This window comes from Pristis pectinata, chromosome 22 (genome assembly GCF_009764475.1).
Source record: "Pristis pectinata isolate sPriPec2 chromosome 22, sPriPec2.1.pri, whole genome shotgun sequence".
In the NCBI taxonomy this organism is placed as follows: domain Eukaryota; kingdom Metazoa; phylum Chordata; class Chondrichthyes; order Rhinopristiformes; family Pristidae; genus Pristis; species Pristis pectinata.
This window is the reverse complement of record NC_067426.1, coordinates 10,684,935-11,240,068: the sequence shown is the minus strand read 5'-3', so window position 1 is coordinate 11,240,068 and position 555,134 is coordinate 10,684,935. Positions and strand designations below refer to the sequence as shown.

General features: G+C 42.3%; 5 protein-coding genes across 9 annotated transcripts; 3 read left to right on the top strand and 2 right to left on the bottom strand.

Annotated features, from left to right (window-relative positions):
• The first annotated feature begins 19,315 nt into the window (after window positions 1-19,315).
• Window positions 19,316-24,257, top strand: LOC127581642 (fatty acid-binding protein, brain-like). Its single transcript, XM_052036200.1, has 4 exons — window positions 19,316-19,385; window positions 20,554-20,726; window positions 23,384-23,485; window positions 24,103-24,257. Exons 1-4 carry the CDS (start codon window positions 19,316-19,318, stop codon window positions 24,154-24,156), a joined length of 399 nt encoding a protein of 132 aa, XP_051892160.1. The 3' UTR covers window positions 24,157-24,257.
• A 343-nt stretch (window positions 24,258-24,600) lies between these two features.
• On the bottom strand, window positions 24,601-41,785 carry zcchc17 (zinc finger, CCHC domain containing 17). 2 transcript variants are annotated; one of them, XM_052036198.1, is made up of 8 exons: window positions 41,730-41,785; window positions 38,633-38,794; window positions 38,492-38,549; window positions 38,078-38,178; window positions 35,044-35,135; window positions 34,645-34,745; window positions 28,861-28,988; window positions 24,601-28,461 (listed from the first exon to the last, which is right to left on the bottom strand). In XM_052036198.1, the coding sequence occupies exons 2-8, from the start codon at window positions 38,672-38,674 to the stop codon at window positions 28,264-28,266; spliced, it is 720 nt and encodes a 239-aa protein (XP_051892158.1). In that variant the 5' UTR covers window positions 38,675-38,794; window positions 41,730-41,785; the 3' UTR covers window positions 24,601-28,263. The 2 variants fall into 2 exon arrangements, with proteins under 2 accessions (XP_051892158.1, XP_051892159.1); XM_052036199.1 differs by lacking the exon at window positions 41,730-41,785 and adding an exon at window positions 40,662-40,681.
• Window positions 41,786-41,964: 179 nt separating this feature from the next.
• On the top strand, window positions 41,965-63,425 carry snrnp40 (small nuclear ribonucleoprotein 40 (U5)). The gene is made up of 10 exons (XM_052036217.1): window positions 41,965-42,148; window positions 49,104-49,233; window positions 52,655-52,748; window positions 53,850-54,015; window positions 54,779-54,901; window positions 57,104-57,224; window positions 59,991-60,073; window positions 60,499-60,560; window positions 61,383-61,486; window positions 62,125-63,425. Exons 1-10 carry the CDS (start codon window positions 42,035-42,037, stop codon window positions 62,172-62,174), a joined length of 1,047 nt encoding a protein of 348 aa, XP_051892177.1. The 5' UTR covers window positions 41,965-42,034; the 3' UTR covers window positions 62,175-63,425.
• A 171-nt stretch (window positions 63,426-63,596) lies between these two features.
• LOC127581887 (uncharacterized) lies at window positions 63,597-96,735 on the bottom strand. The gene is made up of 5 exons (XM_052036716.1): window positions 96,478-96,735; window positions 93,327-93,485; window positions 81,665-81,772; window positions 67,112-67,184; window positions 63,597-64,915 (listed from the first exon to the last, which is right to left on the bottom strand). The coding sequence occupies exons 1-5, from the start codon at window positions 96,733-96,735 to the stop codon at window positions 64,647-64,649; spliced, it is 867 nt and encodes a 288-aa protein (XP_051892676.1). The 3' UTR covers window positions 63,597-64,646.
• Window positions 96,736-100,267: 3,532 nt separating this feature from the next.
• Window positions 100,268-540,609, top strand: nkain1 (sodium/potassium transporting ATPase interacting 1). 4 transcript variants are annotated; one of them, XM_052036124.1, is made up of 8 exons: window positions 100,268-100,719; window positions 408,197-408,330; window positions 427,572-427,652; window positions 490,292-490,489; window positions 519,398-519,458; window positions 528,357-528,438; window positions 536,663-536,682; window positions 539,059-540,609. In XM_052036124.1, exons 1-8 carry the CDS (start codon window positions 100,674-100,676, stop codon window positions 539,088-539,090), a joined length of 654 nt encoding a protein of 217 aa, XP_051892084.1. In that variant the 5' UTR covers window positions 100,268-100,673; the 3' UTR covers window positions 539,091-540,609. The 4 variants fall into 4 exon arrangements, with proteins under 4 accessions (XP_051892084.1, XP_051892082.1, XP_051892085.1 ...); XM_052036122.1 differs by having other exon boundaries at window positions 408,193-408,330; XM_052036123.1 differs by lacking the exon at window positions 100,268-100,719 and adding an exon at window positions 215,015-215,156 and having other exon boundaries at window positions 408,193-408,330.
• The last annotated feature ends 14,525 nt before the right edge of the window (window positions 540,610-555,134 follow it).

The window sequence follows — 555,134 nt, the reverse complement described above, 5'->3', positions numbered from 1 at the left end:
TCTCACCTGTATCACATTACAGGGTTGGGCTATTTAGTCCCCTAAACCAGCTGACACATTTAGTGAGACGAGAGTCACAGAGTTATACAACGCAGAAAGAGGCCCTTCACCCAAATTCGTCCATGCTTACTAAGGTATTTTCCTGAACTAGTCTCATTTGGCCCATATTCCTCTAATCCTTTCCTATCCTTGCAATTCCTTTAGCTCCCTTTGCCTCATATCCCTTAATGTTTGGCTAATGTCAACAGCAACAAATTGTGCATTAATATTGTGCCAATTACATAGTAAAATATCCCAAGATAGTTCACAGGAATATCAAAGATTATTTAGGTCATTAAAGGCAATAACAGATGTGTAGATGTTAGGCACAGGAATCTTAAGAGTTTCGATATGTGCAGAAAGTTTGGGATGAATTTTTTTTTTAATGTTGAGGAAGGAACGAAGACTGGCCAAGAGTGCTTCAGAAAGACCATTCTTCATAGGAAACACAGGCAGGATTAAGGATTTTTGCAGCAGGTGAATTGAAGGAGAATGGAGTTAACTGGAAATGAAAAAGAACTGAAGATGCAGAAAATGCTCAGCAGGTCAGCCTGCATTTGTGAAGGAGAAACAGAGTTAATGCTTCAGGTTGAGCATTTCCGGCATTTTCTATTTTCATTGTAGAGTTGGGAGACTTTTGCAGAGGTAGAAATAACTGGTCATAGATACATCCAATTGTAATCTAAAGCACAAATATATCCAAAAGTAGTCCAAAGATCAAATTTGACACCAAGATTGTGGAGAATGTAGGTCAGGTTCTGGGATAAAGGATGGAAAACAAAAATCACATTTTGATATTTACAATTGATCCTTTATCAACTATAATTTGCAGAAGAGCATCCCAAATTTGCACCATAGAAGTGCTTTGTGACTTCACTTCTAAAAGGCCTGGCTCTACAGCTTTATTTCTATCCCCCAGCCAACAGATTCCCTAACCAGCAGAAATATTTTGTGTTTGGCTCCCATAAGATTCCATAAATATTTTCAAAATTTTGATCAAATTATCCTTTAACCCTTCTAAATTACAACTCAAATTAAATCTCTTGGTAACTTAGTCATTGGAATTTTGCAATAGGACTGTTTTTTGTAAATTTATGTTGCATTTCCTCCAAGATATCTTGCCTGAGATGAAATGCCCAGAATAAAACATGGTATTTCACATTGCCGAGGCCATACACAGCAGCAAAGATGTCCAACCCTTTCTATTCTCATTCCTAAATACCTTCTTAAAGCTTCTATACTCTGCTCACAAATGTAGTGCAATTTTTGTCAAGTAGCAATATGGGTCACTCCCCCAACAAACATGGCTTCTCATCCTGGTCACTATCCAGGTGACCTTTGCTGAAAGGATTAATATGTATAGGTTGAGTGAATGGATAGTGTGTGTCAAAGTTGAATAGACTCCAATACCTGCTTTCTAAGCTCACAGATGCAAGAATGGTCAGACCAAGTCAGAGACTCTGTTTATTCCTGGATCTCACTTAGCCAGAAACCATTAAATCCAATCCACCACCATGTTCCCAAGCATCATTCTCTATGACCTAGCTGGTTCCTACATCCTATCTGATCATCTACTCAACTAACTTCCTCAGTTCCCCTCCAAAACCCATGTCCCTCTGCAGTCCTCTCTCTGCTCCACATCCCATCCATCCTCTATACTCCCCAGTAAATAAAACATTTCTTCCCTTGCAAGATATTCAGCTTTTGGGAAAATGCTTACATTATATGGAGACTAGCACAAGATTTCATTATTCTTGTGTTTTCCATAACAGATATCCCAATCACCTCATTCAGTTTTATCTCTGCTCTAGTAAACTGCTTTACTATCCATTTTTTCCCTTTGGAGAATTGCTATATGTGATACATATAATAAATGTCATTTTCTGGCTAATTGCTTTTGTTCAAGGAAACTTAATCTGTGTTTTAGACCCTGCACAAAATTAATCCTCTCTTTGATTTTGGAAGTGATTGGCTTATGGAAAAAAACACCATTGACTTTCTTTTTATTTTTTTTTTAAAAGATGTGACATTTACTATCAGGTTTTCAATCATACCAAGCACTTCCAAAGCAATTCCACTCACCCCTCCTTATAATAGGTTACAGAGCATCAACAGAAAATAGCAGGAATTGTCAGTCAGTGTCAATCAAGGATTCAGCAAAGTGGCATCTGTGATCAGATAGGATCTGGATGGAAGAAGTTTTGGTCTTTGTTAAAGTGCCATCTTTTCTCCCTCCATTCCACAGTAAATGGGCAAGATAGTCAGATGGGAGGGGAAATGGAGTGCAATGCTTAGTTTACTCGTGGATGTTGACTGCCACCTCACCCACTCCTGATGTGGACATTAAGTGAATGGATGTTGGATTCTCCCAACATCTTTCACACCACTTCTCCCCTGGGGAAATTGCTTGGTCTGAGGACGTCTGCAACTCAGAGGTCCAAGTGCACCAAATATCTTGGTGGAGCCTGGGTCACTGTCACTGAAGATTGTCTGTCAAATGTAAAGGTACCTAGATAGAACATAGAACAATACAGCACAGGAACCCGCCCTTCGTTCCATGATGTTGTGCCAAAATAATTAAACTAGTAATTAGATACCTAACTAAACACAATGTCTATATTCCTCCATTCTCTGCAATATTCATGTGCCTATATAAGAGCCTATTAAACACCTCTATCTTATTTGCCTCCACTACCACCCCTGGTAGTGCATTCCAGGCACCCACCACTCTGTGTAAAAGAAAAACTTGTCCTGCACATCTCATTTGAACTTGCCCCCTCTCACCTTAAATGCATGACCTCTAGTATTAGACATTCCAACCCTGGGAAAATGATGAGGACCAACAAGCAGGCAGTCACAAGACTTGGTGAGCAGAAGTGTGACCCTGCCAGTCCAGCTACATCCCATCTGAAAAGGTGACTGCTGGCACTTAAAGCAATAATTGCTGGTCGACAGTTTGGATGATCCAACTCAACAACTACATGGTGAAGTACTGATCAGTAGATTCATTACTACAAGAATGGAATGGTGAAATCTGGAGTAGAAGTGTCTTTTAAAAACTAAGATAACCCAAAAAGTTACAGGTTGGAAATGTGTTAGGAATGCAGTACACAATAATTAATGGAGAGACAAGAGAGTGCAGATGCTGGAGCAACACACAAAGGAGCTGGAGGAACTCAGTGGGTCAGGCAGCATCTGAGGAGGGAAATGAACAGTCGACGTTTTGAGTCTTTTTTACTCATAATATTTCAGTAATTACCTGTTTTTGTAAGTGTGACATTGTTGACCCAGTTAGATTAGACCAAAAGTGGCTTCTCATTTGTAAATCATTAAGGAGATGAGGTTTTAGCCAATAGAGATGTATTGTACCACTTAAAACCAATGTTAGAGAAAGCTTTTACACTAATGGAAAAGCAACACATGGGTCCATAACAATTTTGTGCTGACAGTCTTGTCTATCTCATTCTGAAAATTCTGAAAATCAAAATTTTAGTTTAGAAGATACTAAAACAAAAATCATTTTCATTGTTTTTCTGTTGTGAATAAAGAAGGAGCAGAAGGAAGTCAGACACCTTCGACAGAAGTACCACCTGAATCAACAGAGAGTCCAGAGCTGAAAGATGCATCATAACATGCCGAAAAGAAACCTTTACACTAAAGACAAAGTGTTAATAAAGCTTTAAATAAGTGATCTGAATACTGTCAGGATTCCTCGAAGCTACATGCCAAGTTCACCTGTGAGGACAACACAGCAATAGGTGGCGATAATGTATAAAACTGAACAAAATAAATAATTCAATATTACATCTTGGAAAGAAAGTATGGAAGATGATCAAGAGGAAAATGAAGTCAAGAACTTAATCTTCAAGCCCAACTTTTAATTAACTATCACTTGGATTAAGGTTTAGAGAGTAATGGCAAATTGTGTTTCAGTTGAATTGCAACCAGTCAGTCACTTTGTGCTCTAGAGCAATGTTTTTCTTTTCTCAGCATAAATCCTGATAAATCTGTCAAAGCTGCAAGGATGGGCACATCAGTACCGCTACATGTACAAAAACCTGGTTTTAAAATCATTAAGTCACTTTTTGGACATTTCTTCCCCCCCCCCCCCCCCCACCCCGAGTAAGGCGTGAAAAATTACATTCCAAAAATTTCATATGACATATCAAAAAATCCATTTTGTATGCCTGCACTCAAGAAAGTTGAGACATTTTGAAATGTTCTGTTTTCAAGCAACCATTGGGACAAAATGTTATTTCTATGAAGGTAATAACTTCTACCTGCTATTTCAAAGAGAAACTAACCAGTTTGAAATCACTGTCTAATTTTACCCTTTCAAAAATGTTGTTACTTGTTCATGAAATACTGCAGTGTACGGGGGGGGAGAGGGGAGGTCCCTGGGTTACAAATGACCTGACTTATGAAAATCTGACTCCCATGCATTTTTAGAGCATTTTAGTAGTAATAAAATGTTTTATGCTATTCATTAATGACTGCACACAGTATTTATTCTGTTAGTTTAATTATGGGTAATATTAAAATGATTATTCAGTGTAATGACAGAATTATAGAGGGATTCGACATGGGTAGCTGTAGAAAACTAATGTTTCTGACTTACGGAGAAATCGGCTTACGGACAGTTCTCAAGAACAGAACCCTTACGTAACCCAGGGACTGCCTGTATTTAGCACATCCCTCCACTGTCTGCCACTTAGTTACTAATGCCATCACACCATCATATTCTTAAACAGCTCTACTTTCCTTGATCAACAATTAAAACTAACTTTCAGTTAAGTATTTTCGATGCAATAATTCAGAGCGAGTAAAATGATGGAAATATGAGCAGTGAGATTCGTAATCAAAATAAGTGACAAACTATTGAATCAAACATGAGTTTTGTTTATTCTTAAGGGCAAAATATACCAAAATTGGTTTAAATTTCTAAATCAAAAATGAATGAATCTTGTTTGAATTGAGTTTGTTTTGCTCCAACAGAGTGTTTTATTGGCAGTGAAAGGTTTATTTAAACTTCAATTGTCCTTAATCTTCTTGCCTCTAACAGCTCTGAATCTGGTTAAGAATTATTTTGAAACTGCATGGCTTCACAAAAACAGTGAACTGTGCCAAAACTCACTCAACCGATTTAATATTGCAGAATTTTCAGATATTTCATAAAGCAAATTGGAACAGAAAATGTCATTATATCCAGTTGCAGATATCAAAACATTGAGACTTACAATAGACTTGCAATAGAATTTAATGGAAGTATCCTAACCAAGAATGCCTAAAATGTCCTGCATATTATAATAGAAGTTTTGAACATATTATTAAAAGAGCTTTGTTTTATATATAAATAAATAAATAAATAAATAAGAGGAGTAAATGCCTTAAAATAGGTTAACACTCCTTTGTATTAGGGATTTAATCATGGCTGTAGATTTAACACCCTAGGATAATACCCTACCAGAAGATGATCATACTACTCACTAAAAATAACTCATACTACATAGTTAGTGCCCTCCACAGCATCATCTCTGTACACTGTAAATTGAGTCAGTTATGCCTATCGTGATAAGATCTGATAGTTTAGAGTAACACAGTTTGTTAAGTACTGCCAATGCTTCTGTGATCTTTAATGAAGTATATTGTACAAATTGTAAATGAACCTTAAAACAACATACAACTTCAATTTTACCCGATAGGTTCTGTGATATGTTGTACAAGGCATATCTAGACGATTGTGATTTTGTATGCCAAAGGGAGTGAGCAGGAATGGTTAAATTGTTGAACAGTGTAGGTGCAGCATATTTAAACAAAGCAATGCTGAACTAACAAATGCATCCATGAGTTTGAAAAATACATGCTGGACTTTACAATTAAATAATGTAATTACGGATTCAGTAAATTAAGTTTCACAGAAGTGGCTTCATTTGCAAGTTCAAAATACTTTTCAAAAACTTTCTTTCCTTATTTTTTTGGTAAAACCCTTGGAAATGAAGCATTGTAATTTAGTGAAGACAAGAACTGGTTATATTAATGATGTGGCAAGTGATAACAGATTCCCCCCAGTACATAATTTGTAAAAACTTTGCAAAACGTTACTCTGCATTTAGGATACAGTTCTGCTGACAAAATATCAGAAAGGTAGATTTCCAGATGAATTTGTAGAATGGATTTTTCAGTTTTGATACCACACCTGGCTGAATGTTGCAGACAATCTCTTTCATGAATGTAGTTCAAAAACTAAAATTGAGGCAGATATTTTGAAGAACAAAGGGGGGTTACTATGCGATCCCAGTGCCATTTAGATGTGCTCAGTGGAATTAGAAATCAAACAATCATGAATGCAAGGCTGTACACCTCACTATTTCACATTCTGGATGCATCTCCCTGCTCAAGGTGCAAGTTAATCATTATCTCAAGTACTCCCCAAATTTTCCCTTACCTAGAATCAAATACTTTCCCTCTTTTAAAATGTAATTTTATACAGTATTATGATTGTGCATGTGGGGAAGGAGGGTGAAAAAGGAAAATTTTATAAATATCAAGGAAATGCTTGTGAAATCCAAATTCAAGACTGATATCAGGAATTTCTCAATTCACACTGATCCATGCACGCAATGGAATTTATCTTTAAAACTCTTCAATTTAAAAATTTGCTGTTGATTGGACACTGTAATCTTGAGGTGGTTGGGTATGGGAAGTATTTAGAGATGAATGAAGTAAAATGGACTGAATGGCTTTGTTCTTTTTAATTACATTGTTAAAATATATTGGATTAATTGAATATAGTAATACCGATAATGATCTGCTTGTAGATACAGCATTTGTTGTCCTACTTGAGTTCAGCAAAGAAAAGCTGTTAACTGCCTCAAAACCAGAGGATCTCATGAATCCAATAATGAAAATGGGTTGTCCTTTATTGACTGGAATGTGTTTTCATGTGGAATGGAGATACGACCAAAAATAGCCAAACTTCTATAATTGCAGAGGACTTATTGAAGGGAATTAATGATGTAAAATAAACTTCCTTATTTCCCTGCATTTCTTTCACTACATAGATTCTGGTGCAGCTTTTAGAAATTATTGATCAGGTTTGTCTGATGTACCTAACATTCAGAGAGATTGATCCCTTTTCATGAAAGAACGTTATCTAGCAAAGATCCTCTGCCTGAATGATAATCTGACAGTGGCCTTTACAGATTAGCTGGGTTCAGTTAGGATAAATCATGCTGCTTTGCTCTTGGGGCATTATTATGCTCTTGCTTTTCTTTTAAAACAAAATTACATTTGTGGTAAGATACAGTTTTTAAATATCTTTGCCTGGAATGTTGTGCTAGTACATCACTAGGTTGGACATCTGTATACCAATCTGTCCTGGTCTTCAACCTGTGCCAGTTGCAAATTAAGGATGGAGAATATGTTCATACAATTATGCTACCCACTTGGCGTCCCCCATTTGTTACAAGGCTGTCACTTGTTGAATTTTACAACATGCAGTTTAATCTTTTGAAGTAACATGATGGATAGTTTTATAGATTTGGTTAAGCAGAAACGATGGGACTTCTGATGTGGAAAATTTTCCTTCTAATATTTTCAAGATTTAAGGGAAGATTAGGGTCTTTAAGTATGCGTCCTTACACACACTCTTAAAAGAATGTAATTCTGGTTTGAAAGGGACAGACAACCCAACCCTCTATTCTGTACCTTCGCCACTCCGATCCAATGATATCTGGTACACTACAAACAGGAATCTGTAAATTCAACATGAAAAATGTATTGGAAAATGTGTAAAGATTGTCAGAGAGCACAGAAGCAGGCTCTTTGCCCTCACCCCTGCCAACCATGAAGAACCCATTTTTCCCTGTTCACATTTCCATCAACTCTTCCCCCATCTTTGCCCCCACCCCACATCATTCCACACAAATGTCCTGCTACTCAAAGGGCAATTTACAGTAGCCAATTAATCCAACCAGCACATCTTTGGGATGCGGGAGGAAACTGGAGCTCATGGAAAAAAAATGCAAACTCCTTACAGATAGCACTCAAGGTCAGGATCAATCCCCAGGTTCTGGAGTTGTGAGGCAGTACCACTAACCACTGAGCTGCTTGTTGGGCATAAGAATTTGCAATGAGCAACTTAGAATCATGACTGTATATTCTCATCCACTAGCCTTGCTTCACCTCTGATTACAATTTATTTTGACTCCACGTACAATGGCACGGAAGTTCCAATAAACTGATCTCTGATGAGGATAGGGAACCATGGTTTGTTCACTCTCGGTTTAATGCATAGAGGCCTGTAACAACTTGAGAAGTTTTGATTACTGTTCATGACATTGTCTTTGAACCACAATTTTCAACATTTTTGCTGTTGGACTTGTTTAAATGTGCTTCAGAATTGGGCATTTCCTTGTGCGCCTGCTTTTTTTAAGAAAAAAAAGTCATATTTTTTATGGTAGACCTCAGCTGATGAAATGTTTGTCTAATGTTCTTAACAGTTTATAGTGCTTGTTTCTAATAGACAAAACATTGTGTGTTTGGTTATTTTTTTTAAATTGGCTTTTAATGTCATCTTATAAAGTTAAAATTGTGAATGGTCGTGATTCCCCCCCCCCCCAATTATAGTGTAGCTCCCTATAATGCTATAATTTTATAATTATGAGAGGTACTTCTAGGGCAAAAAAGCAATAAAGATGTGTTGCTACAGTTTGCAAAGTGAATGGGACTTAAATTTTTTTTAAAATGAGTGTCCTACTGTTGAGAAACTAATGACTAGTCTCAAGTACAGAGTGGCACCAAAATAACAATATCAAGAGCCACACACAAAAAGTGCTGGAGGAACTCAGCAGGTCAGGCAGCATTTATAGAGGGAAATGGACAGTCGACATTTTGAGCCAAGACCCTTCATCAAGACTGGAAAGAAAGAGGGAAGCAGCCAGAATAAAAGGGTGAGGGGGAGGGAAAGAACACCTCATATTCTGTCTCGGTAGTCTCCAACGTGACGGCATCAACATCGGTTTCTCCAACTTGTGGTAACCACTCCTCTCTGCCACCCCCCCACCAACTGTTTTCCTTTATCCCTCTGGCCCCTTTACCCTTTCTCTTTTCCCTTCCCCACCCTCACAACCTACCCATCACCCACACCTTCCTCCCTCTGGTTCCCCACCTCCTTCCCTTTATTCCAAGGTCCACTGTCCTCTCCTATCAGATTCCATCTTGTTCGGCCCTCTGCCTCTTCTGCCTGTCACTTCCCAGCTTCTCGCATCATTCCCACTTCCATCCCTCCCCCACCTACCTTCCCCTCTCACCTGGATTCACCTATCACCCGCCAGCTCGTGTTCCTCCCCCTCCCTCCACCCTTTTATTCTGGCTCCTGCCCTCTTTCTTTCCAGTCTTGATGAAGGGTCTCAGCCTGAAACGTCAACTGTCCATTTCCCTCCATAGATGCTGCCTGACCTGCTGAGTTCCCCCAGTATTTTTTGTGTGCTGCTCCAGATTTTCAGCATCTGTAGTCTTTCTTATTAAATGTCAAAGGAAAAAAAAATCAAATTCAATGTTCACTTAAAGAAAAAAATCAATTATGCAAATCAGGGAAAAGATGTTTGTGATTGCATTACTTATTTTTGGCTAATTATTTAGACAAGCCGAAAGATAACCAACCAGATTATAGATGATCAGTGCTCTACTATCTCGCTGCACTATTCCAGTACCTGTGGTACCACCTAGAAGTAAGAGATCTGTTTTGTAAAGTTTTACAATCTGCTGGAATTTGATTCGTAAAAATTGCAATAATTCTAGCCCTGAAATTTTATCATTATGTCTTGTGTTCCATAAATCTGCAGTTCAGGTGTTTGTTTTTCTTTTTACTTATGTTCCCAATTCTGTCGGGAGATGGGAGATGGAGCTTAAACAAGAATAAATAAGTTGTTGCAATTCTTCAGGCCATAATTACTGTGTATTTATATTAATTATTCCAATACTGAATGAATTCAGGCTCAACGCAAAATAGTTTGAAATGAAGCAAAAGAAAAACTGCTGGAAGAACTCAGTGGGTCAAGCAGCATCAGTGGAAGCGAAGGGATGGCCGGTAGTTCAGGTCGAGACCCTGCATCAGGGCTGAGTTGAGAGGGAAGATGGCTGGTATATCGAAGTAAGAGTCGGGTGAGATGAGAGGCTGGTAAGTAGGAACAGACGAGAACAGCAAGAAAAAAAAATTAGGAAGATGAAGCTGGGTGGGGGGTAGGGATGAGAGAGAGGATGGCAGGTAGGAGGGATGATGGGAAGATGGAACTAGATGAGGGAAGGGATAGGAAAGATGAACCAAGGGAGAAGAAACCCAGGCAGACAGGTATGTGGGTGATGGGCAGATGGAACCAGGTGGGGGAGGGTGATGAGCCTAGATAATGAGGGGGAAGGATGGAAAAGATGAAGAGAGAGAGAGACCCTGGGTGGACTAATGGGAATGGGAAAGGAACAGAGGGGAGTGGGTGAACTGAGTTTGGAAAATTTAATGTTTATAGCATTGGGGTGTAAGCTTCCCAGGTGGAATGAGGTGCTGTTCTAGTTTGCATTTGGCCTCACCATGGCTGTGGAGAAGGCGGAGGACAGGTTGGGAAGGGGAACTGAAGTGACATGCAACTGGAAGCTCGAGATGGATGTTGCTGACAAAGCGCAGATCTCCATAAAATGGTCACCTCGTCTATGCTTGGACTTGCCAATGTAAGGGACTGAATGCAATAGACAAGGTGCACAGGAATCTGTCTCATCTGTTTAGGTGCCTAGATGATGACGAGGGAGCAGGTTTAGGGACAACCTCCTGCAGTTGGAGAGGAAAGTGCCTGGAGACAGGGAGGGGTCCCTTGGAGCTGGCAGAAGGTCGAGCAGCATCTGTCATGACCTGAAAATGTCAACAATTGCTCCTCCTCTCCTCTCTTCACCACCTCCCCCCACACACTCACTCTCACACACACAAACACACACACACACACACACGCTGCTTGACCCACTGAGTTCCTCCAGCATTTTGTGTGTTGCTTCAGATTCCAGCATTTGCAGTCCCTTGGGTCTCTCTTGGGCATCTTCCTCAATGTCATGGCTTGTGGAATGACATTATCGTGTGATGACATTCCTTAGATGCCAATTTTCTATGTTAAAGGTACTATATACATTTCAATTGTTAATCCGTGAATGGCTGTGGGATCAAACCCAACTCCAGAATCTATTCTGCCTGGTGCCACATGATAACATTCAAAAATTAATTTCAGATGAGCTCTTTAGCCCACTTCATTATAACTTTCCAGAATAACAATCCATTACAGCTTCTGAATGTTTCTTATTAAAACAGCGTTCAAGCTGCAAACATATTTCCTCAAACGTTTCCTGACAAACTGGTCAGTTATTAATCAACTCTGCAATGAAGTTCAACTAATATTCTTGTACTGCACAATCTGAAAGAGATATGGCTACACAGGCAATCAGCACAACTCAATTTTGGCAAATTTTACTTTTTACAACATAAATAAAAGAAAGTACTTGATAGTTTTAATACCACTAGTATTGATCCAGCAAAGATGTTGGCACAATATGAGAACATAATGGCATTCTGTGCAGCAGATATTATTTGCAATATCAAAATTGGCAATAATTCCAAACTTCATGTGACAATCCTACGGTAGAACAATTGAATTACGGTGTCATATAAAATAAAAAAAAACAAGCTGGACCCAAAGGAAACTATAAAGATTTTCTTTTTAGCATTTTAAACTTATCAGTCTTAAATGAAAATGGAATATTGACAGTCACCAACTGATTTGTAGGTAACTTATGATTAACCAGAGTTTAAGTGTAACACCGGTAGAGGACATGTGAGAGTAGGGATCATAGAGATTTTTGGAATTCATGGTCACTTGGAATTCTGGGAGAGCAAGTTAGGTGGATTCAAAATTAGCTCGGAGGTAGGAAGCAGAGGGTGTTGGTTGGAGGTCTCGGAATGGAGGCCGATGACTAGTGGTGTGCTGCAGGGGTCGGTGTTGGGACCCTTGTTTTTCATTATTTATAGCAATTATTAGGATGCGAATGCACAAGGCCTGATGAGTAAATTTGCAGATGACATGGAATTAGGCAGTGTTGTTGATAATGTAGAAGATCATTGTAGTATACAGGGGGATCTTGATCAGTTAGGGAAGTGGGCAAATAGATTTCAGTACAAATAAGTGCGAGATGATGCATTTTGGAAAGTCAAACTAGTGTAGGACTTAAAGTATGAATGGCAGGGCACTAAGGAGTGTAATGGAACAGAGGGACCTGGGAGTACAGGTGCATAGTTCGATGAAAGTGGCGTCACAGGTAGACAAGGTGGTGAAAAGGGCATTTAGCATGCTGGCCTTCATCAGTCAGGGCACTGAGTATAGGAGTTAGGACAAGTTGTCGGTGAGACTATAATTGGAGTACCGTATAGTTTTGGTCACCCTGTTATAGAAAAGACGTGGTTAAACTAGAAGGAGTGTAGAGGAGGTATGAGGATGTTGCCAGGACAAGAGCGCCTGAGATATCGGGATAGGTTGGCCAGGCTAGGTCTTTATTCCTTGGAACGTAGGAAAATGAGGGGTGACTTTATAGAAGTCTTTAAAATTATGAGAGGCATAGATAAGGTGGATGGTAACAGTATTTTACCCAAGGTAGGGGAGTCCAGAATCAGGAGGCCTAGGTTTAGGGTGAGAGGGGAAAGATTTAAAAAGGACATGAGGGGCAACTTTTTCATGCAGGGGATGGCAAGTATATGGAATGAGCTGTCAGAGGAAGTGGTTGAGGCAGATACAATAGTATCATTTAAAAAGCACTTGGATAGGTACATGGAAGGGTGGGGCTTAGAGGGATATGGGTTGAATGCAGGAAATTGGGACTAGCTGGATGGGCACCATGGTTGGCATGGACTGGTTGGTCCGAAGGGTCCGTATCCATTCTGTAATGCTCTACGACTCTATGTTTAAATTTTGACCTTGCATGTTCCAGCTTGGAAAGTAATATCCAGTCAGTACCATTACCTTACTCTTTCTCATAGGTCCTTCAAAATCTTCCACTTAAAATACAATTCCAATTTCTTTTTGAAGATTATGATCGACTCTGCTGTCAGCACGCTTTCAGACAGTTCGTACAAGATCACGAGAAGCCTTGAACAGGTTCTAGGCCAGTGGGAAGTTATTTTAGCAAAACTGCTGTTAGTGTCCAGTTCAGTTAAGAATGAATAATAATCACTTAATGAAATTCACTTAATGGAAATCTTCCTAGTTATAACTTCTGGACACAATTCCAGTGCTAAACTCTGGCAGTGTTTAGATGAATTAGAAATAACTATCGCTAGCAAACCTAAATAACATTTTAAAATCTATGTTATCAGCAAGAACAGATATGTGATAATTAACACACAGCAATAAGATTTACATCTCTTTGCATTCCTATTGCATAGCTAACAAAGGGGGGAAATGTTCCACGCATCTTCATAAGAGTGATACAAATACAAAGAAGTCAGCATTGGCACAAGAGATTTGGAATGGGAATTGCCATTTGCACCAGGTGAAGATGCTTAACGATAATGTTTTTCAGATTATTTGGCTGGATGTTACAGAGAAAGGAAAGAACTGCAGGGAGGGATTTGAATATCAAAGGGATTAACAAAATCTGATCAGAAAGTTGTGTTTTCAGGTGCCCTTGCAGACTTCTGTGCTTTGATTGCCTAAATTGTTCAATTTTGTTTTAAAATGATGAAACCATCTTCAACTTGTAGTCAGACTTGTGCTGCTGCACCCTCTGCACTCCCAGTGAAATCTGAGGATAATTTGAAAATGAGCCCCGAAATGCTAAATGAATCAAGTTGTTATTGAAGGAAAGAATACGAATGGCTACTGGGTACACTTCATTGCCAAACGGATCCAGTCATTATATCTGAAGCCTGGTGTAGAATCAGATGGAGGGCATTTGTCTGGAAGAACTGCCCAGCCCTCATCCCCTTTCCAGTTCTTCTCATGTGGTGTTGCTCCAGTTATTTTTCAGTAGCTTTATGTCAGGGACTTCAACTTCAGATCCAAGCACCTAGATTCCTCCTTTATCACCCTTCAAGGCACCATCACTATCCTCTTTCTGCCCAACTCTCCCACCCCACCCCACCAGGCCTCCCAGTGAAAAAAGAATTCTCTAATCTTTCCATTTTGTCTATGCACTCAGGTTATTGATCTCACTGGTAATAGAAATAGATCTATCCTATCCACTATCAGATGGGTCCATCAATTTTATATACCTCAACTGAACTTTCTTCAGCCTCCTCTTTTCAAAGAAAACCATCCATTCTATCCAATTTCCTTCTTTGAAACTTTTTATTGGCAAGAATCTCAAAAAAAATCATATGCAAACATCTTTCCTGTAAATTGACAAAAACTGTACGCAGTTTGAGCATAACCTCCCTGCTTCACTGATTTCTGCCTCAGCTAAAAAAAAAGCATTATCTGTGTCTTAACTACCATATCTAACTGCCCAACTATCTTCAGTAATTTCTGAACATGCACTCCAATGCCTCACTATTCTTCTGCACATTTATTCCCAAATACATTTCTCTGGATTGAATTTAATTTGCTACTTTTCTGCCCACTGCTATCTCCTTGCAGTACACAGCATTCTTTATCACTGACAACCACACCAACCACTTTTGTGTTATTTGCAAAACTTATTAATCATGCCTCCGGAGTCCAAATCATTGATGTGTACCACAACAAGTAAGGAACCCCACGAGAACCGCCCAATCACCATTACTCTTTGCATCTTGGCACCAAGTCAGTTTTGGATTCTTCTCCCAAATGTATCTTTGATTCCACGACCTTTTAATATTTTAGATTGCAAACCATTACTGTGTTTAACCCTGTAAGAGCTTATTTTAGCTACAAATTGACATATTACTGGCGTAATATGAAAATCCCAAAACATTGGAATAATGATGTCTGAATTTGACAAAATCATGGATAACGATTTCAGTAGCAGTGGATGTGAGAAATAGATGGAGGTAGAAAATGACAGAAATAGGTGGTGCTGGAGATGTGATTTAAAGGAGAAAAAAAAATGGTGTTGAGCAGGCAGCGACATTGCAGTCTTTGAGTATCCAGATAGCCAGCTGAAGCTGGTGTCTAGGGATCAGAATTAATGATGTGACAAGCCTTTCCAATGATGGTGGTTTATCAGTCTGGCAGCGAGAAGTCAAGGGGGTGAAGGTGAACAAACTTTTGCTGTCATGGAAACAGAACCCAAAACTGTAGACGATGTTACGAAGGCAGCATGAGGCATCTTTGTTCCTCCATGTCATTGAGACAACAGCCAATGTGGCTCCTGAGCAATGGCTTCTCTGCCCAGGCTTCCAATAAAGAGCACAGTTGCATCATTGCAACAATCAATAGGGATATCTATACTATTTGGACTTGTTTGACTGCATCACTCATCAGCACAGTATGTTCTGTGTAGAAAACACACATTCTATCTCTTAGCAGCATGATTTGCAGTCTGAAAATAAACAATGTAAATCGCAGGTTTGAGTCAAAATATAATTAAGGAACTGAGCTGTGGGAACAAAAAGGTGCAAGGTGGAGGCAGCGATCTTGTGAGCAAATTTCCATACCATGTGAAAGATGTGAATGCTGAATTTAACCCTTAAAATAAGTAAAAACACAATTCTTATCTGTGGTGTTTGCACAGTTTGTGAAAGATGGCAGCGATGACTGCACAGTTCCAGCACAAGATAAATTGGAAGACTGAAAACATTGTTCAGGTGTTAGGAAAATTTAAGTAAAAATGGACTGGTTACTGGTGCGTAAAATAACATATCATTCAAGTTATGCCAAAAGATCTTCCCTGAAAATCTGGAATTAGTTGGTATCCAAAGAATCTTGTAACAAAGTAGTAAAATGCTGATAAGTTCTGAAAAAGGTAAAAGTCCACAAGTTGTAAGGATCTAAATAGGAGAGACATGCGAAATGCATGTTCAATGTCACACAAATGGAAGGACCAACCATCAAGGGCCTGAGAAGTGAGGATCTACAATTGTTCTCATAACCTATGAAATGGAAGAGATGGCATTGCGAATGGAAAACAACATGCCAATCAAATAAGCGCCCTTGAATAAAAAAGCAAAGCACACCTAATCTAAATGTACTCAGAACACTGAGTATTTATTGAACAAATTGCTGGATGCTGTGACGATTTGTGCATCACATCACTATTGACCCGTCCCCAACACTCCACCTAATATCACTAGTGTTAAATATGAATGCACACATTCAAATTAGGAACAGGAGTAGCGCATTTGGCTCCGTCAGTTCTGTTTCCCTATCTAATAAGAACATGGCTGATCTGATTGTGACCTTAACTCTGCATTCTCAGCTTTTCATCCTCTTGCTTATCAAAAACCTATCTACCTCCGGCTTAAAAGTACTCAAAGATTGTTTCCACTGCTCTTTGAGGAAGAAAGTTCCAAAGACCTACAACTTACTCGGAGAAAAAAAACCTGCCTCACTTCCATCTTAAATGAGTGCCCCTTGGTTCTAGATTCTCCCATAAGAGAAAACATCCTCTCCAATATCCACCCTTTCCACCAACCTTGCCTCTCAACCACCCTGTGTAAAGTACTAGTCAAGCTGATTAAAAAAGATCTCAAAAAGGAACTCCAAGAGAAGGGGCAGAAGTGGAATAATAACCAGTCATTAAACCTACTGGGTAAATTCAGTGGTAAGAGTGCGGCATAATGGACAGCTAAGAACATGCCTAGAGCCAAAAGACATAATTAAAAGGAAGCACAACTCAACCTCATTTCTGTAAGAAATCACACTAGCTGTTCATGTTGGTATAGTTCTCAGATATAGGTTAGTGGAGAAGTAGGTCTTAGATACCTATCAACCATGAACACCAGCCTTTCATGTTCTTGTTCTTAAGTTTTTGTGATTGTGTGGGGTGATTTAAGTAAAATCAATAATTATGAGCTGCAGTTATGTAAACCTACCAAATATAAAAGCTAAAGTTTTAAAAATATAGTTTGCATTACTCAAACACTGACTGTAATGACAAAGTCTGCTGGTATATTGTTCCAAAGGAAGAGATTCAAAAGGCCAAGAATATGACAGTTCAGTGCCGGTTGTTCAAGGTGTACCAGTTAGCCTGATGATAATTAAGAACATTTGGCAGAGGGATGTAAATTATTTTATTGTCCTAGTAAATGGGAGATAAGGGTGATAGGTTCTTCCAGAACTGAGGTCAAGACATCTAGTCTCCCAAGTCACAAGGTGTCTTGAGTAAAGGTGCCTGGCTGAGAGAACCAAGACCTCCTACACTGGCTCACGTGCAGGATGTTGAGAATAAAGGGCTAGTAGGGTAGGCTCAAGTGGTTACCTACCCATTAGCAATATTCATGTATGGTTGCATCACTGTCAACTATCAATCATTAATTGTACACACAATTGAGAAAAGACAATGTACTCTGACAATCTGGGAGACTATAGTCAGTCTTTGGTTTCTCAAATGAGAAGCATAGACTTGTTATATCTGTATCTCTGGACTCTGAATGATGATTAATCCATAAGACCAGCATTGGAAACAAAATAATGCAGTGAAAATAGTTGAATCATTGAGAAAAAATAATTGAATGTGGTTTCAAGTTAATTAGTTCTGCCTATATATAGAATAGAATGGACTTCCAGGACATTTGCCGGTAATTTGCATATATTACAAATCATAAATCCAATCCTAAATAATAAATTTACGTGCAGTGTTTTAAAATCTTTCCAAGATATGATAGTTGTTCCATAAATGTACAATTTTCTTTCTTTTCTTCAGTAGCATTGTTTTAGTGGGAAATAAATCAAACTAACCATTTGTAATTGAATGAAATAAATTTTTTTTTCCCCCAATTTCTGGCTTGTTATCCTTCACTTTATCCCACTGATAGACAACGAAATGAGTACAATAGATCAATAGATAATTCATTTTGTGACTGAGAAATAGTTTATTTCTATTTTTGAACTGCCTGAACTTGTGGTGAATGCCTGAAAATTGCATGCAACTTAAACTTAAAGGGGTGGGGTTGGTAGAAGGGACAAGCCAAAACTTTTGAAGTGCTCAAATGTTGTTTTACCCTACTGCAGCTTTTGCAATTAAACACTCCCTGGCAATAATGAAGAAAGCAAAAATCCTATCTATAGGCATAAACCAGCAGGTTAGCGATGATGCAGCTGACTAATCTATCCCCAATTGATGCATGCTGAACCTAAGTTTGCTCCATTGTTACTCCACATATCTCCACAAATTCTCACTGCAGCATGTCTGGAAGACAAGGGAAGCAGGCTCAAGGTCACTGCTGAGTAATACACTCCGTCTATAATAATTGAGTGTCCATTGGTGTCTCTATAAGGATTGTATGGTGCCACATCCTGAAGCCCTTCATAGGTGTTGACAGGTACATTAAGATAAGTTTGCAAATACTGTTAGTAGAATTAAGGTAAATTTGTCTAATCAAGGATTGGTGACTAGTAATCATCTTGGTGTGCTTGCTTTCACATGGTATCCTCTAAAGCAAGAAACAAAACAATGATCTACCCAACATGAAAGTATCAAATGCTCAGATTATTCGTTGAAGTTTGAATCCATGATTCCCAAAGTGTCACACAAAAGTGCAGCAAAATATATTTTTCCAACCAAATGCTTGAATGCCATCTGTCCAAGATGAGTTTTTAATCCATGTCTTTGAAGTGAAATGATAGACAATATAGATAATGTGCAAGATAAATAGGAATAAAACGAAAGTGATATTTTATATGGTAAAGTTACACAGAAAGGACTTCAGAAAAAATCCATTTAATATAGATCTTCCAGGAAGAAAGGAGTGAGCAAGGAGTATGGAGAGAGCAAGGTAGAGGGGAGGACAGAGAGGGGGAGAGGAGAGCAAGGGGGGAGGGTGCAAGAAAGAAGAAAAGTGACAGGAGAGTGCTAGGAAAGGGGGAGTGGGTCCAGAGCAACAGAGAGAATAGGGAGTTAGTTCAGAGGAAGAGAGATATAGGGGGACGGGGGAAAGAGTGTTGGAAGGAGTGTGTGGGTCCAGAGCAACAGAGAGAGTAGGGAGAAGGAGGTGTGGAAGTGGCTCCACAGGAAGGGGGAGGGGGTCCGAGTGAGAGAGTCGGAGAAGGTCCACAGGAGGGTCCTGGTGAGGGGCAGGGACGGTGGCAGCTGCCCAGTGCGGCCCGAGGCGGCAATGGAGGCATTCGTGGGCACCTGGCGCCTGGTGGACAGCGAGAACTACGACAGTTACATGAGGGAGCTGGGTGAGTGGCGCCTGAGGCAGGCCGCACCCTTCGGCCACCAACAGACCGCACTCAGACAATAAAACAAAAACAAACCCCGAAATCAACACGAATTCCGAGAAATAACAAACGGAACCCGCATCTGAACAAGTGGCAGTGAATGACCGACAGCGGCGAGGAGCTTTACCTGCGGCAGACGCACCCGAGCCGGCCTCCCCTATCCCTTCATACCGTGGGCCGGAGGGGGAGTCAGACCAATGAATACTCTCTGGGCAGCATTAATACTCTCAATGACCCTTAATTAATGCTCAAGGTGGCAATAATACTCTCACCCATCACCTCAACAACTGAATTCCGCCAGGTCCTCGTTATTCGCGAGTGACACTTCCCGCGGATACCTCCGTTGGTAATGATTTCATGGACGTTATTTGACATTCAGCTGCCAACCCCTGCATGGCTACAACATCTATGCAAGTTTAAGCTTGTTGACCAGTTGAAACATACAAGCCCCTTATGCAAACATATCCACATTCCCAACTCTGACCCCTACCTGGCCACACATTGAACCCACACTCCAGACCCAGATACATCCAGCCATTATCCTGACCCTGACTTCAAACCCGTGTACCTGTTCCCAGTGTTCCCAACCCTGGCCCAGACTCCAGCTGTAAACCAATGATTGATATTTCATTACTTGCTAGCACAAGACATCAAATGCAATCCATGTCATGGCAAACAGGATCCAATGGACACCACAAAGGAGGGCTCTGGAGAATTGCACTATATTTACCAACGTTCCCAGTAATACATGACCAGCCTTGCCAGTATGCAGATCTGGAGATAAAATGTCAGTGGATATTGAGGACTTAGAGTAAGAGTGTAATAGTTCTATATTTTAAGAACTTATTGTTTTGACATCCAATTTAGGTGTGCCCTTTTTTGGGCTTGGGGCTTTGGAGTGATTTTAAGCCTGAGTAATTAACACATTTTATATTATATAGGTAAGTGCATAGTTTTAATTCTTCTAATAGAACTTGCTTACTTACTTACTATTTATTTATTTAAAGGATGCATTCTTATGTTAATTATTGGCAATAACAGCATCCTCAGTATTGTACAATGCTATAGTTCCGGTTTGCACAAAGTACATCGTTGTTATATTTATGGGTGCTTCTGCTTCCTAACTCAGGAATGAACTTTGCAACTCGACAGTTGGGCAACGTCACCAAACCCACCACAGTCATCAAAGTGGATGGGGATCAGGTTACTCTGCAAAGCTTCAGCACCTATAGGAGCACAGAAATTACTTTCATCCTTGACAAACCTTTCGACGAGCATACCACTGATAATAGAAATTGCAAGGTAAGGGTATTAGGAGGGTACACTACCAATTCCCTAGTCGGTGTCCTAGTGCCACATAATGTTCAAAAAGTGAATGCTATATATCTCTGATCACTATTCATGGACCACAAAAATCCTCCCTCAGTCTTCATTTTATGGTGCAATCAGCAGTATTTTGTTTGAGGCACATGTAATTATGATGCATTTGATTCATTTGGTCCCATAAGAAGTAAAAAAAGGACATAAATGTATACGAGCAATTGTGAGGAATAAATGAGACTGACTGCAAGGTGTATAGAGGAGGCATTAGGAGCAATGCCAGGTATGTCTATAAACAAATGCCAACCTAGTTAGGATGAAAAACAAGATTACATGCATCCTCAAGCATGACATAGCCAGAGCTAAGCAAACCCGCAACCAATGCATCGCATCAAAAGTCTGCGGTCCTGCGACTTCCATTTGTGAATGTTGGTCGACGATTAAACAACTGATAGGAGGAAATTCCATGAATATCTCCATCTTCAATGGTAGAGCCTAGCACATAAGTGTAAAAGCCGAGGGTGAAATGGTTGCTATCTTCTTTAGTTAGATGTGTTGACTGCATGGTCCTTCCCTGCCTCTGAAGATCCTAACCATCAAGTCTTCAGCCAATTCAATTCACTCCATGTGATATTAAGAACCGCCAAGAGCACTGGGTCAGGAATGTCCATGGGCCACAAAACGATACTGCCAAGGGCTTGTGCTCTAGAATTGGCTGTGTTCTCACCAAGTTGCTCCAGGACAGCTGTAATTCTGGGAACTTTACAATATGTCCAAACAACAGAGTAATATAAATTCAATGCAACTAATTATTGCCCTGTCAGTCATCTTTCAATCATTAGCATTGCATTGGAAGCTTACATCAAAAATGCTATTTTCCATAAGGTCATTTTTTAAATAGTTTATGGAGTTTTTTTATTGGTAAATTTTGGTCTAGTTGTTGTTCACGGGGACCAGTTTGGTGGAAATCTCCCATTTACTGTTTCCAGGCATACCCCACTTATAATTGTTACCATTTCATAACAGCCCTTTGCGTTGGAACAATGTGAAAGAGATTTTAAATTGGAACCAGATTTTTGACAAATTCCGATGGATGTGATGCCCAGACTTCTTTAGCTAGAAACTTTAACTTTGCACATTGAGTTTGGAGATATTATCTGGAAGAATTTCAGATGGATAACTCCTGCTCAGTTTCAGCTGCTCTGCCATTCAGTTTCATCATTAAAATCACCACCATATTTCCACTGCACACAACGTTAAACCAAACAATGGACCTGACAGCAACAAACAATCTGCTGGAGGAACACGGCGGGTCAAACAGCATCTGTGGGGGGGAAAGGAATTGTCAACATTTCAGGTTGAAACCCTGCATCAGGACTAGATTGTTTATTGCTCTAGATTCCAGCATCTACAGTCTCTTGTGTCTCCAGTGGACCAGACAGAATAACAGTGATATGATAATTCACAATTTAAGTGCTTTGACTCCACATGAATATTTTCCTGGAAGTGTACATGATTTTTTCATGTTTATATTACAGAATATTTACTTTTGATTCAGAAATTACCTTGTATACATAATGTACTTACAATATCTTGTTGTTTTTGAATCCCATTATTCTTGTAACACAAAGAAAACAGAGACTTTCTGATTGCTGTGGACTATCATTTGTTTGAACTGCCAGCTCCAATTAGATTAAGAAGGCTGAGCAGGTAATTATTTTTTGGCTGTTATTCTGTGCACTTGCAACAGTTACAACTATATTGTTAGTCTAGGTTTCTAAGTATGAGTTGCAGCATATTTGGAGTCCCTGATAACTGAAAACTAGTGGTCCAAATGCTTGACCTTACAACCCTGAGGGGTGCACTGTTTCATTTGCATTTGTCTCATGCTCTTTCACATTGCATGAGTGTGTGACCCTAAGCAGCACTGCAAAGTCTAAAGCGTCGACTTAAAATTAGGTGGTAGTTTGATTGTCAGTATTGAATAAAGTGGAAGGAAATGAACATATTACTTTGCAAACCATGTCTCTTCATGTATTCAATGCAAAATAAACTGATTTGCTATTTGTAGTTGTTTCATTTTAATAGACTGCTTTATAGCTCTTTAAAGCCCTTGCAGAAAGAATGCTACATATTTCAAAACTGCCCTGGTTCAGTATAATAATTCATCATACTTGACTTTTAAAATAGGCAGTGCAATGTTTACTCTGATTGTGGAGCAGCCAAAATCTACTTACGTGATTGCTCAGATTTACCAATGCACACACACGTTCTAACACATTGTTCTAATACAAAGGGCTGTTATGAAATGGTAACAATATTAAGCACAGATCCCCAAAGAACTATAATATCTTGACACACTTTCTGATGAGAATAATGCTTTTGAATTTAGTTCACAATCAGCATTTTAAAAAGCTGCACAGTAATCTGAAAAAAATGAGAATTGACTGAAAAAGGAACTGGAATAATGAATGCTCAGAACTTCCTAACACAACTGTGTGTCTCCATATTAAGTATGTGAGAAATATGCCCCAAAACTGAAATCATAAATATTAGGCAATATGTATGGGGAACCTTTGTGAGTGGAGTATCTAACCTTATTTATTATCTGCTGAATATGCTGGCTGTTGTTATTCCAGACAGTTGTAACATTTGAAGGTGAAAAATTGATTCAGATTCAGAAATGGGATGGAAAACAAACAACACTTGTCCGAGAAATCCGAGATGGAAAACTCATATTGGTATGTTGAGGAGAGCAAGAGTTTCATTTTTTTTTTAAACAGCCCTTTAAATATATATAAATCTCTCCGAGGTTAAATCATTGTGTATATTCACTGAGGTAATAGAGCTGGGCACAGATTTTGGGAATGATTGGTGGTATCAAACAACCTGACATCAAGGCAAAGTTTTTCCAATCTTGTCCCAGTAATGTGTTTCAGATACAGCATCGGAATCAAAGTATAAATTTGATGACTTCTCTGCTTATTGGAGTAACTAAGACATCAAAGTGCGATCAATATGGACCATTTACAGAAGAAAGCTTCCCTTAATCCAATTTTCCTCAAATGCTAATTTTTGGACCTTGATGTTCAAGTATCAAAGAGTTCCATTTCCCACAGTAGCCACTTGGATGGTCAACTTGCTGCCCATTATACCCACTTGTTAGTCCATGTATTCTAAGAACTGTATTGGTCATGTTATATATATCTTCATAATTAGCAGTAGAAGGAGGAGCTTTTCATTCTCTTATAAAGGAGCTGATTAAGATGCAGCTTCATAACTTTGCATTTGGATTTACATTTAAGCTGTGTACATTTGTATTATCCAATGGCTCTAATGGGTCTTTTTTTTTCTCTAGACTCTTACCTTAAATGATGTAGTAAGTGTTCGCACATATGAGAGGGAAGCATGAGGATGCTACTTTTATGTTATTTGTTGCAATTCATGTTATGGCTCCACAGAGAGAAACATGCAGTGTTATTGTACTTTTCATACATAATTCTTCTGACAAACCTGAAAAAGTATCGCAAATGTATTACATATTTCAGAACAATTGTGGGCTTCTGAATATTCTGAGAATATTTATTTGTATTCCTTATCTTTCAATCAAATAATAAAGTATGTGTTTCCAAACTGAAGGCTTCATTCTGTTACTCGCAAGTTACTAAATAACCCACTGTGAGAGCTTTTTCACTGAAGAACTTGCTTGGATAATAGTTCAAGGCTTTTTATTTATATTGTGGATCAATAAATAATTGAGACAATATTATTATGGAATTTATTAAATCAGATGATTTAGTTGCATTGCCATATGGCACATATGTCGTTTGGCAAATAAAAGGACACCCACTAATCATTACAAATAAGATATTTATTTATCAGTCACATGTACATATGAAGACATAAGAGACTGCAGATGCTGGAATCTGGAGCAAAACCCAAACTGCTGGAAGAACTCATTAGTTCAAACAGCATCTGTGGAGGGAACGGGATGGTCCATGTTTCAGGTTGAGATCTTGCATCAGTACTGAGTGTAGAGAGAAGATAGACAGTATAAAGAGGTGAGAGGGAGGGGTGAGACAGGTTGTTAGGTGATAGGTAGAAAAAAAATAAGGAAACAAAAAAAATTGGGCAGATGGAGCAAAGTAAGATGGATCCCATTGCAGCTGGCAGAAATGGCGAGGGATGATGTGTTGGATGCAGAGGCTAGTGGGATGAAAGGCGAGGACCAAGGGAACTCTCTCTGCTCTGTCTGGGGGATGGGGTGGATGTGTGGTGAGAGCAGACATCCAGGAAACGGAGGAAATGTAAGTGGGGACTTCAGTAGAGGGGAAGCCACATTTCCTGAAAAAGGAGGACATTTTAGAAGTCCTGGAATGAAAAGCCTCATCTTGAGAACAGATGTGGCACAGACAGAAAACCTGAAAGCCATATAATGCTGAAAAAAATGTAAGCCAGAAAGTTTTTAAAGAATGTATGGTGTTTAAACTTTATTGTTTCATAACACTCCAACTTGCATCTTAAATTTGTCTCTTGGATCAAATTCTTGTCTTCCATGTACATACCAAAAATTCCTAATTTTACGAGCAATGACATTCACTTTTCTTTAACTCTCTTCCTCTTCCAGAGTCTGCTAACAACTCATTAAGTTGGATTATATATTCCTCTTTGTTTTCTGCCAATGTGCTTTATACTCTTGTCACTCTAGCTTTGACACTGAATTTAGTTAATTTGACTTTGTTATGATCTGTAATTATATGCTAGGTCATTGAATATACATTGTACATTCATTTATTTGTTCTAATGGGTATTAGGAAGACAGGAGCTGGCCATTCAATCTGTCAAGCTTGTTCCACCTTTTAACTGGATCATGATTCATGTGTTTCTCTTTCTGATCATGACACAGAAGGCAGCCATTCAGCCCATTAAGTCCTGGCCAGCTCCCAGCAGAGCAACTCCATCAACCCATTTCCTTTCTGCTTAATTTCCTGTAGTCCTACAATTTATTCTCTCTCACTTACCCATTTGTTCCTCAAATCTCCTGTGGTTCTTTTTGCCACTAATCTATACCAAAGGGGTAATTTATTTGCTTTTGTTCCATAAACCATGTTTTAAATCATCTATTTGTGATTAAATCTTTTACTTATATTGTATTCAGTTGGTTTCCACCCTTGTTGCATGGTTGTCTAAGAGCACATTGATACATTAGTTCTTCAAAGATGACAATTTTGAAAAGTTTCGGACTTGTGGTTAACGTGGAAGACTTACTTGCAAAAGTGAGGGCTATTTTTCTCAAATGATGAGGAGTAGAGAAAAGGTGGGCAAGACCGTTTCACCATTTTATAATTTCATGGCAGATCTACAATCTCCAGGCCACTTTTATTCACTAGAAAGGAGGAGGATGAGAGGAGACATGATAGAGGTATAAAAAATATTGAGAGGAATAGATAGAGTAGATAGCCAGCGCCTCCTTCCCAGGGCACCAATGCTCAAGACGAGAGGGCATGGCTTTAAGGTTATGGGTGGGAGGTTCAGGGGAGATGTCATGGGGAGGTTTTTCACCCAGAGAGTGGTTGGTGCATGGAATGCACTATCTGGGGTGGTGGTGGGAGCAGATACATTGGACAGGTTCAAGAGTTTGTTGGATAGGCATATGGAGGAATGTGAGATAGAGGGATGTGCAGGAGGAAAGGGTTAGATAGTGTGAGGGTGGTTTGATGGACAGCACAACATGGTGGGCCGAAGGGCCTGTTTTGTGCTATATGGTTCTATGGTTCATGCATTATTTCCCAATATTGCTCAATTCTCTTTGATCTTAGCCTTAAATACACATTTTACAGCCCTCTGGTTTGAAGAATTATGAAGGTTCATATTCCATGAATGAGGAAACTTCTTCCCATCTCAGTACTAAATGGCTGACCACATATCCCAAAATCTTGCCTTTAATTCTTGACTCTCTTGCACAGGAAGCTGCCATTGTGCATACATCTTCTCAATCTATTTAATTGAAATTCTCATTCTCTTAAACATAAGTGAATGCACGACAATCCTACCAAAACAGTCAAGGACAATCTATGACCCTTGGAATTAATTCAGTGAATTTATGGTGCACTATATATAACATTTCCTTAAGTCTGAAGACCAACATAGCTTACCCGATGTTGGTAACCTATCAACATAGGTTACCATAATGTAGGTTACCCCTGGTGTTGTCTCATCAAGGCCCTTCCTTCCTTAGAACGCCAACCTTCTTGAAATAAAGACCAACATACCTTTGGCTTCCTAATTGATTAGAGCAGATGCTTATTAATTTGACTTTGATCATGGGAATATTCACGTCATTATTTTGATAACAAGGGCATACAGTTTGTTTAAAGTTCAATAGTTAACTGATGACAAAAAAACTGCATTTGTCCTCATTGGAAAATACCTGACAACTTTGCCAGTGCGGCAAGCAGTACTTTCCTAAACAGATTTTGGTAGTGTAGCGGAGAGCATAATGCTATTACAGCGCCAGCGACCCAGCTTCAATTCCAGCCACTGTCTGTAAGGAGTTTGTACGTTCTCCCCGTGTCTGTGTGGGTTTCCTCCAGGTGCTTCGGTTTCCTCCCACATTCCAAAGACGTACGGGTTAGAAAGCTGTGGTCATGCTATGTTGGCGCTGGAAGCATGGTGACACTTGCGGGCTGCCCCCAGAACACTCGGCACAAAAGATGTATTTCACTGCGTGCTTCGAGGACATGTGACTAATAAAGACATCTTAAATCTTGTAAACTGATCTACGACTAGCACCCCATAGAGCATTCTAAGCATCCCTTTATGTAAAGCCACATAAAAAAAATTACTATCTTGTCAAATAATTAGATGTCCCAATACTAAACAATCCTCTGCCTGGTATATAAGAAAACAAGTGCCTTAATTGCCCAAGACCCCAAAAGGTTATTGTCCGAGCTAAAATCATAAACTTGTGTGCAATAAAGAAAAGGGTTACTTTGGAGGTGATCAAACAAATGTTGAAAAGCATCCGCCTGGAGCAGTGGATTGCTGAATCGTGAAATCAATGTATAACTGCTTAGCATACAGTTTAGATTTGTTTTTCCTTTTCCAGTACTTTTAATGAAGAAGGTAATTCATTTAAAATAAATTGTTTTCAATTCAATCAAATTAGTGAGTAAAGGAATTTAACAGGATATGCATTTCTATTTATATCACAATAGTATAATTGCAGAACCAATGTATTCATGTTGAAGAGTGCAATATTTAGCCATCCAAGAAACATAAATTGTAAAAAGGGAAAAACAGTCATTTCATGTTACGAAATAGTAAAATATTGCTACCGTTATTTTACAACAAAATAATATTCAGTGTACTTCAGATTAATCTTACAAACAAATACAATGCATTGCCATCAATAACAAGGAAGGAGGGAATCACAGTTTTAGCTTCCTTGAGTGTTAACTTTTACATACCAATATCCTTGATCACAAAATTCAATTTTCAGGTTTTCTACAGTCCTTGCCTATTCCTTCTTCCTGGATCCTTTATGTTTTTTGTGTTTTTTGTGTTTCTTTTTGTGTGACTTTCGAGTCTTTTTTGAATGCCTGTGCGTTTTCATATCTGCACGGTCCTGCTCGCTGTTCGTGTCTGATGTCTCTGAAGAATAAGATTTGATGGAAGTTGCCTTTCCCTTGCTCTTCTTCTGTTCCTTTTCTTTTTCCTGCAAAAGATCATATATTTATTTACAATAACACTGGTAAAACAGCTGCTATTTTCTTTCACACAATTGGTTTGAAAATAGTTAAGTTCTAAACTGGTCCATTTTTATTTTTTCTCTCAATTTTGTCATTTCTTCCAATTTCAAATATGGCAAAACATACATGGTCCAATGTTTGGACATGTTAAGACAGTCAGTATCATTATATCATCTCAACATAGCCACTGCTGAATTTCCTCACAACGCCAGACAAGAAATAAGAATTCTGCACTGGATATTGGAAGCATCAAATCAGATCAATATTAAGGAGTCTTTCTATTACTGAACCACCTACTTGTGACAGCAATATTCTAGATGGTTGGAATTACAGGTTAAGCTTCCAACTGTTAAATATGTAATTACCTTCTTTTTCTTCTTTGGAGGTTGACATTCAGATTGGCTAGAACAGTTGGCTAATTCCACTTCTTCATCAGGAACCAGGCTATATTTAACACCTCCGGGCTGCATAAAGCAGTCTTTTGCAAAATGCCCTGGAAGGAAAACAAAGTTTGCTTACAGTCTGTTTGAAGCTGTGATGCACCCCTACTCACTGCCAAAGATGCAGCTGGAGAGCTACCGTGCAATGTGAGACACATATGAAAACAGATGCCCACTTACACAAAATTAATTATTTGACTAGAGACCAGAACTACAGATTCTAATGCTGCCCTAAGCCCAGACACAGTCAGTTACCAAGCATGGTCATTTAAACAATTTATTCCTGAGTCAATGAATCTTTTATTGCAGAATTCAAAGTCCTAGGACCTGTGGGATTTGTTCAGCTTATAACCATACCAAATAGTCAATACATTTATCAAAAGGAAGATTTTTCCATCTCAATTCTTCTAATATTAGCTTCTCTGCCTAAAGACTTTTGGTTATTCCACAATATAGTAGGATAATGATTGTTCCTAAAACCCAAAGATAAAGTTGCAAAAAGACTCAATGAATAATAATTAATCTCAATGTTGGCAAAGCCAGTATTAGTTGCATATCTGTGGTTGCCCTTGAGAAGTTCGTGGTGAGCAACCTTTTTGAAGTGTTGTAGTCCTTCTGGTGAAAGTATTCCCACAAACCTGTTGAGCAGGGACTTCCAGGATTTGGACCTAGTGACATTAAGGAATGAACAGCAATCTATTTCCAATTTAGGATGGTGTTGAACTTGGAGGGGAACATACAGATGGTGGTTTTCATATACCCTTGCTTCCTATAAAGTACGTACCGAAGTCTAGGACTGCAGCATTCAAATCAGTTGACCCCGATCTTTACAAGAAATCGAGATATGACTTCCATAAAGCTATCAGAGATGCCAAGATACAATATCAGTCCAAAATAGAGTCCCAGACCAGCTGTCAGTTGTGGCAGGGCTTACATGCTATAATGGGCTAAAAAACAAAGTCAGGCAGCATTACTGACACAGTGCATCCCTTCCTGGAGCTTAACGCATTCTATGCACGTTTTGGACAGAAGGGGATTGGTATGTCACCACCCAGCCCGACAGCCTCCAATGCACCTGAACCCATAGTCACCGTTAAGGGCGCAAGATTAGTCTTCCAGAGAGTGAACCTATGGAAAGCATCTGGCCTGGATGATGTCCCCGGTTGTGTCCTCAGATACTGTGCAGATCAGCTGGCTGGGGTATTTGCAGACATTTTTAAGCTCTCTCTGCTTCAATCTGAGGTTCCCACCTGCTTTAAGACTACTATCATCCTGGTACCTAAGCAAAACAAGGTAACATGCCTCAATGACTACCGCCCGGTGGCTCTGACATCCACCATCATGAAGTGCTTCGGGAGGCTGGTTACGGCACGCATTAACTCCAGCATCCCGGAAAACCTCGACCCACTGCAATTCGCCCATCACCGAAACAGGTCTACGACGGACGCCATCTCCCTGGCCCTACATTCATCTCTGGAGCATCTGGACAGTAAAGACACCTCCATTAGACTATTGTTTATTGACTACAGCTCTCCTTCTATACTATAATTCCAAGCAAACTCATCAGCAAACTCCAAGGCCTGGGACTCAACACTTCCATTTGTGACCTGATCCTTAACTTCCTGACCAATAAACCACAATCAGTAAGGATAGGCAGCAACACCTCTGGTATGATGACTCTCAACACTGGTGCCCCACAAGGCTGCGTCCTCAGCCCTCTACTCTACTCCACTCCCTATACATTCATAACGATGAGTCAGACTACAGGAAGGAAATAGAGTTTAATAACATTTTGTCATGACAACAATCTTTCCCTCAATGTCAGCAAAACAAAAGAGCTGGTCACTGACTTCAGGAAGTGCGGGTGGTACACATGCTCCTGTCTATATCAACGGTGCTGAGGTCGGGAGCTTCAAGTTCCTTGGAGTGAACAGCACCAACAGCCTGTCCAGGTCCAAACACATAGATGCCACAGCCAAGAAAGCTCACCAGCGCGTCTACTTCCTCAGGAGGCTAAAGAAATTTGGCACATCCCCTTTGACGTTCACCAACTTTCAGCGATGCATTATAGAAAGCATTCTATCTGAATGCATCACAGCTTGGTATGGCATCTGCTTTGCCCAGGACTGCAAGAAACTGCAGAGAGTCGTGGACGCACCTCAGCATATCACGGAAACCAGCCTCCCCTCCATGGACCCTGCCTATACTTCTCACTGCCTCAGTAAAGTAAGCAGTGTAATCAAAGACGCCACCCACCCTGGACAATCTCTCCTCTCCCCTCTCCCATCAGGCAGAAGATAAAAAAGCAGGTACCACCAGGCTCAAAGACAGCTTCTGTCCCGCTGTCATAAGATTATTGAACGGTTCCCTAGTAGGATAAGATGGTCTCTTGACCTCACAATCTACCTCATTATGACCTTGCACCTTATTGACTACCTGCACTGCACTTTTCTCTGTAATTGTGACATTTTACTCTGCATTCTGTATTGTTTTACCTTGTACTACCTCAATGCACTGTGTAATGAATTGATCTGTATGGACGGTATGCAAGACAAGTGACAATAATGTGACGTGACAATAATGAACCAATTCCAATAAAGGTTCCAAGCTTGATAGGTGCTGTCTGAATAAAGGAGAGTACCTGCAGTAGATTTTGCAATGGAACCACGGTTTGTCAATGGTGGAGGGAATGAATGTTTAGTCTGGTGGATGACATGCCAGTCAAGAAGACTGTTTTATCCTAGATGGCATCAACCTTCTTGAGTGTTCCTGCAGATGTACTCATCCAGGCAAATGGACCACATCACATCATGCTCCTCATGTGTCGTGGAATGGCTCTGTGGTGTCAGGAGGACTGCTTCAATTGGTGAGAAGTTCCAGAATGTTCAATTATATTTGCATCAGCAAACATCTCCACCAATAACCCTGCAAGAAGGTTTGTTGAAAAAGCAGCTGAAGATGGCTGGACCGAGGACATTGCTCTGAGGAGCAACTGCAGTGGTGTCATTGGGGATGATTTCCTTCCAATCATCTTCCTTTGTACAAAGGGCAGTTACTCTCACTTCACCTCTGGAAGTTTTACCAAGTTGTGATAATGAGGGCTTGAAGCAAGTGATCTAAACAAAACCTAAACTGGGTATCTGTAAGCAGGGTACCAACTAATAAGAGCTGCTTGATAACATTGTTGGGGACATCACACATCACTTTGCTGATGATTGAGGGTAGATCAACTGGGCAGTAATAAGCTGTATTGGATTTGTCCTGCTTTTTGTGAACAGGAGGTAACTTTCCATGTTGTCATAGAGATGCCAGTGTTGAACCTGCACTGGAACAGATTGACTAGCGCCACAGTCAGCTCTGAGGAGCATGTCTTCAGCACTATGTTACATGGTCCCATAACTATTGCAGTACTCAGTACTTTCAATACATCTTGCTGAAGACAGGCAGCACAGTGCCACAGCTAGCAGAGCTACTGCCTCACAGTGCCAATGACCCAGGTTCAATCTTGACCTCGGGTGTCGTCTGTGTGGATTTGCATGCTCTCCCTGTGACTGTGTGGGTCTCCTCCAGGAGCTCCAGTTTCCTCCCACATCCCAAAGATCTGCAGGTTGGTAGGTGAATTAGCCTCTGGAAATTGCCCCTAGTGTTAAAGTGAGTGGGTCGACGGTCCAATCAGGGAGTTGAAAATGTGGGGAGAATATAAGAAAAATGGGAATGATGTAGTATTAATGTAAACAGGTGGTTGATGGTTGGCACAGACTTGGTGGGCTGAAGAGCCTCTTTCTGTGCTGTCTCTCTCTTTGATTCTATGGCTTCCATAACAATGGAGATCTCAGGAGAAAGCCAGGATGGACCACCTATTAGTGCTGCTGGCTGGATGTGGTTGTGACCACTTCAGGCTTGCCTTTACCACTCTCAAGCTAAGCTCTACTGTTGTTGAGGATGAGGATGTTCTTCTCCTTTTGTTAGCTGTTTAATGGCCCATCCCCATTCACAACACATTGTGGCATGACTGCGGAGCTCTGATCTGATCTGCTGATTGTGGGAATGCTTAGTTCTACCTACTGCATGCATGTAGTGTTGTGTTGCAACTTTAGCAGGCTGGCATTTCATTTTTAGGTATGCCTAGTACCACTCCTGGAATGCCCCTTTGCACTTTTCATTGAACAAGGGTTGATCTCCTGGCTTCACTGTAATGCCACAAAGTAGAGTTCAGACATGCATATTCAGTACACTAAATTTCATTGACACCCATCATTTCATTGCACTGGCAGTCATTACAATTGTTCTAGTCCAAGAAATGTTGAGCCCCCTTTCAACATATTCCCTAACTTGAGCTTTGCATGGATGGGAAGTGATCAGACTCTGTGTGCTCACTCATTGTTATCACTATGAATCCATTGCCACAGCATCCCAACTCCATATAACACAAAATAATCCAACAGAATTTATGCCAAGTGGTAATGATAATTCATAGAGAAGACAACATACCTCAGGTTTCAGATGGCTACCACAAAACATCATCCAAACTTCTGTGCAGCTGCCTATTTGGATCACTGGTAGCATACACATCACTTTTATGAAACATTTTTGAAGAGGCACACATCACCACATGATCACCATTTGCAGCAAGTGCTTAATTTTGTCAGAGTATTTGGTATGGAAGAACATATAAAGTTCCCTTATATTTTTTTTAAATCATCCCATCTTACTTCACTAAACCTCATAAAATATGGTTGAAATGATTAAGAATGGAAAAAAAAAATCTAAAGCTCCCCAGGAACAAAAAGAATCTCATCACTTTAAGAGCCCTCACAAGCACCTACCACTCTCCAAATTAAACCTCACAACATGTTTGATTTTCCAGGTAAAACTCCCTGTACTATCACAAAGCTGAATGCTGACTATAATAAATTAACTTACAGAGATAGCTGTGTTCCAAGGACTCTCAAACAATTGTATCATCAATTTTAAATCGAGTTCACAAGGGAAGTTATTAAAATGCTACCCATTTTTATTGCTTAGCTTCAAATTTATAGCCTTTCAGTCTTTGCGCTTAAAAGGGAGCCATGGTATTATATCTGTCCTGCAATGTTTTGGGAATTAATTTATGTTCCCCTAATTTTTTTTGCAGAGAAAAGTACTCCCTGGTTTCTACCTTCGTTACACTTAAGCCAATGATTCACTACCCTGTTATTATGCTCTTCCAGTGGGAGGAATGGATTATCTAAACTGGGATTGTAGTTCAATAAGGTTCTTGAGCAATTCTCTGCTCGGTGCATTGATTGAGGAATAGTACTCAAATCCAGTTAACTGCCATCGCGTATATCCACCCAGATGTCATAGATCAAACTTTAAATGTGCTGCAGGGTGCATTTACACATCATAGTCAATGCAAAGCTGACATCATATTGCAAACCAATTTCCAAACAAAGCTAAGTGAGATCAACTCCACCTGCATGTTCCATTCATCTTCAGTCAGTGGAATCAAGCTGCAGTTTGTTTGTTGTGGTGATAAGTAGAAAATCAACTTTTGCAGCTACAATATGCTTACACTTATAGATGGTTAACAATCTCAAAAGGAGAAATAAATTCATTTATCACTCTGGGGTTTAAAATTTCAATCCCTAACCGAATTCTGCTAAACCTAACAGGAGCTACAATTTACCTGCAACTCTTAATCACAAATAAGAACAATAATGTAAGTACCTTTACATCCACATTTTTTGCAAAATGTGTTCAATACAGCTTCAAGTGTTATCTTCTGTGCTGTAAAGTCTTTGAACTTGCGTTTTCTTCTCTCATCCTGACTGTAAACAGTCAATAAATGGTGTTAGACTTAACCATTTTCTATCTTTCATCTACAGATATTATGTTCCATTTTTACATGCAATGTAGCATGGTATTTAGTTTTTTTTTGCATAAAGCAAATTACTTGTTTTGATTACAGGAAATTACAAAGCATTTGTGTGGGAGAAGGATAATAGTAACTGCTGAATGGTCAAAAAACCCTAAACTCAACAGATCGCTTTAAGTGTTGAAATATTTCAAATTTTCAGAGTGTATTTCATAAACAAACAAGTTAAATCTGTTAACAGAAACACATACTCAAGAGCCACATTATTTGGATCGAGGTCCATCCCAGATCCTTGATTGACAGACTTCATTGAAAGAGAAAGCTTGACTTTGCCGTCCTTCACCTAAAAATATAAGCTTTACATTCATAAAGGGACAGAAACCTGTCCTTGGCCACTTGCAGTAAATACATAATTTAGTAACAGACTGACTTTAATTGTGTGCATTTAGTGCAAACAATCAATAACAAATTTCCATCCTAAGGTTTATTAAAAAAATTTCACTGCAACATCATATGAACATGTTGTAGACTTGAACCTCAAAATTCATGTACACAAATTTCTTAAAGGTTATGGGATACTTTATCAACCACAATAAACAATAAGGTGAGAGAGCGAGAGAGACATATAATCATACAGCACGAAAACAGGCCATTTGGCCGACTACTTCCATGCCAAACAGTGGGCTGAATGGCCTGTTTTCATGCTGTATGACTATGACTGTATATACGACTGTATTAATCCCTTCTTCCAGCACTTGGCCTGTAGCCTTCTATGCTTCAGTGATTCAAGTGCCTGTCTGGACACTTCTTAAGTGCTGTCAGTAACTCTGCTTCCACCACTCTCTCAGGCTGTGCATTCCAGATTCTCACTTCTCTGGGTGAAAAAGATCCTTCTTAGATTCCCTTTAAATTTCTCAACACGTACCCTAAATCTATGTCCACTAGCTTTATTCACCTCAGATATGGGGAAATGTTTCCTGCCGTCTATCTCTCAATGTTATCTACCTCAATCATGTCCCCTCTTAACCGCCTTAGCTCCAGGGTAAACAGAGCTAGCTTCTCCAGTCTCTCCTCATAACTGAGACATTCAATCCCAGACAACATCCTGGCGAATCTCCTCTGCACACTCTACAGTGCTATCACCTACAGTGTGGTAACCAGATGTGCCTGTATCCTCCAGCTGAGCTCTGATGAATCTTTATGGAGCATAATCTCCTGGTCTTATATTCATTGCCCTGACTAATGAATGCCAGTGTCCCATACACATTCTTAACCACATTATATGCCACCTTCAAGGATCGTTGAACTTATGCTCAAGGCCCCTCTGATCCCTTGCAACCTACCATTCACAGTGCATCTCCAAGCCTCATCAGTACTCCCAAAATGCATCAACTCATATTTATCAGCATTAAACTCCATCTACCATTTCACCAACATTTAACCCTGACGCCCAAGACTAACTTCCACACGATCAACAATTCAACCATTCTTCGTGTCGTCTGCAAACTTACTGATCAGGCTTACTACATCCACATCCAAATCATTCACACATTTTACAACACCAATCCCTGTGAAACACCACCAATCACAGGCATCCAATCATAAAGACAGCCCACTATCATGAAACCTCTTTCCTATTGCCAAGCCAATTTTGAATTCAATTTACTGACTTTTCCTGGGTCCTAATCTTTTGGACCAGTTTCCCATGTGGGACCTTATCAAAGGCTTTACTGATGTCCATGTAAACCATATCAACTGCACTGCCCACATCAGTAGACTTTGCTACCTCTTCAAAAAATTCAATCAGATTGGTTAGACATGACCTGCCCTTGAAAAAGCCATGTTGGCTGTCTCTGAATAGTCCCTGCCTTTCCAAATGATCATTAATCCTGTCCCTCAGAATTTTTTCAAAATAACTTCCCTACTACTAACTTTGGGCTCAATGGAAATGTCAAGTACTAAAGCGCATAGGTTTAAGTTTAGAGGAGAAAGTTTTGCAGCAAGTTTTTTTAAAAATAGAGTGGCAGGGTCTGGAATGCACTGCTGGCGGAGATGGTAGAAGCAGATACAATAGCAAGGTTTAGGAGGCATTTAGAAAGACACATGAACAGGCAGGCAATAGAGGGTTATGCCAATGAGCAGCCAGATGGGATTAATTTAATTTGGCATCATGGTTGGTGCAAAAATGATGGGCTGAAGGGCCTGTTCCTGTACTGTACTCATCTGTGTTTCCAATTCCAAATTCCAAGAACCACTTAATATGTAATTTTGATTTTTCTTGAATTTTCTTGAATTAATCTTGAATTTTCCATTAAATTTTCATTTTTGAATTCTGCCTACCACTTTTGTTCCCATTGATCCAGCCTTTTATGATCTTCTGAACTGTGGCAGTTTGGTCATTCATGTTGTTTGCAACACATAATTTGATGCACCGTGTATTCCCAGACATAGTGAACAAATATATTGTTCTCCAAGTCATTTATAAAAAATTATGCAGCTACCATAACTCCAGTCTTGTCAGACCCTACTTGCAATCACTCTCCAAATATGTTTCAATGCAGGCTAATATTTTACTACCTATTCCATAGGAAGCGCCTGGCAAACCAATCTATCATGTGAAACAATGTCAAATGTTTCTGTGGAAACCAAGTAGCTAACAGCCACCACCTTACTCAATCCCACAACTATTAAGCTCCTCAATGTGGAAAAAAAGGTATATTTTTACATGCTTCTCACAATATACAATCCCTCAAGTTCTTTTACTTTATCTTTTAAAAGTATCAGAAAACAAATTATAGAAAAATCAGTTGATGAAGATATTGCTTTTGAAGCTTTTCTCAGCATTGTGCAAAAAACTGTAAAGCAACTTGTAGCAAATATGAAAGCAAAGTACTGCAGATGATGGAAGTCTGAAATAAATATGAAAAATGATGATACACTCAGTTGTACTTGAAGGTTCTTGACCTGAATGTTAACTCTGCTTCTCTCTCCATAGATGCTGCCTGGTCTGGTGAGTGCTTACAATATTTTCTTTTACGTAGGTATCTAATTGTCTTGCACAATGCACAAAGGGAAAATTTTCCTCACATCATGAAGGATCATTGACCTGCAAATGTTAACTCATAATTCTCTGTCCACAGACACTGTCTGAGCTGCTGAGTATCCTCCACACTATTGTTATTTCATATTGCCAGATCTGCACTATTTTCCTTTTGAATATTTCCCCTACAGATTATCAGGATAAAGGAGTTAGGGGGAAAAATGTGCAGCAAGAAGTTCTTGTACCTCTTTCCCAATTACTTTAACCCAAACCTTTTCTCCAACATCGACAATCTCAGATGGATTATCCACCCGACTTGCTGACATGTGTGTCTTGTGGACAAGTCCTGCAAAACAAAATAAGCATTGAGTACATCAACTCTCATCGTAATGCCTACACCCCTGACCATTCAATGCAGAGACCCATGACTTGCCCCGCTTTGGCCCAACACTTCTGCTCCTTTTCTATGTCTGAGTTATGTTGTTGGGTTTGTCATCTTAAACTTGGAAAATATATAACTGGTAGCTTTTAATATTACTGGGATTACTTAATTTAACAATTGTCACATTAAAAGATTATATTCATTCAGTGAGAGGAAAGGATTTGTGTATCATAACAGGTGTGCTGCTAATATACAAAACAGTAACAGGATACTACACCTTGCCGTTTGCAACCAGGAATTTTAACAAAGGCTCCATATTCCATGACAGATGCAACCTAAAATAAAAGTGAAAATTTATTTTAAATAGTTAATAACAATTGAAGGAAACCTGTGTGTATTTAAAGCAATAAAGATGTACCTCGCCCTGGGAGATTGAGTACATTTCAGGCATGTCCTCCATCTTTATGCAGTAGATAGTCCACTAAAGAAAGAAGAAGTTCTTGCAGGATTCTTCAGATGATAGCTATGAAATACGTATTTGCCAGGAATATATTGTTTTTGCATTTTTCCCCAAGAGGTTCTAGATGAAGAAAATCAAATGCAATTAATAAAAATTTTGTTTTCAGAATGTGACAGGATGCTGACAAAGTTATATTGATCCACTTATGAGGAAGAGATGGGTTTTCACTCCTCCTCATTGGCATTTCTCTCAATGGAAATCAAATGCTCCCTAAACTAATACTTAAAGTTTGTCTCCTGGAGCACTTACTTAATTTTAAATCCAATCATGAAATATTCTTCATGAATTAGCCAGAAATCTTTCAATGGAAATAAAATCTGTGGGATTCAAAACTTTATATACATTCTTAGCCAAGCATCAGACTGAAAATTGAATTTAGACCTTCATTATTGGCATAGAATCATTGGAGGTTCTTCAAAGGCCACACCAATTAAATATCTGCACAATGAATAAAACTATCCTGCAATCTGAATATATTACACTTACTTTTATGCTTTCATATTTCTCATGAAATAGGAGGCCATTCGGCCCATCAAATCTATGCCAGATCTCAGAGCAAGTCCATCTTTCCCATCCTCTATTCATTTCTCTGTAACCCACTCTTTCTCATATGCCCAGAACTCCACCCTGATTTACCCATCACTCACCAAGGGACAGAATAGGGTAATTTACTCCATTAACCCCTTGTCAATGAAGCACTTCTGAATTGTTGTTACTCTTATAATGAAGCAAATGGAACAGCCATTTTGTGTACAGCAGCTTCCCACAAACAGCAATGTGACCAAGAATAAAAAGAACTGCATATGATGGAAATGTTAAATAAAAAGAGAAAGTACTGGAAACACTCAAAAGATTAGGCAGCATTTTATGAAGTGAGAAACAAAGTTAATGTTTCAAGTCAGTAGTTTTTTTTAAATCAGAGCTGGATAAGTGTAGAATTGTAATGTGATAATAACTGGATATTTTAGAAATATTGACCTGGACATTCAGAATAACTTCCCTGCTCTTCATTGAAATAGCGCCAATAGATCTTTTACATTTCTTCAGGGTGTAGGCAGCTGAGATGAGGGATGCAAGCTTCAGCGAGTCATTCAGCTCACAGTCCTGCACTTTGGAATGTGTGACGGCCTCATATTAAGGTCTTGTTCAAGAAACAGGACCTCCAATAGCGTAGAACTCCCTCTGTATAGTGCCAGGATATAGCCTAAATTTTTTCAGTAGAATTTAACTTTGGAAGCTTCTGATTCAGAGATGAGAATGCTGACCATTAAGCCACAACACCACCCAACTCATTACATGCTTGACATGCATGCCAATACTTCTTTGTAACTTTGTTCTTACTTTTCATATTCATTTTGCTAATCCAACAGCATCAGATTTGTATATATTTAAGGCTACAGTTATATCACCACTGTAACTTTGATAACCCAATAATAATGCTTTTATCTCATATTCTAAAAAAAGTGGTGGGAATCTCCTTCAGGAGGCCATCTCACTGTCCAAAAATGCTACACCAGCTAATCAGCCATTTACCAACCCCCACCCCCACAAAACCCAAATATACTTTATTCATTAAAATTTGCAATTATACATGTTATTGCATTTATTGTACCTAGCATATCATAATGCTGGGTACAATGACTTGCTTCATATCAACATTTTTTTCATTTCCAAATATTCCCTGCAGCATGTCGGAGGTGTTTTTACACAGGACCCAGCCCCTCAATGAGCAGTGGTAGAAGGGCCCTAAATTTATGGCCTTTCCCCATAAAGCCTTTGTAGCAGCTGAACCATACTTTCAGGGAGTCGCTTAGCACATTGGAATATATCAGTCTGCAACATTTGCTTGCGGGAAGCTCTTCACACTGGAACACAAGCAAGTTTGGATGCGAGGGGGTGGGGGGGAAGAAATCTCATTGAAACCTACCAGATACTGGATAGAGTGGACGTGGAAAGGATGTTTTCATTAGTGGGAGTCTAGGATCCAAGGGCACAGCCTCAGAATAAAGGGACGTCCACTTAAAACTGAGATGAGGAGGCAGTTCTTCAGCCGCAAGGTGGTAAATCTGTTGAATTCATTACCAAAGAGGGTTGTGGAGGCTAAATCATTGGGTGTATTTAAGGCAGAGGTTGATAGGTTCTTGATTGATAAGAGGGTTAAGGGTTACACGGAAAAGGTGGGGGGAATGGGGTTGAGAGAGAGAAAAAAAAATCAGCCATGATTAAATGGCGGATCAGACTCGATGGGCCGAATCGCCTGATTCTGCCCTGATATCTTACAGTCTATGTTATAGGCAGACCAAACTGTGCCTCTCACTAAACTGATGTTCGTCCTCCAACAACTGATTTTGTCTCAGCACAGATTCCTGAAGATAACCCACACAGCCGTCTTTGTTATTCAGCTACATGTGACGAAGCCTGAATAAAACTACTGTTATTTTTAAATTTTTTAAAATTTTATTTACAGCATGGTAACAGGCCCTTCCGGCCCAACGAGTCTGTGCCGCCCATTTTGAACCCCCAAATTAACCTACCCGTATGTCTTTAGCATGTGGGAGGAAACCGGAGCACCCGGAGGAAACCCACGCAGACACGGGAGAACGTACAAACTCCTTACAGACAGCGTCGGGAATCGAACCCCGATCGCTGGCGCTGTAATAGCGTTGTGCTAACCGCTACGCCACTGTGCCGCCGTACTACATCAATGCACCCTCTACTAACTCAATGTAACTGCATTGTGTAATGAATTGGCCTGTACAATCGGTTTGCAAGACAAGTTTTTCACTGTACCTCGGTACAAGTAACAATAATAAACCAAATCCAATACCTTCCAGGCCCTGCACTGAGTGACTCCAACCAGCTGTGGACCCAGAAACAAATTGGAAACATAACCTAAAGCACAACAATCTCTCTTTACAGGTAACAGTCATTAAAATATAAACTGGAACATAATAACTACAACACAGACAATTAATTGACAATAAACAAAAGTCACCATTCATCCTGCAACCACCATCTTGCAAACTTCTCCTAACAGAACCAATAGTAACGATCCTTACTCAACCCTACCTCACCGGATGGAAGATTGGCAGCAGGCTTGACCAATCATTATACAAATTTCAGAGTAGACCCGCCCATCAAGCATGATTGACATAGCAACTAGCCTATGGATTTAGAGATGGGGACGGATGCGCAGTCACCCCCGAGGTGGAGCAGTGGCGTCCAATGAGGAGGTGCGTTGGTGGGACGTGGGGATTTGGCCTTGGCGACGGGCGGTTGGAGTCGGCGCCTGTGGACGAGATGATCGATCAGAAGCGCAAGGCGCAGGAGATGGCGCTGGTGCAGGTCAAGCGGCCTCGTAACGATCTGGTGCCCTCGGTGCAGGGAGGCCCGCAGCAGGCTGTGCTGCCGGCGGTGAGTCCGGTCCGGGGGCAGTGGCCACGTTACTGAGCTCGGAGGCGGCGGCCCTCTGTGTTGGTTCACCGGCCGGCTGGGGACGCGAACACTTATTGCCAGCAAGGGAACTCAGCGGGTCAGGCAGCATTTGCGGAGGCAAATAGACGGTCGAGACCCTTCACCTGGACTGAAAGACAGAGGGGAGATGGTCTGTATTAGAGGGGTGGAGCAAGAGCTGGCAGGTGATAGGTGGATCCAGAGTCCCAGCCACCTGTCACCCTCCAGCACTCGCTCCCATAGAGCCATAGAACACTACAGCACAGAAAAGAGGCCGTTCGGCCCGTCTAGTCTGTGCCGAAACTTTATTCCACTAGTCCCATTTACGTACACCCAGTCCATAACCCTCCAGCATAATCAAAGACCCCACCCACCTGGGTCATTCCCTCTTCCCTCCTCTTCCATCGGGTAGAAGATACAGGCGCCTGAGGGCACGTACCACCAGACTTAAGGACAGCTTCCACCCCACTGTGATAAGACTTTTGAACGGTTCCCTTATACAATGAGATGGACTATGACCTCATGATCTACCTTGTTGTGACCTTGCACCTTATTGCACTGCACTCTCTCTGTAGCTGTGACACTTTACTCTGTACTGTTCTTGTTTTTACCTGTACTACATCAATGCACTCTGTACTAACTCAATGTAACTGCACTGTGTAATGAATTGACCTGTATGATCAGTATGCAAGACAAGCTTTTCACTGTACCTCAGTACAAGTGATGATAATATACCAATACTTCCTTCCCTTTTCCTCCCCTCCTTCCTTCCACCTTTTTATTTTAGCTATCGTCCCCCAACCTCCCTCCCCCCTCAGTCCAGATGAGGGGGTCTCAACCCGAAACGTCAACTGTCCATTTCCCTCCACAAATGCTGCCTAAGCCACTGAGTTCCTCCAGCACTTTGTGTGTTGCACCACATTCCAGCATCTGTGGTCTCTTGTGTCTCTAGTTATTGCCAGCTCCTAATTTCCCCTGAGCTGTCAAGATTTGCCAGTCTACAGTGTTAAGTTACTGATATCCGGTCTGGATCATTGATTTGAGTTCAGAATCCACTCTTAGAGAATTTAAGATGAGGTTACTTAGTTAATGTTGACTGTGAAACTATTAAAAGTCTTCCCACGTGTTGCCTGTATCCATCTCCAGACCCACTGATGTCTTTGACCCTTAAAATACCTTGGAATTGATATTAAAAATCCTTCTGTTCAGAGATCAATTGGGGATGGACAATAAAATAAATATTTAGATGTGAATGTAGGAGGTTTGATTAGTGAGTTCGCAGATAACATGAAAATTGGTGTTTGTGGGAGTGAGGAAGGTAACCTTAGGCTACTGAATGACGTTGATCAATTGTTAAATTGCGTAGGACAGTGGCAGATAGAATTTAATCATGACAAATGTAAGGTTTTGTGTTTTTGGGGAGGTCTAGTAGGGGTAGGACATATACCGTTGTTGGAAGGAACAAAGGGACCATGGTGTACAAGCTCAAGGATCCCTGAAAGCAACAGCATAGGTGAAAAGGGTGGTGAAGAAGGTATACAGGATTCTCAAATTTATTAGCTAGGAATTGAATACAAGAGCAGGAAGCTATTGGTATAACCTTATAAACCGTTGGTTGGGTCACACCTGTAATATCATATGCAGTTCTGGCTGCCACACTATCAGAAAGATGTGATTGAACTGGAGAGGGTGCAGAGAGGATTCACCAAGATGTTGCCTGGGACTGAATGCTTCAGTTTTGAGGAGAGGCTGGATAGGCTTGGGTTTGTTTTCCTTGGAACAGAGGAAGCGGGGAGGGGACAGATGGGGATGTAGAAAATTAGGGCAGGCAGGCATGCTAATGTAGCGGCTAGTGTAACGCTATTACAGCGCCAGAGACCCGGGTTTGATTCTGGCTGCTGTCTGTAAGGAGTTTATACGTTCTTCCCATGTCTGCGTGGGTTTCCTCCGGGTTCTCCGGTTTCCTCCCACATTCCAAAGACATACGGGTTTGGAAGTTGTGGGTCCATGCTATGTTGATGCCGGAAGCGTGGTGACACTTGCAGGCTGCCCCCAGAACACTCTACGCAAAAAGATGTATTTCACTGTGTGTTTTGATGTACATGTGACTAATAAAGATATCTTATGAAAGGCATAGATAGAGTAGATGGTAAGAAACTTTTCTGTGTGGCAGAGGTGTTAGAGATCGGGGGCATAGGTGAGGAGTAAGAAGTTTAAAGGAGATGTGAGGAAGAATTTTTATTTTGCTCAGAAGGTGGTTGCAATCTGGAATGCACTGCCTGAGGTGTTGGTGGAGGCAGGTACACTCACAGCATTTTAAGATGCATCTGGATGAGCACTTGAATTGGCAAGGCATAGTAGACTATGGACCAAAGCTGGTAAACAGGATTAGCGTGAATGGGCATCAGATGGTCAGCATGGACATGATAGGCTGAAGGGCCTGTTTCTGTGCTGTCTGATTCTATGAATCTAAATGCTGACCTTGCCAATGAGGCCCATATCTTGTACATTCAAGCATAATGCTGTGGTTCTGGAAATGCATACAAGACCAGCTAAGATTTCTGTCACTGATCTCTCGGATCAGCTTTTTAATAAGACTGTGACTCATCTGGAACATCAAGTCTACTTTTCCAATTAACTCTCTGTAATTTCCATTTTCATATCAATCTCTGATTTCCTCCCTTGAGGAAATAGGTGAACTTAATGGGGTTTTATGGAAAGCATGTAGTTTCATGGTCACCAGTTATATTACTTGCTGTCATTGTAAGATTTGAATCTTTGTTTCCTTATCAGTAGTTGAGGCACTGGACACTGGTCAAATAAATTGTCTTTTGTTCTAAATCAGGTAGTGTTGCCATGGCAGCTAGAAGTTTAAATTCAGTTAATTAATTCATTTTGGAATAAAAAATCTGGAATTGATGCAACTGATTGAAACTATTACATGGTCTTGTAGGAAAGAAAGCATGTCTGTTTGAGTCCAGGCCACCAGAATCTTGTTGACTCTTTACTCCCATAAGAAATTGGACCAAATGCCCATTCTCATCCTGTAGTAATGAGAACAAAAGTAAAAGCAGGAGTAGGCCAGCCAGTACCTTGAACCTGCACCACCACTTTGTAAGATCAATGCAGGTCATGTGCCTCAAGTCCACTTTTCTGACTCGTCTTCATAGCTTCTGATTCCCTTGATGTTTTTAAAAAAAGAAATCAATGAGCATCTATAGCTACCTTAAGGCAAAGAATGCCAAAGCTTTGCAACCCTGTGTTTTTTTAAAAAAAACACTTCTCTTCTCAGTCCTAATTGGCTGACTTTTGTATTCTGCTGATAGTGTGTCCCTGGTTCTAGATTCTGCCAGTCTCTCTCAGAATCTTGGGGAAAATGACAGGGTTCCAGTATTTTTAACAGACTGAGTTGGAAAAGGCCCTAATGAGAAGATTGCATTGGTATAATGCCTTTCATGACATGAGAACACTCTGCAGCCAATTAGTACTTTTAGTCACTGTTATAAAGTAGGCAGTATGACAACCAATTGGCATATAGCCACAGAAAAGTTTGGAAATGCTCAGCACCATGAAGAATGGATCAGAGTAAATGATCTGGGTCAGTGGCCTTCATCACCTGAGAGATAAATATTGACTATGACACTGGGGAGAACACCCCTGCTCTTCATTGACATAGTTCCTTCCATTAGATCTTTCATGCCTTTCTGAGAGAGCAGATAAGGACATTATTTAACATCTCATTTGAAAGACTGTTGCAATTTCGATCTTAGCACAAGTTACATTATAAAAGGCAGGAAGTTAAAAGTGTTAACTAAGACCCCATCATTTTTTGTAATTGTGGGCTTCATACCAAAGCAGGGATATTGAGGCTTTTTGAGAGGATGCAATACATAGAGTAACATGGATGCCTTTTAATGGGAAGCCAGAAAAGAACTGATGATGCAAAGCATTGAGAATACGATTTAAAACAGGATGGCAGAAGGATGCAGTAGATCATGGAGCATTTGTGGAACAGAAAAGACCTGAGGGTTCAAGTTGATGGCCTTTCATCAGTATATTCTTTGGACAGTGAAGTCAAGAGGGTATGAGGAGGACTTCATAGGGCATAAGCATGAATCAGATGAGTGTCTTTCTGTTGACCCTTTGTTTTAAAAAAAGATTATGAGTGTGAAAATGAGGCATTTCAACCCAATTGGTCTCTTGGTATTTAGCTTCCCTCACTTGAATTACCTTTCCCTATCTGAACATCTGTTCCCTTCTCTCTTGTGTATCATCCATAATTGCATCAGCGTTCTCAGCTCAATCACTACATTATCACCACACTACTTTTAAAGTTATTTCATTTAAAAGGCTATGACTCTGACACTTCTCTAACCTGCCCTGGCCAACGTTTTCTGCACTCAGTTATAAGTGTAAATTATCGCTCTACCTCCACCTGATTTGAAATAATTCTAAAGGCCTCAATCAAACCCATCTTAATTTTGTCCAGGGAACTAGTTCTCCGATTTTTTTTTACATGATTCATTGAGAACTTTAATCTTCATCAATTCTAACCTTCACCACCCCACCCCCCCCCCCCCCCCCCCCCCACACACACACACACACACACACACACACACACACACATCACAACAGCAGAATTGGATTTGTTTGATGATGGCATGCTGTTAATTTCCATTATCAATTCATCAGACATTTAAGTAATAATGCCTGCATCCACCAGAACAAATCGACATTCTGACATGGGCTGATTAATGACAAATAATCTTCATTGTAACAAGTGCTAAGCAATGAGCATCTCTGCATAGAGAATTTAGCCACTTGCTCTTACTGTTCATTAGCATTACCTCTGAGTTTCTTTCCATCTAGATCCTGGGCATCACCTTTGACCAGAAACTTAACTGGATCCACCACAGTGTGGCTGCAGTGGCAGATTAGAGACTGCAAATCTTGCAGGGAACAGCTCATTTCCTGATGTAGCACAGCCTTTCCACCATCCACAAAGTGCATGTCAAGAATACAATTACAGATACAAGTAACAACTTAAACAATAATGTTCACCATCCTGGAAAAAGTACCCTGTTTGATTGACATCCCTTCCACCATCCTGGTCCTCCCTTCTCCATCAAGTGTTTCCTAATTCCAAGACTCAGAAAATTAAAACAGAAGAAACCAGTGAATGAGAAATACAAGCAGTAAAGAAATAAAGTTTCATTGTACTGCACTCTTCAGTTTCTGGACATCACAAAGTGGCGTACAGCTAACCATCCTACTGCATTGTAAAATAATGTTATAGTCACAAGGTACCACAAGATGAACACGATAAAGCCAGATGAGGTTGAGGGATAAATACTGAGGGGGGATTTAAAAATTCCCTTAATCTAATTCAATTGGCCCATCTGTGAGTACAGAAAGGACCTCTGTCTTTAATTTGTTACTTGAAAAGTAGTAACACTGACAGTACAGAACTTATATATATAAAAAATAAAACCCTTCCATTGCTAGAAATTCAAATTTGTTTACATCTAGGTACTGTTCTTTAATGCCAAAAAAAGTTCAATTTGTAATGGCTCAAACAGCAAATAATTGTAAATATCATAACAACTATGTTTCATTATTTGTGAAGAATACTCAGGAATGCTGAACATTAGCAAAAATAAATTGGAAATGCATATAAGATGAATAATGGACCAAAATCCTTACTTTAAACGTCTTGTGTACATAAAAAAAAACCCTGGTGTTCATAAAAGTAAAACTTTTTTTCCAGCTTGCCTCAGTTGCTGGCATTCTCACATTCAAAATTAATAGTCTGAATTTTGTGGGACTTGGGATTAGGAAAGGCCTGTTTTTGGGAGAGCTACCTGATTCATGGGTATTCTATAAACCACAGCTCCAAGATCTGTCAGTATAAGAAACTTGTCGTTTGAGGAGAGTGTGAGTTTAAAATTTACACATGACTAGAAGATGTCGTGGTAAGCACCTTGGCCATATTACGATGTGGTGCTGGAATATTCCAATGTTGGGATTTTTTTTAAGCTTTAATTTTAGGCATGCAACAATGGTCTCAATTAATGGTGATTGAAGGAGTGAAGCTTTGATTTCTAAATTCTTACGAAATGGATCGATAGAATGTGTATATTGGATTTATTTTCATTGAAATGTGCCCAGTGACAAAGGTTCCAATACTTGTTTTGTTGCACACCACCTCCAGAGAGATTTGTGCTCCTACTGCTATTCTCTACAAGTAGTTTTATTATAACCATGCTGTCTACCAGAGCAATTCTGTAGTTCCACTCAGAAAAGATGTTTCAGGTTAAGGACCCTTCTACAGAACTGATAAAAAAGCACTTTTAAGTTGCAGCGAGGGGAAGTGGAGAGAACAGGTAATGTCAATAATAGGGTGCAGTCAAAATTGTCAAGGTAACAATTACCTTAAAAAAAATCAACAGTTGGGACGAAATGATACAGAGATAACTTGTACCCTTGTACAGTCACATCTGTTGGGGGGGAGGATAAAGGGTTTTATCTGAAATTGTTTACCTGAATATTAAGTCCCAAGTATCATAACAGCCTACTTTGTAGATGAGATGCTGTTCCTCAAACTTACGATGGACCTTGTTGGAGCAATGTGGGAGGTGAAAGGCAGAAATGGTGGGAATTGGATGGAGAATTAAGGTGAGAGTAACTGGGAGCTCATGATGTCCTTTGCAGACTGAATCAAGGTATTATGCAAAGAGACCACCCTATCTGTGTTTGGACCCTTTGCAACAATTTCATTTGGAAGTTTGTTGAGAGCTTTTCAATTTTCCTTGGCCTGTTTAGTCCATGCAAGATGTCTGGAGTGGTGGTAGTTATTAGCAATGTGTGGATGGATATACTGATCGTTTTTTCTTTTGATATTATGCCAATCACATAGGGTCCCCCAAGAACATCGAGTCTTCAAGCTCCTATAATGCTTTTAACGGGTCACGAGGGAGAAGTTTATTGTTGTAAATTTCACCCAAATGGATCAACACTGGCATCTGCAGGATTTGACCGACTCATCTGTAAGTGAGAAAAATCATTTAATTATCTTTTTGTTTTTGAATTCTTTTCTGTCATTACAAACTACTGTGTTTGGTAGATATAATTGAAATTAATCTATTTTTGGAACTACTTGTACAGGATTACTTTATTAATGATGATGCAGTTATTGCCCGTTATACCAATATAAACCAAAGTTTAAATTCTGTTCTTTGGTGTTCTATAGTGAATTTAATGGTGCAAATATGAGGTCATCTGCTTTGAATTCAAGGCAAATCACTGCACCTTCATAATGGGTGAATGAACAGAAATTGTGGTAGAGCAAAATGAGTTTCAGTGCATGTAAATTGCTAAAAGTTAAGTACAAAAAGTAACCAAAGGTTAATGGAATGTCAGCTATTACCAAGAAAACTGGAATTCAACAGCAAGAAAGTGATACTAAAGTTGCAGTGAATCTTCATCAGAATTCACCTAGAATTGACCCATCTAATTGCCATGACGATACCAGTATTTAATGTCACACTCTTAGCAAGTGGTTTAAAGAGTTAAATAAGGGTTTAGATAAATTCCTATTCACATGAGTTTAGATAGTTGAAGTTTCTCTAATTAAGATGCTAAAATGATAACTGACTTTGACAGATGTATCCTCTCAAAGAGAATCAGGAGTACACAGTTTCAAAATTAGCTAGTCTATATGAGTTAAATAGGCAAAGCACTTTTGTACAAAAGATTTGGCAGAAATCCAGGACGTTTCTCTCCCCAAAAGATATTGATACATTCAGGACTAGAATCAACAGATTTTTCTTATGTAGGGAAATCAAAGTAATCAACCATGGGTTGATTAGTTGGCATAATATTACTGAGGGGAAAATGTTTATCTTCTCATTTGAATGTTTAAAATACCCAGCAGAGCAAATGCAGGGCTTTGCTCATTCCGTCTTGTATCTTGCGATATTGAGTTGTGTAACATTTGTGAAGGATTTATTGTTGGTTATATAGGGACTAGTTTCAGCTGATAAATTGTGACTCTCATAAAAGCTTCTTGCAAATACCCTGAGCGTATTTGAAATAAAACAGTAAATGTCCCTAATCATTCCCTTCGAAACACAAGACAAATCTGAAGCATTTAAAATTGTCTTCTGTAAGAACTGTCAAATAGATAATCCACCTCTGCATCCTTCTAAGTCTCTACCATCATAGAAGCTAACCTTTGATCAATTTGCTCATTCCACACAAAATCAAGTAACAACTGAGCATGCTGCTACAAAGACTGTGGCCATGAGAACATCCTGGTTGTACTGCTACAAACATGCTTCAGAACCAGTTCTGCCACTTGCCATAACACTGCCATCTACTCAACAATGTGGAAAATTGTCAAGTGATCCTAGTTGTAAAGGATAAATCAAACTCCACCTATGAGTATACTCTCAGTTATTAGTAAAGTAATGGTAAATGCTGCTCTGTCAGGTGATACTTGTCAATGACCTGTTCATTCTTCATTTGGGTTCTTTGGCTCGTAACTGATAACAGCTGATTTCGAATGGAGGTGCCAGAGTTTCGTATAAGAAAGACTTAATTTTTCCAATATGGAAAGACCCAAAGCAATTTGCAATCAGTGAGGTACTTTTGACGTGTTTTTACTATGGTAAATTAGGAAATGTGGCAGCAAACTCTTGCAACTAACCATGAAAGTATGACCAGATAATCCAATTTTAGGGATGTTAATTGAGCGATTTAATGTCAGCGAAGACACTAGTGATAGCATTACAAACTCTGAGTTAGTGGCCTAGGATCTTTTGCATCTGTTTGAGGGAATAGATAGTGTTGGTTTAGTGTCTCATTTCTGAAAGATGACACCTGTGACAGTTCAGTGCACCATCAATAGTGCATAGATTTTGGGCTTGAGAATCTGTAGTGGGACTTAAGTGTGGGATCATCTGATTTGGAGGACAAAGTACAACCAACACTGAAACTGAGACAACATTTAATCGAGTCTCGTATCATGAAGCCCTGGTAAAACTGAAATCGATGGACATCATTTGAAAACTATTCTGTGAGAGGTACAGTTCCAGCCACGAAAGGAAGGAGGTTATAATTGTGGGGAACCAGTCATCTCAAAATCTTTGCAGGTGCTTCTTGGGACAATGTACTAAGCCTAGTCATGGCTGCTTCATCAATAACCTTTCCTCCATCATAAGTTCAGAACTGAGGATATTCAATGTGCAGTGTTCAATGTCATTTGTAGCTCTTCAGATGATGCAGTAGTCTTTGCCTATGTGCAGCAAGACCTGGACAACCTTAAGGCTTTGGCTGCTGAGTAACATTCATGCCAGGCAGTTAACATCTCCAGTTAGAATTTAATACCTCCCTTTACTATTCAACAGAATGACCATTGCCATGTCCCCTGACTGCACATTTCCTAGGGGGCTACCATTGAACCAAAAATAACTGGGCCAATCAAATAAATACTGCAGCAACAAAAGCCGAGCAAGAAGGGCTATTCTGTGAACAGTGACTGCTATTATTTTGAGGGATAAATCATCCACTTACCCATGTAAATGCATCTCCAGTGATGCCACAGTTTGATGTCATCCAGAATAAAGTGGCCCATTTAAGTGGCATCACACCTATCACCCTGACTATTGACTGTCTCCACAACCTGTATTCTGTGGCTGGAGTGTGTACCATCTGCAAATGCAATATTCCAACTTTCTAAAGATTTTGGAAAAAAATCCCCTGAACCCAAGAATGCGATACTTTGGAACAATTTGATGCACCCTAACATATACTGTAATACCTTCATTTCTTCATCTTAGAATTTTGAACGCTTAAGTTACTTGGGATTACCAAGAATTAATGAATCAATTCAGTTGACCATGAAGAAATTAGGGGTGGGCAATGGATCCTGATCTTGCCATCAATGCCAGTATCTTCCAGAAGGATTTAGAAATACAGTATTGGAGATTACGTTGGTTCCAGATGTCATGAAAGGTTTAGTTGTGTACAAATGTCAGTTGAAACCAAACCAAGATGCCAAAAAGACTGATTAGTCTCTACTGGAAATCAGAATCTAAATCAGAACTTTTGGTGGAGGGGAGGGTACGAGGAGAGGAAAAACTACAGAAAGAACACTGAATTTGATGCTGCAGATGTATAAGAATTTTCAGTAAAGAAAATGACTATTTGGCCTAAAGGCTTCATACAGGTGTTTTGACTGCATGTGAACCTCCAGACATTTTTTTTCTCGAGGATGTTGCCTGACTGAATCCTTTTTGGTATTTTGAGTTTCTGTTCAAACTTAACATAATATCTGTATGTTAAATTTTCTTACTTTGGATTTATCTTACCTGCAGGCCGCTAAAAGCTTATGATGTTTTGGAAAGTCCACAAAGGCCATGTGATATGAACCTTCATGTATTGTCTCTTGGTCCTTTTTTTATATAGTGTTTTGGAATGTTTATGGAGACTGCGATAATTATGCTACATTAAAAGGCCACAGTGGAGCAGTCATGGAATTGCATTATAACACAGATGGCAGGTACTGTAATATTGTACTCGGTTGTCACAATTAAGAGGCCTGATTTCTTTACTGATTGATATGGTTCTGTATCAACACGTAGTATGCGATTTCTTCAAAATCTAGGACAAACTTGGATTGTAGTCTAACTTTCCCGTGTGATTATTTTGCATGTTCCTTTTAAAAATGCAGCAATTTTTAAAGAGAGGAATTCAAAAGGCCAGTTGCCTTAAATTCTTTTTTTTAATATATAAAAGAATATACCATTTAACAATCTTTACCTTTCCCTATTCTTACTTTGTTGATTTCACCATCTCATGTATCTCAAAATTATGGTAGAACTTCTCTGCCTTCCCTTCTTCACAGTCTAAAATTTGGTGTCAAACTACTTGAGCTTATTATCGAGTCATATAGCACGGAAACAGGCCCTCTCACTGACCATCAAGTCCACACTGACCATCAAGCAGCCATCTGCACTCATCCTATAGATTCCATTTTATTCTTCCCATATACACCTCAACTCTCTTCTTCCCACCTCCAACCTGGCCCCACCAGATTCTACCATTCCCCTTCAAACTAGGGGCAATTAAACAACCCACATGCCTTTGGGATGTGGAAGGTAACCCACACAATCAGGGGAGAATATGCAAACTCCAAGCAGACAATGCCAGAGGTCAGGACTGAAACTACGTTGCTGGAGCTATGAGGCAGCAGTTCTACAAGCTGTGCTACCTTGTATTTTATTAAATAAGATCAAAAACTGATAATACTTGTGTTAAGCAGTATCTGTGGAGAAATACACAGTTACCATTTCAGAATGATGACCCTTGATCAGATTTGCTTTTCCATTACTCTATATTTCCTCTTCAGTTTAGAATATGATTTGAGTCACATGCTCACATCTCTGCCAGTCTGGTATAGACACTGGACTGAAAGGTATTGCAGTGAGCAGTAATTAATAGATTTGTAAATGAGATCATAAAAAGAAAAGGCTGAAGTAACTAAATTTCATCAGATAAAATAAGCGAACTGTACATTTAATAAAAATATACACCTTCACCTACTCCAGTTTAAATGCTGGCCTAATGTTCATGAACTTCCTTTAATTTGTTTTATCCTCAGCCTGCTTTTCTCAGCATCAACAGACAAAACTGTAGCAGTGTGGGACAGTGAAACGGGTGAAAGAATCAAGAGACTAAAAGGCCACACGTCCTTTGTGAACTCATGTTACCCAGCCAGACGGGGACCACAGTTAGTCTGTACGGGAAGCGATGATGGAACAGTGAAGGTGATCACAATTTAACATTTGAGGCACACTGAGTTTTTCCAGTCTAATAGTTAACAGAAGCCTTGCAAAGTAAAAACTTGCTAGATTTGTTCACAATTTCAAAAGGACTGAAAACTTAATAGCACGAAAGAAATATCCTTCTGTCTGAATAGTTGGATCCTGCTTATGACTGGAGTTTATCCAGTCAACATCTGAGTTGCACAGACCAGGCATGTCCCAGATTCTGCCTTGGTTCTGTGCTGAATTTGGAAATTTGAATCCACCTGAGGTTCCACATTATCATTGGCTCAAGTACAAAGATTAGGGAGCAAAGGATTAGCTGTAACTTCTATTTCTGCTTGTTGTTGATCCATTCCCTATTAGAAAGTATGTGTTGGCTAAGAATGAGATCTGTGTGGCTGTGGTACCTTATCCCATGGACGTCCACTGTTTGGTTTTGTACATCAGGAATTTCCATTTGAACAAGTACCAGAAATCTTTGATAACTATGGAGCTGTAACATTAAAAAGGTTAATGCTATCAAGAAAGGAGAAAAATGTGAAAGATACATTGGTTGTAAAATGTACAAGCTGTAAAATGTTATCATTTGCTAAAATTCATAAAAGGTGATGTGTGAGGAAGGTTCTGCTTAATAGCAAAAAAAATTCCAAAGGAGTGTGTCTCTTTTGCCCTTCACTGCTTTTCTTTCTTGTCCTTGTTTATGACTTTTGTTATCTTTAAATGTATGTCAACAACTAAATTGCATTTATTTTTCTGAACCCAGCTATGGGACATTAGGAAGAAGGCTGCAATCCATACATTTCAAAACACATACCAAGTACTAGCAGCAACGTTTAATGACACAAGTGATCAGATTATCTCTGGTGGTATTGATAATGACATTAAGGTAAGATGCACTTTGAAGTAAATAATTTATTTGCACAAGAATGTAAAATTGAACTCATTAAAAGGGCTAATAAAATAAAAAATGTTGATTTTTGGAATATCTCAGCTTTTGTTATATTTCCTAAAATAACCCTACATTTCTCTTACTTTCTTGGTTCAGTCTTAGTTGAACACTGGTGTGCACTTTGAGTTTGGGTTTAGCAGGTAGGCTTCTTTAGCAATAGACCGATTGGCTTGGCGAACCCAAGAAATATTTTGTATAGATTCATTTTGTTGGTGCTGCAGACCAGTCTCTAATAAATATCAGTTCAGTTCCATTTCTAACTAGCTGAATGATCTTCCAGTGTTCACATATATGATAGTGGTAGTTATTAAAATCTGTTGTGCAGCTGTTGATGTCTAGTAGGAAAAACTATGGGTGTTATTATATAAGGCGCTTATTTCAGTGAATTGTTTCTGGGAATGTTGATTCCTCAAAGAAAACTTCCAGTAGCTTACTGAGGTGTCCATGATACTTTAATAGAATACTATGCTGTAATGCGGGCCACATGTAATTTTTATTCTCTTGTTGTCCAATTCCTAAACAAGGAAATTTCTATTAGGGGTTAGCAGGAGGGTGCGAGTATGGGAACACTGACCAACTTTACCTTGTGCGTTTCCATGGTTACCCTTGAGGAGCTGGTGGTTAGCCAATGCCTTGAACCTCTGTTTCATCTGGTGAAGTTACTCTCAAACTGTTAGAGAGTTCCCAGATTTAAACCCAGCAGCTCTGAAGGAATGATGTATTTACAGGTCAAAATGTTGTGTTAACTTGGAGGGGACCTGTTGATGGTGGTGTTCCCATTTGCCTGAAGCCATTGTTCTTGTTGGTAGAGGTGGCAGGTTTGCAAGGTGATGTTGGAGTAGCCAAGGATAAGTAACTGCATTGCATTTTGTAGATGGTATACTGTGTGGTCACTATGCTCAGGAGGTGGAGGGTGTGAGTCTTTATGGTGTGGGTAGGGTACCAGTCAAGTAGCCTGCTTAACCCTGGATTGTTTTGAGCTTCTTAAGTGTGATTGGAGCTGAACATCCCCATCACATTCTTGATTTGTGCCTTGTAGATGGGCTGAAAGATTTTTTGGGTGTCAGGTGGTAAGTCACTTGTTTCAGGATGCCCAACCTCTGATCTGCTCCTGTCGCCACAGTAATTACCTGGCTGGTCCAGTTCAGTTTCTGGTCAGTTGTGTGCCTGCACCCCCAGGATATTGGCATTGGGGACTTGGCAGTGGTATTGCCATTGAATGCCCAGTGTAGGTGGTTAACTTTCTTGATGGAGCAGGTCATTGTCTGGCACACTTATGGTATAAATATCATTTACCAGTTGCCCAGTCCATGTTGTAAAATAACATCCTGCGCTAAAACTGTGCGTTTATTGTCAATGAATGAGATTATGTCCCTTCTCACTTTTCATTCTATATCCCTTCATCTGCTGCCACTTGAAAGTTGCCGTTCATGTACAGTTCCAACGAATAACTGCAACCCATGGACCTTCCTAATAGCAGTCTATACCTGTTAGAATGGGAGAAAATTGACACGAGTGAGAAAAAATATTTCCTATCATGGTGAACACATTTCTGAACATAGCTTAACCTCTGTTTTGGGATTTTGTGCATTTGGAATGGAAGGGCAAATGCAAATGATTGTCATGTTCTTCATTTTGTCTACTCATCACGAGTGCTTTTAAAGGGAAATGGGATTGGTGTGAAGGCATCCCAGAAGACTCCTGGATTTGAACATCTTAAAATGAGCACAATCTAGGCCATTTTATTTGCAGTGCTGTGTGAATATGTTGTATAGTGAATAAAACTCTTCAAAAATAAGTCAGAATTCTTGCCAAAAATGAGAAACCTATCCATGAATTGTTTTTCAGATGCATATCGATTAGGGTAACTTTATATGTTGTTGAGGTTGGTTCTTAAAAAAAAGATTTTTAGATAGACAGTATTTGTAGGTTTGTGACATGCCAGGGAGATTTCCACATTCTGATGCATGATGCAAAATTCAAAGTTTAACTGCAAAATAGATAAGTGATTTTAAAAATCGTGACTTATTCACTTTGCAGTTAACACCAAGAATAACAAAAAATTGCTATGGCAGATTTTGAATCTTTTTTAAATATTGCTGTGACAAATTATCTACTTATAGGAACTTTTCTATTTAGGTTTGGGACCTGCGACAAAACAAGTTAATTTACACCATGCGTGGTCATACAGACTCGGTGACTGGTTTGGCTTTAAGCGGAGATGGCTCTTATCTTCTTTCTAATTCTATGGACAATACAGGTAATAAAAATGTATTTCAAGAGGAAGAATGATTGACCATTTGATTCAGTAGCCTTAAAGTATAAAATCAGTAAGTTGATAACAATCCTGTGACTATTTTGGAAATCTTGTGTGGAAAAAGTTCCTATTTGCATCCATTCAGTGGTTCATGACATCCTGTTGATGTCCTAAAATAACTTCTTCTTATCCATTGAATTGCCTCACTTTTTATGAAGGCAACTTTTGGACAGAAAGTTTGCTCTCAGAATCACATAAATAGAATGTCATTGAATGTAACTGCCCAGAGGGTGGCCATTTGTGTCTGTACCAATTGCTTGTCGGAAATATCTGGCTCAACTGTTCTTTCCCCCTTTCTCTGAAAACTTATTTGTGTTACAGTTTTATTCAATTTTGAATTTTACTGCTGAATCTGCTTTTGCTGAGCTTTGAGACAGAGCATTCCCAATTACAGCTGTAATGATTAGGACAGAATGTTCCCTAGTCATGATAGCACTTTCAGCAAGTATTGCACTGATGCATTGTCTAGGTTATAATCTGACATCCTAGAATAGTACTGGATTCTAGAATCATCTCTGTCCCAAACAAGAATGATAGTAAGTTCATAGAGTTAAATGCTATCTGTTGTCTGTTGGCCTGCTGCAGTTTGTGTGACCAACTGTTGCCAACCAGTTGCGAATAGCGAACTGCATAGACTGGAAACCATACCAACAAGTTTAAAGGACTTGATGACTTGCAAGAATAAGAAACATTCATAACGCCTTGCTGTCATTTTCTGCATTCTGCTTACAGTGCAACCAATTCTCTACTCAAATTGCCAGTGCCTCTGCTTTGACGTGCAGATCCATGGGTGTCAATTGCTCTGAAGCATCTTTACTGTCGGCCATTTGGCACTTATCAGCCACGCCAGCGAGCTATTTGACACTTGAGAAAGTTTGAAGAGAAAAGAGCAATGCAATATACAATTGATTCAACTTTTTCCAAGTTGCAGGTGTGGCTCTGGGAACTTGCATGGGCCCAAGCTAAGACAGCCTGTTTGGATTTTGGGATTCTTCCAATTATATTCAGGCCTCCATCCTTAATTCTTCCATTACATTAATAACTGTATAAGTACTGCTTCCTGCACTAACACATAAATTCAATTACCTTTTGCTTTCAGTTTTCACACTTCCCTTGTTTTCACATAGTCCATATCTGACTCTTCCATTCTCCTCCTTGACATCTCTTTCTCTTTCTTAAGAAAATATAGTGCAGCTCTCTCCACAACACCACCCAGCCTGCTTTCCTATAAGGGCTCCATCCCATTCACCACCTTTCTGTCTTGTCTGCGGTGTTAAGATGTCTGCCTTTTCCCTTAACCATGGCTTCTACTCCTACCATAGTTGGCGGGGCTCGCAACTGCATTTGCTCTATTTTGCAGATTTCTACTCATGGCTCCTCTCCTCCCAGCCAGAAGAAAGATAGGGTTCCCATTGCCTTCATCCAACCAACTAGACCCAATATTCAACAAATTGTTCTCCATAATTTTTGTCACCTTCATCAGGATTCCACAATACGACAGATCTTTCCCCTTCCCTTACAGCATTCTGAAAAAAAACTCTCCTTCCTGACTCTCTCTCTCCTTCCAAATCCATCAACCACTCCCCTTCCCATGCCAATTTCCTATGCATCGACAGAGGTACAACACCTGTCCTTTAACTATTCCTTTCCCCTTTCAGATGAAACAGCAATTCACTGGCACTTCTTCCAATTTAGTGTATTGCATTTAGTGCTCATAATGTGGTCACCTATAAATTGGAGAAACAAAACAGATTTGATGACTGCATTGGAGAATACCTATGTTCAATCCTCCAGGGTGATTGTGAGCTTTCTGTCACTTTAGTTCTCTCAATATGACCTCTGTTTTCAGCCTCCTACAATACATTAGCAATGCAGAATGTAAGTTTGAGGAACAGTTCTTCACCTTCGGTCTGGGCATGCTGCAGCCTTCTGTACTCAATACTGAATTTAACAATTTTGGGTAACCGACCTCCTTTTTTCTCTATGCTGCCTGTACTTTTCTGTTTCAAATTTGTTTTATTATCTTGTTGTCTCTAACTGCTGTTTTTGAAGTGATTATTACTTTTGCAATTTTGGTCTGCATCCTATCCCTCTACCTCCCTTCCTCTGCAACTTGCTTGTTTTCTCTTACTTTTCTAGTTCTGATGAAAAGTCCTTAACATGAAACATTGGTTTGGATTCTTTCCCCATGGATGCTGTTTGACCTGCTGAGTACTTCCAGCATTTTTTTTTTGGTTTTGTTTATGATTTCCAGCAACAGCAGCTTTTTGCTCCAAATAGGGTAATCCTTGTCTGCATATCTACATATTCACTTTATAGACTTGCTGGAATGAATTCATCAAAATAAGAAATGGGAACTGTAGCTGTATTTTTCTTTCCTACTGTCTAGCCATCAAGACCAAATGTAGCTCCACTCCCAATGGTTCTATTGAGATTGACAAGCTCAGAACAGTTGGCAGTTTCATCTGCAAACTTGTGAATCTTGATCTGAACCAAAATGGGGAGGGAGAGGGAAGTAAAGTTTCCCTACATTATGTTTTTACCTTTTGATATTGTGCTATGTTAATTGAGTGAAGATTGATACAAGCCACACAATAAACTGGTGGGTGAGTTTGCCGGAGATCTTTGTGGTATTTATGTGGCATTTTCAGCAAAAAAAAATTCTGAATTGGAAGAAAAGTCGATTGCAATCTATGATTTGATTTGCAGTGAGAGTCTGGGATGTGCGACCATTTGCTCCAAAAGAGAGGTGTGTAAAAATATTCCAGGGTAACGTGCACAACTTTGAAAAGGTAGGTGCCATTATCTTCAATTAAAACTGTTAGCTTGGAAAAGCAAAAATAACATAATGGTGCTAGTGTGCTTTGAGAATATGAAGCAGGAAAATAGTCTGTATTTTGGAATTTGTTGTAGTCATGATACTTGCATTTGTTTTTTCACTGGGAAAGGGAAACTGAATCAAAACAACACTTTCAGTTATTTATTCTTATTTTGATTATCATTATCTGGTTACATTCAAAGCCTAATGATTTCTGACCTGATAATATGGACTACTGCTGTAGATCAGAGTATTTTCTGGTGTATGATTTTAATATCTGGAATAAGTTGCTCTGTGAATTATTAGTCAACTGGTGAATAAACTTATTGGTTTGCAAGTTGGAGTATGTCTGCCTTTCTAGCAGAATGTTCACAATTGACATCATGCAATCTCTTGTAGAACCTCCTAAGATGTTCATGGTCAACTGATGGAAGCAAAATAGCAGCTGGATCTGCAGACAGGTAAATATTATTTCATGAATACTTTGATCTTAATTTATACATTTATTATTATTCATTTGCATTTGATTTGTTAAGTGATAACTTACCAGGCCATGGGCTGTGTGTATTATATTTGAATGTATTGTTTCCCTGATATTTGCCTGAACTGTATTTGGAACATGCTTTCAATTTCAGGAATGATGGGTGAAGGAAATTATTGAAATTTCATTTGTGAAGTGGTGAAATTTACCCTTAAGTACATATAGCAGTGGTTCACATAACAACGAGTAATATGTTGTGGTGAAAGTCTACTAGTTCTAAAGCTCTGATCTTTTTAAAGTTGAGGAATATATGGAGAGTAGGGGAATGTATTAAAAGTAAATTACTGGATATTAGGGACGTTTCTTTGGCGCAGTACAATGTTACATATTTCTGTTTCATTAATTTAGTACATCAAAATTTTCCTCCTGTTTTCAAATCACTCTCGGTTTCACCCTCCCTATCTCTGTAATCTTCAACCTCAGCTCCATGATACTTTGCTCCTGCAGTTCTGTTCCTTTGAGCAGCCACCTACTGAGAGCTGCAGCTCCCAAAGCCCCTCTGCCTCTGTAGCTGTATTCATTTTGAAGATAGTCCTTAAAAAGCTGTCTTTGACCAAGCCTTCTGGTATCTGCCCAAAAATCGTTATGTGATTTGATCTCTGTTTTTTTTTTGGTTTGGTAACACTTTGATGAAGCACCTGATTCAGGATGATGACACTAAATCTATGTAAGTGAATGCTGTTGAAAATTTACAAATAACATTAAACCCATCAGCAGTGAATGTTGGCATTATTTCTTCCAGATTTGTCTATGTCTGGGATACAACATCGCGAAGAATTCTATACAAGTTACCAGGACATGCAGGCTCGGTGAATGAGGTGGCATTTCATCCTGAAGAACCAATCAGTAAGTGGTGTATTATTGGCATGCTTTCAGACACCTTAAACTAAGGTTGTAAGATATCTCATGTCACTGCTAAAATGGAGCAGGCTTTTGTTTCCCGACTTCTAACACTGGTGACTTCTCGACTGTGCCACCTTGCTTGAATTTATTGGCTGTGAAGCACTTCAGAATATCTCAATATGAAATATGTTGGATAAATGAGACCCTTTTTTCTCCTGTCTGAATTTGCAAATGATTCTGTACCATATTTTATGCTGCTCAAGTTCATTATCTTTGAACCACAAGCTGAGTTTGTTTAGAAAACATTAAAATCCTAGATAAAACTATAGCTACTCTGAGATGTGATTTAGTGAGCTAATGAATTATCTGTAATGTAATAAAGTTTATGAACATGTTATTGAATAGCTTAAAGAATTGGGGATATGCATTTCAATTTATGTTTGAAGCAAGTTTTTTGGTAGTCTTGCTGCAGGAATTGCATGACTTATCGAATTGTAGCCCTATTAATGTCGAATTTATTTTGCTGTGCAATGGAGCTTTTGTTGCAAGTGCTGGATAAAACCATCATAGTTTAGAAACTGCAATGCATTTAACTGAGTGGTTGTTGCAGTGACAGATCAACATTTTTTTTATTCCATCAGTTCTATCAGCATCCAGTGATAAAAGACTCTACGTTGGAGAGATACAGTAAAGAGGAACAGGTCGTGCAAAAGAACTCCCAACTTTATCTGGCTGCTGCCCAGAAACCGGTTGATTCCCCAGGAAGAAAGTAATGCCAAGTTTATAAAAAGATGTGCATATGTACACTCAACTTGTGTTTCATGACTAGGCAAATGAGCCTGGTGTTTCTGGCAGTTAGTGCATTCAGCCATGTGAATGCTAACTCATTGTTGCAGAATCTGAATCCATGCAGTTACTGTACTTGTAAAGTCTGGCCTGTGTTCAGTTTTATATTATGACTGTATAGACCCTTTTTATATTCAAAAGAAATAAATTGATATTTCTTTTGCTTAAAACTGACTGGAAGTTGCTGTGAACAGTGTATGACTTGTGAAAATGTCCTTCATATCTAAATGGTTAAATAGAAGAGGCATCATTAATACTAGAGTATATTATCTAGAGTTTTATATTTTTGAACAGTTAACTGATTACTAGTTTAATACTAATAGTTGAATATAATCATTTCCTTTTGAAAGAAATTTTCTTTTTCTCACTTCTACAATTGGTTAATTCTAGTTTAAGATCTGGCACAGAAACAAAATGTTGGAAACACTCAGCAGGTCAGATGGCATCTACTGAAGGAGAAACAGTTAACGTTTCAAGTTGAAGATCCTTTAACAGAATTCCTCCCACAAATGCTGCCTGACCTAAATATTTCTAATATATTTTGTTTTGGATTTCTTACATATGCAATTTTATTTTTGATTTTTATTTTTAATCTGGCATCGTGAGTTAAAATTCTACCACACCAGCTGGGGAATTTAAATTCTGTTGAAGAGCTAGTTTCTGTGATGGTGCTTTTGAAACTACCAGATTTATTTTTAAAACCATCTGTTTTATTAGTTTGATGTCATTATCCTTTCTGGCTAAACATAACTAGAGGTACGCCAATATGGTTAATGCATTGCTGGCAATTGAAGTATGCTTGCAGGCCACTCCAATCAAAAGCAAGAAGAAAACTGATCCAGTGCAGTTATTCTGACTGGAGAACGTGACAAAGGTACACCCAGCACAGTCAATGCTGCAAAGCCTTTCGCAGTGTTACCTACAAGTCCCTCAGTAATTTTAGGAAGTGTTCTCGGAGTTATGCAAGTGAGCAGCATGTTGATATAGTTGTATGTACTGAATTATACCTTTTTAGTCTCTGGCTCAAACGAGAAGCATTCTGTTCTGGCATGTTGTGACAGCAGTAAAAAGAATGATCAAGAGTATTCTCATCATTGATTAGACTGCATTAATTCTCAATATATCAGATCAATCACTAGCAATGAAACCTTGCTATCATCTGCAGCATTCTCTTGACTGATGAATAGTTATTTCCCCCAAGTTGAACACTACCCACAGTACATCCTGTATCCAAGTAATATACTTTAATGTAATTCACCAAGAGTGGCTTACTGCCACCACTGCATGCTGAGCTCATAATTACATAGCTCTGACTGTAATTGCAGCAAATGCTGGGAGAACCGAACTGGGTGGGGAGAAAGCTGCCTGACTTTGTTCTTGTCAAGCTACAGACTGCATTTAGGTCTGTCTATGCCGACTGCAAGGAGTGACCATCCATATAGCCGACAAAGTTTTACAATATGATTTCAGCGCTGAGGATACACAGTAATACCCAACTATGTGCTAAATAGGATAGAATCTAAATAGAATTAAAACCACATAGCTGTAATTTACAATGGATTATGGGCAAGCCAGCAGTTTAATTGTGATCCTCCACAATCTACAAATTCCTGGTTGTTGGGTTGCACATTATAACAAAAGATAACTAATAATGCAGACACAGCATGCTATTGACAGTACTGCCACATCCAGTTGAAAATACATTAGTGGTGCAGTTAGTAAAGCTGCTGCTTAGCAGCTCCAGTGACCTGGGTTCAATCCTGTCCTCCAGTGCTGCCTTTGGAGTTTACAAGTCCTCCCTCAGGCTGTGTTTTGTTTCCTTCTGGGAGCTTCAGTTTCCACCCACTTTCCAAAGATGTGCAGGTTGGGAGTTTAATTGAACACTATATTTCTCTTTGGATCGGTCAATTGGTAGAGTATGGAGGGAGTTGATGGGATTAGTGGAAAATTCATGGTTGGCTTTCTGTTCACCGGAGAGTACAGATGAGGGCTTAATTTAACATATCTGAATGAAGATACTACTGACAGTTCAGGACTTCCTCAGTACTCCAGTGGAGGCTCACCCTGGATCTTGTGTTTGGAGTCTCTGGAAGAAGTCCTTAATCCTCAATTTAACCTAACCAGAGATGTATGTGTGAAATAAAACTTAATACCAAACCAACTACTTTCCTATAGATTCTTGCATTTGTGCTCCTAATGTTTCCAAAAAAAAAGTTTTCTCACTTGCTGTGACATCCTGCTATAAATAAACCAAAAAATAATTGAAGCTGTATGGTGGCAACTAAACAATTTATTGCTTCAGAAAGGTGAAGTAGAGTTATGGGAACTTTGCTAACAATATACGAATGAATAAAATTATGGTGGCCCCCAACAGTGCAACCAGTGCAACTGTTATACAGCTGACTAAACCAACAGTGACAATCAGTTCTTCCACATCAGCATCATTGCTAATGACACGCTTTTGTACATGCAAGCTCCTGCAACCTAAAAGTAGAACGGAGATGACAAGTGTTAAATGAGCGACCAGTACGACAATGACATCATGCTCCAGGTGGAATGGAAATGTTGAATGGTCAATGTAGAACTCTGTAAAACAAAAGGGAAAGGGCATTACTATCAAATTAATTCTGATTCAGCAATCTAAAGTGAGCTTTAAAAATCTGAAAGTATGCAGTTGAAAGAGGTCTTTCTTTGCGTAGCTTCACGTGCATAGAATTGCAGTGATTTTTGGTAGAAAAGCACATTTTGCATAAGGTGGAATTCCACAAAGATTGATCAGTGACCACTGATTTACTTTCAACTGTGTTGATTGAAAGAAGATCACTCTTGTTCTTTTGTGAGCAGTTTGAATCATATAATTCAAAGTTGTGTCTGAATAATTTTTGCTGTTGATCAAAAAACATATGGTGATTTAGAGAAAAAGCCTTATTTCTGATGGAACATATTAAGGAAACTTCTCATTGAGAGTTATATACAAGAAAAGTTTTGTGTCAGCTGCCATCAGAATTTCTTTATGCCTCTGTTGCTATGAAATAGGTACACCAAAATGGGCTGGATGCAATCTTTAGCCAAAAAACAACAGGTCCAACTGGTGTTACAGAGTCACACAGCACAGAAACAGGCCCTTCACCCCAACTGGTTCATGCCAATCAAGATGTCCATTTAAACTAGTCCCATTTGACCTATGTTCCGCTAAACCTTTCCTATCCATTAACCTGTCCAAGTGTCTTTTAAATGTTGTTAATGTATTTGCCTCAACCACATCTTCTGGCAGTTCATTCCATATACAGACCACCATCGTGAAAAGGTTGCCCCTCGGGTTCTTATCAAATCTCTCCCCCTTACCTTAAATTTATGTCCTCTAGTTCTTGATTCTCCAACCCTGGGAAAAGGATTATGTGCATTCACCCTATATATGCCCCTCATGATTATATACACCTCTGTAAGATCATCCCTCATTCTCTAATTAATAAAGTCCTAGCCTGCTCAACCTCTCTCTGTAACTCAGTCCCTTGAATCCTGGCAACAACCTCAAATTTTTTTCTGCACTCTCTCCAGCTTAATGGCATCTTTCCCATATGCAGGGTGACCAAAATTGAGCACAATATTCCAAATGCAGCCTCACCAACATCTTCAACAACTGCAACATAACATCCCAACTTCTATACTCAGTGCCCTGACTGATGAAGGCCATTGTGCCAAAAGCCGCCTTCATCATCCTGTCTACCTGTGATGCCACTTTCAGGGAACCATATACTTGCAGTGCTTGAAGTGTTTATACTGCACAGTGATTTTCCACATCACATATCTCTTGTCATCCTGTTCCTTTAGTTCTGCATTCCCTACCCTTCCCATATGCATCATGCCTTCTACTAAATGTGTGATGGTTATCTACTTCAACCACCCCATGATGCAGTAAGTTTCATATTCTCATCACTCTGTTTCTAAGGTTTTTTTTATTTGATGTCCATTTGCCTTTATGCTCCTTTTTGTTGGAATTAGTTGCATGTGGAAATGATTTCTCTATATTCATACCATTGAACTACTTCATAAATTTTAAAGGCCACTAGCACTTAGTACTATATTTCCTAGACAGCCCCAGCCTGATGAAACTTTCCTCTCTATTCTGGTTGATATCTTTGTAGAATTTGTTCAGCACTTTCTCCAGAATTTTTCAACCTTGTCTGTTTCATGGCAACCAGAATTCAGAATGCACACTTCTCTGTACAATTTGATCAAAGCTCCACATGAATTTAACATTACTTCCATGTTTATGTATTCTATTGCTTGAGAAAGGTACTCTTAAGGAAGTGATTAACCACAAACGCAAGCTTTAAGTGTTGTGGGTAGTAATTAATTTAGATGTTACAAATCAATGTGTTCAAATTGAATAAGTGGATGTTTCTATATGACTAATGAATTTAGAGGTTGAAGTGTACCTGAAGGAAATTTGAAACAGTTCCTTCTTTTCAGGTATTCAACTATATGTTTTACATACTTATGGTCTGCGATATGCTGAACTGCACCTTCTGGCTTGGGTCATAACCGTATAAAGGGAATTAAGTGCTTTAAGTGTCAGATTACCATGAGTGTTACAGGATGCAAATTGTCCCGTGTTGCATCTCTAGAAATAACATGAATAATATTACCCAGTTCATTTTTCATAATTATGCTTATTTGCTCAGATCTTCAGCAAGCACAATCTATTGTTGCAAAACCAGTCAAAATATTGCCAGAGTTTCCATGGCAATAAAGACATTTGTATATATTTGTATGAATTACCTTTCTCTGATGTAGCAGATTCATACTTTGCAGAAGTATCTTTAGACTCCCCTAGACTGATGACTTCACTGACCTAAAACACAAAGATATTTGTCTATAATGAAAGTTTTAAGAAGAGGTCACATTGTGGCAGGTTTCATGGATTTGTGCTCATGGTGTGGAACCTCTTGACATTAAAGAGGCATTTAAACAGGCAGGAAATGGAGGGATATGGATCACATGCAGGCAGAGGTGCAGTTTAATTTGGCATCATGGTCGGTACAGACACTGTGGGCCGAAGTGCCTGTTCCTGTGCTGTACTGTGCTATATTCTATGAAAATGAATACTAAAGATCCAGGTCATTCCAAGTTATCCTGGAAAGGGTTAAAACCAGCTCAATGATAGCTCTGGAGCCTGAGGTAGATTAAGAATTCTTGGAGCTCTCAGCAGCAAGGGCATTAGGAATTGCCCGCATTCCTCACACAGATTGCTCCCTTCCATCCCCAACCTCCCACTCACCACCCTCCATCCATTAAAATACATACGTATAGTAAAAGGCACAAATGAATCAACAATAATGAAAGTGAAAGTAAAAGTAAATCAGACCACAATATACAACACAATTTGGGCTGATCTAGCATCTGTACACAAATTTTCTGTTGTGTGTTGAAGGTTTTCCAGATTTAGTGGGGCTTGAGTGAGGGGAGGGTTTCAGTCCCCAGATGTCACCTTGCTCCTGCCTAGTGTAAATTACATGTTGAATCAATTAGTTGTCCTTTCCAATGTTCTCTCACTCATGAAAAAAGTCTTTAATAAACAGCACACACAAGGTAGTTGAGCTTGAAAAGAATGACAGAATGCAAGGAATTGTATTGGTATTGGTTTATTATTGTCACTTGTACCGAGGTGCAGTGAAAAGCTTGTCTTACAAACCGATCGTACAGGTCAATTCATTACACAGTGCAGTTACATTGAGTTAGTACAGAGTGTATTGATGTAGTACAGGTAAAAACAGTAACAGTACAGAGTAAAGTGTCACAGCTACAGAGAAAGTGCAGTGCAATAAGGTGCAAGGTCACAACAAGGTAGATCGTGAGGTCATAGTCCATCTCATCGTATAAGGGAACCGTGCAATAGTCTTATCACAATATGTACTTTCCACCTAACTGAGTCTGACTTCCACATCACACAATATTTACAATTCCTGCACTGTTATTTGTTAATATCATGTGAATCACTGGAAATATACTAACCTGGAATTTGTTCTCTTTCACACCATCACTCAACAATGTCCTACATTTTCACCTGTTTTATCATTGCTCCACTAAGCCTCACTTCCACTGGTTTTCATTCATGTTGTACATTCTCCCCGTGTCTGCGTGGGTTTCCTCCAGGTGCTCCGGTTTCCTCCCACATTCCAAAGGCGTACGGGTTAGGAAGTTGTGGGCATGCTATGTGGGCGTCGGAAGCATGGCGACACTTGCGGGCTGCCCCAAAACACTCTACGCAAAAGGTGCATTTCACTGTGTGTTTCGATGTACATGTAACTAATAAAGGTATCTTATACAATAGAAAGAGAAAAAAAATTTATTTTAACTGTTGGAACAATTCAATACTTTACAGAGGAAAGCATTACCAGGTATCTTTGTCTCCTCTTTACTTTGCAGGGGTAGACTTCAGGGGTAGACTTCAATACTTGGACACAATGGTTAACTTTCACCTGTGAAACCAGACATCCAGTTTTTGTGCTTCAGTGTTTTTAGGGGCTAGAGGTATAGGAATGGGGAAGATGTGGCAGGAGAGCCAACCTGGATGTCCATGTGGGGATATTTTCTGAAAACTGCCGTTGGATCTCTTGCATCACTCCAAAAAAGCACAAAGGCCCTCAGATTGATGATCTATCCACCTTTAAGCCCATCTGGATGAAAGGTCTCGACCCAAAACGTTGACTGTCCATTTCCCTCCAATAGATGCAGCCTGACCCTCCGTTCCTCCAGCATCTTGTGTGTTGCCTTGCTAGTTGATTCCTTGCATTAAAATAGATGCAATTTAATCTTATGTTCCTCCCATTTACCTTATCATGCCCATGTATACTCTGCCTGCTGGATTGCCTTGGTTTGTCTTCTATATTTGACTGTACCTCTCCCCCGATTGTACATCTTCTCTGTGTCCCATTCCCTTGCCATATCAGTTTATATCCTTCTCCCGTAGCACGAGCAACTACCACCTCCCTCCCAAGAATGTTGGATCTGTTCTGGTCCAGGTACAAACTGTCCATTTTATACAGATCCCACCTTCCCCAGAAATGGTCTCAGTGATCAGAAATCTAAAGGCCTGAATCCTATACCAGACATTCATCTAACCTATCCTCAAATTCCAATACTTACTGGCACATGACTCTCAGAGCAATCCCCAGTTCACAACCTTCGAAGTCCTACTCTTTAATCTGTGTCCTAGCTCCCCAAATTCATGTTACAGCTCCTCATTCCTCTCATCACCTGTGTCATCAGGACCAATGTGAACCAAGACATCTTGCTGTCTACCCTCCCCCTTTAGAATCCTTGAAACCTTTCTGTGACATCCTTGATCCTGGCACCAGGGAGGCAACACACTATTCTGGAGAAGCACCCATCTATTCCCCTCAGTATTGAGTTTCTTATCCCTTGGACTCCTGATATATGCTCTTTGTACAGCTAACCACCTACTGTGATCTTGGCTCTTGCTGGATCCCTTAGAGATACATTCACCCCTACATTTTTCCAACATGGAGAAAGGTCTTGGAGTGAGAGGCACTCCAAGATTACTCTGACAATGTCCTTCCTCTGCCTGGTAGTCATCCGTTCCTTCTCTGACAGACTTTCCTTAAGTTACTGTGCTCAAAATTCCACCCCCTTTAAGCCTTTCACACCAAAGCAATCCCAGTTAACATTGGGGAAGTTAAAATCCCTACTAACACATCCCCAATGCTCTTGCAATTCTGTAATTTGTCTACATATCTGCTCCTCCATCTCCCATTTGGGAGCCTGTAGCTTACCCCCTCTAAATCACCTCTAAAAATTTGCTGTCCACATAACTCTCAGCCTGTAATGTCTCCAGCTGGTGCTCAAGCTCCAAAACCCTGCACTCAACTGACCAAATCAAAGGCACCACCCACTAATGTGGTCATCCACACAGCAAGGAGCATCTCAGAATCCCCATATACTGCAAGCCATACTACACAAGTGATTGAGCTCCCTGCCATTTCTTTTTAATTTAAAGAGGTCTCACTAATATATAATCCAATTTCTGATCAGTGTTTGAACTGCAAAAGTGAAAACAGCCATCAACCACCTACCTAACTGGCATCAATGTCACCCTGTATAACCAAAGACCAATGCTAAGTTGACCATATACCCACCAAAGGCTGCACTCCAAGAACCATTGAGGACAAAGAAAACACTGGATGAGTGCTGTTTAGAGAAACTGCAGTCAGCTGCAATTAATTGATCTCAGTTGAAACGGTTATAATCACAGTTATAAAAGGAGGTCCCTCCAAAGGTACCTTGTTTACTTCCTAGTCTGAAACTGAGCTCCAGTTAAAAACTTCAACCCTACAAAGATATTATTGTAAAGGGGATAAAGCTTTGATGACTAATCTTCAGATAAATTGGAGAAAAAACTCTCTATTGTTAATGAGGGAGGCAAATTGGCATCTCATAAGGAACCCTTGATGCTACTTTGAATGAACATAGAGGATGTGTAAAGCAATTTAACATTTCGTTCAAAATCCACCTTGCTGTAATCTGATTAGAAAAGTTCTCCTAACCATTTATAATAGGGCTGCTGTTGTACTGTCCAAGCACAGATAACAAACTAGAATGCACCGACAATGGAGAGAACCTGAGATCTTATTGTCTATTTCTTCCAATTCCACACAAAGATTACTATTTTCACTTGTGCCACAGAAAATTGCTTCCAAGAGCAGCCTTAATTCCATACATCATTTTCAGGATCCTGCTGAATTTCACTGGAACTATTCAGATGAATTATACATTTATTGCTCACTGTCTGCAATATATCTATTATATATGAACTCATCAGCATAATTGTTATTTTAGGGCAGTAACTGTCATTGAGAAGAAACACCATTTAAAATTCTGTTGATGAATAAACTGGTTTATAAGCTGGTAAATCACAAATTCACACTGTGACAGTAAGTGGACAGCATGGATCTTGGACAGAGCATTCAATTCACTTTGTGAGAAGCCAGGTGAACTTCAGTAATTAAATAGCTTGAAGGTGATGTAAATCCTGGGATTTGCCTCCACAGCAACAGCTGCCCCAAGGGGTCTTGCAATGCTTATTGAAGCCAATGCAATCTATTTCCCTCATCCTAGAACGTAATTGAAAGAATATTCAATAAAGTGCACGTTAGGTTCATTTGTTGTGTAACGTGCTTGTGACATATTGTGGAAGCTGCATATATTTATAAAAATATTTGCAAATAAGCTTTGTTTACCCTCAAAAATCATTGATTTATTGCACTAGTGAAATTATATCAGATTCCTCATTTCAAGTATTAAATGGAATCTTCCTTTGTAAAACATTTCATTCAACTTAACTGCCTGGCAACAATGTGTAGTGAATATATATTACATCTAACTAGTTTATTATGGCATTATAAGGTAATTGCTGCTTCTTGTTATGAATTAAAATAGCTGACTGTTAAGTAAGAAAATATAAATATTAATTTCACAAAAACATGTCTCCCCATCATAATATCAATGAGTAACATTGAGATGTCAACTACAAAATATGTTCATATAGTGCCTTTAACGCAACACATCTCAAGTACAAGGAGCATAATCAAGCAAAATCTGTCACTGATCCACATCAGGAGATATTGGGAAGGATGACCAAAAAGCTTGGTTGTCAGCTTTAAGATGCATTTTAAAGGAGGAGAGAGGGGCAGAGAGGTGGAGTAACTTAGGGAGGTAATTCCAGAACTTGGGCCAAGACCCTCCAAGTTATCTGTGCCCCAATAACTTCCATAAACTCCAGTGATTTCTGGGGAAAATCTAGGGAGGACAGAGGAATGTAACCGTGATTGAATATTACTTTAATTCCATTATAAAATTTATTGTAACTATTATGTTAAACCATGCTTAAAATTTGTTTCTTAAGGCTACTACTCAGTTCACTAATGTAAAATGGCATTGGCTTTGTATCACAGAATCACAAGAGGTAAACAGCACAGAGGTAGGCCATTTGGCCCTTTCTGTGCATGCTAGGCAGCAAAGAACTATTTAGGCTAAACTCCGAGCTTCTAGTCTATAACCTTGTAGGTTATGGCAATTTCAGTGTTCATCTGGGAACATTTTAAATGTGACGAGGGTTTCTGCTACCACCATCCTTTCAGACAGTGAATCCATCCAACTTTGGGTAAAAAAAATCCTCACTGTCCTTTCCACCAATGAACTGAAATCTATGACCCCTAGATATTGATCTTGGTGCCATGGAAAATTGTTCCTTCTTCTCCACCCTGTACAGACCTTTTAAATTTTTTCCTCTTGATTTAATATCCCCTCAGCTCCATTTGTTCAAAAAATACTCAGTCTGGCCAAGCATTTCTCAAAATTAAACTTTTCCAGCCCAGGCAGCATCCTGATAAATCACATAGTTCCTGTGTGGGGACCAGAACTGTAGCCTAACCAGCATTTCAAACAGTTCTAGTCACACCTCCCTTCTCTTTTACTCAATACCTCAGCAAAAAAAGGCAAGTACCCCACATGCCATCCTAACCACCTTCTTGCTACCTTCAGGAATCTCTAGACATATAATCCTTTGAAAGTCAGAATTGCAAGGCTTTCCACACATATATGATCATATATGAAACATCTAGCCAGTAAATGTGTATGTATTGTCCACAATGTTCAATATTGGGGGGGAAAAACCACTTCAAGTGGATTTTCAACAAAATAAATCACTTTTAAAATGATGTTCCCAGGTGTCTGATAGATTAATATTGTACTCAGAGTTGAAAGTGACGCAAGAGATGAATGATTGGTTGGACATTGATAAGATGGAAGACCATAACCAGGAGTAATGTTTCTTTTGAAATTGGAGAAACAACTGTGATATTATTGATAGTTTTCCCTGTTATAGTACATTTGTTCATGGATGAATAAGATGATCCTGGGTTGTTACATTCCACCTATTGCACAAAAGAAAAACATTGCAGATGTTGGAAATTTGAAACAAGGACAGAAAATGATGGAATACTCAGCAAGTCGGGCAACACCTCTGGACTGAGAAAGAGAGTTAATATTTTGAGGCAATTACCTTCCATCAGAATTGGAAAACATTAGTGAAAAACATAATCCAGGGAATGGGGAAAGGGAGATAAGCTTGCTTAACTTTCTCCATTCTGATGAAGGGTCATCTGTCTGGCACTATCATTGTTCCAAACTCCAGAGCTGATGCTCCCGACAGACCCCAAAGTACAGGTGTCTGACTTGGCTGTCTTCACGCTTCTTCTCAAAGTCAACGCTCCGCACAATCCAAGCAAGACTGTGCTCACAGTGAAGAGGGTAATATACAGGCAGGGGACATGTGCAAGACTGAAACTTGATTACATTCAGCATCTCCCTTTTCAAGGAGAACAGCTACCTCTCACATGCAATGTTTCTTTTTTCTTGTTGGACTGCAAACTGTCCACAGGTTACATGCCCATATCCAATGAGAGTAGAAATCTGCTCACAAGTGGGGTCTCACTGCACAACAAGAGCATTAAGCTGCTCCGTGGTGGCATCTTGCTGTAATTTTAGAGTTTCAAGTACACTCATGTTGCAAGTATCAAACCTCCTGCTGGATCACGGACTGCATAGAAGCAGTAAGAATGTATGTGGTCTCCATCTGTGCCACCACAGCTGCGCCAACAGACACTGTGTGCTGGGACTGTATTCATGTAGAAGTGTGTGTGATCTCCAGATTGAAGGTTACAGGTTCCAGGGTCCACAAAGTCTTCTGCAAGAGCATGGAAATGGAGTCCATGCATCCCCTTTACTAACATTCCAATAATCCAGCACATTAGATACTTGCACTAGTGTCATTATGTTTATTTTTGTCATACAAGTTATTTATAATTTATGTTAATTTATGTTTATGTTAATTTATATTTGTCATATCTGTAATGTACTGTGATTCTGCCGCAAAAAGCTACTTTTCATGGCATTTATACCCTTCATTTGTATCACTGCGACAATAAACTTGAACTTAGTGGTGACCATTGTGGATCTCCTGACTATCTTGATGCGCCGGAGCTCCCATTTTGTATGTCTTTCCCCTGCAGCTTTGCTGTCCTCCATGATGACTGGAAATCAGCAAACACACAGCAAAATGGAGAGTAGCAAAATGTCAACCACTCTTCTAAACTGAGTGAGATCCAATTTGGGAATCACATTGGTTGCATTTTAAAGATTCTTACTGATTTGGAACTTTTTGACCAAGTTTGCAAGTTTTGAGGAGAACCCAAATTGGTGCTTGTGCCAAACACAAGGAAGCTTTAGCCTAATTTCAAGGCAAGTACATAGTTTCCTCTACCCCTCACTTTTTCATCCCCATTTCTCCTCAGTGTACATTGAAGATGACCATATTGCGCAACATGGACATTTCAAGGCTGATATTCCATCATGCAACCTTCATGAATCTGAACTCATCTAAAACTTTGCTGCTTTAATCCTAACTTGTGCCAAGTCCTGTTTGACCAGAACCCCAGGGTTTGCTAACCCACATTGACAGACAATCCAGAAACAACTGAATTTTATCATTTTCATCCTTATTTTCAAATCTCTATGGATTTGGCTTTCCTAAGCTCTGGAATTTCCTCTGTCCCTCTGTTGTCTGAGATATTCATATTACATTTAAGGCTTTTGCATTTCCAAGGTTCTCATTGTTTTATCATTAGTGATATTATCTTCAGTTTCCAAGGTGCTATGTACTGGAATTTCCTCCTTAAAACTCTCTCTTCATTTAGGTCATAACTTAAACCTTTCTCTTTGACCAGGTTTTAGGTCATTTATCCTTCCGTGTCTTGGTGTCAAATTTTGTTTGATGTCACTCCTGCAAAGTGCTTTGGGAAATTTTACAAAATAGACTCAAAGAGTCATACAGAAACATGTTCTTCAACCCATCATGTCCATGCCAACCATTAATTACCCTTCTATACTAATCCCATTTACCAGCAGTTAGTCCATGCCCTTCTAAACCTTGGCAATTCAAGTGCTCATTGAGATGCTCACTGTTGAGAGAGTACCTGCCTCCACCACCCACTCAGTGCATTCTGGAATCCAATCACTTAATGGGTGAAAACATTCTTCCTCAGGACTCCTCCAAACCTCTCTTACTCCTTACCCTAAACCTATGCCTTCTGGAGATAATCATACATGTCCAATGACGGCTTCATTGTTGTACAGTTACTAGAAAGCCTCTCCCTCTACATCAAGAGTACTGAGAAGTTTGCTAACAGAATACCATCACAAATTCAGAATGCAATGCAACAGTTTTTGTTCACTTAACTAACTTCATAATCCGATAATTCTGTCACCAACATGTCAATCAACACCACCCAAGTTAATATATCACACATAAACACTACCTCATCCTGTCTACTGCACATATACTAACCAATTTTCCCAGAGTTTTCAAGCAAATGAAAAATAGTATCTTCAAAAGCCAATCTGTAAAAAAAATTATAAACAACTGAGGTTAACTGAAATATCAAAATACAACAGAGATGCACAAACTGCCAAGCAGTAGGATCAAAGTCCATTCAAATAATGATTATGTTTCTCAGTAAGCAGGAGAGACTGTGGGGTCCACAATTCTTGGGCCTGGGATGGTCCTTTTAAGTTAAACTGACATAGGAGGAAGGTGACCAGAATTAGAGACTGGAGCTGGTTCTGCCAAGTCTTTTCTCTCTTTTTATTGACATTGAGGGATTCCAAGAGAGAGGAGAGAACATTTCTTGTGTCTGCCCCTTTGCTGATGGCAGAAATAGAAGTAGGATGGTCTCACCCCTCAAGAATCTCACCAGAGTTCCATTTTTATTTAAAACATTATCCATCCCCTTCCATCCTTCACAATACAACACACACCTGTGCACATTTGTCTGTCTCCCAATCTCCAGTTGACTGGAACAATTGGAGCTTTCAAGATGAACGCTCTAGTCCCAGCAATCTCCACCATTTTCACAAAGCTGAGCCTTCCAATCGCAATGCTTGTGCAAGTCATTCAAATTTACTGAGGTTGCTGCAATACCACTCAACAACACAAGCCCAAGAGCAACATCGAGCAAAGGGTGGAAATCTTAAAGTGAAACAGAATATACTGGGAATAGTCAACAGATCAGGAACCATCCGTGAAAAAGAAACAGAGGTGCAAGTGTCAAGGGCCCTTTAACCGCAACTTCCTTAATTCCAATCTCCTGCCTTTCCTACCCTTTTTTGCTTAAGGTTTTGTTCAGTCCTTTCACTCCTTAAATAAACAATATTTACATGGGTATCAGAATTGATGAGGGAACCCTCCTCCAATACTGGGTGTCGTTATTGACGGGGGAACCCTCCTCCAATACTGGGTGTCGTTATTGACGGGGGAACCCTCCTCCAATACTGGGTATCAGTATTGACGGGGGAAACCCTCCTCCAATACTGGGTGTCGTTATTGACAGGAGAAACCCTCCTCCAGTACTGGGTATCAGTATTGACGGGAGAAACCCTTCTTACTTCTAGTCCCTTCTCTTTTGCCTTTCCTCATTAATTACCCCACTCCACCCCAGCCACGCACCTAATTCATTAACCTCCCTCTCTCACAGCCCCCTGTTGGCCTCATACAGCTTTCCTGAAACAAAATAGACTCTTAACAAAAAAATACCTGAGGATTAATGCCAATGTGTGATGTTATGTCATTCTATCTCCATTTCATACAGTTAAAGTATTCCACTCTCTGCAGTAACAAAATAGCCAGTGGAAAGGATGTGCATCACTTAATAATAAACACAGCTGTTAATTAATCACATGCCAGTGCAGAAAGTCCAATCTTATGCAAGAAAACATTCTAAAACAGAAATGAAAATCACTAAAGAAGGATGACTATGATAAGCAAAGAATGGAAACTGGGGATTGCAAGTCAAATATCAAAATTTTAAAAATTAAATAAATTGATATAAAACAATATTAATATTGTGTTTAATATTTTAAAATACTTGACTGTGACTATTACTACATGAAATTGACTAATTAGTATTTATTATTTTTTCAATTATTTAATATGTATAATGTTTTTATTAAAAAATTGAGTTGGAAATGTTTTCTTCCCAATAGCTATCATGTGACTAATTGAAAAGAAGCAGAATAATATACACATTAAATACAAGAAGAATTTCAGGTCAATTTCCCTCAAATTGCACAAGTATTTTATTTTTATTTGATTTAAAAATGCATTTAATCAAAAAAGTCCAGTTAGGCTTCATGTCTCATTTATACTGAATACTGAAAAGACTATTAACATTTCCATGAAAAATAATTGCATTTGATGGTAATTGTTTTAAATCTGTTTGTTTAATATTTTTCTAACCTGCACACTGAGAGATAAATCCATCTAATTTCAAGCTTAATTTCAATAAAACACTTTGCAAAGAGACATTATTGAGGTTTTTAGATCAGATAAGCCTGTAGCAGAAATGCAAAGATGATATAATGCAATAAGGATTCTCTTCAGGTTGGAACTAAAGTAGGTAGTGAATTAGGGTTGGGTACACCCAATTAATTCTATGGCACACTGACAGTAGGTGCCAGATATAGAGGGAGTACCACTGCACAACAGTCAGATCAAAAAGAATTCTACAATATCAAAATGAGATGAAATCGAATTGGGAATTGGCAATCATAAATGGGTAAACAATAAAGATCAAGAAAATGATATTATTTTGGTAACCAAACCTCAAACTACAGTTTGCATCAGTTAGATAATGAACAAATATTGCCTATGCAGATCCGAAGCACTCTGAAAATTTTGATGATCTATGTAGCAGTTTGTTTGATCCTCTGTGACAGGAACATCAGCACCCAGCAGAAACTGTGAATGACTCTTTTAATGAATATGTCAATGAGAAAAGTTGAAAGAACAATTGAGATAAAACCCCATTGATTCCCCAGCCTACACTTCCCCTTTAGGATATGAAAGTATGTCAACTCTACATTTTGTTTCCGTATTGCTCTGAACAATCACTCTGCTGCTGACTTGCAAACTGAGGAAATCCAAAACTACTGAATGGAACAGTTTCTCACTTTTTGGATACTCTATTCCATCTGAACATTTCTCCACCAAATTTTGGGATCAATTAATCCAAACAGTCCTACTGTTTGTGCCACTCCTCTGCCCGATTTCTCAAAACTGAACTTCAGTTTCATTTAGGTTTTATTGGCATCGAATCCATCTCCCACTGATGATGCTCATCAGTACAATCATATTCTTCAATCCATGCAGCTCAGAACTTAAAGAACTTGATCATTATTATAGTCGTAGTCATGGAATCGCAGAGCTGTACAGCAGAGAGACAGGCCCTTCGGCCCAACTCGTCCATGCCTACCTACATTAATCCCATTTGCCCTTATCCCTCGACTCCTTTCCCTTCCGAGTACCTGTCCAACTGTCTTTTAAGCATGGCAATTGTTTCTGCCTCTACCAGCTCTTCTGTAGCTCATTCCTCATAACTACCACCAAACCGTTTATTTTCCAACTAAAGCAAACTTGATTCCTAGCACCTTCTAAAGGACCGAGCCTGAAATCTCCCACGATTTGTCTTACCTGCTGCCTATTATCTTATTTTGCACAGAGTGCCATTCACTCATCCTCACCTGCCTCCTGACCAACGCTGCTCCCTGGTTCAACAATGTCTTGATCTTAAAATTCTTGACCCTTTAAAACTCTCATCCTGTCTCACCCGTCCCTAATTCTGCAACGCTTTTCAGCCACAATTCTCCAACTCAGGCCTTGCTTGTATCCCTGATTTTCTTCAACTCTACCCATGCAACTGCGCCTACAACTGCCAAGCCTCCACACTCTGGAATTCCCTTCTTCAATCCTTAGCTTCTCTATCTCTATTTCTATCTCTCACCTTAAATGATGTACCAGGTCAGATTAACTGAATTGATTTATCTTCAGGATGCACTCGATCTTATTGTGCATATTTGATTCATTTAAATTAATAATTGAAATATTGATTGGGCAGCAGCCAAACCCATGCTAGTTTCCACTTTTGCTGATGTGCATGTACAGGTATTCACCATTTGTGACTCAGCAGGCAAACTTATAATTCTGCATTGCCACCACTATTAATTCATAATGGTGCTGGATTGCTTTTTATTTACTTAGCAGGATGTACTGGGCAGGGGAGGGAAACATATGTTCCTAAATCTTGGTAACAGTGGAGGCATCAGCAGAAATGAAAAGCCAATGAAAGGGTTCAGCTCCAGGCCACCCTCCGATCTGGATCTTGGATAACAACTGGATTGGTCTTTCTGGGAATGTTTCCCATGTGTCTATGCTCGCAGATGAAAACCAGAGGTATGGTCAACGTCAGCATCCATCTGCTGTGTTGGTATTGACAGTGGGCACTTTGATTACCTCTAGTGGGCACGCAGTTGTAGAGCACTTTTCACCACTGGGTCCTTCCTCTACAACTAAATGTGCATAAGCTTTCTACTATTGAACCTCTTTTCTGAAATACACAACAATTCCTTTCAAACCCAGGTTACACCATTTCCAGTTTTTCTTACAATGCCCTTGGTCATCAGGTGAGATGTGCTCTCAGGGCTGCTGTACTTGGCACAGGTGTGGCCTGTTCCTTGGTCCTCTGCCTTGGCAATCACCTGAGATGTCTTCCAGTTTATCTGGGGGTCCAAGATAGAGCGAGTCTGATGGGTCACGCTGCACAAGTCCCCTGAGATTGGGGGTAAAAGTGTACCCAATGTTGCCCTCATCCTGATGACCACCTTCATGTGTGGTTGTATCAGTCGGTGTGTTGGTCCCAAGAATGTGGGCACCAAGTGTCGCTACATGCTGAGGTACTACCTGTCCCCAGTGTTGCGGAAGATAGGCCTGGCCCCTCTACTGTGCAATGCTCCAATCAGCTGGACGTTGCTGCACAACCTGTCCTTTGTGGAAGAGTTGTTCCAAGTAAACACATTTGACCACAAGTCCATCAGACAGTGGTCAGTGCAGAATGTACTACAGATACTGTGGGATTCAGTGAGTTTGTTCCTGGAGCAAATGGTCGAAACCATATGGCAGAATGTCTCATTGTTAGATCTGACCAACAAGCACAAAAACCTTGCCTGGCTGGCAGTGAGAGGTGCCCTTCCAGTCAAAGCCTTCCTCTACCAACGATCATCACCCCCGATGTATGCTGCCCTTGGGACAACTGTGGTGGGGAAGGAATGGTCACCCACCTCTTTGCAGACTGTGGATTTGCTATGAGGGTGTGGAGAAGGATGCAAGGGTCTGTGTCCCAGTTCATCCCCAGCAGCTGCATGACAGAGGACTCTCTGATCTACAGACTGTTCCCAGGGATACACACCAAGACAGACATCAAGTGCTGCTGGAAGGTCATCAACTCAGTGAAGGAAGCCCTTTGGTCTGCCTGAAACTTGTTGGTCTTCCAGCACAGCGAGATGTCCCTAAGGGAATGCTGCTGACTGGCACATTCCAGGCTGCAGGAGTACGTGCTGAGGGACGCACTGAAGCTCGGTGCAGCCAATGCTAAGGCTCTGTGGGGAAGGACCACAGTCTGGGCTCCTTCCGCTACTGGACATGGAGGGGCTGAGTAGGATGGGGAAGCCCCTCGAGCAATGTCAGGTGTATCACCTCAGGGAGCCACATAAATGGCAATGGTGCTATGTTTGTTTGTGTATTTTTTTTGCTCTCCTTGTTTTCCACTACTGAATGTAACAACCATGAATGTTAAGCCTTTGTATTTTGTACTGTGTCCTTCCTATTTATTATGAATAAATTCCATTTTTTAAATTAAAAAAAAAGTTTTTCTTACATTTATTTTCTCTTGCCTCCTGGCTGATGCTTTGTTAGTTTCACAAGAGGGTCTCTGGTTGGGCCACATCTGCACTGCAGTTTTATACACATCCACATAATTTGCAACAGATATCAGATGTAAGTAAGGCCATGTACAGCTGGCATTACATTAGTGACCAACAACTTATCAGGCATATTAAATGCCAATGTCTTGCATTGAAATAGTAGCTTTGACCTGCCAATATTAGTGGTGCTGGACTAGTATCTTAACCACTATGCTACCAAGACAAGTATGACTGATTACATCATTTGTTCCCTTGGATACCAACCCTGATTATGATCAGCTAAAACTTGTTATGAGTAACCCAGTGCTTCACCACATAATCCACACTTGCCTGGGAAAAATTCCAGTGGATCCCATTACCATTTTGCTAACTGTTAAAGGAAAAACACCGATGTTGTCACATTTCATACATTATAGAACTATATTATAAATCTGAGGCACTCACAGACATGTCACGCTCTTCCTTCACCACTGGCTTTGGTTTGATTGATTCAGCATCCTTTGCAGGGCATGTTTGGAAAGATTCACCTGACAGTTCATTTCTTATGATCATCTGACATGTGAAAATAAAAAGAAAAGCTATCATTCTTAAAAGAACACAAATTCCTTTGGAGTCACCAAACTTCAAATCCAATTTTTAAAAAATTCAGTGGGTCCTTATTTTTCCCAGCTTTTTCCTATACATTTCCATTCAAGGACCTTTCTCTGGAGAAGACAATAAACTAATAGGATGGCAAAGAGTGATAACATTGCAAACTACACATACATATTCCACTAACTTTTACATTGGTGTTCCTGTGCTCTGTCAATTTGTACAACAATATAAGATATAGGAGTGGGAGTAGACCACTTGTCCCCTTGAACCTGTTAATTAACACAACTTTCTTTGATCTGATATTCGCTTCGGCTTCACTCCAATCCTCATAATCCTTACTCTCAATCGGGCACAAAGTTGTCCGTCTATAGCCTCCGATATATTCAATGATTCAATCTCTACAGCTCTTGGGGTAGAAAATTCCAAACATTTACACCCCTCTGAGAGGAGAAACTCCACCTCATGTCCACCTTGAATGGGTGGATGCTGTGCCCCTTGTCGAGATACACAGCATCCACCTTGTTAAACCCACTCAGAATCTTATGTTTCAGGTAGATCTCCTCTTATCCTTCTGAACTCCAACCATCATAGGCCCAGCCTGCTCAAGCTTTCCTCATCAAAATACTTCTTCATCCCAGGAATCAACCAGCTGAACCTTCCCCAAATTGCTTCCAATGCTTATCCTTTCTTAGAGACCAAAATTATGCAGGTTGGTCTCATCAATGGTCTCCACAATTGTAGTAAGACTTCTTACTTTTATACTCCATTTTCTTTTCATTAAAGTCCAAGTTTCCATTTGCCTTCCTAATTACAGTAAAACTTCAATGGTCCAGCACCCTTGGGACCTTGGTAGTGCCAGACAAGCACATTTTCCAGATTATTGATTGTTACTCCTGTCACAAACCAGCAACAAAAGAAACACACTGAGCATGATTCAGTGTTAAAAACTATCTTATTAATCACTACTTATGATAATACGTAAAATAAAAGTTTAAAAAAAAATGTTAGTATGTTAGAATTCAAGAATGTTAAACCTCGAACGTTAACCCCAAAACTAAACTCGTCGTGTGTGTGTGTGTGACAAAGTCCAAAACTCCCAGTTCCGGAATGGTTCTTAAAGTTCAGTTCCGCAAGCCATAAGGTGAAACGTGAGCAAGGGCTTCTTCAACAACCACCGTTGTCTGAAGATAAGACGTAGATGTAGAAAAACATAGAGAGAGTACATACGAAATCCAAATGTTCCACGATGGAACCCAAACGACACTTCAGTGTTTACTCGGTAGTGACTTCCTCACCCCGAAAAGCATCCGAACCGTGGTCGTCCACACACAAATACCTGTTTCCTTCTACAGGTCAGCAACAAAGTGAACTCCACCGGATTACTTCCAACTTCCATACATGGATTTCAGTGGTAAACACAGTTATTGTTTCTCATCCATCGATAGAGAAAAACAAGCAGGCTGGTGTCTCTCTCCCTTCTCTCTCTCTCTCCTTCTTCTTCTTCTGACTTCTTCAACAACGTCATTACGTCCTTTATCTTCTATTGACGTAAGCACGCCCCACACACACATACACACACACTCTCTATCTTAAAGGGACTTTCACTGAGTCCGTAACACTCCTTTTAATACCCAAGCACAATTTTATTTCACTTTTTTTTACAAGTTACACAGCAGTATAATAAATTTTCCAGTGAACCCAGTGAATTTAAATGGAGAGGGAAACGTGCAAGCAATCCACACCCTAGCTGTGGCCACAAACTTACCCACATTGCTGACACTCTGTGCTCTGGACCCCAGCCTTGAGTCTAGCTGTATATCCAATCCCCAGCTCTGGATCACACCCTGCTTGCACTCTGGCCCTTCCTGGCTCACACTGCAGACTAATGAGTGAGCCATAAACCCGATAGACAGGATTTCTGAACAATTGAACACCAGATTATTGGAGTTTTACTGGACTTGCTATGTAGGTATGCTAACTTTCTGTTTGATATAGGAGGCTACCCAGATCCTCTGTATAGCAAAAATTCTCTTTATTGAAATAATATTCCATTTTTCTATTCTTACCAAAGTGAATAACTTCACATTTCCCCACATTATACACCACTTGAAAAATTTTTGCCCACTCACTTGACCTATCTGTACCTCTTTGCAAATTCTTTGAGGTGGAGATATTTGCATCATCGTTAGCCATGAGTGAGGTGCCGGTAGACTGGAGGGTAGTTAATGTTGTGCCTTTATTTGAGAAGGGCGGCAAAGAAAAACCTGGGAACTATAGACCAGTAAGTCTAACATCTGTGGTAGGTAAGTTACTGGAGAAGGTTCTGAGGGATAAGATGTACGTACATTTGTAAAGACAGGGGTTGATTAGGGGTAGTCAGCATGGCTTTGTGCATGGGAGATCACGTCTTACAAATTTGACTGAGTTTTTTTGATGAGGTGACCAAGAAGGGCAGTAGACGTGGTTATATGGACTTCAGTAAAGCCTTTGATAATGTTCCACATGGTAGGCTGCTCTGGAAGGTTAGATTGGATGGATACCAGGGAGAGCTGGCTAATTGGATACACAATTAGCTTGATGGTAGACAGCAGAGGGTGATGGTAGAAGACTGTTTTTTGGACTGGAGGCCCGTGACTAGTGGTGCGCCACAGGGGTTGGTGCTTGTTGTTTGTTATCTATATCAATGATTTGGATAAGAATGTACATGGCATGGTTAGTAAATTTGCAGATGACACTAAAATAGGTGGTATAGTGGACAATGAAGAAGGTTATCAAAAATTACAAGAGGATCTTAATCAGCTGAGTAAGTGGGCTGGGGAATGGCAAATGGAGTTTAATTCAGATAAATGCAAGGTGTTGCATTTTGGAAAGTCAAATCCAGGTAGGACTTTCACAGTGAGCAGCAGGGCCCTGGGGAGTGTTACAGAACGGAGGGACCTTGGATTATAAGTATATGTTCACTGAAAGTGGAGTCACAGGTAGACAGGGTGGTGAAGAAGGCTTTTGGCATGCTGGCCTACGTAAGTCAGGGCATTGAGAATAAAAGTTGGGAGGTAATGATGCAGTTGTACAGGACACTGGTGAAGGTGCACTTGGAATATTGTGTTCCGTTTTGGTCGCCCTGCTGTAGGAAAGATGTTATTAAACTTGGAAGGAGTGCAGAAAAGATTTGCAAGGATGCTGCCAAGACTTGAGGGGCTGAGTTATAGGGAGAGGTTGAACAGGCTAGGACTTCATTCCTTAGAGCGTAGGAGACTGAGAAATGATGTTTTAGAGGTGCATAAAGGTGATGTTATAGAGGTGCATAGACAGGGTGAATGCACTCAGTCTTCCCACCCCCCCCCCCCCCCCGCCAGAGTTGGGGTATCAAGAGCTAGAGGGCATAGATTTAAGGTGAGAGGGGAAAAATTTAAGATGAACATGAAGGGCAACTTTCTTTTTACATAAAGTGTGGTATCCATGTGGAATGAGCTGCCAGAGGAAATGGTTGAGGTGGGTATAATAACAACTTTTAAAAGACAGTTGGACAGGACATGGTTTAGAAGGTTTTGGGCCTAACGCTGGCAAATGGGACTAGCTTGGATGGGGCATTTTGGTCGCATGAACTAGTTGGACTGAAGGGCCTGGTTCCGTGCTGAATGACTCTGAGTCCTCCTCATAACTTGTTTTCTGCCTGTCTTTGCATTATCAACATCATGGTATAATGTTATGCAGTCCCAAAAAGATATCTCATTTCTGGCCGCTTATAACGAACCATATTCCCATATAAAACAGAGAAGATTGAGTGATCACCCTGTCAATCATGTCAGGGGACCTCACTGTTTCAAATGATGGAGATTGATATTACAAAGCAATCCTCTCTTTCATTGCACTTTACTATTGAAATAACTTCACTTTTATCAGGAAACAATCTGTTGACACTCCGTTTAAGTGGAGACTGAAGACCGGTTTCGTGCATTGATTGAAAAGATTGCTGAGTAACTAGTTGTTTGCTGAGAAACAATGCCATGTATTCTGCCACAAGCCCTGCACCAGTACAAATTCACTGGTTGATAGAATGATGCCAATGGACACACCTCCCATTTACAGCCAGGCTTCTGTTGAACTACCAGCCTTATCTTAAGTGACAGTGAAAGGACTGGAATTAGCATCAAGTGCATAAATCCAGACATCAAACAAGGACCAGATTCTTCCTGCCCCCACTCACTAGCCCTCTCATGACATTAGAGTCGGAGAGAGATACAGCATGGAAAGAGGCCCTTCAGCCCACTGAGTTCATACAGACCATCAACCACCCATTTACACCAATCCTACATTATCCCTTTTTCCCCTATCTCATCACTTTATCATCATCTCTCCCCAGATTCCACTACTCACCCACACACACTAAGGGAAATTTACAGTGGCCAATTAACCTACCAATCCACACGTCTTTGGGATGTGGAAGGAAAATTTACATGAATGATAGAGAAATGGAGGGCTATGTGGGAGGGAAGGGTTAGGTAGATCTTAGAGCAGGATAAAATGTCAGCACAACATTGTGGGCCGAAGGGCCTGTACTGTGCTGTAATGTTCTATGAAACTGGAGCACCTGGAGCAAACACACGTAGTCATAGGGAGAACATGCAAACTCCACACACAAAGCACCTGAGGTCAGGATTGAATCTGAGTCTCTGGTTCAAGGACCTCCTTTCCAAAATGAAGGTAAAAATAGTGATTTGGGGTAATGTGGTATGTGGGAGCTATTATATGGACTATTGCTACGTGGGCTCATTCAACTGAGGATCGTCTACTCTTTAAAAACAATCCTTGCTTTGACAGTTACTTTCCAAAAATGACACTTTACGGGAGCCAAGTTACCAAAAACATGCTGTCACTTTAAATTGGAGAAATTCCCATGTTGTCAGTCATACTCACCACACTTCACTTAAAATGCAACCCCAACGTCTTACACAAACCTAGTGAGTGTCGTCTGCATGGGTCTACTTTAATGCCCCCGTTCAGGCACCATGCAGTTTTACCCCACTTTCTACAGGAACCCTACCAATCCTGAAACAAATCTTACATACTTATGGCCACTGGATATACAGCATGAATTAATACATGACATGACAGATTACTTGATAATTACTTTAACTTGTTTGTGGACCTGTGCTGCAATAAATTTGTGATTGTATTTCTCACATTAAGACCATCACTTTAATCCAAATAGCTAATTAATAGGTTGAGCGAGCTAGGGCTTTTCTCTTTGGAGAGGAGGAGGATGAGAGGTGACTTGATAGAGGTGTACAAGATGATAAGAGGCATAGATCGAGTGGACAGTCAGAGACTTCTTCCCAGGGCAACGATGGCTAACACGGTGGGACATAATTTTAAAGGTGATTGGAGGAAGGTATAAGGGGGATGTAAGGGGTAAGTTTTTTTTTACACAGAGTGGTGGGTGCGTGGAATGTACTGCCTGCATATACATGAGGGACATTTAAGAGACTCTTAGATAGACACATGAATGATAGAGAAAAGGGGGGCTATGTGGGAGGGAAGGGTTAGATAGATCTTAGAGCAGGATAAAATGTCGGCACAACATCGTGGGCCGAAGGACCTGTACTGTGTTGTAGTGTTCTATGTTCTAACTGTAATGGACCTGCCATAACATAAATGCAAGATTTGCGGAGAACTCCCTTCATGTGTAAGCATTGACTGATGCATCAACGCACTCCCCTTTCAACTCCATCGTTTAAATCTTAACTAGATTTACAAATCTTCTTTCCCTGTTACCATTTGACAACTCCACATAAAATGCTCTTTGGTCAGTCAGCCCTGCTCCTGATGGGCATGGATTTACACCTTAAACTTAACGGCAAAATTGTTGATTTCAGTCAGAAAGCTTGGAAAGAAAGAAATAAAATCACACTCTCTGAATGGATGTCAAGACTTTGAAAGCTGAAGCCATGGCATATTATCACATCAGATGGAACTTTACTCTGAAGCTATCTGTTCTCTTCTTGATCTGAATGTGCTTGACGAGTTACATTGAACAACTAAAGGTTCACAAAACAATTGTTACATTTGCTGAATTTCTTCACCAGGCAGAGAACAAATTTCATTTGGGCAAAACCAGTTCTCAGTTAGAGTCCTGACTGACCTCTTCCAATCCTTCCAGCAACCATCCTTCACTGAAAAGAGTGATGCAAATAGAGATAATATAAGAGATAAGATATCTTTATTAGTCACATGTACATCGAAACACGCAGTGAAATGCATCTTTGCATAGAATGTTCTGGGGGCAGCCCGCAAGTGTTGCCACACTTCTGGCGCCAACATAGCATGCCCACAACTTCCTAACCCAAACATCTTTGGAATGTGGGAGGAAACCAGAGTACCCAGAGGAAACCCACGCAGACACGGGGAGAACGTACAAACTCCTTACAGACAGTGGCCGGAATTGAACCCAGGTCACTGGCGCTCTAATAGCGTTATGCTAACCGTTACACTACCTTGCCTGCCCTAGCATCAGTGTCCCTGCATCAATGTTCATGGTGAAAATCACTGCAGATATTCCAAAGGGATGGTCTGTTTTCCATTAAGAGGGAAGAACTGGTAACAAACACTGTCATATGGGATAAGATCCTGGAAAAACGAATGGATTAAAGGCAGACAAGTTGCCAGGTCCCAATGGGCTGCACCTAGGGATATTAAAGGGCGTGGCTGCAGCTGGTGCAGTCATTGGTTGAAGTTTTTCAAAATTCACTGAGCACTTCAGTAAGAGGAATCAAAAGGCAGATTATTCTTTCAATTGGAGAGAGACTGCAGATGAATGAAGTACAGGGAGACCTTAGTGTTCAAGTGCATGAATCACAAAAAGCTACAAGGTAGGTCCAACAAGTAGATAAAGCAAACAACATGTTGACCTTCATTGCAAAGGGGTTAGAGTTCAGAAATAGGAAAGTTCTGTTGCCGTTGTGCACGGTGTTGGTGAGGCCATGTACCACGCACAGTTCTGGTGGCTTATTCAAGGAAGGATATATAGCATTGAACATGACATTGACATTGATTCCCTTTCTCTGTTAAAATAATCTTCCTTCTACTTTTTAATGACTTGATTGACAACAGTTATCAGGTCTTTGGAAGGATCTTTGTCAGTTTTTAAGCATCCTAAAATTCAAATTTGCTGAGGTATTGAGTGGTATCCAGAACCTCAGGAAGATATGGGAACTTTCACTTATTGATGCCAATACTCTTCACTGGGCTGAACTTCACAACATAAGAAAAAAAAGGGCACTTCCAGGAACCAAGGGTATTAAAGGCATTCTAAACACTCTCTTGTTAAACAAGTTTCTCTTGAATTCCCTTTGGATTTATCTCATATTTATGAGCCAGACTCAATGAACTGGAAACAAAGAGAACTTGCAGTGAGTTAGAGGATTATTATCTCCTAACATCCTAAAGCAGAACACATACGGTACAACAAATTACTTTTTGAAGTGTGATCTGTGTTGCTGTCTCGTCAAATGCAGCAACCTTTTTTTTTGCATAGCAGGATCTCACAAGCAGGAATTGAAAATTTGAGAAAATGAGCTATTTTTGATGATGTTAATTGAGAGAGGAATACAGGTGAAAGCACAGTGAAAAATCAGCGTGGATCTTCAAATAAAGCCACAAAATGGAGAGTAGAACTGATGGTGTAATGGACAAAATAATCACTTCACTGCATTTGGATTCACTTTGCCTTGGGATTCTGGAGTAAAACGGCTGCTGTGGGAAAACCAGACAATTTGATGATTGTTCCAATAAACCGTGAAACAGTAATAGAAAAAAGCACTTCAGTCAAATTGCCAATTACTAGTTTCCTAATAAGTGTATGTAACTAACTTACTAAAGAACAAATGAGAACCTCAAAATAATTATTTAATTTAAATGTTAAGATTGTCAGCAGAAGACTGGGAAATTTGCATTTTTATGGGCCAAGCATGTTTAAACTGACACAGTGTTACTGAAACAAAGATCCCAGTGGGATCTTTTACATTCATCTAAGAGATCAGAATGGTTTAATATCGCATATGAAAGATGATGCCTTCAACAATACAACAATCCCTCCACCGACCCTACACAAAGTCGACCCAGACAATGTGCTCAAGTAGTGGCAGTGGGGCTTAACATTTGACTGATGTCTCTTTTTACACTGAACAAAGCTATTATCTTTTTTTTTATTAAGGCCTCTGAATTTCCCCTTAACATTTTTGCCCATAGCCTGGCAGTGTGAGATGAATCTGGATTACACTACCTGAGAATGTAAATCATACATACTTTCTTAGAGCACATTCAGTCAGTTGTACTGTTGGGATGTTATGTTTCACCTTCTAATACTTCTCACCTCACATCTATTCTTCAAACAATATTCAAAATACAGTTCATGAGCTTTGCAGAGGAAAAATCTATACAGAGAAATTCCCATAACCACTGTCTGTAAGTACATACATTTCCTTGGTATAAATGAGGTAAAAATGACAGTGTTCCAAATATAGACTTACTGTTGCATTTGCTTTGTGCACTATATGTTTTAGAAAATATATGGATATGAGAGAGGGCTTGGGTCAGAAAGGACGCGATGTCTGAGAGGGAGAGACAATCTGTCACATGCCCAGGGAAAATAAGATGAGAGTATGTTCCTTCCATCAACTTTTTCAAAAACAGGTGAATGTTAAAATTCACTAATTACCTGCTTCCAGTTTGTGGAATTTGGAGAAATAGAAAGTGCCAAGTTTACTTACCAATACACATGAGCTGGGGGAAGATTTTTTTTTAAAAACAGTAAAATTTGGAAAATATTACAGAGGTAAACAGGACCGAATGGAAAGAGGGTGAGAAGAGGAGAGAAACTGATTAAAATTGAGATAGATCTGATCTTGCAATAGCCACACACTGGATGGATGGATTAGATTAAGATCTTTATTAGTCTCAAGTACATCAAAACACACAGTGAAATGTATCTTTGCGTAGAGTGTTCTGGGGGCAGCCCGCAAACGTCACCATGCTTCCAGCACCAACATAGCATGCCCACAACTTCCTAACCCGTACGTCTTTGGAATGTGGGAGGAAACCGGAGCACCCGGAGGAAACCCACGCAGTAACGGAGAGAACATACAAACTCCTTACAGACAGTGGCCGGAATTGAACCCGGCTCGCTGGTGCTGCAATAGCATGATGCTAACTGCTGCACTACCGTGCCTGCACGGAGTGTGTGGATGCAAATATTGTGGAGAAATTTGGAAAGCAGATTAGGCAAAGAAATTGGTTTCACAAAGGATAAGAAAGGTGGAGAAATTTAAGGAGCATATTCAAAAGCTTAGAACTTTGGCAATTTAAGATATGTCTGTCAATGGTGCAGTAACTAAACTCAGCGATGAGCAAACGATCATAATCAGACCAATGGAGGGTCAAAGGAGATTACAAGGAAAGGAGGTTTGAGAATAAAGAGGGATACAAAAACAAGAATGAGAATTTTAAAATTGAGAGGCAAGATAACTACAAGGAACTTTTAGTCAGCAAGGGAAATGATAATGGTCAAAGCAGATCTGGTTTTAATTAAGGTCTAACAGCTGAGATTTGGAAGATGTGAAGGGGGGGGGGGGTTGGGTGGGGAGGTGATGAGGGTGAATATTGGCCAGGTGTGCAACAAAGGCATGGATGAGGGTTTCTTTATCAGTTGAGCATAATTGGAGCAAAATGAAACAGCCCGGGAAATGGGAGATCTCAGCAATGCACAGATATATGGCCTGAGACCAGGTCAAATACTACACCGTGGGCAGTCTAGTTTGGTTTTGGATAATTTCCAGAGAGAAGGATGAAGTCAATGTGTGGGGAGAGGAGTTGCTGAGTGAATTGGAGACAGGTTTGGGCTTCCCAACATTTAGTTGGGTGCTGCCAAGGGGACTGGAGAAAGTGGATGAGGTACAGAGATGAGATGTAACACTGGAGCAAGTGAAGAGGGGAGCAACTGTTGAAGAGGGAGAGGTGGAGATAGGAAGGGTTGGCATCAATTTTGTTTGTCAATTCTCCAGCAACATACATTAGGCAGCCTTTGCTATGATAAAACATGCTGTACAGATTATGAATGAAGGTGGTGAAAGGAGGAATGTGTCATGGGAAGGTGAAGAGATATGGAATATAATTGGAATGACAGGGTGGAGAAAGCAGGACTAGTTTGGAATAGGAGTTATTGAAATCTACATTTTCTTGGTAATTCTCAATCCAAAAGCAGTTTGCTGCCATCAGTGACCCCTTCCTCATCACCTGACCTCAAACCACTCACTACCTCTGAGTAAATGGAAAAGCATAAATACAGACAGAAGAGAAAACACATTAAAGGAAAGATGTGGCAAAGGGAAAGACTGGACGATCAGTTACATACAGAAATACGTGACAGAGAAGCCGGAGGGTGGTAGTAGAAGGTTGTCTCATTGACTGGAGGCCTGTGACTAGTGGTGTGCAGCAGGGATCGGTGCTGGGCCCGTTGTTGTTTATCATCTATATTAATGATTTAGATGATAACGTGGTAAACTGGATCAGCAAATTTGCGGATGACCCCAAGACTGGGAGCGGAGTAGACAGCGAGGAAGGCTATCAAAGCTTGCAGCGTGACCTAGACCAGCTGGGAAAATCGGCTGAAAAATGGCAGATGGAATTGAATGCAGACAAGTGTGAGGGGTTGCACTTTGGGAGGACAAACCAGGGTAAGACTTATACAGTGAATGGTGGGGCTCTGAGGTGTGCGGTAGAACATAGGGACCTGGGAATACAGATCCATAGTTCCTTGAAAGTGGCATCATAGATAGATAGGGTCGTAAAGAAAGCTCTTGGCACTTTGGCCTTCATAAATCAGGGCATTGAGTACAGGAGTTGGGATGTTATGTTGGAATTCTACGGGATATTGGTGAGGCTGAATTTAGAGTACTGTGTGTAGTTCTGGTCAGCTACGTACAGGAAAGATATCAATAAGCTTGAAAAAGTGCAGAGAAAATTTACGTGGATGTCACTGGAACTCGATGACATGAGTTATAGAGAAAGGTTGAATAGGTTAGGACTTTATTCCCTGGAGCGCTGGAGAATGAGGGGAGATCTAATAGAGGTATACAAAATTATGAGGGGTATAGATAGGGTGAATGCATGCACGCTTTTTCCCCCTCACATTGAGTGAGACTAGAATAAGAGGTCATAGGTTTAGGATGAAAGGTGAAATATTTAAGGGGAATCTGAGGGGGAACTACTTCACTCAGAGGGTGGTGCGAGTGTGGAACGAGCTGCCAGTGGAAGATGTGGGTTCAATTGTAACATACAAGAGAAGTTTGGATAGGTACATGGATGGGAGGGGTTTGGAGGGATATGGTCCGTGTGCTGGTAGATGGGACTAGGCAGAAAACCAGGCTGACATGGACTAGATGGGCTAAATAGCCTTTTTCAGTGCTGTAGTGCTCTATGACTTCGATTACACACTCTTTGAATTGGTAATACTCACATCTTCTTCATTATCTTCACCCCAAAGTGATGTTATTTTAAAACTTTCCACAACTGATAGTCCAGTTTCTAGGACAGTCAGTCCAGTCTCTGTAACTGCCAGGCCAGTTTCTACACGAGGTTCCAAATCTGTTCCTGTTAATGTTTCTTCTTGTTTTACCTTACAATAATGAGAAGTTGAAAATTATGATTAGTGCTTAAAAATATAAGACCTTAAATGCCTCTGGCTCCACTGCACCAAGTTTGTATCAGAGATGCAAGAGACTGCAGATGTTTGAATCCGAAGCAAAAAACAAACTACTGGAGGAACTCAGCAGGTCGAGCGGCATCTGTTGGGGGAAAGGAATTGTTGATATTTTGGGTTGAGACCCTGCATCTTATGCATCAGAGGGCTGATGTCAGACTGCGTTAATACTTGGGAGGGTGATTTCAGGATCTTTAGCTCCAGATGAAAGTGTTGCAGGATTAATTGAACATGATATTTAGAAAATGTAAAAAAAAACACATATGATTTATGTAGAGCTTTCCACAGCCCCAGGAACCCTCAAAGTGTTTCAGAGGCAATCAAAAACATTTGAAATGTAGTCACCACTGTAAGCCAGGGAAGTCATTCTTTGCTATCTCACCGAGACGTGCAGGATTCTGAAAGACATTGACAAGGTGGGTCCTCATGGGCTGTTTCTTCAGGCTAGAATGTCTTGAAATGAGGTGGGGGATATAATTTTAAGTTAAGGCATCAACCATTTAAGAGAGAAACAAGGAGAAATTCCTTTCATCAGATGGTCACAAGTTTTTGGGCTGTTCCACCCCAGAGGGCGATGAATGCCTGGTTAAGCTGACAATAATACAATTTCTGAATAGGGGCTGGAAAAGTGAACTTCAATTGCAAGATCAGCTATGGTCTAATGGAATGCCAGGGTAGACTCAAGGGGCTCCTATGTTAGATTCTAATATGCAGAAGACAATATGGTCCCAGAAAGGTCTCCCCAAGAGTAATTAAATAAATTGGTCAGTTAATCTGGTTCTTTGTAATTGATATTGATCGAGAGATAATCATTGGCCTTGCTTTTGTTGGAACACTCTCACGGGGCCTTGTAATCCATTTTTGGGGTGAGGTAGTGGGGGGTTTAATCCTGAATCTGAAAGAACACATCTCCAACAATGTAGCTCTATCTGAAGTGAGATTTGAAACAAAAGGGAAAACTTCTTTTCCCAAAGTGTGATAATTGAAAGATTGCAGCCGAAAACAAGGAGCATCTGTAATATCAGGAGTCAAAATACTGAATTTCAGTAATGATACTGCCTTTCTCAGTGCAGCATTGTTATGGGTTCAAGCCCCACTTATACGACTTGAGCGCACAACGTAGAACCACCCTCAAGTACAGTATTGAACACAGTATGAGATCCCATTTGTCAGGTATGATATTGTGATGTCTTATCTCCCCTCACAGACAGGTATGAAGATCCCAAGACTCTGCAAAGAACAGGAGAACTCTCCTGACGTCCTAGCCAAGTTCACAACCATCACTTCCATATTCAAATTATATGGCAACTTAAGTAGAACATACATCACACAAACTGAGCACTCAGCCCAACTAGTCCATTCCAGCATTTGTGGCTTGCTCAGCTAATTTACCTTATCATTGTTTGTGGAACTTTGCTGTTTGCTCCATAATTGGCTGTGCATTTTGTTCAAGGATGAGCATGTTCAAATCATAGAATAATACAGCACAGAGGAAGACCTTCAGACATCTGTGCCCAAACTGACTCTTTGAAAGAACTATCCAGTTAATCCCACTCAGCAGCCCTTTCCCCATAACCCTGACCTTTAAAACCTATTTTAGCTGTGAAGCATTTTGTGCTTCTGAAAGCCACAGGGTAAATAGTATTTTTTCCCTTCCTCAGATGAATGAAACTTTCAACTTTTTAAAAATATCACATTTAGGCATTATTGTTTAATTAAACTCCAGTTTAATGTACCAATGCCTAGTCTGATTGCCTTTTTTGGGAACATTGTTGATTTGAACAAATAAAACTTTGTCTTTGTATATCGATGCACTTAGAAATAAATATTTCTTATTACATGTATTACCAGGTCCCTAAATATCTGAAAATACCACTTGAATCAGGCAAGTTTGAACTTTACCACAGGTCACTAACAACCCTAATACAAATCTACCTTTAATTTTGCATGGTTAGTTCATTTGGCTCCACCAAATTCAATTCTATTGATTGACCAATCTTCTTGGCTCTTTGTACTCACCTCATATCCAGCAGCTGTTTTGTTGGATGATTGGTCATGGCTAAACTAATTTGCAGAATTAGAATTGCTAATGAATTACTGGAGCCAAATCATCATTTCAAATAACTCCATTTATTGGTTTTAGAGTCAGAGCAGTTAATCGGGACTTTAAGGGAATGTCTCAGGTGACACCTGATTTCCTATAAATAAAATAAATTTATTTAATTGTAATTGGACAGCCCACAGCATCTGAAAGCAGTGCTTTTCCCACCGTGCTTTGGATTCTAGCAAGCAGTGCTGTTCATCCTGTTAACTTGGCAAAAGGAAAAGGTTTTTGAAGATGATTTTATCTGTGTTACCAACTGGTCAATGGTCTGGTTATTTGCCATTCATTTAGATGCTGAGGGACCTATTTTGCACCAGTTGGAAGAGTATGTGGTCCAGTGCCCCGGCCCAACATTTCTACCCCAAGCTCTATTATCAATAACAAGCTAGTTGTTTGCAGTCTCTGGAAAGAACCTTGAAGTGCTTAACCTGCAACCTTAACCAGCTTGAAAGACAAGGCGAGAGGGTCCATGTTTTTGAAGCTGCGTTTGGAAATACCATCATCCCTTTGCCATCACTGAAACTCCCTGCTCAATAGCACCCCAGCATCGCCTTCAGGAAGATGACAACGAGGCAGTCTCCACCATCACCTCCAGCGGTATTAGAGCTGGCCAATCTTGCCAGCAATACCCCACGCCAGGACACCCTAAAGGCTAAGGCTTTTGTGTACACATGTTTAAACATAATTAACTGTATGTGAAAACTTCTTCCAAACCCAGTAAGGTGGCAGCTGAGTGGGACTCCAGGTTTCTCAAAAACTAATCTGGAAAACAAAAGACTGACCTCAAACAGCCTTGATACTTACTTCAACTTGAACTTCTAATGCTTGTTTGGCAGGCAAGAGTGCAGTGAAAGGGTGGTGGAGGTTGAACATCGGGGGACTGATGAACTCCATGCCGAAGTCCCTGAGAACTGCCCCATTTCTCATGGGCTGGTGGACAGACCCCAACAAACGCTTCGGGATTGCATACCCCTGCGGCCAGCCGGCAAACAGGTCGTGATACAGGACGTTCAGCGAGAAGCTTGCCGTTATCACAAATAGGATCCCGCACCAAAAAGACATTTGAGATCGATCACGTTCGTGCTGCTGGCTGGCACATATTTTTCTTTCGTTCCCCCCTCCCTCTTTATTGTGTTCCTTAAAAAGACGGTTGATTCAGACTGAAAGCTCCTCTCCAGAGTCACAAGATGTTCTGGAATCCCAGGACAAAGGCAGGGAACTCACGGTGGAATTCTCTTACAACGAGCTCTCTCCCCATCGCTCGGCCGCGCCAGAAAGCACAAGTAGTTTTAACTTAAAGGCGGGTGATCTTTTAGCGTTTCTTGGAGACTCCTTCTCTGACACTTTTGATTTTCGACCCGAGAAGTCGACTGTCCATTTCCCTCCACAGATGCTGCCTGACCCGCTGAGTTGGCTCCAGATTCCAGCATGGGCTGTCTTTTGTGCTCCCCCTTTTGATTTTTTGGGGTGGGGGGGGTGGGGTGGAGAAGAGAGAAACTTGAAGCGGGTCAGAGGTTTCGAAGGTGCAGAGATTAGAGTCGTACGTGAGGGTACATTCCCCCACACGCCCTCTGTCGCCTGTCCGTTCACACACAAAGGCGAATTCCCCCCTTGAAAAATCATCCGGAACTATTAAAATCAACTAACAAATTGCTGGAGGAACAGCGGATCAAGTTGCCTCTGTCGCTGTTTCCACCCTCTCCACCTCCCCTGGATCCACCTCACCTCTTTATACTGGCTATCTCCCCTCTCTCTTTCGGTCCAGCTGAAGGGGTCTCGACCCAAAACACCAACTATTTCCCTGTGCAGCCGCTGCTCGACCCGCGGAGTTGCTCCAGCACTTTGCTTGCTGCTCCCGATTCCAGAATCTGCAGTATCCTGTGTCAACAGATCCGCAAAGTTCCTATTTTGCGTTTTCCCAATGGGATCTGCTTGCACGTAGAACAGTACAACACAACACAGGCCCTTTGGCCCACAATGTTGTGCCGACCTTTAAACCTCGCCTAAGCCTATCTAACCCCATCCTCCCACATATTCCTCTATTTTAAATTCCTCCATATCTAGTAATCTCTTGAATTTGACCAAATTACCTGCCTCCACCACTGCCCCAAGCAGCACTTTCCATGCCCCGACCACTCTCTGGCTAAAAAAAACCCTCCCTCTGACATCTCCCTTGAACCTCCCACCCATTATTTTAAAGCCATGTCCTCTTGTATTGAGCATTGGTGCCCTGGGAAAGAGGTGCTGGCTGTCCACTCTATCTATTCCTCTTAATATTTTGTACGCCTCTATCATGTCTCCCCTCATGCTCCTTCTCTCCAAAATCATCCCCCCATTAAATCTTTGCACTATTGGTGGGTCCTTAACTTCAGCTTCCAAGCTCCAGACTGCAGTGTCCTCTCCCCTTCTATGTCGCCTTCCCCCCAGATAGTCCTCCAAAACCGACTCTTTGTTTTTTTTTCCCTTCTGCATTTCCATGTCAAACGTTGATGCTTCTAACGGCAGGTTGTTGCCGTGGCTGGCCCGGCCCCCGAGAGTGGATGTCACTTTGCTCCAGTCCAACCACTTGGACCATCTTGTCTCAGAGGAACTCAACAAACCATCTCAATTAAAACAAAAAAAGAAAATGGAGACAAAAGACGGCAGATGCCGGAATCTGGACACAACAATCGGCGCCTGTGGGGGGTGGGGATGGGGGGGGGCGTGGTAATGGACAATCGTCGTTTCAGGTCGAGACCCTGCATCAGGACTGAAAGATGGAGGGGTTTAAAAACAACAACATGCTGTCAACACCCAGTATGTTGGATAGTGTTTGTAGACTGTGGCATGGTAGAGAAATGGGAGGGAAGGGTTAACATTTGGGAGGGAAGGATTGGATAGATATTAGAGCAGGATAAAATGTCGGCACAACATTGTGGGCCGAAGGGCCTGTACTGTGCTGCAGTGTTCTATGTTCTGTTCTGTTCTGTTGAGGGATATCTCCCTGAAATATTACCTCTGTCTCTCTCCGTCCACAAATACTGCCCGACCCACTGAACACTGACAGCATTTTAGATTTCAGATTTCTGGCTTCTGTTGTACCTTTGCTTAAAAGTTGCTGGTGTAAGACGCGGAGGATGCAAATTTAAAGCTTTACAAAAATAAATTGAGGATGAGTAGATCATCATCACAACAGAAACGCCTTTCTACTTGGAATGACACGTGTTAAAGTTTATTGCCGTCTTTTCCCGAGCGTTTTGAACAGAAATGACTGGCGGTGAAACTGCTCGCTAGATGTCAGCAGTTACTGTAGCGGGAAGATGCTTCGAATCTGCCGGCGGGCTGAACAGGTCGTGCTGGGCAACCACCATTTCCAGTTGGAATTGATATTTGCACGGTAGATGCCCACAGTTGTTGTCGTTCCGAGCTGAGGCGAGTCCCCCCCCCCCCCAATCCCCCCCCCTCCCCAGAAAGCTAGATGAAGGCGGGAAAAGAGGTGCCATTGACAAAGGAATAAGTCCGAATGTCAAAGGGGGAATAAGAGTGAATGAGTGCAGGAATTGCAAGGGTATCAAAATATAAATTGAACCAAAGTGCTGGAAGTAGAGAGGGGTGGGGGTGTGGGGGATGTGTAGAGAGGGGTGGGGGTGTGGGGGATGTGGAGAGAGGGGGATGGGGGATGTGGAGAGAGGGGGATGGGGGATGTGGAGAGAGGGGGATGGGGGATGTGGAGAGAGGGGGATGGGGGGTGGAGAGAGGGGGATGGGGATGTGGAGAGAGGGGGTGTGGGGGCTGTGGAGAGAGGGGGATGGGGGTGGAGAGAGGGGGTGGCGGATGTAGAGGGGGTGTGGGGGATGTAGAGAGAGGGTGTGGGGATGTAGAGAGAGGGGGAGGGTGTGGGGGTATAGAGGGGGTGTGGGGGATGCAGAGAGAGGGGGAGGGTGTGGGGGTATAGAGGGGGTGTGGGGGATGCAGAGAGAGGGGGAGGGTGTGGGGGATGTAGAGAGAGGGGGAGGGTGTGGGGATGTAGAGAGAGGGGGAGGGTGTGGGGGATGCAGAGGGAGGGGGAGGGTGTGGGGGTATAGAGGGGGTGTGGGGGATGCAGAGAGAGGGGGAGGGTGTGGGGGATGTAGAGAGAGGGGGAGGGTGTGGGGGTATAGAGGGGGTGTGGGGGATGCAGAGAGAGGGGGAGGGTGTGGGGGTATAGAGGGGGTGTGGGGGATGCAGAGAGAGGGGGAGGGTGTGGGGGTATAGAGGGGGTGTGGGGGATGCAGAGAGAGGGGGAGGGTGTGGGGGTATAGAGGGGGTGTGGGGATGTAGAGGGGGTGTGGGGGATGAATCAGAGGGCGGGCTAGAGCTGACTTGGGTTTGAACGCACGCCTGTTATGGGCACTTCCAATGAGTGTGGCGGCTGGAGGCAGTGAGACAGATCTGATTCGGGAGGGAGGGAGGGGGCTTGTCCACAGAGCTCCCCGTTCATGAAAGGAAATCGCAGTTTTCGTCGCACCACACCCGAGCCACGTGGTTTGATCTTTTGACTGCAGAGCCAGTGTCATTTGTGTTTGAGCCGAGCGGCGGCCAGTTCGGAGAATCCCACCCTGACGCCCACCCCAGCCCGTGAATCCACACCTCCCTCTCCAGCCGGGAGTTCCAGGGCACCCTGCCTTCCAGCAGCATCGCTGGTTCCATCCAGAGCACCGCGGACTCCAGCGAATCGCCAGCCGTGGGGCAGAGGGAGAGAGATGGACAGCGCTTTCTTTTAGAATGGGAAGGTGTGGCAGTCTGTGGCAATGACCCGCTCACCTCGACGGCGGACGGCGGAGAAGGAGTGAACGAGGTTGCCAGGAGTGCCTGGGGATCATCCACCCAGCGATTGTGTGAATGGTTGTTCGGAGTATGCTGGCCAGAGGCGGGAGTGTTGGGCGTGAGTGAATGTGAAACCAGCCTCAGCAGTTTCAATTGAAACCCATTCCGGTCCATCTCTCCTGCTGAAACTGACCAGAGTCCGGGGCCATGGGGAGATGCAATGGGCGTTGCACCCTGATCGTTTTCTGCAGCTTGCAGTTGGTAAGTTGTGAGATTTCCTTTTATTTCACTTTCTAATTGTGTTCTGGGGACTAAGTGCGCCGTTTGGGGAACAAACGCGGCAGATATCTGCTTATTGTCCCAGTGGGGAGAACACGGTTATTCCCAGGGAATTCCAAACCCTGTGTGTGTCTGCCTGCTTCACGTCGGTGTTTCATTCTGCTTAATCTCTCGATTAATCTGGATATTCCCCATTATCTGAAGCCTTTACGGTCTTAATTTTGTTTTGAATACGGAGCAAGTCGTGCGGCTGGTACGTGTCTGGTTGTACTTTCAAGTATCGGTTGTCAGTAAAGAACCCGTTAGTGTTCTCGGGGCAAGATCACGGCGCAGGAAGACATAGCTTGAGTAATTCAGACATTTACACTCGCTGTGGATCTCTAAACGTTGCTAACGATGTGACTATAGCTTGTTTTTGCGATGCCGCTACAGTTGTCTTGTAGCAGCTGTCTGCTTTGCTCTTGGTCGGGTTACATTACAGGGGGAATATATCACTATTTGCAAAGCTGAGGGTTGTGGTTATGCTCTTGTAGAATGTGCAAGGCGGCTGGGCACAGTCTGTCACTGCCATTCATATTTTGTTTCAAAGTGTAAATTTTATGTGGTTGAGTTTTACATTTCTCTGGTATGTAACAGTTTCTGGTGTAAAATAGTTTGACCAGATCGTTAAACGTAACCATACAATAAGTGTTGAAACGCGAAGTACATATTGCTCATTATGTGAACATAATTGTTGAGTCAAGTCAAAATGTAACTCGGGATGGTTACAGGTTGCAAGAGTTCACTTTTATCTTGGAGATCTGCGACTTGGAGAACAAAAGTTTCACCAGTGTAACTGAAACCCACTACCTCAGGGATGTGGCTAACGTACAGTCACAGGTTACACTTGTACCGTTAATTTTAATAAAAGGATTCAACGCCATCCAGTCCTAGGCAGTTTATTACAAGCTGCTGATGACAACAGGTTAACCTGAAAGAATATAACCGCAAGAAAACTCGAGGGTTTAATATTTTGATTGCTCAGTTTGGGAATATTGCCCCATTGCTTGAATGTAGAATAACTATTTAAAAGATACTTTTGGTCCTTTCATCCTTGTTTTGAAAGACCTCTCTCATCCTCCCGTTCCTTCTGTCATCTTTTCCAGCACTACAACCCTCAGTTTTTTTTTCTCCAATTCGACCTGCTTGCACATCCTCTCATTGAATCTCTGCACCACTGGTGGCTGCATAATCTCAGCTGCCAAACCCTAGTCTCCACTGTCCTCCTTTCTACGTCGCCTTCCTCTCAGATGCTCATCTAAAATTGACTTTTTGGTTCAAGGTTTCAGTCATTTGCCTTTGTTTTTACTTCTGCATTTCCATATCAAACGTCATCGATGCCTCTCACGGTAAATTGTTGCTCTTACTATCCTCGTCACCAAGTGTGGGTTGTACATATCACTTGAGAGCCCTCTCCAATCTTTTATTCACATTTAACTAATCAGTGTGCTGCGCAGCTTTGTGCAGGCTGGTCAATATACAGTCAAAGAACAATTAGATGAAGTGATATTTCTGAGTTGAAGTTGTGTGTGAAATCGTTAGGCAATTAGCAATGGAAGAAAAGTCTTAACTATTCTGTGTAGGAAAATAAATATAATTCATATCTAATTTTATGGATTTTTAATGGGGATCTTGTTGGAAAGAAATGAGTTCAGAGCTGTCTTTGTGGATTCATCAAAAACTGGTCTTCTGTGTGGTCATGAGACACTGGGGCTTGCCGCAAACCTTGGCTTTTCTCCATGATCACTAAAGAGACCAAATCCCCTCTGAAGGGCCACTATTTGAAGAGGATTGGTATAGAAATGTATTTATAATGATTCTCAAGTATGCCACAAGAAAAGAAGCACCTGCTTGTCACCTTTGTTCATTCTTAATAATGTAAGAACAAGATTGGGCCATTCAGCCACTTGGACTTGTTCTGACATTCAATTAGATCATGGCTGAACTCTGTTACCACAGCTTTTATCCATGTCCTTTGATTAGCTAAACATATCAAGAGTTAAGGAACAAACCAGTTCCCAGATAACTGAATCAGGGAAGTAATATGTATGAAATCCAGAGCTCGAGAATGAATATAAACAGGTAGTAAATATTGGAAGTTGAGGATCAAGTCCGACTTTGAAAGAGTAAAGTATGTTTTGTTCTTGAATCTTATGGGAGCCACCAAATTTCCTGCCATACTAGCTAATCTTTCTCTTGTATAAAATCCAAAATTAGGATCTTTTGAGTTCAGAAAGTTTTTATAAATTGGTGGTGGATGCAAAATTGAAAGTATTTGTGAAAAAAAAAACTTTAATTGGATTTTTTTGAGTAACTGTATTAAAATAACTGTAAAGAAGTGCCCTTGACTTGAAGGCATTCGGGGCTCAATTCCTTTTTCAAAGGTGCTGGCATCCTCCCCTCTCTTTTTCATGCCCAGTTTAATTTCCTATAAGATAAGATATCTTTATTAGTCACATGTACATCGAAACACACAGTGAAATGCATCTTTTGCGTAGTGTGCTGGGGGCAGCCCGCAAGTGTCGCCATGCTTCCTGTGCCAACATAGCATGCCCACAACTTCCTAACCTGTACACCTTTGGAATGTGGGAGGAAGTCGGAGCACCCGGCGGAAACCCATGCAGTCACGGGAAGAACATACAAACTCCTTACAGACAGTGGCCGGATTTGAACCCAGGTCGCTGGTGCTGTAAAGTGTTATTTGTCCTTCCCCAAGTTCTATTCATCCATCATCTCTGATGGGCACGGGCCCATCTTCCACTGAAAATCATTGGCCTTACTTGTGAACATTTCCACCTATTTTCATCCCTGCCTTGCTTCTGCAAGTGTTACAGCTCTGAACATTCTCCTGCAGTCCGTTCCCCTTAACTTCTTCACACAAAGGGATGTGAAAACCTAGGAGTCTGTTCCCCTATAAATCTATTCAGGCTGCGGGTCAGCTAAGATTTATACACTGGGGAAGGCATTAGGGAGTATGAAATCAATGTAAATAGATCTAAGTGGAAGGCAGAACAGAAGTTGAGCTAAGCAACAAAGAACTGCAGAGGCTGGGTAGAGCTTGCCTCAGTGACTTCCTCCTGTTGCAATGTTTGGTTCTTCTGCTTATATCTTCTACCTTTTCACTGTGGTTCACTAGAGCCTTCAGTTGCATTGATTCAGCTTTCTGGAAATTTGAGCAGATGTTTGCTTTCCTCTGCAATAGGATAGCCTTTCATTACAGCAGAACTTTCATGCTTCTTAAATATGATGCTCCTTTTTTGGTCATGTTATTGGCTCTTGCTGATAACCTGGTACTGAGATGTTTTCTCCATTAAGCCATTCTTCCTCAGCCTTATCCATTGAACAAACAAAGCCTGAATTAATGGAAAATTGAAATGTCTGAGAATATTGTACAACACTGAATGTTGTGATGTTACTGAGGGCAAGGGAAATGAAGAAGTATTTTACAGTTCAGTTCTTCATTAAATACTGTGGCATGCTGAACTGTTTGCATAATGTATAAAATCATGCAATTTGCTGGAAAAGTAATTTACTTAATGAGTTTATACCATTAACTTGCACAGTAATTGCAGTGATTTTGTACAAATATAAACGGAGAAATATTATCATCTTTAATTTAATTAATTGAGACTAATCTGAGATATCACAAAAGGAGGGGAAATATTTGGGGGAGCCTTTCCTTCCAAATCTCTTACACTTTAATGTTTAGTAACCGTAATCTATATATCATGGTTAGTCTTTTCTCCTATTCTCACCATTTGGCAGATGTATTTTAGAGTTTTGTCTGTTTTTCTTGATTGGTTTGACTCTCTTGTCTGGCTCAGAAGATCTCTGATTTCTATCACATTTTGGAAGCTGATCACGTTCTGTAGGCTAATTGTTCAACGTACCACAGGCAGAGTGCTGTATTGTTGGAATTCTTTCAAATGTGACCTTGAAACAGGTGGAGGTGGAGATTTAAGAGAAAATCCCATAACTTTATTTTTGGAAGAAAATTATTAAGTTGATCCCTCAACTAATATTGGCAAAAATGGATTAATTGGTTATTTTGACTCATTGATCATACTGTATTCAAAATAAAATTAGCATTGACTGTGCTACAATAAGTCATTCATCAGCTTTGGAACTTCCTGAGAATGTGGAAGACACTATGTTAATGCACATTTACCTATTCATTTGGGAACCCTTGAAAACTCTCTTGACTTTAAAAACATTTTTATTGGAAAAATCATCAATTGCCATGTATAGAATGAAGTAATCCTGCAAGTTATTTCCTCTTCTATTATAGCGCCCCACATATCTTTAGCAAGATTAATTGACGAGATCTGGATGTCAGTTTCTTGTAGTGAGATGCTAGGAATTTTAAAAAGATCCTTGCAGTCATTTTGTATTCAAAGTATCCACACGTTACAGTCACAAGGCAATAGCCTCATACAAAGTACATCAAAATGTTTCTGACATTGTCGAATATAATTCATCTTGTCATTTCTATGGAGATTTAAACTGATGGGTCCAATTAAGAATGCTTAATTTTCAATTGTTTAGGATTCATTTCTTTTGTAATTGTTCTGATTGTAACAGCAAGCAATCAGTATGGCTGGTACAACGTGATGGCGGGGAAGTTGCATTTACTCTTGCGGTTTTGTTGCTAATATCTTGATTATTCACTTCCTCCCCCCGTGACGCAGGTTAAAAATAATGACAAGTCAAAGGGATGAGTAGCTTCTTTCTGATGTGGAGCAAAATCTGCTTCTGGCCTCTTTCTGTACCCATTCCTACTTCAATGTTGGCAGGGATGCAGTGGATTGACTGCTTGTTTTAGCTACCCCAGGTGATTTTTCCTTTCCATTGGTCAAGCCATGTCAGCCTGTTTCGGTATCCATGCTGGAAGTGAACTTTGCTCTCTGTGAGTTGAACGCAAGACCAATTAAGTTTTCTCAGAGGGAATCTTTATTTCGACTGAAACAAATAAGTCGTGCAGGAGCCAACTTTCCAATTCACTTGGCTGAAATCTTTCAGTGCTCGGAGGCCAGGCAGACCCTGCTTGCGGTATCAATTAATTTCTGTGGGAGTCTTTGATCTGTGACACCTCTGCCACACACGGGCAGTCCTGACACTGTCTGTTTGAAGTCTGCCTGGAGTTAATTCCAGACTCTGCTTTTGCCCCTAATAAGTGAATATTGCTTAGACTCTGCAAAGAGTTTGCCTTGCAAGAGCTATCATAATGATTGTGGAATGATATGACAAGTTCAGTTCGGTTTTTGCAATTAACAGAGCTGAAAAGTTAACCATTTAAGCAAAAATGGTTAATTATTTGTCCTGAAATAGATTATGCCCACATTTCAAGAATAATTCTTTCATCCTCATATTATCAAGGCAGGTTACTATCCAAACTGATACGGCAATAATCCATCTTAATGTCTGGTTTTCCTAATAAACTGAAACTACAACACTGATAACTCTAAGGGAATACACTTCTCATTATCTGCAGTGCATGTCATAAACTTTGTTGAAGATATACATTGCGGAGCTATGCACGCCCCAGAAATATCGCACATAATTGCTGGTTATTTTAACCACTTTCCATTCTCTGCCAATGTTATCGTGTTCAATAAAAAGGTGGGATGTTTTCAGGAACAGGTGAGGTGCAATGGTTGTGTTGCCCTTGTGAGTCACTCTTCAACCTGACGTGAAAATATATTGCAGGCCCTTTGTGTCTGGTGGTGTAGATCTTGGAACTTCCCATTCAACAATGTTGAAGTAAATTTAGCAAAACAACTGTGGAAGTTCAAGAAGGTAGCTCACCACCACCTTCTCAAAGCTGCTTCAGAATGGCCAATAAATGTGGGCATGATTGACAAACCCGGCTTCCCATACATGCCTTAAAAAAATGTTGATACAAGGTTCTTTCCTTTGACTAAACGTAACCTCCATACTCTCAAATTTCTTTTCTGCCCTGGAACTCAAATTGTTTGCTTGACTGGCTTTCTGTGGTAACGTGGTCACATTCTTATTCTCCTGCAGGTGAAGTTGCTCTTTCACTTTCACTTCCAACTTTCCTTGCTTTATTTTGTATGCCAGCTGTTTAAACCCAACAAAAGCACATCCTGAGAACAGAGATATCTTGCCTCTAATCTCCTCTCCTATGTACGATATTATTAACTTTTCTCCGCATCCTTTATTGAGCAGGTAGGGTTATTATATCATTGTTGGATGAAAGATCTCTGCTATTTCCACACCAGATGAGTCAAAATAAAATCTTTCAGCCTTCAGCTTGGGTCTGATTAACACAAATAAACAACCTGATGTGAATTCTGTGCTCAATCTCTTGCTGACACTCGTTTTTTTTTAAAGAGAAGTAAAATTAATACCAAATTGTCAATTGATATTTATCATAAATCTCAAATACCTTGTTCTTTAAACCATTGATTTTGTTTTGGTTGCAATGATTGCAATGTAGGATGTGGCTTTGTAAAGTGAGAAAGACAATTTGAATGGTTGTATTGAAGTATCATCAAACAATATATCAACCCATTGAGAATATGAGCAACACATCACCGTCTTTTGTTTTCCTCTGATTTTGATTAAAACTGCTATCAATAAATAGGGCCAAGAGAGAAGCAATATCTTGTGCTATTCAGGGTCTTTTGAACAAAATATTTGTGTTATCTCCATGAAATTGTTGTCTGCCATTTTAAATAGTGTAGATGTTGGTATGTGAAGCAGAAGGATGTACCACTTTATGTTTGGCTGGTATTTGTCACTATAGCCAAGGTTATGTAAATCTTGGGTGGGTTCTGGGAAAAGGAAGTTCCTGGGTCATCTTTGCTATTGCTCGGGTTGAGTTGAAACCAGGTTCAGCCAGAAGTGCATGGTTCTTCACGGCTTCCTCCTGAGATTTTCGATATCACAGAAGCCAATCTTTGGCCAATTTGATACATTCGACATAGAACGTAGAACATAGAACAGTACAGCACAATACAGGCCCTTTGGCCCACGATGTTGTGCTGACCTTTAAACCTCGCCTAAGACTATCTAACCCCTTCCTCCCACATATCCCTCTATTTTAAATTCCTCTGTATGTCTATCTAGTAATCTCTTGAATTTGACCGATGTACCTGCCTCCACCACTGCCCCAGGCAGCGCATTCCATGCCCCAACCACTCTCTGGGTAAAAAACCTTCCTCTGATATCTTCCTTGAACCTCCCACCCATTACTTCAAAGCCATGGCCTCTTATATTGAGCATGATATCAAGAAACAGCTGAGACCAGCCCTGGCTGTGGGAGCAGACAACCTCCCAATTGAAGTCCGCACTCCAGAACTAGCTGTGCTTCTAGTCCAGCTGTTCCTGTACAGTTGCAACACCGGCACCTTCCCAACAATGTGGAAAATAACCCAGGTGTGTCCTGTTCATAAAAAGCAGGTCAAATCCAATCCAGTTGATTACTGCCCAATTGATCTGCCCATACTCATCAGCAAGGTATCATCCGTAGCATTATCAAATGGCACCTACTCACCAATAATGTGCTTATCAATGAATAGATTGCCAGTTTCGCCAAGAAGACTTGTCACCAGATCTCATTGCAGCCTTGGTCCAAAGAGCTGAATTCCAGAGGTGAGAAGACGGTGACATGAAAGTAGAATTTGACTAAGTGTGGCATCAATGATCTCTGGTAAAACTGAGGTCAGCAGACATCAAGTGGAAAACACTCCAGCAGTTGGAATTATAGCTTATGTAGAGGAAGTTGGTTGTGGTTATTGAAGATCAATCATCCCAGCCCCAGGACATCACTGCAGGAGTTTTCAGTTTCACTTTTTTCATTAGTGACTTTCCTTCCATCATAATGTCAGAAGTGGTGATAGTTGCTGATTTTTGCAATGATCGATCCCATTCATACCTCTTCAGAAACAAAACAGCCCGTGTCCACACAAAGCAAGACCTGGTCAACATTCATGCATGGGCTAAGAACTGGCAAATAACATTTGCACCAGGTAAGTTCCAGAAGAGTGCCGAATCTCTAACCTTTACACCATTAACATTCCCTGGATCAACATGCTCAGAAACTTAACCAGACCAGTACAAGAACAGTGAATGATTTGCCTCTTGACACCCCAATTCCTTTTTACCACCCATAATGTGCAAATCAGGAGTGTGTCATACTTTTGTTTGATTGTAGCTCAAACCACACTGAAGAAGCTTGAGACCATCCAGGGCAAAGCATACTACTGGATTGCTACCCCATCCACCATCCTAAATGTTAATTCCCTGCACTACCACCGTAGCGTGGCTGCAGTGTGCACCATCCACAAAATGCACTGCAGTTACTCGCTTAGACCATCCCAAAATATACCACCCAGTGCTGGTCACCTCCCAGATCCATGACCTCTACCATGAGAAGATTAAGCAGTAAGAGTATAACAACTACCTGCATGTTCCCCTCAGAGTCACAGAACATCTTGATTTAGGAACTATTTTGCCAATCTTCCTTCATTGTTGGGTCTAAACCCTATATGTCACTGCCCAATAATACTGTGGAAATGCCTTCATCAGAAGGATTGGTTCAAGGCAGTGGCTTACCAGCACCTCGAGGACAACTGGGGATGGACACTTAATATTATCAGATACCAAAAAAATAATAGAATATAAAATACCATTACACAGAAGTAGGTAAGAGGCAGGGAGGCAAGTGGCCTCTCATTCCTGTCCTTGTCTTTTAATCCTATATTTAATTCCAATCGCTTTGAACAAGTTTTTCCTCATCTATTTTAATATTGACATGTAGCAAATTTTGTTTGCAAACATTCCAGTGGAACACCGAGGGAAGTCTAACATGTGAAATACATATGTAAATGCAAGCTATTGTTCGCTGAATTATTTTTTGCTGTGTATAGTGTCCCAGTGGGCTTCCTTCTCCTTAGCTGTCTTTACTGAGACAATTTTCCAATGTAGGCTTACTACTATAAACCAAAACATTGCTTATATGGAGTGAACGAGGTGGCAAATTATCAGAATAGAATTCTACCTTTATAAAGTGGAGGTGTACGCCAGAAATGGTATGGTGATCCATTTTACTGTTTTCTTGTAAGAGAAAGAACTCTACAATAATAGGCTGTAAATTTTAGGGTTAAATCCAAATAATTTTTTTATTGCAATCTGTATATTTATATAGATATGAGCTCTGAGCAGAATAACCCCTTCCTTCCTGTCCCCCTCTTCCTGACCCATAAACATTTTTTTAATCGAGTCTTTAAACCTCAATCCTGTAACTTGGGCTGCCAGTGAACCTACCACTGTGTCTCTTGTGTCATTGGAGATAGATCCGTGTATTTAAGAGATGCTGCTGGCTTCGAGTGTGTGGGCATGCAGCCAGCAACTTCAAATAGTGGTCAGTCAGATCAGGATGGGAAAGGAGTTAGAGAAGTTCACTGCTCTATTGTAGCTGCGTCCTCCAACACCCAAACCAAGGTAATATTGAGGCCAGTGTAGAACCATTTACTATCAGGAAAGTATAGAACTTGTAGCTTTGTACATGAAGGTGAATTTGAAGATTTAGTTATGACTCTGCACCTGTTTCTTATCGATCTCGTTATTCTAACATTTGTCCAGGAAAGTGGTTGGATTAGTGGATGAGTTAGGAAATGTGGAAGCTTTTTGATCTTCTGTCTTTAACTTGTTGCATCGATTTTATGCCTTGTCTTAAAGGTGTCACAAAGAAATGCTTTGTTTTTGTACGGAGCTACTTCTGCAACATGGATGCATGCAGTTGCTCCTCTAAGCCAAGTGGATGTCCTCTTCTGAAACCCTAATGGAGACGGAGACAGAGCAGTGAGCTTGACAGAAAAACTGAAAGGACTGAATCTTGGTTTGTGCTCAGGCTTTTTGATCTCAGCTGGATTCGGAGCAGGGTTGCTGATATTGTCCTGCTGCAGGAGATATGAGAAGGGAACATTTGTGGTTTCAGCTCCAGATCATACAACTGTAACCTCTCTTGGAGTGTCAAGTGTTTACAGATGTTGGGTGAGGTTGGGAATGGGCTCCTACAGTGACTGCTGATGCTCATTCTGATGAAGAATGGGTCATTTTGGAGAAGATGGTGAAAAACATGGAGAAAGTAGACTCCTTCCATGTGTATTGAGAGAGTCTGTCAAAAGCAGGAGAGAAGTGAACAGATTTGGGTTAATTTTGTAGTAATGATAACTTTGAAATGTTGCATGAAATACGTCATGTTTTGCCTTGGAAATGGTTTAATTTTGTTTGGGAGTGGTGGGCGTTCTTTGGTTCACTGGCAGGCGTGCAGGCTTTTGGGTCTTGCAAAATGCAGAACTGACGGGTGCCTTCACTCACATTGCCCCCACCCCCACACCCACCCCGACTCTCATCCCCATTTAGCCACTGCCAAAGGGTGAGAGTTGGAATCGAATCATAAGCCAATGTTCTCCAGCAAGGTAAGTTGGTAAAGTGACTTATTATCGTTACAGTGGAAAAACTTTGCATCCCATCCATACAGATCATTTTGTCACATCAGTACATTGAGGTAGTAGAAGGGAAAAGCAATAACAGAATGCAGAATACAGTGTTACAGTTACAGAGAAAGTTCAGGCAGACAATAAGGTGCAAGGCCATAACGAGGTAGATTGTGAGGTCAAGAGTCCATTTTATCGTACGAGGGAACCGTTCAATTGTCTTATAACAGTGGGATAGGAGCTGTTCTTGAGCCTGGTGGTAAGTGCTTTCAGACTCTTGTATCTTCTGGCCAATGGCAGAGGGAGAAGAGAGGATGACTGGGGTGGTGGGGTCTTTGATTATGTTGGCTGCTTTACAGAGGCAGCGACAAGGTAGAGTGACAAGCAGTGGGGCTCCAGGCCAGTTGTGCTCTGACCTTGAGTGAAGCCTTGAACCGAGTGACCCATGAGGAGCTCTGCCAAACTGTTCATGTTCCTGAGCTTTCTTTGTAGTTTATCCTGGGGTATAGCTGACGTTGTCAAGATCAATGTTTAATTTGCATCCTTGTCTGTCCTGGTGAGGGTATTGTTGAATTGCTTGCTTGGACCACTGCTGTCTGTGTAGTGAAGGTACCCCCACAGTGTTGCCAGGTTAGGTGTTCTATCACTTTGACCGAGCAACAATAAATGAATTGAGACTGAATTTGAAATTGAGAAAGTGTATGACTTGGAGGGGGCCAAGTATAGTGCAGTTCTTGTGCGTCTGCCACCCTTGCTCTTTGAGGTGGAAGAAGTTACAGGTTAAAGAAGAGCCTTGGGAAGAAAGCCTCGGTGAGTAACTGCTGTGCATCCTGGGGATGGTGTACTGGTGAGAGAGGGAGTGAACATTAGGGTGGCACAGTAGCATAGTGGTTAACATAACGCTATTACAGTGCCAGCGATCGGGGTTCAAATCCCGCTGCCGTCTGTAAGGAGTTTGTACGTTCTCCCCGTGACTGCGTGGATTTCCTCCGGGTGCTCTGGTTTCCTCCCATATTCCAAAGGCGTACGGGTTAGTAGGTCAACATGGGTGTAATTGGGTGGCGTGGGCTCGTTGGGCTGGAGGGGCCTGTTACTATGCTGTATACATTTTTTAAAAGTTTTTTTTTGTCAATTTGGCACCAATTGACTTTGCTGCTTTATCTTGGGTGGTATGCAGCTTCTTGAGAACTATTGGAGTTTCACTCTTTCAGGCGAGAGGAGACTACTCCTGACTTGTGTCTTCTAGTCGGTGGAAAGGCTTTGGGGAGTCAGTAGGAGAGTCCCACATTGAAGAGCCCTGGCACAATTTGATGCAAAATACTCAGAAACTGTGCGGTTGGTGAACTCCATCATTAACATTGCGTTGAGATCCAGATTAAGGCACTGGGTCCTGACGTTTCAATACCTGTAAGGTCCCTGACCCATCTTGGCTCCACACTACCCAAAACCTATGGGGAGGTATAGAATGTACATCTTCTATCCTTTTGCCATTTTCACCCCAAACCCTACCAGTTTCCAGCTTAAAATTGCTGTTGGTGGAAAGTTTTTCTAACTCTACAGTGAAGACATCATTGTCTGGATTATGTGGCTATAAGAGTGTCATTAGAGCTAAATAATTTATCATTAAGAATGTTAGTCTTCAACAATTTTTATCATTATCCTTTTATCTGTTTGCTGCTGAAAATGCAATTCAAGTTGACATATCATCAAACTGTGGACAAAAAACATTCCAGCAATTGTGTAACTTTAATCCTTGTCCTTCCTCTGAGTAAAGATGAGGAGTCTTGAAAGAATTCAGCTGTGCTGCAGGGATGAGATTATTTTTAGCAGAGATAGTGTGAATACTAAACTTGAGGACTTTTACCCTGAAGGTCAAAATGTTAAAAAGCTGGCCTGAGAGACTGCAGCCCATTTGATTTATTAAAAGTGATCAAGCCTTCTGGAAATAAAAACGACTCGGTTTAAATTTAACAGTTTGGAAACGGTCAGTAAAAAATATTTGTTGGGTGCAGCACCGAGAAGTAAGGGGAGATGGGGTGTGGATGGGAAATTTTAGCGGTGTGGGTTTGCAGCCCTGTTCCTTCCCTGTCTCTGCAGGAAGTAAAAGCAACTGGAGATTGAATCTTAAAGCAACCTTTCCTTGAAAAGGTTATTCAATCCATTTACTGGCGAGGATAGGCTTGACAGCCCTACTGTTGACAGTGCGAAGCGAATTCTATAATGTATTTTCGAGAATAGTTAGTTCATCAACGTACGGCCAAGTGTTCCAGAAATACAATTGCCATGATGGATACATTCTAATGAGCAGGCCTTGAGCCTTGTTGCAACTGACAAGAGCTTTTTGTGGAGTTACAAATAACTTGCAAAGCTTTTATGTGGATTCTGCAGCAAACCATGCAGTGAAGAGGTAATAACTCCAAAGGGAAGGAACAGAAATTATTTTATTTTATTGTGAATTGTAACAAGAGCAGCAGAGAAAATATTGTATGTTTTTTGGTGATGCTTGACTTCCTTTTCAGAGAATACTCTTTTGTCCAATATTGAAATAAAATAATACATATAAGTAATTGATGGCAAAGGATTTGGATTGAAGATGATTTTTATCTTAAGCAAGAGTGTTTCACATAGAAATGTTTTGCTGAGGTGCAGAATGCAGTTTTTGAGTATTCAAGAAATTAATGATAATGTGGAAGAAGGAGGAATATCTATTTTTGGTGTTGTCATAGAGTCATACAGCACGGAGATGGGCCCTTCAGCCCAACTCATCCCTGCTGACCAAGGTGCCTTCCTGAGCTAGTCCCATTTACCTACGTTTGGTGTGAAGCAGCCTCAGGTTGAACAAGCTCTTGCACAGTTTGTTCAGACTGAACCAAGAGTGTTTCCTTTATGCATGTATTTTAACAGAAACACCATTAACCACATCTTTAACTTGTGTCTTTCTCTGGACCTGATGGATTCACCATTATCAGCAACAACAACTGATTTTTCTTGTGCAGAAAAGGGGAGAAAATTTGTACTAATACTGACTGGTTACAGCCCAACTTCAAACTATTGGGTCACAGTATTTCCTGCACTTGGAGCTAAACTTCCTGATTTCTTTTCCCTTTTACAATCCCCCCCCCCCCCCCCAAATTGAACAGGGTAAAATCCATTAAATGACGAATCTCTGATGCATTTTTATTATGATCTGTGAAGACAAAATCTTAAGTTGGCATGAGTCTTGCACTGCTTTCTTTCTCTGCATTTGCTTTGGTAGGCAAAGTCAGGTTAATTGTCACATGCATGCATAGGTACAATGAAAAACTTAGTTGCAGCTGCATCACGGGCACATAGCATCATATAAGCAGCATTCACAAGAAAAACATAAATTAAACATAATTTTACAAGAAATATCACAATTAGAACAAAAGGTTTATTTTAGTGCAGTGTGATCAAAGTGGTCATGGTGTTGCTAAACTGTAGTGATTAGGGTTTTGCTGCTTGGTTCAAGAACTGAATGGTTGAAGGGAAGTAGCTGTTCTTGAACCTGGTGGTGTGGGACTATCTCCTACAGTTACTACCAATGGAAGGGAGGGATCTCCGTGTGATCTATTCGGCAGAATAAGATATCTTTACTAGTCACATGTACGTCGAAACACACAGTGAAATGCATCTTTTGCATGGAATGTTCTGAGGGCAGCCCGCAAGTGTCGCCATGCTTCCGGCGCCAACATAGCATGCCCACAACTTCCTAACCCGTACGTCTTTGGAATGTGGGAGGAAATCTGAGCACCCAGAGGAAACCCACGCAAACACGGGGAGAATGTACAAACTCCTTACAGACGGTGGTGGGAATTGAACCCGGGTTTCTGGCGCTGCAATAGCCTTACGCTAACCGCTACACTACCGTGCTGCCCGCTACTCTCTGTAGCTTCTTGCATTCCTGTGCATTCGGATTGCCGTACCAGACCATGATACAACTATTACTGCTTGTGCTTGAATATTGTGGATTCCCTTCCAGATTTTGAGCACTAAGTCAAGGAACTGAGGGAGTGCTGCAATGTCAGAGGTGCCACCTTTTAAGTTGATACTTTAACAGGATGCTCTGTCTGGTAGTTGAGGCAAAATGAAGCAGATTAGCTTCGATCTTTTATTATGCAGTGCAATGTTTTCTGCACTATACACTGAAATTGTGTCAAAAACCTTATCACCAGTAGGTGTCTAGGCCACTGGCAATGCACGACCACACAGCACCTGCTGATTTTCCTATATTATAGGTCCATTTTATTCTCTGCTCTGGCACGGGGAGAGATTACCAGCTGGATGGAGGAATGGATTCAGGGATGTGCTGTAAACCTTATTGAAGGAATGCAACAGCCCCACACTGACTCTAGGAAACCTCTGGCTCAAAGTGAAGACGTAGCATTCGGAATGGTATTGAGGTCATGGATTGGGAGCACACGGAAGCCCTGTAGAGCAGCGGGTGGAGCACACCACCTCACCAACCACCCACCCAGCTGTGGAAGAGTCTGTGGTTCCGTATTGACTTCATTACCTACCTCAGAAGACACAACTCTGGAGTGGAAGCAAATCATCTTTGATCATAAAGGACTTCCTAAGAAGATAAACAATAGTAGCTACACACAAAAAGAAAATCTGTCAGAGTAAAGCGCATTGGATCATCCTGAGGTGGTGAGAGATTTGATGGTATTATTTAAGATAACTGGACAGTTGTTCCTTGTGCCCTGGCTGATGTTTATCCCTCAACCAAGATCACTAAAAATATATTATTTGATCAGTTCTATTGAAAAACTAACCAGTAAGGTTAATTCTGTTTCTCTTCCTAACCTCGCGTTACAACATGTACAAGACCTTGGGTGTGACCCCACCTGGAGTACTGTGTACAGTTCCAGTTACCCAACTGTAGGAAGGATGTTACTAAACTGGAAAGAGTGCGGAAAAGATTCACAAGGATTTTACTGGGACTGGAGGGTTTGAGTTATAAGGAGAGACTGGATAGTCTGGGACTGTTTTCCCTGGAGTGTAGGAGGCTGAGGGGTGACTTTATTGAGGTGTATAAAATTGAGGGGCACAGGTAGGGTGAACAGTCAGTCTTTTCTCAGGGTAGGGGAGTCTAAATCATATACATATGTATGCACAGATGCAATAAAAACTTACTTGTAGTAGCATCACAGGCACATAGCAACAAATGAATAGCTTTCATAAGAAAAAAATATAAATTGAACATAAATTATACACAATTTTTACAAGAAAACACAATTAGAAAAAAACAAAGTCTGTTTCAATGCAGTGTGGTCATAGTGTTGCTAAACTGTAGTGATTAGGGTTTTGCTGCTTGGTTCAAGAACCAAATGGTTGAAGGGAAGTAGCTGTTCTCGAACCTGGTGGTGTGGGACTTCAGGCTTCCGCATCTCCTGCCTGATGGTAGCTGCGAGAAGATGGCATGGCCTCAATGGTAGTGGTCTTTAATGGATGTTGCCTTCTTGAGGCAGTGCCTCCTGTAGATATTACTGGTGGTGGGGAGGGATGTGCCCATGACATATTGGGCAGAGTCCACTACTCTCTGCAGCTTCTTGCATTCCTGTGGTTTTTTCACACGGTGTGGTAGGTTTATGGAACACCCTGCCAGAGAAAGTGGTAGAAGCAGGTACAGTTACAATGTTTAAAAGGTATTTGGACAGGTACCTGGATAGGAAAGGTTTAGAGGGATATGGGCCGAACACAGGCAAATGGGACTAGCTAATGTGGGCAATGTGGACAGCGTGGACGAGTTGGGCCAAAGGCCCTGTTTCCGTGATGTGTAGCTCTATGACTGTATGACCTGCAGAGATTTTCAGCATTTTTGTTTAAATTCAGATTTCCTGCCTCCTCAGCATTTTGTTTATCTCATTGTTCTTTATGGGACCTTGCTGTGTGCAAAATGGCTGCTGAGTTTCCCTTCATAATAACTGTAGCTGTAATTCAAAAACATCCTTTCTAACTGGGAAGCATTTTTGGTTGTCCTGAGGCCAAGTAAAGTCCTAATAAAAGTGCAAATCCTTCTTTGAAATCCAGTAATTTAATGTAGAAGGGACCAGCTTGCAATATTTAGCTTCTCTGTTAATGCAGTGCTCTGTTAACCAACCAGACAGGTGAACAACATTGCAATTAATGCCTACTTCAATGACAATACCAATGGGGCAGCCATGCAAATTAGAAATTATAAACTACAGGCTGAGAGAAATTATTTATCCTGTCCAGTTTCAATCTTATGCAGATGGGTTCACTGCCTTCCATTAATTTCAAAATAAGGACAAAGAAATATTGCATTTGCAACGGTTTTCAAAAATAGTTTTAATTTTGGAGCATAAGAAACTGTGTCTGCTCTATTAGTGATGTTGTAGAGCATTTCCTTTGTGCATTCTAATAATGGAGGGCTAGCAAAGACTGAAGCGTTTTAAAGCAGCATTGCTTTGGCAGAGAGATGTGCCAGCAGTTACCCCCTTCAGCATGAGGCATTTTTGTTGAATGGCCTCATTGTATTTTGTAACGTTCTGCAGTGGCTGAATACTTCATGCTGAAATCGGTGCCTCTTCAGATGTATGTGTGGCTCTCTGCTATTGGAAATTTTAATGTTATTTCTGCTTCTCACGTGTCAGTGAGAATGGATTTTTCAGCCGAGCTGAACAGAAGCTGTCCACATATTGGTGTATCATCCAGACGGGTCTTTCCAATTAGAGGCCTCCTTGGGTGTAACGTTAATACTTGACTTGAACCCACCCTGACCAGGGTGAATCTAAGTCAGCATTTTTCTTTCCTCCGTGCCTGGCCAAAAAAAAAGTCTTACCTTGCTGTACATGTATTGCTGTCGATCGTGAACAGAGGACACATGAAGTAATGCTAGGCAACTCAGTCTGGCCTGGGAGCTGGGCTGGCATAGTCTGCCCATGACCGGACCAGAACGTACACATGACCAAATCTGATGCATGTGGTTGGGTTCTGCTGGGCTTGGGTCAGGCACCAATGCTCCATTTCCAGTCAAGTGCAACCATTGCGTCACTCCAGCAGAAGCCTCAGTACTGACATGGGTTTGATAGATTGAACAGCATTCTCTGCTTGCTTTGTTTTCTGGCATTAAAGGTGATTATATTAAATGATGTGGTCATTCAGGGGTTTATAGCCTGAAAGCTGTCGGATTTGGTGGTGGCTGTCTTGCAGGCTGCTTACTCTATTTAGAACTATCTACCCAACTGAAGAAGCAGTCATTCCATTCTGTCCTTTGTCTAGCCATTATGTCTATATAGTTCCTGGTTCTATCTGTGCCGAGACCCCGCCTATCTCTCTAGCCTCTCTGTCCATTTGTCTCTCTTTCCCCCAAAGTTTCTCTATCTGTCTCTCTCCTCTGTCTGTCTCTCTGCTCCCTTCCCCCCCTCATTCCCTGCCTCCCTCTCACCCCACCTATCTGTCTGCCTTTCTCTCTCCTTCCCACTCTCTCTCTCTCTGTCCCTTTCCTTCTATTTGCCCCATTTATTACACTCTCCTTTTCTTTTCCCCACCTTCCCTCTCCTCCACCCTCCCTGCAGCCTCTCTATCCCTTTTGTCTGCTCCATGGAAGGTGGGATGAGCCACTGCCTGTGGAAATTACTCCCACAGTTCTGGCACTTCCAGGATTTTGACCCAAGAATCTGATGTATGTCCAAACCAACGTGGTTTTGGCTCCTTGGAGATGGTGGTGTTCCTGTGCATGTTCTGCTATTGTTCTTCAGGCTGGTGGCTTTGAGAGGTTTGCAGGGCTGGAAATTCTCTCTGTCCATTTGTCTTTCTCTTTCCCCCAGTGTTTCTCACTTTGTGTGTGTGTGTGTGTGTGTGTGTCTCTCTCTTTCCCTCTGTCTGTCTGCAAATGAAAGCACAATGATTGTTGGGAGGCTGCAGGGAGTGTTATTCTGCTGTGTTCAAGATAAAACATGATGCCTGTGTTGGATTTGGATAGCATAATTCATGCTTCAAAGGGAAAGTCATGCTTGAAGCATGTTTGTTTCCTAGTCTCTTGCCACTGCACAACTGTTAAAGTGGCAGTTCCCAAGGCGAGGAACCTCTTCAACTCGTTGTGCTGCTTGGCAGATTTGCCAACCACTCTGTGAGCCCTCGAGCTCTCCAATAGTTGAATGGGCATTGAGCCAATATGGATGGATAATGATTGTGGTGGTCAGAACCTAAAGTCAAAGGTCTTGATGCACTTACGTTTTTGAGATGGATGACCAAGGCAACAACCAACTTGAATGAGGACACTGCTGTTCCAGGTCACGGAATGAGACACTCTTTAGGCAACATTGAAACCAGGCTTACACCATGTGCAATCTGCAGAATTTAGAAATGGTGAAGCAGAGTGTGTGTTACATGCTAATTAATGACATCCCGCCTGACCAACAGGCTCTGCTTGTCATGAATCAACACCCAAATCAAACCCTACTCAAAACGAACCTGACACTTGCATTCAGATCCCATCAGAGTTGAGTAGTGTGGACAGGCTCTATTTTCCCAAGCATTTAACTAAAATACAAATCACATTGAGCAAATGTTTTTCAGTTAACATTTTATCCCCTAACACACAAAACTATTGCAGTAGGCAATGTTATCAGCTGAGTTGTGCTGTAGGATGAAAGATATTAAAAATACTTTCAAAGTAATTCATGGTGTGCCAAGTATTGAGCTTAGTTGAACCTATAGATGTATAACATGTATCTATCAATATATATGCTGCCATCAGGCAGGAGGTACAGGAGCCTGAAGACCCACACTTCAAGGTTCAACAACAGCTTCTTCCCCACTGTACAGTCCTGAAAATTCCCGAGAAACACTACCTCGGACTGTTTCTTTTTCTCCTTCTCAACTTGCACTTGTGTCGTTATGTTTATTTTGTTGTGTATGTAATGTATAATTTATGTTAACTTAAATTTGTTAACTTATGTTTGTAACGTACTGTGCTTCAAAAAGCTCATTTTCACGGCACTTATACCCTGTGTATGTATGCCTATGACAACGAACTTGATGTGGCACTAATACAATGGGATAGCGGTATCAAACAATTAAATATGCAGTATTAGAATGCTTAATGTTGCATTAGTGTAGCGTCTAAATGGGATGAAGAGAATTGTGAGCATTAACAACTGAACTCTCTTGCAGTATATGCCTGTTTATAATTGACTAGTGGTTTAATTTGGGGGTTAAGGAATGGGGTATTAATGCACACGGTGAGTATCTGGCATAACTCTCTCTATAGGAGTCCTACTATTGAGTTAGGTTGTGACTTTGTGTCAGCTTTCAATGACTTGGGTGCAAAACTTTAGTGTAATGCTGAGGGAAAACTGCATTGCTGCATGTGCTGGCTTTTGGAGGCCCTTAGGCTCTGCCCGAACATCTCAGGTGGATGTAAATATGCTGTTGTACAATTTGAAAAGAGAAGTTTCACCTGGTGTTCCAACCAATACTTATTCCCCATTTAACAACAGCAAATCTGATGATCTACTTATTATTACATTCCCGTTACTGGGAGTTTGCTGCAAACAATTTGGCTTTCACATCTCCACACTTCACCGGCTATATAGCATTTGCGATATCCTGCAGTTGTGAACGGTGCTATGGAAATGCACATGTTTGAATGTTTTTCTTTGTTGAAGGTTTTACTTTTACATTTGTCTTTAGGAGACATTTAGCATTTTGGGTTACCTTAAGGTTGGATATTTTAAGGATCTTACAATATTCAACGCCTTTGCTCATTTCTCTCACAATATATTGCTGGTGGTGTTTCTCATGCGTACTCATGGGCCCTGAACCAACTGAGTGAGACAGAGAGGAGCATCATTTCTACGTGTATCTCAGTGGAATACTGCATTTAAGTAAGCTAACTCCATTCAATGAACCCTATGCTGTTAGAGTGTATTGGAAACATTTTATTCGACTGTGGTTTCATGTTTGCTGTGGTTAAAATTGGGTCATAGTATAAGAAAATCATTCAAAATTTTTAAAGCCATTTGCTTGTAAAGTACAATTGCAACCTGTTCCATAGAATGGACAGAACATTTGACCTTCTCTAATGACTAATTTTTTTCAATTAATCATTTTAATTTATGGTAAATTTCTTTTATTATTCTCCAAAGAAATCCCACAATTCATGTCTGAACCCAATTAAAGACATTCAATCTCCTTTTTAAACGTGTTTCCTTCAGAATCTCCATAAGCAATACGAAATGTTATGATTTGGTTTCATGCTTTCTTCAGTTGTACTTGTGAATTATGCAAATTTGACAGTTAATGAAAGCCTTGAAAATTGAAATAATCAGTTCAACACAAACACGAATCAACACACATTTATAACATTGAAAAAGAGTCTTGTGCTTTTTGCAACCTTGCTGTGTCTCAGAGGCAAAGAAGTACTTTAGAAGTGCAGTCTGTTTTAATGGAGCAGCTAATTTGCACACGGTAAGTTCACATAAAAAGTAACATTACTCTATTCTGGTGTAGAATTTCTTCAATGCCTCCAAATCTACATTTAATGACTACATAAAAATTCAATGAAACCTGACGCTCTAGGCCTCGGCCATTACTGAATCGCCAATACACAAGGAAAGGCCATTGGTTTGCATATTTCACCAGTTTGAAGCGCACAAAGGAAATTAGGTAACTTTGCTTTGCTGAGGGTTGGGGAGAGAAGTGGAATGTTGTGGATTGGAAGAATGTTGGCTGCTGGCGATTGGTGGTGGGAAGATACCTTTAACTGCTGGTCAGTGAGTCAGAGGGCAGCGATTGCTGGTCACAGAGGGGGACTCGGGCTGTGTGATCCCTAATGGTTCCCCTTGATCACCTTCCTTACTTATACAGCCCACAGCCTCCTGACTCCATCTTCCTCCTTTTGCCTGCCCTCATCTATCATCCACCCGCCTCTGTCTCCCAACTCCACCCCTCCCCCTCCCCTATCTGGCTCCATCTGCCTGACATCCTTCACCCCACCAGTTCAGTCTACCAATTCCCTCTGACCCCTGTCTATCCATTCCTCCTCTTCTCTTTACCCTGGCCACCTCCCCTCTCCACTCTTAGCCCTGATGCAGGGTCTCGACCCGAGACGTTGACAATTCCTTTCCCCACACAGATGCTGCTCAACCCGCTGAGTTCCACCAGCAGATTATTTGTTGTGTGATCAGTGGGTAGGGAGAGGGCCATTATGTGGTGGACATTCGGGGTCAGGTAAAAGTTGCGATTCTGCTGGGAGGAAGGTGTGGTGTTAGTATTTATAGAACCCTGAAGGAGAGTTGGTAAATAATTTAAAGGGGATCTTCCTGATTTATGTTCCCAATGCATGGGTGAGAAGGCACCTTCTGCACAAGCAGGAGGTTTGGAGGCGCATGGGCCAAATGCAGGCAAATGGGACTAGGTTAATATGTGCATCTTGTTCAGCATGGATGAGTTGGGCTGAAGGGCCCATTTCTGTGCTGTATGACTCTTTAGCAACCTGTGGACAGTGCAGATGGACTTTAGCAAGGCCTTTGACAAAGTCCCGCATGGGAGGCTGCTCCAGAAGGTTCGGTCGCTTGGCATTCAGAATGAGGTAGCCAATTGGATTCAACTTTGGCTTAGCGGGAGAAGCCAGAGGGTGGTAGCAGATGGTTGTCTTTCTTACTGGAGGCCTGTGACTAGTGGTGTGCCGCAGGGATTTGTGCTGGGTCCGTTGTTGTTTATCATTTATATTAATGATTTGAATGATAATGTAGTAAACTGGATCAGCAAATTTGTGGATGACACTAAGGCGGGGTAGTGGACAGTGAGGAAGGCTATCAAAGCTTTTGATCTTGACTGGCTAGGAAAATGGTCTGAAAAATGGCTGATGGAATTTAATGCAGACAAGTGTGAGGTGATGCACTTTGGGAGGACAAACCAGGGTAAGACTTACACAGTGAATGGTGGGGCTCTGAGGTGTGCGGTAGAACATAGGGACCTGGGAATACAGATCCATAGTTCCTTGAAAATGGCGTCACAACTAGATAGGGTCGTAAAGAGAGCTTTTGGCACTTTGGCCTTCATAAATCAGGGCATTTATTACAGGAGTTGGGACGTTACGTACAAGACGTTGGTGAGGTCAAATTTGGAGTATTGTGTGCAGTTCAGCTCACCTACCTACGGGAAAGGTATCAATAAGATTGAGAGTGCAGAGAAAACTTACAGGGATGTTGCTGGGACTTGAGGACCTGAGTTATAGGGAAAGGTTGAATAGGTTAGGACTTTATTCCCTGGAGTGCAGGAGAATGCATGCAGATCTTTTCCCCTAAGGTTGGGTAAGACTAGAACTAGTGGACATAGGTTTGGGGTGAAAGGTGAATTTTATAAGGGGAAACTGACTTCACTCAGGGGGAACTACTTCACTCAGAGGGTGGTACGAGTGTGGAACAAGCTGCCAGTGGAAGTGGTCGATGCGGGTTCAATTGTAACATTTAAGAGAGGTTTGGATGAGTACATGGATGGGAGGGGTTTGGAGGGATATAGTCCGAGTGCATATAGATGGGACTAGCCAGAAGATCAGATTGGCATGGGACTAGGTGGGCCGAAGGCCTATTTCTGTGTTGTAGTGCTCTATGACTCTATCATTCCAAGTCCAATGGAAAACCCCAGTAGAGCCATCCAGAAGTGGGTTGAACATCGCTGGACAGCTCTGCGGACCTTATCTACACATTAAGTGCTTGGAAGAATCCAAAGTGATAATCACCGACTCTTTGGGTTGTTTTCTTTTCACAGAAAGTGGATCACATAGAAACATCATGCCGTGTGATCTGACTTCCAGGTCAATGTTTTAATATTGTTGATTAAGGGATTAAAATTGGCCAGGTCATGAAGAATAGCTCACCTCCCATGTGATCTTTTCTAGTCAAGCAGAAAGAATAAACAGGTCTCTGCCAGTGCAGCACTCCCTCAGTGCCACACTGGAGGGTCACCCTGGAATTTCATGTCAAAATTACTCAAATGGACCTCAAAGCCTAACCTTCAGATATATGGGTAACAGTTTGCATAGCAGAGCAAGGTACTGCCCTGACTATAAGGATGCAGAATTCTTTTCTGTCAGAAATGAGGTGTTGAGAGCAGAAAATCATTTTCAAGAAACATTCTCCGTAATGTTGTTTCTTGTGACTTTGAAGTTTGTTCAGTGTAACATGATCATTCATTATATAACACTGAGCAAAAGGTGGATTAAAAATAATATGCTTCGAAATACTTCCCAAACCAGGCCTAAAGCCAGGATCAATATCAATGACCACTTATCTAATCCCATTATCAGCACTTGGTTTTAGCCTTCTAAGATTTAGCAATTCAATTGCTCTTCCAAATACTAAAATGTTGTGAGAGTATCTGCTTCTAATGAGGAGGTGTAGGATTAATAAAACTATAACTGTATTCATATCTTAAGACAGATGAGAATTATGACTGCTTCGAAATACTGATTTTAAAAAGTGTCCTTCAGGCCAGAACAGCCACACCACTGCTTTCCTGGGCTGGGGCTTGTGTGGTAATTGCCCGTGTCCTGGAATTTAATTGGATTCCCATTATGTTTGACTATGGAGATGACGGTCAATCTTAATGGGAAATGGGAAGGCTGTCTCAAACAATGAAGGTGATACCTGTCTTTGTCTCACCCGATTGCAAAACGATTAGCTGAAACCTGGGGTATGAGGCTGCTCTTTGTCATCTGCAGTAGCCCTTTGTCCGTTTCCTGCTCAACCAAGAACTCTGGCGCCTGACTCATTCAAGTTGTGGGTGACAATGTTTGTATAAATTACTGCCTGCCCCTCTGTACCTCGGAGAACTCTGCCGCGGACTCTGCCTGAGAGTAAGGAGGTTTCTCCCTAGCGATATATTTGCTAAATAAACGTGTTTGAATTAACCTGTGGCACTGTGTGATTTACAGCAGACAGAAGTGGAACTTCAAAATCGGGTTAACACTATCACCCATTGAGGCAGTGCGTTCCAGGTTCCAACCATCCTCTTGGTGAAAAAATTCTTCCTTGGATCACCTCTTGCCCTTTTATCCTAAAGCTATGCCCTCTGATTTTAGATACCTCTGCTTTAGGGAAAGCTTGGCTCTTTTTAAGACTTTAGGAAGACTTGTTAAGATGTCAGGAAGGAAGCCAAACTCTTCAGAGAGGTATATAGATAGAAAAGGATATGGTCCAAACGTAGGCAAATGGGACTAACTTGGATAGACATCTTGGTCGACATGGATGAGTTAGACTGAGGGTGTGTTTCCATACTGCATTAACTCTATGACTCTATGTTGGATACTGGAGATCTCAGTTCATCAGCCATTAAAATGAATAAATGGCCATCAGTTCAAAAATGCCCTTGCTGGCCAATGTGACTTTGGGTTGATTCTACTTCCTGACCCTGTCTTCGTATGTCAATCATGTATTTTGTTTTAAATGTGGTGAGAGTTTCTGCCTCTTTCACTAGTTCAGGCAATGCACTCTAGATTTGAAAGGAACCTTTTTTTTCAATCAACTTCAATAATTGTCTTAAAACAAAAACACCAAATGCTGAAAGCACTCAGTAGGTCAAGCAGCATCCATGGGGAGAAAAACAAGAGTCAATGTTTCAGGTCAGGGACTCTTCATCAGAACAGGGGAAGTGAGAAAGGAAGCGTGTTTTAAGTTGTAGAGAGGGACAATCATAAGGTGGTAATATGGGTACTCCAGGTACAGTGAAGTCAGTGTCAGCGGGTGAATTTGTGGCTTCACGGCCATTCTTAAGGAGCAGTTCTTAATTCTGCATTGTTATGGTGGGAGGGAATCATACTCCAGTCTTGTACCAGCTAGAAGATGTGTTAATCCCCTAAACTCAGTTGTGAAGAAATTTTCTTCCGAATGAATGTTCTAAAGAGAAATGTCATTCTCTAGAGTACATAGGTTTGTATACTTCTGCTTAAAAATGACCAGAATAATATCAATAATGCTTTGCCATATATAAAGGTAAAATTCTTTACTAAATACATGCTAAACATTCAGAAAGAAAACATATTGACACCCAGGTGTGGGTTTTAATGATGTTTTTTTTCTGTGTGTTTAAAATTGGTGAACTAACTGTTAACAAACTGTTATGAGTGAAACAATTTTTGAAGCAATGTGATAATAAACGGTCATTTCCTTCCATCAACGTTTTTTTTCCACTATTTATCTTGCTTTATACCCATTTCCCACACAACCTCCAGCCAACTAACCTCGACTGGAATGAAAGCTCCTGGTGACATTTACGAGTGGTTAAGATAAACAAATTTTCAAGATTGAAGGGTTCCTCTCTTTATTGGCATTAATAAGTTGGTATTCTGCATAATTCTAGTAGGTAGAGCTGTAGGATGGCTGTGACCTAAATATATTTCCTGACAACTTGAAGCATTTCTCTGTCTGGTTGAAACAGCCACAGGCCTGTGTAGTTGCCCTGCCTCCTTGGGATAAATGGATTCCTTTGTTATATAGTGTGAAGTGTGGTAATGTGAAATTACTCACCTGACTACATATTAGGTTAAAGACTGCTTGAAGGGGAAACCTTTTGAGTGTCAGAATTTGCAAAATGAACAGCTGCGAGTGACTCGTTCATCTTTATTACACTCTGGATGGTTTTTATTTCAAGAAATAGTGTGCTTTATTGAATTACCTTCTGCAATCTATTAAATGCACAAGGGCTGTGTGGCTGCAGAGAGTATCATCTTAAAAGACTGTGGAAAATGAGGGAATAAAATGCAGCCTATCCTGTGTGGTGAACTGTTTCACAAGGTACTAGAACATTACAGGACAGGAGATAATTCGGCCCCTTATTTCTGTGTCAGCTCCTTGAAGGAGAATCTATTGCTCTAAATTTCTTCTTTTAATTAAATTTACCATTGAATCTACTTATCAATCTCTTCATACTGCACTTCACATGATTGTCACTGGCTGTGCAATAATTGTCTCCTCATCAAATTTATTGGGCAGCGTGTAGCTGCTCGTAAGTAAGAATGCCCCAAGCGTGTGTGGACCTGCTCTAAGTCCCAGACAAGCTGGGTGACAGATGCCTTGCACTGGTAAATCCACCTCTGCCTTCCTAGGCTAGCCAGACCTGTTGAAGGATCGGAATCGTTATACATTTCAATGCGTTATCCTGCGCCACAGAGTAGGAAGGTTTCAGTTTCAACATTTTGAAAAACTTCTCTTACTTTGAAATGCTAATTACTAATTAAAAGTTTTAAAAGTATTTTAATCCATGTTTTAACATTTTAATTTGGAAAATTATTTAAAGCAATTTTGATAGTTTTTAAATACCTTTGATTTAAAACTGCTGCAAAGGCTGTCAGGGTATTCTAGGGTGTGGGTCAGTGGGCGCACCAGAGCAGGGCCTCAGCATCCGTCTGCATGCAGCTTGGATGCCGCAGGGCCTCCATTTTGCCTCAGCACCTGATTTCCAGAGATGGTGAATCAGCTTGTTCGGCGCTCCTGCATCCAGCCCAGGTTAGTGTGGAGACACGAGACTGCAGATGCTGAATCTGGAGCAAAACACAAGATGCTGACCTGCTGAGTTCCTCCAACATCTTGTGTGTTTGCTCCAAATTAGTGCGGACTGTGACCAGTGAGAATGGCCCCTGGGGCTAATCCAGCTTGATACGGCTTCATTTTTTAAAATCTGGGCCCTTTTAGTTGTAGATCTTCCTGCAACCAAAAACGGTTGCTGAGTTTCAAAACCTCTGACAAATTTCAACACCTAGATTGAATTCCCTCATAGTCTCCATATGACGTTCTCCAGCTTCTCCAGATACATTAAGTCCCTCACTCCAAATATCATGAGTAAATCTCCTCCGTAGTGCTGTCAGTACATTGCTGGCTGCCTTGTTGTAAGGAAGTACGCTTATGCACTGGAAGAAGTTCAGAGAGGGGTCGACTGATACCTGGAGTGGACAGTTTGTCTTGTGAAGGAAGGTCAGACAAGCTGTCTTGTATTCACTGGACTTCAGAAGAGTGAGAGGGAACTTGACTGAAGCAGATGGTCTTGATAGGGTGAAAGTGGAGAGGATGTTTTCCTTGTGTGGGAGAATCTAAAAACTGTGTTTCTGTTTTAAAATAAGGAGTCACATCTGTGTAAGTGGTTGTGACATTTCAGTCTGAAAATATTCCTGGCTTTTTATTCCAAAAAATCTCAAGTAATTTGATAATTTTTCAGTTATAGGCAGGCACAGTAGTGTAGCAGTTTATGTACGCTATTACTGCACCAGTGACCCGGGTTCAATTCCAGCCACTGTCTGTAAGGAGTTTTGTATGTTCTCCCCATGTCTGTATGGGTTTTGTCTGGGTGCTCTGGTTTCCTCCCACATTCCAAAGACGTACGGGTTAGGAAGTTGTGGGCATGCTATGTGGGCACTGGAAGCATGGCGGACACTTGTGGGCTGCCCCAGAATGCTCTATGCAAAAGATGCATTTCACTGTGTGTTTCGATGTACATGTGACTAATAAAGCTATCTTGGAGAGTCATTGAGTTGTACAGGACAGAAACAGGCCATTTGGCCCATTATTTTCATGTTAAAATTTTGCCATCTACACTAATCCCATTTGCCAGCATTCGGACTGTATCATAATGTGGTTAGCTGAAATTTTGTTTTTTATTTAAACATCGGATGGAGGTCAATAGATCATTTGTAACGAAGGGGTGTGAAACATGGGGTTGAGGCAACTCCTTGTCACATCTCCATCAGAATCTAAATCATTTTTGAACCTTGGTGTTTGGGAGTGGAGGTGAAATTGAACCTAATTTCTCAGGTGCAGAAAAGCTCCAATTTCAAGAGGTCATGATCCTTGCCCCACTGAAGCGTGATGGCATTTGCTTTGTTTAGGTATGACTTGCAACTGCCTTGCATTTGGACAAGTGGTTCTTTAAGAGTTCTGCTCTGAAATTGGCGATAAAATAAGCAGTGTGTGTGTGGGCTGTGCATTAATCAAAATTAAAACTAACATAAATTACCCAACTGGATCTAGTGGTTTAAAATTCAAGTGTTTAACCAGTTCCCCTTGGAAAGTTACAGTATTATTAAATCTGCTCCCTCTGAATTTCAGGCAGTGAACTCTGATAACACAGAAAGATAAGTTAACCTCCTTCAATTTTCCAACGTCGTTTGTTTTGCAGGATTACCAGTAATATCCTGCTTAAGTCTAGACTGTAGTGGGGCAATGTTTGATCCTCAGAGTACACTGATTTCAGGGATGTGGTAGTAGGATGGTTATATTGCTAAGCTGACAAAAGCCTGGACTGATGAAGCAAGAGACATAACTTCAAAACCTACCACAGCAGCTGTGGAGTTTAAATTCAATCAATTAAATAATCTGGAATAACAAACTAGAATTAGTGAAGCTTGTTTTAAAAAATGCACTTGATTCTCTGGTGTTGTATAAGGAAAGATAACTGGCATCCTTAACTTTTCTGGAATATATGTAACTTCAGGTCCCAGAGCTATATGATTCATAGAGTTGTACAGGGTGGAAACAGGCCCTTCGGCCCAACGGGTCCATGCCAACCAAGATTTGCCCCATCCAAGCTAGTCCCATTGCCAGTGTTTGGCCCATAACCTTCTTAAACCTTTCCAATCCCTGTATCTGTCCAATTGTCTTTGAAAAGTTGTTTTTGTACCTGCCTCAGCTACTTCCTCTGGCAGCTCATTCTACCCTTTATTTGGGGGGAAAAAAATGTTGCCCTCAAGTTTCCCCTCTCACCTTAAACCTATGCCCTCTAGTTCTTGATTCCCCAACCTGGAATTTTTCCCAGGGTTGGGGAACCCTGGGTGCTGGACTCATTAACCTCCCCCGACAAGAGGTGGCAATCTGTTTCTGTTCACGGGGATTAAGGAATGACCAATAAATGCTGTCCTTGCAATTTTTCCTTAAGCATTTTAAGATATTTATTAGTCACATGTACATTGAAATACACAGTGAAATGCATCTTTTTTGTGTTACTGAGAATGTGCTGGGGACAGCCCGCAAATGTCGCCACTCTTTCGGCGCCAACATAGCATGCCCATAGCTCCTAACCTGTACGTCTTTGAATGTGGGAGGAAACCGGAGCACCCGGAGGAAACCCACACTGACATGGCGGGAACGTACAAACTCCTTACAGGCAGCGGCGGAATTGAATCTGGGGTCACTGGCGCTGTAATAGCGTTACGCTAACCACTTACCACTACTGTGCCGCCGTAAGCATTTGTTGGTTGAATAACTTCTTAGCAGTGTGTTTGTCGTGGTCATTCAGGGCAGGTATGAAACAATGTCTGAATGTCTGTTTAAATGGTTTTACCAGCAGGGGCAAGTATTGAGGCAGGCCTGAATTTAGCTATACCTGCTGCAATTTTTCTTCAATGGAAAACCGAAATTAACAATCAGCGTCAAGTGAAAAGGTTCTCTTGCACCTGACTGATGACCAGTTTGACTCTGGAAAATAAGATTTTCACTGACTGCAGTGGAGTGAATCATGAGAGAGAGAAACCAGCTGGAAAAATAACGAAGAAGAAGTGCAGTGTGATGGAAAATATAATGAATTTGTCTCGCCCTACTTTTTTTTGTTTTTGGAAGGTCAACAAACTCCATCTCTGAATCAAAATGTTTCAAGGATTTGCAACCACAAGGACGTTGCATCTTATGAGCAAACTGTTTTAGATTAACAGAGTAAAATCCCTAGGTAAGAATTAATGCTGCAATTTCTGATGCATTTTGGTTATCTGTTTTTCTTCCTTTCATATTCTCCCTCACGTGTGCTCTCTGCCTCCTTCCCCTCCTCTACCTCCCTCCCTCCTCTGCCTCTTTTACTACTTCCCTTTTTTTAAAATATCTTTTTACTTCTAAGCAAAAAAAGTCTACTTGGTTTAAAGAAAGCATTTCAGGAAATTTCTGGAAACCATGCAGAGTTTATATAAATCTTCTATTTGGAAGAAGTGCTGGTCAAATGCACAATTGAGCAAATTACTGATGCTTGTATTTCGGTTGAGTAGCTTTGTCTGTCCTTTGGCTGACTCTCTTCAGACAAATTGTCACAACACAATGAGACAGAACTTTCTTCTGAGGGTTTACATTGAATTACATTAACTTCTGAATTCAGAACAATTGGTCCATGCTGTTTTTGTACCACAAGAGCTGCCTCTCATCATGTAACCGGATCACTGTATCCTTTAATGCTTACCCAGCTTCCTCTTAAATGCCTCATCTGCTGCGGTTGCAAGTTTCGCATTTTTAATCACTTTCTGCATGAAGAGGTATCTCTTGAATTTCTTAATGGGTTCAGTTGGGATTATCTTGTATTTATCTCTCCATACAGACAGAAACATCTCCACATCCACTCCACAGAGCCCTTATGTGGCTAGTTTTAAATCCTTGAAGTATCATGAACAAAATTAAAGGATCAAATCTGAGATCTGTCTCCGAGGTTGGGGGGGGAGGGGGGTGGGGGGGATGGATTTCTCCAACCCATTGCTTCTTTCAACCTTATAAAAAAAATCCTTTGTCCAGCCAATGCAAGTGATTACCCATCACCGTTTATTTTTGGAACACCTGGTAATTTCACACTTCAAGGCTTTGGAATTAATTTTCAGGACCACCTTTTCCACTCGCAGTTGGAGCCAGACATAAACTTTCAAATCATTGCAGGTTGATTCTGAAATAACTTCTTTTGGTGATCAGCTCCCCACCACATTCAAATGTAGGTTCTTCTGCCACACACCATCGTTTACAGCCTGTGTGGTGAAGATTACAGATGACAGCAACTGTCCGAAATATGGAAAAGCATGAAAGGCCAGCTAAATAGGGAAACTTGATGCTTCCAAGGGTTCCAACAGCCAGGGCAGTGTGAAGAGATGGCAAAGCTTCTTCCATATAATAGCTGAATCCAATGGAGATGCCAGAAGACTGGCTTGATCAGCCACTGACCATGCCCCAGAGTTTATTGTGATCTCTTTTTGTGGATGAACACAAAAGCTTATTCACCATTAAAGTTCCTTGCAGTGCCTTGTATCATCATCAGGACTTCTGAGGTGAGTAAGCACTGTGGTTGTGATGGAGCCACGTAAATGCAAGTTGTTGATGAACTGGCACGGCAGTGTAACGGTTAGCATAATGCTATCACCAGCGCCAGCGACCTGGGTTCAATTCCGGCCGCTGTCTGTAAGGAGTTTGTACCTTGTCCCCGTGTCTGCGTGGGTTTCCTCTGGGGTGCTCCGGTTTCCTCCCATATTCCAAAGATGTACAGGTTAGGAAGTTGTGGGCATGCTATGTTGGCGCCGGAAGTGTGGCGACACTTGCGGGCTGTCTCCAGAACACTCGACGCAAAGATACATTTCACTGCGTGTTTCGAAGTACGTGTGACTAATAAAAGATACCTTATCCCCTCTGCTTGCTGTCCTTGAGCTCCACTCACGCAGAGGTGGAGAAAAATAGAGCAGGAGTAGGCCTTTGGCTTTTCGAGACTGCTTTGCCATTCAATGTACCTCTGGCTGATCCCCTAGCTCAATAGCATGTTTCAGAGTGTCTCCATACACCCTGATGCCTTTTGTGTCTAGAAATGTATCTACCTGCATCTTAAATACATTCACTGAATTATTCCCTACAGTCTTTCTGTGGTAGAGAATTCCACAGGTTCACTACCTTCCCTGAATGAAGAAAATATTCCTTACCTAACTCCTGAATGTCTTGCCCGCTATCCTTGAGGACTGTGACCCCTGGCTCTAGATTCCCCTCGCTGGGGCGAAATATCCTCCCTGCATCCAGCCTGTTGAGTCCTGTCAGAATTCTGTATGCTCCATTGAGACAGCCTTTCATTCTCGTACGACAGTCACATCCTTCCCAGGAATCAGTCTGGCGACCCTTCATTGCAATGTCTTGAAGGCAAGGATATCCATTCTTGGGTAACAAGACCAAAATTGCACACAATACACCAAATGTAATCTTGGCTCTTGTGGGCACTGGCTCCCTCTCACACTCCCACTCGCACCGGCTCCCTCTTGTGCTTACTCCTGGTGTGTACTGGCCCCTCGCTTGCTCCCCCTTATGGGTACCGGCTCCCCCTCGAATGCACTGGCCAGCTCGCTCACTCCCCTTTGTGCTGACCCCCTTTCTCGCTCCCTCTCCCTTAAGCTCACTTGCTCTCTTGTATGTCAACTCATCCTCTCGTTCACCCTGTCCTCCATCTCTTTCTCTAGATTTACTTGGCTTTCACCTTTGCTCTTGTCCTGACTTCCCGATCCTCTTGTCCCCTCCGTCCTTCTCTCCCTCTCCACATGAATTATCTCTTTGATCCAGTCTTCATGGTGCAGTGTCTATTTCTGTCTGATTGCTTTCCTGCAAAGTGCCTTGAGACATTTTAAAGTCAACATTGTTTAATCCAATAGGCCTCGCTTGTTTTATGAATGGGTGATGGCATCGTGTTTTCAAAGGTCAGACATCCTTGAGTTATAGCACCCAGGGGAAGGGGTTGAAATGAAACCAAAAATGAAATGGCCACAATTTGAGCATGAAATGGCACCCCTGCTAGGCATTCCAGCTTTGAAAAATGGCAGTCATTTGCAGCTGATACAGACCTATGCAGAGAATTAACCAATGAATCTTTTCCAATGCTGACCACTAATAATTAAGTTGACAAACGATAGACATATTTTGCAAAGGTTGTCAAAGGCTCTTTTTTTTATGACAAGCAAATTTATTTTCCAATTTTCTGATGCTTTTGTTCCGGATAAGAGGTCTATGTGTTGGGAATGAATGGGCAGGAACAGTGGGCTGATTTGGTTGTTTTCTTGCCACGGGCTGTGTTGATATCAGGATGTTTCCTTGGTATGAGTGAGCTGTCCTTCAAATAAATGAAACTATGCAGACTGCGACAAGCGTCTGAGGGCTTCACATTACATGTCAGAGAATAGCGTGGCCAACTGCCTTTCCACTAATGAGCCTGAAGCATACTGCAGCCAGCTAACCATACTTGCAAAAAAACGGAGCATGCTCGAGATAAACATTTCATTCTTGTTCCTAATCCTTACTTTGACTTGAACTCACTCCTCCTATGACTGTAACCCCTCCTCAGAATCTCAATACCTTGAACTCTTGTGAATTCCTGATTTTTGTTCCGTCTTTGGCAAACAGTACATTCAAATACCTGCATCCACAGCTGCGTGATTTCATATGTAAACCTCTTCACTTGTTTAACCCCTTGCCTCCTTGTGGGACACTCCTTAAAATCACTGAGCTGGAACTTGCTGGGAAGTGTCGACCACATGGAATTCTAGGATTTCTCTGGCATAATTGCTGTGAACTTAAGGATTACTCACAAGAACACGATGTTAAAAAGATTTAACTCGGTTTCTTAAACCCTGGCACGAGCATCATAGTTGTTGTTACCCAGTTTTAGAACTTGCCAACTGTTATTGCTGGTGATTTTTTACAACTACGTTCCAGTGTTTGATTCTTCATGGAGACCAGTAGTGAAGCACAAACTGAGGCAACTTACCACTGAGGCATCCTGCAGCAGGGACTGTGACTTCATTACTTGGGGAGGAATGGCTGCGATGGAGCAAAGATCATGGTTAATATAAATTATTTAAATTAATTGGATGTTTTCAGTTGTTGCAATTTTTAAAGTATTTCAATTTCAATATTTAAATTTTTATTTTTGACAAACATCACTGTTTCTTAGAGACTTTGAATATCTCCAAATTGTATTCAGAAGCATCAACAGGTTTGACAGTCGGCAAAGCTTGGATTTGTGGCTTTGCTGGCTGTCAAAGTTCTCCTTCTGAGTGAGGCTTTCTTCGGCCGCATGATCTGACAGCATCACCTTGCACAAGAACATGGCCTGGCCATTAAGAATCAAGATGACTCTGGAGGGTGAGCTTTAGGGAAAAAGTTTGTAAAAGGTGACTTTGTATTTGCCATGTATCGGCAGTGAGTTCCCTTTACAGCAAGGTTTGACCTCTTCGTTCAAACTATCCTGATCATCGATTTGGAGTGTTTACATTTTTCCCTCCATTGATTTTGTCTGATCTGCTACATATTTCTAGCATTTTCTGTTTTCATTTCAGATTTGCAATATCTCCATTTTGACTTGGATATCTCCCCACTTGGCTTGGTGGTGTTTTGATTGACAGTATTCCTGTGACGTGCCTCGTATCATTTTTCCAATAGACACTGTAATTGCTGAATGTAGTTGAATTCCTTTTATTTGAGTTTTGAATTGGTACCTGACAAAGCAAACAGTCTGCATCTTCCTAAATCATTCTGCCAAGGATGTGTTCCATTTCTTCAATTATTTCCGAATTGAGCCTTTACTGTTTTACTATTCTGCAAATTGTGATTATGTAATCTGGCTTTGTCTGATCACTGAAATGTTTTTCTTCATTTCAACCTAAGAAAGGGGAAAGGTTCTTGGAGCTTGCTAAAGAACCCCAAGGCTGTGCTCAGTATCATTTGAAGTATCTATGACTAGAGGTTTGGGCTAAGGGATGAGAGGTTTTGAAAGGACTTGAGGGTAAGTCATTCACCCAGAGGGTGGTTGCAATCTGGAATGCAGTGTCTGAGTGGAGGTAAGTACTTGCATGACATTTAAGAAGTGTCTGGACGAGCGGTTGGATCACCAGCACATAGAAAGCTACAGACTGGTAAATAGAATTGGTACAGATGGGTACTTGATTGGTGAGTGGAAGGACCATTTCTGTGCTGCATAACTGCGTCAAACATGAAGAGGGGCTTTACTTGTAACTTGACTGGTGTTGAAAATCTGCATGTGTTGCCAGGTTTGGTGTGAAAACCTTACTTGGTCCATATAGTCCTACTTTGGGGTCTTATTTAAAGAAAACGCAGTGCCATGGACTTGGTTGGCATGGACGAGCTGAGCCAAAGGACCTGTCTCTGTGCTGTATAACTCTATAATGTATTTGTTATGCATTCAATTTCTGCGCATTACGGTGGTAGCCATGTTCCTCACAATCAGGTCACCAACCCAACAGACGTGAGAGAAAGATCGGTCTGTTCTTGGCCCTTCTGGTGGAATCATTAACGTGCGCCTGGACCAAACAGAAGTGCACATCATCCATAGGAATTCCGACTCTCCCAAATGGACAGATCTCCACAATTTTGTGGGAATCTCACCGCTGTACTCTGATGGATCTTGTGTTGATGTTGGATCAGTGCACTGACTGCTGTGTCCTCTGCTTATCTGAAAGTTCCTGAATCCCCCTTTAAAGCTTTTCTTAATCTGCAACCCTCCTGGGCTCAAGAACTAAACATTCACACTGTTCAGTTTCATGTGTTTGGGTTGGAAGTTCAGAAGCTTTGGTACATTTTACGTATTTTCCTAACTTGTTATTTTGGTGCTTTAAAGATTTGTGTTATGTGAGCAATCGACTGAGATTACAATGAAGTCAATTCATGGACAAGTCCAACTACCACCTGGAAATTGCTGTTAATGATACTGAAAATTGGATCTGTGATTGAATGTAATCTTTTCTCCCCCAACAAAAAACTTGAGTTTGCTGTGATTCTCCGATCCCCATCTTTCCAATCCTTGGACCCTGCTCCTGTAATAAGTAACATACTGGCATTAAGAACAGCCCATGCTGCCTTTATAAATCCAGACCTTGCACATTCAGCTCTCTGATTTATTTCCGTCCCATCTATATTGCAGTGACCTGCTCCTTTTCATCCAGGATAGAAGATATTAGCTACATTTCATTCATTTAATTATCTGGATTGTGAACTGGAAATTGCATTTATAAGTTGCGAAGAGCGGCATCGACCAAATCTGTAATCTCATGACTTCACTCATCTGCCTCACTGCACTGCTTGTCAAGGGGATAGAGATCAGGGCTTTGAAGAGGGGGATGTTGGATGAGGAGCTTGGGGTTTGAGAGGAAGTTTGGGGACAATATCAGGATGTTGGGGAGTTGGTGGTGGGCTGAGGTTGGTGCTAGATCACCAATAACCTGTCCTGGTAAAATCATGTAGATGCCACGGCCAAGAAAGCTCACCAGTGCCTCTACTTCCTCAGGAGGCTAAAGAAATTTGGTTTGTCCCCTTTGACACTCACCAACTTTTATCGATGAACCATAGAAAGCATCCTATCTGGATGCATCACGGCTTGGTATGGCAACTGCTCTGCCCAGGACCGCAAGAAACTGCAGAGAGTTGTGGACACAGCCCAGCGCATTACGGATGCCAGTCTCCCCTCCTCTGTCTTTACCTCTCGCTGTCTTGGTGTAGCAGCCGGCATAATCAAGGACCCCACCCACCTGGGTCATTTTCTCTTCTCTCCTCTTCCATCAGGTAGAAGATAAAGGAACCTGAGGACGCGTACCACCAGGCTCAAGGACAGCTTCTATCCCACTGTGATAAGACTATTGAACAGTTCCCTTATACGATGAGATGGACTCTGATCTTACAACCTACCTTGTTGTGACCTTGCACCTTGTTGCACTGCACTTTCTCTGTAGCTGTGGCACTTTACCCTGTACCGTTATTGTTTTTACCTGTACTACATCAATGCACTCTGCACTAACTCAATGTAACTGCACTGTGTAATGAATTGACCTGTAGGATCGATATGCAAGGCAAGTTTTTCACTGTACCTTGGTACAAGTGACAATAATAAACCAATACCAACACCAGAAGGATAAGAGTGATAAACCCGGATACCAATGTAGATTCTAGTGCTTCTGTATGGTTGTGCTAAACTGGCATTGCAGCAGGCCAACAACAACTGTCTCCAATACAGCAGAATATGCTTTGTGAGAGTGATGGCTGAGGTTTGTAGGGGAGACAATGATCTGTGGTTCTCAAGATTATTTGTTTCCATTTTGTACAATGGCCCAAGATATTAAAAGCCATCTTGATAAGTACATGGATAGAAGGGGTTTCGAGGGCCGTGGGCCAAACGCAGGCAGATGGGACTAGCTCGCTGGGCAACATAGTCGGCAGGGACGAGTTGGGCCGAAGGGCCTGCTTCCATGCTGTATGACACTATGACTCTATAGTTGAGTTTAGATACAATTAAATTTTGATAGTTTCGATGAGGTAAAAAGAGAGTTGATGAAGGGAGTACTATAAATATTGTTGACTTGGATTTTTGCAATGCATTTGAAAGTCCCACATCAAGTTTATTGTCATACACACAAGTACATGTGCGCACAGGTGCAATGAAAAACTTACTTGCAGCAGCATCACAGCACATAGCATCAGATAAGCAGCAGTCACAAGAAAAATCATAAACATAAATTATACACAATTTTGACAAGAAAGAACAATTAGAATTTTAAAAAAAACAAAGTCCATTGTACTGCAAAGTGTCATAGTGGTGCCCTACTGAGGTGGTGATGAGGGCTGTGCAGGTTGGTTCAAGAACCAAATGGTTGGAGGGAAGTAGCTGTTCTTGTACCTGGTGGTGTGGAACTTCAGGCTGGTTAACAAAATTGAGGTCTATGGAATAAAGGGGCAGTGTCAGCACGGATAAAAATTGGCTCAGAGTTCGAAAGTAACAGGTAATGGCAAAGGGAGGATGAGAGAGAGTGGTGTTCTCCAGAGGTCAGTGTTGGGATCACTTCTGCTAATGTGTTACTGACTTAGATATGAGTGGGGAGATTTTAATCATTGAGAGGTTTCTTTTTGCTTTATCTTTTTTCAAACTAATCTTTTCTCCAGCTTTTTTATTCTCTTTCTGAACCTTTTTGACGACACTCCATTTTATTTTATGCTACTCAATCTTCGTGCTGCTAATTTCACAATACTTGAATTTGATTGATTAGGATAATACCTTGTTGCTTGTCCTCTTCACTCAGATCCTTGACACCTTGTTGAAGGTGCAGTGTTGTTCCTAGCTCTTGCTTCTGGCAATTTGGAACCCAAAGTGCCATCAGTTTTCATAGGCAGACCTCGTTAGCTGCAGGCACAGTAATTGTGTTGCCATCAGGACAGTGTGTTTTGCACAATTAAAATCTCTCTAAATACCATTCATGTACACAAAATGAAATAAATGCAGTTGCTGGAAAGCTGAAGTAAAAACAGAAAATCCAGACCAGGCCGCATCTGTGGAGAGAGAAACAAGGTTTTGGGTCAAGTGCCTTTAGTCTGTGGAGAGAGAAACAGAGTTAAGACTTTGGATCAATTGCCTTCAGTCAAAACCAGGCAAGAGGGAAAACAAATTAGTTGTATGTTGTAGAGACGGTGGGGCAAGGATGGATAGTAGGAGGCCATTTGGCCCAATGAGTCTATGCTGGCTCCCAGGAGACTAATCTTATCAGTCCCATTCCCCCTTGCTTTATTTCTCTGTAGCACTGCAACTTGATCTCTCTCGTATCCTGCCGATTTTCCCTTTTTGATTCTTCTTCAACTTGCCTGGACGAGGGGGCAATTTACAGTGTTGAATTGACCTACAGACACGTCATTGGGATGTGGAGCACCCAGAGGTCACAGAGAGAATTTGCAAAGCCCATGCAGATAACAGCCGAGGTGAGGATCAAGCCCAGGCCCCTGGAGCTGTTGGACCACCATGCCACTCACTGTCTGCTGTTTGAAACTGAGAAACCAGGCTCTGTTTCCTACTGGAGACACACAAAATTCTGCAGATGCTGGAATCTGGAGCAATACACAAAAAGTACTGAAGGAACTCAGCAGGTCAGGCAGCACCCATGGAGGGAAATGAACAGTCGACGTTTCAGGCCGAGACCCTTCATCAGGACTGGAAAGGAAGAGGGCAGAAGCCAGAATAAGAGGGAGGGGGAGGAGCACAGGCTGGCAGGGGATAGGTGAGCTCAGGTGATAGCTAAGTCCATTTGAGAGGGGGATGGTAGGTGAGCGTGGGAGGGGGAGAAGATGTAATAAACTGAGAGGTGATCCGTAGAAGAGGCAAAGGCTGAAGAAGAAGGAATCCGGTAGGAGAGAGCAGTGGACCATGGAATGGGAGAGGAGCGGAGATGGGCAGGTCATCAAGGTGGGGGAAGGTAGCCACAGGAATAAGGGAGGATATAGGAGTTGGGGGGGGCAAGAAAAAGAAGGGGTGAAATTACCGGAATCGATGTTGAGGCCGTCAGGTCGGAGACTCCCAAGGTGGAATATGAGGTGTTGTTCCTTCAACCTGCACCTGGCCTCAATGTGGCAGTAGAGGAGGCCATGGCTAGACACGTCAGTGTGGGATTGGGATGTGGAATTGAAGCGGGAGGTCCTGGCTGTTGTGAGGGACGGAGCGAAGGTGCTCGACAAAGCAGTCACCCATGTACAGGGTCTCACCGATGTAAGGAGGTAGTACTGGGATCCGTTTCCTATTGGTTGTTTTTCTGTTCCGTTTTGTTTGGGATGGAGATTTGGTCAGGTCTGTCTAATTGTTTACCACTCATTAGAGGATAAATACCTGATCTGAACAACATCAGCCGTATGGGTTAATGCAGTACAGTGGAAGTGTTGACTTAAGGTAACAGATATTGATGAGCCTCCCGCACTGTGAGCTTAGAAATGAAGGAGAAAGAAAGAATGTATTTTGACAGCTCTTTTCACATCCCCGAGGTCTTTATTCCCAGTGAATTGCTTCTGAAATATACTTCCAGTTGTGTAGGTAAACAAAGTTATGAAGTTCATTCATGCAATCAGATGAACTTAAATTTCTGGCATTTCATGCTCCATGTCTCATTCAAAAAAAAATTGTTCTGAGAGTATAGAAACCAACCAAAAATATCGGAGCAGAAATGCTTATGGGGAACGTGGCCAGCACATAACTTCATTTGAAAGGCTTTTATCGCCCTCTTGCCCTGTGCTTTGGAGACCAGAAGAGTAATCGATTGAGGAAGTACTGCTTGAAGAGCACCATCCCTTTGTCCAGTCATCACCAGAATTGCAGCGCAGTCTTGTTTAATACTGTGTGGAGCTCATTGGGCTTGGCTTTGCATCAACAGTTTATTGAATGAAGAAAATTCCTGAAATATTCAGGGTTCCAGCTTTCTGCTCCCTAAATAGTTGTGGCACAATCATATTGTCTAATTAGAATGACTTGGCCTGGATTTTGTTCTGCACATATTGATAAGTGTTTTAGTTTGATTCATTCATTGCAATACTTTCTGGATCTACTTTATTTCCCAATTGACATATGCAATGATGTCATGTTAACTAACCAGATCCCAAAGTTACAATGGTAAAACCTTTTAAAATGCAACCAATTCAGTGGGGTTTGTCCACAGTTGTAGCTATCTGAGCTGGGCACTTGAGGTTCTGCATGGACATGGTGGGCTGAAGGGCCTGTTTCTGTGCTGAATGACTCTGACCTTTCGCATCCACGCATGCTATTTCTGTAGGGATGTTTGCTGATGCTTGCACAATGTTCAACACCATTCACGACTCGGATAATGAAGCAGTTCACATCCAAATGCAGCAAGACCTGTACAATATCCAGGCCTGGGATGATAGGTGGCAAGTAACATTCATGCCGTTCGAGTCCCAGGCAATGTAGACATCCAGCAAAAGAAAATCCAGCTATCACCCCCTGACATTCAATGGTGTTACCATCACCGAATCCCCCACTATCAATATTCTGGGGGTTACCATTGATCACTAAGTCAAAATCCTGGAACTGCCTCCCGAACAGCACTGTGGGCACACTCACACCTCCGGGACTGCAGCAGTTCAAGAAAACAACTCACCACCACCTTCTCACGGACAACTAGGGACAGGCAATTAAATGCTGGCTCAGCCTGTGAAGCCCCACATCCCTTGACTGAAATTTTTTAAAAAATGCACAAAATGGTTGAGCTAATAGGGTTGATATTGACCCAGAATAAATTGTCTCCTTGTCCTTGCGAGTTTCCACCATTTCTCTCTCTACCACCCTGTCCCGCCCACCGTCTCATATCAATTGTGCCATCTCTAGCTGGGCTGGATGAGGTGCCGGGATTAGTCTTTGGCAGTCTGACCATCTTTTTCACTGCTCCATGTAAGCAGGAAAGGACGGGGTTGAATTAAATACTGGGATTTGAATGCACGTCTCCCAGAGCACTTTGAGTGACAGTGAAGCTAATGGCACTCAGTACCAAAGAGCAAATCAACAGCACTTTCCAGCAACTGTGCAGTTAAATTCACAAATCAAAAATTGATGTCTGAATTTCCCTGCTTCTCCAGAAACACTTGCTTTAACCATTAGAGAGCATTTAAATATATTAGCATACCTGTCAACTGTTTGAGCCCAATGTAATGAAGACTGTAATTGAAACAGGTAAAGATTGAAATTTGGTCATGAATTAAAAAGGAAATTTTGTAATGTAACAATGAAATATTGTGGCGTTTTCAAAGAAAAGTGTAGAATTTTAACTGTTTGATAACTCAGTGCAGAAAAATTATTTCCTTATTTACAGTGTCCCTTAGTACATTTGGGGTGTTATGGCATGATGTAAGGAGGCACCTCCATTGACAATGATGGAGAGCCACTGCTGAATTCTCTCGCTTCTGCAATTCAGAATGAATAGCATTACCTGCCAAGTACGGTCATTGGATATTGGCCAAAGGCCATTGCTCCTAGATCTTGAAACACTGAACAGGTTGTAATGTGACCCCATTGAGTACTAGTTGAAAGTGTCAATCAAGGTCTAGCTCCACCCACCCATTAGCACACATCCTTGACCATTGGTCCCCGTGCACACCTCTTATACCTGGCCATGACTCATTGGACCTGTTGAATTACCTGAGCTAGCTCCACCCAGCACTATAAAGGATGCCACACATGCATGGCTCTCTCTCTCTCTCTCTCTCTCTGTGATTGCTGCGAGGGTCGAAGCCACGCTGAGGGACCACTGGTAAGAGTGTGTGCTTCCACAGGGGTTTAGGAGTGTCTTAAATAGATTCCCAGTAGTGTAGAGTCGATGCTTGTCCAGAGTCAGGAGGTTCAGGCACCGTATTGCATTTTCCCTGATCGTTTGTAACCAGTTCACTGTGTGTGTGTGTGCGTGCGTGCAGTTCACCCCCATTGTGACTCCCCTCATATTTCGCGATCACCCGAGTGTGTGAGCGTGCATCCGTGCCTGTTCATTCTGTTCCTGCGTTTGTCTTTGTAAATAAATTCCTTTTTAAAATCCATAGACTGTGTCCGGAGTCCTCTACCATTGAGACCCGAAAGAACCTTTTCCCACAACACAGGTGTGATGATTGACAGCACGCTGGTGCTGTTGGGAAGAGAGAGCAGCCTGTGAGCATTCTGGTCCTACAGTGACAGTGAAACTGGCTCTGCTTCCCTCGTCCCAAACAAGGTTCCTCGTCAGCAGCCATCACACGTGCTCCCTTGCATTACGCATACCTTGCATGCGAACATACACACAGACCCATGGTTTAGTCATAAAACTTGTGCACTAGTATGGATTCCCATAAGACTTTCATATTGTTGTTGTAAGACTACAACACATAGAGGAGAAAAAACATAAGACTTAACAGGTATGAAGATTGGAGTCAATAAGGAAAAGTCAACATATGTTAGGATTGCCAGTGATGTCGAGTCGATATCCTGTGGAGAAATAAACTAAGTTGGCATATTTGTAAGAAAGGTACTTGCTAAGCATGCCAGAAATGTTCGAACTATCTTTCATCTTTTCGACTCAGAGTGCCTCAGAGCGAGGATTCTTTAAGCAGTTTTGTTGAGCAGATGCACTTTGTTTTGCCTTCACCCAGACCCCACACACTGTCTAGAGAGCAGTACTGTTTTGGATTTTTAATTATTGTAACTTTAAGTGCAAAAGCCCACAGGAAGTTGGAGGCAAGAATAAGCACACAGAATAACTTATCATATTGGTTTACTGCTGACAGCTGAACCTGGGCTTTTATGCTGATGCAGTCCATGGGCCACAATGTCTTTGCTGAGGCATTTGGAAGAATGGGGTACAGCTCCATTGAGAATATACATCGAGCCATGTGTTCTGTGATTCACCTGAAAGAAAGACCTCTATTTTTGCAGTGCCTTCTGTGGCCCAAGGTGTTTTGCGGCCAATGATGTACAAGTTTTATTATGAAGTGTAACTGCTTTCGTAATGTAGGAATATCAGTTTTTAAATTGCATGGCAAGATCCCAAAATGAAAAGTGTCAATGAAAAGTATTGGCCAGAGGCATTAGGAAAGAAACTCACTGCTCCTCTTTGGGCAAAAGATCTATTGCATCCATGTGAGAGGACATGTGGGGTCCTAGTTTACTATCTCATCTGAAAGACAATCTCAAAATGAATGGTCTCTTAATCCCAGAAAAGAGAGAGAACTCATTTAAAACTTTAAAACTTTTTAAAAAAACTTTATTTATACAGCACGGTAACAGGCCCTTCCGGCCCAGTGAGCCTGCACTGCCCAATTTCACCCATGTTAACCTACTAACCTGTACGTCTTTGGAATGTGGGAGGAAACCGGAGCACCCGGAGGAAACCCACACAGCCATGGGGAGAACGTACAAGCTCCTTACAGACAGTGGTGGGAATTGAACCCCGATTGCTGGTGCTGTAATAGCGTTGTGCTAACTGCTACACTACTGTGCCACCCTGCAATTAATTACATGGCATGGTGCGATTTGAATTAGTGTCTCTGGTTCAATGCCAACAGGGTGCCAGCCAATAACTGAACCATTATGCTGCTAATACCCTTTGGTTTGTTCAAGAGTTTAGCTGATATCTTCAGTCAGAATATGCAGAAACCAGTGTTTTAACTTTAAAAATAATAGAATGGCTGCCGTTCTCCAGGATTTAAAAGAAAACAATTTCTAGAACACTCCAAAAATACTAAAGCCATAAAAAAATCATTTCTTAAATCTTTCCTTTGACGTGATTGTACTAAATAATTTTACTATTTAGAGTGATGCCGCGATAATACTAGTGAATGAATGAACAAGGCTGTTTGGCATTGAACCCACACATACTGCAGGAACTCAGCAGGTCAGGCAGCATTTCTGGAGGCAAAGAGATAGTTGGCCATCCCTTTGCCTCCACAGATGTTGCCTGATCCACTGAGTTCTCCCTGCAGTTTGTTTTTTACTCCAGATTCCAGCATCTGCAGTCTGTGTCTCTGCTTGAAATCTAATCATGTCTATTCATTGTGTCCACTAGTGCAGGGAGGATGATCATCATGAGGTTTGGACACGTCATGGTGAATAGGTGACTGGAAGTCATGTGATTAAATAGTCAGGAATACGAACAACCAAGGCTGATGATTTTGTGCTAGGACTGGACACAAATGTACAAAGTCTGAGTGGGAAAAAATAGGCTCTCATTAATGTGGCTTAGAAATGTGATAAGTATAAGCAGCAGATAAAATTGTAAACCTTTGGGCAAAAGGAGAGAAGTGAAAAATTGTTGCAACTAGTTGTTTGGTCAGAAGGAATTGTATTTCTTTTGAAATAGGCCTGAGTCATACATTTGAACAGTAAAGCCACTTACAGATTGCTTGCTCATTCCTTAATGGAAATGGCCACACCAGCCCACTGAAAATGCTGAGCTGGAATTGGAAGTATTACCCGTGAGAGGTGATCAGTCATAAATCACATGAAGTTTATGCTAGATTAATCAATACCATCGATTTTGAAGACATGGCTTTTCAAACCTCCATTAATAGCTTACAGTAAATTGCCAAGTTCTGATTACTTGCAAATTAACCATCTTGTCATTCATTTTTCTTTGTTTTGAGAGAAAAAAAGTTAATGTGCTCCCAGTGGAATTTTAGCTCAATTAATTATCCTGCTGGCTGTACTAAACAGATGATGTATCGGTTTTGGGGAGAATGTAGGTTAGCCATCAATGGTTACACAACATAATATTATTAGTTACACTGTGGATGATACTAGTAGAGTTCTAAATTAGCTTAGATTTTAACTGTGTTTTCAAGACACCAACTTATGTGCTACTTTAACAAGCTAATTAGGTTTATATCGGACCCATTTCCTACAGCTCTGGTTCTGCAGTGCGAGAAAGCAATGGAAGAAATTCCTCTGCATAAATTTGCAGACAAAATCCTTTGGCTTCAAGCTGGAGCCATTCAACATTGTCATTTTTATAGTATTGGTTTATTATTGTCACTTGTACTGAGGTACTGTGAAAAACTTGCCTTGCAGACCGATCGTACAGGTCAATTCATTACACAGTGCAGTTACATTGAGTTAGTATAGAGTGCATTGAGGTAGTACAGATAAAAACAATAACAGTACAGAGCAAAGTGTCACAGCTACAGAGAAAGTGCAGTGCAATAAGGTGCAAGGTCATGACCATTATCAGCATGTAACGTGGACCCAGAATCACAAAATACAGAGAAACATCAGAATCCCCAACCAATGCCTAGCTAGCATTGCCTCACTAGGAAAGATCAGACCACTGTAAAGACTTGAGAATTTGGTGCAAGATTCCTGTATGCTTCTTCATGCCCTTGAACTTGGAAATCCAACATGAAGCAAGCTTGATCCAAACTCTCAGCTGATTGTGTTGCTACCTCTGTCTCTATCAGAGATTGTTACATGGCGCTTTTCTGGTCTGGGCTTTCTGGATCAGTTTTCTTTGTTGTAATATGTGGGCTACTGGACAGATGTTTAGTGCTTTTGGTTTTGTATTTGAGTTCCACCAAATATGAATGATTATAGTCTTTTGCCGTTTCCAGTTTATGGCACTGACTTGCCACTCAGAATGGAAAGTGAAGTTGTTGTTTGAAAGTTGCTCAATGTTAATATCCATTGGAATTAACTGCAGTGTATGCAGACCTTTTCATGCTGCATGATGCATCCCACAAGTGGACATCTGTGCAACCATATCAACACTGCAGAACTCAAAAGTAATGTAACTTGTTTTTGAAAGCAAGTGTTGTTTGGAGTATTCATTTCTTTTGTAGTGGTGAAGCAATGGTGCAGTTGGTAGAGATGCTGCTTCACAACTCCAGTGACCTTGTCTTCGATCCTGACCTCCGGAGCTGTCTGTGTGGAGCTCACACACTGTCCCTGAGACCACTTGTCTTTGCTCTGGTTTCCTTCCACGTCCCAAGGGTGTGCAGGTTGGTAGGTTAATTGGCCACTGTAACTTGCCCCTCGTGTGTTCATACTTGGGAGAAGCTGAATTGAGGGGAATGTGGGAATAATGGAGGGGGATTGGTGTAGGATCGGTAGAAATGGGTGCTTGCTGGTCACCTGAAGGACAGCTCTCCATACTGTAAGACTCCATATGTCAATTAGAACAAGAGGCTTGTAACCAAGACTAAGCCCAGAATTAATACAACAGATCATCTCCGCCAGATCTTCAGTCCAATTTTTCTGTTTGATCTGCTCCCAATGTTCTGCACGGGCCCTTGTTTCTTGTGTTGATGCTGCTAAATCTGGTGCTCTGCACTGTAATGTTGCAGATTATCTCGGTAGATGATGCAAGATTTACTTTGCTTAGAATAGCTCAATAGTTGGCTGCGTAAAGATTTCATGCAAAAGTTTCATAAAGATCACTTTGGGATTTCAGAGGTTTGAGCATCAGATACTGGAGACTGCACTTTAATTACTGACAACCAAATCCCAGCAGACACCAATGAAATGTTCTGATCGCCACGCCATCCATTTCAAATTATTAGCTGAATCTCTACTACTTCAGCTTCTGCATGGTATGTTTTGTTGAAAATATGTCCCAAGATACTGAACCAGATGAAAAAAAGTGTAAGGTGGCTTGTGAGAAGCAGAAAGATCAGAAGAGTTTGTTTCTGTGTTGTGCATTTGATGTAATATAACTGAACATTCCCTTCAGCAATCTTCCTAATGGTGAAACTTCTTTTTGTACCAGTGATCTGGTTGGTTGTGGGTTCAAACTGCAATCCCATCTGAGTGTTTAATCTTGTGAAAGTGCGCTTCATTGCCAGCGACGAGGTCCTTTGGATGCGGTGCCCTGTGGTTGAGACAATTTAAGTTCTGATGTTCTGAATAACAATCCCCACCCCCAGCCAGCATAATCAAAGACCCCATCCACCCACCCTGGACGTTCTCTCTTCTCCCATCTCCCATTGGGCAGAAGGTACGAAAGCTTGAAAGCACGTACCATCAGGCTCAAGGACGGCTTCTATCCCACTGTTATAAGACTATTGAACTGTCCCCTAGTACAATGAGATGGACTCTTGACCTCACAATCTACCTCATTATGACTTTGCACCTTATTGTCTACCTGCATTGCACTTTCTCTGTAGCTGTTCCACTTTATTCTGCATTCTGTTATTGTTTTACCTTGTACTAACTCAATGCACTGTATAATGAATTGATCTATATGGATGGTAGGCAAGACAAGTTTTTCACTGTACCTCGGTACATGTGACAATAATAAACCAATTTACTATTTTCACCAAAGGCTAACTGCTGGTTGATTTATCTCAGCAAATTGTGAAATCTTCCTTCATACAAAATACCTGCTACATGACACTTTTATACATTAACATCACTGTTGTTGGACGAATCGCAGGTGGTGATGAGCCTGCTTGCTGGAGATAGGACACCCTAGTTGAGCAGTGCCACAACAATAACCTCTCGCTCAATGTCAGCAAAAATAAAGAGCTGATTATTGACTTCAGGAAGGGGAAGGAGGGCAAACATGCGCCAGTCTACATTGGTGGATCAGTGGTGGAAAGAATCAGCAGCTTTTAAATTCCTGGTGCTAAAATATCAGATGACCTGTCCTGGGCCCTGCACATAGATGCAATCACAAGGAAAGTGCACCAGCGTCTTTACCTTCTTAGGAGGGTGAGATGGTTCTGCTTGTCACTGAACACTCCAACAAACTTCTACGGATGTAATGTTGAAAGTGTCCTGACTGGTTGCATCATGGTCTGGTACGGCAATTCGAATGCACAGGAACGTAAGAAGCTGCAGAGGGTAGTGGACTCAGCCCAATACATCACGGGCACATGCCTCCCCTCCATCGGTAGTATCTACAGGAGGTACTGCCTCAAGAAGGAAACATCCCATTCCCACCATCCGGGCCATGCCATCTTCTCGCAGCTACCATTGGGCAGGAGGTGATTCAAGAACAGCTACTTCCATTCAGTTCTTGAACCAACCAGCACAACCTTAAGCACTAGAGTTTAGCAGCACTATGCCCACTTTTTGATCACTTTGCATGAAAATGGACTTTGTTTTAGTTCTAATTCTGTTCTTTCTTGTAAAAAAAAATTGTATTTGTTTTTTTTGTGAACGCTGTTTGTATGATGCTGCAAGAAATTTTTTCATTGCACCTGCGCGTACATGTACTCGTGCATATGACAATAAACTCAACTTTCGACTTTGATTTGGGGGGGGGACATGGGAACACGAGAGATTGCAGATGCTGGAATCTGGAGCAAAAAACAAATTGCTGCAGGAACTCGCATCCCCTCACACATACCCTTCTAAACCCCCTCCATACCCCTCCCCCAACCCCTGTTACCTAATTTCTTTCCCCTCCCCCACCTCGTTCAATCTGCCCGTCACTCAGCGCACTCCTGGCCCCTCCCTCCACTGTTCCCTTCTGCCGACCATCCCTCCCTTATCTGGTTCCCCTCATCACCTTCCTTTCTCACCAGATTCTACAATCAGCAACCTTTTGTTGTCTCCACTTATCACGTCCCAGCCTCTGCTGCTACCTTCACCCTTTGGCCACCTGGCTCCGTCTGCCCATTAACCCCTCCTCGCCTGGATCCACCTATGGCTTGCCAGCTCTTTCCTCATCTCTCCCCCTCACTCCTCTATACTGGCTGTGTCCATTTTACACTCTCAGTCCTGATGCAGGGTCTGGATCTGAAACGTTGACTATCCCTTTGCCTCCACAGATGCCAACCCCTTGAGTTTCACCCATCTTTGGATGAGGGTTATGGGTTTAGTACAAGAAAGTGATACTGCAGTAAAAGATCAGCCATGGGTCTTACTGAACAGTGGAGCAGGCACAAGGGACTGAATGGTCCATTCCCACTTCTATTCTTATAACTGGAGTCATCACATTTCAAGATAATTTATTTTACCTGAAGAGCTTCTGGGTACCCAGCTTAATAGCTCTAGCTATTCCCTGCTACTGCTACAACCGTTCATTTAAAAGAAAGTACAACCTAAGCATAAACAGCTAAGAGACTTCATAAGTTAGAATTCTATTCTGGGATTTGGATAATTATTGCAAACAGGTTTGACCTTCACTTGTATTCTGAAGTTATCATCATTTGCAGCTTTCTTACTCACTTTGAGAGGTCCAGAAGGTTAACCTTTAAATCGAAAATTAGTTTTTATTTTGTTGTGATGTCCTGAGACAAAACTCTTTTGCAACTGGAGGCAATTAAATGATGTTTGTATTTCTAATTCTAATTTCACATTTTATGTTGCGCCTTCTCCGTCTCATTATTCTATATTTCAAGTATTTTTTATAAACATATTACGGCCCAAGGTACTGTTCAGCTGATCGGTTCTTCCTGTTGCTCCTTCAGTTCAAACGAAAGTGCTGGTTTAAAAAGGGAATTGGGGGGTTGGGGGGGTCAATATTTACTCAGGTAACTTGACAACTGTGATTGCAGTCCAAGTGCCCTTCCTCTGGCAAAAAGAGCACCTTAGGACATATGAGGTCATGGAAGGTGGTGTAAAACAAGTCAATGAAATTCAGAAAATCTTCCAGTGTTGGAAATCTGAAATAAGAACAGAGAGTGCCAGAATCCTCAGCAGGTCACGTGGCATCTGTGGAGAGAGAAAGAGAGTTAATGGTTCAGACTAAAAACACTTCATGTTCTGTATCATGTATCTATGTCTTTTCTTTATAATTACACGAGTAACAATTCTAAGATATTTAAGATATTTATTTATTAGTCATATGTACATCAAAACACACAGTGAAATACATCTTTTGCGTAGAGTGTTCTGGGGGCAGCCCGCAAGTGTCGCCACGCTTCCGGCGCCAACATAGCACGCCCACAGCTTCCTAACCTGTACGTCTTTGGAATGTGGGAGGAAACCGGAGCACCCGGAGGAAACCCACGCAGTCACGGGGAGAACGTACAGACTCCTTACAGACGGCGGCGGGAATTGAATCCAGGTCTCTGGCGCTGTAATAGCGTTACGCTGACCGCTACACAATGGATTACAGTATGGTAAAGTAACACCACTCACCTAACCACTACCCCACAAATTGATGCCACATATTAACCTCCACTAAAGAACCAAACCACAACTAGTCCCTCAAAAAAAGCACACATTTTTTCCTCTTCTTACTTTACTACCACTGCACCACTTAATGCCAGTGTGAGATCGAAGCCCTTCAGAATAATCAGGGCTAATTTAATTGCCCAATAAATGCAAATTGTAGTAATCACGTATTAAAAATCAGAATCAGGTTTATTATCCCTGACTTATGTCGTGAAATTTGTTGTTTTGCGGCAGCAGTACAGTGCAAGGCATAGAAATTACTGTAGGTTACAAAAATAAATAAATAGTGCAAAATAGGAATAATGAGGTAGTGTCCATGGACTGTTCAGAAATCTGATGGCGGAGGGGAAAAAGTTGTTCCTGAAATGTTGAGTTTGGGTCTTCAGGCTCCACGAAATAAAAAACAAAGAAACTACAGATGTTGGAAATGTATAATAAAAGCATAAAATGCTGGAAGCACTTCGCAGGTCAGGCATCATCTGTGGAAAAAGAAACCGAGTTGTGGAGAGTTATGGAGTCGTACGGCACAGAAAAAGGCTCTTTCACCCACCGCGCTGACCTTAAATGATCTATCTCAATTAGGCGACCGCTTTGTCGAGCACTGACGCTCTGTTCCCCATGGCCTTCTGGAGCTCCCAGTTGCTAGCCATTTTAATTCGCCTCCCCATTTCCCACCGACCTGTCTGTCCTCGGCCACCTCGACTGCCAGGGTGAGGCTGAGTGCAGACTGGAGGAACAGTGCCTCGTATTCCACCTGGGTGGTCTACAGCCAAACCTTCTCCAATTTCAGATAATCTGCATCCCCCCTCTGTCACTTTTTTCTCTCTTTCTGATCTACCCAGTTCCTCCTGCACCCACGCCAGCCCCCATCGTCCTGTTTCTTTCCCCTCCTCCACCCACTCCGTCTGCCCGTCACCCACACACCCCTCCCACTGGGTCCCCTCCCACCCCCTCGCACTGTTCCCATCTTCCCACTCCACCTCCCTTATTCGGTTCCATGCTCTAAGTTCCTTTCCGGTCAGATTCCATCATCTGTAGCCCCTCGTTGCTACCACCTATCGCCTCCCAGCCTCTATCCCTATTTCCAATCTTCCCTCCTCTATCTGCCTATCACCCTTCCTTATCTGGATCCACCTGTTGCTTGTCAGCTCTTACCCCACCCCGTTCCCTCACCTCTTTGTACTGGCTATCTCCTCTTTATCTTTCAGTTCAAATGAAGGATCTCAACCTGAAACATCGACTGACCATTTCCCTCCACAGGTGTTGCCTGACCTGTTGAGTTCCTCCAGCATTTTGTTTGTTACACCTATTTATACTAATCCCATTTACCAGTGGATCTATATCCTTCTATGCTTTGGCAATTCAACTGTTCATCAAGACACTTAATGTTGTGAGAGTATCTGCCTCCTCCACCCACACAGGCAGAGCGTCCAGATTCTAACAGCCTCTGGGTGAAAAAGTTCTTCTGTTTCTTTGCTTCCTTTTTGCACAGTGATTGGGTAACATTGTGTCAAAACTCTCAAAGGTAGGTTTCTTCAAAGTCATTAATGGAAGAACAACTGTAATGCTCTGTTCCTTTACCTTTCTCGCGAAGACATGATTCAATTTGGGCCTTAGGTTAACTTGGTGTCAGTATTAGCCTCAGTTAATGGCTCAAGAGCTACATTAACTGCCTAAGTACAGGCACTAGCTGCATTTTTATGATGGGAAATGACTAAGAACAAGCAGGGTCCTGATCTAACCTTTCCATATGCATGACTTCCAGCCACGGGTGTGAATCAATGATTTATGAGTCAGAATGTTATCTGCACTATTTCATTTCCAGCAGGCTTTTCAAAAAATTATTCTTAGAATAATGACAGTGTTATTCTTCATCTTAGGTTGCTCTTGAGAAGCTGGTGACAGAATGTCTTCTTGAACTATTGCAGCCCTTGTGGTGAAAACACTCGCACTGTACTGTTAATGTATTGCCTTTGCACCAGCGAGTGGTTGGTTTGTATCACAATCCAGAGAGATCACAAGTCTAAGCCGACTCTCATGAACAGTGTTGCAGAGTGTGGTCTTTAATACGATAAACCAAAATGCTTTCATGAATGTCACAAAAATAAACTCCAAGGCAGTATTCTGAAGATAAATTGTGCAGTTTTCTACAATGTCCTGACCAATATTTACTACTTTACTGATGTTATTCTGGGGGAAAAAGTCATTATCAAATCGCTGTTTGTGGGTGATGCTGTGTGCAAATTGGGTTTTGCATTTGCTGCATTACAACGCTTTGAAAGTACTTGATTGTAAAGCACTTTGTAATGTCCTGAAAGAGAGACAAATGGTACTACAGAAATCTGGGTCTTTCTCTGCAACATTGTAAATGGGTTTGGATGAGGTCAGTAGTGTAAGGACATGGGTTTAAAATTTTCAGCTGAAGAGGCAAGAGGAATATGAAGAAAAGCTTTTTTAGTCAAAGTGGTAATGATCTGCTTTAGTGCTGGTGGAAACACACAACGAGGCTTGGGAACCAGAAAGGGACTTGAAGGAGAATAATTTGCAGAGTTGTGATAAAAATGTGGTGGAATGGGATTGATGAGTGTATTCAGAGCCAGCATATAATTGGTGGTTTGAATAATTATTTCCTGGGCCTATGAATCCTTTTGTATTCCACACTGTCACACTTTGAGATACCTTTCCCGGTGAGATGCATAAGTATTTTGTAAACTTCTTGGTTCATTTGTGGCATCATCTTGTTATATTGGTGTTGGAGTCAGGGTCGCCAACAGCCGTTTATTGTTAGCAGTGAAAGACAGCCCTGTGTAGAATTGATAAAGGATTCCCTTACAATTTTACTGAACGAAGAACATGTTCTACAAAAGGTGAAGTTCTGAGCCTGGAAAGAAACAACAGAAAAGATTTTGCAGAGAACTATTGACCTCTCACTGATATATTCTGCAGTGATTCTTCTGCTCATAACACTAGAAAGGCAGGAGAAACCAGAGTCTTAAACCCTGTCCCTGGCAGCTTTGCTGCAACAGAAATCAATGACAACTGGCCATTAGTGGGTGGGGCCTAGTCTGCAGCTTCCAATATTAAGCTACTGCAGGGGTGGAGGGAGGGCAGTGAGGGAAGAGTTGAATTGCTGACATTCCCGTATTGAATGGAAGCCCTGTAGTTAAATTGGAAATTTGGCTATCCTCCACAATATCAGCGTGGCCCTTTTCTTCCTGATCCTGCCATGCAACTGAGAAGCATGACAGTCCGCATTATTGGTCCCAGGAATCAACCAACAAGCACTTGCTGCTGACCTCTGAATTAATTGAAACTTGCCTTGGCATGTTCCCACCAGTGGTGTACTTGGTATTGGTTTATTATTGTCACTTGTACCGAGGTACAGTGAAAAACTTGTCTTGCATACCGATCATACAAGTCAATTCATTACACAGTGCAGATACATTGAGTTAGTACAGAATGCATTGATGTAGTACAGGTAAAAACAATAACAGTACAGAGTAAAGTGTCACAGCTACAGAGAAAGTGCAGTGCAATAAGGTGCAAGGTCACAACAAGGTAGATCGTGAGGTCATAGTCCATCTCATTGTATAAGGGAACTGTTCAATAGTCTTATCACAGTGGGGTAGAAGTTGTCCTTGAGTCTGGTGGTACGTGCCCTCGGTCCTGTATCTTCCACCTGATGGAAGAGGAGAGAAGAGAGAATGACCCGGGTGGGTGGGGTCTTTGATTACGCTGGCTGCTTCGCCAAGGTAACAAGAGGTAAGGACAGAATTCCAAGGAGGGGAGGCTGGTTTCCGTGACATGCTGGGCTGTGTCCACAACTCTCTGCAGTTTCTTGCGGTCCTGGGCAGAGCAGTTGCCGTACCAATCCATGATGCATCCAATTAGGATGCTTTCTACGGTGCATCGATAAAAGTTGGTGAGTGTCAAAGGGGACATACCGAATTTCTTTAGCTTCCTGAGGAAGTAGAGACACTGTAGGAACTGTCCCTTCTGTTTGAAATACAATATTGGTAGTTCCAGTTAGACACCACCTGATCCAGGCAAATTGCACAATAAAACCATTTTAGTTGGGCTCCAGTTATCTCAATCACAGTTTTTCTGGTGGAGGACAATGTTGGTTTAATCTTAAAATCATTGCCAGACCACTGTCTCCCACAAAAACTAAAAGGCACTGAGCTCCATTGATAACTTTAAGTCTGGGTAGACTTTGTTCACCAAAGGATATAGAACCAAGGTTAGAGTTGAGATATAAAGCAGTGATGATCTTGTTGAAAGGCATATGTGGGTTCTTATTCTAATTGCATATTGTGTCAGGAATATAATGAGTCAACAAGAGACACGTAGAAATGCTGGAAACATGCATATTATTTATTCTACTCTCTCCAACTATATTGCACATACATCACACATTTACACACAGCAAGGCTTCAGGGCTGACTGGCCAAATTGTACTTCTATATTCCTGAATGCACAAAGGAGTTGGGGATTTAATTCCTTCAGCTGCAAGAATTGTTTTTACACAATTTCTGAGTGATAAAGATTAGACCAACACAATTACAGTAATTGAGTAGGGAATTTGGTCTTTTCAGTGACAGACAACAAATTAATTGAGAAAATTATCAATATTTTGATCCGGGAATAATTGGCAGCATCTATTTGATACAGAAGATTTGAGCCTGAGGGTTAGTTGGATTGCAGGTATGGTCATGTTCAAAACTGATGTCTATTTCAGGATTACCAATTGTTCCAAGGACATTCAGGTCATTAGAAAAGAGGAAGAGGGAAGTGATCTTTGTGAAAGAAAGGCACAGCCTAGAATTGCCTGAAGGATTCATTGATTTGTTTTTCCCTGAAAATGGCCTTCATCAACCAGTCAGTATAAAGTCTCTTGCTCTTGAGACTCCAACAAAACAATGGCTTAGTACCCTTTGCTATAGTGGGGCTGACTTTGAAAGTAGCATGAATATTTATCATGTTCCAAATCTTACAATTAAATGGTGTGCATGGATCAAAATCTTGACTGCATTGCGATTCATTTATATGTTGCCTTGACAACAAGACAGATTGTGTACTTTATGCAATGCCTGTTGTAATCTGTTCTGATTGTACGTTTGAGCACTGAAGACATGCAATGCTATAATGGAGAAACCTTTTTGAGTGCCTATAATAATGAAGATGCTGCTGTAAGAATCTTGTCACCATACTGTCAAACGGATTTACTTCAATCAGGGCAACTCAGCTGATTTGACTTGTTCATTGATCACAAGAAAACCTGTACATTGGAGCAGTTTGGAAGCTTTTGATTCTTCAAAAGATGATTTTACTACATATCAAAGAACAGCATTCATAGAAACAAATATAGTGAAACTTTGTTTAGCTTTAAAAGAATGCATCTGTGATTTGCTATTGTTGTGAACATTGAATACCTAGCAGTGAGCAGGCAAGATGATTTCCATTGAAAGATCACTTCTCTACCATGATGCTGAAGTTTCAATGGTTCGTAATGAAATTGTAGGCTTTGATAAAAGATTGTCAGCTTGAATTGTTTCTATGTCTCTGTCTCTGTCTCTGTGTATGTTGGTTGTGCCTGCAGTGTTTTTCTCATATACCCTAGTAACTCTGTAGATCAAATACTGAAACTTGGAAATAATAGGGGGATATTGTTAATATATGTTACTAAACATCAACTAGAGCAAACAAGAGCCACTGGCACTTTACATTGCTCTAGGGTGGGGTGGTGTCAGATGGGGATTACTGGGAATTACTCTTGGTTGTGAGTTATAACATTGGGTGCAAATCCCATTCCAGAGATGTAAGTAATGATCAATATTTGAATAGACTGCCGCACTGTATTTGAATGGAACTTTGAACTAAAGTCCTGCTGCTCTTACAAGAACGTGCAGAGGTCATGTTATATTCTGAGAAAGAGCAGCTCCCTCCCTTGGTGTCCCCCTCCAATATATAGACCCTGAACCAATATCACTTTTCACAGAAATCAGGTAATCAGGTCAATATCATCACTGCTGGGATCTTGCTGTGTGGGGGATTGGAACCCTATTTTCTGCTGTTATAATGGTGACTACATGTCAGGAAGTGAGTGCTTTCTGGGCAGTGAAGTACTTTTGGGACAGACTGCCGTTGCAAATGATGCAACATTAATTGGATAAAGCTTGTGAACAAACAGGAACAGAATGAACAAGATGAAGTAACCTTGGAGCCTGCAAGTTCAGTGCTTCAGTGAAAAGATATTGCATGATTAATGATAGTATTTAAAGGCATTAATTCTGTTACAATCTTATTGTTTCCCACACTGTATAAAACCTCGTCATTAAAATTCTGGTTGTGGAAACTTGGCCAGAAATAATGCATTTGAATGAGCCACCTCTATTTAAAAAGACATGAATTTCTCCACTGTAAGGTACGGGTGACAGATACCCCAAGTCATCAGTTTTCAAAGTAGGGGCTGTGAGTCTTGGGTAGGTCAAAATATGTTTTTTTTAAAAAAAAAGGTGTTTATTTCCACTCCTTTAAACAAACACCAGTCCATGGAACAGAGGACATTATTATTGAGTCACCTGGGTAGACCATTTATTTGAAGAGCGTTGAAGTTTGAAAACCACTATTCTAAGTATTAAAGATCTATATACTAAAGAGGGTGTAATATTGCTTTGTACACAGCCAGGCCGAACCTAAATTGACAGCTGGCACATGAAGAAACAGTCACTGTTTAATGTGGATTCAAGTCCAATGAGGTCCAGCTGGAATGGTTTTATATTAAAAAAATAAATATTTAATAATATATACAGATATAACCCACATCATGTAAATAAACAAGTGTTCCAATAAAACCATTCCTGGTCATAAGCAATGTAAACTCTTCCCAAATAACACAGAAACATAGACCAAAGTGTCCAATGGCTTTCCCCATAGGTCCTACAACACGTACGCCCAGACCTTGGACTGCACTACATTAGCTGGAGGACCACCAGGTTTTGGGCAGACCATTGGGCCATCTTGACCAAGTTGATAGTTTTCCAGTTACAGATGAAGTCTACATTGGAGACTGCTCCAGTGAATAGCCCGAGGCACAGGAAATGCCATAATATTGGACTGTTAGACTGTGGAAACCTGTCAGGTTTAGAAAGGGAGTTGGACTGGCAGGTGGAACAGTTGGACTGTTGCATCAAGATGGAATTATTTTTCCCCAAAGTATACTTTATTTGTATATATACTGTAAATACAATCAGGATATATCATTATCTATATTCTTTGTACCAGCAATTCAATACATTCCCCTACAATGTGTTAACAATGAAAGTTTTTCCTCCTCAAACTTCTAACAGGCCAAAATGGGATGTTGTGGATGCAATGGGAGGTGAGGACCTTGATACATCGCTAAAGAGGTAGTGATGAGCAAACTAGTGGGCCTAAAGGTAGACAAGTCCCCTGGTCCTGATGGGATTAAATTTTTTTTAAAGTTAAAAAAAAATTTTTTTTTAAATTTTTACTTACAGCGTGGTAACAGGCCCTTCCAGCCAAACGAGTCCGCGCCGCCCATTTTAAACCCCAAATTAACCTACCTGTACGTCTTTGCAACGTGGGAGGAAACCGGAGCACCCGGAGGAAACTCACGCAGACACAGGAGAACGTACGAACTCCTTACAGACAGTGACAGGAATCAAACCCTGATCGCTGGCACTGTAATAGTGTCGCACTAACCGCTATGCTACCATGCCGCCCCTGGGATGCATCCCAGTGTACTGAAAGAAATTGTGCAAGTTATAGTAGAGGCATCTGTGATAATTTACCAAAATTCTCTGGACAGGTCCTGGTGGATTGCAAGACAGCAAATGTCACAACACTGTTTAAAAAAGGATGTAGGCAAAAGGCAGATAACTATAGGCCAGTTAGCTTAATGTCTGTAGTCAGTAAAATGCTTGAAGCTATCATTCAGGAAGAAATAGTGAGACATCTGGATAGAAGTGGTTTCATCAGGCAGACACAACATGGATTCAGGAAGGACAAGTCCTGTTTGACAAACTTACTGGAGTTCTTTGAGGATATAATGAAAGCAGTAGATAGAGGGGAACAGGTGGATGTTGTATACTTGGATTTCCAGAAGGCATTTGATAAGGTGTTGTATGAAAGACTTATCCATAAGATAAGGATGAATGGAGTTGGGGATAATGTATTAGTATGGATAGAGGATTAGTTAACTAATAGAAGGCAGAGAGTTGGCAATCAGTGGTAATCGGGGTGCCGCAGGGGTTGGTGCGGGGCCCGCAACTGTTTACGATAGACATTAATGATTTGGAAGAGTGTAGCGTATCTAAGTTTGCTGATGACACTAAATTGAGTGGAAAAACAAATTGTACAGAGGATGCGGAGAGTCTGCAGAGAGATATAGATAGGTTAAGTGAGTGGGCAAGGGTCTGGCAGTGGAGTACAACATTGGTAAATGCAAGGTTATCCACTTTGGAAGGAAGAATAGAAGATCAGACTGCAGCATGCTGTTGTGCAGAGGGACTTGGGAGTGCTTGTGCATGAATCACAGAAGGTTGGTTTGCAGGTGCAACAGGTTATCAAGAAGGCAAAAGGAATGTTGGCCTTCATTGCTAGAGGGATTGAATTTAAGAGCAGGAAGGTTATGCTGCAACTGTACAGGGTACTGGTGAGGCTGCACCTGGAGTACTGCGTGCAGTTCTGGCCTCCTTACTTGAGGAAAGTTATACTGGCTTTGGAGGCGGTGCAGAGGAGATTCACCAGGTAGATTCCGGAGATGAGGGGGTTAGCCTGTGAGGAGATATTGAGTCATCTGGGACTATATTCGCTGGAATTCAGAAGAATGAGAGGGGATCTTATAGAAACATATAAAATTATGAAAGGGATAGATAAGATAGAGGCAAGGAGGTTGTTTCCGCTGGTAGGTGAGACTGGAACTAAGGGACGTAGCCTCAAGATTCAGAGGAATAGATTTAGGACGGAGATGAGGAGAAACTGCTTTTCCCAGAGCTGTTGTGGAATTCTCTTCCCCAGAAGCAGTAGAGGCTACCTCATTAAATGTATTTAAGACGCAGTTGGATAGATTTTTGCATAATAGAGGAATTAAGGGTTATGGGGAAAAGGCAGGTAGTTGGAGCTGAATCCATGACCGGATCAGCCATGATCTTATCGAATAGTAGAGCGGGCCAGATGGCCTCCTCCTCCTCCTATATCTTATGTTCTTAAACATTAATGCAATGTTGTGAAGTGTTTGAGAGACTGTTACACAAGGCCCGGCCTTTCATTGTCCGGTGGCAGCAGGACCCTTGTCTGTGGTAATCCCCCACAGACTTTTCGTGGTGGCTACACAAACAAATCGCAGCAGGAGAAGGCCACCAGACCCCTCAAGCCTGTCCCGCTGATCTACCTCAGACTTCTGTGCCAGTTCCCCATAACTTCAATGCCTCGATCTTTCAAGTATTTATCTTCCTCCACCTTAAACATAACTAACTATCTTGCCTCCACCACCCTATGAAGCAGAGAAATCCTGAGGTTTACCTTGTGAAAGAATAACTTTCTATGTAACTCAATTTTAAATGACTGGCCATTTTTCTTTGTAGCGACGTGCCCTTTGCGAATCTCCCACAGGTGAAAACATCTCGGCATCTATTCTGGCAAGTTCCCTTAGAATCTCAGAGAGCCAGGCAGCATCTGAAGAGGGAAATGGACAGTTGACATTTTAGGTTGTCATTTTATATGAATCCAGATGAAGGGTCTCAGACCGAAACGTCGATTGTCAGTTTCCCTCTACAGATGATGCCTGACTTGCTGAGTTCTTCCAGCAGCTTTTTTTTTTGCTCTGATTTCAGCATCTGCAGTCTCTTGTCTCCCCTTAGAATCTTATATGTTTGAATAAGGTCACCCCTTATTCCTCGAAACTCCAAAGAATACAGCTTCGGTGCAATCCTCACCATTTCGTCCTGCACCTTGGAATGTGCTGGTTGACGTCATTGGCTTGTGGATGTTGGAGACCAGTAAGATTTAAGAAGACCAAAGAACATCCTTCACTGAGTTCATGATCTTACAGTAACAGTTAATGTATGTCTCAGTATGTGTCGCTGGGAGCTTTCTGTAGATCAAAGAGATCTGTGTTAACCAACTTTTAGGGACCCATCTCAGCAAAGACCACTGCATCCCCTACCAGATCTTGGCAACCATAGGATCCACAGCAGGTGGACAGTTGTCTCATCCACACTGCAGCCACCTTGAGGGCAAAGCACTTTATATTCTTTGTGTAGCTTAGTCAAATCATTCAGTGTTTCTGGTTCTATACATAGTAGCGTTAGCGTACCATTGCCTCTCATGTGGCTCCCTGGGGTGATATATCCTTCCGTTGTTTGAGGGGCTTCCCCACAGAGCCTTTGCATTGGCTGCACCGAGCTTCAGTGCATCCCTCAGTACGTACTCCAGCAGTTTGGGATATACCAGTCGGCAGCATTCCCCTACGGACATCCCAATCTAGATTAAAATGGTTATATCTTGGTCTGATTCTTGTCCACATGGAGTCCTGTGATAATTATTCAGTCACACATTACAGTCAGGCTGGGTAAAGGTACCTCCACACCTCGCCACTATTGTTTATCCCCTCTGCTCCCTCCTCCAATTTACTGTCTGTTGCTGTTCCTCCAGTGAATGGTTTAACCATCTCTGACCTCTGGGCTGAAATACATTCAAACCGATAAAGCTACTTAATACATTAATGTGCTAAACCTGGTGTCCTTGCATTGCCACAAGAGGCCAATTGATTTTTGCTACCTGAACAATCTGTAAAACTAGTAGTATTTGAAGAATATAAACTATATAGGAGGACTCTTAAGAGGGAAACCAGGATGGCAAAATGAGATAGCTTTGGCAGAAAAGGTAAAGCGGAATCTTAGATTCTATAAGTATATTAAGAGCAAAAGGGTAACTAGGGCGAGAATAGGTCCACTTTAAGGTTAATGTCGTCATCTACTTAACCTTAGATGGTGGAGGTCTTAAATAAACATTTCTCGTCTGTATTTACCATGGAGAAGGTTATGGAAGCTCGAGGAATTCAGGGAAGAAAATAGTGATGTCCTGGAACGTATCCACATTACAAAAGAGGGGGTGCTTAAAATGTATTAAAATGGATAGATCCCAGGAGCCTGACCAAGTGTATCCGAGGATGTTGTGGGAAGCCAGGGAAGAAATTGCTATGGCCCTGGCAGAAATATTTGTATCATTGATAGCCACGGGTGAGGTTGTGAAAGATTGGTGTGTGGCTAATGTTGTGTGTTTACTTAAGAAGGGCTGCAGGGAACTACAGGCGGGTGAGCCTAACATCAGTGGTCGGAAAGTGGCTGGACGGGAATCTGAGGGAGGGAATCTATCAGCATTTGGAAAGGCAACGACTAATTAATGACAGTCAGCATAGCTTTGCGCATGGGATATCGTGTCTTAGGAATTTGACTGAGTTTTTTTTTTGAAGAGTTGAGGATGAGGATTGATGAGGACGGGGTAGTAGATGTTGTCTATGTGGATTTTAGCAAGGCTGTTGACAAGGTCCTGCATGGTAGGCTGATCCAGAAAATAAGATCACATGGAATCCAGGATGAGCTAGCCAATTGAATACAAAATTGACTTGGTAGTAGGAGTCAGAGGGTGGTCGTGGAGGGTTGTTTTTCAGATTGGAAGCCTTTGACCATTATTGTGCCGCAGGGATCAGTGCTGGGTCCCCTATTGTTTGTCATCCTTATTAAAGATTTGGATGAGAATGTAGGTGACACGGTTAGTAAGTTTGTGAATGACACCAAAATAGGTGGTATAGTGGACGAAGGTTATCCAAGATTACAACAGGATCCAGATCAATTGGGAAATTGGCCCAAGGAAGGCCGATGGAAGTTAAACCAGGTCAGGACTTATGCAGTAAACTGCAGGGCCCTGGAGAATGTTGAAGAACAAAGACACCTAGGGAAAGTGCTGACACAGGTAGACAGGGTGGTGAAGAAGACATTTGGCACACTAGTCTTCATTGGTCAGGGCATTGAGTATAAGAGGTGGGACGTCATGTTACAGCTGCACAAGGTATGGGTGAGACTACACTCGGAGTATTCTATGCCGTTCTGGTCACGACGTGAAGGATGTGATTAAGCTAGAGAGGGTGCAGAAAAGATTCACAAGGATGTTCCTGGGACTGGAGGGCTTGAGTTATGAGGAACGACTGGATAGGCTGATGCTGTTTTGCCTGGAGTGTAGAAGGCAAAGGGGTGACTTATAAGTGTATGTAAAATCATGAGGGACATGGATAAGCTGGATTTCATGGTCTCTTTCCCAGGGAAAGGGAATCTAAAACTAGAGGCCATAGGTTTAAGATGAGAGTGGAAAGATTTAAAAGGGACCTGAGGGGTCAGGTTATCACATAGAGGGTGGTGGGTATATGGAATGAGGTGCCAGAGGAGGTGATTCAGGTGGGTACAATTACAACTTATAAAAGACATTTAGACAGGTACATGGATAGGAAAGGATTAGAGGGATATGGGCCAGATGCAGGCAAATGGTATTAGCTCAGGTAGGCACTTTAGTTGGCATGGACAAGTTGGATTGAAAGGCCTGTTTCCGTGTTGTATGACCCTATGACCCTATAACTCCACATCATCTCCAAACTGTTTTAGTTTCTGGATTGGGGTCCAAACTAGCAGTGGGAAAGATACACTGCTGAAGATGGCGTTTAGCAAAGTGTACTAAAGAAAGACATGGTACTTAAAGTACCAACAGTACATGCTGGGGATACTCAGCAGGTCAGGCAACATCTGTGGACAGACAAACAGTGTTCAAACTTCAGGTTAATGACCTTTCATCAGTTCACCAATGGAGAATGTGACTTTCCACCCTGAGGCATTGAACATTTCCTCCTGAAGTTAAAAAAGAGAGCATGCTTTTGTGTTTGCACATATGTTTCAATGCAAATGTAGCACAGGTGCTGATAACCCAGTCAGATACTGAAATGACTTACTTGTTTGAGGTGAATGCCTGTGTACGCAGACTTTTGTTTTGAGACCTATTTTCCCTCGTTTTGACACAGTAATGTCAACTTCAATAACCGATTGATTAACGCTTCAAATGGTGTCCATTAATTTGCATTTATAGTTTTTTTTCAGTCTGTGTGCAGTTATGAGGGTCAAGGCTCCCGTCTGCCTTGATGGATGCAGGGACTAGTTTATACAACATGCCTGGAGGCAACAAGTAAGAACACATACTGTTCATCCTTTATACCAACAGCAACATTCACAGAAATGCTAACGCTTTTCTCTTCCCCACCTTATCCATCTTCTGGTCAATAAGATTTAAGAGAATTTTTTGGACTGATGGCTAGTTATGAGTACCCTGTCAGTAGTGGGGGATTTTGTGCGGAGAAGGGACAGAGAGAAGGAAAGGAGAAACGTGGCCTGAGTTATAAATGGGTGCGCTTGTTAAACCATCAATAAATTTATCCAAAAAAAAAGTGTTTTCTCTTTGCACAGTGCTCTCTGAATTGGAGTTCTGGGCTGAATTAATGATCTACATCTCTAAAGAAACTCAAAGTGTCACGTACCAGCAACAAAAGAAACACTCTGAGTCATGTATAAGTGGTAAAAACTATTTTATTATAAACTACTTATGATAATAAGAAAAATAAAAGTAAAAATGTTAGAAGTAAAAATGTTAGATCTTCAACATTAACCCCAAAAACTAAACTCGAAGTGTGTGTGTGGCAAATTCCAAAACTCCAAGTCCAGGAATGGTTCTCAAAGTTCAGTTCAGCAAACTGTAAGGTGAAACGTGAGCAAAGGCTTCTTCAACAACCACTGTTGACTGAAGACAAAAGGTAGAGAGAAAATAGAGATATTATGAAATCCAAATGTTCCACGATGGAACTCGTACGAAACCGCAGTGACTACTCCACCGCTTTGTTCCGAAGCATCTGCCACCCCGAAAGGCACTTGAATCGTGGCCGTCCACACAAATACCTGTTTCCTTCTACAGGTCAAGGACAAAGTGGACTCTACTGCTTTGTTCCGAAGTATGTGCCACCCCAAAAGGCATCCAAGACGTGGCCATCCACACAAATACCTGTTTCCCTCTACAGGTTAACGACAAAGTGGACTCCCCTGGATTGTTCCAAAAATCCATATGTGAATTGCAGTGACAGACACAGTTACTGTTTTTCAGCCATCGATAGAGACTTAGCAGGCTGGTGTCTCTCTCTTTCTTTCTCTCTCTCTCTCTCTCTCTCTCTCTCTCTTCTCGTCTGACTGACTGCTCCAAAAACATCATTACGTCCTTTATCTTCTGTTGTTGTAACCATACCCGCAAGCGCGCGCACACACACACACACACACACACACACACACACACACACAAACTCTCACCTCTCACCTCTATTTTAAAGGGACATTGACCAATGGTAACCTAGTCCGTAACAAAGGGTGTATGTTAGTTTGGAACAAAAATATACAAACATAATGGCTTGAGACATGGCTTCGGTTTGGTGTGTCATGGACACAACCCTCCCCACCACTGAGGACATCTTCAAGAGGCAGCACCTCAAGAAGGCAGAATCTATCATTAAGGACTCTCAACATCTGGGACATACCCTCTTCTTGTTACTACCATCAGAGAGGAAGTACAGGAGCTTGAAGACCCAAACTCAATGATTCAGGAACAGTATCTTCCCCTCCACCATCAGATTTCTGAATGATCCATGAACCCATGAACACTACTTCACTATTCCTTTTTTTTGTGCACCATTTATTTATCTTTGTAATTTATAGAATTTTAGGTCCTTGCACTTTACTGTTGCCACAAAACAACAAATTTCACGTCATATGTCAGTGATAATAAATCTGATTTTGATTCATTCTGCTAGTAAGTTGGTTGAAATGAGAGCTGGCCTTATTCAATTTCTTCAGGAATATTGTCATTCACACTGGACATGCTCCCCTGGTTCTTGCATAGACTCCAGAACCACGAATATGGCTGACTGTTGTTTGTCCCTTCACTTTGGGGATGGACGTGAAGTGTTGGCATATCCTTGGAATGAATATATTTCTTAAAAAGTTAACATTGAGATTATTAGCCATGGACTGATCAGGGACATTGGCAGAAATTAAACTACACTTTGCCTGGTCTTTAATAGGACTTTGGGTAGCTATCCAGCACTTTTTAAGCAATGGATGCACATTTCCTGGTTTATGCGTCAGGTTTTAGTGGTGTACTGGTTATGTTAGTGGATAAATAACTTTGGTCTATATTAATAATTCAGCAAAATATAATTTAAATCCTTTCATGGCAATCTATGATCAGTTTTGAAAAAGAAACTTAGAAGTGGAAGGATGATGAAGTTGTTGGATTGCCACAGAATCAGATTAGTTTATTGTCATGTACACCAGGGTGCAATGAAATTCCTTGTTCACGTGAAGTTCACAGAGTAAACGGTATACATGGTAATAATAAATACAACAATAAATACAGTGACGAATTTAAAACAACAGAATCGTGCAACGATTGTAGTGCAATCTGAAGTAATGTAAAAAGAAATGTAAAAAAGGTAGAACTAAGAGTCTGAGAATGTGGCAGCACCACCAGGAGGGGGATGTGAAAGAGGTGATTGGTTCAGGGGTCTGATAGCAGTGGGGAAGAAGCTGCTAAGTCTGGATGTCCGGACTTGCAAGCTCTTGAATCTTCTCCCAGAAGGTAGAAGAGAGAAAAGGGAATGGCCAGGGTGGCAGGTATCCTCGACGATACTACTAGCCTTGACTAAAGTTATGATATATTTATGTATGGTCATGTAAACAGATGTGTTCACTTCTGTGCGCATGTAAATGTATAGGAAGCACTACTTGTAGTGAGTTCTTTGCTGTTGGAATAAAAGCCCTTGTTCCAAGCCCTTGGGTTCTACAGTTATTATTGTTAGTCGAGCTTATCTGTACTATAGCAGTAGACAAAGTCCATCTACGGATATACCATAAAGTTCTGGTAATCTGGTATATCAGGGACTTTGGTGGTGCTGGATCGTGGGATTTTCCAGACTTTTGGGTGTTATCCAACATTAAATCCCCAAAACACTTCTAATTTGTTCTTTTTAAAATGTTGCATGGTATTATTATCAATTCTCTGGTGAACTCAGTACATTTCATGAGAGCATGGGAATTGGGGTCCCAGTGAGTCTTGGAGGAGCCTGGGGACTGGCAAGGTTTGGTGGGGTGGGGGTGGGAGCATATTTGGGGGAGTGTAGTGATTGGTGATCCTGACTTTCGGTGCTGTGGAGTTTGCATGATTTCCCTGTGACTATATGGGTTTCCCCAGGTGCTCAGTTTCCTCCCTCATCCCAAAGGTGTGCTGGGAGGTTAATCATCTACTGTCAGTTGCCTCCTGGTAGAGCTGGACGACAGGAGAATCAGGGTGGGTGGGGGAGGTGGGTGATGGGTATGTGAGACTGATGAAAGTGCTTTGACAGCAAGCATAGACTTGATGGGCCAAATGGTTCCATTAACGTTTTAAGGAAATATGATATGAATTTGATATCTGTGGACACGCATTGTAATATATGATGATGAATCCATTCCCAACGTCGATACAGGGTCAATTACTGTTCAAGAGTCACAGAGCTACAATGAGTCAGGTCAAAAGGTTGCAAGTTCCTCAGTAACAGGAACAATCAATCCCTTTTTAATTAAAAAAAAACAGATAATGCTGGAAATAATTGGCAGCTTAAAGAGGGTCATCGGAGAAAGAAACTGTGTTAATGTTTCAGATTGCCGTGAGTGCGTGTACACACTGCCTGGGTCACTAGCTGTCAACAGAACTGGCAAAAGTCACACATTTACAGATGCAACACTGCTTTTTCTTTTTAAAAGAAAGATTCACAGTTATTTACAGATTTAAACTTTGTTTTCTGAGTTTCTTTGATCTTCTCATACAAACTTGGGTTGTGGCCTTGTAGCCATTCCATGAAGAAGGTGCCACTCCTTGACTCAGTTCAGTGAATCTTATGTTGTTTCCTTCATGCTCTCCATCCACTGAGATCAGTTGATGTACACTTGTGATCACATACCTCCAAGAAAGTGGATTCTTCAATCATACTCTCTGTTATAGTCAAGGTCCCAATAAGTTTTGACTTGATCCAATAAGTCTCCAGGAGTACCAGTAAGTTATCAATCCATTGTCACAATAATCAATGTGAAGCCTTTGGAAGGGTTGAATGACAATTTTCAACGTTAGAAAGGTGACTTTGCTGGCTTGGTGTTTGCAATCCTGACACGTAGCTCTTCCAGGTTTTTATCTTATCCTTGCTGATAAACAAAACCTGGAGACTGCCTTCATGCTCACAAATACTAGAATGTTCATTGAGAAACTTTGCTAAAGTTTTCCTTTCAAAACAATTGATTTGACAGCTTGGTCTCCATTTCACAACATCCCGACACAGAGTTCTTCCAGCATTCTGTTTTTTTTATTCCAGATTCCAGAATTTGCAGTCTCTTTTGTCTTCAAAAGAGATCAAGTGAAACCCGATCTGAGGAAGGATGAAAGCTGCTTCAAGATGGAAAAGTAGTATTACCAGTAGCAAAGGCACTGCTGGAAGTCTTAAAGAAAAATAGAAAATGTTTGAATTATGCAGCAGATCATTAGAGTTGGACTCTGCATGATGAACTGTGATATCTATTATTTTTTTATGGTTTGAAGGATAAAGTTGCATTTGCCAGGATATTGTAAAGATGGTCTATTGAGGATTTTATTTGCCGCGATGGACACTGATAAATGGGTGTGTGGTTTGTGTTTCTTGACATTTTTTTTCCAGGAACCTTGTTTTACTAACCTTAATCCTAACCCTAAAACCCAACCTTATAAAAATCCAGATTGCTGTGTCGATAAAATAAAAACAACCTGCTGGAAATATTCAACAGATCAGCCAGCAGCTGTAGAGAGAGAAAATGAGCCAATATAAACTGCATTTTTCTCTTCAGAGATGGTTCCTGGCCGCCTGAGTAGTTCCAGCGTATTGTGTTTTTATTTCAGATTTCCAGCATCTGCAGCCTTATTTTGAGTTTCAGTTGCCATATCTTTGCTGCATGTGCTATTGACCTTGGTGCGGGAAATGTTTTCCTTTAGTACAACCCTCAAGTCTTGGTCTAGGTTATATGCTCATCTGCTTCTGATTCAGAAACTAGAGTGATGTCAACTGATCCAAGGTAATTTCCCACCAGCTCTGAGATGTCATGGATGGTAATATCTGATACCTTCCTTGTGGTTAATGGCTGTTATCTCATGGAGACCTATATTTTAAAAACAAGTATATTTTAAATGATTTATCTAAACCAATTTAACCACAGATCATTATCATTGTCCTTTTGGAAGACAGGTGAATAAGGAATCAGAATCAGGTCTATTATCACTGACTTATATATTGTGAAATTTGTTGTTTTGCCGCAGTAAAGGCATCAAAATTACTATAAATTACAAAATAAACTGTGCAAAAAAAAGGAATAACAAAGTAGCATTCATGAGTTCATGGACTGTTCAGAAATCAGATGGCAGAGGGGAAGAAGATGTTCCTAAATCACTGAGTGTGGGTCTTCAGGCTCCTGTACCTCCTCCCTGATGGTAGTACCGAGAAGAGGGTATGTCCCGGATGGTGAGGGTCCTGAGTGATGGATACCGCCTTCTTGAAGTATTGCCTCTTGAAGATATCCTCGATGGTGGGGAGGGTTGTGCCTGTGATGGAGCTGGCTGAATCTACAACCCTCTGCAGCCTCTTGCGCTCCTGTGCATTGGAGCCTCCATACCAGAGTGTGATGCAACCAGCTGGAATGCTCTCCACCGTACGTCTGTAGAAATTTTCAAGAGTCTTTGGTGACATACCAAATCTCCTCAAGCTCCTCATGAAGTAGAGCCACTGGCATGCCTTATTCGTGATTGCAATCTATTGTCTATATGGGAGTATTTATTTGTCTGATACTGAATTCATACTGTGCCATCTCTCTACATATCACAATCAGCTCTGCTCATGATCTGAAAATTCATCTTCGGTATCAATGAATCCAAACATTACAAAGTAACTTAAAGGTTCACTTTAGTAGCTCTTTGCTTTAAGTTCAGAAACTTGCAGCTGATACTGTAAACTCAAGAATGTGAGGCTATCTCATGCCACTGTCATAAAATCTAACAATGGTTACCTCTCTGTAATCAACCTCCAGGGTTACTATGGTGACCACAGTGAGCATTAAGCAGGGCTATTTCAAGTTGGAGTTGTAGTTTAAGAGGGGTAATCGGAGCTTAAAAGGCTGGCATAGTTGATGCACCTCTATCTCCATTTATTTTTATAAATATAATTAATTTGTCCAAGATTGATACCTGGAATTTGCTTTAATTGATTTGGCAGCATGTCTTTAAGTTAAAGGAACTGTAGTAGGTGTAGGACTGATTTCAGTTCTCTCTATTCTTCATTGCTTGTATGTTGTAGGATACTTAAAGAGGTGAACAACTCAAATCTTGTCCCAGTTGGCCAGCTATGAGGCTCCCCAGATTATTGAACATTTTGGACTGTGGTATTATCGCTGCTTTCATTTTACTTACACAGTTCTTGTTATTGATATGCTTTGTTCATACTTCTCCTTATCAAGTACAAAAACAGAATTTCCTTGTTAAGTACAAAAAGAAAATGCTGGCTGCATCCGTCAGGTCAAGCAGCATCTGTGGGGAGAGAAGCAGAGTCAATGTTTCCGGTTTGGTTTCTCTTTCAATCACTGCCTTGTTGAATGCCTGAGTTCAGTCACAGTGGCAACACTGAGCTTCCCGCTGCCCTTTAACTCTCTGCCCGTTCCCATCCTGACTTCTTTGTCATTGGCTCCAACAATGCCTCTCATAAGCTCGAACTGCACCTCAAGTTCCATCTGGGCATGTTTTGGCCCTTGGGACTTGATGTTGAATTTAACCATCCATTTTTCTCTCTGTCCACAGATGTGGCTATACCTTTCTGTTTCAATTTGTGCCTTTTTTGCTTCTGTCTCTAACCACTGGTTTTATAAAATAATATTTGCCTTGACAGTGTGAAAGTCGACCAGCACTGTAATAAATCAGACAACAGCAGAAACAAAGAACATACAATTAATGCTTTATTAGTTTAATGCTAGCGGGAGTGAAGGATACAGAGAAAGAGTAAACAGTGTAACCCGAGCTCTGTACTGATCCCCACCCGGAGATCTACCAGTCAGTGTCCCTACTTTTATACCCACTTTATGGGAAATCTTCGTGGGAAGTTGCACTTACTAAGGCAGTTGCTTACAGAAAGCTTTTAGCAAAACAAGATATGTCTAAAAAAACTTCTTTCTTTCTCACCCGCATCTGGACATCTTTACAGCCATAACTATAGTCACCCCGTGGTTGAGGCAATATCACACCATGGGAAGAATAGCTGCACACCATTAACCTTTACATTCCCAGTCATTAACCCTTGCGTTCCCAGTTATCTTTTACAACTGTTTTGGTCTGTATCCCATTATAGACATCTCCTCTACTCTCTCCACCCTGCCCCCTCTCTGCTACTTATTACACTTGTTTTCTAAGTTTTCCAATTCTGATAAAGGATCCATGACTGAAATATTGATTCTATTTCTCTCCCCATAGTTGCTGCTTGCAGCAGTTTTGTTTTTGTTTTGTGTTTCCAGTCTCTGCAGATTTTTGTTTTGCTCCTGTTTAAGCACACTATGTATATTTTCTCTTTAAGACTGTACATTTTTGAGCATGTCCTGTATCTTATGTGTGGCAAAAAGAAAGGAGCCATTGTTTACATTACAGTTGGCAGTGAGTGTCTATAATTAGTCACAGTTACAAGGGTCAAACCATTGAAGCTTATACTTGGGGTGTGGGTAGTGTTGATGGGACTGCTTTCCCTGTGGATTTCTGATTGCCACAAAACCAATTGTATTTACAGCTGAGTGGCATTAATAGTTAACCAAAGAGTATGGGGCCAGAGTCCATTATAACCAGACTGGGTAGCAGCTGCATGTTAATTTCCTTTTAGCTGGCTTTTCACACCAGTGTGGTAATTTTCATGCTGGTTTTATTTCTGGAATAAGTTCAGAAAATTATCACATGTTTCCATGGTGAGATTTATTGGTCTAATGGTGTAGAGATTACAGCACTTTACTACTGGGTATAAATTGACTACCACAACATGTTACCTTGCATAAGTACCTTGTTGAATGTAAAAGACTTTGGTCCATTGTAGGCCATGAAAGCCACAATGTAAATGGAAGTTGCAAAAGACAGAAGGAAAGACTGTCACTTATGTGTTGTCTTTCATAACCTTGGGATGTTTTGCAGCTGATGACGTCCTTTGGAAGCTGTCACTTTTGTAATATTGGGATTGTGGCAGCCAATCTTCACTAAACAATGCACCACAACAGCAAGGAAATAATGCACAGATAATTTAACAGTACTGATTCTCATAGTCCCTTATTTAAAAAAATACTCCTGGGTAATTTACATTCACCTGAAAGGACTGATAAGCTTTGGTTGAATACATTGTGTCCAAGATGGCACCTCCAGCAGTGGAGGACTCCCTTGTTGCTGCATTAGCCTGTGTTTTTTGCCAAAGACCCTGTCGCCTGCAGGAAACAACAAGGGAGACAGATTAGCAACTCACATGAAGCTCCCTTCGCCATTCTGTTCCCACTGACATCATGAAAGCCTTGTGCCAGCAATATTTTTGAGTGTGTTGCCCTTCGCAGCGACTGTCAAGTCAGGAGGGGTAAAAGTCATGACCAAGTAGGCCAGCTCCAGGTAAAATTTCACAATGTAGGGAAACACCGTATTGGAGAGTGTGTAGTGGAGATTCAGTCGGATGCTGTCTGGATTGGAGGATGTTAGTTATGAGAAGGGATAGGATAGCTGGGCTTGTTTTCCCTGGAGTGACGGAGGCTGAGGGGGTGACCTGATAGAAGTGTATAAGGTTATGAGAGTCACAGATTGTATTGATAGTTGAAATCTTTTACCCCGGTGGGGGTATCAGAAATTAGAGGGCATTGGTTTAAGGTGAGAGGAAGGAGTTTTAAAGGGGATCTGAGGGTACTTTTTTTTACACGGAGAGTAGTTAATATCCAGAACAATCTGCCGGGGGAAATGGTGGAATTGGATACGATTACTATGTTTAAGAGGCATTGAGACAGACACTTAAATAGGCAAGGCATAGAAGGATCAGGTCCTAATGCAGGAAAGTAGGATGAGTGTAGATGGGCAATGAGGTCAGCATGGACTCAGTGGACCGAAGCACCTGTTTCTGTGTTGTCCGACAATGACACAGGATTTCCTTTGCAGTTTCGGATGTTGCTTGCAGCACTTGGACTTTCCAACTGTAGCATTTTTGACTCCCAGGGCTCTTCATTCCAAAGATTGTAGGAGCTGAAAAACTCAGAAAGGAGATTTATTAGGACGGTGTCAGGAATGAGAGACTTATGAAGAAAGACTGGAGCAATGTGGATTGTTCTACTTTGAGTAGAGAGGGTTGAATACAGATTTAATTAAGGTATTCAAAGTCGTGAAGGGTTTGACAGAGTGGACACAATTTCTATCACCAAGAGGATCAGTAACAAACTGCTGCTATTTTTGGGTGACGGGAAGGAACCCAAGGAAGAATGTTTTGTATGGTTTATTATGGTGATAAAGAATGTACTGTCTGAGAGCTCTGTGGAAGTAGATTCAGCAATAATTTCCAAAAGAGGATTGTTAAACTAGGAGGAAAGATTGTGAGTTTATGAGTGACACAGTTGAATTTGATTGCTTTTTCAAAGAATTGGTGCAGGGATGAAGGGTTAAATTGTCTCCAACTGGGGTGTGAACTCTGATGATCATTGCTTCTTTGGCACTAAACACCAGCTGTTTTAGGTCCTCTACAAATTTATCATTCAGTTCCACTTGCAAGCACTGCTGATGGTCTAATTTGGTAAATGATGTGCCCAGTGGGGCACTGCAGCCGGCTCGGAAAGGTCTCGTGTTTGATTTTAAATCTACATTGACTTGCTGCTGTCAATCAGACAGCACTGGGGGGGAGCTGGATTGTCTGCCAGCCTTGCCTGGGAAAAGAATTGTTTGCCCACGGTTTCTTGCCATTGTTCAGTGATCCTAAGCAGAGTGGGTGTGTGTATGGACTTGGAGGAGGAGATTCTTGAGGCTTTCAGGAGGACAGTAGCAGGTTGAAACTGGTGAGGAATAGATCCCTGTCTGTTCCAGCTCAGAAACCCCAAGTCATTATGGAGTCATATAGCACAGAAATGCCCTTCAGCCCACTACATCCATGCTAACCTTCAAGTCACCTATCTCATACTAATCCTGATCACCAGCACTTGGTCCATAGCCTTCTATGTATTGGCGATGCAAGTGCTTGTCTACATACTGCTTCACTAGTGTGTCTCTCCTTCCACCACCTAGTCCCGCAGTGCATCTAGATTCCAACCACCCTCTGGGTGAAAAAGTTCTTCCTCAGATCCTCTCTAAACCTCTTACCCCTTACCCTAAAGCTATGCATGTTAATTTTAGATATCTGTGCTATGGGTAAAAGTTTCCTACTATCTACACTGTTTAATTGCCTCATAATTTTGTATATCTCCAGCAGGTTCCCCCTCAGCCTCCAATGCTCCAAGGAAAACAAACTCAGCCTATCCAGTCTCTCCTACAAACTGAAATGCCCCATTCCAGGGAACATCCAGGTGAATGTTCCTCTGCACCCTCCCCAGTGCATTCATGTCCTTTATCTAGTGTGGACACCAGAACTGCACACAGTATTCCAGCAGTGACCTAACCAATAAAAGCTGCACTGTAACCTCTCTGTTCTTGTATTCCGTTCCCAGGCTAATGAAGACAAGTATCCCATACGCCTCCTCCACCATCTTATCTACCTGCGCAGCCACCTTCCAGGATCCTTGGACTTGCACACTGAGGTCCCTCTGTTCCTCAATACCATTTATTGTGTATGTCCTGTCTGTATTAGTCCTCTCAAAGTGCATCACCTCAGGATTAAGTTCGACTGACCAGGATTAAATTCGACTGACCAATATCATCCTGTAGCCCAAGACTAACCTCGTCTTTATCAGCAATACTACTGATTTCTGTGTCATCTGCAGACGTACTGATCATACCTGCTACAGTTATATACACATTGTCATTGTATATAACAAATAATAAGGGTCCCAGCAGTGATCCCTGTGGTTCACCACTGGTCACAGACTTCCAGTCACATAAACGTCCCTCCACCATCACTTTCTGCCTTTTACTACCAAGCCAACTTTGGATCCTATTTGCCAACATCCTCTGGATCCCATCGGGTCTAATCCTTGAGACCACTCAGTCCATTTGTCTATATCAACTGCCCTCATCAACACATCACTGGAGCTTTAGGCTGCTTAGATCAGACCGATTATTATTATTATAATCTGTCTATCAGTCTATCTATTCCTTCGTTCATTCACAGCAGATGGGCATGGCCATCATTTATTGGCCACACATTACTGCCCCAGAAGGTGGTGCTGATTGAGTTGTCACTGAGCATATGGATGGATTTTTGTCAGGTGATTTCTATCAGAGGTTAAGAAACAAAAGAGGGAAGGACCAGCCATGCTATACATGTGATACAAGGCCGATGGCTGAATCACCTTCTCGTGTTCCTGGAATTGCCACAACAGTGACTCGGCCACTAATAATGGAGTGACTGTTTTGAGGAAGATCTTGATTAAATGCATGTTCATATTTCACAGGAGTGGTAGGATGGGTGTAGGTACTCGTTACTGGCAATAATCACCTCCAAACACGAGGTTCATTAACTTCAGTGGAATTAATGTTTGGGTGATAATTTCACATCCTTTCGTGCTGTGCACCAGATAATTATTGTATTGAAACCAAGCAGCATGCTCCTCTGAAATGTCTGGAATGGTAAACAAAGAGAAAGAAAGTAGAAAAAAACAAAATTAATGAACTTCTCTAGATGAGAGGAGGGGATGTATTTTTCTGCAATGTGTTCAGAAACAAGGTACCACCTATCAGTTAAAACTATCTTGCTCATTGAATTGATTATGCAGTCATGACAAATACTGAGAACTTTCCATTCCCTTCATTACAGCCCCTCAGTACTGGGATTATCTCACAGACATTTCATTTGTTGAGCCTAATCACTTTAGAGATTCTCTCCTCTAAAGCTGTAGTTGCACTTTCGTCTGTTGCACTCATTTTAAATTAACTTCAGAACCTGGGCGATAGCTGGCAAGGCCAGTGTTTATCGCCCATCCTTAATTTCCCTTGAGAAGGTGGCAGTGAGCTACCACCTTGAATATCTGCAGTCCTATTGAAGGGTACTCCCACTATGCTGTTTGGTTAGAAGTTCCAGGATTTAGACCCAATGACAATTAAGGACAGGCGATACATTTCCAAGTCAGGGTGGGGTGTGATTTGCAAGGGCAGTGTTTCCATGCACCTGCTGCCTTTGTCCACCTTGGCAGTCAAGGTCACAGGTTTGGAAGGTGCTTGGGTGGATAGCTGCAGTGTATTTTGTGGATGCGCAGGGAGTGAACGTTTGGAGTGGTGGTGGGATCCCAATCATGCAGACTTCGTTGTCCTGGATGGTGTCGAGCTTCCTGAGAGTTGTCGGTGCTGAACTGATCCAGAGAAGTCAAGAGTATTCCATGGTGTTCCTGACTGCACTCATTCCTGCCTTGTAGATGGTGGACAGGCCTTGGGGTAGCAAGAGGTGAATCTTTGCTCACAGGATGCCCAGCCTCTGACCTACTCTTGTCGCCATAACATTTATGCAGCTGGTCCAGGTAAACTTCTGGTCACTGGTGACCCCCAGGATTTTGATGGTCATGCCATTGAAATTCTCTCTTGTTGGAGGTGCTTACTATCTGGCACTTTTGTGCCTGCATTTCTTTGCCACTTACAGGCTCCACTATTAATGGGTGAATCACTTTTGTGGTAGTTCTTTCCCCTTTACCCTCCCCCTCCCCCTCTTAATCTTCTACGTCCTCCCTCACTTCATTCACATCCCACCTGCTTGCTGCCCCTTGTTTTTCTTTCTCACTCTCTCGCTCTCTATTTCCCTCCTCTCCCTCCCCTTCATTTCCTCTCCACCCCTGCTCTTAATCCCTGCCCATCTCTCCCTCCTTTTATCTCTTTCCCCCCTCCTGCCTCTCTCTCTCCCTCTACTTCTCTCATTCTCTATCTCTTTCTCCCTCTCCTTCTCCCCTCCCAATGATCATACTTCGTCTCCCCTTCTCTCTACCTCCTCTTTTCATCCCTCCCTCTCTCACTGTCCCCCTTCATCTCTGTCCGTCACCTCATCCCCTTCCCCTTCTCTCTCTGGCCCACATCTCCATCATCCCTCCCTCCCTCTCCCTCTCCTCTTGTCCTCCCCTCAGTGTTAAACTTCTCCCACCGTTGTACTTTCTCCTGCTCCACTCTCTCCTGTAGAATGCAACCCTCAGGAAAGGGTTCAAAATTAATTTCTCATGAAATTTCATTTCCCAGCTACCAAAAGAGCTGACCATTCCCTGGAACAGACACCCAGAGTGGTTGTGAAAGCATTCCCAGAGTCCGGATTGAAAATCTCAGTTTGCATTTATGAAAAATTCATGGCGAGTAATGAATTAGTGCAGAAGCAAGGGGTTACCTGCTGAGATTTTTAGCTGCTATTTGATATGCCAAATGAAAATGTTTCTAAATTAGGTTGAAATGGTGCTGAAATTGGTTGGGAACTCTAGGGACAAATGATATATTTTAAAATCCATATGCCTATAACTAGAATGTGGCTTCTGTTTAGATGTGATCAATAGTCCGTGTGCAGCAGGCCAACATAACTAAATTTCGTAGGCCAGTTATTGCATGAGGCGCAAAGTGTCATGGTTTTCCATGTCAATGCCTTCTCTTCTTGAGTGGAACACCTTCTGGAAATTTCTTAAGTCTGGATCACACAGGGAAAGAGAGGGATCAATTGTGGGAAGTTGGGGTATTCAGGATGTTGGGGATCAAGTAGGGTCATCGGGGGACAGAAGGAGTGTTACGGTCAGCAGGTGTGCATCAGGGAAGGTCAGGCTGAGAAAGCAAGAGGGGGAGAACTGAGACAGGGATCAGGCTCGGAAATGGATGGGGGGGGGGTGGGTGTCAGTTCTCTCTGTGAATCTCTCTTGTACAGGGTTCATTATTTCCATCCTCTTTCATTCTCACTCCCACACACTCACACTAAACACACGTGTCCTCATGCTGGTTGTATGTACACAGAAACACACACAAGATGCTGGAGGAACTCAGCGGGTCAGGCAGCATCTATGGAGGGAAATGGACAGTCAACATTTTGGGTTGAGACCCTTCATATATACATGGTATGTCACTCACATCCACATTGATGTTCTGGTTTGGGATCCTCTCCCAGTATTCCTCGAAATTTCTTGAAATCTCTCGGAATAGCTGAGGTTGGTCTTCCCCAGAATGTGACTTTGCGTCTAATTTCATTCTCCCTTGCCTCCTCTCCCAGCTTTGATTCTGTCCTTGCCTATAGACCTTGCCCATTCCCCAGGGTTTCTAAATTTAACAGCAGAATGTTTTTAGAATGGGAAGGCGAGGGTTTGAGAGACAGCTTCTCCTTGTCTCCCTCCCTGCTCTGTTCCTTCCAGCATCAGCTTGCAGCAATGGAACTCTATTTCATCAGTGTACATCTACATTGTGTTGAAACCGTTGTGAAGTTCTTGGCTTGCTCCCTTTTCTGTTGCTGTTTACTTATTAAAACACAATCTGCCATTCTGACCAAAGCTGATGCTCCACTGATGGATCAGTCTGTCACAGAGTGCTCAGATTAGTTCATTTCTGTTCCAGCACACAACGTCAGTTGTTAAAATTTTGATGGATTAGTGCATGACCTTGCTGTCTCATCCATCAGCATCGTACTCTGGGGGATAAAGAAAATAAAGATCTGTTCTAACCCTGGGAATTCTGGGGACGCTTTCTGGGAAAGCTGCAAGGTGAGCAGAACCACCTTGTTGCAATTATCAGTGTTTGTTGCTTCCATGTGTTTAACCTGGCTCAGTTTGAACAGCTAAAGCTGTCAAACTCAATGCCTAGCCCAAGATTCTCAGCATCCATATATAAGCAAGTCTTCTCATATTCTCACAGAAAGCTGGAGGAACTCAGTGGGTCAGGCAACATCTATGGAAGGAAATGGATAGTCAACAGACGAAGGATCTCAACCCGAAACGTCGACTGTCCATTTCCCTCCATAGATGCTGCCTGACCTGCTGTGTTCCTCCAGCTTTTTGTGTGTTGCTCCATGTTCCAGGATCTGTAGTCTCTTGTGTCTTCTCATATTCTCTTCTGACATAAAAGGAGCCTACTCGGCCCATTGAATCTATTCTGGCTCTCTCAGCAATCCCGTCAATCCCATTCCCTGTAACCTATTCTATTTCACATTTGCATCAACTCCATCCTGATTCTCCAACCACCACCGACACCAGTTGATGTACAGTAGCCAATTGACCCACCGATCTTGCGGATTTGAAGGGAGTTCACAGCCATTGTGGTCCGTAGGTAAGGCCAGGCACACACTTATTGTGTGGAACAGAAAGCTTCCCACCTACTAAAGAAGAAAGCAGCATAACCTCCAGCTCGCAAAATCTGTAGCCCTGTCAACTGAGCCGAATGTCAGGTTGCACTGAGAACTCACAAGTGCGTCTCCAGTGCTAGCAATATATCCAGCCCATAGACAAGCAAGTTTCATATCGGTTCAATGATGAACGACCAGCTTTCAGTTGATCTGGTCTGAGTTTATCTTATCACCGGGCATTATATCAATAGTAGCAAGTGAAGTGCCTGTATTACATGGTATGGAAATGGGTGATAATGAGAAAGAAGGAATAGCAGTAAGATTTAATAATAGATAAAGCTAACTGAAGGGCTTGTATTTTAGAGCAACTTTTAGAACGTCCCAAAACAGTTTGCAGCTAATGATATACTTTTACGGTATTGTTACTCTTGTGTCTTTTGGAAATGGTGCAGCATTATGTCAAAGACCACATAATCTAATTGGAGAATGTTGGCTATGACAGGAAATAACTCTTCATGATGGTGCCATAGAATATTTTATACATGGCCAAGAGCCTCATCTGAAAGACAGCACATCCGACAGCGCAATGCTCCCTCACCAGTGTTTTTGATTGTCAGCTTAGAATATTGGGCTCAAGTCTCTGGAGTGGGTCTTGAACCCGTGGCTTTCTGATTTGGTGAGAGTGCTGCCCACTGAGCTGTTGTCATGTGGAGCCGAAACGGGAAAAGATGAGCATGCAGGCACAGTTCTCAGTGTACTGATAGTGAAGCATTAATGTGAAATGATGGAGATTAATTTGTTTTTTTAGGTGGAAAATGAAGTAAGGAGGTGTTTACAAGTATGATATTGGGAAATGAATAAAAGGAAAACACTGATTTGCTCACACTTCTACTTCATTTAGTGATAAAACTTAAAATGGCCCCAATGTCTGTCTTTATCCACAGCTACCTACCACTGTATGGTAATTGGTTTATTATTGTCACATTTACTGAGATACAGTGAAAAACTTTGTTTTATGTGCCATTCATACAGATCATTTCAAGACATAAGTACATTGAGGAAGTATAAGGGAAAAGAATGCAGAATATAGTGTTACTGTTACAGAGAAATTACAGTGCAGGTAGACAATAAGGCGCAAGGGCCATGGTGAGGTAGATTGTGAGATCAAGGGTTCATCTATGTCGTACAAGATGTCCGTTCAAGAGTCTTATTACAATGGGATAGAAGCCATCCTTGAGCCTGGTGCTACGTGTTTTCAAGCTTTTCTATCCTCTCTCCGATGTGATGGGGGAGAAGAGAGAATGTCCAGGGTGGGAGGGGTCGTTGATTATGTTGGCTGCTTTCCCGAGGCAGCGGGAAGTGTAGACAGAGACAATGGAGAGGAGGCTGGTTTTCATAATGGACTGAGCTGTACCCACAATTCTCTGCAAATTCTTGCAGTCTTCTTTTATATTTAATGAAGTATTGTATGTTTCATAAACAGGAAATATAAAAATTTTGTTGTAAACATTTGTAAAGAAATGGAGCACCATGTCCATTCTGGTTACCAGATTGTGAGAAGGAGTTACAGCCTTGGAGAGGTTGGAGGGAAGGTTCATCAGAACGGCAAAGAGGGACACCAGCTGTGTGGAGAGATGAGAGAAGGGGGCATTACTCTTGGAGCAGAGAACGTGAAGGGAACACAATAGAAATATTAAGAATTCGGAGGGAATTAGATTGGGTAGGCAGAGGGAAATGTTTTCGTCTGGTAGTAACCAGAAGGGGCAAATTTCAGGCAATTGTTTTCAGGAGTACAGTTTGGAATGGGAGGTTGGGGTGGGTGGTGAGATTTTTCTTTTACGCTCAGCAAGTTATGATCTGGAAAGCACCATCTGCAAGAGTAATGGTTGCAATTTCAAAGGTAGGTTTGAGAAAGGGACCGGGAAGTTGGACACGTTGGATGTCCTTTTAGTGAGTTGAGATGTGCCGAATGGTGGTCCCCTATGCTGCATGATTCTGCGATTTGTTGGGGTTGCTCGTAGTAAGGCAATCATGAATACTGCACTTTGCAATGCGTGATGTGTTTTGTTATCCTGCCACAAAGATAGCACAAAGTCCAAATCTCAAGAGCTCTAGGTCAGTCAGAGTTGCATTGTTTGAGAGGAATCCATCGTCATAGAGAGGTACAGCATGGAAACAGGCCCTTTGGCCCATTGAGTCCATACTGACCATCAGCCACCCATCTTCACCAATACTACATTAATCCTATTTTTCATTCTCCCCAAATTCTCATCAACTTCCCCAGATTCTACCACTCACCTACACATCAGAACAATTTATGGTGACCAATTAACTTCAGAGGAAACTGGAACACCCAGAGGAAACCCACATTGTCACAGCGAGAACGTGTAAACTCCACACAGGCAGCACCCAAGGTCAGGATTGAACCCGGGTCTCTGGCACTGTGAGGCAGCAGCTCTGCCACCGTGCTGCAGAAATGACTTGATCTTCCAGCTGTAGGCCAGATCCGAGGCTGAAGATCTGACTTGCATGCTCTTCAGATGTGATTGCTGAGTGAGGGGCTGTAATTATTCTCCACACTCTGTTGACACTTTTTTATTCTTAACCACCCAGATGCTAAAGATAGGCAGTCTTGACCAGGCAGACGCTGCTTATCCATCCATTTTCATAGAATTTAACCTATTCATCTGTTAAGTCTCTTTACTTCCAGTGAGAGTGACTGCTTTCCTGGGGTAAAGAAATGTATGTTAGTATGTCTCTCTTTAAGAAATTCGAGAATAGAGGATGTTGTGCTTTATTAGACAAGGGATCTTCCAGAGAGGGACAGAACATTTTTTTTTATACATGCCTGTCCCAGATAGGCAACCAGTTCCAACCAACTCAATACACACAATACTACAGAAAACTATATATGTTACAAAATTGTTTCACTATAACTCAGAACATAGCACAGAAAAAGGCCATTCAACCCATTGTATCTCCATTGGTTCTTTTGGGAAAGGTCATTCATTGGTCCTAATCATTTGAACCCTCTTTTGAAGTTTAAGATGTTGGCTTTACTACCTTTGCTGCATGCCAATCTTTTCTGTATTGCTCATTAAAAGAAAATAAGTTCCTTTCAGAAGCACTTATTTTAGTAAATTTGACATCCAGATTACTGTTCTTCTAAAATAATCTTGCTGTGGATTTGCTGGTGCTGTTGTAATATAGCTGAACCATATCAATGGTCCGTTTAGCTGTCATGAATATGAAACATGGAATTAATGCTTTCATGCAAGTTGTTGCTTGAATTCAGGAAGATATGCTGCCTGCCTGTTCGTGGACAAAGAAGTGCCAATCTCTTCTCAAAGCTCAATGCGATTCTTGGGGGGATGGTAACTGTTTTAATACCTTGATTGACAGCAAGACGTGTTGGTATGTTCCCTGTTAATGAGTTACCTTTGCCAAAGGCTATCTCATTCCAATTCAAGTTCGCAGCTTTGGTCATAATCTCTCCGCAGTCCTATTTTCTCTTTTGAACGTCTCTTGATACCCAGTCTCTTTTAGTATTTTGTGCCATAAGCTATGGATGTCAATTTTGAAGCTATTGTTTAGTTTTGTGTATATTGGTTTGGTCAGAAGGTTGTGCTGTGAGAGGAAGGAATAATTTGGTGGCATTCTGAAGTAATATCGTCAACAGTGAATGAAAATATATGTTTGGTATTAAAAAAAAATTCAATGAGCACTCATTTGAGGGACACATTTCTGGAGGGCAATTTATTGCAAACATTGTGAAGTCTGACACTAATGCAATGTTGCAGACAGGTTTGGAACTTGGCAATATAATTGCACTCAGAAATTGCTGATTGAAGTGTCCTGGTTTAGAAGTTAATTTTTTCCTTTATTTACATTTGCCACACAAGATGTGTTGCTGCTATAAGAGTATCGGCAGTGATAGGAATTTGCTGGAGATGCACTCTGATTTGTCCTGCCTTCTCTGTCCTTATTTTGAAGTCCAATGAGCTAAGCTGCTGCCAGGTGCAGTGTCTAAGCCCCTCTTAATTTTATGCCGCTCAATTAAATCTCTCCTCAGCTCCCTTTTGTTCCAAAGAAAATATACCTAGCTTATCCATTCTTAATCATAGCTAAGATCTTCCAGTCAAGGCAATATCCATGTAATTCTACTTTGGACTCCCTCCAGTACAATCACAGCTTTCCTGTAATGTGGTAGTAGAACTGAACACAGTATTCAGGCTATGGTCTACCTAGTATAGCCTCCTTGTTCTTATATCTTTTGCCTCGGCTAATAAAAGAAAGTCGCCCGATCCCCTTTTAACTACCTTGTTGCCCTGTGACTTTTAAGGATCTGTGTCCATGCTGTCCAAGGTCCCTCCAATATCTCAGTGACCTCCTGGTTATTGTGTATTTCCTGCCTTGTTTCTCCTCTTCCAATGCATTAACCTGTTCTTCTTTAGATTAAATTTAATTTCCACTTGCCTGCACAACGGATCAGACCTTCAGTACCTTCCTGCTATCTAATGCTCCTGCTCGCTGCCAGCAAGGCTGTCATTTTTTGTTATCATCTGAAAACTTTTTGTTCCCATGCCCTCTACGTTTAGGTGTAAATCATTAACATTTAGCACAAGAAGCAAGGGACGGGGTACAGACTTCTACTGAGGTCCACCCATTTTCCCAAACCAAGTGTCAAAATAAACCCTCTCTTTTGTGAAGAGAGCCTCAAACTATTCATTCAGAACCTTACCCACAATCTCCACTTTCACGCAAAGTGCATTAAAGTTCCTACTTTTTCCAGAGTTATCCTCTTGCTCTCTGTATCCTTTGGATTTTCTTTGATGTTACTATCCTGTCCTTTTTTTTTCATACTCTTTGCCTTACTAATTTCCTTTCTTAATTTCACATTTGGTGTGTTTTTGGTGTGTTAAGCTCTATACTTCACTTAAGCCTCCCATTTTTCCTTATCACTACCCTCTATGCACCCTAACATCTAGGAGGATTTAGATGCAGCAATCTGACTCTTTTCCCCTATGCGAATATGTTTACCCTGAACCCATTGAATCCCCTTAAATGCCTCCCATTGCTCTGAGACTGATTTACCTTCAAGTAACTGTTTCCAGTTCACTGTTTCTAAATGATTTTTTAGCCAAGTAAAACTGGCCTTACCCCTGTTTACAGACTTTATTCCTTTTTTATATTTCCCTTTCCCATAACCATGCTAAATCTAACTGAACTGTGATCACTGCCATAAGATGCTCTGCATTCATACTACTTCCACCTGCCCAGCTTCTTTCCTGAAATTAAGTGCAGAATTGCAACCCCTTCTTGGCCTGTTGCTGGACTTGGTGCAAAGAATGGTTACAGGTTCCTATTATCTACTGTACCCAGACCCCTCACCATTTTATATACTTCACTAGATCTCTTCCCTAAGGAAAACAGTCTCAGCCTCTAATCCATCCTTGTGATAATAGTCACTCTTCCCAGGAAACACTCTTGTTAATCTTTTCTTATAATGAGGTGACTACAATTGAACACAATACTTCAGATGAGACCAAAGTAGCATTTTATAAACTATCAGCATGATTTGTTTGCTTTTATGCTCTATACATGTATTGGTAAAGCCCAGAAATGTGTATTTCTTATTAACTTGGTCAACGTGCCCTGACGTTTTCTTTTATTTTAATTTTCACTTTTCCTCTGATCCTTTTGTAATTTGACTGGTTCTTCCTGTCATTTACAACTTGACGTTTGTCATAAGCAGTCTATTTTCACTCCAATTAATTATTTTTACTCTGACTTGTTCCTTCTACTTTTCTACAGCCTACCTAAATCTTATGATATTAAGTTCTCTGTCTCTTAAATGCTCCCCTACCAACACTTACTGGACCAGAAACATACTGCTTTAGAAAATTATCTTGCACAAAATTTAGAAACTTCTTCACCCTCTCTGCCCTTAAAACTATTCCTCTATTTTCACATTACAGGTTTCAGTTATTGAAAGTTTATAATGGTTTCTCAGTAAATAATCTTAAAACACACCCCAAAGCTAAGTAAATCGAACATCATTACATACAATGATATGTATGTTTTTATATAAAAGTACCTATATATATGAAATTATTACAGAGGAAAATATGTAAATGAATTGGTAAATTGGTTTACTATTGTCACATGCATTGAAAAGCTTTGTTTTGCATGCCATCCACACAGATCATTTCATTACAATACGTTGAGGTAGTACAAGGGAAAGCAATAACAGAATGCAGAATAAAGTGTTACAGTTACAGAGAAAGTGTAGTGCAGGTAGATACTAAGATGCAAGGCCATGACAAGGTAGATTGTGAGGTCAAAAGTCCATCTTATTGTACGAGGAAACTGTTCAATAGTCTTCTAACAGCGGGATAGAAGCTGTCCTTGAGCCTAGTGGTATGTGCTTTCAGGCTTTTGTATCTTCTGCCCAATGGGAGGGGGGAGAAGAGAGAATGTCTGGGGTGGGTGGGGTCTTTGATTATGTTGGCTGCTTTCCTGAGGCAGCGAGAAGTGCAGACTGAGTCCATGGAGGGGAGGCTGGTTTCTGTAATGTGATGTGCTTTGTCCACAACTCTCTGCAGTTTCTTGCAGTGCTGTGCAGAGCAGCTGTGATGCATCCAGATAGGATGCCTTCTATAGTGCATTGACAAAAATTGATGAGGGTCAAAGGGGACATGCCAAATTTCTTCCGCCTCCTGAGGAAGTAGAATTCATACAAACACAGGAAACGTTTTAGATATTTACAGTTCAGTCTGATATTCATGTGTGAAGAAGATTTAGTTGGGTGGATTTTGCAGGAGCATTTCATTACAGATCCTTTGCACAGTTTGCACCACATTTGAATGCATCCTGCTTCTGGACTTTAGAGCATGCTAGCTGGCAACGCTCAGTTGTAGATAGTTCCTTTCCCTGGGAGACTGGCAGGTTTCATGAGGACCACAGGGTCTTTTAAACTGTTGATGGTTTTCCAGCAGCAACTGCTGTCTATCTTGATGTGTGTTACTGGAAGTGGCCCATGGAGAATGACTTGTTGAGTGTTGGGGATGAACCAGGACAGACACCAGTATGCCTCTCAATCATTTCTTTGACTGTGAAATCCCGTCATGAGAATGCAGGCAGTACAGAACTTTGAATCTTATGCTCAAGTTACACGGCTCAGTGCAAGACCTGTGCTAATTAATTGTGGGTGTCAAGGAACAGCTGAATCATGTTAATGCAAAGAGATGGTTACTTGGTGAAAACATCTGGTAGAAGTGAAGCAATCAATAAATGCAGTCCACCATTGGGATGTGTTTTAAGATTATTAAATTGTAAATTGCAGCTGTTTGTTCATTGTTCCGTAGGGAATGTTCTCAGGAAAGGCAGCATTTGCCATGGAATTGTCCCCCATCTAACATCTCTTGTTTCTAGGGGAGGGGTAGGAAATCCCCAGTATCATGTTTAAAGCATGTTTGTTTTTCATTGAGCCTCTGCCAACAGCAAGGAAGCAAGGATCGATCTCTCTGAGGTAGGAGTTGAGGATATTGACATTTGACTTAACAACCAAATTAGTGCCATTACCGTAATGGAGGAATTTGGGATGTATGTAAATCTTCTGCTGTGGATAGCTATGAAGACTAAAATGCAAACCTCCTTTACCCCTCTCCATTCAGCTATGGCAACAAGAGTATTTCCTGATCATCAACTAATAATAAAAGTGAACGGTTAACCAGCTTTAGAAACCAATCAGCTTTTATCTTTTAACCTCCTTGGAAACAAAAAGTCAGAAAAATCAATATCATAAAATGCCTGAATACAATACTAAATTGCCATGTGGTCAAGCACAGACACTAATGGTAATAATCTGATTTCAGGAGGATGGAAGTTAAATGGGATCTTTGATTTTATTATATAAATATCAATAAGTAGAGAGGCCTCTTGCCCTCCCAGTTATGTTTTTATTTATATTAACTAGAATAGAAATTTGACTCGACATGGATCAGTGGCCTTCCTGAGTCTCAGGTAGAGATCTAGAATTATTCTTGAAATCCAATACACGCTGGTTTTGAATTGAATTGAATCAGAGACAGATAGATAAGGATGTGGATATGCTTTGGGTCCTTGCATGAAATAGGGAATGAGGGGTTTTATCTGTGAAAATACACATAAGCATGGAATCACTGACAAAGAGAGGAGGTGGAGAGTAATGTGTTGAAGACAGAATATGTCTTAAATGAATAAATACCAAGAGTAAGATGAACTGGTTGGGAAACAATTAACAAGGAAAATACACTGCTCTCTTCTTCCTCCTCATTTCTTCTAACATAACAATAGCCACCTTTCAGGACCACCATTATTTTCAATTGAGGATTAAGATTTTTCACATTTGTTGATTGCTGTATGGTTGTTGGTTTGCAGTCTGTGATTTCGACCTTGAAGGGAATATGTAAAACATAACTCCGGAATGATGTTCCATATTACCACCAACTCCTGGATAAGGAATATTTGGCATCTTTTGAAGAGCAAGATAAGATTAAGAGGTAATTTCTTCACCAAGGAAACCAGAATTAGGGAGGCTTTGCAGTGGAATTTTAGAAAAATGGTATGCAAGTTCTTGACCGTCATACCCATTGAAGGGCATTGCAAATAAAATGGCTCTGACCTTCAGACAATGGATGTGAATGATATTTGATCATAGGTGGTTACTTCTTCACCTTTATAGTCCATTGTGGATGATGATTATTAATTGGTTTAAGAATTAGCAGTATAAACTGCTTATTAAAGTTAAAATACATTGGTCGGTGAACTGCTGATTAGAACCACATGTGGATAAATATTTGACCTATTTAATGTGAAATACAACTTGTGTATTTTGATGTGAACACAACCAAAGAGATATTGGAGCATGAAACTTGAATAGATGCTATGATCAACAACATGGAAAATGGAATCGGGCTGGTTTCCCATACTTTCATTCATTGGCCAGTGTAAAGCATTGTCTTCCAGCCTAGAGAGTTGAGAAAAAGATCTAAGCTGATACACAGGTGTAGTACTGAAGGAGGTGCTGTCTCTTGCATGAATTGTTAAATGAGTCCGTCTGTCTATTGGGTCATCAAAATATTCAATTACACTATTGAAAGATTAGCGGAACATCATTGAAATGTATGAATTGGACATGATCACATCTCTGTTTATGAAGCCTTTCCACATGTGAATTTGTTGCTCTATTTTCCACAATGTAACAGTGACTACACTTCAGACAAATAAACTTGTTGACAATAAGTAGCTCTGGTTGTGGTAAGTGGGATGTAAACATTAATCTCCCTTTTGGATTTTGCCTGCCTGTCTACTTGTTTTTCCTTTTGCTCGCTCATTCCTGCAATGTGCTCTTTGATCAGCAAAGATGCACAATGGAATGAGATGAAGTGAATGGAAGAGATGTCAGTGCAAAGTCAAATATGGAATAAATGTTGCCATGCCACAGGGAAACACACACGATACTAACATCAAATGCACTGCCCGTAATCAAAGGACAGTGACTCTTTTATTGTTGTTCTCCTCGCCATGTCAATGTCCTGTCGGATTCGACTGTTTTAAGTAGTTTTTTTTAATATGTATAGTGTTTAATACACCTCAAGTAGCTGCACAAGGAATGGTCACTTACTAGCTTATTGGTTTGTCCGTCAGGTGAATGTTTTTTCATTGGTTGGTTTGGCCACAGGTATCTGATAGGTTTCCTGATGGGACTATTGTTAGCTAAGGAGTACCTCTTACCTCAGGTATAAAAGGTGTTGTTTTTGTTAATCACTCCCTTGATCTCCTCTCCCCCCCACTGCCACCCCCCCCCCCCCGGCCCAAACTCATCTTTAGTTCCTTTTTCTCGGCTCACCTCCCAGTAGTAAAGCTAGTGCCATGTGCTCTGTGACTGTTTCTTTGTTTTAAACTTTTCCAGTAAGACTTTGCGAAGCACCAAGTTGTTTTCAGCTGTCACGAACCAGCAACAAAAGAAACACACTGAGCATGATTTAGTGTTAAAAACTATTTTATTAATTACTACTTATGATAATACGTAAAATAAAAGTAAAAATGTTAGTATGTTAGAATTCAAAAATGTTAAACCTCGAACGTTAACCCCAAAACTAAACTCTTTGTGTGTGTGTGTGTGACAAAGGCCCAAACTCCAAGTTCCGGAATGGTTCTTAAAGTTCAGTTCCGCAAGCCATAAGGTGAAACGTGAGCAAGGGCTTCTTCAACAACCACCGTTGTCAGAAGATAAGACGTAGATGTAGAAAAACATGGAGAGAGTACATACGAAATCCAAATGTTCCACGATGGAACCCAAACAACACTCCAGTGTTTACTCGGTAGTGACTTCCTCACCCCGAAAAGCATCCAAATCGTGGTCGTCCACACAAATACCTGTTTCCTTCTACAGGTCAGCAACAAAGTGAACTCCACCGGATTACTTCCAATTTCCATACATGGATTTCGGTGGCAAACACAGTTATTGTTTCTCATCCATCGATAGAGAAAACAAGCAGGCTGGTGTCTCTCTCCCTTCTCTCTCTCTCTCCTTCTTCTTCTTCTGACTTCTTCAACAACATCATTACGTCCTTTATCTTCTATTGACGTAAGCACGCCCCACACACACATACACACACACTCTCTATCTTAAAGGGACTTTCACTGAGTCCGGAACTGAGTCATTTCTGGACTCCTGAAAGAACCTGCGGATTCAAAAATAACTGGATCCGACAGTCCTAAAATGTTTTATGTACTTTCATAAAACATGTCAACAATTTGCACACAGGAAGGTAGACTGAGATAATGACCATATCATCCATTTTACCAGTATTGGTTGAGTGATTAAAATTTGGCCAAGGCATTGACGGTGAATCACCCCACACACCTCTGCTCTTCTGCATCCAGCTCAGAATTTTGGATGGGGTGCCATGTGGGAGCAGCACTGCTTCGATGCAGCACCGTGCATCCATCCAGATTGTGGACCGCAGCCAATGGAAGGGCTTTGAACCCATCAGGTTTTGAACCTAAACTGAATTGTTGTAGCATGTGACATATCCAGATGTAACTAGTATGAGACGGGTATAATTGTCAATTTCACTGCCCATAAACTTCATTATGTTCATATTGGAGTATTTCTGTTGAATCTCTTAAATTGAATTTTTAATGAGAATGACTTTTGGATACCAGTGCTTTTTTGTTTAAAGCACTCATTATGACCCTAGTTAGATGACAACTGTGTGGTGATTTGCTGTCAGCCACCTTCATCTTTCAGTCCCAGAATTTAATTGAGTAATGGCATCAGGAGGTGCGACAGATTGTTGGAACTGATCTTGACTCTGGGAAAGCTGAAACAACAGGGTTTAGACAAGAAACACAAAGCATGTTTGTTTTTATGCTTTGCAGATAATTCACAGAAATGGCAGAGTTGTAAATACTGGCAACAAATGTCACCTTGTTGAACCTGTTATTAGCTGTTCCTAGACTCCTGTTTTGTGCATATGTTTGCCGGAATAGAACCAGACAGTAAAAATAAATTGGTAGTTAACACTGAGTTGCAATTCAATCCATAAAATAGTCAAGGCTTGGAACCACGATGGATAAGTGAAGGTTGCACTGATATTCCCCAGATACAATCAATCTTATTGCATTGCTACCCTACAGCCAGCACCCTTAATTTCAATGGCAGGCAGTCCTTAAGGGAAATCAGGCAACTTTTCTTCTACCAGGGAGGTTGAGACTGAGATGATGTGATCAGCAATAACTCTCAGTAGATACTGCACTAGTTTTCCCACCTATGCGCTGCTTGTGCTGCCTTTCTGTGGGTATACAATGTCATTAAACCACTGGGGAGTCTCTCCAAACAATTGCTGAAGGATTGGCTATCAGCATCTGTTTATTTCCCAGATACTCTGCTCTTTATTTCCTGTACTTCCTGCTGTTTATTTCCTGAACACTTCCCTACTTATTTAATTTGTGGTCGATTTATTATTCCGTGGAGGATCTGTTAGTTACTCTACCTACATTTGGCTCACTTTTTCCTCCTTGCCCATCTCACTGGTTAATGTAAACCATATTTTGGAATTTAACTTGCTGTCTACCCAAGTTATCACAGCTATATATTTTTAAGTATCTCTTTTGATAGATTGTGCATCAGATGTTTCTAATCTTTATTTCATCAGTTCCTAAGTTACTTGTGAAAAGATGCCTGCTGTTTTAACCTCTGCCTGTCACTGAAACACCACCATCCAACCTTGATGTTCAGTTTATTTAGAACATAGAACATTACAGCACAGTACAGGGCCTTCGGCCCACAATGTTGTGCTGACATTTTATCCTGCTCTAAGACCTATCTAACCCTTCCCTCCCACATAGCCCCCCACTCCTCTATCATTCATGTGTCTAAGAGTCCCTTCAATGTCCCAAATGTATTTCACTGGTAGTATCAGTGGAACACTTAATGAGAGAGAGAATGAGCAAAATAATGACTGTTTTTCATTGTGGACGTTAACAAACTTTCTGGAGTCAAGTTAATATTCGACAAGCAATCCTACCTTCTGTGTACATCTGTCCAGCTGATAATAAATTGTTTCAGACACGGAAATGACTGTCTCTCGTTGTGGCAAAACAACCTCCTGGTGATTTTGCATGAGAAAAAACTAATTCCAGTAAAGCTCCCACCCTCGTTCTTTCTATTCTCCTTGATCTCTGTTTCTGTGTTGTTTGTTCTCACAGTAGGTAGCAACACAGAATATTCAAGCAATTACAGCTTGAACCCAGTTTATACAGAACCACTCACACTTCATTGACATGCCTGATTGGAACATGTATCTTAGCTCCACCATCCAATACTGTACAAGAGGTTAATTGTAGACAGCAGTCACGACAATCAATGCCACACAACCTACTATTGTGCTGAACAAATATTTTAGCCTCACCACTTACCAAGTAGCTGATAGGTAACTTATTTAATCTGGAGAGGGGAACGCAAGATAAGTTACGATGCTATTCTTATTACTACTGGTTGCTGAACAGTTTTACAACCTTAAGCTTAATAAATATTGGAATCTAGATATCAAAGGACGATGCATTAAAAGGGAAAATTGATGCTGAGAAAATGAGCAGGAGATCTTCCAGAAATTATTGAACATTAGAGGTGCCCAGAGACAGGAAAAAGGCAAATTTCAGTCCTAATTCACAAAGATATTTTCAGACCAATGTTCATTCTGGGCAAAATAGAAACCATTTTATGATGGAAGATGGAGGTAAAAAGAATGAGGCAAGATATTGGTCTTGTCAATCTAATCTAGAAGATTCCTCTAAAGGTACATTGGAGGTGCTTTGTGTAAGACAATAGACTTGGATCTTGACAAAGCTTTCAATATAGTTCTGCTGCAAGGATGGGCAGTGGAATTATGTCACAATGCCTTCTTTTGGCCTCACAAGGCAACATCTTTCATCAAAGATCCCCACCATCCAGGCCATTGCCATCTTCTCGCAGCTACCATTAGGCAGGAGGTACAGAAGCCTGAAGTCCCACACTACCAGGTTCAAGAACAGCTACTTCCCTTCAACTATTCGGTTCTTGAACGAACCAGCAAAACCCTAATCACTACAGTTTAGTAACACGATGACCATTTTGATCACATGTATGATGCTTACATCATATGGTGTTTATATGATGCTATGTGCCTGTGATGCTGCTGCAAATAAGATTTTCATTGCACCTGTGCATACATATACTTGTGCACATAACAATAAATTTGACTGACTTTTTGGCTGATTACTGGAGCCCGGAGCGATTAGGTTTGGGATCAGCATAGCACATTGTTATCGACAGGGATCCCACAAAGGATTGTCAGGAGATGTTTCCTTCAATATCTCAATAAGTGACTAGGTCTGCAGATAATCTAACCTCCTACATGCACACTCCAAAAGTTGCTGTTCGTAACATGGTGTAATGATGGTAGTGTATTCACAAAATTTCAGTCACTGAGTGGTATACCTAAAGAACTGTCTCCCCCAGGAGGCAAAGGGAGCCAATTCATTGAAATGCAAATTAGATTTCTTTCAGAAAACATTGTTTTGTGAGACAGTATGTGAGCTGTGTCCAATGACAAGTGCAGCATACATGGGAGGAACAGGTGACTGTTGATTGATGGCTCCAACCCCAGGAGTCTCCCTAGGCTCACGTCTGAGACTGCTGCAGACTAATTGATAAAGATTGATTGCCATGATTAGTCAACAACTGATTTGTATGTTTTACCAGGATAGTGGCAGGTGATCCAGGTGGACTTGGCCTTTATCTAGCTAGGACTGGTGTGTTTCTGTGTGCGTGTGTGTCCTCCATGTATGGTACAGCTCAGTAGCTTATCGGATACTAGATTTACCTGAGACATGGCTGTTGGGGAAACGCTTCAGAATTTTAAAAAAATCACAATTTGCAGTAAAGAAAGGTAGAGATGTTTGTGTTGATGCAGTCCCATTGGGGCTAGAACACACTGACCAAGGAGATGACATGGGATGTTAGATAAACGGGCTCTAGCCTTATCCTGCCTATTTTCTGTTGTCTTCATTATTGGGGAATATTTGCAGAGCATAAATCTTCCAATTGACATGAAAAATGGGCTTCTACAACACCAAGCAGTACTGACATTCTTAAGGTTAAAGGGCAAACCAGGCTTCTCTTCATTATTGTCACGCAGCCTGGAGTTTGGGAATGGATTGGCTATCTGAGCAGACCTGACATGATTCATCATTGTACCCCATCAAACCCAGTGCTTTACAGTCTCTCCGTCCGCTTGTCTGTCTCTTCATTTTCTCCCTCTTGTCCTCACTCTGAGTCTCTGCAATAACTGTCTCCTCTGTCTCTGTTTTTCTCTTTCTGTCTCCTTTTTTTCTCTGTCCCTCTCCCTCTCCCTTTCCCTGCTCTCTCTCTCCCCACTGCGATGATTATATCTCTCTCTATCTCCCTCTATCTCTCTCTGCCTCTCCCTCTCTCCCCTACACCTCCCCCTCTCACTTTCTCCCCTCCCTCTCTCTTCCCTCTGTGATGACTATCTCTCTCTCCCTCTCCCCTTCCCCGTCCCCCTCACCCTCACCCTCACCCTCACCCTCACCTTCCCCTATTTCCCTCTCCCCCTCTGTGATGACTGTCTCTCTCAATCTGTCTTTCTCTCTCCCTCTCTCCCACTGTGATGAATCTGTCTCTCTCCCCCCTCTCTCTCTCCCCCCTCTCTCTCTCCCCCCTCTCTCTCTCCCCCCTCTCTCTCTCCCCTCTCTCTCTCCCCCCTCTCTCTCTCCCCCCTCTCTCTCTCCCCCCTCTCTCTCTCCCCCCCTCTCTCTCCCCTCTCTCTCTCTCTCCCCTCTCTCTCTCTCTCCCCTCTCTCTCTCTCTCCCCTCTCTCTCTCTCTCCCCTCTCTCTCTCTCTCCCCTCTCTCTCTCTCTCCCCTCTCTCTCTCTCTCCCCTCTCTCTCTCTCTCCCCTCCTCTCTCTCTCTCCTCTCTCTCTCTCCCTCTCCCCTCTCTCTCTCTCCCTCTCTCTCTCTCTCTCTCCCGCTCTCTCTCTCTCACTGCCTCTCTCTCTCTCTCTCTCCCCCTCTCTCTCTCTCTCTGCCTGCCTCTCTCTCTCTCTCTCTCCCCTCTCTCTCTCTCTCTCTCCCCTCTCTCTCTCTCTCTCTCCCCTCTCTCTCTACCCACCCCACCCCACCCCCCGATCTCTCCAACCCACCTCCCCATACATCTCTAGGTCTTGCTGTGTCTGTCTCTCACTGTGTGTGACACTCTGCCTCTTCCTTTCCTCAGCACCTCCTGTGTGCTGGAATGTACTTGCCGTGCAGATTTTCTTTCCCTGTGAGGTTAAACGATTGTTGCTATGGTGACCAAGCTGGACCAAGTGAGAAATGCCTCTTGTTTTGATGTTACTTGGGGGAGGGGTGGGAAGGGTAAAGGTGGCATTTAACTTGTGTTCTGGGTTTGTGGGAGTTGAGAGAATGAGGGGTGGGGGAGAGAGTCGCTGGGGTGGCAGAGGTACGTCGAGAAACTTTATGCTGACCTTGTGTCTTCACCTTTTGTAAAATGGGGGAACGGCAGCAATATGCACGTGTGAGGGAGCGGCTTCTGAAACTTGGCATTTCCAGGGAGCAGCTGCCTTTGCCAAGGCCAGCCAGCTGAAGCTCACGTTTCAAAGGGTTTGCGCCTAATTGCTGTGGTCACGCAGTGCAGGCCTTTCTGATGAGAACTAGCACAATCTTGAAATCTAATAAAGCAGCCACTTAAAAAAAAATGCATGATAAATGACCTCAAACCACCAGCCACAGAAACCAATTATTGGCTCTTTGTCCTCTTCCTTCCAATCAAATTGTGGTTTGCAGTGATGTGTCCTCATCCTTGTGCACCCACGGTAATTGCATTTAACTCCCTTGTGATGCTTAAGGGACTCCCCCTCCGCTTCTCTGGAAGGTTGGTTTTATTTACGAGCTGCAGGAACCACTTGGCGTGGCAGTATCAGCTACACTGAAGTGAGCTTTGTGGTCCAGTGAACATTGTGTCTGAAGCCCACAGGAAGATTGCAATGAGTTCTCATCCTTGTTCTCCGGTTTCTTGTCCCACTCCCTATTGGAACAAACGTCTTCAGCCTACAACCTTTTGTGATCCTCCAATTCTGTCTTCTTGGCTTGGCCCTGACATTCAATATTTCATGCCTTCCGTTTTCTCCCGTGAGAAATTCCGCCCCTGTACCTCACGTCTTCTCCCCGTATTCCTTTCTTTTTCTCTCACAATCTCTTTTTTTCTCTCCTCCTCTCTTTCCTTCTCTCTCTCTCTCTGCTCCCTCTATCTCTCTCTGCCCCCCCTCTGTCCACCCCCCTCTGCCCTCTCTCTGCCCCTTCTCTCTGCCCCCCCTGCCCCCTCCCTCTCTTCACACCCCTCCCTCTCTTCACACCCCTCCCTCTCTTCACACCCCTCCCTCTCTTCACACCCCTCCCTCTCTTCACACCCCTCCCTCTCTCTGCACATCCTCACTCTCTGACGCTCTTTATCTCTCTGCCTTTCACTCACTCTCTCTCTCCACCCCTGTTCTCTGTCTCTGTGACTCTTCTACCCCCCCCCCCACTTTTAAGACTATCTTTTAAACCAACCTCTTCTTAAGTTTTCGATCAGCCCCACCACCCACATACCATCTTACGTTATTGGCTGAAAAATCCTCTGTGATAACACCTCTGCAAAATGTTTTTAGTAATATTATGTTTTACATTATGGATGGAGCAAATTGTTGCACATGTCCAAGTGAAGCTGGTGTTGATAGGAGTCGGCTTTAATAAGGGGATTGTCACTCTGGAAATTTGAACATGTGAGCTGGCTCCAGTCTAGCCGGTTGAACAATGAAACTGCCTTCACCAGCATCACACAAGGAAGAAAAAAGTGGGAAAAGGGTCACCCTTTGTTAAAGCTTCATTTCCACCATCTGACAGCTTGATGAACAAGTGAACCATCAAGCACACATTTCCACAATACCCTTCATTTTTGTGATATACCTGAGAAGTTTACCACCAATTCTGATGTGTGTTCGCCATTGTAACATAGGATATGCAGCAGCCAGTTTGTAGACAAGGTCCCACAGGCCGCAGTGGAATAAATGAACAAGGTGGATATTGGCTGAGAGAGAAATACTGGGCATTGCAATGAGGTAAACTCATGAAATAGTGCAGCTGGATTGAGATAAGAGAGTGCCATCCACTGAGTCATGGTGGGTAGCAAGACTTGGCTAACACTAGAGGTGTCAGATGTGATGTCTGTACCCAGTTGGACAATCACTGGTAGTGCATGAAAAACTTCCTCAATTGGGGAATGTTTCCATGGCTCATTCTGGATTAATGCCCCCTTGAAAGGGCAGTAAAGACTAGATGAATGTGACTCCTTGAGATCTGATGCCCAGCATGATTGATCATAGCATGGGCCAAAATGGTGGTGGTGGTGTGGTCGGGGCAGGGGGAGGAGGTGTTCACCCGATCACACCAGTACTTGCTCTTTCTCCAAATACTCCACCATATTATATTTGATCTATGTTTCCAAATTTGTTTTCGGGAAGTTCCTGCTTTCACCAGGCGATCGGGCAGAACTTCCCAGCTCATAAAAACTCACGGTAGAATGGGGTTTGCTCCTCAGCTTTTCTGATTCTTTTGCCAAACACCCTTAAGGGTTGTTGATTAAGGATTGAAACTTGGCTCAAGTCCTGGTGATGGACAGCACTCATGATTTTGTAGTCCAGTGTCCTCAGGGGGAGAAGTCCAAACTGTTTTCAGACACACTTGTTTAAAAATGTTTAAAGAAGCAACAGACAGGTGTTACAGAACACATTTCAGAAACCCCACACACTTAAAGCTCTGTCTACACTTCTCAGTGCCTCAGTAAAGCAACAAAGACCCCTCCCGCCCCGGACATTCTCTCTTCTAACCCCTCCCAGAAGATACAAAAGCCTGAAAGTACGTATCACCAAGCTCAAGGACAGCTTCTATCCTGCTGTTATAAGACTCTTGAACAGTCCCCTTGTACGATAAGATGGACTCTTGACCTCACAATCTACCTCGTCATGGCCTTGCACTTTATTGTCTGCTTGCACTGCACTTTCTCTGAAACTGTAACACCTTATTCCGCATTCTGTTATTGCTGTTCCCTGTACTACCTCGATGTATTGTGTGATGAAATGATCTGTATGGATGGCATGCAAAACAAAATTTTTCCACTGTACCTCAGTACATGTGACAATAATAAATCAATTTACCATTTATATTCATTTAGGTGCAGTCACTGTCCTTGTATAGTGAAAAACAGCTGGTGAAAACACAACAGGCAAAACAGCAAATCAAAAATCAAGAGATATTTTCAATCAAATTCCTCTTTGCAGCACATGTTCCACCGAATTCCTGACTTCATCCTCAGTTGCATCCTCAAGTTTTGCTCAGCTTTCAAATACAACTTCAATAATGTTGACTCTGCTTAATTCTGTTTTCCAAGTGTTCTGACCACATCCTATATCTCAGAAGCCATTTCTCGGTGAAGGTGGACATCAATAATGAAATTCACCACTGCTTTTAATGTGCCAGCACAGCCTTTGGTTGATTACATATTTGATGACTTAGTATTGATAGGTACTTGATGGTTAGCATGGACATGATGAACCAAATGGCCTGTTTCTGTGCTTGAAGACTCTATGACTTTAGGCCTGGCATGAAACTCATCATCTACATGGCAGTGGTGATCCCTGACCTGTATGCTTCTAAGATCTTGACTACATATAGCAGAGAAACAAAGGTCAGCAGATGCTGGAATCTAGAAGAAAAATGCTCTGATGCTGGAGGAACTCAGCAGGCCAGGCAGCATCCGTGGAGAAAAGCAGGCGGTCAATGTTTCAGGTCAAGACCCTTCCTCAGGACTGAAGCCCAATATATAGGAGGGAAAAGCAGAGCAGTGATAGGTGGACAAAAGAGGGGAGGCGGGGTGGCCACAAGGTGGTGATAGGTAGATGCAGGTAAGAGATAGTGATAGGCAGGTGCGGGGGAGGAGGGGAGAGCAGATCCACCAGGGGATGGGTCAAAGGTAAGGAGAGAGAGGAAAAAAAAGCAGGTAGAAAAAAGAAAGAGAGGCTAGGAAAGGGAAGAAGAGAAGCATGGTGGAGGTGGGAGGTGTGGTGAAGGGGGGTGGGGTTACTTAAAGTGGGAGAATTCAACTTTCATGCAGTTAGTCTGCAAGGTTCCAAGATGGAAAATGAGGTGCTGTTCCTCTAGTTTGCGCTTGGAATTCTCCTGACAGTGGAGGAGCTTGGAATTCTCAAGGCATGTCAAGACACTGGAAAAATACTATCAATGCCGTCTCTGCAAATTTTCCAATTCACAGGAAGGATAAGTGAACCAATGTCGATGATCTCCTCCAGGTCAACAACCCCAGGTGGTTACCCTCACTCAGTTACATCAATTGCATGCCTGACACCAGCATCCCATTGCAGACACTCTGTTCCAAGCTCTGCCATGAGAGGATGTTACTAGGTGGAATATCCAAAGCTTCCCTGAAGAAGGGCAAAACCCCACTGGCTCCTGGGAATCTCTGTCTTGTGACTGCTGCTAGTGGAGATGGATTACTCAGATGATATTGAGAACCTTGAGGCTATACATCAGGAACACATGGAAGTCCTATGCAAGCAGCTGAAGGAGCACACCACCTCAAAAACTATCCATCCACCTGCCCCTTCACCTCCTCTGTGGATGACTCTGTGTTCCCACATTGGGCCTCATTAACCTCCACAAAACCAGAGAGGAAGCAAGTCATCCTCAATCCCAAGGGACTGCCTCAGGAAAGGAACTAAAACTGTTGGTGCTGTGCTAGATGGTTGATAGTTTCCAGCTTTCTAATTCTCTCCTTCCTGGAACAGTGGCATTAAGTGCAGAAGGATGCTTTCTCACTTTATAATTGATTAGGTTTTGAAACTTCAAGTCGATTTTATGAAGTTAGCCAGTACAGTATCTTAAATCAGAATTATATGTTGACATGCAATAAATTCAGTCAGTCATTGACTTCAAATTCGTTTGCTTTATAATTACCTGAAGGAGACATCAGTGAGGTTACCCACTGGTAAAAAGACGAAACTGCCATTAAAGTTACCTTTGTCATGCTACTCTTAAAGTTTATAAAATAAGAGTAAAATAGGATGTTGCCTGGATTGAAGGAATTTAGACCATACGACATAGGAGCAGAATTAGGCCATTCAGCCCATTGAGTCTGCTCCACGATTCGATCACAGTTGATTTATTTTTCCTTCTCAACCGCATTCTCCTACCTTCTCCCCATAACCTTTGACTCCTGATGTAGTTATGGGGAGAGATTGGATAGGCTGGACTTGTTTTCCCTGAGACGAAGGTTTTTTTCAGACAGGGACTTGTTGATATCTGGAATGCTCTGCTGGAGGACGTGGTGGAATCAGATGCAATCGCTACATTTAAGAGGTAGTTAGACAGGCACTAAAATAGGCCAGGCATCGAAGGATATGGTCCTAATGTGGGTAAATGTGATTAATGTAGATGGGCTAAAAGATCCACATGGACATGATGGGCTGAGGGGCCTGTTTCTGTGCTATACAACTGTATGACTCCATGAATCTCTGAGATCATGGCTCGTCATCATGCTGAAAGTCGTGACACCTGTGTGATTTAAAGTGACCCTGCTGCCATGTTGCTTTCTTTAAAAAAATCACTCTCAATAATTTTTATTTACGTGAACACTTACTCTTACCGTTTGATGTGATTTGAACTGATATCAGCATTTTACATACCCCAGAATATGTGAACCTAATGGTGGGTGGGTTTGAGATGACCTGTGACCGTGGGGTATGATCAGCCCCCTCCTTACTTGAGGTTGGGGGCAGGGGGTGGGATTCTCTCCCAGGAGACTTTCCCCTTTCCACAACATTTTTTTGCAAACCTTTTCTTCTCCCACCTCACTTCTGTTTGACCTCATCTGTATGGCTGTCTCTTGATGTGCAAATAATGTTGTTTCTACCTGTCTCACAGTGTCTGTGAAATGCACAGCTCAGGTTTTAAAGGGAACAAACTGTCCTAACAAGTTCTTAAAGCAAGGATGTTCCTTTTTATTTTGGAGTAAAAAAACTGCAACTGTTTTTTTCTTTTGCTTTCCACAGATGTACCTGCATCCTTCTGTTCCAATTTGTGTTATTTTTCGTTACTGTTGGTTGTGAAAGTAATTGTTATCTTGACAATTTTGGCTTTAACCTATCACAGACACTCCACATGGATCTTTCCACCACCCCGCCCACCCCCTCTGCAACTTAATACAAACTTAGTTTCTCATTTTTCTAGTTCTAATGAAATGTTGACGTTGTTTCTCTCCCTAGAGTTCATCTCATCGTATAAGGGAACCATTCAATAGTCTTATCACAGTGGGATAGAAGCTGTCCTTGAGCCTGGTGGTATGTGCCCTTGGGCTCCTGTGTCTTCTGCCTGATGGGAGAGTGGAGAAGAGAGAATGTCTCAGGTGGGTGGGTTCTTTGATTATGCCGGCTGCTTCACCAAGGCAGCGAGAGGTATAGACAGAGTCGAGGGAGGGGAGGCTGGTTTCCGTGATGACCTGGGCTGTGTCCACAACCCTCTGCAGTTTCTTGCGATCCTGGACAGAGCAGTTGCCATATCAAGCCATGATGCATCCAGATAGGATGCTTTCTATGGTGCATCAATAAAAATTGGTGAGTCTCAAAGGGGACATGCCAAATTTCTTTAGCCTCCAGAATCTGCAATATTTTGAGTCATTGGTGATATAAAGAGACCTGTTTATTCATATGTCATAATTTCTTACCACAAAAAAAAGTCTGGTTAGGCAATGGATGTGGAAGATTTTAAATGAGGACATGGAGATAAAGAGCAATATTCAGAGTTTACGTAGATTCCAATCGTATAGCTCAAAACATGCAGAGTCAATATCGTATGGAGTTATGGAGGATACTTGAGACATCAGACTTCTGAAGTACACCTAGCTTGGGGACCACATAGATTTCCTTCATCTGCTGTTTGGCATGCCATTCTTTGAAATGTTAATCTGAATTTACGTACAAAATTTAGTTTCTAATATATTCAGAAAGAATTGGCCTAATGTTGAAAATCAGATCTGAGATTTGAAATGTGTCCGGCATTTAGGATTAGACAGCCTGGTGTGCTGCTGAGCAGAAAATTTAGCTTAGTCACTGTTCCTGTGCTCTGGGAAATGGAAATATCGAAGCAATCTCCTGCTCTTGATTACTGTCAAGTGATGTCCCATATCCTGATTTAAAATGCATTAGAGAAAGGCTGAATGGCTTGCTGGGGTTCTCAGGCAGTTAAGAAAGCTGCCAGTGGATACTGGCATTAGAGAAAGGGTGAGGTGGGCTGGAGGGGGCCCAAGACATCTGTGAGGCTGCCTGGACCATCATCCTCTGATGGGTGGTGAGGTGGGGAACAATAGGTGGGCAGCTGTTTGCATACTTCATCTCATTATAGCTGGAAGCAGGGCCAAGGTGAGTATAAGCTGATTGCTAGCTGTAGCTGAGCTCACATTTCAGACTAGAGGGACATGTTGAGACTTTATTTAGCCCACACTGTTAAATACTTTCTGTATGTAGAGCCAAGATCCTGACAGACTTGCTCAATCCAGTTTCACAGGTCACATTTACCATGTAATAGAAATTATCTTCTAACTTTGAGCTCATTGCTAGGTTCTAGAAGCAGATTAGTTATTTTTTCCACATTACCTTAAAATGGTACTGATGTGAGCTCCAGAATCAGTTGCTCTTAACGGGGACAAACATTTTGGGCTGGAATTTCCTTGGATTTGTTCCACTCTGCCGTTGTTTTGCTGGAAGCTTGATGGAAGACCTATTTACTTGGCCAAATGGATTTTCCTTGTGCTTCTGGCAATGTTAAGGTGGCAGAACAGGAGCATCATTGATTTTGCAACAGACTTGAATGATGCTTCAAAGTGAGCACTGATGGTTTGGCATGAATTCTGAAAGGCCAACATTCCTCTCAACAGATGTTTGTAAAAACATCCTCTCCGGCTACAGTTTGTACACCCTTGCTATGTACAAAACAGCTTCCACCTTTGCTCTTCATAACAGTAAGTGCACTTCTAGATCATTGTTTGTGAAGTGCTTGGAAGCACAGACCAGATTTATCTCAGACAGCTGCCTATATTGAGCAAACCACTCATCACCCCCATACGAGTCAATTAGTAAGAAGTGTTAAGTGCTGGCCATTTCAGGTAACTCAATGCTGAGTGATTTAAAAGCTCTGCTGGTTTCAGGCAAAGTCTTCAGGAAGCTTCCATCAGCAATTTGCACACACAATAATATGGGCTCCATCATCACAGAAAATGCTGGAACTACTCAGCGGTCAGGCCACATGTGTGGGAAGGGAAACAGTTAACGTTTCAGGTCGCAGACCCTTTGTCAGAACAGGTCCATCATTTCTGGCCTCTTGCACACCCTTCACTCCATCATGAGTGGCTGGGCTTTCTCTTTCAAGGGACTGGAATCCTGCCTTAACCTCTCCTCCTTCCTCTCCCTCTAAAGATGAATCCGCAAAACCTGCATCTATCATTAATTAGCTTGAGGCTGAGTGTTGATTTTTGCTTGGCTATATAGTATGAAACGTATTGTAACGTTTTACTTTGCTAAATGTAGTAAGTCCAAATTTTACTGGCGTTCCCCTAGTTACACTGCTTTACACATGTTTACACATGTTTAAGATGCTGCATTCAGAACATGAAGGACTGAGACTTTGCGTTTGTTCACTGCTTAGTTTGAGATAGATATCAGCATTAACTATTATGACATCCTTAAGAAAGTATTTGTATTGCCAAGTACTAAATTCAATTTTCAGTGGCAAAGTTAATAGATAATATTAACTTTAATATTAGTGGTAACATTATGTTCTGCATTCTGTTATTGGTTTTCCCTTGTACTACCTCGATGTACTGATTTTGTGAAATGGTCTGTATGGATGGCATGCAAAACCGTCTTTCACTGTACTTTGGTACATATTACAATAATAAACCAATTACAATTAGTCTGCAAAAGCAGCAGTATCACAGAAATCACAATGTGTTAGCAAAGCCATTGGAAGTCACAGAGTAATACCTCATGGAAACAGGCCCTTCAGCCCAACTCGTCCATGCCAACCATGGTGCCCACAGAGCTAGTCCCATTTGCCCGTGTTTGGCCAATATCCCTCTCAACCTCTCCTATGCATGAACTGATCCAAATGTCTTTTAAATATTGTTATTGTACCTGCCTCAACATCTTCCTCTGGTAGCTCATTCCAGAAAGCAACGCCCTCATTATGGTGGAACAGAACAAATCGTCCAACCTTGTATCAGGATTCGTGATTTGAAGGGAATCTTTTCTATACCACAAGTTGCTGAATGATTTGCACATTTGTAACTGAGGGTATCATTCTGACGTTGTTATTCTGATGTGGAAGGTGTTATTTAATTGGTCCAACCTATTATAGTTTCACTGGCCCTGCATGAATTGGTAAATTGCATCAGTATGAAGGAGCCTGCATTCCTGGGACAGCTGAAGCATGCTGTATTAAAGAATCTGCGTTTGACACGAGTATAAGATTAGCAGTTATGGAAGGATTTGCTCTGTGGTATATATAGTCTGCAGAAGTTTATCTACATAGAGAAATTATTTCAGCAAAAGTTCGATCTAAATGTAAGGTTTTGAGGCATATGGATCTGGAGAATGATGGTATAAAAGACATCTTATTGAATAGCTTTTCTGTGCCAAGCAATGGAATTTTATTAAAAATGCAGTCATGTTTTGATATCTTTGGTACCCTGCTGGTGCACTTCCAGACATTAGAGCCACAGAATCATATAGCACAGAAACAGACCTTTCAGCCCACTGTGTCAACACATCAACCATTAAGCACCTGTCTACACTAATCCTGTTTACCTCTTTCATCCCCATTAACTCCTTACCCTCCCCCAGCTCTTTTCCTGATTCCCACTTACATTCGGGGCACTTTACAGCAGCCAATTGAGCTACCCACGAGCATGTCTTTGGCATGTGGAAGGAAGCCGAAGAACCCGGGGAAACCCATGTGATCATGTAGACTCCACGCAGAGGGCATCCAAGGTCAGGATTGGGTCCAGGTGTCTGGAGCTGTGAGGCAGCAGTGCTAATCACCACATCAATGTCCTGTCCATGTTTGTGCTGAGTTCACCTTGCCTACATTGGGCGTACTCATGGATGAGACTGCCAGCTGTGCACCGGAATGTTAACTTAGGAGCAGCATCTATTTTGTTAGCAGTTGTACAAAAATGTTCTGTGCATGTGTGGTCAGTGAATGGTGAGGGTCCTGATGTTGGAGCAGACCTTAACTGGAGTGTTATTGAAAGGAGAACCTACATACATGGTGTTACTGTCAGGCAGTTGGAGATGTTCAGCTCCTCATAGCTGATATCATCAGGTCCCCCAAGCAACTCCGACCGTCATTCCTCACTGGTGGATTCCCTATTGACCTCAACCCCAAATGCCTCTATTTCCTCCATCCCTCCCTGATCCTCTTTAACTGCAATCCCTACCCGAGACACCTTGGCCATACTAGCTTTCTAAGTAAGCTCAGCAATGGTAGGAACTGTTGTTTGAAATGTCTTGTGTGTATCTAATGATACGTAGCCTGTTCTTATTGCGTACAATGTTTAGGTTTAGATTTTAGGTTTAAGTTTATTATTGTCACTTGTACTGAGGTACAGTGAAAAGCTTGAATTACAAACTGATCGTACAGGTCAATTCATTACACAGTGCAGTTACATTGAGTTAGTGCAGAGTGCATTGAGGTAGTACAGGTAAAAACAATAACAGTACAGAGTAAAGTGCCACAGCTACGGAGAAAGTGCAGTGCAATAAGGTCCGAGGTCACAACAAGGTAGATCATGAGGTCATAGTCCATCTCACTGTATAAGGGAACTGATCAATAGTCTTATCACAGTGGGGTAGAAGCTGTCCTTAAGTCTGGTGGTACGTACCTTCAGGCTCCTGTATCTTCTACCCGATGGAAGAGGAGAGAAGAGAGAGTGACCTGGTTGGGTGAAGTCATTGATTGTGCTGGCTGCTCCACCAAGACAATGAGAGGTAAAAACAGAGTCCAAGGAGGGGAGGCTGGTGTCTGTAATGAGCTGGGCTGTGTCCACAACTCTCTGCAGTTTCTTGCGGTCCTAGGCAGAGCAGTTGCCATACCCAGCAGTGATACATCCAGATAGGATGCTTTTTATGGTGCATCTGTAAAAGTTGGTGAGAGTCAAAGGGGACATCTTGGACTCAATGCACAGTAGCATATCACTGATGGGGAGTCCATGCACAAATCGATGGAGGTCTCCTTTCCAGATGCAATACAATTTCTAAACCATTCATTGTGAATTACAAAACTCTATCATCTCTACACTACAACAGTATCAACACTTCAAAATTACTTCATTTGCTGTGAAGTGTTTTGGGTTGATCCGAGGTCGTGCAAATGTCTCTGTGAATGTAAGTCTATGTTTTGTCAGTGAATCAGTTTTAAAAAGATTGGCTTTCAAATTTCTTTATGTCTCTCTCTCACACACTCGCACACACACATGCACACACGCGCGTGCGCACACACACACACACACACACACACACACACACACACACACACACAACCACTGCACTCCCTTCTCCCCTTCTCAATTAATAGACTGTTTTGATCAGATTATTGTAGCAGACCATATTTACTTGTTAATGTCAAAATTATGTCATAAATTGCCAATTGTTTTGTAAAGAATAGGACTACCAAATCCATTTCCATGACTAGGATTACGTACCAGTTCATAATGTGTGGCTCAGTGATCGTGTCCCCTTGAAGATGCATTCCAGATACTTGAGTAACAATCCAGGGCATCATTCCAACACTCCCCCAGTAATGAGGGAGCGCTGACACTCTGTTGAAGTCATTAACTTTTGATAAGATACCAGGCCCTGCCAGGTGAATGTCAGAAATCACAATGGTGCAGTGAAAGAGAGTAGCGAGCAACTCGTGGTATTCTTCACAATATTTATCTCTTGAACAGCACCAACAGTTTATCTTACTGATATAAGTTGGGCCATAGAATGTGCAATAAAAACAAAATGTCAGCAGGTTGGGCAGCACCTGTTGGAAAAGAAACAGGTAACTTTTCAGATCAAAGACACTTTGTCAGAATGCATACATTGTTAAGAAAATATAGATGCCAACTTGTTGGAGATAACATCCTTGAAGATTGTACAACACCAGTAGGGTGAAGGGCCAGTAGGTCCAAGAATCTTTGTCACGTGAGCTTAGAGCAGCACCACAACAGCTGATTGGCTGGTTTTCTACTCCCTCAGACATGTACATTGAGCATGTTTAACCTCCATTTAAATTCCCATTTGATATTCTGAGTTTGATTCATCATTCAACAATGACTGATTTTCCAATGACTGCAAGCAGCAGTCTAGTTATTGCCACAATGGTAATGCAAATGAGGGACTGATTTTTTTTCTCTATCTCAAATTAAATTTTGCATTGCTGAGAACAAAGCTCAGGTAGAAGTTTCTCCATTGTGAATTTCATGAATATGCAAATTAACAAATTCTAGCTTTTGAATAATAGTTGACTATAATCATAAAGTGAATTCATTAGTTCCTCTGGTGGGAAAGAAAGCGTGAAGCAACCATTCATTGATGAACTGTGCAATGTCTCCACATCTTAATGAAACTTCCTTCCGAGTGTATGCAGATGACATTTGAGACAAAGCACTGCTTTCTCTATTATGTCAGACTGAATCTCCAGGTATGGCGGCTCTGATGAAAAGCAGCTTTGTATATGAGCTGAAAGAAGCCATCTACATTATCACGGAGCAGTTGTGAGGGCAGAGTCTGGTGTGCTGGGGACCTACGTTGTATCACAGCAACCTGTCATGTGGCTGACACTCAAATGCATCTTCAGTTCAGGGGTAATTAGGGGATGGACTATAAATGGCAGCATTACCAGTGACTTTCACAGCCTGTGTACACTGTGCCATGTAATCTCCACTAAAGGGAATTCAAGGCATCCATTTTTTGGAAGCATTTATTTTCAAGGAGGATTGTATGATCATAATAAACCTGCATTGTTAGTGTGGAGCAAGGTGCCACTGTTCTGGCAGAATGATTGGGAGGTACAGAAGACTGAAGTTCCACACCACCAGGTTCAAGAACAGCTACTTCCCTTCAACCATTCGTTTCTTGAACCAACTGGCAAAACCCTAATCACTACAGTATAGCAACACTATGACCACTTTAACTACTTTGCACTAAAATGGACTCTCGTTTGTTCTATTTGTGTTCTTTCTTGTAAAAATTGTGTTTAATTTATGTTTTTCTTGTGAATGTTGCGTATCTGATGCTATGTGCCTGTGATGCTGCTGCAAGTAAGTTTTTCATTGCACTTGTGCATGTGACAATAAACTCAACTTTGACTTTGACTTTGAATGATTGTAATGGATGTGCCCCTGTGGGTTCCTACTCTCTAATGGAGTAACATGCAGAGTGTGTAGAGACATGAAGTGCCCCTAAGGATGTGCCTGGTTTAGTCGAGATTTTTCACAGACTGCAGATGCTCAAATGATACATGCAACAAATGCATTATCCAGCGATGTCATACTTATTTACATATACCAGTAATGATGGAACAGTCATTCAATCTTTATGTACATGGAGGGCTTATCCTGCATTGCAGGACATCACAGAATGCATCCAATGAAAGACTTGGCCAGTGTCTGGTGGGAAGCAACAACAAGCAGACTCCAGCAAGAAGCACTTGCTGCCTGACATTATTCATGCTTTTAAACACATTTCACAGGATTACTTTGATTTGCTGCATCTTGTGACAATGTTAATACAAAGGTAGAAGGGGCATGACTGTCAATCAAGCCCTGGTGATCACAATACTGTAAGTGACTGAGATTGAATTGATACACAATATTTGTCTGAAACCACCTTCCATGTCTGCATTTCAGGGGACTATAATCTGCTTGGGAAGGTGCAACTTCTTTCGTATGTTCTGTTTACCCTTTAACAAGATCTTCTTCCAAAAAAAAAATTGACATTGTTAGCTGTACAATCAACCGTGTACTGTGAGCCTGGCCTTACAGCTTTCCCTGTCTCTGTTAATTTGCTGAAACTGACACAGATATCAACAGAAGCCCCGACTTAAATCAACAGAATGAAAAAAGAGAGTGATACATTGATATAGCACCTTTTGCCTGCTTTTCAGGAAACTCCAAATGCTTGAAACTCCACAAAATACTTACGAGGCACCATCCTCCTCATAATGTAGGAAATAAGATGTTAGTCTGAGCACAGGAAATTTCCACAGCAGCAATATGACAAGTTCATCCATTCCTGGTGATAGATGTTGGCCGGGAAACCAGGGATAGTAACTCCCCAGTTCATCATCGTAAACAACATCACAGAACTTTTCTTGTCCACCCTAGGGCAGGCACGTAGTGTAGCCGTTAACATAACGCTTTACAGTGCCAGTGACCTGGGTTCGATTCCGGCCACTGTCTATAAGGAGTTTGTACGTTCTCCCCATGTCTGCGTGAGTTTCCTCCCACATTCCAAGGATGTACGGGTTAGGAAGTTGTGGGCATGCTATGTTGGCGCCGGAAGTGTGGCGACACTTACGGGCTGCCCCCAGAACACCCTACACAAAAAAAGATGCATTTCACTGTGTGTTTCGATGTACATGTGACTAATAAAGAGCAGGTGACTTGGTTTAACACTGAATTCCAAGGGTGTCACAGCCTTCCTCAGTCCCTTAGTGGACTGTCACTCTCAACTTTTGATCTTATCATTCTTCAACTATTCGTCTATAGAAGTAAGTTAAATTGTGATGCCTGTGCATAATGTGGAGTTGCTTTTAAAGGAATGCTTCAAACAAAATATTTTGTATAAGATATTATAACTTATTAGGTGAAAAAAAAACAAACAAAAGTTTGTGTGTAATTACTTATGGTATTAATTGTTGAATTAGTCAAGTAGAGCAGGACAGAGGTAATGCCACTGCCTCACAACTCCTGTTTCTGGGTTTGATTCTGATCTCCAGTGCCGTCTGTGTGGAGTTTGCTTGTTCTCCCTTTGACTGTTCTCACCTGGGGTCCTCCGGTTTCCTCCCAAATCCCAAAGATGTGCTGGTTGATAGGCTAATTAGCCATGATAAATTAGCTCTCGGGTGGGTGTGTGGTAGGAATATCAGGGCGGAATTAGTGGAGAGACAATAGGCAGCAGGGAAATAAGTGGGGCAATGGGACTGATGGGATTTCTCTGAGGGCTGGCATAGACCTGATGGGTCGAATGGCCTCCCACATTGTGAGAAATGTGAAGTGAAATGTGAATTATTATATATTCATGTATGTGAATGTATATGTATGTCTTAAAATTTATTCTGGGTTGATGTAGTAAACACGCCTTATAGTAAAGACTGTACTCTGCCTCTGAGATTTATTCAATGGATAATTCAATTTACACATGCATTTTTTCAGCTTAGATTTCCTCACCCAATCTTAGCTATTTTGTATTGTTCATTGATAATACCAGCACTGAATGTTACTACCTTCTAGTTGAGAGATATAATTGCAAACAAGAAATTTGTGACCCTCTTCCTTTCCTCCTTATCACTTATAGGCATGTAGATTTGACACACATGCCGTCTGCAAATGGTGTTCTTTGTTGGTTATGAACTACTTCAATGACTAATAATTAATAACGCACTAAATCCTTGCAAAGGCACTAAGTTCCATCAAAGCTAGTGTGTTCATGTCCACGCCTTACTGAAGAGAGCCTCAGTTGTCAGGTGTGAAATTGTACTGCATAGTTTATGCATTATTTAAACAGGGAAAGTGAAGAAAGCATTAATGGCCTGCAAGCGTTCTGTCAGTCATTGGCTAGGTGTACCAGTGGGCAACAGAAGGATTAATCTGGTGACGTCCTCACCTCTCGCTATCTATTGCCCTACAATTATCCTGGATCCCTGCTTAGCCCTAATTTTAATACTCGCCCATTGATGGCCTGCTTTCAGCTGCTGGGGTCCTCAGCCCTAGAATTCTCTTCACAAGCTCCCCCCACGCTGCCTCTGTGTTTTATTGTGATGGTCCTTAACTCTTCCTCTTTGCCATCAGCCCTAAGTAACTCCTGATGTGGCTTGCAGCCAAATTTTGATTAATGACATGCTTGAGAAATGCCTTGGGTGATTTGCAGATAATATATATGCCCAAGTTATTGTTACATACCTCATCACAGACTGAATAAAAGCCTAACATCTGCGTCAGTCAAAGGCTGAAGCTTTACTTGTCACAATGCAAAAGTGACTGTATGATCCTGGCGAGATGATAGTTATTGAAGTTGAATAGGCTTAGAATCTGAGGAGAGATGAGTACTTCCAGGCTCAAACATCCAGACTTTGGTCTTCATGGGTTCAGGTCTAAAGAACAGGAGAAAGGTAAATGGATCCCCAAGCCTACTCCACCATTAAGTGACCCTATCTGATTATCAGCACCTTCCCCACTCTCTATCCTCATCTTGCAATCCCCAAACTGCCCAATAACCCATCCAGCTCTATCATGAATAAACATAATGAGCATCCATAGCTGTCTGGGCAAGAGACCTCCAAAGATTCACACCTCTCTGACTGAGGAAACTTCTCCTCTTCTGCCTCTTAAATAGTCAACCTCCAATCCCAAAGCTAAGACTCAGGTTTGATATTCTGTTTCTGCTGGCTGAAGTCTCTGAGCATCTATCCTGCCAAAGCCCCTAAAAGAGGTTATGTTTATTACTGTTGTACAAATTTATGTTGGTTTAACCTCTGCATCATTACAACATGGCTGCTAAAAATGCATATCAGTGAGATCTGCTAGCTCACGTCCCTCACATCACCACATCAGGGTGTAACAGCAGTTTCAGAGACGTTTTCAAACACAGAACAATGCATGTGTGTGTAGAACTCCGATCCATGCAGCCTTTGCTTACACCAAAGCAATCTGTTTGCTCGTCACCATCTAACTGAACCCTGAAATGAGAAGGCGGTCAAGGGGAAAATGTAACTGTAGGGAGATGTCTAAACACAATTCTTTTTCTGTAAGTTTGAATGGAACCCGTGAAATTTTCTGTACTGTGGAACAAAAGGATTATTAAAGCAAGTTAGAAGGAAAAGCTATATTTAAACATTGGTAATTATGGCCTTTGGCTGGTTTCTTCTTGTCCTATGTTTCAAGGTGAAAGGGCAGGGGAGACCTGCTCCCTGCAGCTTGTGATATCAACTGATTTTCCCTGTTTAGATGTTACATGGGATTCAAGCATGGCTCCAAGTGCTCAAAATGTCATGGCCAAATATCCCTTACTCAACATCATTTAAAAAAAATGGTAATTGGTTTATTATTGTCACTTGTACTGAGATACAGTGAAAAGCTTTGTTTGCATACCATCCAGACAGATTATTCCTTGCATAAGTACATTGAGGTAGTACAAAGGGGGGAGAAAACAGAGTGCAGAATATAATGTTACTATTACAGAGAAAGTGCAGTGCAGGTAGTCAAATAAGGTGCAAGGGCCATGATGAGGTAGATTGAGAGATCAGGAGTTCTTTATTGTAGAAGAGGTCTGTTCAAGAGTGGGATAGAAGCTTGTCCTTGAGTCTCGCAGTACGTGTTCTCAAGCTTTCGCAGCTTCTGCTCAATGGAAGGGAGGGGGAAGAGGAGAGAACGACTGAGGTTGGATGGGTCTTTGATTAGGTTGGTTGCTTTCCCAAGGGGATGGGAAGGATAGACAGAGTGGAGGAAAGGCTAGTTTTCATTATCTCCCTGCTGTTTGTGGGACTATGCTTGCACCGAGCGACTGTTGGCTTTCTATGTAACGTCTGTCTTTCTAAAGTAGCTGGTGTCAAAATACCAATGCCTGCCTGATCTACTAACCTCCCCCATGGATTGCTGAAATAAGATTAGTCTGTGACAGACCAGAAATGCTTTGAATTGCTCCGGCTAATTGTCCATTCCCTGCAGGATTGCTAACACGCCCAGGAATGTTGTGAAGCTTCCAGGAACACAAGAGAAAAATCATAAAGACATGCAAAAAATATATTTGTATTCCATTTTCTTTAGGCACTCCCAAACGTGGGAAAAGTAAATGTTTGACTTGCTGTGGTGATTGATGGAAGGAGGTTGTATGGTGACGGGTCCTGGGGTAACTCCAACTGGAGTTGGCAATCCTCAATCTATGTTCCAGTCAAATTGCTTAAAACTGGCAACTGTGGGAAGTCAATGGTTCATCTGCTCTTGTGCCAATTTACTGCAGCCCAAGGCGATATTAGATCATTAAAATAACTGCTGAGGCAGGTGATGAGTATTGTGGAACCTCTCACCTTGTGGAATATTCAGTCATTTGTTGGTTTTCAGTCTGGGGAGGGAAGGAGGTAAATATAAAAAGATCTGCTGACTGCCTATCAATTATTATTTATTCTGTTTTTGTTAAATTATACATTTTTTAGAAACACCCTGAAGTTATGTAACATTTTTTCTCATTGATGAAGAAATCCAGTGTTTTGAGCACTCGTGGACATCATAACTATGAGCTTGTTAACAGGCGTCCGAGCTTTTATCATATTTGAGCTGCCACACTGAGAGGAAAAGAGAATCTTGTCGGCCGGTTTCCATCTCCTCAAAATCCTGTCTTCCCCCACCCTTTTTTCTCAGCCTACGGCTCTTGCTTTGCAATATCAAAGCCCTGAGTGAAACAGCTGAATTGGAACGTCTTTTCTGAGTTACACATTATCCTAATTATTAAACGTCTCGCCAGATATACTGCAGGGAATACAACCTCGACAGGACCAAGTGCCTCAACAATTTCCATAGTAACCAAATGACATCTAACATCCAGCACAATGACAGCCAGCACACAGGCATCCTGAAAGAACTGATTTGTTGATTATGGAAATATGTTAATGTGAAAATGAAGGAGCTGAATAAAACATGAGTTTGTTTATTTCAGCAGGACTTCACTCCCAGCAGTGGGATGTTCCCTGTTCCAAATTATTTTCTTCCTCTGATTTGAGCAACAAATTCAAAGAAATGGCTTATGGTTCAAGGCTTCTTGTTCCAGGCTTTGTGTCCTTTTAGTTAAGGTTATAGGCTGGAATTCCCATTGTGCGACAGAATGTTTCCTTGCACTGGGTGTTTAGTTTTCAGATAAACTATCGCTGAGGCACTTGGCAACCCTGTGTGTACATAGAGCGCTTTGGGAAATTGTAGTCCAGCCCTCTGTGTGTCTCATGTGCTTGTACAATAGCTATGAGGTCACAAGTGAGTAACGCACCATTTTTGTCGCTGTTGTGTCTATTCTATCACTTCTCAGACTGGGTGGGGTTCAAATGCCGAAAGCGATCTTAGCCAAAGGGTGAAAGCCTCCTCGGGTTAGTTAATAGGCCCCTAACCATGTGAACTTCTGTCGGAGAGCCGAGCAGTAAAATGGAATCTTCATGGATGGTCCTAAAGTTGTCCATTTCCCAGGTAAGATCCATTTTTCTTCGTGATGTTCTGACGGTCCTATCCTGGATGTCCACCTCTGACACCATGTCCCATTCCATCTCCACCATGCATGAACCATCGTGGTTTATTCTGATCCAAATTAGCCCCTACTCCTCGAAATAATAGAACCCGTCAGTTGAAGAGATCCCTTCATTGTGGAGCAGAATTTTAAGTTCTTGCATGACTTTGCATTTAACATGTGGTTTCAGCACAATTGTGGGCAGTAATGGTCAGCCCATTACAGGAAAGATGTGGAGGCTTTGGAGAGGGTTCAAAAGAGGTTCACCAGGATGTTGCCTGGATTAGAGAGTATTGGCTCTAAGGAGAGGTTGGACAAATTTGGATTGTTTGCTTTTGGAGGCTGAGGGTAGACTTGACAGAGGTTTATAAAATTATGAGAGGCATAGATAGGGTAGATCGTCAGAGTCCTTTGCTAGGGTAGAAATGTCAAATACTAGAGGACTTAGCTTTAAGGTGAGAGGGGAAAGTTTAAAAGTGATGTGCAGGGTAAGATTTTTACACAGAGAGTGGTAGGTGCCTGGAACAGGCTGCCGGGGGTGGTGGAGGCAGACACAATTGTGGCATTTAAGAGGCATTTAGACGGTCACATGACATACAGGGAATGGAAGGATATAGATCACATGCAGGCAGATGGGTTCAGTTTACTTTGGCGCTGTACTGTTCTATGTTCTATGAATCTCCATTATAATGCATGCAACATCCATGTTAGAATATTGCTCCCTACAACCTTACCCAAAACTGACCTAGTCTCCCGAAGTTCAAGGACGATTTAACTGGAACTGTTCCTGTATATTGTGTGTGCAAGTGTGCTTTGTATGACTATGATGCTTGTTCAGCCATCATTGTAGTGTACATGATGAATTGGAGAACAACAATTTGCACATAGAGGCAAAATAATATTTGTGTTATAAAATAATTCCCAGGAAGTTTCACACAACCCATATCAAAAAACAGTTAGACACTGAATGACATGGAAGGCTAAAAGTACAGGAGGGGAACATTCTTAATTCATGGTAGATAGGAAGGAGTGTCCTCGGAGAAAAGGATGGAGAAGGTCAGGGAGTAAATTCCAAAGCTTATGGCTGATAGTAAGGTGCACTTTGCAGAGCTGAAGTTGGGGAATAAAGGAACTGAGGATCATGGATGCAATATTAAAAGTGATAAATTCTGTCATTTCTTATAATATCTACTTAACATGAGAAATTCTGTGCTCCCATTTTTAATAAAAGCACTCGTAGTAAATATGACATGCTTCTATTTCACCCTCCAACCACTGATTGTGCAACCTCTGTCGTCGTGGTACATTTTTGCATAAAAATAAAGAGAAGCAGTAAATCTAACTTTTATATGTGAGAAGTTGGGTGCTGTTTGACAGAAGAATGGTTTAGTAATTTGAATCTGAACAATCCCTAATACAGACTAAGAGAGTATGATAGCAAGAGTTTTATACAGATTCAATGTTAGTTTGCAACCAAAATGATAGCAACATTTTGGTTGCAAAATAACATTGAATCTGCACAAAAACCTTCTTAAGACCATAGGTGGAGGACTATGCAGTTTTTGACACTACAGCACGGGGTAGCTGGTGAGACACTGGAGGAAGCTGCAGTGAACCTTCTCTGGGATGTTGCCTAGTCCAATGAGATAAGATAGAGTGATTTAAAATGGAGGTAAACAAAGCACCAAATGAAAGGTGTTCAATATTCTGAAGAATGGAACAGTCTATGCAACGATAATGTTCTTACTGACTTGAGAAGTCTTGAACAAGGGGACAGACTTGGGAGACTGAGGAAAGACACAGAAAGTAACCTTTGCAACAGGCCATGATATTGTGGAATGTCCTTGTGGAAGTTGTGGACACAGCCCAGCGCGTCATATAAACCAGCCTCCCCTCCATGGACTCTGTCTATACCTCTCGCTGCCTTGGTGAAGCAGCCAGCATAATCAAAGACCCCACCCAGCCGGGTCATTCTCTCTTCTCTCCTCTTCCATCAGGTAGAAGATACAGGAGCCTGAGGGTACGTACCACCAGGCTCAAGGACAGCTTCTATCCAACTGTGATAAGATTATTGAATGGTTCCCTTATATGATGAGATGGACTCTTGACCTCACAATCTACCTTGTTGTGACCTTTCACCTTATTGTCTACAAGCAATGCACTTCCCTGTAGCTGTGACACTTTACTCTGTACTCTGTTATTGTTTTTGCCTGTACTACCTCAATGCACTCTGTACTAACTCAATGTATCTGCACTGTGTAATGAATTGATCTGTAGAAACGATATGCAAGACAAGTTTTTCACTGTGCCTCGGTACAAGTGACAATAATAAACCAATACCAATACCAAAGTGGTGATTGAGGAGCAGAACAAGGCAATATTTAGGAATAGACTGATAAGGCATTGAAGGAAAGAAGGCAAAGATGCATGGGGCCAGAGTAAGCACACAGTCTGGAAACATTTGCTCATACAATGAAGAAACACCAACATTAAATTGGAATCAGAATCAGGTTTATTATCTCTGGCATATGTTGTGAAATTTGTTGTTTTGTGGGAGCAGTACAGTGCAAGACATTGAGACATAAAAGTTACTATAAGTCACAAAAATAAATAAATTGTGCAAAAAAAAGGAATAACGAGGTAGTGATCATGGACTGTTCAGAAATCTGATGGCAGAGGGGAAGAAACTGTTCCTGAAATGTTGAATGTGGTTCTTCAGGCTCCTGTACCTCCTCCCTGATGGCGTGTGCCTCAAGCTGTCCTCAATGGCAGGGAGGGTTGTGCCCGTGATGGAGCTGGCTGAGTCTACAACCCTCTGCAGCCTCTTTTGATCCTGCACATTGGAGCCTCCATACCAAGCGGTGATGCAACCAAGTCAGAATGCTCTCCACAATACATCTGTAGAAATTTTCAAGAGTCTTTGGTGACATACAAAATCTCCTCAAACTCTTAATGAAGTAGAGCCACCGGCGCACCTTCTTCGTGATTGCAGCAATGTATTGGGCTTAAGATAGATCCTCTGAGATGTTGACGCCCAGGAACTTGACAATTACATTTAAGAGACATTTGGACAGGTATATGGATAAGTAAGGCTTAGAGGGATATGGGCCAAATGCTGGCAAATGGGACTAGTTCTGGTTGGCACCTTGGTCAGTATGGAGGAATTGGGCTGAAGGGCCTGTTTCTGTGCTGTATACTTCTATGACTCTATATGAGTTTCCTTCAACCTTTTCCCATCACACCTTACCATCAATCTTTCTCTTCCTCTCTCTTGTGTGATTGTTTAATTGAATTTTTAATTGGATATTAAAAATATAAAGCAGCTATTGTTGTCCAGACCTGCCGTATCCACTGCACCCTTTATGTATTTCACCGCATTCCCCAGTGTGTTTCTGTGCCCTGAGGGCTTCTGTGCCTCTTTGCAATGTGCCATCACAACTGAAGCTTGGCTCCAGAGGGCTCTCCAGCACAGTGTGCCCCTTCCTCAGCCACTGACTGACCACTCACTATTTTTTGCCTCCCCACTCTATGTCTGCTGAACACCTGGAACGTGGATAGCACAGGAACTTTGCCAGCCCTTGGAGAAGCATGCCGATCCTTAGCGATATTGGACATACATAAAAGTGGGGATCCGTGACCTTGCATTGCACATGCTTCTTAGAAGTTTATTGGGTGCGGCTGGGGTGTCACCCTCTGGGAATCCCCTCAGTCTTGCACCCCCGGCTGGGCATCACCCTCCAGACATTTCGCCGACTTACTTCTCAGTATTTTTTTTGTGATAACAGACCTTGAGCCCGAGTGTTCTCTCTCAATTAGCCAGGCAGAGGTGCAGAGGTTTATGTCTGTGGAGAGCTACCTCTGTCAGTGAAGGTGCAAGCCACAAGCAGCAGTCAAACCTGCCTCCAGCCTGCTGTGTTCTTGACTCCAGTCCAAGATACTGCAACTACAATCAGTTTAATACCACAGACATAAGGTTTGAAAACCTACCCTGATATTTGTGCTGATATGTCGGTTTGGGGAACTAAACAGTAATTTGGTATTTCATGAAGAAAGGTTTTGAGTACAGAGTACAATATTTACACTAGTGAGTACATTATTAAAAACCGGGGGTCCATAGGCTGAAGCAACATCACTGGAAGGTAATTGTCATTATTGTGCCCTGCAGAGGTTTATGTTGTAATAGACATACTGCTCAATACTGATTTGGATACAGACCCCAGGAGACCAGCACATGAACACAGCCAAACTCACTGGGGGTGCTGCTGAAACAACACAGAAATATCATTGACATAGTTTTGTTGTGTGTCAGTACATGGCTCAATGAGTCAGTTATATTGTGTTGCTGCCACACCACCTGCACTTTTAACTTCAAGGTGATGTGCAGCTGTTTAAGTCTCTGATCATCAAGAAGTGAGTCAGTGAAATGCCTGGAGGGTGACACCCAGCCAGGGATGCAGGGCTGAGGGGACCCAATAAACATCTAAGAAGCAAGTTTATCGATGCCGACTATTGAGCATGTCCAATAATGCTTCTTCCAAGAAAAGTTCCTTATAAGAATACCTGAAAGTTGTCTTGCTCCCAGCAGGAAGCAAGACCCAGAAATCTGAATGGATTCGGAGTACAGGCTTATAACTCCTTCTCTGTCGTATGTTTCCTTTGTGTGGGAGTGTGAGATGGTGGACTCCTGCCTGTGTGCCTCAGTGAAGTGTAGCTTACCCTCTGGTCTTACCCAGCTCCTGGAGAACACTGACTCGTGTTGGGATTTCATAGAACACAGAACACAGAACACTACAGCACAGTACAGGCCCTTTGCCCCACAATGTTGTGCCGACATTTTATCATGCTCTAAGATCTATCTAACCCTTCCCTCCAACATAGCCCCCTATTTTGCCATCATTCATGTGTCTATCTAAGTCTCTTAAATGTCCCTAATATATCTGCCCCCACGACATCTGCAGGCAGTGCATTCCCTGCACCCACCACTCTCTGTGTAAAAAAACTTACCCCTGACATCCCCCTTATACCTTCCTCCAATCACCTTAAAATTATGTCCCCTCGTGTTACTATTGTCACCCTAGGAAAAAGTCTCTGACAGTCCACTCGATCTATGCCTCTTATCATCTTGTACACCTCTATCAAGTCACCTCTCATCCTCATCCTCTCCAAAGAGAAGAGCCCTAGCTCACTCAACCTATCCATTGCACAACCACCAGCACCACCAACTACTTATCTCCCATTCCAACATTCACCATGCAAGATCTGAGGTGGGAAATCTTGGGGTTGTTTTGTGTTAAGAAATGCCGTAGTCAAAGATGATTTTCCCCAAAATTTGAACAGGTTCACCGTCCACCATGGGTCACTGGATAGCCATGGCCAGTGTTAGCGTTCTTTGTCTCTCCTCCCAGTATTTCAGAGGCTGATTGTAACAGATTAGCACTTCATTTGTTGTCTGGGATATCTAACTTATTGCACTGCACTTTCTCTAGCTGTGACACTTTACTTTGTACTGTTACTGTTTTACCTGTACTACATCAATGCACTTTGTAACTGCACTGTGTAATGAATTGACCTGTACGATTGGTTTGTAAGACAAGCTTTTCACTGTACCTCGGTACAAGTGACAATAATAAACCATTACCAATACCAATAACTAAGTACAGATCTGAGGGTTTAGAAATTCAGCTGTGCAATTCTGGGGAAGAAAAGGCTTTTTTTGGTGCATTTTTGGATGAGTTGTCGGCAGAGAGTGTATAGATGTCTTGGTGTGGAATCCCCTCGTGCTGTTTTGCTAATGCACAGCTCAGTCAAATGATGTTAACTGCAGTGCAACAACCATTGTTTATTCAGCAAGATTATCCACCACATTCATCCAAAAAAACGACTACTAGTATTAACTGGCAAAGGATCCATCTTCTACTAATGCTTCAAGCTCTGCAGCAGTGTTACTTAAAGGGCCATACACATTCCTCCTGTGGTCCCAAAACTTAAGGGGCAGAACTGCCAGAAGTTACATTTTCAGCAGATGAGGAACAAGTCAAAATTACAGGTGAAAAGAAATAAAGGACTGCAGAAGCTGGAATCTAGATGAAAAACACCATGATCCTGGAGGAACTCAGCAGGCCAGGCAGCATCCGTGGAGAAAAGCAGGCGTCAACGTTTCAGGTCAGGACCCTTCTTCAGGACTGAAGATAGGAAAAAGGGAAGCCCAATATACTGTACAGGAGGGAAAAGCAGAGCAGTGATAGAAGTGATAGGTCCCCTCTTTTGTCCTCCTATCACTGCTCTGCTTTTCCCTCCTATATATTAGGCTTCCCCTTTTCCTATCTTCAGTCCTGAAGAAGGGTCCTGACCCGAAAAGTTGACCGCCTGCTTTTCTCCACGGATGCTGCCTGGCCTGCTGAGTTCCTCCAGCATCTTAGTGTAATTCAGATGAAGACTTCTGACAAAAGAGATGACACCAAACACCATATCCACCCAGATTTCATAGGAGCTTATCAACACTTACCTGAGCAAATATGCAGTGCAGGCTTCCCTTCCACAAGGTAGCCCTCACTCACATCTGTGACCTTAAACATAAGCCCACCGTTCTCAAAGGCAAAGTCACCCACATTCTCAGAAACCCTTCCTCTTAACCTTGGCTGAGATATTACGCAAATGACACTTTGCTGCTCACTGCTGCTCAACAGAAGTCAACTGTTAAGGTGGGGAACTTTGGAGTTTTTGCAAGTGCAGCTTTCACATTCTGAGTTGGCATGGAAGTTGGCTGCACTGTTTTGTTCCCCAACGGCATTCAGAGAGGGCACTCTTGCTCTTGTAGACATCTCCCTGCCAACTTCCCAACACTGTTCGTCACTAATCTGTGCAGGTTCCTCTGTGCCCCTGAGAGTGCTCGGCCTCACTCCTCCAATCACTCAAGCAGTCTTTCCTTATCTACACTCCCCAGTAGCTGGAAGAGTGCTGCTTGTATTTTAGTGTGACACTTTAAGAGCTGTTTCCTGTGTGACAGCACTCTGGCAGCACTCTCTGCTCCTGAAACAATGAGGAATCCCAACAGTGTTGTTTTCAAATAGATGCCAAAGAATTTTGCAGACATGAGAGACTGCAGATGCTGGTATCTGGAGCAACAAACAATCTGCTGGAGGAACTTGGTGGGTCGAGCAGCATCTGTGGGAGGAAAGGAATTGATGATACCTTCCCTCCCACGAGTGCTGCTTGACCCTCCAGTAGATTGTTTGTAGACAAAGAATTCTGTGATCTCTTTAGAACTCTTCAAAACTATGTAAGGGAGGTTGCTAGCACTGTTTCAACACTGGAATTTTTCGACTGGGATCAACAAGGCAATGCAGCTACTGCCTCACAGCTCCAATGACCCGAGTTCAATCCTGACCTCTGGTGCTGTTTGTGTGGAGTTTGTGCATTTTCCCTGCATATGGGTGAGTTTCTCCTGGTTGCTCCAGTTTCCTCCCACATCCCAAAGATGCGCATGTTGGTAGATTAACTGGCCACTGTAAATTGCCCCTAGTGTACAAATGAGCAGTAGAATCTGGGGGGAGTTGATGGGAGTGTGGGGAGAGTAGGATTAGTGTAAATAGTGCTTGTTGGTCAGAACAAACGTAGTGGGTTGAAGGGTCTGTTTCCATGCTGAGTAACTGTGACTCTGGCAATGACTCTTTAGATCTGAATGACGTGGTACCCCAACACATGAATGCACAAAACCTTTGGTGGGGAAAGACTGACTGCTCCATTCCACTGCCCTTTGTCATGACAGTCAGTGTAACATCTCTAAATAATTACTTCGTTCCTCCCAATTCCAAACTGACCTCTCCTTTATCCCTGCACCCAGTAAACCATGAAGGGAGTATTATGTACTAAGATAATTTTACATTGAGAATGACAAAGGCAATTCGAGTGAACGATGATACGTCAAGAAACATTTAATCACTTTTGGTGTTGGTAAACACCACATTTATTTTCCATCCCCAGTTGCCCCTACAGCCAATACAGTCCACGGGGTGAAGGTTGGGAATTGCATGACTCGTCCCAGTGAAGAATGGTCATCAATAAGATAGGATGATTTGTAAGAAGAGGAACTCAAACCTGTTTCCTTAAGCAGTTACTTTGTGGCTACTTCCTTTATCCTTCTAGGTGGTGCAGTCACAGATTTGGAAGGAGCCCCTAACGGCTCAACAGCTGACAATAAGAGATAAGAATTGAGACCAGATCCAGACCAGGGAATCAATGGCATTGTCTGCTGACAGACCAGTTTTTTGGTAACTGAATCAGTTACCTAATTTGCCCAGCCCTCAAAATGAAGCACATACACAGTGCTCTTCTTTGCTATGGAGTGCACCTTGTCAGGAGTATAACTCAAGCTTGCCGACTCACTATGTGGTCAGTTAATAGTCTTAAGTCTGGCTGTTGTAAATTAACCTAACAATCCAACTGTGTTCATAAGATATGAGAAATGAGAACTCGCATCAGAAATTTAGAATGTCCATTTTGATGTGTTTCAATAGTGAGGCAGAATACAGAATGTAATTAAATCTGTTCCTGCTTGATAAAGAATTTGTTAGCGTTAAGTTACTTACTGGAAGCTTGCAGAATGTTAGTCAAATATTAAACATTCCTGCATTATTCCACTTTATTATCTTCAGTGACAGGTCTCACAAAGTCTCTTGTACTTAATTTGTAGGAATTGTAATAATTAGAATCTTGCAGCTTAAGTTCAAAGAGAAGTGTGCTCTGTAAGTTAAACTGGTAAAACAAGGGGCATTGATGTGGGTCAGGTATTTGAGCGTGACTGAAAATGGTTCTGCAGATTCTCAGTTTCCAATCGCTGTACGTCTGGATTGGCTCTGGAACAGAATCGTCATTCCTGCCCCATCATTCTTCAGTCCTTGTTTGTTGCATTCAGCTGGTGTGGCTTCTCTGTGGCTCTGCACCTTGGTATTGGTATTGGTTTATTATTGTCACTTGTACCGAGGGACAATGAAAAACTTGTCTTGCAGACTGATCGTACAGGTCAATTCATTACACAGTGCAGTTACATTGAGTTAGTACAGAGTGCATTGAGGTAGTACAGGTAAAAACAATAATAGTACAGAGTAAGGTGTCACAGCTACAGAGAAAGGGCAGTGCAATAAGGTGCAAGGTCACACAAGGTAGATCGTGAGGTCAGAGTCCATCTCATTGTATGAGGGAACCATTCAATAGTCTTACCTGTGAGATGATGAACAGCCAGAAGTTGAGTGCTGTTGCTCTCAAGAGTGTGCTGCACTGTTGGAAGTCCTCCCTTCTCAGGCAAGTCCTTGAACCAAGAGCCCACCCTCCATCTGTCCTCTCCAGTGGGGATGCCTGTTACAAAAACCTGTGAAACTCTTTCAAAACAATGAGGGGCTGGAGCTGCTGGGGAGCCATCTGCCTGCACCATATTGTTGGATTCCACTGTTTTAATTAGTTTTTTAAACATGTATAATGTTTAATACACCTCAAGTGGCAGCACAAGGAATGGCCGCTTACTAGCTTATTGGTTCGTCCATCAGGTGAATATGTGGTTTTTTCATTGGTTGGTTTGGCCACAAGTATCTAATAGGTTTCCTGATTGGACCATTGTTAGCTAAAGAGCATCTCTTATCCCAGGTATAAAAGGTGCCGCTTTTTGTTAATCTCTCTCTTGCTCTTCCTCCCCCCTGGCCTGAGCTCATCTTTTGTTCCCTTTGTCTCGGCTCATCAAAGCCAGTGCCATGTGTTCTGTGACTGTTTCTTTGTTTTAAACTCGCCAATAAAACTTTGAAGCACCAAGTTGTTTTCAACTCTTTCCTGGACTCCTGAAAGAACCTGTGGATTTGAAAATAACTGGATCCAACAGTGCCTCAGCAGCAGAGATATTTATTTGGCAATTTGGAATATTTGAGTTATCGCTCAAATTAACACAAGCTTTCTACACATGAAGCCTTCCGTACCAAAGTTCAAATGACTAAATTTTAAAGTTCTCTGGCAATAATGCACTTATGATATTCTGAACAGTTTGTGAAAGGTGATTTTTGATGCGAGTTCTTTCATCTGTCTTATCTACAAGGTGCTGTATTCTCATTCGATCCCAATGTGCCTGGTGCCTTACTCGTCCCTTCTCCTGCATGTGCTTCCTCTTCCCTCACACCTGGATGCCCCACGTTCCTCTCCCCTCACACCTGGATGCCCCACGTTCCTCTCCCCTCACACCTGGATGCCCCACGTTCCTCTCCCCTCACACCTGGATGCCCCACGTTCCTCTCCCCTCACACCTGGATGCCCCACGTTCCTCTCCCCTCACACCTGGATGCCCCACGTTCCTCTCCCCTCACACCTGGATGCCCCACGTTCCTCTCCCCTCACACCTGGATGCCCCACGTTCCTCTCCCCTCACACCTGGATGCCCCACGTTCCTCTCCCCTCACACCTGGATGCCCCACGTTCCTCTCCCCTCACACCTGGATGCCCCACGTTCCTCTCCCCTCACACCTGGATGCCCCACGTTCCTCTCCCCTCACACCTGGATGCCCCACGTTCCTCTCCCCTCACACCTGGATGCCCCACGTTCCTCTCCCCTCACACCTGGATGCCCCACGTTCCTCTCCCCTCACACCTGGATGCCACACGTTCCTCTCCCCTCACACCTGGATGCCCCACGTTCCTCTCCCCTCACACCTGGATGCCACACGTTCCTCTCCCCTCACACCTGGATGCCCCACGTTCCTCTCCCCTCACACCTGGATGCCCCACGTTCCTCTCCCCTCACACCTGGATGCCCCACATTCCTCTCCCCTCCCCTCCCCTCCCACCTCTCCTCTACTTGCGCTCTCCATTTAACCCACACCTTGAGCCCAAATGTATGCTCTTCCTCTTCCTCTGTCTTTTCCTCTCTCTCTCTATCCCTTTCTCTCCTACTCCTTCTTCCTCTCTCTCTCTCACTGCCTCTCTCTCCTTCCTGATTCCTCTCTTTCTCCCTCCTCCTCTCTCTCCCTTCCTCCATCTCTCTCCTCTCTCTCCCTGCACACCTCCAGGCCACCTCTCTGTGCTTGTGCAAGAATGCTTGCTTCCTCTCCTGCACATTTCAACCCACACCTGTACCCTCACACTTGTTCATTCTCCATGCATTTTGACCTCCCCTCTGCCCCCAGCACTTGGACCTATTCACTCTTTCCTCTTTGATCATTCTAGTCCAGCCTAGGCCGATGGATTCAATGCATGTTGAGTCGACAACCCCCAAACTAAAACACCTGTGAGCAAACTATAATCAGTTTGATTTGTCTTACTTATTTGCTACATAGTGCAAGGCAAGCTCCAAGAAAGGCCAAGTATATGAAGGAATAGTAAGCACACAATCATGGTGTTGATGTTCGAACCATTAAGGAAGAGTGTTGAAATAGTAGAAAGAGAATAGCAGCCTTGGAATTATTGGTGCTGACTTCCCTCAATTTAATGAGCGCAAAGGTGAGCCAAATTGCCTTCATGTTGTCAGCAACTGCTAATGTGAAAGAAGAAGATCAGGAAATTTTATGCTGCATTGCAGTTCTAAGCTCTGCTTAGTTAATATGAGGCCTCAATGTAGGTTCCTGGCATTGCTAAGCACACACATGTGAATGATTGCATAGTTTCCTTCATTTAGGAAGGAATCTGTTTGTAACTGAAATGAAAAGCATTTTTGTTCTGTTCCATCTTGTAGTGAATGCTGCATCAGCTGTCAGACTGCGTTTAGGTGAATCTTTATCACAGAGATTGGTTTCCAAAAGTGTTGGTTTGAAAATTAGATATATGGATTATCAAAATCTTGGGACCATCCTTGTGTGATTTTTTTAATCTTTACCGTAATTCTGCCTCATTACTCTGTTGTTTCTCTGGGAAGGAATGTTTTATATTCATGTTTACTTAAACACACAAGCATTTTGGGTATTGTAAGTTAGCAATCAGGAATGGCAAGATGACTGAGGCTGTTTCCACTTGATGGGAGAAGGCAATAAGGAGATTTAATAGAGGTTTTCAAAATGATGACGGGTTTGGATAGTAAGAATATGGAAAGATGATTGTGTCTGGTTGGGAAGTCAGTGACGAGAGCCATTAATCTAAAAATGTCATTAACAGAGTAAGGGGAGGTATTGGACAGTGTTTCTTTTTGTCGGGAGTTGTTAGAGCATGGAATATTTTGCTAGAGGGAACAGTTAATTTGGAAAACCATTACACTTTTAAAGGAAAAGGGGAAACATTTTAACCAAAAGTAGAATTTTTAAACGTGTGTGACTATTTTGAAATAATTATTCATAAAATGCTGTGTAAAGTTAACAGGGAGGTTGGATTAATTTTGAATGCTGAGGCAAAGATTTAACCTAATATCCTTCTCCTCTGCTACATTATTGTAAAATATGTAAAAGCCGCACAGCAAGATCCCTTGAATACCTGAGGGGTGGCCAAAAACTGAATATTTTAACAGTGGGAGGACTGCTACAATATCTTTAGCTTCAATTATTTTTCTGACACTTGTTTACTAAGGTGACAGGCTTATTGTTTATTTTTAAAATGCCGATCAGGAACCGAAAATGTGGCATAAGTACAACAGCTACCTACTTTGATTTCTTTGTGATGGTGATTTTATTTCTCCATTGTTTCTCTTCTCTCCCAAATTATTTCCTCTTCAGTGACAAATATGACGCACCTTTCTGTGCGCCTCTAACCTGCTGTGACTTGTCACAGAACTGTGGTCATACATACCTTCAACTGTACTTGGAGACCTTAGTTAACCAGTTGTCTTGACTAGAGGTGCACGGTGAGAAGATCTTCTGTGCTGGGAATGGCTTGGGTATGGTATTGATATAAGTGTGGGATGGTTGGTGGGGATGAGGGGGGCAGCTCCAGTTTCATGGAAACCCCCACCCCTCCAATCCATCTGTGAAGCAAAGTTCTATCACACACGAGGCCCAAGGCATCTTGACCAATAGGATAAGCCTCACAGGAGCTTATCCTTTTGGTAAAGTCATTCCTTCAGTACTTCTGCCATGGAGGAGTGGAGGAGTGGAGGTGGAAGGTTTGATGTTGGTTCTGAGGTTGGGTGAGGTCCAGATGTGATCAGGTTGAAATACAAATTGGGGGTAGGGATGGTGGGAAGTGGTGCTGGGCAACCGGGCCCAGGATAAAGAATCCATCTCCAGACAGACAGTGCCAGAGGAGAAGGGGTTGGCAGGGATTTGGAATGAATGCCAAAGAGTCACAGAGAGAGATATCACGGAAACAGGCCCTTCGGCCCATCAACTATGCACCTCTGGTCAAGACAACTGGTTAACTAAGGTCTCCAAGTACAGTTGAAGGTTTGTATGACCACAGTTCTGTGACAAGTCACAGCAGGTTACAGGTGCACAGAAAGGTGCATCATATTTGTCATTGAGGAGGAAATAATTCGGGAGAGAAGAGAAACATCTACCATCAACCATCCACTTGCATGAACCCTACATTAACCCCTTACTTTTTATTCTCCCCATGTTGCCACCAACTCCCCCAGATTCTACCATTCAGCTGCACACTATGGGGAATTTGCAGTAGCCAATGAACCTATCAGCCCACACGTCTCTGGGATGTGGGAGAAAACCGGAGTACCCGGAGGAAACCCATGCGGTCACAGGGAGAACATGCAAACTCCACATAGGCAGCACCAGGAGTCAGGACTGAACCCGGGTCTCTGGTGCTGTGAGGCAGTGACTCCACTAGCTGTGCCACTGTACCACCTGAATGTAATTAAAGGAATATCCAGCTTTTAAGAAGCTTAATGCTGTGGGGTCCATGGTTGGAGATCAAAGATGACTAGCAATGCATCAGGCTTCAGCTCTGCCTCAGTGTGAGTAACCTGTGCTGACCACTGTCCTCAAATGCACAGAGGTACTTCCTCAAGGGGCATCAGTATGCACATGGTAAACCATCTGATATGTGTATGTGCCTGGAAGCCTTAAAATCTTGGGGCACAGAGGACTCTAAATGGAACCTAAGTGTGCTTGACCTTTGTAAAGGAACTGATCACATTCAGCATTCAGATTTAAGACAAACCGTTGCACAACACCAAACTCTCTCATAGGGTTTAAGGGACATGTTAAAGGAGGAGAGGAAGAGATGTCGGGAGGGAATTCCAGAGATCCTAAGGCAGTTGGACATGCGGCTTCTCACAGTACAGTGATGGGAATTTGGGCTTTGCAAGAACTCTTCTGACTCCTGAGGGCCTTGCTGATTCCTGAGCACCTGGAAACTTATGACGGCTCACCAGAATGGGCATTGTCATTGTGTAACCTTGGAAATCAAGTACTGCCTACAAGCTGTTCAACAACAGGAGCCATCATAATTAAACATAATCAGATTTTTGCCATTTTGCTCCTGAAGCAGAGTGTCAACCCAAAATGGCGACTATCCCTCTGCCTCCACAGATGCTGCTTGAACCACGGAGTTCCTCCAGCAGTCTGTTTTCTGCTCCAGTTTCCAGCATCTGCAGTCTCTCCTGTGTCTCCACAGTCTGATTTTCATCTGCTTTGTGCACATTCTGCCTGAGGTCATTGAATAGTGAGCAGGGATCCCGACTGCTTCTCCACCTCCCTTACCAAAATCCTGTTACAATGGAGCTGGCTGACTTACTGATGAGTTACCTCTATCCCCGAGCAGAATTCGTTAGTACATCAGGCATTGCCTTCTCCACCAATATCAACAGCTTGCATTTGTAAAGCAGTTGAATCTGGAAAAATCTTCCAAGGCCCTTCATGGAGGCAATTACCAATAGAATTTGACACCAGGCTGCACAAGGTGTCTTTAGGTCCTTAAGTCTTGAGGAGAATGTCTTAAGAAAGGGAGGGGATTGCAATGTTTAGGGTTTTGGCATCTGAATATAGGGTTGCCAGTGGAAGAGCAATAAGAACTGCTAAAGAGATCAGAATTGCAAGAAAACATGGGTAGGAATTTGCCTTGTGTTGCCACTGCTGAACAGGTGCTATACTGTCAGATCAAATGTCAGGAGGGGGAATGAACGTTTTGTCCAATACTCCAACATCTGATCAGCAAAGAACATTTTCTATCCCAATGGAGCTTGCAGAGGGTTGCAGATGCAGTGATATCTGGCTGGGAAGGGATATGAAATTGAGAGAATTTTAAAATCAAGCAGTTGCCTGATATTGTTTACAATTTATTGGAGACACAAGAGACTGCAGACGCTGGGATCTGGAGCAACAAACAATCTGCTGGAGGAACTCAGCGGGTCGAGCAGCATCAGTGGGAGGAAAGGAATTGTTGATGTTTCAGCTTGAAACCCTGCATCGGGACTGACGGTCCCATTTGTGGATCTTGTGGAGTCCTGATGCAGGGTTTTGACCCAAAACATCAACAGTTCCTTTTCTCCCACAGATGCTGCTCGACCTGCTGAGTTCTTCCAGCAGCTTTGTTGCTGTCAATTTACTGGATCTGTACCCTGACATGGACAGCATCACTGTGCCACAGTGTGTGAAGATCTTCGTTATATATCATCCAACTGTGCGTTATTGGCAACAGCTAGGAGCTGGAGAGATTGGTAACAGTTTTTGCTAATCATGTTTCTGTGCATGCATTTTCAGTCTCCTGCTTTCACCTCCTGCACGTCTTGTTAAAATCACTCAACCACTGAATAAACAATCTACTCATTATACACATACAGATGCCTACTTTTTGCTGTGGTTTGTATTGTCTGCAGAAAAACATGGTTCAATAATTAACCTGCATTCCGATTTACTGGAAATATTTCAAAAGTGCCTGAAAATAAGCTTCCTTCTCTTCATTCTGCTGGAGTATGATAGATTTCTACTCTGTTGACATAGAGACTATCTCTTGTAGCACAGATAAATCATGCTATGTTGTTCCTACAATGCATTGATTATGTAAATTGCCAAGTAAGGTTTTTTGAACACCCGTTGTTTTATGTTTTTAAGACAATTAGATGTACACATTTTGGATTACCCAGGGAACAGAAATCAATTTTTTTTCTGAATCATCATGTCTTGTGAAATCTTCCTCAATCTTCTTACACTACTGCTCGATGGCATTCTCAGCACTGCCATTAATGCAGTGTTAGTTTTTGCTTGCCTCTATGGTTTTGGTTTAACAAAATTAGAAGGCATTGGGGAAAGAAGGGTGACTAACCACTGTGGTAACTTTAGAAAGTTGGGATGTCAGTTGCAGCCAATGACCCAAGATTGTATGGGAGCTGAGGGTTTGTTGGAGACAAAAAAATCACTTCTCATGGTAAAGGGGATGTGACTGACCAGAAAAACCCTGGTTCTATTGTGTACAACCCTGGTTGTATTGTGGGCAGGCACGGCAGTGTAGCAGTTAGCATATTGCTATTACAGCGCCAGTGACCTGGGTTCAATTCCGGCCGCTGTCTGTAAGGAGTTTATATGTTCTCCTCGTGTCTGCGTGGGTTTCCTCTGGGTGCTCCGGTTTCCTCCCACATTCCAAAGACGTACGGGTTAGGAAGTTGTGGGCATGCTACGTTGGCACCGGAAGCATGGCGACACTTATGGGCTGTCCCTAGAACACTCTATGCAAAAGGTGCATTTCACTGTGTGTTTTGATGTACATGTGTCTAATAAAGTTATCTATCTTATCTTACTCGTCCAACACAGATCCTGTAATAGGATCTTGAATGGGAAGTAATTTACTTGTCCATTTGGTCTGTTTTCAAGATCTTGGATGTCAGTAGAACCTTTTTATTAACTCCACACAAGTCTCACATGTGTCCAAACATTTCTCTTGCCTTGCTCTTTTTATTCCTCTGTAGGAGGTAGGTGTTCCCAACAAGGCCAGCATTTTCTGCCCATCCCTAATTGCCCTTGAGAAGGTCATGGCGAAATGTCCTCTTGAACTACTGCGCTCATCGTGAAAATGCTCCAACGGTGTTGTTAGGCAGAGAGTACCAGTGATGACGAAGGAACAGCGCTAAATTTCCACACCATGTTGTCTTAGTTATTCAAGTGGAGATTACTGGCAAGAAAGGCATTTGTTGTTCATCCTAAGTGCCACTTGAACTAAGCAAGTTTATAGTCAAACACACTGATGGGTCAGCTGTCACTACAGACCAGTCTGGACATAGAGGGCAGCTTTAATTCCCTGCAGGACATTAGTGAACCAGACTCTTCTTGCCAGGTGTTTTCATGATTGCTTTTGCTGATGTTTAATTCCAGACTTAATTAATTACTTGAATTATCCTTTGTGGTGGGATGCAGTCTCTATATAGATCAATGATCAGGTATCTAAACGCTAGTCCAGTAAATTAATCACAATCCTAATGAGCCACAAATTATGTGACTTGGAGGTAAGTGTTCCTATGTGCCTACTGTCCCTGCCTTGCCAGCAAGGCAAATGGCTTATTCCATTATCAAGGCCGAACTTATTTGGAGCAACAAACAATCTGGTATTGGTATTGGTTTAATATTGTCACTTGTACTGAGGTACAGTGAAAAACTTGTCTTGCATACCGATTGTACAGATCAATTCATTACACAGTGCAGATACATTGAGTCAGTACAGAGTGCATTGAGGTAGTACAGGTAAAAATAATAACAGAATACAGAGTAAAGTGTCACAGCTGCAGGGAAGTGCATTGCAAGTAGACAATAAGGTGTGAGGTCATAACAAGGTAGATTGTGAGGTCAGGAGTCCATCTCATCATATAAGGGAACCATTCAATAGTCTTATCACAGTGGGATAGAAACTGTCCTTGAGCCTGGTGGTATGTGCCCTCAGGCTCCTGTGTTTTCTGCCAGATGGGAGAGGGGAGAAGAGAGAATGACCCAGGTGGGTGGGGTCTTTGATTATGCTGGCTACTTCACCGAGAGGCATGGACAGAGTCCACAGAGGGGAGGCTGGTTTCTGTGACGTGCTGCGCTGTGTCCACAACTCTCTGCAGTTTCTTGCGGTCCTGGGCAGAGTAGTTGCTGTACCAAGCCATGATACATCCAGATAGGATGCGTTCTATGGAGCATTGACAAAAATTGATGAGTGCTGGAGGAACTCAGCAGGTCGAGCAGCATCTGTGTGGGGGGCGGTGGGGGGGGGGAGGAATTGTCAATGGAAGAATTGCTCAGGTTCCACCATTGGCGGTCTCTTGTGTCTCCAAACTTATTAGTGATGACAAGATGAGATATGGCTTGATGTAAAATGAAGACCATAAACTCAAGGTAGGCATTTTGTTAGCAAAAGATTTTTACTTAGACAACTTGTCAAACTCTTTGTTTCACCCACTTAAAATAAAGAAGTCGATGGTCCCATGAAAATAAGAAAAAAATTGTCACAAACTTAAATTCCATCATTTCTGTTTTTTTCTTTAAGCACTCAAATCTGAGAAGTAGGATTTGAATGCACAACTTTGTGACTCAAAGCTGGGAGCATAAGCAGTTGAGCTGTTCAATGATAAGATAAGATATCTCTATTAGTCACATGTATATCGAAACACACAGTGAAATGCATCTTTTGCGTAGAGCGTGCTGGGGGCAGCCCGCAAGTGTCACCACGCTTCCGGCGCCCACAACTTCCTAACCCGTACGTCTTTGGAATGTGGGAGAAAACTGGATCTTATCGGCAGTCTTAGCTTTCCCCTTGATAGGCATTTGGACCCTGTCTTCATTTTGTGTTCAAACTGCCGGTTCACAGAAGCAAAGATTTTGCAGGTACCAATGAATGGGCGGTTTGATTTGTAACAGGAAGTTTCACGGTTTGCAGTTTTTCTTGTGAGCTTCAGAGAGGAAAATCATTCTTATCACCAATTAAAAATCTATATGAAGAATAACAATAGAAGAACTGAAAAAGGCTGGAATTTCTGTGGAGCTGCCTGTTTTGGATCCCTGGAGGCTCTGATCTATTGCAGCAATCAATACTGCCGCGAGGAGCGTTATGGGTTTTGACATCCTGCCCTTATATGACATGGATTCAGGGAAAAAAAACTCATAAGAAAATCAGCAGACAGTGGTTCATTAAGGAGCTAGCATAAAGTGTGAGGAATAGTTCTCATTTCCTAATTGAAATGAGTTCTCAGCACGGTGCTCCCCATACATGTGATACTAATTAGATGTGCTCACTTGATAGACAATACAAGAAATGTATTATTCTCTTTAAGTGACAACTAACCAAATGAGTTATTCTGCACTGCTCTGAAGAAGGAATTAAAACAAAAGCATAAAACTTCAAAATTCCGCTTAGTTTTGAATTTGGTCTAGTTCTTGGCTACTTCCTCTGCAGAGTAAGTTGAGTGATTTCATTGTAATCATATTGAATCATATAAGCTTCTGAATATCGAGATTCTTTCTCAATGGTTTGGATAATCTGGCTCATTCCCTGCATCTGGGGCATGCAACCACCCCATGACCCAGTCCTGGAGCCTCCGACTTTGGCTCTTGACCACTCCTGAGCCCTCTGATTTCCCTCTCAGTCACTCATGGGTTTTTTGGTTGCACTGAGGTCTCTGACCATCCTCTTGGCTGCTGCCAGGGTTTCTGGGGTTAGACCTGCCACCCAATCTCAGACGCCAGGCTCACTCGGTTAGCAGTGACCTCATGAAAAGAACCAATCATGTGCCTGATTTGCAGCAATGAACTGCACTGGACCAAGGATGTGTATATAAAATAAAAGCCTGTTGTTGAAGTAAAGCACTCCACAGACATGATTTAAATGTTTTAAAAGAACAGTAAATGTGTTTATTTAGTTTCACTAACTGGAAAGCATTTTTGGCTGACTGAATTTCATTAAAGCTGCTTTACAAATGCTAATCTTTCAGCTAAGAAGCTCACCATAGTTAAAAGTGAAAGTATCATACACTACCCCAAGGATTGTAACAGCTTAACTGAGGACCAAGCAACTGTGCTACAGAGCAATGAGGTGCATCAATGGCATGCATCTGCCACATCATGGACAACAAAGAGCACCATATCATGGGTCTACTGTCATCTAAGACAATACTTCTGAGGCTAATTAAATGATGCCTATTTATTAAATTACAGTCATAGAGCAATACAGCACGGATACAGGCCCTTCGGCTCAATGAGTCCATGCCCGACCACAGTGCCCACCCAGCTAGTCCCAATTTCCTGCGTTTGGCCCATATCCCTCTAAGCCCTGTCCCTTCTTAAAGTGCTTCTTAAATGAACCCCTTCCTTAGGCAGCTCGTTCCATTTACTCACTACCCTCTGTGTGGAAAAAGTTGCCCCTCAGGTCCCTTTTAAATCTTTCCCCTCTCATCCTGAACCCATGCCCCCTAGTTTTGGACTCCCCTACCCTGGGGAAAAGACTGTTACCGTCCACCTTATCTATGCCCCTCATACTTTTAGACATTTCTGTCAGGTCGTCTCTCATTCTCCTACATTCCAAGAAATAAAGACCTAGCCTGGCCAACCTCTCCCTATAACTCAGGCCCTCTAGTCCTGGCAACATCCTCAAATCTTTTCTGCACTCTTTCCGGTGTAACCACATCTTTCCTATAACAGGGTGACCAAAACTGTGCACAGTACTCCAAGTGTGGTCTCACTAACAATTTATACAACTGCAACATAATGTCGCAGCTCCTGTACTCAGTGCCCTGACTGATGAAGGCCAGTGTGCCAAATGCCTTCTTCACCACCCTATCTACCTGTGATAAATTCTGGCATAACTTAATCATTCCCATGTTTACTTATTTTATCTCCCTGCACTTTCCAACCACATGGGAGACCGACATTGGGTAGCATTAATTTGAATGCCAGCACAGAAATGAGCCAATAGGCCCAACTAGTCAGGGAGGTGGAAGAGGAGGAAAGAGCTGTGCGGAAAATTGAAAGCAATGCCACACATCGAAACTGACTCAATGTGCTCTGGGAGCCTATGAGAAATTGAATCTCTCCCTTGTTCCAATTCTCATGAACAATTTAAAGGTAATTTTGCAAATGTAAACAATACACTTTAAATCTCATTTTGTTCTGTGAAAGCTCTTCGATGTTTAGAAAGTGTTTTGAATTGTTTTCTCTCACTAACACAAATAGTCTGCCAATTTCTAAGCAATGATTTGATGGAGTGGAATGAAATCCAGCTGTACAGTTAAAGGAATTTTTTCCCGCCTGTTCTACTGTTTCACTACATCAAGCCGGTCAGAATTTTGACTCCATTTACCTGCCACTGTTCTGTAGCCCTTATTTTCCTTGGCGTAACTGTAATCTAACAATCTCAGTTTTGGAGTTTTCAGCTGACCACTCATTCGAGAGGAAAAGAATGCCTTTATCTGAACAAGTCCCTTGCAACCAATCCTCTCCAACAGAGTGGAGGGGACTTGCCTGGGGTGGGGTCATTGCTGGGGAACTACAGCATTTGATGTCAGACTCCCATGCATGTTTTATAATGACCTGGAGGGAGGCCATTCAGCCCACTGGATTCATTATAGCTCCCAGGGGAGCAAGTTCATCAGTCCCATTCCTCTCTCCTTATTTCCTTGCGTCTTATTGCTGCAACTTATTTTCTCTCATGCATGCTGAAATCTTTGATTCTCTTTGCCATTAACCTGCGCCAAGGGCTAACTTACAGTAGTCAATGAATAAACTAGCGTACCTTTGGGGTAGAGGAAGAAAACCGAGAATGCGGAGGAAACAAGTATGGTCGCAGAAGGAACTTGCAAACTCAGGGCAGACATTGCCCGATGCCAGGATTGAACCATGTTTCACAGAGTTTTGAGGCAGCAGCACTAACTGCCGCACTGTTACGCTGTCCATAAGGAGTCCAATGACAGAGAGTCAGGGATATTGCCAGCAAAGCTTAGCCAGCAAGTTCAGGATTTCTGCATTCTACGCAGACCTTTCAGTGAAGGTTCAGTGAAGTTCTGGCCCATTTTTCCGGCTACCTTCCATTATGAGGTGACCACTGTCTCCTATTGAGAAGTGAATTTTGTTTTACTCGAACAGCTGGAAATGAATGTATCTGGAATATAAATGGCACCCCTTACGCTGCATTTCCTTTCATGTGTGTGCCTTTTGAATGCATTTCTGTCTGGCAAAGGAATGAGCCTAAATGAATATCCCACAGGGAATATGTAAAAAGCTCAATAAAATGTTAATCACTGTAGAAGATAGTGAGAGAACAAATCAGTCATTCTTTCAGACTGTCCTCAATTAAGTTTGGCAGATATAATGCACAATCTCATTTTTTGGGTTGGTCAGTTTTTACAGCTAATTAATCCTTCTCCTTTACCCCCATCCCCCATCTCCCCAGCCCCCAATAGCAGACAGTTGTTTTGCAGCAGATCAGAGTCATTGGAGCTTGATAATGATGTCATTGATGTATCTCAATCAAGCTCGGATAACCTGTTTGTTTATCACCAGAATCTCCAGGGTGACTGGAATTGCTGGTGAGTTTGCAGCCTTTTATTTCAGTATAAATGCATGTTTCGTCAATATTTCTGATAATGCAATTCCATATTTTGGCCTACAAGTTATCGATTGGCATGCTTTGATTATAATGATGCTTGTGATGATTCCTCTCCTGACGCTAGAGTTGGCCACAGCTTTCATTATCTTAATTTTAATTGGTGCTATTTTCTAAATGTTGCACTTGAACAATGGCACACCATTGTACCCTCTGCCAGTTAGGAATGTCATCACGATGGAAGAATGAATCTGTTCTGGCATTCCAACAGGTATATTTTTCCCTTGTTTTCTAGTTGTCAGAAATACTTATTCATTTACTCAGAGAACTGGTTCAAGCTTCTGATCACAGTGAGGCTTTCTGAACTCACCTCTTCTTGCAATGAATTCCAGAGCCCATTCTCAGTTCTTCTGAACAAAGCAAACTCCATCTGTACAATCTTTCCTCATGGGTAAAATTTTCCAGAATATTGTGCCAACATATCTATCCTGTAATGTGGTGATCTGAACTGTGTATATTATGGCTTAACTAGTGTTTTATCCAATTCCAGCACATCTCCCTGCTCTTGTATTCTAGCCATGTCCTCTATCTCTCCTGTTAACCTTATCGAGAAAATCAAACAAGCTGGTCGAGCGTGATTTGCCCTCAACAAATTCCCACTGTCTCTCATTTTTTTTTCCTGGATCATAGTTTATAAAAACTTCCCCAATTCCAGCTTTACATGCTCTGCAATTACCATATTTTCCATTTCCATTGTGCCGTACATGAGTGTTACATTTACTGTATAAGCCTTCAATCCTTTGACACCATCCTACATCCAGGAGGATTGCTTTATTTCCAGTTATTTTGATGGGTGTAACCATTTGCTGCTGGAAGACGGACTGTTTAATGTTTAGTGTTAAGCACCTGCACCGGTTGAGGGCTGGTCTCAAGTGCATGTGTTGCAAGTTCTGGGGTGTTAATCCATGTATATGTCACCTGGATAACCAGCTTTTCTTGTCTGTATCAGAAGTGGTCAGCAGGAACGTTAATTTAATTTTTCTTTCCCTACAAATGCTACTTGATTTACTGAGTATATCCATCATTCTCTTTTATTTCTGATTTCTAGCATCTGCAGTCTTCTGCACCTCACAGTTCCAACATTGTCTTTTTCTCACCCAATGGCTCTCATTAATCTTCCTCTCTCTACAGTCCTGTAGATAAGTTAACATTAGTGAGCTTTCAACACCCTTGGACAACACCCACCGCATTTCTGTCACTTGGAGAATCAAAGTCATTCTCTCTGTTCCCTCCATCCCTCCCCCTCTCTGCAATTGAGGGCTCTGGGACACTGGCACAGAGGAGTTGAGGCCAGCCACAATAAATATTGAATGGTGAGACAGGTTTGAGGAGCAGGGTGGCATACTTCTGCTCCGCTTTTCTTGTGTTCTTATGCAGCACACTTGTTTTGTCACTTTCCCAGTTCAGTTTCAGGTCAGTGATCCTTCATCATTAATTCTTTTTCTGTCTCCACAGATGCCGCCTGATCTGTTGAGCAACCCTACCATTTTTTGGTTTTTATTTCAGATTTCCAGCATCTGCGTTTTTTTTCACTTTTCACAACCTCGAGTCCATTGCTCCCATATTTTTCAGCCTGTATTGATGTTTTAGTTTGTCCTGCCTTCCACCTTATCATCTCTATTTTCTTTGTTTCCTGCATCCTCCTGACAGCTTCCCTATCTGCTTCTGCACTTAGTATATTACATCTCCATCTGAAAAATTAACTGTTTCTCTCACAACAGATGCCAATTAGTGTTTTCAGTTATTTTCTGTTGATGAATCACAGTCCGCCTTACAGTTTAATAGATTTCTACTATGCTACTATGATTGTTGGTAAATTGGTTTATTATTGTCACATGTCCCGAGGTACAGTGAAGAACTTTGTTTTGCATGCCATCCATACAGATCATTTCATCACATCAGTACATTGAGGTAGTACAAAGGAAAACAATAATGTAATGCAGAATATAGTGTTATGGTTACAGAGAAAGTGCAGTGCACACAGACAATAAAGTGCAAGGCCCTAACGAGGGAGATTGTGAGGTCAAAAGTCCATCTTATTATACTAGAAGACCGTTCAATAGGGAGTGAAGCTGTCCTTGAGCCTGGTGGTCCGTGCTTTCAGGCTTTCGTATCTTCTGCCCGATGGGAAGGAGGAGAAGAGAAAGTGTCCAGAGTGGGTGGGGTCTTTGACGATGATGGCTGCTTTACCGAGGCAGCGAGAAGAGCAGACAGAGTCCATGGGAAGCTATAGTTTTGTGTGTTGATGGAGTCTTGTCCCTCATAAATAAATGTCAAGAATGAAGTGACAGAAGACTGGTCACAATATAGCAGTGTGTAAAGTGAAAGCAAATTGTAAAGGAGCAATGAAAGATATATCTTAAACCAAATGCATGAAACAAATATTTTTGATAAAAAAAAGTATGAAGTAGGTATTCTAACAAATATCTGACAGTGAGCTTCTTGTAGTAATTTAATTCCACTGTTGAGGTCTTGGTCAGAGCTTATGGTGCCTTCTGAACCATTTCACTTAAATTGCTATCTTTGTTCCCATTACAGTTGTTCCTACTGCTCCGAGACTGGCTTGAGTACTGTACATTTTGTTCTCAACATCCTTTTGGCTATAAAGCAGGAGCATGAATGCTTGTGGGAGTTTGTTAAAGTCTGTCCTGGAAAGTCAGTTGCATTGAATCATTATTGGTACATTGTCTTTAAATTCATCCAACAAATTCTTGCTGGCTGTTCCTTCGCAATTGAAAATTGTTAATTCTTTATCAGGGGAAATGAAGAAGTGTGTCCTTCCATCAGCTACAAGTCTTAAATTTTGATTAATCGATTCCAAGGGAAAGGAAGGTACAACAGCTGGCTAAGCAACTATTGTTAGAGAAAGGAAATGGGAAGTAAAGTGTTTGAGATTTGTATTATTGAAATCCATGACTCCTGCAGAATGTGCTCATACATTATGTGGGGTAGGAGCTCAGGTAGTTAATTGTTTTGTTTACTTACTCATTTTTCGGGATCTGGGTATCGCTGTCGAGGCCAGCACTTGCTGCTCATCCAGACTGCTCTTGAGTAAGTGGTGATGAGCCATCTTCCTGACTCGCTGTAGTCCTTCTGGTGGTGGTTTTCCCATGTGCTGTGGGGTAGGGTTCCATGATTTAGACACAGCAACAAAAAAGGAATGGTGATAGATTTCCAAGTCAGGACGGTGTGTTACTTTGAGGGAGAGAGAGCCCTGCCCTGCTCTTCCTCAAAGATCCAAATCTGCCAGGTTTACGTTCCAAAGAGAGAGGAGGAGAAGCAGGATCCGGTGGAGCGCTGGGAACTTGGGGCTGGGTGGGAGAGCGGGGTTGTACTGACGGAGTTTCGGGAGGAGGAGAAAGATCCAGTGGAACGTTGGGAGCTTGAAGCTGGGTGGGAGAAGGAGATGTACTGAGAGAGTTTCAGTTTACATTCCATATCTGTTCTCTCCTGAATTTGACTTCTGGACTTCAGGTGATGACAAAAGCACCCTCTAATTTAGTATTTATGAGTACAGTCCTCCCTTCTTTCCTCCCCCATCTCAAAAGTATCCGGGTCGGTAGGTTAATTTGCCATTGAAAATAGCCCCTAGTGTGTAGATAAGTGGTCAATCTGGGGGACAGTTGAGGGGAATGTGGGGAGAATAAAATGGGTTAGGGTAGGATTAGTATAAAAATGAGTGTCTGATCAGCTGCACAGACTCAGTGGGCCAAAGAGTCTGTATCCGTACTGTATCTCTCTATGACTTTATAAAACTTTGGTTAGGCCGCATCTGGAGGGAGAAATTTATAAGATTATGAGAGGCATAGATAGGGTAGGCAGCCTTTGCCTTTTCTCCCAGGGTTGAAATGTCTAATAGTAGAGGGCATACATTTAAGGTGAGAGGGGGTAATTCAGTGAGGATATGTGGGGCAAGTATTTTACACAGAGGATGGTGGGTGCCTGGAATGTGTTATCAGGGGAGGTGGTGGAGGCAAATATGATACAAGTATTCACAAGGCTCTTAGATAGGAATGTGAAAGTGGAGGGGTATGGATATTGTGTAGGCAGAAGATAATAGTTTAGTTAGATGTTTAATTAATTTGGCATAACATTGTGGGCCAAAGGGCCTGTTCCTCTGCTGTACTGTTCTATGTTCTATAAAGAGAGGCTAGGGATAATGCTTCATGGATTGCAAAGGTTTATAGGGATATGGGCCAAATATGGGCAAATGGGACTAGCTTAGATGGGCATTTTGGTCGGCATGGACAGGTTGGGCCAAAGGCCTATTTCTGTGTTGTACTGCTCTGTGACTCTGTCTTTGCACAGATGATAGCTAGTCACCAGAAGTACTTGTTAGAGCAGTACCTGTAAAAACTGTAAACAATATTTATGTATCTGCTTGGAAAGGAATATTAAAAGACTTGGGTAGTGAATGTAAGAACAGGCTTGGTCTACATACAACCTTGAAGACATGGTGGATCTTAGAGTTCCATGGATGTTTCAGTCAGTCAAGATGGTACTTCTGAAATAGATACTTCTGCACCACACAAAATAATTCCATACATGTCGTTAGATCATTAGGGAGGTGCTACTCGAAGGGTTTGAAAGGAGAAATTGGTTCCTCTGGTTCAGGGGTTCAGAAGAAAGTGGTATGAACTTAAAGTGTGGCCAGGAAGTCCAAGGGTGATATTAATAGATGCAGAAAAATTGTTGGTTAGATTGGTTGCTGGTCTGAGGAGGTTGTCCTCTGAGAGCATAGTCAATAAGATGGGCCTATATTCACTAAAGTTTTGAAGAATGAGATGTCATCTCATTGAAACACAGAAGGTTCCAAGAGGGATTGACATGGTAGATGTTCAGAGGCTGCTTTGTCTGGTGGGAAAGTTGAAAAGAGTTTCTAGGTTAGGGATTGCCATTTAGGACTGAGATGAAAAAACATTTCTTCGCTCAAGAATGTAAATGCTTGGAATTCTCCTTTTTAGGGGTTGGGGATGCTTGGTCATTGAGAATATTCGAAACAATGATGGATAGATTTATATGCAAAGGGAATGAAAAATGTGGGATCAGGTGGGAAGTTGAATGAGGTAGAAGATCAACCACGATCTTTTTTGAGTGGCTTGACAGACTCAAGGGATCAAGTGGCCAAGTCAGTCTCATAAGCCAGTGACTAGAATACAGAATAATAACAGAAATAGAAGCACCTTGGGATATTTTTCTATATCCTATATACATGAAAGTAATCATGATTGTTTATTGTTTTGGTTCTTGTCATGAATGTCCACAATGGAACAATATTGTTGCAAGTGTTTTTTTAATGCACTGCAATACATGAGAGACTTCAAATTCATTAAGCCTTCTGTGCTCGGCCAAAATTCAGATGTTGTTTTTCCTCCTGATTCCAGATAGATACAGATTTTTTTCCCCATGTGTTCCCTCTTTAGTAAAAGAATTGCATTTAAAAAAAAGCAGTGATATATAGCAAGTAGTTAGTAGCAAGGAGTGAGGTGTTATGCATCTTTGCTTTGATATCATGATCTGAAACAGTCTCCGACAATCATCTTTCGCATTAAGTATTGTACTTGGCTGTGGACAAGTTAATTGCCAAGCAATATTTGACATCTTCTGCACCTCTGCAACATGATCATCAGACTGATCTTCAGTTTTTATTCCTAAGTATTGCTGCTGGTTCATTCCTCAGAAAGAGTTGGTGGAGAAATTAATTTTTAATTGGTCCTTTTGCCAGAAATCAAATGTTTTGCTGTCTTTGATCAGCTAGCCCAAGGAGGAGCTTCTGACCTTTACCAACAATAAACTTTTTTCATCACTGACTATGTTTTCTGTTTCATAACATATCAAGTTTTAAATCAATGGGTCTTCACTTTTAATGTGTTAATCAAGGTGATGGGTGCTGTCAAAAGAAACGCCATTGGAGTGTTAGCCTCAAGCATTCCATAAACTGGCAAAACACTGTAGATATTCTGCTGTAACAATGGTGTAAAGTTTTCACATTGCAAGGTTCCTGGCAAACAAAAAGCACACAATGTCAGCCTGTGAATTAAGAGTCCTTTCAGGTTAGTGCATGTTAAACGGTGCTGTGGAAGTGTGCACTTTCTTGCTGTACATGATTTTAAGAGGCATTTAGACAGGCCAATGAACAGGCAAGGAATGGAGGGATATAGATCACGTGCAGTTTAAATCGGCATCGTGGTTGGCATAGACATAGTGGGCCAAAGGTCCTGTTCCTCTGCTGTACTGTTCTATATTCTATGTACATTTTTCATACATGTACACGCACTCACTCACCAGGTAATGGAACTTTCACTTCTCGCTGCCTCAGTAAAGCAGGCAACAAAATCAAAGACCCCTCCCACCCCAGACATTCTCTCTCCTCCCATTGGGCAGAAGATACAAAAGCCTGAAAGCATGTACCACCAGGCTCAAGGACAGCTTCTATCCAGCTGTTATAAGACTATTGAACGGACCTCTTGTATGATAAAATGGACTCTTGACCTCACAATCTACTTCCTCATGACCATGCATCTTATTGTTTGATGGACGGCACAACATGGTGGGCCGAAGGGCCTGTTTTGTGCTGTATGGTTCTATGGTCTGCCTGCACTGCATTCTCTCTGTAACTGTAACACTTTATTCTGCATTCTATTATTGTTTTCCCTTGTACTACCTCAATGTACTGATATGATGAAATAATCTGTATTGATGGCATGCAAAACAGTTTTTCATTGTATCTCAGTATATGTGACAATAGTAATAAATCAAAACTTTAGCAAGTGTTAATCCTGTTACACCCTAAAATCAGCTCACACTGAATGAGGTCATTTAGTCCATTACACCTGTCTTGACTCTTTGAAAGAACTATTAAGTTTATCCCACTCACCTGCTTTTTCTGAACAGCTTTGCAAATTTTCCTCTTTCAAGCATTTGTCCAATTCCTTTTAGAAAGTTGCCGTTGAATTTGCTCAGCCACCCTCCATGCAGTTCATTCTGTTTAAAAAAACTCATTCTGTTTAAAAAAACCATTTCTCTCCTTTCCTTTTTCTCTTTTCCTCACCATTTTGAGCCAATGCCCTCTTCAAAGTTAGTCAAGTTTATTGTCATATGCACAGGTAGAGTGAAAAAATTAATTGCAGCAGCATCACCAGCACATTGCATCAGGTAAGCAGCATTCACAAGAAAAACATTAACTTAACAGAAATTTGACAAGAAAGAACACTATTAGAACAAAAAAAAACCAAAGTCCATTTAGTGCAAAGTTTTGCTCTACTGTTAGTGATAAGGATTGTGCTGGTTGGTTCAAGAATCCTCCTGCTAATGGAAGCAGCTTCTCCCAGTTAGTGTCATCAGTTTCCAGGACCACTGAAAATTCACGGCATGAACTGCTTTTTAACTCATTTATGGGACATGTGTATATTTATTGTCCGTCCTTGATTGCCCTTGAGAAGGTGGTGGTGAATCTTCTTGAACCATTACTGTTCATGTTGTAAAAGTACTCCCATAGTGTTGTTGGGTAGAGAATTCCAGGATTTTGACTCAATGATAATTTAAAATAAAGGACACGACAGCTTAGAAATTGGATCAGTTAAAAACCCGACTTGCCCTGTCTTTGTTGTGTAAATCTTGCACATAAAGCACTTTGTAACTGCTAGAAGTATTTGTGGCTGTTTCTGGCAGAAGCCCTGTCCATTAGGAAATTGGACTGTCATGATTCACCCACCTGTGGGTGTGACTTTCCTGTTATTTGTACCAGTTCTGACTTACTGACTGAAATAAGATCAAAAAGTAGTGACCTCTGACCTTTGTTTTGTACTTGCTGTAAAATGTGGAACAAACCACTCTGCCAAATACAAACCGTCTGTAATTCAAAAGGTGGGCACTGGGCCATTAAATTCTTTTCTCAGCTGAGCTCATACTCATTTTCAGGTGCTCTCCTTGGGAACTCAATGCAAGGCACTGAAATCATCCCCCTGATGTTCACTGTGACAGTGGCTCAATCTCAATATGGGGTCCGATCAGGCCATTCCATAGCATGGGGAGGGCCCCATCACAACACACTCTGCACCTCCACCCCGCCAACACGCAATATTCCTCCCTCCATCTTCTTCCACTGCAATTACCCACCTCTTTCCATCTACCCTCACATCCAGGGCGGCTGTTTGTGAGTGGGCAGGTTGGGCGAGTTGTAAATGGGAGAAAATTGCCAAAATGATTTTCGCAACTCATTTTGGTTACCTCAATTTGCAGTTAGAGTAGAATGTAGTATTTGTTTAGCAAATTTAAAAATCCAGTCACTGGGCTTTACTTCTAAATTAGAATGGTGTGTTACTTGGAGGGGAACCTTTTGATGGTGGTGTTTCCATATGCTTCTTCATTCATCATCCTCAGTGGAAGTGATCATGGGTTTGGGACATCTTATAAGAGGAGCCAATGCAAACGACCACAGAGCATTTTGTAGTTCAAACACATTGCTGCCATAATGTGACAGTGGTTGAGAGCATTAAATGTTCTTTCACCGAGGCAAGTGAAGGGTATCACACTACTAACTTGAATCTTGTAGATGGTGGAGACTATTTGGGGTGTTGGGAGGATACCCAGCTTCTGGTTTGTTATACTGGTTTTTATAAGGACTGCCCGTTTAAATGACAGTGTTGTTCCTCATCAGCAGCTCAGATCCACAGCCTTCCAAAGTGGAGACAAGAACATAACAGACTGACAAAACCGTCAACCACACAGTCAGCTCCTTGATGCCAGCAGGGACTAGCTAACTTCGCAGACAGAACAAAACCAATGGGACTCATTATGGGGAAATACCAACCTGATCTGTGCCCACAAGAAAATCCATTCTCCAATATAAATGATAAATTAAATTGATGTTACTGAAATCCATATTCTTTTGCACGAAATATATTTAATGTTTTTGAATGTCTTAATTGTCCCTTTTCCTTGGTAATTGCAGGAGCAGTGCCAGATGGTCATGAGTTATGTCAGTTCTCTGACTCTCATATTCAATTGATGTCTAAGACTTAATTTCCTATCCTGTGTAGAGTAAAAAAAAACAACAAACATTTAGTTCCTTTTTGGCCTCTCAAAGTTTGTTCATATTAGTATCTATGTCCATGACTCCATCTCCATTAAAATCAATCTACCGGCAGGCCACTGCAGTGACATCTCATTGATATCTTGCCCAGGTGCAAGATGCGCAGTGTTGCTTATGATTAACACCAGTGTGATGAAATATTAAGTGTCCAACAAAGTCTATAAGCTTAAATGTCAGCATCGTTGTGTGTTAGAGAACCAGGTAATCACTTTCAAGATTAGATGTAGCTTGGTGCAATGGATCAATTTTCTCTTCGTGTTTTGTTTAGCTGGCAGTGTAAAGAGCGACAGTCTGGCAGGTGGGGCAGAGGTGAGCCACAACTGCTTCAGGCTGCTAACTCCCCGGGACTGCTGGAGCCTACAGAAATTAACGATTAATTTCTAAGACTCTGCTGTGCGTGAAACCTGGAAGAAAGTAATGAAGGGGATTAAAGATAAACTTCTTAGTTCTTTTTGAACACGCTGGTTTCATTAGTTATAAAAATATTGACCGTGGGTAAAATGTAATTTGACTGACAATCAATAATTATCCAATCAAGTATTTTTTTTAAATAAAAAATTCCCATTGACGTCGGAAGGCTGGAATCCATAAGAATGAACATGAGGTGATCAGTGGTTGGTGGGCTGTAGGGAGTGATCTTGGTGGGCAAGAAGTCATGTGACTTAACCTCCAGGGATATGTCCAATCAAAGTTGGCAACCCTACATATGTCAATTGCCAATTTGAACCTACCAAGCAGAATGCTCTTCAATTCCCCTTTATGCTTGCTTTGGTCAAACGTACTCTGGGTATGACTAGCAGCGGTTCATTGTACTCCTCTGCACTCACTATGGCTATTCCTTATGTATTTTCTACTGGCTTATTCCCATTCTATTGCTCAGTTACTTCCTTTCAGTCAACTCGAGTCTAATTATTTAACAGCCTACAGTCAGCCAAGCAATTATTTATTTGTCTAGTCCATAATATCAATACCTCATAAATTCTATAGTACCCCATGAATGGCAGCAATGTAGACTCACTATGTATTTTTAACCGTACATACTTTATTATGAAGAAATGTCATCTTGACTTACAGGTAACGCTTATGTTTTTTGAGTCTGAAGCATTTAGCTTCAATCTGCCCTCTGGTATTGTGCGTTGACATTTTAATGCAATTCTGGGGAACTGCTGCATTGCTGTGTTTTTTGGATGAATCATTATATTGAAGTTTGGATTGCTTGTTCAAGGTGATGCACAAGACATCCCACAACACAAAAGACGGCAAAGAAATTTGGCCAACATTCATCCCTCAGGTGACATTACCAAGGCATCATTGCTCTCCCTCTGGGACCTTACGGTCTAGACAACTTGGCTGCAGTGTTTTGCGAGTATTAATAATGTAACTGTCAATCCTATTTGAGTCCAACCTGTATGCAGTAGCTTTCAAAGTCAAAAGAAATGCTCCAGTCTTCGGAAGCTCAGTTATGACTTAAGAAGCAAACGTTAAAACATAGTAAGGTAAAAGGGAGCCAGTGTTGTGGGTCTGGGCAGGTGGTGGGGATCCTGGCAGCATCCATCTTGATGGAGATAGTTCGGAGCTGCACACTGGGTGAAAAATGTTTGTCAAATGACTATAAGACAGCAAAGCTTGGAGAAAGCCCATAATATATGCAACCTATAGAGCTTGGCAGTGTGTTAACAATACTTCAAAAATAATCGTCTGTGAAAAGCTCTGGAAATACCCAAAAGACATGAAAGGCTGTGTGTTAAATAGAAGTTATTTCTTATATCATTGTATATTGTTGCTATGGCAAAAAGCAACTGGAACGTCATGGGAGATCACTGATTCTGTTTTTCATGTTTTGCAGTTGACTTTTGGTTTCTAATATCTTTATTTTGCAGACCCTTTTTTTTGAACAGTGTGAAGTAATTCACTAGTACAACATGGAATGAAAGATTGAGGACTCTTAAAGTGCTGGTTTCTAGGCTGCAGTAGAAATGGAAAAAAGTAGTTTGGGCGTTGCATCCTTCAATTAGATGTTAATACATTTTGTCAAAGGACTTTGATAAACTGCTTGATTAAATTGATTCAGAGATGATTCCAGTCATCTAGCAGACCTGCCTAAGCATAGTGGGGAGTAGAATGGGAACAGCTGGCTCGGACTTTGCGCCCAAAAGTTGGTTTCCATTGGGTTTGCTTTAGATCCAAAAAAGCAATCGAGGTGCATTCCAATTTCATGTATACGAAATATATTTTGCTCTGAGAGCCAGCATAGAACTGAAGGGCTGAATGGCTTTCATCTGTGTCATACGGAGATGTGAATATAATAATTGATGAATGTAGTCCACCCCAAGAATCCAAATACTAGATTGTCCATTATATAAATTGACTTGAACAGACTTGCTCTGATACCTTATTTCCATGCTACTACAAGATCTACCTCTCGAGAATATTTCTAACAAAGATGATCTCCTGGCTAACAGTTTGTACTGTTCCTCTGGTGGTCTGAACTCAGCTGGTCTGTGGAGAGTGAGAGTTCAGATCACTGGAGGAACAGAACAAAATGTGACATTACTAAATATTAATTCTTCATCAAATAATGTTTGGAAATCAAGAATTAATAATGGCAAACATAAGTTTGGAGGAATTTTGCACATAGCACTGTCATTATTCACTCTGTAATCAAAAGCTGTTCATTTAGACCTGTACCTCAGATCCATTTACCAGCCTCACCACCATATCCCTTGATATCCCTGCCTTCTACAACTGTAGATCTCACTCTTGAAGGCTTTAAGTATTCACAACCTCTTAATACAGAGAATTCCCAATTTCTATGACTTTGTGTGAAGAACGTATCACATGCTTTCCCACTAAGTGCCTTAACTCAATTATTTAAGATCTTTCTTGTTCAAAGATATTGTTTCTGTGAATCTTCCCAGTTGAATCATGGTAATATTTTAAACACCTTGACCACATCATCTTCAATCTTGTACTAAAGCTTTACTCAGAACTTCACCCTCTTAACCTCAGACTAATTCTAGTCGATCTGTGCTGCAGACCCTTCAGGGGTACTATTCCCTTCCTGAAACATGAGAAACATTTTCAATGTACTATAAGCCATTCAATGTGGAGCAATTCAAAGCTATCATCATATAATATCATATAATCAGAGAGGGCATCCTGGAGGTCTCATCTGGAGAGGCCTTATGGGTAGAGCTCAGGTATAAGAAAGGTACTATGATGGGGTTATGTTATTGGCAGGCGATAGAGGAACAGATATGCAGGCAGATCATGGAAAGATGTTATAACAACAGGGTTGTTATAGTGGGAGATTTAATTTCCCCAATATTGACTGGGACTCTCTTAGTGCTGGCTGCTTAGATGGGGTGGAATTGTTAAGTCCATCCAAGAGAGTTTCTTGAAAGAGTACGTAGATTGTCCAACCAGGGAAGGGGCCATATTAGACCATGTACTGGCAAAAGAGTATCTTTGGATGGACCATTTGGTTCTTGAACCAACTGGTACAATCCTTATCACAAGAGTTTAGCAACACTATGACCATTTTGATCACTTTGCACTAAAATGGACTTTGTTTTATTTTTGTTCTTATTGTGTTCTTTCTTGTAAAAATTGTGTTTAATTTATGTTTAATTTGTGCGATTCTTGTGAATGCTGCTTATATGATGCTATGCGCCTGCTGCAAGTAAGCTTTTCATTGCACCTGTGCACACATGTACTTGTGCATATGACAATAAACTCGACTTTGACTTTAAGCCTGGCCAGGTGATCGGAGTTTCAGTGGGAGAGCATTTTGGGAACAGTGTTCATAATTCCATCAGACTTAAGACAGTTATGGATAAGGATAAGACTGGACCTGGGAAGGTGCTTAGCTGGGGAAGGGCGAATTACAACGGTTTCAGACAGGAGCTGGGGAGAGTAGATTGGGAACACCCATTGTTGGGTAAATCCACATCTGACATGTGGGAGTCAGCTGAAGACCAGCTGGTTAGAACTCATGCTCCTGTGAACCAGCACGCTCCTGTGAACCAGCACGCTCCTGTGAAGATGAAAGATGGGGATGGCAAGGATTGGGAACCCTTGGATGAGAAAAGATGTAAGTTTAGTCAAATCCAAGACCCTACAGACAGATCTTGGGGAGCAAGTCCATAACTCACTGAAAGTGGCAACTCAAGTAGACAGGGTGGTAAAGAAGGCATACAGCATACTTGGCTTCATTGGTCAGGGCAATGAGTATAAAAGTGGCAAGTCATCCTGCATCTGTATAAAACTGGTTAGGCCACACTTGGAGTACAGTGTGCAGTTCTGCTCACCACATCACAGGAAGGATGTGGAGACATGGGGAGAGGATGCAGAAGACACTCACCAGGATGTTGCCTGGATTAGAGTATCAGCTATTAGGAGAGGTTGGACAAACTTCTGATTGTTTTCACTGGAGTGTTGGAGGCTGAGGGGGTGACTTGATAGAAGTTTATAAAATAAGGAGGGGCCGAGATAGGGTAGACAGTCAGGGTCTTTTTCTCAGGATGGGAATATCAAATACTAGAGGGCAGGTTTAAGATGAGAAGGGCAAGTTTAAAGGAGATTTGAGGCAAGTTTTTTTTCACATAGGGCGTGGTAGGTGCCTGTAATGCGCTGCTACGGGAGCTGTTAGAAGCAGGTACAATAGCAATGTTTAAGAAGTATTTAGACAGATACATGAGCAGGCAGGGAATAAAGGGATACAGACCTTATGCAGGCAGATGGGATTAGTTTAAATTGGCATCACGGTCAACACTGACATTGTGGGCTGAAGGGCCTGTTCCTGTGCTGTACCGTTCGATGTTCTAAATTGGTTATCCATCTGTGTTGCCATTAACAGTGTGTATCTGATTTGTATACGTACTTCTCCATACCTCACAGGCACGTAAAGCATGGAGTGAGAGACTTGTAGAAATGGAGGAACAATACTCAAATATAACTGCAGAGAGTGGGGAGAAAAGCTGTTAGATAAATCAGACGCTTTTTCCAGATGGTTGTCGGGGGATGGAAGGCGAATGACATTTTTGGTTATTAGCAGTGGACCAATTACCTCAGTCAGATAGAAAACGGAATTGGGTGAGTAAAAAAAAAGACTACTGACCTGAAAGGAACATCTGATTTATGGGTCTGAGGATCAGAGCTGAATTGTAGAATGGATTGAAGTGTCATTCATGCACTGTATTTGGGATTGGTTTATTAAATAAGCTGCTAGAACCAATACAGATGAAGTGGCCTTGAACCACTTGATGCACAGTGTTTATACTCCGTGGCATCACACAGTCAGGTTCTGAATTAGTGAGAGTAGAGAAATTCATATCTAAAGGGCAGATTCTGGAAAAGATTTAAATTCCTGTTTGCTATTGGGGGAGACTATCTTTAGACAAGAACCTTCCATGTAAGATATTTTTAATTGAGTGCTAAGATGCAGACAGAGCTCTTGTGTTTGATTGTACTCTTGGGGACCTTTTGGGATCCTGTTGAGGATAACCTATGATGCTCCTACCTTGACTCGGCTCATACATGAAGAGTAGTCACAGGGTCTAGGTGCCAGAGGGCATTGGCTACCATGCTCAGCAGGAGGGGCCGTACACTGAGTTCCTCCGCGTGGCCATAACTCAGGACTCAAATGCATTGACTTATCAAGCAATTCTGTTGTCACCTTCAATTGACAGAGAAGCTTCATTTCTTTGGAACTGAGGGAGGAATGCTCAAGGCCCACTGGATCCAGGGAAATGGATCTTGACCGACTGGATCCAGAGAGGGTGTTCTAGGGTCACTGGATCTAGAGGAGGAATGCTCAAGGCCCACTGGATCTAGGAGAAGGGTGCTCAAGGCCCGCCTGATGCAAGGCAAGTGAAGGACACTCAAGATCCACTGAATAGAGGGGAATGGGTGTTCAGGGGCCACTAGATCCAGGGAAAGGTTATTTGAGGGCCACTGGATCCAGGGGAGGTAAATTGATTTATTATTGTCATATGTACTGAGGTTCAGTGAAAAATTTTGTTTTGCATGCTATCCATACAGATCATTTCATCACATCAGTGCATTTGAGGTAGTATTGGTATTGGTTTATTATTGTCACTTGTACTGAGGTACAGTGAAAAACTTGTCTTCTATACTGATCTAACAGATCAATTCATTACACAGTGCAGTTACATTGAGTTAGTACAGAGTGCATTGAGGTAGTACAGGTAAAAACAATAACAGTACAGAGTAAAGTGTCACAGCTATAGAGGAAGTGCAGTGCAATAAGGTGCAAGGTCACAACAAGGTAGATCGTGAGGTCATCAACAGTACTGACCCATCCATTCCATTCCCCCTCCCACCACAACACCCTGACTCTAGCCTTTATCCCCGGCCATAGCCTCAGACTGAACCCAGCTCAATCCCTGAGCCTCAGCTTACCTGCCCCACAATCATCTGGACCGGGCCTGATGCAAGACCCACCTGATACTGTCTTGCAACCACACCACAATGGTGCAGCACATGAGGGGAAGTGTATGAGGGCCCTTCACCATTACCTGATGGGTCTCTAGCACAGCTGAACTTTGCTGCAGGTGGCTCATGACCTAAACATCCATGGGCATATCATGCAATGGCCCTGGTGTTCATCTCCCCCCAGATACTGTGAACCTTGAGCATACTTCTTTGACATCCAATGAATCTTGACTGCCCCTCTCCCAAGTCCAGTGATTTTTAACTGCTCTTTCCCCAGATTCACTGACCCTTGAAAGTCTCCCCCTGGCTTCAATTGAATGCAGTGGCCCTCAAGCACTCCTTGTATGGTCCCCTTGTACAATAGGATGGACTCTTGACCTCATAACCTACCTCATCATGGCCTTGCATCTTATTGTCTGCCTGCACTGCACTTTCTCTGTAATGTTACACTTTATTCTGCCTTCTGTTATTGCTTTTCCCTTGTACGTTGCATGGAGCCTCCCCTCCATGGACTCTGTCTTTACCTCTTGCTGCCTTGGCGAAGCAGCCAGCATAAGCAAAGACCCCACCCACCCAGGTCATTCTCTCTTCTCTCCTCTCCCATCAGGCAGAAGATACAGGAGACTGAGGGCACATACCACCAGGCTCAAGGACAGCTTCTATCCCATGAGATGGACTCTTTTCCCTTGGCTTTGAAGCAAAATTTTGCACAAGTGCCTTTAAGAGAAAACTGAATCAATTGTGAGGGAGAACAGAATACGCAAAGAATAAGCACCAGGAAAGATGAATTGGGCCGCAGAGCTTGTTTCTGCTTTCTCTTATTCATTTACAGAATGTGAGCACTGCTGACAAGGCCAACTTAATTTCATCATCTCTAATTGCCTTTAAGATGGTGCCAGTGAACCACTGTCTTGAACTGCTACACTCCCTTTGGTGATGGTACTCCCATAGTGTTGAGTAGGGATATGGAGGACTTTGGCTCTGCAACAATAAAGGAATTTCCACATCAGACTGGTGTGCAGCTTGGAAGGGAATCTGCAGGTGAAGCATTCCTATCTAGCAGCTTCCCTCATCATTAATTTGCGTAGTTGATTTTATTCTATCCAAGGACTCAAGCTCTTAATCCAAGTTGATACTTCAATGCTGTGCCAATATGGATACTGAACTTTCAAAGATGCTGTTCCTGCAATGAATCAGATGACATTAAACTTTGATGGTTCATAGGGATCTGATCACAGTTTTGTTTGAATATAGGATAAAATTCCTCTGGTATTTTGAAAACATTTCACCCTCAATCAACAAATTTATAACCTGGCTGTTTTTTTGCTGTATATTTGCACCATGTCTGCTTCCATAATGAGTGACCCCATTTCAGAAGGGAAAGTGCTTTGGAGATTTTTTTAGAACTTTAATATGGACTTAAATAAAAACACTACCAGGCTTGAATTGGACTAACTGATGTTCTCAATATCACTAATTCTATAAAAAGAATAATTTTTCCTTCACATAGCACCTTTTCATTCTCCAGTTTATCCAGAGGTGGTAATAGTTGGAAGGACAGTGAATGTGTGGTTACAAAGGGGTTTAGAGTGGATATTTCAAGTGAGGTTGGAGAGGATGGTGCAGAGAACCGAAAGGCACAGGGTAGCCCGTGTGAATTATTACAGTGTGGGTGGTACACACTGCAGCCAGTGTACATCATTGATGGAGTTAATGAATGTTTAAGGTGGTTGATGGGGGTGCCAGTCCTTTGAAATGGGTTTCTTTGACTGGAATGCATTGAGCATCTTAAGAGTTGTTGGTGATTCACTCATCCATGTAAGTGCAGAATATTCCATCAGCAGTTTCAAAGAGTAGGAACAACAGAGCAATCACCCTCTGTTGAACTTGACTGGGATGAGTTGAACTCAGCTCCATGGGAGGTCACCATGCAGCAGAAACAGTTTGTTCATTCACAGAATGTGGGTGTCACTGATAAGTGGTTAGATCTTGGACACATTGGAGTTGAAGGAAGGTACAGAATGGGAGAGCAGCTGAGGATGGGTTGAGTCTATGGGACTGAGCAATCAGTTGTGATTTTTGCATGGATGATGCAGTTATCGATTCAGGGGAACAGAGCACATCCATTTGTTTGCACTCTTCCTTTTAAGGTGCCCTTTAAAATCCTGTTTGATTGATTTTCAGGTCTTCTTCCCTGAGCACATTCATTTGTTTCTCCTTCATTGTGTTAAAGGAGCTGTATAAATTAAAAGTGTTGTGGCGTCAGTCTCAATGATTTGGGCAGCACAGACTTGATGTGAATGAAAACTTCTGCCTAGTTACCACAGTGAAATCAATGGACTAGCTCAGAGTTTAATTTCCATTTTTGCCGGGACATTTCCACCAATTTACTTTTGAGTGAGTGCTGCCAATTTGTGCAGCTCTTGTTTCTGATGGATTTGTGCTGTGGATGGCATGCAGAGGAAAGCTTTTCACTGTTATCTCTGTGACAATAATAATAAGCCAATATCTGCTTCCTTCAGTTTACCTGACAGTGCATTCCAGGCATCTATCACTCTCTGTGTAAAATGAAAACTTGTCTTATAAATCTCCTTAAAACTTTCCCTCTCTCACCAGGGTAGTGTAGCGATTAGCATAACACTATTACAGCATCAGTGACCCAGGTTCAAATCGGGCCACGGTCTGTAAGGAGTTTGTACTTTTTCCCCATGTCTGCATGGGTATCCTCCGGGTGCTCTGGTTTTCTCCCACATTCCAAAAACATACAGGTTAGGAAGTTGTGGGCATGCTACGTTGGCGCTGGAAGCGTGGTGACACTTGCGGACTGCCTCCAGAACACTACACAAAAGATGCATTTCACTGTGTGTTTCAATGTACATGTGATTAATAAAGATACCTTATCTTAAAGCTATGCCTTCAAGTATTTGAAATTTCCACCCTAGACTCTAACTATCTACCCCCTCTATGCCTCTCATAATTGTATGTACTTTGTATTTCACGACTGGCGTGAAAAGGTATGATTTTCACCTCTCTGCAGTGCTCAGCTCTACTGCACCATTCTCACTGTTGCCTGATGTCTTTTGTTTTCTGGTAACCTCTCTGATCTTCCATCTTCTGCCAAACAAAGTGGAAATTTCAATATTAAACATAGGAGTCACAGTGGAACTTTCCCATCCTTCAATATCTAGGTTGATGGGGGTGGCAGATTCTTTCTCAATTATTGGAGCTGGCATCTGACCAGTGGGAGCTGCTGAGATCTACCCAATAATTTTTTTTTAAGCAGAAACTTTCAGTGAGAAACAAAACCAAGAACCTTCATCTGTACGTGTCAAATGGTGATGACTCAAGTTGGATTGTTAATTAACACTTCTGTATTGGCAACTGTCCTCTGAGAGAAAGAGAGAGGACCTCATTTAGGTAGACAATCGGAAGTTCCAATACATTTTAAATTCAGTCCTTTTTGTTCTTTGTCCCTCTGAAGCAAACCAAAATGGGCTCCAGTCTGTTATTATGCCTTCTATTTTCCCCCCACTAATCTGCTAAAAATGCAAGTGTGCCTCTTGGGTTTCCAGTCATTGATAGTTCAGAATGTAGTCTCACAGACTAATAATCAGTGCACTCAATATCTTTTAATTTTGTGCATGAATTGTTCATGTAAATTTTTGATTTGTACCAATCAAGAAATTAACTTTTTAATAATGATAAAACTGAGCTGTCTGAATATTTCTTGCTTGATAAATTCATCAGGCCACTGACAGAGACGTTGTCTCGATGGGAAAAAAAATATTTGGCAGATGTTACTTTAGCTCAGGTTTGATTTAGCGTAGGATGTGGGGCTGGGGTGGGAGTGGTGGTTGAAAAGGCTTCAGGGAATGAGAGCAAAGGGCAATCATACACTGTTGATCTTGATGAGATGAGTTAAATTCAGCTCCATGGAATGTCACTGTGCAGAAAAAAATGTTTGTTCATTCACAGAATGTAGGAGTTACTGCCAAGAGGTTAGTTAAATGTCAACCACATTACGTGGGACCTGGAAGTTGACAAGAGCAAGTATGGTCATTAGATATCCTTCCCTAAAGGACCCCCAACAAACCAATTGATTTTATTTTAACAACAATCCAGTAGTTCCAAGTCCATGTTTTTTTTATTTCAGATTTAATTAAGTCATCAAATCTAAACTTTCCATCTGCTATTTTAGGATTTGAATGCATCCCCAGATCATTAGATTGGGTCTCTGGATAGTGACTGGACACGTGATTAGGCTCAATAAGTTAACCACTATGTTACTGCCCCGGTGCCCATCTCAGAATAAGAGCCATCACCATCTCCTATCCCCTGAACACTTTTTATACACATTTTCTTTTACAAATATCTACCAACTTCCTGATAACATCCGGCTTTCATTGCTGGATCTAGTGGCACTTTCCGTGTCCTATTGGTCCAACATTTTAAAACAAAATAAAGACTATAAACCTCTCCCTTTCTTTTCCTTTTGTTTAGATTTTAATTTATGTCCCCCAGTTATTGGTATTGGTTTATTATTGTCACTTGTACCGAGGTACATTGAAAAACTTGTTTTGCACACCATTTGTACAGATCAATTCATTGCACAGTGCATTGAGGTAGTACAGAGTACATTGAGGTAGTACAAGGTAAAAACAATAACAGAATATTGATATGCTGATCAGCAGAAAAAAAATTCTGTAACTGGCACAGTGGAGCCTCCTAAAATTATTTTCCTTCATAAGATGTAGGCATCACTGGCATTGCTGGCAACCATTGGCCATTCCCAGTTGCCCGTGAAATGAGGAGGCATTTAAGTGCTGGGAGTGGTTGGGTCTGGAATCTTGTATAAGCCAGACTGGATGAAGACTTTCTTCCCTGAACGTTATCAATGAACATAGAACATTACAGCGCAGGAACAGGCCCTTCGGCCCACAATGTCTGTGCCAAGCATGATACCAAATTAAACTAAACCCTTCTGCCTGCACAAGATCCATATCCCTCTATTCCCTGCATACTCATGTGCCTATCTAAAAGCCTTTTGAATGCCACTATTGTATCTGCTTCCATGACCACCCCTGACAGCGTGTTCCTGGCATTTCTCTGTGTGTAAAGAAAAAACTTGCCTGCACATCCCCTTTAAACTCCCTCCCCCCGTCCCACCCCTACCCCCACACACACACACCTTAAAACTATGGACCCTAGTATTCAACATTTCTATGCTGGGAAAAAGATTCTGGCTGTCTACCCTATCTATGCCTCTCATAATTTTATAAACTTCTTTCAGGTCTCCCCTCAGCCTCCGACACTCCAGAGAAAACAATCCAAGTTTGTCCAACCTTTCCTCATAACCAATAGCCTCTAATCCAAGCGGCATTCTGGTAAACTTCTTCTGAACCCTCTCCAAAGCCTCCACGTTCTGAACTAGTTGGATTTTACAACAATGCAGAAATATTATGGTTATTGTGACTGAGAGTATTGTTTTAAACCATAATTGTGGATGCCACTGTTAGATCTTCTATTAGCATTCTTTATTCTAAATAAAGATAGCATTATATGCACCATCAACAAAGGGGAATATAACATGTGCTGATCACCAGTGAAATAGGAAGTTCATTTGGCATTTTTCTTCCAAAATTCAGTTCTATTGACGTCAGTAGGATTTTGGAAACAGTGAAGAACATGACCATTTTGCATGTTTTGATATGAAAGTCCAAGGCTTTGCAATCAATTTTTGGATTTTACACGAATAATACGGCATCACAGGTTCAACACGTCCATTCACTTTGGGAGCTGGATTTATATCCATTCCAGACTCCCAGAAAGGAAGCTTTAACTCTTGGTTGACAGCAAGACTCCTTCAGTAAATGGGCAGTATGGTGTCCCTGTCCTTCCAACTGGGCATGAGTTGAGGTGCCCACACTTTGACACCAATTGGACAGATGGCTGACATTCCCATTTCGAGAAATAAGTGTTGTTGGGTGAGGAAAGAATCACAGTACTGTGGAGGAGAGGGTTGGCAAGGGACTGAGAGTTTGACTATTGAGTGCATTGCATGTAATTTTACTGTGGATTGAATCATTCTGTGAATGCATTAGGCTGTCACTGGTGGATATAGTGTCCTATTAAAGCCTTCATTCACTCATATATTCACTCAAGATTAATAGTTATATGAAAAACATTTTCCAAATTATTGTTTGGATTTTTCTCCTATAAAGAATGCAGAAGCCTCTAGAAAAGAAAGGGTGAAAGAGCTTGTCTGACTTTGTTTGGATGCTATAAAGCTACCGGGTGTGAAGTGTTATAAGACAAAGCATGGCATCCTTCAGCAATCAGCAACCCATCTGACCTGCACTCCTGCAGAAACTGAAGAAAAGTGTTAGATTTTTAGATTAAAAATTGATAGAAAGTGTCACCCTGCGAAGGATACTCAGCCATGACAGATGGGATAATACGCAATAAGGAAAGTCCAAACAGTGTTCTGTCCAGCATTTGAAAAAAAGCAGTTGTTTCATGATGCAGGGCAGTAGCTAGCTGCAGCCAGAGCTTGAGTTAGAAAAAAATCCGGATGATTGAAGTCTCAACATTCTGCAATATTGTTCCTTCCCTTTTAAAAATACGGTGTTGTTTTACAAAATAAATTATACAAACTAGATTATATTCCCTGGAAATTGTAAAGTTAAACAGTGATTTTATGAAGATTAAAGATTGATTAAAAACAGCTGATGGTATTATCAAGAGAAACTATATCTGCTGGTAGGAATCTAGGACCAAGGGGCATCATCTAAAAATTAGGAGTGAAGTTAAGAAAACACTTTCTAGGCACAGAGGAAGGTAGAACATTTTGAACTCACTTCTGGTGAAAGCAATTGAAACCTGGCCAGTTGATAATTTTGAGATTGATAATTTTGTGTCACCAAAGGTTTCAGTTGTGTGAACAAAAAGTGCAAGGAGTTTAATTACAGATGGTCATGGTCACAAAAGTGCATGGAGTTTAAATTAGAGATGGCCCAACAGACTCCAGGGCTATGCAGGCTCCTGCTTTCTCTGATCAAACTTTAGGATGTAATGGACCAAATCCCTTTCCCCTCTTTTTGATTTTTAGTAAAGAAATGCACAAGATATGATGTGATATAGGTGAAGCTCTTGTTTTATTTTGGATCTATATTTGGGAAAGGCAGCTAACTCCACACACTGTGACATTTCAATGTCATGCATTACTCATTTTTGTGTTTATATGAATAACTGTCTAACTTTGTGCCAAAGTATGAACGTTGTTGCCTAGGTACATGGCAGTTGCATTTGGATTAACCAGAGCTTTTCTGGCATTCTTTTGTGATCTAGCTAGATTGTGAGGTTTCACTGGACATTAAGAGTCAGTGATACTGTAATGATCCCTGCCTACCATATGCTTCTGAGACCTGGACTATCTACAGCAGGCATCTCAAACATACCGCTGATGCTGTTTCCACAAAACCCTCCAAGTTCATCGGAAGGATAAGCAACCCAACATTACAACACAGCCACAGCTACTAGAGCTGCTGCCTCACAGCACCAGAGACCCAGATTCAATCCTGACCTTATGCTGTCTGTGTGGAATTTGCATGTTCTCTCTGTGAGTGCATAGTTTCCTCTGGGTGCTCCAGATTGCCCCTGAATTCCAAAGGCATGCAGGTTGGTAGGTTAGTTGGCCACTGTAAATTGTCCCTAGTGGTACAGTCTGGGGGGAGTGGATAAAAACATGGGGAGGTAGAAAACAGGATTGATATAGGATTGGTGTAAACGGATGGTTGATGGTCAGTATGGACCTGGTGGCTCAAAGGACTTGTTTCTGTGCTGATTCTCTCTGACTCTATGACCCTGTCAGCGTTCTCTCCCAGGCCAACATCCCCAGCACTGGGACCCTTATTACACTCAGTTGGCTGTGTTTGTCAGGCTATGTCACACATATGCCTGGCCCAGATTTCCAAAACAGACTCCCTGTTTGGAGCTCCATCGTGGGAGGAGATTGGTAGACTGACAGAGAAAAAGATTCAAGGATGTGCTTGAAAACTTGTTTGAAAAATGCAACATCCCCAGAGATTCCTGGAAATCCCTGGACCATGGTCACTCAAAGATAAGAACGAGCAATCAGGATGGTATTGAGATACTTGAAATCATGATTGGGGCACACAGAAGTCAAACATAAACAGTAGAAGGTGGACAATACGTCACAAACTACCATCCAGCCTTCTTTCTGTAGAATAGTTCCCATATTTATGTCCTTGGTCATTTCAGACAAACTGGAATGGAAGCAGGTCATACTTGACCCTGAGTGACTGAAAAGAATGAGAATTTTGTATTTATGCTTCACTTGTGATTCTATTTAAAACATGAATAGCAAGAGAAAACACTGTGCTTGAAGTTGATGATCAATGGTGATGAGGTGTCCAATGGCCATCTGGATGCAGCCAGTAAAGTTTGATATTGATGAGCCATCACTCATGAGACACAATTAGGTGTTTCACACTCTGACTCGTTTGGGAAATCGGATTGACTGATGAAAGAGGGACAAAACCTTAATCCAAAAACAACAGGAAATCAGAAGACTGTGGATGTACACGGCATGGTGATCGATGCAGGAACATGCACAGGCAGTTTAATATGCTGGTCCCAGCCTTCCATCAGAAATCTTGGAACTCTGAGGTTTTGATGCAGTTAATTAATCAATTACCTTAATGATGGCCATTCAATAATGGCTAAAGTACACGATTTATATTGGGATTACTATGAAGGGCAAAGTTAATTCAGTGTCTTGGATGCAGCAGGTCAACCAGAACCTGAGATCACTACTTTTGGAGGCTGTGCTGTGGCATTCTGATCTAGGTAAGAATCTCCATGCATTACCAGGGGCTTGCTGTGCTGTCAGAGGTGTTGCCTTTCAAATGAGGTGTCCGCTCAGGTGCATTTAAAACGCCACATAGCATGTTTCAAAAAAGGAACAGGATATCAGTCCCAGAGTCTAGCTATTTATCCCTCCAAACCAGAACCATTTCAAAGAATTATAAGGGTTTAGTAGTACAGCGGTTAGGTTACTGACCTAACAGGTGGAGTTTAGGTCCATTGATCTGGAGATGCAAGGTCAAATCCTACCAGGACATCTATGGTATTTGAATCCGATGAAAAATAAACCGGGAATTAAAGCTAGTCTAAGTAAGAGTAACAATAAAACCATTGGATTATCCTAAACTGGTTCACTAATGCCCTTCAGGGAAGGAAATATGCTGTCCTTATGGGTCCAGTCTATTTGTTACTCCAGATCTACTAATGCAGTGCAAAACAAAAACAAATTGCTGGATGAACTCAGCGGGTCAGGCAGCATCTGTGGAGGGAAATGGACAGTCAACGTTTTGGGTCAAGACCCTTCATCTGAACTGAAAGATAGAGGGGAGGTAGTCAGTATAAAAAGGTGGAGGGAAAGGGTGGAGCAAGAGCTGGTAAGCGATAGATGGATCCAGCTGAGGAGGGGTGATGGGCAGAGGGAAGAGTGGAAATGGCGCCAGAGGCTGGGAGGTGATCGATGGACGCAACAACGGGCGCACATGGTGGAATCTGATACAAAAGCACGGTGGAGCATGGAACATATAAGGGAGGGGGGGTGGGCAGATGGGAACAGTGGCGGGGAGGGGACACAGTGGGAGGAGTGCGTGCATGATGAGTGGGTAGAGGAGGGGAAAGAAACGGGGGAGGGGGGGGTGGGTGGGTATGGGAGGAACTGGGTAGATCAGGAGGAGAGAGAAAAGGGACAGAGGGGGTGCAGTTTACCTGAAATTGGAGAATTCGATATTCATGCTGTCAGGTTGTAGACTACTCAGGCAAGTATGAAGTGATGTTCCTCTAGTTGTGTTTAGCCTGACCCTGGCAATGGAGGAGACTGAGAACAGACGTGTCGGTGTGGCAGTGGGGAGGGGAATTAAAATGGCTTGCAACTGGGAGCTCCAGGTGGCCATGGCAGACAGAGGACAGGTGCTCAGCAAAGTGGTTGCCCCATCTGAACTTGGTCTCATTGATGTAGGGGTGACCACATTGAGAGCACTGAATGCAATAAGCAAGGTCGGAGGAGGTGCACGTGAATTTCTGCCTCACCTTGAAGGGCTGTTTAGGGCCCTGGATGTGGTGAGGGAGGACGTGGCGGGGCAGATGTTATATCTCCTACGGTTATAGGGGAAAGTGCCCGGGGAGGGCTCCAGATTCCAGCATCTGCAAAATCTTTTAGCTGCTTCCGCTGTTCAGGGTCAGTGGGGATGCTGGTATTTCCAGTGACGTCCACATTCTATGAATAAAAAAAAATCTGATAATTTCTTTCACTGTCTGGGGGTCATTTCTTAGAAATGGGCTGCAGCATTTCGTAAGCCGTGAGGTACTTCAGGATTTAATGAAAGACACAGTATAAATTGAAGACTGACACTCTCTCCTACCAACTTTAATACTTCAACAAGAAGCTTTCAGTTTGTTCCCCAAATGATAGAACAAATGCACAATATTGTAGAATATTGAACGCTGCTTCCAATATTCGTTTCTGTTAAAGTCAATGAAATGGAATTTCCGAGGTGGGGTGCAATGCTATATCATGCCACCAATCCGTGGGCATATACTCCCCCTACCCACCTTCCTTCCCTCCCCTGCCCCATTCCAGTTTCCAATAGGTTTTGTGCAGAACATGCCGCTCATGTTCAGCAAGTGGGTGCCCTTTGATATCTGGTTATGAAGTTAGTGAGCACGGTAGGTTGTGTGAATGGGAGGAAGCTGTCGCAAAAGGACACAAATGTGGGGAAGTGTGAGGTCATCCATATTCAATCCACAAGAGAAAAATCAGAATATTTTCCAAATGGCAAGGGACCAACAGCAGAGGTGGTTGGGCCATATGGGGGCAAACATCATTGAAGGTCTTGCACAGTTACAAGAAGTAATCAAACATACAAAAGGAATGCTAGCCTTTATTTGAAGGGGCAAGAAACCAAAGGAATTTGTACTTGAGCAACAGGCCATAAACATCGAGGAGTGTTGTGACAATTGACATTTTAAGGATAATCGAAAGATCTTTTTAATTTAAAGGTATCTACTGATCTATTTTCATTCATTCATGGCATTGCTGCCAACATTTATTGCCCTTGAAAAGATGCTGGTGACTAATGAACATCATCAGATGGGTAAATGGAATTGAAGTGCAGATTAACCATTGATTGCTAGAACATGTTAGGTGGGCTGAAGGATCTGTTCCCGCTCTTCAAAGAACCATGCTGTACAAAGATTTTCCGAATGCCTTTAATGGAGTGAGGTGATATAAGAATGTCAGTGTATGTTGATTGTACAGTGTTGTTTAATTCAGCCTATTAATGGAGCAATACTGATTAATTTCATCCATGAGTATAATTGATGCTTGGAATTGATTGCAAACAGAATTAGAAAATAAGAGGCCGTGTTCAGCCCACACAGTTACTGCCCAATGTATAGCTTCTCTGAAAGAGCAGCCAAGCATTTTCCTTCATCCTCTCACACTCTGTTTCCCAAATACAGGGTTTATCACTTGTCCCCACATGGGTCAGTTCCTGCTGACTACCAGCTGATCATTCCAGTGGAAGTCACTGGCTGTTAACTGTTCCCACCTCAGGATGTCTCAGACTTCTGTACACAGGGCACCAAATATGGACATCTCTGCTGGATGACAGGGAGCAGACAATCAGATGTTCCATTGTTTGTCATTGAGTTTACCAGTGGAGGGAATTCCTGCAAAAAAAAGTCTGAGTGCACTTCACATCTGGCCCCTCAGCTCTACCCCATGGAGGGCTGCAATATGGACATCAGCAAGCATGTAAGAAAGGCAGTGCTCATATCTGTTCATTTTAATGTTTTAAAATGTTTGTTCGTGATAAAATGTGTGTTTTAATAATTCTTTTCGAATATTTGTTTTAAAAATTATACCAATCTTCTTGAATAGTTTTCAAATATCTTCAATTGTCAGAGCCATTTAAAACCTGTTAAAAGGTCTTTGAAGGCTGGCGGGTCTGTTCTGCCTTGTAGGATGTCCTGTGGTCAGCTCATCTGTCATTCTACCTGCCCCCAACCCCCTTCAACATTGAGAAGTTACCATTGGTGGGCAGACACTGTCGGGCAGCGAGACCGAGCGCCAGGCCAGGTATTGAATGATCTCTCTCCTCTCCACATTGAGAGCAGAGTGCAAATGTCTGGGCTGATGCTCCAGTGTAGAACCAAAGGAGTGCAGCATTGTCAAAGGTGTCAACTTCTGAATGAAGTATGGAAGCAAGTATGTCTGTTGCTTTAGGCGAGACCACCTGACTTTCCTTTGGGAAAAGTGCAGTGGGAGTCTCCTTCACTCAAAAACACCAAACAACACAGGCTGTCTGGAATTAGCAGGCTGCAGTTTGTGAGGGGCTTGCTGTGCACAAATTCTCTGCCATCTTCCACACATTACAAGTGGGAACACACTTCAAATGTACCTCATTGGCTTTGAAGTGCTTAGGGATACCCTACGGTTGTGAACAGTGTTTTATAGGTGGAAATCTTTTCTCTTTCACATGGATTCCCTTCCGTCTCCTTTCACCTTCTGTTTCTCCACATCCCAGGTTCTTTCCCCTTCCCTCCCCCTTTTCCTTCCCTCTCTCTTCTTGCGTCCCCCTCTACTCCCCACCCCACCCCCTCTCTTACAGATCCTCCAGATGAATGTTAGCTCCCAGACAGCTAGTCAGCTGGGTGAGCACAAGCACAGGTGTAATATCTTCACAAGCCTCACAAAACATTGGCCATCAGGGAGTAGCACACACAAACACTGCTCTTCTCTCCAATGGGGGAAGCCACGGCAATGTTATAAATGAAATCTACAGAGTTAAAAATGAACTCCGGAAAGACGGCCTCTCACAGAGTTGTGAAAATCTGGAATGAGGTGCTGCTGAAGATAAGAGAGGCAATTTCAGGTGAGAAGTTTAAAAAGGAACCCGTTTCAGTTTCCTGGAGGTATGGAGAAAAGGCTGGGAATTGTGAGTAAAACGTTTAAGTTGCCACAATCAAAAAAGTATGGTAAAATTGGTCCATTTTCTGTTTGTGAGGTATTGCAGTTGATGGGAGATCAAAAAGTGAGTGAAGAATCCCATGAGATGCTACACAGAGAAATAGCACACAGGTGAAGAAAATAAGACAAGCAAAATATTGCCATGTACTGGAAAAGTGATACAACAATTCCTCTTTCAGAAAATCTGCACTGAATCCACAAGTATGATTCCAAACTCTGGTGGTTAGTGACATTATTCTGTCTTGCACCCACTCTGACTTCTCTGTTGTCAGCTGCCTACACTGTTCCAATGTACTTCTTCTTTCACCCAGGGGAATATAACCTTGTGGACTCAACACTGAGGTCCTTAGTTGTAGGTAATGATTCTGCTGTTCCCATTTCAGCCTGACCTGCAGTGCATTTCCAACAACTCTGCATTTCATAACTTCTTATTGTTCCTTCATTTATGTTTTCTCTCTCTAATTTCCCTCATTACCCTATCAATCAGATAACTTCATTAACAGCTTATCTCCTCCGCAACCCTGACCTCACCTTATTAGAGCCATTCCCTTTGTCCTATTCATCCCTTCTCCATCCTTCCTGCAACTTAAATCTATCTTGTTTTCTCTCTTTCCCAGTTTTGAAGAAGGGTCTTTAGCCTGAACACTATCTCTCCCTTGCAACAGATGCTGCTTGACCTGCTGGGTGTTTCCAATATATTCTCTTTTTATTTCAGATTTCCAGCATTTACAGATTTTGACTTTTAGGGTAGCTGGTGACTTGGTATGATGTTATATGGAAAACATACTATACTTCTGATATGTTATATTAATAAAATAAAAAAACTGGTGATAAATGATCAAAATCTTTACTTGAGAAAGTAAAGAAGAATAAAACCAACACTTTCCCCAATTGACAGCGCTACAATTATCCTCCCACTTACATATCAGTGAGGGCTAGAATACTAGTGAGAGATTACACAAGGAAATAATGGATAACTGGGAGTAATTGTAATTTTACCCGTCACATGCAATGATGCCGTGCTTATGCATAGAATTGCTCTGTATGCAGAAATAAAATTCTGTAGTCGAACTATAATGGTTAGGAATAGACTATTAGAACCTCTGAATTGTTCCCCAATTAGCCATTAATTCTGGCAAACAGCATTGAGTTTTTATATTTGCTGGATTGCTTTTTGAAATTGGGTTGGTAATTGGGAACAAACAACATGTACACAACAGGCACTAATTGATTCAATCTTGACAGCCTCCCTAAGCCAGTATAATCAGGACCAGTATTTCACGGAAGACCAACGACAGAAAGTGTCTGCTTTATTTACTTGAATTGAGAAAACCTGGGTGAATAGCCAGGGCTGGCCATGTTGTGTATCAGGACGGCGGGAAAGAGCAGCAGATAAATCGAGAAGCAGCAGCGAAATGAAAGCTTGAGGGATCATGCAAGATTGATGGGGAGAGAGGTGAAAAAGTGAAGCAGTCTGGTAACCATCAACTTGTGGAATCAGCCTTGGAAATCTTATCTGTAGCTTTTAAGAAACTCTAATAGGACATTCCCTGGCAATCCAAACTCCCCTGGTAATGAATTATCCACTTCACCTCAGGATTTGTTAATTTATCTCTGGGCTTTCATATTTCTACAATATCTATGCTGGTGTTGGATACATTATTGCCTGATGTTACCTTATGAATCAATTTATTCTGTTGGCATGCTGTTTGCTGGCATCATTTACTGTAGGGGTTAATAACTCTTGGTGGTGTGGGACTGCACATTGCAATTAAAGTTGAGACATCAGAGGGAGTGACCATGAATATCTTGGAGATCAAAGCCCTGCTGACTGCAAACTGTAAGCAGAAACCAAGGACTGGTTGTACTCAATCTGCCGCCCCGCGCCCACCCCCCCCCCCCCCCCCCACCCCCACGCTCAACCCTCAAGCTCCTCCTGTGTCCAGGCTTGACATTCATGGCTCTACCATCCTAATGAGACTTGAGGTCTGGCAGTCACTGCCATCCCTTGAAGCAGAGTGGGACGCAAATGATCAGTAACAGCTAAGCCTTGGGCTGCAAATTCTGAGACCGAGTCCCTGAACCATTGTGGAGACTTTTGCCATCTCACTGCTATCAAAAACTTTTTTTTAAAAACTGTCTTTAAATGTCTTTTTGCAATTAAAGATGTTTAAAAGCAATTCAAATGGTTTAAAATAATTTAAAATACTGACATTGTTTAAAAAAAATTAAAAATTTAAAACAATGCATTTACATAAAAAGTTTATAATATTAGAAGCTATTAAAATAAGGTTAAAATAAAGCAAGTAAAACAAAGTAAACAAATCAGATGAGGATCTTGACCCAAAACATCGAGTCCATTTCCCTCCACAGATACTGCCTGACCTGCTGAGTTCCTCCAGCATTTTGTTTGTTTCTCCAGATTCCAGCATCTGCAGTCTCTTGTATCTCCATAAACAAACCTCTTCCCTGCTTTTCCTTTAATCAAGTTTGGAAACTTCACCCAAGTGACCGGATTCATGGTTCTTATGCCAGCCGTCCCTCGAGTAAAGCTAAGGGACTGGCAGTGAAGTGTATCTGGCCTTTCAGCTCAGTACTTCCAGCTTGTCTCTCATCTTCATGTTTCAATGGACAGGGACAAGCTAGCCTATGAGATGGCCTTACTGGGGGTCTCCAATGAGAATGCCAGTAGAGGAGGGTATGTTTCCGCTTGGTGTATGCGGTAGAACAATGGTCTCACAGTCTCCTTTTCCAACAATACAACATCACCCCTGCATTTGACTATAATATTCCTTATTATAAACTTTTTTACTACGTCTCCTGGCAGAAAGTAAGTAAGAAGTCAAGTTGGATCTGGATCTTGTGGAGTTGGATCTGGCCCACCATCTACAGTGCTCGATGGTACATTCCTGCCAAATCCTCATTAACCAATTGGAAAAGCCAATGGTCATGATATGTTTGATTATTAATTCATGATCATTATAAAACTTCAATTTAAAACCCACATAAAACAAAACACATCAGCATGACACTCATGCATATAAAACCTATGAAAATGCAATTTGTAAAGTTGGAGGTAATAAAAAGTTTTCCTAACTGAGTAAAAACACTGTTGACTAGAAAGTCAACTCCTGTGCAGTATGTTTGAAGATGCACTTTTCCAAGAGCGAAATGCCGTAAAGACCACTTCCAAGTTGTTCTGCGTCATTCTGGAAATTAAGTGAGTCAGTTCACAGTCTCTTATACACCTGGTGCAATTTCATCATCAGGCATGCATAAAACAGTGTAGTTTGCCTCCCAAATAACCATTGTAAATATTGTGCAGCAAATTGCACTCTGCTTCATACTTTTTATCCTTCAACCCCCTTCCCTGCCTCCTTCAGTTCCATCCCCCACTGTCCCAGATGGCACATCCTCTTCACTCTGCTTTGGGCCTCCAGGTGCTAAAGAAGTTTACAGCAGTGGGTGTATAAGCAAAATGGGCGTTGGCACACTGTGTGATGACTATATGGTGCTCCTGCACCAGCGTACTGTAACTTCCAAGGGATACACCTTATACTGGTGTCTTCATGGCTCATTTCCTGTCAGATGCAACACTCTAATTGTTCGATGCATCCTCAGTTGTTTGAACAGGCTGCCAGTCGTGGATGAAGAGCCTTAATTCTGGCACATTGTTCATTCCTATCATTCTTCCCCAGAGCCTTTAATTAATTGTCTGGAGCCTTTGATATATGCTCTGTAGTAACCTATTGTCTTATTATATTTGGCACTTCTCATTTCTGAGGTTAAATGCCTGTGTTTAGTTCAAACAGCTCTTTACTTTTTTTTCAAACAAAAATGAGTGAATGAGGGCATCAGTGACAAGATTGGAATTTATTGCTCATCCTGAATTGCCCTCGGTAGGATGCCTCCTTCAACCACTCTGCCACCCTTGTGGTGATGGTACCACCTCAGTGCTGTTGGACAGGAAGATGGATGTTTGAGAGTCAGAAATGATGAAGGAACGGCAAAATATTTCCAAGTTGGGACAGTTGAAGATGGCTTGGAAAGATGTGACTGGGAGCAGCCTTCCCTCTGAGTTGGAGGGCCGTGGGTTCAAGTCTGATGGTCCAGCACTTGACAGAGAAAGTGCTGTATAGCTGGAGGTGCCGTCTTTTGGATGAGACATTAAACCAAGCCCCTGACTGCATTCCCAGATGGACGTGCAAGTTATTTACCTAGTGCATTTTATCTGTAAGTTGCCTATATAATTTTGTATGGAAGTAAACAAAACTGTATCTATACCCGAGTCATAGGGCAATGCAGCATGGATCAGGACCTTCGGCCCAACAAGTTCATCCCGGCCATGGTGCCCACCCAGCTGGTCCCATTTCCTGCGTTCAGTCCATAATCCCTCTAAGCTCTGCTCCTCCACATACCTATCCAAGTGCTTCTTAAATGATGCCATTGTACCTGCCTCAACCACTTCCTCTGGCAGCTCGTTCCATATATTCACCACCCTCTGTGTGAAAAAGTTGCCCCTCAGTTCCCTTTTAAATCTTTCCCCTCTCACCCTAAATCTATGCCCCCTGGTTTTGTACTCCCCTAACCTCGGAAAAAGACTGTTACCATCCACCTTATCTACGCCTCTCATAATTTTAATTAGTGTTTGGGAATGCTTGCGAGGTGATGATTTTAATAGAGGGTGACGCTGATGGGGTTTTGGCTGTTCCATTGAGATATCCCACCAGTTTGAGGCAACTTTCGTTTTATCTCAACTTTATCTCTAATAAAGAAACCAGTGAAAGACGAGCAATCAGAAAAAAGACGTGGTTATGTTATGAATCAAAAAAGAATGTTGTCATTTATTTCCCACACACTTGGATGCAGGATGGGATTCAACTTGGGATGAGGATGACACAGCACTGAAAGTGTCATTGGCTGTCACATTGTCACATCCCAATATTACACCACAACTCCTCCACTAACAATCAGGGAATGACAAGGGGCACCACGTCTATGAAGGAAGGAATATCACAAATCAATGCAGTGGTGTGACTTATTGGAAAACGGCTCCTGTGACAGCTGAGGTAACATCATGACAATGCTGTCTGGTTCTGTATGGATTTCAGAGATATTTATATTACATAAACAAACTGGAAGACAGTGGAAGATGTGAGCAACAATTTAATTGAGCTTTATAATAATGCAATTTGTCATTTGAATATGTCTATCCTGCTTAAAGTTCAATTTTTTTTAACTTAACCATGATAAAAGAACCCCATTTTGCAGTTTTTTTTCTATTTGCACAGAAAGATTGAATTGCAGTGAGGAGGCTTTAATCCCATTTCTCAGCACCACTTTCACTGGACTTTAAAGAAAAGAATGAAAGAGACAAATATTGGCCAAGTTACTAGGATAACACTTGTGTCGGAATACACATCTTCGGAATGTCTAAGCTGACCAAGGTGGTGCCAGAGCATGGCGACTCTTTGCAAGATGGCTTCTGCAGATCCAGTCATTACATTTATTATAATTGTACTGTTTTAAATCTCAGTTCTAACACTGTGATAATTACTAACAGTGCTCTCTACCTGCACTGCACTTCTCCAACATTATATTCTGCATTCTGTTTTCTTTTTACTACCTCGATGCACTTATGTATGGCATGATCTGTCTGGATGGTACGTGAAACATAACCTTCGCACTGTATCTCGGGAGGTGTGACAGCAGTAAACCAATACCAATGCCCCTCTTCAAGATAGTGCCATGGAATCTCTCATACCCACCTGGGAAGCCAGATGGGGACTCTCATATCATCCCAAAGACAGTACCTCCAACAGTGCAGCACTCTTGCTTTGTTGCGATGGAAAATCGCCCTAGGTGAGATTTCTACCCACTAAACCATGATTTGCAAAGACTGGCGCCAATTTTTCTGTGAGAAAGTATAAAATTAAACATTTATTTTCTTTTACATTTCAATTGAACTGATTTTCCCATTAGATGTAACCGAACAGTATCTTGGAAGTGGTTCTGAAACGAAAAGACATCAAACACTGAAGCAGAAGACTCAGAGGAGGAGATTCACTTTTCTCTCAGTGGGTTATTATGTGGAGTGAGTTGTCTGGAATAGTGGGAAAATAGATTGGATAGCAACAAAAGGGAATTGATCAAATAATTATTAAGAATGAATGTAGAGTCTTTAGGGAAAGAGCAATGCAGTGGGACTAACAGGACAGGCCTTAGAAAGAACTGGCACAGCTACAACAGGTATGCTGCATGAGTCTAGGTGGTATCTGTTCGTGCTTCTCCCCTTTTGTCTGAGGATGCTAACCACTGCTGAGGCATACACCCAAAGGTACTGCCAATTGCTCCTGAAACAAGTGGCTGTTTGCATCTGAGTTTCAAACTAAGAAATAGGAACAGGAGGAGGCCATCTGGCCCATTGAGACTGCTCCGCCATTCAATAAGATCATGGCTGATTAGGCCTTGGACTCAGATCCACCTACCTGCCTTTTCCCCATAACCCTTAATTCCCCTACTAAGCAAAAATCTGTGTCTTAAATATATTTAATGAGGTAGCTTCTACTGCTTCCCTGGGCAGAGAATTCCACAGATTCACTACTCTCTGGGAAAAGCAGTTCCTCCTCATCTTCGTCCTAAATCTATTCTCCCAAATCTTGAGGCTATGTCCCCTGGTTCTAGTTGCACCTACCAGTGGAAACAAATTTCTTGCCTCTATCTTATCTATCCCTTTCATAATTTTATATGTTTCTGTAAGATCCCCTCTCGTTCTTCTGAATTCCAGCGAGTATAATCCCAGGTGACTCAATCTCTCTTTATTGGCTAACCCACTCATCTCCAGAATCAACCTGGTGAACCTCTTCTGCACTGCCTCCAAAGTCATTAGATCTTTTCTCCAAAGCCAGTAGATCTTTACTTACAGAGTGAACTTTGCAGTGAGTATTGCATTGAGTGAAGGCAGGGAAAAGCAGCACAACCTGATAGCAATCTCCACATATGTGCTGGTCAAAGATTAATGACTGTGTCCACTGCAACCCGAACCCTGTAAAGGCATTTATATTTCTATTCATATGTTCTGACTTTTGTGGTGTGTTTGACATTGTCGGTGTGAATGGATACAATTTTGGAACCAGCAGATTAAGATATGAAGGTACTGGATTAGCTCTTTTCTAGGACAGTACCTTAAGGTCTAAGATGACTCACTTTCAGTCCAGCTTTATGGGTTCTGAGGAAGCTGATGAGGGATTGACTAAATTTAACTGAGCATTTTATTGCTTGGAAAAGTAAAAGTCATCTGAAGCCCTCTCAGTGAAGCATTAACAGATCAAAGCATTACCATGGGCTTGGGCAACGTGGAGTGTGATAAATAAAGAAAGAGAAGCAGAGAGGCTAAGTGAGGGAATTCCAAATCTTAGGGCCTACACAGCTGGAAGCATAGCTTCCCATGTGGACCAATGAAAATTGAGATGCGTGAGAGACCAAAAATGGAAGAGTGCATATTATCTTGTGGAGTAAGTTACGGCTCAGAGGGAACCTGGATGTTAATCAAACTAGACAGGCGATGGGAAAAAGCAATGAGAGAGAGCATCACAGCTGTGATCAGATTGATTTTACACGCAGCTTATCTTGGCACAATTGGCAGTGTCTTGGCCAGGATTTAAAATGGCTTATTCAGTCCAAAGTGCAACTTAAGTACAGGTTTGCTCAGATTGTCTTGCTGTGTAGATTGTGCTGCAGCTTCTGAAAATGGCAAATGAGTTGAACATAGAACATAGAACAGAACAGCACAATACAGGCCCTTCAGCCCACAATGTTGTGCCAACCTTTAAACCTCGCCTAAGACTATCTAACCCCTTCTTCCCACATATCCCTCTATTCTAAATTCCTCCATATGCTTATCTAGTAATCCTTGAATTTGACCAATGTACCTGCCTCCACCACCGCCCCAGGCAGTGCATTCCATGCCCCAACCACTCTCTGAGTAAAAAACTTTCCTCTGATATCTCCCTTGAACTTCCCAGCCATTACTTTAAAGCCATGCCCTCTTGTATTGAGCATTGGTGCCCTGGGAAAGAGGTGCTGGCTGTCCACTCTATCTATTCCTCTTAATATTTTGTACACATCGATCATTTCTCCTCTCATCCTCCTCCTCTCCAAAGAGTAAAGACCTAGCTCCCTTAGTCTCTCCTCATAACGCATAGTCTCTAAGCCAGGCAGCATCCTGGCAAATCTCCTCTGCACCCTTTCCAATGCTTCCACATCCTTCCTATAATGAGGTGACCAGAACTGCAATATTATCAGGTATCATTACCGTTAAGTTATGATATATCTATAGCCGTGGATCTCCCAGTGCTTCACTTGTGGCCATTTAGGAGAAGGTGTATTTTAAGAACACGGAAGGTTTCAGTGAGGGAAACAGCAGTGCCTTTGATTTTTATTTAGGTCTGAATGAGAAATGGGCATCACGACCAAGACCAATATTTAATCCCATTCCTCGGGGAAAGTTTCCCTTGGGGAAACTGGTGGTGAGCTGCTGCAGGCAGTCACTGCCATAGTGCTGTTAGGGAACAACAAGCTTTTGACCAGTGGTGATGGAGGAACGATGATATATTTCCAAGTCCTTTGCACAAGTTGACTTTAACCTACTAGGCCAACTCATTAGTTTGGATGGTCCAGCTAAAGCAGACTTAACAAGAAACTGCAGTGCATTTTATAGATGGTAAACACTGCAGCCTCTGTGTCCCAATGGTAGAGGAAGTGAATGTTGGCGATGCTGCATGTGTTGCCAATCAAGTGGGCTGCTTCATCCAGGATGGTGTCAAGCTTCTCGAGTGTAGTTGGAGCAGTGTTCATCCCAGTGAGGATATTCCATCATACTCCAGGCATTTTGTGTTCAGGCAGCACGGAGGTGCAGCTAGTAGAACTGATTCCTCACAGCTCCAACAACTTGGGTTTAACCCTGACCTCCAGTGCTGTCTGTGAGGAGTTTACACATTCTCCCTGTGACCGTGTGTTGGTTGTTTCCACTGGTAGGTGAGACAAGAACCAGAGGACATAGCCTCAAGATTCGGGGGAGTAGATTTAGGATGGAGATGAGGAGAAACTGCTTTTCCCAGAGAGTAGTGAATCTGTGGAATTCTCTGCCCAGGGAAGTAGTGGAGGCTACCTCATTAAATATATTTAAGACAGAGTTAGATAGATTTTTGCATAGTAGGGGAATTAAGGGTTATGGGGAAAAGGCAGGTAGGTGGATCTGAGTCCACGGACAGATCAGCCATGGTGGAGCAGGCTCGACGGGCCAGATGGCCTACTCTTACTCCTCTTCCTATTTCTTATGTTCTTATGTAAATGGATGCTTAATGGTCAACATAAACTCGGGTCTGCAGGTGTGTTTCCATGCTGTAGGACTCTATGCGCCTTGTAGATCATTGAAAGACACTGGAGAGTGAAGACAAGTTGTTGCGGTATACTCAACTTGCTCTTGCAGCTGAAGTCTTTTTGTGCCTGGAATAATTAAGCTCATGATAAACGTTGACACCCAAGATGTGATAGTGAAGGTCTCCTTGATGATAATGATGTTGAAAGGAGGTGATGAGATGCTCTCTCATTGGCAATACAGGTCCACCTAGTGGTAGAAGAAGGGAGCTGAAGATATGCCACCACGGTTGCCACCGATGACTGGATAGCTTCATATATGCACAATTATTTCATCTATTTCCCATTCCCCTGGGCAAATATTCCTCGTGTGGTTTCCTTGAACTGAATCTTTCACATCAAACTTTATAGCCTCAAGCATGCAAGGGTTAGAGAGAGGCAAGAGTGAGCTGGTGCCCTGGCTGGAAGCTGCATTCATGTATTAATGTAAATCAGGGCAGGACCGAGCACAACCGCCATGTCCCAGAAGTCAAGTGGTCTTTTGACACCTGCTGTCAGTGGGCATGCATTTTACTAAGGAGCTGGAGAGCCACTGGTGGTTGTGGGAATCCAGATTCAATAAATTCAATAAGACTGTGTATTCATATAGTGCCATTAATCTGGTAAAAAACCAATGCAGTGCTTCACAAGAACATTATCTGGCAAAATTTGATACTGAACTGCATAGATGTATTAAGACAAGGACAAAATGTTAGCAAAGACAAGTATCTTCAGGGGAGACTCAATGGAGGAAGGCGAGGCTTAGGGAAGAAATTCCATGGATTCAGGCCGAGGCAACGAGAGGTACATTCGCCAATGGTAGAGTGACCAGAAGGGGGAGGAGCAGGAGAAAGTAGAGGAGCACCGCCTCAACACTTTGTGTGAGCTTTCTGCTGCATTTCCAAACGTTAATTGGTTAGCAATTAAATCAGATGAATAGAGCAAACTAAAACACCCGTCACAGAATTGTCAAAATACCAAGAGTCCCATTTAGCGAGTGTAGGGTGCCAGTGGGGTTTCTGAAGTAAAACATATTTATGTGACACTCAAAGAGGAAGTCGGAGGTTTCTGTGAATGGACCACGTATTCTAAAGTATCAAGAATTCTTCCTGTTAATTTTACTAATCACGCAGTGGCAGATGGATCCCTGTCCTTGTTTAGCCATAATACAACGAAACTTAACAAGCAGTTTCTCTGCCTGGGAAGAATTGCATTCCCCACAGATACAAACCTGAGCCTTTGTCTTTCTATTGCCAATGATTTTCCCTCAGACCATCAATGCTCCAACTCTTGTTGCTTTTAAAATCCAGATCAGGAGACGCATCACTTGGACTGAGGTACAGGGAAAGACTTGTCTTACAAACCGGTCATTACACAGTGCAGTTACATTGAATTAGGACAGAATGCATTGAGGTAGTACAGGTAAAAACAATAACAGTACAGAGTAAAGTGTCACAGCTACAGAGAAAGTGCAGTGCAATAAGGTGCAAGGTCACAACAAGGTAGATGGTGAGGTCATAGTCCATCTCATTGTATAAGGGAACCGGTCAATAGTCTTATCACTAAGTAAATGTACTCTTGCTTATAGGGCTGAACCCCTCTTTAGGATTCTGAATTAGGAACTGGTTGATGCTCAAGTATAGCCGCTTAGGGAGTGCTATGTTGTCAGTTGTTCCATTGTACAGATAGGGCGTAGCCCTAGCCGCCCAGATCCAAGGGTTCTGCTGCTGATCATTGAGGATCCCAAACACAAGGATGTAGAATCAGTCGTGATCCTATTGAATGGTGAAGCAGTCACGAGGGGCCAAGGGTTCTGTTCCTGTTCCTACTTCTTATGGTCACGGTTCTCAGGCGATCATGACTTCCTGAGCTCAGCAAAAACTGGCAAGTGATAAATCCCTTCAAGAAAGCCACACACTTGGATGTAATGATCTCTGCAATGTGGACTTCCCCCGTTTGCTCTTGGATGGGACATTCCTGGGTACAGCAGTTTCAGTGGATCCCAGGTGCTTAGCAGCCATCAAGCTGGCTGAGTAGTCAAGGTAAAAGATTCTCACAGACTGCAGGTCAGGAAGGAGAAAGCACAGCTTCAATCTCAATGACCCTTTCAAGTAAAAAGCATAAAATGCTGGAAACTTTGTGCAGCCCAGTGACAATGTGGAGTGTGAAACAGGGAAAGATGAATCATTCTGCAGAGCAAAGAATGCATGGATAGGATTAAGGTAGAAGGTGAAATACAAGTAAACATTAAAAGAAACATCACGTTTTGAGATATTAACCTGATGAAATTATAAGATTTATTCTCAAGGGCTAGGGAGTTTGCTAGGCAGTCATTATGGCTTGGTACACCATTAGAAATTCACTGAGACATTTTCAACATAATGTAATATTTACAGGATATCTTGCAGAGAGACTAGTTTACAATTACATGAAATTTTTGCCAACATTTCTGGTTTCCCGCTGGCATTGTGGCCATTGGGTTAACGCTGCAGAGTCTGTGAAGGAGGACTGAATTGCTCCATGCTCAGAAACCCTACAGTTGGCACTGGTTTCTTGGTGAAATGGTGAATGCTGCTCATTTCACTTTTGTTGCAAAAGCTGGGCTATCATTCCTTGAATTAATGATTGTGGGCTCTTGCTGTGTGCAGGATGACTTTTGTTTCTCTGGATACTAGAGTGACAGCATTTCAAGTGATTCATTATATGTGAAGTGTTTTGAGTTTTTCAAAAAGATAAAGATATGTGTTACATGTACTAGTAATTCATCCCAGTCAACAACGAACTCTGGTACAATAATGTTTGGTACAAAGTGTTTGGTATCCATGATTCATTGATCTTTGGATCTGAGATTAAATCCCATCAGAGCCACTGGAATACAAAGCTTGTATCAGTAATGGTGACTGTTGAATTGTTTTAAAGATCCACATGAGTTCAGTCCTTGAGGTAAGTAAACCTGCCATTCTTACCCAGTCTGGTCTTTGTTCTCCAGACCATTAATGTAGACCTGAAGGATCTTTGACCTGAAGTGTTAACTCTGTTTCTCTTTCCACAGATACTGCCTGACTGAGTATTTTGAGCATTTTTTCTTTTTATTTCAGTTTTCCAGTACCTGCAGTTTTTTTGATTTCCTTCACTGTGATCGACTTTTAAGTGCTCTTTGAAATGCCCTAGGGGTAATTAAGGATGAAAAATAACTACTAGCATTGCCTGCAATATCTACATTCCCATGAATGAATAAATAGTAAAACAACTTTGTCTGATTTATCGATAAGTTGTGTCATCCCTGGATCCAAAGAAACCCTGTTTCTGAATCAGTGAGGCAAATAAGCTTAGACATCAAATTTGCATGCTTGACATTCTGCCTGGTCTTAAAGCAGTGCAGGCCAGAGGACAGTTATTTTAACCCTGAAGCAAACTAATTCCTTCCAGCCCCTTGCTAAAATGATGCTCTGATTCTGTTTCATTCAATATTCTGAAGTCCAAGCGATCTAGATGAAATTCAGAAGATCATGAGGTCATTTCTGCCAATTTTTGACCCTTAAAATCATCAGCCTATAAAGTTAAGAGTGTCACAGAGATGCAGTTATGAGCTGCCTGGAATTCCTTATTTTGTAAAGTGGGCCAAAATCTATAGTATGAGTACAACTGAAGGAGACCAATCAGCTCCCAGAACCTCTACTGTCGTTTGGATTGATCAAGGTTGATCTGCATCTTAATTCTATCTGCTACCACCCCTGTTGATTTCCAAGCACTTAATATCATTGGATAACATGCAGTTTTGAAACAGAACATAGAACGCTACAGTACAGTACAAGCCCTTTGGCCCATAATGTTGTGCCGACATTTCATCCTGCTCTAAGATCTATCTAACCCTCCTTCCCACATAGCCTCCTATTTTTCTATCATTCATGTGTCTATCTAAGAGTCTCTTAAATGTCCCTCATGTATCTGCCCCCACAACCTCTGCAGGCAGTGTGTTCCATGCACTCACCACACTCTGTGTAAAAAAAACTTACCCCTGACATCCCCCTTATACCCTCCTCCAATCACCTTAAAATTATGTCCCCTCATGTTAGCCATTGTCGCACTGGGAAAAAGTCTCTGACTGTCCACTCGATCTATGCCTCTTATCATCTTGTACACCTCTATCAAGTCACCTCTCATCTTCCCTCTCTCTAAAGAGAAAAGCCCCAGCTCACTCAACCTATCCTCATAAGACATGCTCTCCAATCCAGGCAACATCCTGGTAAATCTCCTCTGCACCCTCTTTAAAGCTGCCACATCCTTCCTCTAATGAGGCGACCAGAACTGAACACAATAGGAACAACATTCAGCCCCTCAGGTGTGTTCAACAATCTCAACTATGGCTGTCCTTTAAGACAACGTAAGCAACAACAGTACTTGAAATGTATTTATTTTCTGACTCTTCTCTCATTTGGCTATTCATGGACGTGAATCTCATCTCTTATCATTAAGAGATTGCATTTTCCAGCTATTTGCCCGTGTAGAGTTGGCTAACCCAAGGTTTAACAATGACCACATTTGCAATAATCAGATTATAGAATTAACATCATTCAATCTAACTTTGAATTATAAATATTAATCACAGATTTGACTAGTTTATACAGAACAATTCAAAATTCATTTTAAAAGTCAGTTATGAGATTGTTGCCCTCAGAAGGCAGGTTTTCAGATTGGATAGAAAATCTCAAACACTCATTGAAGCAAATGTACAGGGAAGGTCACATTTCAAATCACTTTTTCAATGAGCTTCCTATTTTGAACTGTTTTGCAAAATTTGTAGCTTATTCTCCACAGAATGTTGTCTGACTAGATGCCAGAGACTGCTGGGATGATGAAAGTCAGTATTACATTACTGTATCACAACAAAAATTCTGTGCAATTTACAAATAAAGTAAGTGTTGATTGTGACAAGATTCCTATGACCTAATCAGCAGGTCGTCATGTTAATTTCTGCTGATTCCTACAATCCATTAGCAAGTTTCTATACATTGATAATTTGCTTGGAATACATTCCTTTCAGGTTACAGTAAACACCTGTTACAGTCAATACCAATTTAAATCACTTAACTAATGTGATCAGTTTGCAAATGGCCAAAGGGCATAGAAACTAATTGTTGCCCCAACAGTCTTGTAACTCAGTAGGTTAGTGGAAAACCAACAGATACCTTGTTCTTGGACCTGACTAAAAAGCTCAGAAGTACTCAGAAGGTCCGTAGTGCTGTGGGCACCTGGATCAGACCTTGCACGCTCAACGCCACTGCAGAGGTTGCAAAGGGAATTGTGTGAGTCCAGGCTGGACTCAGATTGATGAGTCTGAGGGGACATGGGGTGGGATTAAGAACAGATTGGTTCGTAGTGGAGGTGGAGTTGGGTTGGCTGCAGTGGGTCAAAGTCAAGCTTATTGTCATGCGCACAATTACATGTATGCACAGCTGCAATGAAAAACTTACTTGCGGCAGCATCAGAGATTGGTAAGAGGGAGGGGAATGTAGGCTTGTCTGGATGTTCTTGGGGGTTGGGGAATAGTGTGAGTACACTTGCTGTGATAGTTGAGTGGGTGGTAGGATCCGCAGTTACAGGGTAGTTGGAGACACCAGAGATTGCAGATGCCAGAACTGAGAGCAACAAACAATCTGCTGGAGGAGCTCAGCGGGTCAGGCAGCATCTGTGGGAGGAAAAGCACCGTCAATGTTTCGGGTCGAACCCTGCATCAGGATTTTTGGTATTTGTGGGGAGATGGGGATGTAGGTTTTGTGTTCTGAGTATACCATTGGCAGATATTGTAGACAAGTCGGCTTGGTTGAAGGGAGTAACCCTCGCAGGCACAGGTAGGTAGGATAGCTATTCAGGGTTGGGGATGTTGCAAATGCTGGGTAAAGGAGTTGATGGTCAGTGGAAGGGCCAGGTTGAATAGGCAGATTGATGGTCGGAGAGGGGTTGCTCAGGGGTGGTGGGAATTGTCTGAGGGCTCAAGGATGACTGAAGAAAACTCCTGTGTTAAAGGGACCCTGCCTGAGTCACCAACCTGGGGACTGCTCCTGTAGGACCTTTGAGCTGCGCTGAAGAGGGTTTCACAGTCACTTCACAGATGGTGTTGGCACTCTTCTACATTTCAATATCATGGAGGTAGTGCTACATGCAGTCAGGCACCACTCCACGTGGCTGGCACCCTGCAGGCCTTAGTGTGTCAGACCAGGAACAAAATCCCACATCTAGAGCATTTCTGTTTCCACTGAGATTGGATTTCAGAGTACACAAAAACTGGCGCTAAGTGATCCAATTTCCAAGGACCACAGTAATTGAATTGTTCTTTAACAGGAATGTGATGTTGGCACAGCACACAAGTGTTCTGTGACTTGTGGCAGAGTCACACTAGCATTGGTACATTGCTGCATTGAGCCCGTTTACATTTTTGAAGCAAACTCTGACTTCAGTTGCAGTGCCAATAGTAGTTCTCCAGTTGTGGGATGAGTTAGTGGAGGGGATCAGAGAGAGGGGTGGGCAATGTCAATCAGAACAGGCTACATGGTGTCTGGCAACAGCTTGCTGATACAATGTAGAGCACAAGAGGAAAGGGCAGGGGCAAATGACATTGGATTGTCAAGTTGGCACACGCATGATGGGCCAAATGGCCTCCTCCTCTTTTTTATGATTCTGTGGTCACTTCTCCTAGGTCATCGTAGAGTGAATAAATATCAACTTGCACAAAGCATCAAAGGGCTTGATGACTACTTCAGAAGCCTTTATTCATGTGGTGGGCATTGTGGTATCTCTAGGTGTTACCCACCCATCATCTTGGATGGTAAGGCACCCATTATATATCTGTAAAATACCAGCAGTGCCAAAAGATTTCCAGGTCATGGGCATCTCTCCGGCTGGAAAACAAAAGAGGCAAAGTTGCAGATTTATAATGGGCTGTTATACAGCTTGAAAATATTTGAAGTCATGATTGCTGTGTAACATGTGGGAGGCGAGTGAAGTATCTGACATCACTGAACCAGTCACAATTTGCATTAAGAGATGTTACCCTTATGCAGAGTCACTTTTGCCCAATGCGGATGTGCCTATGGGATAAAACCCTTTTACTGCCTGTTATCTCAAATTGAAGCTCCAACTGTTGTATAAAACAGTGCAGATGATGGGGATGATTGGTGATGTAATGATGTGAACACTTAAGCTGTGTTGTTATAATGCTTCATTATGTCAAAGTATCTCCCAGTGCTTCAGCCAATGAATCACTTTTGACATGACTGTTCTATATTTTAAGGTTGCTTTTACTGTTGAGGAACTTGTGTGCTGAAGTCTCCGTAGTGGGACTTGAGCTGTCAACCTTCAGGCTCCCTGAACCACAGCAGACACTGGCCAATGGAGAAGAGCAGGTTAACAAGCAAGGAAAGAAAAGTGCGTCAGCTACCCCCACTGTGAGAGGCTGTACCTGCACCCCAATGAAGGATGAGGGGGTGATCTGTGTGTCATTTTACCTAGTTTGTGAATGGCAATCACTACAATGAGATAGGATGACTCTGTGTTTCACAAGAACACAAGAAAATAGGAGCAGGAGTAGGTCCCCAGGCTCCCCAAGCCTGCCCTGACATTCAACATGATCATGGCTGATCTATGCTGGCCTCAATTCCACTTCTGTGCCTGTTCTCCATCACCCTCAATCCCTTGATATTTCAAATATTTGTCTATCTTCACCTTAAAGATACTTGAGGACAGAGAATTCCAGAGATTCACTCCCTCTGAGAGAAGAAATTTTTATGTACCTTAGTTTTAAATGACCATCCCCTTATCTTCATGAATATCCTTCTTCATGAATCTCCCACAGGTGAAAACATTCCAAAATCTATCCTGTTAAGCCCCCTTAAAATCTTTTATGTTTGGATAAGGTCACCTCTCATTCTTCTGAATTCCAAGGAATACAGACCAAAACTGTCGAGCCTCTTTTCATAAGATAACGTATCTTCACATGCTAAAGTTGAACTCTTGTTCTCCCAATCTACTTCATTGCGGCCCTTGCACTTCATTTGTTTTCCTGCACTATACTTTTCTGTAGCTGAAACACTAAGTTCTGCAATCTGCTTTCTTTTTACCACCTGATGTAATTATGTATGGCATGATCTGCCTGGATGGCACACAAACAAAGCTTTTCACTGTATCTCACTATATCTGTAACCAATACCAACCCTCTCATCCCAAGAATTAGCCTGATGAATCTCCTTTGTACTGCCTCCAATGTTACAACATCTCTTTATGGCCAAGGGGTCCAAAATTGTTCTCAGTATTCCAAGTGTGGCCTCACCAAATCCCGGATGCTGAAACAAAACCTTCCTATTCTTAAACTCCAACCCCCTAACAATAAAGACCAACATGCCATTTGCCCTCTTAATGACTTGTTGGACCTCCCTGTTAACTTTTTGTGATTCATGCACTAGAACATCTAGATCCCTCTGAATTTTTCTCATTTGCAGTCTCTCTCCATTTAGATAATAATTTACCTTCTGATTCTTCTCACCAAAGTGCATGAACTCATATTCCCCATGAGATCACACTAATTATAATTCATAGCACATACTTGAACAGCCAGTGTTTCCAAAATTGTATCTGAGGCATCCTTTGCAAATTTTGGAAGTGTATACATTCAAGAAAATATTCTTGTGAGCATTGTCCAACAAATGAGAAGAATTCAGACTGTGACAACTCCATCACCTGGTTTCTGACCACATTGCTTGTCCTTCTCCCATTTTTTCCAATGTCACTGTGATTTTAATTTTTTTTTACCTCTTCTCCATTCTCACATCTTCACTCTGCACTTCCCAACTTGTGATAGCAGCCCTTGTTCCCTTGTTTGTTGCTTTTTCTCTCCTATCTTAAATGATATCCTATTTAAAATGGAGCCGTTTCTAAGCAATAAGTGAATTGTTCTGAAACATTAGTTTCAGTAAGTCAAGGGCCAATGACCAGCACCATAGTGAGTAATTTCCTGAAGTGATGATACCCTGGTGACAGCAAGGAGAAGTCAGGTAGACCTGAGACAAAACAGGGAGATGAGAAATGACAACGTCAAAGTAAAAGTCGAGTTTATTGTCATATGCACAAGTCCATGTGTGCAGAGGTACAATGAAAAACTTACTTGCAACAGCATCACAGGCACATAGTGTCATAAAAGCAGCATTCACAAGAAAAAACATAAATTAAACATAAATTATATACATTTTTACCAGAAAGAACACAATTAGAACAAAAAAAAAAGTCAATTTTAGTCCAAAGTGATCAAAGTGGTCATAGTATTGCCAAACTGCAGTGATTAGGGTTTTGCTGGTTGGTTCAAGAACTGAATGGTTGAAGAGAAGTAGCTGTTCTTGAACTTGGTGGTGTGAGACTTCAGGCTTCTGTACCTCTGGCCCGTTTGTCGCTGCGAGAAGATGGCATGGCCCGGATGGTGGGGATCTTTGATGATAGAAGTTGCCTTCTTGAGGCAGCCCGTCCTGTAAATATGGTAGGGAGGGAGGTGCCCATGATGTATTGGGCTGAGTCCACTACTCTCTGCAGCTTCTTACATTCCTGCGCATTCAAATTGCCGTACCAGACCATGATGCAACCAGTCAGGATACTTTCAACAGTACATCTGTGGAAGTTTGTTTGAGTGTTTGGTGACTAGCCGAACCTCCCAAGAAAGTAAAGACACTGGTGCGCTCTCCTTATGATTGCATCTATGTGCTGGGCCCAGGACAGGTCATCCGATAAGTTAATGCCTCTATCAGGAATTGAAAAACTGCTAACTCTCTCCACCACCAATCCCCCAATGTAGACTGGTGCATGTTCGCCCTCCTTCCCCTTCCTGAAGTCAACAATCAGCTCTTTAGTTTTGCTGATGTTGAGTGAGAGGTCGTTGTTGTAGCACCGCTCAACCAGGTGTCCTATCTTGCTCCGGGAAGCTGACTCATCGCCACCTGTGACTCATCCAATAACAGTAACTTCATCGGCAGATTTGAAAATGGCATTGGAGCTGTGCCTGGTCACACAGTCATGTGTGTATAGAAAGTAGAGCAGGGGGCTAAGCACGCAGCCATGAAGTGCACCTGTGCTGATGATCAATGTTAAAGAAATGATTGGGATAAATACATTATAGAAGGCAGTACTGTCCATATATCTACCTCAATACTTGTGAAATATTCCATCATTTACATTTCAGTGAAATTTCACAGAGAGAATGTTTGTCAGTTTTAACATCAGATGAAACCTGTGGAAAAAGCCCAATCAAAATTGATAACAGACAATGAGAGGTGCATTGGGATGTGGTGGTCTGTGAGCTACTATTGGAGAACTGGTGAGGACTACATTAAACATTACCTGGGAGACACCAAGAGCTTCAAAGCATGTGCTCACTGATGTTTGAGACAACTTCCACATGGCCTTACAGCATTGTATCACATCCACATGCATCTCAGTTACATATTGACACATATATGTGCCCTCTTTAAGAGAGTGTTACACATATGTGCAGTAAGAGGTTCAACAGGAAACAAAAACTGAAAATACTGGAAATACTCAGCAGGTGAGGCATCTGCGGATAGTTCTGTGGATGATATCCACCTATAATAAATATGTCATGGCATAATTCTCCAATATATTCAAACGCATCTCTTGCTGCAGTCATTTTGATCAATCTGATTGCTTCCAACCTCTCCCTGATATGAATGAGATGTCCTTTAGTTCTGCAGACTTGTACTCTCAATATCCCTCCTCCGCATGTCATAGTTGTTCACTGGTTTTGGTTCTCTCACTTTCACATGCTGCTTGAACTGTTTCCCCTTGCCTCTTCCCAACGAGCCGTTAGGATGCAAATCATGACTCTGCTTTTGACACAACTACTGTTCTTCCACTCTTTCCTCCAAGCCGGGCTGTCGTGCACTGAAGCATGTCTGCAATGCATCGATAGCATTGTGGCGTGAATCTTTCGGCAGAATGTGGCGTGGTATGATCCTTGAATAGAAAATTAGATGAACAATGATTTATAGTTCAACTTCAGAAAACTTGGCTTTTCAAAGCTTCCTTGAAAATGCCTTCAGACCTATCAGCTGTACCATTAGCAGCTGGGTGGTAAGGAGGAGATAATGAATGTTTGATACCATTCCCCTCATAAAGCATTCAAACAGAGGTAACCTTAAGTGAGGTCCATTGTCTGAAACCTTTTGTGTGGTATATTATGTGTTGGAAAAAATTAATCTCAGATAATCAATTGTGTAATCTGTTGGTGTATCTGATCCAACATACTGAACTTCAGTCCATTCAGAATGAACATTCATGAGGACTGGACAGCTGTCATTATCATATTAACAAAAATCAATGTGGACATTCTCAAATGGTCGTGTTAGCTACCTCCATGTTTGTAGCATGTTTTTGGTGATCTCATTCCATGATCTTGACACGCCGTATTTGTTGACGCTATAAACCCGGCAGATCCTTGTTAATACTGGGTCACTATACAAATCTCCTGGCAATAGCTTTCATATTTACAGTGACAGTATGTTCATTAACTACGTGTACACTTCCCGATGCCTCAGGAAAGCAGCTAACATCATCAAGGACCCCTCCCACCCCAGTCATTCTCTCTTCTCCCCTCTCCCGTCGGGCAGAAGATACAAAAGCTTGAAAGCACGTATCACCAGACTCGAGGACAGCTTCTATCCCACTGTTATCAGACTCTTGAATGGACCTCTCATTCGCCAAATAGTGAACTCTTGATTTCCCAGTCTACCTCATCATGGCCCTTGCACTTTATTTGTCTACCTGCACTCCACTTTCTCTGTAATTGCAGCACTATATTCTGCATTTTATTTTCTTTTTACTACCTCAATGATAATTCTGTAGGGCATGCTCTCGCTGGATGGCACACGAAACAAAAAATTTTCACTGTTTCTCGGTACATATGACAATAATAAACCAATATGAGTGTGCTCATCCAATCTCAACACATTGAGGATTATTGTTCTGTGTTCCCCACTTCAGATATCCTTGGTCAGTTGGCACCTTGAATCTATCATTGTAAAATGGTTTGCATGTTCACATTGGGATACCTAAGGGTTGTGGCCCAAAACATTGACTGTTTATTTCCCTCCATGAATGCTGCCTGACCTGCTGAGTTCCTCCAGCACTTTTTTGTACATTGCTCCAGATACATCCAGCATCTGCAGAATTTCTTGTGTCTCTATCTTCAAACATTCCAATCTTTGAAAGTGTGTGTGTAGGCTTGTAGATCAGTATTTTTCTGTGTTGTCTCAGTGATCTCTGTTGCTGTGACTGGAAAAGTTAACACCCACTAGCCACAAAGTGAAGTCTTGTTCTTGCTTCCTGTGCCAAAATATACGCACAGTGTTCTGGATAAAGCATCCACAATTGCAACTTGTTCGGAAGACTGATCCTGAATTCTGTAGCTGTACTGGATAATGTCTGCCCAATTGATCTTCAATTTTATTATCTAATCCTTGCTGAGCAATTGGTTGCTCTCTGTAGTTAGTCATGACTATTGGCCATTATAACACTTGGTGTGTTTTATCTGACCTAGTACATTCGGTACTTTATTAGAGTGCCGTGAGAGTAACTGTGCTTGCTGGCAACGATAAATGACTGAATTTTCTGCTGTACCTATCTTTATGCATTAAAGAACAGCCCACTGTTGTACCTATATTCACCTCTACTACTCAGTATTTTTACTTGTAATGTAGAAGCTATGTAAGGCTCCATCTAAATCAACTGCAATGTTATGCAAACTCAGTATCTCTATTTTCCTTTTGACTCTCTGTGAATGGATGACTTTGCTGGCATAGCTCTGGTTAGCTGCCCTGGCTCTGTATTTACAAGTTATTGCTTTCTACCTCTTCTTCAGACACACATAACATTTTGCCGCCTCTGAGGAACAGATCTGTGGTGAATGTCTGCTACTGCATCTGCAACCATAATGTATCAGCACTGACCCTCTTGCTGTTCGATTCCTCCGACCAAACTTGTAACTTTTTGCTATCCCAAATGGTTCTGGATTGAAATAATCCTCCAACTGACCACAGTAAATGAATCAGCTTTGCTTTCGATTGTGCTAGCAGATTATTAAATGTCCATTGGGTCTGAGACATATTCTCTGCCAATCGAATGGCCTCTGCTCTTATGGCATTTTCATTACAATCCTCTACGTCTGGAATATTATTTTCAGGAGAGGACACTTCCATTCTCTCCCCATGTGTTGTGAAGAATTCACATACTTGATTGTAAGCTCCACAGCCTGCATATCCACTGGCATATGTCATTTTGTCCTGGTCCTGGCCTAAACAACGATGCTGGTGCATTCACATGCTGGTGCTTCTCTTTCATGATGTTCTTAGAGAGGGTGCAGAGGAGATTTACCAGGATGTTGCCTGGATTGGAGAGCATGTCTTATGAGGAGAGGTTGAGTGAGCTAGGGATTTTTTCTTTGGAGCGAAGGAGGATGAGAGGTAACTTGACAGAGGTGTACAAGATGATAAAAGGCATAGATCGAGTGGACAGTCAGAGATTTTTTCCCAAGGCGACAATGGCTAACACGAGGGGACGTAATTTTAAGGTGATTGGAGGAAGGTATAAGGGGGATGTCAGAGGTAAATTTTTTACGCAGAGAGTGGTGGGTGTGTGGAACGCACTGCTGGCAGAGGTTGTGGGGGCAGATACATTAGGGACATTTAAGAGACTCTTAGATAGACACATAAATGATAAAGAAATGGAAGGGCTATGTGAGAGGGAAGGGTTAGATAGATATTAGAGGAGGATAAACCGTTGGCACAACATTGTGGGCTGAAGGGCCTGTACTGTGCTGTAATGTTCCATGTTCTATGTTCTAGTTTCCTGTTATCAATATCTCCCTAACTACTCATACTATTGTCTAAGGCTGCCTTTGTAATTGCCATTTTCTGACCGGTAGATGCAGTTTCACTGATGCACTATGTGCATCAATAAAACTTTAGCGTCCCAGCCATTCTCTCTCACTCAGCCTTGGTGTTTCAAGGTTCCATGTTCACTGCTATTGACCACGAATTGCCAGCAAGTCCTTTGGAGAATTTTGTCAAATTGTCCTTTTTGTTTTTTTGAACCTGATGGCCACTAGTTGACTTGACTGACCACAATGCAAATTGTAGAGAACTAGGAGATGGCCTGTGAGCAACTATTGTAAATTTGGAGAGAATGAGAGATGCCAGAAGCTCCACAACATATGTTAACGGGAGCAACACAAACAAAATGCTGGAGGAAATCAGCAGGTCAGGCAGCATCTACAGAGGGAAATGAACAGTCGACGTTTCGAGCCTTTCATCGGGACTGGCAAGGAAGAGGGCAGAAGCCAGAATAAAAGGGTAGGGGGCGGGGGGAGGAGCATGAGCTGGCAGGTAATAGGTGAGTCCAGGTGAGAGGGGGAAGGTAGGTTGGTGGGTGAGAGTGGGTAAAAGGGAATGATGTGGGAAGCTGGGACGTGATAGGTGGAAGAGGCAAAAGGCTGAAGAAGAAGGAATCTAATTGGAGAGGACAGTGGACCATGGAATAAAGGGAAGGAGGTGGGCAGGTTATGAGGGCAGGGGAGGGGAAAGGGGAAGGGTGATGAGGCCATAGGAATGAGGGAAAACAAAGGGAAGAGGGGAAGGGATACAGGAAGTTGGAGAAATCAATGTTGATGCCATCAGGTTGGAGACTACCAAGGTGGAATATGAGGTGTTGTTCCTCCAACCTACATCGGACCTCAATGTGGCAGTAGAGGAGGCCGTGGACAGACATGTCGGTGTAGGAATGGGAAGTGGAATTAAAATGGCTGGCCACCAGGAGATCCTGGCTATTGCGGCAGATGTATTAAAGCTGCTCGATGAAGGGGTCCCCCAATCTGTGTTGGGTCTCACTGATGTAGAGGAGGCCACATCGGATGCAATAAATGACACGGATAGATTCGCAGGTGAAGAGCTGCCTCACCTGGAAGGGACAGTTTAGGGCCCAGAATGGTGGTGAGGGAGGAGGTGCAGGGACAGGTGTAGCACTTAGGGATAAGTGCCTGGAGGGTGATTAGTGGGGAGGGATGAACGGACAAGGGAGTCACAGTGAGAACGGTCCCTGCGGAAAGCAGAGAGGGGAGGGAAAGATGTGCTTGATGGTGGGATCCCATTGGAGGTGACTGAAGTTGCTGAGAATGATGTGTTGGATAGAGGCCAGCAGGGTGTTAGGTGAGGACAAGGGGAATCCTGTCCCTGTATTCGGGGGGTGGGGGGTGCAATGGGGTGAGGGTAGACATGTAGGAAATGGAGGAGATGCGGGTGAGGGCTGCATTGATAGTGGTCCTCAATAGTAACTTCTTATTGTGTTAACTTTTTATTGAAGACTAACAATAACTATAATATGTCCTCGTGACATGTACCATTGTATCATTACAGAACCTGCACATGTGACTAACTTGTACACATTTATACTACAATACTCACCCTCCCTACTGTGTAGCTGAAAGGTTCCTAAAACTTTTGGCAGCCCCATAATTCAGAGAAGTTTGATATTTCCGCCCTCAACCTTTTCCTATTCTCTGCTTCAGTTACAAACATTGGATAACTATCAAACTATTGGTTTTTATTGTCATGTCCCATCTCAACCCCCAGCCCAAATCCCACCACTCCCTTCCTCGCAGGGTTCAATTCACCCAGCGTGAAAGTCTTGGCTCTTGATGAAGCTTACAACATTACTCTTTATGAATATTTGAAGTCTGTTATTATCTCAATTTAAATTCAAAATTTATTCAAAGAGAACTTTCACAGGAAGGTCCTATATATAATTCAGAACAAGGACAGAGCCTTGATTATATTGAGGGTTTGCATATTTGGGTTGAATTCAAGAAGGTTTGAATATAATTATAACCATGGGCAGTTGATCCTTTCTGTCGCTTATCCTTGAGTAATTATTATTACACAATCCAGATGAAATTTATACATAAAACAGAAACATTCTGCGGGGCTATTGATCACTCTAAGTTATTTCCAAAGGTCTGTTAAATGTGCTGCTTTCTCACAACTTCATTGGCTGAACAATTTGCACATTAATAATGAATGTGTCTTGTGAGTGTACTGGTTGAAAACTGTGCCAAATCTCCAGTGCAAGGCCTGCAAAACCTGAATGCTCTGCAGCTCTAAGGAAAAGGTTGAATCTAATTAATAGGTTGATGAGAACAGAGAATGCTGGAAATGCACAGTGGGTCAGGCAGCATCTGTAGAGAAAGGAACACAGCTAAAGCTTCAGGTTATGACCTTTTATAGACCTGAGAAAACTTAGAAATCAAGCATGTTTTTAAGTTGCAGAGAAGTGGGAGGAATGGAGAGAACAATGGAAAGGTCCGTGATAGGTTGTAGACCAAGGGAGACAAAAGTGTCGATGGTGCCAGCTAAGAGAGGGTTGTGAAGGCTTGTTAACAGCAAATGATCTGCATGGAGGAGATGTAAATGGAAGGAAATGAATGAAAACTAAGGGGAGCTTTATATAACTCTGTGTTAGGCTGCATCTGGAGTATTGCATTCAATTCTGGTCATCCCATGATAGGAAGGATGTGGAGGCAATGGAGAGGGTGCAGAAGAGTGGGTGTTTTTCAAATGAAACATAAAACTAAGGTTCCTCCTGCCCTCTCAGAAACCTTGAGATGCCATGGCATAGTTTTGAAAAAGAACAGGGAAGTTATTTTGAGTGTGTTGACCAATCTATCATCCAATATCACCAAAACAGATTCCCTAGTCATTATCTCATTGCAGTTTGTGAGATCTTGCTGTGCAGAGATTGTCCACAGTCCCAGTGGCTGCATTTCAAGATATCTCATTAGCTATGCAGCACTGTGAAACATGCTACAAAATTGATATTACACACAATTTAAAAACATGAATTGAGATACAAGTCCTCCCCAGATTACAGCAGAATTCCGTTCCTGTGAACTGTTCATAACCCAGACAGCTCACAAGAGTAGACCAGCCTGTATCTTTTTCTCAGGGTCGAAATGTCTAACACTAGAAGAAATGCATTTAAGGTGAGAGGGGAAAATTCAAAGGAGATGTGCAGGGCAAGATTTTTTACACAGAGAGTGGTGGGTGCCTGGAATGTGCTGGTAGGGGTGGTGGTGGTGGCAGATACGATAGTGGTGTTTAAGAGGCTCTTAGACAGGCAGATGAATATGCAGAGAATGGAGGGATATGGACCATGTGCAGGCACAAGCGATTAGGTGTCATTAGTTTAATTAGTTAGGCACAACATTGTGGGCTGAAGGGCCTGTTCCTGTGCTGTACTGTCCTATGTTATATGAGAGAAGAGCTGAGTCATAGAATATAGAACAGCATAGCACAGAACAAGCCCTTCAGCCCATAATGTTGTGCCAACATAGCTAATCCCTCCTACCTACTGAATGGCTATATCCCTCTATTATCCTCTCATTCATGTGCCCATCCAAGCCCCTCTTAAAAGCCCCCAATGAATTTGCCTCCACCACCCAATCAGGCAATGCATTTCAGGCATCCACCACTCTCTGAGTAAAAAAACGTACCCCTCACGTCTGTTCTTAACCTACCCCCTCTCACCTTAAATGCATGCCATCTGGTATTGGATGTCTCAATAATGGGAAAAAGATATTGCTTGTCCACCCTATCTATGCCCCTCATAATTTTATACACTTCCAGCAGATCACCCCTCAGCAGAGTCCCTCCAGCAGCTTGTTGATCTTGTAGAGTGTGACTCTTCAGGCAGTGTCAAAAACCCTTCACTGGAACTGGGTAAAAGAGAAAACAAGTTGCTTTAAGTTGCAAGGAGGTTGGGGAAGGTGTGGATAGGACAAAGGTAAGGTGAGGCCAGGGTTGCCTTGGGGATAAACTGTAAATGAGGTCATTTGTTCAATGGGTTAAGCGTGGGGAGGGGGTTGTTAGAGAGAACACAAATAAAGATACATAAAATTTGCAAAATGCAGGGCTATAGTACATTCCCAGCAATAATACTAGAGAAACAAAGGACTGCAGATGCCGGAATCTAGATGAAAAACATGATGAAGCTGGATGGTTCCCAGCAGGTCAAGTTATGCCAATGGACAGAGCTAAACTGAGCCAATATCGCAGGCGGACGAGTCAGACAAGAAAAGTGAGTTCCCTGAAGTTGTAGAATTTGATACTGAGTTCCGAAGGCTGCAATGTACCCAGAGGTGCTGTTCCTCAAGCCTACATTGGGCCTCATTATAACAGTGCAGGAGGTAAGAGAGAGATGACGGGATGGAGAGTGAATGTGACAGGCAACAGAAGCTCAGGATTGCCAGTGTGAACTGACTCCACCAAGCGGCCACCCAATCTGCATTTGGTTTCTCCAATGTAGGTGCAAGGGAAAATAACATTGGTCGGGGAGTAGTTGAATAGCAGCTCAGGAAGCCACGAAGGGAAGGGACCCTTCAAAATATTGAAAGGGTGGGGGGCGGGGCGATATATCTGGTGGTGAAATCATGTTGAAGGTGGTGTAAATTGTAAAAGAGGATCTATTGAATACAAAGGCTGGTAGAGTGGGAGGTGAAGAGCAGCGGAACTCTATACTTGCTTTACCCATAAGGACAGGGTATGACAGCAGAGGTGTGGGCAGATAGATGGGATGCGGGCAAGGGCTCTTGTCAACTACGGGAAGGAATACGCCTTAGAATGAACCACGTCACCTGCAACCTCTTAACCATGGTTGTCTAAACCCTCCAGCAACAATGATGCTGACAGGAGTAAAAAAATGAGAGCCATAAGGAAAGATTGGATAACGGTCCACCTTGGAGCAGAAAGTGAAGGGAATTTAATTGCGGTGTGTAAGACTATGAAGGGCCCAGACAGACTATGTAGGAAGGATCTATTTCCCTTGGTTGAGAGGACATAAACCAGGAATATAGATTTAAAAAAGCTGCCATAAAGGTGGGGGGAGGAAAGAAAAAAATGTGTTCACCCAAAGGTTAGTAGGGGTCTGGAACTCACTGCTTAAAAGGTGGCAAGGACAGATACCTCCATCACATTTCTGAATGTGTTCTTGGAATGAGGTAACCTGCAGGGCAATGGACCTAGCATTGGAAGGTGAGATTAGGCTAGGCAGCTCTTCTTTTCAGATCTGTACATATAGGAAGGGCAGAGAGGTCTCCAGCATTGTAAATTTCCTGTGGTTTTACCTGTGAGTCCAGCAATTGCATGCTGGCTCTGTTTGTTCAAATGTGCTGACGTATGAGTAGGGCTCAGGCGGCCTAATGATGCACAACAGGACACCAAGCAACAGGCCGTCACTTCACTGGCAACCTCAGTCACAGGTCTCCTCATGACCTTGACCTTGCCAAGCAAGTACAGGGATAGCACCAAGCCAGGAGGCAGGGAGCAACTCAAAAATGGGGCAGACCAGCTGAGGGCTCAGTGGTGACAGGAGGTTGAGCAGTTTTGGATGAGTTGATCAGGTTGTCATCAGTAAAACCCATTGCATGCCTGCAGAATATATCAACATAGGTCAAAGGGGAGGGGGCATATGATGCTGTACATAAAACAAGACAAGACATTGCTGGCAATTTACTGCTCCATTTAAATTTCCAAACATTGTGGCTGTTCTCAGGGTGCCAGAGAAGGGTTTGACTGTGATGTAATTCACCATGTAGACCATGCATAGGACTGGCAGCCAAGACTGTATTCAGCTCTGTAGACCAAGGATCAGGACTCCACAATGCCACCCTGTTGACTATACTCTCACCTCTGACTGTTCATCTCACTACGTCCCTCCTTTTGTCATTGGCTATGGGATTAACTCCAAAATGATGTCTGTAAAAACATCATCATGCTTAATTATTCTGAATAAAAGTAAAAATATGCACAGGCAGGATCATTTTCTGCCTTATTATTCATGTGTGATGATGATCACAGGTGTGCTACTGTCTTCAATTCTCTCTTCTTAATGGCCCTTGTATCTTTGTGGATATAACACATTGTTGCACATCTATTAGTCTCAGGAATGTGCACAGGAATTTAAATACGACTGTTTCAGGGGAGACATGGTAAAAATGTATGTGCATTCATTCATTTCCTGAGCAAGCTTAATGATTATTGAACAAGCCATGAGCCTGCTGACACCCAGTGTCCCATCCCAACTCTTACACACCTTGTAAGTTAAAGCGTTTAATTGAGAGACATTCCCTTACATTAGTATCTGATATTGTATTAGAGCCAATATACCTTAGTCAAGTTGCTAGTGAAGATTTCACTGCGAGTTTTTTAAACTTATTGGATAGATTTTAATTAACATTAGATTATGTAGACCCCTAAAACATATTCAAAATGAAACATTTGTTCCTGCTGTTTATTCTTGTAAAACAAAGGAAAATCACAGGACTAGCAGGCAATCTGGCCTAACCTGGTAGTATCCAATGTCAATCTCCACACCATTTTGTGACACATATTCCCATCACTGCGATACACCATGTATCACGTAGTGCTACCTGCTGTCAAAAATTCTTTGGTGTGCAGTGAACCGAGGATTAAGATTCTTTAAAAAAACTGAAACATCCCAAGTGCCTTCACAGGAACATTATCAAACAAAATTTGACAGTCCATCGCTAAGAGAGATATTTGATAGATTTTTGGATGTCTGGGGAATCAAGTGATATGAGTTTAGTACTGGAAAGTGGCATTGAGGTCATAGCCCAGCCATAGTCCTGTTGAATGAGGAGCAGGTACAAGGGTCTAATTCTGCTGCTTGGCCAAAACCATAGGGATTGTCTTAAAGGAGAGAGAACTGGAGAGGTTCGCGGAGGGAATTCCAGAGCTTAGGAACTTGGCAACCAATGGCTCAGCCACCATTGATGGAGCAATAAAAACTGGGAATGTGCAAAAGGTTGGAATTGGAGGAGCACTGAAAACTCAGAGGGCTATTGGGGAGGAAGTGGTTACAGATTTGGGGAATGGCAGGATTGAAAAACAAGGATTATGATTTTAGAATTACAAACAGTTCTGCAAAGAGCAATCCTTTAACAAGTTAATGAATTGCTGGTGAGCCTTAAAACTTGTCCTCCATTATATCAGTCGCAAATGCAATTAATTAGATTGTTATAAAAGCAAAAAAAAAGACTGAGAGATTTTATGTTTCTATCAATATTCGTGGAAAATTCTAGGAAACCAAGGAATCAGTAATAGAATTTGCCTCATGAAAATTGCTTATGAGTATTTAATCCTTCTCAAACCTCCTATAGATATTCTTCTTGTCTTATTCTTGCCAGCCCCCAGAAGCATCAACTTCAATGAGCTAGATGCTTGCTTTAATCAAAATTAATTATTAAATCTGGTGATTTCTTAAGCCGCGTTCATTCCACAGTTTTTTCCAGATACGAGTCTGCCAGGTTTATAGCATCAAAGGGCCTTTGGCTCACATTTATCCTTTTGATTGAATGATCTGGGAATTTTCTTGTGGGGTTTGCTCTGTGATAATGGAGTTGATCAAAAGGATACTGTATTTTAAAAAGGCTTCTCCAGTCCTTGCCATCCCCTAAGCCCCTCCTCATGATTTTGTTTTGTTTTCCTTTTGATCCAGTTTTTTCTGTCTCAATTATTTTCAGTCATTATATTTTGGCATTACAGCAATGACAATGACGGATTTCTGCAGCACGTGTTTAAAACTAACATGAGTATGTTGGAAGTGTTGTTTAACAGACTGCATGCTTCACAACAATTACTTAGGTATGCAGAGCCAAAGAAAGCCATTCTGCCCATCTGAAGTAATTCAGTCTTCCTAGACACCTATCCCACCCCCGGCACAGTTCAACTAACTCTTGAAATTAATGTAGTTATTAACAAATTGCACGCTAGAGTGGTTTTCTACAGATTAGATCACGTTCGCAATCATTTCTAGGTTGCTTGCTCCACCTCGGGAAATTGGCCTGGAGACTTCCTTCTGCGATTCCCCAGTGCAGCTGATGCCTGCCTAGCAATAGCTGTGCAGCGAATGATGTCGTCATGTGCACTGCGAGCATTTCTGTGATTATTGAAAGCAAAATGGTTGCATTGAAATCCTTGTAATTATGCACAAAAGTAGGAGGAAAACTTGTTGTGAATTAGCAGAGTTGTGAATTAAAGCAAAATTAAATGAGCTGCTGGAGGAACTCAGCGGGTCTGTGGAGGGAAATGGACAGTCGATGTTTGGTGTAGAGACCCATCATCTGGACTCATGATGTCTGTGATGTTGACTGTCCATTTCCCTCCATAGATACTGCCTGACATACTGAGTTCCTCCAAAGCTTGTTTTTTGTGTCCAGATTCCAGCATCTACAGTCTCCTGTGTGTGAATCAAAGCATTCTGACTGGACATCAGCGTTTGGCTCACAGCCTCTCCAGATTGACCTTTCAATGGTAAATCTGTATGCAGAAGTATGTGTTCCCTCAATGACTGCAACATTTAGAGATGTTGCAATGTCTGTCAGACTGATCGGCAAATATCTTGCAAAGGCAGGGAGATGCATGTGGCAGTGGACTTAATCAATGCTTCGGAATGCGTGACCCAGTTGCTGCTTCCCACTCTTCTGCATTTTCCCTCATCTCCATAGTCTTTCCTTCAGCTGGTCTTTGATTGATACAGGGTTATATTTATGCAGCACAGAACAGGTCCTCCACCCTATCCAATCTGCACTGGCCCCCAAGCATCAATCTTCGCCAATCCCATTTACTTTCCTTTCACATCCCCTGATCCTCCAACAGCCCCTGTACCAGTAGTCAATTACCCGACCACCCAGGATATCTTTGGGATATGAGAGCAAACAGGAAGACCAAGTGGGAACCCACACAGTCACAGGGAGAGCACCCAAACTCACATAGACAGCACCCAAGGTCAGGATTGAATCCAGGTCTCTAGAGCTGTGAGACAGCAGTGCTAATCACTAGGTCATCATGCCACTTCTACTGTATCAATGTGCCTCACCTGTGAGAAAGGCTATTTAAGATCTGGCAGCTTCCTGAGCAATCAGCCCAACCATGACTTGAGTTGGAAAATGCTGCCTCAATAAAATACGGTTCAGATCTCATCAATATGTTTGGGAAATCATTTTACTAGACAAATACAATAATACAGAAAAAATATTAGTAAATGCAATAATTAAAGATTAGAAAATGCAGTTATACATATAAATGAGGTAACTTGGTTTATTATTGTCACATATATCAAGGTACAGTGAAAAACTTGTCTTGCATACTGTCCATACAGATAAATTCATTGCAACAGTGCATCGAGGTAGTACAAGGTAAAACAATAACAGAGTGCAGAATAAAGTGTTACAGTTACAAAGAAAGTGCAGTACAGGTAGAGAGTAAGGCGCAAGGTCACAGTGAGCTAAATTGTGAGGTCAAGAATCCATCTTATCATACAATGGAACCGTTCAATAGTCTTATAACAGCGGGATAGAAGCTGTCCTTGAGCTTGGTGGTACGTGCTTACAGGTTTTTCACCGAGGTATGGTGAAAAACTTGTCTTGCATACCGTTCATACAGATCAATTCATTACACAGTGCATTGAGGTAGTGCAGGGTAAAAACAATAACAGAATGCAGAGTAAAGTGTCACAGCTGTACGGAAGTGCATTGCAGGTAGACAATACGGTGCAAGGTCATAACAAAGTAGATTGTGATGTCAAGAGTCCATCTCATCGTATAAAGGAACCGTTTATTAGTCCTATCACAGTGGGATAGAAGCTGTCCTTGAGCCTGGTGGTGTGTGCCCTCAGGCTCCTGTACCTTCTGCCTGATGGGAGGGAGGAGAAGGGAGAATGTCAGGGGTGGGTGGGGTCTTTGATTATGCTGGCTGCTTCACTGAGGCAGCGAGAAGTATAGACAGAGTCCATGGAGAGGAGGCTGGTGTCCGTGATGTACTCAGTGTGTCCACAACTCTCTGCAGTTTCTTGTGGTCATGGGCAGAGCAGTTGCCACACCAAGCCATGATGCACCTGGATAGGATGCTTTCTGTGGTGAATCGATAAAAATTGGTGAGGGTCAAAGGGGACATGCCAAATTTCTTTCGGCTCCTGAGGAAGTAGAGGTGCTGGTGAGCTTTCTTGGCTGTGGTGACAATGTAGTTAGACCAGGATAGGGTATTGGTGAGAGTTCTCAAGAGAGGTAAAACAAAAGTTCTCAGGGGAAGTAAAACAGTATTTCTCAATAGGAGTAAAACAACTCTCACAAACCTTAAATTACACTATCAGAGAAAATAATAGTTCTGCACCATCAGAGAATTATAGATGGTTTTCATACCTATTCTGGTATTGGGGATCCCTTGTGACAACAAATGTGACAGTATCTTCTCTCTTAGCCCTTGGCAACACTGGCTATCCACGTCTGAAGGTGAGTTCCAACATTAGGTAGAAAATTGCCTCCTTTTATGTCAAAGTACAAACAACTTTGCCCAAGGTACTTACCACATTCTTGGCACATTAGTCATGTCAGTTGCACGTATACTCAATAATTCACAGTAGTTCTAATAAACTAAATAAAATGCACAATAGCACTTTTCAAAACCAATTACAAAGCTTTGCTCTCTTGTGCATCAACTTTGTGTATAACTCCGGACTGGAAATGCATAAGCCCGTTTCAGTACATGAATCATTGTGCAAAACACCCAAGTCCTACGTTTATGCTATTGTTGTCCAATTTTGCACATTTTTTCAGGAGATCCAGATTAGTAACAGTGCTATGTACAACACATGTTTGGTGGACCTAAAGAGGGTGAAGTCAGATTTCTAAACAAGTTTTCCTTAGTTCTACATGAACTTCCTAAGCATTAATCATTTATGAAGAGTTGCATTTCTCCGGAACTTGTCACTTCCCCAGTTTATTTTAGACCATAAGACATAGGAGCTGAATTAGGACATTCGGCCCATCGAGTCTGCTCCGCCATTCGATCATGGCTGATTTATTTTTCCCTCTCAACCCCATTCTCCTGCCTTCTCCATGTAACCTTTGATGCCCTTACTGATCAAGAATCTCCACTTTAAATATACCCAGTGACTTGGCCTCCACACAATGGATTCCACAGATTCACCACTCTCTGGCTAAAGAAATTCCTCCTCAGCTCTGTTCTAAAGGGATTTCCTTCTATTTTGAGGCTGTGCCCTCTGGTCCTACACTCTCCCACTAATGGAAACATCTTCTCTACATCCACTCTATCCAGGCCTTTCAATAAGGTTTCAATAAGATCCCCCCCCCCCCCCATCCTTCTAAACTCCAGCAAGCATAGGCCCAGAGCCATCAAAAGCTCCTTGTACATTCTCGTAAACCTCCTCTGGACCCTCTCCAATGCCAGCATATCCTTCCTTAGATATGGGGCCCAGAATTGCTCACAATACTCCAAATGTGATCTGACCAACGCCTTATGAAGTCTCAGCATTACATCCTTGCTTTTATATTCTAGTGCTCTTGAAATGAATGCTAACATTACATTTGCCTTCCTTACTACTGACTCAGCCTGCAAGTTAACCTTTAGGGAATCCTGCATTAGAACTCCCAAGTCCCCTTGCACCTCCGATTTCTGAATTTGCTCCCCATTTAGAAAATAGACTATGCCTTTATTTCTTCTACCAAAGTGCATGACTGTACACTTCCCTACGCTGTATTCCATTTGCCACAACTGAGTATCTGCACAGGTACTACATTGCTGCTTGTGGGACCTTGTTGTGTGATATTAGCTGCCATATATGCCGATATTGCACAGTGGCACAGCTAGTGAGCAGGTGCCTTGCAGCCACTGAGACCCAGGTTCAGTCTTGAACTCAGGTACTGTCTGTGTGGAGTTTGCAGATTCTCCCTGTGACCACATGAGTTTCCTCTGGATGCTCGGGTTTCCTCTAACATCCCTAAGACATGTGGTTTTGTAGGTTAATTGGCCACTGTAAATTGTCTCTAGTGTGTAGGTAATTGGTAGAATCTGGGGGAGTTGATGGGAACATAGCGAGAATAAAAAAAAATGGGTTTACTGAGGATTAGTGTAAATGGATGGTTGATGGTTGGCACGAACTCGATGGGCTGAAGGGTCTGTTTCTGCGCTAAATCTCTCTATGACTGAGAATCTTTTCTTATTTCTTGTGGAATAGGTTGGGACTTCATGAGGACGTGCAGCACACAAAATAATCTTTTGTTTGTTATTAGAAATTTCAATAACTGAGACTTAATGAAATGGTGAAAAATTATACAAAAGAATTGAGTAGTTGAATTGTACATAGTGTGACTAATATTGCCATTTGCTCTTTTTGCCTCTTTAATATAAAACTCTGGCAAAATGTTTCTACGTGGTTTTCCCACATAAAATGCTGAAGGAAAGCTGGGTCAAAAGTGAGGATCTGATTGTGGGAATTTTTAACTCTATATGTTTATTGTGCATGAAATATTTTAATTGATTCTGTCTCACCTTCACTCTGCATGACCTGACATCCGTGGCTCTTGTGCTCTCTCCGTGACTGATCATGTGAATAACCAATTACATGTGGTAAAATTTTTGTCAAATTCTTCTCAAGAGTACTGAAGTTCTAGAGGGGAAAACATCCTTGAACAAGAGTGGCTTAAGTAAATGCATTGATGCTGCTGATGAGTGCACTGTGTATCAGGAGATGGGGTTAGTATCAGGGGCTCATGCACCCAAACCCTCCTCCCTAATAATCATTGAGCACCTTAAAGACGTGCAGGGTGTGCAGGATATCTGTCTTTTCAACATGTCCCTCCAGAAGGGGTCAAATTTAAGTTCCTGCACACTCCCTTTCCATGAAGCTAAAGCTACCCAGCATAGACACCAGTCAATTGAGAGCAAAGGCCCAATCAGATATATATGCACCATATTGCGATTAGTCATTGCAGGGGCCAATTACTGTGGAAAAATTAATGTATTTGCACAACTCTGCAGTAAATTGACAGCCATATCCAAAGCTATAAAATTTCATCCCCTTATCTCTCAGCTAATTAACAGGACAGCTGTACCAGTCTGTTAGTTATTTGTTGATAACTTGTAACTTTGTATTTGTTTTTTCCCCCATTGAATGAAATAGAACACCAAATTTAACTGAGTTATGAATCACAAGAACATACAGCATTCAAAATGATAACCAAATGTCAGATGCACAGAGCAGAAACATTGTCATCTGTAACAGGAAAAGCTGGGTTAATGATTCGGGTGCAGACCATCTGCTGGAGCAGTTTTGCAAACGTTAACATGCTTTGTATCATTACAGAATCTGACTGAGCTGATCTGTTTTCTAATTTATCTTCAGGATATGGTTGTCACTGACAAGATTGCCGTTCATTGCCCTTCCCTTTCCTTTAACCTGTTCCCAAATTCTACCCATTGGATATAATTGCGTGGACCACCAAGCCTCTTTCTTCATGGAGGCAGTTAGGATTCAGAGTCACTGACAGGTCAGACTGTAGGAGGACAGCAGTCTTCCCAAAGATGCATTAAGGGACTAATTGGGCTTTCACAACAATCTGAAAATTTCACAAAGTCTCTTACCCTATGTAACTTGAATTCATTAATTTGCTTTCATTTGCTTTTCATTTTGCAATGTGATTTGAAAGATAAAATGGTTATTTGAACAATTATTTTGTCTGTTTCAAAGGTGCGATGTAGAAGACATCTAGCCTTAGCAACACATATTTTCCAACTGGCAGTTGTACCTGTATCTATTTTTAACTTGCTTTTCCTTATTGGTGAGGTATGTTGATCTTTGTAAGTTTTGGGGAGGATGTCAGAAGCACATTAGCAAAGATAAGGGGCAATATGGGGACAATTCTGCTGGTATTACAGAGGGCAAAATAGAACCCTGACCCTCCACCTGATAAAAATCGAAGGAAGGGGGAAACAGATCCACTGTTCAACAGCCCGTCCCTCTGGTTACACCAACAATGGAACCGATAACCCAGAGATATTTTGTAAATCTCCTGGAATAATTTCTTGGACGTAATTAGAATCTCAGCATCATTAACCTGTTCTGTCCCATTCATTGGACAATGACTAACCACTGATGACAAGCAACATGGAGGAGCACAAAACCCTTGCAGTGCTGCACACTATTATATGTAATAAGAAAGAGATGCTGATGTGACATTGTCTTGCCTTGTAACTAAAGGAATGAAAGAAAGGGCATTTTCTTTTTAAATTGCTGAACCTTTCATCCAATATGATTGTAAGAGGGAATAGAGAACATCCAGAGGAAAGTGCCACCCATTTCCTTTGGAAACTCACAAACGTATTTTAAGAAGCAAGAGCAAAACATAGACACACAAAATTAACCTAGTTTCCGGATTTATGTACTTTCTGCAAAGTAAAATTTTGGAAACACTTCAGGAAATGCTTAGGCCAATACGTTATCTTGCAGAGAACTGAAATATTTGCTTTCTCTTTTTTCAACAACACCATTAGTTCAGATACCCAATACATTACAAATTTTGTAATTCTTTTGATCAAATTTCATTGTGGATAGTGTTGAGGGATCGTTGATTGGGGCCTACTGTTTTCTGAGGTTAGGGAAAGACTGAGAGAATGCAGGGGAGTGTTTAAAATAGGGGAACGCACATGAGTTGATATCCCAGTGCTGGGAGATTGTGAATGAAAGCAAAAGGCAGTTGTCACTTGATGGTAGGATTGAGCTTTAAAGGCTATTGGGAAATATACAGGTACTTTTGACTCAAAGTTAATTAAACTCCTACTTTCTTGCTCTTGATTAATGCATTGGTGAACATTTATCTCATTTGGCAAGGCTGTGTGAGAAACAGTTAAATTGATGTTGCCTTTTACCATCGATCACCGAAAGCTGCCATGATTTTTCTTTCCTTTGTTCGAGTGAGGAATGAAGACTCTGGGAAATGGATTAACATTTATATCTTAACTGCAGTGTGTGAAGCCATCGATTAAAAAATCTGTTGTAAGTGCTTGATCTCGATCTCTCAGAGCCTAATACCTTAGCCAAAACTATTTCTCTTTTCAGGAGACAAATATAGACTTTCAGTGTGTGATGCTGTCAGACAAGCACATCTTGTGTTGAAAGGATTATATCCAGCTTCAAAATATTGGTCCCAACTGCTTTCATCTCCAAGTTTTGGTTCTTTGCTGTATTTGCCTCTACCCAGGGTTTTGAACTTTAAGCACTTCTACCTAGCGTAAGTGAATAATGGGCAAGTTCATTCTCGGTCATTCCTTCAGAAGGAGGCCATTCTGCTCAGCTTTGTTGAAGCATCCCTGCTTCTGCATTTTTCAGAGCACCGGGCCTTCCTCTGCTTCAAGGAATTGGTTCCCATAGAAAACACAGTGGTCATTACCATTTCATGGGGTGAGGCTTTTCAGACTGCAACTACCTGCTGTATAAAGAAACGTCTCCAACTCTCTCTCCCACATATTCAGCATTTCCCACACTTGGACCACCGTGAGGGGTGGTGAGTCATCTGCAGCAGGAATCGTGGGATCTTGCCCTGCTGTGGAGATGCCCCTGGAGTGTAGGACAATACTCTCTTGTTTCGGACTCTGTAGCAAGAGGGATCAAACCTGTGGCCTTTACCTTGTCAATCCTCCAATGAGATCATCTCTCAGTCTTCCAGACTTAAGTGATTGTAGGATATTGCTGATATGCCACCAACTAATGGAACCCACAGATACTACTCCAAATCATAATGGTATCAAAAGAACTTCATTAAGTTCAATTACCCAGTCAACATGGTGCACCCACCTGACACAGCTGAAAATAACGCCATGAATAGAGTTCTTGTAGAGCCATGCAGCACAGAAACAGGCCCTTCTGTCCACTGAGTCTGCCCCGACCATCAGTCACCCATTTACACCAATTCTATATTAATCCTATTTCTTTTAACTCTCCTTGCATTCTCATCAGCTCCCCCCAAATTCTACCACTCACCTACAACTAGAGGCATATTACAGTGGCCAATTAACCTAGCAACCTTCATGTCCATTCAGTTGGTAGTGAATTGACTTCCTGGCCCTCTTTGGCTGGGGACATTCTCCATTGTCTCGCAGAGGTTATCGAAATGTATTTGGGAAAAATATTTGCATCATCACATAACCTTCAGAGATATATGTATGACGGATGCATTGTTGTAATGTCAATACTTTGATTACATGCCCTTGTTCAGCTTCAACATTGTGTTGTTAAGCTCACATTTATTTCTCCATTGTGAACTAATGTAAAAACATGATTGGAATTAGACTGAGTTGCCACGATTCAGATAGTCGCCATGCCTATGTATTCTTGTTAGTTACAGCTGTGGGGCCTCAAAGGGTATGTTAATTTTCTTTTCAGTCTCAAAGTATGTTTCAGTGATACAAAGTTACAGAGTCTACGTCATTGTACCAAGCATTGGCCCAGCTCATCCATGTTGATATTTATGGTTAACTCAAGTGTTCTCCAGCCCAACTTAATCTCATTCTGTCAACATAACCTTTTGCCAACTACTTATCCAGCTTCCTCTTAAATACCCTTGTGTTGTGCACTTCAATTATTCCATGAAGTGCTCTGGTCTACGTTCTCCCCATCTGCTGGGTAGAGAAGTTTCTTCTTATTTCCCCAATGGATTTATTGCTGATTTGTATTATATTTATGACCTCTATACTTGGTCTCCTCATCAAGTGGAAACAGCTGGAAAATGAATAAAACTGTGGAAACAAAAATGCTGGAAGAACTCAGCCAGTCAAGCAGCATCTGTGGAAAGATAAAGCAGTCAATGTTTCGTGTCAATGACCCTTCCTCAGGACTGGGGGAAGAGTGGAGGGGTTACAGCTTTCAAAGTAGAGTTGGGGGGGGGGGGTGGCAGTGTGAGATGAAGGACTATATGGCTATATGGAGATTGGTTAAGACAGATCAGATGATAAGGAGCATGAGTACTGACTATCAGTGAGGCATTTAAAGAAATGGGAACATTGGCATGATAACGGGAAGCAACGAGGGAATAGCTTACCTGAAGAAGGAAAATTCCATGTTCATTGCAGAAGGTTGCAGTGTGCCCAGACAGAAGTTAAAATGTTCTTCTAGTTCACATTGGATCTCACAATAGCTATGGAGGAGGCTGCACAGAGACAGTCTGGAATGTGAGTGAGATTGAGAATTAAAGTGGCATGTAATAGGAAGCTCAGAGTCACTCCCGCGGACTGGGTGCAGGTGCTCAGTGGAAACAACCTCCCTCTGCTTATCCTATTGGACCCATTCATTGTTCTAAAGGCACTCTTGAGGTCACCTTCGTCTTTATTAGAAAAAGAGGTGTTGGCTGCTCACAGTTCCTGATTAGTATACTCTCTCAGTATATTCTCCAGCATCTGTATTTCCTTTTTGTAATATAAAGTCAGATGGGCACAGTACTCCAATCCTCGAATTGTCCATATGGAGTCTCCAGTAATTAATGGGAATTATTGGAGGTCACTTAGCTTTGGGGAATGCTCAATCGTTGCAGACCAAAAGACCTGAGCCCCAGTGTTGGAGCTGGAGTTTGTCCCTTTGAAGGTCTCAGCATGTGTGTTTATTTATTCACCTTTAGGTACATGGGTGTCTCTGACAAAGTTAGCATTTATTGCCTGTTGCTAATTGCCTTTAGAATGTGGTGGTGAGCTGCCACCTTCAACTGCTACTTGTCCTTCTGGTGAAGGTACCGCCACAATGGGATTGGGTAGGAAACTACAGATGGTGGTGGTGCAATGGTTAAATTATCAGATGTCTGGACTAACAATCTAGAGTTCAAATCCCGCTGTGGCAGCAATGGTATTTAAATTTAGTTAAATATAGTCCAGCATGTTTTTTTTGAAAGCTAGTCATTAATAATGTTGACCTTCAAACTACTGGATTGTCATAAAATCCCACCTGGTTCACTCATGTCTTTCAGCTGTGGAAACCTGTATCATTACCTGGTCCAATCTATGTGGCTCCAGACCAGCAGCAATGTGGTTGATTCTTATCCACTCTCTGAAATAACCTGATAAGCAACTCAGTTGTACCATAACCGCTCTGTTAAAATGGGTTAATCAACAGCATTGTTGTGTCCGTTCAATGTTCTTTGCAAACCACTCTGCTTTTCAATCCTATCACGTTAAAAATGAACCTCTTGCCTATTTTTGACCCCATTACACTCTGACCTTGTCCATTTGTCTACCTGTACTCCTGGATACCTTGGCTGTTATACCCATTTAGACTCGGTAGTCTAGAACTTGGATCCCTTCTTGGTACACTAAATGTGTGCTACATTTAGCACTAATACTGATGCAGGCCAACTGCAAAGGTTTTGTGATATTGGACAAAAAGCCATTTAAAACAGTTCTTAGAGCTAACCAAAGCTCTAAAGCAGGACTTGCGCAGTTACGCTGCAATAGAAGCTCCCACCTGTCACACCTCAGCTGCACTGACTACTGCGGAAGCACGTCAGACGTCAAAGTCACTCACCTCATGGCAGCCAGACAACATCTAGATAAAACATGAGGGAGAGCGGAAATGGCACTCAGTGTGTGTAGGCACCCTCACACGATCACCTGCCCTCGTCAAGTCTTGTTCTGCAAATGCCCTATGCCACTGCAAGGTGTGGAATGATCACTGAGGTTGGGGTCGCTGCTTGTAGCTCTGAGGTACATTGTATCAGTGGTGAGGCTCCAAGTATTCAGAGCACTTAAAACTGAAGTCAGCCGAAGCTTTGTGCATGATATCAGTGTCAGAAGGGAAACTCTTTAATTGACATCTCTTTGGTGATCTTAGTGTGAAATGTTCCAACTTTATTTAGTGGCCATCCAACAAAGGTGATAGGTTGCAGCAAAAGCTCAAACCCTTTGTCGAGGGTGAAACATGCAGTGTGTGATTTGTGATGCAGAAAAACATTGGAAGCAGAAAGGTCAATTGTGTACTGAGTGCCCAGACCAGTGTCCTGATGGTCACGATTTTACCGAAGAATGATCAGTGCTGCCATCTGAGAAGGTTAAAATGCATTCATGCATGATTTCTGTGTAAAGGATGGGCTATTGGAACATATCTCCAGGCTCCAGTAGTTCGTAGCAGATTTCCTCTTTCTGCCAGTTCACACTGCCAGTATTTATGACAACAATGAACCTAATGACCAGTGTTCCAACCAAAGATTCGGATCTCAGCAACTCAAACAAAAAAAATGTTGTTTAAATCACTTAAATTCTCATGTGGATGGATTAGTGGTAAATAAATGTTTTCAAAACCAATCTTATAAATTGAGGATACGGTCAAAGAAGAGCTTTAAAAATGAGAGTAGATAAAATCAAATTCATTTTATGTACAACAGAGTAAAGGAGGCTGAGAGGTGACAGAGGTACATAAAATTATGAGAGGGTAGATAGCCAGTTTGGGATGTCTAAAACTAGAGGGTGTAGGTTTAAGGTGGGAGGGAAAAGTTTTAAGGGGATCTGAGGGGTACATTTTTCACACAAAGAGTAGTTACAAGATTTAAGAGGTATCTGGACAGGTACTTGAATGAACAAGGCAAAGAGGGACATGGAATTAATGCAGGCAAATTCGGGTTAGTATAGATAGGCATGAAAGTTGGCATAGATGCAATGGACCAAAGAGCCTGTATCTATTTTGTACAACTCTGTGACTGCACAAGGGCCCAGATTTATAATGTACCTTTAGCATAATAAATGCTCCATGGAACTTCATGTCAGAGATAATTTGAGACCAAGCTACACAGAGCTACGAAGGGAGGTGATCAAAAGGTAAGTTAAAGAGGTAGTTTAAAGGAGCATTTTAAAGAAGAAAAGTGCTGGGGGAGGCTGGGTGGGTGGAGAGAGGCTCAGAAAGGAAGGTCCGGAGCTTTATCTGCTCGACTGAAGGCAAGATTTCCAATAGTGAAGTAATTTTATATTTCAGAAGCAAAAGAGGGCAGTATTAGAGGAGTGCAGACACCAAAAAAAAGGAGTGTAGAGCTGGAAGGAATAATGCAGAGTGGGAGGAGTTTGAAAACCCTGAATGAATTTTAAAGTTGATGCATTGCTGGGTCGGGAGCCAATGAAGGTCACTGAGAATGTGCGTGATTGCAGATAGGATGATGTGAATTAGCATATGGACAACAGAGTTTTGGATGAGCTCTTAAGAATAATTACAAATAAAATAGGTATGGTTGTGTATTGTTCATGTTAATAGATTCCAATGGCAGGTTGTTCCTCATGGGAAAGGGAAAATATTACTCATTTGCACAAGTGTCAGAGAAGGTAATGTAGATGGATTAGTTTATTGCGTTGTGAGTTCATGCGGAATTCCTGCTACTGCCTCTAAAGTGTACGATCCAGAAACAAGCCTCTAGGTTTACCAAACTAAATTTTATTGTATTTTCTGGTTTGCTATTTCTTTCTTTAATTGGAGCAGGAATTACAGGGTTCTGACTGATAAGGCCAGACAAAAGTCCCATTATGTTCTCTAAGTAACTATAGGTCATAGGCACAGAAGCAGCTGTTCAGGAGACAAGTTGCAGCTGTATATATTTTTTGAAAGAAGTTCGCTGACGAAATACCTTTGTGCAAATCCCGGGAGTCATATATGTGAGAGAATTACTGATAATTCCTACAATAGAGTCAAGGTAACTTTACTCTGTGGTGGGAATGTGCAACTCATTGTCATGAAAAATGCTTGAAGGAAATAATATTAAAACATATAATATGTGGGAAATCAGAAAAGCACATGAAAGGAAGGAATTGAAGTTGATTGGATGGCATGGGGTAAAGAAAATATTGAGCAGAAACACTAAGGTAGACCAGTATGGCCAAAAGACCTCTTCTGTACACTCTATGTACTCCCATGTAATTTTGCTTACAGAGCATCGGTAAGGACACTGCCTTTAGTAGAATCAGAGGAAAGAAAATATTGGGAGAATTTGCCCTCTGATATTGGGATTAGGTGGGTTCTGGCTTTGCATTCTCAGTTGACTGGTTCTGAAAATGACTGACTGACACAAGGAAGGATGTCTTAAAGCTTCCTTTCTTGTTTCTAAACTGGTTTCTAAACAATTCAGTTTCCATAACATCAGATGGAGGAACCCTATAACCAGCACTGACTGGCAGAATGATTGGGGAAAACGGTTTGCCTCAAAATTGACTCCATATTCTTTTAAATACACAATTTGCACATGAAAGCCAGTTGGGTTGGGTTAAAAATCTTGCTTGTGATCATTTCCAGGTTGATTATTGGTAATCAGGAAATAGACCCAGCTATTTTCGGACACGATAGCACATCTGGCGTTTGCTCATGTCAGATGTGCACCTAATGGCATCATCCAGTGTACAGTTGCCAGTTTTGTGAGTGCTGACTTAAATTGGCTGTTAAACTTGTGTTTGTCATTCATAGTAAAACAAGGAGCAAACTCTGCAGCATGTTGGCAAGGAGATGCAGATAAAAGGGTCCTCAGTGGGGACTCTTTAATTTGCCAGACACTGTACCTCTGTCCTCATGCATCAGTGACGATGATTAGTCCATCTCTATATCATGCACCTCAGAGCATAACGCTGTGATCACTGGTCCCTTGGTGGTCCTCAGAGGTACTGTATGTGGGGTTCCTCAGACTCACAAGAGAACACAATGCTCCCCACTACTATCCCCCAACCCCTACTGTTTGACCTCACCTCCATGGTGGCCTTTTATGCTGCTGCTGTAACTGTGACTTTGAAAGTCAACTCACTTCCCAGCAGTCAGCAGGGCAAAGACACAGCAACAGTCACGGAGATAGAAATTAAACACATTATTCAAGATGAAAATTTTGCGATTGGGGTTTTCACTAATTTTCCTTTTGTTTTTGTGGGTCGCTTGATTGGACGCCAGGGCTACGAACCGCGTCTGTTCAGCACAACAAAAAATGGTGAACTCCAATTTCTGGGCTGTTGCCTTTGGATGCAGTTACACTGGTTCCCGCTAAGAAGTGTCTGCTGAGGAAGTGGGGTGTGCAGTGTATAGAGTAACCAGAATTGGTGAACACTGATAAAAACATTACTGACCAGATGTAGAAACAGTTGCTTATCCTTTACCACTTCTATTAAATCCAGATAGCTAAGCTCTGAAGCTCAAAGGTGGCAATCATCATTTTAGAAGCACTAACGTGGACTAAATCCAGATAAACAATTAAGCTATCGCTCTATTTTTGATAAGAGCAGTATACTTCAAATTCTTAAAGCAGAATAGTTATAGCCACTCATTATGAACCAGGACAATGAGATTTGTGATCTTGCACACATTGCTGACACTTAAGATCTTCAGGTGTGACTCAGTGTAAGATTTTGTTTGACAATGCTCTTGCAGATTGCCTTGGGCCATTTTCACTATGTTGAAGGTGCTACATAAATGGACGTTGTTGTGTTGGAGTTGGGTCCTTTACTAATATTTTGATTACATACAATGCCATCATTGGACTAAAATCCTGCAACTCCCTTCTAACAAGACGAAGGGAATGGCCATACCACACAGGCAGCTCACAAAATGGAGTTACTACAGCAATGTCAATGATGCCTACTTGCTGAGGGTTAGTTTAAAATGAAGTAGAACAATAATGAGTCTCAGGTATTGGCATAAAGTGGGAAAAGGAGGAAAATGTTATGTGGACTTTGGTAACAGCCTGTGGATTCATTCTCCCTTGGGAGATGATCAGATAGTGCTGAACTCCCCTCCAGCGAAATGCTACAACTATAACCACAAAGCTGTAATCAGAACTCTGCACATCAAAGATAAAATACTGCAGACAGTGGAAATGTGAACTAAAACAGAAAGTGCAGGTGATGCCCAACAGATCACACAACATCTGTGGAGGTAAAGATTCAAGCTCAATTAACTTTCACTAGAACCAGTGACCTTTCATCTACTTATCATTTGATCAGTCTAAATTTCTCTATCTTTAAGTTACCAAATTAATATTCACAGACTTTACCTGGTTTCTGGAGCTTACATCCAGGTAGAATTAATCTCAGTTAATGTATCTCTATGGTAGTTGTGTTCAGAGCTTGTACCATTATGAAGCTTTTTGAAACCATCTGGCTCTACAATAGAATTAAATCCCATCTTTCATTCACTAATGGATTGGATTGAAAGTGATTTTTGTTTGGCTTGTTAGAAAAAATGTAAGTAGAAACTACATTAGACAACTGTGGAGAGGAACACGGGATGTGTCATCATGAACAATTAATGCAAGAATTGAACAAAATCATTGAAGGTCAGATGCTAATTGTGGAGTGATGTGGAGTGTGGCTTGCTGATTGCACTTGGATTTTCAGGAACTCTATTCCATCACTGGCTTCCTTCACAGCCCAAAGCCGTAACTGCAATAGCAATGGATTGAACTAATTCACCTAAGCTCATTGATTTGCCATTTAATGAGCGAATAGATAATGCTGCTATTCAGCAATGAGAAGTACAGGTGTGCCTTTCTCCTGTTCAATTCTATGTCTAAGGTGGATTGGGTTCCTGTTGATTTCCTGGTAGGTTTCACTCATTTTTACTACTGATGTCCCTCCAACTGACACCTTTTTAACTCGTTCTAACCATCATAAACTCCTGATCTCTGGATACCAAAGGCAGTGGGAATTTGGGCTTGAGATATAGGATCAACCATGACTTTAATGATGAGGGGAGTTTTCAGAGGCAATATGGTTTCTCTTGCTTCTGTTTTTTTATGTTCTTACTCCTGCACTGATATCAATACAAAGGATACATGTCTGATACTGTTGAAATAGAATTAAGATAAGATATCTTTATTAGTCATATGTACATCAAAACACACAGTGAAATGCATCTTTTGCGTAGAGTGTTCTGGGGGCAGCCCGCAAGTGTTGCCACGCTTCTGGTGCCAACATAGCATGCCCACAATTTCCTAATCCGTACGTCTTTGGAATATGGGATAAAACCGGAGCACCCGGAGGAAACCCAGGCAGACACGGGGAGAATGTACAAACTCCTTACAGACAGCGTCCGGAATTGGACCCGGGTCACTGGTGCTGTAATAGCATTACGCTAACTGCTACACTACCGTGGACACTTATGGCACAGAAGGAGTTCCTGCAGCTTATCAAATCTATCCTAGCTTTGAATTCTGTCAACCCCATCCTCCCCATAGTCCTGCAACCTATTTGTTTACAAGTGTCCATCCAATTCCCTTTTAAAGGCCCTGATTGATTCTGTTCCCATCATCATCTCTACAGGGGGAGACTGTAACCTCTGTGTAACTCCTATTGCTTTTTGCTTGATGTTTAAATTTGTTACCCTCACTCCTTGAGACAGCTAATAATGGAATGGCTTGGCCTATCTGAACCAAATGGTAGCTGTCCATCTGATAGGAAGAAGAAGAAAACAACAAATATGAGACATTAGTCAGTTTACTGATCAGTGAGAATTGATTGTTTCCATTGACTCCTGGACTTCACCACTCCAGAACCTTAGGTTCAATCCCAGCCTCGGCTGCTGTCTGTGTGGAGTTTGCAGTCTGCATGTTCTCCCTATTTCTCCTTGGTGCATCAGTTTCCTCCCACATCCCAAAAATGTGCTGGTTTGTTATTAAATTACCCCTAGTGTTGGCAAATGGCAAAAAAAAAATCCAAGTCAAAGTTGAGTTTATTGTCATTTACACAAGTACATGTATGCAGAGGTGCAATGAAAAACTTACATCACATCAAAGGGGACTTGATGGGCATGTGGGAGAGGATAAGAGGGGGAAATTGGGGCTCGCAGGACTGCTAAATGGGACAGGCAAAATGGTTTTCTTCTGTGTTATAATAAGTACGTTTCAGAACTACTGATGTTTGCTCAACATGGAGCCTGGCTTCACGGCCAAAGACCAATCGAACCCAACGGTATGTGTTGGGCTCGAGGTGTACATTGTCATGAAACATTTGGGTTCAGGTCAGGCCATGCCAATGCCATGGAAAATACATTGACTCATTGGGCTTGGCGGATTTAGGATTGGCCATGCGTAGGTTGGGTATTAATGTTACACCTGAGAAGACCTCCAGCTCAACACCTCTGGAAGCTGTCTTGTCATTGCTGATAATGGTCAGTCCCTGTCAAACCACCAATGTGGGATCTGCTCCTGAATGAGTAGGGTTGCAGCTTTGAGCTTTGTCAGTATGTATGTGTTTCAAAATAGCAATAGCCTTTTGGACAACCCAGCCTTTCCAATAGCCCAATCCTGTTCTCTCAGTAGAGCTCTCAATCTTTTAAGTGACAGGGGAACAGAAAGCTTGAGAGAGCGATTATAACAAAGAGAGGGAAGGGATTAGGATTGATTAAAAAGTCTCCAGCAGCTCCTTCAAGACCAAACATCCTTAACTAAGAGATAAAGTCCTGTCATGAATCGATAAAATCCACCACCTATTTATTCACACTGAGGAACCTATTTCCAGTCCAATGTCTCCACACGCCATTAACATAGAATGATGTAATAAGGAAGGCAGACATTTCAGTCCATAATACTCGTGCTGGCTCTTCAAGTTCTCTGAGTAATCCCACTGTTGTGTAATTGCACCAGGGCCCCTCATAATTTTCCTTTTTGAATGCTTACAGTGTCATAATGTTATGGAGTCATGCAGCTCAACTTGTCCATGCTGACCAAGATGCCCATCTAAGCTAGTCCCATTTGCCCACATTTGACCCATATCCCTCTAAACTTTTCCTATCCATGTACCTGTCCAAATGTCTTTTAAATGTTGTTATGAAATTCTGTTGCTTGTCCAAATTCCCTTTGTGAAAATTATTATTGTACCTGTTTTTATCATACTCTTAGGCAACTGGGATCTTCTAAAGAAAATAAAATTTGGCTATTTGAAACAGTGACAATAATTTGTATTGAGTCAGCCTCTGCTCCATTGTATTTCAAAAAGAAGGAATGTTTGCTGAAAGACGTGTTTAATGTTGAAAAGGTGTCGGTGTCTTCAAAGAACTCATTTGAAGGAGCTTTAGGGAGAACCAAGACAACAGAAAGCTCTTGCCATGAATAGTTAAATATATTAAGTATACAAAACTAATTTGCATTTTGATTTAGAAAGAATTTATAATATTTGGGCAATTGTTGCAATTAGAATTGCAAACAGAAGATAATGATAATTGGTTGTAATTGGATGTAATGGTGCCATGTTTCTATGGGGTGAGTTCAGTAAGAGCCAGTTGAATAAACACTGATCATCCAGATAATTGTTAATCTTCATCAATGTGTGGATTGAATTTTAGATCTTGCCTTTGCTGGTTGTTCCTTAAGAGTAAAAAAAAATGTGAAAAGTATTACAGTTTCTTTTGCTGGTATTTTTGTCATTGTTAATCTATGGTTATGTCATGCTGAGATCTTGCTCAGATTGTCATCAGTTACATCATGCTGTATTGGAAAGTGTTTAGCTCTATTTATCATGGGTAACAGCTTCAAAATACACACATTTTTCTGCAGTTTGTTCTGAGACTGTTCTGCAAATGACCCTTAGAAAATAGATAACTGCAGAGAAAAGCATTAGGGAGAGGGAAAATCTTTTAGAAATGATGCCTGTGGTGTTTGATCAGTGTTACAAGGAGTGTGGTTACGGTATGTCAGATATGGAACCAAAGATGGATGATCAAGTGTGCATTGTAAAGCACTTATTCTGCATTGTCCATTTGCCTAATGAAAAGAAATAAAAAATAAATAAAAATATTCATGCTTGCTGAAAGGAAGCTGAGGCTTGGTATTTTCTCTGTGAGGTGATACAGATATGGCTTTTATTCTGATGCTATTTGTTGCTTATGATTTGAACAGAATTTGGCTTTGAAGAGGAAAGCAATCCCCACTTGAGTTATGTTTGAAAGGCAGATATGATGAAGAGATAGGCAGAGAATGGAAGGAAATGGACATTGTGTAGGCAGAAGGGATTAGTTTAGTTAGGCACTTAATTACTAATTTAATTAGTTCAGCACAACATCATGGGCTGAAGAGCCTATTCCCATGCTGTACCATTCTATGTAAATCCAGCATGCGATTTTAAAGCAAGTCATGGTAGTAAGTCTGGGAGTAAAACAAAACTAGAATCATATTTTGGAAGGAATTTTTCCCAGGATGACAGGAGTGTGGGATGACTCCAGAATAACAGTGACCCCAAATTTTGGAGCATTTCTGTGCAGTTAGGGAGAGAGCTCTAGAACTCTTGGGCTAATCTCCACTCAGTGAAGGGCCTTCTGAAATTTTTGATGTTCTTGAATTCTAGTTCTTAATCCTTAGCAGAAAATTGCCACCAGTCTGATAATGAACTGTAATTTTAATTCTGGGAACTGAATACAACCTCAACTAAAAAGATGAAAATGTCCTATCTTTCCAAGCTATCCACCATTCCAAACAATATGGATTTTAAGATTAAGATTTAAGATTTCTTTATTAGTCATATGTACATCGAAACACACAGCGAACTACATCTTTTGTGTAGATTATTCTGGGGGCAGCCCGCAAGTGTCACCACGCTTCCGACGCCAACATAGCATGTCTACAGCTTCCTAACCCATACGTCTTTGGAATGTGGAAGGAAACCGGAGCACCCGGAAGAAACCCATGCAGACGTGGGGAGAACATGCAAACTCCTTACAGACAGCGACCAGAATTGAACCCAAGTCACTGACGCTGTAATAGTGTTACGCTAACCGCTATACTACCGTACCGTCCGTATTTGTGAGCCTCGCATTGCTGTTTTTTATCTGTTTTATCGGTTCTTATTAAGTTTCCACATAATTTGGCAAGTTTGCTCAAAGAAGTTACAATATGAGATGCAAATATATACTGCAGTTACCTTGTCTTGAAGTTAAAACATTGCAGGGAAAAACAGGGAGATATACAGTACATGACCTTTGATCTGTGAAGCAGTTGACCTGAATGTGCCTGATGAAGAGAATAAAGTTACACTGATACCTCTTCCCTCATCTGAGTATAAAATTTATGGGAAAAATATTCCACGTGTTACTATTAAAAAAAGTAGTAGTGACATTGTTAGTGTTTGATGTATATTGGTATTAAATGATGGTAGTTTAATCCATTTAGACTGAGCCTTACTTCTTAAAATCTGAGTTTGTTATAATGCAAGTTCCATTGTTCAGTATTTAGGTTCAGTTACATTATGGAATACAAATCTTAGCTATCAAAAACAAAGCAGCCTGGTCAATGTACTAGGGTCTTGATTCCTAAATGGAGGGACTATTCTTGAGGGCAGTAAAACTTGATTTGCTTAGTGTATATCATAGAATCAGAAAATCAGAGAAAAATATGCAACAGTGGCTGTGTTTTTGGCACAGAGTCCAGCCCTGTGGCTCAGAAGGGTAGGGAAGGAGAGAGGAGGGCAGTAGTGATAGGGGACTCTATAGTTAGGGGGGCAGACAGGCGATTCTGTGGACGCAGGAAAGAAACTCAGAAGGTAGTTTGCATCCCAGGTGCCAGGGTCCAGGATGTTTCAGATCGTGTCCAAGATATCCTGCAGAGGGAGGGAGATCAGCCAGAGGTCATGGTACATATTGGCACCAACGCCATAGATAGAAAAAGGGATGATGTCCTGAAAAAAGACTATAGGGCGTTAGGAAGGAAGTTGAGAAGCAGGACCTCAAAGGTAGTAATTTCAGGATTACTGCCTGTGCCACGCGACAGTGAGTATAGGAATAGAATGAGGTGGAGGTTAAATGCGTGGCTGAGGGATTGGAGTAAGCGGCAGAGATTCAGATTTCTAGATCATTGGGGGCTCTTTTGAGGCAGCATGATCTGTACAAAGAGGACGGGTTGCACTTGAATCCCAGGGGGACCAATATCCTGGCGGGGAGGTTTGCGAAGGCTACTGGGGGGAGTTTAAACTAGAATTGTTGGGGGGTGGGATCCGAACCGGAGAGACTGGGGAAGAGGTGTTTGGCTCTCAAATAGAGAAAGCTTGTAGTAGATACAAGAGGGAGGATAGGCAGGTGATAGAGAAGGGACGTGCTCAGACCAGTTTGAGATGTGTCTATTTTAACTCAAGGAGTATTGTGAACAAGGCAGATGAGCTGAGAGCTTAGATAAATACTTGGAGCTACGATGTGGTGGCTATTATAGAGACTTGGATGGCTCAGGGACTGGAATGGTTACTTCAAGTGCCGGGTAATAGACATTTCAGAAAGGACAGGGAGGGAGGCAAAAGAGGTGGGGGAGTGGCACTGTTGATCAGAGAGTGTCACGGCTGCAGGAAAGGTGGACATCATGGAGGGACTGTCTACAGAGTCTCTGTGGGTGGAGGTTAGGAACAGGAAGGGGTCAATAACTTTACTGGGTGTTTTTATAGGCCACCCAATAGTAACAGGGATATCGAGGAGCAGATAGGGAAGCAGATCCTAGAAAGGTGTGATAATAACAGAGTTGTTGTGATGGGAGATCTTAATTTCCCAAACATTGATTGGCATCTCCAGACAGTGAGGGGTTTAGACAGGGTGGAGTTTGCTAAGTGTGTTCAGGAAGGATTCTTGACACAATATGTAGATAAGCCTACAAGAGGAGAGGCTGTGCTTGATTTGGTATTGGGAAATGAACCTGGTCAGGTGTCAGATCTCTCAGTGGGAGAGCATTTTGGAGATAGTGAACATAATTCTATCTCCTTTACAATGGCATTGGAGAGAGATCGGAACATTCAGACTAGAAAGGCGTTTACTTGGAGTAAAGGGAATTATGAGGCTCTCAGGCAGGAAATTGGAAGCTTAAATTGAGAACAAATGTTCTCAGGGAAAAGTACGGAAGAAATGTGGCAAATATGTGAAGTTCTCCATAGGCATGTTCCAATGAGACGGGAGTCACGAGAGGATACTGGAACCGTGGTGTACAAAGGTTATAATAAATCTAGTCAAAAGGAAAAGAAAAACTTACAAAAGGTACAGAGAGCTAGGTAATGTTAGATATCTGGAAGAGTATAAGGCTAACAGGAAGGAGCTTAAGAAGGAAATTAGGAGAGCCAGAAGGGGACACAAGAAGGCCTTGGCGGGCAGGATTAAGGAAAACCCCAAGGCATTCTACAAGTATGTGAAGAGTAAGAGGATAAGATGCGAAAGAATAGGGCCTGTCAAGTGCAGCAGTGGGAACGTGTGTATGGATCCAGAAGAAATAGAGGAAGTACTTAATGAATACTTTACGTCAGTGTTCACTACAGAAAAAGATCTCGGTGATCATAGTGAGGACTTGCAGCAGGCTGAAAAGCTTGAGCATGTAGATATTAGGAAAGAGGAGGTGCTGAAACTTTTGGAAAACATCAAGTTGGATAAGTCGCCGGGACTGGATGAGATGTACCCCAGGCAGCTGTGGGAGGTGAGGGGGGAGATTGCGGAGCCTCTGACAATGATCTTTGCATCATCGATGGAGACGGGAGAGGTTCCAGAAGATTGGAGGGTTGCGGATGTTGTTCCCTTATTCAAGAAAGGGAGTAGAGATAGCCCAGGAAATTATAGACCAGTGAGTCTTACCTCAGTAGTTGGTAATCTGATGGAGAAGATCCTGAGAGGCAGGATTTATGAACATTTGAAGAGGTATAATATGATTAGGAATAGTCAGCATGGCTTTGTCAAGGGCAGGTCCTGCCTTACAAGCCTGATTGAATTTTTTGAGGATGTGACTAAACACATCGATGAAGGGAGAGTAGTAGATGTAGTGTATATGGATTTCAGCAAGGCATCTGGTAAGATACCCCATGCAAGGCCTATTGAGAAAGTAAGGAGGCATGGGATCCAAGGGGACATTGCAATGTGGATCCAGAACTGGCTGGCCCACAGAAGGCAAAGAGTGGTTGTTGAAGGGTCGTATTCTGCATGGAGGTCGGTGACCAGTGGTGTACCTCCGGGATCTGTCCTGGGACCCTTACTCTCTGTGATTTTTATAAACAACCTGGATGAGGAAGTGGAGGGATGGGTTAGTAAGTTTGCGGATGACACAAAGGTTGGATGTGTTGTGAATAGTATAGAGGGCTGTCAGAGGTTACAGTGGGACATAGATAGGATGCAAAGTTGGGCTGAGAAGTGGCAGATGCAGTTCAACCCAGATAAGCGTGAAGTGGTTCATTTTGGTAGATCAAATATAATGGCAGAGTATAGTATTAATGGTAGGACTCTTGGCAGTGTGGAGGATCAGAGGGATCTTGGGGTCCGAGTCCATAGGATGGTCAAAGCAGCTGCTCAGGTTGAGTCTGTGGTTGAGAAGGCATATGGTTTATTGTCCTTCATCAATCATGGAATTGCATTTAGGAGCCGAGAGGTATTGTTGCAGCTATATAGGACCTTGGTCAGACCCCACTTGGAGTACTGTGCTCAGTTCTGGTTGCCTCACAACAGGAAGGATGTGGAAGCCATAGAAAGGGTGCAGAGGAGATTTACAAGGATGCTGCCTGGAATGCGGAGCATGCCTTATGAAAGCAGGTTGAGGGAACTCGGCCTTTTCTCCTTGGAGTGATGGAGGATGAGGGGGGACCTGATAGAGGTATATAAGATGATGAGAGGCATTGATTGGGTAGATAGTCAGATGCCTTACCCCAGGGTTGAAATGGATGCCACAAGAGGACATAGGTTTAAGGTGCTGGGGAGTAGGTATAGAGATGTCAGGGGTAAGTTTTTTACTCAGAGAGTGGTGGGTGCGTGGAATGGGCTGCCGGCAACGATGGTGGAGGCAGATACGATAGGTCTTTTAAGAGACTTTTGGATAAGTACATGGAGCTGAGAAAGATAGAGGGCTATGGGTAAGCCTAGTAATTTCTAAGGTAGGGACATGTTCGGCACAGCTTTGTGGGCCAAAAGGCCTGAATTGTGCTGTAGGTTTTCTATGTTTCTAACATAGAAGAAGCCATTCAGTCTGTACAAATCAAAATGAAATTATCCTGCCTCCTGGCACCAGGTCCATTGCTCTGCAGGCCATGGTTTTTAGCTGCAGATCCAAGTATTGTTTAAATGTGAGGATAGTTTCTGTCTCCAACCCCTTTTCAGACAGTGACTCCCAGACCCTACCTCCAGATAGTGTTTATCCTCATCTCCCCTTTTATTATTCGACCAATGCCTATAAATCCATGGCCTATGGTTTGTGAGCCCTCTGCTAAGGAAAAGTACTTCTTCCTGTTTACTTTAGCCAGGCCCATGTATTCTTATACACTTCAATTTCTCTGTCATCTGCAAACCTCTTTTTCATGCCCCTTATATTTTGGTCTAAAACCTTATTATATATTGTAAAAAGAAAGGGACCAAGTACAAAGCCCACTGGAGCCCCACTGGTAACAGTCTTCAAGACACAGGAAGACTCTTCAACCAATACACCACTGAGCCAATTTTGGATCCCATTTGCCACTTTCCCTTGGATCCCATGGGCTTTTACTTTTTTGAATAGCCTTGTGGACAATATTTTTCTCTTTGCTTTCCAAATTTCCCTTTTAATTTCACTCCTTCGCTTTTTTTGCTCTATCAGGTTCTCTTAGCACAATCTGAGTCCATGTCCTCTATTTACAGTACTTGTCAGTGGCCTGAGCAGGAAAGTGCACGAACAAAGAAGCCCCTTCAACCATTCAGTTTTATCATCAGGGAAACCATAGACATTTCTGGCACAGAAGGAGGCCATTCGACCCATTAAGCCCAATTTGGCCAAAATAAGAACTGCTTGGATTATGCAAGTTATAGTCTTGTAGGTTACAGATCTTTAAATGTTCATCCAGATACCTTTCAAATGTGATGTGTGTTGCTGCCTCATCAAGCAGTGAGTTCCTTACCCCTTCTACACTTCAACCCTGTAATCCAATTGATCCCCGTTATCACCTTCGCTGCCAGAGATATGGATCTTTATTATCTTTATTATTCACTGAGAATTGTACGCAGATAATAGGGGTTGGTTGTAAACCTGACATAATTACAGGAAAGAGAACAGGAGGGATGGGACTAAAATGGGTTGTTTTTCTAAGAACTGGAGCAACCTTAATGCCCTAAGTATAAAATAGTTGTGGTAAAAGCTCTTTCCTAGTAATTCCACATTAAACACTATATGTGCTATACACAAGCACATTCTACTTTGCCTCTGAAATCAATTTCTGTTGACTTCACTGTTGGATGCAGAAATCATTCTCACATTTAAAGGTACCAGGAAAAGCACTTGAAGAGTTGCACTCTACAAGGGTACAGACGGAGAACTCAGAAGTGGGAGCAACCTAAATAGCCCTATTTTTGGTTGGCTATTAATAGCACAAGCAGCACTACTGTCTGAGGGTGAACATCCAGACAACTGTCTGAGATATCAGTCCTGCTCATGACAATATACAAACAGAAAATGTTGGAAACACTCAGCAGATCAGTCAGCATCTGTGGAGAGAGAACCAGGGTTAACATCTTGGATCTAAAATGTTAACTATTTCTCTTACCACAGATGTACCTCACCTTCTGAGTGTTTCCAGCATTTCTGGTTTTATTTCATATTTCCAGCATCTGCAGGTTATTTTCTCATCTGCTCATGCACAATTGTGTATTCAATAGACGCAGCAAGTTTACCTGATAATTAAGATGTCGTCAGTTTGGTCAATGTACGTTTGAGGGTCTGCTTTCCCTAAGACATTCTATCTTATGGCAAGTAACTTATCAACAAGGTCTATAAAGTACGATCTTGCAAAACAAACCCCTATTGTGAGATTGCACTAAAGGAAAGTCAAGTATCCAAACCTGCGTCACAATCTTGTTCTCTTCTGCTATCTCCACTATTAACACAACTTGGCACTGTGAAGAAAACTCGATCAGAGGCGCCACTTAGTGAGATTAATCCGCTGCTTGGACAGCTCTAATACAAGCATAGGTTCTATTTCCAATCCATGAGAGGTGTTTAGTGTGTGAAGCAGCACAGATGGGGAAATCCCAGTTGTATTTCTAGTCTGTGCTCAGATATTTGATCTCAATTAATGTGGTAGAACAATTAGGCCCAGTTCCCCAGGCTAAGCAAAGAAATTTGTTTTTATATCTCACTCTCAACACCCTCGGGATCTCTCAAAGAAATTTTGAAGTGTGGTCTCTTATAATGCAGGTACACATGGCAGCCAATTTGCACACAGTGAGGTCCCTCAGACACCAGTAAGATGAATGCCCAGGAGATCTGTTTTTAAAAGGGATGATTAAGGGGCAAATGTTGCCCAATGATTGAGAGAACACTGTGAAGAATGCAGTTGGTCTATGAGTACAGGGTGAAGGGTAAGTGAGCCTTGGAGTGAATTTTGATGTGGACAGAAGAATTGAAACATCGAACTAAGATTCAACTGTACTCGTGCAACAAGGGAACTGTTCACCGAGTGCAGAGGGCACAGAGACTCTCAGCTCAGAGCTTCAGTTTAAAACAATCAGCTGAGATGCTCACTTCTGCTCACCAGCCAGCTGTGCATGCTGCACGTATGCAAATGAAGATGTCAAGTTATGGACAGAGTGATGCATGTCTGCAATCACCACCAGGGCTGCATTAACTGGATGCTGTAGAGCTTGCCATGTCCTCAAAGGAGGAGGGAAGCAAACTGCAGGAGGCAAAAGAACCGTGCAGAGCACCTCATGAATGTGAATGGACAGGATAACTCAAGGCATGCTATGGGGCGGGGGGAACCCAAAAGAAAGTGACAACAGACAAAACGTCAGAAAGAAATGAACACATCCCACAAATAATAAATGTAAAATCAAGCATTGTGCATCAAATGATGGGCCAAGCTTCCTGTATCCCAAGGAATGCCAGAGTCAGGAAGACTCCCCGCTGGGAACTGCACGAACTGAACAATAATTCAACACACACAGATTCTGTGCTTCATCCAAGAAAACATTATGGAAGCAAGCTTCCTTTTCTCTGCAGTGGAAAGCTTAATAAAGGATAAAAGCCTCCATCTGAAAGGAAATAATAGGTTGCAAACACAAAATGAATCGAATGGTGTTTGCAGGCACCAGTGGATAACTTCAGGAAACTTAGGGATGCTGACAGAATCTGCTCTTTTCTCAGATTGTGCTGGCACGGTGATCGTTGCTCGATCTGAACATGTGCTTTGTTGTATGAGTACTGTTGATTCTTAGTTTTATTTCTTCTATCCACATAAGAACTCACTCCAAGCCTGATTTACCCATCACCTCTATACACACAGACCAGTATTGGTACCCATTCTGGCATTGTCTTGGGTTAAAATTTTCATCCTTGATCTCAAATCCTTCCGTGACCCCTCTCCCACCTCTCGCAGTAACTTCCTCCAGCATTGAAATCCTCGATACATCAGCATGTCTCCAATTTTCATCACTCCACTGTTGGCAGCTGGACCAACATATGGTTTGGTCATAATTTGGAACTCCTGCCCTTGACCGCTCCTCCGTGTAGTTGTTTGTTAAAACCTAGCTCTTTGAAAAATCACTTGGCCGCAGTGTGGGTTGGTGCCAAATTTGATGATGGGCAGAGCGAATGGGAAAGGGAGGGAAATCCTCGGTTCTATCCTAATCCAGCTGGGCTGATTTGGCATGACATTGAAGTGCTTCTGGGCCAGGAATCCAGCAGGGATGCAAACCTCTCACCAGGACAGCTTGTCACCAGCCTCAAGGACAGCTGCTATCCCACTGTTATAAGGCTATTGAACGGTTCCCTAGTACGATAAGATGGATTCCTGACGTCATGGTCTACCTCGTTATGGCCTTGCACCTTATTGTCTGCCAGCACTGCACTTTTTCTGTAACTCTAACACTTTATTCTGTATTGTTACTGTTTTCCCTCGTACTACCTCAATGCATTGATGTGATGAAATGATCTGTACGGATGGCATGCAAAACAAAGGTTTTTACTGTACATCTGTACATGTGACGATAATGAACCAATTTACCAATTTAATTTACCAACTTTTTATTCATCCATAGGCTGTGGGTGTCACTGAATGGCCAGCATCTATTACACATCCCTAATTGCTCCTTGGACTGAATGCCTTGCTCAGCTATTTCAAAGGGCAGTTAGAAGCCGACCATATTACTGTAGGTTTGGAATCATGTTTCAGCCAGATGGGTAAGGATGGGAGATGGTAGATGGAAGATAGCTGAGGTAAGGATGATATCCCTAAAAGATGTGACGGAACCCGATGGGTTTTTGTGCAATCAAGTAGTTTCACCATCACTGATTTTATTCCTGATTTATTTGTTTGACTGAAATTAAACTCCCTGATACCCAGTAACTTACGTAGTAACATAACTACTCTACGTAGGTCCACACCCAAGAGGGCTGTAATACTGTGCAACACGGTCTTTTGTTATAATTCCATACACCATGGACTCCTTTCCCCAATTACAGTTATTGTGAGAAGTGACCACTCAAGGTCAGACACTTCCCTATGGATTGAAATGGGGACAGGTGGTGTTGGAGTAGACACTTGACTGAATACAAACTTTGCTTACTCTGCTACAAGAATTCCACCACTCCTGCTGCAAAGCCAACAAAAGATTGCACTGTGGTGAATTTGAACATCAGGCTAGTCTACATTCCACAGCTCTGAATGGAAGCAAGGCCTGCTTCTATGTGCTACACCCCTGCTGCTTGCCAGCCTTGCGCACACAAAAGAATCTTGCACAAGTGACATCAAAGCATGCATTGCACTCCATTTGATGCAACCAGAGGCTTCCATGTGTGTACAGATCAAACTTGTAAAATGAAAACTTGAGCCAAACGCATTCAGGTTTTCGATAAAGTTCCATTGTGTAATACATAAGGTTGTGTTGAGCTTTGAATCTTCTGGTATTTTTCATTGCAAAGGGTGGTATCTGATTCATTTATAAGTGACAAGTGATAAGTGATTCATTTATAACCACTGGATTGATGATATTCTGAGAAACTGGCATTGTGGTCTTGCTGATCTGACACGGGCAGATGTTGCTGTGTTTCCAAGCAGTTCTGCTGTTCAAATGCAACTCATCCCATCTGGATAAGAGAGCTCAACAAAGCCAAAAGATGTTATGAAATCTACACTCAATCTCAATTCATCATCTACCTTATTAGTATCATTTAAATGCTCAAATGTAAAAATTAATCAGATTAATTTGCTTTTTTCAATTATGGTTCATTAATTGTATCAATATTTCCAAATAGATCTAATACCCAGGGATGAAATTATGGGTTGCTATGCTGGATTAATTGCATTGTCTGATCCTTATGTCCAAAAGAAGAAGGAAGAAAACAATTTACATTTACCCAGCACATTCCTGAGGGTTTTATAGCAATGACGTGTTTTTGAGCTGCTGTGTAGAAATCTACCAGGCAATTTGTAGCCAGCAAGCTCCCACAAAGTGACAATGACCAAATAACCCTTTGCCTTTATCGATGTTTACTGGTGGTCAAATATTCGCTAGGACACTACAGAGAATGTTTTCCTTTTCTTTGAATACTGTGGCGGGATATGTTATGTTCACCTGCTCAGATGGAGTATCCGCCTAAGATTTCATCTGAACGATGGTATCTCTGGCACTGCAACACTTATATTCATCCAGCAGTCCAGCATCGGACTAGATGTTGAAATCCTCTCAGCATCCATCCTGCCAATCCTCCTCAGAATCTCACGTTTCCATAGGATCACCTCTCATTCTTCTAAACCCCAGGCTGCTCAGCCTCTCTCCACACATCAATTCCTGTCAGCGTGAACTGTTTGCCCGGAGCTCTGCTTCTCTGCTTGCAGTTGCACGTCAGATGCAGTGATCGGAAAATCTCTCCTGGCTGGCAACATGTTAATTTTTGGAGCTGTTATAAATAAAGTGGGTGCTGGACACCTGAGCCATAAACAGTGATAGGAATACTCAGGCAGCAGCCGTTGAGAGAGGGAGAGAGAAACCTGTCAGCATTTCAGGTCTGAGCCCTTGTGTCAGAACGGAAAAGTGTTGCAAATGCATCCGGTTTTTTTTAAGGAATTACTGAGGTAAGCAAAGTTGTGATGGAGAGGAAGAAAGAACTCCTTGTCATTATGTTGATGGCATAGGTCGTTTCCACACTCATAAGAATGGATCTCAAGCATAGAGCATAACTAGGCAGAGGGAAGTTGATTAGGTATCTCTCCTGTCAATAACACTTGATGACAACACTGACAGAGATTCATTTTATGCACATAATTACCAAGTAAATATCTTCCACTCGTTGCATTTTTCCAGATAAATTATTCTGCCTTTTTCAGAAGACACTGTCTGAGCTATTTAAACAGATTGTTTTCTGGTGAAATTGATTTTGTTTGCTGTGAATCACAGCCCTGTCTAGTCTCCTGTTCATTGCTGATGCGCTGTTACCATTACCTTCTCTGTTTTTATATAGCTGTTCAAATTTATTCATTAGGGGAAGCGAGATAAACATGTGTATGATAAAGGAAGCAAAGAATATGCCAGTGTGACTCAGTACAATAGGTTGGAAGGATCAGGAATAGTAGCATTGACCAGAAGGGCTGAATGGTCTGCTTCTATACTGCAGATTAAATGTAATTGCAAAATGAGGCCATTTATGTAACACCAACTTAAAGCTATTAAAATGTCTGTCATAGTATTAACATTGTTATGACTTGCTTTGACATAAAATACATGTTCATTTAAAATACAAGACCACTTTCAACTTCACCAGAGACTTAATGGTCACCAGAGGCAACCCTGATCTTGTTTTTTGAGAATAAGAGGAATAGATAGAGTGGACAGCCAGTGCCTCTTTCCCAGGGCACCAATGCTCAATACAAGAGGGCATGGCTTTAAAGTAATGGGTGGGAAGTGCAAGGGAGATGTCAGAGGGAGGTTTTTCACCCAGAGAGTGGTTGGGGCATGGAATGCGCTGCCTAGCGTGGTGGTGGAGGCAGGTACATTGGTCAAATTCAAGAGGTTACTAGATAAGCATAAGGAGGAATTTAAAATAGAGGGATATGTGGGAGGAAGGGGTTAGATAGTCTTAGGCGAGGTTTTAAGGTCGGCACAACATTGTGGGCCAAAGGGTCTGTATTGTGTTGTTCTGTTCTATGTTCTATGTCTGATAGCTGTTATAAGTCTGTGAGAAGCACAGATAGAGCAGGCAGCCAGGATCTGTTTCCCGGGGTCGAAATGTCTAATACTTGTGGGCATGCACTTAAGGTGAGAGGGGGAAAGTTCAAAGGAGATGTGTGGGGCAAATTTTTTACACAGAGAGTGGTGGGTGCCTGGAATGAGCTGCCGGGGTGGTAGTGGAGGCAGATACGATAGAGATGTTTAAGGCGCTCTTAGATGAGCACAAGGATGTGCAGAGAATGGAGGGATATGGGCCTTGTGTAGACGTAAGGGATTAGTTTAGTTAGGCCTTCAATTAGTTTTGTACAACTGGGACGAAGGGCCGTTTCCTGTGCTGCACTGTTCCGTCTTCTACTGTTGTGTGTAACAGTCCCTGCTATTTGGCAACGATTGTGCTGCTCACAATTCCATAAAGTGCTACCAGCCAACAAAAGGATGTGGGTCAGCAGAGTCCTGACACTGCACCGTTGAACCTGAGTGCGGAAATTGGGAATGAGCTGATGCTTCGATGCCGGTGCACCCGACTTCCTGATTCACTGCTGGGCTCAGCACTGAGTCAAAGTCTGAAGCTGAGACACACTGAGATTTATATAACATAGGACAGTACAACACAGGAACAGGCCCTTCAACCCAGGAGGCAGCCACCACTCTCTGTGTAAAAAAATCTTGGCCCGCACATCTCCTTTGAACTTGCCCCCTCTCACCTTAAATGCGTGTCCTCTGGTATCAGACAATTCAACCCTGGGGAAAAAAGAGACTGGCTGCCTGTTCTATCTATGCCTCTCATAATCTTTACGTCAGCCTTCATTTGACTGAAACCTTGATTGATTGTGCAAGTATTTTTTATCATTTTTACTTAATCAATGTTTTTAACTAACTTTTACTTAAAACTGCAGATGCTTGAAATAAAAGCAGAAAATCTTCGAGATACTCAACAGGTCAGGCAGCATCTGTGGAGAGAAAACAGAGATAATATTTCAGGGCAATGACCCTTCATCAGAACAGATTTTATTTTTCACTTTGCTAAGGCCGTTTCCATCATTTGAGTAAGTTTATTAAATCTTAGAGTAACTTTAGTTATTTAAATCATTTTGAATTGCTTTTTAGTACCTCTGAACATTAAGACATTTAATGCAACTAAAAGGCTTGTGATAGCAGCAAACTGTTGAAAGCCCATCGGGGTGCCCAGGGGCAGGGTCTCAGGATCTATCCCGAAAGCCGGGTCTCAGAAGCCGGGACCCAGGATCTATCCTGATAGCTGGGTGTCAGGATCTACCCCGAAAGCCGGTTGTCAGGATCTATCCCGACAGCTGGGTCTCAGGATCTATCCTGACAGCTGGGTCACTGCTCCTGGACTGTTCTGCTCTGCAGTAGGCCGCAACAGTGAAGCTTCGAGGATGTTTGGTCCAGAGGGGCTGAGAAAAAAACAGTGAGACTGCAGGAATAATGCACTTCTAACACAAGTAGATCGACTACAATCTGACCCAGTTAAAGTGCAATTTGAAAAATCAAAACCACACATTTTATGCTGTGGACCCCCAGTTTCCTTCACTCCTCTATCGATGGGTTTTCCTTCAGCCGCCTGGCCCAGAGCGCTGGATTGTTATCCCCAGATGCTGTTCCACTCTCTTCTCCTTTAATGGTATCCCATTTAAACCACCTCATTAATATGTGGTTCAATGTCAAATTTTGTTTAACAATGATTCCATGAAATAATATGAGTTGTGTTTTTGTAGAAGCTGCTATGTAAATTGCATTTAGAGGGACTCCAATGCATAAAAAAGAGCATAAGGAATAAACAAAAAACTTATTTTTCATCTATCTTCGCCTTGAACACATCAGTAACTCTCCACAGCTCTCTGGGGTAGTGAATCGCAAAGATTCACAACCCTCTGGGAAAAGAAATTCCTCGTCTCTCTTTTAAATGGACAGCTTTTTTTCCTGAAATTTTGCCTCCTGGTTCTTGGTTCCAACACAAAGAGAAACATCCTGTCCGTATCTATCCTCTCAAGCCCCTTCAGAATTTTGTATGTCTCAAAAAGATCACCTCTCTGAAAAGATTGGAACTGGTCCAACGGTGGTCGGAAGGTGATAAGATAAGATTTCTTTACTAGCCACATGTACATTGAAACACACAGTGAAATGCATCTTTTGCATAGTGTTCTGAGGGTAGCCCGCAAGTGTTGCCACGCTTCCGGCGACAACTTAGCATGCCCACAACTTCCTAACCTGTGCACCTTTGGAATGTGGGAGGAAACCAGAGCAGCCGGAGGAAACCCACGCAGACATGGGGAGAACGTACAAACTCCTCACAGACAGCGGTGGGAATTGAACCCGGGTCGTCAGCGCTGTAAAGCATTACACTAACCGCTACACTACCGTGCCTGTTAGTGATGGGCGAACTGTCAATTAAAGATGTTACAGGGAAAGTGAGGAGAGCTGATAAGAGAAGCCCTTTACACAAAGAGTTGTTGGAACATTGTGTGCTTTGTTAGGGGGGTAGCTGAGCCAGATGTCATTCCATCTTTTGATGAAAATTGAATAAGCGAGCTTGTGAAAGGTACAGACTTACTGAAAAGAAAATGCAGGGCAGTTTTGGATTGCTGTAACACAGGGCCAGCCCACTTGCATAATTAAATAGTTCCTTCTGTAGATTTATGCTTCTACGGTTTAGGAGTTAAGTTGATTTGGTTGGTAGCACTCTTGCTCTGCAAGGTAAGAGGTTCCGTCTTGCTGTCAGACTTGAGCACAGATTTGAATCCATTCCCTCTGCCTTGGAGGCTGAGGTTGGCTACCTTCTCAACAGCTCCCAACTGCCCTCTTTCTCCATCACAGCTCATTGTCTCTGATCCTCTGCACATTGCTCACCCTGATGTCCTTCACTGTTAACAATTTTTATTGAACTGAATGATTGAGATTGTGTCATGTGATCTTAGTGCAAGTAAGTCAGCAGGTTGAAGCTGTTTCCACTGGCATAGATTTAAACTAATTAGCAAAAGAACAAGCAGGAGACATAAGGAATTCTTTTTGAAGTGCAGGCTGTTGTGTTTTTCTGATAATTTATTCAATGGATGTGGAATCTCTGAATGAGCCAACAGTTATTGCCCATCACCAACTGCTGAGGAGTTGACCACAAAGGCCAGATCAGGAACGTCTCCTGAAGGACACGAGTGAACCAAGGTGGGCTTTTGTGACAATCTGATGATTTCATGATTACTATTACTGACTCCAACCTTTTTGTTTCAGCTCCATCTTTATCTCAATTTAAATTACCCTCCCAGCTGAATATGATCGAAACATTCTCCAGCTCAGAAGTCCAGCTTTCTGGATAATACATGAGTAACTATACCACGATACATGAGTAACTATACCACGTCCTGTGTAGAGTGCTGAGCCTGAAATGGTTACTGAAGCAGATGTGGAAGGAACATTTGCAGGGCTATAAAGAAAGCAAGGAGAGTGGGACTAATTGGATCATTATTTCTAAAAGGTAGCCAAGGCATGATGCACGGATGGCATCCTTTTTGTGCTGTACTTTTCCCCAATCCACTCACATTTAATTGTTCTGACTGCAGCTTTAACAAAACTGTTGGTCAGCTAGCCTGTGTCAAAATAATTTATGGTGAATTGGTTTTCTTCATGCCAAACTGTTGAGAAAAGACCAGTCTTGAAACACTGCTGTGACTTGATCACAAAAATCGAATGTGTGACTCAGTGGCCAAGACTCTTGCCTCTGAGTCAATGATTATGGATTCTAGGACCATGCCAAGGACCGAACTGAAGGTAACAGTGGATGCTAAATCCATCTGCACAATCAAGTGGGCATTAAACATCCCACTGTATTATTTGAAACAAGAGCAGGAGGCATTGGGGAGAAGAGGGTTATCCCCGGCTGACAATAATCCCACAACATCACACAAATTCATTATCTGCTCATAAATGCATTCCTTGTGGGAGCTTGCTGTGTGCAAATTAACTGCTGAGTTTCTACATTTTAGAAGGATTTAATTGACCTTAGGACATCCTGAAAGAGAAATGAAAAGCATGATCAAAATGCAAGTCTTTCTTTTTCACAATCTATACCCAGCAGTTACACAAAGTACTGAAAAATTAACAGTAAAGCTATTTTCTCCACTGTGCCAAATTTCAAGTAATTTTGCTGTGAATGTGTACCAGCTGCAGTGAAGCATTTTGAAGATTACAGGTCCAATAAAAGGAAGTAAAAGGAAAATAATAATCATAAGAGGACTGGTTAACAGACAGAAAACAAAGAGTGGTGAGATACAGATAAGTTTCAAGACTGAAGAGGGATGTCTCACTTTTCGAGGTGGAAGGGCATGCTGAGATAAGGATATGGTGAGTGGGATATGGATAAATTGAGTGAGTGGGCAGAAGACTGGCAAATGGAGTTTAATGTGGGGAAGCAGGAAGTTGTGCACTTCAGTAAGAGAAATCAAAAGACATTATTATCAAAGTGAAGAGAGACTGCAAATGAGTGAATTGTAGAGGGATCAAAGTGTTCTAGTGTGTGAATCACAGAAAGCCAGCAGGCAGGTCCAACAAGTACTTAAGAAGGCAAACGACATTTTGGCCTTCATTGCAAAGGGGTTGGTGTGTAAAATAGGGAGGTTTTGTTGCAATTGTACTGGGTGTTGGTGGGGCCTCACCAAGAATGCTGTGTACAATTTTGGCCCCTTAGTTAAAGAAAGAAAGAGTAACACTGGGGGCAGTACAAAGGAGATTCACCAGGGTAGTTCCTGGGATGAGAGGATTGTCTAAACAGTTTGGGCCTGTACTCCTTGGAGTTTAGAGGAATGAAGGGCGACGTTATTCAAACATATAAGATCCTGAGGGGGCTTGACAGGGTAGATGTGATAGTGACATTTAAGAGGCTTTTAGACAGGCACATGAATATGCAGGGAATGGAGGGATATGGACCATATGCAGGAAGAAGGGATTAGTTTAATTTAGCACCTAGCTCAGCAAGGGCCCGTTCCTGTGCTGCACTGTTCTATGTTCTGTGTTCGAAGCTTTAACTTGTTTCAGAGACAGTGCAGGAAAGGTTCACTAGATAGTTTCCCGGAATAGAGTGATGATCTTATGAAGAAAGAGTGAGCAGAATGGCCCTATACTTCCTGAAATTTAGAAAAATGAGAGGTAATTTTACATTAGATTCAAAGGGGGCTTGACAAGACAAATACTCTAAGGTGTGTCCCCTGCCAAAGGTAGATCTAGGACCAGGGAACACAGTCTTAGAACAGAGTCAACAGTAAAAACTGAGCTGCTGAGGAATTTCTTCTCAGAAGGCTGTGAATCTGGGGAATTCTTTATCCCAGGGTGCTGAGTCATTAAGTCTGTCAAAGGCTGTGATGGATACATTTTTGGATTGCAGGGAAACATAGCTTATAGTGAAGAGGCAGGGAAATGGAAATCAGGCCAAAGATCATATCAACCATGACCTTACTAAACGTCAGGGCAGGTTCAAGGGTCATGTAACCAACTCCTGCTCCTATTATCTGTAATTATACACATAATGTGCAAGTAAAAAGCTTCAGACTTGATGCAAATTGGCAGCCCCTCACCCCCATCTACATTTGTAGAGTTATCTCATCGTTCATTCCATCAGTGTCTGGCAAGAGAACTTGTCATTGGCGCACCAAGACCTGACAGTATTAAAAATTCATCGTGATCAGGCATGACAGATGTGTGCTTGCTGCTCTGATTCATTGAGCAGCTGGTGATATATCTCTGTGCTTATTGCTTCCTCCCTTCTATTTATTAGGTTTGTGTTCACCTTCAAGCATCTTCCTCTACAGTAGGTTTGACTGCAGAGTAATGCAAAAGCGCTTGTAAAGTAACATCATATTGATACTGCTGCACATAAATTGCTTCTTTATTCTTTGTTATTTATTAGTGGAATCGCCCATTTTGCCTGCACAGCATTCCTAGAGCGGTACAAAAGCCACACCACAGAACATTGATCCTTGTCTCTTTCTCGGGGTCTCTGGTGATGGCTGGCCACAGTAACTGGGGACAGAGGGCTACAAACACATAGGGAGGTCTTGTAAGAAATTCAACTGTACTTGAGACCACTATTGAGAATATATCTAAGAATGTTATTTTTATGGGACTTCGCAAACTAAACAAATTACCTTCATGTGGTGCCTTTAGCAAGGTAAAATGGTTCGGGTACTTCACTGGAATGCAATCAGGCAAAGCAAGCACTGGGATGCATGAGGAGAGGCATCACTTCATTATAAATAGCTTTAGTTTCCATTTTCCGTTGGCTGCAAATTTTTGCTTTTGCAACAACTTCTGAAAAATCTGTTTCTGCAGAGAGACAATTTTGAACAGACTGTAAAGCGACATTTCTTCACATCTCTGCTATCACCATCCTGGGACATAAACCACATACTGACTTGCGTGCTTTCAGATGGACTGTCCATCTGGGCTACCGGCAGAAGGCAGCAACGCCCAAAATCTGTGATAATATTGTCAACAGCAGCTCTGATTATTTCAGCGCACTCATGGCAATGGACTCGGATAGCAAACAGGCTTTGGGTTGTCCTGGGTTGTCACCTGGCCCCTCAAGACTATCCCACCATTCAAAATAATTGTGGCTGATCTGCCCCAGGCCTCATCTCCTCTTCTGTGCCAGTTCCTGATGGAAGTTTATAAAACATAAAATTATGAGAGGCATAGATATGATAGATGGTTGGAATCTTTCTCCTAGAGTGGAAATGTCAAATACTAGAGGGCATAGCTTTAAAGTGAGAGGGGGGAAAGTTTAAAGGAGATATGCGGGCCAAGTTTTTTCTGTATACAGAGAGTGGTGGGTGCCTGGAATACATGGCCAGGGTTGTCATGGAAGCAAATATGAAAGTGATGTTTAAGAGGCTGTTAGACAGGCACATAAATATGCAGGGAATAGAGGGATACGGATCATGTGCAGGCAGAAGGGATTAGTTTAATTTGGCATCATTTTGGGCACAGACATCCTGTTCCTGTGCTGTACTGTTCTATATTCTATGTTCCAAGTAGCCCTCTGTTCCCCGATCTTTCAAAAATGCATCTACTTCCTCTTTAAGTACCCCCAATGATCTAGCCTTTGCAACCCCCCAGGGCAGAGAATTCCAGAGATTCACCACCCCTGGTGACTTCCAGAGGATCAAAGGCACAGAAGGATCAAAGAGATGCCTAATACTGAAAGGAGCCAACATCCTGCAGAGGAAGTTAGGGCAGATTGGCCATAATCACATTGAATGGCAGAGCAGACTTGAGGTATCAGGCTGCCAACTGCTACTCCTATATTTTTCTGTTCATCAGAATCAGGTCACTGACATATATCATTAAATTTGTTGTTTTGCAGCAGCAGTACAGCACAAGACATAAAGACATAAAAATTACTGTAAGTTGCAAAAATAAATACATAGTGCAAAAGAGGAGTGACAAGGTAGTGTTCATGGGTTCATGGACAATTCAGAAATCTGATGGTGGAGGGGAAGAAGCTTTCCTGAAATGTTGAGTGTGTGTCTTCAGGCTCCTTTACCTCCTCCCCAATGGTAGTAATGTGAAGAGGACATGTCCCGGGTGGTGAGGGTCCTTAATGATGGATGCCACCTTCTTGAGGCACCGGCTCTTGAAAATGTCCTCGATGGCGGGGAGGGTTGTGCCCATGATGGAGCTGGCTGAGTCTACAACCCTCTGCAGCCTCTTTCGATCTTGCACATTGGAGCCTCCATACAAGGGGGTGATGCAACCAGTCAGAATGCTCTCCACTGTACATCGGTAGAAATTTGCAAGTGTCTTTGGTGACATACCGAATCCCCTCAAACTCCTAATGAAGTAGAGCTGCCAGCATGCCTTCTTTGTGATTGCATCAATGTGTTGGGCCCAAGATAGATCCACTGAGATGTTGACGCTCAAGAACTTGAAGCTGCTCACCCATTCCACCGCTGACCCCTCAATGAAGACTAGTGTGTGTTCTCCCAACTCCCCCTTCCTGAAGTCCACAATCAATTCCTTGGTCTTACTGACATTGAGTGCGAGATTGTTGTTGTGACACCACTCAACCAGCCAATCTATCTCACTCCTGTATGCCTCTTCATTGCCATATGAGCTTCTGCCAACAACAGTAGTGCCATTGGCGAATTTATTGATGGTGTTTGAGCTGTGCCTAGCCACACAGTCATGAGTGTAGAGAGAGTAGAGCAGTGGGCTGAGTACACATCCTGTGTTGATTGTCAGCGAGGAGGAGATGTTACTACCAATATGCACTGACTGTGGTCTCCCGATAAGGATGTCAAGGATCCAGTTGCAGAGGGAGGTACAGAAGCCCAGATTTTGAAGCTTGTTGATTAGTACTGAGGGATGATGGTGTTGAACATCGAGCTGTAATCGATTAACAGCAGCCTGACATATGTTTTGCTGTTGTCCAGGTGCTCCAAATCCAAGTGGAGAGCCAGTGAAATTGCATCAACTGTAGTGGTGGTAGGCAAATTGCAGCGGGTCCAGGTCCTTGCTCAGGCAGGAGTTAATTCTAGCCATGACTAACCTCTCAAAGCACATCATCACAGTAGATGCGAGTGCTACCAGGCAATAGTCGTTGAGGCAGCTCACCCTGCTCTTCTTGGGCACTGGTATGATTAATTCATATTTCTCCAAGTACCCCAAAATGGATAGGAGAAAGCCTTGCATTTAACTAGCACCTTTGGAGATTTCTGAAGATCCCGAAGCTCTTCAAAGCCAATGAACACAGTGGTGTCATAGGAAACTAAGCAGCCAATTTGCTTGCAGTAAGTTCCCTCAAGCAGAATTATGATAATGAGCCGATGATTCTGTTTTAACATTTTTGAGGGAGGAACAACATGGGCTAGGAACGTAACGACAAATCCCCTGCTTCCTTCAGAAATTGTGGCCATGGGATCCTTTACAGTCGCTTGACAGACCAGACAGCGTGTAATGTCTCATACGAAAGATGACACTTCCCTCAGCACTGTACAAAAGCATCAGCCGAGATTCTGTGCTCAAGTCTCTTTCCATCTGTCACATAATACACCATACCCAAGACTGTTCAGCGAATCCCATAAAGGCAGAAAGTATCTGATACACACACCAAAAACAAAATAAGCAACTTAAAATCTGCTAAGTGCTCGAATCTGTCCTTTTCTCGCAATACATGAAGCTTTTTAATAAACCTATGTGCTGCAATGTTGATTATAAGCCACATTCCCTTGCTTTGTTTAATATATGTTAACTTGCTCCAGGATAGAATATCTTGATGAGAAAGAGTAAAGACAACTTTTATTCACACCCTTCCTAAGTTAATGTGTATTAAGCAAAGAAAGGGATTGTGGCTTGTAACCAGGCTGTATGTCAGAGCTTGTGAGGGTAAGACAGCAAGGAGGAAAATGTGGGGCCAGTAACTGCAGCAAGGGCCTTCTTGCATCAGATTACTTTGTCAGACTGAGCATATTAACTATGCGTTCGTGCTCAGGCTATCCATGGTGATAGCAGGTAGCAGAAGAGCCAGTTGAGTATCCAAGCCCCAAGCACAGCAGCTGTTTCATGAGGACAGGTCTCTTCGCAGTCACTGAACAACCTGTTCAAGTGATAAATGCCCTCGTTCAAGGCACTTGGCAGAGCTCCAACATGCTGCTGCACACATAGCATGGTGGCGATAATGGATGCGGAGGTTCATTCATCATCTGTTACTGCCTTAGGGAAAACAAATGCCCCCACTGTGGTTGGTCACACCTTGGAAGGGGACTATTGCATCATATCCTCGCCTCTCTGCACCACATTCAAACGTGGTAATAAGATTAGTTCTTTTGTTATTGAACTGTATGATAGATAGGAAGGAGTTGCAAAGCAGTAATGTTGTTAAGATAACTTAGTACAACAAGGGCACAAGTAGATGTGGTTCTTGCGTCAGCGATTTGATGAAATTTAAAGTACAGAAGCCATGTCAATGCCAGCGGAGGAAGAGGCCTTCTATCTAATCCCACTTCACCCACCTCACAGCTCTTGGGGGCCAAGTGGTGAATGGCAATTGCTCATCCAGTTAGTTTCAAGATGCACTATTTAGGTTTCTGTTTAGGTCACCAGGTTTCTGCTGCTATTGTTCTTCCTGGTATCAGCTGGACACCCATCTTTCCCTTGGTAAAATGGGTTATGACTGTCACATGTACCGAGGTACAGTGAAAATCTTTATTTTGCATGCCCTGCACACAGATCATTTCATCACATCAGTGCATTGAGATAGTACAAGGGAAAAGCAATAACAGAATGCAGAATACAAGTACAATACAGAGAAAGTTCACTGCAGGTAGACAATAAGGTGCAAGGCCTTAACGATGTAGATAGTGAGGTCAAGAGTCCATCTTACTGTACTAGGGGACCGTTCAATAGTCTTGTAACAGCGGGACAGAAGCTGTCCTTGAGTCCTTGGTGAATTTCCACTTGAGTTCTATGCATCAGGAATGCCCACATCCTAAGCTGATGCCAAGTCTGGGAAAGCCTGGCTCTGGGATAAGGGAAGAAATTGCCTTTATCTAGAGCTTTGTAACCTTAGAAATTCCAAAGGGATACACAGACAAACAGTCTGTGCTGACAACAGCAGCAGGCACATTCTCCACAGGAAGATTCCATAAACAATGAATGAACAAATGACCAGCTGAAACTTCTGACAGTTTTGTTTGAATGAGAAAGTGCGTTAAGAGAACCGGCTTAATAAAGGTTTGCGTTTATATAAGCCTTTCCCCTTCCCATCCCTAAATTACATTGTCCTTCACATATTGTAGAATTAGTCACTTTGGAGCCCAGTAGTTGTCTTTATTTAGCCTATTGGAGCAGCCATCTTGTAATGTCCTACAAATAGCAGTGGGAGAAGTGACCTGTTTCTGATAGTGTTGATTGAGGGGAGAATGTTTGCCTGGATATCAAGGGAACTCACTTCTATTTATTATTTGAGACACAGTCATGAAATTGGTAATGATGGTACAAACTGTTCCCTCTTTCTTTCCCTCTACCTAAGCCCAATTTTCTCCTCTCTGGAATGGCCATAGTCTCCAGCCCCTCCTTTAAGTAGCTGTTCTTTATTGAGTTCCATACATCTGTCTGACCTGGGAAGGTCGGTTGGATCCTGTTATCATTCTGCATTTTTCAAACAGTCTGCCTGAATCAAAAATCTACCAGCACAGTTTTATGAGGTCCAATCCATGGACACTTGCAGAGCAGGTGAAAACACACACCTTTGTGCCACACTCACTCATTCCAGTTCCTTGGAGATTGTGCAGAGGAGATTGACCAGATCATTACCAGCAGTGAAACATTTCAGTTGTGTGGAGGCTGAGGAATTGTGATTGTTCTCCTTAAGCCAGACAGTGTTGTGGAAGGATCTGATAAAGGCATTGAAAATTATAAGGGAATTCGATAAATAATTGTTTCTTCTGACACAAGGGTTGGCAACCCTTCCCTGCTTCAAAGTAATTTTAAGGAAATCACCACCTCGTTATTCCTCTTTTGCACTATTTATTTATTTTTGTAACATAGTAATTTTTATGTCTTTATGTTTTGCACTATATTGCCGCCACAGAACAACAAATTTCACGACATATGTCAGTGATAATAAACCTGATTCTGATTATTAGCACACAGTTATGTGTAATGGCTAAAATCCAGGAAAGAGATGGGAAATCTTTCAACACATTTAAACATTATAGGTAAGGTTTCTCATATTCTTTTATGCCATAGAAAGAGACCATTTGGTCCATTGAGTCTATGCCACACCTCAGACCATTCCCATCAGTCCCTTTCCCTGTAACCAAGTTCACTCCCACATGCCCAAAAACTCCACATTGATTCTCCAACCACCCACTTTTACCAGGGGTAGTCCATAAGGGTTATTTAACCTACCAGCACATCTTTGGGATGTGGGATGAAACTGAAAGACCCAGGGAAAGCTCACTCAGTCACAGTGAAAACATACAAACTCCACACAGACGGCACGAGAGGTGAGGATCAAACCACTTACATTTGTTCTGATGAAAAGTCACTGACCTGAAAGGTTCCTCTGGCCACAGATGCCACTTGACTTGCTAAGTTTTTTCAGTACTTTACATTTAACCTAAAAGAGATTTACTGATCCAAATGATTCCCTGAATGATTAGGTAGCTAAAGGCAATAAAATCTAATGAAAAGTAGGGTTGCCATATTTCCACAGGTGTTGTCATATGATCCTCTGCCCCCACAAACATACCATGGATTCCCTAACACATCATCTTCACTGTTCTCCTGTTGGAAGGTGAACAGATTTTCCATTGCCCTACTTGACTGTAAGAGATTGGAGAAATTTAGACAATCTCTGCATGAACAGAGAAGGTTAAGAGCAAAATTAGAATAGTTATTTTTTTAAATTACAAAGGATTTTGAAATGGAAAAACAGAGGGATTATTTCCCTGGTTGGGGGAACATGGAGGGATAGTGGGATTGGGCTCGATGATGGATGCTTCTGCTAAAGTTGTTTCTAAGAAAAACTGAGAGATTAAGAAGGTATCTACTTCAGGTGGGAGAAGATCTTTCATCCACATAGTGCACCTAACACCAGTACATTTCTAGTAACTCAGAACTTAAGCTGTTAACAAGGATCATACCTTTCCTTCTCAAAATACACAATGTTTGAGCAGGTTGAGGGAACTCGGCCTTTTCTCCTTGGAGAGACAGAGGATGGGGGGGGGGGGGGTACCTGATTGAGGTGTATAAGATGATGAGAGGTATTGATAGGGTAGATAGTCAGAGGCTTTTCCCCAGGGCTGAATTGGTGGCCACAAGAGGACATAGGTTTAAGGTGCTGGGGAGTAGATATAGAGGAGATGTCAGGGGTAAGTTTTTTTACTCAGAGAGTGGTGAGTGCGAGGAATGGGCTGCCGGAAACGGCGGTGGAGGATAATACGATAGGGTCTTTCAAGAGACTCTTAGATCGGTATATGGAGCTGAGTAAAATAGAGGGCTATGGGTAAGCCTACTAATTTCTAGGGTAGGGACATGTTCGGCACAGCTTTGTGGGCCGGAGGTCCTGAATTGTGCTGTAATTGTTCTATGTTCTATGTTTTATTTTGCTCCATATGTGTGTTGATAATCTATTTAGGAGTTTGGAAGAATTCCTTTGGAGCAGATAAGGCTTTGTAACATTGAATGTACAAGGAGCAGGGACTGCTTCACTATTCAACATAATCATGGCTGATCATTCACTTCAAGACCCTGGTCTTTAGCTTCCCCCAATATCAGTTGAAGCCTTTGGCATTAAGAAAAACATCAACCTCCTTCTTGAATACAACTAGTTACCTGATCACCGCTGACTTAACCACCCTTTGGCTAGAGAAATTCCTCCTGATTTTAGTTTCAAATGGCATACGCTCTATCCTGAGGTTGTGGCCCCTAGTTCTGGACTCCGTAACCATCGGGAACCACCCTCTCTGCATCTAGCCTGTCAAGTGTTGTTATAATTTTATAGGTTCCCCCCTCAGTTTTCTAAACACTAATGAATATGGGCCTAATCAACCCAATCTCTCCATCAATTCACCCATCACAGTCTGGTAAACTTTCATTGCTCTATGGTAGGAACATTTTTCCTCTGATAAGGAGACCAAAGTTGCTCACCAAACTCCAGGTGGGGTTTCATCAAGGTACGTACAGCTGCAGCAAGATGTACTCAAGTCCTCTTGCAACAAAGGCTCTCTGTCTGCTTGCTGCACCTGAACTCTTGCTTTCAGTGACTGGAGTACAAGAATATCCATGTCTTATTACACCTTTCCTTTTCGCTTATTCTAGTCAACAATGTAGATTCCGAATTACTAGAAATGCACCAGTGTTAGGTGCATTATATAGATCAGAGTTCTTGTCCCAGCTGAAACATATACCTTGCTCGTCTCTCAGTTTTTCTTGGTAACAATTTTAACATGTGCGTCTTTCATCATCGACCCCATAATTCTTCCACGTTTCTCCAACTACAGTAAATAATTTCTCAGTTTTCACCTTTCAAAACCCTTGCTAATTTAAAAAAAATCAGCGAGAATATATCTTTCTTACTTATTCAATTCCCAGTTAATATTCTCTTTCTTTTTAAAATGTGTTGCAATTATTTCAAAAGAAAGCAGTATTTTGGATAAATATTTGATGGATAGGCAAGTGCAAAGCTATAGGGAAAAAGGGAGAGAGTGGTATTTGTTTTGCATGGTCCTGGGAAAGAGTTAGCATGGATACAATGGGCTAAAGAATTCTCTTATGTGCTGCAAAGTTCACAAACTTAGTGCTGCAGGTTCAATGTCTTTATTCAAGACTGCCCAGCCATTAATTAGAAAATTTGAATATGAATTCTGGGCCTTCTTCTAAAGTAGAGAAACCAATATGTTTTTACTCACTTATTAGTGTCAGACCATCCGCATTTACATCAGTAGACAGAGATTCTTATTATGGGTTGTTATTCACATACAATTAAGCCTCAGCACAATGCTAATAAAATTGCATCTTGGCACTTTCTCTGCACAGTGACTTGACTTTTTAATGTGGGCTGGCACCATTCCCATTAAATGGTACCAAATGCTGAACAACAGGCGTAGTCAATTATTCTGTTTGTTAGGCCCAGCTGTCATATTGGCATACACTCCAAATGTCTGGAAAGAAGCTGGCTGCCAAAGCCCTGGACAGTACGTGCGCGGGGGGTGGAGGGTGTCGGGGAGGTGGTGGGGAATGGAGAAAGGTCATGGCATTATTTCCTTAAAAGCCTAGAACCCTGTTTAGTTTTGCTACCAAGTCATTTTTATTTTTGCAATGACTTACAGGAATAAAATAATGTGCATTTAACAGTATAATGCACACTAAAAATAGCCACTGTGGCTATACTGAATTTGTCAGGAGCAGAGCATCATTTCACAGCAACAAGCAGATGTACAGCGATAAGTAAGGGAGAAAACCTCTGGTCTTAACACAAAGCAATGAGATGGATGCACACAGTGTTTAGTCAATAGCTGAAGGAGGAGATATTTGTGTCTGGAGTGAAGTCCATGGCATTACAAAGATGAAAATTTTAGTCCCTCTGGGGTTGTTCCTCACATTCCTATTGTCTTTTTCTCCTTAACTTTTTGTTTTAAAACCCATCGAGTTCACCAGTGTTCTTCAGGGAAGGAAATCTCTCTGGTCAGGTCTGTTTGTAATTCCAGACTCACCAACTCTTAACTATCTCCTTAGTTCAGGGGCAGTGAAGGGTAGAGAACAAATGCTGGCCTTACTAATGACATCCACACCACATGAACGAATAAGTAACGAAGATATATTCTCCCTGATTTTCTCCCTTGATTCCTGTATTCTTCTGGAACAGACAGCAGGGAGTTGCTTCTCTAAGGAACTATTGGGCTAGATCGGACTGACAGTTAGCCAATGTTCTTATTCACCTATTAAACTGTTACTCCACCACCGATGCACAGAAGCAGCAGTTTGTACCGTCTACAGGATGTACTCCAGCGACTCACCAAGACTCCTTAGATAGCACCTTCCAACCCATGACCTCTATTAGCTAGAATTAGCTAGAAGGACAAAGACAGCAAAACCTCCAAACCACACACCATCCTGACTTGAAAGTATATCGCCATTCCTTCACTGTCACTGGGTCTCCCTCCCTAACAGCATTGCAGGTATACCCATCCCTCAAGGACTGCAGCGGATGAAGAAGGCAGCTCACCACCACCTTCTCAAGGGCAATTAAGGGTGGCAATTAAATACTGGCTCATCCTGCGAAGCTCACATCCCTCGAATTCTGCAGGAACTGCAGGCCAGTATTTAATACTATTCATGCAATTTCTGGGCTATCTTACCTTCACTTCATATGCACTTACACCAAGCATCAGTAGAGGTCACTGGGTATGAACCCCGTTTGCTTCTACCACTGTTGCCTCCAAAGCCAAGTGCCAGTTACAGCCCATGAAAGGAACATAAGAAAATAGAAGCACGAGTAGGCCACTCAGCCCCTCAAACCTGCCCTGCCTTTCAGTATGATCATGGCTGATCTTCCCCAGGCCTCAACTACTCATCTGTGCAATTTTCCCCATAGTCTTCAATTCAGGAATGCATCTACCTTCTCTTTAAATACCCTCATTGATTTAGCCTCCACAATCCTCTGGGTTGGAGAATTCCAGAGATTCATCCCCCTCTACAAAGAGAAGTTTCTATGCGTCTCAATTTTAGATGGCCATCGCCCAACCTTGTAACTATGTTTGGAGACACAAGGGACTGGAGATGCTGCAATCTGGAGTAAAATAGAGAGCTGCTGGAAGGATCTCAGTGGGTCGGGCAGAATTTATGGAGGCTGAGTTCCTCCAGCAGCTCATTTTTTGTAACTATGTCTCTATATTCAAGATTTTCCCATCTTGAGCTACCTAATCATGCCCCCTTAAGATCTTAAATGTTTCAATAAAATGACCTCTCATTCTTCTAAACTCCAAACAACATAGATCTAATTTCATTAGCCGCTCATGATAGGACAAGTTTCTTAGCCCAGGAATTAGCCCAGTGAATCTTTATGGACTGCCTCCAATGTTTATTTAAGGGGACTAAAACTCTGCACAGAAATAACCTGTTGCAGCTGAACAATTCTTGCAGCTTAATTTTGTCCTGAAAAGGCTTTAGATGGCTCTCAAGGACCTTCTGTGGTCCCTTTGCCCCTAAGTGCTTATTGAAGACAGTACCAATATATCACTGCTTAATTACGTGAAGGACCATTGATATTACCCCGAATATCTCTGGAGACCTTCTGCTGAGTGAGATGTACATGTATCTTTATGTAAATGTGGATTTCCATGGGACGACCCAGTAATTAGCAAAAGGGCTCAAAATCCCACTGCATGAAACAGCCAAAACAAAACAGCTTCCAGTGATTAACAGTACCAAAGTTCAGTGAAATCAAGGGATACAAATCGTAATTAGAACCCAACACAATTCAAAAGTTCTGTTTTTTTTCATGAATTTAATATGGCTGCCATGGAGATCAATTAAAATAAAAACTTGATAAGGCCTGTGAATAAAGACATCGTGGATGACAAGTACTGTGAGATGCCACTGTATGAATAACTAAAATATTCAGCTGAAGTTCCTTTATCTCTTTTAAAACAATGGAGTTTCTTTGCTGGATAAAAAATTGGGCAGAGCTATGAACAACCATGTTAACTTAGCATTCACTGAAAATCAATAGTATTCACTCATCAGCCTGCTTCCCAACAGCCAGCTTGGGTACTTGACCACACTGCTCCACATCTCTTTACCTGAAGTAAGGTGAGAACACAGGGCTCTTGATTCAAGGGACTGAATCTGCCACAGGGATCCCTGGTGAAAGTGAAGTTAGTGGTGTTTGGGAGAAAACTCCCCAGTGGTTATTTTGCTGCTCCACAGTGCCGATGATGTGCCAACTCCTAACTGGGTGCCATGATGTGCCAACTCCTAACTGGGTGCCATGCAGTCTTCACTTAACAATATCTAATTATCAAACCTGCAATCACCCTCTATCCCTGATTAGCCCTCAGATTTCTGGCTGGTATTTATCCCTAATCAACAGCACAAAAGCAAAGTGAGAGTGGGCTAGGGATACCTGAATCAGAAACAGACTCAGATTTATTATCACTGACTTGTGACGTAATTGATGTTCTGCGGCAGCAGTACAGTGCAAAAACATGAAATCTATAAATTACAAAAGTGAATAAACAGTGCAAAAAAAGAAATAATAAGGTATGTGTTTGCATTCGTGCCGTTTGGCTTCATTTTATCCTAAACACGATAAAGTCCTTGTGTAAATTTGATTCAGGATCTTTAAGTGTGCCATATGCTAATGTACAGGGATACATGATTATATCAGAGGATGTGTGACATATGTTTTGACATCATGTGTGAACATGAAGTCAATGAGTGGCACAAGCCCCTCACATCAAGGGAAGCCCAAATGGGAGGGTACAGACCTTCCTCAGCGTTACTTAGAGAAGATCAACCTTAGCCAGTTGTCTGTCTTGGATCCATATTCATGTACTGTCCTTAATGTTTGCTCCTACACCCCACCCTTTGCTGCTAAAGTGTTAAGGGATCATCTCCACCCTGATTGTACATCATGAGGCGGAGGAAAGGAATCTCTTTGTGCAAACTGTTCTATCGCACCACGTGCTGGCCAGCTGTACACAAAACAGGCATGGCTTTCCCAGTGCTGGTCATTTCCACTTTATTGTTTGTGAGACCTTCCTGTCTGCATACAGCATGTAAGCAGGCCCTTCAGCCCATCGGGTCCATGCCAATCATCAAACACCCATTTATTCTAATCCTGCACCAATTCTCCACACATTCCCATCAACTGCCCCGAAGTTCCGTCACTCATCTACACATGAGGGACAATTTACAATTGAGAATTAACATGCCTACCTACACGTCTTTAGCATGTGGGAGGAAACAGGAGCACCCAGAAGAAACCTATGCAGTCCCAGCAAGATCTTGCAAACTCTTATATAGACAGAACCAGAGGTCAAGATTGAAGCCAGGTCACTGGAGCTATGAGGCAGAGGTTATACCAGTTGAGCCACAGTACTGCCCTGTAAAGCACTCTGGGACATTCTGACAGGGAGGGGAAAAGTACTACATAAGTACATGATTTCTCTCCCCATTCCTCTCTCTTACTTGAACCTCCTCTTTGTTTCTCCTCTTTATATGCTTCTTTACCCCTTTCTCAATATCTCTCCTCCCTCTCACTCTTCTCTTTACTCCTGCCTCTCTCACTTATTGTTTTCACATCCCTCCTATCTCCAATGTTCATGTTATTTATCTGTCCATCATAAACCTGCTCTTGCCGTACCTTCATAACTTCTCTGGTAATACAATGGAAGCCTGACTCAAGTACTTGCTGCATGTATGAAGATTTTAACAATGGTGAAGACTAGGTCCAGGACCAGCTTGGGTGTTTGGAGACTGTGCCCACAAGTGAAGTCTCAGCAGAACCATTGGAATAGACACAGATATTTGAGTTTAAGAATTCAATAACAACATCATTTAACTTACACAACATCAAGATTCTACATGGAAGAAGCATGGGGAAAATAATCATAAATGATACGTTTATGGATCTGATTCTGTTGAGGTCTGTCCTTCATTTCTGTTCTAACGCTCAAGGACAATGCCAAGAGATTGCCATACTGTCAGGTGTGTCACTTCTTGGATCAGATGTGAAACCAAGGCTCTATTTGTCCTCTTGGATAAATATTAAAAGATCCCATGGAGAAGTGGGAAAATTTCCCCCACAACTCTGTCTAACACCCATCGTCAAGCAACATTAATAACTAAAGAGGCTATTTGTCTCAAATGGGATTGTGCACAGACTGTTTGCCATTTTTCCCTACACTACAACTGTGACTGCACTTAGCTGTAGACTGCATTTCATCATGAGGTTATGAAAGGTGCTATATAAATGCAAAGCTTTTTCTAATTTTCAGTAAATGTCTGTAAATGACAGGCATTCAGTAAATGTTCAGGAAATACCTGACTGAAATCCTGAAGGTCTTTCCTGTAGATCAGAAAGGTGAATCCATCCAGCATTAAATGAATCTGTTAATTGTCACATACGTGTCAGGAAAGTGAGTCATTATTTTCAAGGCTTGTAACGATTTTGTTTCCATCACTTTTTGACAGAAAGTATACGAGGAATTATGCCACAACAATAAAAAAGTTGACATTTAGTCCATTGGCATAAGCATTTGGAGGTTCTTTTATTTCTGAACAGTAACTTCAAGGTTTCTATCAAGTCATTAACTGAAGGGCATTTGGCCCCATATTGTTTAACAAGCTTCCCTGTATTGGATTTATTTAATATGGAGACAGGAATAAGCCAAGTACTACATGACAAATGGTAAATCTGAGGCCTGGGTTAATCAAAGTGAATGGCTAATTGGGTCTGCACTGGTCCAATAAAAGAGGAAACAGCAATCAAGTAAACCGTTTAATCCAATAATTGTTTCTTGAATAGGTAGATTAATAATTGGTTTGTGCACTTTACCTTTGGCCACATGGATATTTTAGCTTCCCAGGCAAGTTCTGAAAAGGTGGAAGAGAATTATTTTATTAAAATGCAAACCCAACCTCATTTAAAATAACAAATTTTAAGCTATGTGCCACTGTTCTGTAGAAACATCTTGGTGACAAAATTCCTTTATGGGTCTACTGAGGTTGAAACATGCCAGTACTACTGGAATATAAAAAGACAAGTCTTTGTGGATAATGAGCCCGAGAAGTGTGGCTATTCCTTACTCAATATTTCTTTCATTGCAAATATCATGAAAATTGCTAAGGATGGAGAATTCAGGTTGGATAGTTGCACAGAACCCAAGGCTTAAAGATCAAACTGAGATGAATATTTTCATTTTTAATCTTGCAGTACTTGGTTTCTTGGCCTCCTTTTTTTGCCAATATTTTCTTTACCAACTTGGATAGATTTCTATCTCTGAGCCCCTCTAAGAAAGATAATGTCAAGTGATCATCCTAAGGCAGAGCATTTTCTTTAATTTTTTAATATAAACATTTATTTCCTAAAAGCACTACAAAAAGACAACCAGTGTCAATACACTACATCTAATACAGAAAAGAAGAAACTAAGCAACAACATACTAAAGTAGAGAATGCAAATTAATACTAATGAAACACACACGCAATGCTACACCCGTTAACGCAACACGCAACACTTCAAATAAGAATCGCGTTTGTACCGTCCATGACACACGCGATCCCCTGAGGGGCCCACCGAGCGCGGAACTCAGCTAGGGTGCCCGCAGAGACCGCCTGCTCCCTCTCTAGACACACCTGCATGCGCACGTAAGCATGGAAGACGGGCAGGCAGGCAGACCGGCCAGTTAAGGCGGAGCATTAAGACTGCCTTTGATCAACTGTGTCTGGTACAGGTCCTCCCTGACTTATGTACAGTCCACACATATGAATGAGCGGTTGAGAGACTGGCGCGATGGATTTGCCAGGTGCTGCGGGGCTGCAGGCATATTCTGCCGGGTGGGAACTCTGACTTGCAAGTCGTCTGGGTTATGAACAGTTCACCAGAATGGAACCCTGCCATACCCTAGGGAGGACTTGTATCTAAATTTGTGTTGTTACACTGTGTGTAATATCATTTTTGTAGCAGGTTTCACAGTGCTGCATAACCAATGAGAAATCTTAAAATGCAGCCAAAGGACTATGAGAAATCTCTACAGAGCAAGATCTCACAAACTGCAATGTGATAACGACAAGAGGAACTTTTGGTGATATTGGATGAGAGATTGGCTAACATGCTCAGAGTAACTTCCCTGTTCTTCTTAAAAATTATGCCATTGCATCTCAAGGTTTCTGAGAGGGCAGGTGGGACCTTGGTTTTATGTTTTACTTGAAAAACACCAACTCTGACAGTGCAGCACTCACTCAGTACTGCACTAGAGTGTTGGCCTGGATGTTTGTGCCCAAGTCTCTGGTGGGTGTTTTGAACCCATAACCTTCTGATTCAGACATGAGGGGGTCATAATCAATCAGTAAGATTAGAATCAATTCCCCGGAATACCACTCCTCCTCTCTCAGTCATGTCTGCCTGGACACCAAGAGCAGGTCTCTGGACTTCTGAAGTGAGAGTGCTTCTTTCCAAGACATAGCTGATACCTGAGACCGGACAATACGGAGCAGAGATTGCTTTGTGGTTGCTTGCACTAAATGGGTGCCAGAATATTGGGCACCTGTCACATACTCCTCCCAGTACTGATATCTTAACAGGAATGAGGTACTTGTGGCTGATATTCCAGCATCCGTTCACCACTGGCATCCAAAGTCAAAGTTCTTCCTCTTAGTTTTGGCTGGCTTCTCAGTAATTCGGACCCCACTATAAATTTCACCCCTCTTCCCACCTGTCATCCATACATGACCCATAAAGGAATTCTTTCCCCAAGATGTTTCAACAGATCAGCAGCACATAGCTTGGAATTTGCTATTTTAAATGAGGTTGAGTTTGCATTTTAATGAAATAATTCTCTTCCACCTTGTCAGAACCTGTCCAGGAAGCTAAAGTATCTGTGTGGCCAAAGGTAAAGTGCGCAAACCATTTTTTTTCTTGCATTATTCATTTATGTTTGTAATTTATAAATTTTTATGTCTTTGTACTGTACGGCTGCCACAGAACAACAAATTTCAGTGGTAATAAATCGGATTCTGATTCTGATTCCCAGCAAAGGTTGTTGGATGGATATCCAAAACCCCAGCTGAAGTCTTCTCTCTCCTCTCCCCCACCTGATGCCAGTGGCAGTACCTGCCTTGATCCATCATCAACTAATGCAACAGAGATGGGAAGTGTAAACACAGATGGTTAAAAAACCACCATCTCTAAAGCGAAAAACCTCCAAAACATTGACATCTCGACTCCATTTGCCAAGCATTGTTCCTTGACCTTCAACACCCTCACCCAAGATCTGTCAATGTCCGCCTTCAAAGTGTCAATCGGTCCCATGTCAACAGCCTCTTGGAAGGAGCAGGTTTGAGATTTCCACCAATCTTTGCAGTGTGCTCACTGGGTGACAGCGCAATGGGCAGCTTTAATGATTTCATGGAATTTTAACAGGGTGCTGATGGTTAAAGCCTGGGAGGGCTGAGTGAATTTATGCAGTGGTTAAATCAGTACCTTGGAGATACAAAATGCCATGGAACCAGTTACAATGATGCATGCACACCAGCCTTCTCCCAGCTGCAGATGACCTCATACTTGCCATGATGTCACTGCACTTACATCATTTTAACCCGAAGTAAGACCGTCTTGTGATCTTTATGTTGGTATCAGATTAAGAGGTGGAATGAGTGATAAAGACACCCATCGCTGAAGCACTAAACTGCAAAGACCACAAGGATCCCAGCTTTGATTTGCCATCTCTCATGATTTTTGTCCTCCTGACAACAGCGATGCTCCAATTGATTGCAATAGGCTTGAATTGAAAAGAAAATGAGACCAATTCCATTCCCCAGGTGGAATGAGAAAGAAAATTAGATCAATTTCATTCCCCATTTGTAATGACCACATGGTGCAGTCTTGCAGATTGTGGAGATAAAGCAAAAAACTGTGGAATCATTTAAGAAGCAATAAGGTGGACAAGAGGATTAATGGATGTCTTAGGGTAAAGCAAACAAGATTCTTCTCATCATTTTCAGCCATTTCTCAGCTATGATTTTGCAAAGTTGTTAGAATCATAGGGTTAAAAGATTCTTCTAAGAAACTATGTTTGGTGCAGGTTATTTAGTAGGAAGCTAATAATACAGATTCCTAAATGAGGGAACAGTGTATCTCAGCAGCTGATTGTCAAACCCAGTGACAGATTGTGATGCCAGCTAATTAAAACAACTTAATTAATCAGTACAAATTACATCAACTGGGCCCTTACTGCCCTGTAAATTAATGCAGTGTTCACACCAATAGATCCTTCTGCAGAGACGAAAAGCTTACTAGTGACAGATGCACAGTCCAAAATATAATCCGATATATGAGGAATGGTCACCACCTAAACCTTGCTGGGAGACACAGTGGACAACCTGAAGGTGATGGTGCTCCCAAGCCTCAGATCTTGTCCTTCTGCACGGTAGAAGGAGCAAGATTGGAAAGTGCTGCTGGAGAATCAGTGGTGAGTTGTGGTAATTCATTTTGTAAATGGTTGACATTGCTGCCAGTGGCGATCCAATGGTAGACGAAGTTAATGTTTAAATGGGGCCAGACAAGTAGACTGTTTTACTGGATGGGGTTGACTTATTGACTGGATGGAGCTGCATCCATTCAGCAAAGGGAGAGTGTTCTGTCACACTGTTAACTTGTGCTTTGTGGACACTGAAAGGATTTGGGGAGTCGGAAAGTGAGTCCTTTGCTAGAGAACACCAGTTCTGGCCTGCTCATGTGGCCCCAGTACTGAACGGTTCAGAGATATTTCTCCTCATGGGTGAGCACCAGGATGTTGATTGTGTAGAATTGGTATCATTGAAGGGGTTCTTTAAGGTGGTATTCTGGACCCAACCACATGCAGCTGCTTCACCAATGACTTCCTTGCATCATAAGGTGGGCTGGGGTTGCTTGCTGATAATTGCTCCATGCTCAATCCCATTTGCAACTTCACAGAAAATGAAATGGTCCATGCCAACATGCAGCAGGTACCAGACAATATCCCAACATTAGCTGATAAGTGGTAAGTTACATTTGTGCTACAAAAGTGTCAGGCAGTGACCATCTCCATTAAAAAATGTTGAACCACCTACCCTTGAACTCAGTGGCATTACCGTCACCATGGTCCCACTGCCAACATCCTGGAGGTCACCATTGAGCTGAAACTCAACTGGACCAGCCACATAAATACCATAAAGACCAGATCAAAAGCAGTGAGTGACTCTCCGCTTGACTGGATGAGTGCAGTTCAGGCAACACTCAATGATCTTGACAGCCAAGGACAAAGCAGCCACTGCATTCCACCGCCATAGCATTCATTCACTGGTGATTCATGGCTGTGGTGTGTGCCATCTATAAACGCATTGTGGTTACTCTCGCAGCACCTCCAAATCACACTAACGTAGCCACCAGCAAGGAAAAGAGCTTTGGGCACATAAGAATATCTCCATCTGTATACTTCCATCCGAGGTGCACACCATCCTGATTTTTGAAATACCTTGCCAGTCCTTCAGTGTTGCTGGGTGTAAATCCAGGAACTCCCCACTCAACAGCACTGAGGGCATTGCAGCAGTTCAAGATGACTCGTTCTCATCTCCTCAAGGACAGCTATTGATTTGGCTATAAATGCTTTGTTTGCGAGTGATGTCCACATGCTGAAAATTGAATAAATATAAAGGAAGTTGCTGCTGAATGTCAAAACAGTGTGGCTAGATTCTCCTTCATTGGAAAAGGTCAGTGCTTGTCTTTTGTGTAGTGCATACATAACTTGCCATTTATCAGCCCAGTTTTGACTATTGCCCAGGTGGGCATATCTGAGGAGCTGCCAGTGGAACTTAACCCTGCCCTCGTCCATGAATACCTCCACTTCCAACCAAATGAGGGGGGGAAATCATTGATGAAGCAGGTGAATATGATTGGGCCTTGATCACTCTCCTGAGGAAGTGGGATCTTGTGGTTTGCAAAATGTCTGCTGCGTTTCATTATTTGCAACAGAGACTGGACTTCAAAAACAAAATATTTGCTCAGCTTGAAATCATTTTGGAACATGGATCATGGAATGTTGTGAAAGGAAATGAAAGTGCAATTTGAGTTTGTGCTACTTTCTAAGACAACGACAATAGACAGAGCAGGTGGGTAAATGGACATGAGGGAATTACAAAGCTAACTTGCATCAATTTTAATGCAAGTAGTAGGGTAGATGAACTCAAAGCTTTAATTAACACTTGAGACCTTGACATTGTTGCCATCACTGAGACATGGTTGAAAGACAGCTAGACACAAGAGACTGGAATCTGGAACAACGCACAAAACGCTGGAGGAACTCAGCGGGTCAGGCAGCACCTATGGAGGAAAATGGACAGTCGACGTTTCGGGTCGAGACCCTTCAAGTGTGCAGATGAAGGGTCTCGACCTGAAGTGTTGACCATCCATTTCCCTCCATAGATTCTGCTTGACCTGCTGAGTTCCTCCAGCATTTTGTCTGTTGAAAGATGGGCGGGTCTAGCAACTCAGTATCCTGGGGTATAGAATTTTCAGGCAAGACAAAAGGGGATGTAAAAGAGTGGGTGACATTGCACTGTTAGTCAATGACTGCATTATTTCAGTGTTGAGGGAGGATGTCTGAGGAGGCTCCTCAAATGAGGGCATATGGATTATAATACTAGGGGATTTCAATCTCCCAAACATTAACTGGGATTGCCTCAGTGTGAAAGGCTCAGAGGGGCCATGATTCTTGAGGTGTGTCCAGGAGAGCTTTTTGATATATATATATAGCTAGACCAATGAGGGAAGGAGCATTACTGGACCTTGTCTTGAGGAGTGTAGCCAGTCAGGTGGAGAGAGTGTCAGTGGGGGAGTACTTTTAAGATAGTGACCATAACTCCATATATTTCAGTGTGGTTATTGAAAAAGATGGGGATTGACCAGGAATAAAGGTCATAAATTGGGGGAAGACCAATATCATGAAATATGATAGGACTTGTTAAATGTATACTGGGAGCAGCTATTTGCACATCTGCAAGGTGGGAAATATTCAAGGGAAAAATAGCAGGAGTTCAGAGCCAACGTATTCCTGTGAGGATGGAGCCAAGTATAGGGAACCCTGAATGTTGAGGGATATCAAGGGTTGAATAAAGAGAAAAAAGAAAATGTATAGCAAGTACAGAGAACTAGAGGCTGGGGAGGCCTACCATGAGTATTAGAAAGTGTACAGTGATGATTAAAAAGGAAATTAGGAAGGCAAAGATGGGTCACGAAATATCACTGGCAGACAGGATTAAGGTAAATTTGAGGGCACATTATAAGTATACTAAGGACAAAAGAATAACCAGGGAAAGAATAAGGTCCATTGGAGACAACAGGGGCAATCTATGCATGGAGCCAGATAGGTATAGGTGAAGTCCTAAATGAATAGTTTCCATTGGTACTCACAAAGGAAATAGTTGGAGAATTCAGCAAAGGGGAAGGTGAAATTGGAGTGCAAGTCACCAGAAATAAAGAGGAGGTAGTTAACGGCTTTGCCGCTGAATGGAATGCCGAAGCTCCAATACAGTGACAGGGTCTTGGGAAATTTGACATTAACACTGGAACTGAGAGAAAGCTGCCCGCAATTGCTTGGTTGGGTGAAGCACAGTCAGGGCTAGAGCTGTCCCCATGGAGAGCCCCAGAGGGTATAGCCTGAGGTCCACAGATGAGCCAGGAAGCAGAATACACATCAGCCTTCAACCAGTGAATGGGGCGGTAGCTTCGAGGAGGCTTGTTGTTGGTGCGTTAGGCTCTGCTACCACTTCGTGGACAAGTGCAGATGACTGATTGACTTTGCTGTGCCTCCTTTCATCTGTTTTAATGTTCATGTCACAGACAATGGTTATTTCTGGACTTCTTTGTTGTTATATGGGCAAATCTGGAAGTAAATTTCTAAAACAGCCAATAAAATATTTAACCTGTCAGTAACATGCATCTTAACAAAGGCTAATACTTCAGTGTCCAGGAGTTGCTGCAATGATATTTTTGTCATTGTTTTGGGTAGATTCAATTCAACTGCTGGTGGATATTGAACATTTCTGTGAATATTCTTTAAATATTCTCTCTGTTCTTCTTTAGAGAGCTGCACGTTATTTGCTAGCATTTCTTCAATCATCAAATTGATCAAAAACAAATTATTTAATAGTTCTTATTGTGGGATCTTGCTTAAGATGGCAGTGACATAATTCATTAACTGCATGTGACCATAAAGGGTTGTCCAAAGAGCTAAGAGACACGATGAACTGAGAGCTGTGGACCTTTTTTAGTACCCTGGGGGCAATCATTATGTTCTACCTAGGTCATAAAGTCTGCAGCAATTAAGTTATCAAAGTATTAAGAAGTGTTATTATACCATTTCATTCCTGATATTCCACCTCCAAATCTGCCCACCTACTAAACTCTCCTTTTTATTTAAGATCCTTGAAACAATTTCAAAGTAATAGTTTTGTGTTATCCATTTAAAATACTAATGCTTTATTTACAGCAATAATATACTGTGGAGCTACTGTTCCAGTTCTTATTGAGGTCCTAATATATTCTAGGCAAGCATTCGGTAAATATATTTAGAAAAAATGATGAAATATCTCGCCCATCCAATAGACTTTGATGATAAAAGAATCACTGCTTTACTAAGAGTGCTTTTCTACAGCTAGTGGGAAATAATTCTGTAGACTATGGTCTCTGTGAAAAGGAAGAAATTTAATTTCTTGAATAACACCGTGGTCTCCAGCATTATTTTCAAGAATACTTCAAGTTTTTAATGAAAGCATAAGTGTGCTTTGTAACAAAGGCACCAAACTGTATCCTTAAAAATAGTTATTTTATTCTTTACCTGAAACACAAGTCTAGTAAAGGTCACACATTTGAACTAACACAAGTCCGTGCATAGTTAACCCATATACAGCCCTCTGCATAAGTGGGATATTCACACTTGCAATATAATGGCCATAAGATTTTTCTTTTCACTTCCCTTTTCTCTTGTCTTTGGAAGGAATTGTCTTTGGTCAGCTTCCAAAAGAATCAGCTTCTGATTCACATTACTTTTCTCAAATGGCTATCTCTCAATGTTAGAAAGCTTTGCTGATTTTATCCCATTCCCATCTGCACACTTGCAACGTCTATTATTTTCTAAATCATCAGGTACATTATGACCATGCCATATAGTATCAATTCTTTACGAGATAACTCCAAAAAACACAGCGCTGGGCAGCTGAAAACAGGTTAGCATGGAACATAGCAACTTTACACACATTACTGGGTACATTAGCATAACTTGGGAAATTTGTCTGCTCATTTTTGGTGCACTATTCATTGTCTGTAGCACTTTTTCTCTAGCATAAAATTCCCCCAAGTGACAACAACTGTAGTGCAACATGCATAATTTGTCTGCAGTGAGACTTTCAATGAGAGTTCTTAATTACTCACGGAACAACAGGGTTTCACTAAGTCCTGTTTCCTCATGAAACTGTGCTATTTAAAGGGCCAGTACTCTACCTGTATTCTTTGCCTCCATGAAACTTCTGAGCTGCTACAATTTCAAGTGCAACCTTGCACAAACCTTCACTGCATTGCCAAGGGTCAGGGTCATTTCCACACTCAGCTTTCTAGAGCAACAAACAAACTACTGCGAGCAACATCTGTGGGTGGGGAAAGGAATTGTCGATGTTTCAGGTCAAGGCCCTACATCAGAGCTGAGAGCGGAAAGGGAAAATAGCCGGTAAAAAGAGGAGACGGGGAGTGGTGAGACAGGGGCCAGGAGGTGATAGGTGGACCGAGAAGGGGTGAAGCATGATGGGCAGAAGAAGCTGGGAGGGGAAGAGCTGGAGTTGGGAACCAGGCAGGTTGGTGATAGGTGGAAGTAAATGAGGGAAAAATAGAAGCAGATGGAGCTAGGTAGGGGGAGGGAGGGTGAAGGTGGAGACAGACTGCAAGGAAAGACGTGGGGACACAAAGGCATGAAGTGCTGGAATCCGCATGTAAACTAATGGAAGAGTTTTTATATTTTTTTTAAAACGATTTCCCAATCTTTTGCTGATCACCTGACCATATGCAGCATTCATTTACCAGGCCAGAAAAAAGGATGACCTCCAGTTTCTAGCCACAAGCAAAGGCAGAAAGAGCTAGGCCTTTAATAAGGCATCAGGAATCCTCGATCTAGAACCTGCTCTGATCAATTTTTTTTTGTGGTCAACCTCACGTGCATGAGACTAGGCTCCCGATAAAACGCTGTTCTCAGTGCAGTCGCATGAAGAGAATACTAAGTGGACAGAAGAAAAGATTCAAGGATATTCCCAAAGCCGCCTTGAAAAACTTGCAACATCCCAATGATTCCTGGAAATCCCTGGTTCATGACTGCTCAAAGTAGAGATGGAACTTTTGGGATGGTGCCAAGGATGTTGGGTCTATGCACTGGGAGCACACAGAAGCCCAGAGTAAGTGACAGAAGGAACACACTAGCTCCCAAGCTATCCACCTATCTGACCCTTTGGGCACCTCCTGCCCCATCTGTGGTAAAGTTGGTGGGTCTCATATTGACCTCGTTAGTCCCGTCAGAACCCCAACACTGAAGTCATCCTCGATCCCAACAATCCGCCTGAGGAGATGGAGAAGAGTGGAAGAGGTTGATCGATTATGAAGAGACAACTTCCTGGGCTTTGTCCTGTTGCTGGTTTTTTGTTAATTTCTAGCGTTTTTACTTGATAAGGAAGAATTCACTCTTCTATGGCACATTATTACGTGCCTCACCCAAAGCTTCAGCATCCAGTGAATTACATGGAAATAATCTCCTTTCATGTCTAATTTAGTTCTGACTTTCTTTCACTTATTTCTAACCAGGATCCCAGGCTTATTTGACCAAACATTGATTTCAGAATTATTTAAAATGTCTGTCTGGTCTTCCCTGGGGTAGAAGAATTTACAATTCATTGGATGACATTTCACCTTTAGTCTGTCAGTTGGAGCTTTGAGTTAAAGTCAAAAACATGAGACCAAATCCAATTGGTATTTCTTCTCCAATTCAAAGGGCAAAGGGGTGGAGCTGATAAAAGGCTAATGTGCTACACAATAATCATTCACAAGTGTGCACAGTTAGTCTGGGAGGGGTGGAATATGGAGATCCTTCTGCTTAGTTGCCAAATTCCCAGCCTTGTCTTGTCAAAACAGGTAGCAGCTGAATGAGGAGGAACTATTACTCTGCAGAGATCTAATGAGAATCTCATCAGGCTCACTTAACCGGTTCAAAATAGCACTGCCACTCTGAAACGTCAGACCAGGAGGACTTCTGTTTGGGTCCTTGATTTGTGTTGATCTAGCTCAACTGGAAGTGCGACGGATGCTTACAATGGATTAAAGAAGAGCCAATTAGTGAGGGTTTACAAATTTAGTCACAACAGAAACGCATCCACGGACAACAGCTGGGAACCAGGATCGACAGCAATGTCATCCATACTTACTTCCTGGGCTCACAGTTCAAACTCTCACATGATTACTGAGGGCTAACCAACAGCCTGTGGAGCCACACTTCCCTTTAAAGAATCATTGCCTTTGAGAAAATGGTGTGCAGACAAACTGAAAGAGATAAAAGAATGTCAAGAGCTTGAGAGAGATCACCAGCATCTCCAACATAGAGATACACAGAATGTATAGTACAGGAAAAGGTCCATCCCAATGTTTATGCCCCACACCTCACTTGATCGTGGAACAAGTAAAAGACACTATATGCACTTTGTAAAAGAGTTTCTCCTGAATTCTGTTCTTGCTGGTCTCACTTAAGACCACTAGTTTTGGTTTTCCCCACGAATTGATATTTCTTTTCCTCATCTACTTTACCAACTTTACCATGATCTTGAAGACCTCCATCATCAGTCCCCAGCCTTCCTTGTTCTAGAATAAAGAGTTCCAGCCTGTTCGATCATTAATCTTGAGCATCCTTTCCTTTGCAAATTCTCGACAGTAGTGCCTCTTTATGCTTTCTTTTCTATAAAAGAAATTGAAATGGCTGTGTGGTGCAACCAAAATTTTTCAACAAGTTTATGAAGGGTCTTTGACCAGCAACGTTAACTCTGTTTCTCTTCCCACAGATGCTGCATGACCTGCTGAGTGTTTACAGCATTTTCTGCTTTTGTTTAAAACTTTTCAACATTGCAATGCTTTTGCTACAGAAATAATCTCACTGTGTGATTTGCACTGTTTTGTGGCCTTATTAACCAGTTTGTAAAAGAGACAGTGATGCCAGGGAAATAGTGTAATTATTGCTTCGGGAACTTTAAATTTGGCAAACTAATGTCAAAGAGAAGACTTTTGTGATTATTGTGGCTTGGTTCTTGTCCTTAATGCTACAATTGGAAATGTCACATAAACATTAAAGTTTTTAAAAATGTTAAGTCTGCATCTCTTTTAAATTTGAAATGATCACAATTCAGACTTCACTGGATGACCGAAAGCACTCCAATCCAAAATTGCAGTCACGCCTTTTCCAAGGATTTTGAGCATAGCTGACTTTAGTGTCACTGCAGTTAGGGTCTTCAGTATAAAGTACATTAAAACGCTTTAGTTTCATCTCATAGATCTGGGTGAAAATCCAGCCCAGATTTTATCTGTACTGTGTTGGCTTTCTCTTGAAGAGAAATGAATCTGTGTAATTCAAAACAATTTGGACTGAAGACATAGTCTTTAATTCAGCATCAACTTGAGCATCAATATGATGGGGTTACCAATGTAAAATTGAAGTGGTACACTGTTATAGGAGGGCAAGAAAGAGGTTCACAAGAATGGGTAAGGTGCAGTCGTCCAGAGCAAAAACCTCAGCCACTGAGGGTATCAAGGGGTGTATAGATTGGGTGGGAAAGCGAGCTAAAGTTCAGTGTTATTGAATGCGAAAGCAGACTCGAGGAAGTGCCTTATCACTTATTATCTCTAATGTTTTTATGTTACCTCTTGCTGATCTGGCTACTGGTAAATGCATCTGTTCTATTGTCTTCCACTGCTCCTTCCATCTTCTATCACTGAGTTTCAATGAGTAAAAACTTTGTTAACCACTATAATGTTCTCTTCTATTTCTTCAATGCCATGAATGAAGGGCACGTTTAAAAAAAAAGAACTATTTATATGCAAAATTATTTAAATATTAGAGTTTAAGTATTAACATAAGTGTTATTCAGAGAATTGAAATCTGCCGTGCTAGTAAACCACTTTGTTTTCTGCCAATATTTATCCTCCAAACTATGTCACTGATTGCTCATTGCTATTGGTGTCACTTTGCTGTGTTCAAATGATTTTGTAAAGTACTTTACAAAATTATTTGAACACAGCATCAAAAGTTGGGACATCCTGAGTTCATATAAAATACAAGATAAATGCAAGCATTTCTTTCATTCTTCAATGGAGATTGGTCCAAGTATGTTTCTGCACCTTCACCTCTATTGTATATACAATGTTATAGTGTAGACCTTTTATAGTGCAGACCTTTAACATCACATTGGTGATGTTAACCACCAATGGTTAACGTCACCACCGATGTCCTTTATGGCAGTCATCACAGTATATTAACCCACATTACCTTTTTCTTTTTTTCTCTATTAACTCCAAGATTCAGGCTGCATGGAAACCTAAAAGCAGAAGGTACTGGAAATCTCAGCAAGCCAGCTAGCATTCATGGAGAGAGAAACAGAGTTAAGATTTCAGGTCAATGACCCTTCATCTGGTCAATGGTCCTTTCAATGTATCAAAACCCAATTGTCCAAAGTGCACCTGGATATGTCATGTGCTGACCTAGTTTTAACCAGTTTCTCCAGTTATGACCAACTTTCCAGTGTGCTTAATTCAACAATCTCACCCAAACCTTCTCTGCTCCCATTTGCTCTGCCTCCTTCTGCATATTTCTCCTCTAACTCTTCCACTTCCTTCCATTTTTTTTTACCTTCCTTCCCTTCCTCACCCTGCCTCCATTGTATTCAAAAAATGCATACAGAACCCAACTCTTTAATCAAACTTCTGATCCTTCCCTTCTCAATCTCAAAGTCTCACTATCCTTTCCTATCTCGGGGAAGTGTTATGGAATGCTTATTACATTAAAGGCACTTTATGCTAATTCAAACTGTTCTTCCAGTAATCAGTTTTGAGCTTTCTATAGCTTAACTTCAAGCAGATTATTCTTACTGCTTATAATCCATTGGTCATGCCTCTTTTGGAGAGTTGCATGTAATGGTATCCACCTTCTGTTCAAAAGCGTAATGCTACATTGAAGACTGTTCAAGGAAGCGTATCAGAGCTAATAGACAAGCTTTTATCATTAAATAGAAGAAAATGCCCGAAATGAATGCATTCTGAAAATGTCTTTGAACACATCTTAAATCACTCAGTGTGAGCACAACTCTCATTTAATCAATACATTTTCAGGCCTTTGATTCACTTCCTCCAGCTTCCTGTCAGTCCCAATGAGAGACCTACTGGTCTTTAAAAAATATCCCTGAACTACCTTTCTGAGTGTTGACCTACAGTTGTAATTGCATACCCAGACTTGGGTGTGATGCCCTCTAATCTGTCAGTGGCAGCTGCCAATGCATGAAAATAGAGACTGGTAATTTGAGTATGATACAAAATCACCACAAATGCCCACGTAACAATATCCCTTTCCTTCAAGTTACTGGATGGAGACAGGGGAATGAGGCTTTGAAAAACATATTCTTGAGATAAGGGTTCCTGAGGTAAAGAAGTTGTGTAATGGGCCTATACTTGTTGGAATCTCAAAGGATGAGGTTTTTTTTTGAAGCATGTAAGACATTGAGCCAGCTGGATAGGATAGATGCTGAGATGTATCTCCAGGTGGGGAGGGGGGATCTAGAATAAAGGTTATCATTTAAGATGGAGATGAGAAGGAATTCTTCTCTCAGAATCATGAATCTTGGATTTATTTACCTCAGAGAGATGTGGAAGCTGAGTTATAATTATATTTGAGGCCAGGATGGACAGATATTTGGACTACAGTGGAGTCAATGGATGTGGGTAACAGGCAGGAAAGTGGAGCTGAGGCCAAGGTCAGATCAGCCACCATCTCATCGAATGGCAAGCTGGTTCAATGGAATGTATAGACTGATCCTGATCCTATTTCTTATATTATTGTACCAGTACTAGTTAATGCATGTTATTGATATCCATCCATAGTTTGCTCCTGAAAATGGGTCTTTCTTTTTACCCACCAACAGTGATCATTGTCACAACTGGATGGACACTGAGAAGGCTTTAAGATGCAATCGAGCCATATGGAACTGAAGTCACATCCAGGCCAAGGATAGGGGCAGCAGGTTCTCTTCCTTGAATAGCTTTTAGGATACCCCAGGAGCTTTCTGAATTATTTTCTTTTATAGCACTAGCTCACAAATTAGCAGATGTATTGAATTCATTCGGACAACTTGCCATATTGGGATTTGGGCTCATGGCTTACGGATTGCTGCAACAAAGCAGTAATCATTAAATTATCTTGTTTCAAAGTCGGAATATCTGCTCAGTGGCAAGTCGATGGACATCTTTTCCCTTCCCTTATTTCTCTTCCCCTCCTGAAGGTGCTGACTCTTTGCTCCACTCTTTTCAGCGAGCACTGGGATCTCATCCAAGTGGGCGTTTTAAAGAAGTGAGACTAGAACTTTTGATATCGGGAAGCATCTTCCTTTCTATGTTGAGATCATATTAATAAAATCCAACAGACAGATAACATACCAGTCCCGGTGTATTACATCACACTAACATCATTGCTTTGGCTTAAAGAGATTAAAGCAGAAAATCAATGCAAAGCCACTCCATCAGCTTTCTCCTGCAAGACTCTAATTGCCAATAATTTAACGATGTGCAATTTCTCATAAATATTTCATCAGTGATTACATTGCCCCAAGTTGAAGCAGTGTTCTTTTAAGGCAATAGATATCTTTAGAGGTCTTTAACCATTTAAGAGATAATGTTTCAGCAATGCATCGTTTACTGGCTCCCTCAGAGGCAATAAAGTACAACTAATTGGATAACTCAGTAGCAGGGGTAGGGAGGGCTGCAAGACCTTATTCAATATTAGATGATCCTACTTTCTTTGCAAGTAGAATCATCTAATATTGAATAAGGCCATGTGGCCCTCTCTACCCCTTTGCAGTGACCATGATTCTGTAGGTGACCTTGGTCAACAAAGTTAAGGGTTATTCCACTGGTGGGCACAGTTCTATTGGTTTGTTACTTGGTGTTACTGCTGTTACTTGGTGAATGGTGATAGCAGGTTCAGCAGTCAGCAAGACTACTGGAGCAATTGATGTGTTTGCTTCTGTGGTGGACCCAGTTAGTCCAATTTTGGTAATACTGGTTGAAGGAAAAGCGTTGATCAGAAGATTCTATTCTTCTCTAAGATCAAAAGAGAGGACACCCAGTCCAGGTAAAGAGACATTTAACAGAGATGTTCAGAATTATGAGAGATGAAGGGCAGGGAGGGAGAAATTGATTCCTTTGTCAAGAGCTTCAGTTAACCAGAGGACATGATGCATAATAAATAACGAAAGAACCAATGGGGAGAAAAAATTTAATGCAGCAAGTTGTTACAGTAGGTGACACATTGCTTGAAAGAGTGGTTGAAGCGGATTTAATAATAATTTTTAAAAAGGAATTCACTTGTTCACAGCAAAGAGAGAAGGCTATGGGGAGAGAGGAGAGGACTGGGATTAACTGGATAGTTTTTTTTCCGAAAACTCATACAGGCATGTAGGTCTCCCATCGTGCGATATGATTGCATTATTCTTGTATGGTCAGAGAAAGCAAATATTGGAGGGGAACTTATAATAATATCAGCGACTTGTAAGAAAATGAGGCATTTGCAGCTTGCTGCAAAACTCGGTAAAAATACAATCACTATTGTGAACTCTCAGCACTTAAGTGTTAATCCTTAATCTCTTTAGCATTAACTAATTGGGAGGATTGTGAATCATCTCAAACATTTACAAAATCACATTGCAACTGTATTTTAATAAATACATATCATCTTCCAATATTTGTAATTTTAAGAGCTCTGATGCTTGAATATGCTCATTTATTTTCAAAGATCCAATTTAGTTTTACCATACATTTCATATGGTTCTGGCAGGATGTAATGCTTTTCCATTTGCATGCTCCTTGCAGATACCTAGTCAATGCAATTTTACAATTTTTCACACTTAAGTGGAGTTGCTGGTTGACAAGGTTACTGAAGTGGGAGATTATGTACTAAACAACAGGTGTGCAAGGACATTTTTCCATCTCGTAACCACAAGACCATTTCCACATTTGCTCTCGAATGGTTCCACAGTTTTGGTCAATGCAACCTTTCTCAGATATTATTTCCACTGTGTGTCCTTCCTTTCCCTCCCTCTGAATCTAATTGAATTGTGGAACAGGCACAAAAGGCTGAATGGCCTCGTCCTGTTCTCATGTATCAATGTTCCCCTATCCTGAAGAGACCCATTCACTTGTATAGTCTAATTCACCTATATTTCTTGGATTAAAATGACTTGTTATACATCTCATTTTATCCTATCCTACCTCTTCATTTGATATGATATTTAGCAAAGCAAATTTTACTTCTTTAATGAACACTTTATTTCAATGCAACACACAAAAAGCTGGAACAACTCAGGAGGTCAGGCAACATCTTTGGAGGGAAATGGACAGTTGACGTTTTGGGTCGAGGCCCTTCATCTGGACTGCATTAACTTTATTTCAGTGCACCAAATTAGTCCAAAATTCTAGCGAGCAAGCCACATTGATAATCCTTTGCTGAGTATGCTCACCAAATTTTAGAGGCAATTGTTCTTTTGTTCCTTGTCATACTGAATGGCCAAATGATCATTCACCACTACTCAGACCATTGTGAGCCTTAAAAATGCCCAACACGGCCAGGGTAGCTTCTTCAGTTTCCAGTTTATTCCATACCTGGAAAATTCTTTCCTTCACCTTCCTCTTTTTTTCCTGTAGTACACAAGCCTTTATTTCACATTATTTCACAGAAAACTCACAGGGCAGAAGCAGGCCACTTGGATCAGTCGATCTCTGTTGGTGTTTATGCTCCATCAGTGTCATCCCATCCCCATATCCCCCTATTCTTTTATCCCTCCTGAATTTTTCCATCATCCTTTTAAGTGCCACTTTCATCTGCCACTCCTTGTGGCAGCAAGCTCTACTTTCCAACCATTCCCTGAGCTAAGAAATGTCCCCCAAAGTTCTCAGTGCCATTAACAGTGACCTGGTTTTGGATTTCCCCCACAGGTACAGTATAGGCATCATCTCAACTCTGTAGTCTCTGCAGACACTTGGGAAATGAACCTTGGCCCTTGGGTAAAGAGGAGAGCACGGTCCGGGAGACATTGTAAGCATGAAGTGGAGACCAAGTGTTAAGTGTAGAAGTCTAGTTAGTGTTAAGCCTATTTTTCTGTCAGTGTTGCAAGGGGAATGTTCTCCCTGGAAAATGACCACTGCCAACTCAGGTTAATCACACAGGTCAGGGCCATAACTGTGTCTTATTTATCCGGGTGTGATCATTGCAGGTTGCTCTGCACAGCACTGAGGATGTTACTCTTATATTGTAGAAGTGTGCAGTCAAGGAACCTGCAGTTGTCATTTTGCCTGCTACTACCTTCTAAGTGGATGATCTGGAGACAGGTCATAATTCCCAGTTACCCATTTCAACCCTTTCTACTGCAATCTTGTATTGAGAGAGGCTGATTTTTACCAGGCTTAAGTTGTTAATGGTAACTCAAACTCAGAAAGATGCTTGGCTCTTAAGGAGTCAAAATAGCATCATGCACGCACAGCTGACTGCTCAAGTGATGATCAAAAGATCAATTGTTATATTCCAATACTTCTCTAATTTTAGATAAAGGAGGCAGGTTTATTTTCCCCCTGTTGCCTGTTCTGATGTAATTACTGGTAATTGACATAAGGATTACAGAGTTTTCACCCAGAGAGTTGTGAGGGTCTGAATGAACAGTGGGGGCAAAAAACCCTCAACATTTACAAAGTAAAATGCAGGTGTGAAGTGTGCCTTACCCTGCATCAACCTCTTCCCACTACTTTTCTCATTAAGTGAGTGCCTTTTTTCTTGTGATACCACACCACACACCACCCTACACCTGCCCCATCAAACTTTTGCATTTGTCTATTCCGAAGATGCTGATTCCCAATGGAGGGCAATTCCATGGATCTCTCTGAAAGGCGCTATATGAATGCACATTGTTTTTGTTGCCTGTAATTTGTTCATGTGAGTATGAGAGGGAATTCAATCAGGATGAAGGTTGCAGCTGAGCTGTTCCCAACCAACATCTGAGAAATGTTCTGATGTAGGAAATACAACAGCTAATTTGCACAAATCAAGGTCAGCAAATAATAAATGTGGGGGTCGTCAGGGGTAAGTTTTTTTTTACACAGAGAGTGGTGGGTGCGTGGAATGCACTACTGACTGAGGTTGTGGGGGCAGATACATTAGGGACATTTAAGAGACTCTTAGATAGCCACATGAATGATAGAAAAGTGGAGGGCTATGTGGGAGGGAAGGGTTAGATAAATATAAGAGCAGGATAAAATGTTGCCACAACATCGTGGGCCAAAGGTCCTGTACTGTGCTGAAAAAAAAATTAGGGTTTTACAGCTGGTAATTTTATGTCAGGGAATCTGAAACAAAAACAGAAAATGCTGGAGAGCTCAGCCAGTCAAGCAGCATCTGTGGAAAGTGAGACAGGTCAATGTTGCAGGTCAGAGACCCTTCCTTCGAGCCAGGGGAAGAGTGGAGGGGTTACAGTTTTCAGTGCAATGCTGGGGTGAGGAGTGGGGTGTAAGACAAAAGACTACATGGAGAGAGGTCAGGAGATAAGGAACATTACTGACCATGAGCGAGGCATGTTAGAGAAATGGGATAAGGGAGGCACCCAAGCATGATGACGGGAAACGATGAGGGAGCAGTTTAGCTGAGGCTGGAAAATTCACTGTTCATTCTCAAAAGAACTGCAAAAGTGCCCAGACAGAAGATAAGTTTATGCTGGGCCTCACTGGGGCACTGGAGGAGACCAGGTCAGATTAGGATTGGGATTGAGAATGAAAGTGCCACGCAACAGGAAGCTCAGGGTCACCACTGCAAACTGAGCTCAGGTCTCTGCAATGCAATCAGCCGATCTGCAGTTGGTTTCTTCAGTGGCAGGAAGAGGCCACATTGTGAAACATTTAATGCCGGAGACGAGAATTGGAAGAATGCAAGAGAACTGCTGCTTTCAGTTGGATTGATTGTTTGGGTCCCTGGATAGCTGGGAAGGGAAGAGTTGACAGAGAAATGTTGGTTGTAGATTCCCATTCCTGATGAATACACAATGAGTGGGCCTCAGTGGAATCCAGTTCAAGAGCGTATGTGCTCTCAGTCTAAAGGACTACATGTGAGTAATGAACTACCTGGATGAAGCAGTGCTGACTGTGGACGTTGACTCTCTTTCTTGAGATGACGTCCCAACGTGACGCCAAAGGAACTGAATATCAATCACCATTCATTGCAACTAACTGAAAGCAGAACCTCTGCCTGATTTGATCCTGGTGCCAGAATCACTGTTTCAAGCAGCGTTCTACACTTCTCGATGGCCATCGGTAAAAGCAGCCAACATTAATCAAAAACCCTCCCACCCGGACATTCTCTCTTCTTCCCCCTCCCATTGAGCAGAAGATACAGAAGCCTGAAAGCACGTACCACCAGGCTCAAGGACAGCTTCTATTCTGCTGTTATAAGACTATTGAACGGTCCCCTTGTACGATAAGGTGAACTCTTGACCTCACAAGCTACCTCATTATGGCCTTGCACCTTATTGTCTACCTGCACTGCACTCTCTCCGTAACTGTAATACTATATTCTGCATTCTGCTATTGCTTTTCCCTTCTACTACCTCGATGTACTGATGTGATGAAATGATCTGTATGGATGGCACGTAAAACAAAGTTTTTTTTACTGTATCTTGGTACATGTGACAATAATAAACCACTTACCATTTGCAGTGAGGTTCAATGCTGTGTTTGAAACCCGTCAAATCATTTTCCAAGTTGGTCAAGGAAAGGAGGGAGAAAATGGGGGAAGAGCTGAAATAGCAATGATATAACCAGTGTTCAGATGTATAGTGCAGGAACAACCATTGGGCCTAACAAATCCATGCTTGAAACAAACCACCTCCCACCTCCCACCATCTAGACCACTGACAAAACCTTAATGCTCGCTGTGATTATCCAGACTCCCCTTAATTGTATCTCTGCCTGTCACCTCTTGCTATTACACACATGTCCTGTGATTTCCCAGAATAACTCTGCCCTCTTAAAGACCTCCACCCAGATCCTCCACTAGTCATCTCATTTAGTGGACATGTTACTGTGGCTGGCATCCAGAACCAGGAACATTGATCCTAGAGACATGAGTTCAAATCCTACTAATGCAGCCGGGGAATTAAAATTCAAGGAAAATCTGGAATGAAAATATTGGTGATGGAAAATGAAAATTATCAGCTTGTAGTAAAACCTCTCTGGTGTACTTGTGCTATCCTAGTCTGACGAAGGTGACTCCAGACTAACAGTGTGGTTAACCTCTCAGCTGTCTCCCTCAGTTACAGGGCAATTATGGATCGGACAATAAATGCTGTAATATAACAAAACCAAAATTGTCCATTTGTCTCATTGCTGATTGGTGCAATCCTCTGTGAACACTAATATGCAACACTTTATTCTGCATTCTGTTATTGTTTTCCCTTGTACTACCTCAATGCACTGTTGTGATGAAATGATATTTATGGATGACATGCAAAAACAAAGTTTTTTCACTGTAGCTCAGTACATGTGACAATAATAAACCAATTTACCAATTTATTTTCACTTTAATCTTCAGTTCCCTGTTACAGGGAAGAGTATTGAGCAGATCCCAAGCTGTGCACAATGCCACCAGTGATTCCTATTTGCAAGGAATGGAATCAAAGTGTGGCCCAGTGATGTAGTGATTGATTCCACTTTTAAGAACAGCAGCTGACCGTATTATAAAACATGTCACCTTCATCCATCACCAAGAAGTTTCACGCTATGCAGCACACTGACCTCCTGAGCACCATCAGAGAGTTTCCCTTGTAAAGCCTTTCCTGAAAAGAGGAATGTGATAAAGATATGTGTGCAAAGAAAATTGAAACATCCAGCTGAGGGGATAAAGCTCAGTGGAGGATCGTTTATAACTACATTATTTCAAACTCTCCTTCACATTTGCTGCATAATCAACAAATGAGCTCAGGAAGGAAGCAAGGAAGTGTTTGACTGCGACAAAATGTATAACTGTCTTTCTCTGGAAGACTTTCTCACTGAATTAATGCATTTCGGGGAAAAGCTAGAAAGCTGAAATTCATTAAGGACACATGTTGGTGTAACTTAACACTTATTTGTCATTCGGTGTTTGAACTGAATCGCACTCGGATGAGTTCCCATTGCTTTGCCCAGAGAGCTTCAGTCAATGTGTTGATGCTCTAAATAGAAAGTCTGGAATTAGTTTGCACATTTTATTCTAACTCAGCAATAAATGCAGAGCTTATTCCCCAGGGCTGACATCAATTACTTACAGGAGTTTTGACTTCCTTCCACCAGCCCTCTCAATGTATCTGCTGGAAGGTTGAACAAACTGCGAGTTTTACTAAGTTACCAAGTTCATAGATAGATTTGCAAAACTAAAAAATTGCAGATACTGGAAATCTGAAATAAAAGGAAATCCCACAACATTACTCAGCGGGTCATGCAGGCACTGTACAGAAAGAGAGAGTGTTAACAGTCTCCAGAGAGGTCAGCTTTGATTAACAAGCATTTATTTTCCATACTCTCAGAAGTACCAGAAGCAATTGTATAACCTGAACATCCGTGGTTCCCATCCTATCACAGACATTCCTTTTTTTCTTCTCCCAACCCCTCCCTCTCTCTGCAACTTAAAGCAGCTTGTTTGTTCATTTTTCCAGTTATGATGAAGGATCATTGACCTAAAATATTGACTTTGTTTTTCTCTGCACAGATAATGCCTAACCTGCTGTGTATCTCCAACATTTTCAGTTTTTACTCCATGAAATGATTTGGAGCATAAAGAGAGAGAAAATGGCCCAGAACCAATCCACATCAGGAGAGGCACAGGAGAATTCAGGAGAGCTGCAGAGCACAGAAACGGACCCTTTGGCCGACCACATCAATGCTGACCCTCTTTGCCTATCTACACTAATCCCATTAGGACTGTATCCTCTGTGCCCTGCTATTTAAGTGTTTATCTAAAATGCCTCTTAAAGAAAGTGAAAACAAATCTGATGCCACCACCTCCTCTGGCAGACTGTGGCCAATGACTGAGACCATGATCTGTTGCAACAGAGTTCGGTGGCAACTGAGACCCAAGCATCAGCACTAATGAAAGGATCTTGCATGCTTTCCTCTCTGTAAAGAGAAGAGAAAAAAGCAATCAAGTCTGGGGCAGGACTTGGTCTCGACAGTCATGGGAAGTATATAAGAACATATATGGTTATGAGAGGCATAGATAGGGTAGATAATCAAAATCGTTTTTCCCATGGTGGGGTGTTCCAAAACAAAAGGGCATAGATTTAAGGTGAGAGGTAGACATTTTGAAGATGATTGGAGGGGGTAAAATTTGTGCTTACACAGAGCGTTTCATATCTCCAACTCACTGCCAGAAGAGGTGGTGAAATAAGATACAACCACCATATTTAAGAGGGATTTAGACAGGCACTTAAATAAGCAAGGTATGGAAGATACAGACCTAATGTGAGCAAATCAGACCAGTGTAGATGGGCAAAAAGGTCAGCAAGGACATGTGGACTGAAGGGCTGGTTCCTGTGCTGTACATCTCTGAGGGAAGACTGTCAGAGATCAGAAGTGTGATTTGGATCCTGGGCTGAAAATGGTTCACAGATTAGGGCTTGGTTTGGGGTGGATGTTGTGTGGGTATGGATAGCTGCTCAGAGTTACCATCTTGGCAGGGATGGGGTGTGGGTATATGGGGGGGCACAGTAAGGAGGCTGGAGGGGAGGAGTTCAAGAACAGCAGCAAATAATTATTTCACTGGGATGTTCCCGAGCAGAACTCCCAACATGGGGCTGACACCTGTTCAGAAGGCGTCTTTAAATTCTGAAGGGTTGTTGTACAGGGGGTGATGAGTCACTGTGTGTTTGAGTCTCACAGAAATGCAAATGAAAATTGAATCGCACAAGCACAATTTGTGGCCAGAAGTCCTCAGTAAGATTTCCAGAGTGCAACAATTCTAACCACAAATTGCTGCAGTCACAACTGGTTTTCACTCACATATCAATGAAAGAAACAGTGCCATGTGATTGAATTTTAAGGCTGTTGTTTTTATTCAGACCAACACTAGAAATGATAAATAATAAAAACCCTTTAATCAATTTAATCCAGATTTCAGGAGAGGTTTTGTTACTCAGCAGTGAGGTGAAATGTAGAATCTACTACCACATGGAGTGTACAGTGTTGCATCTGAGGAGAAGATAGATTAACAGGTGAGGAATAAATGAATAGACAGTGGGAGGAAGTTCACATTAAACTTGAGCACCAACCTAGACCAGATGGGCTGAATGGCCTCTTACTCTGTTGTATTTACTGTGTGTCCATGTATCATGGACCACAGGGGCTCCCCCCAGTTATGAATGACCTGACTTATGGAAATCTGACTTTACACAAATTCTCCTGTACATTTTCATAGAATTTTTCAAACCTGTAATAATAATAATAATTATGTTTCATGGTATTCATTAATGACTGGATACATAATATATTCCATTAGTTTAATTGCAGGTTATGTTATGATGATTATTTAATGAAATGAAAAAATTATAGCAAGTATATGTAGAGTGATACGATATGGGTCACCATAGAAAATGGTTGTTTCTAACTTGCGATGAAGTCGGCTTATGGACAGTTCTCAGGAACAGAACCCTTATGGAACCCGGTGACTGCCTGTGTTGTTCTACAGCTCCTGCTCAAGTAAAAACAGAAAATGCTGAAACACTCAGCAGGTCAGTCAGCACCTGTGGAAGGAGAAACTGAGCTAATGTTTCAGGTTGAAGATTCTTTGTCAGAACTGGGAAAGAGAGAAAACATTTAAGTTTGTACAGAGAGAGATAAGTAGAACACAAGGAATGTTCCTAGTGAGGGCAGGGTTGCCTTTGTGATAAACCATTAATAAGTTACGCACAGTGGCATAACTAGTAGATCCGCTGCCTCACAGCACCAGAGACCTGGGTTCAATCCTGACCGTGGGTGCTGTCTGTGTGGAGTTTGCACGTTCTTCATGTGACGGTGTGTGTTTTTCTTTGGGTGCTCTGATTTCCTCCCACGAGATATGCAGGTTGATAGGCTAATTGGCCGCTGTAACTTCACCATATTGTGTAGGTGGGTGGTAGAATCTCGGCAGGGTGGGAGTTGAAGAGAAGGTAGGATTAGTGTAAATGGGTGGTTGATGGTCAGCAGGGAATTGGTTGGCAGAAGGGCCTGATTCCATGCTTTATTTCTCTATGACTCATCTGGTTAATGTTAATTAGGGCAGTCGGAGAGAGCAAAAATAAACAAAGGGGCACTTAAAACCCTGCTGAGGTTCTGTCTGATATCTTATCCAAAGGTCCTTGCCTCACTTTGAGAATGAGAGTTGCCAGTCTCTTCAATTCCCACACACCAACTTCACTGCTCTGCGCCTTGATGTGTCCAAATGAAAAAATAATATATACTTTTAAAACCACTCCAGCAATAAAAACTGTCAGGATGGGATCGGAAAGGTTTAGAGGGATACAGGCAAGTAGGACTAGCAAAAATGGGCATCTTGGTCAGCATGGACGAGTTAGGTGGAAAAGGTCTGTTTTCTGTGCTGTCTGACTCCATGACTCTATAGTTTTAGTGTATTGCAAGAGAACTTTAAACCGCTCTTTGTTTTATATTTATCATCTCCACAATGTCACTAAGCTCTTGGCAGCATCCAAGGTTAACTGCTGAGAATAACGTGATTCATTTTTACGAAGTATTCGGTGATCTTTGGTTGGGAGCTCTTCATTCAGAGGACGTGTGTGTGTGTGTGTGTGGTATGGTACTTGCTTTGTACACTTTCATTCACTCTCAATGCTGCATGAACACTAGACAGCAGGGTACTTGTGTTGAATGCAGTAATGAAGACTTCTGAAAAGTCAGGACAATAAGGCACCCACCACACTTAGGTGGTCAACAGGGGATTTCATATCTGCTCAACTGTTGACTGTGGGCTCATTTCCCACCTGCACTGTCCCCATGTGAAACATTCTACGCAGAGTAATGTCGTGAAAACATACTGCTGCAGTCAAGCACTTTTCGGATAATATGTCCCACCTGACACTCTTCACCAAGAAAAAATGCTCACAGAGAGGACGGCAGTCATTTAGATAGAGGCCAGCTTGTTGTGTTGCCTATAGGAACTATTTGAACTCAGTTATTTTCATGCCAGTTTCAAATCTGCCTTTTTCACAGGAATGACTCCCTCTGCATTGTGGGCTTGTCCTGTGTATTTTCACAGAATGAAACTGTGGCAAAATGCATCTTGGAAAAAGTGATGTTCCTTTATGGAATTGTATTTGGAAATCCTCTCAGCCCAGTGTTCATCAGTCTGAGATAAAAATATGATTTCAATATCTACTTAATATTAAGTATTGTGTGAAATTTATTGGGTAGTTCATAAGTTTAAAGTCGTCACTAATATTTATTTTTTTCATTCAGAGAATGTAGGTGTTGCTAGAAAGCCAGCATTTATTGCCTCTTTTTTATTGCCCCATAATTTCTAGTTGCTTGCTGGGCCATTTCTTAAGAGTCAACCACTTTATTGTGGGATCTCAGGGCACAACAAGATTAGACCAGGTAAGGATGGAAGATTATTTTCCATGAGTGATGCTAATGAACCCAGTAGCCTTTTACAACAATCGGAATGCCTCATGATGACTGTTACTGATGTTGACTTTTATTTCAGTTTGATTTAATTAATTGAATTTAAATTCCATTATGAGTCCAGGAGCAGAACCATTATGATACCATTCCTCTAAATAATTCCAGTTAGCAATTCAGGAGAAAGTAGTTCATTCAGAAACTGATAGGAAGATGAAATTTGCCACCACATGCAGCAATTGAGGCAAATAGCAGGGAAACGTTTAAGAGCAAATTAGAAAGGTATTTGCAGTAAAATGGAATAAGATTATTTTTATAGGGTTAGAACATAGAACATACAACAGTACAGAACAATACAGGCCCTTTGGCCCACAATGTTGTGCCGACCTTTAAACCTCGCCTAAGACTATCTAACTCCTTCCTCCCTCATTTCCCTATATTTTAAATTCCTCCATATGCTTATCTAGTAATCTCTTGAATTTGACCAATGTACCTGCCTCCACCACCACTCCTGGCAGCGCATTCCATGCCCCGCCACTCTCTAGGTAAAAAACCTTATCTCCCTTGAACTTCCCACCCATTACTTTAAAGCCATGCCCTCTCGTATTGAGCATTGGTGTCCTGGTAAAGAGGCACTGGCTGTCCACTCTATCTATTCCTCTTAATAGGTGCAGGGAGTTTGGGGTGTAACACAAAAAGGAACAGTGACCTGTGGACCAAATGGCCTGAATTAGTGCTGTAAATACTGTTTAATTTAAAGCAGCTTTTTATTCTGCAGCTTAGACTCTGTCCATCTGGCAATTCTTGTTGAGAAACTGTCTAAGTGCAACAAAATCAGACACTAATAAATGTCATGGAATATTTCCTAAATTCAAGGAGAAGATATAAATATTCATACTTTATCATTCCAGACAAAATAATACAAAAGCTGAAAATTACAATGGGTCTTGGAAATCTGAGGTAAAAATACAAAATGTTGGAAACACTCGGTGGGTCAGGCAGCATCTTTGGGGTGAGAAACAAAGTCCCGTCTTCAGCTTGATGATCTCTCAATAAAATAATTGACCAGGACTCGAGGGCACATAGAATACTTCCAATTCAGAATTGCTCTCTATACTGTATTAACTTTGTATGGAATGCTATTGTTCGTTTTTCCTCAGTTGAATGATTTAATATATTCCATGGAAATTAGTATGTATATTTTACATCTTTCTTTTCAACAACAATGGCCTAGAAATTATAGTTGACACTAATGGGGCAGGTAGTTACACCAGGAACATGCTATTAACATTTTGGTCATTGGAGTGCCTCTGAAAATTTCAGTAGCATCAAGGTTGAGGATCTTTGTAGTTGAATCAGTGTGGCCTGCGACCAAGGGCAGGTCAAGGCTATGGGGCCAATCTGGATCTGGTGTTGGATTGGCAACCAATGAATTAGTCAGATAGAGACACAAGAGACTACAGATGCTGGAATATGGAGCAACACACAAGATGCTGGAGGAACTCAACGGGTCAGGCAGCATCTGTGGAGGGAAATGGACAGGCAATGTTTCAGGTAGAGACCCTTCATCTGACCAAGTTATTTAGCAGCTCTCCTTGAGAAGTGTCATTCATAGATCATTGTTTGTGCTCTTCCCACTTGGTCAGAGGATTCTGGGTTCAATTCCCATTCCGAGAACTTAAGTATAAAAATTAGGCTGAGTCTCTTGTGTGAAATGGGGGAGGACTGGAATACCGAAGGTGTTGCTTTTTGATTGAGAACCTTTGTCATATTTTTCAATGGTGTCTGATTTTATAACTGCATGTTTTTTAATTGAGGCTTCCACTTTCTTCTCAAGTAACCGCAACTCCTCCTCGCTGACCATCAACACAGGTGCACTTCAAGGCTGCGTGCTTAGTCCTCTGCTCTACTCCCCATACGCACCTCACTGTGTGACTAAGCACAGCTCCAATGCCATATACAAATTTGCCAATGACATCACTACTGTTGGGTGAATCACAGGTGGCGATGAGTCAGCTTACAGGAGCGAGACAGGACACCTGGTTGAGTGGTGCTGCAACAACAACCTCTCGTTCAACGTCAGCAAAACTAAAGAGCTGATCGTTGACTTCAGGAAGGGGAAGGAGGGCGAACATGCACCAGTCTACATTGGGGGATCGGCGGTGGAAAGAATCAGCAGCTTTAAATTCCTGGGTGTTAACTTATTGGATGACCTGTCCAGGACCCAGCACATTAGATGAAATCACAAGCAAGGCGCGCCAACATCTTTACTTTCTTAGGGCATTAAAGAGGTTCAGCACGTCACCAAACATTCTAACAAACTTCTACAGATGTACTGTGGAAAGTATCCTGATTGGTTGCATCACGATCTGGTAGGACAATTCGAATGCGCATGAACAAAAGAAGCTGCAGAGAGCAGCGGACTCAGCCCAATACATCAGGGACACATCCGTCCCCACCATCGGTGGTATCAACAGGAGGGGCTGCCTCAAGAAGGCAACTTCCATCATCAAAGTTCCCACCATCTGGGCCATGCCATCTTCTCACAGCTACCATCGGGCAGGAGTTACAGAAGCCTGAAGTCCCACACCACCAGGTTCAAGAACAGCTACGTCCCTTCAGTCATTCAGTTCTTGAACCAACCAGCACAACCCTAATCACTTCAGTTTAGCAACACTATGATTACTTTGATCACCTTGCACTAAAATAAACCTTGTGTTTTTTTTGTTCTAATTACGTTCTTTCTTGTAAAATTGTGTATAATTTATGTTCAATTAATGTTTTTCCTGTGAATGCTGCTTATATGTACTTGTGCATATGACAATAAACTCGACTTTGACTTTGAGTTTGAAGTGGATACAAAAGGTCCACGGCACAATTTTGAAGAGGAATGTCCCAGCTAATATACATCCCTTCAACAACATCAGCAGATTAGTTGTTAATTTCTCATTGTTGTATATGAGAGCCTGCTGAGTACATTGTGCACTGTGTTTCCCCACAATACAGCAACGACTACACTTCAAAAGTACTTCATTGATTGTAAAGGGTTTACGACATCCTGAGGCAAAGAAAGACAGTACAAAGATGCAAGTCTTCCTTTCCTTTTACCCTCACTCTGCCCGCTGAGGGTAGTCAGTACCTCCCAGCTGTTTAAAATGAGTAAAGCTGGACATCTGATGAGAACAGTTAATGTTTGCTTCTGTATCTAAGGCAGTTCGGTCCAAGACTGGTGACTTTAAATAGATATTCCCCGAGGTTGTTAATTTGCTTCAATCTGTGAAACATCAGTGGTACCAATCCAAATTTGATTCTTGCAATCAAACACCCATTGATCACGAAGTGCAATAACAATATTCTCCTAGAAAGTAAAATCTGATCTATAAAGCAGAGTAACTATACCAACCAGCGATCTGTCATTCAGTGTGAATTTTATGGAATCATGCAGCATAGAATAGATCCACTGAGACAGTGCTGTCTCTTTGAAAGGGTTCTCTAATTAGGATCACCTCTTTGCTCTTTCTGAATAACCCTGCAAAACTTTCCATTTCATGTATATTTCCAGTTTTAGTAATTATTATTCCAAAACCTTCAAAAGCATATAAAGAAACATTTTTTAGGCTGGTAGTTACAATGATTGAGCATAGACTGTGCCTCCAGCTGACTCTTGGCCTTACTGTGGCTATGCAGCTGAGACATGTAGTCGTACACTTAACCTTTGTCCCAAAGCTGTGCTGTTTTGTTAGGTTTACCTTGTTCCACAGGCAGAATGAAAATCTCAGTTCTGGGGATTTGTTGATTTGACGGTGAGAGCCCCTCCAAACAAAGATGCTGCACAGAGAGGAACTGTAGTCATTGCACTGTTCTTCTTTACAATGGCTTTTAAAACACAAATGCTAAGAGAATTTTCTTTAAAGCTCCATTTAATTGCTCCACTATCAGTGGCTTTGGCTGCCAAGGCTCCAAGCTCTGGTATTTGATCTCTCCCTCCCTCCATTCTTCGCTCCCCCTCTGAGATACTCCATGTTATGTTTCACCTGTCCCAAAATCTTCTGATGTGGCTCAGTGGCAACTGAGTTTTATGTCATCCTCAGACATTTGTTGGGACATTTTGCTGTATGCATCGTGGCTTGGTCCGGCAACTGCTCTGCCCAGGACCTCAAGAAACTGCAGAGAGTTGTGGACACAGCCCAGCACATCACGGAAACCGGTTTCCCCTCCATGGACTCCGTCTATACCTCTCGCTGCCTTGGTGAAGCAGCCGGCATAATCAAAGACCCCACCCACCCGGGTCATTCTCTCTTCTCCCCTCTCCCATCAGGCAGAAGATACAGGAGCCTGAGGGCACATACCACCAGGCTTAAGGACAGCTTCTATCCCACGATGATAAGACTATTGAACAGTTCCCTTATACGATAAGATGGATTCTTGACCTCACAATCTACCTTGTTATGACATTGCACCTTATTGTCTACCTGCAATGCACTTCCTTGTAGCTGTGACACTTTACTCTGTACTCTGTTATTATTTTTACCTGTACTACCTCAACGCACTCTGTACTAACTCAATGTATCTGCACTGTGTAATGAATTGATCTGTATGAACGGTATGCAAAACAAGTTTTTCACTGTACCTCAGTACAAGTGACAATAATAAACCAATACCAATGCCAATATTCAAGTCTCCCTGTAAATATGTTGGTCGAGAATTTTCAGATCTAATGTTAAAGCACTGAGTATTGTACCAAGTATAACCTAACCAATGTTTAGTAAGGTTGCATTGTAAAGTCCCACCTCTTATATTCTATGCCCAATCTATGAAGGCAAGCATGCCATATGCCTTCTTCACCACCCTATCGACCTGTGTTACCACTTTCATGGAACCACGATCTATGGACTTGGATCCCAATCCTCTCTGTTCATCAACATTGCTTACCGACCTACCATACACTATATATGTCCTACACCTATACTGTATGTCCTATAGGATTTGGTGCAAAGCATAACAACAACTTGTATCCATATAGTAACTGCATTGTGGTAAAACATGGCAAGTTATTTCATTGGAGCATTATCAAAAAAAACCTACAGTATAAAGTGATGGGCAGTGGGGATGGGCCAATGGCATTGTTGGTAGCGTAGCTGCCTCTCTACTCCAGCTTCCAAGGTTCAATTTTCACTTTCAGTGCTGTCTTTGTGGAGTGTGCATGTTCTCCCTGTGGATGGGTAGATTTCCTCCAGGTTCTCGTGTCTCCTCCCACATCCCAAAGACGTGCTGGTAGTTATACTAATTGGCTTCTGTAAATTACTCTTGGTGTACGTTGCTGGTGAGAGTCAGGGGTAGGGGTTGTTAAATGGGTCTGTGAGAGTGAATAGATTACAGGTGGGGGAATGGGATAGATGGGGTTGCTCTCAAAGCTAGCATAGACTCAATAGGCTGAATAGCTTCCTCCTATGCCATTAAGAAGTAGGAAATATGAGAATGAAGAGATATAGGGAAAGAAGACCAAATGGTGGATCAAAGAGGTTTCATCATCTTAAAGACAGGGAGAGAGGAAAGGGTTTGGGGAAGGTATCCCAGAGATCAGAACCAAGGCAGCTGAAGGTCATGATGGAGCAAAAGAGTATCAGGAACACGCAGGACTCCAAAAATGGAGGAGCTCAGAGTCCTTGGAGGGCTATAGGATTGGAAGAAATTCCAGATTTAGAGAAGGGAGAGGCAGGAATTTACATGCAAGGATAAAATGCATGTGATAATTAGGGAGTCCCAAATCATTTATGAGAAGCCAGTTCTGTTACTGGTGCATGGCAGTTTTGGAATCCATTTTGTATTGGGCATTCTTTGTACTTGATCATTCTTCCCTTCATTGGGTACTGCCTCAGAGGGTGCTCAGTCACATACTCAGACTCGTGATAAAGCAGTCTTTATTTACCATTTCCACCCAACGTTTTGTTCATTTATCCTGACATCTCCTTGCATTTTGCTTCTCTGTTCACTTTCCAGAGCTATTGCTGAGTTTTGTTTCTGCACTCAGAAAAACAGCATAACTGCTCACCCAACATAAAAACTGGATCATGGACTCTGCCTAGACTTCTCACTGCCTCAGAGAAACAGCCAGCATAATTAAAGACCCCTCCCACCCCGGACATTCTCTCTCCTTCCCCCTTCCATCGAGCAGAAGATACAGAAGTTTGAAAATACGTACCACCAGGCTCAAGCACAGCTTCTATCCCACTGTAGAAGACTAATGAATGGACCTCTTGTACGTTAAAGACAACCTCTTGACCTCACAGTCTACATCGTCTTGACACTTGCACCTTATTGTCTACCTGCACTGCACTTTCTCTGTAACTGTAAACATAACACGACACTTTGCATTCTGTATTGCTTTTCCCTTGTACTACCTCAAAGTACTTATGTTTTGAAATGATCTGAATGGCTGGCTTACAAAATTAAGTTTTTCACTGTGTCTTGAAACGTGTGATAATAATAAACCAATACCAATATAAAAAAAGTAAACAGTTCCTGTTCTGATAAAGGAATCTTTTAATTCCCTAACTGTAAGATGTAAGCTTTGAACATCAAACTAGGAATTCTAGCACACTTAAGAGAGGAAAAGACTTGCAATTAAACAGTTGTTTCTGAGAAAGGCTTCAAAGCACTTAAGTCAAATTTTAAAACACAGTTACTTGTCACATTGCTAAAACAACAGCTGGTTTATACACAAATTACATGAAGATTCCTGCAGGATTACTCCCCCCTCCCCTGACCATATATATATATATCTATCTATCTATCTATCTATCCACACACACTCAAAAAAAGCAATGTCTTGGAAGACACTCTGACATCTCCAGTGCAGACCTCAGCTCAGTGTTGTACTGTAATCTTGGATCAGTAGCATGTTTCAGAAAGGCATCTGGTGCACTGGAATCAGTCATTCAGTTGCTCAAGCAGGCTTAAAATTTCAGGAAGATTGTTTCTGGTGATCTAATCCCACATGGAAAGCTACAAAGAAATCCAAGAAACCAGAGAAGAATCTTTGCCTGGAAAAAGATATTAGAGTGTTACCCTCTTGATTTTTCTGCAAAGAGCTTACATTCAATTTAAAACTATTTAACACTGGACTTGAGTTAAATTATGTGATGGCTTATATAAACAATTGTAACATTCCCTGAAATTCAGAAGGTTAATGGGTGATTTGATTTTCAAGATATTAGGAGGAGCTGATAAGGCAGAGGGAGAGAAAGTTGTTCTGTAGGTTGGTGAGTATAGGACAAAGGCACGGTCTACAGAATGAGAGCAGGACCTTCGTGATATTAGGGGTCACCTCCATAGGGTGATAGAATTTGGAAAACTCTTCAACTATTTATTGGAGGTCAATTTTTAATGTTTTATTAATCAGAACATTAAGGGGCCAAAGAATATGAAGTGGAAGACAAATAAAACTGCGGATGCTGGAACCTGAAACAAAAACTGAAAATGCTGGAGGAACTCAGCATCTGTGGAAAGAGAAACCAGTCAATGTTTCAGGCCAGGGACAGGGAGAAGAGTGGACGGGTCCCAATTTTCAAAACAGGACTGGGTGTAAGACAAAACAGGTGTAAGACGAAAGCCTGTATGGAAGTTGCTTAAGACAGATCAGGTGATAGGAAGCATGAGTACTGACCATTAGGGAGGCATTTTAATGGGACATGGGCATGGCAATGGGAAATGATGAGAGAGCAGTTTACTTGAAGTTGGAAAATTCAGTGTTCATTTTAGCAGGTGGCAAGTGGCCAGACGGAAGATGTTTTGCATCAACGTTTCGAGTTGAAACTGATGAAGGGTCCTGATGAAGGGTCTCGACCCGAAACTTCGACTGTTTATTTCCCTCCATAGATGCTGCCTGACCTGCTGAGTTCCTCCAGCAATTTGTGTGTGTTGGTCCAGGTTCCAGCATTTGCAGAATCCCTTGTGTCTCTCTGTTTCATTGCTCCACTGCAGTCTCTTCAAGGAATGCCTATCCTGAAGAAGTCATCCTCCTCTCGCCCACTGGAGCTCTGTGAGACCCTTTCTCACTTCTCCCCCTCTGGGATGAGTCCTGATGAAGGGTCTTGACTTGAAACGTAGACGGTTTATTTCCCTTACATAGATGCTGCCTGACCTGCTGAGTTCCTCCAGCACCTTGTGTGTGTAGGTCGGAATGGGAGTAAGATTGAGAACTAAAGTAGCTTGCAACAGGAAGCTCAGGGTCACCCCTTCTGACTGAGTACAGGTGCTCCACAAAACGAATACCCAATCTGCGTTTGGTCTAGGGGAGGCCATGTTGTGAACTCCAAATGCAGTAGACTGAATTGGAAGAAGTGCAAGTGAATCCTTGCATCACCTAAAATGATTATTTGGGTCCGTGGATGGGGGGGAGAAGGGAAGAGGTGAATGGACAGATGTTGCATCATCTCTGGGTGCATGGAAAGATGCCATGGGATGGGGAATGTCGGGTGGGAATGTAAGAGCAGACCAGGGAGTCAAAAAGTGAGTGGTCCCTGTGAAATACAAAAAGGAGAGGAGAGGATAAGGTGTAAGTGGTGGTAAGATCATGTTGGAGTTTGAACATAGAACAGTACAGCACAGGAACAGGCCCTTTGGCCCACAGTGTTGTGCCAAACTAATTAAGCTAATTACACTAATCTCTTCTGCCTGTACATTGTCCATAACCCTCCATTCTATGTACATTTATGTGCCTAACTAAGAGTGTCTTAAACACCTCTATCATATCACCCTCCACTACCACCCATGGCAGCACTTTCCAGGCATCCACCGCTCTCTGTGTAAAAAAAACCTGCCCTGCTCCTCTTCTTTGAGCTTTCCCCCTCTCACCTTAAATGCATGCCCTCTAGTATTAGACATTTCAATCCTGGGAAAAAGATGCCAGAGTGTCTACTCACATAGCTTCATAAACTTCTATCAGGACAGAAATTGCGAAGGATTCAACATAAACTTATGTCCCTTTCTCACCTCACTTCTGTAAATTGCCTCACTGAGTCAGTAGTCATGGTCCTTATCACCTGATCTGTCTAAAGCAATCGCCGTACAGTGTTCAGTTTTACACCTCCCTCCTCCTTCCAGCTCTGCTTTGAAAACTGTAACCTATCCACACTTCTCCCTGCCCCTGGGGAAGGGTCATTGACCCAAACCATTAACCGGTTTCTCTTTCCACAGATGCTGCTTGACTGGCTGAGTTCTTCCAGCATTTTGTGTTTTCAAGGCATATTGACACATCACTGTTCATTCTGTCACTGAATGATAGAGCATGTTTGTGAGGCTGAATGACTCACTCCTGTAGCTATGCTCTGAAATGCATTATGGAATTGTTTCTGGGGATCAGGATTCTAAAATGATAATTCTAGAAATATCCAATTTTGCTCAGATTTTAAAGGTTTCAGAAAGAAAAAAGAAAATGGAACAATAAAAATGAAGGTGATCACCTTGTGACTGATACATCATAAGGGCATGAAGCTCAGCTCATAATACTATGCTTGTAGCTGCTAAAATTCCAGGGTTCATTTTTTTCTGCCATTTTAGCAATGCTGCCTTCAGCTGCCTAGGATTCACAATGACCTACTTGATTCACTCTTTTCTTTAAGACACCCTTCAACCAAGCTTTTGGTCACCTCTCCTCAAAGGATGTGCAGATCTTTTTGAATTTGTTACAGAGAAGGAAGATGACAAGAAAAAAATTCAGAAAGAGACAGAGAGGCAGAAACAGTTTCCTACGGATATGTGTGGTTAATTCAGTTTGAGAGAGAAATCCTGGGACAAATACTCGAGTAAAGAAAAGCAGCAAATCTGTACTCCATGATGTCCTCCTGACTTTGGAATACCTCGGAGACACAAGAGACTGCAGATGCTGGAGTCTGGAGCAACACACAATCTGCTGGAGGAAGTCAGCAGGTCGGGCAGCATCTGTGGGGGGAAAGGAATTGTCGACGTTTCGGGTCAAATCTATTATCTTCTTCCCATTCTCTTTGCTTCCTCCCTGAGAGGAGTGCAGTAGATATATTAGGTTAGGTATATTATATTAGGACAGAAGGGATTAGTGTAATTTAGCTTAATTAGTTTGGCACAACATTGTGGGCTGAAGGGCCTGTTCCTGTGCCGTACCGTTCTATGTTCTGTGTTCGATATATTATATTAGGGCCCAAAACGTTGACAGTTCCTTTCTTCCCACAAATGCTGCATGACTGAGTTCATGCAGCAGATTGTTTGTTGCCTTAGGATATCTCATTATGCTGACTAGAACTTCAGAAGTGTGGTTGGTTGAATAAAATTAAAGGAAGTGTTCTATGGTTCATGCATTAGGTTGTGAAGATGTTTCAGATTTTGTATGCCATGCACTCCTGCAATGATTTCATGATTCATAAGTTGCAGTCTGATGTTGCAATATTCTGAGATTATGCCTGGACGTTCAGGCAGATTGGGAGGTGCCTGGGGCATTCATAATTGTTTGATAAAGAATTCAGTAATGATTGTCCAAATGAGGAATAATAAACCAGTGAATCAGGTCAGTGGGCAACATGCATTGTCCCATCGTATGAAAATGGCCAAAGTATTACCCAACTGGAAATGACCAACAGTGAGACGGAACAAGAAATCAATAATTAATTGGTCCTGGAATACAAATGGTGTCACTGAATGTTAAAAGTGCCAGATCAGCAAGGAAAGAGCATGAAAAGATATTAAAACAAGGCCACCGGGTGCTACAATATAAATTTTGTGAAGCTCAGTTTATGCAGAGGTGATATTGGAAGACTTTCAATCTTGTAAAAGGCACCAAAGCATCATTCTGGGAATTATAGGCTTGTTAGACTGACATCTATAGTTGGGAAAACACTGGTCAATTACTTTCAAAGCAATTCAACAGCATCTGGTTATAATAAATGATATAAATCTTAAGTGAATGTGGCTTTATGAAAGGTTTTTGTACCTAATATACCTGCTGCTCTCCTCTGTGGGAGGAAGCAAAGAGAATGGGAAGAAGATAATAGATTTGGACTGTATATCATGATTCCTAGATAGTTTTTGATTAGGTGCCTCATGAGAGTTGTATCTGATGTGGTATTGAAGAGCACCTGACAGCCTGCAAAAGGAACCAACCAGACAAGGAAGAAGGTTATGAGTAGGAAGAGTTCTCACTGACCAGCAGGTCGTGCCCTTGATGGATGGTCCTGTTTCCACTTACTTTTCACATTAGCCAATGACCTCAAGCCTGTTGTTCTGGCCGGATGCTCAGGGAGGAGGAATGTGAAGAGGGCGATGGCAGATTATTTTTAATATTAGAGGAGAATGGCAGATTACATCTGGTACGTGATCTGAGTGCTAAAGGTGAAAGCTGCACGACTTGGATTCAGCAAGGAAACCAGGCGTGACTTTTTTTTATTACACCTAGATCAATGGATTTGTGGAATAAGTTCTGAGGCAAAGTTATTGAAACAGACAGCATCCATTCACTGAGGAAGAGATTCATCTGCAGAGAGGGAATGGAGAAGTTGGGACAGGTGAAGGTGATTCCCCCCCCCCCCTCCAAACTGCAAAGCCAGGAGCAGTTTCCTTATTCCTTTTCCTGCATGTGCTTAAGAGCCTAAAGCTTGAATTAAATTGGACATCATTGTTATTGCAGGCAACCCCCATCAGGTAATGGAAATCTGCCCTGATGGAATTCACAAATCACTGCCAAAAAATCTGGGATACAGAACATAAAAACATAAGAAATAGGAGCAGGAGGAGGCCATCTGGCCTGTCGAGCCTGCTCTGTCATTCAATAAGATCATGGCTGATCTGGCCGTGGTCTCAGATCCACCTACCTGCCTTTTCCCCATAACTTTTAATTCCCTTGCTATGCAAAAATCTATCTCACTGTGTCTTAAATATACTGTATTTAATGAGGTAGCCTCTACTGCTTCCCTGGGCAGAGGATTCCACAGATTCACTACTCTCTGGGAAAAGCAGTTTCTCCTCATCTCTGTCCCTGAATCTTGAGACTATGTTCCCTAGTTCTCGTCTCACCTCGCAGTGGAAACAACCTTCCTGCCTCTATCTTATCTATCCCTTTCATAATTTTATTTGTTTCTATAAGATCCCTTCTCATTCTTCTGAATTCCAGTGATTATAGTCCCTGGCAACTCTCCTCATAGGCTAACCCCCTCATCTCCGGAATCAACCTGGTGAATCTCCTCTGCACCACCTCCAAAGCCAGTATATCCTCCTTCAAGTAAGGAAACCAGAACTGCACGCTGTACTCCAGGTCTGGCCTCACCAGCACCCTGTACAGTTGCAGCATAACCTCCTTGCTGTTAAATTCAATCCCTGTAGCAATGAAGGCCAACATTCCTTTTGCCTTCTTGATAACCTGTTGCACCTGCAAACCAACCTTTTGCAATTCATGCACAAGCACTCCCGTCCCTCTGCACAACAGCATGCTGCAATCTTTCACCATTTAAATAATAATCTGATCTATTTTTCCTTCCAAAGTGGATGACCTTGCATTTACCAGTGTTGTACTCCATCTGCCAGACCCTTGCCCACTCACTTAACCTATCTATATCCCTCTGCAGACTCTCTGCATCCTCTGCACAATTTGCTTTTCCACTCAATTTAGTGTCATCAGCAAACTTAGATACGCTACACTCGGTCCCCTCTTCCAAATCATTAATGTATATCGTGAGCAGTTGTGGGCCCAGCACCGACCTCTGCAGCACCCTGCTCACTACTGATTGCCAACCAGAGAAGCACCCATTTATCCCAACTCTCTGCCTTCTATTGGTTAACCAATCCTCTATCCGTGCTAATATATTACCCCCAACTTCATGCATCCTTATCTCATGGATATATTTTTTGTGCAGCACCTTTTCGAATGCCTTCTGGAAATCCAAGTGTATGACATCCACCTGTTCCCCTCTATCCACTGTGCACATTATATCCTCAAAGAACTCCAGTAAGTTTGTCAAACAGGACCTGCCCTTCCTGAATCCATGCTGTGTCTGCCTGATGGAACCACTTCTATCCAGATGTCTCACTATTTCTTCCTGAATGATAGCTTCAAGCATTTTACTGACTACAGACATTAAGCTAACTGGCCTATAGTTACCTGCCTTTTGCCTACATCTTTTTTTAAACAGTGTTATGACATTCGCTGTCTTGCAATCCACCAGGACCTGCCCAGAGTCCAGAGAATTTTGGTAAATTATCACAGATGCCTCCACTATAACTTCCGCCATTTCTTTCAGTACCCTGGGATGCATCCCATCAGGACCAGGGGACTTGTCTACCTTTAGGCCCACAGGTTTGCTCATCACTACCTCTTTAGTGACAGTGATTGTATCAAGGACCTCACCTCCCATCGCATCCATAGCATCTCCCTTTGGCATGTTAGATGTGTCCTCCAAGCCCTCAGCCATTTCCACGTTACCCAATATTAATTTCCCCTTCTCATCTTCCAAGGGACCTACATTCACTTTAGCCACCCTTTTCCACTTTATATAATTATAAAAACATTTACTATCTGTTTTTATATTTTGTGCTAGTTTATTTTCATAATCTATCTTCCCTTTCCTTATTGCTTGCTTAGTGGTTCTTTGTTGCTTTTTAAAGTTTTCCCAGTCTCCCAGTTTCCCACTACTCCTGGCGACTTTGTATGCATGAGCTTCTTTTTTTCCTTCGTTATCCAAGGAAGAAAGATTTACTCTTACAAAATTTAAATGAGAAAAAGTAAATACGTTTCTCGATGCCTGCAGAGATGATGCGGCTTTGCAGAAAATTGCAGGATATAGTTTTGTTGGAACACAACTCCCCGTAACGCGGGGTTGCCTGAGTTCAAAACATCGACTGTGTGCATTGGTGTTGAATCTTGCAGAGAAATGAGATGTGGTATCTCACAGGAGTACTAGCAAACAAAAACTTACATATAGCTAAAGGAAGAAATTATGGGCCAAATTGTTCTGACCCAGGCCTGCTTCCCCAAATCACCACGCATGTCCCTCACATGCCTGCGTTTATCTGGACTGGATGTGGAGGACCAATCTTCACACCTTCTAGTTGACTCATGAGGTCTGAATGGCACTTAATCTGTAGGCAGGATATTGGGCCAATCCCAGCACCAGAACACTCGTGACAGCCTTTGATCAAAGGCAAAGTTGTCCAAACTATCCCTGGATTTAATAGTCTTTAAATAGTTATGATGTTCAAGGATACTAAAACTGAAATAAAAACATAAAATCATATTTTAAGAAATAAGATAAAGTTAAATAAAAGCAAAGAAAAATTCAAGTGTTAAATTGAAACAAATTAATTTTATTTTATTTAATTTAATTAATTTTATTTTCTCCTTCATTTCTTAATCTGCAGCCCAGAATCCCCATTGAAATCAGTGGGGTTTCAGATCGTGCACAAGGTGACATGGCTCAGGATCGAATTGGCAATTCCCCATTGTAATATTGAGGAATCCTGAGAATTGGTTGGTAATTCCCCATCCCATATTCCATTCTCCTGGCAGTTTCAATGGCTCATGGCTAGTAGTTCCACAGCCAGTTTGGTTCAGCTTATTAGAATTGGTGATTGGAAACATGGTCAGAGAGGGATGTTTTAAGGAGTGTGTTCAGGTCACATTAGCAGAGAGATTAATGGGATGGAAGTGCAGAATTTAAGGCGTGAACAGATGCAGCCATGCCAACAAATGATAGGGTGAGGAAGTGGTAAATGCCAAATTCACCAGAGAACTATAGGATCACATGGTCTATGAAGACTTGTTGAATGGGGGAATGTTATAGGAAGAAATGAGAAGGTGGGGTGGTTTAAAAATGAAGAAGAGAATTTAAAAGCTGAGCCTTTGGTAGTTCAGGACCCACTGCAGGTTATTGAGCACAATGGGTGAGTGGGATTTGGTGGAAGTTCAGATGTAAGCAGCAGAAATTTTGCTAAATTCTTGTTAGAGTGTCATAGAAACATATAGCACAGAAACATTCCCTTCAGCCAATTGAGTCTGTACCAAGCATCACTGCTCATTTACACTAATCCTGCCTTTATCCCATTTTATTCTTTCCATATTTCCATCAACTCCTCACCACTTACCTTTACTCTAGGACCAGCTTCCAGTGGCTAATTAATGTACCAACCTGTGCGTTCTTGGGATGTTGGTGGAAACCAAAGCACCCGGAGGAAACCCATACAGTAACATTGAGAATGCGCAAACTCCACAAAGATAGGGCTGGAGGTCAGGATTGAACCTGGATTGCTGTAGGGCAGCTGCTCTCCCAGCTGTGCCATTGTGTTGCTGTACCACTTGTTGGTTAAAGAAAAAGCCACTTAATGTTGAAAATCGAAAAACCTGCAGATGATGGGAATTTGAAATAAAAACAAAAGTGCTGGAAACACTCAGCACGTCAGGCAGGAAAGAGAAACAGAGTTAGTATTTCAGGTTGAAGACCCTTTTACAGAATTGCAAAAGTCATATTCTGTTGCGTGGTAGAAAGTTGGTTGGGTTTGCTTTGAGGCCATCATCAGTTTTAAATGCAGGGATTCTACTCCGAAGATAAAAGCAGCAGCTTCACAAATTATTTTTCTTCTCGATGTTGTAAAGAACTTGAAGGAAATCTAGATAATTAGTATTTTTATTTCACAGAGAAACCAGAAGAGTGGGTTCTATTTTTTAGGTACATAAACAATAAGACACAGCGGAGACTGCAATTAAATGGAACTGTTTGCTCAAAGAATTACAGATTAGTGTACCATGGAGCAAGCTAATTAGGCAGTAATGAAGGAGAAAGTGTGCATTGCTGCACAGAAGGTTTTACTTGGGTATGATCACCACCAATTAGCAAAGGAATTAGCTTGCAAAATGCCATCATTTTACCCTGGAATTGGCTGCTCAAGAAAGGCTTTTTATTCACAGAATTGTGGCACAGTAATTTAAATGGATGTATAGCAAGAAAAGATGCTCAAATCAATGCAATTACAAAGTCCAACCACTTATTTCCTCAATGTTCCAAGTCTATTTTTTGCTTTGAACTCGTAATGATGTCTCTCTTTTAGCATTTGAATCCATTGGGTCATGGTTAATCGATAAAAGGAACAAGACGTAGCTGTGAAATGGACATTAAACCTATCATCCTCATTCTAATCTTTAGGTTAATCCAGTCTTGTTATTTTTGTCTCTTGATCTTCACTGGTTTTCTTTTCATATAATCCCTGCCTCAAAGTCACCTTTGGTAAAAATATTACAAAACCTAATGACTACCTATGACTGCAGGAATCTCATGCAGAGGTCTGTGTCCAAAAGATGATACCTCACAGCACTACTGAGGGATTGCTGCACTGTCCTAACTGCCACCTTTAAGATGAGACTTTAAACCAAGGACTGCCTGTCCTCTCAAGTGGGCCTACAGTTCACCATTTTGTCTCAGCCAATCCTTCAAACAAGCTCACTTTAAACAGACAGTCTAATCGTTACCAATCATTTTCCATGTGCACCTTGGTTGTGAGAATGCCTCTGGTGCAACAATGAATATACTTCAGAGTACTTTATTGCCTGTAAAGTGCTGTGGAATAGCTTGAGTGTGAAAGGTACTTTACTAGTGCAAGCTTTATACTTTCTGTATAACTGTTCTCATTCATCGTAAAATAACTCTGTCTGAGCCACATATGAAATGGAACGCTGGATGAACATGGAGGCAAATTGGACCCAGGAGAAATATAGCAGCCATCCCTCACTGACAAGAAAAGAACTTGACACCTAGCCTAACTAATCTTAAAAAACTTTCTATCTGTCATAGTAACACGAGTCTCATGCCCTAAATCACGATCTTTGCTAATATTATTCGTTTTAATATGGATCAAAACGAAGAAGCTTATTAGATATCTGGGGTTTTGTTCGAGGATACTTTATTTCCTCTTCCTCCTTGTATTTTGCTCTCTTTCTATTTGTATGTCTGTTCTCCTGAAGTCTGAGAGACAATTATCCCAGAGCCGGTCCCTGCAGGCAAGAACCATAGCAGGCCGTCCGTAGTTATAGCCCTGGATATCAATATCCTGGAACAGGGAGCCAATTTTAAATCCAACACACACTGAACAAATCAGCGGCTTCAGGCATATCTCTGGCTTTGTCTGAATTCCTATTGCGTTCCCCACTGAGTTCAGAAATCCCTGCAGATATTGGGTTCTCTGACCTGAAGTGGGCCGAAGGGCCTGAATTGTGCTGTAGGTTTTCTATTTCTCTTTCCATAGATGCTGCTCAACCCGCTGAGCACGTCACTGCATTTCTCCAGCATTTCTGTTTTTATTCTTCAGATGCGCAGGCATTACTTCCAGTCACATTCTCAGATGAATGTCATTTTTTAGCCAGCTACATTTTCTTCTGATTTTATTTGCTGTGGCTCCACTTGAATTTTCTCTGTTCAGCCTCACTTCCTCCCCTTGGTCTGACAAGTACCTAGATTTTGTTCTCTGATGTAGAATTGACCATCACAGTATCCTTTTGAATAAAACAAAACCCCAGTCAGTGGCTCTTAACAAATGACAAGCCAAGGTGCAGAACTGATTCAGGCTAAATATTGCAAGGGGTAGTCTGGAGTCTTGTTTCTGAGGGGAGATAAGAGCAGGGGATTTTTTGCTGAGTCTTCCTCAGGAAATGAAACATATTTGAATCAGAATGGGCTAGAATAGATTACGTACGGGCAGCGGAAGCAAGGGTACATTGGATGAGTAGCAATTCTCTTCCTTAATGGGAGGAGATCATTCCGCACCTCAGGCTGATCTACCATTTATATAAATGTTTGTCGATTCACCTCAGTTCCATAAGACTGTGTTTGATCCAAGTGTATTTCCAATTTGACACTCAAGTGTGCTGTACTGTTAGAGGTTCCATCTCTCTGAGAAAAGCTTGCCCTCTCAGGCACATGTAAAGATCCCATAGCATTGGTTGGAAGAAAACAAGAAGCCTCCTCTTTAGTGTTCTGACCAACTTTTTCTCTCAGGAAGCACTATTAAATCAGATGATCTGATCATTAGCATATTGCTGTTTGAAGGACTTTGTTGTAGTTCCAAAAGTGTAACTCCAGAAAGGACTTCAAAATGTTTGGATATCTGAGGTTGAGAAAGGTCCAATACAAACACCGTATTTCTTGCTGGTTTAAATTGTTAAAATTATTGGCTTAAAGACTTAGTCAGAACTATTTTAGAATTGTGCCAGAGCATTAAAACTTATCAAGAATTTCAAATATACGCAATTTAAGAGGAAAACAACATTGGAACTTTATACAAGTTCCACCACACGTTGTATAGCCCCAAAGCCTGCCTGTTTCTGCTTAATCCAATCTGTGAAAGAAAGAGTTAAAGGGTACTTCTGAAAACTTCACTTAAACTGAGGGTCAATGCAGATCAGAACTCCCTGCCAGGATGCACACTTTCTTCTTAAAGGGGATTAGGTTGTTATTTGATTTTAATTATTCTCACCTTTTCAAATCTCTGTTTGATTTCACCCCTCTTTCGTCTTCCCATCACCTGCAGTGCTCCAAGAAGGTAGGAAGATTACCAAGCTCTTTATCATCAGCAAACTGGTACTCATGGGCCTGAAGGGTGTTGCAGTTTGGCACCATCAATCATTTCCCCTGTGCACCCCTGCTGCAAATTTCTGGGCTTGGGTTCTACAGAATGGGCATCGGACATCTTCAGGTATCATCCAGGAGATAGGTCCAGCACCATCTTCAAGATGGCTAGTGGCCACAGATCCAATCGTGGTTAATGGTATTGGTCAGGAGAAGGGTAGTATAAAGAGTCTGTCCTGCAGATGAGATCAGTCAAGCCAATAACCATCCAAAGGCAATGGAAGTGTGTTGTCGAGGGGGTGAGCAGGCCAGAATCATTTATAGGATCAGAAACATGATGAGGTAGGAAAACAGAGGAGCTGGAGATAGAGGCTTTCATTGGGGCACTTGGCAGTCCAGGGTTGGAGGTTTCAGGAGGATCAGGGGTGGGAGGATTGGAGAGTTGGGTCCCGGAACTGGGGATGGGATGGTCAGCAGCAACATTGTGTGGGTGGGGGTTGCAATTGGTGGATTATAGGAGATGGGGGAAGAAGTAAAAAAGGGAAGTAATGGACTCTCCTGATGGGCCAGTCCAGTGTTGCATTTGGAAAACTTAGTCATCCCAATGACGGTCATTCCCAAGACATCATTGTCTGAGTTCCTGCACAAAGCTCTGAAAGGAGTGTTGATGGCAAATTATGTCATATTGTGTGAACGGGTGACTCATTGCTTGAAGTACACAGCTGAGGTGAGGCAAAAAGATCCAGAAACGTTTTAGCCTGTGAAACTCGACCTACAAACACATTGCTGAAAAATATAGTGGTAAATAACTGAAGCTCAAGCACTAATCATGGTGGTACCTTTGTAGTTTCAGGTACCAGTTCAATACTGATTCATTTATTCCTACTTTCAGTTTTTAATCTGTCAGCTAATCCTCAATCAATGCTAATATATTATTGGCAGTCTCATGTAATAACCGCGTGTGGAGCATTTATTAAATGAAAATCCAAGTTTATTACATCCACTATGCTAGTTACAACATTAAAAAATCCAATAGATTTCTCAAACACGAGTTCCCTTTCATAAAATCTCTGTTGACTCAATTATATACGATTTTCATAAGTGTCCCATTTCCACAGCCCTAATTTTAGACTGTGGTATTTTCCCTGCCATTAATATTAGCGCAGTGTTTTGCATTATACAGATTTAGTGTTGGTCCAAAGTGGAAATACTCTGGGTGCCCATTATCAAATGCAGGGTGCTCAGCCACTGGTGTGTACTTAAGATCAGATTTAAGATATTTATTTATTAGTCACATGTGCATCAAAACACACAGCGAAATGCGTCTTTTTGCATTACTGAGAATGTGCTGGGGGCAGCCTGCAAGTGTCGCCACTCTTCCGGTGCCAACATAGCATGCCCACAACTCCTAACCTGTACTTTTTTTTGGAATGTGGGAGGAAACTGGAGCACCCGGAGGAAACCCATGCAGACACGGGGAGAATGTACAAACTCCTTATAGACAGCAGCCGGAATTGAACCTGGGTCGCTGGCACTGAAATAGCGTTACACTAACCGCTACATTACAGTGCTGACCTTGGAATATTTGGACCTCGGTGTAAATGGGTACTTGGTGTTATGAATTCTACTTCTGGCTGGATATAACTCCTGCAGTTTTATCTCATGACTACCCTGCCTCCAACTGCACAGACATACAGCCCTAGACTGGTTGCTCAACATGATCTTCTCCACAGTGCTCCTTTATAGACAATAGACAATAGGAGCAGAAGTAGACCATTCAGCCCTTCGAGTCTGCACCACCATTTTGAGATCATGGCTGATCCTCAACAATCAATATCCTGTTCCTGCCTTGTCCCCATATCCCTTGATTCCCCTATCTATAAGAAACCTATCTAGCTCCTTCTTGAAAGTGCCCAGAGAATTGGCCTCCACTGCCCTCTGAGGCAGTGCATTCCACAACTTCACAACCCTCTGGGAGAAGAAGTTTTTCCTCACCTCTGTCCTAAATGGCCTAGCCCTTATTCTTAAATCATGCCCCCTGGTCCTCGACTTCCCCAACATCTGGAACATCTTTCCTGTCTCTATCTTGTCCAATCCCTTAATAATCCTGTATGTTTCAATCAGATCCCCTCTCAATCTTCTCAATTCCAGTGTGTACAATCCCAGTCTCTCCAACCTCTCAGCATAAAACAGTCCCGACATCCCCGGAATTAACCTCGTAAACCTACGCTGCACGCCCTCTATAGCCAGGATATCCTTCCTTAACCCTGGAGACCAAAACTGTACACAATACTTCAGGAGTGGTCTCACCAGGGCCCTGTACAAATGCAAAAGAATCTCTTTGCTTTTGTACTCAATTCCCCTTGTAATACAGGCCAACATTCCATTAGCCTTCATCACTGCCTGCTGCACTTGCTCATTCACTTTCAGTGACTGATGAACAAGGACTCCGAGATCCCTTTGTATTTCCCCCTTACCTAACTCCACACCATTCAGATAATAATCCGCCTTCCTGTTCCTGCTCCCAAAGTGGATAACCTCACACTTATCCACATTAAACTTCATCTGCCAAGCATCTGCCCACTTACCCAACCTATCCAAATCACCTTGAATTCTCCTAACTTCCTCTACACATGTCGCACTGCCACCCAACTTTGTATCATCAGCAAACTTGCTAATGTTATTCACAATGCCTTCATCTAAATCATCAACATAGATCGTAAACAGCTGCAGTCCCAGCACCGAGCCCTGTGGCACCCCACTAGTCACGGCCTGCCATTCTGAGAAACATCCATTCACCCCTACCCTTTGTTTCCTATCCGCCAACCAGTTTTCCATCCATGTTAATACCCGCCCCCCAATTCCATGAGCCCTAATTTTACCCACCAATCTCCTGTGCGGCACTTTATCAAATGCCTTCTGAAAGTCGAGGTATACAACATCCACTGAATCTCCCTTGTCTATTTTCCTGGTTACATCCTCAAAAAACTCCAGTAGATTAGTCAAGCATGATTTGCCCTTGGTAAATCCATGTTGACTCGACCCAATCCTATCATTGCTATCCAAATATGCCGCTATTTCATCCTTAATAATGGACTCTAGCATCTTCCCCACCACAGATGTTAGGCTAACTGGACAATAGTTCCCCGTTTTCTCCCTCCCTCCTTTCTTAAAAAGTGGGATAACATTAGCCATTCTCCAATCCTCAGGAACTGACCCTGAATCTAAGGAACATCGGAAAATGATCACCAATGCATCCACAATTTCTAGAGCCACCTCCTTTAGTACCCTGGGATGCAGACCATCTGGACCTGGGGATTTGTCAGTCTTCAGCCCCATTAGTCTACCCATCACCATTTCTTTCCTAATGTCAATCCACTTCAGTTCCTCTGTCACCCTCTGCCTTTTGTCCATCCTTACCTCTGGGAGATTTCTTACGTCTTCCCCTGTGAAGACAGATCCAAAGTACTTATTAAATTCGACTGCCATCTCCCTGTTTCCCGTAATAATTTCACCCGATTCGGTCTTCAAGGGCCCAACATTGTTCCTAACTAACTTCTTTCCCTTCACATACCTAAAAAAGCTTTTGCTATCCTCCTTAATATTCTTGGCTAGCTTGCCTTCGTACCTCATCTTTTCTTCCCGAATTACCTTTTTAGTTAAATTCTGCTGCACCTTAAAAATTTCCCAATCTTCTATCTTCCCACTCAGCTTGGCTCTGCCATACTTCTTCCTTTTTAACACAATGCTATCCCTGACTTCCTTTGTCAGCCACGGTGGCCCCTTTCCCCTCTTTGAGTCTTTCCTTCTCTGGGGAATAAACTGATCCTGCACCTTGTGCATTATTCCCAAGAATACCTGCCATTGCTGTTCCACTGACAATTCTGCTAGGATGCCGCCCAGCCAGCTCCTCCCTCATGGCTCCATACTCTCCCTTGTTCAACTGCAAAATTAACCGTTCTGATTTGCCCTATTCCCTCTATCAATCATTCTATGCTGATTGGAAGGAAACATTTCTTCACCACTGACTTAGATAATGCTTGACTGCTGATGCACTGGCTTTCTGTCCTGCCTCCAATATTTTCATAAATAATAAAATAATCAAAGAAAAAAAACATTCTTTATTGTTCTCCATTGTTCAGACTATTGCCCCACAAAATAATCTTCTATGCCTAAAGAATCCCCTATAACTTAACGGAAATAAGGTACGTTTTCATTACACTCTACTGGTGTTAGAATGAAGCAGCTTAAGAGTTGCTTCTGAAGTTTTCTAGTGGAAATCCAGACCCGGTCTGACCTGATGTCAGAGACAAGCTGAGAGAACAGTGCCCTTCATATCGAGTCTCATTCCACCCTGTTCTGGAAGCCAGATTGTCACGTCATCACCAACCCAATGTTGACTTTATGGGGTAAGTGTTGGGACCAGGAGGAAATATTTCTTTAGGTTAAATATTGTACAACATGTGTACATTTAATTATTAGAGATGCAAACAGTTTATAGCATCCTTTATTCTTTCATATTCACTTTTGTATGAATGAAACCTGTGCCTAGCTGTATGTTGTCAAGGGTTTACATTAAGGAGAAATAATTGTGTTGATTTACTTTCTGATAAAGAGCATGTTGTGTATTGTGTGGGTCGATATAACTGTAACCTTTTAATACTCTACAGAAGCTATAGCTTCCGCTTGCAATCAATACAGCATTATTTTCATTGGTGACAAACATTTATCTATGGGAAATTCTAGAGACGTTGATGGCATGAGGTTTGTTGTGCAGGACATTGTGTAGAGCTTAATGCTTTATCGATAAGATGGACCCAAGGTTCTAGATGTTTGAAGTTCAGGGTAATGACAAATTGACCTGCCTAATTGTCCATTCCGTTGATATATCACAATGAAAACAAAATTTAAGTATGAATGCAAACCTGCTACCTTGTTTAGACTGGCAAGGCAACTGTCTGTTTGGGGCATACTCATTCAGTACTGATACTGATAAAAGTTGGAATTATAGATATTGTAAAATTTCAGAAAGTCAAAGGCTTCTCATACCCAAGCCCGACAAATATGGACTTCAGGTTAGCAATTACAGAAATATCCAAGGACTATTGAGTGGTGCTATTGGAGAATTTTAATCACTCAAATGTCAACCTGGCAACATTAGAATAGAGGGAAAAGAGGGGGATATGTTGAGGAAAACTTCCTTGACCAAAATGTATTCTACCAGACCAGAAAGAAGGCATTGTTGGATCTAAAGCAGAGGAATGTCGTGAGCAAAGTGGACCAATTGTCAGTGACACTTGGGTAAAATTGAACTAGGTTCAGATTGGTGATGGAGAAGACCAAGGAACATTATAAGTTAGAAATCCTAAACTGGAAGAGGAATCCAGTGTGATGACATCTAGTGAGGGGAGAATGAAACCAAAGATCCGCAGGAAAAGCTGTAACAGACCAATGGACGAACTTTAAGGGAGGTATTTCAGGTACAGGATTGGCAACAAGTTGGCAACAAGAGGGAAGGGCAGGAGAAACAAAGCCAGCATTTGGATGATGAGGAGGTAAATAGAGAAGGTAAATGAAGGGGAAAGTAAGATTGGAAAAGAGAAAAGGTGAGATTAGAGTGCCAACTAACATAAAAGGGAAGTCAAAAATCTTTGAACAGTATGTAACTTGTACACAGGTACTGAGCAACAGAGTGAGACCCCTTAACAACAAAGAATATAAAGGTGCAGGTCAGTGCTAGAATACTCAAGGAGGAAGAAGGTTCACCAAAACATTGATGGAGGCAGTGGTGCTAGACAATGGATATGGTGAAAATTGATAGGCTGAATACGCTGAAAAGACTGGTTGTATTTTGAGTGGATAAGTTGCCTGCTACAGATGGCTTGCATCCCAGGTTGCTAAGGGAAAAAATCATGTTCACAAACCCTTTTCTACCTGTTCTGGCAGGTTTCAAAGATCCCTCTATTCCCCCTTGGTATCCACTTACTTATTTTTTGCCCTTCTGTTTTGTTGCCTCAAACACTGTTTTGATATTTTGAGAGGAGATCTTATTGAAACCTACCGGATACTGAAAGGCCTGGATAAACTAGATATGGAGAGGATGTTTCCATTAGCAGGAGAGTCTAGGATCCGAGGGCACAGCCTCAGAATAAAGGGAATATCTTTTAAAACTGAAATGAGGAGGAATTTCTTCAGCCAGAGGGTGGTGAATCTGTGGAATTTGTTGCCACCGAGGGCCATGGAGACCAAGTCATTAAGTGTATTTAAGGCAGAGATTGACAAGTTCTTGACTGTACAGGGGTTAAAGGTTACAGGGAGAAGGCGGGAGAATGGGGTTGACAACAAAAGTCAGCCAAGACTAAATGGCAGACCAGACTTGATGGGCCGAATGGCCTAATTCTGCTCCTATGTCTTATGCTCTTATGATCTCATGCACAGGACATGAATCTATAGTCCAGCAACAGTAATTCCTCAATATACAAATTTTCACAATAATGTCATTGACTCTTTGCTGTCCTTGTCTTTGATTTAAGTAATCATTTGTTCTCATAGCAAAGAGCATGTTACTCCGTGCACAGGAATACACTGCACTGAAATGCTCACAAAGCATTTCACCCAGTCTTCTTGATTTGCTATATTTAGTTTAACACAATGTTATGCAGGAATGCATCCCATTTGTAAATTGAGGAATTGATGCAGTATAAAATTGAAGCAATGCCTTTCTCTTGGCTCGATTCCATGTTGGTCACACTCACAAAGTTTATTGTAGGTGAGCATGGAAGTCACACAAGGAACTGAGCTGAATGCAGCCCAACAGAGCATAGAGACCGGAGATGAGATGACGCGATTAAACTCATCAAGTCTTTATTCTTGTGAAATCTTTTTCAGAACCACGCAGCTCCCATCATTCTACCCAATCCAGTTCCATCCATGTTACCCCTGTTACCTGCTACCATATTATTCTGCTGAACCACAAACCAAACTGATCCAACTCTGAGTCAACAGATTGAAACGTCTGTTTCGAAGCTCTTTGAATAATGTTGCAGTCATATCTTGTGGTTTCCTTATCCTCATTTGTGGCCACATTATTGATGTTCTTCATTATCTCAAAAGCGTGAATGATATGCCTCCCTTGATCTGATTACTCAGGATAAATATAGGATGAAATGGCTTGCAAAGTTTCTTTTTAAGTGTTGTATTACAGACATGCTGGCTCCTATGCTAGTACAATATTGCAGTTTTTGTTTTATTTATTCATTTTATGGAATCCGGGTGTTGCTGACATGATCAGCATTTATTGCCCATCCCTAAGTGTCCTTCAAAAGGTGCTGATGAGCCAACTTCTTGAACTGCTGCAGTCTTTCTGGTGAAGTACCTCTCGCAGTGCTGTTGGGTAGAGAGTTCCAGGACTTAGAATCAATAATGATGAAGGACCAAAGATGTATTTCCAAGTCAAGATGTTGCACAACTTGGAGGGGATCCTTGAGATGTTATTGTTCCCATGTGCCTGAAGTTTTTGTCCTTCTTGGAGGTAGAAGTGTATTGGTGGAAGAGGGTATGAATGTTTTGAAAGGTTGAGGCAGTTCCAGTTAAGTGGGCCACTTTTTCCTGGATTGCATCAAATTCCTTGAGTATTGTTGGATCCATACTCACCCAGGAACACAAACTGTATTTCATCACACTCCTGACTTGTGTCTTGAAGACAATGGAAAGGTTAAATGAGTCACTCATTGTAGGATAGTGAGTCTCTGACTTGCTCTTGTAGCCTTGCTATTTATGTGCTGGTCACATTCAGTTTAGATTAGATATGATTTCTTTATTTGTCACATGTACATCGAAACACACAGTGAAATGCATTTTTTGCGTAGAATGTTCTGGGGGCAACCCACAAGTGTCGCTGCACTTCGGGCACCAACATAGCATGCCTACAATTTCCTAACCAATATGTCTTTGGAATGTGGGAGGAAACCGGAGCACCCGGAGGAAACCCACGCAGACACGGGGAGAACGTACAAACTCCTTACAGACAGTGGCCAGAATTGAACCCAGGTCACTGGCTCTGTAAAGTGTTATGCTAACCGCTACAATACCGTGCCTACCCTTGTATTGAACAATGGTGACCTCCTTCTTAACTCCCACTCCCCACCCGGATGTTTATGGTGGGGAACATGATGTTAATGCCATTGAATGTCAAGGGTGGCTGATTAGACTTTTTCTCATTAGAGATGGTCATTGCCTGGCACTTCTGTGGCATGAATGTTCCTTTGCCATATTTCAGCCCTTGTCCAAATGTTGACTAGGTCCTGCTGCATGCAGACATGGGCTGCTTCATTTGCTGTGGAGTTGTGAATGGAATTGAACATTGTGTGATCATCAGCAAGATCCCACTTCTGACTTAATGGTTGTTTAGCCATTGATGAAGCAATTGAAGATTGTTGGGCCATGGACAGTGCCTGAGGAAATACTGCAGTGGATGTACCAGGGCTAGAGTGATTGAGCTCCATTAACTACGACCATCCTACTTTCTTCCAGATATGACCCCAACCATTGGAGTATTTCCCCCAATGCCCATTGACCTTCAATCTACCATGGCTCCTTAATGCCACATTCAGTCAACTGCTGCCTAACTGTCAAGGGTAGTCACTCTTCCCTCACCTTAGGGATTTAGCTCTTTGGTCCATGTTTGACTAAAAGTCTAATAAGGTCCAGAGCTGAATAGTATTGGCAAAGCCCAAAATGGAACTGGCGAGTATGTGCCTCATGATAGCTAATGATACCCCCATTATTTTACTGATGATTGAGAGTAGATTGATAGGCCAGTAATTAGCCAGATTGGATTAGTCCAGATTTTGTGAATAGGACATACCTGGGCAATGTTCCACATTGTCAGATAGACGCCAGTGTTCTAACTGTACAGTTAGTGAGCAAGGTTCTCTGTGTGGTCCTTGTCTGGATTTCCTTTTCTAACACGGTTTGTAAAAAGGAATTGGCACATTAATTAGCACCAATAATGTTGCGTAAAATTATATGAAGCAGGCTGATAGGACAGAGGGAAGTGATGCTCCAGACACAAAGTATACACAAATATACGATGAGATGGACTCTGACCTCACAATCTACCTTGTTGTGACCTTGCACCTTACTGTCTATCTGCACTGCGCTTCATCTGTAGCTGTGACACTTTACTCCGTACTGTTATTGTTTTTACCTGTACTACCTCAATGCACTCTGTACTAACTCAATGTAACTGCACTGTGTAATGAATTGACCTGTACGATTGGTATGCAAGACAAGTTGTTCACTGTACCTCAGTACAAATGACAATAATAAACCAATACCAATACCAAGTATCCGGAGGGGGAAATGAGAAAATAAACTGCAAGATGGAGGGGTTGGGGAATTGTGTTCAAGGTAGACTATCTGATTCTGCCAACATTATGATGCTGGTGGGAAAGGGATGTCCCAGGAAAGATACAAGCATTCAAAAGAATCAAAAGACATTCAGCAACCAAGCATTAATTTCTGAATAGATTTAATATTCTGCACAGCATTCCTGAAAAAAGTCCTGATTCAAAGCTCAAGACATAAGGTGAGTTTAGGATCGACACCTCACTTCTTGGTTAATTGTACAGTGGTTGACCGGAGTTCAAAATCATTGTTGATGAACAAGGTAATTGATGCGAAAGACAAATTCTTTTCAAGGTCAGTGAGCTAAAACCTGGAATCATTTTTTAAATGTCCTCTTCATAACCTTCCCACTCAATGTTTATGTGGCTTGAATGTAGGATTGCCAAAGTTGTACTTCAAACATAAGGGAAAAGTTGCAGGCAACTCATGCAGTCATGATGGTTTTGTGTTTGTGCTTGTGCATGTGACTTGTAATTGTGGTGTGAGTGCAAAATCCTGGACTATAGCCTCTCAGACCAAACACCGTCCCAGAATTATTCAGCCCTAAATCAGATCATAACTTGAGCCTCAGATTAGGTACCCTGATTAGGGAAGGTATACAGGAAAATGGGAACTCCATGTTAATATTTCGCGGATCAACCAATCTTTCATTTAAATAGAAAGAACCCTTTTCAATACAGGACTGTAGGCAACCCTATGTGATTGGCTACTGTTGGATTAAATGTCTGGCAAAAGCTTTATGAGCTGTTGCTGTGTAAATCTACGTTCCAAGATATACATGGAACATTGGGAACGTACAGCACTGAAACATTGCCTTTGGCCTATTGGGTTCACCCCAGTATTTATGCTCCATATAACCCCCCCCACCCCCACCCCCACTTCCAACTTATTTCATACAGCCCTATCCTTTTGTTCTGAGAGAAATACCACATGGAAACATACCCTCCGGCCCACTGAATCTGCACTGACTGTCAAGCACTTTTTTACACTAATCCCACCCAAACCCATTTTATTCTCTCCACATTCCCATCAGCCCCTCCCAGCTGCTACCACTCGCCTACGTACTAGGGGCAATTTACAGTCGCCAATTCACCCATTTTTAGGATGTGGGAAGAAACCGGAGCACCCAGAGGAAACCCACACAGTCACAGAGAGAAGATGCATATTCCACACAGACAGCAGCAGAGGTCAGGATTGAACCCACGTCCCTGGAGTTGTGAAGCAGCAGCTGCACCACCGTGCTACCCACACCAGATATTCCTTATCCCTTTCTTCCTCATCCACTTATCCAGCTTCCCCTTAAATGTTATTTGTCTCAGAAACGCATGTTGAGATGGGTTCCCCACCACCCATCCTGAACTCCCTACTAGATTTTTTCTAATTTAGTTATTCTTTTCCAGGGGCTGTGAATGTCACTGGCAAAGTTAGCATTTACTGTCCATCCTTAATTGCCCCAGTACTGAGGAGAAAGTTATGAGTTAACCACATTACTGAGTCTGGAGTGACTCATAAGCCAGATGGAGTAAGAATGATAGACTTACCTGAAGTGCATGAGAGAAAGGGAAGATTGAATTTGAAGGCAGAGTACAAGGTTAATGACAGGACTCTTAGCAGTGTGGATGAACAGAGGGATCTTGGGGTCCACATCTATTGATCCCTCAAGGTTGCCGCGCAGGTTGATAGGGTTGTTAAGAAGGCGTATGGTGTGTTGGCCTTCATTAGACGGGGCATTGAGTTCAAGAGCCGCGAGGTAATGTTGCAGCTCTATAGAGTTCTGGTTAGACCACACTTGGAGTATTGTGTTCAGGTCCAGTCGCCTCATTATAGGAAGGATGTGGGAGCTTTAGAGAGGGTGCAGAGGAGATTTACCAGGATGCTGCCTGGATTGGAGAGCATGTCTTATAAGGATAGGTTGAGTGAGCTAGGGCTTTTCTCTTTGGAGAGAAGGAGGATGAGAGGTGACTTGATAGAGGTGGACAAGATGATGAGGCATAGATCGAGTGGACAGTCAGAGACTTTTTCCCAGGGCGAAAATGGCTAACATGAGGGGCCATAATTTTAAGGTGATTGGAGGAAAGTATAGGGGCGATGTCAGAGGTAAGTTTTTTACAGAGAGAGTGGTGGGTGTGTGGAACGCACTGCCGGCAGAGGTTGTGGGGGCAGATACATTAGAGACATTTAAGAGACTCTTAGATAGACAAATGAATGATAGAAAAATAGGGGGCTATGTAGGAGGGAAGGGTTAGATAGATCTTAGAGCAGGATAAAATATCAACACAACATCGTGGGCCGAAGGGCCTGTACTGTGCTGTAATGTTCTTTCACATGCATGTCAACAGATGGATTTTTAACAACAATCCATTACCTTCCTGGTCACATGAGCCTTTCAGATCTAGTCTTACCTGAGTTTGTGAACTTAATTTCCCCAGATGCCTTGGTGGGCTTCAAATTCATGTCTCCCACTCTATGTAATAGCCTAGTAGGTGAACCATTAACGAGAATGTTGCTGGGACTTGAGAGACAGAGTTATAGGGAAAGATTGGGCAGGCTTGTTGTTGAAGAAGCCTTTGCTTATGTTTCACCTTATAGCTTGCTGAACTGAAGGGTGAATTTAGAGAGGTGTTCAAAATTATGAGGGGCAGAGATAGGGTGAATGCACACAATCTTTTTCCCATGAAAAGGGAATCAAAAACTAGAAGGCATAGCTTTAAGGTGACAGGGGAAAGATTTAAAAAGGACCTGAGGAGCAACTTCTTCACACAGAGGGTGGTGCGTGTATAGAAAGAGCTGCCAGAAGAAGTGGTTGAGGCAGGTAAAATAACAACCCTTAAAAGACACTTGGAAAGGTGCAAGGATAGGTAACGTTTAGAAAGGTATGGGCCAAATGCAGGCAAATGGAACTAGCTTAGATGGGCATCTTGATCAGCATGGACGATAAGGGCCGAAGGGCCTGTTTCCATGTGGTGTTGCTCTATGACACTATGACTCTCTTTTTATTCAAGACTAAATTGTATTGATGACATGATATTTTCTCTGTCTCGTGAGTGGGAAGATTTTTACTCCATCCACCCTCCCACACTCTTCTAATATTTAAAAGCCCCTACTGAGTCACTCCTCAGCTGCTTTCTAGAAAAGAGACCAGCCTGCTGAAACTTTCCTTGCCAGTAGAAGTGGGAGAGGCGGGTACAATTACAATGGTTAAAAGGCATTTGGACGGTTACATGGATAAGAAAGCATACGGGTCAAACGCACGCAAACAGGATTAGCTCATTGAGACAACTTGGTATGGATGGACAGGTTGAGCCGAAGGGCCTGTTTCTGTGCTGTGTAGCTCCACAACTTTACGAAAGAATGGAATAGAAGAGCCAGACTAACTGTTGTGGTGTGGTCTCGAATGGCCGGGCTGTAACATCTGCTGTTGTAATCTCTCTGACCTACCACTGCTCGATGCAGTCAGTGGGTTCATTTCCCGACTTTAGCCTGCTTTATCTTGGTCCCCACTGAAAGAGGAACAAGCATGCTTTATATCCTTTGTATTTGGAGGATAAATAATAAATGCTCCCAGTGATGTTGTGTTGGTAATTTTTTAAAGACGCTGCCACTTTATTGATTCGATACAGATTTATTGCTGATGCAGACGAACTGCTGGGAGGATTTGTTGCTGGGAGGTAAACAAGAGTCCGAAAGGCTCGATGAGTTGCTTTTAACCAAATGAGGTGTGTTTACCATGTCGAATTTCCCAAGGCTCATTTCAATGTAGGGGAGCAGAATTCCTGATCATTAATTGTGCCTCTTCCCTGTACCACGGTTAGCTGCCGCTATTCACTGAAGGGCTAAGCTCCTGCAGACAAGAACAGCAAATAAATCTTTGTTCATTCAGAAATGGATGCTTAAGCTTTCCTCTTAATGAGGACAAGTTACTCTACAAGCAAATGCATTCCCAGAGTCAATTTGTTCATTCATTTTTTTTGAGAACCGCTGACAGCAGCTGCTATTTTAAATAAAGCTGCATTTAGTCCCATGCATAAACTGTGCTCTGGGCTGGAGGAGGAAGCTAATGGGCACTGGAACTAAACTTAATAACCTCAAGCTGCAAAGGGTTCCCAGAGTGTAGGATTTGCCCTCTCTCTTGTGAGTTAACTTCTGCGACATCTGCAGGAGGAGGGGATCTTGCAAGTTGCCGGGGAGGTTACTAAGATATGAAGCAGCTACTTTGGTCACACACTGATGAAGATCCAAGATAATAGCCTCAGGTGATCAACAGTGGTGCGATGAGAGGAGTATTGTAGCAGAAGGAGGCGTGGGTGGATGGATGAAAGCACAGGAACAGAGGGGTGCGAGCAGATTCCAAGGCAGTTACGTGCTTTGGATTTCGATAGTATTAAGAAGCTGCAGAACAAAGGTGGAACCATTACTCAAGGTCATCTTGACCTTTAGGTATGTTGCAAACCTTGAAACAAAACCACAAAGTGCTTTGCTGTAATAGTTGAAAAGTTAATGCTGTTTGTAATTTTCTGTTTGGTCTTCTGTTGGTACAAAGAACAATGGGCAATAGAGGAAGTAGTTCAGTAGGACAGCAGTGATGCAGCAGTATATTTTACTTTCATGTGATGTACTGCAGCAAGTGAAGATTATTTATCAGGTGCCAATGAATCATGTGACAATGCAATGGGTGGTCACTGAGCAGCTTCATGAAGTGCAAGGCTGCACGTTAAGTAATTCAGGCCCAACACCAGCTTTGTTGTTACTCCTTCCACTACTGGCACACAGTGGCTGTGGTGTGCACCAACTACAACATGCACTCCAATTATACTCAGGCTACTCCAACAAACCTCCCAAACCTGCGGCCTCTACCACCAAGAAAGACGAGGACAGCAGTGGATCACTGCCATCTGCAGAATCCCCTCCAAGTCACGCACCATCCTCACTTGGAAATATATAGCTGAACCCATCAGTACTGCCCCCAAAAGGACTGAAGGTGTTCAAGAAGGTGGCGCATCACCAGCTTCTCAAGGGTAATAAAATGCAGGGTTTTGCCCAGTGGTGCCCACAGCCTGAAAAATGAATAAATAAAAAATAACTTCTGGCGACAGGTTTACTGCCAAAAATTGATAATGGCTCAACAGCTCCTTTACATTGCTAGGCTCAGTTCAAACTGGTTTTTGATCCCATCTTGTACAATATTCCTGTTTGTAATGCGCAATGCTTCAGTGGTGCAGCACAGTGAGTCATTGCTCTAATGAGCAGTTTCCTGAGAAGTCAATTTGTTTTTATTTTCTTCCAGGTAGCTGCTTTGGAGCGACAGATCTTTGATTTTCTGGGCTACCAATGGGTCCCTATATTGGCCAACTTTTTACACATTATGGCAATCATCCTTGGTATCTTCGGAACCATCCAGTACAGACCAAAGTACTTAGTTATGGTAAGTTCATCATTTGACTTCTGTTTTCTGTTAAGAGTCCATGCAAAAAAATTAAAGGTGCTGCGTTAATGATCAATGAGCTGCCCTTCTTTTGTTGAGATAACCATGTGCCCCATTGTGTGTTGCATTAGAGGGACAATGGTGAAGATGGAGAGAGAGACAGAACGACTTTGTGAAGAAGTCAGATGATGTATCGCTTAAATAGTTGAGATACGAATGTCTAGAAACAGTGGATAACTTCAATAATTTCTTGTCACTTTCAACCCACACAATTAAGCTCTGTTATAGCTCAGTCTTTTACAAAGGATCATATAACAGTGTCAGAAGTTTTATTTTTGCATCAGCGGAACTGTTTTGATTTCTGTACTGCTCCTTAACAAACTTCCACTGAAATGTGGGGGCATATTTTGTGTAGGAGTGGAGCAATATTAAGGTATCTTTGATCAGCTCTCAGTTCTTCTCCCAATACCTGCTGGACCTACTGGTCCCTCAGCTCCAGCCATAGTCCAGTTACAGAGTCCTACAGGACAGAAACAGGCCCTTCGGCCCACTGGTTCCATGCTGACCATCAAGCATCCATTTACACTAACCTTACATTCATCCCATTTTATTCTGCCATGCACCGCTCAACTCTCCCCAGATTCTACCATCCACCTATACAGTAGGGATAATTTACAGTGGCCTATTCTCCCCACTTTCTCTCTGAAAGCAGCTATGCAGGTAGATGGGGTGGTAAAGAAGGTGTTATCTTCATCAGTTGGGGCATAGAGTATAAGAGTAAGGAAGTCATATTGCCACTGTCCAAAACTTTGGTAAGGCTGCATTTGGACTATTGTGTGCAGTTCTGGTCCCCACATTACAGGAAGGCTGTGGAAGCTTTGGAGAGGGTGCAGAAGAGGTTCACCAGGATGCTACTATAAGGAGAAGTTGGACAAACTTGGGTTGTTTTCTCTGGAGTATTGGAGGCTGAGGGGAGACCTGATAGAAGTTTATAAAATTATGAAAGGCATAGGTAGCATAGACAGTCAGAATCTTTATCCCAGGGTGGAAATATCAAATACCAGAGGACATGCATTTAAGGTGAGACGGGGGTAAGTTTAAAGGAGACGTATGGGGCAAGTTTTGTACACAGAGAGTGGTGGTTTCTTGGAACGGCCTGCCAGGGGCAGTGGCAGAAGCAGATATGCCAGTGACGTTTAAGAGACTGTTAGACAGGCACATGAAAATGCAGGGAATGGAAGGATATGGATCATGTGCAGGCAGAAAGGACTTAGTTTAATTTAGCACCCTGTTAGGTGCAGACATCATGGACCAAAGGGTATGTTCCTGTGCTGTACTGTTCAATGTTCTATGTTCAATATTCTATGTTTAACCCATTAACCCCACACATTAGAGCACTGAGAGGAAAGCCCTGTAGTCAGAGAGAGAACATGCAAACTCCACATAGAGAGCACTCAGCAAGCCAGGACACTGGAGTTGGAAAGCAGCAGTGTGTCAGCTATGGCATGATGCTGCCTGGTGAGAGTTTCATTCCTCTGGGCCATGGGATGGTTTCTCACTGCTGTTGGATCTCATGCTGACCTTTTATGTCTTGCCATATTGTTTTGAAAAGCTGGGCATCCTCCAAGAAAGGCTGAATGTCAGCAGAACACTAACCAACAGAAGACCGAAGCCCAGCAACTCTATGGGCTGGATGCGCCGCTGATACATGCCTCATAACATTTTGCTCAGGTCATCACCATGGCAACATAGGCATCTCAGGAGTTTAAGACCCTTTGTTTTTTGCTAATCCAGTACTGCAGGCAGTCTGGAGGAAAATGCAGTCCTATAAATGAAGTAATTTTAACTCAGTCGGTGATGATTCTTCCAGCCAGAACAGTATGCGCTATCGGTACTTCAGCAGTGAAGTTGATTACAACAGCAAAATTAATGGAGGCACCAACCTACTGATGAAAAAAATTTATCCATTGAGAATATGACAGGATGAAAATTCTCAAAGGTTTTCTTTTGCAGTAAAATTCCACTCACCCCTCGACTTATTTAGCTCCCTGGATCCCGAGGTCTGGTGCAAAGACAGGTGGGTGTGGAGCTCCCAGCCAGCTGTGACCAGGATTCATTCCACAGTTCCCAGCACCCAGTTTACACACGAGTACTTCATTACCCAGGGGAGCTTTGCAGTCGACAGCTGTGGCTGTAGACCTTATGGTTGACTCACAGAGGAGCCCTTCATACCAGTGAGCAAACCCACACTACTTTATGTCCTCTCTGCCTCATTTTAGCCCACCTGACAGTGGGTCATTGCAGTATTGTAGCCTTTCCTTCTCTTGCCATCGAGCTAAAGAAATGAAAGCCATGTTACTGAAAAATGGAGCACATGGAAAGTCTTCATTTTTATCCAATTAGTCTTACAGAGCAGAATACTGTGAATGCCAGTAGAAAGTTCTCAGTGAGTCAGGCAGGCATTCTAGAGCTAGATATCCTCCCACCCTTTATCTCCATATATACTAACCCAGAGGCTTCTCTGGCATGCAGAGATGAGTGTCTCCTGCCATTGGAGACAAAATATGCCATTGGATATGCTGTTATCATTCGGGGTTACATTGTAAAATCCATGTGCCTCTTTCCTTGACCTGTACCAGGAAATCAGATGACTAATTTCATAGAATTGTTGCTGCAAAACAATTATACTACCAAGTAAAAATCCACCATGCTCCAATGACTCATCTGAGACAGCAGGTTTGTACTGCTGCTGTCTCTTTGTGTCCATGGATAAATGCCCTGTGCTAATTCTTCCATTGTCTTTTTACTCTGTGTGATCCAAATTCCCACTTCAAAACAATTGATGATCAAGCTCTGCTGCAGGACAATATTGCCAAATGTAGAGGCTTCTAATCCTGTTTTAGTAAATGTATTTGGATAAAGCATACAAGACACAAACTTGAATGCTCAGAACAAGTTCAAAAATGATTATGAACCATTGCTGCAGTACACGTGATTTTGAATTGACTTCTATTTAAAGTTTCCTATTTAATGACTGACACACAAGTCACATTAACGTCAATTACACATGAACAGGTGCAATTTGTGGTAATTACACGTAGTGGTAATGGCTCAGCAATGTCCCAGCAACACAGCAGAAAATGTACCCTGGAGAAGTAATGATAATTTATGTCTGTAAAGTGAATCAACTAAATGAGTGAGGAGAGCTTTGATTTCAAGAACCTGACCAAAGATGTTTTTAAAAAGACATTTGTGTGGCTCCACTGCATAACCTCCACAACACTTGTATTTTGTGCACAGAAAGATCCCAAAAAAAGCAATATATAAATGACCAGAGAACTTGACCTTCCTAATGTTAGTTGGATAATTATTACCCAGACACATGCTCTCAGAATTAGTTCCATGGAATTTTTTATGTTCACCTGAGAGCGTGAACAAGGCCGAACTTTAAAGTTGCATCTGACAGGCGATGCCGTTGGCTGTGCAGCACTCCCTGAGTGTGGCTGAATTGTCAGCTGAAGCTTTTGTACTCATGACTGTGGAGTTGGTCAAATGTGCAACCTTCTGACTCAGAGGCAAAGGTTGTGCATCTGACCACTTCCAGACTCATGGCCAAGCATCACTGAGGCCTATTAATTTTCTCCTCCTGAGCCATGTTAATTCTGTTTCATGGAAAGACACCATTCTAAATCGTAATGGAGAACTTAAGGGGAGCTTTAGCAGTACATGAGCAGCAATGGAGCAGAAGAAAATGTTGAGAGGATTGTTGAGTTTATTGACCTATTGTACATGTATGCAATGATCAACTCACTTGCAGCAGCACCACAGGCACATAACGTCAGATGCACAACATTCACATGAAAAACATAAATTAAACATAAATTGTACACAATTTTACAAGAAAGAACACAATTAGAACAACAACAAAATAAAAGTCCTTGTAGTGCAAAGTGGTCTTGGTATTGCTATACTGAGCTAGTGATTAGGGTTGTGCTGGTTGGTTCAAGAACTGAATGGTTGAAGGGAAGTAGCTGTTCTTAAACCTGGTGGTGCAGGACTTCAGGGTTCAGTATCTCCTGCCAGATGGTAGCTGCGAGAAGATGGCATGGCCCGGATGGTGGGGATCTTTGATGACATATGTTGCCTTCTTGAGACAACACCTCATGTAGATGCTACTGATGGTGGGGAGGGATGTGACCGTGATGTATTGGGCTGAGTCCACTACTCTCTGCAGCTTCTTATGCAGAGGGTTTGTTGCCGGTTTAAACACTGGCATTGACTCTTCGGGTTGAATTGCCAGTTCCTGTGCTGTAAATTGTTTGTAATATCCTTTGTTTATAGAAGAAAAATGATTGTAGAGAGGAAAAGGAAGAATCCCAGGGAGACAGAGATGAATATGGTAGAAAGCGACCCTTTTAGGACAATAGTAGATGCAAGTTACACTTATAAAGCACCTCTGTTGTGATAAAACGTGCATCATATGTGTATCATCAAAATGGAATTTGGCAGCAAGAAGATAAGAGCAGGAGTAGGCCACTCAAATCTGTTCCGCTGTTCACTATGATCATGGCTGAACTGCCCCAGGCCTCAGCTCCTCTTCTGTGCCAGTTCCCCACAGCCCTCAATTCTCTGATCTTTCACAGAATTATCTCCGTGCTCTTTAAATACCTCCAGTGACCTGGCCTTCACAACACTCTGGGGTTGAGAATTCCAGAGTCTCAACACCCCCTGTGAGAAGTCGTATATTCACATCATGAGGTATTTAGCAGATGAGTAAAAATCAGAATGAAAGAGTACAGTTTTAAGGAGCAATCTCGAAGGAGGAACAAGACGTGCAGATATTTAGGGAGTTGATTCCAGAGCTCACACTGAGCTGGTGAAAGCATAGTCGACAACAGTGGAGTGATTACAACTGGAAGTTCGTAGAATCAGAGTTATGCGCCACAGAAACAGGCTGTCCAGCCCAACTCCATCATGGAAAGGGTGCAGAGGAGACTTACCAGGATGCCGCCTGGTTTAGAGAGTATGCATTATGAGGAGAGACTAAGAGAGCTAGGGCTTTACTCTTTGGAGAGGAGGAGGATGAGAGGAGACGTGACAGAGGTGCATAACGTATTAAGAGGAATAGATAGAGTAGATAGAAAGTGCCTCTTTCCCAGGGCACCAATGCTCAATACAAGAGGGCATGGTTTTAAAGTAATGGGTGGGAAGTTCAAGGGAGATATCAGAGGAAGGTTTTTTACCCAGAGAGTGGTTGGGGCATGGAATGCACTGCCTGGGGCGGTGGTGGAGGCAGGTACATTGGTCAAATTCAAGAGATTACTAGATAATCATATGGAGGAATTTAAGATAGAGAGATATGTGGAAGGGGTTAGATAGTCTTCGGCGAGGGTTAAAGGTTGCCACAACATTGTGGGCCAAAGGGCCTGTATTGTGCTGAACTGTTCTATGTTCTATACCTATTTAAGTGAATCTCATTTGCCTGTGTTTGGCCAATATCCCTCTAAACCTTTCCTATCCATGAACCTGTCCAAATGTTTTTTTTAAATGTTGCTATTGTACCTACCTCTATCACCTCCACAAGCAAACAGAATTTGAGGAGCAGAGGTCTTGGAGGGTCGCAGGGCTTGAAGAAGCTTCAGAGATAGGCAGAGCAAGGCTTCAGAGGGTCTTGAAAACCAGAGTGAGATTATTAAATTCCAAGGGTTTCTCAGTAGCCGAGGATTGTGGCTAGTTTCTGCTGGAAATGATGCAGGGTCTGACTGAGGCAGCAAAAACACATCTATCTGAGAATAGAGTTCCTCCAAACCATCTCCCTTCAAAAGTAACCAAAGTAGGCAGCTGAATTGTCCTTATGGTTACAGAAAATCTGTTTTATAGTGGAGCAGAGCTGATTGAAGTGCAAATTGAAGCCAAACACTTTAATCATCTCAAGGTCATTTGAGCAGCTCTTTGTGACCAAAGTGGACGAGTAATATATTGAGATCTGGCGGCTGTTCAAATCTAAGGTCCATTCTAGGTGGTTAGTGCCTGCTGCTTCAGGCAATTGGTTGGAATAACTTGATTACTCATTCGATATTACAGAAATTCGTAACAATTTGTGTCACTTTTCCCTCCCAAAGTCTTTCCTGAAACAGGTTGAATCTTCTGTGCGCTTAAATCTATGCCTTTATTCCCTGTCACTTATTGGTTAGTGCAGCTCAGGTTCAACAATTAGTTCCAATCATCATCATTTGCTCAATGGAAAGTAACTGAGGGCTTGCTGCACCTCCTATCACCTTGAGAAGCGAGAGCTCTGCAATTAAGACCATAAGACAGGAATAGAATTAGGTCATCCAGCCCACCAAGTCTGCTCCACCATTTGATCGTGACTGATTTATTTTTCCCTCTCAAGCCCATGCTCCTGCCTTCTCCCATAACCTTTGATGCCCTTATTAATCAAGAACCTGTCAACCTCCACTTTAAATATACCCAATGACTTGGCCTCCACAGCCGTCTGTGGCAATGAACTCCACAGATTCACCACCCTCTGGCTAAAGAAATTCCTCCTCAGCTCTGTTCTAGAGAGACGTCCTTCTGTTCTGTTCGATAGGTTTCAATGAGGTCCCCCCTCATCCTTCTAAACTTCAGCGAGTACAGGCCCAGAACCATCAAATGCTCCTCATGCATTAACCCTTTCATTCCCAGGATCATTCTTGTAAACCTCGACTGGACCCTCTCCAATGCCAGCACATCCTCCCTCAGATGGGGCCCAAAACTGCTCACACTACTCCAAATGTGTTCTGACCAATGCCTTATAAAGCCTCAGCATTACATCTTTGCTTTTATATTCTAGTCATCTCGAAATGAATGCTAACATTGCATTTACTTACTTACTACCAACTCGACTTGCAAGTTAACCTTTAGGGAATCCTGCACCAGGATTCCCAAGTCCCTTTGCAGCTCCAATTTCTGAATTCGTTCCTGTTTAGAAAATAGTCTATACGTTTATTCCTTTTTCCAAAGTGCATGACCGTACATTTCCCTATGCTGTATTCCACCTGCCACTTCTTTGCCCATTCTCCCAACCTGTCCAAGTCCTTCTGCAACTCCCTGCTTCCTCAACACCACCTGTCCCTCCACCTAGCTTGGTATCATCTGCAAACTTGGCCACAAAGCTCTCAATTCCATCATCCAGATCATTAACATGTAACATGAAAAGTAGCGAACCCAACACCAACCCCTGTGGAACACTACTAGTCACTGGCAGCCAACCAGAAAAGGCCCCCTTTATTCCCACTCTCTGCCTTCTGCCAGCCAGCCAATCTTCTATCCATACTAGTACCTTTCCTGTAATACCATGGGCTCCTATCTTGTTTAGCAGCCTCATGCGTGGCACCTTGTCAAAGGCCTTCTGAAAATCCTGCTTGTTAATTCAAAGAATTCCAATAGATTAGTCAGGCAATAACCCCCTGAAGGAAACCATGCTGACTTCGGCCTATTTTATCATGAGCTTTACAGTACCCCAAAACCTCATCTTTAATAATGGATTCTAACATCTTACCAACCACTGAAGTCAGGCTAACAGGCCTATAATTTCCTGTCTTTTGCCTCCCTCCCTTCTTAAAGAGTGGAGTGACAGATGTGATTTTCCAGCTCTCAGGAACCATTCCTGACTCCAGTGATTCTGGAACGGTCACTACTAATGCCTCCACAATTTCTTCAGCTACCTCTTTCAGAACCCTGGGGTGCAGTCCATCCAGTCCAGGTGACTTATCTACCTTCAGACCTTTCAGCTTCCCAAACACCTTCTCCTTAGTAATAGCAATTACGCTCACTTCTGCCCCCTGACTCTCAAATTTCTGGCATGTTGCTGGTGTCTTCCACAGTGCAGACTGGCGCAAAATACTTATTCAGTTCATCCTCCATTTCTTTGTTCCCCATTACTACCTCTCTAGCGTAACTTTCCAGCAGTCTGCTGTCCATTCTTGCCTCTCTTTTACTCTTCATATATCTGAAAAAAACTTCTGGTATCCTCTTTTATATTATTGGCTAGTTTATCTTCATGTTTCATCTTTTCTCCTCATTGCTTTTTTTAGTTGCCTTCTGTTGGTTTTTAAAAGCTTCCCAATCCTCTAGCTTCCCACTAATTTTGGCAATATTGTATGCCCGTTTTTGCTTTTATGCTTTCTTTGCCTTCCCTTGTCAGCTGTGGTTGCCTCATCCTCCCTTTAGAATGCTTCTTTTTTGGGATGAACTGATCCTGCATCTTCCACATTACTCCCAGAAACTCCTGCCATTGCTGCTCTACCATCAGACCTGCTAGATTCCCCTTCCAATCAACTTTGGCCAACTCCTCTCTCATGCCTCTGTAGTTACCTTTACTCAACTGTAATACCAATACATCCAATCTTAGCTTCTACCTCTCAGACTGCAGGGTGAATTCTATCATATTATGATCACTGCCTCCGAAGGGTTCCTTTACCTTAAGCTCCCTAATCAAATCTGGCTCATTGCACAACATCGAATCCAGAATTGCCTTTTCCCTCGTGGGTTCAACCACAAGCTGCTCTAAAAAGCCATCTCATAGTCATTCTACAAATTCCTTTTCTTGGGCTCCAGTCTACCTGCCTATTGAAATCCCCTATGACCACTGTAACATTGCCCTTTTTACATGCCTTTTCTATCTCCTGTTGTAATTTGTACCCCACATCCTGGCTACTATTTGGAGGCCTGTACTCAATTCCCATCAGGGTCTTTTTACCCTTGCAGTTTCTTAACTCTACCGACAAGGATTCTACATCTTCTGATCCCATGTCACTCCTTGCTAAGGATTTGATTTCATTTTTTACCAACAGAGCCACCCCACCCCCTCTGCCCACCTGCCTGTCTTTTCGATAGGATGTGTATCCTTGGATGTTTAGCTCTCAGCTGTGATCTTCTTTCAACCACATCTCTGTGATACCCACAACGCCATACCTGCCAATTTCTACCTGCGTTGTGAGCTCACCTACCTTATTTCACACACTGTATGCATTAAAATATAACACCTTCAGTCCTGTATTCACCACCCTTCTTCTCAAATTTGTCTCCATGTTGCCTGAAGTTAAATTCTTATCCCTTTCAAAACTTTCTATCTCATTTTTTTTATTCTGGAGACTTCAGTAACCTCTCCTGTACTCTCCTTCCCTTTTACTTTATCCATACTTTTCCAATCTGCTGAACCCACCCTCCCACTATTTAGTGTAAATCCCTTTCTACAGCCTCAGTTTTGTGATTTGCCAGGACCCTGGTCCCAGCATGGTTCAGGTGGACCCCATCCCATCAGAACGGCTCCATCCTTCCCCAATACTGGTGTCAATGTCCCACAAATTCAAACCCATTTCTCCCACACCAATCTTTGAGCCTCACATTTAACTCTCTGATCTTATTTACCCTGTGCCAATTTGCACGTGGCTCAGGTCGCAATCCAGAGATTATTACCTATTTGGTTCTGCCTTTTAATTTAGTCCCCAGCTGCTCAAATTCCCTCAGCAGAACCTCTTGTCCTTGTATACTTCAATTAAATCTCCCTTCTGCTTTCGTTGTCCAAATGTAAACAAGTCATTAAAGGCAGTGGAGATGTGAAGACAGTATTGGATTTCTTCTCCAAATATATGACCTAAGAGGAAACCCTTGGCTGTATTACTGCCTTGTCAGCCTTTCCTTCCTTACCAACATCAGCTGGGGTGTTAGTGAAATGGACCATGTTCAGTCACTGCTGTGCTGGAGCAGATCGTTGGCAAGTGATTGAAGGCAAGACCTTGAACTGATTTAGGAAGCAGCTAAATCCTGTAATAGCAGCGGAGAAATGTTTGTATCTTCAGAGGTGGAAATCTCATTGATTGAAGGATTTCTTCACCTAAACCCATTTTGTGAAACATCACTGTCAATTGACTACTGAATGCAGGTTACAGTTTTAGAAAGAATGAGCATGCATTCATATAACACCTGTCACAAGCACCTAACAGCTGATAAAGTACTTTTGAAGTGGAGTCACTGTTTATGTGTAGGAAACATGGCAGCTAATAGCCCATAGCAAGATCCCACAAACACAGCAATCTGATAATGATCAAATCAGTTCTTTTAGTGATGTTGAAAGAGGGATAAATATTTCTCAGGACAGAAGAGCGAACATCACTCTCCTTCCTCCATGAGTATCCGACCATAATCTTTAACGTTATTCTGGATGACATGAACCTAACCGAGCTTTAACATTCATCATGGGAGGAGAAGCCAGAATCTTATGCCGGGGATCTTGAAATCACAGCCTTCACGCTTAGAGATGTGAGTGCTGGGATTGGATAAACCATTTCTGAAGTTCAGTAAGAGCACGTCAATTTGAACAGACAATGGAGGAGAGGTGACAAAAGAGGACAATGTGGTCAGCAATGTAAAATCAGCAACAGCACGTGAGCAGGGCCAATCCTGTCAAACAAAGATTGGATTAATTTGAAGCTATCCTACAGTATAATGATCTGAGAATGTAGAGTTTGGCAAAGTGAAGCAGTTAAATAGGATTCAATTAATATCAAGCAATGACCTGAATATATAAGATAAAATTTCTTTAATAGTCACATGTACATCGAAACAAACAATGAAATGCATCTTTTGCGCGAAGTGTTCTGGGGGCAGCCCGCAAGTGTCGCCACACTTCCAGCGCCAACATAGCATGCCCCCAACTTCCTAACCTGTACGTCTTTGAAATGTGGGAAGAAACCGGAGCACCCGGAGGAGACCCACGCAGTCACAGGGAGAATGTACAAACTCCTTACAGACAGCGGCTGGAATTGAACCCGGGTCGATGGCGCTGTAATAACGTCACACTCACCACTACACTACCATGCCTGTCCAGGAAACGTGACGAAGGAGGGTGTAAAGGTGGGGATGTGTCTATGTGTGCCATGCACTCATTATTATTTCATGCTAATGCATGAGTCATCTCATTTATTGAAGTGCTTTTTTTTATTGAATTCTCTAAATTGTTTAATTAGCATGTAAACATTGAAAAACCTGGAAAGCTGTGATTTATGATAGAAGCTTTGCATGAAATGTTGTCAAACAGCAATCAATGTTTCAGATATTGTGGTGAAAGATAAGTGAGGTATTCCAGTAGGAACTCAACCCCAAACTTCAGTTTGCTTTTCTCTTCCTACAGCAAGTACCAAGCTTCAAATAATCATAGAATAACACTGCATATTTGGCCCATGCCTGTGGCAGTTCTTTGAAGGATCAAAGGTGCAGCTTTGGACACTGACACGGGCCCAAGTTATGTGGGATATGCAGAACAGTCTTTGTCCAGTCCTATTAGGCCTACTCCCCCAACTCTTTTCTGGGTACATTGATGCTTGCTTTGGTGCTGCCTGCTGCATTCATGCAGAACTCAACCGTTTTGTTCCTTTCGCTGCCAGTTCCTACCTTGCCCTCACCTTCACATGGTCAAACTCTCACTCTTCCCTTCTGATTTTCTGGATCTCTTGATCTCCATCCCAGGAATAAGCTAGCTTCCAACGTCCATTATAAGCTTGCAGACACCGACCGCTATCTCGACCACTCTTTGTCCCACCCTGTCTCCCATAAGGACTATACTCCCTTCTCCCGGTTTCTTCATCTCCGTCGTATTTGCTCTTATGATGAGACTTTTCGTACAGGTGCCTCTAAAATGTGTGATAAGATAAGGTATCTTTATTAGTCACATGTACATCGAAACACACAGTGAAATGTACCTTTTGCGTAGAGTGTTCTGGGGATAGCCCGCAAGTGTCGCCACGCTTCCGGCGCCAACACAGCATGCCCACAACTTCCTAACCTGTACGTCTTTGGAATGTGGGAGGAAACTGGAGCATCCGGAGGAAACCCACGCAGACACGGGGACAATGTACAAACTCCTTACAGACAGCAGCGGGAATTGAACCCAGGTCGCTGGCACTGTAATAACGTTACACTAACCGCTACACCGCATCTTCCCCTCTACCATTATTCACAAAGCCCTTGACCACATCTTATCCAGTTCCTGCACTTCTGTTCTCAACCCTTTTCCTCCGGGACAGGACAAGGATAGAATTCCCCTGGTCCTCAACTTCCACCCCACCAGTGTCCACGTTCAACAGATCATTCTCCACAATTTCTGCAAGCTTCAAAGACATTCCACTGCCAGATACACCTTCCCCTCTCCTCCCCTTTCAGCATTTCACAGGCACCATTCCCTTCATGATTTCCTGGTTCACTCTCCCATTCCCACCAACCACCTGCCTTCTCATGGCACTTTTCCTTGCAATGCAACATCTATCCTTTCATTCAGGCAATGCAACATCTATCCTTTCATCTTTCCCCTTCCCACCATCCAGAGACCCAAACAGTCTTTCCAGATGAAGCAGTGATTCACCTGCACTTCTTCCAATCTAGTGTACTGCATTTGGTGTTAACAATATGGCCTTTTCTACATTGGAAAAACCAAATGCAGATTGGGTGATCGCATTGACGAACATCTGTGGTCGGTCTAGAGCTTCCTATTGCCTGCCACTTTAATTCTCCATCCCACTCTCACTCTGACCTATCGGTCTGTGAGCTCCTGTGCAGGTACAGTAAGGCCCAATGCAAGCCTGAGGAACAAGACTTCATTTTCTGTCTTGACATGTTGCAACCTTGTGGACTCAGTGTTGAACTCTACAACTTCAAGTAACTTGGTTTCTCGCTCTGTATCAGTCATCCATCTGTAATATTAGCTCAACTCAGTTTTTTTTCTCTCATTCCTTGTGTTTCTCTCTGGGAGTGGGGGACACACCCAGCCTGACCTGCTGGGCTTGTCGTCCTGCTCTGCATTTCACAGCTCCCACATTCTTCTATCTAGGTTCTTTTGCCTATGTTCTCAGCCTCGAACTGCTCCCATTCACTCATTGACCAGATAACCTTGATTACAGCTAATCCCCATGGTCACCTCAGTTTTACCCAATCGGAGATATCCCCCTCCGCCACTTTCCCCACAGTGTAATACATTTGTCTCCTTTTCAGTTCTGACAAAGGGTCTCTGACCTAAAACGTTGACTCTGTTTCACTTCCCAGAGATGCAGCCTGACCTGCTGAATATTTCCAGCATTTTTCTGTTTTTGTTTTAGATTTCGAGGATCTACAGTTTTTTTTTATTTTCATGCTGATGTGGGTCCTCAGCACCTGAATCTGACACCAGACATCTCTAACCAAGGTTTCAATATGCACACTCGAAAGTTCAGGATGTGTAGGACTTAGAACAGCTGATGACAACAGCTCTCTGTGGAACCACTATCTACGGGGAAACATGATTCAGTTCATTGATGCTGATGACCTTAATTCCAAAGCTATTTTGTGTCTATTACATAGTTTTAATATAAAAGTTCAGTCCATTCTGTCATTGTGCAACCTTTAATGCGATAATAATATTGAAGAAATTTTAGGTGTAAGAATGCATAATTTTAATGTGATCTGTTTTCATGATACTGCTGAGTTTGATCGTAGAGCTTAGGACCATTCAGTAGAGCAATTAGAGCTGAGCTACTATGCCTAAGAATGTGTAATCGTACACTAAACAGTAAAGTCCATCAAAGGGTCATGGCAAGAGATAAATAGCCTTATTCTAAGTTCCATATCTCAAACCTTGATACAGAATAAAATTAAATACAATCTGGATATGAATAAATTATTAATTAAAATCCCAATCCCAATTATTCTTCCGGATAATAACAATCAATCTTATCAAATGTGGGTCTATTAGTAATAAATATAAGTTAAGTGCTGGATGTCCAATTAAAAAGTGCAAACAAGTCTGTATCTAATGAATTGGTAGGTTTCCAGATTTTAAAGCCAAAATATACATACATTTCCAATTCTTATTTGAAGACTTTCTTCCTTTTTATTATTAACTATCTATGAATCCAGATCCATTGTCACATCTCACTGATCCACTGAGGTCCTCCAGCAGATTGTTTGTTGCTCCAGATTCCAATGTCTGCAGTCTCTTGTGTCTCCATTGTCACATCAATGTCTTTTTGCAGTTGACTAATGACCCAAGGTAACAGAGATAAATATGAACATTTTTACTTGGATTTATCATGCAGCCCCTCATGAGAGACTTACAAATTTCCTGGAAGTATATTTCATAAGGAGAGTGTATCTCGATCTTAATATGGATTTAAATCAAGTTGTCACCATAAACAGTGAAGGTCAACTTGATTTTACATCTGGCACAGATGTAAACAGGGCCATCTAATCTCAACATTAGCAGTGACAGTGTGTTGAACAATGCCTTACAAAGCATGCTGAATTCACGATAAAATAAACCCCCTCTGCCTGTGTCAGAGCCTGGCTGTATTGTTCAATGGCCGTTAAATTTCTTTGGGCCAACTGTTTCAATACTTGAGGATTACACTTCCTCCACCTCATACCCTGTAATGTTAACGTTCCCCGTGGCGATAAGTCTGTAAAAGGGCACTAAGTAAAAGTTTTAGAACATAGCAGGTAAAATTTGTTAGATTAGTTGGTCCTAATTATTCAACTCCCTCTCTATCTCTGTACCTATTCCAGTCCTTAGATCTTAGTGCTTCTCCAATTCTGACCTCTTGTGCTTTGCTGATTCACCTCTTTCCACCATTATTGACTTAGCTTTCAGCCTTCTGGGCACTAAGCTCTGGATATTGCTTCCTAAATCTTGCACACACTTTCTCTTATTTTGAGAAGCTTCCTCTTTGAAAACCTGTTTTGGTCACCTCTTCTGCAAGCTCCACATGTGGTTTGACATCTAAGGCCTTGGAACATTGTATTGTGTTAAAGAAGCGAGTTGAACCAACTATTGCTCAGTTGACAGCATTCTTGCCTCAGAAAGTTTGTGGGTTGAAGTCCCTCTGATGGAACCTGAGCCCAAAAATCCATGTTAGTCCTCCATTGTGGCTCTGTTGGAGGCGCCTTCCTTCAATAAGAAGTTAAACTGAGGCCGCATCTGCCATTTGAGTGGATGTAAGTGATCCTGTGACACTATTTCACCGAAGAGAAGCCAACTTTCACCCAGTTCCCTGGCCAATGTTTATTCACAATCTGTATCCCAAAAAAGAAGTTGGGGTGAATGCTGGTATTGTTGAATGTGTCAAAGTCAAAAGCCCACGCATTTCAGAAGTGGAGTATGATGTTTATCTGTCACCCTATTGTTAGTTCATAATCACACTGCTGTTTTGGGGAACTTGCTCTACAAATATTGGCTATTCCATTCCCTACATTATTTCAGAACAACCTTCATTGACTGTAGAGTTAGGCATTTAATGACTAGTTTAATTAGTTTGTCACGACATTGTGGGCCAAAGGACCTGTTCCTGTGCTGTACTGTTCTATGTTCTATGCATTAATTGCCTTCACAATAGTAATTGGTTCTAATTTGATTCCTGGTCTGTGTTGAGTGATTCCATCAGGACTGAGTCAGCAGCAGGATGAATTTGGTCTTTGAGCCCATCAGATAAAAGGGAGAACATCACTCAATAGCTGCTGGCCTCATAGTCAGAACCAGATGGAGGTGATTGGAGATGGCCCCAATAGTGGAGAGGTCTGGCAATGGTTCCTCAATCCAGATTTCTGCCATGATCTCCAATCCATGGTGTTGGTAGGTTTCGGGTCAGGTACCTCTCTGGTCACACATGGAGTCATAAGACACAGAAACTTTGGCCTTTGGCCCATCATCTCCATGCTAATCATCAAACATTCTTCTGTACTAATCTCTTTTACCATCACTTAGCCTTCCATGCCTTGGTCATTCTAGTGCTTGTTTAGGTCCTTGTTAAATGTTGTGAGGGTATCTGCATCCATCACTCTCCAGACAGTGTGTTCCAAATTCCAATCACTCTTTGGGTGAAAAAATTCGACCTCAGATCCAGAATTGGAATCAGGATCAGATTTATTATCACAGACATATGTCGTGAAATTGTTTTGTGGCAGCAGTACAGTACAAGACATAAAAATCTATAAATTACAAAAATAAATAAATAGTGCAAAAAAAAGGAATGACGAGGTAGTGTCCATGGGTTCATGGATCGTTCAGAAATCTGATGGTGGAGGGAAGAAGCTGTTCCCGTATCATTGAGTTTGGGTCTTCAGGCTCCTGTACCTCCTCTCCGATAGTAGTAATGTAGAAAGGGCATGGTGAGGGTCCTTAGTGATGGATGCCACATTCTAAAGGCACCGCCCCTTGAAGATGTCCTCGAAGGTGGGGAGGGATGTGCCTGTGTTGGAGCTGGCTGAGTCTATAACCTTCTGCAGCCTCTTGCGATCCTGTGCATTAGAGGCTCCATACCAGGTCAAAGTGCTCTCCACCGTACATCTATAGAAATCTGCAAGAGTCTTTGGTGACATACCAAATCTCCTCAAACTCCTAACGAAGTAGAGCTACTGGTGTGCCTTCTTCATGATTGCATCAATGTGTTGGGCCAAGGATAGATCCTCTGAGATGTTGACACCCAGGAACTTGAAGCTGCTCATCTTTTACACCGCTGACCCCTCAATAAGAACTGGTGTGTGTTCTCCCGACTTCCCCTTCCTGAAGTCCACAATCAGTTCCTTGGTCTTGCTGACGTTGAGTGTGAGGTTGTTGCTGCGACCCCACTGAACCAGCCAATCTATCTCACTCCTGTGAACCTCCTTCTAAACCCCTTACCCCTTTCTCTATAGCTATGCTATCTGTAGTGGAAAAAAAGAAATGGCCAGGGTGGCAAGCATCCTTGATGATACTTCCTGAAGCAATGTATCATGTAGATGGACCGGACAGAAGGAAGCAACATGCCTGTGATGGACTGGGTGTTGTTTACCACTCTCTGCAGGTTCCGTCAGTCTACAGCAGAGCTGTTGCTATACCAGGCTGAGATGCAACCCATAGGAATACTTTCTGTACTGCATCTGTTGGAGTTCAAAAGAATCCACCAAGTCTGTGACAGATCTTTGTCTGTCAATAGTTTAAATCTCCCACACTTTGCCCATAAAACTGTGAATTAATTTTGCACAATCACACATCCAGTTCCTTTTTGAACTCCCTGATTGACTCCCTGATCAGTCCCCCAGGGTGTGAGTTCCAGACCGTCACCACACACTGTGTAAAATGTTTTTACCCCACATCTCCCTGTACCTTCTGACCCATTACTTTAAATCCTCTCCTTGAATCATCTGTAAATGTTCTTTCTCGCTGCCAGCCAGTGTTAAACGCTGTTAACCTCAGATAGTGCAGTGGTAAAAGATGGGCTGAGCAAAGCTAAGGCATTAATTATTTTCAAGCTTTTGTTCACACATTCCTTAGAAAGCTTGCCCTCTCACCAACCCTGTTTCTATGTAAATAGATACCAAAGAGAGTCCCTAAATGATACACACTGCCTGAATACAATTATCACTAATTGATATAAATCACATGATACAATACTACTCACTGGATGAGCTTACTGTCTCAATGGAACCTGTTTTATGTATTCTGATTGTACGTGTCTTTTTTGCACATTAGGAAGTAGTGCATAGTAGTCATAAACTGTTTAGATGTGATCAATCTACTCCAATATGCTGGAAAATGTACGAAAGATAAATGTCAAATACCAAGATTTTTCCAGGTGGCTCCACGTAAATTGATCATAGAACATGAGTCAGACACACGAATGTTCCTACGTTTCTCTATTCCCTGCACCCTCTACCAAGCCCAGTTAAACCTCTTAACAGTGGCTGATTTGGACAGTGATCAAGGCTGGGATCTTACAGAATGGTTGATGTGTCCCGTGGTGTGTTCATCTCCTGAGCCATCGAGGAAACCAGTATAGTTTGCTGGGAGTTTTGACAGCAGTCAGAACAAAGCTGCTGCGATTCTGCACTAACTTTACAGTGAACTGTTTTCACCATTATAAATGGAACAATATTGGATGTGACATCTCAATGGAGTTAGGATGTCAACTGCCATAATCTCTGGTACTAAATGGGATGCTCAGTAAGCAGCTTAGATTTTACATTACTAATATCTGTCAACTTGTGCCTAAGAAGTTCTTGATAATTCTAGGCCTTTTACAGCAGCTAAAACCGCCAGTTAATTTCCAGCAATCCATCGTTCCAATTTACCAGAAAAAGCATGTCACCTATTGAGAGGAAGAAAGACTTTCGGAATCTCAGTTCATTCAAAGTCCTTGACAGCCAGTCAATGCAGTGATAGTGAATGTAGTATGGTCACTATTGTAATAGAAGGAACACAACAGTGAATCTTCCACAAGCAATCATGTGATATTGGCCAGATCTGTTTCAATGATGCTGGTTGAGTGTTAAACGTTGGCCCACACATCAAGGATAACTCACCTTGCCACATCCATCATCAAAAATCCCTACCATCCGGGCCATGCCATCTTCTTATAGTTACCATCGAGCAGGAGGTATAGAAGCCTGAAGGCCCACACCACCAGGTTCAAGAACAGCAACTTCCCTTCAACCATACTGTTTGAACCAACCAGCCAAACCCTAGTCACTTGGGTTTAGCAACACTATGACCACTTTGATCACCCTGCACTAAAATGGAATTTTTTTGTTCTAATTGTGTTTTTTCTTGTATAAAATTGTGTATAATTTATGTTTAATTTATGCTTTTTATGCTTTTCTTGTGAATGCTGCTTATAAGATGCTATGTGCTGAGATGTTGCTACAAGTTTTTCATTGTACCTGTGCATATATGTGCTTGTGCATATGACAATAAACTCAACTTCGACTTTGACTTTGAAACAGCTCCTTTACCATTCAGCTGACAAAGCAGCTGAGTTTCATATTTCATGAGAAAGACAGCACTTCCAGAATGCAGCACCCCTCAGCAGTGGCTGCCACTGACAAGTTGGCCCAGTGTACATGGAGAGCTGGACTTTAACCCACTACAGATCCTTACCAGGTTAAGATTGCCCGACCTATGTACAGCTTGTACATACGAACGAGCATTTGTAAGAGCGGCAGGTTGGATTTGCCAGCTGCTGCGGGGCTGCAGGCATCTTCTGCTGTGTGGGAACTCGGTTCATGGCCGCATTTCCGACTTGTGAACTGCTCGTAACCTGGGGAGGACCTGTATGTTAATTCACAGACGAGAGTGCTACAGCTGAGCGTGGATATATACTGCATCCCAACAAAAGACTGACAAAATTAATCAGATTTATTCTGTGTAAATGGAGTTTTCAATATCTAAAGTGCTTTTTTTTCTCTTTTGTTTTATGCAGTATGCAGGATGGCTGGTGCTGTGGGTGGCATGGAATGCATTCATCATCTGCTTTTATCTAGAAGTTGGCCAATTGTCACAGGTAATTATCTACCTTATGTTCCAAAAAGATGATTCTTACAACCTAGTTAATCATAACACGCAATCCAAAATGCATTTACCAGACTCCATTTTTCTTAGCTTTTCAAGGATAAAGATAACCTGTTACTGAATTAAAGTCAGAAAGCTTTTATCTTTAGATTTTTATGTGGCTCCAATTCTGCTGTGAAGAGGAGAGAGAAAATGGAATAGAAATGAGTTTTGAGTGCTTGACTTCAAGCTGTGGAAAGGACTAGATCTTTGAGTGATAGAGGGCTGAGCTGAGAGGTTTTTGATTACCAAGAAATTGTCAAGGGTGAGGCGTGGAGTGGACAGTTAACTGGAGCTGTGATTCTCAGAGAAATCAAGCCTTGAGCATGTGAGCACAGAGATTTGAATTTTGCAGCGGAGAGGATCAAAAAGGGGTACAAAATGGTTCAAGTTCTGTAGAATATTCTTGCTTGGGTCAACACTCTGAAATTCCCAACCTGACACTGTAGTGGGAGCACTTATAACTCTAAGGTTCAGGCTGAAGTTCGGCAATTAGTGTCAGGCTTGCTGAAGGTGGCCCTATCCCAAAGAAGGGGGCATTAAGATGGAGAATAGCAGTGTTGACAGAAAACTAGTCAAAGGTGGGAAAACTCAGCTTAAAACTCAACTGAAGATGAAAGGTGGGTCAGCCCATGCATCAACAGAGTCGCCAAAGTGGAGGAGAGGGGCAACATGTCTGGCTGGTATTAATCCACAAGAAGTCATGGATCATCCTGGACTGGCTATTGGACAAAGGGACAACAGTAGCCCAGGAGTTGTCGTTGGTGGCAATGTTGTGGATGTAGACCTCCAGCTTGCAGATCCTGCAGCATCTTTATGGTAAGTAGTGTCATAGAGTACTGAACAAGCTTGCAAGTCTTATTTCCATGTATCTGTCTCCCCAATGAGGTTTGTGTCCATACCACAGCTCTGAAACAGCCTTAATCAATCAGGGAGTTATCAGCCCTTCCTGGACCATCAGGAATTTCCAACACATTTTCTCTGTGATGAAGTATCATTATCTTCAGTCTCCATCATAAGTTCCATACTGTTTTAATGTGGCCATTATAGTACAACTGAATGGTTTTCTGGACCACCTCAAGGGGCAGTTACTGCAGCTTTGCAGTTTTGGAGCCGCCTGTAGGCCAGGCAAGATCAACCTCCGCCCCCCACCACCTAGGAAACCATGAGTGAACTGGATGTGTTTCCTGTTGACAAAGAATTTCTATTGCATTGCCATATATATGACCTTGCTCTGTATAAATTTGTGCATTACCAATCATAGTCGTGTATGGGGTTGAATGCTGTGTCCCACCAATTTTGTGTAAATGTGTGCATGCAGAAATGCATGTATGCATACCTACTCACTGATGGTGAGCTACTCACAGCAGTATTAAAAGGATGACTGACACAAGTGTGTCCAGAATCCCTCTCCATTTTTCATGCCTGCCAATCTCCTCCATGAACCTTGCAGAGGTTTAGAGATGTGTGCCTTAATGGCTGTAAAGCCTAGGTCTCAGTCTTGTTCTCTTGCCTCCCTTTTCTGCCGTTTCATTGTCTACGATGTGACATGATCTTCTTCAAAATGAAATGTGTCCTTCGTCAGGAGGTGATGTGATGTTGCCTTATCCTCCCTGATATCTCCCAGTATCTAGCACCTCACTTCTTAATGCTTGTTTCCTCTGAGTTCCTGAAGTCCTTGTTCCTTGACTAAGGATAGCAGTTGTTTAGGTAGATGTACATCAGGGAGTGAATGTTTAGGATGATGGATACGGATACTCGAACTTCTTGCGTGTTGTTGAAGTTACTTTCTTCTTTGAAGTAGAGAGTATTTCATCAAATATCTAACTTGCCTTTTGGATGCTGGAAGGGGTTTAGTGTCTCACTCTCTCCGGAAACCTAGTCCTTGACCTACTCTTGCAGTTTTAGTACTTATGTGGCTGGTCCGGTTGAGTTTCTTGTCAATGGTGACCTCTACGATGTTGCCGGTGAAAGGCTCAATGATGGTAATGCTAAGGGTGGGTGGTTAGTTCCTTATACTGGAAATGTCATTACCTGGCACATGTGTGGTGCCATTGCTACAGGTCACTTTGGATCTGAAAATGATGCAACAAAGTAATTTCCAAATGGGAAAAAGCTAAAATCAGCAAACACCAAAAGAGACTTTGGGGTCCACATTCAGAGTTCAGTAAATCCAAAAAGCTAATGGAATGCTCCTCTTCACATCCAGAGGAATGGAATACAGGTTACACCACAACAATACAACCCAATGGTTAAATCACACGTTGAGTAGTTCAGGGCTTCAAATCTAAGGATATACTGGCCTTGGACAGAGTGCAGGTTGGACTTACCAGAATGTTTCCTGAACTCCAACGTTTGAATTACAAGAGATTTCACAAACAAAAAGGCTGTGTACCCTGGGTACTTTAATCAAACTTTTCAGAATGTTACAGGAAATTAAGTGTGTAGATAGCTGGGGAGCCGAGGACAAGGAGCACAATCCAAAAGTTCACGTCAGGACTTGCTAGTGTGAAGTTAGGAAACACCTCTCCATGCAAAGTCTGGTAGATATTTGGGACACTATTCTGAAAATGGTGATTAATGTCAGATGAATTGTTTCTTTTTAATTCTAATGTAGATTGACTTTTATCTCCCAGAGTTATTTAGGGAAGTGAAGTTAGGTCGCATGTCAATAACAATCTCATTGAAGGATATTGAGGTTCAACAGAGTTAATGGCCACCTTCTGTTTTCCTGATCCTAAGGTACTTGTTGAGACCTATGTCCTCGACCAAGTCTTTGGTCCCCTACCCTAATTCCCCCTCATGTGGCTCGATTTCAAGATTTGCTTGGTACTGCTGCTAAGTCTTGGGTGAGGTGCAGGTTACTTTAGCAGTTGGGTGTGGGCTGTCTTTGTGTGGAACAAGATGGAGCCCCAGAGGAATCAACTTGGGGCAGGCACAGAGTCTCCCCACATTTTTGTTTTCCAGCTGGTGTGGGTATTTCAGGAGTACACGTGAATGGAGTTAAACAGGTTATGTCTGTGACTACCAGAAGCAGAGATCTATCTCAGTGTTGTGCTGTTAATACAATAGTTAAAAAGAAAAAAAATATAGATTGATTGCAATCAATAAAAGAGCAAGATTAGCCTCCTGCCTTGAAGGATGAAGCATTTCTCCCTCATGACAGAGCTATCATTTGCCTCACAATCTCATCTACAGCCCACAGTTTTTACAATCCCTAATTTTCCCTTTGAAGACCTATTACCTTGGAACAGCATGTTTGCATAGCAAGATCAAGCTAGGAACATTTGCTATTTAATTAAGGCCCACAGGCCTGATTGCATTTGGAGTTAAAATGTCAAATAGCTATCAAAGTTCACACAGGCAGAAATGAGAAGATTGAAAGGTTAGCAGGAGTCATTGCTGGATGAGGAAATATATTAAGCAGAGAGCAACCTAATCAAGAGCCATTTATGACCATTATTGTTAACCAATGGAAGGTTATTGGAAGGAAGAAGAGGGAAGGTAAAAACAGAAATACCATGTTATAATAAACAAAACATCACAAAGCTTTGACTGCTGCTGTATCAAAGGTGCCCAAGTAATTATGGTGATGAAAGACTTATGGTATCTTTCACTTCCACTTATGGACCTCTGAAAGCAATCTCCTGCCAATGAAGAACTTTCCAAGTCACTGTTGTAGTGTGGGACAAGTGACTGACCATTTGTGCACAGCAAGTAACCACAAATAACAATGTGGAAATGACCAAATAGCTGCTTATTTTTCATCATGTTTTGTGATGGATAGATGTGGCCTAAAATGCCACTGCTGAGCAGACTGAAATGTAGGGAAGATGGGATTAATTAGCCACTTTAAATTTTTGCCCTTGATGATGGTGAACAGTGTTGTGGGGGCATTGTAAATAGTAAGGCTTGGTCAAGGATCACAGTTGAACCTTGTCTTACTGCAACACCATAATCAGCCACTTGGAGGTGATAAACAATAAGTGGCGTGGTGTAAAAGGATGGAAATGTTTGCAGCCCGCTATTTTACTGAAATGCCAACCAGCGTCATTGGCGCCCGTCCTACCCTGGAGAGAAGGTGTTATAAGACCAGAACAGAGTCCATAGAAAACTGAGATGGACTATTTTGGGAAATCTTGAAATGCTTTCTATGGATCAGTCACATTCAAATCAAAAAGAGTCTGTGAAATTGTAAAATGACATTGAATTAGATCAATATAGAACTAGGTGGAAAATAAGTATTTTTATTGGCATTGTTGCTCATTAGAAGTTATCAGAGCAATTAATTGTGACCCTTGCCATTATCAGCGGCCTCATTGACATTCCTTACACTTAAGAGAATGGTGAAGGATTTGATGGTGACAGTTGGTGATGGTAGTGGGTTGGGAGGGTTTGTAGACTTTGAGCATTGATGGGTTAAGATCGGCTGAATCAACTCCATTCATCTCATATGTTTTAATATTTCAATGTCACTTCACTGGGAGATAGGAGGAGACCTACTTCTCCATGTTCTTGTTGGGAAAGTAACACTTGGCTATTTGGTTCTGAACTTTGATTCATTTTCAGATTCACTGAAAAACAAGCACGTATTGGCCATCTCTATTTATCCTGACAACTGTGACTTTCTAAGGCAGAGAGAAATTAAGTTAAACTAAATCCTGGGGCTTGGTGAGATCCAATCCAGCTCTGCATTGTGAAGATTTATTTGTCCTGAAATTGTCCAATGTAGTCACACAGAGACTTATAGACTTAATCTCTCTCCAAAGGTTGAGTTGCATGGGGAATGATGCCTTCCTTTATGCTTCTGGTGTGGAAATTGTGTCAGGCCTGCAAAGGTGTATTGCACCTAAAAGTACCTGGTTGAATTTCCAGAATGGTCCAATTTTCCTGCCCAGAAGCAGCCAGTCAAATTTCTGTACCAACAGAATTTGACCTGAAAATGGTTACAAAATCTTATTCTAGTCCAGAAAAATAGCACTGGGAAAGAAACAATATTCTGTGACATAGTTGTGTTTTATCTTTTTTTAGTTTCTCATATTCCACTTCTTTTAACATGGCACCACATCCAAGCATCCAAGTTGTTAATATTTTAATTTTGAAGCAAGAAATACATTTGAAAATATTACAACATAAAATGAAGGAACCACAAGTACCAGGAATGATGAAAGACACTATGATTCTGGAGGAACTCAGCAGGCCAGTCAGCATCCATGGAGAAAAGCAGGCGGTCAACGTTTCAGGTCAGGATCCTTCTTCAGGACTGAAGATAGGAAAATAGGAAGCTCAATATATAGGGGGGTAAAGCAGAGCAGTGATAGGTGGACAAAAGAGGGGAGGCAGGGTGGGCACAAGGTGGTGATAGGTAGATGCAGGTATGAGATAGTGATCGGCAGGTGTGGGGGATGAGGGGAGAGCAGATCCACTGGGGGATGGGTCAAAGGTAAGGAGAGAAAGGAAAAAGAAGGGGTAGAAAAAAGAGAGAGAGGCTAGGAAAGGGAAGAAGTGGGGGTTGTAGAGAAGAAGGGGGGTTGTAGGGAAGGGGGGTTGGGTTACTTAAAGTGGGAGAATTCAATGTTCATGCTGTTAGGCTGCAAGGTTCCAAGACGGAAAATGAGGTGCTGTTCCTCCAGTTTGCACTTGGAATTCTGCTGGCAGTGGAAGAGGCCGAGGACTGACATATCTGTGATAGTGTGGGAGGGGGAGTTGAAGTGACTGGCGACGGGGAGATGCTTCTGTCCACCTATCACTGCTCTGCTTTTCCTTCCTATATATTGGGTTTTCCCTTTTCCTATCTTCAGTCCTGAAGAAGGATTCTGACCCGAAACGTTGACCACCTGCTTTTCTCCACGGATGCTGCCTGGCCTGCTGAGCTCCTCCAGCATCATCGTGTTTTTCGTCTAGATTCCAGCATCTGCAGTCCTTTGTTTCTCTAGGAATGATGCATAAGTCATGACAGAACCACCAAATGGTGTCTACAGGATGATCCCTTAACATTGTTGGAAGCTGACAGGTGACTTATTAAAGGACCTTAAAATTAGGAGGAGTTTGATAGGACAGAGAAAGAAAAAACATTTCTGCTTGTAGGGCATTGGTAGACTAGGTGTCAAAAGCAGAAGTCAGAAGTAAATCCAAATTTCTTTAGTCAAAGAGACCTGAAAATGTGGAACTTGGTGACATGGATGCTTTCAAGAGAAAACTGGGTACCGCATGAGGGAGAATAGAAGAGGTAGATATAGTACCATGGTGAGAAGAGGAAACATGGAGAGGAGGTTTATTGGAGGATAAATCCTATGTACATCAGTTGAGATGACTGACCTGTATCCATGCCATTCTTTCTATGCAGGAACTTGTTGATTCAGAGTGCTTGAGGCACACAAAATGACATTCAATGTGTAGCTGGTGCTAAAAGTAGGAGTCAGGGCAGGGATGAGCTTCAGTGGACTGAATAATATTTTCTTGTCCTTGACAGCAAACACAAAGAACTATTAAGGAGAGTAAAGACAGAAAGTGCAAGGGGATTCATCAGAGCACAAAGCACAAGGCAGCTTTGGGAAACAACGGGTCAAAGATTGTAACTGACAACCGAGGTAGAAGGCACAGGAGGAGACATCAGGCCATGATCCCATGCTCCCACATCCTACTAAGGAGTCAGACCCATAAGGAAATCGGACATGGGCAGTGGTTGGTGCTTGAGATTTTACACATACCTTTTCCACATCATTCCCTATTGGAAACATTAAACTGACCTTACTGTGTTTTCCTTCATGTTAATGGGTAGGAAAAATGGTGCATTTCATTCACCAGTTAATTACTCTGAACCTATTTGGATATCCCTGTGCAATCTCTCTCCCTGTCTCTAAAATCCGTCATTTCTTTTGGATGGAAAATCCAGAGAAATGAGCACTAAATTCAACTTAAAGTAAGGCCATTGTGCACAAACTACAGAAATATCTTTTCATACAAATACCAGTGGAAATCTGGCACCCTCTCCCAACAGCAGACTAGTGACACTGGGCATTAGTTTCAATCCTGATTTTTGGTTGGTGAGGGCTTCAAGGATGAATTAAGAGTGTGGTGAATGTGTTGATGAACAGGCTAGTATGAGCTCATTGAATAGTGAAACAGGCCAGAGGGACTGAACGAGCCATTTCTGTTTCTGTTTAATTCCCTGATTACTTAAATTGGTAAATGTTTCAAAATCTTCTGATGGTTGATAATGTTCTTGTAAAATGCTTACCATGATTTTGTGCACACAGTGCTGACAAGACATTCATTGCAAAGGCAAACAGTTGGAAAGAGAATATTCCACCAAATTCGTGCTCCAAGAACAAAATTTTAGTTGATTTGAAATTAGCAACTGAGTTGCATTTGTTTTTACTGCTGTTTTATATCCTTAGCTTTTGAGTGAGTTCTATGCCATTCTCTCCTCTTATCTGTTGACCCCTCTTGTCTAGCTCAGAATATGCATAATCTCTGCATTCCAAGGAGACTAGCAAATTGTCCCTGAACATTTACCACTGCTCCTATGCCATACATTAGTCCTCCAAGGTACTTCAGCACGCTGTTGATTAAAGTAAGCAAGGAGGAGCTGTTTCCCTCGATGGGAAAGACAGGAACCTGAAGACGAGGATTTCTCGTTAAACCATGCTAAGCCCACCATACAGCAGCATCCATGTATTCAACATTGCAAGTGTGATTGAGTCTGATTTTCCAGGTGATGGGATAATAACAGGAGAACCAAAGGGAAAATAAAGGGAATTGTTTCAGCGAGTTAGGACCTGAAAAGCTAGTGAAAGGAGATTCAATGGTTACCTACAGCAATAACAAAATGTTTTTACATAGCAGCAATGATATGGAAAAACATTCAAATGCTCTGGGACTGGAAGAGCTCGTGGACAGAGAGACTCCTGTGACTTCTGGCTTGCTTTGGCTACTGAACCCTACAGTGGGTCAATGTTAAAATATTCGCACTTGTTTTTAACTACCTCCACTTCCTGTAAGTCTCTGTCTGAAGCCTCTGCACTCTTCCACTTACAAGAATGCTGCTTGGACTAGAGGGCCTGAGTTATAGGGAGGGGTTGGCCACGCTGGATCTTTATTCCTTGGGGTGTAGGAAAATGAGGGGTGACCTCATAGAAATCATGAGGGTTATGAATAAGGTCTTTTCCCCAGGATTGGAGAGTCCAAAACTAGAGGGCACAGATACAAGATAAGAGGGGGGAGATTAAAAGAGACCTGAGAGGTAACTTCTTTGCACAGAGGGTAGTGAGTACCTGGAATGAGCTGCCAGAGGAAGTGGTTGAGGTGGGTACAATTGAAACATAGGTACATAGATGGGAGAGGCTTGGAGGGTTATGGGCCAAATACAGGCAACTGGAACTAGGGTACTGTGGTCAGCATGGACCAGTTGGGCCAAAGGTCCTGTTTTTGTGCTGTATTACTCTATGACTCTATGATTGCTGCTCTCTGATGTTAATTACTCCACCACTTATGATCATGCCTTTAGTCGCCTAAGTCCTAAGTTCTAGAATATCCTCACTGAATCTCCCCCTGTCTTTCCTCCTTTAAGATGGCCCTCAAAACCCAGCTCATGGAGCTGCTAGTCATCTGCCTTCATCTGGCAACACTCTGACAAAGTACATTTGGATGTATTGCTTCATTAAAGGCACTGTGTCAATCAAGTTGCTGTTAGGCAAAAGAAGTTAATAATGCAATATAAAACCATTGGCCACTGTGGCTTTGGGAGCTCCTTGTCAGAGCCACCCACCCAAAACCAAGATTATTGGTATATTGAATGCCTGTGTAAAGTTGTATGCTCTGCACAAATGTTGCTGTATGTGTTACAGGATGTCTCTCTGCCTCATTATTACTGGGTCCATTGTGGCCAGTGACTATTTATTAAGTTCTATGAATATATTGCTTTCTCAGGCAAGTGCTAGCCCTTTGTTGCAAAAGAGCCACAAATTAATCATCAAAATATTTTGATGTATTCGTAGTTAAACTGCAGCAGAATGGGTTGAAGAGACTCACTGCTGTCTGACTTGTGACATTGAGCTGATGTCAGGCTTAGTGCCTGGAGATATTTCAACTTACCTGCAGTTTGATCCCACGAGAGCATCACCTTAGGGTTTGTCATTAATACTGGAATGCTTTTGATTAAAGGGCTATTGTCAAGCCTCTAGGGAGGAAAAGAAGGTCACTGATTATCATAAATGGCTTAGTATAGCTCGAAGCTGCTTCAAATAGCAATGACATGATGCAGAATAATTACTTTTTGATACTGTTATTCAGAAAATGTTTAAAATAGTATGATCATGATAAGGTAATATGTTATTTACCTGTGGATAATAAATACCTTACGGTATTAACTATAAGGTGAACTTGTATCTACATAGTGCTTTGAAAACAGCAAAATCTACAGAGTAAAAAAGAACAAAGAATAAAATTGATGACTATTCTTAAATGAGGAATATTTAAAAAATCCTTGATTGTGTACTGCACTGCACTTTCTCTGAAGTTGTTACATTTTATTCTGCACTCTGTTATTGTTTTACCTTATACTACCTTGATGCACTGTTGTAATGAATTGATCTGTCTGAACAGTGTGCAAGACAAGTCTTTCACTCTGTCTGCGTGGGTTTCCTCCCACATTCCAAAGACATACAGGTTAGGAAGTTGTGGGCATGCTATGTTGGCACCGGAAGCGTGGCGACACTTGTGGGCTGCCCCCAGAACACTCTACGCAAAGATGCATTTCACTGTGTTTCAATGTACATGTGACTAATAAAGGAATTTTACATGTGAAAATAATAAACCAATGCCAACTCCAATGGCTATGAATGATTTGAATTTACTTGTCATTTTAGGTAAGTTGTTCACAACAGGGACTTGAGTTCTTGGCACACATAGCTCCATATTACAGGTGAATGGCATTGAATAAGGAAGAAATGGAATGGATGTTTGAAGCAGAAACACAAATCCAAAACCAATCCAACTTCTGTAGATGTTAGAAGGTGAGGGAAGCACCAATTAAGGTCTGCTTCCATGCTGTAATGGATTAATGAAGTTCATGGTAAGTTACTTAAAGCTGCCAGTAATTATCCTCTTCTCCCTTTGTCAGCTGTTCTTTGACACAGCTAGGAGCATTATAGACTCACTAAAATGCAAGTCTGCTGCCAGGTTAAGGCTCTGGTTTCTTGTAAACACAGGGATTCTCTGTTTTGTTTGTTTGTTTGTTCAGGAAAAGCGTCTTGTTGCAGGATCCATGTCAGACTGACCTTTCTAAGCATTATCCCTTCAGATAATCTTGCTATTATTTTTGGGAAGTCTACTCCTGATAATTCAATCTTTTTGGTGTTACCCAATCCAGGGTATCAGCAATGCTGGCACTTGTTGCTGTCATTTAACTACCCTTTCAGAAGGTGATGTTGAGCCACCTTCTTGATCCATTGCAGTCCATGTGGAAACGATGCTCCCACAGTGATGTCATGTAGAAAGTTCCAGGATTTGGGTTTAGTAACTATAAAGGTACACTTTACTTTCTTGGAGTTATAATAAACATACTTTCTTGGAGAAGAACTTGAAGGTCGTCCTCCTTCCCCGTTCCAGATACCCTTGTGTTTCCAAGCAGTGAAGGTGGTGTTTTTGGGAGGTTCTCTGAGAAGTGTTGGTGAGTTGTTGCCCTAAATCTACAACTGTGTCATGGTGGTTGAGGGAGTGAATATTAGTGCCGAATCAGTGGATGAGATCAAGTGAATGTCTTTGTTCTGGGCAATATTGAGCTTTGGGAAACGGTAGAACTGCACCCATCCTGGCAAGTGGGAAATATTCCCTCAGACCACTGACTGGCGAGTTGCAATTGGCAGAGAAGCTGTGGGGAGTCAGGATGTGAACCAATCGTTGCAGGATATCTGGCCTTTGTCTTGCTCCAGTAGCGTTAGCAGAGTAACTGCCCCTGTTGTTATGGAGGAATTAGACATAAAACAGAGAACAGCACAGATGAAAAACACTATGATGCTGGAGGAACTCAGCAGGCCAGGCAGCATCCGTGGAAAAAAGCAGGCGGTCAATGTTTCTTCAGGACTGAAGATAGGAAAAGGGGAAGCTAATATATAGGAGGGAAAAGCAGAGCAGTGATAGGTGGACAAAAGAGGGAACCTATCACTTCTAACACTGCTCTGCTTTTCCCTCCTATACAGTATATTGGGCTTCCCCTTTTCCTATCTTCAGTCCTGAAGAAGGGTCCTGACCTGAAACGTTGACCACCTGCTTTTCTCCACGGATGCTGCCTGGCCTGCTGAGTTCCTCCAGCGTCATCGTGTTTTTCATCTAGATTCCAGCATCTGCAGTCCTTTGTTTCTCCAGAGAAAAGCACAGTGCAGGAACAGGCCCTTCGGCCCACCATGTCTGCACTGAGCATGATACCAATCCAACTAATCCTATCTGCCTGCACTTGGTCCATATCCCTCTATTCCCATCCTGTTTATGTGTCCGTCCAATTTTTGACATGATACTGTTCATTGGATAATGTGCATCTATCAATCAGAAGCAGCCCTGTTCATAATGTGAATTACGCAGCAAATTGAGAATTTAATGCTTAAATTAGTTAGAGGAGATGTTATTCCTCCTGCAATTTCTATAGTTGCTGATTTGTTGACGTTGCAAAGTAGGGCCCAGTCTGACCCCCAGTGAGATCAACAACTCACTGCAGTAAACAGGACAAAATGTCGACACAACATTGTGGGCCGAAGGGCCTGTACAGTGCTGTAATGTTCTATGTTCTATGTAAACCCCTGGTTCCCAATTCTGGGTCTCCATATGGACATTGACAAGAATTAATATGGTGCCTTTGATACAGGAAAGTATCCCAGAGTCCCAAAATTTGAGACTGAGCCGTGTGAGGAAATTTTAGGGCAGATGACCAAAAGCTTGTTTTAAAGAATACCTTAGGTGGAGGGAGGGAGTTGGGGAGAAACTCCAACTTTGGCAGCTAGCAGCATATGGAGTGATTAAAATCAGGAAGAATCGGGAGGCCAGAACTGGAGGAGGGAAGCTTTGTCGGAGGTTTGTAGGGCTGGAGGAGATCGGTGCAGGTGAGACCATGCAGGTTGTTGAAAACAAAGGTGAGGATTTAAAATCAGAGCATGTGGAAGATCTGTTCCATTCCTTGGGCCTCATGTGCTTACACAGCCTGAGAGCCTCGAACAAACCGGTGCGGTCCCTCCCTCGTGAAATGCTGTTTAGATGCACCTTTCATGTGGAAACCTTTAGAGGCTTGAACGTTGGGACATTGGGAAGGTCAAAGTTTAATTGCTTTTTAGGCTGCAGGTCTGAAAAAAAATCCATATAATAGCCAAGATATCAATCATGATTCCTTTGGCACTGAAAATGTGATTAGTAAAGGAAATTACTGGCCTTCAAAAAGGAATTGGATAGGCACTGGACAGAGGATAATTGGCAAGGCTCTGGAACGATAGCTGACAAATGGGACTGATGGTATTGCTCTGCTTGGAGTTGGTTTAACCTCAGTGGACTGAATGACCACCTTCTGTGGCTTAACTGTTCTATGGTTCAATTAGATGGCCTTGACTTGATGATTAATGTTATTGGGTCTTGAGTTTGCGGCTCTCCCAACCCCAAATCCTCAATCTCCCTTTGAGGATTCTCTTGAGCATTCCTCCTTAGATTTATGGTTTTGATTTTTCGGATTCTGAATGACTGGGCCATCGATTCTCACTGCATGATCAGGGCAGTAACCTCAGGCATGGAGAACCTGCTTTATGTTCTAGTGATTTCATAGGGAGTATTTTATTACCATATAGGGCAGACTGAACAATGTTTTGATAAGCTTCTATCGCCATGCAAGACACATGGTTCAATCTGTTTCTCGATGCCTAACATCCACTCAAAAACATCCAGTAAAGCACAAGTTACAATTATCTGAGAAGGTCTGACAGACAGTAAGAGCTCCTATAGGAATGTCAGAAGGAAGACAAGCAAGGCAAATGTGAGTATCTTCCAGACAGAGTTAGGAAAATTTATAATGGGCAATAGGAAGAGGCAGAGGAACAAATCAAATAACATGCATCTGTCTTCACAGAAGACACAAAACACCTCCCATGGGTCCAGTGAAGCAAATGAAATATCAGTGAAGAATTATTGCTAAAGTAGCTAGTGAGCCTAAAAACTGATAAATTCCTGGGAGCTGATGATCTGCATCCCAGAGATCTGAAAGAGGCGACTGTGGAGACAGTGGATGCTTTGGTATCATCTTCCAAAATTCCATACATTTTGGAAATGTTCCTGCAGATCGGAGGGTAGCAAATGTGACCCCACTATTTGAGAAAGAAGGGAGACAGATAACATTGAACCACCAATCTGTTAGCCTGACATTGGAGCTGGAAAAATGCTGGAATTTGTAATAAAAGTTAACATGATTGAGAACATACCACATCTGGTCAATGAATGAATGAGAGCACACAGAGAGTGAGAACAGACACAAAAGAACATGGACAAAAGCATGAAACTCAAAAAAATACAAATCTTTGTATTATCCTCAAATTTAGCAACCGCAGCTTTGTACCTTCATCCAAGTTGTAGAAAGTTGAGGGCCAGCGCCAGTACCTGTGATGCACCACTTCATACATCTTGCCCATCAGAAAATGACTCATATTGCCAACTCCCTGTTTCCTGTTAACCAGCCAAGCTTCTATCCAGACTGAAACATTAGCTCCTACACAGTGCAATTCTATTTTCTACAATAACCTCGGATGCATCACCTTATCAAATGACCTTTGGAAATCTAAGCATGGTACACCCACCAATTCCCCTTCATCCACAGCACAAATTACTTCTTCAAAGAGCTCCAATAATTTGGTCAAATATGATTTCCCTTTCACAGGGCCATTTGAACTTGCCTGATTACCTTGATTTTTTTTCTAGGTCCCCTGCTATAATATTGCAACATTCCAAGTCATTGCACCTGCTATAATCTTTTTGAATAATGGCTTGTAACATTCCAAATCCTTGAGTGTATTTAAGGCAGAGATTCACTTCACCCACTTCAATTCCACATCCCACTCCCACACTGACATGTCTATCCATGGCCTCCTTTACTGCCACGTTGAGGCCAGATGCAGACAACACATCATATTCCGCCTTGGGATTCTCCAACCTGATGGCCTCAACATCGATTTCTCTAATTTCCGGTAACGCCACCCCTTCTTTTTCTCCCCCCCCCCCACCCCTTTGTCTTCCCTTATTCCTGTGGCTCCCTTCCCCCACCTTGTCGACCTGCCCATCTCCTCTCCTCTCCTCCCCTCCCCCATCCTTTACTCCATGGTCCACTGCCCTCTCCTACCGGATTCCTTCTTCTTCAGCCTTTACCTCTTCTACCTATCACCTCTCAGCTTATTACATCTTCTCCTTCTCCCCACCCACCTACCTTCCCCCTCTCACCTCGACTCGCCTATCACCTGGACTCAACTATCACCTGCCTGCGTGTGCTCCTCCCCCTCCCCCCACCTTCTTATTCTGGCTTCTGCCCTCTTCCTTTCCAGTCCTGATGAAGGGTCTCGGCCCGAAATGTCGACTGTTTATTTCCCTCCATGGATGCTGCCTGACTTGTTGAGTTCCTGCAAGCACCTTTTGTGTATTGCTCCAGATTCCAGCATCTACTGAATTTTTTGTGTCTGTCTTTGATAGGTCCTTAATTGGTAAGGGGAGTGTTACGGGGAGAAGGCAGGAGAATGGGGTTGAAAAAAAAATCAGCCGTGATCGAATGGCAGAGCACACTTGATGGGCCAAATGGCCTAATTCTGCTCCTATATCTTATGGACTTATGACAATAGATTTCAGGATATTAAAAGGAATGTGGAGATAGGAAGGAAAACGGCGTTGAGGTAAAGATCATCCATGGTTTTACTGCCTTGGTGTTGGTATTGGTATTGGTTTATTATTGTCACATGTACCAAGATACAGTGAAAAGCTTTTGCTTTGCATGCCATCCGGGCAGATCAAGCCATACATAAGTACATCAAGGTAGTAAAAAGAAAACAGAATACAGAATATAGTGTTGCAGCTACAGAGAAGGTGCAGTGCTCCTATATCCTATGCTTTTATGTTTTTCCATCTGGCTTTTACATTATTGCTATATTCAGAAGCTATAATCATCAGACTATTATTCAGTCAGAGCTGCACTTAGCTGCTCACTTTGTCTCTTCCGTTGCATTTATACCTACCTTTGTTCCTCATTTCAATCTAATGAATACTCAACAGGTAGTGAACAACATCAAACACTGTGGTCCCTTTCTAACTGTGTCCTGCAGCAGGATCATTTCCCTTCCTCCAGAATCTCATTTTCAGAACTGGCTCTTTAAGGTGTGCCTTCATTCCTTTAAGTGCCATTGAACCTCCTTGTATCATGAAAGATGTGAATCAGACACACAAGGCAAACAGAGATAACTAATTGTTCAAGCAGCTGAGGTGATTCGTGAGATAAATCAGACTGGATATTTTCGATCACAATTGTGTTCACGAAGAATTGGGAGACACACTGAAGAAGCTCATTTCAAACATTAAATATCAGTATCGAGCTCTTGCCCTACAATGTTCATCACTTAGCTCCAATGTAATGCTGGTTCCAATACTGCAATCTGCGTCAATGAGATTGCCAATTTAGTGGCAGTTCTGTACCCGTTGGTTATCTAAAGGCCCAAATCCACTTAGCAATCATGCAGTGCAGGTGGTCAACCCATCAGCTCAGACTGAACTTGTACATCAACCTCCAATGTTAACGCTGGTTCTTTTGCCACAGATGCTGTCTGACCTGCTGTGTTGCTATTGCATAAATTACTCTTTAAGGGTGACTGCACTGATTTATTTTGATGGCTTCTCTTAAAAAGCAGTGTGGTAACATGAAGAAGATGATCTGCTATGAAACAAAGTTTTGCTCAGGTCTGAGAGTGCCCTTTTCCAGTGGGTTCACAAGTGGCTTCATCCTGAGGGCAACATTAGTTGTCAATGTGCCAACTTGTAGCACCTGCTGCAGGCAGATATCTAGCCTTTGGTCACCCACTTTGTGAAGGTGGCTTTGTACTGAACTGCGCAGCCTTTGGTTCTTTACAGTGATTGTGGCTGGCGGACACTGGATTTCACAGTTAACAGCTCACAACTGCTGTTGCTATACCCCAGCAGAGGATGGTTAACCTCCTGCTCCTTGGATAGAGCATCAGGCACCGTGGGCACCTGGACTTCCCTGGAGTGCGGGCACAGAGAACGAGACATTACACTGTGATGGTGCTCCAGATTCTGCACATGAACCCAGAGCTATTTATCAACAGGAAAGGCTGTCAGGGAGTCATGGAGCTGTACAGCACAGAAATGGGCCCTTCGGCCCAACTTATCCATGCTGACCCTGATGCTTATCTACGCTAATCCCGTTTACTCCCTTCCCAGTCAAGTACCTGTCCAAGTGCCTTCTAAATGTAAACATAAATGTCACTCTACAGACCACTACTAGACCCTCATGATCAATGCCAAGTGCCCAAAAAGCTCACAGGATTCTTACCTTCCGAGGCACTCCACTGTGTCTGCCACACCAAACCAATGGATGGTTCTTGGGAAACCTGTATCCATGGCTCCTCACTCCTGTGGGACGTCCTGGAAGTGTTGGAGGGCATGATTTCGACCAGGGCCACAGGTCCACTTGGAGTTTGTTGCCTGGAATAGCCTGCTTCACATTGTGTGGTGTATCTCCATGGTGTTGCTACAATGTTTGCCAAGCCTTGCTGGCTCCACAGCTGGGGGAGGAAAACAGGGCAAAAAGTGGCCTTCTGTGGGTGTGCTGACAGGAGCACCCGACCCCACCACGTAAGACAGCCCCTCTACTTTTGTGTTCAAGGGTAATTGTGCAGCTACTGATGAAAGGGCTTTGCTGAGATGTTCATTGACTTCAACCAGATGTGTGAGATCATTGAACTTTATTGACCATGCCCTTAGAACATAGGTGACATTGGCCTTTCTATCAGTATCATCCCTCTGACACACTGGGGAGCCTTCCTAGCAAACCTGCCACGTCTGCAAGACCTCTCTCCTGTCCACCAGCTCTTCAACTGGGAATAGCAGTCAGGGCTTGAAAATCCTGCTCTTGGCTCAACATTTAGTCCTGACTGCTCTCCAAGTTGTACAAGGTGTTGGTTGTCAGAGGGCACCACAACCTTGGAAGGTGCAGGCATAATTTCCATCACTGTCAGCTCAATTGAGCTGGTGCTCTGGATTCTGAAATTACTCCTTGTTATTTGCATTAATGCAAAATTCAGCACAAGATTACTGGTGTTTGACCAGTCAAATTTGATTATAAGCTGTACTGCAGCAAAATGTCATAGGTCTCCCTCTGCAAAATGTCATAGGTCTCCCTCTACAAAATGCCATTTTAATGCACGTTTTCCAGTTTAATCAAATTTCTAGGTCTGAGAAATTCGTGTTCCACCACCATTATTGTCAATAGCTTTTGATAATCAAGTCTGAGTCTGTGAACCATCTGGCGATTAGCTTGATGGTTATCCATAGCTGCTGTAGTAACTTGTGATTGTAATATCTTTGAAGCACTGAGTGGAGATTGTGGTTCATTGTATGTGGCTTCTCATCAATTTTCCATCTGATCCCTTTGTAAATTGAACTTAATCAGGAGAAATATGAAGGCTTTCTTGCGACAAAATGAGAAGTTGAAATTGTTTTACTTCAAGCTAAGAAAAAAGTTGTAATGAAAACAGTGTGTGCTGTACACACGCAGATCAGTCAGTCTCTGCAGAGAGAGAAACAGAATCAGCATTTCAGTTTGATTACCTTTCTTCAGAACTGAAATGTTAATGCTGTTTTTTCCCTCCACAGGTGCTGCCTGACCTGTTGAGTATTTCCAGCATTTCTCCTTTTACTTCAGATTTCCAGCACCCCCATTTCTTTGGTTTCCTGACCACCGGATGTCCCAAAGTGCTTCACAGCCAATGAAATCCACCTGAATTCTCACCACTGTTGTACTGCAGCACAATGATAATCAGTCAGATAGCAGTTGAGGATTTTAGTATTTAAAAACTCTGACATTGCTGATTAATCCCAAATTTCTGTCTGAGACATTCAAACAACAAAGAGCTGATTTGCTTTCAACTCCAATCAAAACCAGCTTTAAGGCATTTGGCTGAAGTACAGTCATAACTTAGTGTTATATGTTAGATCATTTTTATCATTCCAATTGAGTGGGTTTCATAAATATTTATGGCCAAAATCTCAACCCACTGACAATGTGGATTTATGATCGATGCAACTATTTTGCTTTGCAATTCATGTTTTACTCCCTGAATGTGTGCATTTGTCTTGAATACTGTTTTACGAGCTATAAAGCTCATGGTTAACTAGCAGGGTAAGAATCTACAGCTGCTGGAAATGATAAAGCTAATGGGTGATTTGTGCAGCTGTACCCTGCGACTGTGCAAAACTTGGTGAAGCTTGACCAAGAGGTAGGAGTGCCAACCAAGCCCTAAATGAGTGTCCCTGAGGCTTAAAGTCCCATGAGCCTAATGTGCTGTAAATGGAACAGATGGTCTACTGGTTTAGTGTTAAAACTCCCATGAACATGAAAATTTCCTAACCTAAAAACTTGCCTTCTTCTAGAAACATGTTTTGAACAATGCTTTTCATGTAAGCGTTAAGTCATAAAATACTGCAGCTGCTGGAAAAATGAAATAGAAACGAAAAATGCCAGAGAAAATCAGCAGGTCAGGCTGTTCAGATGAAAGGTCATTGACCTGAAACATGACCTCTCTTTCTCTTTCAGTCTGGGTTGCTGAGTATTTCCAGTACTTTCTGCTTTTCTTACAAAGTAAAGACGGTTATAAAAACAGTGAAAGATGTTCTTGCGTAAAAGGTCTTTCAGCCCTAGGAAAGAGGAGCCTCCTACCAACCTTCTTTCAATCTTATCAGCATATCCTTCCTCATGTACGTAGCTAGCTTCCTATTAAATGTGTCAATAAGCATGGAAATTCCCTGAGTACTTCTTGTGAGCACTGAGATGAGGTGTTTCACTGACTCTCGGGCATCTCTGGCCCATGACCACTCAAAGAGCGTTTGGGAAAGGCATTGAGAACCCCAAGGCAGGAGAGCACAGAGGATGAAGGAGCAAAACATCTCACAAAACACCCACCCGTCCACCGTCACAGTGGAAGAGTCTGTGGTTCCCAAACTGGTATCATTAACCACATTAGAACCCACAAAACTGGAGCAGAATTAAGTCACCCTCAATCCTAAGGGACTGTCTAAGAAGAGGATGGTGGCTTCATACTGGCTCCTCTCGCTGTATCATAGTAGGTTAGGTTTTAGGACTGATAACCCTGGATCTGCTCTTTTACCCATTTCCCCTCAGTCTTTGAGACTGTTCTTTGTTATCACATCAGTGGATATGACCCCTTTGACTGCCACCATCCCCACCAGCGCTTCTTGCCATTTGTTTTAGATACTGTATCTCACCTTTCCTTGGCAAGGCTTCACAGGGCATTCCACACACTAAGACCTTTGCTGTCTCTGCCAAATTTTCCTATGAGAAGCTGTCCAGTGCAAGATGTCTCCTGCTCTGATACGTCCACATGACTTGCTGTTCAGCGATAACCTATAATAAAATATCACATTCGACCCAATAAAATATCCCAAAGCACTACAGAGAAATGTTACTAAGCAAAATGTAGAATCAATCCCTGTAAGGAAATATTAGTTAAGCTGAAGAACGGTTTGGTCAAAGAGAACTTAAGAACAGAAAGACAGAGCAGCAGAAAGGTTTAATGTAGGAATTCCAAAGATCAGAGCAAGGCAAATAAAGTCTGGCCCTCCTAAGGAGAATATTAAAATCAGGTACATGCAAGAGGCCAGAGTTGTGGTATTTGTATTGCATGGAATGTGCTCCAGGTTTCAAAAGAACTGCTACAAATCAGAAGGATTGCAAAAATATGAGTTGTCCCAGAACTTTCTTTTCTTAAGCAGCCCAGAACGTTAATGGCAGATGAAATTTCCCTTTGAGGTGGGAAAACAATGAAGCACTCAACTGCTGGAGAAACCCCTGCAGAAAATTCTGGTAATAATTAGAACTTTCCTGCAAATTCATTCAAGCCTGCAGACTTCTTTCACCAACTCGTCGAAATTGACAAGACGATACGTGGCCCCAAACCACATCCCAGTGCTGTTTGGCTGAAAAACATAGAAATATATAATCTCTTAAATGATTCAACTATATGGTTAATAAAGTGATTGGTGTCTGGATATGATTTGTATATGTGTGTCTTTATATAAATGCATTTTTGTATGTCTCTGGGTTATACACGAATTGCATTTATCTTTATTTATGAGTGTGTGTAACCCAGAAACAAAACAGCAGTTTTATTAAAATATTCTGTGAGGCATGCATGGTTTCAATCCCCTTTGTCAGAGATGTTATTTGTACAAGAGCCTATTTTTCAATTATTCTGCAATTTTTAATTCCTCATTAGCAATCTCCTTGTCACTTAAGTTCACATCAAGTTTTAATTCTCTTCATTTGGTCTTCTTGACAGTCACACTGCAGTTCAGTAAAGGGCTGCTAACCTCACTTTTTATCTTCTGTCTTTGCCCCATGCCCTTCTCATCTCCTTTGTTGCGGTTTCCTTGTTAGTTTGCCTTCTGCCTCCACATGCTTTCTTGCTGCTTTCCTGCCCGACTTAATCCACTGTTAGACTGAGTTTGCTTCACCTACTCTGAGACCCTTTGATTTGACTGACCATTTGTTCCTTTCACAGTTTTTAATGATGAAAATCAAAAAAAACTGCAAATGCTGGAAGTCCAAACTTAAAGCAGAAAATGCTATAAATGCTCAGCAGACCAGACAGCATCAATGGAAAGAGAAATAGTTAACATTTCAGGTCCAATAGCCTTCATCAGAACCTTTCAATGAGTTTCTTTGGTTGTTGGGCGAAAACCTAAAAATTGTTGAAGAATTAACAGATTGACATTTAATGTCTCTCCTTGGAGTGCTTTTATCCCTCATGCCAACTCATTTAAGATAAACAGCTAAATGTATTAAATTAGGGCACAGAAGAATTCATTGCTCACATATCAGGAGTTTGTGCATTGTATCTTTGGACTATGAAAAAAGACGACTTGAAGTTGATTGTGGAGATAATCAAAAGGAAGAAAAGTGCTTCAACTTAAAAGCGGTGAGACATTTTGAACAATTTGCTGTCCCCCTCTCTTCCACAGCTTGCCTTTGCTGACTGGGCACAGTCACATCAATCAAATAAAGAAAACATTCAGATCTCCAAATCCTTCTGACAAACATAGCAGTGCAGAAATTGTGGCCTTCATATCCTTCAGCGTTATAATAAAAGCTGGGATCCAGTGCATCATCTCAGCCAATCCTTCAATTTCCAGCGTTATTAGATTATCTGACCTTTCTGTGGCAAAGCCTTGCAGGCATTCCACAGATGTAATGGACGGCTCAGAACCCTCTTCACAGAGACCTAAATATAAAGGAGCATTGCTCTCAATGCAGCATTTTCACAAGGGATGGAGAAGCAACCCACTGTAAGACATGCTATGATTAACATCCCCAATTTATATATCTCACACAACTAACTATTAATTAATCCACAAATTTACTGGTAGTTTATGATTTTAAATAGAAAAGTGTGTCCAATTGTGGATTCTGGACAAATCACAGATAGAATTTATTTAGCCGTCTTAAAGTGTTTTCGGAGATGAAGGGTCTGGATTGAAAACATCAACTGTCTATTTCCCTCCACAGGTGCTGCCTGACCCACTGAATTCCTCCAGCAGGTTTGTTTCCTTTTAAAGAATGTACCTGCCCAAGCGTGGTCCTTGGATTTCGGAGAGATGGGCAAGGCTCAGAGTTATCGGGGGGATGTTCATATGTTCAGGGAGATCTGTGGTTCACCACACTGGTTACCTGTAACCCACACACTACCATCCAGCATTGTTACAACAATAATGTATCTTGTCTCCAATGTCATGGACAGTATTCAAGAATAAAGCTGATGAAGTTTAATTGAATATGTATATACAGTGGTAGAGAACAAAGGTAGGTCTATGGAGCTGAGAATTATATCAGCCTGGTCTAACTGAATGACAGCATAAGCTCAAGAGCTACAAGGCCTTCTGTACAACAACCTCATCAAAAAAGCTCTGAGACCTCTGGTGCAGGTAACAGTTAACAATTTCCTCAGCTTTCAAGCTCACATCATGTTTTATTTCTCTTCAGCTGAGCTTCTGGGCAGGAGCTTTGTAGTTCAGTAATGGGCAGCTGACCTCTTCTGTCTTCCTTCTCACCTCTGATGCAGTTTTCTTGTTAATTTCTGTCTCTGTGCCCTTTCTTGCTGCCTTTTGCCTCTGTTCATTCTTCTACTTGACCGAGTTTGCTTCACCTGCTCTGCAACCCTTCGATAATCAGCCTGACCAGCGGCCCTCTCAGTTGCCTCAATTGCTGACCCCTGGTGAATCTTCTGGGATTAGTTTCCCGAGCATTTTGTTCCATCCATTCAAGGCACAAGCTGGAGAACAAGAGGAGGAGGTACGTCTACTTCTGGGACAGTATGTGGGGAGGAGCCTTTTGAGAATAAAATTTCAAAGTGGAGGAAATGGTGCAGTGGCACCTTGATGGAAAAGATTGTCTGCACCATCATAACCCCACTAATTACCCGTGACCCGCCCACTGCTATCCAGCGTTGCTATGGCAGCGAAGACAGATTTGTGTTAAGGATGTCACTCTCTGCCCAATGATAGACCTCACCTGTGGTGGAACATCCCAAATCTGGTAGCAATCAACAGGCAGACAGAAGAACAGTCTGTGGTACAATTTGAAACAAAAACAGAAAATGCTGGAAAAGCTCAGCACCTTTCCACAGATGCTGCCTGACCCGCTGAGTTTTGTCAGCATTTTCTATTTTTTTAGATTTCCAGCATTTGCAGTTTTATTTTTCATTTTCATTTTATTGTGCTAAAATTTGCTAACTCTCCTCGCTGGTAACAGTAACATCTGGCAGTAGTAATCAGGGAAGTCCAGGAGGAACGACCACACTAAAGGATGGTTTGAAAGCAGCTGATTGGTTACAGCAGATAACAATGCCTCAATTTTCATTTGCATGTGAAAACAATACATACTGTACTGTGTACCAGCTCCACAATGAATGTGACTACTGACCTATGGTACGATAACAGCAACCCCCAAAACCCTGACCTTTACCACCATGAGGAGTAAGGGTAGCGGGCACATGGGAACACCACCACCACCTGTGGTCTTCTGGGTTATACAGAATTTGTTGAAAACAATACATACACTCACATGTAAAGCATGTAGAAATATGTGAATGTATGTATTGTTTTCACTGTATGGGACAGAAATTAATGCCCATCTCAAATTGCCCATGGAAGGTGGGAAGGAAGTTCTACAATTTGGACCTAGCAATGGCGAAAGAATGGCAATGATTCCAGGTTATGATTCTGTATAACCCAGAAGCCCACAGGTGGTGGTGGTGTTCCCATGTGCCCGCTACCCTTACTCCTCATGGCGGTAAAGGTCAGGGTTTTGGGGGTTGCTGTTATGGTAGCATAGGTGAGTAATCACATTCACTGTGGAGCTGGTACGCAGTACAGCCACAGTGGAGGAAGTGAATGGTTATGTTGATTGATGGGATGCCAGTGAAGCAGTGTTTTTTTTCTGCATGGTGTTAAACTGCACTTATCCAGGCAAGAAGAGCGTTGAATCACATTCCTCACTTGTGGCTTATAAATTATGGAAAGGCTTTGAGCAGTTATGAGGTGAGTCATTAACTGCAGGACACCTAGCCTCTGACCCTTTCTTGTAGCTAAACCATTTCTTAGTGGTCAAGTTGAATTTCTGTTCATTGGTAATCTACAGGACGCCCATGCTGGGAGACTCAGTAATTATAATGTCATTTAATGTCAAAGAGAACCGCTTAGACGCTCTGTTGTTGAAGATGGTCATTACCATGAACTTGTGTGGAATAAATGTTAGTTACCATTTATCGGGCAGTGCCTGAATGCTGTTCTGGTCTTGCTGCATGTAGATGCAGGCTACTTCATTTTATGAGGAACTGCAAATGAAACTGAGCTTTGCCCAAGCATCAATGGACAGCCTCACTTCCTACCTGACAATGGAAGGAAGGTCGTTCTGAAGCAGCTGAGGATGGTGGGCCAAGGATACTGCTCTGAGGAGATTCTGCAGCGATGCATTGGGGCTGGGATGATTGATGAACACAGCCATCTTCCTTTGTGTGATGATTGATCTAGCCACTGGCGTTAGTCTGATCAGCACTCCTTGGTGCACACATGGTGCTGAGATCAAGGATAGCCACCTCATCCCTGGTCTTTGGTCATGTTTCGACCTAAAACAAGATATAGAATGAGACCCAATAAACGCTGTGGTGTTGATCAGTGAGGTCACGTGGTCATAGAGTTGTAGAGAAACAGGTCCTTCAGCTTACTGAGTCTACACTGACGATCAAGTACCCGTTTCTACACTTTAATGCCCCCAGCATTCCTATCAACTCTCCCCATATTCTCCTAATCATCTACACGCTAGTGCAATTTACAGAAGCCAATTAACCTACCAACCTGTGCGGCTTTGGGATGTGGGAGGAACTGGAGCACACGGAGGAATCCTACGCAGTCATAAGGATAACTTGCAAACTCCACACAGACAGCACAGTTGATCAGGATTGAACCTGGTTTATCAGTGCTGTGAGTCAGCAGCTTGACCAACTGCACAACGGTGCCATCCCTAACTCCCACTATATTTTAGTGAATGCCTTGGAGTTAGCTGTGTTGCTTGAAGGTTACTCAGAAAGTTAACTGTGTGCAAGGTGGCTTCAAGAAATGCTCCACCACCACATGCTCTCGAAGAACGTGATGGAAATGTTACGGAAAAGTGGAGTGTGTGTGAATTAGCTTGGCGGTATAAGTTCTGGTGATGAAGCTGGATCAAGTGTACAAGATAGAGGTGTGCAAGATGATAAGAGGCATAGATCGAGTGGACAGTCAGGGACTTTTTTCCAGTGCGACAATGGCTAACTCGAGGGGACATAACTTTAAGGTGATTGGAGGAAGGTATGAGGGGGATGTCAGGGGTAAGTTTTTTAAACAGAGAGTGGTGGGTGCCTGCAGAGGTTGTGGGGACAGATACATTAGAGACATTTAAGACTCTTAGATAGACAAATGAATGATAGAAAAATAGGGGGCTACGTAGGAGGGAAGGGTTAGATAGATCTTAGAGCAGGATAAAACGTCAGCACAACATTGTGAGCCAAAGGGCCTGTACTGCGCTGTAGTGTTCTATGTTCTATGTTCTAAGTGACAGAAGGAATCTTAATCGTTGGAGTGGTTTCCCCTGATGGCCAAGGACTTCAGTTTTATCAAGGTGCCATGATGCTACACACTCTCCACTGATGTAAAGGGTGATCATTCTCACCTCACCTCACCTCTGGATCTCAGCTTCTTGGTCCAAGTTTAGTCACTTCCGACTGTGATTGGGTAGACACATATAAAGCTTATTTCACTTCTACAGACTGTGCTGAAGAGAAAAATAAATACAAGGCAGTAGCTATGTTGAGGAAATTCAGTACTGCCAACCACAACAAAAATAAAATCCTTTCAGAAGTATAACTTCTACAGGAAATTGACTGTAAAAGTTCACTGACGGGGGCATGAAGAAATACTCAGAGACAGCCCTGCATTTGGAATTGCAGATTCAAGGGTCCAAGAATGATTGTTTTGAGAAGCTAGCCTGACCTTAGAAAAAAATGAATGAGGTTTATCATGCAGCAGGGAGTAAGGAAGCTCAATTTAGAGTCATCAATGAGTCAACAGGACAGAATGTGAGTACAGTACATCAGAGGTTTTCAACCCATGGTCCGCGGACTCCTGGGGGTCCGCGGCAGGTTGCCAGGGGGTCCACGAGAAAGCCAAGAAAAAAATGGAAAAGCGACCTGTTACAAAGATGTAGCTTACTTGCTTGCTCCAGTTTTCCACTATTCAGAAAATCGGCCATATCTATTCTATCTGTTATAGGCGACAATCTTAGAGACTTAGACGGTGTTCCCTTCTGGTAAGCTGCCGCTTAATATTTGATTTCTGTAGTCAGAGTAGTCAGTTGTGTTCACTACTCACTACTATTCTGTTGTACACTGTAGTGTCAGCGAGAGTTGATGTGCCTTAATAATATTCCTTACTTACTGTGCATTTACGCCACAGTGACATCACCGTTAAACAAAAAGTGCACAAGTGTGTAAATTTTAGGTTGGTTTTGATAATTTTGTTTATCAGTAATAGTAATTAAACTGTCCAGCGTGTATTGCTGAGTATGGAGAAATTTCTGAAGAGAAAAGCTGACCAGAAACTGGAAGATTCTGATGACGAAGGGGATAAGGGTGACCGAAAGAGAAAACAACGCAAGTACGATCCAGAATACATTTCATATGGCTTCAGTGCAGTGGGGACAAATGCGGACCAACCTCTCTGTGTTGTGTGTTTGCAAACACTAACGATGCAATGAAACCAGCGAAATTGAAGCGCCATTTAACAACAGTGCATCCAGATATTGCCAGTAAGCCAAAGGAATATTTTGAGTGGCAAAAGGAGCTGTACCTCAAGCAGAAAGGCAAAATGACAGCCTGCGCCACTGTAAATGAGAAGGATCTTCGTGCATCATATTTGGTAGCATTATGAATAGCACGTTCCAGAAAGTCTCACACAATTGGAGGAGAGCTTATACTGCCTGCAGCGGTAGATATGTGCGAGGTTGTACTGGGAAAAGAATCCAGTCAAAAACTGAAAGCCATTCCACTGTCTGATAACACAGTAAGCAGAAGAATTGGCGATATGGCGGAAGATATACAGAGCCAGCTGATAGCAAGTCAGATTTGCGATTCAGCTCGATGAAAGTACTGATGTTGCCAGTGCTGCGCAGTTGTTGGTTTATGTTCGATATTGCTGAGAAGGAGAGGCTTTGGAGGACTTTTTGTTTTGCAAGGCGCTCCCAGGGCATACAGCTGGTGAAGAACTTTTCCGTGTACTTGACACTTTTTTTGTACGATCGGTATTTGCGTGGACACAGTGTATTGGAGTATATACGGATGGTGCTGCCTCAATGACGGGATGGAAGTTGGGTCTAGTCGCACGAATGAAAGAAGTAGCTCCACATGTAGCAGCAACCCACTGCATGATTCACCTGGAGGCTTTGGCTGCAAAGGATATGGATGAAAATCTTGCGGATGTGTTTTCCACGTGCATTAAAATCATTAACTTTATCAAAGCCAGGCTGCTCAATCGTCGTTTGTTTGAAAACATATGATGTGAAATGGAAGCCGAACATAAGCATTTGATGCTACATACAGAAGTCAGATGGCTGTCATGAGGCCGCGTTGTGAAGTGTGTATATGAATTGCGAGATGCACTGCTCATTTTTCTAAATGAGCATGACGGATCATTGGCACAGCTCTTGGCAGATGAGACGTGGGTTGCCAGATTAGTTTATCTTGCAGATATTTTCAACATTTTGAACAGTTTAAATCTATCATTGCAAGGACCTGGCTCAAATGTTATGAAAATGCATGACAAAATCAATGCCTTCCAGGAAAAACTCCGTATCAGGAAGGGAAGATGCAAGCAAGGCGTCTATGATATGTTTCTGTTGCTGGCTGACTTTCTGACAGTGAACAAGACTAAGACAGAGGCCATTGTGAGCACCGTTTTGAACCATATTCAACAGCAGTCACATTATTTCCATGAGTATTTCGGCAACGATGACACGAGCATGTTTGATTGGATTCAAAATCCATTTGAATGCATGCTTACTGATTTAACTGGACATGAACAAGAATTGGCTGAACTGTCATCTGACAGGACTTTGTGCTTGCAGTTCAACCGAATGTCACTGTTGTTGTTCTGGATAGCATGTTCCCAGGAGTATCCACTGCTGTCCGGCATAGCCGTCAATGTTCTGTTACCATTTGCAACCACTTACTTGTGCGAAATAGCATTTCGCACAAGTAAGTGGTTGCAAATGGTAACACTGTCATGAAAACCAAATACAGATCAAGACTGAATATTGAGGATGACATCTGCGTATGTTTGTCGCACATACCACCACGTTTGGGCAAACCCTGCAGTGCAAAACAGGCACAACCTTCACATTGAACTGAACACTGAAAGACACCTCAGGTAATTATCGGTGATTGAAATAGTCACTATTTCAATAGGACCTATGTGCAGTAATTTAAGTGTTGTATGCATGAATTATCGATTGTTTGATTTTGTGGACTTTGGGGGTCCGCCATCTAACAAGAACATGTTCTGGGGGGCTGCAGCATGAAAAAGGTTGAAAACCACTGCAGTACATCCACCCAAGGAAATCTGTAGGGGTGGCAGGTAAAGCTTCAAGATAAGACTGAAGCATCTCCGAGGACTCAAGAGTGTTGGAAGCGTGGGAGGAACCATGAATTCCATATCAGGGAACCGTCTTCTGCTTTCAGTAAAATTGTAACAAGTGCTGTAGGAATGATCGTTTTGCAAAAAAAAAGGGAAGGAATCAACAGCACTAAACCAGAAAATGGAACAGTGATAAAGGAACCAGAAACAACCGTTCTTCTAGTCAGTGTGACCTCTAATTGTGGTTTGGATGATAAGTGTGTTATAACTAAATTAGTTATATCACCTGAGATTTCAAATAGACACAAGAACCCAGTGTAATGTTTCACTTACACAAAAGGGCAACCAAGTTATGTTTGTGATGGTAGAACCATTTAATTCTTGTGGTGAAGCTCCTCTCACTGTTAGAGGACAGGAACAACTGTTGGTCCAGTATGGTGACTTAAAATGTAAGTCAAGCTGTAAGCCTGCAGGTTGCATGACCAAGACCTGTGCTGGACAGAAATACATGTTTGAACATGGATACTACCAAGTTTAATGATTATGATGCAATCAGTAAAACATCATCTGCCAGCCATGATTTATCCAATAAATGAACATAGAACCATAGAGCCATAGAAAACTACAGCACAGAAAACAGGCCATTTGGCCCTTCTAGTCTGTGCTGAAACATTATTCTGCTAGTCCCATTTAACCTGCCCCCAGCCCATACCCCTCCAGACCTCTCTTGTCCATGTATCTATCCAATTTACTCTTAAAAGTTAAGAGTGAGCCCGCATTTACCACATCAGATGGCAGCCCATTCCACACTTCCACCACTCTTTGAGTGAAGAAGTTCCCTCTAATGTTCCCCCTAAACCTTTCCCCTTTCACCCTAAAGCCATGTCCTCTCGTACTTATCTCTCCTAATCTAGATCTAACGTAGAACCAATAACCAAAGAATGTTTAGTGGAGAAAAATGATTAGTTATTCAACGATGGAAATGGACAACTTAAAGGTCCAAATGTGGTTTGATGAAACAGTGGATTCAATACAACATGACCCTCTTCAGACCTGGTCTGGTTAGACAAGGCATTCTCGCCCTGGTAACAATACTGACTATATGCATCAGATCAAAGGTGGCAATAAATAAGGATGGATTGTTGTGTATGTGTTTAGATGGAATATAGAGCAGGACTGCACAGAAACAGTCCCTTCGGCCCACAATGTCTGCACCAATCATGATGCCAGTCCAAACTAATCCCATCTACCTGTAATCACAAAGCCATGCTGACTGTCCCTAATAAGTCCATGCTTTTCCAAATGTGAGTAAAATATGAGTAGTATAGCAGTTAGTGTAACGCTATTACAGCACCAGCGACCCAGGTTCAATTCCAGCCACTGTCTGTAAGGAGTTTGTACATTCTCCCTGTGACTGCATGGGTTTCCTCTGGGTACTCCGGTTTCCTCCCACATTCCAAAGACATACTGGTTAGGAGTTGTGGGCATACTGTGTTGGCACCAGAAGCATGGCGACACTTGTAGGCTGCCCCCGAATACTCTACGTAAAAGATGTATTTCACTGTGTTTCGATGTACATGTGACTAATAAAGATATCTTATCTTATCTATCCCTAAGAATCATCTGCAAAATTTCCCTACCCACTACAATAATCCTGTTGTTTTTACATTTTTCCATGATCTACCTGTATACCTGTTCCTCTATCTGCCACCAGCTCTCGGAGGGCCAATAGTATAACTCAATCACAGAGATTGCACCTTTCTTATTCCTGAGTTCTACCTATATGGCCTCACTGATGAGTCCTCCAAGATCTCCTCTCTTAATGCAGTGTGACTCTATCCCCAATCGGTAATGCAACTCCCCCACCCCTTTTACATTCCCGTCTTTGACGTCTGAAACATCTATACCCTGGAACTTTGAGCGGCCAGTCCTGCCCTTCTTTCAACCAAGTTTCTGCAGTGGCTACAATATTGTAGTTCCATGTACTAATCCAGGCTCTAAGCTCATCTGCCTTACCTGTTATATTCCTTGCATTTAAATAAATACACTTCAGACCATCATTCCTGCCGTGTTCATTATCCTGGCCCTGCCTGTTTTTACCTTTCAGACTTATTTGACTTAGCCTGGACCTTCTCCTCAATGTCTCCACTTGCTGACCCACTGCTCTGGTTCCCACCCCACCCTCCATCCCCCTCCCCACAACAGTATACTGCTACACTAGTTTAAACCCTCGCTAATAGCTGTAGTAAATCTCCCTAAAAGGATATTGGTATCCCTTCAGTTGAGGTGCATGATTGCATGATACCATTAAAAGAGAGCATTATCCCCAGCCCACTCTCGAAGATATGTAGCTACAGGCCTACATGGTGCTAAGGTTTTCAATTCTGCAAATTGGTATTGGGTATTGGTTTATTATTGTCACTTGTACCAAGGTAGAGTGAAAAACTTGTCTTGCATACCGATCATACAGATCAATTCATTACACAGTGTAATTACATTGAGTTAGTACAGAGTGCATTGAGGTAGTACAGGTAGAAACAATAACAGTACAGAGTAAAGTGTCACAGCTACAGAGAAAGTGCAGCGCAATAAGTTGCAAGGTCACAACAAGGTAGATTGTGAGGTCAGAGTCCATCTCATCGTATAAGGGAACCATTCAATAGTCTTATCACAGTGGGGCAGAAGCTGTCCTTAATCCTGGTGGTACGTGTTCTCGGGCTCCTGTATCTTCTACCTGGTCTGGTTAGACAAGGTATTCTGGCCCTGGTAACAATACTGACTATATGGATCAGATCAAAATTGGCAATAAATAAGGATGGATCATTGCATATGTAACATAGAACAGTACTGCACAGAAACAGGCCCTTAATGTTTAAAATGGTAATGGCATGCAAATTTTGATGATCAATGTTCATATTGTTACCACTGGAAATGAATGCCATTTGGGATCAGCTTTGCTGCTGAAGTTTCCAAGGGAAAGTGCACGGATTTTGTGGAAGAGCTTTTGGGAAGTCATTGGTAATGATTTTACGACTGTTGGTTTTGGAGAACAATTGAAAAAAACAATATATCTAAATCCAAATGAATTTATTCAAAGAAACAATGAAGTTGGAGTGAAGATAAATAAAGTAAAACTTCAGAGATGAGAACTTTTATTGGATATATTATTACTGATTGACAACTGATTTGATCCAAACAAGGTTTGTCCTTTCGGAGATGATAACCCTGGCACTTGTGTTAGTGATCCAGCATTTCTTGGTACATGCAATATCTGATTTGATTTCTCCCTCATCTATTGTTCATGGTGAGCCACTCAGAGATTTGACAAGGAAGATACAAAATGATTCCAGGAAGAATCCCAAGAAGTGGCAATGAAAAAATTTAAAGAAGTGGTCACGAGCTGACCAGTTCTCAGACATTAGAGTCTTAAGGAAGAGGTACCTCTGCATCATGAAGCAGTAATAATGCAGAATTGACAAGTACATCAAGGGCAGTAATGGAAGTGGAGACGGGAGATGCAAAAATTACTTAGAAGCTCTTGGCAATTGTACTTGCAGTGACAAGTTTGAAACCATTATCAATCGACTGGGGCAGGGCAAATGTTGAAGTTGATCATTAACTGCTGGAATTGATTGTTTTCATATCACTAAATAATGCACCTGAGAGACTTTTGAGAGTGGTGTTACGATTACAGTTTTCTTTTGAAGTATTGTACAAAGAAGTGGGAAAGATGTTGTTGGCAAATTCATTGGTTAGAGCCTACCTGCCAGATGTTGTTACCCGTGATTGTACACATGAGCTGCAAGAAATTAATGACTGTGAAACGCTTCCACTTGGAAACACACTGAGACAACAGTTAATCATGATGCTACAGATGAAGCAGTTCAGAAACAACTGCGAGTTGTTATTTGGTTAGGATGGCCTAGGGACAAGTCAGGGGTGCCTGAATGTCTCCATCTCCATTTCGAGGTGAATTAATCAAGAAGGAAGTCTATTTTTCAAAGGACAGCAGCTTTTGCAACTCTTCATCTCCACCTACAATCTCTCCCATCTTACTGCATTTGAAATCTATCCAACTGAAATAGATGCAAAATTCACCCCTTTATTTCTTCCCTTCCCCTTATCCAGACACACAAACATTCCTTCAAGGTGGAGCAAATTTCCGTACTCCACTCAGTGCTCGTGATGCAGCCTCCTTTTATTGGGGAATTCAAATGCAGGTAGGGTAACATTTGCGGAACACCTCGGGATGACCATGAGTTTCCGATTGCCTGCCACCGATTCTCCATCCCACTCCCACTCTGTCCTCTCACACTGTTCCAATGGACCCTGATATAAGGGTAAGGAAAACATCCGATCTTCTAACTTCACACATTACAGCACTCAAGACCTGACAATGAATCTAACAATTTTAGATAACCAGCCTTTCCAGTTTATGTGTAAACTGGCCAGTTCTGATGAAAGAGTCATCAATCTGAAATAGTAATTCTCTTTCTCTCTCCACAGATGTTGCCTGGCCTGGCATTCTCTCTTATTTTATTTTGTATTTCCAGTGTTTGCAATTGTTTTGTTCTTCAGTTGTATCAAGCATGTCACTTGCTCATTTGATACACATTGACAGAATATTGTATTCATAGAGTCTGAGATTGTCTCTGTTGGCATAAGATGAAATCTGCATTTATAGAATACATTTCAAAGTGTGGTATTTGTTCAGCACATTGAAATAGGGCAAGTAAAGAAACTTCAGCACAACATTGTGACTCAACCATGGACAAAGGCTGGTACTGACCTGTGTGAGTTATGTGCCACGCTCTACCAATGTATTGTGGCAAGGCTTACTTCAACTGCTATTAGTGTCTTGAAAGAATTTAAATAACCTTCAGTTAGATTTGGAATATGAGGCATCCTAGTTACTGATATTGAGCCATAATTTATGCACGCAAACATTGCAATGTTTACAATGTTTTGAAAACTGCTATCAGCATCTTTGTAAACACAATAAGATGATAAAGTTGAGAATATTGTCAAAACCTCTGAGAGACTTTTCATGAAATGCATAGAGTCCAGTAAATCTGAATTTTTACCTTTGTTGGAGAGGTGGGAGACACCAAGTGAAGGGACAGGGATCAGCGCTGCACATAGACGCACGACACTACTTCCTCCAGCAGGTACCCTATGACAGCTGCAGTTAACTGCCTGATTGCCCTGAAAGAAACTCCCACAATCTCCAGAGCAAGTAACAGTTGTGCATGGCAGGATCCAAATGCCAGTCACTGAAGGGAGATCTAAAACACAGCCAGGTCTGTGTGCTTTGAGAGCACTTGTTGTGATTCCAGTTGAACAGCGAAATCTGCATTTTTTTTCCCCAAAGGGAAAGATGTAAAGAGATGTTTGAGATCATGAAGTAAATGTTGTGCAAGGGTCAGTGAGATTACATGAACAGGGTTGGTACTTACATTGGTTCTGGAAGGTTCTTGGATGTGCTCCACAAGCAGACATACAAAGGATGGAAAAACTTATCTCCTGAATGTTAAGTAGTTACTTTAAATAAAAGTTGATTTCTCTTTGTAACAAAATTTGGGTGCATTAATTAATGAAAGAAAGATCGATAAAGGATGAAGGCTAGCATATAGTCTGGAGTCAAGTGGTCCTGACAAAGCCCAAAATGAACATTGGTGAGCAGGTATACGTGTGTGTGTCTGTGTATGTCAATTTGTAAATGTACAGTTGTATACGTACAGCTCCTCCCCGGGGTACGAGCAACCTACATGTGCAGCCCATACATGCAATCGAGTGTTTGGGAGATAAATTCACCGGTGGCTGTGAGGCTGCAGGCAACTTCTGCCGCCTGGGAACTCGGTTCGCAGCCGTACTTCCGACTTGCAAACTGTTCGGGTTACGAACAATTCACCGGAAATGAACCCTGTCGTAACCTGTGGAGGACCTGTATTTATTTGTACATGTGTGAGCGAAGTTGTGTGCCCTTGTGTCTGTCTGAGAGAGAATGAGGAGCCTATGTACTGCCCTCTGTGTCCAGAGAAAGAAACTCCTCTAAATGTGATGCCCACATTTACCCTTCGGATTGTCGTACAACTGTGGAACTCCAAACAGGGCACCAAGGGTTAAACAGAGTCAAAGAAAAGAAAACTTATGATGAAGTGACACCAAGCTTGAAGACAGCGGGACCCTAAAGAAGGGGAAGAGACCCACAACCACTGAAGGTCTGGGGAACAATGAGAGTTGGGTACAATGCAGTGGGAGGGAAGGCTGGGAACAAGAAGGGCAGTAATAGGATCCACAGAAGAGCAGATGAGGTTCTGAAGAGGGCGAATCATAACAACAACCAGGATGTTTGTTGCTATGAGCTGTGTACATCTCCTTTCCTACACTTATCCGCTTGACACAGATTCAATTTGCCTTTCAATTAGATGGGTCTTCAGCTCGCTGATTCAGTGGTTGTGTACACAGAACTTCCTGTGTCAATCTGGCTTACTTTCTTGGGTTGCGAGATCTGTGAGGAGTTGTTTCTCCAACAGTGAATTAATCATCTTCTGAAAGGACACAACTTCCTTCTGATGTGTCACACCTGCAGCCCTACCGACTGACATGACTTGTGGCATCGGGCAAGCATGAGGAAGACCTCGAATTGCTGGGTGGCTCGGACCCTAGGCCCTCGTGCTCCCTTAACAGGTCAGCTTGTATATGGAGTAACTTTACATAAAAGACTAGAACACAGTCACTGATGAGTTGTCATCTGGCACCAGTGAACTCTCCGGAGTCACAGTGTTTGCTGGTGTGAGAATTAGAAATGGAGCAAGGTTACAGCAGCAACAAACAATCTGCTGGAGGAATTCAACAGGTCCAGCAGCATCTGTGGAGGGAAATGGGCTGTTGATGTTTCGGGTTGAGACCTTACACCAGTCCTGATGCAGGGTTTCGACCCAAAATGTCGACAATTTTAAATAGGGACAAATTGGGACATTTAAGAGACCCTCAGATAGCCACATGAATGATAGAGAAATGGAGGGCTATGTGGGAGGGAAGGGTTAGATAGATATTAGAACAGGATAAAATGTCGGCACAACTATGTGGGCCGAAGGGCCTGTACTGTGCTGCAGTGTTCTATGTTCTATCTGAGGGAAGAAAGGAATTGTCGACATTTTGGGTTGAAACCCTGCATCAGGACTGGTGTAAGGTTTCAACCCGAAACATTGACTGTCCACTTCCCTCCACAGGTGCTGCTTGACCTGGTGAGTTCCTCCAGCAGACTGCTTCTCCAGACTCCAGCATCTGCAGTGTCTTGTGTCTCAAAGGTTACAGCAGAGTCTAAACTCTAAAATGAGGCCTGAGGCAGATTGGTTTTCCAGGGTAGCTGGAACTTTACTCCACAGATGTCTGAAATATCGCTCTTGAAGTGCTTGAAATGGCTGATTTGGAAAGGGTTCTATGTGGTCATTCAGTCTTTGTTGAACAAACACAAGGAAAGAAGGTGAACTAGTACCGGCTGTGTGGTGGGAGATGGAGCTGGGGCTAGGACAGAGAGTTTTGATCCTCAGATATTCCTTCCCTTGCACTGGTCCAGCCCCTGGTGAGGGACAGGCAGAGGGTCTGCCAAAATGGCCATCAAGAAACTTTGCTGCAAGATGAGGTCTTAAGTTAGGACAAAGTCCCCTGATCACCATGATAGGATCGTACTGATGTACAGATCAGTGTTCAACTCCCACTGTATGCTGATCTCAGCAAGGGTTTTGATTGGAACAGTTACACATAATTTTGGGGCTCTGAAATACAGAGAGGCAAAGGTAATTAATCATAGTGAGTTACGCTAGACCAGGAGTGGCCATACCTGCTGGGACTTGGAGATGTATGTGATAATATTCACTATGATGCTGGAGGAAGTCAGCAGGCCAGACAGCATCCACGGAGAAAAGCAGGCGGTCAATGTTTCGGATCAGGACCCTTCTTCAAGACTGAAGATAGGAATAGGGGAAACCTATCTTCAGTCCTGAAGAAGGGTCCTGACCTAAAACGTTAACTGTCTGTTTTTCTGTACAGCTGCTGCCTGGCCTGCTGAGTTCCTCCAACATCATTATGTTTTTCATCGAGATTCCAGCATCTGCAGTCCTTTGCTTCTCTGTGGCAATATTCAGATGTTTGAGAGCTGGAAGATTTACAGACTCCAGTTGCTTAAAAACTCCATTTTATACAAAGAATCTGGTTATTTTGTCTTACCTTAACTCTGATCTGGGATAATATTCAGATGAACACTTGATTTATTTCAGCTTGCTTTGTCGTGAGTGAATGATACTTCATGTCCCATCTTTGACAGTGAAAAGCAAAACCATCTTCCCATTATGGCTTGAAATTTATGCTTTTTTGTTCATACCTGAGTTTCAGTCAAGTTATTGGTTGCAACAAAATGAATATAGTTCTGCTAACACGGTAGCATAGCGGTTAACGTAACACTATTACAGCACCAGCGATCGGGGTTCAATTCCCGCCGCTGTCTGTAAGGAGTTTGTACGTTCTCTCCATGTCTGCTTGGGTTTCCTCCGGGTGCTCTGGTTTCCTCCCACATTCCAAAGATGTATGGGTTAGTAGGTTAACATGGGTGTAATTGGGCAGCACAGGCTCGTTGGGCCGGAAGGGCCTGTTACCGTGCTGTATAAATAAAGTTTTTAAAAAGTCTTTAAAATTTTAACACCTATGATCTTGTAATATACAGGGCCTATATTCTACAGAAATATTCTACAGGGAGATTGCAAACACATTACAATGGTTGAACACAGTCCAACTACAGCTGACTGATGTTGTGGTTCCACGCAGTGCTTGGGTTAGAGGACACACTGTTATCTGCTGATCATCTGACAGTATCAGCATACCAAAAAGTTTGTTGGCCACGAATTTCTGAACCATAACAAGGTTGTATGCAGTCACAAACTGAGGTCTTCCTACCTTTGCAACAGGATGTGTGTGCCCATGTCTGTATGGACTTCGGGTATAGATAGGATCAAGAACAACAGTGAAGCACTCCATGGTCAATCAGCCTAAATCATCGTCTAAATGCATCAAGGGTCAGTTGAGAAGAGTAGCTTACTAGTTGGTAAGTAATTTTTAGTTTGTAAAATAATGTATTTTGTGCATCTGGGCGCATTCTGACTGGTTGCATCACGGCCTGGTATGGAAATTCCAATGTACAGAAATGCAAGAGGCTACAGAGAATGGTGGACTCAGCCAGTTCCATCACGGGTACAGCTCTCCCCACCATCAAGGAACATTTACAAGAGATGATGTATCAGAAAGGCAATGTCCATCATCAGGGATCCCTAGCATCCGTACCATGCCCTCTTCTCAATGCTGCCATCAGGCAGGAGGTACAGGAGCCTGAAGACCCACACCTCAAGGTTCAACAACAGCTTCTTCCCCACTGCCATCAGGTTCTTGAACCGATCTGAAAAACCTCAACACTACCTTGGACATTTTTTTCCCTCTCTCTCAATCTTGCACTGGTGTTATTATGTTTATTTTGTTGTTTGATTTGCACATGTTTAAGCTATGTGAAACTTACGTTAGTTTAAGTTTATGTTAACTTATGTTTGTCCTCGTCTTGTAATGCATGGTGCTGCTGCAGAGAGCTAATTTTCGTGGCATTTATACCCTGTGGATGTATGCCCATGACAGCAATAAACTTGAACTTGATGTGGGAAACCATCACTATCTAAAAAATGAAGCTGGTGAGAAATTTATGAGTAGAATTTTCCACTTCTTGCTTCAGAATGCAGTCTCTCTCCCAGGAGCTAGTGGCTGGCTGGCACAGTATAATCCAAGAAAGTCAAAATGTACAGACTACCACACAGAAGTAGCCTCTGCTTATCCTTTTCAGAGAACGCTCCGTTAGACTAGGGTTATCTAAGGCCAAGAGGGAAATCTCCCTCCCCTAACAGCAGGACGCAACACTAAGCCAGACAGACTGGTGAACCCAGAGGTACTGTATGGTTCAGATAGTGGATCATCATACTCATGACACAAGGTTGTCTTAATTCCAAACAGCAGGCGCATAATCTTAAAGCTGCCTTGAGACTCCATGTACCTCTCCTCTCCACAGGGAGGGTAGTCAGCAGATGGATAACAGAACAAAGCTGGAATATTTGAAGCTACCATGGCCCCTCCCTTAAAAGGCCAAGCTTACAAAATTTATTGTGCGGTATTAAAGAAGCAATTTAGATTCATGCATTTCTACCGGTTGCAAATCTGTAAACTGGTTCAAATCTTGACACAAAACTGATTTACACATTTAGTGACAAAGTGCGGCATTCATCATACTAATTAAAATGGAAATAAACCATCAGCTCAAACTTTAAGCGCTTTATGCATAATTGCAGCATTAACAGCAGGGGAGTAAATCACTGGGTTATCACATATAGGCCAGCTGTGTGAATGTTTTACTGAGCACAGTGATTTGAAAGCTGCCTTGTTCTGTCACCTCGAGAGACTAGTGGGCAAATACGTGGAAATGAACTCCTATCTGGGTTTTAATGGAATCGCAATTAATGACTCAGGCACAGCAATTACCTGCTCTCTCCCCTGGGTTGAGGGTTTGGAGTGGTTGCAAAGGGGAGTTATCAGAATGTTGGAGAAGTTGAGACGGTGCCCATTTTGAGTCCTGGATAGAGTTACCTAATTAGTCCCACCCTCACCTGCTCTTTCTTCATTGCCCTGCCAACCTTCCCTTTCGAAATTACTCTTCAATCTGTTTCCACCATCCATTGAGGCAAAACATTCCAGATGGCAGCAACTCACTGCGTGAGGAAAAGAGATCTCTTGCACCCTTAGCTTATTTGCTAATTAACCAAATCCAAGCCCTTGCCAGTGGAAATAGTTTAACAATGTTTATCAAAGCCCCTCATAGTTCTGAACACGTCTATTAGATCTCCACTTTACTTTCTCTGCACCAGGAGAACAATCCCAGCTTTTTTATGGTGTAAAATGGCGACAGTTTTTTTTTCCTGCTTGCAAAACTTAGAATTGAAATGAAAAATGACAGCTCAATACAGTTTTGGAGGCAAGGGGAAATAACACATGCAATTTTCTCTAAATTCACACACATACATCAGTTGCTCCCATGTGAAGTTCACCAAATCCACAATGGAAATGTTGTCACATTCATTTTGATTAACTGCCCAAGAGAAATGTGACAGGGTGCCTGGAGGAATGCCTGAAATGATGGGCTGAGGTCTCCAAGCAATAACCTGCCGTAATGTTGCGTTTAATATTGTGCCAAACAGCTCCCACTGTCGGCAACGACACAGACTCAACAGACCTGATCGTCCAAAGCTCTGCTGCCACGTCCCATGCCTCAGCTGGCCCCACTCACCTATTACCTGCGTTTTCTCACACATTCTGTCAGTTTTAAAATTCATGTCTTTGTTTTCAGGTGCCATTTTAGGCTTGCACACTCCCTCTCTCTGTATCTCCTTACAAGCCTCACAAACAATGTTCCTTCAGTCTAACCCCACTTCCTACCTCCCACCATTCGTGGCTGTGCCTTTAAGCAAATAGAATTAAGAGCCCTGGTATCCTTTGCTCAAACACCCCATCCTGTCTAACTCTCTAAACCAACCTAAGGTGCTGCTTAAGACCAAACCCTTTGGCTAAGCTGTCATAACATCTCTTTCTTTGTCTTAGTGTCAACTTCTGTCTGATTACATCATAGTCTGATTCATCTTGGGATGAATTTCTATGTTGACAACACTATATAAATGTAAGTTATATAGAGAATGCTATTACTTATAAATAAGGGTTACAGATTGACTGATGGGAATCACATTATTGTGTTTAAACTTCTTATGATTTTGATCACCTTCATACAGGATCTCCTCTCAGCCTTCTCTGTTCTACTGGCTCTGGGGTGTGACATCTGAATGACACAGAAAGTCTCAGCATTATGCATGATCTTACATCTCTCAACTTCAGAAAGCTGTATACCTGATTTTGCCACAGGTGGTATACTAGCCGTGAATGCAGCCTAGTCCATCATGCAAACCAGCCTCCCCTCTATTGACTCCATCTACACTACCCCTGCCTTGGGAAAGTAGCCAACGTAATCAAAGACCCCTCCCACCCCAGTCATTCTCTCTTCTCCCATCTCCCATTGGGCAGAAGTTACAAAGCTTGACAGCACGTACCGCCAGGCTCAAGGACAGCTTCTTTGACTCTTGAATGAATTCCCATACGCTAAATGATGAACTCTTGAACTGCCATTTCAGTGAACACAACCAAGCAACTCGTACACATGGAGTTCCACACCTAAACTTAATGGTTTAGACATGGGGAAATGCACTCCATAAATTCTTACTCTGTGGGGCACAATCTGCACTGTCAGAAACACGTCCACACAGAGCTCACTTTGCCTGGGTGTGGACAACACCAGCACCTTGTACCTCCAGCTTTCTTCTGTTGCTCACACCATTTAAGGCAGTTGGAAAGAAAGCTCACCAGCGCCTCTACTTCCTCAGGAGGCTAAAGAAATTTGGTTTGTCCCCCTTGACTATCACCAACTTTTACAGATGCACCATAAAAAGCATCCTATCTGGATGTATCACGGCACATGCACTCTGTACTGACTCAATGTAACTGCACTGTGTAATGAATTGACCTGTACGATCAGTTTGTAAGACAAGCTTTTCACTGTACCTCAGAACAAGTGACAATAATATACCAACACCAATACCTTCATCTCACGTATCCTGTACCGTGTTTGTACTGCATCTAACGTGGCAGAGAGAACACATCATTTGGCTGGAAAGATTCTAACCTGATGGGTGAGGGATGTGTAAGACCACTGTTGATAATGGTACTTTGTATGACCAAATTATTTTGTGTCCTTATTTAAATTTCTGCTCAACAATTGTAAACTGCAATAAGGTAAAGCACCGATGTTTATTTTTTATTTCCACATAGATGTCAGGTGACCAAATTAATGGGGGAGGATTTTCCCCCAGTTGTCAGAGCTGTTGGATTGCCTCGGGAGATGTGTCCGGTAACCTACACTTGAGTCATCAGTACAGTGGCATAGGTGGTAGAGAAGCTGCCTCATAGCTTCAGAAATTTAATCCCGAACATTGGCTGCTTTGTGTGTGGAGTTTGCAGGTTCTTCTTGTGACCGCATTGTGTTCCCCCCCCGGGTGCTCCAGTTTCCTCCCACATCTCAGAGACTTGCTCCTTACCAGGCTAATTTGCTGCTGTAAATTGCCCCAAATGTGTAGGGGACTGCTAGAACTGATGGGAACAAGTGGAGAGTGAAGTGGAATGAGTGCGATTGAATGCCTGATGGGCCGAAAGGCCTGTTTCTGAGCTGCAGGATTAGAGTCAAACAGTCACAGAGAAATGCAGCACGAATACAGGCCCTTCAGCCCATCCTGTCCATGCCAACCACGGTACCCACCCAGTTTGTCCCAACTTCCTGCATTTGGCCCAATTCCCTCTAAGTTCCGCCCCTCCATCTACCTTCTTTCTCTTTTCTTTTTATAGAATTGTTGTTTTTCTTTTTTCTTTTTCTCCTCATTACGTTTGTCCCTCATCTGCTCTGTTACTCTCTGTTTCTTTCTCCCATGGTTCCCTAATTTTCAAACTTCTCTCTCTTTCTCTCTCTCCCTCTCTCTCTCTCTCACTCACTCTCTCTCTCTCCATTAGTCACCTGGCAACACCTACTGTTGAGCTGATATTCAATAAGAAATTGGAGGGTTTAGGCATTGGAGAGATGCCAGTGTAACCATGTGCATATATTCCAGCAGGGGTCAGGAAATTTGTTGGTGACCAGGAGCTGGGTGGTGTCATTACTACAAATAACATTGGGTGTATTGAATCAGAGGACACAAACCCAGTTGCCACTTCCATTCAAACCAAAGCCCTCCCCAGAGGCAAGCTTCAGCTAACACCAATAGAAGCCAGTCCAAGTCCATTGAATAAGAGAACAGGTTGAAGCTTGCTGTAATTTATAGAATGGTGAGGCTATATTTCAGTAAAAGTGACTTGGAATTATTAACTGCAGACTGACCCCGTCAACTCATACACACCATAAAAAAGTAATCAGAAGTGAAAATTAAAGCTGTCTCCACATGTACAGAATGCAGTTTTTCTTTTTTTTCCAGAAATTTGTAGGGAAGATTGATAATCAGTTGTGCTTAGTTGAGTAGGCACAGTGGTTGGGAACAGGCAGATAGGTGCTGTCTATTTGATTCATGGTTCGGCTCAGTTGATGTATGTTACCAATGCTCGGAACTAATTAAGTGTAACAAAAGAAATCTATTTCTAAACTCTGGTCATCACTGCAGTGAAGGCAGAGCTGATTTATTCCAGCGTCAAGTGCCTGTAACAAAAATCCAATCTGTTTGCCCGTCACTAACACTCTTGCTATCATTGGTTCTGCAGCAACTTGTTCTTTTAAAAGTAAGGAAAATGCCTTTTGTGAAAATCCAGTCTGTGTTTCCACGTTCACTGTTTGGGTATCTAAGATAATATCTCCACAATAAGGGTAGTTGGGAATGATTACGAGGCATTCTGTTCAAAGAATTTTACGTGGTGTTACACATTGTGACAGTGAAGCATGAATGGTATTCAGGCTGTCACCCAAACCCAAGATTACATTAGTCCCTTGAAGTCAGTCCAAATATTGGTTACTTGAACAAGACCTGCATTTATACACTGCCTCTATATACTGACGCATCCCAAAGTACCTCACAGGAGGGTTATCAGAAAAAGTGACAGAACATGTGCAGGGGGATGACCTACTGGTTGGCAAAAGTTAAAGGCTTCAAGCAGGTAATAGAGGAAGAAAGAGAGGTGGAGGCAAAGTAGTTTGGAGAGAAAGTTCCTGAACCTTTGGCCATGGTAGAAGATTGGTAATTGGCAGTTGGTTTATTATTGTCACATGTACCAAGATACAGTGAAAAGCTTTGCTTGCGTGCCATCCAGACAGACCATTCCAAACATAAGTACATCAAGGTAGTACAAAAAAACCAATAACAGAATGCAGAACATAGTGTTGCAGTTACAGAGAAAGTACAATGCAGATAGACAAATAAGGTGCAAGGGCCATGACGAGGTAGATTGAGAGATAAAGAGATCATCTTTATTGTACAAGAGGTCCGTTCAGGAGTCTTATAACAGCAGGATAGAAGTTTGTCCTTGAGCCTAGTTGTGCGTTTGCATTTGTATCTTCTGCCCAATGGGAAGGGGGGAGAAGAGAGAATGACCAGAGTGAGAGGGGCCTTTGATGATGTTGACTGCTTTCCCGAGGCAGTGGGAAGTGTAAACTGAATTGACAGAGGAGAGCATGGTTTTCGTGATGGACTGGGCTACGCTCACAACTCTCTGCAAGTTCAAGATGCTCGAGAGACCAGAACTGGACCAGCACATAGATTACAGGAGGTAAAGGAATAGGGAGCGGTGAGGCCAGGGAAGAATTTACAGGCAAGGATGTGACTTTTAAAACTGAGGGGTTGCTTAAGCGGCAGTCAATGTGGATAGCAAGCATGAGGTAATGGTTGACCAGAACCTGGTGTGTGTTAGGAAATGGCCAGCAGGTATTTGGGTGACCTCAAGTTATCCAAAGGTAGGAGAGAGACCAGTCAGGATTGTGTTGGAACGGTCAAGTGTACAAATGATAAAGGCAAGGAGCTTCAGCTGCAAATGAGCTGAGGTGGGGTGGAATCAGACAAGTGTCTGTAACAATCATGAATGTTCATGGATATGAGCCATAAAATTAGTATATATTTGAAGGTAGTAAAATTAGAGGAACAAATAATATTCTAAATTTTCAACCTATTAAAAATATTGACAAAAGCTATATTTTCTTTCATCAAAAGCAACCTCCCCATGAGCCACCTACCACGTATCTAATGCATGGTTTATGTCAATGAGGTAGGGAATTATCAGTACTTATAGAGGTGGAAATAGGTGGTCTCAGTGATAGACATGAGGTCCAAAGCTCAGTTCAGTGTATTGGTATTGGTTTATTATTGTCACTTGTACTGAGGTACAGTGAAAAACTTGTCTTGCATACCGATCGTACAGATCAATTCATTACACAAAGCATTGAGGTAGTACAGAGTGCATTGAGGTAGTACAGGGTAAAAACAATAACAGAATACAAAGTAAAGTGTCACAGCTATAGTGAAGTGCATTGCAGGTAGACAATAAGGTGCAAGATCAAACAAGGTAGATTGTGAGGTCAAGAGTCCATCTCATCGTATAAGGGAACCATTCAATAATCTTATCATCGTGGGATAGAAACTGTCCTTGAGCCTGGTGGTATGTGCCCTCAGGCTCCTGCGTCTTCTGCCTGATAGGAGAGTGGAGAAGAGAGAATGACCCTGGTGGGTGGGGTCTTTGATTATGCTGGCTGCTTCACCAAGGCAGCGAGAGGTATAGACGGAGTCCAGGGAGGGGAGGTTGGTTTCTGTGATGTGCTGGGCTGTGTCCACAACTTTCTGCAGTTTCTTGCAGTCCTGGGCAGAGCAGTTGCCATACCAAGTCGTGATGCATCCAGATAGAATGCTTTGTATGGTATATCGACAAAAGTTGGTGAGTGTCAAAGGGGACATGCCAAATTTCTTTAGCTTCCTGAGGAGGTAGAGGCGCTGGTGAGCTTTCTTGGCCATTGTGTCTACGTGGTTGGACCAGGACAGACTATTGATAAGATATGATGAGATAAGATATCTTTATTAGTAACATGTGCATCAAAACACACAGTGAAATGCATCTTTTGCATAGAGTTTTCTGCGGGCAGCCCACAAGTGTCGCCACACTTCCTGCGCCAACATAGCATGCCCACAACTTCCTAACCTGTATGTCTTTGGAATGTGGGAGGAAACCAGAGCACTTGGAGGAAACCCATGCAGACACAAGGAGAACGTACAAATTCCTCACAGACAGTGGCTGGAATTTAACCCAGGTCGCTGGCGCTGTAATAGCATTACACTAACAGCTACGCTATCGTGCCTTCACTCCTAGGAACTTGAAGCTCTCAACCCTCTCGACCTCAGCACCATTGACATAGACAGGTTCATGTACACCTCCCCCTTTCCTGAAGTCAATGACCAGCTCTTTTGTTTTGCTGGCATTGAGGGAAAGGTTGTTGTCATGACACCATGTCACTAAGTTCTTTATCTCCTTCCTGTGCCCTGACTCATCATTATTTGAGATATGGCCCACTATGGTGGTATCATCTGCAAACTTGTAGATGGAGGTAGAGCAGAATCTGGTCACGCAGTCATGAGTATATAGGGAGTAGAGGGCTGAGGACGCAGCCTTGTGGGGCACCAGTGTTGAGAATAATCGTGCTGGAGGTGTTGCTGCCTATCCTTACTGATTGCGGTCTGTTGGTCAGAAAGTCCTGACCAATATTGTCCTGACCAATATTCATGCCTTTACCAACATCTCTGAAATAAATAAACCAACCATTGCCGCATTTTTTATTCTCCACTGCCTGTTTTTGGGAGCGCTTGCTCTGCAGAAATGGCCTGCTGTGTTCCCTTCATTACAGCACTTAATGGGATTGTCCAGCTACATTGTAACTGGGGACATGCTGATTTGTGAAAGGCACTATAGAAATGCAAACCTCTTTCTTCTTCTTGCTGCCTATCCACTCACCTTTTTAAAATCAACAATCATCACACTGCTTCCTGCCATGTCTCTTTTACATTCACAGCGTTCTCTGATCTTTTGTACTCAATCCGCCAACATTAACAACAGTATTTGGTACAAGCTAACCAATAGTTATCTACTACACTTTTCCATAACAAATGAAGTGATGCTTTGGTTTTTAACGGCTCTTCCAGCTCTGGATTCTGAGTATGAATTCAGCCCATCTACCTGGATAGAAGTACTTTTTCAGTACTGGACGTAAAAATTTGTGGCGCAGGGACTTGGAGCATCTTCAACCACTTCCTTATTCTCTGTAAATCCACATGGTTTACATTACAATGCAATCTGAGTTAATTCAACGTGAGAAGTAAAATATTCACTCCGGTGTTTTCACTGTACCTCGGTACAAGTGAAAATAATAAACCAAAACCTGATACCAATCCATCAAAAACCTAAACAAAGACTCTATTTTTTTTCTTTTTTCAGAAGCACCAACCAAGCATTTAAAGCATGATTTCCCCAGTTTTTGGATTAAGTGTTTTTTTGCCTGCATGCAGGGACAGACTTAACAATCCGAGCAATTTCTGTGGAAAGGGTTAGGACAGAGTTATCTTGTGATGGAATAACCAGTTACTATACAGACCCCTGGACTCATTGAACTATACATTAGAAACTATATATACCACTCTGAGCTGCTGGTTCTTATCCTGATATTAACAATCCAAAGATTCATACCCATCAGCATGACAGATTGTGAAAAATAAAATCAAATTAAATGTCACCAAAAAATGACTATGAAATGGCAGGTAGTTGTAAAAACACAATTGTTATACTAATGTTCTTCAGGGAAGAGAACTTGTTGTGCATTTATGTGACTCTATTCCCTCACAAAAGGAGTGAGTTCTGGGGAAAATTGAATGGGTATCGGATGTTGCCTTGTTTTTCCTCTCACATCAAACAGAGAGAAAGGCTCCATCTTGTTTGACTGCAGTGATTCCCATGCTGTGAAGGTTAGAATGGCCATGGAAGTCAACTCTAGTTGGCTGTAGTCTTGGAGGTGTCATCACATGACCTCTCACCTCTAACCATTTAGGCTACTCAAACGGCATTTTTCTTCCTACCCAAAGGTTTCAGTATTCTTAGTATAAAGTCACAGAGATATTCAAAGGAAATGGATGAAATACACACCATTATTTAAAAACCCCATGATTTTTCTTCTTGCTGCTGCTTGCAGCAAAGCCTGGGAGATTAGTCCTTTAATACCCAAAGAGTCCGACTATCAACCCTATTAAAGGTCTTGGTAACTGACAAGACTTTTTCCTGAGGCATTGATGGATGACTTGGACCCAGCAAGATAAATGTTGGCCACCAGGTTTCAGATCTTGGGTGAGTTATCTGAAAGAAAAAAAGACCAAAGAAAAGAAATATTTAAAAATGCTAATGTTGTTAAGAGCATTCTAATGCAGTATTAGAAAATGTGCCTCTGTTCTCCTGGGATCTTGAGGCTGACAGAGAAAGATAAGCAGTATCAGTTTAAGCAGATCATTTGTGAAATCCCACAGCTCACTTTAAAGGGCTTATAGAAGGCAACAGAACTGACCAATTTTGCAATGTAAATATAAGCTTATTATCCAGAAAGCTCCCAAAAGCTCAAATGTGACCATTTTCTATTATCATCAAAAACTCTGTAACTAGGTCAGTTGTCATAATATTACACCAGTGTTTTCCCACTGGAGCCAGTCTACAAAGTTGATGTCGAAGTTGCATTGGGATATTAATTACTTTCCTCTGGCGAACTCAAGATGAAGGAATCAAGGTCCCACTGTACAGGCTCAGTTGGTGGTTCTCTTGCCCCAGAGGTTTTGGTGGTGTAGTGTATGAAACTGAACTTGGGAGGGCCTCAACAGTGACAATCTAGGACAAGGATCTGTAACAAAATCAGGGGCAGATAATTTGATAAATTGGTTTATTATTGTCAGATGTACCAAGGTACAGTGAAAAAATGTGTTTGCATGCCATCCACACAGATCATTTCATCACATCAGTACACTGAGGTAGTACAAGGGAAAAACAATAACAGAATGGAGACTAATGTTTTACAGTTACAGAGAAAGTGCAGTGCAGGCAGACAATAAGGTGCAAGGCCATGATGAGGTAGATTGCGAGGTCAAGAGTCCATCTTATCATATAAGGAGACCATTCAATAGTCTTATAACAGTGGGATAGAGGCTGTCCTTGAGCCCGGTGGTACATGCTTTCAGATTTTTGTGTCTTTTCCCCAATCAGAGTGTGGAGAAGTGAGTCTAGGGCGGGTGGGGTCTTTGATTATGTTGACTGCTTTATCGAGGCAGCAAGAAGTGTAGACAGAGTCCAAGGAGGGAAGGCTGGTTTCCGTGATGTGCTGGGCTGTGTCCACAACTCTCTGTAGTTTCTTGTAGTCTCGGGCAGAGCAGTTGCCGTACCGAGCCGTGATGCATCTGGATAGGTCCTTCACGAGAGCAGTTGGGATACATCTTTGTACAAAGGGTTGTAGTAGTGTGGGTTTCTCCAGAAAAGTGGCTGTTGATGGAAGCTTGGTGAATGACTTGGAATCTGTGGATGGCACTCAGAAAACTTTGAAGGTGACTTCTTCACACCATATAGTTCAACCACCTGACAAAGCTGCTTAGACTTTGTAAGTTTGTCTAGTATAGCTTATATTCAGAGACATTCAAAGAATTAAACAATGAAAACAGTTTTACTAAACTTTTTTAACAGTTAAAAACATTAAAAAGTGTTTAAATCAACTTAAAAAAATACAAAAATAATTAACTAGTACTGATATGTCTGGATAATGTAAGAAGATGTCAACCATTAATTCCTGGAGGTTATTCCATGGGCCACAGCACCATTCCTCAGCTTTCTACTTCCCTTCTGAAATTCCATTCCAGTTCAGCAAGCAGAGCAGAACATGCAGCTACTAACTTATAGCGAGTTGCGTTCCAGACCACGACATCTTTATTTTTAAGTCTGAAAATTCTTTGAGTGGATTATGGAACATTGATTAGGCTCTGCCTTCTCTTTACCCTAATCTCATTGTTTTAACAAAATGGCCACTTGTGGAGGTGTTAGAGAAATACGATTATAGTGGGATTGTGTCCTTGGGTAAGATGGGACTCTGAAAGAGGCATTCATTTGAGAGCCAGCCACAGAACATGTTTGCTTGTTCTCCTCCCCTTTTAATTGACTAAAATATCCAATGTTTTTCTGGAATCTGGCAAAAAAACTTCATTGATATATCCCATGGCAACTGTGACAATGACAGAAAATCTTGGAATTCTGAACATCATATTGAAAGTTAGGGCCCTGTCATAGAGCTATGCAGCATAGAAACAGGCCATTCAGCCCAATTGGACCATGCTGACCAAGTTGTCTATGAACGATTCCCATTTACCTGTGTTTGACCCATATCCCACAAAACCTTCCCTATCCATGCCTTTTAAACGTTGTAATTGTACCCACCTCTACCACATCCTCTGGCAGCTCATTCCACATACTCACCACTCTCTGTGTGGAAAAAGTAGCCCCTCAGGTCCCCATTAAATCTATCTCCTCCCACTTTAAACTTCGGCCCTCTCGCTTTGGACTCCCCTACCCTGGGGAAAAGACCTCCAAATGCAGACAAGAAGATGAGGATGGGTGAGGAGACTGCATCAAGGTCAAATTAACACTTAATTCTCATCTCAAACTGGTCTTGAGAAGGTGGTGGTGAACTGCGTTCTTGTGGTGCTCCTACAGTACTCTAGGGTAGAGAACTTGAAGATTTAGTTCCAGCCACAATAAAGAATTATCATTGTGTTTCCAAGTTTGAATGGTGTGAGATTTGTAGATGATGGTGTTCCCATGCATGGGCTGACCTTGTCCTTCTTGCTGGCAAAGGTTGTGTGTTTGGAAGGTGCTGTTGAAGATGTCTGGGCAAATTACTGCAGTGCCGATTAACACACTGCATCCGTGATCCACTAGTTGTAGAGGAGTAAAGATTTAGTGTGTTTGATTGAGGCAGCTTTGCCCCAAGATGGAGATGACCTACATGAGATCTGTTGGCGATGCACTCATCCAACCAAGTGGAGAATATTCCATCATGCTCCTGATTTGTACAATGTAGATGGTGGAAAGGCTGTAAGCAGTCAGGAGATGAGTCATTTATCACAGCCTCTGAATCACTGTAGTATTGATCTATTTCTTTTCTTGTGCAAATGGTAAAACTTTGCTTTCTCAATGCATTAAGTTCCAGTCTGTTAACTTCCAAACTGAACCTACCTACTCAGGTTGAACTCTTCAATCCATGATGACAACGACATCAGTTACTTGAGCCCCTGGGGTTATTGAACAGAGACAACAAGATGTTCAGCGACCAGATCACAAAGATCTCAAATTCAGTTGAAAGATCGAAAAAAAACTGCTGATGCTGGAAATCTGAAACAGAAACAGCAAATACTGGAGAGACTCGGCAGGCGAGGCAACATTGAAGGAGAGAAAAACAGAGTTAACAGTTCAGGTCGACAAAACCCCAGCGGAATTGTTTTTGTGACATGTTTTTTTTTGTCCCAAACGTGTTATGATGGCATAGATTTCAGATCCAAAGTTCAACAACTCCTGTGCATGAACAGAGGGCAAACCTATTCCAATTTAAATTTTTGTCAGCTTGCTGATGACTGGAGATTAGACCGGAGAAGGTTGCAATAGGGAGTTGCCCATGGAGAAGCAGGCAAGTACTGATAGGTTTCTGAATTTCCACATTTAGCTGCCCCAAGATAGTCTGCTGTCTGACAGTCCACATTTGGTGGTCTCACTGGAACCTTGCAATGCATGTTCCAGCCCACTGACCCAGCCCACTGAACCTACGGGCAGATCCCACTACCTTGCAAAATAATCAGACTTAACTGAACTAGAGTACCTGACATAAAACTCATGGGCAACACCCTATTGTGACCTTCTCCAGTCTAATCTGCTAAGGAAGCAAATCTGCATGCATGGTTGTAATATTAATGAAAATCTCCCTGTGTTCCTGTCTCAGTTACAGGCTTCTGATGGCTGATTTGTTAAGGAGTAAGGAAACTGGCAATCCCTGGATGAATTTCTGCTTTCTGCCTTTTTTTAACCAAATGTTTGAAGCATTAGTTTGCTGCCTGCACGTTCTGTTATCACACCAGTGCAGACACAGTTCCTTGGGATTAAAAAGGCTTTTTTCCTCCCTTGTGTGAGATGTGGCTGACAGCAGCAGCCTGTGTCTGGGCTGAGCAGATAGCATGGCACTGACTATATCGAAAGGCACTGACGGTGTCTACATTCACCATTAATGTGAGCTAATAGACTTTCAGCAACAGTAAACGATTAAAGCTTACTGTGTGTGCAGCCATGACTTCCAAGCTGCACTGCCTCAAAAATAAAGCTGTTTTCACACACACACACACACACACACAATTATTTCCCTTTTCTTCCTGAAAATGAGAAATTTTAACAAAACACTGGGACAGATGGAGCACCCGTGCTTGGTTCATTTTATGCAACTAATTTACCTGTCATATTATTGGCTTTGGATATCTGGGTCACATTGCTGGTGGTGATGGTGTACTGGTTAAATACTGGACTTGTAATCTACAGGCCTGTCTTGAAATCCCACCATGGTTGCTGTGGAATTTAAACTCAATTAAAAAACCTTAAAACCGAAAGTAAATGAGTAATGGAAAATAATAACCGCAGAACTTAATGAAAGAACTCTGCTATCCTTACCTGGTCTGACCTATGTGTGACTCCAGACTTGCCTATGTGGCTGACCACTATGTTGTACTTATTTCCGTCTCCATCTCAGGAGATTCCTTATCCACCGACATCTTCTACAAACCCACCGACGCCCACAGCTGCCTCGATTGCAGCTTGTCCCTTTTTCTCAATTTCTCCGCCTCCACCGCATCTGCTCCCGTGATGAGGCTTTCCATTCCAGGACGTCTGAGATGTCCAACTTCTTTTCTAACTAGGGCTTTCCCCCTGACAGTGGTCGAGAGAGCTTGCACCCGTATCTCGGCCATTTCCCGCTCCTCCTCTCTCACCCCCACCCCTCCCAGACCCAACAGGGATAACGTCCCTCTTGTCCTCACATTTCATCCCACCAGCCTCCGTATTCAACACATCATTCTCCGCCACTTCCGCCATCTCCAACGGGACCCCACTACCAAGCATATCTACCCCTCCCCGCCCCTTTCTGCCTTTCGCAGGGACCACTCTCTCCGCGACTCCCTAGTTCATTCTCCCCCCCTCCCCCCACCACCAATCCCATTCCCACCCTGGGAGCTTTCCACTGCCCCCGCCGTAGGTGCAACACGTGCCCCTACACCACATCCATCACCTCCATCCAGGGACCCAAACAGTCCTTTCAGGTGAGACAGAAATTCACCTGCACCTCCCTTAATATCATCTACTGCATTCGGTGCTCCAAGTGTGGCCTCCTCTACATTGGTGAGACCAAACGCAGACTGGGTGACCGTTTCGCAGAACACCTGCGCTCTGTCCGTAACCGCTACCTGCATCTCCCCGTCGCCAGTCACTTCAACTCCCCCTCCCACACTATGACAGATATTGTCAGTCCTCGGCCTCCTCCACTGTCAGGAGAATTCCAAGCGCAAACTGGAGGAACAGCACCTCACTTTCCGTCTTGGAACCTTGCAGCCTAACGGCATGAACATTGAATTCTCCAAGTAATCCCCACCCCCTTTCCCCACAACACCACCCCCCCCCTCACCCCACCATGCTTCTTCTCTTCTTTCCTAGCCTATCTCTATTTTTTTAAGCCGTCTTTTTTCCTTTCTCTCCTTACCTTTGACCCATCCCCCGGTGGGTCTGCTCTCCTCTCCTCCCCCACACCTGCCCATCACTATCTCTTACCTGCATCTACCTATCACCACCTTGTGCCCACCTCGCCTCCCCTCCTTTGTCCACCTATCACTGCTCTGCTTTTCCCTCCTATATATTGGGCTTCCCCTTTTCCTATCTTCAGTCCTGAAGAAGGGTCCTGACCCGAAACTTTGACCGCCTGTTTTTCTCCACGGATGCTGCCTGGCCTGCTGAGTTCCTCCAGCATCATAGTGTTTTTAATCTAGGTTCCAGCATCTGCAGTCCTTTGTTTCTCATGTTGTATTTATATTGTCCATGATGTTTTGGACTGCAACAGTTCAAGAAGTTGACTCACTACTGCCTTCACAAAGGGCAATTGGGGATGGATCCAAAAAATATATGTATATTTTTGACATCAATCTTCCTACTACCAACCGTCTCATCAATCTTTCTTCTGTGATTACCACATAGGAGTGCACAACAGCTATGGCTACCACCAACCCCATGAATGTCACCCCGCCTCACTGTACAAGATTCAGATGCACAGGGTCTAGCAAGGGTCCAGCAGTAAAAAGAAGGAACACTGGATGGTTTCCCACCCTTCCAACCTCACCCCCTATCTCTGCAGAGACAACTGTAGTGTCTTTCAACAGCAACAACTCTCAAGATCAATATAAGGCATCTCAAGCAAGGGGAAGAGGACACTGAGCAGGAGTAGGATAGTCAAGGAGATGGTTGAGTGTCTTTAAGGAATTTGGTCATCTGCTCTTATGTCTCCTTAGGAAAGCTACTGGAATATTGTTGTCCATTGTGAGAGGAGTTGAATACAAAAGTAAGGAGATTGTGTTTGAGTTAAAAAGTGCATTGGTGAGACCACACTTGGAGTATCATAATCTGTCTCCTGATTGAAGGGGGATGTTAATACATTGGAAGTAGTTCAGAGAAGGTCTAAAAGATTGATGGAGACACTGATGGGTCCTGATGCAGGGTTTAGACCCGAACTGTCCACAATTCCTTCCCCTCACAAATGCTGCTTGACCCGATGAGTTCCTCCAAAGGATTGACCCCTGGAATTGGTGGGTTGTCTCCGAAGGAAAGGCTGGAGAGGCAAGGCTTTATCGTCAAAGATTGAGGGGATAATACAGCAAATAGCAAGAGCTTGGTCAAGGTAGAGGGGCGTGAGCTGTAAAAAGGAGAATAGGAGATGTAGCCGTCAATATCCAGACCACAGGATGGATGTGGAGCGGAACATTCTTTCTGTGGTAGCATCTAGAAGTAAGAATCGCTAATAAAAATCAGGGATCACCCACTGAAGGCAGATGAAGAAACGTTTATTGTCTCAGAAGCTCATGAGTATTTGGAATTTTCTTCCTCAGAAGGCAGTGGAGTCTTTGAATATTTTTAAGGTAAAAGTAGAAGCAAGGAGTAAAACATTACTGGGGGAAGTAGGAATGTGAAGTTGGAGTTACATTCAGTGCAGCTATGATGGAGCAGGCTCGAGTGAGCTGAGTGGCCTACTCTTTCTATTTCATATAGTTGTCATTAATTGGCACTGCTCAGTGCTTGGCAATGATTTTGGCATGTTAAAAGTGCTATATAAATGTAAGTTGATGTTCGAGGTATGAAGGGCACAGAGGGGTATATAGAAATCCAGAGCTAGTGACACCCAACACATTATTGCCAAGCTGAAAGAGCAAAGTCACATTTACACAGTGCAGGCAGCAAATGCAGGCATGGAGCAACTTCCCTGTTACCAGCACACAGATTAAAGTCTTGTCACTTTGCCAAAGATGCAAAATCTATTTTGCAACTTGTCTTCCCTCCACCTGCAGTCTCTTAGTCAGAGGTAGGCTTTTAGCCTTGAGGGATTCATTCACAGAGGTGCTGGGAAAGATTTCTCAAGCAGTGCTGTGATGTCCTGAGCCACAGTTATCATTGCTTAGGAATTCTGTACCAACTGGCAGCATCACAAGTTGTCAACCACTGTGCCCCCAGTGAATTATCCCGTCACAAATTGGCCCCATGCAGTTTAGACATGAATCCCCTGCAGTCATTTTATCACTTGCTTGAGTGTTTGTTGTGAAACAACAAGGTTTCTGTCAACAAACCAAGCCACATGGTGTTATTTCGGACAGATAAAAGCTTGGTCAAAGCAAAGGGATTTTTATCTCATCTTAAAGTGAGGTAGAGATGCAAAGAACACAGGAACATAAGAAAGGAGCAGGAGTAGTCCACCTGGCTAATCTATCCCAGGCCTCAACTTCAATTTCCCAATCCTTCAAAAATTTATCTACTTCCACTTTTAAGTATTTCTCTTGATCTCGTCTCCACAGCTCTCTAAAGTGGAGAGCTCCTGAGCTTCACTACTCTCTACGAGATGAAATTTCTGTGTACCTTGGCTTTGAACAACTGGCCCCCTTATCTTGAACCTATGTTCCCTCATTTGAGACTCTTCCATTCATGAAAACACCTCACCATCTACCCTGTCATGCCCCCTTAGTATCTTACATGTTTCAATTTGATTGCCCTGTATTCTTCTAAACTTCAAAGAATAAGACCAATTTGTTTAGGATCTCTTGATAGGGCAACCCTTTCATCCCAGGAATACGGATTATTCCTAATCCTGATTCCTAATCAGGATTAGGAATAATCCTTATTCCTAAAGGCTACTTCCGTTACTACTATACCCTTTCTTAGCTAAGGGGGCCCGACTGTATGCACTACTCCAGGTGTGGCCTCACCGGTAACTTGAACAATTGTAAAAGAACCTTCCTTACTTCTAACCTCCAACCCCTTTGTAATAAAGGCCGATGTGCAGTTCACCTTTTGAACTATGGGCTAGGGATTCTCATGTGTCAATGACGATGTTCCATTTGGACACATCCTTGAATCTTTTCCTCTGGCCACATGGTGACCTCTTCCCAAGACAGAGCTCAAATAGAGCATCTGTTTCACGAGTCTGATGTCAGGCTCGTGAATGATGTGGCTCGGCCAACGTAACCGACTAAGTGAGACTAGGACCTCTGAGAGTGGTCACTGACATTGGTTCACTTATCCTTCCAGGGAACTTGGAAGTTTTTCCTTGGACAATGTTGGCTATATTCCAGCACCCTGGGGAGACTACTGTAGGTAGTCCAGGTGTCAGAAGCATTTAGGAGGGCAGGCTAACTGACCACCCACAGCCCTCTATGTAAAGAAGTATCACCTCATCTCATTGCCAAATGGCCAACAAATAATCCTGAGAAAAGGCAATTTCAAATTCTTTGGACATATTCAAATGTAAATGTTGCCATTTCAAATTAAATTGAAGGGTCACATTTTAACTATGATTCAGACCAAGGATGCCACCCTTCTTCCCATTTTATACCAAAACAGGATTGGGAAGAGGGTGACTGAAGGAATATTGACACCTTCAATGGAGCATCTGCGCATGTTGACATTAGCATTGCAGTCCAGCTTCACAACAGGCCCCAGTATACGGGAGACACAAGAAAGATTGCAGACGCTGGAAATCTGGAGTGACACACAAAATGTTGGAAGAACTCGGCAGGTCACACAGCATCTATGGAGGGAAGTGAAAAGTCAGCATTTCGGGCCGAGACCCTTCATCAGGACTTCAGGACCTAGTATACATGACAGCCTTACTTCAGGTTTAGTTACTACAGGACAGCCTTACTACAGGCCCCATTATTACAGGACAGCCTTACTACAGGCCCCATTATTACAGGACTGCCTTACGATGGTCCCATTATTACAGGACTGCCTTACTATGGTCCCATTATTACAGGACTGCCTTACTACAGGCCCTGTTATTACAGGACTGCTTTACTACAGGCCCTGTTGTTATAAGACTGTCTTACTACAGGCCCCATTTTTACAGGACTGCCTTACTATGGTCCCATTATTACAGGACTGCCTTAATACAGGCTTCATTATTACAGAGCAGCCTACCATGGGCTCCTGTTATTTTAAACCAACCTTATGACTGCACCCATACTACAAACTCTGTTACTCAAAAGCAGCCTAACTACAGTCCCCAGTGTTACAGCAGCCTTTTTCCAGGCCTTTGTATTACAAAGCAGCTCTATGTCTGCCTCCCTTATTACAGAGTGGCCTTACAAGTGGCTTACTGCAGGCTTGTTGGAGAAAAGCAGGTGGTCAACGTTTCAGGTCAGGACCCTTCTTCAATACTTCTTCTCCACGGATGCTGCCTGGCCTGCTGAATTCCTCCAGCACCACCGTGTTTTTCCTCTAGATTCCATCATCTGCATCCCTTGTTTCCCTGTTATTACAGAGCAGCCTTACCATGGGCTCAGCTAAGATAAGATAAGGTTTCTTTATTAGTCACATGTACATCGAAACACACAGTGAAATACATCTTTTGTGTAGAGTGTTCTGGGGGCAGCCCGCAAGTGTCGCCACGCTTCTGGCGCCAATATAGCACGCCCACAACTTCCTAACCCATACGTCTTTGGAATATGGGAGAAAACCGGAGCACCCGGAGGAAACCAAGGCAGACACGGGGAGAACGTACAAACTCCTTACAGACAGCTGCCGGAATTGAACCCGGGTCACTGGCGCTGTAATGGCATTAAGCTGACAGCTACTATTACTGAGGAGCCTTACTGCTAGCACAATTATTACAAAGCAGCCATACTATAGGTCTCTCAGCAATCTTACTTGCAGGCCCTGCTCTCATGGGGCAGTTTTACTGTGTTACCACATCATAGCATGTGCAGCACAGGACTGACCCACTTTGATCAAAGATTCCCACATTGCTCCTTCTAACCCTTTCAAACGTCCTTTCTCCTTCGTTTGCCCAGTTTCTCCTCAGAAGCCGTTGTGAATTTGGAGAGGATTAAACGGGGTATTGACTTGTTCTGGTGAGATGTAATGGATTTATATGAGGGCTGAGGTGGGGAGAGAATGGAGAGTTGGCAGAGCTGATAAAACGCAGCGTGAGATTAAGGAACAAGGTGATAAAAGGTGACAGGTTAAAGAAACAAAAACACAAACTGACAAAGAGATTCAGAAAATATGCAACCAGTCAGGAAGAACGGAAACTGTCTGAAGGGAGAGCTTCTGCCAGCTGGTGTGGTGACAAATACTTGGTGGCCAACGTACAGCTGAGTGAAGGGAGGTGATGAAACCCAGTAGGAGGGAAGCAAAGACACTTTGTTTGACAGTAACAGGGATGAGTAATGGTGACAGTGGAGGGAGAAAGAGACTTGAGAACAGAAAAATTGTAAGTGGGAAGCAGAGAGAAATGCAAAGTGATGGGGGTTGAGACAACTGATGGAATTTCACTCGAGTCTTGAACAAGGGGACATGGTTACAAGATAAGGGGGCTGGTCATTCATTGAATCATAGAGTTTTACAGCACAGAAACAAGACCTCTGACCCACCTTGTCCATGCCTGTGATGCCTATCCACACAAATCCCAGTTGCCCACATTGGGCCCGTATCCCACCGTGCTTTTCCTACCCAAGTACCTGTCCAAATGCCTTTTAAACATTGTATCTGTCTCTGTGACCTCCGTTCCATGTAACCACCATCCTCTGTGGACAAACTCGCCCCTCAGATCTCCTTTAAATTTCTCCTGTGTTGCGGTTAGCGTAACACAATCACGGTGCCAGCGACCCGGGTTCAATTCCCGCCGCTGTCTGTAAGGAATTTGTACGTTCTCCCCGTGTCTGCGTGGGTTTCCTCCAGGTGCTCCGGTTTCCTCCCATATTCCAAAAAAAGGGACTTGCGGTCTGCCCACAGAACATTCTACGCAAAAGATGTATTTCACTGTGTGTTTTGATGTACATGTGACCAATAAAGGTATCTTATCTTATCTTAAAACTGTGCCCGCCGGTTCTGCACTCCTCTGTCCTGGGAAAAAGATTCTGACCATTTATCCTGCCTATGCCCCTCATAATTTTACAAACCCCTATAAGGTCACCCCTCAACCTCCTACGTTCCAGTGAGAATAAATCTAGCCTGTCCAATCTCTCCTTGTAACCACAGCCCTCCATTCCAGACAACATCCTGGTGAATCTCTTCTGCACCCTCTCTATTGCTACCACGGCACTTCCTGTAGTACACAATTTTTTTAAAGATTTCTTTATTAATCAAATGTAGATCGAAACACACAGTGAAACGCATGTCTTGCGTTGAGTGTTCTGGGAGCAGCCCGCAAGTGTCACCACGCTTCTGGTGCCAACATAGCATGCCCACAACTTCCTGACCTATACGTCTTCAGAATGTGGGAGGAAACCGGAGCACCCGGAGGAAACCCACGCAGGCACAGGGAGAACGTACAAACGCCTTACAGACAGTGGCCGGAATTGAACCCGAGTCACTGGCGCTGTAAACCGTCACGCTAACTGCTACACTACCGTGCCTGCCCAAGTGCGATCTAACCATTGTTTGGCCTATGGAAGTGTGTAGAAATTTATTTACAAAGAGGATGGTGAATCTCTAGAATTTTCAACCAAGAGGGTTACAGAGGCTAGATCATTAGAAGTATTTAAGGAGGAGATGGATAATCTTTTGAAAGATCGAGGAATTGAGGGCTGTGGTGAACTGGCACAGAAGAAGAGTTGAGACCAGCATAGGTCACCCAGGATCATATTGAATGGTGAGGCAGGCTTGAGGAGCCCAATGGCCTCCCCACTGCTCCTATCTTATTGTGTTCCTATCCACTGTACGGGCTTTCTCTGTGCAACATCTCCCTCTGAACCATTTTGGTGCCTCGTCTCACAACCCTTCTCCCTCTGCCTCACATTGCCCACTCTCACTCTGTCCTCTGCCTCAGGCCTTGACCGCAGTCGTCCCTACCACCCAGAACTGGTTCTCAGTACAGACACCAGCTGGGAAGCAGCTTCCAAAAAAATTCAGCAAGAGGCTAGATGGGGAACCCTCCAGATACTGGTACAATCAAGAGCAGTGTTGATTTCACTGTCTGTTCAAGACACCAGAGGGAAGCTAACAGGGAAAACCAGCGTGCTTCTAAATCATGAGGGTTCCCCAACTGGGAATTGCATTAAAATCACCCCTGGTCCAATTTGTGAGTGGTGTTCTGAGAACCATGAATGGGAACTGTTGCTTTTGATTCCTGAACTGCCGAGTAGATTATTGATCTTTTAAATAATTACAGTTAAGCTGCTTGCTTAGGGCACAGTGATTTACAGCAGTGGTCTAATTGTGGGTAATTATTGATCAGGTCTTGCTAATGACCAAGTGGTTGGGTGTTAAAAGCTGGTGTCATCAGTAGTAATATTGTAGATGTACTATTATGGCCAAGTTGCTGTTCCGTGCTGGGCCATGTAGAGCACGCAGGTATGTTCCCTTAATATCTTCAACACTGCAGCATTTAAAGCACTCACATCTTTAAAATTAATTTCCAAGTTACTTAAGGCCAAAATTGCTCTGTATTGATTTCTGTTCTGATTCAGTTGCCTGTAATGCACACATAATAGCCTCTCACATGGTAACAGCAAACCACAAATCAATAAGGAAACACTGAAGTCTATTTGTCAGTCAGATGCAGCTTTTTTTTAAGTTCAGAACATGCATTATTTTGTTGCATGCTTATGTTTACATTCTTGTGACCTTTTTCCCCTCTCATAAATAATGACAGTGTTGCTAGCCATTGTGGCTTTTTACCTCCAATTTTTTCCTCTTCCCTGAAAGCCACAACCTCAGTCCTACACTCCAGCTGATGCCAGTGTCCCAACATTCCAATCAGGATAACGTTTGCAGCAACAGGAGGAGAAATAGTAACAGGAACACCAGCCTAGCCAGGATGAGTTGCAACAGTGCCAGGGTACAGTAGTAAGGTGGCAGAGTTGTAGCACTGGTATCTCGAGGCATGGACAATTGATCTGAACACCTGATGTCAGCAGCATCACAGTAGTGTAGCGCTTAGCGTAATGCTATTACAACACTAGCGAGCCTGGTTCAATTCCGGCCGCTGTCTGTAAGGAGTTTGTACATTCTCCCCGTGTCTGCGTGGGTTTCCTCTGGGTGCTGTGGTTTCCTCTCTCATTCCAAAGACGTACGGGTTAGGAAGTTGTGGGCATGTTATGTTGGCACTGGAAGCGTGGCAACATTTGCAGGCTGCCCCCAGAACACTCTACGCAAAAGGTGCATTTCACTGTGTACTTCCATGCACATGTGACTAATGACGATATCTTATCTTAACTTGTAGTGATTGAATTAAAAAATCCAGCAATAGCGAGGGTGATCACTGAAAATCAAAAAGCTGGAAATCTGAAATAAAAGCGGAAGATGCTGGAAGTACTCAGCAGGTCAGGCAGCATCTGTGGAGAGAGAAACTGAGTTGACATTTCAGGCCAAGGAACTGATTTTATTACATGAAACTACTGGATTGTTATAAAAAAATCTTGGTTTACTGAATTCTTTCAGGGAAGGAAATGTCCCATTCCTGCAGAGAACATAGAACTTAGAACTTAGAACATAGAACAGTACAGCACAGGAAAGGCCCTTTGGCCCATGATGTCTGTGCTGAGCACGATGCCTAATTAAACTAAATCTCTTCTGCCTGTGCATGATCTATATCATTCCATTTCCTGCATATTCATGTATCTATCTAAAAGCTTCTTAAACTCAACTTTGACTTTGACTTAAACACCACTATCGTATCTGCTTCCACACCACCCCTGGCAGCCTGTTCCAGGAACCTACCACTCTCTGTGTAAAAAAACTTCATCTGCACATCTCCTTTAAACTTCCCCCTTAATATTTGACATTTCTACCCTGGGTAAAAGATTCTGACTGTCTCCCCTATCCATGCCTCTCGTAATTTTATAAACTTCTTTCAGGTCTCCCCTCAGCCTCCAATGTTCCAGAGAAAACAACCCAGGTTTGTCCAACCTCTCCTTGTAGCACATACCCTCTAATCCAGGCAGCATTCTGGTGAAGCTCTTCTGTACCCTTTCCACATACTCATGTACTGTGAATGAGTTAAGAAGAAGTGACAACAATAAGGGTGGTGTAGCAGCTGTAAGAGCAGTAGGTGTGATCAATGTGTCTGAATTTCAGAAACCAAATACAACCTCCAGCTGCTACTGTGCTCAGTGCAAGTAACCAAGGATGAATTTAAACTTGCTTTGTGTGATATTTCCATTCAAGCTGAACTGATTGATAGGAATGTTACGCAACCACTTCTACTCTGACCGTGACTTGCGCATCACCAAATGGAATCCTTTTCTTATTATTAAAGACCATACAACAGCAACACTCCAAGGGATCACTATCGCTAGGGATCACCTTACCTACTGGAGTGAGCTTGCATTGTCAGCAAACAGGCAGGGACTGGAAGTGTGGAGAAGTGAAACCGTTTCAAGTAAAGCACCCTCTGAGAATTGGGATGTTAAGTGCTTATAAACTCATTGTGGTTCCTGAACAAAAACAATTTATCAGCTAATGGAGCCAACACTTACAAAGATGGAATTCTTCCTGTCAATTACTTTAGTGAATAAATAAAGTGGGAAAAGTCTCAGCCTCTTCAATGCACGTTATTGATGGCCCCGTAGTGTTTCCACAGGTGCTTTAGTGGCTAATGGATTTTGTTGTGTTTTCACTCTGTAGGACAGAGACTTTGTCATGACCTTCAACACCTCACTGCACCGCTCGTGGTGGATGGAGAATGGACCGGGCTGTGTCGTGACCCCAGTGACCCCAGCTGATCAGGCTCCCCAGGACCATCACGTCATCACGGTGACAGGATGCTTGCTCGACTACCAATACATTGAAGTCACCAGCAGTTCCTTACAGATCTTCCTTGCAGTAAGTGCTGATCTTGGTGCCATTCACAGGGAAATTCAAAGCAACGGATAGTGATGAGTGCAAAAACCACAAACTTAGCTTCTTATTTTTAAAAGCTGGAAAGCCTGTACACGTGGTCAAGGTCAAGAGAGCACTAAGGCTAAGAAGAGCAGGACTTACAATGAGGTATAACGGGATCGATGATGAGGCCTGAGTTTGCAAAGACTGACAGACATTATGTGTTTTGGTTTTGTATTCTGGGGAAGTGTCGGCCAATACAAGTCTCGGCTGTGATGCTGCATAACGATATAAAGAATGCACATCCCATCATCGCTTACCCAATCGCAACTGACCAATAGTCGAGCAGAATGGATTGGGTGATTGTACAGTGCTGTCAACCTTCCTGAGTTGGGTGTGGAGGAGCAAGAGACAAAAATTAAAAATATTCCTTGTGTTAAAGTGGACCCATTAGGGTTATGAAACCAAGGATGGGTTTGTATGTAGAGGCTGTCAACTCAATAATCCAATGGAGCTTTGAGTCAGTAAGGTGCTGAGCCCCCTACGCTCTCTTCATCCACCATCAGGCACCACCAGTCCCTGTTCTCTGCTGCATGACCGCCTTCAGATACTTTCAAACTGTTTCCCTTCCCATGAAGAAAGATCGAGCTTCCAGGCCAGAAACGCTTTGCATTCACAGCAAATGAGCTCCTTGATCTCCTGATCACTCTCATCAAACCAGTCCTGCTTCTTCTTGTTGGAGAAGCCAAGTCTCTTCACAGGTACTGATTCTGGCTGACTTCAGGGCCCAGCTGTGGCCACTCTGTGGCTCCAGTAGTCCAGGAGTTGGTAAGTTGTGTGTGAGGTGCAGTCTGGGAAGAGCCAGCTTTGTGGAATTCCTGAGAGCTTTGACGCTGATCTTGCAACGATACGTATGTTAACCCCAATGTTTTGGGTCCATGTTGATGGAGGTAATAAAACAGAGTACGCAGTGGTAAGGCATTGGCATCTGTCATGTTTTAGACGCTACGGACATCTTTGCAACCCCTCGCAGTGATGATAATGTAATGAAGCAGGTGCAAGTGCCTGGACTGGGGGTGTTGCCATGACATCTTGAGATTGTCTCCTTGATGAAGCAGGGTGTTTGTAATGATGCAGCCGAGTTCCAAGTTTGTTAAGAGAAGGACCTGATGGAGTTAGCCTTTCTGGCACCTTCCTCACTGGTCACACTTCACCTGAGGGTTACATACCTTCCCAGCTGAGTGCTGCAATCCCCCATGAGGATCCGTGTGTCTCCTTCGGGACACGCAACAGCGCTTTCTCAGGATTGGAGTAGAAGTTCTCCTTGGCTTTGTCAGCAGTTTCCAGGTTGGGGTGAATGTACTGATGACTGTAGCAGGTTGGTTCTGTGTTCAAGTGAGCCAAAGGATCAGAAGATGTTCACTGTTCCTGCAGAGAGTGCAGGGAGCTTATGATATGGGGGACTAGCTGGTTCTTGATGGTGCACGAAGGTGGTGTTGCTCTTCCAATTTGCCCCATCAGAAGAAGATGCACCCCCATCACCTTGTACCTGAAACTGACCATCTACTGTCCATTATCTGATGTCAAAGCATCCAAGTTATTAAGCTTTGATTTCAGGTCTGTCACTGTTGTGCTTATCCACAAAGGTCCTGATATCCCAGGTGCCGAACTTCAAATTGTGGAGTGGAAGTTGCCTGTGGGTGGTGTTTTTTTTTAATATTTTGCCCCACAGAGCAAGGGGGGCCCAAGATGGCCAGTGCCCAACGTCAGCTGCATGGGAAATAATGTTTGAGCGTCAATGGGCACACGTGTGATAGAGTCACACAGCACAGAAATGGGTCCTTCGGCCCAACTGGTCCATGCTGACCAAGATTCCCACTAAGCTAGTCCCATATTCCCGTGTTTCACCCATATCCCTCTAAACCTTTCCTATCCATGTACCTGTCCAAGTACCTTTTAAATGTTGTTAATGTATCTGCCTCAACCACTCCCCCTGGCAGCTTATTCCAAATATGCACCACTCTCTGGGTGAAAAATTGCCCCTCAGGTTCCTATTAAATCTCTCCCCTCTCCCCTTAAATCTATGCCCTCTCATTCTTGATTCCCCAACCCTGGGAAAAAGACTGTGTGCATTCACCCTATCAATGCCTCTCATGATTTTATACACCTCTATATCACCCCTCATTCGCCACATTCCAATGAAAAAAGTCCCAACCTGCTCAACCCCTCTCCATAATTCAGTTCCTCGAGTCCCAGTAATATCCTCGTAAATCTCCTCTGCACTCTTTCCAGCTTAATGGCATCTTGCCTCCAGCAGGGTGACTAGAGCAACCAGAGACTGAGGCACGTGTAGATACTGCCCAGCACATGCACAGTTACTTGCACACGTACAAAGTGAATCTATGGTTCATGTGTGGAATGGTTCAGAAAGACACATTATTGGCAACAATGCTGAGTATAAGATGAAGATTCAACAACTCAGGCACAGGAGTCCTTGTCCACTGCCTCCTTCTGCATTTCTCACTCATTTCTCATTGTTTTTTATGGGAGCTTACTGTGTACAAACTGGCTGCTCTGTTTTCAACATTATGACAATGACTACACTTTGAGACTACACATTGGCTGCAAAGCTGTCTGGGATGTGAAAGGTGCTACACAAAGGCCCAATATCTTTTTCTTTAAAGGGTGGCTGCAAATCAATGGAATTCATCAATTCAGAACTCCCTGACCTCAATATGTCAGAACGTTTTCTGACACAGCTGTGATTGCAGAGAGAAGCAAGATCAGTGTGAGGAAAAATGAACACAGAAAGTGCCAGAAATAATCGGCAGGCCAGACAGAGGGAAACGGGCTGAACATTTCAGGTCAATGCCCTTTCATCAGAGCTGAGGCAACGTTAGAAATGGTCTAACTTCTAAAGCTGCAAGTGTAGAGGGAGAAGCAGAGGAGAACAAAGGAAAAACAATGTTTTAGGGTAGACCCAAGAGCGATGCGGTTGTGAAAGCAAGTTGTGGTAAATAGTTCATCAAAGTGATGGAACTTCCATCAAAGAGAGAAATACAGCCTCTTCAAGATACATATTCCTGGAAGAGATGTAGCCATGAATAAAATGATAATCCATAAGCAACATTTTCTTATTGTTCTGAAATAATAACAGAAAATGCTCGAAATGCACTGCTAGTCTGCTAGCATCTGTGGAGAGAGAATCAAGAACTAATGTTTCAGGTCAATAACCTTTCAGCAGAACTGGGAAACAGTAAAGGAAAGTTTTAAGTCACAGAGAAAGTGAGAGGGGCAGAAACGAAGAAAGGAAAGAGTATGTGAAGGGAGACATGTGGCTGTTTCAGCCCATGCTGACTTCGTGAAACATGGTTCCCCTTTAGATTTAGAACTTCTAAACGTTTCTCGAAGACCCAAAAATCAACACCTCACACAAGAACAAAAGAGCATGAGAAATAGAAGCAGGAAGGGGCCTTTAGCGTGTTCTGCCATTCACAACTGGCAAATCCTGTGCCTCAGTACGAGATTGGGGATGCAGCCTAGGCATTTGTCACAAAACCTTTTGAGTTAAACTCAGGGGATTACAATGGTGCAGCTAAAAGAGCTGCTGTTCCATGCTTCCAATGGCCTGGGTTTAATCCTGACCTTTGGCATGCTGTCTGTGTGGAGCTTTCACGTTCTCGCTGTGAGCTTTCCCCAGCAACTCTGGTTTCTTCCCACATGCCAAAGACATGTGGGTCGGTGCGTAAAACAGTTGCTGTAAAGTGCCCCTAGTATGTAGGTGGGTGGTGGAATCTGGGAGGGGTCGATGGGGATGCAAGGAGAATAAAATGGCTTGTGGAAGATTAGTGTAAATGGGTGCTTGATGGTCAGTGCTAAATCACTGGGACAAAGGGCTTGTTTCTGTGCTGTTTGACTCTGTGCCTTTGAACTCAGAGACCAGAGAGACTGAGGCACATTTGATACCTTGGTTTAATGTGGTTTTGTGAGGCTTATCCTCACTGCACCTGCATTGTTGTACTGGAAGTAGATCCTCATATATTTCCCTTGTGCTTTGAATTTTTCCATTGTGTCCTCTCCCCTACCTTTGTGGCACATTACTCGTTGCACGTTTCCCTTTGTTCTATAAACTGCATTGATTCTAAGCTGCACAATAATTTTGAAAAGTATTTGTTAACCATCATTGCCATGTTGAACAGACGTCAGTTACAATAGCAGGTTTAATCAAATAATGTACCTTTTATACAAGCATTTGAGTGCATGTTATGATTTATAAACAACTGAAAAAAAATCTACTGTAAAATCGTTGCAAATCGAGGCTTCATTAATAAGTAAGAATGTAGTTGGAAGCTCACTCCTGTGGCATTAACAGCACTCAAAGGAAAGCTCAGGTATTTGCTGCACTAATTTTTCATCTCCCTGCCATATTTTTCCACCAATCATTGCAAATAGTGACATTCGCAAGGTAGCTATGGCAATTGCAAAAATTGTGAGTCACCAAGGGGAAAACAGCTAATGTCCTTCAGCCTTTGTGTACCACTTGTAAATAGACCATTAAAATGATACAGAAATAAGATTTGAAAACCATTTCTTCCCACCCTTGCAGGTACCTGTAGATTAAGTGGAAATATGACCTTTTGTGTAGCAATTTTGCCTCAGATTCCATTCGCATTTATTTCTAATGAGGTGCAAATGATTGGCGATCTGGCAGGATGGGTCTGCTTCCTATTTCATAGAAGGAAGGCAAGAGAGATCTTGTGCATAGTCATATTCCCAGCAGTATTATGGTCGATAACCAGATTTAAAATAATTGGCAAGAAAGCCAGAGGGGAGAAGAAGAGATCTTATTTTACACAGTGAGTTGTTGCAATGTGGAACAAATGCACTGTCTGAATGGATAGTGAAAGCATATTCAACAGTAACTTCCAGAAGAGTTGGATAGATACTTAAAATAAAAATTGTGAGGCTATGCAGGGGAGTGTGACTAATTGGAAGGTCTCTCAGAGAGATAATACAGGCACAGAGAGCTGAAATACCTCATGTTGGGATGTGCAGTTTTCTGGCTTGAAGGATTGTCTGGGCAAAAGCTGTTGAAGGCTGATGACTTTATGTTTCATTTGGATGGACAGTGGTTAAAATTTTTCCACACATCAAAAAGCACTTTTAACTCTGGTGGCCCAGTGCATGTGGGTAAAGGGAGCAAGGCCGAGGATAGAGGAATGACCTTATCCAGGCCCAGTTACACTGACGAAAACTTCTTTTATGCGTAGCCTAACCCCACAGTGTCAGCTGTGCCTCAGTTGATCGAGATATCATCTCTGAGTCGGAAGATAGTCAGCCCCCCATATGGCCCATGCTCTCCCCCATTGTAGTTCTGAGCGTGTAACAGCATCTGGACAAGATGTTTAACGTAGCCCAAATAGATATCTATGATCCTATTTGAAGAAGAGCAAGAGGTTGTCTCAGATATCCTGGATAATATTTACCTCACAATGAACATCAATAAATTAAATAATTAGATCATACAAACACACAAGTTAGGATCAGGAGTAGACTACTCTACTCCTTAAGCCTGGTCCGACATTTAATAAGATTAAGTCTCAATCTCCATAGAACCAAAGAACCATACAGCACAAAACAGGCCCTTCAGCCCACCACGTTGTGCCGTCCATCAAACCGCCCTCACACTACCTGACCCTTTCCTCCCGCATATCCCTCTATCTCACATTCCTCTATTTGCCTATCCAACAAGCTCTTGAACCTGTCCAATGTATCTGCCTCCACCACCACCCCAGGCAGTGCATTCCATGCACCAACCATCTCCCCCTGACATCTCCCCCTGACATCTCCCCTGAACCTCCCACCCATAACCTTAAAGCCATGACCTCTCGTCTTGAGCATTGGTGCCCTGGGAAGGAGGCGCTGACTGTCTACTCTATCTATTCCTCTCAATATTTTATATACCTCTATCATGTCTCCTCTCATCCTCCTCCTTTCCAGTGAATAAAGCCCTAGCACCTTAAGCCTCTCCTCATATTCAATACGCTCTAATCCAGGCAGCATCCTGGTAAATCTCCTCTGCACCCTCTCCAATGCCTCCACATCCTTCCTATAATGAGGCAACCAGAACTGAACACAGTACTCCAAGTGTGGCCTAACTAGAGTTTTGTAAAGCTGCATCATCACTTCGCGGCTCTTAAACTCAATCCCACCACTTATGAAAGCCAACATCCCATTGGCCTTCTTAACTGCTCTTTCCACCTGTGAGGCAACTTTCAATGAACTGTGAATATGAACCCCCAGATCCCTCTGCTCCTCCACACTGCCAAGTACCTTGCCATTTACCTTGTACTCTGCCCTGGAGTTTGTCCTTCCAAAGTGTACCACCTCACACTTCTCCAGATTGAACTCTATCTGCCACTTGTCAGCCCAGCTCTGCATCCTATCAATATCCCTCTGTAAGCTCCGACAGCCCTCCACAGTATCCACAACACCGCCGATCTTAGTGTCGTCCGCAAACTTACTAATCCAGCCCTCCACCCCCTCATCTAAGTCATCTATAAATATCACAAAAAGTAGAGGTCCCAGAACCGATCCCTGCGGGACACCACTAGTCACTGACATCCAATCCTAGGGCACTCCTTCCACCACAACCCTCTGCTTTCTACATGCAAGCCAATTCCTAATCCACACAGCCAAGCTTCCTTGGATCCCTTTGCCTCTGACCTTCTGAAGAAGCCTACCATGAGGTACCTTATCAAACACCTTACTAAAATCCATGTAGACCACATCCACCGCACTACCTTCATCAATCTTCCTGGTCACCTCCTCAAAGAACTCTATCAGGCTTGTGAGGCAAGATCTTCCCTTCACAAAGCCATGCTGGCTGTCCCTAATCAGTTCATGATTCTCCAGGTGTTCATAAATCCTATCCCTTAGAATCCTTTCTAACAGCTTACCCACCACAGACGTGAGACTCACCGGTCTGTAATTCCCTGGACTATCCCTATTACCTTTTTTGAACAAGGGGACAACATTCGCAACCCTCCAATCCTCTGGCACCATCCCCGTGGACAACGAGGACTCAAAAATCCTTACCAGCAGTTCAACAATCTCCTCTCTAGCCTCTCGAAGCAGCCTGGGGAAAATCCCATCAGGCCCCGGAGATTTATCTGTCTTAATATTATTTAACAACTTCAACACATCCTCTCTCTTGATATCTACAACCTCGAGAACATTACCCCTACCAGCACTCCCTTCCACGTCATCAAGACCCCTCTCCTTGGTGAATACCGAAGAGAAGTACTCATTGAGAACTTCTCCCACTTCCACCGCCTCCAGGCACATTCTCCCACCTTTGTCTTTAATCGGACCTACCTTTACCCTAGCCATCCTCCTACCCTTCACGTACTTGAAAAAGGCCTTGGGATTTTCCTTAACCCTACTAGCCAACGCCTTTTCATGTCCCCTTCTAGCTCTCCTCAGCCCTTTCTTAAGTTCCTTCCTCGCTACCCTATATTCCTCACATGCCCTGTCTGAACCTTGCTGCTTATACTTCATGTACACTACCTTCTTCTCCCTAACAAGTCGTTCCACCTCTCTCGTCACCCACGGTTCCTTCACCCTGCCATTCCTTCTCTGCCTCACCGGGACATATTTATCCCTAACATCCTGCATAAGATCCCTGACCATCGACCACATCTCCATAGTACATTTCCCTTCAAAAAGGACATCCCAATTTACACTCCCAAGTTCTCTCCTTATAACCTCATAGTTTGCCCTTCCCCAATTAAAAATCCTCTTGTCCTCTCTGCACCTGTCCCTGTCCATGACAATTTTAAAGGTTATGGAGCAATGGTCACTGTCCCCCAAATGCTCACCCACCAATAGATCCTTCACCTGTCCCGGTTCATTTCCTAAAACTAGATCTAACATGGCATTCCCTCTAGTCGGCCTGTCAACATACTGCGTCAGGAATCCCTCCTGGACACATTTAACAAATTCCGTCCCATCTAAACCTTTGGCACTAAACAGGTTCCAGTCTATATTTGGGAAGTTGAAGTCTCCCATTATAACAACCCTGTTATTTTTGCTTCTCTCCAAACACTGCCTGCCAATCTGCTCCTCTATATCTCTACTGCTACCGGGGGGCCTATAGAATACTCCTAGTAGAGTAACTGCTCCTTTCTTGTTCCTTAATTCCACCCATACGGACTCTAGAGATGATCCTTCTACAACATCCATCTTTTCCACAGCCGTAACAGTGTCCCTGACCAGTATCGCCACCCCTCTTCCTCTTCTCCCCCCTTCCCTATCCCTCTTAAAACACCAAAAACCAGGAATATTCAATATCCACTCCTGTCCTGACGTCAGCCACGTCTCAGTAATAGCCACGATATCATAGTCCCCCATAGTTATCCAAGCCCTCAGTTCATCCCCCTTATTCCTGACACTTCTTGCATTTAAGTAAACACACTTCAGTCCATCTACCTTACTACTTTTATAGCCTGTATTCTGCTTCTCCTTCCCCAAAGCCTCTCTACCTGTTTGATCTAACTTTTCCCCATCCCCTTCTTCCTCTGACCTACTCCGCCGGTTCCCTTCCCCCTCACAAACTAGTTTAAACCCTCCCGAACCACCCTAGCAAATCTCGCTGCAAGGATATTAGCCCCCTTCTGGTTCTGGTTCTGGTTCCTGTCCTGACCTGAAATGTTGATCGTCTGTTTTTCTCCGGAGATGCTGCCTGGCCTGCTGAGTTCCTCCAGCATCTTGTTTTCTTCATCTAGATTCCAGCATCTGCAGTCCTTTGTTTCTCTATTTAAGATTGATGACCTTCCATTGGAACGAAGAAAAGTTAGAAATCAAACATATTTTAAGTTGCAGAGAAGGGGAAGGGGTGGAGAAAACAATGGGAGTGTCTGTGACAGGATGGAGACCAAGGGAGACTGAATGGCACAAAAAGTGGTGGTGTCAGTTGAGATCGAGTGGTGGAAGGTTGTTAATCACCGCCAACCTGAAAAATGTAAATAGGAGAAACCGGGGAGAAAGAAAAAAACTTCAAATGCTGCTGTTGCTATAAATCTAAAGTAAAAGAAACTGTTGGAAATACCCAGCAAGTCAGGCAGCAGCTTCGCAAAATGTTACAGCTTGACTTTTCTTTTGATTTTTTTCCCCTTTTTGAAATACTATCCTGTTTTAGCCTGATGTCACAGCATGTGAAGTGATCTTGGTTGAAGTTTCTCCTCTGGTCTTTCTTGAGTTCCAACTTTTTAACAAGGATAGTGGAAGGACAGCTCTTTAACAGCTTCCTCACTACCAATGACCTCTGCATACTCATTTATTCAAGGTGGTAAGAAAGATTATTTGTGATCAGCCACAGTGGCTCAGAGATATGCTGGAGGCTGTGGCAGATATTACAAAATGATAAGAGACTAATTCTGTTAGAACTCAAATAAATTAGTTCCAACTTCATGTCTCTTCATCAAGATGCCTAGTTTTGCTTTCCAAGCACGGTATCACTGATTAATTCACATCACTGTTCCTATATAATGCAGGGTGTCTGGTTCCTTTCCTCATTCAGATTGACATGATAAATATTGCTTGGATGATCTTCTCATTCAATGGTTTCCATTTGACATTTTTAATCATTTCAGTGGATCTCAGAAATCCATGGACTTGGACTGGTGAAAAATTCTAATCATCTATCCTCACACTGGACAATTCCTTTGCTCTTTTACATTTAACTTAATGCTGCTGTCATTGCTAGTCACACCAATGCCAGATGAATAGGCTTTTCAGCAAAGTGAGTGAATAGAATATTAAATGATGTTCGACATACTCATGTTGACATCTCCTGCCCATCTCAATAGAGTTGCAGCAAAGAATACCATTTATCTTCTTCCACCACCCCCATCCCCACCTCACTGCAATCATCTCCCTTTCTCTTCTGGAAGCAATTGAGTTATGGAAGGCTATTGCTTCTCTGTAGCTTTAATCACCCATGCTTTTCTTCAGCCAGTCAGATTGTGGCCATTGTGAATATCGCAGCACACGAGATGCTGGAGCAACTCTTGTGGGTCAGGCAGCATCTATGGAGGAAAATGGAAAGCTTTGGGTCAAGACCCTTCAGTCACAGCCCCACTACCTCACTCTCACCTGTTGATGCATGATGTGCACTGAACATGGCCAAGGGTTTCCCACAAGGAGCCCCTACCCCTCATACCCACCCTAGGGCTACTGAAGCCAATTAGAGCCCTACTAATGCAACTCAGGCCAAGAATTTCTATTGGTAATTGTTTTATTATTGTCACATGTACTGAGAGACATTGGAAAGCTTTGTTTTGCATGCCATCCAGACAGATCATTACAAATATATGTACATTGAGGTAATGGAAAAGGAAAAACATAACAGAATGCAGAATATAGAGTTACAGTTACAAAGAAAGTGCAGCACAAATAGATAAATAAGGTGGAAGGGCTGTGATGAGGTAGGCTGAGAGATCAAGAGTTATTTCTTTATTGTACAAGAGGTCTGTTCAAGAGTCTTATAACATTGGGATAGAAGCTGTCCTTGAGCCTAGTGGTCTGTGGTGTGTTTGCCATGGTTGCATATCGTATCACTTCCTTATCAGCTCAGCCATGGGGAGGAATGTCCCTCAAGGAGTAATTTCAGAGTGGACCACGCAATTAAGCCAGCAGAAATTATCTGTTTGTTTCCAGTCACAGTAAAAATGAAGCTGAATTTGAACAACGCCTTTCACAAGATCAGGACATCCAACGTGATGTATATCCAATGAAGTACTTTCAGCACTATAGTTGTAGATAGAATGCAGGATGCACTGCTACCAATTTGTGCACAGCAAGTTCCCACAAACAGTGATACAATCATAACCAGTTTGTCTGTTTTGAGTGATGTTGGTTGAGGGATAAATATTGTCCAGGGCAGGAAATGAATCTGATGATTGTATGGTCTGGTGATTGCTTCAAATTCTACTCTTTCTTGTATGTCCCATCATCATGTATCATCAGCATTGAGTCTGAAAGGTTGGCAATTATTGAGCTGCATAAGGAACCAAAAATTGTGAGGTCAGATTTCACTGTTAAGAGTTATTAAGGTGAAATGAATAAACCTGACCGACATTGACAAGTTTACACCAGTTCACTAACAGATCATATCTACCATTTTACTTAGTCTTAACTTATGGTGGAGTTTATATCTGAGTGTTTCTGACAAAGATGCACTTATTGGCTGTCCATATTTTGTTAAAACGCCAACTAACTTGGCAACACAGAGGAGCAGCAAGTAGTGCGGCTGTCTCACAACTCCAGTGACCCTGGTTAGAGTCTGACCTCCAGTGCTGTCTGTGTGGAGTTTGCAAGATCTCTGTGACTATGTGGGTGCTCTAGCTTCTTCCAACATCCCAAAGACAATAGACTTTTGATTTTGTTTCTTTAGGTTTCTTTTGTTCCAATTGAGTTCAATCTTGCAAAAATTGTGTATAATTTATGTTTTTCTTGTGAATGCTGCTTATATGACGCTACGTACCTGTGATGCTGCTGCAAGTAAGTTTTTCATTGCACCTGTGCATACATGTACTTGTGCATATGACAATAAACTCAACTCTGACTTTGAATTGGCAGCTATAAATTGCCCTGGTGTAGGTGGGTGGTAAGTAAATCAGGGTGGTTCAGGGGGTTGTTAATGGGTTTGTGTGAGAGGATCGGTTGTTCTGTAAGGAAATATGAAAGGTGTCCTGCAGGGAAGGGATCCATCACTCCCGAGCAGTTTTAAAATTTGCTGATGAAAGTATATTTTGAATGTGCCAGATGGAGTTGTGGTGATATTGTTGGGTTTATAATTCAGATATGGGTTCAAATCCAACTGCAGCAGAGTGTACTTGCTTTCATTTTGGCACAAATAAAATTGAAGCTGTTCAATCGCATATAAACTCAATTAGTTTGCCAATGTCTTTTATGAAAGAAACCTGTCCTTTATGTGAGTCCAGCCACATGCAAGCATGGTTGGAGAATGCACAGTTGGCAATAAGATATCCAACATCCCAAGAATGAATTGTTTGAAAAATTAATTTGCATTTCAATGAAGTTCGGCAGCCAGTAAACACATCTTTGTTTGTAGAACTCAGATGAAATTCTGCTATAAGTTTAGCCCAACTAAAAAGGCAGATTTGATTCATCCATTTTCAAGTCAATATGGGATTGCAATTGTACAAAATGTAACACATATAATCCCACCACCATTTTCTTCATAAAGTAAATTACATGCAGAAATTTCCACCTACATTACACACAATGTACATTCCCTTTCCTTTGGAACTGTGTTAATTCCTTCAGAGACAAGGTTCTTTCAAGAGATGCTGTGATTGTGTTGTTGTCACTTCCCTCTAGTGGTATAATGATAGAAAACAAAGTAGCTTCACACCTCGAGGCACATGGTTGAACACTACTGATCTGCAAGTATTGTGTTTCCTGGATGCTTGCAACCCGAATGGTTGCAGGAGTGACTGTTGCTTGCATTTAACAAGGTTCTTTTTTCATTCTCTGGAGCTGTGAAACAGTGTGATTAATTGAGACTGAGTTGGATTTTATTTATTCAATATTTTCTGGTTATATCAGATTATCAAGACATAGTACCAGTCATGATGACAATTAGTACTTTAGATTCTTCCAATAGTTCAGTTACATAGAACATAGAACAGGAACAGGTCCTTTGGCCCAGAGGGGGATTGTTTACAGGAGATGTGCAGAGCATGTTTCTTTACACAGAGGGTGATAGATGCCTGGAACAGGTTGCCGGGAGTAGTGGTGGAAGCAGATACGATAGTGGCATTTAAGAGGCTGTTATATGCATGAATATGGAGGGATATGGATCATGTGCAGGCAGAAGAGAATTAGTTTAATTCAGCATCGTGTTGGGCACAGACATTGTAGTGCAACATGGTTTAAATATGTGGAAAGTTGGAACAGTTTCTTTGATGCCAAAGATGTTGCAGAAAAGAAGACACCTACTTAGCTCATGCCTACAGGTGCTAAGACATTCTAGTTAATTAAAAGCTTTCCTGGCTCCAGCCAATCCGAGAGACAAGATATTTGAAAAGTTAAACAAGCAAGATGAACAATATAAGTACCTCACATCTATATTTCAAAAGGATAAATTTAAAACTGATGAGGACTTTTTGTTCGATCAGAGATGCTTTGTGGAATATTGTGAGTATGATACAGGCTTGGAAATGAAATTCTAGGGTCATGTAGCTTGGAATCTGTGATGTGCGTACTCAAACGAGGCTGAGAAGTAACCAAATTTTAAACAGGCATTCAATATTACTCAGGCAATGGAGACAATGGTCACACAAACACTGGATTCATTGCAACACCCAGTAACGGCTCATTGCGTTAACAAGGTAAGGCCTAGATCTTGGCACTTTCAGCAAAAAAGGGAGGAACTACCTGAGGGTGAGATGTTGTTGTTTTGGCAGCACACGATCCCTAGATAATTCTTGCAGTCACAGAGTCTGCGTATTATGATTGTGATCTCAAGGGGCATTTGTTAACAGTTTGAACCAGCTTTACAGCAAAGCAAGACAAGACAATGGTGACCTAGTGTGGGAAGTGAAGGATAGCTCCTTCTTCTGCTTGTTCCAGGTCAACGATCCAATTGGGTATCAAAAATAAAGCTAGATTGGGGAGAGATAAAGAGCATGAAGAAACTATCTGCATTAGCAGTGCTTGACAAGTATCCTGAGGTGTTTTATGAACTGGGAAGCTCTCAAGTATGAAAGGCAAAATTCATCTGAAGGCAAATGCCACACTTTGGCACCACACAATCTAGAGAAAGGATCAGGATCAGGAAAGAGCTGAAGAGACCACAAGGAGCAAGTGTCATTGAGTTTTCTGATTGGCCTGCACCAGTTATTCCTGTGGTGAAGACAGGTGGCACCAGAATGATCTGTGGAGATAACAATCAACAGAGAAGCCACAGGTAGACAGATGCCCCTTACACCTGATTGATGATTTGTTTGCTCAGCTCAGAGGACAGATCTTCACAACCTTACAACAGATTGAGTTACATAATGAAAACCAGCCTCCCTTCCATGGACTCAGTCTACACTTCTCGCTGCCTCGGTAAAGCAGCCAACATATCAAAGACCCCTCCCACCCTGGACATTCTCTCTTCTCCATCCTCCCAACGGGCAGAAGATACAAAAGCTTGAAAGCATGTACCACCAGCCTCAAGGACAGCTTCTATCCCGCAGTTATAAGTCTATTGAACAGTCCTCTAGTATGATATGATGGACTTTTGACCTCAGAGTCTCCTTCATACATGTGCCCACCAACTCGCCTTTGATATTTTTTTCACCATTTACCTGCATTAAGGAGTACAATGGGCAATTAACCCAACATGTGCGTCTTTGGGATGTGGGAGAAAACCAGAGCACCTGGAGGACACTCACAGGCTCGGGCACAGAACATGCAAACTCCACGTAAACAGGATTGAACCTGGGTCATTGGAGCTGTGAGGCAACAGTACCAACCATTGCGCCACTTCTTCAACTCTCCCAATACAACAAGCTTCCATTTGGATTGACTTCAAATTCAGGTATTTTCCAGTGGACAATGGATAATTCGATCCAAGGTCCACCAGGTAACTTGGGGTCCCTGGATAACATCTTTGGTATCTGGAAAGACAGAACTGGAATTGAGGGATTTCAAAGAAGTGAACCTACAGTTGAGGAATGATGAGTGTGTCTTTGCAGCCACAATAGTAGTTTACCTTAGTTAAAAGCCAGTTTGCCAGTTGAGGACAAGGTTAGAGTTGTGCAAACAACTTGCCAGAGTTGAAGGTTTGCTGTGGACTTCTAACTTACCAACTTAAGCAAGTTGTCAGAATCTCCAGTCTAGCGGCTGAATTGTAAGACAATGTAGAAGTGAACAAGGGAATAAGTAAGTAATGTTGTGTGAGTAGAAGACATTGGTGCTGAGCTCTCGGGTTTTGCTTCATTGTGATTCAGCAAAGTAAGTGTTGCTGACCACTGACACATTGCCTTTAAAGCACAGGTGTAGTTTGGCCTCACCATTTGGAGAATGAAGATGAGTAGCCTATTGATTCTGCATCAAGGTCTCTTTCCAAAGCAGAGAAAGGATGCTCACAACTAAACAAAGGAGGTTAGTTTCTGTCTATCAAGTGACAATGTCCCTTAAGAATGCTGAAACTTCAAGATTTTCATGGACTACAAGCCTCTGCAAGGCATTTTTGGTGAATGCAAGGCGATGCCTCTGACGTCCTCAACCAAAGTGTGGAATTGGCATTAACACTTTCTGCATATGGCTACATTCTGAAATACCAGATTAACCAGTACGATCTGATTGCGGGTGGTCTGAGTCAACTTGCAGTTGGTGCACCTCCAGACACCAAAACTGGATAGAACTGTGTCAGTGCTGGAATAAATATGCATTAGCCCAGTCATAAACCAACAGCTTGTTACCATGACAAGACGTGACCTCACCCTCACACGGATGCACAGACACATCCAGCCTGGGTGGGAAGATGACAAATTGTTAACATATTGCAGGAAAGGATATGAGTTAAGTATTCTGAATGATGTGGTTCTTTTGGATCCCAGAGTTGTTGTTCTACCACAAGGAAGGGCAACTATTCTCAAGCAGTTGCCTGAAGAACATCAGGTGTATCTTGTATCAACCAAGTTGCCAGAAATGTCATCAGGTAGTCAGGAAAAGATAAGTATTTGGAGGACATGATGAAGAAATGTCAAAAGCATCAGAACAGTCCACCGGCATCTCCCCTCACGCCATGGACTTAGCCAGACAGGCCTTGGCTGGGGTATATGTTGATCTTACAGGTCCATTTATGGGAAGAATGATTATGAACATGGTAGATGCACATTCAACATGGACATAAGCCATTTCAAGTGGTCGTGATGGCTTCAAAGTTGGGACTGACCTTTCCTGGTGAGCCTAAAGGCCCACACTCAGTGTTTAAGGAACAGCTTCTTCCCCTCCACCAGTAGATTGCTGAACGGTCCATGAACCCATGAACACTACCTCGCTATTCCTCTTTTGTACTATTTATTTAATTTTGTAACTTGTTGTAATTTTTATGCCTTGCACTGTACCGCAGCCACAAAACAACAAATCTCATGACATATGTCAGTGATAATAAACCTGATTCTGATTCTGAGGTAGACATGACGGACAATGGAAGCAAGTGCTGAACTTGTGAATTCCTCAGAAAAAAAGAGTCAAGCCCCTGCAAAGGACCCAGACCACCCAGTTTTAAAAGGCTTGGTAAGAACGTAGATCAGATTAGAACGTAGATGGACTAGAAAAATGAAAGGAGGTGAAATTTGACAGAAGTTGCACACTCCTCATTTCACTGCCCGAATACCTCACATGTGGACACCTGGATTTGTGAAATCAGACCTCAGCAGTACTGTGTGTTCCAAATGAGCAGAGCAGAGGGAACAACGTGACACCAGATCTTGTGATCTTCATTTCAAAGTGAATAAGGACATGTGGAAACAAGAAATTTCCTACTGAAACTGATGTCTTCTTCTTTGGTGGTCCCTCAGGAATGAGAATGACTTGCTTCTGTTTTTGTGGGTTCTGAAGTGACTGAAGAAGCCAATGTGGTGTTTCTCCACTGCATTGAGGTGCTTACTGTAAATAGTCTAAGTCCCAGAAGCATACAAGAGGGCATACAGAAGAGGATGAGGTCTTGATTTTTCTTTGACAGCCAAAGACTATGGTGGTAAATTGAGGGCAACAGTGATGTCTGCTTTCACAGACATGGGAAGTGGGCCAGAACTTCCACAATCTATTCGTGGACCTTTATTGTTAGAGGGAGGTGCTGTGGTGCAGGGGTAGGCTGACAGAAGACCTTTTCAGTAGCTGAGTGTAAGCTCTATTGCCTTGTATGCTACAGTAATCAAATCTGTGATAACTTGGAACTTGGCCTCTGAGAACATGCAGGTGCAAGTGTCGTCTCCATTCTGTAAATCATCTACTGAAGTTCGGGTGACCTTGGTTCTGGAGTCGATGTGCCGTAGTGAAGAGTTTCCCATTAGTCCTCCACACCAGTTCCACTTTGGTGGGAAGCTTGTTGGAGATGAGGTGCAGCAATGCAGCAAGACGCATTGAAAGATGTGTCAGGGCAATAGTGCAGCCTTGCTTGAGAGCAGTCTGCACCGAGATTTGATCTGCTGTGGACCTGTTGGTTAGGATCATAGTTTGCAAGCATATTTTCATGTTTTATTTTCTCATAGTTTCTGTGACATAGAAGGACACTGTTCGGCTCATCAGTTCCATTACAGCAGTCAAAGCATTCCGATCACTCCCATTCCCCCACTTATTTCCCTGTAAACCAAATTCCCTCATCCCCATCTAATTCCTCCTCATTCTCCTGCCACCACTTAGAGTAACTCACTGCAGCCAACTAACTTACCAGCATGTCCCTGGGATGTGGGAGGAAACTAGAGCCCCAGCAGAAACCCACATGGTCACCAGAAGAATGTGCCAACTCTATGTGGATAGCACCAGAGGTCAGGATTGAACCTGGGCCGTTGGAGCTGTGAGGTTGCAGCTCTACCAGCTGTGCCATCATGCTGCCCTACTCTGCCTGTTGAAAACATTACCAGTATCATCAGTACATCTTCATCACCATAAAGTTATTGAAGGGATGCCCTAATTTCATGAACCCTGCTTAGCACAACTGCCTGCAGGCATCATCCCACATATTGTCACTGATACACTAACTCCTGATCTCCAACAATGAGCCACTGTGTTTCCCATCTGAAGCAATGCAAGATGGTGAGACTTTGCTGCTTGCAACTGATTTTGAGCAGAATGCTCCAAGACCTCTGGAGCAGGTGATCTCCCTGCTAATATTTTAGAGTTTGGTAGAAAGGATCTTCAGTCACAAATTCACAGCCTCCATATCTGGATAGAGGAGGATATTGTGGTATCCTCAGAGACAGCATAAGTATGACCACCTTCAAGAAAGGGGAAAAAATTCAACCATAGTAACTAGAGTAGGATTCTCTGGCTGTCTGACATCGCCAGGGACCTCCTCAACCACCTCCTCCAGGTGGTTAAAGAAGGCTCCTCAAATTACAGTGTAGATTCTGTCCATTTAGAGGCACAATGATATTCCACCGACTGATATTCCAAGAGAAAAGGGAGCAGCTCCAGCCTCTATCCATGGTACTTTTTAAATTTCAATGAAGCTCTTGACTCAGTCAGTGAAAAATCATGTAGTGAAGGAAGGAGACACACCTCAAAAAGACTTGTTACCATTTAGTGGTGATGTCTGAAAACACCTTGTGCTGCATTATTCTCAATGAATGAGGAGGACAGATTGAAGTTGTAAATTTTGGAATGTTAGATACATAGTTTGTTGCAGCATTGTCCTTTTTTTTTACTGTGTTTTGAGTAAGTATGTTTTCATCCACATTACAGAAGAAATGCAGATAATCCTTCAAAGGAAAAGATTCCCTTAAGAGATGCTGCAATTGTATCATTATCAACTCCAAACAAGTGTACACGAACATAAGAAATAGAAGCAAGAGTGGTCCATTTGGCCTTCAATATGATAATAGCTGATCTTTTATCTCAACTCCACTTTCCTGCACTAACCCCATATTCCTCGATCCTTTAATACCCGAATATTTTTCAGTCCCTGTCTTGAATCTGAGCCTTCACAGCCCTCCTGGAGAGATGGTTCCAAAGTTTCACTCCCTCCACCTGAAAAGATTTCATATCATCTCAGTCCAGAAATCCTGTGATACCCGATTCCAAGCAGAGGAAACATCATCTTTGCATTTGCCCTTTTGAGCCCCATAAGATATTTGCATGTTTTAATGAGATCAGCGCTCACTCTTCCAAACTCTAGACAATATAGGCTCAATCTGTTTAATGTGTCCTCCTCCCACAAATCCACCATCCAAGGAATCAATCTGGTGAATCTTTGTTACACTCCTTTTATTGCAAGTGTACCCTCCCTCAGGTAGAGAAGAGACCTGGACATAATATTCCTGATGCAGTCTCACCATCGGCCTATAAAATTTCAGTAAGATATCTTTACTCTTGCACTTGTATCCTCTAGCAACAAAGGCCAACACATCATTATAACTGCTAATTGCACTTGCAAATTAAATTTCAGTGACTTATACACAAGAGCATGCAGGTGACTCTGAACGCCCACACTTTTTTATCTCTCAAAAATTAAAAAATTTTGCTTTTCTATTTTTTTCTACCGAAGTGAACGATTTCATATTTTACCACATCATATCTGCCATGCCTTCCCCCATTAACCTTGCCTTTTTATGTCCCCTTAAAGCTGCGCCACATTCTCCTCACAATTCACACCACTACCTTACTTTTTACCATCAGTAGACTTGATGTGTTACACCGTGTCTCCTCATCCAGATCATTGATATCGACAGTGAACACTTGGGGCCCCAGCACCGATCCATCCAGCACAACCACTAGTTACAGGCAACCAACTTGACTCATTTACTCCTCCTCTTTGCTTTCTGTCTGTTAACCAATCCTAACCAACACTCAAGCTGCTGGAGGAACTCAGCGGGTCAGGCAGCATCTACGGAGGGAAATGGATCGAGACCCTTCATCTGGACTGAATGAGTAGGGGTGAGATAGCTAGTATCAAGAGGTGAGGGGAAAAGGTGGGGCAAGAACTAGCAGGTGATAGGTGGATCCAGGTGAGGAGGGGAGAGTGGAAATAGCGACAGAAAGTCGGAGGTGATGGGTGGAGGTGACAAAGGACTGAAAGTGATGGGATCTGATAGGAGAGGAAGGTGGAGCCTGGAACCAAGTGAGGGAGGTTGAGAGGGTAGATGGGAACAGTGGGGCAGGGGAACCAGTGGGAGGGGTGTGTGGTTGACGGACAGATGGAGTGGGTGGAGGAGGGGAAAGAAATAGGGTGATGGGGGCTGGGTTTGAGTGTAGGAAGAACTGGATGGATCAGGAGCAGAGAGAAAGGGGACAGAGGGGAAGCAGGTTACCGGAAGTCGGAGAATTCAAAGTTAATGCTGTCGGGTTGCAGACTGTACCTTCCTCTCCTACCAAATTCCATCATCTTCTGCCCTTTGTTGCTTCCACCTATTACCTGCCAGCTTCAGTTACTGCTTCCACTCTGCCCTCCTCCGTCTGCCTATCGCCCTTCCTCACCCGGATCCACCTCTCACTTGCTAGATCTTGCTGCACCCCTTCCCTTCACCTGACCATCTCCCCTCTATTTTTTCAGTCCTGATGAAGGGCCTCGACCCAAAACATCAACTGTCCATTTCCCTCCACAGATGCTGCCTGACCCATTGAGTTCCTCCACCATCTTGTGTGTTGCTCCAGATTCCAGCATCCGCAGTCTCTTGTGTCTCTACAATCCTGACCATTACACATTACCTCCAATCCCATGGGTTCTAACTTTCTTGAATAACCTCTTGTATGGCATGTTCTTGAGCGGCTTCTTAAACTCCCTCTAGTGGCCCGAGTTCAATCCTGACATGTGGAGTTTGCACATTCTCCCTGTGACCATGTCGGGTTCCACCAAGGTCTTCGGTTTCCTCCCATGTCCAAAAGATGTGCAGCTTGGTGGGTTAATTTTGGCCACTAAAAAGTGTACGTGAGCAGTAGAATATGCAGGGAGAATATGTTACAGAGGAAATTAGTGGGGGAATGGGATTGGTGTTGGTATTGGTTTATTATTGTCACTTGTACCGAGGTACAGTGAAAAACTTGTCTTGCAACCGTTTGTACAGATCAATTCATTACACAGTGTATTGAGGTAATACAGGGTAAAAACAATAACAGAATACAAAGTAAAGTGTCACAGCTGCAGGGAAGTGCAGTGCAGGTAGACAATAAAGTGCAAGGTCACAACAAGGTAGATTGTGAGGTCAGAATCCATCTCATTGTATAAGGGAACTGTTTATTAGTGTTATCACAGTGTGACAGAAGCTGTCCTTGAGCCTGGTGGTATGTGCCCTCAGTCTCCTGTATCTTCTGCCTGATGGGAGAGGAGAGAAGAGAGAATGATCCGGTTGGGTGGGGTCTTTGATTATGCTGGCTGCTTCACCAAGGCAGCGAGAGGTATAGACAGAGTCCTTGGAGGGGAGGCTGCTTTCCGTGATTGCTCGAGCATAAACTTGATGGGCTGAATGGGTTCTAGCTATGTCACTGGGGAATATAGAAGGACATGGTTGAACACTGTTGTGTAGAGTTCAGTCAATGTTTACAGTAACAAAATGCTGCTATCTGACAGGAACGAATCTGACTTCCCTGATCCAGATGTGAGCTGGCAGAACCAAGGCAGAATAACACTGCTCAGCTCCCCACATAAACACAGGCAGGTTTTGCCCTGTCTGTTAGGGCACTGCCTTTTAGAGATTTTCATTACCTCATTCATATTAGAACAAGATATTTCAAAATGAGGGCTTTCCACTCTTTCCTGGTCTGACAGGGCCACATCTGATTGAGACATCGTCCCTCATCAGTGAGCAGTAACGTGCACAACAAGACTCCAAATTATGTAGTTTGAGAATGGGCGCGTTTGTTCTGTGTCTGTGTATGGGAGTGTGTGTGTGTGTGTGTGTGTGTGTGTGTGTGTGTGTGTGTGTGTGTGTGTGTGTGTGTGTGTGTGTGTGTGTGTGTGTGTGTGTTTGTGTGTTTATGTGCTTGCTTGTGTGTTGTGGTGGAGAAACAATTTCGTCATTCTCTGAATATTATATATTCTTCCCATAACTTTAATTGGAGAATTTACTGGAGCAACATACACAAAATGCTGGAGGAACTCAGCAGGTTTTCTGCTGCCATTTTCACTGCTATCCTAAAGCAGTAAAAGTGAGGAACAGTGAACAATCAAATACAAGCAGGATACTTACATTTAAGGCCTGTCCATTTGCACTCCATACTACATCAAAGGAAGAAGATACTGCTCGTGAATATTGAGCAGTTGAGCAAGGAACCAGTGGACCATCAGTGCTGCTGGAACTAAACTCCAACAAGGTGTCATCATGTTCAAGAGCAAGAAAGGGGAGAAAAGTCAAATTACTTTGAAATCCACTGCTTACCTCTGATTACAGGTTATTGCTGTCAGTTAACCTGATAACTAAAGGCTTTTGCTGGCCTCTCAACACCCATCATTGATTGTTCTCAAGAAATGGAAAACAACCACTTTGAGACTGTGGATTAAAGGATAAAAAATAATTGGTGCTTGAAACAGAATATTGGAGGATTAGTGTGTTAGAGCTTGGAAACTTCCTTCAAAGAACCTGTGTGCACATGTTTATCTGTTTGTGTTGTGTGCTTATCTATGTTTGCTGGGGTGTGTACATGTCTGGTTTTGTGTGTGTGTGTGTGTGTGTGTGTGTGTGTGTGTGTGTGTGTGTGTGTGTGTGTGTGTGTGTGTGTGTGTGTGTGTGTGTGTGTGTGTATATGCAGTGTGCATGTCTATTATTCTTTTTATCTGAAATTTCCACTTTATAGATCTATACATCATCCATAAACCTCTCTTTTCTACTTTTGTTAAAAATTGTACTATTTTGCTTCTAATACTTTTCAATAATTTTAACTAAAATAAGCTATTGCACAAAATGGGATTCTGAATCTTATACATGAAGGATTTGTATAGAAGAGGCGTAAAACTTTCAAAAGAATCATTGCTTAAGCCCAGGTGGAGTATTGTAGCTGGTGGGAAGGACTAAGTAAGGATTCTACCAGAAATGAAAAGTGTAGAACCGGTACGAAGAACAGCTTGACAAATTGTCCCTTTTTCATGGAACATGATTAAGAGAATTAGTAGAAATATGAAACAATTAAGCATGAAAGGTTTTGACTGAGGTGAAAGATTACTTCCACTAAATGGTAAATTGGTGATAAGGGTACAGATTTAGGATTACAAAAGGAACAACTGAAACTATTAAATCATTTTACTCTGCACACAAAGCAATTTGTGATTTACTGCAGTTAGCTAATTTGCCAGCATCTAGATTAGTAAACACAAAGAATGCAGGAGCTACTGGAATTTAAATTTTTTTAATTTTATTTACGGCGTGGTAACTGGTCCTTCCGGCCCAACAAGTCCGCACCGCCCATTTTAAACCCCCAAATTAACCTACCCGTACGTCTTTAGAATGTGGGAGGAAACCGGAACACCCGGAGGAAACCCACGCAGACACGGGAGGACGCATAAACTCCTCACAGACAGCGACGAGAATTGAACCCCGATCACTGGTGCTGTAATAGCGTCGCGCTAACCGCTACGCTACCATGCCACCCCTTTAGAATTATTTAGAATTAGATTGCAGCAGATTAGAGAACAAGATAAAGGGAATCTACCTGAAATATGAACTTTGTTTCCCTCTCCACCAGTGCTGCCTGACCAACTGAGTGTTTCCAGCATTTGCTGTTTTTATTTCAGATTTCCACTTTTGAGGAAACAGACAGCCTCATCCCATTCTGTGCACCCACCAGCTAAAAGCCAGTCCGCCTACAAATCTAAAGCTCTGTATCAAATAAAGAATATGACCATTGTAGTCTGATGCCTTCAGCAAGGATTCATTCAGTGTAAACCAAAAATTGAATGAAGTTACTAGCCCATAATATTTTGTGAAAACCAGTCAGTGCTGAATTTTACAAAAAGACTGTAAGCTGAAAGAAAATTCCTAAATAATTGTTTACGATAACTACAAGCTAACATGGTAACTTAACCAAAAGTTACAAGTCATCATAAAGCAAGATGGCTTCAATCTGTTAGGTTCTTCCGCCAGTAGGTTTGGAAAATGGGGGTCAACATCACAAGTGAAGCCCATTATCTACTTTTTAGGATGCTGAAAAACTCATTTATTTCCGTTCCCCCCACCCCCGTCCCCACCATTAAAGCATTATTGTTGTGCTAATGGGCGGTCATCAAACATTCCTCTAAAAGAGAGTTGATGACCTTGTAGCGGATAAGCAGGATAAAGATGGTTCAATCAACAGGGAAGGTTACCTCAATCAAATTATCACGGGATTATATAGTAAAGAGGGCTCAGGACAGGCTTTGGTTACTTGCAAGTTAACTATGGACAGAATTGATCACCTATACAGAGCTTATTCACTAGGTCACAGTGAAGGGCTAAAGCTGAGTAAGGAACTGAATACAGAGGTTGTACTGGTGTGCAAAAGTTTCATATAACACCTTATGTCACATTTTTTGGAATGTTGGTGTCTATATTATTTTGTTTGTAGCATTTGCTCAGTTTCAATGAACCCCTTAAAAGAGTTCTGGGTGATGCTATGATGTGATACTTTACTGGTTTTACCCACACAGATCAATTCAGGCCTAACTCAAAGGATAGGTGTAAGAGAAAATGACCTCCAGTACCGGGATGGCTCCACAGAATGGAGGCTTGTAGGAAGCTGCAGGAGACAGGATCTGTATGAGAGGTTTGTTGGGAATAATGTATACCGAGTTGACTTTCAAGAATACTGTGGTGTAACTGGAAACCAAGAAATATAGACAGCCTTATGGTGTCTCACAAGGACCTCAGTGCACTAAGGTACAAACAACCCATCTTAAAGTGGAGCCATTTTGCAGACAGCTAAATCCCACAAACAGCAGTGGAAAATATTACTCATTTATCTCTTTTGACGGCCGGAGAATAATTGGTCTGGAGACCTCTGAAAAGTGACTTGGGATCTTCAACATCCCCTGATCATGGATGAAAGAGGGTCCTCAAAATAGTTCCCTATTATAGGATGATGCTTACAACAACATGGTCCCTCCTCAGTTGGCGAGTGCCAGAGGGGGACAGGAAGTGTGCCCAGTTTTATTTTGTGTATTTTATGTTTTCTTTCATAAAAGAAAAACAAGTGAAAATTTAAAAAGTTCACATTGCTGTCAAGGATGAATTTGAGTCTTTTTGGTGCCCACTGATTGCAGGAGATCTCAGCTGCACCAATGGACACTGAATTCTCCCTCTCCAAGGTCACCCAGGCATGGACACAGCAGCTGCAGAGCAGACTCAAATAAAAATATTTCATGTCTCAGACACAGGGTGCTGCTCACTGCTACGTGTCACCCATGCAGGTAAATATTTGCTCAGATTAAAGGAACCTGTTCAAGCTGCAGAACCCTTCACTGTTAGTATATTCCTTTACTACAGAGGAGGAAGCCATGTGGCCTATCCATTCCTTGCCAGCAATCAATCCCATTCCCTATTTATCTCACTACTAGCAACTAGCTACAGCAGACAATTAAACTACAGGGACATCTTTGGCATGTGGGAGGAAACCAGAGCACCTGGTTAAAAACCCACATGGTCACAGGGAAAACGTGCAAACAGTCAGCACTGGAAGTCAGGATCGAACACAGGTCACGGGAGCTGCGAGGCAGCAGTACTACCTGCTGTCAAAAAAACATCACCAATATCATTGGCGTGAATTCAGCACAATAAAGTTGTTGAAGGGATGTCCTGATTTCACTAACATCACTAAGCACAAATGTCTGCAAGCATCACCCCTACATTTTAGATCACTCAGACGTTATTCCCTAATCTCCTAAAATTTGAACAATGAAACAGTTCCCTAGTGTACTGTATAAAACAAAGAGAAGAAAAGGCTTTGCTTGTGATTCAGCATACTGTGAAAATCCATTATTCTGCTTGAAGTCTTCTGGCTGATTAAACATGCCACAGGCAAACCTTTAGGAGCTCCCCATTATATTTTGTGATGGTTAATGACAGTTTGCTATTACAATGAGACTATGTGATGTACTGCTGGTGTTTAGATATGACTTTAGCTGCATAAATTGCTTTGTTCATGATTTGAAATCCATTTTATAATTTGAAGTGTGAGTTACTTCTTATTGAAGAATAAAGTTTCCCTTGGGAAATATGGTCCCAGGTTTGATAAGTTTGCTTGAGTTTGTTGGGCCCAGATTCCAGGGAGGAGGAGCTGAGGAGGTGGGAATGGAAGTAGCGGTTCATTGTGGGGGCAGGATGGCTGTGGTTGGTGCGGAGCGAGAGGCAGTGGAGGGAAGGTGAAAGTGTTTCGCCGTACAGGCCTTCCCCAGATAACGAACAGGTTCCTTTTTTTACAGGCATCCAATAAGTCGATTTTATCCGTAAGTCGGAAAATACACAAAAATCACGCGATTTGGAGCCATACCTCCATGGTATCGTAATGAATGGTATCAAAAACATATAAGACTGATAAGAAAGAATAATTAAAGTCAAAGTCAAAGTCGAGTTTATTGTCATATGCACAACTACATGTGCGCACAGGTGCATTGAAAAATTTACTTGCAGCAGCATCACAGGCACATAGCATCAGATACACAATATTCACAAGAAAAACATAAATTAAACATTAATTATACACAGTTTTTACAAGAAAGAACACGGAACAGAAACAAAACAAAGTCGATTGTAGTGCAAAATAGTCATAGTGTTTTGCTGTACTGAGGTAGTGATAAGGATTATAGCTGTGGATTACTAAAAATAGAGAGAGAGGGGAAACTGGTTCTGCTGTTCGTAGGAATGAACATTTGTCCGTATGTCAGACTCTTGAATTTAATAATATTATGAGAGCTCATTCATATATACAGGTGTCCATAAGTCAGGCGTTCATAATCCAGGGACGGTGTGTTCTTGGTCTCTGTGACTCTTGGGAAGGAAGATCAGCATGGTTCCCAGTTCTCCCTCCAGGAAAGTCAGTCAACTGGAAATGTACCATTTTGAGACTAAAACTTCAAGGACAAAAATGAATTGGAGCCTGAAACTAAATATTGGAGGATCAGATTCTGCAAGCTAAATCCAAGAAAGTTAGAGCTGAAGATCTTCTTTCAGAAAACATCCGTGCAGGTGATGCATAGACATGGGTGACTGCATGTGTATACATAGGTGGGTATCAGTGACATTCAGATGTCACTGTCATGGAGTGACAGTGTCATAAAACACAGAAACAAGCCCTTTTGCTCACCATGCTTGTGGTGACCATCAAGTACACACCTAGACCAATCCCATTTACCAGCACTTGGTCCACCCACTGTGCCGATGTGATTCAAGGTCTCATCCGGATACATATTAAAGTTGTGAGAGTAGTGCTTCCAGCATCCAGTCAGGCAGTGTGTTCCAGGTTACACTCATCCTCTGGGTGAAAGAGTTCTTCTTCAGATCCTGTCTAAACCTTTTACCCCTTTCTGTAAACCTCTGCCCTTCAGTTTTAGATGCTTCTACAATGGGGAAACGTTTCCACTATCTGGAGAAAATTAAAAAAACTGCAGATGCTGGAAATCTGAAACTTAATATAAAACTCTGGAAATACTCAACAGGTCAGACTGCATCAGTGGGAAGAGAAACAGTGTCAATATTTCAGGTCGGAGACCCTCACAACTGAAAAGGAGATGAAGGAAGCTGCAGGGAGGGTGGGAGAGGAGATGTCCCTGATAGGGTGAAACCAGTGACCATGGTTTCCTACCATCTCACAATTTTGTGTGCCTCTAGCAGGTTCCCCCTTAGCCTCAAAAAACAAACCGCTGGAGGAACTCAACAGGTCGAGCAGCATCTGTGGAGCCAAAGAAATGGGCGTCATTTCAGGTGTGGACCCTGCATTAGGTCCTGAAGTAGGGCCCCAGCCCAGAACGTCAGTCATTTCTTTGCCTCCACAGATGCTGCTCGACCTGTTGAGTTCCTCAAGCAGTTTGGTTGTTTTGCTGTGGATTCCAGCATCTTCTGTCCCTGTTCCCCCGCCCCCACCTCTGGCCAAAACATAACAAATACAACCTTTTCAGTCTCTCCTCATATCATATCCCGATGCAGGGTTTCAACCCAAAACGTCAATAAATCCTTTCCTTCCACAGATACTCCTCTACCTGTTGAATTCCACCAGTAGATTGTTGCTACTGAACACAGTACTCTAGCTGTGGCCTAATCAATATCATATAAGGTTTTACCACAACTCCCTGCTCTTATATTCTGTGCCCTGGGTAATGAAGACAAGTATCCCATATGCCTTCTTCACTGTCTTTTCTACCTTTGCTGCCACCTTGGATTTGTACACCAGGATCCTTGGAACTGTACCCCAAACCCAACACCACATGTACATCATGTGACACATCTCACAGCCAAAGAACACACCACAAGTCTCCTCCTGTTTGGTCAGTGGCTGGGAGTTCTTAAAACTTTATTTATACAGCATGGTAACAGGCCCTTCCGGCCCAACAAGTCTGCGCCACCCAATTACATCCATGTTAACCTACTAACCCGTACGTTTTTGGAACGTGGGAGAAAACCGGAGCACCCGGAGGAAACCCACACAGTCACAGGGAGAACGTACAAACTCCTTATAGACAGCGGCCAGAATTGAACCCCAATCGTTGAGGTGGTGATGACTTGAAGGCTGTATATTGTGAGCACACTATAGCCGGCCAGAGGGAAGATAGCGAGGTAGTTCTACTTTTAGCCTAACCTAATGACCACATTGCTGTGAGTGACTGAGACAGAGTTTCTGTGTGCAAACTATCATCTACTCACTGAATTTTCTGGAGAAATTATGATGCTTTTATTGGGAGAAATTGCTGTACTTTCTGTTTATTCTGCTCCTTAAACAGACTCTGTTACCGAGTAGATACACAAGAGAGTGCAGTTGCTGGTATATGGAGCAACAAACAAGGTGCTGGAGGAACTCAACGAGTCAGGCACCATCCTGGCCCTTTGTGTTCATCCAGCATCTTGTCTGTTGCTCTGTTGCCCAGTAAGTGGACTTTGTTTGCTACAAGTTATATATATCATCTCCTCACCAACTCACTGGCTGACGTAATGGTGTCAATAAACAGCAAGTTAACTGAAATGGTGGCTAATAACAAATTCTGTTCTTTTGCAGCTCTGTGGCTTTGTCTACGCCTGTTACGTCAGTAAAGTCTTTATGGAAGAGGAAGACAGCTGTAAGTGCCTGCACGTTTTTTTTAGTAACACTGGAGGAACCATCAAGGAGAGACTTTATCCTCATTCCCCCAGCTGGAAACTCATGGGATTGGGCAGAATTCCAGTATTAACCCACTCCCATTATTACTGTCCAATGTTTTCAGTAGTGAGCAGTTTCAGAAAGGTTGTAAAACCAGCATTTCCAATTGCTGAGTTAAAATTCTGCCTTCAATACCTTAACACAAGCACCAGTTTATGATACAGCTCTCCCAAATGTAATGAGAGCAAGAAGTAATAACATGTCTAAACTGTTCCTGGACACTGGGTATATTTAGAAACAGCCCAGGTTCTTGATGAAGATGGGAAAGACTTGTATCTACATAGAGACTTTCATGACCTCAGGAAGTCTCAAAGCATTTACAGACAGTGAATTGTAGCCATTGTTCATATGTAGGAAACCAGGGAGCCAATTTTGACACAGCAAGATCTCAGCCAAAGCAACATAATACTAACCGGATCACGGCTTTTTTGGTTGTTTCCTGAGGGATAAATATTCACCAGAACACTGAAGTAACTTGCCTACTCTTCCTCAAATTAATCTCAAGTGATCTTTTACATTCACCTGAGAGAGCAGATGAGATCATGGTTAAACATGTCATCAAAAAGATGTCTGCGGTACAAGATTTCCCCCCTCAAATTCTGTTGCATAAACAAGAGGGTGTAGATTTAAGGTGCTCTCATCACACTTGGGAGGGGTGCATCCATAAAGTGGTGTTTATGTGAGTTTTAAAAGGGATCTGAGGGGTCTTTTTTTTTAACACAGAGAGTGGTTGATATCTAGAACACAGAGCCAGAGGAGGCAGAGGGCAAAAATTTCGGCTTGAACGTGGTGGTCTGAAGGGCCTGTCTCTGTGCTATACGACTGTATGATTCTGTGACTGAAGGTCCATGGTACTGCTGTAGTGTGGAGAGACTACCATCTGTGCCAACTGTCTGCCCCTCTTCCGAGGTTACATCCATGCCAGGGTGTCCCTGGAAAGGAAACAGGCAGTGTTCATTTTGGGATCAGTGAGCACTGCAGCAGCTGGACTGCATTCTGGAAGGGGAGGACAACATTTTAATTTAAGGTTTGCATTACATTAGTAAAGTTATTTTAAAACAGCAATAACATGAAAACACAGTGGTGCAGCCAGTAGTGTTGAGACAGAGGCCTTTTTTCTTTTATGTTTCCAATTATCACCTACCTGCTTCTGTCTCAACACTACCCCTCCCCCACCTGGCTCCACCTGCCCATCACCCCCACCCCCTCATCTAATTCCACCTATCACCTACCAGCCCCTGCCTCACTCCTCCCTCTCACTTCTATATATACTGGCTACCTTCCCTCTGCACTCTCAGTCCTGATGCAGGGTCTGGACCTGAAATACCAACCATCCCTCTGCCACCACAGATGATGCCTGACCCACTGAGTTCTTCCAGCAGTTTATTTTTTACTCCATATTTTAGTATCAGCAGTCTCTTGTGTGTCTCCAGTTAGTTTATTACTCGGACTGTTTCACTCGGTCCATGGTGCGGGAGTGGGAGGAGGGAAGTAATTCACCATCAGAGTTAAATATGTAAACTGGTGGAACACCATGAGTTCCCAGCATTGTCATGGAGAATACCATAAATGTTGGAATCTGCTACCTGCCTCAGAACCTTGTGTATATGAAGAAACTATAATACAGAATTATGCATTCTGCAGTTTGCCTCCCAATGTATTATCATAACACCAGGAGACAGCTGTAGGTGACATTAAATGGCACCTTTCAAATGTTAATGTGGCTCATTGGGAAGCATTTGTGCAAGACTGCAGGCTCTACCATTCAGGCGTTCAAGTACGTGAGGTGCTTGAACACCAATATACATGCTTCCTCTCTTATGACTAATTATATGCTGTCTTCAATTAAGGTCTAATAAATTTATGTGGTGCATCTTGACTTCTACTAGTTTGAATGGTGGGTAATATTAACCTGGGTAGTGGCTGGTGGTGTTTAAATTGACCACAGCAGTTTAGAATGGAGATCCCTGAATAACTAAAACAATTCTGGAAAAAAATTGACCTTGAGAAGTTTTTGATGAGTCACCATTTTGAACCTCTTGTGGTGAAGATAGTCCTGCAGAGCTTGTTGTGTAGAGAGTGCCAGGAGTTAGAGAGTGACAATGAATGGCAATATGCTTCCAAGTCAGGATGGTGTGGGACTTGAGGTTGAACCTGCAGGTGGTGGTGTCCCCATGCACTCGTTGCCCTCGTCCTCCTTGGAGGTGGTGATAGATGTCACGGGAGATGCTATCGGAGTAGCATTGGCGAGGAACTGCAGTGCATTTTGTCGCTACTTTAACAATCTTTCCTGAGGACTGTTTTATTTAGTTATGATGCTCCCATATCTTGATATTTCCATTTTTCCTTATGACATATAAGGAGGCCATTCAGCCCATCATGCCTATGCCAGATCTCAGAGTAATCCCATCAGTCCCATTCATCTACTACACTAGGGGTATTTTACAGCCATGAATTAACCTGGCAATCAACCCATCTTTGGAATGTGGGAGGATACAGGGCATCTGAGAGGAAACCCATGGAGAACGGGTAAATTCTACACTGACGGCACCAGAGATCAGGATTGAACTCAGGTCTCTGTGGCTGTAAAGCAGCAGCACTACCTGCAGTACCACTGAGCCACCCTATCTCCAGCCTACGTCCATTCAATAAAGGATTTATCCCTCAGCGAGATTGTGGGATAAATTTTTGTTGAACAGACATTGGTCTTCACAGCTCAGAGTTACCTGCATTCTGCCTGAGGTGTATTTAATTTTAATCCTGAATCAATATGATTTGCATCAATAGAGATGTCATCCAATGACAAGTCAAGAATCCTCACATCTCTGTTGAGGGGTCTTCTAGATTAAGGCTCCCAATCATTTGACTTTTCTCATGGCCTGCAACAGAGTTTATATGTTGTTCAAAGATAAAGTACAGTAGAAGCTGGAAATCTGGGACCAAACAAAAAATACTGGAAATGCTTAGCAGATCAGGCAGCATCTGTGGAAAAAGAGTTAACGTTTCAAGTTGATGACCTTTCCTCAAAACTGGGAAAATATTAGAGGTAAAACATGTTCTAATATGCAGGAAAGAGGCAAGGAGTAGAGAGAACACAAAGGAAGGCAATGGCTGGGCAAAGAGGAGGAGGACTCAAAATCCAAAGTGGGTCATAGAGCCGGGTGAGTGTGGCCGAAAAGGGGTTGTTCTCTGTGCAGAGTGAATGTTCTCCATTTCTCAGTTTCCTTTCCACCTTTAGAGATCAAAAGGTGAAATCAAAAGGTGAAATCAGAGGAGGAAGGCCACAATGTCCACTGTAACACAGTCAACAGAGGAAGACTGCAGTCTTTTTATGAGGTTACACACCACAGAGCCAGCAATGAACTTTCAATAGAGGCACTCACATAGACACCCGCACATACAGACTCATACACACAGATACACAGACTCATATCTATATATGTGTGTACACACATACACACACACACACACACACACACACACACAGACACACACACACACACACACACACACAGAGCGAGAGAGAAAGACACACACAGACACAGGCACACAAAACACATACACACACATACACCCAGGCATGTGTGCACACACGCGCACACACACACACACACACACACACAAACACACACACACACACACACATACACACATAAAATCAGGAGCAGAGTTTCCACTGGAATTACCTTTTTCAATTCAGAGATACTGAGACACTGAGCAATGCTCGAACTTACCACAGAAACTGGGAATTAATAAAACCAATACAGAAAAATCTGCAAACCAAAAGAATCATTCCAGCAAAAACTGTGAAACTAACACAGTAGAGATTGGGAATCGGAGCTGAAGCTTCTAACAATACATTTGCTACATCCTTCCCTCCTTAAAATGTAACTACTTCGAAAAAACACACTTTGGAGACTGAAGCTGTTTCTTCCGAATAATGAACTCGATCCAATTAAAAATGTTAATGAAGATCTTTAATGAGTACAGATGGCCCAGGTAAATGCCAGATCCCTGGCAGATTACTGCTGATTTAGAATTACTAATTTATGTAGAAATCCTAAACTAAGATTTTTTTTCACTTATGAAATGCAGCAGCTGCCTTCTGTGACTCCTGAGGTATTACACATTCTTCAAGTGAAAACATTGAAGTTTCAGCTAAACTTTCAATACTTCTGCTTTGCTAGGTAATAGGTATCCATCTTGAACAATAAATTGAGCTCACTTGTTTAGCTGAATATAAAGGATCGCTTGCTCCTCTTTAGGGGAGTTCTCTCATTGTCCAGGCCACCACTTATCCCTCAGTCTACGTCACTAAATTAGATCAAATTGGCCTTTTCCTTCCCTTATATCTGTGGGATCTTGCTGTGCACAGACAAGCCAAGATATTTGCACAGATAATACTAGACTTGAAAAACAGCCTGAACAATTAGCTCAGTGATACCATGGGATACATCCACCAATCCATCAACTACCTATCCATCTTTAACTTCACCTCCATTTATCAATCTTTATCGTTCTATCGTTCACTCTGCCCTTCATCTACAATGGAACTATCTGTGTCCCTATACATATATTGTATCTCTCTGCCTGTTTATCAATCTATTATTTACCTTCCTATATTTTCTCTGGTCAAATATATAAAATCTCAATCGGCACTTTTCCCTCAAGGTTTAATTCCATTCCAGGAAGCCCCATAAGCCCTGATGTTGAAAATTGATTTATTGGTTTATTGCTTTGATATTGTCATACTGTGAAAAGCCTTTGTTTGCATGCCCTCCAGGCAGATCATGCCATACATAAGTACATCTAAGTAGTAAAAATAAAACAGAATGCAGAATATAGTGTCGCAGCAACAGAGAAGGTGCAATGTAGGTTACGGTGCAAAGGCCACGACGAAGTAAATTAAGAATTCATCTTTAACATATGAGAGGTCCATTCAAGAGTCTGACAACAGTGGGACAGAGGCTGTCCAAGAGCCTGGTGATACGTGCTTTCAAGCTTTTGTATCTACTGCCTGACGGGAGAAAGGAGAAGAGAGAATGACTAAGGTGGGAGGGTTCCTTGATTATGTTGGCTGCTTTCCCGAGGCAGTGGGAAGTGTTTGATGTGCTAAAAGCACTGGTATCTCTAACAACAGAAGTATGCTGTAGGGTCATGATGTTCCTAGCTTACAACAGTGGCAACTCATTCCAAAGGAGCTTCATTTGCTGTAATAAAACAGAAACTGCTGGAAATGCTCAGCAGGTCAGGTAGCGTCTGTGGAGAGAGAAACAGTTAACATTTAAGGTCCATGTACTTTGATAAATCCTGAGGACATGAAAGTCACTGTAGAAAGGTAGATGACCCACCATTCAGTTATAGCATGGCCGATCTGTACTTCAACTCCAGAATCTGCCTCTGATCAGTATCCCTGTGTATCTTTACCCTAAAAAACTCATTGATCCCCCATTGGAAGTTTGAGTTCAAGCCCTGCTTCCACAGCCCTTGGATGAAGTTGGCCGTGTGTTTTCCCCACTTCTATTGTGCAAAGATGCTTCCTGATCCCCATTCTTGAATGGCCTGATTTTGCAGCTGTGCAGCACTATTTATTTGTTATCGACTGGTCCAGTGCAGTTTTTCAATATTGAATCCTTCTTCTTTCCTCAATTTGATGTCCTGAGAGGTTTCACAGCCAGTTTCTCTACAGTTATGTAATTATGTGGTCAGACGGTAGTACTCAGTAGCAGGAAGGCTTTTGTTCAATCAAAATCAAAAACTGCAGATTCTGGAAACCTGAAATAAAAAGAGAGAATACTGGAAACACTCAATGGGTCAGGCAGCATCTGTGGAAGGAGAAATCAGAATCAGGTTTATTATCAGTGACATATGTCGTGAAATCTGTAGTTTTGCGGCAGCAGTACAGTGCAAGACATAAAGACATAAAAATTACTATAAGTTACAAAAATAAATAAATAGTGCAAAAGAGGAATAACGAGGTAGTGTTCATGGGTTCGTGGACCGTTCTGAAATCTGATGGCGGAAAAGTTCCAAAGCACCAGAAATGTTAACTCTGTTTCCTCTCCACAGGTGCTGCCTGACCAGCTAAGCGTTTCCAGCATTCTCTGTTTTTATTTCAGATTTCCAGCATCTGCGTTTTACTTAAAGGGGCCGACCTTGTGTCGGCCAGAGCCCTGACATCGTCAGTCAAGTTGGATGTTCCCAAGATCATCCATCTCCAAGGTTGTCCTCTTGATGGTCCCTTGAAATTGAGGATGACCTCAGTTTGGCTTGGTGGATCTTCAGAGGAGCCGCTTGCTGGACACATACCTTCTTCAGCAGTCTGGGGATGTTGTTGCTCAGGAGAGCTGGGTTTCCAGCACCTGATTGGTCATCTCTCCTTCCTCCCCTGGCATCATTCTGGCTCAGCACTGAGTCATTGGGTTTAGAAGTGGCATGCACGTGGATGGATCAGGCAGACCATGTAAAGCTTCTCGCAGCTTGCCCCTCCCAAACAGTTTGACTTCAGCTTGCCTTTGGGCCATTTCTTTTGGCTGCCTTTTGAGCATTGGGCAATGAAGGGCTGGGAGAAGAGAACCTGGTGAGGAAGACATCTAAGCGCATTGACCTATCCATCAGAGTTTATTCCTTAAGTGAAAGGCTTGAACATATGAACATAGAACATAGAACACTAAAGCACAGCACAGGCCCTCTGGACCACAATGTTGTGTTGACATTTTATCCTGCTCTAAAATCTATCTAACCCTTCCCTCCCATGTAGCCCTCCATTTTTCTATCATTCATGTATCTATCTAAGAGTCTCTTAAACGTCCCTAATGTATCTGCCCCCACCACCTTCACTGGTAGTGTGTTCCACACACCCACCACTCTCTGAGTATAAAACTTACCTCTGACATCCCCTTATATCTTCCTCTAATCACCTTAAAATTATGACCCCTTGTGTTAGCCATTTTCAGCCTGGGAAAAAGTCTCTGACTGTCCACTCGATCTATGCCTCTTACCATCTTGTACACCTCTATCGAGTCACCTCTCATCTTCCTTCTCTCCAAAGAGAAAAGCCCTCGCTCACTCAACCTATCCTCATAAGACATGCTCTCCAATCCAGGCAGCATCCTGGTAAATCTCCTCTGTACCCTCTCTAAAGCTTCCACATCCTTCCTATAATGAGGCGACCGGAACTGAACACAATACTCCGAGTGTGGTCTAACCAGAGTTCTATAGAGCTGCAACATTACCTTGCGGCTTTTGAACTGAATACCCCAACTAATGAAGGCCAGCACACCTTCTTAACAACCCTATCGAATCCACAGACAGGTATGTGCTTCGGTTACTTCAGCTGATGATTCCAACCACAACAATCCTCGCCTTGGGGTCTGCCCCCCAGTGGTTCTTTGCCCTCTCAACCATTGGTGAGATGGTTGGCTCGGTTGCTGAAATCCCACCCAAGAGCAAACCCGACCAATTTTTTTAAAATTCCAAAATAAGCTTTATTCATCATAAAAAACAAACTTCATACAACAATAAAACAGTGCAAATCTTTATATTTGTGTACAGATTAATCATTAGTGTTACCTTTTTTTATAAAAAACCACAGCACCGATGCCACTCGTGTGGCTCCCTGGATGTTACCCCAATCCCATATTCACATTACGTAAGGGGCTTCTTCGCTTGACTCCGCCCCTCCATCTCTGGTGGCAGAAGAACCCTAAACTGTTGTCCTTCCCCACTGAGCCCTTGTGTTGGCTGCAACCGGCTTCAGTGCGTCCCTCAGCACGTACTCCTGCAGCCTGGAATGTGTCAGTCGGCAGCATTCCCCTACGGACATCTCGCACTGCTGGGAGACCAACAAGTTTCGGGCAGACCAAAGGGCGTCTTTCACCGAGTTGATGACCTTCCAGCAGCAGTTGATGCCTGTCTCTGTGTGCATCCCTGGGAACAGATCGTAGATCAGAGAATCCTCTGTTATGCAGCTGCTGGGGATGAACCATTGACAAGGACCCCTGCATCTTTCTCCACACCCTTCTCGCAAACCCACAGCCCGCAAAGAGGTGGGCGACCATCTCGTCCCCAGCGCAGTCCTCCCGGGGGCAGCATGCACTGGGACTGATGTTTCGACCATGCAGGAAGGATCTGACTGGAAGGGCCCCTCTCACCGCCAGCCAAGCGAGTTCTTGGTGCTTGTTGGTGAGTTCTGGCATTGAGGCAATGACATAACTAATGGGCCATGTTAAGAGCTCCCGCTCTGCTGGGAGAGTGGGCAACAGAGTTCTTCTCAGGCAGTACCTTGAGACTGAGGATGACCAGCTTCCTCTCTGCTTCATGGGTTCTGAGGTGACTGACGAGGCCAATGTGAGGAGTTAAGCTAATGCAGTGCTTGTGGCTTTGCTGTTAGTGAAAGTCTTATGTTGCAGGATTCATCTCTACTGCTTATTCTGCATCACAGGTCCAGTGTGCAGTGCAGATTTAAACCATTTTGCATGAACTTTGTTGACTTTTTAGGAGTTTGTCAGTGAAGAACATGGAGGGTGGTGCAAGAAATGCAGACAATTACAAGATGTAATTGAAAAAGACAAAAGAGAATTGGGGTAGAAATTTAACCCCCACATTCATCAAATGCATAATAATTAACGAATGTGTATTGTAGTGCACTCCTGAAACTGTACGTTAAAGCAGCCACATTTCAGGGGTGAAGCTTGGTGCACAGACGGGACCAAACTGTGTTTAGCACAGAGGATCAATTTCTGCTGCACATGATCCCCCTGCAAATTATTAAATATCCTCATTTTAAAGGATAATAATGGTTTCTCTCTGTTTCCAGTTGATTTCATCGGAGGATTTGATTCCTACGGGTACCAAGCCCCCCAGAAGACCTCTCATTTACAGTTGCAGCCTCTGTACACGTAAGTGCTTCACACAGTGAGAAAGGCCATCGCCACCCCCTCCCCCACCACACGTTTAAGTCTGGTGCGGACCCTCTGGGGAATGTTGTCCAAGGATAATAATCCATTTTTTATTTTTAATGCCTGTCTGGGAAAAACATCTTTAATTTTATTGCTCCCTTCACTGAGATAGCTGTTGCTAATTGGCATTCACAGGGGAACAAGGAAAGCTCAGAGCTGGGGGAGCTTTGAATATCTTAAGTACAAGTCCGGTGTTTGCGAGTATTCTGAGAACATCTCCATGGTTGATTGCAGCAGTGCCAGTAAGGAACTGGATCCTCGCATTCCCCCAGCCCCTCCCCACCCACCACACCCTGGCCCCACAATCCACTAACAGTGGCTCAGCTGGTAGAGCTGCTCTCTCACAGCTCCAGTGATCCCTGTTCAGTCCCAACCTCCGGAGCTGTCTGTGTGGAGTTTGCACGTTCTCCCTGTGACTGAATGGATTTCCTCCAGGTGCTCTGGTTTCATCCCAAAGACGTACGAGTTGGTAGATCAATTGGCCGCTGTAAATTGCCCCCGAGAGTGGTAGAGTCTGGGGGGGGATTCAATGGGAATGTGAGGAGAATAAAAATATGGGATTCGTGTAAATGGGTTAGCATGAACTCAGCTGGCTGAAGGTCCTGTTTTCCAATCTGTACAATTTAATGAGCTTGTGGCAATGTGATGTGGAATTCACATTCCAACCCTTACTGTGGATTTAGGTTCAATCATCATTCTGTGTGGTGGGAGACAAGGGCAGGGGTGACAAGATGTGCAGTGCTGAGATACGAGTTATTCTTGGTGTCTTCAACAGTGCAAAATTACTTTCCTGGACACTCTTGCAATGGTGGGAGTGAACAAAATCTTCCTTTTTCAATCTTTTTATTAGTTTTCAAATTAATACGGATTAATATATCAATGTTTATACATGTAATGCAGAGAGATCAGAAGAACAATCATGACATGGATAATCATAAAGAACAATAAAGTATAAAAAGAATCTGTAGATCCAACAATCTGTTAGTGAATGAATATAGTATAAAAGAAAGAGATTTATTATAAAATATAAAAGAAAGCAAAAAAAATCCCCTAAACAGTAAGAAAAATTATAAGCAATATATCAAACCAAACTAAGCTAAAAAAAAAATTCAAAAAAAAAACTGGACTAAAATTTCTCAATAGAAACAGAGCAATATTATGTTGTCAACTCTGTTCCTTTAAATTGAAAGGTTATTATAAGAGGATCTATATCAGCCAAATGGTTTTGTACTCCCCACTAACTTCCGCAACCCTTTTTCACACCAACACCCTCCCCCCGCCATCTAAACATTGTTCCTACTTCTTTCTCTTCTCATGGGTTTATCTACCTTCCCCTTAATAGCACTCCCCACCTCTGTCCCAGTAGTGAGCTGGTTTTGTCTCCCTTCCTGAGTGCATCCACGAAAGAAACACGGGCACAGAGTGTGGCTCACTTGCTGGTGTGCTGATCCATCTCCAGGGGAGAGGACGGAAACCATTGCCATTGTCTAAAGGGTGGAGACCGGAGTCTACAGTTTAAGGTGGCTCTGCAAAATCTCAAGGCTGAAACAAGGAAGAATTTTTAATTTAGGGCTTAAAACAAGCTGCTGGAAGAACTCAGCAGGTCAGGGAGCATCTGTGGAGGGAAATGGACACTTGACACTTCGGGTCGAGACACTCCATCAGTCCAGATGAAGGCCTCGACCCGAACCGTCGACTGTCCATCTTCCAGCAGATTGTTTGTTGCTCCAGGTTCCAGCATCTGCAGTCTCTTGTGTCACCATTTCGGGTATTTTTTGTTTCAGAAGCATCCCCTGATATTTTTTCTCATCCCTCAACATGATGGAGGGAGCGTGTGGGCTGACGTTAGAGGAAACTGAGGGAGCGCTGAGCTCCCTCAGAACCTGTCAAGTCTGCTGAATAACAGAGCTCTCATTGTCCTTAATCCAAGTAGGACAACCTCCCTCGCACCCACCCTCCACCCCAACTCCCTCAGCCTCGCCTGCCGTTCCCTGGCTGCAACTTTCCTTCTTAACACAGGCCTTCGGCTGAAGCCCCACAGCCGACTTCATCATGGTCCACCTGGAGAAGGCGCGGGGAACCGAGGAGTCTGTTTCTGTTCCACAACACCAGGGCTCAACCGGGCTCTAAAAGCTCCTCCCTTCTCCCAGCACGTCTCCCCTTGCTTTCCCTACTCTGGTGCAATGCCACAACAAATTGCTTTGCTTCAGGAAGAAATTAGTTTAGCCTGCCTGAGTGACTCTTACCTTTGGTACAAGATAATGAAGAGGTTTCGTTTGAACCTGAGTCCCCAGAGCTACGGGCAGGCTGAAGAAGGCCTTGACTACGAGATGGCTGTCACATAAATGAGGCTTTTTACATCCGCAAAGGTGCTGAGGGCCTGACAGCACTTCACCAGCTCCAAATGCTCCTTCAGTCGCTCCCTCTGTCTGTTTGCTAAATTAGGTCCCAGCAGATCAATGCAGGCAAAGCAAGGAGCAGATAACATCAAGAGCTGAATGTCTTCCTCTCTATTTCCAAGGCAATCAGTTGAAGCTTGGTGCTGGGTGAGGAGAGAGAGAGGGGGGGAGGGAGTCCTCTGCAGCTTTCTGTCACAAGAGTGCCGGGAGAAGGGAGGAGCTTTTAAAGCCTCCCTAGGTGTGAGGGAGGTTGTCACGCTTCGTTTAAGGAATATAAGAGCTCTGTTTTAATTTCAAAAATAAACTTTATTCATAATAAAAGAAACATACAAAAAGAAACAGTGCAAAACCTTGTACATTCTTAATGTCAATACATTCAGTATTGTTAACACTTTTTTTAAAACCATAGCAACACTATCACTCATGTGACCCCTCTGGGGTGATACAGCCTTCTATTGTTTGAGGGGCTTCCCCACCTGACACAGTCCCTCAAATATCCAGTAGTAGAAGGAGCCTAGACTGTGGTCCTTCCCCACAGAGCCTTTGCATTGGCTGCACCGAGCTTCAGTGAGTCCCTCAGCACATTTTCCTGCAGCCTGGAATGTGCCAGTCAGCAGCATTCCCTTAGGGACATCTCACTGCGCTGGAAGACCAACAGGTTTCAGGCAGACCAAAGAGCATCTTTCAATGAGTTGATGACCTTTCAGCAGCACTTGATCTCCATCCGTGCGTGTGTCCCTGGGAACAGCCCGTTGATCAGACAGTCCTCTGTTACGCAGCTGCTTGGGATGAACCAAAACAATCTCTGTTATCCAGCAGACTTGACAGATTCTGAGGGAGACACAAGAGATTCTGCAGCTGCTGGAATCTGGAGCAACACACATAAAATGCTGGAGGAACTCGGTCAGGCAGCATCTGTGGAGGGAAATAAACAGTCGATATTTTGGGCCGAGACCTTTCATTAGGACTGGAAGGGAAGCGGGCAGAAGCCAGAATATGAAAGTAGGAAGAGGGGGAGAAGCACAGGCTGGCAGGCGAGAGGTGAGTCCAGGTGAGAGGGGGAAGGTAGGTGGGTGGGGGAGGGGGGGATGAAAGGGAGTGATGTGAGAAGCTAGGAGGTGATAGTTAGAAGAGACAAAGGACTGAAGAAGAGGGAATCCAATAGGAGAGGACAATAGACCATGGAGTAAAGGGAAGGAGGTGGGGAACCAGAGGGAGGTGATGGGCAGGTCATCAGGGCGGGTGAGGGGGCCACAGGAATGAGGGAAAACAAAGGTGGGTGGAAAGAGGGAAGGTTACTGAAAGTTAGAGAAATCGCTGTCAGGTTGGAGACTACCAAGACAGAATATGAGGTGTTGCTCCTCCAAACTGTGTCTGGCTTCAAAGTGGTAGTAGAGGAGGCCGTGGATAGACATGTCAGTGTGGGAATGGGAAGTGGAATTGAGGGGGGTGGCCGCCAGGAGATCCTGGCTGTTGCAGCAGACAGAGCGAAGGTGCTTGACGAAGCGGTCACCCAATTTGTGTCAGGTCTTATTGAGAGACCACACCGGGAGCACCGGATGCGATACATGAGGAGCTCCCTCAGCCTTCCCCTGATGTCACCCGAGACACTCCCGCAATCTCCCCTAACGTTAGGGTTAGGGTGACAGCTGACAGCAGTTGATTGCCCCTCTTATATTTATTCTTCACATCACCTGGGGTTATTCGCTTCACTGCTAACTGCCAAATTGAGGTTTAGGGTTAAGGTATATTAAAAACGTAAACATCTTATTTTTAATACATATACAACTCCCTTTTAGTGATTTGCCTCCAAACTTTCAGGCTGCGGATTTCAAACTGTAACTGATTGAGTAAGTAATTTGTCACCATCTCCTCCTTTTTGCCAAACACCTTAAATCTGGGTCCTCCAGTTCCCAAGTATGTAAAAATGTGTGGAGTAGAACTTAAGTTTATATTAACTTATGTTTGCCCTCATCTTGTAATGTACTGTACTGCTGCTGCTAAAGGCTGATTTTGATGACGTTTATATTCTGTGTATTTATGCCTATGAAAACAATAAACTTGAACTTGAGTACAGTACACTTACACTTTTGCATTGAGCTTTTAGCACTGGTGAAACAAGACAAGATCCCATTCGATCTTCTTCCTATCCACTCTATTTAAACCCTTATCACCTTGAACTCCTCGATTAAATCTGCTCTTATCTTTCTTTGTTTTAAGGAGAACAATCCATTCACTTTTGATCAGGGAAGATTTAACTCCCTGTTTTAACCCTACTAAATCAAAGTAGACTTTTGTCACTGAGATTTTGGATGAAGTTTTACCAAATGTTTTATAGAAAAGAAATGAGATTTTCTCAGTCATTAGCAGTGGAATCAAACAACCGGGTGACACAATAGTACAGCTAGCAGAGCAGTTGTCTCAAAGCTCCAGTGACTCAGGTTCAATCCTGACCTCCAGTGCTGTCTGTGTGGAGTTTGCATGTTCTCGCTGTGACTGTGTGGGTTTCCTCTGGGTGCTCCAATTTCTTTCCACATCCCAATGGGTTGGTAGGTTTACTGGCCACTGTGAAAGATCCCTAGTGTATAGGTGAGTGGTAGAATCTGAGGAGAGTCCATGAGAACGTTGGGGGAAAATACGCTCAATGTAGGATCAATGGAGGATGCGTATAACTGAGTGCCTGATGGTCAGTACAGACTCAGTGGGCTGAAGGGCCTGTTTTCGTGCTGTATGAGAATGTATAACACCAACATCTTTAGTCTCACCTATTACTGTTCCCAAGACAGGTTCAATGAAGCACCAAGAATCAGACTCACAGCTCGTTATTACAAATCACAGGTTGCCCAACAATATACCACGTCTACAATTTAGTAATAAATATCTTTCCGTTGAATATCTATTAAATCCCCCATCTGTGCAGCGTTTTAAATAAATTCAACTCATGCTTTTAATCTTTTTAAGCTCTGAAAGACCCTTATAACTCATAAGATCAGCACATCTTTTTATTTTAAATTATGGCTGATGGATAGTTCTGATACTGCCAAGCCTTTTGAGCCTTGCACCTAATTTCCATGAAGGACTTGGCCAGATTGGGAAAGAAGCTATATAATCCTCCAAAGAATGAATAATTCTACCAGGCTGCATATCAATATTTTTGCACAAATTACCATATTTGAACTCACACTGAAACTGGAATAATAAATATCATTTCAAGCTAATAAGAAGATGAAATTAATTCTTCATTACAAAACTGGATGGATTCTTCTTGCATTCCAAGCTACAGTTGTCCCTTCCCTTTCTCTTCCTCTTTGTATCATTTCGTTATTCTCCCTGCTCCCTTGTTGTCCGTCTTGCATCCTTTTTGTCCCTGTAATCCCTTTCATTTTGCCGGTAGGATTTCACTCTCATCCACTGGATTATGTTGTAAAAGTACGTGCCACGAGGGGGTGTGTGGGGCGATTGATGATAGAATCCACAGAGTGAATGGTAACCCTTACCAAATCCTTGACGAGGCTGCAGAGTATATCAGCAGCGAGAGGGTCCATGGCGAAATGGTGGCGTTTTCACTGACCAGTGAGCCGAACTTTCCTACACTGTGGCCCAGATGAATGGCGCTTCCCGTTTTAGCTCGGGGCTCCTCCCAATGGATGAAATTGACATGCAGGGAGGCCCCGCCCCCAGCCTACCAGCAGTCAAAGCTGTCACTGAGATTGAATTTTGTAAGTGTGTTTGGCACCCAGAAACACTCAACCACCAATGGAAATTGGAAACATGGCTTCTGGATAAATCAAAATTATTAAAACACTTCAGAAAAATTAAAGCACTAAAAACACACACATGTTCAAACGTACATTTACATCAAGGGAATTAAATCAAATAAAAGGTAAATTAATTTCTATTTACCATTGAATGGACAATCGTTCAATCCCATTGAAATCAATAACTTGTGTCAGGTCTCACCTGCTGCAGATTTAGCTGGTGGGTGTCCCAGCCTCAGAGCTGAGGAATCTGAGGATGTCTCTGCTCCCCCATTTGACACCATGAGATAGTGTGCAGGTGTGGTAATAGCAGCAATTAACAGGAACAGAGGGTTGAGCATCAAGTTGTGCTTGAGTAGACAGCATATATGTATATGATATTGACTCTGTGTGTGCATGTGTGTGTGTGCGTGTGTGTGTGTGTGTGTGCCTGTGTCTGTGTCCACACACTTGAATGGAACAAAGCACTGGGATTTAATTAATTGGGACATGTTTGAAAAGCAGAGCAGTTCTCTTAAAGTTGGTTTTCCCTTTGTTCAGACCATACGCAGAGCTCTAAATAATTCCAGTCTCCATATCACAAATATGCTAACACAGAAATAGAGGTGCAACGATGAGATGAAACAGGGTTGGAAGAGTCCCAAGAGGAACATAAACCCTATCACAGACCTGATGGGCTGAATGGTTGTAAATTCTATCCATTTCCATGTGACATCCCACCAAGTCAGGTTTAATTTGTAGAGCTCACTGTATCCATCACTTTTGATACATTGATCAGCTTCCATTAAGTCTCCAAATTGCTCAACATTTAAAAACATTAAGTAATATTTCAAAGCAATGATTTAATTACAACCCTCCAACAGTTTTAATGCTGGTGACGTTAGCTGGTAAAGGTAAACACATAATACGGTAACACCATATGTTGTTTCCTGCCTCCAATGTATGCCATCGTTGACTTCAATCGAGCATTGCTGCCCAAGAGTGAATGTCAAGGTGTCTGCCAAGTGAGGGAGGGTTCTATGCGTTGGAAGGCTGTGTATTGTGAGTTCAGGCAAAGAAGATGTGAGCTGACAGCTCTGATTAATTATGCACTGGATCTGGGTGAGCAAAATCTGCAATAAAGTGCAGTCTCACTAATTATATTTTAATTAATATTTTCAGTGATATTTACTAACACAGTACCTTATGGATTGGAAGCTCATTTATCACATTGCTCGGAAACTTTGGGAGAGCAATGTAATTAATTTGTAACCTGTAGAGTATTTGAGGCCAGGGTAAAGCTGTGTGGGAAGAATGTATTTATAGCTGTGGAACTTTTGACCTCCTTTTGGTACCATTGCCTCCCTGTCAAACCAATATTAGGCCTGAAAATTTGCAAAGGAATTATTACCCCTTTATCATTTGGCAATCAATAATACTTCAAACCAAAACTTCCAAAAATTGAAGCAGCTTTAAAAAATATTCAGCCTGGTTCCAGGTTATAAATAGACTTGGCATTGTTGGAGAAAGGAGTTTTGATTCATTATCACGAAAACCGACAGAAACCGGGGGAATTTTTGTGGCTCTCCATAAAATCCCTTTAATCATTCTTGACACTGTTCCCCATCCTTCATTGATGCATGCAATGACACCCTGTTCAATGTTTTTTTAATTGAAAAGTGCAATATTAAATCTTAAACTTGCCATGAAGCTACTTAAAGGAATTTTGTCACTGTGAAAATCAATTCAATCAACTTTGTTCAGATAGTCAAGGCAGAGTGATATTTCAATACCTTTTTGTCAAGTATAAGTGACATGACAGCCTATTTTATACTGTTCACATTGGCCCATTCCTCCAACCAGTTCTTTCTGGAGATGGTGACCTCTTAAAGAATAGGAAGGCTGGTAAACTCATCCTTAAAGCTCTGTGATATTTCAGGTAGCAAAATAAATGGTAATTTTTACAATGTTCTGAAAAGGTTGCTGATTGACTAACAGACTTACTGAGTGAACTCATTTCTCTTTCAGGATTCCATCCAGGAGCACTGGTGGGTAATCCTCGTCTCTCTATTCACAATTTCTTTCTTCCTCTGTGTTCTGATTGGTCGGGTAGTGGCCAGGCATGATGTTGGATCCATTAGCTGCTCTGTGTCACATTCCTGTGATTTAACCTGGTTAACAGCTGTAGATGACTTCAATATTGCTTCTATTGCAGAAGACAAAGAATGAATGAAAATACATTGCCTGTTTGATTAATCCCCTCCATTCCCAAGATGTTATTCCTGCTCTGTTGGGAATGAAGGTGTGTACTCAGTTCAGGATCTCATTCTGGCCTTTGGTTTGGGTTCAGTCTGATCCTTGATTTGAGATCCAGTATTTCAGTCCAATCCTTGGTTTGGGATCCAGTAGTTGAGTCCAATGCTTGATTTGAGATCCAATATCTCAGTCTAATCCTTGATGTGAAATCCAATATCTCTGTCTAATCCTTGACTTGAGAGCCAGTATCTCAGTCTAATCCCTGGTTTGGGATCCAATATTTCAGTCTAATCCTTGATCTGAGATCTAGTATCTCAGTCCAATCCTTGATTTGAAATCCAATATCTCAGTCTAATCCTTGATTTGAAATCCAGTATCTTTATCCAGTTTGAATGCTGCCATTTGGGTGCTCCTGGGTGAGCATGCCTTCGGATTCCACCTCCTGAGGGCTAGTTACTGTTCATGGCCATTCTGGTTCACCAGACAGCCATTGTAGTTAGCCCCCAAGTTTCCTTAGACCCACAGGTTCAGAAAAGGTTAGTGTGGCTGTGGGGATCACTTGGGGGTGGAATGCGAAGTGTGGGCCAGGGCAACAACAATCCCACTCAATTCCTGTTCCACAGATTTGTGCAAAATGTGACTGATTACACTCCTGTGAAGCATCTTGTAAAAGGCACTAAAAAGGATTTGTGTGTGGCTCAGTTTTACATTCAATGTACCCACTAAATTCGCTGGCCCTTGTGATAGCACTGGAGGTAAAAGGAGTTAAAAAGCATCATCTTTAGCATGGTTTCATACAACCTCCAAGAAGAAAAATCATTGGGGAGTTGAGAACAATTAAAATTAAAACAAAATGCAGTGCATATGCTGGAAATCTTAAAAACAATGCAAAAAATGGTGGAGATACTCAGCAAGACAAGCAGCAACTGTGGAGAGAGAAACAGAGTTAATGTTTCAGGTCAATAGCCTTACATCATGTCCTGATGAAGTCTTTACTCTGTTTCATCTTAGAAAGGATCCAACTAACCTGCTAAGTATTTCCAACATCTCCTATTAATATGAAACTTTTGGGTATATTATTAGTTTTCCTTGCACATTTACTGTATATTATTCATAAATCATATGTTGATGTGGGGGGAGTCTGAGGCAAAGGCTGTTTAACAGGATGGGTCTAGTCATCCATAGTACGGTAGTGTAGCGGTTAGTGCAACACTATTACGGTGCCAGCGACCCGGGTTTAATTCCAGCCACTGTCTGTCAGGAGTTTGTACGTTCTCCCCGTGTCTGCGTGGGTTTCCTCCGGGTGCTCCGATTTCCTCCCACATTCCAAAGACCTACGAGTTAGGAAGTTGTGGGCATGCTATGTCGGCGCCGGAAGCGTGGCGACACTTGCGGGCTGCCCCCAGAACACTCTACGCAAAAAGATGCATTTCACTGTGTGTTTCAATGTACATGTGACTAATAAAGAAATCTTGTCTTGTCTGGAACAGTACAGCACAGTAATAAGCCATTCTGCCTATAATGTTGTGCCAAACTAATTAAGCTAATGACATTTAATCCATTCTGCCTGCACATGGTCCATATCCCTCCATCCATGTGCCTATCTAAGACCCTCTTAAACACCTCTATCGTATCTTCCTCCATCACCACCCCTGGCAGCACAGTCCAGGCACCCACCACTCTCTGTGTAAAAAACCTGCCCCACACATCTCCTTTGAATTTACCCACTCTTATCTTAAATGCATGTCCTCTAATATCAGACATTCTGACTCTGGGAAAAAGATACCGGCTATCTATCTATGCATCTCATAATTTTATAAACTTCTGTCAGGTCAACCTTCAGCCTCCACTACTCCAGAGAAAACAACCTCGCTTTATATCACATGCCCTCTAATCCAGGCAGCATCCTGGTAAACCTCTTCTGCACCCTCTCCATAGCTGCCACATCCTTCCTGTAATGGGGCAACCAGAATTAAGTGCAATACTCCAGATGCAGCATAACTCCAGTTGAACCCTCAGTGTTACGTTGAAGCAGGGTTGACCCAGTGACATCCACTGGTTTGGCAGAGGCAACATCACAAACTTTTAATGGGGTGAGTTTTCAAAACTGAACCAATCTCTTTTTTCAGGTGCAAGTTTGACTGACTGCAGTTTCTTTTCCTCTCCAGGTCAGGGTAAACAGGGGACGTCCTGGTCGTAAGGAAGCAGGGTGCAGAAAACAAGGGGCACAGACACAGTCTGCAATCAACCGTCAAAAGCAGACACTATTTGGGGATTTTGTCAAAGAATAAGAATGCTCCAAGAGGCACAAAGAGAGGGAGAGAGCAAAGTACAGGAGGATTGTAGGGAATTCAGACAAAGAAACTTCAGTGGTAACTGGTTGTAAATTTCATTGAAACTTCACAGAACCCAGAGAATTTTGGTATTTTTAGGATTAGACAGGTACATTGGCGCCCTCTGATGTTGGATGTCCATAATGACTGGCTGTATTCACAAAGCAGTCCTTCCCCTGCAAGAACACCCTTAGAAAGAGGAAATTTAGCATTTACAGAGAGGTGGCGCCATCAGTAGCTCAGGTCAAGTGAAGGGAAGGTGGAGGGTGGTATCGTAAGTCCCAGTTTTTCGACAGTCTTTTTTTAGCCTGTCAGGTGTGCTGATTGGCCCAGTGTCTGGTTCCATTGTCCAATCAGAAAGAAGCATTTGTGACTTCAGTCCCTTTGCAAAAGACTTCTGTCCGTGCTGAAGCTGAATGGCTGCATTGCAAAGTTTGCTGCAACTCTTCCAACTCTAAATGGTGTTGAGGTAATGAGCAGGAAGATGTGGATGCTGGCAAGGCCGTCAAACTGGCTGTGATGCCAAGAGACAGGAGACTGGTTAGGAGCATTTTCAGGTGCCGGAAAAAAGTCTGTTTTTGCTTGAAGTTCTGTACGTGCTTTCCTGGGTGTGCTGACTGAGTGTGTATATTGTTGATTTTTATTTGAAGAGGCACAGTGATTCAGCCGTGGGACATCCCATGGTAGTACAAGTCAAACTGAAATCATTGGGCCCCAAACCTCTTTCTTCATCTAACTCTTGGCAATTTTGTGGTCAGAGCTGGTGTTGGTGTTGACGATCTCTGATTAATAGTTTTGGGAATAGCTTACCATTCTTTCGATCCCAGTCTACAAATAGAAAGGTTTCGGTGCCACCAAAAGCAGATACCACAGAACTTGCACCCAGTCAAAGAGTGACCTCCGAACCTTCTGCAATCAATAGGTCTATACTTATTGGCTTGGGTTTGACTCTTACCCCAGAATGGTTGCCAATGCAGCAGTAAGCTTGCATAAAGAAATGTATGGTTTCCCATTGAAGTGCAGTTGGTCAAATATCCTCATTGTGCAGAGATGCTTATTGTCTGAGGCTGTACAAGGTACTTCTGGAGATAGGTAACCTTTGGGGCATCCAAGCACATTTACTATGCATCCCCCAATTGTTTGTGTGTTAATTTTTCCACATTGCATCTTCTGGATAAACAGTTGACATTTGTGGCAGGACTAAGAGTAATCTAGTTGACTTCCTGGTCCATAGTCTGCATTGTGAGGTGCTTAATCCTCGTCTGCGCATTGGCGAGAGTGACTGGGGCAGGGGAACAGGGTGAATGGTGAGCAGGAGAAAAGTTGGGTAGGGGGAGGGGGGTGTCATTCCATTCTTGATATCCTGGCAATGATTTGTATGCAGTTCTTTAGGTCTAGTGGTCTTTGTGCTGTTTGACATTTATAAGCTATCAGGGCTGGGGTGGGATTGGTGGTAGGGGTGGGGATGGTGTTGATGTTTTTGTATTACCATGAAGATCTAGTGGTCACTCCAGCAGTTCTGCTGGGTTCAATGAGTCTGGTCACTAGCTGTTTAATGGGGAATATGTGTCTTTATTCATTTTCTCTCTTATTAGTGCAGGAAGATTTACAATTGCCTTTCAGTTGCCAGGATTGTGCTTTGGCTTTCTTGGACTTTATGGTACTGAAAGCGAACTCTCTGTTTCTCCATCACTGCTCTTCATCAAGAAGAAAATAGGGACCAGTTAAAAAAATTGTCACCTTTGCCAAGCCCTATTTGAGTGAAGAGCAGAAATTAGTTGGATTGGGCTCTTGCTGGGGCCATTGGTAATCATTTCCCTTAAATGTCACTAAGTTCAACAAGCACCAAAGGAAAGTCCTCAAGAAGAGTTCTTGGACTTTTAGCAGGGAAACTTTTAGGGGGTTGAACCTTTTTCCCCTTGGCTTGGGTCACCCTACAGGAAGCAATATCCCAGCTCAGTAGGCAGAAAGGTAGCTACTTTTTGGTCATGTGGGCACTGCTGGCAAACGTGGCAGTTAATGCCCATTTTTAGTTGCCTTTGATAAGCCCCCTTCACAACCCCCTTCATGTATTACTGCAGCCCAACTGGTGAACGTACTCCCACAGTACTGTCAGGGAGAAAGTTCCTGAAAGTAGACCTGATGATGATGAGGCAACGACGATATATTTCCAAGTCGGTGGGGGGTGTGTGATGGAGGGACACCAGTTGGTGGCAACCTGATCCACAGATCCTGCTCTGAAAATGAGCAGGGGAGGCACCAGCGACCAGTTTGAAATGCCAGCCTCCCACCTCAGTACACCCCAGAGCAGGGCACCAGTGTCCAGGACACAGAAGCTCGCCTGATCCTGGAGCTGCTCATAGCAGACAGGATGTGGGGGTTACCGGGCAGGCTGAGAGGGCAGTAAGCAAGTTACAGTTTCAGCACGTTTCCAAGGCTTAGACCTGTCTTGTGAATACAGCCACTGGTCCAGACGCCTTAAAACTTTTTTGACAACCTACTGAATGTGATCACAGCTTTTCTGCCACACATTATCTTTGAAAATGTTGCTGTACAAGATTATCACTCTGAATTTTGTAAAAGCTGATGGAAAATAAAATGAAGGCTGCAGCCAGTTTTAATAGTAGACTGTGTGTTGATTTGAAAAATTGTTTGCATGTAATCCCTTCCTGTCTAATTATCAATCGAGAGGAGAGAGGGTTATATTCTACCACTTTGAGATGTCCCAAAGTATTTTACAACAATGTAGTACTGATAAACTGTTGTAGGAAGCACAAAACAAGCAATGAAATAGAGGAAAGATTTTGATTTAGTATTATTGGTCAGTGGATAAATACTGGCGTAGGGTACTGGGGTGAAATCTGCAACACTTCTTCGAAACAATTCCGTATACCTTTCAGTACCGTAAGCAAGAAGCTCACATCAACCTGACAGAGTGGTTAGACTTTGGTGTTATATCTCATCTGAAAGATTGGCAGTAAAGCAGTCAGGACGCCAGCCAAGATGTGTTTGTGCTTGTCTCAGAAGTGGGATTTGAACTCATAACCTTCTGACTCGGGGGCTTTTTATGATTCCATTGTGGGCTGTGACCATCCGGTAGCACGGTAGTGTAGCGGTTAGCGTAACGCTATTACAGCGCCAGTGACCCAGGTTCAGTTCCGCCACTGTCTGTAAGGAGTTTGTACGTTCTCCCCGTGTCTGCGTGGGTTTCCTCCAGGTGCTCCGGTTTCCTCCCACGTTCCAAAGACGTACAGGTTAGGAAGTTGTGGACATGCTATGTTGGCGCCGGAAGAGTGGCGACACTTGCGGGCTGCCCCCAGCACATTCTCAGTGTACAAAAAGCAAAAAGACATATTTCACTGTGTGTTTCGATGTACGTGTGACTAATAAACAAATATCTTAGTATCTTATCTTGACCAGGCCAACTTGAACTGAGGGGGGCTTTAAGCTACAGCAGATGACAGTTGAAGGCCCATCATAGTGCTGTGGGTCTGGAGTTACATACAGACCAGAGCAGTGTTGGATTCGACTGTTTCAATTAGTTTTTTTAACATGTATAGTGGTTAATACACCTCAAGTGACTGCACAAGGAATGGCCACTTCCTAGCTTATTGGTTCGTCCATCAGGTGAAAATGTGTTTTCTCATTGGTTGGTTTGGCCACAGGTTCCTTTTGTCTCGGCTCATCTCCCAGTAGTAAAGCTAGAGCCCTGTGCTCTGTGACTGTTTCTTTGTTTTAAACTTTTCCAATAAAACTTTGTGAAGCACCAGTTGTTTTCAACTCATTCCTGGACTCCTGAAAGAACCTGCGGATTCGAAAATAACTGGATCCGACAGCAGGTAAGGATGGCAGATCTCATTCACTGAAGGGCTTTGAGGAGAAACTGGTAATTTTGTGGTTGCTGTTATTGGTGCTACCTTACTCTTACTCTTCCAGTAAGTGTCACAGTCTAGCATTAAAGTCAACCTCCAGGTCAAACAGCCTTTGCACAGATCTTCCTTTCATTGACACACCCAGTATAGCATATCAGTGACAAATGATGAAATATTGTAGCCAAAATGAAGTTGATTTTTGTTGTCCTATTGGAGAGCACATTGCTAAGTTGCTGAGGCTTCTGGCCAACTACATTGGTCTTGCATCCTGACCGGATTACCTCAGTGTTTCCAGGTTAAAGAATGGAAAACATCAGGAACTTGGTGCTCCTGGTAGCTATGGAAAGTAAATGCATGGATGCTGAGCCAAACTCCAGTGTCTCCCACGTTAGAATTATCAACTGTCATTCACTATCTACATAATGCCACCTGAATGAGCTAATGGGAAGTGGAACGATTTGTTTAATCTGAGACAGTGAGAGGTCACCTTAATATAATGAAGGATATGTCAATTCATTCAGCCAAAACTGTGCAAAAGTTTTCTTATCCAATGTCATGTGAAGCGGAGAAGCATCAGTGATGCATTGACTTAATCTGATCTGGAGTAACGCTTACCTCCAGTGCAGGAATGTAAAGAACTAGAGCTAGGGTAGCAGTAATCTGCAAATCCCTCCCCAAAAGACTGATATTGGTGGATGCGGAGCATTGAATCCCAAGACTGACAAACATACCTCCTGAATTCCACGATATTCAAGTGCAAATTTATAAATAGAACATTAATAAACTGAGGAAAACATGTGAGACACAAGAGACTGCAGATGCTGGAATCTGGAGCGACACACAATCTGCTGGAGGAGCTCAGCTTGTCGAGCAGCATCTGTGGAGGGGGGGAGGGGGAAGGAATTGTCGATGCTTCAGGTTGAAATGTGATGCAGGGTTTCGTCCCAAAATGTTAACAATTCCTTCCCCCCCCCCCCCCCCCCACAGATTCTGCTCGACAAGTTCCTCCAACAGATTGCATGTTGAGGAAAATGTGTACTTTGAATTACACTGGAGTCAACTTTCTGATACTCCGATCCAATCTTGTCTCTGCTTCCCATTCTCCCAGCCCAAAGCCTGACACTGGCCATCTTTTTCATGACCGTCCTGTCCATGACTTTTATGAAAAGGGAAAAAAGAAAAATAAAGAGCGCTGTTCCTGTATGCAAGATTGTAAATCTCTCCGGCCATCTCAGTGGCATGAGGAAACAGTGAAGCACATTCAGTAAAGTGAAGGTCTCCCTGCCCATTTACCCCACGGGATAGCTGGATGTGTGTGAATTTTCACCGTTATACCACACTTGTCTTTACACTTGGCATCTGGGTCATCAAGAATAATGTGTTCAGAAGCGTGCAGTGTAACACCTTTAGATTGAGCAGGGGTGAACCAGAATAAACTATCAGAATATTTAAGGGCATCTTTTCTGAGTGCTCTCACTGAAGCTGTAATATGCCCTCATATCCAGGATTTTCCAATCAATTGATTTTGATGAATATAATGTTGCTGGCAGTCTGTGATTATTCTGTATGCAAGAGGTGTGAAAGTCTAGCCCTTAACGGAGCTTTAATAATAGCAGTTTACACAATAATGGGATACAGATTGTGATTTCCTGCAGAGAGAAATCAACTTCCATGTTCCTGTTTTAAGGAGAGAGAAGTCAACTGGAGAAGTTCTCCGTAGACTGTTCTCCATAGACAGAGAGGGGAGATTTCATGGATTTCTTCAACATCGTCAACAGCTGTGATAGAGAAGGTTGGAAGAAACTATTTCCTCTAGGAGGAGGACGAGTTACCAGATGACGTAATTGGTAAGGACGGACGGTGAGGGCGTCTACAGGGCGAGTTGTTGTGTTTGGGAACGTACTGTCTAACCAGGCAATGGAAGCGGTTTCAGTAGTAACTTTCAAAAGAGAATTCTTGAAAAGGAAAAACTTGCAAAGCTCTGGAGAAAGAGTGAGGGAATGGGACACATTAGTGCACTCTTTCAAAGAGATGGCACTCGCCTCCTGTGTTGCTTTAATCAGCAATTCCACATAAATTGTTGGTAATAGTCAAAACCCCAGAGAATATCTTTATCACTGTGCTATAGACAAGTAGGTCAATGGTGTTGTTGCAATAAGTTGGAAAGTTTGAACAATTTACCACAAGATGGAAATTTGACAAACTTCTTGTAGGACATAGTTCCTCCATCCAATAGTTTCTGGAAGGAAAACACAATCCATTGCTTAAGAATTTTGGACAAGCCTCCACTGCTATTCAGTAAGATCAGCATTCCAGTGCCTCATCCACTTTACTGCCTGATCCCCACATCCATAAACTTCCATCATATCCAGCCTTCAATATATGTATTCAAGGAGTGAGCATGTCTTCCCTCTGGTTAGAGAATTCCAGATTCGGAACCCTCTGAGGAAAGACATTTCTCCTCATTTCAGTCCTGAATGTCCAACCCTCTTATCCTGAGATTATCTCCCCTCATCCTGGACTCTCCAGCGTGCATGGTGACGCAGTGGCACAGCGAATAGTGCTGCTGTCTCACAGCTCCAGGAACCCAGGTTCAATCCTGACCCCTGGTGCTACCTGCGAGAGTTTGCACCTTCCCACTGTGACTGCGTGGGTTTCTCTTGTGTTCTCTGGTTTCTTCCCACATCTGGTAGGTTAATTTGCTCCTGTAAATTAGCCTAATAAGTGGCAACAACAGTCAAAGGTGAGTTGATGGGAATTTGAGAGTGGACATGTTGCAGGGTTACAGAGAATTAAGGAAAGGGGGTGTATGTAGGTCTGATGGAATTGCTCTGCTTGGGAGCTAGCATGAATCCAGTGGGCTGAATGGTCACCTTCTGCGTTGTAATAAATAAGTAAATATATCCAGATGAAAGCAGCTCTCAGCATCTACCCAGTCAGTCCCTCTTAGAACCTTCTATCAGATTCCTTCTTCTTCAGTCCTTTGCCTCTTCCACCTGTCACCTCCCAGCTTCTCACATCACTCCCTTTCATCCACCCCCTCCCCCACCTTCCTACCTTCCCCCCCCCCCCCCCTCACCTGGACTCACCTATCACCTGCCAGCTTGTGCTCCTCCCCCTACCCTTTTATTCTGGCTTCTGCCCTCTTCCTTTCCAGTCCTGATGAAGGGTCTCGGCCCAAAACGTCGACTGTTTATTTCCCTCCATGGATGCTGCCTGACCTGCTGAGTTACTCCAGCATTTTGTGTTCGTTCCTCTTAGAACCCTCGCTTGTTTCAATGATGTTGCCCTATCATGCCACTAAACGCTGTGAGTCTAGGCCAGATCTGCTCAATGTTTTCAAATAGGACAATCATGTCACCCCAGGAATCAATCCCGTGATTCTACACTGCACCACCTCAAGGCAAGTGTTTCTGTCTTGAAGTTCATCTCCTTTCATATCACTGAACACAGGTGTATAGTCTCAACAGTACATTGTGCTCTTCCTCTGAGGTACAGTTTCATTCAACAGAATGAATCTCAGATTAAGACTACAATGAACTGCTGATAATATGTACAGAATTTAGTGCAATCAAACAGAGATTAATTTTGAGGCTGTCATTCCATAGTTACAGAGATCGAAATTGTATGTCATACTCCAGGTATGGTCTCACCTGTACAAGTCTTCCTTATAGAGTCAGACAGCACAGAAACAGGCCCTTCAGCCCAACTCATCCATGCTAACTGTGTTGCCCAGCAGACTAGTCCCATCTGCCTGCGTTTGGCCCATAGCCCTCTAAACCTCTCCTATTCATGTACTTATCTAGATGGCTTTTAAATGTCGCTAATGTGCCCACCTCACCCTCTATTTCTGGCAGCTCATTCCAAATACGCATCACCCTTTGCGTTCAGAAGCTGCCCCTGATGTCCTTCGTAAATTCTCACCTCTGATCTTAAACCTGTGCCCTCTTGTTTTTAGCACCCCCTCCCTGGGAAAAAGACTACGTGCTTTCGCCCTGTCTATGCCCCTCTTTGATCTTGTATACCTCTATCAGGTCACCCCTCAATCTCCTACATTCCAGGGAATAAAGTCCTAGTCTGTGCAACCTCTCCATGTAACTCAGGGCCCCCAAGTCCAGGCAACATCCTGGTGAATACTTACTGCACTCTTTCCAGTTTAATAACATCTTTCCTGTAACAGGGTGACCAAAACTGCACACAATACTCCAAGTGCGGCCTCACCAATGTCTTATATAACTGCAACATAACTTCCCAACTCCTATACTCAATGAGTATACTCAATTCAGTGCCCTGACTGATGAAGGCCAGTGTGCCAAATGCCTTCTTCACCAACCTATCTACCTGTGACACCGCTTTCAGGGAACTATGTGCTTGCACTCCTAGGTCCCTCTGTTCCATTACAGTCTCCAGGACTCCACCACTCACTGTATTATGCTTTTAATTTCACAATTTCAAACAGAATTGTAGGCCATTCTTCCCATCATGCCTATAGGCTCTTTGACAGATATTATTAGCCTCACAAGACATTTGGCATCCAAGCATTCCTGACAATCTGGTTTATGCAACCTTTACCCTTCTGTCCTTTGCCCCTCTAAATAATCCAATGTCAACTTGCTTTTGCAAAATGCCTCCAGTGGAAAAGATAGCATGGAGAAATTCACAGAGATATCAGGATAATCGACCACAAGAAAGTGAAGGAGCATTTAGATGTGGTGACTGGAACTTTTGTCAAAGAAGCAAGTTTCAGAGAAGGAGATTGAGATTCAGGATTAAGGTTGAGAAGTCCAAAGGCAGAGTCAGTTCCTTAAAAACAGTTGCACGTTTCAGAAACGTAAATACCAACAAACTGATATTTGTCCCACAAAATGGGAGTTTAATGAAAAGTTACTTGTGAGATTATTTGTGAAGCATAATAGTTTTGTGCCATCTGGTGTACCAACTGTTAATTGACTGCACCAGTGCACAATGTGTCCCTGCAGCTTTGGCAAAAATCTTCATAAATAATAATAAATAAAGGCACATAGTAATATTGAATTAAAACGTCTTCAATGGGGAAAAAACAGATGTTGATGTAGAGCAGCCATGTTTAACCTTTGCAATCATTATCCTTGGAAAAGCTGAATTTCAGTTTTCATGCTATTAACTAATGCACCAGATGTTTGAATATTTAAATAAGGCAGGAGGACAATATTGATCTGATTGAACAAAATAATTAATATTCCCAAATTGTTTCTGCCTCGCTGTTTAAAGAGTAACTGTACTTTTAATTAAGAGCAGACAAGCTGTCACTTTTCCTGTTCATGTGAAGAGTCTCCGTGACGGTCTGGTTTGTAAGTGTCCTGTCCTGCGTGCAACCATGCATTACAGTGTCCTTGGCAACAGCTAGGTTGGAAAAAAGACTGGGAATCTTAAAGCACCCTTCAGAACATCTCAAAGCACTTTACAATCAAGTGCTTCTGGATTCATTGTTCTCGTGTAGGAAACTTGGCAGCCGAGTAGCCCAGAGCAAGGTATCACACAAGAAATGTGATAGTGACCTGATTATCTATGGTTGTGTGAGAGACAAATGTAGGGTAGGGAACTGTGGAGATCTTCTCTACTCTTCATCAAAAGTGCCAATTGAGCTTTTACTTCTGAAAGGACAGACTTCTCTACAGAAGGATCAGGGTCTGCTGCGATGCCTTTTGTAGTCAAATAGACTGCTATTGATCGCCACCTAAATGAAGAGCAGCCACTTCAGTGAGGTAGAGTCATAGAGTAATACAGCACGGAAACAGGCCCTTTGACCCAACTGGTCCATGCTGACCAAGTTGCCCATTTAAGCTGGTCGCATTTGGCCCATATCCCTCTAAACCTTTCCTATCCAGATAGTAGCATCAGTGAGCCAGGTACCAAGGTAAATGCGGAGTTCATTATGTTGAGAAAACCTGCAAGATATTGAAATTTGAAACTTGCTCCCCCTACTCTCCAGCAAAAAAGCTTTGAGGCTTCAGGGGGTGGGGGAGGTGCATAAGGGGTCACTGAAAAATTTTGAAACTTGAAATATTAGGGCTTTGTTAGCTTAGGGTGTAACAGGACGTGAAACCAAGGTGAATAAAGAAAGTCAAAGTACAAATCGGCAACAATCTGATTGAACTGGGGAAAGACTCAAGGTGCTTTGATGGCCCTTGAGCCCCCATCAAGGTGCGACCATTTTCATAAATGACTTCAGACCTTTCACACAGAAACCTCCTTTGACACCAGGTCTAAGCTGCACCCTGTCCCATTCACTCATCACCTCTGTGCTTGCTGGTCTACACTGGCTCCCAATCTAGCAATGACTTGATTTCACAGTATCTGGAACCTAACAAGATTTCTGCAGTCCTCCGGTTCCCACCTCCAGGAATGGACCTTGGTCTCAACTTCCTTGGACAAAATTCTGGAATTCCCTCCTAAAGGTACTCCTTATAACCTACCACGTTGATCAAGCCTTTGGTCGCTTGTCCTGATATCTCCTTACATGGCTTAGCATTGTGCTTAATTTTTGATATGTCCTGGGAATTTTGTTCTGTAAAGGGGGTATTCCAAATCCACCTTTCTCCAACTTCTTCCACATTATAAACCTGCACATGTGGACAAGGTTATGGGCTCAACTTTTCAAAGGCAGACTGAGCCCGGAGCTGCAGGATCTGAGCCAATGTTACATGAACTAAGGGGTTCTGCACAGTTGGAATAATAGGGGTGTTTTGTTGGTGCAGAGTTGTAACTGGCTGTGTAGTTGGATCTACATTCCAGTGTTTTGGATAACCGTTTCTGGGGAGGATTTTTCCTTGAGAGATTATGCAAATTTGAGCAGATTCTTGACTCGACAAATCACACGGCCTGTGTCCTGCCAGAGCTCTGATAGTTGTGGTGTTTTCATAATGCATGGTCAGAACCAGGCCAGTCAGCCCTTCAGACCTGTGACCTGTAGGCTGGAGGATCGGCTACCCTAACTGTGGGTCAAAGCAGTGATCCTCCAGCAGTGTAATAGAACTTACAACATGGCTGTATTAGGCAGTGAACACTGTAAACTGAGGCGCCTCCTTTTGTGCTGTAACAACCTTTGATTCCATGAATCCATTCTGGATTGGCGAGCATGTCTTATGAGTATAGGCTGAGCGAGCTGGGGCTTTTCTTTTTGGAGAGAAGGACGATGAGAGGTGACTTGATAGAGGTGTACAAGATGATAAGAGGCATAGTTTGAGTGGACAGTCAGAGACTTTTTCCCAGGGCGACAATGGCTAACACGAGGGGACATAATTTTAAGGTGATTGGAGGAAGGTATAGGGGGGATGTCAGGGGTAAGTTTTTTACACAGAGTGGTGGGTGCGTGGAATGCACTGCCGGCAGAGGTTGTGGGGGCAGATACATTAGGGACATTTAAGAAACTCTTAGATGGACACATGAATGATAAAGAAAGGGAAGGGTTAGGTAGACCTTAGAGCAGGATAAAATGTCAGCACAACATTGTGGGCTGAAGGGCCTGTACTGTGCTGTAGTGTTCTATGTTCCATGTTCTATGATATCTGCAGAGGAGGAACTGGGTGGGGTGGGGTGGAGGAGAAAAGAACTGCATTTCTGTCGCACCTTGTTGTCCCTTTCAGGTGTTCTCAAAGTGTCTTCCATCCCATGAAGTACTTTTTGACCTGTGGCTACTGTTGTAATGTAGAAAACACAGCAGCTAATATGTGCACAGCAAGATCACATGAAAAGTATCAAGATAGTGACCAGATAGTCTTTCTTTATAGAGATTGGTTGAGTGTTAAATCATACTAGGCACCAGGGATAACTTCTCTGCTCTTCTTTGAAGCAGCACCCTTAGATCTTTCACGTCCACTTCAAGCAGCAGATGGGCCTTGTTTTAAGTTTCACCTGAAAGACTGCAGCTGCAAAAATGCAGCACTCTCTCTGTATTGCACAAGATGTTTTTCTGAAGCAGTGCTTGAACACAGAACCTTGTGACTGAGAGGCAAGAGTGCTGTCAACTGAGCCACAAGCTGCCAAACTAGTTCCCTGCAAAAGGAAGTATTTTCTTCCCCATTCTGCATTGTCCCAAATGTCCACAAACAGCATGTTTGTTTTTTTTACGTAGCTGAGTTCCAGGTAAGTAACAGAGCAGTAGAGAAGCTGGAAGCTGCCAGCTTCCGAGTCCATTCATTGATGAAACATTATGAGCTTTTCAACAAGACGAAATGTTGTTTGCTGCTTTGTTTGAAATGATATCCTTGGCAGGGGCTTTTCTTCTGGTGAAAGTTGAAGTTATTAAAAGTTGCTTTGTACTCGTGCTTTAAAAATAAGAAAAAAATGATGGCTTTGTAACTTTAAAGTTTCCAGACACGTTTTTGCAATGCACAGTGTATGTTTTGATGCAGTTGTCTGGGAACTTCAGAAATGCAGTACAAAGGATAGGATCTTACAACAAAAGTTCAAAATGTGTCTTGTGTAACACCAGCTTAACAATATATTTTCTTCATCAATAGTCTATTTGCCTCTGTAAAATAATGCGACCCAACATGTTGCTGCCTGTTATTCTTCACAACCCCCAACACTATTTAAGATCCCAGGATAGAGGAGTCGAATAGTTTCCTTCACTGTTTATCATTCTACAAGTCTCCTATCTATTTGAATAGATTAGGTTTGAGGGGTTTCTACCATTCCTACAGAGCCAAATGTCTCCTTTCAGCTGGGCTTCCTTTAACTACACCCTATCTCCTCCCTTGTCATCGAATTGTTAACTCGGAAATGATTCCACATTTAAGTTACAACAAACTCCAGGGGGAGATAGCGGGTTGGATTCATAACTGGCTCAGTGGTAGGAAGCAGAGAGTGATGGTCAAGAGTCACTTCTCAGACTGGAGGCCAGTGTCTAGTGGTGTGCCACAGGGGGCGGAGCGGGGACCTTTGTTATTTGTAATTTGTATGAATGATTTGGATGTGAATGTACAAGGCATGATTAGTAAGTTTGCGGATGATACCAAAATAGGTGGTGTGGAAGGTTATGAAAAATTACAGGGGGATCTTGATCAGCGAGATATGTGGGCTGAGGTTTGACAAATGACTTTCCATCCAGATAAATGTGAGGTATTGCATTTTGGGAGATCAAACCAGGGTAGGACTTGTACAGTGAATGGTGGAGCCCTGGGAAGTGTTATGGAACAGAGGGATCTAGGAGTGCAAGTGCATAGTTCCCTGAAAGCGGTGTCACAGGTAGACAGGGTGGTGAAGAAGGCATTTGGCACGCTGGCCTTCATCAGTCAGGGCATTGAATTGAGTATACTCATTGAGTATAGGAGTTGGGAAGTTATGTTGCAGTTATATAAGACATTGGTGAGGCCGCACTTGGAGTACTGTGTACAGTTTTGGTCACCCTGTTATAGGAAAGATGTTATTAAACTGGAAAGAGTACAGTAAATATTCACCAGGGTGTTGCCCGGACTTGGGGGCCCTGAGTTACAAGGAGAGGTTGTGTAGACTAGGACTTTATTCCCTGGAACATAGGAGATTGAGGGGTGACCTGATAGAGGTATACAAGATCATGATGGGCATAAATAGGGTGAAAGTGCGTAGTCTTATTCCCAAGGAGGGGGTGCTAAATACAAGAGGGCACAGGTTTAAGAACAGAGGCGAGAATTTACTTGAGACATCAGGGGCAGCTTCTTCATGCAAAGGGTGGTGCGTATTTGGCATGAGCTGCCAGAAATAGTGGTTGAGGTGGGCACATTAGCAACATTTAAAAGCCATCCAGATAAGGACAGGGATAGGAGAGGTTTAGAGGGCTATGGGCCAAACACAGGCAGATGGGACTAGCTCGCTGGGCAACACAGTCAGCATGGATGAGTTGGGCCAAAGGGCCTGTTTTCATGCTGTATGAGTCTATGACTCTAAAGAATCAGGGTTGGCTGGGGAAATACACTGAAATGTTTCCATTATGTTTAGAAACTGCACTGACAGAGTGACTGTAACTGCCATCTGAGGTAAACAATAGAAATTGCCCCACTAGCCTTGCCCAATTAGCTTTGGAGATCCACCCATCAGAGCAAATACTAGACAAAAGAGATCCATGGGCAGTTCTCCTTGTCCTCTTTCAATGGTCCAAGGACACCAAGCCACATAAAGAGGTACCAGAGAAAGAGAACAAAATCTTGAACAAAAGGGTAAATTTAAAGAAGAGCGACATGTTGGGATTTGGAGAGAGAATTCCTGAGCTTAGGATCTCAGTAACTGGAAATACAATAGCCAATGGTGAGGTGAAGAAAATCAAGGATGCACAGAAAATAGATTTGGAGGAGTGCAAATATAAGGGCATTGTGTGGCCAATGGAGGCTATAGAAATCTGAAAAGCACGCTTCAACGTTTAATTCTGCATTGAAAACCAACCTAAGGGTGGACCCAACACGCTACGCTCTCCTACACCCAGAGAACAAGAAATGATTGAACATGTCCGTATATTGGGCAAGTTTTGCTTCTGGCAGGATGAGACTGCACTGACTCATGTAGTAACGAGGTTGTTTGGAAATCCACAGGAGGTCAGAAGACACAAAACAGGAAAGTGGCAGGTTAACGTTTTACCGAGAGCCCTGCATCACAACGTTTTTAGTTTCCTCCACTCTTAACCCCACCCTCCGAGCATTGGCCATTCAATGTTGTCACTCACTAGTTCTGAATAGTGTACCTTCATCCATTTTTATCTTCTGCCTTTCAAGAGTGCCAGGAAGATTTACGAGGATATTGCCAGGGCCTGAGTTATAGGGAGAGGTTGGCCAGGCTAGGTCCTTATTCCTTGGAACGTAGGAGAATGAGGGGATTCCTTATAGAAGAGATTAAAATATGAGAGGCATAGATAAGGTGGATGGTAACAGTCTTTTTCCCAGGGTAGGGGAGTCCAAAACTAGGGGGCATAGGTTTAGGCTGAGAGTGGAACGATTTAACAGGGAACTAATGGGCAACTTTTTCACGCAGAGGGTGGTGAGTATATGGAACGAGCTACCAGAGGAGGTGGTTGAGGCAGGTACAATAGTATCATTTAAGAAGCATTTGGATAGGGGCATGGAGGGGCGGGGCTTGGAGGGATATGGGCCGAACGCAGGAAATTGGGACTCGCTGGGTGGGCACCGTGGTCAGCATGGACTGGTTGGGCCGAAGGGCCTGTATCCCTGCTGTATTGCTCTATGACTTTATCTCATTCCCCCAATGCCCAGTCCAATGGGAAGACTGAGTAAGAAAGACGTTGACTTCAATCAATTCACCAACAACATTAGGACATCTCAAAGACCTTCCCAGCCAAAGGTGCTCCTGAGAAATGTTGGAATGCAGGAATGTAAATGAGAATGCCTTGGTTTATGGTACACCTACCATGTCTCGTCTAACAGAAACACCACAACTTTCACAACTCAGTACATCGCAAAGCACTTCACACCTCTTGAATCATGCTTTGAACGGTAGTCATTGCTGCAATACTGGAAATGTAGCAGCCAAATTGTGCACAGCAAGATCCCACAAACACGACCGAGGCATTGGCCTAGGACATAGAATGTGTTACTATCAGCCTTGAGTGATTGAAGATGGGATTGAGGTGAAATAAGAAGCATTTCCAAGTGCTTGGGATCAATGGTGGCAGTTACCTTTAAACAGCACGGAGGTTGTCAGCAGGGTTAGGAACAGGAACCCTGCACTGATTTCCCATCAACACCAAGAACATAAGATAGAGAAGGATGAATCTGGAATGGCTGGGTTATCACACAAGGAAAGGTTGGGTAAGCAGTGCCTGTTTGCACTGGAGCTTAGATTGAGAGCAGACTTAATTGAAACGTTTAAGTTCCAAGCAGTCTTAAGAGGATGAATGTGGAGAGGATGTTTCCATCTATGGGAGAATCCAGAACTAGGGGACACTGTTTAAAAATAAGAGGCTACCCACTGGGCTGCCGGGTGGACTCTGACCTCACGATCTACCTTGTTGTGACCTTGCACCTTATTGCACTGCACTTTCTCTGTAGCTGTGACACTTTACTCTGTAATATT

Coding starts and splice junctions, on each gene's coding strand:
- LOC127581642 (XM_052036200.1), top strand. CDS start 19,316: ATGGAGGCATTCGTGGGCACCTGGCGCCTGGTGGACAGCGAGAACTAC. Junction 19,386..20,553: donor CAGTTACATGAGGGAGCTGG/GTGAGTGGCGCC, acceptor TTCCTAACTCAG/GAATGAACTTTGCAACTCGA. Junction 23,486..24,102: donor GAGATGGAAAACTCATATTG/GTATGTTGAGGA, acceptor TTTTTTCTCTAG/ACTCTTACCTTAAATGATGT.
- zcchc17 (XM_052036198.1), bottom strand. CDS start 38,674: ATGGAGGACATGCCTGAAATGTACTCAATCTCCCAGGGCGAG. Junction 34,746..35,043: donor CCAAATAATGTGGCTCTTGA/GTATGTGTTTCT, acceptor GACTGTTTACAG/TCAGGATGAGAGAAGAAAAC. Junction 28,462..28,860: donor CTCCAAAGAAGAAAAAGAAG/GTAATTACATAT, acceptor GATCTTTTGCAG/GAAAAAGAAAAGGAACAGAA.
- snrnp40 (XM_052036217.1), top strand. CDS start 42,035: ATGATCGATCAGAAGCGCAAGGCGCAGGAGATGGCGCTGGTGCAGGTC. Junction 49,234..52,654: donor AGGATTTGACCGACTCATCT/GTAAGTGAGAAA, acceptor TTTTTTATATAG/TGTTTTGGAATGTTTATGGA. Junction 60,561..61,382: donor GCAGCTGGATCTGCAGACAG/GTAAATATTATT, acceptor TATTTCTTCCAG/ATTTGTCTATGTCTGGGATA.
- LOC127581887 (XM_052036716.1), bottom strand. CDS start 96,735: ATGTCTTTTTGGTGCGGGATCCTATTTGTGATAACGGCAAGCTTCTCG. Junction 67,185..81,664: donor AGGAAGAGCGTGACATGTCT/GTGAGTGCCTCA, acceptor TTTGTGTTTTAG/GTCAGTGAAGTCATCAGTCT. Junction 64,916..67,111: donor ATCTGCTACATCAGAGAAAG/GTAATTCATACA, acceptor TTTGTTTTACAG/AGTTCTACATTGACCATTCA.
- nkain1 (XM_052036122.1), top strand. CDS start 100,666: ATGGGGAGATGCAATGGGCGTTGCACCCTGATCGTTTTCTGCAGCTTG. Junction 408,331..427,571: donor GACCAAAGTACTTAGTTATG/GTAAGTTCATCA, acceptor TGTTTTATGCAG/TATGCAGGATGGCTGGTGCT. Junction 427,653..490,291: donor AAGTTGGCCAATTGTCACAG/GTAATTATCTAC, acceptor TTCACTCTGTAG/GACAGAGACTTTGTCATGAC.